At 45.5% G+C, this 576,716-nt stretch overlaps 1 protein-coding gene across 2 annotated transcripts; it reads right to left on the bottom strand.

The window, feature by feature from the left end:
- Window positions 1-106,621: 106,621 nt before the first annotated feature.
- Window positions 106,622-391,349, bottom strand: WNT10B (Wnt family member 10B). 2 transcript variants are annotated; one of them, XM_086963722.1, is made up of 5 exons: window positions 391,116-391,349; window positions 380,273-380,461; window positions 255,554-255,816; window positions 138,055-138,431; window positions 106,622-108,609 (listed from the first exon to the last, which is right to left on the bottom strand). In XM_086963722.1, the coding sequence occupies exons 2-5, from the start codon at window positions 380,338-380,340 to the stop codon at window positions 108,148-108,150; spliced, it is 1,170 nt and encodes a 389-aa protein (XP_086819848.1). In that variant the 5' UTR covers window positions 380,341-380,461; window positions 391,116-391,349; the 3' UTR covers window positions 106,622-108,147. The 2 variants fall into 2 exon arrangements, with proteins under 2 accessions (XP_086819848.1, XP_086819847.1); XM_086963721.1 differs by lacking the exon at window positions 391,116-391,349 and adding an exon at window positions 390,407-391,000.
- Window positions 391,350-576,716: the final 185,367 nt, after the last annotated feature.

Raw genomic sequence — 576,716 nt, 5'->3', positions numbered from 1 at the left:
AACTATTGTCGTTACACATTACTGAAACACCTAAATCCTCTATTGAAATTGCGTGGGAAACAGACTTGTCCGTTTACCTTTCTATTTCGGCTTGGGACAAATTATGGTCTAAGTTATTTAAATTTTCTGCTGCTGCTCGTATAACCCAATCTCTGTATTTTATATATAATAGAGCTGTTATCACACCTGTTTGTATTTCCAAGTTTTCCCCCTCCTCTTCTCCATTATGCTGGTCTTGTTCTAATGTTACCGGCACTTTGAGACATCAACTTTATGATTGTTCAAATGTATTGACATTTTGGAAATCTGTTTGGTTATTTGCATGAAATTGTGATCTTACATTATCATTACAAAATGTTTTTCTAGGTTCTTCCTCACCTGATGTTGATGACTCCTCCTCTATCTCGTTACTATTTGACCTCTTTATTGCATTAGCATTCAAAGTTATTTTATCATCTTGGAAAGATAATTCCAAAATATCCTCATTGACTTGATGGAACTTTATTTGTGATGAACATAGAAGTGCCAATGTCTCTTCTCCCATTCTCTCTCAAAAAATTAAATCTGATCTCCTCTGGCTACCATTTACAACATATCTCTCTACACATGCTCCTATGCACTAACTCTCTTTTCCTTTCTTTATCATATAAAGTTTTAGAATAATCTATCTCTTCTTTTCTCTTTTCTTTTCCCTTTTCTCTTTATTTTCTTTTTCTTCTCCTTTTCCTTTCCTTTCCTTTTCTTTGTATTGTTTTTCGTATATTGCATTTCTATATTACTCATTCATTTATAATTTGTATTATGCTTTATAATTTGAGAATGCTTTTCCCCTTTTTTTGTTTTGTTTCTTTTTCTTCAAAACTTAATAAAAAATTCTTAAACAGAAAAAACGTAGGTCATTGCTGGAACGACTAGAGACCTTGGAGAAGCACCTGGGCTTTGTTTTCTTTTTTCCTTTATTATCGGATACCAATAAGGATACTAGCCAAACAATTCACATCATCCCCCCAGCACCATCCCACGGGTTATCCCCACCCCCATGTCTCAGCTCCGCAAAGATCTTCTGGTGCAGACTCACTGATCTCACTCTGCATAAGCAACAGAGACAGGCCCGGCCTGTCGATCAAAACCCTAAGGGGAATGCTACAACAATTGTTGCCAAATCTCTACAGAAGGAATTTGCTTCTAGCAATAACTATGGGGCCAGACCTAAAAACTATCTAAATTGTAGCAATGCAGGTCTCTCTACGGAAGTAAGAGAGCCCATGCTTAGCACGGATATCCTGGATTTTCCACCGGCAGCCTGCCCTTACGTTCTGGTTTTGGCTGGTGTACTACCATTGAGAGACTGAAAGAGAATCCTGGGAGGAACTACGAAATAAATGTGTTGACTGGCTCAGTAAACACACAAGTTTTAACCCGGCCCATAGTAATGACACACTGATGGTATGGAGGGTGGGGTGGGTTGGTTGCTCTGGAAGGAACCTTGAGAGCGACTGCATCCATCTGTCTCTAGCCGTCCTGTTTCCCTGCATCCGCTCCTGTAATCAAACGACAAAATCAGGACTAGAAAAATCCACAGAGTCCATAGACAAAACACTCCAGGGTATCAAGACCATATGACCATAAGATACCAGAGAAAAATCGTACTACATGATCAAAGCAGCATTATGCTATGACAGGGACTAAAGAAAAACAATAAATGCAACACCATCAGTAAAACATAACCCAGAAGTATGTACTTACTCTCAATGGGCGGGACATCTCGTAGAGATTGATGGGTAGGATAATCCTCACCTCCGATTCCTTAATAGAATTGAAACTTTCCGTATCGATAGCTAGGACATTTTTAAATCTATGTCAGGACCGGACCCTTTAATGAGGGCGCCTCTATCCAGGGGTGGTGGAGGCAACCAGGCAATGGCGGGCTGAATGTGGAAAGACCGAACACAAATTCCAGATCCGCACATCGTTGCCAGCGAGACGGGGACGCGCTACGCGCACTCCACAGTGCCCCTTGTGGCAGGAGGTGAAGGCCATGCTCCGCCGCAGGAGCTTGACACCACGGTGTCATGGGGCCCGAAAGCGGACACGCGAACCGTTACCTGGAGCGGAAAATGCCCGCTGCACGCCGCACAGCAAACAGGTGAGGAAACAAAGGTGCCTAGGCTTGGAGTGCGGAGCCGTCACACGCACAAAGCAATATCAGTGAAACTGCAATTATTATGAAATAAAACACAATGCAGGCAATATTAAGCAGTAAACAAGCAATGTAGATAATGTGGCATGAAGTGGCGGGGGGTAAAACGCTGCCCAGCAACTGCAGGGACACAACATAACAAATTGAGGCAAATGTGAGGGAAAACGAAAAAATACTCATCTTCTGGCTGCAAGCAGCAAAGAAAGAGGATGATCAAGGGGACGAAGAGGGACTATACTGTGGACCCAGTGTCGTGATTGGCTCCTTGGACTCAGAGTTATGTTGTCCCTTATTTGTTTTTTGTTAACCACTTTCCCGAGGATGTTTGGGAAATGTGGTTTGAGTTTCAAGTTTTAAAATGGCTGCTGTCGGAATAAAGCAAAGAAAGGATAGCATAATCCGAAGCCTCCGGGACTGACATAGAATCTTGGGGGCACTTATTTCTTGTTCGAATTTTATTTGCCATAGAGAACTGAATATCCCCTTCGTTGAAGATTATATCAGTGCTCGACCCTTGCTGTTATGACTTGCCATTTTGAGAATTAAAGAGGGAGGACTCACTAGAGCCATCATTAAAGATTGTCTCTCTTGTGATAAAGGCAGAAACTTCCCCTGGTTGACATATGTAGAATCCCACCTGCGTGAGACAGCCTGTCAACAGTGGTTTGAGAATTCTGGTGATCCACACACTATTAGTAAAAAACAGTTGCTAACCCAAGACTGACAGCTTATTTGAACAAAAATTTGGGAGGGATTGGCCCAATCCAAAGGCATTTGATAAGTCCCATGGGGCAATGGGAACAGAGTTTGTTGTTTTGCTTCAGGGCAGGCACCTGTAAGTATCTGCTAGGCTTCCTACTAGGCTTTAAAGCAAACATAGATTCCTGTTCCTGCCCGCGATCTGGCCAATCTGTGTTACACTTTTTATTATTCTGCGGCTTTTATTCTCTATACACCAAAAGTATTTTATTACCATTAATTAAGAGGCATTGCATTATTGATTTTAGAGAAGCGTATAATACACTGCTCCAGTTGAACAATGAGAAATGCATTTTCTTTGTCGGCTTGTTTTTTAAAACCGCTGTGCAGGCCCGGCTCACAATGACCTCTTTTTTAGTTTTAATGATAGGGTGACATGGTAATTTGACTGATTTTACTATTCTGGAATGATGATGATACAAAAGTGTATGAATGTTTTTAAAGAATTATTTATTACTTTGTGTATGCACTTTTATGGCTACTTTTGTACCCGAATAAAGATTGATTTGAATTGAATTGAATTGAATGAACTATTACCTGCCGCCTAAGCCATTGTTATAGCTTTGGGGGCTTGAAATAGTCCTAATTGTCGCACGTGTAGGAGTGTGATGGTCCGTAGCTGTGTCGTTACTATCATTGGGAGCGCTGGCAGGGGCAATGTGTGGTGCAAACTACAGTGGCCTCCTGGCAAGAGCCCTGGTAACATTTACATTGGAAGTGACGCAGACAGATTGTGTGGCCACTGGGCGGCAGGAAGCTGCTCCTGACAGTGAAGAGACCTCCTGCATGGATAGCAGTGTCTCTGGATCTGTGACCACGAGTGGTGATGTCGCCCCTGGAATCTCAGGAATGAGGGAGAGGAAGATAGTTGAGGAGCTGATGTTAAGAGGGCTGGATTTTTTTCAGCTTTACGCTTGTGCTCTCCATTAACAAATCACCACTGAGTATGAGCCAGAATTATTATTTTTGTAATTAATTTTTGTGTTAAACCATATACAGCATACAAATATAGTAGCATATTGCGTAGTTAATCAAAACATCCAAGGGACGCTGTTATACATGGTAGCGATGATCACGCAAATGTTACAAATCATAAAGGCATCACACGTTAGATATAGAGAAGAAAAAACATGTTCACTATGTCGGTGTCTCGGGGGACTCACATTGTTCCACAGATCGCAGGTATTGCAACAGCGGTTCCCAAATGTCACGGGGTCGAGAAGTAGGAGGTAGGTCCTCCGCATATAGCACTGAATTATCACAGTAATAGACTAGCAGGTAGATTCATCAAGCCGAAATCGTCTCGCAAAGGGCCAGATTCTGGGAATCTGGCCCTTTGCGAGCGCTATTTTTGCATTTGGGATTCATCATCCCAAATGCAAAAATCGCAATTATAGAAATCGCTAAATTGCGATGAATTGCATTTAAGGAATCTCAATTTGAGATTCCTTAAATGCAATTCATGAACCATTTAAAAATTGCGAATTCGCAATCTGGGGCCGTTATGTACCGCAAAGTCTAACTACGTGGTAAATAGCAAAAACTTTGAAAAATGCAATAAAGTGCATTTTTTAAGTTTCATGTTGCGCATACACATGCCCTAAGGGCATGTGTGTGCGCAACATATGTGCACACATCAATTTCAGGGGTGCAACAGGGTGTCCTTTGGACACCCCTGCACCCTTGAAATTGCAATCTCAATTTGCGAATCGCTAAATGCGATTAGCAAATTGAGTTGGTCTTCCCATTCATTCCTATGGGCCTCTAGGCCCATAGGAATGAATGGGGAGATATTCCTTAATTGCGAATCGCAATTTGCGACTCGAAATTAGAAATCGCTATTTTTGAAGTGATTTCTTGATGAATAGCATTTTGCTATTCCTTAATAGCGAATCGGTATTTTTCGCTATTAAGGAATCGCAAAATTTGTTCTTGAAGAATCTGGGGATAGGTCTTTAATCCAAAGGGAACTTTGGGGCTTTGCAATACTTTCCCACGACATTGCCACCTGGCGTTTTGCAATAAGTAATGCCACTTTAAAACCTTTTAAAAATAGCACTTGGCCCAGCAAACATACATGTGGAGCGCATTGCAGAGACGCATTGGTCATAGTAGATAGTTTACATATCACATCTGTTCAAAATGCGGCAACCCCTTGGCATGTCCAGGCCAAATGCCAGAAGTCGGCTCCCGCAGTTCTGCATCGTTTGCACATGCCAGTGTCTCGTAGCCCATACTTAAATAGTTTCTAGGGAGTGTGGTAAACCTGGTGGATATATTTGAAGTGAATTATTCGGAGGATCCCATTGGAAGTAAGGGCAACCGTCAGATGACAACAATACTCCCAATCTGACTGTGTGAGCGGTGGGGTTAAGTGTGCATTCCATCTCTCCAATCTCCAATTGGGGGTTTTTAGTTTTTCTGCTCGGGCAGCCAGTATGCAGTGTCTGTAATGTTGGAGGTTCTGTGGGGAATGTGGGATAGTGGGCTTGCAGTGCATTTTGAAGTCTATGAAAGAGAAATGTAAATAGGGGTGTTTTGTTTCGTATACAACTGATATCAGCATCCAACACGAAGATACCATCCAAGTATCAATCCCGCATATGGGTAATCCCAGTTTAGGGGTGGCGTGGCTTGGCAGCTGATGGCGGTGGCTGCATAGGAGCTGAGCTCCGCCATCAAAAACCCTGATTAATCCTGAATTACTGTAGATTTGCACCCCCTGGCACCACCAATAGAGAGGGGGACGAAGCACGCTCACCTGGGCGCTTGCGGCGGGTGGAGCGGCGCGGAAATCGGGACTTCACAGATGGTTTTGCGGTTGGCGCTGAGAGAGGAAAGGCGGTGGCAAGATGGCGGCCGGGCTCCGATGGTAGCCTGGGAGGCCGAGACCCGCGACGATCGCCGCAAAACGAGGAAAGGCTGCAGGAGGAATGGACCGGCGATGGGAGCGGCTGGGAGCCTGGAATACTGGTGAGGAGGCGAGCAGTGGGGCGCGGAGCAAGTCCTGGCTGGCGCTGTGGCTGCCCTCTGCTAACAGGGCTGCCGGGAGGCGGACAACGGAGAAAGAGCTGGAGCCGCTGTGAGCACCAGGTGCGGGACGTATGGGCATGGTGGAGCGGGGAACGCCCCCCTAAGCTTATGTGAAGAGCGGAGTAGCGGGAACTGCAGAGACTCCCCATTGTTTTCCTGGCAATCAGTTGAGTGCGGAGGGGAGCTAAAGATGGCGGCTGGGCGGCGGCGCTGGCGCTGATGACTGGAGAGGCGGCAACAGCTGATAGCTGGAGAGGAGCTGCTAGAGGGACATGATCGTGACTGACGGCAGCTGGGAGCGCCCGATTTGAGCAGGGAGACGGGGGCAGGACGCAGATAGCTCTTGACCAGTGCTGGTGTGACCCTCGGCAGGTGGAGACATCGAGAGGAAGACAGCATCGAGGAGGCCGGGACTCCCACAGAGGCCAAGCGGTAGGCCAGTGCCATCGCACTGGTGAGTGGGGCGTGGGGGGCCTGGGCCTGCGAGCTGTGTAGGTGGGCGCGGGGTCCTGGGGACGCAGTGTTCTGCGAGCAGGGGCGCGAACTCCTGCGGGGGTCAGGAGGGAGTACTGGCGGAGAAGGCGGCTGAGGGGGAGACCAAGAAGCTGACGCCTACAGGGCGGTGGGCCGCAGTGAGCTGCAGACAGAGCTCGGGAGCAGGGGACCGCTGTCAGAACCTGGGCTAGGACGCAGCTGACTGTGTTGATACCCAGAGGGAAAAGAGCTGATTGGCGCTGGGGGTTTGGACACTTGGCAGCGCCTGAACACGCTTGAGAACCACACTAGCTGGCGCCTTAACACTGAAAGGAGGAGGTGAAGTACTGAGTGGATGGTGCCGGGGCTGTGTGTGGAGGTCAGCAGGGGGCCTGGGACCCGAACTTGTCAAGGTGGATGTTGACGTCGGGGACTCTGAGACAAGCTATGACGGCCGGAGCAGACGACGGAACGGGAAGGACTTGATGGGATGCTCTTCGGATATCACTCATACCCCCCGATAGTATATAAGAACCTATGACCATAACGGATCTTGGGGGGGTTGGCATGCTCCCATGTCGATTGCGATAAGACAATCCCACGATTAACTCTGCCCGATAAGGGGTGGCAACAACGCACTGATCCCAATCTGGCTTGCGTGGCTATTGCTGTACTGCGAAGAGCTGGGAAGATGGCTGCTAACGACCACTTTCATGGGGAAACTGAAGGGGAAGAAGGAGGGCGCTCAGCAGCAGTCGGACAATGAACCCGCTAGCCCGGTGGAACAGACCGCACCAGAAATTTCTCAAGACCTTGATCTGCAGCAGCAGTTTGACAAAATTTTAACAGCGATTGCGGACTCTCGTACTGCTCTCCAGCAAGATATAGCACAGGTGGCTACAGGGATGGGGCTCCTGCGGGCAGACCACTCTAAGTTGGTGGACAGGGTAAAGGCTGTAGAGGGAGCGGTTCAAGTAGTAGAGCCAGCACAGATTGCACTGAAGGCCACGATAGCAGACGCCCTAGATCGCATTACTGCACTGGAAAAGCGGGCGGAGGATGCTGAAAGTAGAAATAGGCAGAATAACATACGCATAGTTGGCCTGCCGGAAAAAGCGGAAGGGGCGGACAGGGTGGAGTACCTTGAGAACTGGTTGAGAGCTGAAGTGGCCCCGGAGGGACTGTCTTCCTTCTATACTCTTGAACGGGCCCACCGAGTGCCTGCCAGACCTCCACAGCAGGGGAGAACCCAAAAGACCGGTGGTGGCCCGCCTGCTGCACTTCCGAGATAGAGATCTCCTACTTCAGAGAGCACGTGTGGATGGCCCCTATCATGTTGGGAACAGCAGGGTCAACTTGTTCCTGGACTACACTTTCGAAATTCAGCGGCGTCGAGCATCCTTCCTTTCCATTAAAAGAGAGCTCTGGGAAGAGGGGCTTCAGTATTCCTTGTTGTTCCCAGCCAAACTACGAATAATCGTCGATGGCAAGACGTGTTTCCATGAAACCTGAGACGATACTTGCGCATGGTTAGAATCCAAATGTACAACAGTGTCAGAGACACTGTTAGCGATTCCCAATGGGGTCGCAAAATGCGAGGCTCATCAAAATTCATGAGGCACTCGCATTTTGCAGCCCCATTGAGAATGGCTGGCCCTCCCAAGGATGGTGGCCTGCTGGGCTCAGGAGACCACTATGTCTGGGAGTGCTTTTAAATAAAGCAGTTTTCTTTTTAAAAATGCAACCCGTTTTCCTTAAAGGAAAATGGGCTGCATTTAAAAAAACAAATGAAATGTTTTTGTTTCATTTTTTTAAGGGCAGGCAGTCGTCCCTGGGACCACCGCCTGTCCTTAATAAAATAATGTTGCATGCATTTGCAAAGGGGAAGGGTCCCATTTTTTGGGAGTGCTTTTCAATAAAGCATTTTTTTTTTTTAAAAATGCAACCCGTTTTCCTTAAAGGAAAATGGGCTGCATTAAAAAAACAAATGAAATGTTTTCATTTCATTTTTTTAAGGGCAGGCAGTCGTCCCTGGGACCACTGCCTGTCCTTAAAAAATATTTTCGCATGCATTTGCAAAGGGAAAGGGGTCCCATGAGGACTAAGCATGGGCGAATTTTGCGAATCTCGCGTTCGCGAATTTTGCAGATTTGCGAACTCGCAATTCGCAAAATCTGCGAATTCTCGCGAATTTGCGGATTTTTTTTTGTGTTCGCGCGGGTTTCGGCCAGTTCGCGAGGGTTTTGTACAATGTCGCAAACGCGAACTTACCTGTCGGGTCGCAAGTTTTGCGAACTTGTTGTTTCTACGTGTCCAGCCTGTTTGGGACACTCTTCTTCATCACTGCCACTCTCTGTCACCACTGCCACTCTCTGACTACTCATGCCACCCTCTGGCCCACCCATGCCACCCTCTGTTTCATCACAGCACCCTCTGGTTGTCCAGTCAGTGTACATTATTGTGGCAAAGCAAAGCACACCTTCCCTGCCTCAAGTGACCTGAATTAATTTGGGGCTGATTAATGTGTCACAGAATATTTTTTTAGCTGGCACCTGCTTCCTTAGTGCTTCCTGATTAGTGATCTTTTGCACTTGCTAAGTGCTTTCATTGTTGCAAAATTAGTTACAACACCTGCCCTGCCCCAACTGACAATAATGAATTAGGGGCTGATTAATGGATTTGAACTTCCAGCCTGGCTCCTGCTTGTCTCCCTTAGCTGTAATTCAGGACCTTTGTGGCATATGTGTAACTATTCTGAGGTTCAGAGCAGGGTCACATAATAGTTGCAAGTAGGCAACTGAACTCTGGAGGGGCCCCTCAGGAAGCACTACAGGAAATGGCTACTAATGATGAGCCTGAACTTTTGAACCTGGTAAGTAGTTTCAGTTTTGCTAAGATCGTATTTCTGCAATTTAGCGCTTATTCGCGGGGCGCGAAGTTGTACTGGGAAGCCGCGAACTCACGCGAACAGTGCGAGCAAGCCATAAAATCCACTGCTCGCGGATTTGCGGATTTTGTGGGAGATTCGCGAATCTCGCGGATTGCGAATTTACCGAAAATCCGCAAAATCCGCGAGCGAAACGGATTTTCCGCCCATGCTTAATGAGGACCCATTCCCATTTGTGACTGCATTACCACCTACTTGAGGTAGGTGGTAAATTGCAACTGTATTGCGACCGCAATTGCGGTCGCAAAACAGTCATATATAGGGCTCAGAGTCGCAATTATTAAGGGACGCCCTTGAAACACCCCTTCCTAATTGCAAGTCGCAAACGCTATTTAGTGAGTCAAGCAAATAAATTGCGACTCACTAATTAGCGTTTGTACATGGCCCTGCGCAAATGGGGTCGCAGACCCGTTTGCGCCTGCAAAAATGGGTCGTACAACTGGTCCTATGTGCCTAGTTGCAGTGGTGTAACTTTAGCCCCTACAGTGCTGGGGGTGCAAGGGTGGCTCCCGAGCTCCAGGGGGCCCCTTCCTGCACTCTGGCCTGAGGTTGACTGGGTCCGGGGGCCACCTCATGTTTCGGTACGTCACTGACTGGTTGTACCTCCTCTCCCTCGCTGAATGTCGATGCAGGTAAGGGGGCAGGATCCAGGGCATTAAAGGGATACATGGCTAGGTACTTTCCCGTAAAAGCCACTCAAATCCAGTTGGTCTTCTGGCAAGATAGTTATATACGCTGCACTGTGTCTAAATATGCACGAATCATGGACATTGCAGGGTTGCATGCAGAAAATCTACAATCAGGCAAATATGCATTTTGAAAGAGTGTTGCGTTATAAGCGTCCTTTCATAGTTTGCAGCTAATTACCACCTGGCCCCAATAGGTTTTCATTACACATTTACTTGTTTTGGGACTGTTCGTGGTTTGCACGTTGTTGTTAATTAACATTTGCGATTCACATTTCGAGGTTTGCTAATTCTATCATGGTTTGCATTTCATCCAGCTTGGTCTGTTAAAACAGCAAATCCTTCTATTTATACCATGGTACATCAAACACTGGAAATGTTTTGTTCGCAAAGCAATTTTTAAATGGTTTGCAAAATACAAAATGTTCGTTCACCGTGCCCCCGTTATCAGGAGTAAGGGAGTCGTTTTAAAGTTGACTATATTTTACATCCAGGAATCTCCTATTCCTAAAAGATGGGCATAGTCGACAGCAAGAAAGAAAGGACTAACAAGCATTTACAATGCAATGGTCTCGGCTTTGTTAAAGTTAGAGCTATTGGCATTGCTAATGACATTATTTTTATTCATGTTTTTGTTTTTAAAACATAAATAAATGGCATTGTCATTTACAATGCTAATAGCTTAATCGCTCGCAAATGCAAGACCTATTGCATTTGCACCCACACAGAGCCACACACACAGTGCCACACACACACACAGAGCCCCCCACACACACAGAGCCCCACACACACACACAGAGCCCCCCCCCACACAGAGAGCCCCCCACACACACAGAGCCACACACACACACAGAGCCACACACAGCCACACACACACACACACACAGAGCCACACATACACACACAGAGCCACACACAGGGAACAGAGGCCAGAAAAAAAACTCACAACGAGGGAACAGAGGCCAGAAAAAACGCTCACAACGAGGGGGCAGGAGAGCAAGCACAGCCAGGGGGCAGGAGAGCAAGCAAGCCAGGGGGCAGGAGAGCAAGCACAGCCAGGGGACAGGAGAGCAAGCACAGCCAAGTGGCAGGAGAGCAAGCACAGCCAGGGGGCAGGAGAGCAAGCACAACGAACGAGGGGGCAGGAAAGCAAGCACAACGAACGAGGGGGCAGGAAAGCAAGCACAACGAACGAGCGGGCAGGAGAGCAAGCACAACGAACGAGGGGGCAGGAGAGCAAGCACAACGGGGGGGGGGCAGAAAAGCAAGCACAACGAGCAAGCACAAACCCTTTACCTGCGTTATTCAAGCTGCGGTCCGCGACCAGGAGAGACTCAGCGCCTGCTCCTGAGGGACCATGCTGCACTAAGCACAGCCAGGGGGCAGGAGAGCAAGCACAGCCAGGGGGCAGGAGAGCAAGCTCAGCCAGGGGGCAGGAGAGCAAGCACAGCTAAATGGACAGGAGAGCAAGCACAGCCAGGGGGCAGGAGAGCAAGCACAGCCACGGGGAAGGAGAGCAAGCACAGCCAGGGGGAAAGAGAGCAAGCACAGCCAGGGGGCAGGAGAGCAAGCACATGTCATGCCACTGCACAGTTACATTAGGCCCACCCTTCACCACTCGGTGCTGGCCAGCGGAGGGGTGGGTGCGGAGTTGGCTAACCTCAGTGGAACACACACTCGCAGTGATACATAAAGTGTGGGTGACAATATTTGAGCTAGTTATCCATGGACAAGGGGTGCACTTTCTATTCTCGTACGTCATATAGCACCAGACAGCGGGACACCTGGGCGCTGGTGGGGGGCTTCAGCTCTGCAAGCCCCAGCCATCCGATGGGCACCCTCAGAGGGGCACTCTCCACTCCCAAACAGCCCCCCTAGACAGGTTCCTTGGCTTCTGCAGCTTCGAGACGATAGGTTAACCACCTCCTTAAACCCCCAGGTGGATGACTGCAGACGTCGGCCCACAGGTGACCCCCGCTCTCCCGGCCTTATGCAGCCCGACCCCCAGGTGAACCCTCTCCTTCTCCTCAGCCCCGGCCCTCGGGCGCCCCCGACCCCATCCCTCCGGTGATGCACCTCGCACCCACCTGCAGCGCCGTCCTGTTGAAGCAGTTCCTGGCGTCGGCACTGGCCCCATCCTGCAGGAGACCGCAGACCCGCTTGAGGTCCCCGCGGGCTGCGGCCGAGCTCAGCTCGTCCCCCAGCGGCTCGGCCAGCCTAGCCCATCACATCTCTTATCAAACAGAGGCTCACATGAGCATAGTCTGCCCTGCACACCCAGTAGGAATCAGCAGTGCAATGAGCATCGCACACAATCACTGTGGATTGAGTAACATGATACAGTGCTGCACTTTACACATACCACCCTTACTGCTGATTGTGCAACGGTTTATATGCATCCTCTACTGCACAAGAAGTGGTATTATGAATAGGACACCGTTCATCCCACATCTTCTAATACAGAGGCGCACTTGAGCATAGCCAGCCCTGCACACGGAGTAGCAATCAGTAGTGCAACGAACATCCCACACAATCACTACACAATGAGTAGCACGATACAATGCTGCACTTTGCACATACCACCCTTACTGCTGCATATGCAAAGGTTTCTATGCATCCTCTACTGCACAAGAAGTTTGGCATTTAGCAGGACGCACGCACGCAGTGTCCAGTATGACCGTGCACTCACAGTGTTCGCAGTATGCCAATGCTGCAGTAAGGGGACCGAGTCGAGGGCCAGAGGTTCTGGCATGAGTGGGGGCCTTTTCCTTATGCATTTTCATAAATACAATACCCTCCTGAATCCTGTCTTGTGTACTGCGCTCACCATGGGTGAACAGAAGTGTGAATGTGTTAAGAAAGCTGGTACTGCGCAGATATTAACGTACCTTTTTCTTGTGCCCCGCAGGATGCTGATGAAGGCAGAGTACAGCGCATAGGAGCTGCGGCCGGACTGCCTGGGCTACACCAGTGGCACCTGCAGTTCCGACAGTGGCAACTACAGCATCCCGGGCAGCATCCACTACAGCGCTGGCTACTCCCCCCGGTCGGCTCCTGCAACCTCTCCGGCGGCAGCAGCTCGGGCAGCGAAGAGGAGATCCCGCGACCCACGGGGCTTTACCCACAGGCCCCGACAGGCAGGCGATGTTAAAGTTGTAATAAGCCAGAAGGAGACATTTGATTTTTGTCCCATAATCTTTTGAACTGCACACCTGATGAATCGCGTGTGCGAGATATTAGGTTCAAGGTGGTACAAGAAGTGAAAGTTGACTATCTTCCTTAAAGACCAATTCCGTTGGTAGGTAGTCCCTCATTTTCTGACACGAGATGTTTCGCTTTACAAGTCCATATTAAACTGTGGGTCTCCTTAGCCAACCCTGTCGGATCCTACCTGCATTCAAAAGCACCCGCTAATCTCTTCTTATTCGGCCACTCACAGAGGCAGCTTGCACGAATAAATAGCAATTGCACATACATAACTGCATGTAAACGCACCAGTAATGCACACGAAGTGGCATTCAGCATAGGACCCCGTCCATCACATCTCTTATCAAACAGCCCACCTGACGAAACGACGAAAACAAGAAAAGCGAGGCAGAGTCTGCTCACGCTGCCTGTAGGCGCCAGTCGGCCCTCTGATTGGTTAATAAGGAACACCAATCAGAGAGCTGACTTGAGCGTGCAGGCAGCGTGATGAGGGGCGTGCTCTCTCCCGATGACGCCAGGGAGAGAAAGAAGAGTAAAAAAAAAACCAGAATCGGAAAAAGACCGGGCTTAAAGGGAGTGACGGCCATCTCCTCCAATAGCTGGCCAGCATTTACGAGCCCAGACAATGGAGAAGAGGGGCGGGTTTAAGCCCCCATACTAAAAAACATTAAATCTCGGAGCAAGACTGCGCAAGCGCAGCCTTCGGTCCGAGACCTAAAAAGGCAGCATCCGGCCCGCACTATTTTAAACTAACACGTTTCTTAAACCCTTCTGGTCACAATGCACATTGCCGCAGAGGAGTCATCAGTGGGGAGTCATTGCAGAGGAAGCTAGGGAACCCCCACATACATTCCACGGCATATTCTCTGACAGCAAGACAACATCATTTGATATCAGGATGGAGGCAAACAAGCTGGCAAGGCAGCTACCTGGATCCTCTGGCATTTGCATCTCTGGACCTGACCTTTTCTCGGGATAGTTATCACAGTGGTTAGTTTCATTTGGCCAGCCTTCCATTGTAGCAACCCTTTCAGTTAGAGGAGATTTCTGCATCAATGGAGTCAAGTTGAGGTGTGGTGCAGAGGCCAGGGCTACAGACGATGGAACCTGAGGCTCACGGTTCGGTCCCCCGCACTGGGACACCACTTCGGGTGTAGCTTTGCAATTTAAAAAAGATGGTATTTCATGTTTCTGGGTCCTGGAGGAGCTCCTACCATGAGTGATAAGTGGGAGAGCTACTAGGGCTTCAGGCTGGGTGAGTCCTTCCAGGTCACAGGCCAGCAGTAATTGAAAGCTGACTTGACTGGGGAAAACGCCAATTGATTTCTCTACACAAATATTTCAACAATTACAGTAAAAACCATTAAGGTAATCAATATCTGTGATGTAATTCCTGTTTACACTTCATGGTTTACTTAAATTGCTTCGCTGACAGTATTTCCTTTTTCCTGACGTTGTCTTACTGTAGTTTTTTCATGAAGCATTGTGTCAACTGGGCCGCCTGTGGGAGCTGAAGTTGTGGGTGGCTTATAAGGGGCGGAGACTGAGAGCTCTGGAGTTTAAGCTGAAGGCAGAGAGAGGTTCTCGCAGTGCCTGTCAGTGGGTCCCAAAGGTGTTCAGAATACATGCTCATCCAAACATTGGCCCCTCTGTAGGGCATTACATGTGCCACTTATGTGATATGTGTGAAAGTAAATGTAAATGTCCAGTATTTGTAAAGCGCGAATAATTACCCGAAGGTGTCAAGGCGCTGGGGGCCGTCGGGAAGATTAAGCGAGCTATTGCCCAGAGTCACATGGTGCTGGGCAGACCCCTGCCGCTGGAGCCGGGGAACGAACCGTGATCCCCAGCGTCCAGCGTCAGTCGCCCTGGCCGCTGCGCCACACCTCTTCCACAAAAAGTGAAAGCGGGTGAAGGAGGTACAAAGTTGTTGAACTATTGACAGTGTGAAAGAAAAAGAAAATGCAGTGCTTACAGGTGAATGGATGGGTTGGGTTGTGTGTGTGCGGGGTGGTGAAGTGAAGAGGATGCAAGGAAGCACATGGTGGAGGAGAGTGTGAAAGGAGCGTGCAAAATAGGAAACATAAGGGGTGAGATATGCAGGAGGATTTCAGTAAGATGTGCAGAGAAAAAGGATGTTAATGTCTCTCAGAGAGACTACCGTATACAGGAAAGTAATGTGGAAGGGAGAACAGGAGTAACTGCACCACTCTGAAGAGACCACTACCCCTTCCACAGAGCTTAGTGCTGTTTAATTCATAATCTCATAGTTTCAGAATTGAATCCTTTTTGATTCTAGTTTTTCACAACAACTAATGCTAACAAGAATTGGGAATACCAATAGGTTAAGCTTGGTTTAGGTGCATGTTTTTACGTTGTGTGCGTTTGTAAAGCGCACTATCGCCCACAATGGTATCTTGGCACTGAGCAGTGGTGTGTGCCCAGCTCTGCCTATGGTAGGTAGATTGATTGAAAAGCCAGGTCTGCAGCTTCTTGAGGAACTCAAGAACAGAGGACGAGGCTCTTATGTGGAATAGTAGGCTGTTCCACACTTTAGGAATGATGTAAGAGAATGCTGGTGGTATAGTGCATTGAATGTGTGTGTGAGGAGTTTGAATGGAGCCTGGTTGTGGATCGGAAGCCAAAGGAGCTCCTTGAGGTGAGGAGGAGTCTGGATGCCAAGTTCTGGATTTATTTATTTAAAGAGTTTTATATAGCACTGGCTAGACCCGGAGGTATCAGAGCGCTTTACATGAGAATCAACAATGTAACAGAAAAAGTTCAACAATTACACAATAAATCCCCCAAAAATAGGCAATACAATTAGGAGAGGAGAGAAAGGAGAGAGAAAAGTAGTGGAGTGGGCAGGGGAGGTGAGAAAGGGAAGAGACAATACGAAGAGACGTAAAGAAGTCTGTCTAAAGACCGACTGGGTAGGTGATGACCAAGGAGGGAATTCACGGCCAATCTCACCTATAGCTAAACCAGGTAGCTCCATTGGGCATCAGACATTATAGTCTTCTAGTGAAATATTTGGTGATCCCTTAGACCAACTTGGTGGTGACTAGAGCATAAGTAATAATTTTTCTAGTATTGCTTGGGAGCCATTGAAGATGACATCTTCAGGGTGTGAAGCAGATTGTGGTGACGGTGTTGACTTGTGCAGTCATGTCCAGTTTGCTGTTGATTATTCTGAGGTTCCTGGCATGGGTTCTGGGTGTGGCTGTGGGTAGTTCATTTTAAATATATATATTTTTTAAGTTAACTTACCTTTGCTGGCCCAGTCCGGTTCTGCGTTGTCCCGGGTTGTAACTGCTTCAGTGCTCCACACAGGAAGCAGGTAGCCTCCATCCCCTCCCCTAAGCCAATCACAAAGCTGCAATGGCAGCGTTGTGATTGGTTGGGACGCCGACCACACAGGCGTCTATGGGGAGGCCATAAGGGAGTGTGCGTATGACTGGTTTGGTCGGCCCTGGGGCCGACCAAACTGTCAGCGCCGAGGTTGAGGTGGAAACACAAGGACCCTCCGGAGGTACCCCACTGGTTAAAATCCCTAGAGGTCTGGGCACAGGCGGAGAGCACTATTCTTCATAGGGAAGAAACAGCGGGGTTGCGTAAGTATCCAATCGCACAGGCCTGGGATGATATCCTTAAGGCCCTTATACACTCCAATGCTATATTGCATACACCCCACCCCCGCAACAAGCAGTGGATAATTCCTAGCATGTCGCCTGGGTGAAACAGACACGCTGTACTTACAAGGCACCTCGGCCATAGCTGTCGGGTTAGGGAATGACCCCTCATTCCATCATGACATTACATAGACACAACTTCAGACACAAGATGCCCTGATGTACATGCGACTGTACACAGTACAGGAAAAGCACCTCACATCCACTACAAACGCACAAGTCTAGGCACGACTAAACTTGAACGGCACCTAATATACTAGATACATATTCCTTTAAGTATTTGATATCTCCTTTTCTTTTGATTTTCTTTTGTATTCATTAGTTGTGGTTAAAATGTTAAAAATGAAGATGTCTCGCAATCAGTTCTGCCATTCACTTTTTATTGCCCACGCAACATTGGGTGCTGTGATCCTAAAGTTGAGCTGCGTTTGGGCCATACACCTCTGTCACCATTGATATACCTGCATACTGATAACCACTGCTAAGAAGAGGCACATATGGTAGACACGTCCTGCTCTTCAATTGGAGGTGACGGTATGCGTGGGCTGTTGATGCCCATGGTATTTTATAAATGCACGTCAACTCCTGCGATGCAGATGCAAACTATGCTATGATTGTAAGATGGGAATACCTCGATTTGTGTTTACGGTGGCATAGCAACGATGATCTTGTTACAAGTGCGACATGTACTAATGCTTAATTTATATGTATCAGGGAAAAGAAAAAATGCAATAAAGATATTTTTTTTAAAAATCAGTGTAGGAGAGGATGTTGATGTTGTGTGTGCAGATGACATTGGCCAGTGGAGCATGTATGCCTTGAAGAGTGTCGGGCTGAGCGATGAGCCTTGAGGTACTATGCAGACTAGTTTGTGGGCTTCAAAGAAGCAGCTTGTGTTCTTCCGTTAAGAGGGTGCAGAACAATTGGAGAGCGGGTCCTTGGATTCCAGTCTTGTTTAGGCGCCTGGTGAGGATGTGCATTCTTTCGTGATATGTCTGAAAGTAATAACAGAAAGGTCACAGAGAGGCACTCAAATTCTCAACAGGTGGCATAATGCTTGAAACACAGGATTTAGTTTACATATTTTAAGCCATGGCCTTAATTACAAAGGCTACGCTACTTGAAAAAGATTTATGTTATGTTATGTTATAAAGCACTTATATCACGCTCAGCTGCTCCAAACGAGTGTCCAGGCACGTACCCCTCAGGTGAATAGACGAGAAGCAGAAAACTATATGAAAAGTAGGGTCTTCAGTCTCTTTCTGAAAATCTTAAGATCACTCAGCGCACGCAACTCCACAGGGAGTTGGTTCCAGGCTACAACACCCATCCGTGAGAGGTAGCTGCCACCGATCTTCTGCTTACGAAACCTAGGGACACATGCTATACTCTTGGAAGAACGTAACTGCCTAGCTGGAGCATAGAACCTGTTCTCAGATAGGCCTGGCCAAGCCCATAGAGAGCGGAGTGAGCAATTACCAGCGATTTAAATTTCACCCTCTCTTTCACCGCAACCAATGAAGACTACGCAGGTGTTGCCTATCGCTTACCCTCCTAGAGAGGTTCAAAAGTAGTCTGGCTGTAGCGTTTTGAACAACCTGAAGTTTATTCAAGAGGTAGCCAGGCAGACCAACATACAACGTGTTTGCATAGTCAACGCAGGATGTGATCAAGGCTTGGGTAACCGTTTTCCTTGCTGTAGTGGGGAGATAGCGGTAAGAATTTTTTCAGTGCCTTCAGAATACTGAAGCATATTTCCAATAATTTTTTGATCCAAGGACCATAATTATGCTTTTTGGCCATGCCCTTTTTAGATGCCCCACCTTTTTCATCCGGCTTAAAGCCCTGAGCATCACCCTCCAGAATGTAATGAGACAGAGATCAAGGCATGACTATGTGCTTTTCAAGCTATGTAATCACTTTAGAAATTGGTCTCAAAGTTCATTGGAACTGATCGAAGCTGAGTAAAATTGAGTGATTTCACTAGTACCCATGCCAAATGCCATGTGCACTTTTTCCTACCTCCTGTATACAAGTGAGCTTTGCGGCAGGGCTGTAAACCTGAGTAATGGTTTCTTGCACTTATTTATGGTGAAAATGTTACTCTTCTTCTTGGTGGACTTTCCTTAACAGCTACTACTTGCACTGAGTTGAAGTGGCACTCCATTGCTAGAGAAGAAGAGAAGTCTGGATGTGGACTGACATGTAAGGCACACACAGAAGGATGCCGTTTCTATGCCTTGGAGCAATGCCCTGAGTCAAGGGTACAAAATGTGGCCCGGTTCAGAGAACTTGTAAAGGGAGTGGGAAGTGTTTTATCTCTCAATGGAGCTTATCTGTGTTCAATTGGATAAACAAGCTAAATTTCAGGCGATCACTACAACGCGACCCAAGAGTCCAACAGCAGCTCTGGAGCAACAGAAATATTGAAGGCTGAAGAGGCTTCAACCCCTGGGTGTTGAACAAACTCTACCTGTATCTCCAGAACCATATGTGTGTAGAACATGTCGCCAGATCACAGGGAAAATATGTCTAATCCTGTGCTTTCCCATCTTGGCGTTTATATTCTTCTATTGAGGGTGGTCTGAGCATCAGAGTCCTTAAGCCTCGGTTTCTTACCGGCTGAAGTATAAACATGTACATTGCCCCATGTCCGAGCACCATACTTGCCTCTTGGCTTCTCTATATAACAACGAAATTGTTCATCTCTAGTGCTATGAGATCTCCCTTGCACTGTATGCATATTAAATGGTTCTTCAGAGACCATATCTGTTAGACTTGGCATCTTTTGGCATGTTTCTCCTGAGTTTTTGCTTTATGCCATTGCGGTTTTGACTCTGTTTTTGCTGGCATAGTGTTTCTGCGCACTTTTCGCACTGCTGATCAGTGGTAAAGTGCAAGTGCTCCTGTGGTAAAGTATGTTATGGATTGGTGATTGCATGATTGGCTGTTTGGTTTTCTTGTCAGCCCCTAGTAAAGTGCACTGAGTGTGCCAGGGACTGGGAACCAAATGCTACGCGTCGGCCTGCAGCACGGATTGTGCCACCCACGTGAGTAGCCCAGAAAAGGTGCCTCAGGCCTGCTATTGCAGAGTCTGCGCACAGTTTGTAACTGTCATTTCTACTTGGCCCGTGCACACACAGGCCAGTCCCTAACCTTCCCTTTTCTTATATGTCAGGCACCCTTAAGGTAAGCCCAAAGTACCCCTGTGGGCAGGGTGTAGTGTATGTGAAAGGTAGGACATGCCCTGGTGTGCTTGGCATGTCCTGATAGTGAATTACAGCTAATTTAGTTTTTCACTATTGCAAGGCTACCTGTTCCCCATAGGACAGATTGGGAAGTTTGTTTATAACATCTTATAAACATAACTGGGCCTGGGATCTAGGTGGGAAAATAAAATGTAGTATGCCTGAACTCAGAATCTAACTATGCACTTGAATGTGGATTGCCTGTCTGGGTTTTGGACAACAGATGTGTTGGACAGGCCACATGAAGGGCCGCTCTCCCCCGGCCCCACCAGGCCTGAGTCCAGTCACGCAAGTACCACACACCACCATTGCACGTCCTCCGTCCCCTCAGGGACCCCTGCCCTCGAGCATATTGACTTCGTGGGTCCGATCCACTGCCGACCCACGCGCCCAGCCTGGGGCGCCATCTTGGACACTCCACCACGAGGCCGCCTGGCCCCCGATCGACCTCAACCCTGGGCCTGGCCGGCCTCAGACATTCCGGCACCACCCTCCACCCAGGAGGTGAGCGGGCTACTTGGCAAGTCAATGGGAGAAAGAGGTGCCGATGGCTCTCCCCCGCCAAGTGCCGCTCGCCCATCGCCTCCCCGGGCGCTGGCTCCACCCCCCTGCTGGGTGTCTGGACTCCCTCATCCCGGACCTCCCGACCTCCAAGTGCGAAGGTCCGGACATCAAAGCCCGCCAGCCCTATAACTGGGGCAGCTCCAGAGCAGGAAGGAGTTGTATCTTGGAGTCGAGAGACGTAAAGAGGAACTCACCCTTGACGGACTACTGGCGCTGCCGTAGCTCTGTCTTGTGCACCATCGTCCTGCCTGTTGGCGCTGCCACAGCCTTCGCAACCTTCTTATCCTTCATCGTCGTCGGGACCTGCTGGCGTGGCCGCGGACCGTTGTAACCGTCATCTTCACCGGGACCTGCAGGCTCCGCCGCGGACCGTCGTCTTCCTTCGTCCATCTCGGGACCTGCCTGGCTCCGCCGCGGCCCGATCATCTAGAACGCCGAGCTCGAGGATTGAGAGCTATTTTTCACTCATTGGTAACAAAGACTGTCCCGCTACCCCTTTCCTAAGCCAGAGACTAGAACCGAGGGGACCCCTGAGTCCAGACCTCCTTGTATCATATCATCGTAACCTAAGAATTGCCTATAAAGTCTCGTTAACCTTCAATCTTGTGTGGTGTCCGTCTGTGGGGGGGAAGTTACTTGTCTGTACAGTCGTTGGAGACGGCTCTCCCCGGAGACCTCTCCCCGTAGTCTCGGCCGACCCTCCCGGTCCGTCTAACATTGGTGGCCAGCGGCGCGATTCGAATCACCGCATAACGTACAGAGAGTAGCTCACCCCACGACGAAATCACAATGACAACTAAAGAAAGCGGATCAACCGAGAAATTCCAAATGGAGAAACTGGAAGAGTACAGCCATCGTGAACTAAAACAATTCTGCATCGAACTGGGTATCGCTACCACCGGACTAAGCACCAAAGACGATTTCAAGCATGCCCTAGAATCTTGGGCAGAGACCGGGGCTGCTGGAACCCCCGATCAAAGCACCGCAGAAAAAACCACCACGGCCCCTGAAGGGCAAAGAACGGGTCTCTCGCAAGACGAGATCCAGGAAAGAGAAAGAACCCGACTACACGAGCTGGAAATGGCCCGACTCAAGATGGACATTGAACTCAAGCTGGCCGAACAAAAAATCAACTTAGAGCACCTGCGTCTCCGAGAAGAAAGAGAGGAGAAACAGAGACAAAGGGAGCTCGAGGAAAAGAAACTGGCGTACGAACACGAACGGAACCTAGCCGAGATCAACCTGCGCAAGCAGAATAAAGAAGCAGGGGTGCCCGAGCGACCCCACACCTCAGGGACCACAGAGAAAAAGGTACACATCCCCAAGGATGTTGTCCGAGAATATTTCCGAGAGGACGACATCCAGCAATGGTTTAAGGCCTATGAAATCGCGATGACTGCACACCGGATCGATAGAAGCGATTGGGGAGCCGGTCTATGGGGGAGATTCCTCAATGAGGGCCGCGATACCCTGCTACAGCTCCCGGACCACCAGATGACCTCATATGACCATATGAAAGCGGCACTCCTCACCCGCTATGGCCTCACACCCGAGATGTACCGTCAGAGGTTCCGAGACTGCACCCGCATCCCGGGTACAACTTGGGTGGACTATGTAACCTACTTCAGCCGAGCCTTCGAGGGCTGGATCAGAGGAAGCAACGTCACGACCTACGAACAACTGTTCAATCTGATGGTGTGGGAGCATCTGTCGAACAATTGCTTCATTGAACTCCGCCAGCACCTCCTCGACAGCAAGTTAACAGATCCCCGGCAGCTCGCAGCAGAAGCTGACCGGTGGGAGATCACCAGAGTAGGCCGGAATGGGTTCTACGAACAGAACCGGAACAACAATGGTCAGCACCGACCCAGAGGAGGAGGAGGGGGCCAAGGGCGAGGAAAAGACAACGCTCCGACCGCCTCCGCAACCAGCACCACCCCCCCGGCCAACCGGGGCAGCACCCCGGCGCGACCGGGGTACAGAGCCAATGTCACGTGTCACCGATGCCAACGAGTCGGCCACTACGCAAACGACCCAAACTGCCCGCAGTACCAGAGCCCAAGACCCCGCCAAGTGGCCGCCGCGGCCCTAGGGGAAGAACAGATCTCCGAGGAGCAGGAAGAATACGAACAAGAGCATCAGGAGTGGGAGCCAGCCGCCATGGCTCTAGCATGCTTAGGGGGAAAAGACATGGTCCCGCGGGTCCCCCTACCCGCTAACACCCAGAAGTACAGCCAATGGGTGAGCATCAATGGACGCCGGGCCGAAGCCCTTCGTGACACCGGGGCCAGTGTAACAGCCGTCCGCTGTCACCTGGTGACCCCAGAACAGTATGTACCGAACATTCTCTGCCCTGTACGATCAGCCGATAACTCGGAAAGTTTGTTTCGGATGGCCTGCGTCCCTTTCGAATGGGGAGGGGTCTCCGGCATGTTGAAAGTAACAGTCCGAGACGACGCCCCCGTAGACTGCCTCCTTGGAAATGACCTTGAAAGCTCTCCGTGGGCAGCCGTGGAGCGAAGAGAACACCTGGGGATGTTAGGCGTCCCAGACTGGGCGTGCGTCACCACCCGGTCCATGGCCGCCCGTGCCAACCACCGCCCAGAAGAACCCGAATGGCCGGCGCCACCGCCTCCGGTCGCCCCAGCCGAAACCACCGACCATGACATCCCCCTCGAACCAGCTCAACCCTCCGACCTCGCTAACCTCGAACAGTGGCCTCAAGAAGGAGGGCCCACGCAAGAACAATTTCGCCAAGAACAGAAGACCTGTCCCTCCCTCGAGGGACTCCGCCAGCAAGCGCTCGCCCAAAGCGCAGGGGATACCCCCGGAACTCATTGGGTCTACTGGGACAATGATCTGCTGTACAGCGAGCAAAGAATCGCCGAGCTGGGGGCCAACAGAGTATTAGTGGTGCCCCTCCGTTTTAGAGACTTTCTGCTAAACCTGGCCCACGATGTCCCCCTGGCAGGGCACCTGGGACAGGATAAAACCTACAGTCGCCTAGTGACCCACTTCTTCTGGCCCAAAATGAGGAACGATGTGCACCAGCATTGCCGATCTTGCCCCACGTGCCAAGCCAGTGGAAAGAGCGGCCGCAAACTAAAGGCCCCCCTGCAACCTTTCCCTGTGGTCACTACCCCATTTGAAAGGGTCGGAATAGACATTGTGGGGCCCCTGGACCCGCGCACAAAACAAGGCCATCGATTCATCTTGGTGCTAGTGGACCACGCCACCCGCTACCCTGAGGCTGTTCCTCTGCGAACTGTGACAGCCCCGGTAGTCGGCCGGGCTCTGATGGGGATCTTCTCCCGTGTGGGCTTCCCCCGAGAAGTCGTCAGCGACAGAGGCACAAACTTTATCTCTAAATACATGAAATCCCTCTGGCAACAGTGCGGGGTCACCTACCGATTTACGACCCCCTATCACCCCCAAGGGAACGGACTTGTTGAGCGGTTCAACCGCACGCTAAAGGGGATGATCGGGGGGTTGGAAGAGCCCCTCCGTCGCCAGTGGGATGTGCTGCTGCCGTGCCTCCTCTTCGCCTACCGAGAGGTCCCTCAGAAATCCCTAGGCTTCAGCCCATTTGAACTGCTATATGGACACCCAGTGCGGGGGCCGCTCAGCCTAGTCAAAGAGGGCTGGGAGATGCCTCCGTTAAAGAACCCTCCAGATGTCTTCCGGTACCTCCTCACCCTCCGCAACCAGACCCGGCGGTTCAGAGAACTAGCGAAAGCCAACCTAGAGGCCAGTCAAGAGGACATGAAAAAATGGTATGACCAGAATGCCTCATCCATTGAATTCGAACCTGGCCAACAGGTATGGGTGATGTCCCCCACTGAGCCATGCGCCCTACAAGACAAATGGACGGGGCCCTTCAAAGTAATCGAGCGCAAGGGTCCTGCCACCTATCTCATCGACATGGAATCCTCCCGGAACCCTCTCCGGGTCCTCCACGCTAACAGACTAAAGCCCCACTTTGTGCGAACGGAGCTTAGCCTCCTGATGGCCACAGACAATGGGGTTGAAGAAGACTCCGAGCCTCTCCCTGACCTCCTACGGACTCAGGAGCAAGACGGCTCCGTGGATGGGGTCCGGCTCTCGGAGGCCCTCACCAGAGAACAACGCCAAGAGTGTCAAGCCCTCCTGTCACAGTTCGCCAGCCTGTTCTCCCTCACCCCAGGGGTCACTTCCTGGTGTGTGCACGATGTGGACACCGGGGACAGCCCCCCTATCCGCCACCGGGCCTACCGCATGCCAGATCGGGTACGGGCCTGCATCCAGGAGGAAGTAGCCAAGATGCTCACGCTCGGGGTCATCGAGCCCTCAGACAGTCCCTGGGCCAGCCCTGTCGTACTGGTCCCCAAAGCAACTGCCCCCGGCACCACACCAGAACTCCGGTTCTGCGTCGACTACCGGGGCTTGAATGCGGTCACCAGAACAGACGCACATCCCATCCCCCGGGCAGATGAACTAGTCGACCGAATGGGAGCTGCCCGCTACCTCAGCATCTTCGACCTGACAGCAGGCTATTGGCAGATCGGCCTCACTCCCCGAGCGCAGGAACGTTCTGCCTTCTCCACCCCCGATGGCCATTACCATTTCACGGTCATGCCCTTCGGCATGAAGAATGCCCCAGCAACATTCCAACGACTCGTCAATCAGGTCCTGGCGGGGCTCGAAGGATTCAGCGCCGCCTACCTAGACGACATCGCTGTATACAGCCACCATTGGACCGAGCACCTCCACCACCTCCGAGCAGTGCTGCAAGCCCTTCAGCGAGCTGGCCTCACGATCAAGGCCAGCAAGTGCCAAATTGGGCAAGGGTCTGTAACCTACCTCGGACACCAGGTGGGAAGCGGCCTAGTGGCCCCTCTGCAGCTGAAAATTGCCGCCATCCAGGCCTGGCAGCCCCCCATCACCCAAACCGAGGTACGAGCCTTCCTGGGCCTCACGGGCTATTACCGAAGGTTCGTGAAAGACTATGGTACCATAGTGGGGCCCCTCACAGAACTCACGTCAAAGAATCAGCCCAAGAAAGTCAACTGGACCCCAGAGTGTCAAACTGCATTTGAACAATTGAAGGCCGCCATGTGTTCCGCCCCTGTGCTCCAGGCCCCAGACTACAGCCGGGAGTTCGTCGTCCAGACAGACGCCTCCGACCAGGGCATTGGGGCAGTCCTGTCTCAAGTGAACACCGAAGGCCTTGATCAACCGGTGGCCTTCATCAGCCGGAGACTCCTGCCACGAGAGCAACGCTGGAGCACCATAGAGAGGGAAGCCTTCGCTGTGGTATGGGCCCTCAAAAAGCTCCGGCCCTACCTTTTTGGCACCCACTTTCGGGTGCAGACCGACCACCGACCCCTGCAGTGGCTGATGCATATGCGGGGGGAAAACCCAAAGTTGCTACGCTGGTCCATCTCCTTGCAAGGTATGGACTTCACAGTCGAACACCGGCCTGGGCCAGATCACGCCAACGCGGATGGCCTGTCCCGGTTTTTCCGCCTCGACGAGGAGAGTCCCCAAGAGGATGGGTAACTCTCCCCGCCTTCAGCTGGGGGGGACGCATGTTGGACAGGCCACATGAAGGGCCGCTCTCCCCCGGCCCCACCAGGCCTGAGTCCAGTCACGCAAGTACCACACACCACCATTGCACGTCCTCCGTCCCCTCAGGGACCCCTGCCCTCGAGCATATTGACTTCGTGGGTCCGATCCACTGCCGACCCACGCGCCCAGCCTGGGGCGCCATCTTGGACACTCCACCACGAGGCCGCCTGGCCCCCGATCGACCTCAACCCTGGGCCTGGCCGGCCTCAGACATTCCGGCACCACCCTCCACCCAGGAGGTGAGCGGGCTACTTGGCAAGTCAATGGGAGAAAGAGGTGCCGATGGCTCTCCCCCGCCAAGTGCCGCTCGCCCATCGCCTCCCCGGGCGCTGGCTCCACCCCCCTGCTGGGTGTCTGGACTCCCTCATCCCGGACCTCCCGACCTCCAAGTGCGAAGGTCCGGACATCAAAGCCCGCCAGCCCTATAACTGGGGCAGCTCCAGAGCAGGAAGGAGTTGTATCTTGGAGTCGAGAGACGTAAAGAGGAACTCACCCTTGACGGACTACTGGCGCTGCCGTAGCTCTGTCTTGTGCACCATCGTCCTGCCTGTTGGCGCTGCCACAGCCTTCGCAACCTTCTTATCCTTCATCGTCGTCGGGACCTGCTGGCGTGGCCGCGGACCGTTGTAACCGTCATCTTCACCGGGACCTGCAGGCTCCGCCGCGGACCGTCGTCTTCCTTCGTCCATCTCGGGACCTGCCTGGCTCCGCCGCGGCCCGATCATCTAGAACGCCGAGCTCGAGGATTGAGAGCTATTTTTCACTCATTGGTAACAAAGACTGTCCCGCTACCCCTTTCCTAAGCCAGAGACTAGAACCGAGGGGACCCCTGAGTCCAGACCTCCTTGTATCATATCATCGTAACCTAAGAATTGCCTATAAAGTCTCGTTAACCTTCAATCTTGTGTGGTGTCCGTCTGTGGGGGGGAAGTTACTTGTCTGTACAGTCGTTGGAGACGGCTCTCCCCGGAGACCTCTCCCCGTAGTCTCGGCCGACCCTCCCGGTCCGTCTAACAAGATGGCTAGGAAGCAAGGATGGCTCCCGATAGTCTAGGTAGGTCAGGAAAGGGGTGAATAGGCCTGGGCTGCGATGGGGGAAGAGGGAGGAGATTTCCTTGCACCTCAAAGGGTCTGGTCTGCCTCTGACAATGCCGTCTCTACCCCCTGCAGGGAAATCACACCAGAGAAGGCAGAACAGGTTCTGGCTGGGCACAGACACCCTCTGCCTGGAGGATCAAATGATTTTTGGAAATTCTGGGGCCCAGATCTCTGAACTTTAAAACTCTTTTTGGATCAAGAACATTGCCAATAAGAAGAGATGGAGAATCTGTGAGGAGGGACTACCACTTTGCTATGTGCTTTGCTCTGTTGGCCTACAGTGGCTGCTTCTGTCTTGGGCAGTGAAAGGACTGGACTGAACTTTATGCAATCTACTTTTATGAGTTTCTCCAAGGGCTTGAGGTAGAGCTTGCCACCTGTTCAAGAAGTCTCAGGAACAGCAAAGACTTCAAGCTTGTCTGCCCTCAGCACTGGGGACTGTGTGTTTTGTGCTGCGACAGCAGAAAAGCAGCAAAACGGCGTGTATGACACCGCTGCCTACTCCGTGTCCTGAAGGCACCGCAGAGGGCAATGCCGCAACTCTAACCTGGTCTCTCTGATGATGCCTGCTGACGATGCCACCGATCTGCTGCTCAAACCGTGACCTGTGGGCACCGCCTCGCTTCACTCCTAAGCCTGGGCACCGCAGAGAGCACTGCTTCAACGCCGCACCTTGACCCTGGTCTCATCGACGATGCCTGCTGTTGCTGCTACCGAGCCGTTGCTCCCAACACAACCCTGGGCACCGCACTCCGCACCGACTCACTTCACGACGACACCTTGGCCTCCCCGACGACGACGCTCCTCGTTGAAATCGATGCCGCTGCTTGCACCGTGGTTCGAGGGCACCACTCGTAAAGTTACAAGATGCACCGCCCTCATCCCGCACTGCAGCCTCGGCCAATCGACGTTGGCACCATTGATTCCTGTTCATCAGCCAACAACATCGCTTCAGCAACGATGACGCCGCTGCTTGCACTGTGACCTGCCAGCACCGTGACTAGCACCGCAGTCACTGCGCACTGTGACCCTAGTCTCACCGAGAACACCATCTGATGCCGCCACCGAGCCACTCCTCGCACTGCGACCTGAGGGCACCCCACAACGCACCACTGCACTTCACACCGCAGTAGAAGGTACATGTGTCAGTTTGTTGCAAGCTGCTTGCAGCACTTTGCAGGTGTGTTAAAATCTAAAGGGCATAATTACAAAAAAAAGTCTGAGAGCTGTGCTATGCCAAATTTGGCAATGCCACACCCTGACTTTCACAAGAATACGGCGCATACCTGTGTTTCCCCTAGCACAAAAAATCTGTCTAGCTCCGGCACAGGCACCCTGCTGCCATGTTGCAAGGGTGTGAGCGTTGCAGAGGCAATTGTTTATGTGCAGGAAGGGACACCTTCCTGCACATAAACAATCAATAATGGTGATTTGCTCTTCCTATGTGTGCTGCAGAATGCAGCAGACATAAAAAGAACAAAAAACGAGGAGATATTAATCATTTCTCCTCGTATGGCCTTTCTAAGACCAAGTATTCCATGTTGTTAGTTTTTGGCACTGCCCCAACCCTGTAAATCTGGGGCAGTGTCAAAAAGCAATGGGTGTTGCGGTGGAACGCCCACTGCAGCACCCATTGCATGCCCTTTTCCGCAGATGACATTGGTAGAAAAGGGCATATTTACAAGGTGGCATTAAACCACGTTAAGTGGCCTTGTAAATATGGGAAAAGCCGATATGCCACCGGAGTATCACAAAAAGTGAATTTCTGGTCGTGATAGGGGCTTGTAAATATGCCCCTAAGTATTATAGCATAGTCTGCACTTTGCACCACAGCACCCAACGCCTGCCGACGCCAACGCTCCTGCTCCCAACAGATAGGAGCTTGGCGCCCTGCATCTCTAACAGGTACTGTTTGCGGGTCTTCCCGACACTGTAGCTAGTACGGAGGCCGCGACCAGCCTGAATTGTTTGAATGTGTTTGCTCACGACGCCGTGATAGCCCCAGACGGAGCTATCGACATCAAGGAACTATTTTTAAAACGTATTTTGATAACTGGAGATTTTTAAGTACTGTATTGTGGATTCTTCTAATTTTTGGTCTTGTATATAAAAATATTGGCTATTTTTCTAAACTGGTGTGGTGTCCTTTGTAGTGCATACACTGTATTACTGTTGGTTATGTGCAAATGCTTTACACACTGCCTCTAAGATAAGCCTGACTGCTCATGCCAAGCTACCAAGGGGGTGAGCAGGGGTTATTTTAGGAGTGTAGCTCCCTTATCCTGACTAGGAAGAAGGGTCACTTTTTGGACAAGGGTGCAAGCCCTCGCAACTAGAGACCCCTATTTCTAACAATATCCTATTGGCCTTACACACAGCACATGCATGCATGCAGTGGCAGTTCCCCTGCCAGGAAACACAGAAGGTAAATGTGTCAGTTTGTTGCAAGCTGCTTGTAGCACTTCGCACGTGTGTTCAAATCAAATGGGCATAGTTAAACAAAATGCCTGAGAGCGGTTCTACGCTAAATTTGGCAACGCCTGCTGACGAAGCCACCGAGCCGCTTCTCTCTCCGTGACCTGTGGGCACCGCACTCCGCACCGCCTCACTTCATGCCGAAGCCTGGGCACCGCAGAGAGCACCGCCCCAACGCCACACCATTACCCTTGTCTCACCAACGATGCCTGCTGATGCCGCCACCGAGCCGTTGCTCGCACCGCAACCTGTTCTTGTTAGCGCATACCTTTCTCATAAGATACAGGCCTTCTCCCAATAGTCTGAAGCCGGGCCCGCCTGCAGTGGCCTTGGACTCTGTAACTTTGTAAGATATGAGTACTGACATTGTTTTTTTTTTCTCCTTTTCACTCTCGTTAATATTGCTTCACAGCACCTGCCTGGAAAATTCCACTATGAGTGTGTTCTAGCCCAGTTACGAAATGTACTAAATGTATCTCTGTGCTTGTGGACTTTAGCCTGTCTGCAGCAGTCCTAGTGATTGGGCAGACAGGGCTCCGCTCCGAGTGTACTTTGAACTTTGAATAAACAATTACTGGTTTGTATTCTCGACTGACTGACTGACTCTTCATTTGGTACGGAAGGCTGAGAGGTGGTCGTGAGTGACCCGGGTGACCCTAATCAGGTCACTTCTTTCAGTTGGCACCCGAATAGAGTCTCTTTCGGGTGAGTGACCCATCCCCTTCCGCAGACAGGGGGAGGTCGAGGTCATTGTCGGGTCGTACGGACGGATCAGGGATCCCTGCACGAAGATTTTCCGGTACTTGCAGCTACCCTTCTGTCTCACCGGATGGTGCCTCGTCCAGTGGTCATTCCGACTGGAGTCCTGAATTGCGAAACCCTTGAATCTGACCGTTTGGTCTGAAGAGTCGACAGTGGAGAATTAATCTGTTTGACCTGTGTATACCAGGTGAAATTTTTTTTTTGTGGATATGGTACCATTTTGGTTTGTATTTGGTAAGGTCTAAGGACCGTCTTTTAGATAAAAACAATTGCAATTGCCAGGCATAAAATAGTAAACTTGTTTTCTTTTGAGAATGCCTGGAATCAGTAAGCTGTTTTCCTTATGTTGTCGTTGTTGATATACTGATACTCGAAACGTCGACATTCTTCACAGGCCCAGCAATTCTAGAATTCTATCAAACTGAAATAAATAGGATTCTGGAAAATCGTATAAGCAGATGGCCTTTAGAAAATAAAACACTTGTATATATCGATTGTATTGGAATGTATCATCACTGTACATATCGTTTTATCACATGATCACTATTCACTATTGTCACTCTTTTGCACTTTAAATATTATTTTGACAGTCGTATTTATTGTATGAAAAATCAATTTGAATGAATTTAATTCAGATAAATACAAAGTACAACAAATCACGCACAGGTTGTCTTTCCATTTAATGTAAGGGCCTGGCTTTGTGTTCTTCAGAGGGGTTCCGTTGTTTTCTTTGATTGCATTGAGTAGCAGTTGTAAATTATTTGTGTTGCTACCCGACAGAACCATTTTCTAATTAACCATTACTTACCCAGGTTCTGAGGGTCACAGGGTCACCCCCGTTTTTCTTAATAACACATATATGAGGGACAATGCCTAGTTGCAGTGACCTCTGACAGGTACTTTTGATGAACAAAAGATTGAGTATTTACAAGAACAGTTGGTTAAGAAACGGAGTATGCAGTCTACTTTTGATTCCCTCAGAACATGGCAAAAGGCAGCTAGGCAGAAGCGATTAAAGGCAATAAAGGAAGCCCGGAAAGGTAGAATGCAGACATTGACTCAAAAGGCTGTGGCATATGACAAGGAAAACAGGAAAAGGGTTTTGAATGTGAAGATAGGAGGCTTCAATTACACATTGATAAATCGTACGTAATTCAGGAAGAAGATGACACTTTTGTGGAAGAATTGTTAGACACTCGATCCCACCTCCATATGCTCCACAACAAATATACCCTTCTGTTCCGGTGCTCTCACAACTGTTGGTTACAGTTGCATCTACTGTCTCTGTATCTACTGCTGTTATTTCAACGGCTGTGGTTTCGGCTCCTCCTTCTCTTCCTGCTGTTTCTTTGCCGTCGTTGGCAACTGTGACCGTTAGTACCCCTGCTACGCCTATTGCCTCAGCGTCACCAGCTCTTTCTTCTGTGATAAAATCATCAGCGACGTTAGTGCCTGTTACTTCTATTGCTACTCCTACTGTGGTTTTTCCCCCCCCGACATTAGTAAGTAGTGGGACACTGGTACACTGATTAGAGGATAGGGATTGGACAAAACTTAAGGAGCACATGGGACCCTTAGTGCGATCTGAAGTGGGAGACGATGAGAAACAGGTAATAGCCAATCAGGCTGGCCAATGGGCCCGTAATCCCATTTATGCTGTAGAGAACATCTGGGCTACTATGAGAGATTTTGAGCCCTTCAGGAAACCGCATGCCCTTAAACATATGTGTGCAACTTTAATTGGTCTTTGGCAGCAGTGCTTTGAAGCGGACGCACCTCAAATTTTACATGTTATTAGAGATCAGGTGTATATTAGTGACTTGAAGCCAGGGCATTTTTTTCTAATGTTGCGACAATAATAGCTTATAGGGGAAGATTACATGAGAAAAGTCCCAGGTCAGTGTCTCAGTTTCCTATGAGAGAGGTTCTTTCCATATACCACCCTGGGATACCAGAATTAACAGATGGTTGCAGCAATGTTACTCGAGCCGCGGCCAGGTTTCAGGAGCAATGGGTTTATACTCTTTGGAAAAGAATTGAAGCATTATCTCTTAAGATTCAATTACCTGACCTAAGGAAAAAATCCTACTGCATATTATAAAGATTTGACCGAAGCTGCTTCTTCCACTGTAATGACTCTTGCTGATATTGAAATTTTCTTTGGTTTATTAGTTCCGGTTGATATTTGGAAGCAAGTACACACACAAGATCTTGTTATGGAATTGGAAGGTACATGGGATCAAATTAAAGCATGGGACCGGTAGAGAAAGCCAGGTGATAAGCCCCAGGCAGAAATTTTGGCAATGCCAGGCCGCATTATTACCTATATGCATTCTGTTATCCTGCCAAGAAAGGTGGATTGGGATAAATTATATGCTTGTTGATAAAAGAAAGATGAGAGTGTATCTGATTTTTCACTTGGTTTGAAGGCACTTTTTTGAATTACAGTGGACAGGATTTGTCTATTGAGGGAGGTGTTCGGTTGTTTTTTAATAGATTTATTTCCAATCTGCTTCCTGAAATAGCGACTCAATTGCAGACTTCCGAAAGCACCTGGTCTACCTCTTCTTCCGTTATTTTGAATATGGCACAGTAGGAGGAGCATATGGATAATGAGGAAAAGGAGAGGACGGAGAAGAAGCATAAGGATTTTAAAACAAAGGTGTTGTTACAGCAGGCTTTTAGAGGGAACAGCAGAGGAAGGGGTGGTCCTGCCTGACAGCTTCTACCTACTAATAAGCAGCCATATTCTACGCCTTTGGGGCTGAATCAGTGTGCGTTTTGTAAGGAGGAGGGACATTGGCGTAGTGAGTGTTCCGTGCTTTTGCAGAAGGTGGCGGTACCTAGAGGATGAGGTTCTCATGGATGGGGTCATAGAGTTGGAGGGGCTGATAGAGTTCAAAATGGTGCAGCCGCACAGGGTCGTTCTGATAATAATTATTTTGACAACCCTTGTGAGGGGTACTATTATCATGATGATTATGATATGGATGAGGTGATTAGGAATGTCTTACAGCTAGGCAGCCAGGGACAGAGTGGGGGACCAGTTTCGTACCTGTAGAAAAGTGTGGCCCTTATGTCACAGCGGAACTGCACGATTCAACTAAGGAATTTCTGGTGGACACAGGTTCAACAAAAAGCTCTGTTTCTCGAAATTTGGTCCCTGGGGCGGCACTGTCTGGCCATAATAATGTTTCTGGTATACCGGTTGTAAGCCCAATTTGAAGGCCCCTTTGCGTTGCTTTGTGTAAGTTAGCATTTGCTGCACCATTTTTTGTATGGGTGCCATTTTGTATCATAAATAAAACCTATCCTTTGCCACATCCAAGAAACGACAGTCTCTGAGTTATGTTTCTTGGGAGTTGAGTTTTGCTACACTAATGAATGTACTGTTCTTATTAGCGCATACCTTTCTCATAAGATATGGGCCTTCTCCCACTAGTCTGAAGACGGGCCCGCCTGCAGTGGCCTTGGACTCTATAACTTTGTAAGATATGAATATTGAGATTGTTTTTTTTTCCTTTTCTCTCCCTATTTGCATTGCTTCACAGCACCTGCCTGGAAAATTCCACTATGGGCGTGTTCTAGCCCAGTTACGAAATGTACTAAATGTATCTCTATGCTTGTGAACTTTAGTCCCTCCACAGCAGTCCTAGTGATTGGGTAGACAGGGCTCCGCTCTGAGTGTACTTTGAACTTTGAATAAACAATTATTGGTTTGTATTCTCTACTGCTTGACAACTCTTCATTTGGTATGGAAGGCTGAGAGGTGGTCGTGAGTGACCCGGGTGACCCTAATCGGGCTACTTCCTTCAGAGATGCTGCTCAAGACAAGGTTCAGGGTGGCCTTCACTATTTAATAGGGTAAATCTATTGCATTCCACAGGAATGAGATATTTCAGCAGTATAACAGAGATATTGTCTCTGCTAATGGCTTAGATCCACTCGTGTGGTACTGGCCAGACACCAAACCTTCTTTCCGTTGACTAAAGGTTTCAGCTTTTAAACCTAGGGATACTTTCCATAAAAGCCATTAATCACTGCTCACTTCTCTACCTCATTGACACAGTCCAAGAGAGGGTGTTTGAGGTGAAAGACCAAAACTACCACCTGGGCTTCAACCGAGTACATAGAACCTATATCAGTTGCCAGAGACCCCAGCATCCTCAGCTCACCCTCCTCAGGAGATGTGTGGCTGTGTAGCTGAAGTGAGAAGACTGTCTTCCTCCACTACCTTCACTCAGATTATGCGGGATTCGTACATGCTCTTATTGGTCTGCCATGGCTATGCCAAGCTGATGCCCAACCTCTTCCTCAGTTACCCACTCCAGAATGTTTGGTGGAGGTCTGCATGCTTTTGCATCCTTAGACCGTGTCCCACCTCTTGAATGTGGGCTATGATACTGATCACCCGTATTCCGAGTGAAAGGGAAAGAGTCTGTTTCCACATTGTTCTGATTCCGTACTGCCTCAAATAGTTCCTAGTTCTTCAGAAATTCAAGATGCTTACCTTGGCATGTATTCTGGCAGCCGTTCCTTTGGTCCATCTTGGAGGTCTGCGTTTTCAGTTCTAACTACAGCCCTCTAGTCAGAAGGCTGCTCTAAGTATGTTCACAAACAGCTGGCCTGTGGCAACCTTCTTGTGGCTGTAGAGGCTCATTGCTACCCTTACTTGTATGAGAGCTAGCTGCATTCAGTTTGCCCTGGTCCCCCTAATTCCTTTCAATTGGCGATTGCCTTTGGTCTTACCGAAATCCACTCTTGTACAAAGCATCACATCCCATTTATAGGCGCCCTCCTGGGCACAAACTACAGACCGCTCTCTGTCCTCCCATGCGCCCTGAGAGAGTAGGACCTGGTGGGCTCTTCTTCCATCACAGCTCAGCGGCAACCTTGTCATTCTATGGCCTTCATGCATGGTTGAGGTGCCGCCGGCGTACTTGCATCTGTACTCCTCAGATCACTGGATAAAGCCACTGAACAGTCATCCCAGGCTCTCCTGAATTGTGCTTCTCTGGTACCATTCCTGAGGGGGCTGGCTCATATTTTCTACATGCTAATAGTATGTCCCTTTTGCCTGCCATTTATGACGTTCTCAACCACAACCGGCTCATGCAAGTTTGAAAAGAGGACTCACTGCAAGGAGGTTTATGGGACAGCTTGATTCATCCCGCCAGATAGACACATCAAAAGACAGTCTTCCAGGCCTTAAAGACCTTCCTATTGTGGTTACTTCATCTTCAAGGCCTGGACCACACACAGACATCTAGCAACTGTAATGAAACGACAGGTGTGCCTTTTGGATGGGCAAGAGGGAAACCTCAGTGGTCTTTCTCCAGATTCCATTGTTTCTAGACATTCCTCATTTTGTTTTTCTCAGTGTGTCACCCTCATCAGGGCAAAGTTGTCCAGAAAGATGTCCCATAACTTTCTGTGCTATTGACTGAATTCTAGCATGTGCTTACTAATGAGGACCAAAAAAGTAAAAACATGCCTTTAGTTGCTTGTGTTGACATATATACGGGATCTGCCACATCAGTTCTGGGTGGACTGTGCCTTAAGGGAGGGAGTGTACTATCACGAATTATATGGTTGGCCCTGCTAGTAGCAGCAAAGTGAGCCACAAACTGGTATACGGTCTAGAGTAGTTTTGCGTGGCAATTCCATCCGTTGCTATTTTGTTTTTTTGGCTAACCTTTCAAGCCCATGTTCAGATATATTATACCTCGTTTAGGAGATAGTTATTCCGCTTTCTCTGAGGCAAGATCTCCCAATGAACGATGAGGGGACAGACACTTAAATGATCCCTACAACCCTTCAGCAACAGCATGTGGTTCCTAAGAACCAATGATATGACCTTCTCCAGTTAGAATCATGGTGACCATATGAGCTTGCATAAGTAAGATTTGAGATTGTTTGGCCTGCCATTAAGGCCATCAAATGGTACCTGAATGGCCTGTCGCCTTTATAATATCTGGTCAGTAGGTCGCCATTTGACCTGCTGTCCTCATGCACCGAGACTGCTCTCTTGGAAGACAGCTTTCCAGTTTGCCATCACTGCTGTGGAGAGAGACACCAAAACCACGCGCCCCTTGAATAGTGCAATTTATTGCCTTCCGACTAAGGCACTTCTTCAAACTCATCTATCATTTGTTCAATTAAAAAAAAAATCCAAAACAACCTTGAAAATGATCTACTATTCCTAATCTCATGTTTCACAAGCTGGGGGTTTCTGCTTAGTATTAATGTAACGCATGTTCTTCATTTTTATTTGAAAATGATCAAAGAACTAGAAACCACTGATCATTTGTTTGAAACAGAGGGTGTTATTAATCCCAAGAAAAGCGGTCCCAAGCACCATCTGGATGTAATAAAGGCTGAGAATCATCTTCTGCCAATGGAATGAACAAAAGGTCCTTAGCTGAAGGGTTTGACTGGAGTGAAGAGGCAACATTAATAATCCATTTCCATGAAATGACATTGTTACTGGACGTCATATGAACCCCAAAGCTGAAGCTGCTTAAGAGTCCTTTCTACTAGGTGCTGAAGCTCTAGACGTCAAGATGGATCTTGACAGGGAATTACATATTGCGGTTGACAGAAACATAAGGGGGAGCACTGACATCAAGAGTCTTAATATCAGATTTCTGAAAATGAAGCACCTGAACGTTGGCCAGGAACAAGAGTGACAGTGACAGGAGGGATGGCCTGGCCGGTCCTGAGAGTCTTGGGGTCAGACCTGCTCACAAACACGCAGGAGAGGAGAATGAGTGTTCCCGCGTCCTTCAGGTGCTTTTCTCCAGAACACTGAAATGTAAATATTCTATTACAACAATATCATAGCCAACTATTGACGACAAAAATCTTGTGAGGGTATCAGCTTACTATATTTAACTCCACTCATGTGCATATATTTTCAAGGAAAGTAGATGTGGAGCTAAGAATAGTAAATCTATACTTGCCTACATATATATATACTAGCAGCCCGTCCCAACGTTGTCCGGGTATGAATTGCTGCAGGCCAGTAGTATGTTGTTTTGTAGGATTTCGTTTAGTTAGCATTTCTTATCTGTGACAGACCTGCGAAACGCTCCGATTCACAGTGCACTGCTGATGCACTTAAGAGTGCGCGTTCAGTAGTGTGTGAACTCGAGTTTCCCTACTTTATTTTTCCTTGAAATATTATATAGCGCGAACTCGACAACATGGCATGAGCACAATTTACATTACAGAAGAACACATTCATTTGTGGTAGTCACGGGGAGACAAAGCGATTTGCCTGGAATCACAGGATGTTGAGCTGATGCCGAGATTTGAACGTAGCTCCCCAGCACTAAAGTTCGCAATTCTAGAACTTGTGGCGGGAGGTGTGTCTAAAAGTGTAGGTCAGTGCTGGCCATCAATGAGAGAGACCTGTGCATTTTTCAAATGGGTGGTGACAAAATATGAGTATGTTGCTGAAGATGTGGGCCGCCGTGCCTCCAATTACCCAGGGAGGGTAAACACCCATTATTCCGCAACTTTCTTTCCGCATACCATCACTCCGCATACTTTCATTACGAAAGTACCATGAAACCACAATGCCATTATAACGCATGGCATTACATTTTATATGCTTTTACCACGCATACATTTACAACGAAATTCTTTGTAAATCCATGAATGGTAAAACCATGTTTTTTTTTAATGTTTGGATAAGGTAAGTATGGGTATAGGGGTATATGTTTTGGGGTACTGAGGTATATGTTTTGGGGTGTTTGCATATTTTAAGGGTTCAGATATAGTTTTGGGTTATGGGGTACAGGGGTAGTTTTAGGGTTTAGGGATAGGTATGGGTTTTGGGGTGCAGGGGTATTTTTAGGGTTCAGGGCTAGGTTTGGGTTTTGGGATATAGGGGTATTTTTAGGGTTCAGGGGTAGGTTTGGGTTTTGGGGTACAGGGGTATTTTAAGGGTTCAGGACTAGGTTTGGGTTTTGGGGTACAGGGGTATTTTTAGGGTTCAGGGCTAGGTTTGGGTTTTGGGGTACAGGGGTATTTTAGGGTTCCGGGGTAGGTTTGGGTTTCGGGTTACAGGGGTATTTTAAGGGTTATGGGCTAGGTTTGGGTTTTGGGGTACAGGGGTAGTCTAGGGTTCAGAGGTAGGTTTGGGTTTTGGGGTACAGTGATATTTTTAGGGTTCAGTGCTAGGTTTGGGTTTTGAGGTACATGGGTATTTATAGGGTTCAGGGCTAGTTTTGGGTTTTGGGGTACAGGGGTATTTTTAGGGTTTAGGGATAGGTTTGGGGTTTGGGGTACAGGGTATATTTATAGGGTTAAGATGGGTTAGTGTTTAAGGGTGTTGGGGTATTTTAAGGAGTAAGGGTGGGTTATAATTATGGGGTGCAAGTGTATTTAAAGGGAGCAGGGTGGGATTAGCACACGATATAAGACAACGCATGAAGGGCAGAACGTACCACACGCCCCCAGCGTTTGTCACGCCCCCCGCACATGCCCACAGCACAAGCAGACACGCCCACAAGGGACTACTTTGCTGGCATGGTTCTTTTACCTTTTAAATGTATATGGTGGGTGTCTGCATAGCCTATGTCCTTCTGCTGCAACTACCCTTTCCAACTCTGTATTGGGTGTTGCGATTGGTGCTGTGGTTCCTGAGATTACGGACTGGCGCAGCAGGGGCGTCGGCGGGGCGCCGAAGGCGCGCCAAAGGCAAGCCCGTCTGCGCCCGTCCGTGACGGGCTGGGACCAGGGGCCAAACTTCCTGCCCAATTATCTACAGGGGGTACTAGACGCATTACTTCGTACTCCAGTAGCCAGCTCATGAGTCTCAACTGCTTAGGGGTAAGAAAGACTGCACAATGTGCTCAAATGGGACGACTTGATACTATGGGCCCTTTCTGTTGTCGGAATTGCCGATGGGGAAGTGACACAGGGACAGTAGTCAGTCTGATAGATACCCCAAACCTGGCTCTTAAATGCATTTACCTCAATGCTAGATCCCTACCCAAACACGCGACGGAGCTATTGGACATATTGACCGACTTCAAACCTGATTTGGCTTTTATAACTGAGACCTGGCTTGATACCCACAGTACCCCAGATATCGCGACAGCCCTTCCAGCGGAGTACAAAATACTTAACCTGAATAGAGTGAAGAAAAGAGGCGGAGGGGTAGCTTTGCTATTTAGGGAATCCCTCACCTGTATACAAGAAGCGATCACATAGGCCAACAGCCATGAAGCAATGGTGTTTTCAGTATCCATAAACACCAACATTTTATTTGGTGGAGTGATAGTTTATAAACCCCCAGCCAGTACATTAGACTTAAGCGCCCAACTCTTTACTCAAATTTTACCGGTTTGTCTTAAAAACAAGAATATTTTGCTGATAGGGGACTTCAATGTACATTTTGATAGTAGTAACAACCCTTTAACTAAACAGCTAGTGGAGGACATGGAAATTCTACAGCTGACACAGAGAATTAATCAGCCAACACATAGGGCAGGACACATTTTAGATCTCTTGTTTTCTAATATAGGAACCATTGACATTAATGAGGTTAAACCAATGATATGGACTGACCATTCTATGATCGTGTTTACTATCAATGTACTTACCAAACATTCCGAAACCTTTGGTTCTAGCAGCAGCATCAACAAGGAGCTGGAAACATTTTTCTGCAGAAAAATTCCAGCAATATTTTACTTATGTATCCACAGGAAAAATTAACATTAATGACGAAATAGAACAGCTCCAGAATAACATCAGGAGCGCACTGGAACATTGCTCAGCCCCACACTCTAAACACAAACGTGGAGGCACAGTCTCAGAGAAATGGTATGGACCTGAATTAAGATCTTTAAAAAGGAAATGTACATCTTGTGAACATAAATGGAGACTTAATAAAACCCAAGAAACGAGAGCCATATACAAAAGAGAACTTGCGCTTTACAATAAAGCTATCAGGAAAGCAAAGAAAGAATATTTCTCACGGAGGATAACAGAAAGCAAAAACTCATCGAAAGAACTATTTAAAATAGTCAAAGAGCTATGTAGCCCTGCCAGTCTTTCACTGGATCTTATTCCCTCGCAAGAAGGCTGTAACAAAATTAATGAATACTTCTGCGAAAAAATAGATATGATCTATGCCTCCTTTTCCAACACTGAATTGAAACAACCACAACCCCGTGTATCATCCCTAGCTCAGGCTAGCTGTCCTAGATTCGGCCCATTCTCAAAGGAGGAGGTGGGCAATGCTATGTTGGAAGTAAAATCAGGCTCTCCATTGGACCCATGCCCGCACCATATTTTCTCACAGTTAACACCAATAATTTTCCCGGCTGTAACCAAAGTTTTTAATCTCTCGCTGAATTCTGCTGAATTCCTGAAGACTTGGAAAAGCGCCACAGTCACTCCCTTACTAAAAAAAGCAGGGTCTGATATTAACAATCCGGCAAACTATCGGCCTATTTCTCAATTAACATATTTGTCTAAAGTGATGGAGAAATTAGTCAACAGGCAGCTATCCAATTTCTTAGAAACCAACGATTTATTGGATACTTCCCAAACAGGGTTCCGGGCTAATAACTGTACCGAGACAACACTCTTGGCAGTGATGGACAACATTAGAACCACGGTAGATCAGGGAAAAACAGTCACCCTGATTTTATTGGACCTCTCGGCGGCATTTGATACCGTTCCACACTACCGACTCCTGGAAATCCTTGCAACCAAGGGTATCCGGGAAAATGCATTAGGGTGGCTGCAGTCCTTTCTGCAAGACAGAACACAGTCAGTACGGATGGGTGATTTTGTTTCCCCTCCCCGGAATATCAAGTATGGGGTCCCACAAGGGGCCTCATTGAGTCCAACCCTATTTAATGTGTTTGTCTCATCACTAGCCGAAATAGGGAGAAAGTAGGGTGTTGAGATCTGTTCTTATGCAGACGACACCCAGCTGATGATTACATTGGATGAAGAAGATGACCCTAAGGACAGGTTATTGAACTGTTTAACTGAACTAGCCAACTGGATGCACAACCATTGCCTTAAATTAAACGCAGATAAATCTGAAGTACTGTTGTTTGGTAGACATACACAGCTATGGGACAACAGCTGGTGGCCCACAACTCTGGGCACCGCTCCCAGTCCAGCAACAACGGCCAAAAATCTAGGCGTGACTTTAGATAACACCTTGAGCATGAAAACACATGTATCAACAATCTGTGGCAAAGGCTTTGCGCTACTTAAGATGCTCCGGCGAGTTTTCCCATGGATCCCTATTGAGTATAGAAAAATACTGGTCCAATCCTTATTAATGAGTAGGCTGGATTATGGAAACTCTCTGTTCGTGGGAATGGCTGACTATCTTTTTTCCAAACTACAAGTCGTACAGAACGCTGCGGCAAAGGCAATCTGTAATAAAAAAAAGTACGACCCAGCCAAAAGCTGCCTGCGAGAGCTTCATTGGCTACCAATGAGGCAGAGAGCCACTTTTAAGCTACTGTGCATAACGCATAGAGCTCTGCACAATACGGGCCCTCATATCCTAAAAAACAAAATCATATTTTACGCTCCTTCCAGGAACTTGCGCTCCCGTACGGCAGCTAGAGCAAGAAATACTTGTGTGAAAACAGCTAGGATGGGTGGACGGGCGTTCTCCCACCTGGCGGCAAACAGCTGGAATGAGTTGCCTATGGAACTTAGATTAACAGACTGTTATTTGTCCTTTAGGAAGCAATTAAAAACATTTATTTTCCCTAAATCTGATTAAATTATGATTATGACCCTGTTATCAGTTAACCACTCCCTTCTGTCATGATAGCGCCGTGATATCCTATCTAGGATGATTGTTTGCACTTTACAAGTACCATTGACATTGACATTGACATTACCCGCCTCAAAGGTTTGGGCTCCCTCTTTATTATGTTAGTATGGATATACTTACCTTCAAAACATTTTGGCAGTCCATATTTGGGGCACACTATTTTTATACTCTATATTCTGACATATACCCCTTCTGGAGCTGATGGACTGTAAATGTACTTACTTTAATTCCCATTATTGTGCTCTTTGGCACATTATCTCACTGTCCTTTAGCCTCCATTGAGGCACTGCGAGACAAGTTCAGCAGCGGTTCCTCAATGGGAGTAAAAGAGCATCTCCCCACACTGCTGGGCAGAAACGGTCAAAAATAAAATGGTAATAAAATGATTTTATTACCACTTTATTTTTTATGCTTTCTGCTAGCAAATGGAGTATGAGGGTAGGGCGGGGCCAGTGCGACTCTGCTGCCAATGATTGGCAGCAGTGAGTAGTGGCCCCTTAAGGTTGAAGTGCGTCTGTTGGTTTGTCTGGCTTCTTTGCTAGGGCTAAACATACATTCACAATTCAAACGTCTCCAACCCCTCAGATTGACGGGAACCATAACAGAGATGCTGTGGAATATCGTTCGAGGCTGGGGAACCTGTAGTTCTGCCCCTGAAGGAATGTACGCCCTCCCCATCAAGAAATTCTTATCAAGAAGTTCTTGAGGTGGACATTGCACAGTCCTGTGCAGATTCCAGATTAAGGCACATTGACACAAACCGTTGCCCAGGCGACTGCAACGACCACCTACTCCTTTAAAGCCATGAAATTGATTATGTTACTTGTAGACTGCATGCTCATGTATCCAAGCCCACAAAATGGTGAAAGACAATCTGCCCCATAGCCTCAAAAGACTAGCCTCAAAAGTTAATATAAAACCCTCACAGTGGAGGAGTAATCCCTATGTATGAGGCTTTCACAAGTGCCTTAGCAAACTCTCACCCTGTGGCTATCTTGCATGCCATTGAAAACACTTCACAGGTGCTGGAGAGACACATCAGGGAGGTTGGCGAAGATATGATTCTGCTGAGGCAAGACTTAAGAAATACTGTATACTGGGTCACAGCGGTGGAGGGCCATATCTCCGAACTTGAAGTCACAGTCCGAGATCAGCCTTGAAATGGTCTGCTAAAACTCTCCTGGAGAGAGTAGAAGATGAGGAAGCTCAATAATGCTGAAGCAATGTGAGACTGGTAGGTTTTCCCGAGGGAATGGAGAGGGCAAGATTGGACAACTTCTTGGCTGAATGGCTTTGAACATGGATCCCTGCACCTGAAATGTCCTCTAGCTTTGTAGTGGAGTGGGCTCATCGAACGGTGATGTAAAGACCCATGTCTGTAGCCCTGTTGTGTCCACTCTTCTTCAGGATCCTGAATTACAAGGACCTGGGTGTTATTCTACAGGCATGCAAATAGGGTCACATTGTCTTCAAAGCCAAAAAGATCCTTCTTTTCTCCAATTACACCAAGCTGGTGCAGCAACAGAGGGAATCTTTTGAAGACATACAACACAAAATGCTGCCCATGTCTCTCGACTATTGATTCCTCTACCTGGCAAAACATAAAGTGATATAGCAGAGTAAAGCCAATATTTTATCCAGCCATGGGGTGGCTTGGGCTGGTGTGCAGAATGAAGACAATGAAGGACATTCTACCAGCTGAACAAGATATAACCAAAGAGGCCAGCAGTGCCAAAATGGTGGCAAAGGAGAAAAGGAAGAGATATAGGGCACGAGGGAGGTCAGATGGCAATGAAAGAACAAAGAGATCAGGAACAATTTTTTTCCCTTTTTTTAGGGGAGTATTATATAATGCAAACTTGACCCGGTATCGGGTATCAGTGCGCTTTACATAGCGCCAGTTGGGTTACATGAGGATACACTTTCATTTTTTTAGGCACGGGGAGATTATGTGATTTGCCCAGAATCCCAGGATGTTTAGCATCATTGCCAAGACTTGAAACCGGTTCCCCAGATTCGAGGTCGAACTTCCTAGCCGTTAGGGCAACTCCTCTCAATTGATAAATGGGTGCAATGGAGATGGTGGCTGTGTGTAAAGTGTGATTCCTCCCTCTGATATAGAGGCATCGGCCTCTCTACTCTTGTATCCGGGCTGGCACAATGACTTTGCGTAATGGCCAGAGTTAATGATCTGATCCTTGCTACCAGGGATGATTGGTTTAGCTGGTAGTGAGGAGATTAGCACTCACAGGATCATGGGCCGCCGGAGGGACAGCGGGTTTGATGGTATGAACTTTCCATAGTTTTTCACAAGGATTATACCTTTATTTCTAACACCCACTAGACATTTTCAGGTCAGTATTCCATTCCTTATGCCAAATGCAGACTCAACAGATGTTAAACAACTGCATATTCTCACCCCGCCCTCTCTGACCACTCAACTGTCGATCTTGTACTGGCCAATTGATGCCACAGTTGGTGACTCAAAACTTGATGGATGACAGATCACACATTTTGAGATTACATCTGGGAGGAGTATGACACATACTTTACGCTCCTTAATTAGTCAGTTATCTCCTAAATCACACCATGGGAAGCTTTCATCCAGAGAAGGATTATAAGTCACAGTGCTAGTGTTCACCGCCAGAAAAGAGAGGATGACGCAGCTATGGAGGCGGCCCTTCTACAGCTAATAATCAGGTTCATGGCTCTCCTCAATCCACAAATACTCAGAAATATTGAGCATCACTAAATAAGATTACCACAAATTCTATTAAGTGAGGTGAACATTGTCTGGATCGCTTCTCAAAGCCACTTTTATGTTATGATATGTAAAAAAAGATTATAAAGCTCTCAATTGCCCCAAGGGGCATCTTGGCGCTAGCTGAGTGATGAGACCAGGTGAGGAATGGAGAACTAACCCTTTTACACAGGGGCAATAAGCAAGCACATTCCTGCATTAGCTATACAAAAGTACAGACATCAGCCACATCCAACGCCGAGAGGGCCACATGATAATTGATCACTGCCAGGATGTACAGGCTTTTTGTGGATAACTACCAACAGTTGTATTTTAGAAGTGCAAACCCTGAAACCACCGAACTGCAGGAGTTCCTGCAAGACTTACCAGCAAGGCGGCTATCACCATCTGAAAGGGATCCCCTCGAGAAGGAGATAGGTGAAGAGGAACAGACCAGAGCACTGACAGAAATTCAGGGCCTGATTAACAAATGTAACACTTTTGAGTAAGTTTACACTGTTGAGTTCATTTACTACTTTTCAGTATTCACAAACTCTGGGCTTGATTCACAAAGGTAACATACTTTTCAGTAGTTTACACTTTTAGATAATTTTACTAATTTTTTGGCTCTTTACAAAATCAAAGTGTAAATTTACTTCAAAAGTGTGACTTACAGTTGGATTTTTGCGACTAGCCAAACAGTGTAAACGTACTCAAAAGTGTAAATTACTCAAAAGTGTAAGTTATCTTTGTGAATTGGGCACTCAGACTGTTAAAACACCTGGACCCAGTGGTTTCCCAGTAGAATGTTTTTAACATCTTTCCTGTACTACCCACTGTGGTAATGTTGACAGAGGTTACGGGTGGCGGAGCACGCCCCCATAATTTATGAACGTCAGATATAGTAGTCCTGCAAAAATAATGCTGACCACAATGCTGTTCTCCTCATGTTACTCGCTTTCCCTGATCAATATTGAAGCTAAAATCATTTTAATGATGCTGGCCACTCGCGGCTTCATAGAAGGTTGCCCCACACGTCACAATATCTGGAGTCTGCACAACAGCTTCACCTTGTTGAACCATCGGGCAGCCTTCTGGCTCTGCTGCTAGAGGTCCTCGAGAAGGCGTTCAACTTGTTAGACTGGGACTAAATCTTTGAGCAGTTGTGGATGCTCAACTTTGGGTCCAAATGTCTAGGTTATGTTGACCTTTTATTCACATATTTTGTGGCAACGATCCATATAGACGGTGTTGTGTCGGGGGCCTTCCCAGTCAAGTAAGATACTAGACAGTGGTGCCCGCTCTCCCCGCTGTTCCCCACCACTGCGATTGAGCCTCTGGTTGAATGGGTGTGGAATGACACTCTCCGATTGGAATTTGAATGGGCGTACAGAAGGGGAGAGATGTCTCTTTGTAGGCAGGCAACTTGCTGTTGTTTCTTCAGAGGTCAGGACAGTCCGGGCTCAGGGCCCTGCAGGTACTTTAAAATTCTGGAAATATACAGCTCTGAGCCCACACTTGACAAAAACACTGGAAGACCCAGTAAGAACATAGGGGCATATTACCAACAACTAGCGATAATTATCGCTATGTTGGCTTAGCGGCAATATTTTTATCGCCGTGCTGCGGCGATTTTTATCGCTTAGGAACCTTGCTATTATCAAGGTTTATCTCCTAAGCGATAAAAATCGGCCGAAATGCATGAATATCACTGAAAGGTCAGCGATATTCATGCATTACCGAGCTAATGCTCTTAGCCATGTTATCCACCTACCATTGGATAACATGGCTAAGAACTGCTCAGGGCAGGTGTTAGCTTTTGGAGATATTTGCGCTTAGCGCAAATATCTCCAAAAGTTGGTAATAGGAGATAGCGATGTTAGCGACTGTTTCCAGTCGCTAACATCTTGGCACGCCCACTTTGCATGTCATTAGTGATAAATTTCACTGACATGCAAAGCGGGGCCCAAGATGGTCGCTATCTCCTACTAGCTGTCGCTAACTGGTGTTAGCGACAGCTAGTTAATAGGGAGATAATTCTATCTCCGCTTTCTTGACTTTTAAAGCCAAAAAAAGCGGAGATAAACCCCCTTGATAATATGCCCCATAGGTACCAAACCTCCAGTGGGCGGAGATTGTGTCTAAGGTGTTCCCATATCTGTGCGTCTATCCTGTCTGACACAGAGCTTGTGTTTTGGAGTGCAACCTAGCTCCCCCGTTTGCGAGGCTTTAGAGTGAGTGGCCTTTCCTTTTGATCCCCTCTTCCACTGTCATTTATGGAAAATTCTGCTATCCTTAAAATGGTCTCATTAGCAAGGCTGCTATATCAACTGCAGAACTACTCATATGGTATTCCACGCCACTTCTTTAACCCTATTAGCACAATAATCCGATCCTTCTTGAGTGTACGAATGGCTCCACGCTTTGTCCTGTCCAAATGCGACAGTTCGCCCTATGATGGTGGAACATGTACAGTGGAGTCATGACATAATATCACGTGACGGGGGGTGCTTGGTCAGTAAGATTGGGGGGGGGGGTGAGCTTCAGATTTTCCAAAAATCACGCTGGTTATATAATGTTAAAATGCATTATAGGACAAACAAGATGCTTGAGAGGGGTTTAAGGGGCAGGGGAAAGGGAGAGAAATGTGGATTGGTAGGAGTACTGAGTAGCCGAAAGCACAATATTTTGTAAAATAACCAACATTTTTGAGAACTTTCAAAACAGAGAGAGTGAGAGATTGTGTATGGGTTTATGTCTGCGTGTACGTGAAAATTCCTGGTGAAATCCGACAGACACCTCACCATACCCAACTGGAAGCACCTGTACACAATTACTTATCAGGAAGTGTAACTTATACATGATGTTCACAAGAACTTACATGAACTGCATATGACGCATGCTGTGTTTGTGGACCATGTTAAAATCAATAAGTGTTTTGTATAAAGAAAATGTAGCTTAGCTATGTAATAAAAGCAATGACTCTTTGACAAAGAGGCTGAAAAAGCTTTACTAAACAAAAATGATCAGTGTCAAAGTTGGAGATAAGTGGTTCATATATACGAGTCATGCTTTCAACAGCTACAGGTCTCAATTAGGATTTTAGCCTGACCCAGAAGTTTACAGCCCTATCATCATTCACCATCAACATCCGACATATACACAGACACAGCCAGAGAGGACAATAGTTGCCTCCTCCTACACAGGCACCTAGGCAAGGGACTTCACCATCACATGATGCCCCAGAAACAACAACAAGAGACTCTTCTCTCTTCCCTCGCCTATTGACAGCAAGAATAAAGTACCAGACAAACAAGTGTTCAGATTCCTCACATTCAGAACATCTTGGAAAGTGACCAAAATACCAAGCAGCCTCCCTTCTCTTGGACCAATAGCAAAAATCCAAGTGACCCCTCTTTTCCAGGAAGTGACATTACACTTGTCAACAATGCCATCAACTAGTCCTTTAAGGAGAGAGAATAATGTGTTTGTTCACAATACCTAAAAGGAGCAAGACAACAGACCTTTCATGGGCCTGAGGATCTTGAACAGGGACGGCTTTAGTGCTGGTGGCGCCCAGTGCGACATTGATTGTTGACGCCCTCCCAAAGACCACCTCTACCATGGATTCCCTCACTACCACCCTTTAACAGTGCCCCTCATGTCTCCATAATCACTCTCTCTCAGGTGCATTTAATTAGCTTTATAGCACCACTCATTCCAGTGTAGGGTGTCAGAGCACTTTACATCACACACACCACACCGAGACAATCAATCATAGTTGTGTAAAACAGTGTATGGGAAATGTTACGTAAGACAGAGCAGTACAAGGTGTAGGAGTCACATGCCATCCATACTGTTAGACAGCATAGTTTAGTTTTGCATGGTCTGGAGAAGCACAAACTAAGAATTCAAAACGTAACACAGTGGTTGGGGTTCTCTAATACTCAGAATTGATTTCTACCCAAAGGAACCCTTTTGCCAACATTTGGGTAACAAAAGACTGGAGACAATCATAACGCTCTAATCTATGCCTTGCAGTTTGCATGCAGCTCGATTATGACAGTTTATAGCTCACTGTTCTATGTTAGGGTTTTAACTTATAAAGTGCAAGTAACAAAAGGATCTCTCAAACAAAAGCAGTCACCCACTGACCTATTTACCTTATTTGCACTTTGTGATCTGCATGGTACACATTATTTGCAGCAGGCATATTAACCCTCTGAGCTACCTTACCACGAGTCAACACTTCCACTAGAGAAACCTCCCATCTCTCTCTAGGAAGAACATTAATCACTGGAGTTATCTTGACATTTTTTTTATTGCCTGGAAATTGCTGGAGGCAGCAGGTGCTTTTCAACCCATAATATACTTCCAAATACGACGCCCATACCGGAATAAATATATCACATTGTTCCCTTAAACTATTCCGTAAAACACGCAGAAGGAAGGGAACAAGTTGTGACCAGCAACAACTGGCAACTCAGGAGACAAAATTCTGGCATTTTTAATTAAGGCATGTCACACATCTCTCTTTTATGGTTGACTTCAGGCATCGAGTCGACCCCTACTGCATAGTAACATCCGCAGCACATAGCTTGAAAAGGAAATCTATAGTGTGCCATGGAACAAAGTCCAGGGCTTGGAGCTGCGTGCATGATTAAGCATGCCACAGAAGTGTGGGTGAGAATCCAGTGTCCTTGCACTGAAGGGGTTTCTCAAAGAATGCACGAAAGTTCACATTACCAGAAAGTATCCAAATGTAATTGAAACTGACAAGATTCTTTGACTAGAGTGCCTTTCGTATACTGATTATTTTTTGGGTGGTCAGCGTCATGGTCTGAGAGTCCAGAGATGTCCGAGACATCCTCCTTAGGCTCAACATTGATGGCTAAAGGACCAGAAGAGGTTTCATGGAGGCGGGCCACTGGTACTGATGGCGGTCTGGACTACTGCTGCCAGAGGGAAGCAGGGGGGTCCAGTGAGATCACTTCCAAGATCTGCTGAGGTCAAGCGAAAGGAAGAGGTACATACAACCCAGTCTAAGTTAATGGACAAGAAGCCGGAACTATTGACCAGCAGGACCAATGAAGGCAGTAATGGCTGTCAGTAGAGTCGGCCAGATGCCTTACCGGGGCAAGAGATCTAGAAGATTGCCTTCATGAGTAATAAAAACACCAGCAGTTTTCTGTTGAGAAAGATAATTCAGTGCTTCACATCTTGAGTACCAAAACGCAGCACACATAGACATCAGAGACAGGCACATCATTGGACAGTGTTTGGATGAGGAAGAAAAATGGCTGAAGCATGTTGTAGTTGCGCTAACACAGGCCAATGAGTTCCAAATGTTTGCAATCACATTTTCAATATGTGAGATTGGCAGAGTGGTGATGGTAGCCCAAAGTTTTGAACTTCATCAATGTTTTCTTGTGGTGCCACCCTTAATCCAGGCACGCTGACCCTCATCTTCTGCCTTACTCGGGCATATCTGGAACTTACCTGTAAGGGAGGAAGAGGATGGGTCTTGTGTGAACTGAACTAAGGTGTGAGGTGCCCTCGGAAGAACAGTGGCTCGATTCCTAGGAGCAATATCTCTGAGTCACCAGAGCTACGGGACACGTGGTTCTTAGAAACCCTGGAACAGGCAAATGCTCTTTCTTTTTGGGCAATTTAATGGTGTTACCATTTCTGGAAGATGAAGTAAGCTTGATTAAATTCTTCAGTGACTGACATCAGTGAGCCAGACTTGCCCCCACTCTGCAAAGGGGTCTCCAGAGGATGCGACTGTTTGGTCACCAATGCAACTTCAGTTCCTGGTCATTAAATGCCTCATGACTGCGCCTTCAAGGCTGGACATGTATGAAATAATTTGGTTACTCAGTTCAAGGCTGTTGTGCAATCTGGTGCTGTCACTATTTGGGGGTTACTAAAAATATTGCGTTTGGCACGTGAGGTTGATCTCCACGTAGGAAGGCTCTTCCATAGGGTCACTTGCGTCTTCACTGTCGGTTAAGAGGCTTGGTACAGTTCCAGGTTTCTGACCACAGCTGGAGTCTTCTTCGAAATATGTTTGTTCTCAAGCAGTTTTCAGCCCACGACTAGGTAGCATGGTTCCCACTGGTTGCAAATGGGGGACATCCAGAATGTAACGTTACTTGCTTGACATCATGGTTCAATCTTTACTGAAAGTATGATCAGAGTATATCAACTGTGTGTGCGATCCCAGAACATTTTTAAAGAGAAATATACATCGCCAACATTGATAAGAAACAATCAAAATTGCCACTAAAATAAGGGTGAAAAGCCATGTACTGATTCTTGAGGAAAATAAAGAGATTGAGCAGACAGGCATCATCCTCAATCAAGAGGAATTTTGAATAGTTTAAGGCAGGAAAGGTGCTTCACTATTCCAGCATACAGTGCAGGACTAGTTAATGGGTTATAGTTTGATTAGATAAGCAGAAAAAGGATTTCAATTCCTGATTCTGCTGGCTTGTCTGGGAGGAGGGTAGATTATTTTCAAATTCCATGAAGATAACCGTGATCGAAAATAGGATTGCAAAACTGCATTTTGATTATACACTACCGGATCTTTATTGATATTCATCAGCATAAAATTGAATTGCAAGCTTCACCCAACTAATGATGAGAGTGGGGTACACCAGTAGAAGAGAGAAACAGTTTGGATTACTGTCCAAATAAACATTGTAGAGTTGTGACTTACCATTGTGTGAAATCTAGAGTCCGAAAAAAAGGCCCAGTGACTACAAAAGGTATGGTAGAGCGTCCAGGAAACTGATCTTAAAAGATCAGTAACTTAAACATTTCAGTAGTAGCAGTTGCATGGTTTCTAACACAATGAGCAATTCACCTATACAGTAAGTGTCGGTTTGCTTTCTGGTAGCAATTGGAACTGTCCACCGACCAACCTAGTCACAGGTGGTCCAACCTTTATGAATACATCTCCATAAAATGTTGTCATTGTTCTAATATCTTTTGCTCTCTCCAGACAGCATCTAAGAATGCTTTGGAAATCGCGAAAGGCGAAGAGATCAGTTTGCTGAGTATGAAGGGATTTGGATAAAAAAGCTTCAGGGGAGAAATAAAATAATTTATATGAAAGTCTGAAAAAATTTAGGGAGAAAAGAAAAGTGTATGGAATATGATGCAAGGATCTTGATAGCATTGTACCTGCCGGTCACTCCCCTTTGTGGCTGATGCAATAGCCCCCAGAAAAATGTATCTTTCGTGGCTGTTGCAGAAGGGTGTATGTGTTCATTGTGCCTAATATATGGCCAATTAACGTAAAAAGTACAATATTAAGCTTTAAAAGAGATATGTAATTCTCATTGGAGGAAGCACTTTATCTCTTCAAAAATGCTTAATTACTGGAACCATGCCAAATTCTTAATTATTGGGAGACTAGTCTAGCAGGATACATTTTCAAAGCAATAATGTGTGGCAGTAAATGAAGCACAGTAAGACTGTGTTTGCCTTTTTAAGGAGGTTAAGCAGTACATGTTATTCTATACTATTTCTTGGATCCACCAAAAATAGAACCTATTTCATTTTAACATACACCGAGATCCCACTGCCTTGCATTTAGGTTCCTGAAGGATGTTGATACATCTGGGATGGAGGTTCTGTTGACTGTACCCAAGTGGTCAAGTTCAGGGATGGTAAGCTGTGGTGGAGGATCTTGTCAGACATTCTTCTTATAATTATTAATTTCCAACTGTAGAGCACGTGGCTGCCCATTGGGTTTCCCGGCGCTAAGCATAAGCAAAGGCTACTGAAGATACCGTACTTAGAATAGCAATGTTTTTAAAAGTTTGCAAAACTGCATTAGAGAGGTGCGGTTTCTCAGAAAGTGAGGCAGGGCGTTCAAAAGCTTCAGACCTAGGTATGCAAATGAGCGTCCACCGGACAGAGCCCGGTGAATTCTAGGCACATAGTATATACTCAGACTGGCTCATCTCAGGTCCTGTGAGGGTAGATAAAGTAAGACCAGATCTTGTGCATATCTAGGGTCGAGTCCTGCCCTAGCTTTAAGCATGAAACAAAGGGCTTTAAATTGCACTCTCTTTCCAATTAGCAGCCAATGCAACTCACGAAGAATAGGAGAGGCTGGGCTATGTCTTGGGAGCCAAGCAACAACTCTAGCCGCAGATTTCTGTACAACCTGAAGGCGTCGGATGCACGCCTTGTCAGCTCCCAGATAGAGAACATTACCGTAGTCCATTCTTGAGAGTATGAGGGACTGGATCAGAGTTCTCTTTGCCAAATGAGGAATAACCCAGATAGTTTTCCTCATCCATTTCATTTCTGTAAAGCAGTTGGATGCAGCTTTGGCAGCTTGTGGATGTATAGACAGATTTTCACCTAACCAGTAGCCTAAGCTTTTAACTTTGGGAGTTGGAGTAGGAACAGTCCCTAGAGATGAAGGCCAGTGCTCGGGGTCTCACAGCTGAGGATTGCCACTGAGAACCATAACCTCGGTTTTATCACCGTCCAGTTTAAGAGAGTTGCCTTCCATCCAGGAGACAATCCGTCTAAGACAGAGGTTGATTCAGATAAGGGGGTGGTGATGAACAGAGTGTCTGAATTAAGCAGACCACTCTTACCCAGTCCAAAGATCAGGGCTTGATCCATCACTGTTATTTAGCTCACTGCACCATCCCAGCTCAGAACCTGGCTATATGCAAATTAGTCTGTCACTGGCCCAGTGCATCATGGGAACAGGGCAGACCTAACTACCAAGCCAATTCTTCACCAGAAAGGAGACAAGCTACCGGGGACCGGTTTCTGGCATTTCAGCCGTCGTCGGCCCGGCTTACTTGAATCCTGATGGTGCAGTGAGCAAGGGACTCATGTCTGAGTATACCCTGCCACACCTATAGTGGCCAAAAACGATTCAGAAAAGGGGGTGGTGATGAACAGAGTGTCTGAATTAAGCAGACCACTCTTACCCAGTCCAAAGATCAGGGCTTGATCCATCACCGTTATTTAGCTCACTGCACCATCCCAGCTCAGAACCTGGCTATATGCAAATTAGTCTGTCCCTGGCCCAGTGCATCATGGGAACAGGGCAGACCAAACTACCAAGCCAATTCTTCACCAGAAAGGAGACAAGCTACCAGGGACCGGTTTCTGGCATTTCAGCCGTCGTCGGCCCGGCTTGCTTGAATCCTGATGGTGCAGTGAGCAAGGGACTCATGTCTGAGTATACCCTGCCACACCTATAGTGGCCAAAAACGATTCAGAAAAGGGGGTGGTGATGAACAGAGTGTCTGAATTAAGCAGACCACTCTTACCCAGTCCAAAGATCAGGGCTTGATCCATCACAGTTATTTAGCTCACTGCACCATCCCAGCTCAGAACCTGGCTATATGCAAATTAGTCTGTCCCTGGCCCAGTGCATCATGGGAACAGGGCAGACCAAAAAACGGTGTCGGATCTAGCCCTGATCTCTTGACTGGGTGAGAGTATTCTGCTTAATTCAGAAACTCTGTCCATCACCACCCCTTGTTGTAAAATATTTCGTACACCATAACCGTGGAAGGGTATACTCAGATGTGAGTCCCTTGCTCATTGCACCATCAGGATTCAAGCAAGCCGGGCCGACGACGGCTGAAATGCCAGAAACCGGTCCCCAGAAGCTTGTTTCCTTCCCAGTGTAAGAATTGGCTTGGTAGTTTGGTTTGCCCTGTTCCCATCATGCACTGGGACAGGAACAGACTAATTTGCATATAGCCAGGTTCTGAGCTGGGATGATGCAGTGAGCTAAAAAACGGTGTTGGATCTAGCCCTGATCTCTTGACTGGGTGAGAGTATTCTGCTTAATTCAGAAACTCTGTCCATCACCACCCCTTGTTGTTAAATATTTTGTCCACCATGAGCGTGGAAGGGTATACTCAGATGTGAGTCCCTTGCTCATTGCACCATCAGGATTCAAGCAAGCCGGGCCGACGACGGCTGAAATGCCAGAAACCGGTCCCTGGAAGCTTGTTTCCTTCCCAGTGTAAGAATTGGCTTGGTAGTTTGGTTTGCCCTGTTCCCATCAAGCACTGGGACAGGAACAGACTAATTTGCATATAGCCAGGTTCTGAGCTGGGATGGTGCAGTGAGCTAAAAAACTGTGTTGGATCTAGCCCTGATCTCTTGACTGGGTGAGAGTATTCTGCTTAATTCAGAAACTCTGTCCATCACCACCCCTTGTTGTTAAATATTTTGTCCACCATAAGCGTGGAAGGGTATACTCAGATGTGAGTCCCTTGCTCATTGCACCATCAGGATTCAAGCAAGCCGGGCCGACAACGGCTGAAATGCCAGAAACCGGTCCCCGGGAGCTTGTTTCCTTCCCAGTGTAAGAATTGGCTTGGTAGTTTGGTTTGCCCTGTTCCCATCATGCACTGGGAAAGGAACAGACTAATTTGCAGATAGCCAGGTTCTGAGCTGGGATGGTGCAGTGAGCTAAAAAACGGTGTTGGATCCAGCCCTGATCTCTTGACTGGGTGAGAGTATTCTGCTTAATTCAGAAACTCGTCCATTACCACCCCTTGTTGTTAAATATTTTGTCTACCATAAGCGTGGAAGGGTATACTCAGATGTGACTCCCTTGCTCATTGCACCATCAGGATTCAAGCAAGCCGGGCCGACGACGGCTGAAATGCCAGAAACCGGTCCCCGGAAGCTTGTTTCCTTCGTAGTGTAAGAATTGGCTTGGTAGTTTGGTTTGCCCTGTTCCCATCATGCACTGGGACAGGAACAGACTAATTTGCATATAACCAGGTTCTGAGCTGGGATGGTGCAGTGAGCTAAAAAACGGTGTTGGATCTAGCCCTGATCTCTTGACTGGGTGAGAGTATTCTGCTTAATTCAGAAACTCTGTCCAACACCACCCCTTGTTGTTATATATTTTGTCCACCATAAGCGTGGAAGGGTATACTCAGATGTGAGTCCCTTGCTCATTGCACCATCAGGATTCAAGCAAGCCGGGCCGACAACGGCTGAAATGCCAGAAACCGGTCCCCGGGAGCTTGTTTCCTTCCCAGTGTAAGAATTGGCTTGGTAGTTTGGTTTGCCCTGTTCCCATCATGCACTGGGACAGGAACAGACTAATTTGCATATAGCCAGGTTCTGAGCTGGGATGGTGCAGTGAGCTAAAAAACGGTGTTGGATCTAGCCCTGATCTCTTGACTGGGTGAGAGTATTCTGCTTAATTCAGAAACTCTGTCCATCACCACCCCTTGTTGTTAAATATTTTGTCTACCATAAGCGTGGAAGGGTATACTCAGATGTGAGTCCCTTGCTCATTCCACCATCAGGATTCAAGCAAGCCGGGCCGACGACGGCTGAAATGCCAGAAACCGGTCCCCGGAAGCTTGTTTCCTTCCCAGTGTAAGAATTGGCTTGGTAGTTTAGTTTGCCCTGTTCCCATCATGCACTGGGACAGGAACAGACTAATTTGCATAAAGCCAGGTTCTGAGCTGGGATGCTGCAGTGAGCTAAAAAACAGTGTTGGATCTAGCCCTGATCTCTTGACTGGGTGAGAGTATTCTGCTTAATTCAGAAACTCTGTCCATCACCACCCCTTGTTGTTAAATATTTTGTCCACCATGAGCGTGGAAGGGTATACTCAGATGTGAGTCCCTTGCTTATTGCACCATCAGGATTCAAGCAAGCCGGGCCGACGACGGCTGTAATGCCAGAAACCGGTCCCCGGAAGCTTGTTTCCTTCCCAGTGTAAGAATTGGCTTGGTAGTTTGGTTTTCCCTGTTCCCATCATACACTGGGACAGGAACAGACTAATTTGCATATAGCCAGGTTCTGAGCTGGGATGGTGCAGTGAGCTAAAAAATGGTGTTGGATCTAGCCCTGATCTCTTGACTGGGTGAGAGTATTCTGCTTAATTCAGAAACTCTGTCCATCACCACCCCTTGTTGTTAAATAAGACAGAGGTTGAGCAACTCAGAGGGGTTCCCCTTATGGGATGACAGGCAGAAAATAATTTGAGTGTCATTCGCGTATGTTATGTTATGTTATGTTAGGCCTTCTTGTATACCGCTAGAATCACCGTGGGGCATATCGGCGCTTACTCAGAAAACCCAAGGAAAGGAGCAGCTGGGGAGTAGGGAGCCCTTAGTACAGATAAGCCTTTAGATGTTTCCTGAAGTTTTCATATGATAGAATCTCTCGTAGAGATATTGGCAGGCTATTCCAGTATTTGGGGGCCAGGTAGGAAAAAGCCATGCCCCCTGACCTACAGAGTCTGATACGGGGTACATGCAGTAGCTGCAGCGAGCTCGACCTCAGTGGACTGCTCGGGATATGTTTTTCCAATTTGTTCTACAAGTATCTTGGTCCCTGCCCCTGGAGGGCGTTAAAGGTCAGACAGCAAACTTTGAAGAAAGATCTTTGCTTAATAGGCAGCCAATGTAGGTTTCTCAGCAGTGGCAGCGAAGAGGAGCCTGCCGGCATGTTCAGCACCAGCCTGGCCGCCGTGTTTTGGATCACCTGTAATTTATTTAAGGATGTTATTCCAACTACTACTAGAAGGGCATTGCCCTAATCCAAGCGGCTGATGACCATAGCTTGTGTCAGTGTTCTACGGTGCTCCATAGGGATAAAAGGAAAGATTTTCCGCAGAAGTCTTAGCCTATAGTAGCAGGCCCCTGAGCCGGCGGCTACATGATCCTGCATTGAAAGTGAATAATTCATCTCAATACCAAGATTGTTGACACACTGTTTTGGTATAGGAGGGGAGCTCAGCTGGGTAGGCCACCAATCCTCGGATCAGACTGCCGCAGCCTTCCCAAGAAGCATGACTTCCGTCTTACCCGGATTCAACTGGAGGCAGTTGCTCGTCATCCAGTTAGAAATTTCCAGGATTCCTGTGGTAAAGCGGGGTCTGTCTGCCTCCCGGTTTGAGCAGATATTAAACAGCAGCTAGGTGTTGTCTGCATACGAGATAGTTTCGAACCCCAAGTCTTCTACTAGCTTAGCCAAAGGTGCCATATAGATGTTAAAAAGGTTAGGGCTAAGGCAGGAGCCCCGGGGGCCACCCTTATCCAATGGAATTTTCAACGACTAATAGGAGCCCATGATGACAGTTTGGGATCTGTCCATCAGGAAGTTCAGTAGCCATTTAAGATCCATACCCTGAACACCAATGGATCTTAACCTCTCAGCGAGCCTGGCATGTGAGATGGTATCAAAGGCCGCGGAGAGGTCAAGAAGGATAAGGATTGCTGATCCTCCAGCATCCACTGTCATCCTCAGGGAGTCAGTAACCGCCAAAAGAGCTGTTTCCGTACTGAAACCCCGACAGAACCCAGATTGTGAGGGGTCCATAATGCAATTAGATTCGAGGTAACTGTTCAATTGCTGGTTAATAATGCTTTCCAGTATTTTGCCCAATAGAGGAAGCAGAGAGATGGGGCGATAGTTGCCCAGCTCTTGCGGGTTAGCCGCTAGCTTTTTTAGAATGGGGCAAACACGCGCTTCCTTCCAGGGGGCCGGAATCACACCTTCTAAAATTGATAGGTTAAAGATTTTTTGAATAGTGGGAGCCAAAATGTGGGACAAGAGTGACATGACTTTTGGGGGACAGGGGTCCACAGGGGAGCCCAATTTAGCGGTCTCTAAAGCTTTTTGAGTCTCCACTAGTCAGATCTGCCTAAAGCTTGCCAGGGAGCAATCAGTCTGTGTAAATGAGCTGCCAAAGTTCGGGGGAATATGGACACTTGGTGAAAACTTGGCATAGATAATTTCAATTTTCTCATGAAAAAACCTGGCTAATGAGTCACATAGGTCTTGAGACTGCTTGCTTGCATGGGACAGGGGTCACAAAATCTTTGACAATGTCAAATAGTGCTTTTGCTGAGTTATTTGAACTCTCAATCTGGTTCACAATGAACAGACATCTCACTGCCTTAAGATTACGATGATAGGTCGTAAGTGCAGATTTAAATGATATTTTGGACTGAGGGGATTTATTCCGTCACCAAAGTCTCTCCAGTCTTTTACAGGCGGATTTTTCCTGCCTTAAATCGGGGGTATACCATTGGGCTGAACGTCTATTAGGGTAAGTCTGGATATTTTTTTTGTTGGAATAGTTATATCCAGCACTTTGATCAGTTCTTCCGTAAATACCGACAAGTCGTCAGATACATCCCGCTCCTCTATTGGATGTGGTGCCGAGAACACTTTTTCAAAGGCCTGAGGGGTTAGCTTATTCCATGGCCGTTGCATGGTTTGGCATCTACCTACAGATTGTCCACTAGGTATCTGCATGCAGGGTGGCATCGTGAACGTAATCATCGAATGATCCGTCCACGTAAGAGGCCAGGGAGAGTCATACCTAAGTGAGTCAAAATTCGTAAATATTAAATCAAGTGTATGCCCCCATTATGAGTGGGTCCTTGTACTCTTTGAGAGAGCCCCAGGTGTTCCATGTCCGTAAGGAGCTTATTCACCCCAGGTGACAAACACATTTCCCCGTGAAAATTAAAATCGCCCAGCAGCATGAACTTGCTGGCCGCCAATGCGTGGGTAGCTATCTGCTTCACTAATCTATCTGCAAAGTCTGCTTTCGGGCCAGGAGGCCGGTAGACTAAGGCTCCAGTCCAGCTTTCTGATGGAGAGAATATTACTTTAAAGAGGCCTAATTCCAGATTTTTGTCAGTTAGCGTATTGATCCAGGAGATATTAAGATGTTTTTTAAAAGCAATGGCAATACCCCCACCGGAGAAGAGCGTCAGACCACATCTCCTCTCCATGTCCGCCAGAGGATGCACGTAGAAAAGAAACAGCATAAAACTCAGCGCAGAGCCCTGAGGTACACCTGTAGTCAGGGCACAAGTCTCAGACCTTGTATGTGAGGAGAAGAGATCTATCTTATAGGATGGTCACTGGAGTAAAGAAATATGAACACTTCTCTCCCGCTCTCAGACAGCTAAAATGACTCCCAATCGAAATGCGTGCCAATTTCAGAACTGCTTGTCTCAGACACAAAGCTCTGCACACTGGCAAACCTGCCTACCTGGCCTCCAAACTCAACAAGGCTGGGCGGACAAGGATTTCAGGAGTACTAACACTCTACTTCTCATCCCTCTGAAAACTCGCAAAAATAAAAGTTATCATGCTCCTTCTCCGGAAATGTGCCCAAAATTTGGAACAAACCCCCAGTCCATATCAGGACTAACCTTTCTTCTTAAAATTTAAAATGGCAGCTCGAAGACCTTTTCCTCAACCAAACTCTTCCGAAGGGATAGCTGCCGCCTAACGAGAATCTTGCCCATTGGAGTATATAGTCACTTTGATAAGAAGGCTTTTACATCACCTACCTCTTGACTCGCTCCTTTGTACCCCTCCCTGGACAGGATTCGTCACAAACCAATATGCTTACTATTGTTATACTTTGTATTCGATTGCTACATGACAAATGTTGGAAAGTGCTCCGATACCTTCGAGTCTGGCCAGCGCTATATAAAACTCTTAAATAAATAAATAAATTCACAATTTACGATTACCAAATTGGTAATCACAAATTGTTAATGCAATTACAAGCGTGATAGGTGGCCAAAAGGCCACCCTGATGCACCCCCAAAAAAGGTTAAGTGTGCCCATGTGGTGCACATACATGCCCTAAGGGCATGTGTGTGCACCACATGGTACTTAGAAAAATGCAAAAATGTAAATTTTTCTAGGATTTTGCAAATTGCCATCAACTTGAAGTTGGTAGTAATTTGAGATTCCTTAAAGCAAGGTCACAATTGTTATCTGCTTCCTGCATTGCATTTAGGGAATCACAAATTACGATTCCCTACATGCATTCGCAAAATAGGTAATTGCTAAAATTGCAATTCCCTATTTCGCAAATGCTTTTTGGGATAATACATCCCAAACGTCTTTTTACCGTTCGCAAACGGGCTGATTCTGCAAATCTACTCATTTGGAACCGGTAAAAGGCTTGATACAACTGGCCCTAGGTCTCTAATTAGCTCAATTAGAAGGATCAAGATTGTGTTTCTTTAGAAGTGGGAGGACCATTGCATGTTTCCATGACAGTGGAATGTAGCCTTCATAGAGTGAGCAGTTGAGCAGATCTACTACTACTTGTAGCATGTCTATGTCTAAAAGCTCTTGATTAGCTGGAGGGGGCGTGTCTAAGAGAGAGCCTGATTTAATTGATCGTAGGGTGGGCAGAAACCCAGCGAGGTCCGGCAGAGGCCATATCTCCAATTTATGAACCAAGCCTGGCATATGGTGGCAGGAATGATCGTTAGAAAGAGGAGCTATCTGAGTTGCACAATCCAAGTCTTCCGTGTGTAAGCCTGTCCTAATTTTAGCCTCTAATTGTGCTTGGATAGTGGCTACCTTATTCACAAAGAACCATGCTCATTTTGTATATTGAGACTGAGAAAGGAAGGGTGTGGAGGACATTTTACTAGGGTCAGACAGGTATTTAACTACCTCGTAGAGTATCTTGGAACAATCCTGTGATTTTGAAATTTTGTCTGAGTAGTGGGATGCTCTTGCTACTCTTTAAAGAGCATTATATTTATAAATGACAGTTTTGTAATTAATGTTGGCCTCTAGCACCTACGTTTTCCTCCAAAGTCTTTCGAGGCCCTTACATTTTTTCTTTTCTAAGTGAAGCATATTGTTAAACCAAGCGGCCAGCAGATGCACCCTAACTGTGGCCTTGGCTATTAGAGGGAGATAGGGCTCCAAGGCCTCTCCAATAGAGAGGTCTATTAGAGGCTGATCTGGAGCTGATATCCAGTTTTGTCTCACTGAACAGAGAAAAGGGATATACCACTACTACTAAAACCATTCCAGAGTGATAAGGGTCATCTTTAGGAATCAAAGGAAAGTGGGAAAAGCATATACATAAATGCCCCCAAACAATTCTGTTCTGGGAACATGGAGGCAAATTCAAGGCATTTGGCATTTCCTCCTATTGTGAAGATGTCCTTTTCTGAAGTTCTTTAGTGCACAAATACACTTACAATCATATACATTGCTCTGTCTTTAACAGAGTTCTGCTGAACGTGCCTGACTCTGCAGTTCCTTGTCAGAGGGATTAATGGCTGCCATTCAGGGTGATTACTTGTATTAACCAAATACCAGATACCTTTATCTCAATCACCCTTATTTTTCAGATAATATAATTTTGTCATGTGTTTTGATGGCATAGAAAGAAGAACACCATCAGTCTGACTAACTCTTTTGAACTGCTAGGATGTTCTTGTGATCACATCATTCCACTATCTTTAACACACCTGTTGCGATGGCGTGAACTGGAGTAGGATTCAGAAACATGGTCTTTTCTTGGAGCCACCAGGCGACAGCCTGTTATGCCATTACAGGCAAGTGGATTGATCTTCTTGTTTCATTGGTCATTGGTCATAAAAGTATAGCTTGAGTGGTCTCATGTGCAGTTGCACACAAGTTAAAATTAAGATATTGGGTATCACTAAACCAGAATGAGGACATTCTTCTGAAATAAGATAAGAATTTGTTTGAATGGGACGGAACTTCGGATGTAAGGCTTATTATCTGCTGAATGATAAATATTTGCGTGACCTATGACAGGTTGGCTTCCAAGCCATCCTAGACTTTAAGTCACAGTGTTGCTTATCTTGAGAAGGCTACAATCACAAGATATCCCTGTTCAAGACAACCATATGAGCCACCTAGAGGTTGGCAAGGCTGGCTTCGGTCATAAACTTTTCACTGATGGCCCTTCCATCATAGGTCTGATGAATAATGTAAGTTGGAATGCCTGCCCTATGTAGATTGATCCTTATGAAGTGAATTTTTCCTGGTAGTCCAGAGGAGGAACCAACACAAATGGTCTCCAGCCTCCGGTGGAAAAACATCCAGTGCGTCAGCAATATTTTTTTTATTTTTTAGAAATAAATACTCACTTAGAGGAGTTTGTTTGTGAAAAAAATGGAAAAGTTGAGTGGGTTCAAAACCGCATGGCCTTCACTCAGCATCCTTTTGTGCATTCGTCCCATCAACGGATGCACAGTAGGCAGTGGGATCCTGCCAGGGAGGGATAGATCTCATATATGATGAGGTCTAAATGATCTATTTTCAACTTATGTTACCCCTTTGGGGGTCTGTGCTTGCCCTGAATATGCAGACATCCTGATTCCATTCTTTTCCCATTCCATCGTTGAAATAAATATGTGTATTGAGTGGCTTGAGACAATTACAGAGAAAGTGAGGCTTTCCAGACTTGGGACACTCATATAAGTGCAGCTAAGATCTGTCCTATCTCAAAGATGAACAAGTTGCATACCTTCAGTAACACCTTATATGGTAGATTCTCTATCTAGCCACAGATTTCTTACCTTAGAATATTCCCCAGGCATCAGACTGGATCTGTAAATTTTCAAGCAGTACCTCTGCATGCTTATAGGTGATGTAGAACGTCACAATGTTGGTGCCGTCCATGCTGCATGTGAATAGCACAGTGCCTATATAGGAGCCACCACAGCACACTGACATGAGTTTATTTTGTGACATTACTGAGTCTGAAGCACGGAGCCACACCAACAACCGATGAACCAGGGTGCAGATACTAAGGACCTACAGGGGCCTTCTAAATGGAGAGAATCCGTTCACAGAAGCAGGGAGGATGGAGGGGTCAGTAAGGAATCCGCAGCTAGATAAGCCTCTACCAGCTAAGGCATTACCAAAGGTAAGTAACTTGTTCATCTGATTGAGACTTCTAACCACAGATTACTTACCTTAGAATAGATACCCAAGCAATACATCCTCAGAGGTACTTCTGCAAAGAGATTAAATCAAGAAATCCTGGTAGACCAAATGGGCAAAGTGCCCGACCCGACGGACCAGGCTGTCCAAGCAGTAGTGTTTGGTAAATGGGTGGAGAGATTCCCTCATAGCAGCCTGACAAATGCCCAGGACACGACTGTGCAGGCTAACACAGTGGTTACAGCCTTGGTCCTGGTGGAATGAGCCCTCAGGTGGTTGCTCCTGCATCTGGAGATGGTCTGTTTCTACACAGCTTTTCCTTTCTTTGGTCTGGTGCACTCAACAAAGAGTTGATCGTCCACCCGGTTTCTTTGGTGCGATCAATGTAGAAAGACAATGCTGCTGTACTTGCAGCAATCAAGAGCTGAGTCTGTCTTGTCACCAAAAAATGGGTGCAGTCAAAAGGCAATTCCATAAAGAATGCCTGCATATCTCCCAAAACGCCAGTGGACCTCAACCAGGTGTGGCGACGGAGTACCAATGTCTATACAATCACTCAGCCCAGTGACTCAGTAGTATACAATCTGCAGTATATGGTGAACTTTGCTGTGTCTCTGTCCATTGACAATAACCTGGTACAGGGATTTCCTTTTGACTTATTGGCTCAGGCCTACTCCAAGACCATGAGCTACACTTGTGCAACAGAACCCCAAACTGTGTGGGCATACCAGCCAAAGTGGCAAGCAGTGCTCACTGATCGCAGTGTAAGGCTGGCAGAAGAGACCATCCTCTTGTCCAAGGTGGCCAGCCTCTTGGAAAGGGAGGAGAGGTTCTGCAGGGCACCTCACAGCTGAAACACCTCTGTAATAGCATGTGTCTTTACTGCCACCAAGGGCAACCTAAGGCCCAGGAACTCAGCTGCCCTCCTCACCAATATAGCAAACGAAGAACCCAAATCCGTAACCACACTAGAAGGAGAGGCTAGGCCAGTGTCTGGGGAGGTGTCCAAACCACTGGCATCTGCCAGTAGCTCATAACAGGTATTCTTGGGCTCTTCCATGGGGTAGGGATCGCCAAAAGAATTCTCAGATCATCCCTAGTTATACTCCCCACAGGGTCTATCAGAAAAATGAGACCCTGGCTCCAACTCGGATGGTCGTGTTCTGACCGGCGCTGGAGTTAACGTCAGGTAATGCTGATCTGGCTCCATATTGGAGTTGTGTATGATGACGGTAATGGCACCACTGGTATAGGCTCCAGGGAAGGTCAGGGCTTCGCAACCAGAGCCGATCCGGGTGCAAGAACGGATCCGAAGGATTGAGGACAAACCCGATTCTGGAAATTCCATGGGGGGTACCTGCCAAACCCGTTGGGCTTGAAGGTGTTCCAGAGGGGTCAGCCTGCCCAAATATGAGGGGCATGGAAATTTTGGCTGTGGGAGATTCTGGAAAGAGTGGACCCAGACTCAGGCTCCATGGCTGTCGCATGGGAGCAGAGCCTGGATCTGTGGTGGCATTCCTGCACCTCGTCCGAAGCCTTGGATCAGTGCAGCGAAGTCAAAGAGTGCTTCAACTACTTTGATTTCTTATGGAACTTACGTGGCAACTTCAAGCACGATGATGAATGCCGGAAATGGCTCAGCAAATGGAGCTAGGACCTGCCATATGACCGGAAACTGGAACGTTGATGTCAACTGACATATGCTGACCAAGAGCTTCAGGGAGTGCTCCCAAACAACCTTGGGATTCATGGTGTGACAGTCGGGGCAGGCCTCAAAATGGTGACCTGGCTCCAGGTACCCGAGCCAAACTAGGTGGGGGTCTGTCACAGACATCTGCCATTGACAGGATCCACAGGGTTTACACCCCTCAAGTTTTATAGGGGACATCATCAATAGGACAATGGTAGCAGTAGTAAAAAAAAGGTCAACAAAACATCAAAACATATAGTGCAAAAAATGGATTGAGGTGTTCTCCCTGGATCTGCGCTGATGGCGTGGAAAGAAAAAAACTGATGTTAACTTGCAGGGGTGGCGCCTATCTAGGCACCACGCATTTCACATCCAGCCTGGATGACAGTGACGCCGACTCTATCCATGCCACCTACAGGTGCACAGAGGTACTGTTTTAAAATTTTCAGATCCAGACTGATGCCTGTGGGAATTTCTAAGGTAAGGAATCTGCGGCTATACGTCTCTATCAGATGGAATGGTTATTTACCTGTAATCCTAGTGCTTTGTTATTGTCCTTCTCTGTGAATACATAAACAGAAGAATCTCTCAGAGTACCTATGGGGTCCTATAGCACCTTTTAAAACAACTTTGTTCACCCTTAAAATGTTTAACCAAAAAAATATATGTCTTCAAGCATCCAATTAGCCAAATTAATAGAAAAATGCATATAGAGAATGGCACTGTATTAAACCCTAAAGGGAACATATAGCCTCCAATAAGCTATGGTCTAACACAATATCTTTAAGAACTCCAGCAGCTGCCAGCATTCACAATATTTAATGTAGGGTCAGGGAGGCAGTTCATGTTCAGGACTGACAGTGGAAGATTATGTCAAAGCATAAAAGTGTGTGCAGGAGGCTTGAACCATTTGGAAGTTTGAATCAATAAAAGAATACTTACCAAATGTATGTATTGAGGTAAAGTTCGCTGATCTGCAGATTCCTAGAGTAGGAACATTCTTCAATAAAGCAGCAGTACAAACTTTCCTTTGAGTGGAAAATGCCCTGGGTTTGCCCGATAATGACCTGCTAGCTTTCTGATAACCAGATGAGACCACCCATTTAGGAAGGTTTGCTCAGAGTGTGCTTGCCAGTAACAGGCCAATAAATACTGGATAGCCACTTGAATTGTCGATGATCTCTGTCTTATCTAGATAGTACCCTAAGATTCCCTTTTTGTTTAATGTATGCAGAACTCGTTTTGTCGTTGAAGAATGGTCAAGAAAGGAAGTCGAAAGTGAAATAGACTGATTATTGTGGAACACAGAAAAGACTTTGGGGAGAAAGGAAGGGTGAACCTTTATGGAGATTTTTTTGTCATGACAAACTAAGTAAGAATCTTTTCCTTAGAGAGCCTCAGGTCATGCATGCAATTTCACCGGGGAATCAAGCATAATTTGCTCATAATCACAACCATTAGAAACAGAACATAAAATGGGACAAGCATAAGAAGGAGCACACCGCAATTCATTGTCACATTTATCTCTGAGAGAAGTCGGGCTGACCTGCTAGTCAGCCTAGGGATCTAAGAAGTAACAAGCATTGGAAATGCAATAGGGCTTGCATTAGGAAAGTTTGAGCTATTGGTCTTATAAATGAATTTTTTTTATTTATGTGTTATTTTTTAAAATAGCTTAATTAATAGCTTTGTCATTTACAATGCCAATAGTTATCCCTTTCGCAAACACCTATAGCATTTGTAATGCAACATGTTTTGTTTACGTGACTTAGATGTATTGATATTACAAATAACAATGGCTTTTCATTTTTTTAAATAATTAATACTTAAATAATTTATTTAATTTGTAATGGCAATAGCTTAAACTTTTGTAAATAACTTTTGTGAAGATTATGTTCAGTGTTTTTTATTGTGACGAAACTCCAAGAACAGAAGTGAAATATTAACATCTTTTTGTGATTTGTAATAAAGCATGAACGTTTGAAAACAGCTTGAAACATTGAAAGAACATATTTGAACCAGTGATGCTGTGGTTGCGCTGAGCGATGATGTGGTTGCGCTGAGTGATGCTGTGGTTGCGCTGAGTGATGCTGTTGTTCCGCTGAGTGATGCTGCTGTTGCGCTGAGTGATGCTGTGGTGGTGCTGAGTGATGCTGTGGTTGCGCTGCGTGATGCTGTGGTTGGGCTGAGTGGTGTGTGCATCGGTGGAGCTTAGTGGGTGCATTGGTGGAGCTGTGTGGTGGGTGCATTGGTGGAGCTAAGTTGGAGCATCGGTGGAGCTGTGTGGTGGGTGCATCGGTGGAGCTGTGTGGTGGGTGCCTCGGTGGAGCTGTGTGGTGGGTGCATCGGTGGAGCTGGGTGGTGGGTGCATCTGTGGAGCTGTGTGGTGGGTGCATCGGCGGAGCTGTGTGGTAGGTGCTTCGGTGGTGCTGTGTGGTGGGTGCATCTGTGGAGCTGTGTGGTGGGTGCATCTGTGGAGCTGTATGGTGGGTGCCTCGGAGGAGCTGTGTGGTGGGTGCATCGGTGGAGCTGTGCCGGTGGAGCTGTGTGGTGGGTGCATCAGTGGAGCTGGGTGCATTGGTGGAGCTGTGTCGATGGAGCTGTGTTGGTGGAGCTGTGTGGTGGGTGCATCGGTGGAGTTGTGTGGTGGGTGCATTGGTGGAGCTGTGTGGTGGGTGCCTTGGTGGAGCTGTATGGTGGGTGCCTTGGTGGGAGCTGTGTGGTGGGTGCATTGGTGGAGCTGTGTGGTGGGTGCATCGGTGGAGCTGGGTGGTGGGTGCATCGGTGGAGCTGTGTCGGTGGAGCTCTGTGGTGGCTGCATCGGTGGAGCTGTGTGGTGGCTGCATCGGTGGAGCACTGTTGGTGGAGCTGTGTGGTTGCTGCATCGGTGGAGCTGTGTGGTGGGTGAATCGGTGGAGCTGTGTGGTGGGTCGTTCGGTGGAGCTGTGTGGTGGGTGCCTCGGTGGAGCTGTGTGGTGGGTGCATCTGTGGAGCTGTGTGGTGGGTGCATCGGTGGAGCTGTGTAGGTGAAGCTGTGGGGTGGGTGCATTGGTGGAGCTTAGTTGGAGCATCGGTGGAGCTGTGTGGTGGGTGCATCGGTGGAGCTGTGTGGTGGGTGCCTCGGCGGAGCTGTGTGGTGGGTGAATTGGCGGAGCTGTGTGGTGGGTGCATCGGTGGAGCTGTGTGGTGGGTGCATCTGTGGAGCTGTGTGGTGGGTGCATCTGTGGAGCTGTGTGGTGGGTGCCTCGGTGGAGCTGTGTGGTGGGTGCATCGGTGGAGCTGTGTGGTGGGTGCCTTGGTGGAGCTGTGTGGTGGGTGCCTTGGTGGAGCTGTGTGGTGGGTGCATTGGTGGAGCTGTGTGGTGGGTGCATCGGTGGAGCTGTGTGGTGGGTGCATCATTGAAGCTGTTCGGTGGAGCTGTGTTGATGGAGCTGTGTGGTGGGTGCATCGGTGGAGCTGGGTGGTGGGTGCATCGGTGGAGCTGTGTTGGTGGAGCTGTGTGGTGGCTGCATCGGTGGAGCTGTGTGGTGGGTGCATCGGTGGAGCTGTGTGGTGGGTGCATCGGTGGAGCTGTGTGGTGGGTGCATTGGTGGAGCTTAGTTAGAGCATCGGTGGAGCTGTGTGGTGGGTGCATCGGTGGAGCTGTGTGGTGGGTTCCTCAGCAGAGCTGTGTGGTGGGTGCATCGGTGGAGCTGGGTGGTGGGTGCATCTGTGGAGCTGTGTGGTGGGTGCATCTGTGGAGCTGTGTGGTGGGTGCATCTGTCGAGCTGTGTGGTGGGTGCCTCGGTGGAGCTGTGTGGTGGGTGCATCGGTGGAGATGTGTGGTGGGTGCCTCCGTGGAGCTGTATGGTGGGTGCCTCGGAGGAGCTGTGTGGTGGGTGCATCGGTGGAGCTGTGTGGTGGGTGCATTGGTGGAGCTGTGTCAGTGGAGCTGTGTGGTGGGTGCATCGGTGGAGCTGGGTGGTGGGTGCATCGGTGGAGCTGTGTCAGTGGAGCTGTGTCAATGGAGCTGTGTGGTGGGTGCAGTGGTGGAGCTGTGGAGCTGTGTGGTGGGTGCCTTGGTGGAGCTGTATGGTGGGTGCCTCGGTGGAGCTGTGTGGTGGGTGCATCAGTGGAGCTGTGTGGTGGGGGCATCGGTGGAGCTGTGTCGGTGGAGCTGTGTGGTGGGTGCATCGGTGGAGCTGGGTTGTGGGTGCATCGGTGGAGCTCTGTCGGTGGAGCTGTGTGGTGGCTGCATCGGTGGAGCTGTGTGGTGGGTGCATCGGTGGAGCTGTGTGGTGGGTCGTTCGGTGGAGCTGTGTGGTGGGTGCCTCGGTGGAGCTGTGTAGTGGGTGCATCGGTGGAGCTGTGTGGTGGGTGCATTGGTGGAGCTGTGTAGGTGAAGCTGTGTGGTGGGTGCATTGGTGGAGCTTAGTTGGAGCATCAGTGGAGCTGTGTGATGGGTGCATCGGTGGAGCTGTGTGGTGGGTGCCTCGGCGGAGCTGTGTAGTGGGTCAATCGGCGGAGCTGTGTGGTGGGTGAATCGGTGGAGCTGTGTGGTGGGTGCATCTGTGGAGCTGTGTGGTGGGTGCATCTGTGGAGCTGTGTGGTGGGTGCATCTGTGGAGCTGTGGGGTGGGTGTCTCGGTGGAGCTGTGTGATGGATGCATCGGTGGAGCTGTGTGGTGGGTGCCTTGGTGGAGCTGTGTGGTGGGTGCCTCAGTGGAGCTGTGTGGTGGGTGCATCGGTGGAGCTGTGTGGTGGGTGCATCGGTGAAGCTGTGTCGGTGGAGCTGTGTGGTGGGTTCAGCGGTGGAGCTGTGTAGTGGGTGCATCAGTGGAGCTGTTTTGGTGGAGCTGTGTGGTGGCTGCATCGGTGGAGTTGTGTGGTGGGTGCATCGGTGGAGCTGTGTGGTGGGTGCATCGGTGGAGCTCTGTCGGTGGAGCTGTGTGGCGGAGAATCGTAGGACAGCGGTATTCAATACTTGCTCCTAAGGTCTGGAATTCTCTTCTGTCGCATACTGCTTTCTCACAAAAATGGAAACTTTTAGACATGCATTGATAATCTGGCTGTTTAAGAAAGCGTTTGGCGCGTGTGTATAAGGCTGGTTCCCGTAATCAGTACACTGTCTTCTTGGGATATAGCGCCATGATTCCTTTGCGTGAACATTAACATTAACAGCTTTACTAAAAAAAAAAGTAACATTTCACGTTGAAAAAAAGAAAAGGGTTTTAAACAATAAATAAGTCCTTGGCTAATGTGTCATCTTCAATGATGAGCAATGTTTAGTAAAGATTGCATTTGTATACTGAACAAAGTGTATTTGCACATTGAAGAAAAAAAGCAATACTTTCAAATATTAGATAAGTTCATGGCGACAGTGTTCGCACAGAGAAGAGGCACAGCAGACAAAAACATTCACTAGCATGAACGAACTGCTTTCCAAGGCTACACTACAGTACTAGTCCAGGGAAATGCAAAGCAGAGGAATACATGCAGTCACAGGAACTGCTTTAACAAAAACGTAAAATAGCAAGTTGAAAATATGGTTATTGTTCTGTTTTATTTCATCACTTAAGAATGCTTAATAGTTCCATGTTGTTAAGCCGACGGCCTTAATCTCTGGATAAGCCACTATAGAGCTTCGCCAACTATGCGCATGCGCATCAGCAGGCGAGCCCTAAAAATGCCTACTGTACCCAATAAGTTGCTTTATGTGTCGCCTCTACAGAATTAAACAAGCATTGAAAATGCAATAGGGCTCGCATTAGGAAAGTTTGAGCTATTGGTCTTATAAATGAATTTTTTAAATTTATGTGTTATATTTTGAAATGGCTAAATTAATAGCTTTGTCATTTACAATGCCAATAGTTATAACTTTCGTAAATGTGACACCTATAGCACTTGTAATGCAACATGTTTTGTATTTATGTGACTTAGATGTATTGATATTACAAATAACAATGGCTTTTAATTTTTTTAAATAATTAATACTTAAATAATGTATTTAATTTGTAACAGCAATAGCTTAAACTTTTGTAAATAACTTTTGTGAAGATTATGTTCAGTGTTTTTTATTGTGACGAAAATCCAAGAACAGAAGTGAAATATTAACATCTTTTTGTGATTTGTAATAAAGCGTTAAAGCTTGAAAACAGCTTGAAACATTGAAAGAACATATTTGAACCAGTGATGCTGTGGTGGTGCTGAGTGATACTGTGGTTGCGCTGAGTGATGCTGTAGTTGCGCTGAGTGGTGTGTGCATCGGTGGAGCTTAATGGGTGCATTGGTGGAGCTGTGTGGTGGGTGCATTTGTGGAGCTTAGTTGGAGCATCGGTGGAGCTGTGTGGTGGGTGCATTGGTGGAGCTGTGTGGTGGGTGCCTCGGCGGAGCTGTCTGGTGGGTGCATCGGCGGAGCTGTGTGGGGGGTGCATCGGCGGAGCTGTGTGGTGGGTGCATCTGTGGATCTCTGTGGTGGGTGCATCTATGGAGCTGTGTGGTGGGTGCATTAGTGGAGCTGTGTGGTGGGTGCATCGGTGGGGCTGTGTGGTGGGTGCCTCGGTGGGGCTGTGTGGTGGGTGCCTCGGTGGGGCTGTGTGGTGGGTGCCTCGGTGGAGCTGTGTGTTGGGTGCCTCGGTGGGACTGTGTGGTGGGTGCCTCGGTGGGGCTGTGTGGTGGGTGCCTCGGTGGAGCTGTGTGGTGGGTCCATCGGTGGAGCTGTGTGGTGGGTGCATCGGTGGAGCTGGGTGGTGGGTGCATCGGTGGAGCTGTGTGGTGGCTGCATCGGTGGAGCTGTGTGGTGGCTGCATCGGTGGAGCTGTGTGGTGGGTGCATCGGTGGAGCTGTGTCATTGGAGCTGTGTGGTGGGTGCATCGGTGGGGCTGTGTGGTGGGTGCCTCGGTGGGGCTGTGTGGTGGGTGCCTCGGTGGAGCTGTGTGGTGGGTGCATCGGTGGAGCTGTGTGGTGGGTGCATCGGTGGAGCTGTGTCGTTGGAGCTGTGTGGTGGGTGCATCGGTGGAGCTGGGTGGTGGGTGCATTGGTGGAGCTGGGTGGTGGGTGCCTTGGTGGAGCTGTATGGTGGGTGCCTCGGTGGAGCTGTGTGGTGGGTGCATCAGTGGAGCTGTGTGGTGGGGGCATCGGTGGAGCTGTGTCGGTGGAGCTGTGTGGTGGGTGCATCGGTGGAGCTGGGTTGTGGGTGCATCGGTGGAGCTCTGTCGGTGGAGCTGTGTGGTGGCTGCATCGGTGGAGCTGTGTGGTGGGTGCATCGGTGGAGCTGTGTGGTGGGTCGTTCGGTGGAGCTGTGTGGTGGGTGCCTCGGTGGAGCTGTGTAGTGGGTGCATCGGTGGAGCTGTGTGGTGGGTGCATTGGTGGAGCTGTGTAGGTGAAGCTGTGTGGTGGGTGCATTGGTGGAGCTTAGTTGGAGCATCAGTGGAGCTGTGTGATGGGTGCATCGGTGGAGCTGTGTGGTGGGTGCCTCGGCGGAGCTGTGTAGTGGGTCAATCGGCGGAGCTGTGTGGTGGGTGAATCGGTGGAGCTGTGTGGTGGGTGCATCTGTGGAGCTGTGTGGTGGGTGCATCTGTGGAGCTGTGTGGTGGGTGCATCTGTGGAGCTGTGGGGTGGGTGTCTCGGTGGAGCTGTGTGATGGATGCATCGGTGGAGCTATGTGGTGGGTGCCTTGGTGGAGCTGTGTGGTGGGTGCCTCAGTGGAGCTGTGTGGTGGGTGCATCGGTGGAGCTGTGTGGTGGGTGCATCGGTGAAGCTGTGTCGGTGGAGCTGTGTGGTGGGTTCAGCGGTGGAGCTGTGTAGTGGGTGCATCAGTGGAGCTGTTTTGGTGGAGCTGTGTGGTGGCTGCATCGGTGGAGTTTTGTGGTGGGTGCATCGGTGGAGCTGTGTGGTGGGTGCATCGGTGGAGCTCTGTCGGTGGAGCTGTGTGGCGGAGAATCGTAGGACAGCGGTATTCAATACTTGCTCCTAAGGTCTGGAATTCTCTTCTGTCGCATACTGCTTTCTCACAAAAATGGAAACTTTTAGACATGCATTGATAATCTGGCTGTTTAAGAAAGCGTTTGGCGCGTGTGTATAAGGCTGGTTCCCGTAATCAGTACACTGTCTTCTTGGGATATAGCGCCATGATTCCTTTGCGTGAACATTAACATTAACAGCTTTACTAAAAAAAAAGTAACATTTCACGTTGAAAAAAAGAAAAGGGTTTTAAACAATAAATAAGTCCTTGGCTAATGTGTCATCCTCAATGATGAGCAATGTTTAGTAAAGATTGCATTTGTATACTGAACAAAGTGTATTTGCACATTGAAGAAAAAAAGCAATACTTTCAAATATTAGATAAGTTCATAGCGACAGTGTTCGCACAGAGAAGAGGCACAGCAGACAAAACATTCACTAGCATGTACGAACTGCTTTCCAAGGCTACACTACAGTACTAGTCCAGTGAAATGCAAAGCAGAGGAATACATGCAGTCACAGGAACTGCTTTAACAAAAACGTAAAATAGCACGTTGAAAATATGGTTATTGTTCCGTTTTATTTCATCACTTAAGAATGCTTAATAGTTCCATGTTGTTAAGCAGACGGCCTTATCTATTGCGGCAGAAACGAGAGACACGGCCTGGCGGCCAAGAAAAAAAGCAATACTTTCAAATATTAGATAAGTTCATGGCGACAGTGTTCGCACAGAGAAGAGGCACAGCAGACAAAAACATTCACTAGCATGAACGAACTGCTTTCCAAGGCTACACTACAGTACTAGTCCAGGGAAATGCAAAGCAGAGGAATACATGCAGTCACAGGAACTGCTTTAACAAAAACGTAAAATAGCAAGTTGAAAATATGGTTATTGTTCTGTTTTATTTCATCACTTAAGAATGCTTAATAGTTCCATGTTGTTAAGCCGACGGCCTTATCTATTGCGGCAGAAACGAGAGACACGGCCTGGCGGCCGTGAAACTGAAAGCACGGCCAGCCGGCCGTGAATAATTAGAGAAGCTGTGGGAGGGAGGCTGGGCTGCCTTTGATGTGGTAATGCGAGGCAGACAGGCGGCTGGTGGCATTGTGCATGCGCTTTTTAGGGCTTGCGCTTGCGCAATGACCTAAAAAGCACATGCACTGCATGGAATCACCAGTGGAATCGCCAGTGTTGTTAATCTCTGGATAAGCCACTATAGAGCTTCGCCAACTATGCGCATGCGCATCAGCAGGCGAGCCCTAAAAATGCCTACTGTACCCAATAAGTTGCTTTATGTGTCGCCTCTACAGAATTAAACAAGCATTGAAAATGCAATAGGGCTCGCATTAGGAAAGTTTGAGCTATTGGTCTTATAAAAGAATTTTTTAAATTTATGTGTTATATTTTGAAATGGCTAAATTAATAGCTTTGTCATTTACAATGCCAATAGTTATAACTTTCGTAAATGTGACACCTATAGCACTTGTAATGCAACATGTTTTGTATTTATGTGACTTAGATGTATTGATATTACAAATAACAATGGCTTTTAATTTTTTTAAATAATTAATACTTAAATAATGTATTTAATTTGTAACAGCAATAGCTTAAACTTTTGTAAATAACTTTTGTGAAGATTATGTTCAGTGTTTTTTATTGTGACGAAAATCCAAGAACAGAAGTGAAATATTAACATCTTTTTGTGATTTGTAATAAAGCGTTAAAGCTTGAAAACAGCTTGAAACATTGAAAGAACATATTTGAACCAGTGATGCTGTGGTGGTGCTGAGTGATACTGTGGTTGCGCTGAGTGATGCTGTAGTTGCGCTGAGTGGTGTGTGCATCGGTGGAGCTTAATGGGTGCATTGGTGGAGCTGTGTGGTGGGTGCATTTGTGGAGCTTAGTTGGAGCATCGGTGGAGCTGTGTGGTGGGTGCATTGGTGGAGCTGTGTGGTGGGTGCCTCGGCGGAGCTGTCTGGTGGGTGCATCGGCGGAGCTGTGTGGGGGGTGCATCGGCGGAGCTGTGTGGTGGGTGCATCTGTGGATCTCTGTGGTGGGTGCATCTATGGAGCTGTGTGGTGGGTGCATTAGTGGAGCTGTGTGGTGGGTGCATCGGTGGGGCTGTGTGGTGGGTGCCTCGGTGGGGCTGTGTGGTGGGTGCCTCGGTGGGGCTGTGTGGTGGGTGCCTCGGTGGAGCTGTGTGGTGGGTGCCTCGGTGGGACTGTGTGGTGGGTGCCTCGGTGGGGCTGTGTGGTGGGTGCCTCGGTGGAGCTGTGTGGTGGGTCCATCGGTGGAGCTGTGTGGTGGGTGCATCGGTGGAGCTGGGTGGTGGGTGCATCGGTGGAGCTGTGTGGTGGCTGCATCGGTGGAGCTGTGTGGTGGCTGCATCGGTGGAGCTGTGTGGTGGGTGCATCGGTGGAGCTGTGTCATTGGAGCTGTGTGGTGGGTGCATCGGTGGGGCTGTGTGGTGGGTGCCTCGGTGGGGCTTTGTGGTGGGTGCCTCGGTGGAGCTGTGTGGTGGGTGCATCGGTGGAGCTGTGTGGTGGGTGCATCGGTGGAGCTGTGTCGTTGGAGCTGTGTGGTGGGTGCATCGGTGGAGCTGGGTGGTGGGTGCATTGGTGGAGCTGGGTGGTGGGTGCCTTGGTGGAGCTGTATGGTGGGTGCCTCGGTGGAGCTGTGTGGTGGGTGCATCAGTGGAGCTGTGTGGTGGGGGCATCGGTGGAGCTGTGTCGGTGGAGCTGTGTGGTGGGTGCATCGGTGGAGCTGGGTTGTGGGTGCATCGGTGGAGCTCTGTCGGTGGAGCTGTGTGGTGGCTGCATCGGTGGAGCTGTGTGGTGGGTGCATCGGTGGAGCTGTGTGGTGGGTCGTTCGGTGGAGCTGTGTGGTGGGTGCCTCGGTGGAGCTGTGTAGTGGGTGCATCGGTGGAGCTGTGTGGTGGGTGCATTGGTGGAGCTGTGTAGGTGAAGCTGTGTGGTGGGTGCATTGGTGGAGCTTAGTTGGAGCATCAGTGGATCTGTGTGATGGGTGCATCGGTGGAGCTGTGTGGTGGGTGCCTCGGCGGAGCTGTGTAGTGGGTCAATCGGCGGAGCTGTGTGGTGGGTGAATCGGTGGAGCTGTGTGGTGGGTGCATCTGTGGAGCTGTGTGGTGGGTGCATCTGTGGAGCTGTGTGGTGGGTGCATCTGTGGAGCTGTGGGGTGGGTGTCTCGGTGGAGCTGTGTGATGGATGCATCGGTGGAGCTATGTGGTGGGTGCCTTGGTGGAGCTGTGTGGTGGGTGCCTCAGTGGAGCTGTGTGGTGGGTGCATCGGTGGAGCTGTGTGGTGGGTGCATCGGTGAAGCTGTGTCGGTAGAGCTGTGTGGTGGGTTCAGCGGTGGAGCTGTGTAGTGGGTGCATCAGTGGAGCTGTTTTGGTGGAGCTGTGTGGTGGCTGCATCGGTGGAGTTGTGTGGTGGGTGCATCGGTGGAGCTGTGTGGTGGGTGCATCGGTGGAGCTCTGTCGGTGGAGCTGTGTGGCGGAGAATCGTAGGACAGCGGTATTCAATACTTGCTCCTAAGGTCTGGAATTCTCTTCTGTCGCATACTGCTTTCTCACAAAAATGGAAACTTTTAGACATGCATTGATAATCTGGCTGTTTAAGAAAGCGTTTGGCGCGTGTGTATAAGGCTGGTTCCCGTAATCAGTACACTGTCTTCTTGGGATATAGCGCCATGATTCCTTTGCGTGAACATTAACATTAACAGCTTTACTAAAAAAAAAAGTAACATTTCACGTTGAAAAAAAGAAAAGGGTTTTAAACAATAAATAAGTCCTTGGCTAATGTGTCATCCTCAATGATGAGCAATGTTTAGTAAAGATTGCATTTGTATACTGAACAAAGTGTATTTGCACATTGAAGAAAAAAAGCAATACTTTCAAATATTAGATAAGTTCATAGCGACAGTGTTCGCACAGAGAAGAGGCACAGCAGACAAAACATTCACTAGCATGTACGAACTGCTTTCCAAGGCTACACTACAGTACTAGTCCAGTGAAATGCAAAGCAGAGGAATACATGCAGTCACAGGAACTGCTTTAACAAAAACGTAAAATAGCACGTTGAAAATATGGTTATTGTTCCGTTTTATTTCATCACTTAAGAATGCTTAATAGTTCCATGTTGTTAAGCAGACGGCCTTATCTATTGCGGCAGAAACGAGAGACACGGCCTGGCGGCCAAGAAAAAAAGCAATACTTTCAAATATTAGATAAGTTCATGGCGACAGTGTTCGCACAGAGAAGAGGCACAGCAGACAAAAACATTCACTAGCATGAACGAACTGCTTTCCAAGGCTACACTACAGTACTAGTCCAGGGAAATGCAAAGCAGAGGAATACATGCAGTCACAGGAACTGCTTTAACAAAAACGTAAAATAGCAAGTTGAAAATATGGTTATTGTTCTGTTTTATTTCATCACTTAAGAATGCTTAATAGTTCCATGTTGTTAAGCCGACGGCCTTATCTATTGCGGCAGAAACATGAGACACGGCCTGGCGGCCGTGAAACTGAAAGCACGGCCAGCCGGCCGTGAATAATTAGAGAAGCTGTGGGAGGGAGGCTGGGCTGCCTTTGATGTGGTAATGCGAGGCAGACAGGCGGCTGGTGGCATTGTGCATGCGCTTTTTAGGGCTTGCGCTTGCGCAATGACCTAAAAAGCACATGCACTGCATGGAATCACCAGTGGAATCGCCAGTGTTGTTAAACTCTGGATAAGCCACTATAGAGCTTCGCCAACTATGCGCATGCGCATCAGCAGGCGAGCCCTAAAAATGCCTACTGTACCCAATAAGTTGCTTTATGTGTCGCCTCTACAGAATTAAACAAGCATTGAAAATGCAATAGGGCTCGCATTAGGAAAGTTTGAGCTATTGGTCTTATAAATGAATTTTTTTAATTTATGTGTTATATTTTGAAATGGCTAAATTAATAGCTTTGTCATTTACAATGCCAATAGTTATAACTTTCGTAAATGTGACACCTATAGCACTTGTAATGCAACATGTTTTGTATTTATGTGACTTAGATGTATTGATATTACAAATAACAATGGCTTTTAATTTTTTTAAATAATTAATACTTAAATAATGTATTTAATTTGTAACAGCAATAGCTTAAACTTTTGTAAATAACTTTTGTGAAGATTATGTTCAGTGTTTTTTATTGTGACGAAAATCCAAGAACAGAAGTGAAATATTAACATCTTTTTGTGATTTGTAATAAAGCGTTAAAGCTTGAAAACAGCTTGAAACATTGAAAGAACATATTTGAACCAGTGATGCTGTGGTGGTGCTGAGTGATACTGTGGTTGCGCTGAGTGATGCTGTAGTTGCGCTGAGTGGTGTGTGCATCGGTGGAGCTTAATGGGTGCATTGGTGGAGCTGTGTGGTGGGTGCATTTGTGGAGCTTAGTTGGAGCATCGGTGGAGCTGTGTGGTGGGTGCATTGGTGGAGCTGTGTGGTGGGTGCCTCGGCGGAGCTGTCTGGTGGGTGCATCGGCGGAGCTGTGTGGGGGGTGCATCGGCGGAGCTGTGTGGTGGGTGCATCTGTGGATCTCTGTGGTGGGTGCATCTATGGAGCTGTGTGGTGGGTGCATTAGTGGAGCTGTGTGGTGGGTGCATCGGTGGGGCTGTGTGGTGGGTGCCTCGGTGGGGCTGTGTGGTGGGTGCCTCGGTGGGGCTGTGTGGTGGGTGCCTCGGTGGAGCTGTGTGGTGGGTGCCTCGGTGGGACTGTGTGGTGGGTGCCTCAGTGGGGCTGTGTGGTGGGTGCCTCGGTGGAGCTGTGTGGTGGGTCCATCGGTGGAGCTGTGTGGTGGGTGCATCGGTGGAGCTGGGTGGTGGGTGCATCGGTGGAGCTGTGTGGTGGCTGCATCGGTGGAGCTGTGTGGTGGCTGCATCGGTGGAGCTGTGTGGTGGGTGCATCGGTGGAGCTGTGTCATTGGAGCTGTGTGGTGGGTGCATCGGTGGGGCTGTGTGGTGGGTGCCTCGGTGGGGCTGTGTGGTGGGTGCCTCGGTGGAGCTGTGTGGTGGGTGCATCGGTGGAGCTGTGTGGTGGGTGCATCGGTGGAGCTGTGTCGTTGGAGCTGTGTGGTGGGTGCATCGGTGGAGCTGGGTGGTGGGTGCATTGGTGGAGCTGGGTGTCGGGTGCATCGGTGGAGCTGTGTGGTGGGTGCATCGGTGGAGCTGTGTGGTGGCTGCATCGGTGGCTGCATCGGTGGAGCAGTGTGGTGGGTGCATCGGTGGAGCTGTGTGGTGGGTGCATCGGTGGAGCTGGGTGGTGGCTGCATCGGTGGAGCTGGATGGTGGCTGCATCGGTGGAGCTGGGTGGTGGGTGCATCGGTGGAGCCGTGTGGTGTCTGCATCGGTGGAGCTGTGTGGTGGGTGCATCGGTGGAGCTGTGTGGTGGGTGCATCGGAGGAGCTGTGTGGTGGGTGCCTCGGTGGAGCTGTGTGGTGGGTGCATCGGTGGAGCTGTGTGGTGGGTGCCTTGGTGGAGCTGTGTGGTGGGTGCCTCGGTGGAGCTGTGTGGTGGGTGCCTCGGTGGAGCTGTGTGGTGGGTGCATCGGCGGAGCTGTGTGGTGGGTGCATCGGCAGAGCTGTGTGGTGGGTGCATCGGTGGAGCTGTGTGGTGGGTGCATCGGTGGAGCTGTGTGGTGGGTGCATCAGTGGAGCTGGGTGGTGGGTGCATCGGTGGAGCTGGGTGCATCGGTGGAGCTGTGTCAGTGGAGCTGTGTGGTGGCTGCATCGGTGGAGCTGGGTGGTGGGTGCATCGATGGAGATGTGTGGTGGGTGCATCGGTGGAGCTGTGTGGTGGGTGCATCGGTGGAGCTGTGTGGTGGGTGCCTCGGTGGAGCTGTGTGGTGGGTGCATCTGTGGAGCTGTGTGGTGGGTGCATCGGTGGAGCTGTGTGGTGGGTGCATCGGTGAAGCTGTGTTGGTGAAGCTGTGTGGTGGCTGCATCGGTAAAGCTGTGTGGTGGCTGCATCGGTGGAGCTGTGTGGTGGGTGCATCGGTGGAGCTGTGTGGTGGGTGCATCGGTGGAGCTGTGTGGTGGGTGCCTCGGTGGAGCTGTGTGGTGGGTGCCTCGGTGGAGCTGTGTGGTGGGTGCCTCGGGGGAGCTGTGTGGTGGGTGCCTCGGTGGAGCTGTGTCGGTGAAGCTGTGTGGTGGCTGCATCGGTGAAGCTGTGTGATGGGTGCATCGGTGGAGCTGTGTGGTGGGTGCCTCGGTGGAGCTGTGTGGTGGAGCTGTGTGGTGGCTGCATCGTTGGAGCTGTGTGGTGATTGCTTCAACAGGTGCCAGATGTTCATACTTTGCATCTGATAATCAAGATTTGCTTAATGTGGTTGGCTTTACGTATGCAAACTCGATCTACCAAAATGATACAGTAAATCATAATTTTCATAATTGCTCATGTTAATGAAAGTAGCCAAATGGTGCAGTCCTGAAAAGGACATTGGAGAGGATTTGGAAGTAGTGCGTGCCTCAGCTCCTGTGACGCACAAAGGTAAAGGTAAAGGTATACAACAAATCAGATTACTTACTATTAAAAAGTTTGTAGCCTTTGCACTGTTGGCCAGGAAACAACATACTGCATAAAACAAACGAAATCCTGGACTCTATTGCAGATGTGCTCAGTCGCAAAAGCCCTTTACTAAAAGCTCAGTGCTGTCCGACATGAATGTGGTTTTACTTCTGAATAATAGACTGGAAACCCTAGGGTAATAACGCTCAAAGCAAGGTCATGAGATACTGAACGATAATGGTCCTGAGCCAAGGAAACAAAGGCCTGACCGACCGCATGAAAGGAGAGAACGAGGTTTATAGTCTGTGCAACACACTGAAAAAGGACAAATATACTTTGAATATGTGTAGTGTACCCAGACGAGATTTCACAGATGCAACATTGAAAACGTACAGAACATTAACTTGTAAAAAAGCTTGCTTCTTTGATTATAAAGCAACAAAAAAAAGACACGTCTTTCCATATATTTCGTTGTGAGCCAAACACTTCCACTTGGTGAAATTATCTTTATTCAGACGGAAAAGCAATGGTACTGACAGAAAAATCCTTTAGTAGAACTGAGAGCAATGCTCGAGTATAAACAAATAGCTGTAAGGTACATAACCAACAAGCATCAGAGAGCAAATAAAAGGAGACACGGAACTGAAAGTACGGCCGGCCGGCCGTGAATAATTAGCGCACGCTGAGAAGCTGTGGGAGGGAGGCTGGGCTGCCTTTGATGTGGTAGTGCGAGGCAGGCAGTCAGGCGGCTGGTGGCATTGTGTACGCGCTTTTTAGGGCTTGCGCAATGACCTAAAAAGCGCACATGCACGGCATGGAATCGCCAGTTGTTTAAACTCCGTATAAGCCACTTTAGAGCTCGCCAGCTATGCGCATGCGCATCAGCAGGCGAGCCCTAAAAAGGATCTCTTTTCCATTTGAGCCATGTATTTGCAGCATCACCCCTCATTGAAAGAGCACATGTATATGCCAAGCAGACACCTGTCTACCTTCCAATCGCAACTTTTAATGCAAGGCTCAAACATTTTATGCAAGACTTAAACAGACACCAAAAGTCAAAACAATCAGGTGGAGGGGTCTAGTGTTCAAACCCTCCTCAGAGACTCCAACCACCAAATTGTCAAATCTTGTATCATAAAGTTTACTGTAGCCTCATGCATGGGGAAGTAGGTTGAAGCATGTGAATCTTTGAAAGTTACCAATGCTCAAGAATTGTAGTTACAGGTAAGAAACCTTTTCGTCTCCAGCATTGGATCTTTGATAGATTCCCCTGCTTGAATTATGATTCCCAAAGCTGTACATTCCATACAAAACAGGGGGGAAAAGGTTTACCGTAATGGAAAATGTTGCATAGCACTGCCTATCTCACTGTTGTCTCTGCTTTCGACTTGTCAGCCAGACTGTCATGCTTGGCAAAAGTGTAGGTTGAAGAATAAGTTGCTGGCTTGCATGTCCAGTGGCCACCTCAATGAAGAGTGGTGTTGTGGGAGTTATACCTTTTGTAGAATGCGCCTGTACTCTCCGTCTCAGAGAATGTCCAGCTTTGGCATGGCAGAAAGAGATACATGGCATAATCCAACGTGGTGTGCCCTGTTTTGACAGAGGGCATCCGTTATGAAATTTTCCATATAAAACAAATAATTGGGCCGTCTTGCAAAAGTCCTTCGTTCCATGGATGGGAAACTTTAAGCACCTCTTTAAATGGAAAGAAGGAAGAGATCTTTCTGCAGCCATTGGAAAAATGTTGGTACATGAATCTTTTAAATTTGGTGAAATGTAGTTGGTGCCGTGGGCATACATTTTGGATTCGTAGACAGCGTGACTCTGTTTTTATCGAATTTTCATGCAAGGAGTTTTAATGGCAATCACCTGTATGTCTTGCATTGTTATGGCAGTAAAAAGACAGTCTTCCTTGAAAACATGTGCATAGCTGCTTTGTTAAGAAGCTCCAAGGGTTCCTTGGTTAGTTCTCTTGGTACTGTGGTCAGCATGCCCACTGGTGGATTTTTTGCCAAATGGGAAAAAGAGTAGAGTACACCTCTCAATAATTCTTTAACCGCCCTGGTCAACAGCAAGGATGGTGCAGCGGGAGTCCTTAGAATATGACAGCTAGATATTCCCTGATTGAGGAATACTCCAAGGGGATTTTAACAAGTGAAGGAGGTAAGGTATGAGAATGCACTGAGAGGGGATCAATATTATTCCCTGAAATCCAAATGCAAAATCTCTTAAAGGATATGATGGAACAGCGTAATTAACTCTAAATGCCTGTAGAATTTTCTTGTGGTTTGGTGACATGTTCAGAAAAACATATTTCTAGGTCTGCAGCAGCCAGGGAGAAACTGAAGTGGTGCTCGGCTCTTGAAGGTCTCTGGAGCACAGGGACTCAGTCAGTTTCTGTGAACCCGGGCCGGTGGCGCTCGGGAGCAGAGGTGTTTTGGCCAGCGGGTCGCTGTGGTTAGAGACTCTCACTTGGCTTGGGTGACCTGGAGAGAGAGAGAGAAAACAGGACGCAGTGACACTCTCGTTGCTGGCCTCGGTGATCCTGAAGTCCCTCATTTGGCAGTTCAGTTTTGGCAACAGTGGGGACCGGACTGGACACACAACAAGCCTAAGTTGCGGCAAATGCTCCGGTTACCAGTTTATTGATGCTGGGTGACACCTGAGGGCCTGGCACCTTCAAATTCGACAGGAAAATGGATCTGACCACCTTTAGCAGCAAATACTTCTTCCTGGTGAGCAACGCTCCCTCAGTCGACCCAATGGTCGGCCAAGAAAGGTACAGGGCAAGTGCGGTCGGTGCCTGAGGTTGCTGTGGGATGGCTGCTCCACCGCAAGGGAGATGTTGCTTAGTTTTTGAAGTGCTGGACAGTCCCCACAGGCTTGGAAGGATGAACAGCTTTTGGATGAGCTTGGCTGGTCTAATTATCAAGGTACCAGCGGCAAGGCAGGGTTTGGTGCCAAGTTCAGGGTAAGTCCTTAGTTCTCACAGTGACTGCTCTCTTCTGTCAATCTTCGGTTCCCAGGTAAATGAATCTGAGTTCCTGGTGTCAGGAAGACCCCTAAATACTGATTTTAGGAGGGTGGCATGGTTTGGACAGTCAACATGACGTACATAGTCTAACCGGGCTCTGTACGTCCATGCCACAAAATCCTTTTTTTAATCGCCTTAATCCTGCTCAGTGCTGCCTACCGGACATCAGTATTGCTGCGCCAGCGGCTGGAACAACATTTGTCGGTGAGGAGCGCGAGACAGTGGCTTTCAGTTGGCACGCCGCTCGTCTGAGTCGCCAAGGGCGTGGTGCGGTCCTGGGCTTGACGGTGCCCGTCTTTCATTCAGCTCCTGATTTGGAGCACTGCTGCAGTTTGTGAGGCCAGATCGGGCCCCGGAGGTGAGGCAGGGGCGTCCGGCGCTAGGAGAGGCAGTGGTTGCCGCCTGCGAGCCCCGAGTCCCGCAGTCGCAGCAAGCCTGCTGTGGGGGCAGACCCATTGTGCAGCAGCCGCCGGGCTCCCTGAAGTAATCCTGCATGTGTGCCTCCCTACCTGGCTTGGTTACCCCGGTGGCGGAGCACTCTTGAGTCTGGATGCCGGCCGGGCGCAACAATTATCCGGTGCCTAATGAAGACCTGCTCTGCTGCCCGCCGGCCCCACACGGCCCATGAATCCGCATGCCTTGAAGATCCTGGGTGCCCAGGGCCTCGCCCCTCTCCCTCTGCATCCCGCAGGGCTGTAGTGTACTGGACTTGCTGCTTCAGTGGGGCCCCAAGGTCGGGGTTGTCTGCCCCTCCCCCTATTGGACTTCTGAGATCCTCTCCACACCTTGCTGGCCATAACTGGAATTCCTGGATCATGCCCTTGGGCCGGGCATGTGGAGCTTTGCTGAGGGGCCCACACTGGCGCTACATGTAGAGGGGGGTGTCCCACCATCGTGGCCTGGGCTATGACATTGGGCCTGACACTCGACAGCTTGGTGGGGGCATGTGGTGGGCTGGTGGTCCAGTAAGTATGATCCCATTAGGGGGCCTACTTGGCTGGCCGTCACAGGCTGTAGAGGCGGCTGAGGTAGGCTCGGTACGGCTTGTGGCCCAGGACGTATTGGATTCCGTAAGGACCAGCCTGTAGTGTTCCCAGTGCGCCACCAGTGGGACATATCCGCGATGCCCCTGAGGCCCGTTGTAAACTTCCCTATTTAGAGGTGATCCCCCTGCTGCCGGCTCCCAGGGACACCAGATTAGTCAATCCACTGCGTGTAATCATGGGCAAAAGCAAGCTGGGTGAGGCAGGAGCCAAACAGAGCACCCTCAACCACTACACAACGACCCCTGGCGGAGGGGACGCGAGTGGAGCCGTCCCGGACAATGCAGCGCTCTTGGCAGTTATCACAGAGGCCAGAGACAAGCTTGATGCCAAGATCAGTTCTGTGGGATTGGAGGTCTCCTTCCTGCGAAAGGCAGTGGACCGCATCAGGGAGGCGGAAGTGTGGGTCTCGACCATTGAAGGCAGCATGAGTACCCTACAGAAGAAAGTTCACAAGCTGACGGTAGTGCCGCAGGAGCTGGCATCTAGGGTGGAAGATGCAGAATATCGCCCCTGGCGCAACAACATCAGCTTCCTGGGCTTCCCGGAGGGCTGTGCAGGCACCTCCATGAACTGCTTTCTCACCCAATGGCTCAAGGATCTCCTACCAGAGGACATGCTATCCACCTACTTCGTGGTGGAGAGAGCCCATTCAGCGTTGAGGAAGAAACTGCCCCCTGGGGAAAGCCTACGGCCAGTAATCGCTAAACTACTCAACTATACGGACCGGGATGCCGTATTGCAATTCACCAGATCGTACAAGGACAAACTCATATTCGATTCCCGGACCATAATGATTTTCCCGGACTACACCTGCTTAGTGCAACAACAACGCCAATCCTTTGCAGCGGCAAATCGTAGGTTGCAGGACCTTAACATCCAGTATATGCTCCTATATCCTGCCAGGCTGCACATCATTTTTATTCCAAACCCCATTTCTTCGCCTGGATTGATGAACAGACCTAACAGAAGCCCCATTCCCTGCTAGAGCTGGAGTTGGACTCCTCCTGAGGCTCACAGCGGAACAGACCAAAAAGGACGAAATCAAAATGGCGACACAGATCTGGCTCCGACCGACGTTCCTCCAGCCCCGAACGGACATCTTGATCTGGGCCGGCCGACAAGGTTCCCTGGCTCTAATACCATACCGACTGTTCGGCATTTGGAATATCCTGTTCCATACTAAACCCTGAGTTGGCGTGGACAACCGGCCATGAGGCTGCCTAACCCCGGACATTAGGGTTGGGAGGGTTAGGAACCATTGGCGGAGGGGCTCTAGGTTCCCCCATGGGGGCCTGGGGTGTCCTTCACCGCGACAGATGCTCCTTGTTTATCGCAGTATCAGGGGGAGGTGGGAGGGGGTTTCACAGAGTTTCTTGTTATGATGGTGTCAGTTTTTGCACGAGCGCAGACACATAGTCCAGATCCCGCTACGCTAGGTCCTCAGAGCACCCACATTGACGTTAGATGACTACATAGGTTCATATCCCCCCAATTGGGGATCTGACGGTGGTATACTGGAATGTCAGGAGGTTGCTCAATAAAATCAAGAGGGGTGCCATCCTTCGCCAGGCCAAGGGCTATGAGGCCGACATCCTTCTCCTACAGGAGACTCAATTATTCCGTACTTAAGGCTCCCTACTTGGTCAGATTTGGATATCACGCAGGTTTCACCAGGAGATCCCGGGGGACTGCCATCCTCATTCACCGCTGCGTGCCCTTTGTCCACATAAAGCCCTGGGTAAATCTGGGGGGTTGCTACGTCATAATATCAGGCACACTATATGGGGAACACATTAACATTGGTAGTATTTATGCTCCCCCTCCTTTAGGGAATACATTTGTCGACAACATTTCCCTGCTCTTGCGGTGAACTCCCAGTTGGTTTGACCCTTCTTGGAGGAGACTGGAACGATGTTATGTCACCACTAGATAGAAGGCGTGGGTCTGACCCAGCCCCCTCAATCGACACATCTAAATTGCACCTCCTGCCCACTATACTGGGATAGTCGAACATCTGGCACGAGTACCATCCCGACAAACTAAGTTACGCATACATGTCTACCATCCACGGCTCCCTATCCCAGTTGGACTGCATGTTCACACCACATACCTACAGTCATAGGTTCTCTCAGGTCTCCCACCTCCCTAAGGGATTGTCGGATCGTTATCCGGTTAGTCTCAAACTCCATACACACTCCCAATAAAACCCCTTTAGGTGGCCTATGTCCACATGACACCTCCGGGTTCCCAACTACCAGGAGACTCTCACCAGGGCAGTCCAGGACTATCTTGATGCGAACATAGCCTCTGCCCTATCCAAGGGTACCCTATGGGAAGTCCTAAAGCCCACAATCTGAGGGGTTGAAATTAGTTATCGTACAAATGAGAAAAGCAAACGCTCCGCCCAACTGGCCGATCTGGAAGCCCACCAGTCATCCCTAGAGACACAGTTTATCCATGAACCCAGCCCCCCTTCAATGCAACATACTTCAAAAACAACAACATACAGCAACATCTCATGGGCGAGGCGACAGAAATCTGGCTAGCGTCGCAACACCGGATATATCAATGGGGGGACAATCAAGCAAAATGCTTCATAGGCTATGTCAGGCGGGGAAGTCCCCTGCCACTGTTCTAATTATCCGAGGCGCAGACAGTGCCCTGCACTCGTCTCCCAGGGCAGTTGCAGAGAAATTCACGCACTACTTCTCTGCATTATAAGCACAGCAAGAACAGCTGTCGGAGACTCTCATAGCTGAATTCCTCAGAGATATCCCACCCCGAAGACTCACTGATCTGATGTGAGACCAACTAGATGCCCCTATCACCACTGACGAGATAAGTGCGACGCTGGTTGTAATGCCTCAATGGATTCCCTATGGAATTCCTTCAACCCCATATGTCTACACTTTGCCTACACCTGTGCTCTTGAACAATGCCTGTCACCCCGGGACTGGTGGCACACAGAGATGGTTCTCTTCCTCAAGCCAGGTCGCCCACCGGATGATCCATCCTCATACCGTCCCATCTTTCTTATTAATTTTGCGCCCAAACTCTTGGGCAAGGTCCTGGCTGATCGCCTACGGGCTTGTGGCCACTCACCACAATATCCGACAGGTCCATAATGCCATGGCTGTGGCCCCAAAGATAGAGCGCACCGCAGCTATATTACTAGCTGATATTGACAAGGCATTTGACTCCCTCAGCTGGGTGCACCTCTTCCAACTTCTTGAATGCGTCAATTTTGGCCAGTGCTTTTTAGCATATGTCCGCCTGCTCTACACAAATCTCACGGCTTCAGAACGCATAGCAGGGCACCGGTTGACCCACTTCCTGGGGCTTTGAGTGGCCACAGTCACGATCTGACCGTATTGCACTTTATGCAAATGACGTCCTTTTCTTTATGACCGACCCATGGATCTCGGGCCCACGAATGCTGCAGATGTATGTAAATGTAAATGTAAATGTATTGCGATTTATATAGCGCACGTATCACCCGAAGGCATCAAGGCGCTTGCCTTGGGAACCCGTCCTGGTATTCCCCTGTGAGATAACCCCAGCAGGGTATCCACAAGATGAAAGCCAGGCATCCCGCCGCGAGGGGCCGTAGTGGAGATTAAGCAAGCTATTTCCGAGAGTCGCAGAGTGTGAACCCGTGAGTCGAGTAGGCATCCTTCGAGTGTTTGGACAGACCACTAGGCTCCATGCTAACGCCTATAAATCTGCTATTCCCGGTATGCGGAGACCAGGGACGAGGAGCCTGGGTGGCACAGTTGGTCCATGCTACCGAGGGCTTCAAATATATGGGTATCTTTATGTCGCCTTGCCCAAAGATTTCATGGGCTCGCAATATAAATCTGCTTGTCGCCAGTCTCCGAGTTGAGACTCTTGCTGTACAGGCGCTCAGCGATTTTCAAAATGGTCTCTCTACCCAGAGGCCTATATCGGCTGTAGAACTTCCCTCACCATAAAACACATCCTGTTTTGCACAAATAAACGCCATCAATAATAAATTCCTATGGAATGGTGGGGCAGTTCGGGTGGCACTACATACTTGTGCACAATCAACATACTGCGGAGGCATCATGGCTGCGCATGTATATGTTATTATGCGGCCTCCCACTTATTAATCATAAACGAATAGTGGTATAGTTCACCAACTGACCTGCCATTCACACTTGAACAGGCGGCAATGGAAGGTGTCTCACTTGTTATGTTATGTTATGTTATGTTAAAAGCACTTTTATATCGCACAGCTGCCCCAGCCACGGGGCGTCCCGGCGCTTTGGACAGGCAAAAGACATAACACAGGAGACATCAAAGGGTCAGGTAGCAGAAGAGCGGAATGCTAAAGTGCAGAAGGAAACATATGGGTTTTGATAGCCCTCCTAAAATCGAACAGGTCATCTAATGCACGAATTTGGGATGGAAGAGAATTCCATAGCTTAGCAGCCAAAACCCGAAAGGAGCATCCTCCGGCGAGGCAGAGCTTAAACCGCGGGACCACACTCAGGTTTTGACCCAAAGACCTCAAGAAACGAGACGGAACATAGAAAATAAGAAGGTTCTCAAGGATCTGAGGGGAGGACAGTTTAAGGATCTTAAAAGCCAAACATAGGTCTTAAAATCAATCCGTTGCGACATAGGCAGCCAGTGTAATGTCCGGATAGTTTCTTTCCCAGAACAAAACCTCGGTAGACCCACCAGGACTCTAGCAGCAGCGTTTTGTACACGCTGCAACCGAGCGACTTTCGCCTGATTGGCCCCCAACAGGAGCGAGCTGGCGTAATCGAGCCGTGATAAGATAGTAGCCTGCATAATCAGCTGCCTGGTAGGGGCATCGAAAAATTTCAGGATGGGCCTAAGCCCTCGCAAAATTCTGAAACAAGTAGCTGCCACTTTTTTTGTGTGGCTGCAGAAACTAAGGGCAGAGTCTAGCCAGACACCCAAGTTTTTAACCTCCGAAACCGAGGTTGGAGTAACACCTAATTCTGGAGGCCACCACTCTTCGCCCCATAGGCTGCTCTGTTTGCCCACGATCAGGACCTCTGTCTTCTTAGCATTGAGCTGAAGACAATTAGCTGTCATCCAGCCCGCTACTGCTAAGAAACCGTCCCGGAACCTGGGGGCCTCAAGGTCGGACCTCCCACTCAGTGTCACCGCCAGCTGCGTATCGTCAGCATAAGAGACCATATTCAGGTCCCAATGCTTGGCGACCGCAGCCAGCGGCTGCACATACAGATTAAATAATGTGGGACTCAGTGCCGACCCCTGAGGCACTCCCTGTTCGAGCGGATAGGATTTAGACTCGAAGGGCGGAATTGCAACCCTTAATGAGCGATCGGCTAAAAATGACCGAAACCAGTCCAGCGCTGTACCAGAGACACCGGCCTGTTCAAGACGTTGCAGCAGAATCGAGTGTGAAACCGTGTCAAACGCGGCACTGAGGTCAAGTAACACCAGTGCTGCAGTCTGACCAGAATCAAGCACAGACCGCAGATGTTCTGTCATTGAGAGTAAAGCTGTCTCGGTGCTGTGAACAGCACAGAAGCCATTCTGGGAGGGATCCAGAATTTTAGCCCTCTGTAGATGTTCCGACAGCATACCATTAACGTGGGCCTCTGCCACCTTCGCAACCCATGGGAGCAAGGAGATTGGTCGATAATTCTCCAATTTGAGGGGGTCCGACATGGGTTTCTTTAGGATCGGGGTAACAAAAGCCTGTTTCCATTTAGTTGGCACAGTGCCTGAGGAAAAGGACAGGTTAATAAGCTGGCGCACAGGAGGGAGACAAAGAATAGATGGTTCCCTAAACTGCGCCGGTCTAAGAGGGTCCGCAGGAGACCCAGATTTTACTATAGTGGCCAGCCTATTAAACACCTCCTCCGACAGGCAAGGGAGAGTCCAAAGAACCGCATTCGTGGAGGGGTTGGTTCTCGAGACCTCGCTCGAAGGAATAGAGCAAGGAAAGGGACGGTAGATAGCCTGAACCTTTTCAAGGAAAAAGGCTGCTAGATCTTCACAATGAGACTCAGAACAGATTTCCGCTGTGGGAGCTCTTTTCACGGTCAGATCTTTAAGGACTTTGAAGATCAATTTTGACGCTTTAGAGCTGTTCTTAAACTCCTTAGAATAGTAGGCTGCGCGGGCCCTACATATGGCTCTATGATAGCTTTTGACTTTAGTGAGGTATACAGTCTTTTCCCAGCTTTGTAAGTTTTCCGCTAATCCCGTTCTGCTTGTTTACATGCTTTTTTTAGCGGTAACAAGGCACTATCGTACCATGGACTTGGCTCTAAGGAGCGACATTTGCTCCACATGGCGGGATCAAAGCGTCTAAAGCCCGGCTAATCCAAGCACAGAAAAGATCATAGCCAGATTCCACCTCATTGAAAGAACCGAGCGGATTTTCAACAAGGAGGCAGTGGAAATCTTCAAGCTTTAGTTTTTTCCAAGGACGTTTAAAAACAACTCTATCTAACGGTTTAAAAGGAAGGTCAGCAATCGTAAGATGCAATTTCACTGGAAAGTGGTCAGACCAGGCAACTGGGCTTGGCTGCGGAACCTTGGCACCCGACAGATCCGAAAAGATGGGGTCCAATATATGCCCACCCACGTGTGTAGGGTCAGCTTTTTCACAGTGCACAGAGCCTGGACTTCTTACCTCATGCCAGTAGAACAGTGGTCCAGCTTTGGAGGGACACGGTTAGACAAATGGAATATAGTTTTTTACTTCAAATGCTTTTACAACACATGCGATTACAACACTGTTGTTACAACGAAGCGTTGCTACATCGCAGTACCTTTACAATGCAAGTTGTAACATCGACTTGCTGCAGGGGGCGCGCTGGACTTAGAATAGTATAATTTACTATTCCAACTCCAGTGTGCGCAACAGTAGGGAAGGTGTTGGAACAGTACATTATACTATTCCTTAGATTAGCACACCTCTACAGCAAGTCAATGTAACGACTTGCATAGTAATGGTACTGCGATGTAACAGCACGGTCGTTGTAACAACCGCGTTGTAATCGTATGCGTTGTAACGCATGCAATGAGATGGCTGTTTCCCGACAAATGGGATGGCATAGCCGACTGACCCAAATGACTCCCTTGTGGCATGGTACCAATCTACGGCCGGTGGCGGCTCTAATGGGATTCCGCAAATAGGACCTGGCGAGCATATCCACCCTGGGGGATGGTATGCAGGGCACTACTCTAAACTTCTTCCACCAGTCACAAGAGGAATTCCAGTTACATAAGGCGCAAGTTTACAAATATCTCCAACTTTGCCATGCACTCGTCCCCACGATTCTCTCTTTGGACAATCTGCAGGAGTTCCATCCCCTTGAGGGCCGGCTCCTAATGGGAAACCTGGGTGCGCATAAAATCCGTCAGATTTATCAGACTTTAACAACACACACCAGAACAACATTGCATAAGACTAAAAGGGTGTGGCAAGATGACATACCAGACTTAACCGATGATGACTGGGCTGAAGCCTTAGCTAGCCCCTGGGGTGCAGCAGTGTCTTCTCGCTACCATCTTATTCAATATAAATACATACACCGTGTATATTATACGCGATCCCGTCTATGGAAGATGGGGGTCATCCAAAACCCCCTATGTCTGCGCTGCGAAAGGGAAGAAGGAACATTTATAGATACAGTCTGGAGCTGGACAGCACTACAGGCCTTCTGGCACAAGGTCTCAACCTGTTTCGGCAGAGTATTATGCTGAGATCTCCCATTCGACCCAAAGTTATTCCTACTTCATAGCACTGACGGGATAGGGGGAACCGGTACAAACAGCACCTACTCTTCCTTGCCCTCACTATTGCTAAGCGCAACATCGCTCAGTTATGGAAGGGGGCGTCCCCCGGACATTAAGGGGTAGGAGAAAGGACCTAGAAAGATGAATGGGTGCAGAGATCGCTGTGTTCCAAGCCTGAGGCGGCCCCCAGAAACACAGGAAAATATGGTCCTGATGGGCAATATATCGGGGTATAGACTTAACTCCCCTTCCCTCTGTATGCATGCTTTGGTACATTTGAGTCATTTTTGTCACCGATATGTATATGCAGGGCTACAACCCAGACTGTACCATGGAAATTCAATAAAATGTGTTATGAAAAAAATAATACTGAATTTAGGGGCATTTAGGGGAGTGTAGGGTAGTAGCTAATTGGCTACTTACCCCTGGGGTGACTACACCTCCTTTGTGACCACTTCCTGTGGAGAGTGGTCATAATCTTGACCCAGAGTTCATAGTTTCACCAAAATCAAGATGGTGAAACCCTTCTTCGACTGTCCACTTAAGGTGGCATACCTTAGGGGTGTGCCCAGCCCCTAAGTGTTACACGCCTTCTGACTAGCTAATTTTCTCATCTGCACTGGTGCCAAAGGGTTGCATATCAAAGGTGGCAGAGGCTTTGGAGCATCTGGCCTAGATATGTTAAATCACTAGCCATCCTGCTTGAGGAGGTGTGAACATCTTCCTCCGGAGCAGGCATTGTTTCTGGACTCTAAGCACGTGGACTCCCACCTCCAGGGGGTCAGAAACTTGTCGGTCGTGGCAGGCTGTATGATACCAGTCAGCCTGCACACTAGAGGACTAGTAGGTTTCAGGAAGTACCTCTAAGGAGCCCTCTGCGTACTTGTCTTCATAAATTCGATGATGATATCAGTACGGATCAGTGGCGTAATGAAAATTGAGGGGGCCCCCCTGCAAAGTACATTCTTCGTGGCAGTCTAAAGCTCCCAGGCCAGTGACCCGCTATACTGCCCATGAAACACATAAAAACGTGCCTCCCTATGTCTTTAGTCGACCCCCTCTGAAAACCAGGACATGTGCTAAAATTGTTGAAATCTAATGGGACAGCTGGTAAAAAAACCTGGACGGTCCTAGTGCTAGCTGCATCTGCGACACCTTGCTACCAATGGCACTCCCCTTGCGGCCCATGGCACTCCCCTAGTGACCCATAGCACTCCCCTTGCGACCCACGGCAGGTAGATCAAAATGAAGAGCAGAAGGCAAACAGGATGCAGATAAGAACTGTTTACTTTCTGAAACTTCTTGTGTCAGCAGCTTTCTGTTTTGTGAACTAAATATATTCATCCTGGCAATGTACGCTCTGAAAAGCTTTCCTTGGTTGTCTTGATTGCAAAGAGTAATACAATATACTATCCTTAAAATGTAAAGCCTTATTTCTCTATTCTGACCAGATAGATATATTCCAAGTTACAATAGTTTGTAAAAGGAATAGATGGCCCTGAATAGGGTGTCCCTGGTGACATGGCCTATCTGGTAAACTCCGGGACACTTCTGTTTGAGGTAGCTGTTGTGCTTTACAAGTGTCTGTATTATTATTATTATTATACATTATTACCAGCCTAAGGGCCTGATGAAGAGGAGATTGTATATCTGATAGATATTGAGAACAGAGCTAAATTTTGCAATTATAAAAACTTTTTAAAAATAAATTATGTGACACCCCACTACGTCAGCTATGCCAGGTTTGACAAACTCCAGACAGTCCTGACCTTTGAGCCTATAGCATGTGGCATTTTTGGAGATGTTATATATTACCCTCATGTATGAGGTTGGAAATCCCACCATTCAGTGTGCTTAGATGAAGAGCTGGAAATGGCTGAGGGATTCACACTTGCTATATATCAATCTCATATAGATGCACATACTCACTCCCTGCTTCTCTCTAGAGTATGCACAAGCACCGCCTGGCCATTTGGAACTTCATGATTCTTATTGTGCGGAGCCAATGGATGCTTACCCGGACTTGAGACTAGGGTACTATGCTTCACAGTTAGGAAAAAACAAATAGGAGACAGTGAGGCAAGGGAGAGGGTAAACAAGTGCGGCAAATAAAGACTATAAGGGAGAAGCTGAGTGAGACAGAGACAGAAGGACAAAGAATGGAATAGTCAAAGAGAAGAAATCAACTTATAGAGGGATATTGAGGAGAACAGTGAAAGAGAAAGAGAAAGAGAAAGTGAGTTAGACGTCTAAACAGAGAGCCAGAGTATGAGAGAGATAGAGGAATATATATGGAAAGACAGAGAGGGCAAAGCAGGGCACGAAAGTGAGCCTGGGTTAAATAACAAAAAAATGGAAAAGATAGAAAAAGAACACAAGCATGAGAAAGAGGGGTACACGCATACAGTTTCTAAGCGCTGTTATTAAGGTACCAACTCAATGCCAGTATTTTAGATTTTCAGTTTTTTAAACTCTTTTGTTACAGAACTGGCATTTCTAAGTGAAATAAGTGCATAACCTTTAGATGAGCAACAAGAACAAGCACATTGATATACATAAGTGGGTGTGTTTTTATTCTGGGCAATGAGGACCTACGTGTTTTGTACATGACTGCAATCCCTTCCTTGTTTTATGGTCACTGAGGCACTCAGCTGTCTCCGGCTGTGCACCGGATAACACTTAAATTAAGTGCCCACGTGCTGCTTTCAAGCTGAACAAGTTGAATCAGAAGAACTGGACACTCTGACAAGTCTGAATTAGAGCTTTGAGTACCAAGACATTAGTAAAGGAAAAGCCAATAGAGCACATTGTATGTGGGAGCTATTCTGTTTCTGAAATCTGCCATGTATCTGCAGAAGCAGTCAATAAAACCTTATTGATAACATTGTCCAAACATGGACCCCGTAGACTCCTCAAGTCTGAAACCGACTTGCGCATCCATGACGTCACCAGCAGGTGGTTAGCCAAAACGGAAGTGCGCAATGATCTTAGGAGCATCTGTTGACCGTGAGCTCATCCAATCATGTTGGACGTGCCCTTGGGCGCGTGCTGAGATAGACGTCACAGGGGGTTGACTCACGAGTTGCAGGAGGTCTTGTTAGTGAAACTGCTCTTCAACACTTGTTTACACGCTTTCATTGCTGACCACAGGGCAATGTCTTCTAAAAGAGTTCCTGCTTTTATTACTTGGTATGTAAATCGTTTATAGGTGTGGGTTTTTAAAGTGGTGTGCAACAAGCTTATAGTTTTATTTACGAATATATATTGAAAACTGAATTAAAAAAAAAACTAACTGGTCGAACATCTAATTTGGCTGGTAGAAGCCAGAACCCTGCCTGCTCGATGGTATGTCCCTCTCTTGCCCTTCTTTCATTTCTCTACACAGTCTTTCTGTCCTCACTCTTCAGTTTCCCCCCTCTGCCTGACCCCCTTCCTGCCTCACTTCGGGTGTTTCTAAACGCTGTAAATAATGAGTGATGGCTTATCCAATGTCATGATTCTCAATTTACCAGCCTCTGAAGGATGTAGAGACAAGTGGGCCTTGCAAGGATTCAGGCTATGAACTGCAGGTCACTGAAGTACCATTGAGAAAGTTCTTTTAAAAGTAGATATAATAAAACTTTGTTATAAAAACTTGATGCTTTTTAATTATGATTGAACTTGTAAATCTTGAATATTCCTTTTTCAACGTGGAATACATTTTCAATAATCGTATACCGTGGTCGTCTGTATGATCCTTTGATGAAAAAACATAAAGCTAAAGCAACATGGACAATGCCTCGGAAATATGACAAACAAACGTTTTTACTCTGGGTTTGTATGTCTAGTTTCCGAACTTTCAACATTTAGGCCTTGAATACGAAAGCGTCGTTATTTTGCGATCCATGTGCAAACACCTGTTTGCAAACATTGTAGATACAAGAAATATGCCCCTCTGAGTTTTGCCTCCGTTTCAGCAAATAAGAAGTGTGGAAATGCAGCGGATGGAAACGACACAGTAAATAGCCAAATGTGCAGATTTTGGTGTAGAAAGCTTCAAAATCCACAGTTATTTCCTATTATTGGGGGAGAACTTGCAATCAGTGCTGTTTGTCACAGCTGCTAAAATCAATCCTTGGGACCCAGTGGCTGTATTCACAGGTTGCCGCTAGCACTGTCCCATGGCAATTGGGGTACTCACAGGCTGCAGACAACACCTCTTCCCTTCCCTTCCCTTCCCAGGACACCTTCCTTTATCCCCTGTCTGGGCTGTACTCACATGGCCCCCGCCCCCAGCCCCCCAGCCCGGGCAAAGCTTCTGTCTGTAACCTCGTCAGAGCCAAAGTAGCGTTGTTGTGGGTACTCACAGACGGGCAGTGTGCATTCTCCGGGGCCCATGTCCCTCTGTCCTGCCATGGAGCAGAGTACAGGACTGAGCGCACAGGTGCTCTCCCACAGGGGAAGGGAGGGCAGAGAGGAATGCCTGGCATCGCACAGAATGACTTGCCCTGTCTTGACGCAGAACGGAGTGAAACCTTCCGCATAATCAGTCTTCTACTACAACATAATCCTGGTCCACCCAAACACCCCCTGACCCCACCCCATGCAGAAAGATCACTGGGTAAACACACCTACTTACAGAGATCCCTGTAAATGCACATCCCAGATCTGTAACTCTGAGGGCCCCCACCCCCATCCTTGTTCCGGAAGTTGTTACTTTGTTTCTCCTCAGTCCTGGGGCCCGCGAGGAGCTCAGAGGAGGCTGCAGACTGCAGCTACTTTAGAGCAAGAGACATACAGCTCTCTACCGATGAGCTGAGGGGTCCCCTTCACATACTGTGTAACAAACACCCCCGCGGGGGCTGCGGGGGTGTTTGTTACACCCCTGGTACGGATTTATCAAGACAAGCTGCATGATTCCAAACACCATAGTTTTCAGTGAAGCCATCATGTAGCTGGGTAACTTACAATGACTAGTGCCCAGTATATACCTTTAAGGTGGCTTCCCTGATCACTTGCGATATCTAGTAATCAAACTAGACACCACAGCGGCATAGCTGCTCATGTAGTTAAGTCCTCACATGTAATGTAGTGCACCCTGTCTTAAGGCTCCCAAGGCCTGCTGTAGGGGTGACTTAGATATAGTACATGCAGTGCATGGGCATTGCTCACAGGGTGTGTGCAATGTATTTTCAAAACGGCTTGCTCTCTTTCACGCATCCTGCAGTGGCAGTTTGCTGGAGTTTTTAGATGGGTCTCTTTGGATGGTATAATACATGCTGCAGCCCATAGGGACCCTCTTTAGTACCCATGCCCGAGTCCCATATGTACCATTTATCAGGCCCTTACAAGGATGCTAAAGTCCTAGCCAATTGGGTTACAATTGAACATGTGGTTTGTTTTAGGGAAAGAACACTGGCACTAGGGCCTGGTTAGCAAGCTTCAGTGCACTGTCAGAGTCGAAAAACCAGCATCTAGTAGTTCAAATGGGATCAAAAAGTGGGGAGGCATCTGCAAAGAAGTCAAGCTTTTGACAGCCATCATTCTTTCAATTGAGAAAAATCAGGAATAAAGTCTTATTTTTTTGATCTTGCACTAGTTCTCTTGCAGCCTTCTTCAATTGATTGATTATTGCTCATTTTAGGGCCTTCAAGTGATAATGGTGGTCTATTGATGAAGTCATTGTTTGTGATTTTGATGTAAATTCTTTTCTATGACCAAGCTCTATTATGTACAGCATCCAGCAAGATATTGTTGTCCTCCACGAGGCTGAGGCTGACCAGGCTGTGGGACCTATCCACCCACAGAGCATGGAGCTGAAAGAACTGCATGGAAAGCAGCAATTAGCCAATACTATTTACCTCAGCCTAAGTGTGCTGGGTAAGCAGAGATCTTCTTGCCCTGAAATCTTATATAACTTGATTCCTGCTTCCCCTACAATATTGCATGTCCTCAATACCTCACATAGTAAGGAAATAATGGGTCTCTCAGTCAGTTACCTGAACACACACGGTCCCTGGTGAAACATCAACTTGAAATCTACCATTTCTTAGAGTCTGAGAAGGCCGATTTATTTCTTCTCTCTGAAACATGGCTTAATGAAGAGTCCACCCCTGATATTTTAGCGGCAGTACCAGACAACTAGTATATCCTACAAGCCAATTGCTCCCCTGGGAAAGTGGGGGGTGGGGTGGAGGCCATTATCCATAAAGACCACCAGTATCAGATATTAGGGGTCACCGGCCAGCCCTCTGTCGATAGCCTAGTATTTAAACTAGTATCCCCTCAATCACCTTTCACTTGCGCTCTCTTATATAGACCTCCTTGTTATATGTCCACCTTTCCTCAGGCTTTGGGTAAAATGATTTCCCACTTAGCCATTGCCTACGCCCAACTTCTTATCATTGGTGATTTTAATTATTGGCCCCATGACGAACCGGAGAGTACCAGCTCAATTGAACTGTCAGACCTTCTGTCTGGTATGAATTGCACCCAACATGTGCATGAATCCACCCACATAAAGGGGCACACATTAGATCAAGTTTGGACAGCCAACTTGATGATTTTGATCCCTATGGTCTGCCAGTGCACTTGGTCGGATCGCCATTTTATCTCTTTTACTCTCTGACCTTCCTTTCACCAAAACTCAACTAATAAAGAACTATAAGTCTAGAAACTGTAGAAGAGCTAATGTTGATCATCTCTGCTCTCTTCTAACCACGACGTTATCGGATGCATCGGAATCGGTTCAAACACAGGCACCAAACTTTAAGGCCTGGCTTGAATCCGCCTGCGACTGTGCCACCCCGCCTAAGCTCACTAAGATTCTCAGACCCCATGATGCACAGCGGTGATTCTCTGATGATCTTAAGATTAAGAAGTTGGCACTGAGACAGGCAGAACGTAGATGGAGACTTCACTATCATGTAGAAGAGAAGATCACTTATACCAACTTGATGAAAGAATATAAAAACTATTCTTCAGACCAAAACTGATTATTTCTCTAATAAGGTTCTCAACTCAACCAACAAGTCCGAAGATATCTTCGCAATAGTATATGAGCTCTCTAAACCTGATAGAATTATGGGAAAACCATTTCCCTCGCAGATCCTTTGTGATTCTCTTAATTCCTATTTCATGGAGAAAATTACTGCCATTAAGGCTAGCATCCCTATCTCCGCTACCTTTGCAGACGTCTCTAATTTTTGTGTATCGTCGCCTCAGCTGACTATGATTCCCACTATTTCTCAGGAGACCTTTCTAGACCTACTAAAAAAAGTCGGCTCTGGCTTTCCAACTGACTGTTGTCCTCCTCACGTGTTTCAGGAAGTTTTCTCTAAATGCTCAGATTCCCCACTCTCCCTTCTTAATACCTCAATCAGGTCTCGCATAGTTCCCGACCTCTTTAAAAGTGCAAAAATTATTCCCATCCTAAAAAAGCCAGGTGCTGACCCAGCAACTCTTGGTAAATACAGGCCAATTTCATTATTACCTTACCTGGCTTAGGTTCTTGAAGAGCATGTCTCAACTCAACTAAGCACCTTTGTTGAACAGTCTCATATCTTGGACTCCCACCAGGCTGGGTTTTGACCATTCCATTCTACAGAGTCAGTCATCCTGACAGTTATGGATGATCTTAGAGGGGGGCAGATAGAGGCCTTACCCAGGCCCAGGTTCTCCTGGTTTTTGTCAGCAGCTTTTGACACAGTCGATCACAACATCTTGATTGATTGTGTCTATAATGCCGGGATCCAGGGCCTGGCCTTAAAGTGGCTCTCTTCCTATCTTAGTAACTGTTCTCAATCCGTACGTCTTGGCAACTTCTCCTCTAAGAAAATGGAACTGACCTGTGGGGTTCCTCAGGGCTACTCCCTCTCCCCACTTCTTTTTAACTTGTACCTCCTTGCTCTAATCTCTTCTTTGCTGGAAAAGAAAGTTGAGACCTAAAATGATGCAGATGACCTTCAACTGGTCTTTGACATTGATCTTCTTCCATCTTCTGTGTCTGATTTTCAAGACACTATGACCTTTATCGGTGAGTGAATGAATAAAAATCAATTGAAGCTCAACCCTGATAAAACCGAGCTTATCCTCACTGGAGGACTCGCTAATCCTTGGAACTCCAACTTTTGGCCTTCTACCCAGGGCAATCGTCTTCTTCCTGGCAGCTCAGCCAAGAGTTTGGGTATTGTGGTTAGCAATGACCAATCGATGAAGGCTCAGATTAGTTCGGTGGTTTCTGCTGGGTTTTTCCAATTGCGTAGAATCAAGAAGATCAGTAGATTCCTGTCCCGGGATGCTCTGATCTTGGTGATCTTGGCATTGGTTAGTTCCCGACTGGACTATGCCAATTCACTCTATGTAGGCATTCCGGCTTATCAACTGAGACGACTCCAGCTAGCCAGAAACAGGCCGCTAGATTAATCTTCCACCAACCAAAATGGCACTGGGTTAGACCATTGATGAAAAGCCTTCATTGGCTCCCTGTGGCTAAGCGTGGCTTGTTTAAGATGGGTTGCACGATTTTCAAGACTCTTCACGGAAACAGCCCAGCTTTTATATCGTCCAAGATTCTTCGCTATGTCCCTACTCATAATCTACGATCTTCCCACCTGAACCTATTAGTCACTCCTACTTTTAAACGCAAAAAACATGGTGGCTCACGCTTTCCTGTCTTGGCCCCTCAGTTCTGGAACTCGCTCCCTGCAGAGCTGAGGTCGGTCACCTCCTATGCACATTTTAGGAAACGGCTGAAGACATGGCTGTTCTCCCAGGCATATAATTATTAGGCTTTCTCTCTGATACTGCATTACTTCCCACCCCAGCGCCAAGAAACCGTTGGTGAACGTGCGCTTGATAAGAACCTTTTAACATAACATAACATGTCGAGGTAGGCAAGCCGCCCAGGAAGTCATGTGCAGTAGCTTCTCTTTTGGCTCTTACTGGTCGTTAAGCTCCTCTGATATTGCTGCTCCCTTCCCCTGACTCACATCTTCCATGTTAAGAAGCAAGCTGACTTAGGGAATAAGAACCCTATCTAAAGGGACACAAAGTTGTGGAAGTTCCTAGCTGGAATGCTTTTGCCTGAACTGTGGTCTTCTGCACTAAGAAAGAGGTCTGTCAATTTTTAGGTCCTCCTAATCACCTTGCTATGTCCTTGTCAGTTTTGTAGCCCTGGAAGCATCACTGTCATGTTAGACAAACAAATGCTGGCCACTGAATGGCATGTTCAGTACCCTAGAGTTGACCCCTGTTCAAAACGTAGCGCTGCGGAGCCATCCGCACCTTCTCATAACCCCTCCTGCCTGAATCTGGTACTTGAAGCATCCAGTGACGAGTCTGAATGTATACATCTCGGCAGTCATCCGGGAGTTTCTCGATGTTCTATATTGACCCTATTTGTATACCACAAAACAATTCCACTTAAAAATGTATGCATGAATATATTATTTCTTATTTTTTTCAAGAAAAACAAATCCAATGTTACACTCATAAAATAATCCATAAAACCAGTAATATTCACAATATTGCACATCCCATTCCCTATTTCATTTTACACAATTGATCACAAAAGGACTTCAAATATCATCCAAAACTGATTATAAAAATTGTTTTTTTTGTGATTTTTGTTTGTGGTATACAAAAAGTATGAAACCGCTAATTATAACATTTATTTGTACATATAGTGATAGTGTGTCACAGAGGGAAGATTTTAAGATCCCCATCAGGAGTGACTATGTCAACGATGGCTTTTTGTCAATGAGAGCTTCGTAAACAATGAATGATAGATTCGTAAGTGATTATGGGTTAGTCGTCGGTATTGATTTTGTCGCCGGTGGATGCTTGCTCATCGACATTGGTGTCTTTCTTGCCGACAATGAAGATATACTCTTTGATGGTGTCTTTGTTTCTGATGAGGCTTTTGGTGTTGCTAGAATTCCTGACTTTGCTGATAATGCACTCGTCAAAGGTTTTGTGGTTGACAGTACAGACACAGCATTCGTCATCGAGGTCATTGATGACTCTGTTTTAGTAACAGACTTCTATTTTGAAAGAGAACTGGATCCAGGCATAGTTGAGGGCGACCTCATCCTGACCAGAAGTCTGTTCCTTTAAAACAGGCACAGGTGGTCTTTTAGTGGGAGTTGTACAGGACTCTGCAACAGTACTTGTGACTAAACCTTTTGGTGCGGTCATCTCCATTTCACGCTTTTTGGTTTGTCAAATGATCTTCTCAGATGTTGATCCAGGAGATTTAACTTTGAAGAATCGCAGCAGCCGACCCACTATAAGGCATATTTACAAGTTCATTTCACCACTGGAATGTCATTTTTTCTGATGTTCTGGTGGCGCAGTGCCCTGTTCCATATTTGCAAAGTGGCATTAAGCCACTTGGCATGGCTTAACGCCGCTTTGTAAATATCGTCCCCTTTTAGACAGGTATCTGCGTGAAAGGGGCGTGCAATGGGTGTTGCCGTGGGCGTTCCACCTCAACACCCATTGCTTTGTGACGCTGTCCCAGATTTACTAGGATCTGTAAATCTGAGGCAGTGCCAAAAACCAACACCACTGAATAAATAGCAGGTGTTAGATTGGCGGAACGAGGAGGAATACTTTTATTTCTCGTCGTTTTTGCTCTTTCTATGTGTGCTGCATTGTGCAGCACACATAGAAAGAGAAAAACACCTTTACATATTGTTTATGCACAGGAAGGTGTCCCTTCGTGCACATAAACAATCATCCCTTTAACACAGACACCCTTGCACTATGGCGCAGCCTTTTTTAGCTCCAATGCAAGGCAAAGCACAGGGGTGGGCCGTATTCTTGTACATATGGCACACCCCTGCATTTTTTAAGTGACGCAGCACAGCGCTGCTAAATTCCTCGCAGCTTTGCACCATTTCCTAGTAAATATACCCCTATATTTTTTTAAGTCACAACTGCTGGGTTTGTGGTCTGACATGTGAAGACAAATAAAGAATTTTTCATGTGGGTCACCTGTAAAAAACTTACTAGCTCCGCACACCTCACTTTGTTTAAGAAGTGTTTCTCAGTAGGAAGTTTCAGCCATGATGCCCCATTAGGCAGTCAAAAAATGTTACGTCAAATCTTTAGCACAGGAAGGAGAAAACAATGTCTACTTTTTATAGCAGAAAAGAAATAGAAGTTTTCCTGTGAAAAGGAGGTTCAAAATGATGAATTTGAAGGAAAAAATTAAATTGAGTAGACCTCAGAAGATTATCTGTAGCCAGAAACCATGCAGTAGAAGATCTGAAAGTTAGAGGCAATGAGGAATGTTAGAACCCAGGTTCCATCCCTGGTTGTATAGAGGTTGGCTCATAAAATGAAGTGGGTGAACTACTTTTGGATTATGCAGGTCTTCCATTTTGTTTTTAGTCTCAAATGCAGTATTGAAATACTGCTACGGGGACACTGACAAACGAGGGTTCCCAGTCTGATGTCAGGGAATAATATAGCATTAGTGTCAGCTGTAGTGGGCTCCACCGGCCATTAAAGGCCTGCTCCAGTGTTAAAGGCCCGAGAAGAAGTTGAGGGCCTTTAACAAGGGAGTGGGCCTTTAATGGCCGTTAGAGCTTGCTACAGAGGGCTCTAAGGCTATTAGAACATTTTGCCCCTGAGGGGCAGAATGTTCTAATTTGTAAAACAAAGGCCTCATGGAGTCCATGGGGGTTGAAATCCCATCGGGCTCAGTGAGGCCTTTGTTCACAGCAACAGCTGTGAAAGGAAAACATTAGACTGTTGATGCTCTGGGCTTCTACCACCCATTAGCAGCCCGGAGCACTGCATTGTCTAAAATTGAGCGATCAACATTCCAATGTTCTAATCAACCATATAAATCTATGAAAGATCCAATGCTGATGAAGCTGATGAATCTGATATTCTAGACATCAATAATTGGCATCCATCATATGCAGGGGTGCTTACCCTTAAGAGGAACACTGGTATCTTTAAAACATACAGTCTACTTCTCTTTCCTCGAGGAAGTCCATGTACTGTGGAATGTTGTGCGACATATAACGGAATTTGCACCAAAGGGGCCTGCCGCAATAACCCAGGAGAGATGTACTAACAGCAAAGGTTTCTGAAAACAATAAGACCATTGATGAAGACTTTCCAGCCTTGTAATGAGAGGTGGGGGGTGGTGGCTGTAAATCATTACAATCTGAATGGCATGGCTTTCTGAAACTCACTGGAGTCTGAACCTCCTCCAGCAAAATCTGTTTCAAGGAACAAAAGTCAAGTTTCTCTACATACCCCTAGATGCTGATAATGACAATCACCTGCATTCCCTTAAGTGTAGCACATGAAAGGCTACTTTGAGGAGATCCAAGCAGATGTAACTGTCTGAGGTAAAAAAAAAGTTTCAAAATAATGACGACTTTAGCATTGAATGATGCTGAGGCTGAGCATTTTCTCAACAACAAATGCTATTTGGATGTTACATCTCAGTTTTAGAAGACTCCAATGATTAAAAAGGCATCTCAATGTTGTGTGCTGCCTGCCCTATGGACAGTCTGACGAGTGCGTCAACGGTTGCCTCAACCTCTAATGAGGCTACAATCTGATCGCAAGTGCGGGATATACCATAGCCACTTCTGATAGACATTTATTAATGTCAGATGGAAAGTCATCCCGAAGTGCCTTCTAAATGGCGGATGAATCTACTCTCCCTTAGCAGAGGACCTGCTCAGCTTTTAGAAGTCTCTGTTGAGGGGGCTTCAAGGAGCCTAGGATCCCTAACAGGACATGTTAACCAAAAGACCCAAATGTTACTGAAACAGTCGTCCCTTCTTTTCTTCAGCGCCCTCAAAGGGTGCTTCCCTGTCTTATGGTGTATGGTGAAACGGAAGAGGGACTTTGAGCGGCTTTCTTGCAACCCCTTTTTCACATCAACTCTCAGCTCTTTTCAAATAGTTGGGCCATGCGGAACTAAGAGAAAAGGAGGACTAAAAGTGCCAGAATTTCAACAGGAAATAAATAATGAAAAAGAAAAGGCCCAATAGTAAAATCTATAAAAAAATAATGTCACCGTACGAAAAAAGGTGTACATTTAGGAAAGGAAAATTGGTGTGTGTGTGTGCGTGCGAGTGTATGTGAGTGTAAATCGCAGCTAGACATGTTAAGGATGTCCAGGAGTCTTCTCACCCAAAACAGAACCAAGATTGATACTGTGGTGCAGTGCATTGTGGGAGCTTAAATTCATTAATTTAATCCACAAATGGAGCTTATGCCTTTGTAAAACAAGAAAGAAGAGCTGGATGTATTTTAGAAAGTTAGATAATGTCTCTAGGGAGTGTTTCAGTGGATGTTAAAACACAAGAATCATTTTAAATGCTGCTATCAACATGCCGATGACCCCGTCGTGGAGAATGGACATCTCTATCAGTAGTGCAGACACTGCGTTACATGTGGCCTGGTATACATTCATAGCATCTGCTGCAAATGTGGGTACTAGCGGAATTAAAAGAACAGCGGTGTCTGCTAAAGACAAACGAAAAGGAACAAATAAATTAGCAAAGGACAAGGTAATAAAGTACAACGTTGCGGTTTAATTTATTTGTTAGAAAGACATAATACATTTTTGAATAAATAACCTCCTTTGATCACCCCTAATGGACCAACCTCCTTCTCTCATCCTCCTAGGCACTCCCATGATTTTAAAACGGTGTGAGTGGCATCGCCAGGGCACTGCCTCCACCCAGACGCCACTGGTCCAGTAAAGAAGCTGTTGGAGGCAACCCCTGCTTACTAGACTGGCTCAATGCACAAGGGAGGCTCACACTGCTCGAACTACCAGAACATACCAAGACTCTTCCCAACTTCCATGAGCAGTTAGACTACAAGTTGTCACCACTTAGATGTAGTCACAAAAGTGTCCTAGCTCCCAGAGATGTCTAAAGCCGGTAGGTGAGGAGTCGACTGTGTGCTGCTTATATGTACAAGGTAGGACAGAGGGGTCCCGCTCCCAGTCTAATCATATGCCTTCAAGTCTTCAAATGTTTTTTTTACTTTAACTCTCACACAGGAAAATAGGTTGGTTCATTGGGGTTCATGTGCCGGCTTCCCTACCTCGTACACCTGTGACACCCAGGAAGTGCTTTCCGAACCCTACAGAAGCAGAGGCGCGCCAAGCACTTAAAGTTTGTTTTTCAAATTCTCATGGGTTTTCTCCATTGCTGAGAGGGCAATACACGAGTGCCAGGCCGTCGCATTCATATTTTTGTAGCTGCTGGTGGCATTGCTTGGAACGGCAGAATCTAGCTCTTCGTGCCATCAGGACATTGTTTGGATGTGGGCTGCAGGAGCACGGATAGTGGCCAAGGGGATTCCCACTATCTGTGCTTCTCCCATAAACATGCCTATTTTTAGCCTTGTTTGTTTGGCACTGAAGGCAGCCGCGACTTGTTCTCACAAGCCGTGAACCTACCTAAATTGCTCTTCAAATTAGGTTTTGGTGCAGCTTTGGCGGCCATAGTGGGATACACAACAAGTTACCAATGGGTAGCATTCTTCTGCTTCGAAAGGCTATCCTGGGACCCTTAATGTTGCTTCGCCCTAAAATCATGTCTTTGACGCCAATTTGGAAAGGCTGTTAGTTTAGGTCACAGAACTCACCCTGCAAGTAGCGGGAGCTTTGGAAGACCGGTCCACATCTTGTGTTTTTGAGGAATTCTGCAAGTTGTGGCGATGTGGCGCATAGAACTTTGTCTCTGCTTCTTGGCGAGGTCCACTCTTACTAGACTAAATCTGCTCGGTGGGATTCCAGACTTTTAATAACTCTTACAAAGTGAACAATTCAGTAGCTTCTCATATGTGTGTTTTCATCCCTCATCCTGCTGCATGGAAAATTGACACGTTGTGGTCAGCCCCAAGCTGCACTATGAGTACCTTTTCTATGATTTTTCACCAGCGCACTCCATCAATATGTTAAATATTCGACGACGCAGAGCGTTCTATGGCAATGCCTGATCCATGAACCTACAGGAGCTTTCATAGACTTATGTGCTCGGAAACAATGTAGGAGCATGACAGCCCCTGTAGAACCCTGCAGTCCCTTCACTTACACACGTTCACCCATTCTGTGACCTTGCACTCCTCACAGAGCACGTAGCAGCACCAGTGGAAGCGGCAGTTGCAGCGCTCACTGCGCGTCTGCATGAGGATGTTGTGGCCCCTCCCACAGCACAGGTTGCCGCAGCTGTCCATCTGATGACTGGTCTTGTTGCAGATACGCCCCTGAGTGCCGGGGGAGTCCACCTTGGAGTCCTTCTCACAGAAATCGGGAGACTTCTCAAAGTACACAAGCTCCTTAGCTAAACGCTTCTTCTTGAGTCGGCGTGGATGGAAGACCCCCGTGTTCTTGTTATGGGAGTTGATGAAGGTGGCTCGCTGGAACTTCTCCCTCAGCATGGCACCGACAGATCGAAACTCTGGAGTGACGTGCCAGCAGGTCTTGAACTGGCAGCTGCCGGACGTGCCATGGCATTTGCATCGACGCTTCATATTTTCCATTACCGTCTGGAGAAGAAAAGAAAGGGTTTTAGTCAAGACTATACATGCAAGTAGAGGTCGTTTTCACATTCACCCACTTTGGGTACCATGGACCATCTTTACCATCATCTCTAGTTCTAACTAATCCTCAGCCCCCTTCCATGCTCCGCCCCCACCACCACCAGCACCACCAAGGTGAAATTGGAAGCAGTAATGGGATTCCTAAACAAGCATTTACAATGCAATGGTCTCGGCATTATTAAAGGTAGAGCTATTGGCATTGCTCATGACATTATTTTTTTTTTTGTTATCATAAATAAATGGCATTGTTATTTACATTGCCAACAGCTCTCACAGCCCACACAGCTCTCACAGCCCACACAGCCCTCAAAGCCCACACAGCCCACACAGCTCTCACAGCCCTCACAGCCCATACAGCTCTCACAGCCCACACAGCTCTCACAGCCCACACAGCTCTCACAGCTCTCACAGCCCACACAGCTCTCACAGCCCACACAGCTCTCACAGCCCTCACAGCCCACACAGCTCTCACAGCCCACACAGCTCTCTCAGCCCTCACAGCCCACACAGCTCTCACAGCCCACACAGCTCTCACTGCTCACACAGCTCTCACAGCCCACACAGCTCTCACAGCCCACACAGCTCTCACAGCCCACACAGCTCTCACAGCTCTCACAGCCCACACAGCTCTCACAGCCCACACAGCTCTCACAGCCCACACAGCTCTCACAGCCCACACAGCCAACACAGCTCTCACAGCCAACACAGCTCTCACAGCCAACACAGCTCTCACAGCCCACACAGCCAACAAGGCTCTCACAGCCAACACAGCTCTCACAACCAACACAGCTCACACAGCTCTCACAGCCAACACAGCTCTCACAGCCAACACAGCTCTCACAGCCCACACAGCTCTCACAGCCCACACAGCTCTCACAGCCCACACAGCCAACACAACTCTCACAGCCAACACAGCTCTCACAGCCAACACAGCCCACACAGCCCACACAGCCACCACAGCCCACACGGATATTGATGTATGTACTGTACTGTAATACAATGAATTACTCTACTATGTTATGCATCTTTTATAACTCAAAGCCTTTGCGCCTTAGAACTGCTCCGGCTATTCTGTACTACCAAAAGTGAGATTCAAGTGGTGGGTTCAGTGCTATACATAAGCCAATAAATATCAACAATAACCAGCAAGGCACATTTTCTGTCCCATATTCTTGCATCATATGGACGTCCCTCCACAAAATTGCTGATGGCGACATTGTTTTTGAGGAAATTTCCTAGAAGCCATTTTCAGGAGTTTGTTTTTCTTTGCTTTACGAGTTTTGTAAATCGCTGTTTTGCCACTAACTGGAGCCTCAAAGCGATTTGAGGATGGGGAGATTACAAAAGGTAAGAATCTTGCTGGGCTTAAGAACGTGTATTCAGACTGTTGCTTGATCTGTGTTGTCCACCCATGCACTTGCCAGAGTCAGTCGTGGCATCTAGTCATCCAGTGAAAGTTTTGACCAAATGCAGACGAGCAACCCCATTAGTGCAATTGAGGAGTGATTGAATGCAAAAAGATTTAGCTGAGTTGGGCAAAACGGTGGCCTGGACAAGTTTGTTCAGTAGTGGTCCCAGAAATCGCAATCCGGATACAAGCGGAATGGAGAATCCCCAGGTGGTAAGAGTTGAGGCCATGTGACAATCTGCCACCATGCCTTTTCTTCTGGTTGTGCAGACTTAGAGGCTGCAAGCTTGTTTGTAGCCCAGACAGTTTTTCTGGAATTACTGCAGGGGTGTGGCCTAACAGTGCTGTGAATACTACATAATTTTGAACTGTCATCCTTCTTTTACCACAGCCAATAAGTGTTTTTTAATGGGCTTGGTAGCAAAATGGCCAAACCTACTTGCTTCCCTAACCCTTTAGTCCTCAAAAGACCTCCTATGGCTAGGCAGTGAACTTCACGTTAGCCTTGCCCAATAGTATTATATTGGTATACGTATAGTACTTTTACCTCTTGTGAGTCCCAAGGTGCCTTTGGGGTACTCCAAAAGTATTATTTATATACTGCTGCATACCCATCACGAGGTCACAAAGTACTTAAATTTGCATGACGGCCACACTTAATCACATAGGAACAAATTACATCTCTTCGAGAGCAGGCTATGGAAACCATTGAGTGACACTCGCGCTCACACAATGACCCACACTTCGTGCACCCCAATGCACGAAATAACACAACATAGCATCATGTTCAAGTCACTCACTGGAGAGATTCCAATTGGCAACAGGCTCTGAGCACACGAAACCGACCACAGTGCAGTTGTGTAAGCATCATGTGTGTGCTGCTACTGTTGAAAAGAAGTGTTCCCAGCGGGTGCCATACGTGCCAGTAGACGTGAACTGCTGAGCAGGCATTTTTCGAGGGTGTTGTGCAGACTGCTCTAATGAAAGCCAAAGCTGCGCCACTACAGGGAAGGTGCGCCCAGGCTCGGAGAGGAGATGCAGCGCGCCCGTGACGCACATACATGGAAAGAAGCTACCCACACTTTCATACCAGCCAACGCTGCCACAGTTTGAAGCAGGAACCCGAATCATCTGCTTTTTAAATGTGTGTGTTTTTCCATATGGAGAGATCTCTGTGACACCCTTCTACACCCCACCAGTGCAGAACTCACTTGTTTGTAAATACAAACTCACTGCACGAAGGAAGGCAAAGGCACACGCATGCACCTATTCCTGCTGAGGCGTGCAGCCGGTCTCTGGGCGCTAGAACCTGTCAGTCTGGCGCTTCCAGCACTGCCAGATAGCCCCGGAGTCCAGTCCATCCTGTCCCGTGTGTGTATGATGTGCCTCTGTACATATAGATGGGCACAAGGTGCAATGGAAAGACACCAGTTGCACACTTATTCGGTTCCAATACCCTTAATACTCGTCATCAGCCTATTTCGCGTATCATGTGAAAGGTTGAGGGGAGAGTAAATGATCTGCCAAGGATCACACATTCTGGACAGTTCACCATGTTCCACAGTCGCCTCCTGAACTGTCAGGAACAGTCTCCTTTTCCGAGTACATTGCCTAACGGTTTGAAGGACAGCAATGATGCAGAACTATCAAAATAAAAGTTTCATGCGGAGACGCCTGCTTCTGAACACTGCTCCAGAGAGCACACAGGTGCACTCGTAAAATAACTCTAAACATAGTAGTTTTAATAAAGCGCGCCACACAGTCAACCCAATCTAACGGATTTACTACGGTTATGAAAAAAATGTAAACATTCGAGCGGTAAGGAAGGAATACAGACAGACTATACAGGTAATAACCCCACAAGTGTCGCATCAGAGTATGAGCATCGAAATAAAATGGATTGAATTCGGTAAAACTCCAGAACTGTGGTTGAATACAATTTATTTTTAAACTGAATCCTTGCCTTGGCAACACTCGACCTACAGGGGAGCACGGGCCATTTATTGCAGTACTATACCTCTACGTGTACTTTGTAGGCTTGTGTAACCTGCACACATGTCACTTTTTCCTCCTGAAATGCACCGTTTGCTACCTCTTGTATTTTGTTTGCTCACAATTGTCACTTTTGCCTCTAGTATCTTAACGTTTGCTTTTGTAAGTTGTTCACTTGTAATTTTCTCCTCATGTATCAGTACTGTTCCTATTGTGAAGCGCTCTGACACCTTCGGGTAAAGTCCGAGCTATATAAAAAAACGCATAAAATAAATAAATATAAAAAAAAGGTACACAGCAAGAGGTGATGTCACAGTCCTCTCTCGTGCGCACCCCTCGGTCGAACTAAGAGGGGTGGGCGGAGTGAGGGAGAGGAGCCAGAACTGGCCGGCCAAGAAAAGGGCTATTGTGGACCCGGGCTATTTTTGGTAATTACATGGGTACTGCCGCTGATATAAAATCACAAACACTCACCTAACTGGTTATTTTCCAAAAGCAGCTCCCCTCGGGGCCTCTTTCTCTAGGGACAGGGGCCAAGAACAGCTGAGCCCCCGCCCCCACGGCCACGACAAGGTGTGGGTCAGCGCCGGCTTCTATCTCGGGTTTCACGTGGCCCGACAGATGTCAGGCCACATAAAGGCTTACCAAGAAAGCACATGCTGGCGCTAGCCGAACCCTCCCCGGGCTGGAGGTTGAAGTTCGCAACATTAATGCTAACTCCGGCAAAAGAGGAGGGGAGAAACCCTTGGAAACAGCCCCAGGCCGGAGAAGAACACGGAACCCCTCCCAGAGCAACACCAGAGGTGGTGCATGTGACTGTGCCGGCATGACCTCCCGTGGAAAGGTAGAAGCGCCGAATCCAGACAGCCGCATCTGCGACGCGCCACCAGCAAAGGGCGCATTACAGCGACAACATGCAAACAGTTCCAATGACAACGACCTTGTTTCCGAAAAGCTCTAAATACCTCCATAATCGAATATGGGTGGGACTTGAGCTGCTCCAAAATACATTGATTTCAGATTCCAAAATGATTGATCCACAGCTGGGAACAGGGCTCCCCGATCCGTCAGTGGGGGAGCACAAACAGCACTGTCATCGTCTTCCTAGCTGCTTGTCAGATGGATCTGTGACTTGTTAGGGTCACATGCCTGCTGCAGGTGGATGCAACCTTTTTATCCACTCATTGTGTGTGTGTATATATATTACAGTGAAAGTGCTTGTACAAACGGCCTTATCTTGTGTCATTTAAAAAGAAAACATTTTATGTAACACCACCTGCCTATTTATTATTCGTTTTTACGAATGATCAAACTGAACACATGGCAATGTCATCAACCTCGGAAGGATGAAACGGTGGGACAGCCTCAACCATAGTAATGTGAACGTGCAACTTTTCACAACACCCGGCTCTTGATGACTGACAAACGTCGGTGTTGTGTAAGATGCACGAGGGTGACCTTTGTGCCTTCTTTGATTTGGGGTTAGCGTGACAAGATGCGACGCATTTCAGAAACAATGGTGATGTTGGAGAGAAACGTCGACTCTGACATGGGGTTAGAGGACGCACGCGCATCTGTATGGAAATAAGACTCCTTTTAAGCATCAGAACTCGCTGAGTCTATAAGACACGAACGTTTGCACATGGCACATGGCCCATGACACAGTGCTCCTACTACTACCGCAACTCTCGACTGTGAAACCAAGGACTTCGCTCCTCTTGATCAAACTGTGTGATCTTAAGCAAACACTGCCCCGGATCCCGGCGCCTCATATTCCACAAGAGGCAGTACAGTCTCGGGCAATGCAGTTCACCAAACGCCGGTTTTTAAGCGCTACCTAAATACAAGGTAGGCTTCGAGAGCCAGTGAAAATAAACGTACCTCCTCGGTAGACGCAGCAAAATGGCACCCTCAAGCTTCCGGAATTTTTCGAATTCGGGGGCGTGGTTTGCTGTCCTGAGTGACGGACGACGTCACAGGGCTAAAGAATGCAAAAAATCACGCCCCCGAATCCGAAAAGGACTGGGCTTGTTTGGAGTGACGCATCTCTCCTCCAATGGCTGGCCTCCGTTTAGGAAGCCAGCCAATGGAGGAGAGACGGGGCAGGCAGGCGGGACCTACAGCGCTACTAAGACTCATTAAATCTCACGCCTAAGACTGCGCAAGCGCAGCCTTTTAGGCCTTCGACCTAAAAACTACTCACTCCCTAAAAACATACTTCAACTTTTAGGATGAATCTGGCCAGAGCAGGCGCTGCACTGCTAGGCATGCTGTATTCGAGTATGGCCTTGAAGCTCCACCCACTCTCTGCCCATATTTTTCATTGGCTTGTGTCATTGTTATTCGTAACTGCTGGCTTCTGATTCGTTAATAGGCTTATTAGTCCCTCCTTAGTACGGTCTTGTCTTCCTTTGTAGCCTCCCATGAGAACTAGCCCTTTTACTTCTGTTGTTACACAGTATGTCTTATTTAGTCTGTGAGCACTATTTTCTTTAACGAGTTTCTCCTACTATAGGCACGACATGCGTTCCTGCAACATTCTGCACTCCATGCACGCTTTCACTTTCCAAGCAGCCCAGGACAATGGCGGTTGCTTATTTGAAATTAAATAGGTCTCGCATTTACAATAGTTTGAGCATTTGGCATTGTAAATGACAATGCCTTTTATTTATGTGTTAATTATCAAAACAGATAAATAAAAGGCTTTGTCACTTACATTGCCAATAGCTTGAACTTTCGCAAATGTAAGACCTATTGCATTGCAAATGCTTGTTAATAGATGCCTCTGATGCTGCTAGTAAGTACCTCACAATGGCCCATTACCATTTTGGTTCTTCCATCCCCCTTATCTTCTTCCATTGCTGCTGTACACACCTGCTGTCAGCCCTCAACAAGCAGTTTCCCAGCTCTGACAGCATAAGATGTACCCTGACTGTTATCATAACCAGGGACACTAAAGGCCGAAGGAGGAAGAGGACCTTGTAGAAAAAGGCATGTCTATCAAGGAGAAACTACAGTCTATGAAAGAGGTCTGATTTACAGGATTTGCAGCCTGATTCATCAAAGACCCGTTTTGCGAGTCTATAATAGCGATTCATACGGAATCGCTATCACAGACTCACAAAACGGGATTCATGTAGGAATCCCAAAATAAAATGCGATTCCTACATATCCCTTATTTGCGATTAGCAAATTGCTAATCGCAAATAAGGAATAACTCCCTATTCATTCCTACGGGCCAGAGTTTGAGTTTGTCGGAGATGTTGTTTGGAGAAGGAAGGCATAAGGGTAAGCTGAGGAATGGAGGCTTACATTGAAAATCTAACTGTACGGCGCACAGCCAGTCAGGGTCGCGTATGTTCAGCTAGTCTGGGAGGAGGCCTGGTTTACTTGGAGGAAGTGTGATTTAAATGGGTCTCCTCAACAGTCAATGGTACCCTAAAACTTTTGCATAGATCCAGACCCCTGACTCCAATCCCACACCAGGCACTCCAGCTGGAGTGAAAGTCAGCCTAGAATAGATGGTGTACTGCTACTACAACAGAGAAGCAGTGAGCTGCATTGAAGAGGCGCAGTCTAGAGGAAGGCAGCATGGTCAATGTGAAAGAGATGTAGCCTAGATGGAGCAAGGCCTAGGCGGAATAGATGCGTCTACAAGGAAGAGGTATTGTCTACAACAAAGGGCCACGAGACAAATGGAGACTCCATAGAGAAAAGGGAGGATACGCTGGCATAAGAAAGAAGGCATAATACATGGGGTAGTCACTAACACAAACTAGAGGATGGCTCCTGGGTGTATAGAGAGGAGACTTGATCTACAAGGAAGAGCCATGGTTAACCAGGTCCTATGAACCGAACATCCAGAAGCTCTTGCTCCCATCGTGGAAATAAATACATTAACATATTCAGTACAACAATTCAATAGTGACATTTTTAAATGGGCTACTTTTAAAATGAAAACTAAATACAAGTATGTCAAAAGACCTTTGCCTGTTAAGCCCCAGGTTAAAGCTGCTCACAAGAAAAATATCTCTGCTCAGGACATTTGAGTGCAGCCACTGGGGGGTCAGTATGTCAAACACAACTGAATTGATTCTGGCTCCAAACCAGATACCCTGGTGAATCAAGTCTCCATCCATAAACTATTTGCGTAGGGAAGAAAGTTATTTTCCTTTCTAGTTTGTCCCTACTTCAAGGCAGGGTCAGTCTTCAGCGTGTTACTCTCATCTACTATTCATGAATATCAGAAGGAAGTCAACGAAGGCTAGAGGATGTGGTGCAAGGGCCAGAGCTGACAACTTTGGAGCTGGGGAACCAGGTTCGAGTCTCTGCATACTTAGTCTCCCCGAGTCACCAAACAATGAGCGTGACTTCTGTTATGTAACTGGTGCTCATATAAAGAACTCCAGTACCTTTGGGTCGCGTTTGCACTATATGAAGCCTAAACAACTAATAATAATAATAAGATGGAGAAAAAACACCACTAAGCTGTAAGTTCTCCACCAAGGATACTCCCTTTGAATGTTTGATCAATCCTCCCATGTACCAAAACCATAGGATAGGAAATGTTAGTTGCTTCGGATCCTTTCACTGTGTTTCCTCCAAAAATCAAATGCCTGACTGACCAGACAGCGTATTATAGAAAGGTGCAGCTTTAGGAATACTTTTTTAAAAAGTAAAAATATATTGTATAAAATGTTGTGGGGGTCCTGCACATGCAATAAGATATTCTGGTGTTAATTCATATCCAAAAGAATCCCATACTGGAGGCAGAGTTCTTGAGATGCCGCTGCTGCTTGGAAATATTATGGTGATAATATAGCCTTAGAGCCCGACGTAGTGGGCTCTACCAGCCATCAAAGGCCAACTCCAGCATTCGGCTAGGGCCTTTAACAAGGAAGCGGACCTTTAATGGCCAGTACAGCCCGCTACGGAGGGCTCTAAGGCTATTAGAACATTCCGCCCCTAGAGGGCAGAATGCTCTAATTTGTAAATCAAAGGCCTCATGGAGCCTGAGGGGATTGAAATACCCTTGGGCTCCATGAGGCCTTTTTTCACAGCAACAGCTGTGAACAAACATTGGAATGTTGCTGCTCTAGGCTTCTACCAGCCATTAGAAGCCTGGAGCACTCCAGTGCAGACAATGGAGCGCACAATATTCCAATGTTCTGATGGATATGAGAGAAAATTCAATGTTGGAGAATGCTCAAGACCTCATCAGAGAAGAGGCTCTCTGCGAAGCCCCCCTGAATTTCCCAAGGTCAAATGCAGCATCTTCAAATGGGAAAGTGGAAAAGAAAAGGTGTCAGCAAAAACCAATAATATAGCAACCTCACTAGCAGCTTAAACTTGTACAACGATACAAATTCACCCAAGACCTCTTAAAATGTAGTGCTAAAATGTAGTGTGAGAAGGCAAATATGCACCATAATCCTTCTGAGAATTCAGAAGCCTAGATCAAAATAAAGGATCAAAAGAGGAATTTTTCAATATCCTCTGCCTGGCTGTCTCTAGGCAGAAAGATCAACCTTGCATCATCAAAGAAAATATATGCATACCACTTGTCCTTTGCACCTTGAATTGGCATCTTCCTCAGCCTGGTAGTCATCCTTTGTCTCATTGCCTGTGTCCACTTCTTTTTCTACCTCCTTTATAGCAGGCAAAGGAGCTATATGAGAAAAGCTCAAAGCTTGTGATGCCTTTGGCACACGTGCAATTGGATAGGGTGCATCAAAACAAGGTGATAAGGGAACTGGAGAAAGTGCCTATAGAGGCTGAGGTACAGGAGGAGATGGCAGCTGAGGTTTAGGAGGTTGTGGTGTTAATACCACAATGAAACGCCTGGCGTTGGTAACTTGTCATACTAGACCAGGGTTCTCCAAACCGGTCCTGGAGGACCGGATCCATGCCAGATTTTGTGAATATCCCCATTTAGATAAATGTAGTTATTTAAAAAATCTGACATGGATCCGGCCCTCCAGGACTGGTTTGGAGAACGCTGTACTAGACCCAACATCACATCCTTCTAAGCATTAAAAAATGTGTCTAATACTTGGATCATTGAATGTTAGTAGGCATGTCTCTCAGGCTGAAAAAAGTTTCACCTTTTCCTCATTGTTCGACATTGGGTTTCTGGTTGGCAGAGGTATGCACCCTGTCCAAGGAAGAACCACAATCCCAGTCCGGGTAAGTCAGATACAAAGCATAAATTAACCTGTGCTCTCCCCCTGGTAGCTTGGAAAAAGAGCAGGCAGGCTTAACTAAAGAGGCAATGTGGAAAGTATTTGTGCAACACTTCAAACAGTGACACAGTGAAAACACCACAAAAGGACTCCACACCAGTTTTGACAAATAGATTATGATTCTATAAATAAAACAAGACCAAAAGGACAAAAATCCAATAAGTAGAAGTCGAGATATGAATTAAAAAAAAATAAAAGTAAAAATTGAGCTAAGCTAACTATAACTTGTGCCCCCGCCATGCACAGTTTTCTCATCAATAACTTTACAGCACATGATACAGTGACATTATCAATGATGTCATAGAAGGTGTCACGAGTGAGGTAATATGTGGGGTATTTAGCAGTGCATGGCGAGGGCACGAGTTATAGTTACCTTAGGGCATGAGTTATAGTTACTTGAGATAACTCTAACTATAACTGCAAAATGTCTATGGTTTTGTGTGTGTAAAATCTAAACCTGACCATAATGTCCCTGTAACCTTTGTTTTTCAGTGAATTTCTAAGATTTTTTAAATTCTATTTCCTAGCTATAATGTGCCTATAACCTGTGTTTTTTTCAGTGAATTTCAACGTTTTTTAGTGCTATTTCCTAGCTTTAAGATCCCTGTAGCCTTTGTTTTTTTCAGTGAATCAAGTTTTTTTAACCTAAAGTAATATTTAATTGCCATACGTTAATCCAACCGCTGGTGCGCACGGCTAAAGGTGTTGGCCACATTGGCCTGGCCTTTGGCCAGGCACTGTGCAGACAACTCCACGCTGCGAAAGGCCTTTGGTTGTGTGCAGCAGGGGTTTGGCCACAGGGCAAGGCCTACGGCCAGGCCGTTTCACCAGCCCCCCATTGGCAGCCAACTTGGGAGGGGGGCACACAGCACATCCCCCTGGGGCCGCATCATTTTGTAATGGGAGGGGGTATGTAGCCCACCTCCCCGGACCATATTTGGCCTACGGACACCATCTCATGGAGCCCATTGCTTGATTTATGGGAGGGGAGAAGGCAGACCCCCTTCCTGGGCCAATTTGGGCCCTGGGGAACCAATCTCCTGAGACCCAACTATATTGTAAATGGGGAGGGGGCATGCAGCCCCCTCCCGAGGCTAATTTCTGGCCCTGGGTACACCATTTCACTGGGTCTGGCCATATTAAGAAGGGGGAGGCCGACATGCTGTACCGGTCCCCAGGCAAATACTGGCCCCGGGGACCCCATCCTCCGGGGCCTATTCAGTCATTCATGGAGGCACACAGCCCCACTCCCTGTGCAGATTTTGGCCCCGGGGACCCCATCTCCTCAGAGCTGGCCACATTATGACATTGGGCGAGGGCACGCAGTTCCCCCTCCCAGGGCCAATATTGGCACTGGGAACCCAACCCCCGGGGTCCGGCCAGTAAAGGATCGGTGCCCTGAAGCCCACCAAGGACACCCACTACATCATTGTTGGAGGCCATGGGTGAAGCCTCAAGGCCCCGTGGCCCCAGCTGGCTCCCCGCCTCCAGCAGGAGCCAGCATTGCTCCCACCAGCAGGGAGCATCTAAAAATGCTGCTCCCTGCGGGCGGGAGGATTTTTGATGCTCCCACACGCTGGGAGCGAATTTAGGGCCTTATTATGATGGTGGTTGGTCAAATTACCGACCGCCATCATATCGGGCAGGACACCATCCGACAAGGAGTCAGCTGTCCCACCCACCCAATTATGATGAAACTGCCAGAACAGCAATTGGAAAGTGGTTTTTACTACTGCGGTATGTGCTGTGGCCCAGGAAAAGGACCAGAGCACAAGCCGCTGTAGAAAAAGTACTTTGCGCACATCCATGGTGCCAGGCACCATCTGGTGCCTAGCACACAGTGCATGGATGTATGGGGGGGTCACTACATGTGCCCCCAGGCCACTTAGCTGTGGCCCATGGGGGACAGGGGCCCTGCTTGGGAATCTCAAAGTCTGTTGCCACCTGCCTTTTCATGGCAGTGAGACCACCATGAAAAGGCAGTCCGAAAGGGATATCCTAATCCTTACACCAGTGGCTGCGCAGGCACCTCCTTGATTGTAGGGATAGGATTCTGACTACCACTACAACAGGATCTTGCATCCTGTTAGAGTCAACGGTCTTTCCCCCAACCTCTGCGGTCCGCCTGCATACATCAAAATGCAGCAATCAGACCGCTGGCAGGTCCGCCAGGCAGAACGCCACTGACAGACTGTCGGTGATGGTGTGCCCGTAATCCTAATGCGGCCCTTAGTGTTTGCTCTGGCTTGGTGGGAGCTCTAAAATGGCTCCCGACAAGCCAGAGCAAGCACAGGTTTTGCTGCCCACTAGAGCAGCCCCCCGGGAGATAGCTGGAGCTGGCCCTGGGGTGTGGGGTCCCCAGGGTCAATATTGGCTTTGAGAGTGGGGCCGCGGTGTCCCCTCCCATTTGTTTGCATGGCCAGGCACTGGAGGTTGGGGTCCCCGGGGCCAAAAACGGCCAGGGGAGGGGGTTCACGTGAGCCCCCCTCCCTAATTAAAATTCGAAATATTTCTGGCTGGGACCTGGCCCACCCTACTCTTTTTTTTCATTGCTCTGCCCTGGTAGATGGCAGTCCCCGGGGTGAAATTGGGACCTGGCCCGCCTTGGGGCAAATAACAACAAGCTCGGGAAACTGTACCTGTTATTTTTTTTTCCTGTGGATCTTTTGAGTATTTGCAGAAAAATAAAGAAACATTTATGCCCCCTTTCCCCAAGCAGGGCCCCTGTGGGACCCCACCATTATTGAGATGGCTTAGGTACCGTGTCTGGTACTCCATTAAGTAATCTACATATCCACAGCCTTTAATAGGTGTGACTGCATTTGAAGTTAAAGATAAGACTACAAACACTAGTGCATTCCGTAATACCCTGTTTGTAGATACAGCATTCAAGTTACACCCTCTGTGCTTTGAGGGTGAAAGCTTATCAAAATCTGCTTTTCATGTCTCCTATTAATAAGGCCTTCGCTTTGCTTCTGCCTGGTCCGACCACTACATGTGCCACTTCCTGTAATGATAGGATGATTGTTAGGTTTAATTACTAGAAACTTGCCCCACAGAACATGTCCAACATTAATAAGGGAGAGATTATGGCCATCAGTTATTTCTTTACACACGCGCTCGATCTGTCTAAGCGCTAAGCCGGAAGCACGGTTTATGAACTACATTTCCTCGCGCTATGACGCGTTTTTGTAGTTCTTTGCGTCGCTCTCGCGAGAGAGCGTACTCAGTCGAATCCAAGAGAGTCCAGCGCACAGAGACGCGCGGAATACAACAGCGCTTTCGAGGTGCGCTTTAATTCATGAGTTTTCATTGTCCAATTAAGACCTTTTCCTCGCCTGAGACTTTGCCAGCTGTGAGTAACAAGTAACGCTTGCTTTGCGGTAAGCCCCGCCCATATCCAAACTCTCTTAAGCGGCGGCTTTCCTGCCCCTGTTGCCTCCCTCTAAGCTCAGCTGGAAGCTTTGAGGCAACAACGGACAGGTAAGACCTTGAGCCTTTCTCTTCTCTCTCTCCCCTCGCTCTGCCATATCTTCTATTATGAGACAACAGACTTGGGGAGGGTGTTGTTATCCGTCCAGACACTGAGAGTGTTTCCTCTTTTAAAATACAGAGAGTGTTCTCTACCCTTTACCCTCTGATTCAAGACACCCTGGTTAGAATAATAATCAGGTGCAATACCTTTTTCTATGCCAAACACAGCAGCGAGCCCTTCTCTTTCCCCTCGCACTGTCATACCTTCTAATACGAGACAACAGATATTGGGAGGGATTTGTTATCCATCTGTTGTCTATCAATACACAGAGAGTGTTTCATCTTTTTTACTTTTTGATTTAAGACACCCTGGTTAGCAAAATAATGAGGCGCAATACATTCTTCTATGTCAAACATAGCAGTGAAGAGCCGGAGATGGTTCCTTCTGACCAAGGTGGGGAGGTGACCTGTTTGTCTCACAGTCAGAGATTGTTTTTGTGCTCGAGAAGGTGTAAAGTTTATAAGGGTATCAGCACGGGTAGTTAGGAGGTACACTAGGTTATTGCTACCCTAAGCTACTCCCTCATCCCTTTCTTCACCTTTTTCTAGAGCGGGGCCTCATATTATCCTGAGCAAGGTTCCAGGAGAGGTGAGGTTTACTCCCTGTACAACACAGGTTAGTACAAAGTGGTTATTAAACTACAGTTTTCTTTAGTGCAGAATAGTGACCTGAAAGCACTTTAATTGTTGGGATTCACGTAAAATATCTCTGTTTTGTTTCCATGAACAGATAAAATCGACACTGGTTGATACAGAGGTTTGAAAGATACTTATCACGACACAGTTGTATCTTTTAATTGATTTAGTTACTTTACACTGTTTTTGATACGCAGTAGCAAACGTTAAGGACTGTGGCCCTGAAGAAAGCCGCGGGATTTGGTTCCCCCAGGCTGAAACATGTTGGCCGAATAAATGCAGTTATTTGCTTAGACTGCATCTTTGCACTGTTCTTGTTTTTATTAAGGGAGTGATCAAGTTATATTAACGTTTTTGTATTGATCTACTATCCTTTTTTAACCTCACTACACATTTTCTTTGCACTGCACCGGATTCCATCACGATCCTTTTGCTCACATGGTCTTCACTGCATCTGGAGATAAGACCCAGACAAACCTAGGTTATGGATCAGTCCCAATGATCATGGGACATACCATTCCTATTTGGATGGCCAAATGAGAATATATGATCTACATCTGACGTTGATGGACATCCTACTCTTCTCTGTATGGGTCTAGTCTATATTTGAAGTAAATCCCATTGCATAGGTCATTGTTGTAAGCACCCTGTAAACTTTTTGTTACATAGTATTGGCAAACGTTCACTGACTTGGTTAGCGGTGTTTTTCTTTGTCGTTTTGTCGCCTGGAGCGTACTAGGCCTAGCTTTAGACCCCCAGTGTGTGTTTTTTGTTTCTTACCCCACCATTATTCCTAGGGGGTCAGGGTATTCCTGCCCTGCTACCTTCTTTTTTTTGTGTGTGAATTTTCGCAATATGGGTGCCACCTGTTCCTGGTTGAAGTGGTGGCAGCCAATCAGATCTCACCATGAGATCTGCAGGATTCGTGAAGATTCTGCGTCCCTAGGTATCTATAAATCGTTTTTCTTTATTAACTCCAAAACTACTGAATGGATTTACGCCAAATTACAAAAAGCATTTTTCCGGACCAAGATCCAGCTTTCTGCCAAATTTGGTGTCATTCCGTTCAGGAGTTTGGACTGCTGTCGTATCTAAAATCCTTATAGGAAATTGCATGGGGAAACACATTTTGGGACCCCCCTTTTTCTTGGCCCTCGCTTGATGGATCACCCCAAAACTTTCCAGACACTAGCTGAATGTATACATCTCGACGCTGAACCATACACAGTGTTCTCAGAATGGTGTAATTTGAGATGTCATGAGTGTTGCAATGAATTCTATGTTTTAACGTGATACAGGTGATGTAATATGAAAGGGTACCAGCTGTGCATGGGGAAGGGGCGAATTATGGTTCACTTAGTCTGGCTAGCAAGTAGATTATCTTCAATCTTTATTTATTTTCATTGCATTATTATTTTATTTTTGAAAAATTGGTATCTAATCGGATATTGTTAAATATTTTAGAATTAATTTTGAATAGTACCGCTGTACTTTGTCTGATGGAGTTGCGTACACTGGAGTGGCATGAAGTGGGGTAGAGTAGAGTGGCATTAAGTAGAGTAGTATAAAGGACAGTTGGGTAGAGTGTAGTATAATATAGTGAAGTGGGGTAGAGTTGAGTGTCGTAAAGTGAAGTGGCATAGAGAAGAGTTGCATGGAGTAAAGTGGGGGACAGTAAAGTGTGGAGAGTGAAGTGGAGGACAGCAGAGTGGCCTAGAGTACAGTGGAGCAGAGTGAAGTGGGGTACAGTGAAGTGGGGTAGAGTAGAGTGCAGTTTTGCAGAGTGGAGTGGTGTGGAGTAGAGTAGAGTGGCATAGAGTAGAGTACAGTGGCTTGGAGTGGCGTAGAGTTAGAGTGGCATACAGTAGAGTGGCTTAGAGCTCATTGTACCCCAACTTACTGACATGTTCAACATCATGTTTAGCACTGGAGTCTACCCTACAATCTGGAAGGATACGATCCTCAAACCCCTTCTCAAAAAATCCCACCTTGACCCGGAGGACACCAATAACTATCGTCCAATAGCCAGCCTGCCATTTCCAGCAAAAGCAGTCGAAAAATTGATGAATTTCCAACTGTCACAATACATAGAACAACACTCTCTATTGGACGATAGTCAGTTTGGCTTCCGCAAATCTCATAGTACTGAGACGGCACTCATCAAATCCACTGATGAGATTAGGAAAGCACTTGACCAGGGAGGAGCTGCGGTCCTCATTTTGCTGGATCTTTCCGCGGCGTTTGACACGGTCGATCACAACATCTTGATCGACCGTGTCAATGCCATTGGTATCCAAGCGAAAGCTAAAGATCTTATAAGATCCTTCCTAACAGGCCGTACTCAGACGGTGCAGCTAGATACATTTTCATCAGAACAACTGACCTTACCCTGTGGTGTTCCTCAAGGCTCGTCCCTCAGTCCAACCCTAATCAATATCTACGTCACTGATCTGGCAAGGGTAATCAAGAACTGGGGGATGAGCCTAACATCCTACACGGATGACACCCAGTTAGTTCTCACCATCAAAGACAATGGAGAACAAATAGCTGCCAGTTTCCAACAGGGCATGCTAGCCATCAGTCATTGGATGTCATCTAACTGTCTTAAGTTAAACTCTAACAAGACAGAGGTAATGACTTTTGGCAAACTTACCCCCTCATGGTCTGATGTATGGTGGCCTACTGATTTGGGTCCTCCTCCATCCCCTGTTACCAAGGTCAAAAACCTTGGTATAACTTTAGATAAAACACTCTCTTATTCAACTCATGTCAATACCACGGTGTCATCTTCCTTTTTTAAATTGAAAACTATAAAAAAGATTCTCCCTTATCTTCCCCCTAACTCTGGTAAAACTTTGATCACATCTTTTGTTATGTCCTCAGTGGACTATTGTAACAGACTTTTAATGAATGCCCAAAAGAAGGTCATTAAGAGGTTACAATCTGTACAAAATGCTGCAGCCAGACTACTTTCTGGCACCCCCAAATTCAAATCCATTGCCAACACTATAAAAAACTATCACTGGCTTACAGTCAACAAAAGGATAAAATTCAAGGCACTCTGTTTAGCTTATAAAGCCGCGCACAAACAAGGCCCTCGCTTTCTCATTGATCCATTCACGTTTCATGTCCCCAATCGCTCACTTCGGTCCATGAACAATTTCACTATGACAGTCCCTCGCACCAGAACAGTTGCATGGGGAGATCGCAGCTTCCACATTGCAACCGCTAAACTCTGGAACTCCCTTGATCTAGAGATCAGATCAGCTCCTACTCTTATCATTTTCAGAAGAAAAATTGAAACTTGGCTTTTTGATCAATAATTAAATTTTTGTTTCTTTCTGCCTCATTCACAGCGCCGAGACGCCCTTGGGCAATTGTTCGCGCTCAATAAATTCCATAAATAAATAAATAAATTAGAGTAGGGTGGCATAGAGTGAAGTCGGGAAGAGTGCAGAATGCTGGAGAGTAGAGTGGCATACAGTAGAGTGGTGCAGTGTGAAGTGGGGCAGAGTGAAGTGGGGTAGAGTAGAGTGCCGTAGGGTGGCATAGAGTGAAGTGGGGCAGAGTTAAATGTGGTAGCATAGAGTAGATTGACATAGAGTAGAGTGGCATAGAGTGAAGTGGGGTACAATTAAGTGGGGCAGAATACAGTGGTACACAATAGAGTAGCATAGAGTACACCGAAGAGTATAGTAGGGTGGCCTAAAATGGCTTCAAGTGGCATACGTAGAGTGGGATAGTGTACAGCGGCATAGAGTGAAGCAGGTAGAGTAGAGTGACGTAGAGTGAAGTGTGGTTGAGTGAAGTGGGGTAGAGTAAAGTAGTGTAGAGTAGAGTGGCGTACAGTAGAGTGGGGTAGAGTGAAATGTAGTATAGTAGAGGGGCGAGAGTAGAGTACAGTCACGTTGAATGCAGTAGCAAACAGTAGAGTGGTGCAGAGTAGAGAAGGGTGGAGTGCAGTGGCACAAAGTGGATTGGAGTAGAGTGGCTTTGAGTGGTTTAGAGTAGAGTGGTGTAGAGTAAAATGCTGTAGAGTGCAGTGGTGCAGAGTAGAGTGCAGTGGCGTAGAGTGGAGTACAGTAGACTGGAGTACAGTGGAGTGGAGTACAGTGGCTTGGAGTAGCATAGAGTACAGTGGCGTAAAGTAGAGAGATGCTGAGTAGAGTAGTGTAGCATAGAGTGCAGTGGCATACAGTAGAGTGGTGCAGAGTAGAGTGGCATAGAGTGCAGTAGCAAAAAGAAGAGTGGTGCAGACTAGACTTGAGTGGTATACAGTGCAGTTCCGTAGAGTGCATTGTAGGGGTATATGGTGGGAAGTAAATTAGTAAATAATTTATTAACAATTATTGATTAATTGACAATTAATCATTTTAATGAGTAGTAATTATGTAAATTGATTACTTTGTTTATTACACACACATACACACACACACATATATATATATATATATATATATATATATATATATATATATATATACACATATATATATATATATATGAATTAAAATATTTCTAAATTGAGTTAATACTTTTTCTGCATTCATGGAGGCCGATTCCGATCCTGGAAAGTTTTCGGTACGGCGATTCGTATTTGGAGCTGTTTGCGTACGAATCGTACGATTCCATCCGAATCGTGTAGTACAACTCGTACACAAGAAGTCCGTACGAATGTCTGCGAACTGTACGAATCACGAGGCTAAATCCGTACGACACGGACCCTCACAGTGATCCCTACCATTCGTAAACAAGCTGTCCGACCCGTCAAGTACGATCCGGACCGGAGTGTTAGATCGCAATTTGTATGGAAAACATTGTATGCGTGATTCGTACGGAGTGCCACTCACCCACATAAGTGCCGTACCCCTACGCACCGTACCCCCGCGATCTCTGGGGTGCAGTGCGCACCCCTGCGGTAATGGGGAGTACGCGCCGTACCCCTGCGATCACAGGGGTACGCAACGTACACCCGCAGTAATTGGGTGTATGAAGCGTACCCCTATGATCCTGGGGTGTACGCACCATACTCCCCAGGATCGTAGGGGTACGCTTCGTACATCCCATTACTGCGGGTGTACGTTGCGTACCCCTGTGATCGCAGGGGTACGGCGCGTACTCCCCATTACCGCAGGGGTGTGCACTGTACCCCAGAGATCACGGGGAGTACGCACCGTATCCCTGCAGTATTGGGGTGTATGCACCGTACCCGGGGGGGCCGTCACATACGCGGTTCGTGTCGAGATGTGTGTTTACGGGTTTTTAATAGTGCCATATGAAAAGAGTCGTACAGAGTGCTGAAAACCCGATTCGTACTTGCCTGGTCGGGAAATGCTGCTTCGATACGTACGATCGTCGCCTACCACGTCATCCGTGTGTGATTCGTACGGATTGTTGATTCGTATGGACCTTGTAAGATTCGGATGGAGATCTGCTGTGTGTTCGAATCGTACTAGCTCGCACATACAGTGACGTCGAGGGTGTACAATTCGTATGGGAAAATCACTCCGTACGACGAATCGGAGTGATTTTTCCAGGATCGGAATCGGCCCCATGGTGTTACTTATATATGTAATGTGTTTGAAGTCAAGTACTTTCCCTACTCTTGTGTAGCTTGCAGTAGGAATACTAAAATTAACCTCTTTGCAATTTCACACTTTCCCTACTGTTTCACTGTTTGGAGTTGGAATAGTAAACCTCACCCCTCCAAAACCCAACGCTTTCCCTACTGTTTTACAGACCGGAGTGGGAATAGTCAATTTTACCCCATCAAAGTCTAACACTTTCTTTACTGGTGCGCTGTTTAAAATGGGAATAGTAAATCTTATCCCTCTGAAATTCAGTGCTTTCTCTGCGGTTGCAAAGACTGGAGTAGGAAAAGTAAATGTTACCCCTCCAAAGTCCCACACTTTCCCTACCGTTGCATAAACTAGAGTGGGAATAGTATCTTTAATATTCTCAGACTCCAATGGTTTGAATGACATTGGTTTAAAAGAGTTTATAGCATTAATTGGTTTATTTTTTACATTATTTGTTTTTATTTTTAAATTGAATGTATATATTATTTTATGGAAATGTGTTTTTGGGATTTTTCAATTTATTGTATTTATTGTGTACACTACGGGTCGATTCCGATTCGGGGAAAAAAGCGTCCGTACGATTTGTATCCGGAGCCCATCCGAGTCGCGAAGTACGATCCGTATTCCGTGAATCCGTCCGAATCGTCGCGATCCGTATGTATTGCAAGGCTGAAACCGTGAACCGTACATCTCGTACACATACCGTACGACTCGTACACATGCCGTACGACCCAACGAGTACGATCCGGACCGGGGTATGAGGACGCAATTTGTACGGTCCACGTCAGGTAAGGGCGAGTCGTACGGAAAAGCACACAAACACATATACACCGTACGGCCCGTACACCCCATGATAGCAGGGGTACGCACCGTACCCCTGCGATCATGGGGTATACGAGCCGTACCCCCATTGTACGATTGGTGTACGATCGGTGTACGAGCCGTACCCCCATTGTACGATCGGTGTACGAGCCGTACCCCAAGTACGATCGGTGTATGAGCCCTACCCCATGTACGATCGGTGTACGAGCCGTACCCCCATCGTACATGGGGTACGGCTCGTACACCGATCGTACATGGGGTACGGCTCGTACACCGATCGTACATGGGGTACAGCTCATACACCGATCGTACCTGGGGTACGGCTCGTACACCGATCGTACACCGATCGTACAATGGGGTACGGCTTGTACACCGATCGTACAATGGGGGTACGGCTCGAACACCCCATGATTGCAGGGGTACGGTGCGTACCCCTACAATCATGGGGGGTACGCACCGTACCCGGGGGGCCGTTCTGTACCGGTTTCGGCACAAACTCTGCTTTTACGGCTGTTTTCAGCTCCCGTAGAAAAAGGGTCGTACGGTGCGTACCCGACACGTATCGTACTTGCTGGGTCGTAAAAACTAGCCGCGAACCGTACAGATGTCGCGTACAGCGCTTTCCGAGGGAGAATCGTACGGAGATTAGAGTCGTACGGTGTCTTGTACGACTCGTACGGAGTACGGCTCCTGGTACGAATCGTACTTCGTCGTACGAACGGGGGACGTTGCAGGGTACGATTCGTACGGGAAAAACGCTCCGAACGGCTATTCGGAGCGGATTTTCCCGAATATATATACATATATATATATATATATATATATATATATATATATATATATATATATATATATATATATATACACACACACATATCATCTAACATAATGAATGCACATTTCTATTGTAAATTACATGAATTCTAATCTAATGTTAAATGTATTGCTCTCAACATATAGATAGATAGATATTCTCATATTAATGAAGTAAAACTAATAGAATGTAAAATAAATATTTTTATGATGTTACGCTATCAGGGTGTATATATATATATATATATATATATATATATATATATGTGTGTGTGTGTGTATGTATATATACATATACATATCTATCATATCTATATAGTTATATAAATATAAAAACATATATATGTGCCTGTGTGTTTATATAAGTACATAGTTTTATACTTATAGCATTACATACTAATTGGGATATATTTAATGTACATTATATTAAACCTATATATCAAAGTACTTTACATTTAGGGGCACATTATGATAGCGTAACAATCGCCACCACCATTACACTATTGTAACATGAAATACCCCCGCCCTATCATGATGGCGGGGGGTATTGCGGCGGACGCAAAGTCCGTCTGCCGCTTTTCCACCAGTCAGCAATCGGTCCGATTGCCGGTCGGGTGGTGTTGGGCGGTAATATGGTGGCGGTGCCCAGCAGGCACCGCCTGCCATATTATGATCTGGGTTTCATTCAGGCCCTTCCATCGCGGCGATGTCGCCATGGAAGGGCTGGGGTGGATTGGCTTTGGGGGCCCGTTGCACGTGGTACAGGGAACTGTCAGGCATGCCCTTTTACCATTGCAGACGGTGCTGCAACCAGCAGAATTGGCCGCAATGGTAAAAGGCCAGGATGCGCCTGCCAGTATGGCAGGCACATCCTAATTGGGCCGGTGGGACCGCCTCATGTCTGGCAGTTGGTCCCATTACCGTTATGGTGGCGGGTGTTCTGATGTTTGCCCACCATCATAATGAGTCCTTACTACTTTAAACAATTTATATTTAAAAAATCAATCTATTTGCCAATTTTTGGGCAACATTAGTGTTAACTATATTTTTTCTAAGATATTTTTGTACTTACTATTATAAATATAGGATCCCAATATTATGGTAAACAATATTTTGGACACAGTATTTTTGTCAAAGATATTGTTTATGATGATATTGGGTCAGCGATCCAACAGAGTAGTCCCAATTGAAATGCACTGTATGCATTGTATTGAATGGCAGGATTGGAGGGTTACAAGAGGGACACATCTGGGCCCATAATTAAGGCAGAAGTGGGCCTGGGTTGCTTGTGTTCTAGTCCAGGGAGGACCTGGCCTGGCTGTATGGCCTGGATTGTTCCAATGAGGAGCAGCGTCAAGCCTGATTTGTATATGGCTTGGTCTAAACTGAAGTGTCATGGTGAGCAAAAGAATGATGGGTTCTATCTGAGTGATTGCTAGTGGTTAGACGCTTTGCAAACATTCCTCACATCACCTCATGTGAAGTTCATGTACCACCATGAGTGACATGGGTATACCAAGTCGTGGGTCGAGTGCACACTGTGTCATTGGAACCATGCTGTACCCGGCTGATGAACCCATAACCAGGACAAAATTGATCCTGGGTTGCTTGATATCTCTGATTCCCCTAATTCGATATTTGTCATTTTGGTGTTATTTTGTTTATTAAATTTTACTCTGTTTTTCAAATTTGTTTTTCATATAGTTGCAGTGCACCAATCACAGTGCGAGAGGATCTGTGGATCCATCGCAAAGGATCCACAGTGGATCTGCGGAGTGAAACATACATATATTTTGAAGCTTCATTTTTCAAAAACGACTGAACGGATTTACACTAAATCACCAAAATCACGCATTCTGGATGAAAAACTAGCTTTCTGCAAAAGCTGTTGTAATTCCATTCAGCTGTTTCCTATGGAAAATTACACAGGGAACACATGTTCTGGGACATGAAAATATAAATGTTCCAGGAGGACTCTCCCTGGGTTGAACAATTCGGTGCTTATGACTATACTAAAGAGCCCTTTGGAGGAAAACAGGGATTGCAGGAAAGTAACTATTCGTTCATTAGCAATATTCGCATAAGGCACCTAACATTGGTTAACCTTGCATCTCAACATTAGTCAATGAGGTGAAGAGACTTTGAACTCCAACTTCCTCAACGACTTTCATAGCTCAGATTTTCATATATCAAATGCAAAGTGGGACTCCTTCAGAGCTCTACTTCTATACCTCATTTCTTTTGTTTTGGATTACTGATTGTAGACTGAAATCTCACTCTCAGTTTCCGGAGGTTACAGAGACTCATTGTTGTGTAATTACCTTCTTAAAATGAAAATTAGATTAAATCTGCCCATTTTAGTCTTCCTTTACTCTATATGTAAAATACTGTTGTAAAGAATGTATATGCATATATGTATAATTTTTAAAAGTGCTCCAGGATCCTAGCATGTGGGTGGGACTATTCAGTGTTTATGACTGTTGATGAGAATCCCCTGGAAGTGAACACCATTTTCCACCACAGCTGACAATACAACTGAGGTCATAAAGTCCTTGTTTGGGGTGAGTGACACTTTACATTCCACTTCCTCCAAACCCTCTGTTTCTGTCATACATGAACATATTTCTGGTTTGTGAATGGCCTATTCCAACAAGGCTAAAAAGTGGTTGAAGAGCAGCTTTATGAATAGGCCTAAACAGGGGACACATTAATTTAGACAAAACCAGATTTAGCTTCCAGGGATGGGAATGTTTCCTTAAGGGAGGGTAAACCTTCTTAAGACCTCCTGGAAGGTTGTGAAAATAAGGGTACTTCAAAAAGAGGTTTGTTAAGGTTTTTTTCTCTAAGCAGTAATGGATGCTAAGTATATATTTATTTCAAGAAAATAGCAGCCCAGACTTCAGCAAATGAAGAAGGTATAGGCGTACCAATTTCTTCTGACATCTGAATAGATCAAAATAATTTTGTAGACACCAGATAAGAAAACCTCTTTAATTTAAAGAAATAGGATGTTCTTTTGGAGGGACTTCAGACTTCCCATAAACTGTTCAGTCTTCTGGAGAGCTAAATGACCATATTGCTGATGTGTGAGAGCACGGCTGCCAATCTAAATGACAGAAGGTTGGGTGGCATGATCAGGCTCCTAAATGTGTATTAGAAGATCCTGACTGGATGGCAACCTCCTATGTGGCTATTCCAATAGGTGCAGGTAGCCGCCGAACAAGCACTGCCGTGGCCATTTTGGAGTGATACAGATCATCTTCGCCTTGTCTTTCAGCAGTTTGATGAGTACCAGCTGAATGGGTGATTTAGAGGCAATGCATAGGCAAATGTTTTTGACAAACTGATCCGAAGAATATCCCATAGCATTCCTGGTTTGTAGAACCTGCTTGTTTAATTTGGGTATTGTTTCTGCCTGCATTTGCAAATACGTTAATATCTGAAAAGCCCCACTCGCAAATTATATTGTACAGAACTTTGCCATTTAGCACTCAATCCCGATTCTCGTGCATTTTTCTGCTTACAGAATCCGCTTCTGTATTCTGAATGCTCGACATGTGAACTGCTGTGATAGGCAGGTTCTTTGCAATCAGTCACTTCCACAATGTTTGGGCATCTAGAGACAGAGCTCTGAATTGTATGCCTCCATGTTGGTTGATGTAATCGAATTTTTAGTATTGTCTGTTTGAACAAGCAGCGAAGATGAAACTTGGTAGAAAAGACTGGAGGGCCAGTTGGACTGCTTTCAGCTTCAGAAGGTTGATATGGTAAGTCTATTCTTTTACTGGCCATGCACCATGCACCTTGAATCTGAAATCTTTACATGTGGGCTTTCCAATCCAACAATAAGTCCTCTGCCATGATTTTCTGTGACAGAGCCGCAGGCTGGAAATGAACAACAACCTGGAGGCTTGGTGATCATCAATACAATGGAAAGGAGGCAACTGAAGCACCTGAGAGATTTAACTTGTCCTACCATTCGCCTCAAAGCTGACACCACTGGTCTTCCAGGTACTGCTGCAATAGCCTCATTCACAGATGAGTGTTCGGAATAAGAAAGATACAAAGCACCATCAGGTCCAATAGGGAAGAAATCTGATGGGCAGTCAGAAGATTAATTTATAGAAGTTTCTAACACCTCGGAAAGATAGAACAACGGCTCTCTTGTGAAGGTTACAATTTTGCTGGTAAAGCATCTATGATTGTCCCCAGGTGATGGGTGGATTGAACAGGAGATGCTGTTGACTTGCAGTGACTGACTCTGAGTCCTAGCCGCTAAAGTGCTAAAGGTGCCATGTTATTATAGCTGTGTTGCTGCTTTTATGAGCAACACTCCACATAGGGCTAGATGAAGATATTCATTTTTCTGAGATGGACTGCGACCACTGCCATGCACTTTGAAAAAGTTTGTGGAGCTGACTTAAAGCTGAAAGATAGTACTTAATAATCGATATTACCTACCAGAAACCACAGAAATGTGTGATTCTTCAAAATGATGGAGATGTGAAAATATACATCTTGCGAATGTATGGTACACATTCAATTCCCTTGACAGAGCTATGGGTAAATCTGGTGAAGCACCAAATTTAAAACTGCTTTTGCTATATGAACTGGTTCATTGTGTGGAGATCTAGAATAGGGTAGTATGCCATGTGAATGAATGAATGAATACAGTCTTATAAACGCGCAACTTAACTTATGTGTGGTCCTTTCTTCTGAAACAGAAAGTAACAGGAATACATGTCCTTTAAGTTTTGGAATGGAGGGATCGGTTCCACTGCTTCTTTGATTTGGAGAGTACTCATTTTCAACTGAAGCATTTCTAGACAGCATTGAAATCTTTTCCTGAGAGGAATGGAGAGAGGTGATGATTTGGACCTCAAAGAATAGCCATTTTGCACAAATTTGCCATTTTTTTCCACTCATCTAGATGATTGCTGGTGCTTTCCCCTACTGGAACGGGGAACGAACGTGTAGAAAGAACAGAGTCAATGCTTGGTTGGTTTTCCTGATGCAGCTGGAGTTGCTTTCCACAAATCCTTCTTGCTGTTTATGAAGTTGGAGAGATCTCTGGTATTGATGTTGCTGTAGGAACTGCTGCAGCCACTGATGGACTTGAACCCTCTGCTGTTGGTAGCGTCCGCCATATGGTATGTACCGGTGTGTTTTTGCACTGCATACACTTTTCAAGCCCACACCCTTCAGTGCCTCTGGTTCTGTCTTTATATACTGCATCTCATCATCTGCAATAACTCCAGAGGGGTTCCAGAGAATTGAAGATCAAGGATTCTCCTCTAGCAGGCCTCAGGTTTTCGGGACTTTAGACGCTGCCATGAAGAATGGCAAAGGGCTAAACCACGATAATAGCAAAGCGCAGCCAAGTGCACTAAATTAATAGCAGCACTAAGGATCTCACAGAAGACTATAATTTGCTCTTTCACCTCTAGGAAATCCTGCCTGTCTTCTTGAGGCAGCTTTTCTGGGAAGCATTGAAGAGTATCACATAATGACCTCTCATAGCGACCAAGTAAAGCTGTGGCATTCACAATCTTCATTGTCATTGTCATCTAACAAGTCCCAATTCAAAGTATCTGTAAAGCAGCCACTTTGAGAATAATACATACCTTTGTAAGACAATACTGTCTAGACACAGACACTCAAGGTGAAGCAAGGGTTTGCCACAAAACACTTAGGAACCTCTTTAAATAGATGAGTGACCTTTCCCTTGGAACAGGCATATTCTCAGATTTTCTCCTACATTGGAGTATGGTATTTTATCTTCTTATAGCATAAGAAGGACAGCCACAGAATTGGTTCATCTGATGCTTGCTACTTTATTCAATGTTCATGGCTATCTATGAAGATGCTATGATGCAGAAGACAGTTTACATATCTGTGGGCCTAGTTCTGCATCATAGGTATCTTCATTGAAGTCATAAACGACTTCCCCTCCTCCTTGGCTGTTTAGAAATATGAGTTATAGTACAGATAAAAAAGAACCGACTCTCACAGGCAAACTGCCAGTATAAAGTAATATGGGTAGGGGTGTCGCTCAGATCCTTAAAGGAACATGCTCCTTTTTTTCTCTTCTCTCAGTGCAAGTCTAGCAGGCTGCATTTTCTCTTCATGCTCTTTATGCTAAAACTTGCTTTTTCCATGACAGATGAAGTACACTCAAAGAGATGATCAGTGTCAGCAACATTTGTCCAGCAGTCAGAAAGAAAGTGACATCTCTGACAGTCTAACACTGAACATCCATCGGAAATTAACTTGAATGTGGAACATTCTACAAGGCGAATTTCTCCAAGGACTATATATATTTAAAAGGTGTTACAGGGTCCACGAAGACCGCAGGAAATTAATCAACGCTTATGACTATCAATGAAGATCCCAGGATGCAGAAAATTCAATACCTATGATTCCTAGCCTGATGATGGCGAATCAATGAAGCATATGAATCTATGAGAAATCCAGTGCTGGAAAAGGAGAGGATTTTTCAGAATACTGTGAAAAAAGATTGTTTTTTAAACCATGATAGCCACTATGCTTGGCTGACTTAGAGATAAGCATTATGGGTGTTACTTCTTGTGGTAAAAATGTAAAGGGACTTATGTCTGGCAGCGGAACAGCGGAAGACTATCAAGCTTGGGAAAGGACAATCAAGCTACTAATCAGATGAGAATGTCTTATCTTTGGTGCTTCAGAAAGAATATACACCTACGACTAACAGATACCAAAACAAGTTGCCACTTTGAAAATAAAAAAGATGCGCAGGCTAAGGGGATGAAATTCCTGTTTAGTCTCCGTGTAACCTTTTGTTTGAAAATAAGTGATAATGAGAGTTTTTCTGCTGTTTGAGTAAAAGATTGGTGCGGCTGAATTTGCAGAACTGAAGACAAGTACTCAGATAAGAAACACTTTTGTCACCAAAGAATATATATTTCATACATATGATCCGTACATCTCCCAATCTGGCTTCCGAAGCAACCACACCACTTCTCGCAAGACCGCACTTCTTGCCGCCAGTGACATCCGCTCCCTCTTCGACCGGGGCAAAACCGGAGCCCTTATCCTTCTGGACCTTTCGGCCGCCTTCGACACCATCTCCCATTGCACCCTAATCAAGAGACTCCATGACAATGTCATCCGCGACAAGGCCCTGGACTGAATCTACTTCTTCCTCATTGGTCAACATAGTGTGTCAGACTACCTCCGTTCCTCTCCCAAACCATGGAAATCAGCTGCAGAGTACCCCAGGGCTCCTCCCTGAGCCCCACCCTCTTCAACATCAACATGGCTCTTCTCGTGGCCATCGTCAGGAACTACGGACTCCACATCATCTCCTACTGTGACGACACCCACTGTACTCTCTCTCACCAACAAACCCACAACTGCCAGCGAGATGACGGCTGTTGCCACTGGGATGAAAAACAGTTGCCTCAAACTCAACTAAGACAAGACTGAAGTCCTCATCCTGGGACCCACACCCTCAGCTTGGGATGACTCCTGGTGGCCCCCCACATTAGGAAACCCCCTACACACCCACTGACTATGCACGAAACCTCTGCATCATACTGGACACCTCACTCACAATGAACCATCAGATCAACTCCGTCTCCTCTTCATACTTCCACACGGTTTTGCTACTTCGAATAACATTTGAATGGATCCCCACCGAATCCAGAAAACTGTCACCCATGTATTTATCAACAGCAGACTCGACTACGGCAAGGCACTCTATGCCGGCATCACCTAGAAACTCCTCAGGAAACTACAGAAAGTTCAAAATGCCGCAGCCAGACTGGTCATCAACACCCCCCACCGCAGCCACATCACCGAACACTTTTGAGAACCCCACACTGGCTCTCAGTCAACAAAAGAATCACTTACAAGCTCCTCATGCATGCCTACAAAGCCCTCCATGACGCAGGACCAGAATACCTGAACGACAGCCTCTTATTCCACGTACCCAACAGACACCTCCACTCCGCCCAACAAGCCTTGGCCACCGTCCCTTGAATCCAAAAGACTAGAACTGGAGAAAGATCCTTCTACCTCACCACCAAGACCTGGAACACCCTGCCTCTCCACCTCAAGCAATCCCCGTTGCTGACCCAATTCAGGAAGGATCCCAAGACCTGGTTCTTCGGCTGAACCCCAGCGGACAACACAGATCAGCAGCACCCCCCCCCAATTCCACCCCAGCACTTTGAGACCCTCACGGGTGAGTAGCCCTGCTTTACAAACCCTGATTGATTGATGGCTTGCTTGATTGATACATAGTGGAGAACCACATACTTTCCACATGGCCATACTTTTGCAGACTCTGTGACATCAGAACCCTTTAGCTTAAAGCTCATGTTACCTTTCGACCCACACGATTGTTGTGGATCCTCATTCGGGCATGGATGTCCCGGGGGGATTCTTTGGAATCTAGGAAGTCCCTGGAGAACTTTTCCCCAAATTCCAGTTCATGGCTGCAGCCTCCCCACTCCCAGGTGTCCTGTGGGTTGGGTTCTGCAGGCTGACGAAGTAATGGTGACAAATCTGGGTGGTAGCCTTTCACCTTAGCCAGAGCCTGTAGCTGCAGTTGGTTTAACTTGTGTCGGATCTTCTCCTCATTGCTACGCCTCTTTCCCTCACAGCCACAGCCATGCAGCTTCCCGAGGCTGCATGCTGTAGCCACTGAGTGCATGACACCAGCTGCCAGCAGTGAGAAGGTGAAGGCACTCTCACGGAAACCTGGGGACAAAGGAGAGTTAAACATTAATGATGGTCAAAGGAAGACAAAGGACAATGCTCTCCCATTTGTCTTTGGGGGTTTAATTCAACACAAAATGCTATAACTCTTTCCCCTTCAATTAACTACTTGCCAATTACCCAGCTGTATTTGCTATGACTTCGTTTCCCCTCCAGCCAGTCACCTGCTGCAGCTGCTGGACAATATCACCTCAGAGGCCCCTGTTAATGCTCCTTCCAACTCCAAGTGCCAAGTCCTTCCTCCCACTTCCTTCCTCTTCCATCTGGTGACCTGATGAAGGTTATTTCAACAGAAGGTCCTGGTCCACTCATGCTTTTTTGAGGAACTTGCTGTTGCTGTGACCAAGAGTAGGTGCCCTAATCTTTGATAATCTTTTTAGTGACTTTCTGATCTTCCATCCTCCGTCAAGACCAGCCCTATATACTCTAACCATTCCTCACTGGAATCCCTAACCACTCCGATTTTCATTATATGCTTATGGTCTTCTCCCTTCTTTCCAGTGACCTGCTTGCCAACCAGAACAGTCCGCATGTTCATCCATCGAAACCTTCTTCCTAGTGATCTACCAGTTTTCCACCCAAACCCAAGTATTCAGCCTTTGCCTCATTTCCGTATGCCGAAATGCTAACTGTCTTCCCAATCTAAGGTACACCTGCTTGGTCTGCTCTTCACTCATTCCAGTGACCTGTTGGGTGCAGCTCTGAGTGCCTGGCCTTTCTTCTTTTCTTTCCAATGGCCTGCTGGGCCACCACTCTATCTTTTGTGTCTTGTCCTCCCTTACCACCTTCCATAATCTGATGATCCTTCAGCTAACCGCAAAGTGTCCACTGTTTATCACCATTCCTTCTGGTGGTCTGATGACCCTCCATCCAACCCCAAGTCTAGCCTTCCTTCCAGTGACCTGCTGATCCTTCATCCATTTGCAAGTGCTCTCACCTCCTGCAACCTAACTATCATTGACTCAACGGTAAATGCCCTGTCACTGATTTCTTTTTTTATATTCGGCCTATGACCTGAACACATTTGTGAGTTTTCCGTTCTTCTACACTTATCTTCAGGCGATACACAACTTTGGGACTGCTGTGCCTTTTTCTTTCCTCTCTCACTGTCGTCCTAGACACAATAAGGCGTGCTCTGCTCCCTCTTCAAGCACCTGTGTCTCTTGGGTTCTCCACAAGTGTGTAGTGTGCTTTTCTATACACCCTTCGGCTCGACCACACATTAGTGTGTGCTCTACATCGCCTCCCCCTTCCACTGGCTCTTATGCCTTACACACAAAGAGGTGTACTGTACCTTCCTCTAGCTATGCACTGCCCCATGGGCTTAACACACCATGAGATGTGTCTTGCTTTTCTTTCTAGACTTCTGTTGGCCCGTGGACCTCATTACACTGAGGTCTTCTGTCTCCATTTTATCCAGTGGTCTGGCCCAGCCTTCCTTGCCTTCCTTGCCATTGCTGTGTCCTTCTTGTATAAGGACATACAATTTGTTCTCTCTATGGAAATAAGCACTTCTCAGGCTGAGTTGAGTTGTACCATTCTTTCAGCTTTACGACTGGCCATCAAGCCCTCCACAGTTTCTCTGCTGGCGGCAAACGTTTACAACTGTAAGCCACAGGTATCTTAGCCTGTAGGTTGTAATTGTTTTGCTCTCTAAGTACTCCTATTTTTGCTGTGTTCAGAGACCTCTAATGACCACAGGTATAAGCAACTCTAGCGCTCTGTCAACTGAGCCATGGTCTGCCTCTGGCAGAAGTGTGTCTGCCTACTAGTTCTCAAGTGAGAAATTCCCTCAATTATTTGCAGCCAGACTGGCTGGTTTGTGGTAGTGTAATCCACATTTGAGAGTGAAAGTGTTATACTGACCCCCAGGGGTGATATCTGTTGGGCTGTACACATTAAATAAAATCCATCCATGTCCCCATATTTTGCCCCATCTCTCCACCTCCTCAATTGCTTGGTAAAAAAGAAAAAACGAGTGTCTGTGCCCTTAATTAAAGGGCTTGATGCTTGCAGTATATAGACTGTTCCCTTAAGGGCCTGAGCTATGGGCATGACCCTCTCCCCTCTGCCAGCTGCATTCACTATCTCTCCCATGTATGAGCTTTTTTACATGTCTATAATCGGGTGGGTTACTGCACAATAACCAAGTCCAGCCAGTCAAAATCAGCCTTTGTGTCAGGCCGTGATGACCGGTTAGGCACTGACTGCGCCAAAGACAGGGATTCCAGGAAGTCCCAAAAGGAAAAACTACGTTTCCCAGCGGGCATAGCGTGAGTCACCCTCCACGTGACGCGAAGGTACGCAAACCCGGATATAGCCGCAGTAGGAAAATCAGACGCCGCCGATTATTCCTTGCTGACGGCCCGTTGCTTTGGTCCTCTGTTCTTCTGCATTGCGGTGGAAATGGTAACCTTTTGTTTTCCCCCTTTGAATCTTGGATTGCGGTCCAGATGGTCCGGACACCTTGGAATTATTGTCCAAGGCACGCTACTTCGCTTCTCTGTTGGTGAGACCACTCATAGGAGGTCTCTTGCAGAGAAGCGCTTTGAGGATTTCTTTTGTGCTTCGCTTCTCTGTTGGTGAGACCACTCGTAGGAGTTCTCTTGCAGAGGAGCGCTTTGGGGATTTCTTTTGTGCTTCGCTTCTCTCTTGGCAAGACCACTGAGTAGTGGCCTCTTGCAGAGAAGCGTATTTTGGGATTACTTATATTCTGCTCCTCTGTTGGCGAGATCACTCGTTGGTGTTCTCATGCAGAGAAGCGTGGTGGTGCTTTTCCAATCCACCTAGAAGAAGAGAACACGGATGTCAGGTATCGGTACAGGATACTAGTACGGTACTGTTCCAGAACCTTTTCCTTTTGTTTCATATTATTGTGGCCACTCACTGACTGATCTGTTACTGATTTACTTTGGCATCGTGTTGAACATACTTTCTACGCCTCTGTTTTTGTGGTACTTACCTATGGGCCAATATTATGAGTGATCATGTATGGTGCAAGTTGAGATTGTGCCTCTAACATCTCTCATAGGAGCTTAAGTTTGGTTCTTTTATTTTTTTCCTAGAAGAGAGAGACGGCAGAGGGGCGCAGTATTAAAGTGCCTACTTTATTTTGGAACCACAGATATCCTTTAGGGTAAGTAGGAAAGGGGATAGCGCAATCCTCCATTGTGAGGGTGGGAGAAGACGTCAGTACCCTGCACCTGAACAAGTTTCATTGTGTAATCTTTTTTGCCATATAGTATCAAGCTGGAGGTCCGCACCAACTCTTCTCTCTCTTCTGGTGTCGCTATCCCTCTTTATTGTACAGGTGGAGTGTGATTAATCACGTCAATTATACATGGTTCATGGTTATTATTTGCCCTCTAGAAAAGCATCATGTCAAGACTGACTGTGTGTTTATTGTATCTTTCTTAGGTCTCCCTCCACGCTGTCCCTACCCTTTCCTACCATCGCTTGACTATCCCACAAGTCTGTGTGTATTTGTATTCCGGACTTGGGGGCAGTCGAGAGGTGGACTCCTTTGAGCATCAACACAACCCTGAGGAACCGAAAAGGTGGAACCTGACACTTTGCATGAGAAAACCCATACGGAAGTGCTCCTCCTTCTACTGTCGGGCCACTGTAGGAAAGTGGAATATTATGTGGGAAGCCTTACCATGTAATACTATCACAATACCCTAAAGATGGTCCTTGGATTCACTCTAAGAAATCCTTAGCTCAGTCCTGGCAGAGGGGCAAAGAGCAGTCAAGCTTTAATACAGGAACATGTGTACCAACATGGGCGATAAGTATTTGACACGACTCAAGAGAACTCCAACACCAATTTATATAGAGTATATTCTTATCTTAATTTAGACACCAAAAGGAATGGAATAGCATACCTATAACCAGAATTATAGATTTTTGTAGCAATATTTAATCAATGCAGAAAAATACATTAACAAAAAACCATTGCGGTCAATGGCAAAATCCACTAGTGACAGTCGGTCACTTGTAGGGCGAGTTACTTGGAGCTCTTACAGTGATACGGTAATGCAGGCCCCAGGAAAAGGCCACAAATATCACATTAATTTTACTTAGCCTGCGGAGTCGGTGGTGTAGGTCACCTTTTCTACCCAGAACTCACTATTCCTGCCCTCCAAAAGATGGCAGAATTCTATTTTAGGTGTACAGAGCAGGCTGCCCACCCTAAAGGTGGGGCCAGCCTTGCTGGTGGTGTACACCTCCTGCATAGCTAATTTCCCACCTTGCCTGGGTGCAAGAGCGCCTGGAAAAAATGGAGGGCTGTTACCTCCTCAGGAGCAGTCGTGGCTCTTCCGCAATGGTGGAGGAGCTTCGCCTTACTAGCTCAGAGTCAGCAGCTGAAAAATAAAACAATATTTTACTATTGTTTTCGTTTTCGGCTGCTGGCTCTGAGCCAGCATGTGTAGGGAGGGGCGGGGCGGGACCTATGGGGGAATGTTGTGCACTTCTAACTGTGCCTGTCTCTTAAGCCGGCTGTCCTAGGTCGGCCAAACAGACATGAGCACTTAGGTTTCTGTAACCTGACTGTATTCTACAGCCGGGTTAAAGAAAGACACAGACTCCCTGTGCCTGAGCAGAGCGTAAAACCAGCCAGGTCAGGCCATTCCCAAAGCTTTTCTCATGGTATGAGAGCAGCGTCTGGATTAGATGGGGAGTCTGTTGCCCCAGCGACTGCCGGGGGACCGAAGCACGAGGCCGGTGTAGGAACAGATATGTTCTTTTAAAATTCAATCCCCCTGCTCCTATCTGTCTCAGTCAATCCAACTATGTCTATATCTGTGCCGCAAATAGATCGATCTGCAGCAACGGAAGGTTCGGCTCCCCCTAGTGAGCTAATTGAAAACAGTAAAGCTAATCTCCAGTTCGTGAACGGTGTATCAGCTGCAGTGAATTCGGACTTGGAACCGCAGCGACAGGGAGAAGCAGGTTCAACAGAATCATCGAGTATACACGGAACAGGGGAAAGAGAATGCTGAATTATCTGCAGATGCTGTTGCTGATGGGATATCTTTATCTCCGATTTCAATAAATATTGATGATTTATTGGTACAGTAATTAGATGGGACTATTACCCCACAGTCAGCAAAAAAGAAAAAAATTAACTTTAAAGCTGGCAAACACGCTAAGACTGGCCAAAAAATTGCTGAACACTGGAACCCTCATTAACATTAATTATACAGGCATTATCAATGCAAAGAGCTGAAGCACAGGAGCACTTCACACAGCTTAGGGCATATAATGCCAGTATACAGCAAACTTTGGTGGCAGTAACTGATAAGGTGGCAGCAATTACAACTAAACTGACTAATATTCAGCAAAGCCTATTGGATAATGAGGATGCAGTTTCACACTCAACTAAATTACTTCAGGAACATGATATAGAACTCAATGCTCTACAGGTGAAGGTCGAAGATTTTGAGAATCAGCAGCGCCGAAATAATCTGCGAATATTTGGGATCCCGGAAGGTAGAGAAGGGTCGGATCCACGTGCGTTCATAGTTCAAATATTTCAGAAAGCCTTCCCCGATTTATCAGATTGTGACTCTCAAATACAGCGAGCACATAGGCTACCAATTTTTCTAAACCAAGTAGATCAGCTTAATCTGTGCCAACCAAGACCAATACTCATTAATATAGGTAATTAATTGCTACACCAGACTATTGCAATTAAAACCCGACCTACTTCACCAATTTTAGTTGAATCATTCTCTATCGTTGCAAGGTCTGACTTATGTAAAATTACAATGGACAAGAGATGGAGATTGAGACAATTTATCGATTCTTGGAAAGCTCTTGGCGCTCTGGTATATCTGCAAGAACCAGCTCCATTGAAGGTCATTAAGGATGGCAGATCACCTACACAGATCAGGAGCCAAAATTGACACTTAATAAAGCTCAATAAAGCTCTAAATAATAATTTTCAGAATTGGGAATATTTAAAGTCAGGACGAATTGAGACATTGAGTATGGATGTATTAAAACATTGGGTTTTTTTGTTGTTTTTTCCTTCCTCTGTCCCTGACACTTGGGGTGATTATCTCTTCTTTTTTTTTTAAATAATCTTTATTGTAGCATTTTTTCATATACATACAGCTCCACCCTGCACCCAATACCCGCTTTCCCCCAGGCATTATATTTCTTGATATTTACATAAAGTCAGGCATATTTATAACATCATAAACTTTACATTATAGTTTGAAAATCAAATAGGTATATTATAGCACATCAAAAATTCATTTTGCGCAAGTGATATCCCAGTTATACAATCACAGCCTTTCTCTTTATATTCTATTATCTATACAATTTAGATACTAATCTCGAGACTCTAGGACTTGCATCCACTTCCACAGGGGATCCCAGATTTCCAGACCCTTTTTCCTCTTGTTCCGTCCCTTCCTTCTATAGATGGCTATATCTAGGCTGTATGTGGCCAGTAGGCGCGCCCGCCATTGTTGGAATGCCGGTGGGTTTGGGTCCAGCCATGCAGAGGCCAGACATATTCTAAATACTGCCATAGATATAAATATCAACCCCTGCATATAATTTGGTTGGATATCTCCATCTATACCTAACATTATTTCTTCTGTTGTGACTTCGATTCTTGCGTTAAAAATTTTGGATAGGAAGCTAGAGATGTCCCTAATCAATGGTCGCAATGTATCGCATGTTGCAAATATGTGTATAAGGTCAGCCTCGTATAAAGCACACCGCGGGCAATCTGTGGCTTTACCGGATCCCCATTTGGCTATCCTGTTTGGTGTATAGTATAGCTGGAAAAATGTTTTATAGTATTGGGCTTGTAGTCATTAATAGAGATTGGGATAACTCATAAGATCTCAGGCCTGTCTCCACTGTCGTCCCCAGTTTGTCCTACCATTTTACGATAAATGTATTCATGTCATCAGGGAGTGTGGCGACCAAGCTATCGTAAATTTCACCGATCTTAACAGTTTTATTTTTATTTATTATTTCCATGGTCTGAATTCTCTGAAATTTGGAACTTCCACCCCCTTTCTTCCTTAAGAAATCTCTGACTTGCAAAAATGTAAAGAAATCTCTATGATCTAGCATGTATTCATTTTTTAGATCTTCAAATGATTAAAGCCCCATCGAAGAATAAAAGCAGCCACACTGGGTAATTCCTGCACTTAGCCATTTATTCATACATGTGTCGTTAAAAATCTCCGGGAGATGATTATTTCTGGATAGTGTAGTATAGTAAGAAAACCTTCCGATTCCCAGGAGTTGTGCATGTTACTCCAGGCTATGTGAATACCTGCCAAGGTTTTGAAGCGTACTCTTTTAAAGTAGCAATTGTATGTATGTCACCGTAGATACTCACTAGCTTAATTGCCCAGAATAAGTTCTTGTGGTGTTGGTATATCTCCATCTTGCCTATTATTCCCATTTGGGGTAATAACACATTAAAATATTTCAAAATAGTGGCCCACCAATAAACTTTAAAATTAGTCAGGGCGAGGCCGCCTCTATCTTTTGGGAGAGAGATGTATCTGAGCGCCCTACGCGGTCTTCTATATCCCCAAATGAATCAAGAGAACATAGTATCTATATCTTTGAATACCTGTGGCGTAAACTCTAAAGAGATTGACCTAAAAAAATACAAATATTTTAGGAAAATACTTAGCATTTTTATCGCATTGCATCTACCCACTATAGTTAGAAGCAGATTGTGTAATCTATTGAGATCTTTTTCAGTTTGTTTTGTAAGCGGATCTATGTTGACCTTTACCAGCTTATCCAGATTGGCAGTTATGTTAACCCCCAGATATGTAGCACTCTCTACTACCCGATCATCCATACATGTAGTTTTATTATTAATAACTATCTAGGTTTTATCCTGGTTAAGCTTATACCCAGAAATCTTCCCACATTTTTTTGCCTCTTCTTCCATTGCTTTTACTGCTTCACCTGGGTCACTTGTGACCAGCGCAATGTCATGCACGTAAGCTAAAGTATTTGTAAGGCAGTTTTGGGATTTTATTGGTGGGATTGCCTGATTGCTTTCAAGTCTGCGGATAAAAGGGTCGATAAAAATTGCAAATAATAAGGGGGAACAAGGGCAACATTGTCTTGTCCCTCTTGCCACATCTATTTTTTTCGACATTGCCCCATTCACCATTACTACTGCTTCAGGGTTTGTGTATAGTATAAGAATAGCACTTATGAACTGTTTCCCTATTTCACTCTTTGACATTGCCGACCATAGATATTGCCAGGAGACCCTATCAAAGGCTTTCTCTGCGTCTAGTAATATGAGTGCCATAGGGTCTCCTGCTACCTCGGCAATGTCAAAGAGTGTAATCACCCTCTGCACATGGTCGGTGGTGGATCTTCCCGGGATGAATCCATGCTGGCGGCCTGATACAATTTTATGGATAATTGGCGAAAGTCGGCTGGCTAGCAGTTTCGCATATATTTTAGAATCGCAATTTATTAGAGTGATAGGACGATAATATCCCAGTTCTGTAGCGTCTTTGTTGTTCTTTGAGAACACTACAATTTTAGCCCGAGCCCATGACCCCGGAGGATGCCCTCCCTGAAAGACGTGTACAATTGTACAATTAGATCACTTAAAATCCCTTTTAATGGTTTACTGAATTTAGCATAGAACGCTGCTGGTATTCGATCTAGTCTGGCTGCCTTCCCTGTGGCTAAACTATTTATTGACAGTAATATTTTTTCCCATTGAGGTATTTAATCTAGGCCAGGGGTCTCCAAACCGGTCCTGGAGGGCCGGATCCATTCCAGATTTTTTGGATATCCCCATTGAGATACATGAAGTAATTTAAAAAATCCGGCATGGATCCGGCCCTCCAGGACCGGTTTGGAGAACCCTGGTCTAGGCTGTCTTGATCTTCCTGTGAGAGCTTTGGGGTTAAAGTCTGATCTAGTTATTTCTCAATCTCATCTTGTTTTTTATTGGTTTCTTCTTAAAGTTCTTGATAATATTTTTGGAACGCAGCTCTGATCTCTTTAGGGTAATTTTTAAGACCGTTTTTAGGATCTTTAATCTCCTTGAGCGTATTAGCTGTGCTTTGTTGTCTAGTGCAAACCGCCATACGTTTTCTCCCTGTTTATTGTAGTCTTACACATTGCTTTTTCTGTAAAAATATCAGTGATGTTGTGTTTAGCAACTGCCACCACTCTTAGAGCCCCCTCGATGTCCTGTCCTTCTTGTACCGCCCTTATAAGTCCCTCCTCTGCTTCCGCCAATTTCTTCAGCAGTATCCCCATTTTTAATTTAGCTTCTTTGTTAGATTTTAACGAGAACCATAAGGTTTCTCCCCTTATTCCTGCCTTAAGGGTGTCCCAAACTGTTTCTATCGAAGTACTACCCAGTTTATCTTCTAAGAACTCGGGTATCCATTTATTTATAAGTTGGCAATACTCTTTTTTTAGGAGCAGGGCCCTCTCGAAAGTCCAAATATTCTGGTCATTGTGCATTCCTCCACTATCAATACTTATATTTTGGGGATTATGGTCTGATAGGACCCGTGGTAGTCTATCTATTATGCATTTTGAGACCATGGTACTAGTTACAAATACATAATCTAACCTAGCAAATCTGGCATGCGGGTTGGAGAAAAACGTATATCCTGGATTCTCAGGGTGCTTTGACTGCCAGCAGTCCCACAGACCATGTGTAGTGCACAATTCTTTGAGGGCTCGATATACCCTCGGTTTTCTCCCTTTATATACAAATCCAGACATTAATGACCAGGGCCGGACCGTCCGTAGTGGGCACCGGGCAATCCCCCGGTGGGCCGCACAGTTGGGGGCCGGTTTTGGGCCCCTGATTGCCGTTTTTGTTACAGGGCCGTTTTTGCAGCATAACTGCAAAATTGGCCCTGTAACAAAATCGGCTGAAAACCGGCCCTGGCAAAGAGCTCGGTGGCAACCCCAACCCCCGGGGGGGCAAGGGGGGGCGGCCGAGCACTTTGACAGGGCCGGTTTTGGTTCCCAGTCCGGCTCTACTAATGACCAATCACACCGCAAATTCAAGTTAAAATCGCCACAGACAATCAGTGGGAGTAGCCAATGAGCTAATTCATTAGTGATGAATTCCAATACATCTGGATCGTCTGTGACGTTACCGTATATAGAGCATATAGTTAGTTTTTTCAGATTACTATGCTGGCATTCCGTGATTGCCCATCGGCCATACTTATCCGATGCTGATCTGGTGAATTTCACTCCTCCTCCCATTGCCATGATGGCCAACCCCCTTATCTTTGTTGCTTGCGTGTGGCTACAATTAGCCTATCCCCAAGGGTTTTAAGAAGTTTTCGTTGTGATACCTCCACATGTGTCTCTTGGAGATATATAATATTAGCCTCCGTTGCTTTTAATCCCACGCTACTCTTTGCCTTTTTTTCGGGTCATTGAGGTCACAAATATTATTAGATAAAGTTCTTAGTTTAGCCATTCAGGGTTTTGTCTCTCCCCCCTCCTTGATCGTGCGGTCTCTTCATGCCATTCGTTCCACCTTTGGGTTATGAGCCGTTTGATGCGCCATGATTTATTTGACCTGATTGCATGTCTTATACCTGCTAGATGCCTGTGGTCCTGTTCCCCCCCAACCATCCTGAACGAGGCCACCCCCTTCCCACCGCCCTCCCCCTCCCCCACCCCTCTTGGGGCAGTCAGGCTCAATCCTGAGCCTGTGTGATAGAAGCTGGGTTGTCCACGGCTACCCTCCCTCCGCTCCCGTCACCTCGCGCTCAACCCTATAAATACAAAAACCAAAGACAGAGAAGAAAAAATAAAGCTAACAATGAAGAAAAGTGAAGCCCATCCTAGTGTATATTGAAAGGTTACCACATTTTGCTACCCATCGACATTTCACTTCTGTTGCCACTTGAATTAATGAAGAAATAGGAGGGGAGCATATATTCACTATCCCGCTTCCTGCCTAAGACTTTTGATCCCTAGGTTAGTTGGCTCATTTAGCCTCAATAGATTTTCCCCCCCTGATATGATCTCATCTAACAATTTCTGGGCTTGTATTTCGGAAATAAAGGAAAAGTTCCGCCCTTGATGGATGATTTTCAGTTTTGCTGGATTTGCAGATTAGAAAGGGGTCATGAGCTGCCAGAGTCTCCATCTTCTCTCTACGGTAGCATGTGCGAAGTCTGGTTTGGCAAAGTAAAAAAAGTTTTCGCCCTTTCATTTCTTGTTAGGTCTAGCCGGATCGTAGACGGCCTGCCGGAGTAAGAAGTTCCCAAAATATATTAAAGTCACACATGGATACCCTTGTGTACTCGTCGGCCGTTTGGGGATTGACAGGGGAAATCTATGCACCCGCTGGATTTCTTTGTCCCAGTCCCAATGTGCCAGTTCAGGTAGAGAGTTTTTCAGAAGATTTATGGTAAATTCCCTTACATCCTTTCCTTCGGCATTTTCAGGAATTCCCAGCAGTCTCAGATTATTCCGACGTTGCCGATTTTCTGCTTCCTCCAGTTTCCACATTACATCTTTTAGCATGCTATCTTGCGAGGATGCCTGTTCCTTTAGTGTATCCACCGTATTTTCCAGGTCCTCTGTACTGTGATTATCTCTTCATAATCATTTTTATAATTACGTCTTACTAAATAATGTTGGGAGATTCTCTAAGAAGCACTGCCTCTTCAAGCTGTCTTTGATCGACAGCAGCGTGGTGGGGGTGATTCCTTTTCCAGGACACGGGGTGGGGGGTGGGTAACCTCTCATGATTTGGATAGGGTTGGAGGAGGGGGAAGGGTAGGGCAAGGGCTGTCGATGACTATGGGATTCTGTGCCGATAAACAATGGCTATCTGATGTAAATTAAGGGGTGTACACACTAAATTAGTTCATAATGTACATAATGACACAAGCGGCAGAATCTGCATGGGCAAGAATAATTTACCTTTGTCTTTTATTCAATTACTTAAAAGGCTACTATTTTCGAAGCACATTTTGAAGTCCTTTATGGGGAGAATCAGCGTGAGCCCGAAGTACCTTATATATATATATGTAATGGGGACAATCAGATGTATAAGCTGGAATGTGGCTGGGCTAAATTCATCTACTAAGCAGTGCATGGTAAGAGAGGAGCTTAAGATATATAAGCAACATTTGGATAGGGGATTGCTCAAACTGCTTGGTCTAGAAGTGTTAGAATGCACCTCACAGGATGCAGCAATCAGAGGTGTAGCTATTCTTAAAGATAAACACTTTGCTTGTAAACAATTTAAAAAAGCTTTTGATCCAGGTGGTAGATGGGTAATCTGACAGCTTGAAACTAACAACAGAAAGTTAGTTCTGTGTGTATTATACGGGCCAAATCAGGATGATCCTACTCTCTTTGATAAATTAATGCTGGACTGGCATGGGGAAATTATAATCTTGGGGGATTTCAATTGTACCTTAAAATATTCTTTTGACTCAAGAAATCGTCATGCCTTTCCAAGAATGAGTAGAGTCCGAAGGTCGATTCTTGAACTGGCTTGACTCCACGGGCTGACTGATGTATGGCGTGCATTATACCCTGCAAAACCCGGCTTTACGTATTACTCTAGACCACATCAACACTACTCTAGAATTGATTTAGTTTTTGTGAATCACTCCATCTTAGGGAAATTAAACATAGAAGTATGCCCATGTATAACATCCATTAATAACCCATTATTGATATACTTGCAGTCTTTCACAGAGGACAAGAGCAATCACTCTTTTTCATTTCCTAGGCATCTGCTGTCTGATCCTGAATACATTTCTCATACAAAAGGGGTTCTTACAGATTATCTAGAACATAATATGGATACTGCTTCTCCTTTTACAGTATGGAACACAATGAAAGCTGTCATACGGGGGTCCACGCAGCAATATATTTATCATCTGAATAAGGTTACACAAGAGCGGATGAAGGAGCTTTGTAATACTTTAACAAAATGTAAGTTATTACATGCTCAAAAGATTATGCTAAATGGATCAAATAAAGAAGATATATATTCTGCATTAATAAACACACGGGCGCTTATGGCTGACAAACGTATTTTATTTTAACTTGCAATTATTGTTTTTCAACTGAGCCTGATCCATTTCACTTACCTGATCACTTCTGATGGCCTTCTTTACCGCATACTCCTCGTTCCACCACAGGTTTTCCCGGTTGTAGTGGAGGGAGGTCGCGGCACAGTTCTTTCGGGCTAGAGGTGGGGGATCAAGGGCTGCCGGTCACCTGACCGGCGAATTAAATTGCATGCAACGCACTCCGCGCAGCGGACGCGCCCGGTGGACGTGCCAGCGCCACGCCAAAGGCAAGCCCGTCTGCGCCCCTCCGCGCCCCTCCGCGCCCGCCCGGCACCAGGGGCCACGACCCCTGGCCCAATGCTCTCCAATAGACTTATATTCTCGTCTAAAGAACTCTTAGCCCTTCGCCCGGCAATTAATCCCGATTGCACTCAGCTTTTAGGCGATAACTTAGTGAAAGAAACTTGTCCGGGCTGTAGCTGCTCGCTTGCCACTCCTCAGTTACATCATCCTGTGTCTTCAGGAAATAGTTCATTCACACCTTTTAATGTTTCTCCCTCAAAAGGGTTTACGTTCCTCAGCTTATATTGTAGCTCACTCCCTAATCATAAAAGGGATATCTTTGACCTTCTTCTTGAGGAATTACCTGAAGCGTTTTTTCTCACTGAGACGTGGCTTAATGAGAGTGCTGGCCCCGATGCTGACATTGCCTTACCACCTAACTATGCCATTGTTAGAATGGATAGAGTTATAAGAACAGGCGGGGGAATAGCCATCATTTACAAGAAACATCTTCAATGTAAACTTGAATCAGTAGATTTCCCTAATTGTGAAGCTGCCTTGTTTAAAATTGCACTTAACCCCAAATTCACTTTTTCTGGCTTATTGGTTTATCGTCCTCCTGGCCCTCTCACCTCTTGGGCCACATCTCTGCCAGGTCCCTTATCCCCATTAATTATGAGTTCTAAAAACGTTTCAGTACTTGGGTTTTTAAACTTACATTTAGATGATCTGTCTAATTCCACGTGCATTCATTTTATTTCCGACCTTGCTGCTATGAATATTAACCTCTGTAATTCTGGCCCTACCCAAAAGCAGGACACCTTCTTGACCCCATTTTTTCCACTCTTGCTGATATTCACTGTGCTCCAGCAATACCTGTTTACTGGTCCGATCATTTTTTATTAAAGTTTACAATTACCCATCCGCTTATTTTGATGTCCTCATTCCCTTCTCCTATGTCTTCTAAAAGAGATTGGAAAAAAATTGACTCCAATGCCCTTAACAATCAGTTAAGTTGTAATTTACCAACATCTGACTTTCTAATGCCATAGACTCTTGTCTTCCCCCGACCAAGAAAAAACGTACACATCATCGTCTCCAACCCCATGGTTCAGCGATACTTTAAAAATTGAGAAATCTAAATGCAAAGCATTAGAACAAAAATGGCGAAGGGCAATGCGCCTGATCTTAAAGATGCCTATGAAAAGGCTATAAAAATATACCATAACCTTTGCAAGACTGCTAGGGCCAGTTTTGTCTCCAAAACCATTACTCATACAGCTAACTGCTCCAAAACACTTTTCGGTCTAGTAAAAAAGCTTGCTGGATCAGAAACTATAGGCAACCCCACGCCATTAAACAAAAAGCAGTGCGAAGATCTAGCCCAATTCTTTACACAAAAAATTGAGAAGATCTATCTTGAAATCGCTAACTCTCCCTTAACCATGCCCTTGCAATCAAATTTGACATCCACTAACCTTATACTACCTTCTCCTAGTTTGACTGCTGTTACTTCACACTTAGAACTCGCTACGGAGCTCTGCACTACCCCCCCCCTGTTAGAGTCTTGGCCCCTTCTTAATTTGGACTCTCTTACGCTTATTTTAGATAAAGTCAAATCTGATTCGCGCAATGACACATTGACAATTTCTATTCTTAAGCAACTTGACTGTTCCCATGTGCAGGTCATCTTGAATGTATTAAACTCTCCTTACTGAAGTCCAAAGTTCCTCCACTTTGGAAACACGCCATGGTAACTCCCCTTCTTAAAAACCTATTGCGGACCCTGCCATCCTTACTAATTACCGTCCGATTTCCCTCCTGCCTGTCTTCTCTAAAATCCTCGAAAGGCATATCCATTTTCATCTTTCCCAGTTTATTGAGACTAACATAATTCTTCATCCTTCTCAATCTGAGTTCAGAACTGGATTTTCCACCAAAACCACTTTGCTGGGGGTCACAGAGAGGCTCTGCCACCTCTTGGATGTTGGAGATACTGTCACGCTCATATTTATTAGACCTTAGTGCAGCATTCAACACTATCTCCTATCCCATATTAGTCAACACACTGAGGTCCTTTGGCATTTGTGGCTGTGCCAAGGACTGGTTTGTCTTTTTTTTGAATGGCTGTACATTTCAGATTTTCTCTGCCACAGATAAGTCCAATATCCATCCATCACCCTTTGGGGTACCCCAGGGCTCTATACTGAGCCCCATGCTCTTTAACGTATATGTTAGGCCTCTAGCTGACATTGCCGAACAGGTCGGTTTGACCCTCATTACCTACGCTGATGACTCTCAGATCACGTTTTCACTTTCTCGTTCTGACTCTGGCTCTACATCCTGTCTTCAGTCGGGTCTCAGGCAAATTGCTATATGGATGAACCAGAACTTTTTGAAACTTAACGGTGAAAAAACTGAGGTTTTAATTCTTGGTAAGGAGAAAGATCCCTGGGGCCCATTACACTGGCCCATCGAGATGGGAGCTCTTCCGCAGCCTTCCAGCTACGTCCGTAATCTGGGCGTCTATATTGATGATTCTTTATCCATGCATCATCAAGCAGTCAAGGTCACAGCCATCTGTTTTACCATCTTAAAATGGCTTAGGAAGATCCTTTGGATGCTACTTAAGCTCACCCAGAAAACAGTGGTTTATGCCCTTATCACCTCACGGTTGGATTATGGGAATGTTCTTTTTCTGGGTGCTAAAAAGGCTGTGACCCGTAGACTGCAGTTGGTGCAGAACGCTGCAGCAAGACTTTTATGCAGAGTTCCCAGAATTACATCCATCTCCGGCTATCTCCGCGACTTACATTGGCTCAGGGTGGAAAATCTCATAAAATGTAAAGCACTGAGCTACATGTTTAAGATTAAATGGGGCTCAGCACCTATATGTCCCTAGCCGCCATCTCCGTTCTGCTTCTCTTGGACAATTCATGTTACCCAGATTTAAACTTGCTAGGATGGGTGGTCGATCCTTTTCCTATCTTGGTCCAATTCTCTGGAATGCTCTCCGTCTTGCCATCCGCAAACAAACCAGTTATCCCTGTTTTTACAGATCTCTGAAGACCTGGTTATTTAACACCTTGGCTGCTAGGGAGATTTTTCTCCTGTGCTGGACACAAACAGCCATGGGTGTGTTCATGACGAGCTCAGCTCGTCTTAAGCACACGACCAGTGTACTGCATGACGAGCTGAGCTCGTCATGAGCAGGGAAGGGGTTAATCAGTAACTCCTTCTCATTTTCTCTCTCCTGCTTCCAGCTCCGTCCAGGCTCCGGGAAACTCTTTTTGGGTAGCTGTTGCACCTTATAAATTCATTAATTAAATAAATATATATGATTTGACAATTTAAAGAAAAGGCTGCAGCTGCTTATAATAAAATTTGATTGAATCAATATGAATATGGGGATCAGGTTGGTAGGCTACTGGCCTATCAGGTGGCAGACAAGAAAACTAAAACCCGGATAGATTCAATTAAGGAACTGTGTGCCTGTGAGTGGTACTGTGACCTGAGAGAAACTTAGCAGCATTTTCAGCAACCCCAGATGATTTTTCTCTGCCCTCTAATACTGCTGCTCTCTACTGAAGACGGGCTCAACCCAGGCAACATGTGTATAGAGAAATACAGCAATGTCTGCACCAACTTTGGTGAAAAACTCCAGCTAATGTTGAAGTATTTTTGACATGTGTACTGCATTTACCAGGATGCAAAGGGGCGAACTGTGCAGGGACTGTGAGGCAGTGTGCTCCCAACCCCCATTCTGTTTAAAAGGCTCCCTTGAGCCAGCAAGCTGACGAGCTTTGGAGATGCACCTGTGTGCCTGTGAGTGGTACTGTGACTTAAGAGAAACTTGGCAGCATTTCCAGCAACTATACATTTCTAATGTTACGGCGCCATCTACTGCAAGTCAATGTAATGACTTGCGTAATAATAGCTTTGGGTGGTAACAACGCAGTCATTGGAACGACCGCGTTGTGAAGGCACGCGATGTAATGACTCGTGTAGTAAAGAGTCATACTCGTCCAAGGTGGCACGTGTTTTGGGGGCGGCGGCAGCGGGGATCGTCGCCAGCACCCCTGCTCTTAAATTAGACTGCCCTGGTGCTAGCCTGACGGTGTAAGACGCTGCGCTTTTTGCTCCCGAAAACCTGCAACAAATCCCTTCACGATTAATTTGACTTCCACATTTTCACCCCGCCACGACGGAGGTGTAACCTAAGAGTATCACGATCGATCCATCCCTTCAGGATAAAATAAGTAACAGTCTGATTTCCACTATTCTACACCATAACGATGGCGGTGCAATCCAAGAATAATACGATTGATTCCTTTGAGCAAATCATGACTTAATGCAAGGATACGGACTTATACTGGCATAATTACGGTACGACAACGACAAGGGACACGTTTTTTCAGGCCACCTTTTGATTTCTCACCAGGAAACAGCCCCATCCTACCTCCCCTTCCTCCCTCCACGTCCTGACGAAGACCCGCGTAGTAAGGATCTATTGTCCTACAGTCTCAGGGTCGAAACGTAGACTTCTTTCTACAATCTAGAACTCCTAAGAAAAGCCGGATGTTTACAGCTGAATAGGAGTTTCTACTTGAAATGTTATTTTGATGTTTGCACATTGCTTTTTGACCCCACGTTTGGGGATCTATTAATTTCTATGATGGTGATCTGTAGATTCATGCACATGAAAAACTTTGATTAGTGATGTTAAACTATCATAAAATGTGTACCCCTTCCCTAGTACCTCCCCCCTTTTCCCCGTGGGCATATTGAATTTGAGTATATTGTGTATATATTTTCCATTGAGCTTTTTTGATCATTGATTGACTTTGGTGCGGTGAAAATAAAAACACCTTGCACTTTGAAGGATTTATTCTTTTGAATTAATTCAACTGTGACATTGTGATTTTCTTAAATTGGTTGTGTTGTGTCTGGGACCACTCTATGTATACCTACCAATCACCCAGGTCCCACTGACTATATGGGTCCAACCCTATTTTCTATAATATACTTAAATTAGACTGCAGCGTGCGGCAAGCGCAGGGTGCGCAATGGGCAGCCTAAGGCCTAGGTACGCCACTGTCTGGCCAAGGAGACAAAGGGATTTCTCTACCACAACTGTTCAGTCAGATATATTGAATTTTAATATTTTAAGAGATGCACAGTTCCATGTGAGCACGCAAAATCCTCATTTATTTGGTACAGCCACACAGGTCCGTTTTAGTCCCCAATAGTCTCTAATCACAAATCAACTTGCTTCTCCATGGAAGTGTACATTTATGCCCTCACTGGCTGTCCAGAGATTGCATTAATAGCATTAAGGAAAGTGCCAGAGGTATCCTCGCAGCTGACATTTCATAGCAAAGCTATATAAAACTTTATACATAAAATAAATAAATAAATAACATTGATCTACTATATCATATAATAACTTAGATCAGTGGAAAGGATTGAGGCCCTGCTATGTTTGTGTGTAAGTATATAGTTATGTCTGCATATATGTATATCTGTATATCTATATATCTATATATCTATATATCTATATATATATATATATATATATATATATATATATATATATATATATATATATATATATCTATATATATATATATATGTATATATACAGACATACATATATGCAGACATAGCTATATATGTTTTATACCCTATCTTCTTTCTGTCCAGCACTAATGGCTCACCTTATACTGTGGCCATGTGGGCCTTCATTTCTCTTGAGAGTGCTTTCAGCTAGCTCTCAGGCCCTTTATGAATTGAAGTGTGCTTTGTGTTCTCCATACTACCCTTCAGCCCTTCAAATATTGATCATTACTGTACATGTTCTCACTGGCCCATAAGCTCTCCATACAATATATCTGCTATTCATTTATGTGTCTCCTATTTGAGACTCTGCTGTTATTAGCCCCCTCAGTGAGTGGCAGCTGCCCTTCTCCAGTCCACAGCGGTACAAAAGGGGGTGGTGATGGACGGAGCATCTGAACCAATCAAATACTCACACCCAGTCAACTGATCTGGGTTTAATCCATCACCGTTCTTTAGCCCACTCTGCCACCCCAGTTCAGACAAGGCCATATGCAAATCAGTCTGACCCTGTGCCTCATGGGAACAGTCCAGCCCGAACTGCCAAGCCATGCCTTCCCTGGACCGGAAACAAGCTTCCGAGGAGCGGTTTCTGGCATTTCAGCCGTCTTAAGCCCGGCTTGCTTGAATCCAGTGGCAAAGTGAGCAAGGGACTGATGTCTGAGCATACCCTGCCAACTTATGGCGAACAAAGCGGTACAAAAGGGGGTGGCGATGGACGGAGCATCTGAACCAATCAAATACCCACACCCAGTCAACAGATCTGGGTTTAATCCATCACCGTTCTTTAGCCCACTCTGCCACCCCAGTTCAGACATGGACATATGCAAATCAGTCTGACCCTGTGCCTCATGGGAACAGTCCAGCCCGAACTGCCAAGCCATGCCTTCCCTGGACTGGAAACAAGCTTCCGAGGACCGGTTTCTGGCATTATAGCCATCTTCAGCCCGGCTTGCTTGAATCCAGTGGCAAAGTGAGCAAGGGACTCACGTCTGAGCATACCCTGCCAACTTATGGTGAACAAAGCGGTACAAAAGGGGGTGGTGATGGACGGAGCATCTGAACCAATCAAATACTCACACCCAGTCAACAGATCTGGGTTTAATCCATCACCGTTCTTTAGCCCACTCTGCCACCCCAGTTCAGACATGGCCATATGCAAATCAGTCTGACCCTGTGCCTCGTGGGAACAGTCCAGCCCGAACTGCCAAGCCATGCCTTCCCCGGACCGGAAACAAGCTTCCGAGGACCGGTTTCTGGCATTTCAGCCATCTGCAGCCCGGCTTGCTTGAATCCAGTGGCAAAGTGAGCAAGGGACTCACGTCTGAGCATACCCTGCCAATTTATGGCGAAGAAAGCGGTACAAAAGGGAGTGGTGATGGACGGAGCATCTGAACCAATCAAATACTCACACCCAGTCAACAGATCTGGGTTTAATCCATCACCGTTCTTTAGCCAACTCTGCCACTCCAGTTCAGACATGGCCATATGCAAATCAGTCTGACCCTGTGCTTGGTAGGAACAGTCCAGCCCGAACTGCCAAGCCATGCCTTCCCCGGACCGGAAACAAGCTTCCGAGGACCAGTTTCTGGCATTTCAGCCATCTGCAGCCCGGCTTGCTTGAATCCAGTGGCAAAGTGAGCAAGGGACTCACGTCTGAGCATACCCTGCCAACTTATGGCGAAGAAAGTGGTACAAAAGGGGGTGGTGATGGACGGAGCATCTGAACCAATCAAATACTGACACCCAGTCAACAGATCTGGGTTTAATCCATCACCGTTCTTTAGCCCACTCTGCCACTCCAGTTCAGACATGGCCATATGCAAATCAGTCTGACCCTGTGCCTCATGGGAACAGTCCAGCCCGAACTGCCAAGCCATGCCTTCCCTGGACCGGAAACAAGCTTCCGAGGACCGGGTTCTGGCATTTCAGCTGTCTTCAGCCAAGCTTGCTTGAATCCAGTGGCAAAGTGAGCAAGGGACTCACGTCTGAGCATACCCTGCCAACTTATGGCGAACAAAGCGGTACAAAAGGGGCTGGTGATGGACGGAGCATTTGAACCAATCAAATACTCACACCCAGTCAACAGATATGGGTTTAATCCATCACCGTTCTTTAGCCCACTCTGCCACCCCAGTTCAGACATGGCCATATGCAAATCAGTCTGACCCTGTGCCTCATGGGAACAGTCCAGCCTGAACTGCCAAGCCATGCCTTCCCCGGACCCGAAAGAAGCTTCCGAGGACCGGTTTCTGACATTTCAGCCGTCTTCAGCCCAGGCTTGCTTGAATCCAGTGGCAAAGTGAGCAAGGGACTCACGTCTGAGCATACCCTGCCAACTTATGGCGAACAAAGCGGTACCAAAGCAGGCATGCCAACACCTGGCAGTAATCTTGCTTCCTACGTGAAGACAACCAATCTTGCCATTGATGACCCTCTCCTTGCCAATGCCATCCACTTAAGTCTCCTCGTACCTCTTTATGGGCAATGTTTAGAACAGTTTTATATCTCTCTCTTGCCCCAACTTCTGCCACCTAAGGTTTTGCCCCTCCCTCCTGGCCTTCTTCCTCAGATGTATTCCTCTCTCCGCCCCAACCTCTGCACACAAGGGTTTGTAGCCCCCACCCCCTTCTTGGCCTTGTTCCTACGATTTGTGTCTTTATTCTATCCTGTACCTCACAATCTTAAGCCTTCATCAATTCCTCTGCTTCAGACTTGTATAGCCTTTCTGCCATCAGCTTCACAGTCATTTGGTGCCTTTCTGCCCTCTGCCCATCTTCTGCTTTTCTTCTACTCTTGGCTTTTGACTCAGACATATGTGCACCTCCTTCTTACCCAGACGTCCCGTCTCATGCCTTCGGACTTTCCTCTGTCTCATACTGTCTTATGCCTTCCACCTTTTCCTGTTCTCTGCTCTGTATCAATGATTTAATAGTGGGCGAGCCAATGAAAGCCTGAGCCAGGATCAAGCCAGGCTCTCTTGGATCCTTGATCCCAAAACAAGCTGAGCTTTCAAAAGGAGGCGATGTGGCCTGGTGTTTAAAGTTGCTGACCATGCAATGTGGAGCAAGAACCAGGTTCAAATCATAGCATCGGGTCTGTGAATCCCAGAAAATCTCTGTGTGCCTCAAAATGAAGGTGTAACTAGTGTGTGTCTGTTGTGAAGCACTCTTATGCTCTTGTGCAAGGTATGTGGTATGTGTAGCATTCTAGTGGTCCGCCCGGCCAGGCGAGACCCCGGAAACACTATCGCACAATGTATCACTCTATGGCCAGGCGTGGCCAGTGAGCTATAAATAAATGGGCCGGGGTCGCTCGTGACTTCCGGTCCCAACTAGCAATCTGTGTGGTGGTCCGTTGTGTGCTCCTAATAGCGTGGGCCTTATTTGCAATTAGCCCCGGGCTGGTGTATGTATCAGTGCCCTTGTTGCTGTCCCGCTCACTTGTCACACTGGCGACGAGGGTGGGATGCTGTTCGTGTTCCGAAGAGAAGAAGAAGCCACCTACCCCACAGCAACGACACTGGCTCATGAAAACCCTGGCGAGCCCAGCAGCGCAGCGACGCTGGACCAGAGAAGCAGCCTGTCAGGAGCCGCGGAGCTATCTGTGCGCTGAACCGCGTCGGAGCAAGCACCCCGCCGGTAAGGCCAGGAAAGACGCCTGCACGCTCCACTCACAGCGCACCAAGCCCGTCGTAGGACCGCTGCGCTCAAGTACCCGGCGCGTGCATGAGCCTAATGCGGAAGAGGCCGCACTGACGCCCATAAACCAAGTGGCCGAGCGAGAAATCGGAAGTAGCGCTGCAGGCCACTAAAACAGCCCCCAAGGAAGCGCAGTCCAAACGGCTGAGCCTGTGAACGCTCGGCAGAGAGGAGAAAAGAAGAAGAAAAAAAACAGCGCGAGCCCTCTCAACAAGCTGAGGCTAATGCAAATGCCCAGCAAAGACCTCCAACCACTCAGAAAACACGCAGGGTAAAACAAAGAGGGCTGAAACATCCCATCACTTGAAGAAACTGACCCCCACCCAGAGACAAGAGCCCCATTAGCCAACACAGCACAACAAGCATTGGCAAGCCCAAGGTAACACGAATATTGAAGAAGGGATAAGCATCCCAAGGGGAATAAGAGAGCTGAAGAGGGGAGAAGCATCCCAAAGGTGAAGATAGATAGAGCCAAAAGCACGCCCCGCAAGGTGCAGAGACACCTATCAGTAGAGGGAAGGTCATGTCGAACGTGCCAGGAGGAGCAGTCCAGCAACCAGCAGGCCCACCAATGGCAAAACACCCGGTGCATTCTCAAATTGCGGCACTTCCACCATTCAGCGAGCTCCTTGATCTGGCCACTGCGTCACCAAGGTGGAAAATATGGGTTGGCCGTCTTAATAACTACTTTATAGCCATGCGAGAAATGGACAAAGCGGTCAAGAGATCACTACTATTACATTTCGCAGGCGATGAAATATATAAGCTCTTCGAACACCTCCCGAACTCCGGTGCCGCCAATGACTACGATGCCGCCGTCACCGCGCTCAACGCACACTTTGACCCCCAGCTCAACCCCCATTACGAATGATTTAAGCTCAGGCAAGCTAGACAACGTGAAGGGGGGTCAATGGACACGTATCACGCACGCCTCAGGGAGCTAGCTAGCACGTGCACCGAGGAAGATCAAGCCAAAGAGGTGATGGCGCAACTCATCCAGGGGTGTCAAAACAAGACACTGCGGACGCTGATACTACGTCAACCCCTAATAACCTTACAGGAAATACTGATCCTGGCCCGCTCACATGATCTCTCAGACGTCAGAGCGACGGCCATGGAGGCAGCACTCACTTCACATCATGATCAAGCGGCCAATGTCAAGGTAGAGCGGGCCGATGCCGTTCGGACATCATCTCGTGGAGATAGAGGAAGATGTCCGACAAGAACCATGCGACGGACCTCGTGTGGGTGGTGTGAAAGAGGAGAACATCCCCCAGACAGCTGCCCGGCCGGAGGAAAGTCATGCTCGAAATGCGGAATTCCAAATCACTTCGCAAGTGTATGCAGAGGAGGCTCACGAGGAAGAGGCACCACGGGAAGAAGACCACCGACAGGTGCAGTGAGAAGCTTGATGCTAGAGGAATCTGCAATGCCAAGATCGACCAGAGACCACACTCGCTGCCCCCAACGCCTAGATGACTCTTCTACAGAAGAATAAGAAGAGTGCTACTTTGTGTCATTTGCACGTGACCTCAAGAAGAAGCGGTGGCCACAGCCAAAGTGCAACATTGAAATTGACGGATCCAAGGTAACCGACCTGATCAACACCGGAGCAACCGTCAACGTGATGGGATCACAACATTACAAAAAACTAAGCCCGAGGCCAACCCTCACCCCATCAAAGATAAAGATCCTAACGTATGGCAGCAAGACACCCCTCCCTCTAAAAGGGAAAATGACTGTGCAAGTGAAAGCGAAAGACCACGAGGTAACAACAGTATTCCATGTCGTATATCGAGAGGCTGACATACTAGTAGGAAGTCACACTGCAGAAGACCTCAACTTAATTGCATTCGCAAACGCAGTCAAACTGTTACAGGTTGATGACATCCTAGAAATGTTCCCACAACTATTTAAGGGATTAGGAAGAATACGGAGACCACCTGTGAAGTTACACATAGACAAAGCTGTCCAGTCAGTAGCGTTAAGGCACCGTCGGATTCCATTCCATCTGCGGCCGTTAGTTGAACAGGAACTCCAAGAGCTCGAACGACAAGGTGTCATCGAAAAAGTGACAGGCTCGACTCCCTGGGTGTCACCCATGGTGATTGCTCAAAAGCCGAAGCAACCAGGCAAGATCCGGATATGCATCGACATGAGGATGCCAAACCAAGCGATCAAGCGGGAAAGACATCTAACCCCAACAGTGGACGACATCCTAGTCGACCTCAGCGGTGCCCAATGGTTCTCAAAGCTAGATCTAAACGCCGGCTATCACCAACTCACATTGGCGGAGGAAAGCAGATATATAACTACCTTCTCAACACACCTAGGACTCAGGCGATACAAAAGACAACATTTTGGAATATCGTCAGCGGCGGAGATCTTTCAGAACACAGTAAGAGACATACTGTCTGTCTTGGCGGAGTTCTTAACGTAAGCAACGATATCCTAATACACTCCAAAACCATTGAGGAGCATCACCGACGGCTGCAAGCCACTCTCCAGTGGCTGCCGGAATATGGGGTAACACTCCACAAGGACAAGTGCCAGTTTTTCCGGAGATCCATTGACTTCTTCGGGTATGTCTTCAGTGCTGATAGACCCCCGAAAGTCTCAGGCAATACACCTTGCCCCTGCACCAAAGAATGTGTCGGAGGTGAGGAGCTTCTTGGCAATGGCGACCTGACCCTGTCCCCTGGGCCGATCGCTCCTCACACCGAGCGGCTCCCTCCGAGTGCGCCCGGTCTCCCCTGCTTCCACTGCGAGATCGCCGCTGCCCCTGGTCTCGAGGTGTTTCCTTTCTGGATTGTTTACTTTGTGTCTTTGTGACTTTGTGACTGATTCTGTACTCGTGCCCTGTTATTGCCCCTGTTTCTCTGCCATTCACTGTATTATTGTGCATTTTCTGCTGTTGGTTTTCGCCACCCTCAGGACCGTTTTCCCGCTTGTTTCACCGCCCCCGCTACCTACTCCCTGCCGCTGCTCCCCTGCGGCCCGCCCCTTCTTCCTTCTGTACCCTTCCCATTTGCCACCCCACTCCCGCCTCCCAGCTGCTCCTCCCTCCCACTCCGCCACGCGACAAAGGCAAGCCTGTCTACGCCCGTCCGCGCCTGGACTGCGCCCAGCGCCAAGACCCCTGGCCCTGGACGATGCCAGCACACCCGATGGACGTATGACATCACCACCCTCCACGCACTCAACGCCGGCCGGAACCCCGCTTGCCACCGAGCCACCCCGGAGCGCACCCACGGACCCTTCACCTGCAAAGCCTGCAAATTCACCTGCCTCCGACCCTTCACCGCACCCGCCAAGCTAGGCACCAGCAACGATCACCTCAAGTGCATCCTGCTCAACACCCGCTCCGTCCGCAGGCACGCCGTCGAACTCTGGAACCTCCTCGACACGACATTACCAGACGTCGCCTTCCTCACAGGAACATGGATGAACGCCTCCTCAGCCCCAGACATCGCCATAGCCATCCCGGATGGCTACAAGATCGCCCGGAAGGACAGCATCAACCAAACTGGAGGAGGCATCGACATCATCCACAGAAACACCATCTGAATCACGACCAACTCCGACGACACCCTCACCACCGCCGAGCACCTCCACTTCCAGATACACACCGACCCCAAGACCACCCTCAGAGGCACCCTCATCTACAGATCCCCGGGACCACGCACACAATTCAGCGAAGCCATCGCTGACTTCATCAGCCCGCACGCCCTTACCTCCTCAGACTACATCCTCCTAGGAAACCTCAACTTCCACTTGGAGAACAACAATGACAGAAACACCGCCGCCATACTGGACAACATCGCCAACCTCGGACTCAAGTAACTGGTGAACACCCCCACCCACTACGCCGGCCACACGCTTGACCCCATATTCTCCTCCAGCAAGCACATCTCCTTCAGCCACTCCACCGGACTACACTGGACAGATCACAGCTGCGTCCACTTCAACTTCAGGAGAACCACGACCCACCACCACCCGCAACAGGTTCCCCGCAGAAGCTGGAGCAAGATCACCGGCGACCAGCTCACCACCTCCCTCAGCCAGAACCCTCCCACCAACAAGACGGACCACAACGAAGCAGCCCACAACCTCACCCAGTGGCTCACCAACTGTGCCGATGACCTCGCACCACTGAAGAAACCCCCAGCAGACACTGCAGCAAGAAAGCCTCTTGGTTCACCAACGATCTCAAAAACTCCAAGAAAACCTGCCGCACCCTCGAGAAAGCCTGGCGCCACGACCAGACAACAGAGAACATGAGAGCCCTCAAGAACGCCACCCGCAAACACCACCAACTGATCCGCACCACCAAAAGGACCACATTCAAAGAACGACTGGACAACAACTCCCACAACAGCAAGGAACTCTTCAGCATCGTTAAAGAGCTCTCCAGCCCCAGCCCCTGCAACAACGACATCATACCCTCACAAGACCTCTGCGACGCACTCACCTCGTTCTTTCACCGCAAGATCGCCGACATACACAACAGCTTTGGCACACAGACCATGCACCCAACCACCAATCCAGCGCCCCCCACCACCACCCTCTGCACCTGGACCTCGGTCAGCACCGAAGATACCACCCGCACGATGAACACCATCCACTCCGGCTCCCCAACCGACCCCTGCCCACACCACATCTTCAACAAAGCCGACTCCATCATCGCACCCCAACTCCGGGACATCATTAACAGCTCCTTCGCATCCGCCACCTTCCCGGAGAGCTGGAAACACGCCGAGCTCAGCGCCCTCCTAAAGAAACTCACCGCAGACCCCACGGATCTCAAGAACTACCGCCCCATCTCGCTTCTCCCTTTTCCGGCCAAAGTCATCGAGAAGACCGTCAATAAGCAACTCTCAGCCTTCCTCGAGACAAACGGATCCCTCGACCCCTCTCAGTCTGGTTTCCGAGCAAACCACAGCACTGAGACCGCCCTCATCGCAGCCACAGACGACATCAGGTCCCTGCTCGACAACGGGGAAACAGCTGCCCTCATCCTCCTGGACCTCTCAGCAGCCTTCGACACCGTATGCCACTGCACCCTGATACAGCACCTCAGCAACATCGGAATCCAAGGAAAGGCCCTGGAATGGATCATCTTGTTCCTCGCCGGCAGAACCCAGAGTGTCCGCCTCCCCCCGTTCCGGTCCACGGCCACCAAAGTCATCTGCGGCGTCCCGCAAGGATCCTCGTTCAGCCCCACCCTCTTCAACGTCTACATGAGCCCCCTCGCAGCCATCACACACCAACACAACCTAAACATCATCTCCTACACAGACGACACCCAGTTGATCCTCTCCCTCACCAAAGACCCTGCCACCGCCAGAGCCAGCCTCCAGGAAGGAATGAAAGACGTCGCAGAATGGATGAAGCTCAGCCGGCTGAAACTGAACTCAGACAAGACGGAAGTCCTCGTCCTGGGAACATCCCTCTCCGCCTGGGATGACTCCTGGTGGCCCCCTGCCCTGTGCACCGCCCCCAAGCCAACGGACCATGCAAGCAACCTGGGCTTCATCCTGGACTCCTCCCTCATGATGACCAACAAGTCAACGCCGTCTTGTCATCCTGTTTCAACACCCTGCGCATGCTCCGAAAGATCTTCCGGTGGATCCCCACCGACAACAGGAAGATGGTCACCCAGGCCCTCGTCACCAGCCGACTGAACTATGGAAACACCCTCTACGCTGGCACCACTGCCAAACTACAGAAAAGACTCCAGCGCATACAGAACGCCTCTGCACGACTCATCCTGGACATCCCCGCCACAGCCACATCTCTCCCCAGCAGAGAGACCTGCACTGGCTTCCCGTCAACAAGAGGATCAAGTTCAGACTCCTCACCCATGCTCACAAGGCTCTTCATGACATGGGACCCAAATACCTCAACAACCGCCTCACATTCTACACACCCACCCTTCAGCTCCGATCCGCCAGCCTCGCCCTCGCCACCCTCCCACGTATCCGCAGAACCATCGCCGGAGGAAGATCCTTCTCCTACCTGGCGGCCAAGACATGGAACTCCCCCCCCCCACCTACAACTGACCCAGGACCATCTCTCCTTCAGGAAACAGCTCAAGACCTGGCTCTTCGAGCAGTAGCGCACCCCCCCTCTTGCCCCACGGAGTTAATTGTGGATGCTAGCCCGGTCGTTCTGGGGGCATTATTGACCCAGGAGACAGAACCAGGAACATGGGTCCCTCTTGCGTTTGCGAGCAAGTCATTCATTGTAACCGAGTCTCGTTATTCCCAGATAGAGCGGGAAGCGCTCGCAATCAAATGGGCCTGTAATCACTTTCACCTTTACGTAAGCTTAAACCCATTTCGTGTAGTAACCGACCATCAACTGCTCCTGCCACTATTCAAAGGGACAGCCCTTCATCCTCCTCCGAGAATTGAGAGATGGGCGATCCAGCTGCAACATTATCAAATGGAGTTGGCGTATCGACCTGGCGCCAAGAATCCGGCAGACTTCCTGTCACGCCATCCGGCGGCGGAGACAGCGATCAACGTGGAACAAGAAACGCAGACGGAAGAGTTCATCCACATGGTGTCACAGTGGTCATGTCTCCGAGCCCTCTCACTGGAAAAAGTGAAAGAACATCGAGAAAAAGACCCCTGTCTCCAACGAGTATCAAGAGCACTGAAAGGAGGATCGTGGGACCGTTTCCTCAGAGACCACCAAGGGTGGAGTTAAACTGATCGAAATCGTCTTGGAAAAATTTGGAAAGTGAGGAACGAGCTCAGCTTGACAGAAGACGGGATCATCCTAAGGGGCTCACGCATTGTAATGCCACTCAGCTTGCAGTAACGAGCAACAGTCCTTGCCCATGAAGGGCAACAAGGCATCGGGCGGATGAAATTCCGGATGAGGGAGAAGGTATGGTTCCCGGACCTGGAAGACCACGTCGAATCTGTGGTACGCAACTGCAGTGGATGCCAACTTACTGGAAACGCTGAAGCTCCAGTACCCGTCATTACCAAGGACCCTGCGCCATCACCATGGGCATGGCTGAGCCTTGACTTTGGGAGCTTCCCAGATGGAAGAGTCACTGCGGTCATCATGGACAGCTACACCAAATACCCAATTGTGGAGGTGCTCCCATCCACGTCATTCAACAACCTCCAACCAGTACTAGAGAAATCCTTCGCCCTTTTCGGCATCCCACACATCATCAAAACCGACAATGGGCACCCATTCCAGGGCAGCGAGTTTAGAGACTTTTTAACACGTCTCGGGATTAAGCACCACCGAGTAATTCCACAGTGGCCCCAGGCGAACGACGAAGTGGAACAGTTCATGCGAACCATCAACAAGGTGCTACGGATTCACACAGCTGAGGGCGCAGACCCAGAGTACACGTTGCAGGAATTCCTGAGGGATTACCGCAGTACACCTCACTGCACGACCCAAGTATCCCTATGGTCGGTCATGCTGGCCGGGCGCACAGAGACTTGCTTCTAAGATCCGAGTGCTGGAAACAGAAGCCCTATGACCCAACGATGGCCCAAGTGAGGAGACACAACACCAATGGCAAGGCAACCAGAAGACGCAAGGGTAAAACTTGTGTACTAAACCCTGGGTGCTCGGTACTGATCAGAAACCGTTGGAACACTGGAAAGTTCTGAACCGCCTACGAACCAGGCGTGTGGGTGGTGGCGTCAACCAGTGGAACGGCTGTCACGGCGGAGAGAAATGGCGAGACCGTGACGAGAAACATCTTGTGGTTCAAGAAGATCCCGGATGGGGCCAGAGACCAGACCATGGCGGAGCAGCCAGAATTCCTGGAGACTACACTGAATGAGGCTGAGCAGGCAGCAGAGGCAAGCGGGCCGTCCACCCTGATGAGGCCACAGGTGCCTGAGGTCCATAGCCCTGAACACCAAGCTGCGGGTGCAAGACATCCAAGCCCACGTATCCAACGCAACATGCACCGTCACCCATATGGTCTCCGGCTAAATCCAAAACCTAACCGGAAACTAGCGGACTTTATTTGTTAGACTTTGGTGACTTTATTTTGTTTCAAAACCCAACCTGATAAGGGATGTAGCGTTCTAGTGGTCCGAGACCCCGGAAACACTATCCGGGGTCTAAATAAATGGGCCGGGGTCGCTCGTGACTTTCGGTCCCAACTAGCAATCTGTGAGGTGGTCCGTTGTGTGCTCCTAATAGCGTGGGCCTTATGTGCAATTAGCCCCGGGCTGGTGTATGTATCAGTGCCCCTGTCGCTGACCCGCTCACCCGCCACAGTATGTAAAACTGCCAAAAATTAAAATGTGAATTCTGCTTGTCATCCACACTCTTATCTCATCTTCCAAGAATTAAGAACAAAGCACCAATCTTTGATGTGGAAAGAGATAACCATCTCTAGTGGCTGAATTGCATAGTGCAAAACAGGGAAATGTGAGGCAAATTCCAGCATCCCTATGTGACCAAGTTTTGTGATCTTAGGCAAGAACTTATTTCACGGTGCATCTTTTTGGTTCATTTTCACATATGTGAGTTCAGGATGTGCGCTGTACAAAAACAAATCATGTTTAACAGCCTATAACGTTGCTACATGTACATTATGAATCGAAGCCACATAAATACTACACATGACAACAGGCTTGCCTCTTAGTTCACTGATAGCATTCTCATCAGGCAGAGGGGCAGGATTACTTTTCAGTTGCATGTTTAAAAATTATTATATTGAATAAATACTTATCAATGCCGAGATATAAACTGATGTACTAAGGTTAACAGCTTCAGTGTGTCAAAGAAACACACATTTTTTAAATTCTGAAAACACCTTATCATATTCTAACATGATGTTTGTTGCACAATTTTCATGCCCATTGTTTACTTGGCTTGGCTCGTGCACAGGCTCTTAGAGCCAGAGACTACCATCCTCCTTGTTAATTTGTTGGCTTGTCCACTTCTAAAAAAGTGCACGTTCAAACATTGTCAAAAATGTATAATTAGAATATTTAAATTCAGGCCAAACAAGCAGTCAGGAAAAAAATGGAAACAGAATTAAAACTATAGGTTTCCCTCAAATACGTTTTTCTGAGTGCAGGTATAACAGAGAAATATGTAGTTATTGACAACTGTGGCACACCAAAGGGGTGGCAGGCATTCACTGTACACACGCAGTCTCTACTTTCCCTGCTGTCAGCCCCAGACTGGCTTGCTTTGTTACGTTTCCTAAATTCTATTGGCTTTAGGGCTGAAGATGTTCTTACTTGTTTCAGGGAAAGTCCCTTCAAGGGAAAGGCTCACATTAAGTGTTTCATTGCTGCCTGACAAATAAGATGCATTGTTTCCCTTCTTCTTTTCCTAGCCATTTCTGTTTTCTGTTAGGTTATTTTCATTTCTGGACACCTCAAATTCGGGGGCGTAGCTTTGTCAGTAAGATTGGAGGGGTGTAAGCTTCAGATTTCCAAAAATCAGGCTGCTCTGTAATGTTTAAATACATTCTAGCCCAACCTTCTGACTCATCTCAACTGCTTCTACTACTCCTCCCAATGCACTACCCTATCTCTCATCCTATACATCTATCAATATATCCTCTACATCCACTCTCTCATTTATCCCAAGCCCCATACCACTACTATGATTGCCAAAATAACCCTTTCTAGACTCTCTCCTACTCTACCCCTCCTTGCATCATCTAACACCTCTTTTACTATACCAATCCCCTAAAACAAACCTTTCTAAACTCTTCCCTCTGTGTCCTCCCCTCCAAAACTCTTTTTTACTCACCCAAAGGCTCCTCCTACTGCTAAGACCTAAAAGAAAGAAAAAAATCCTTCACTCTTTTATCCCTCCACTATCCTTTTCAATCGAAATTAACAGACTAACATGTTCACTTCTCAAATTCCATATTAAACTATACTAATATACTACCGAAATAACTGAATAACATATCCACTACTCAAATGACTTCATATTTTTTACTATACTCATTTTCAACAGTAATCCTTTATGTGTTCCGGAGTGGCGTGCTACTCGCCAGAAAAGCGCTTCAACACCCATCAGGGGTAACAAGTGCTATATGAATGCAAATCTTTCTTCCCCTTTTATCCCTCCGCTAACCTTCTCACTACAAGTAACTGACTAATATCCACCACTGAAATTACTTCATATTTCACCATATTAATTCACCACTAAACCTTTGTAGGCTTCCTGAATAGAGTGCATCAACAAGCGCTATATAAATACAAACCTTTGTCCTCCTCTATCCTTCTGCTATCATTCCAAATCCAATTAACTGACTAACCTATCCAACACTTAAAATGTACTTGCATGTTTCTCTATGCTAATTCAACACTAATCCTCTATGGGTCCCGGAATGGCATGCTACTCGACGAAAAAGCGCTTTGACGCCTCGTCAGGGGTAGTAAGCGCTATATAAATGCAATTACAATACAATACAATACAATATGACATGAAAGAGGCCTAAGAGGCAGTGGAAAAGGAGAGGAATATAGATTGGTAGCAGTACTAAGAGAAAACACGGGGCAGATTTACAAGAAACTGACGCATCTGAACAGATGCGTCACTTTCTCTGCACCTCCATGTGAAACCCTTGCGCCACCATGGATGTGCCGTATTTACAATACAGCGCACCATGGTGCAAAGATTGATAGATGCGTCAGAAATGCTGACGCATCTGTTGGGGCAAAAGTCATGCATTGGAGTTGTGTCGCAAGCACAAAGCAACTCCAGCAATACATTTTGAGCCCTATTCCCACCACACTGCGCCACTCCTTACGCCTGCCTCAAGCGTAAGATTTTGATGCTGTGGCATCCTAGAAGTGACGCAGTGAAATCTTGTAAATTTCACTGAGTCACTTATACGAGGCTTTGCTGCGTGGGAACGCCCACCCTGCATATATTCTACCTGACGCAGGTATAATGTGACTCAGGGCTTTACAAGGTGCCACATCTCCCTAGATGCGTGATGTTGTAAATTGGACGCATTTTTTATACCACTGCTGCATCACAAAAGTGATTCAATGGCGGCACAAAAGTGTTGCAAGGGGCTTGTAAATCTGCCCCACAATATTTTATAAAATAACCAATATTTTTGAGGCCTTCCAAAACAGAGAGGGAGAGAGCGTGTGTGCCTTTTTGTGTGTATGGAAATAATCCTGCTGAAATCCAACTGACATCTCACAATACCCGACTGAAAGCACCTGTACCCAACTATTTATAAAAAAATGCATTTGTTAGGGAGATCTAACACCCCAAACAGCCCCCTGCCTGAAGCTGCGACCCTGCTCACATTGAATCCTCACACTCAAACCTGCATCCACACCAATTATTCCAGATTCATTACATTTGAAACTAACGCCAAATGATTCAGTTATTCTCATCAACTCTTAACATACACAACAGCTAGACTGTCAGCCTCAGACAAACTCGTATGTTTAATGAGTTATGATAAAAACGATAGCTCTGTTTTGACAAATATCCACATTCGTTGTCCATTGTAAAGGAAGGACGTGCTTCATCTAGTTACGAAAAGACACCTGCACACACTCCCTATACCAATGGGCAAGAGCGATGCCGAACATGTTACATCTGATTCCACGCCTCTCACCTGGGTCTGCAGACTGAAAATGGACTCCCCAAGCCTCACGCTGAGCCCTCCCGCCTTAGCCAGATTCAATAAACCTCAAAATGAGCTCCTACTCCTCAGCCTTGCTTTGTAGTGAGAATGTTCAAAATGGCTAAGAAAAAGACAGCTATGAAAAAGTTACTTACCTGTATTCCTACTTTTTTGTTCAGTTCTGCCCATATGCAGGATTCTGTAGCACATGCATGTTCACACTTTTATATGAGGAAAGCAATTTGTAAAAAAAAAAAATCGAATTTTATAACAGCCTTACGCAGGCTCTGGTAGCCATTTTTTTTTACATATTTACTTGAAGAAAGAAGCCAATTACAAATAAAAAACAGTGAACAAATGTATAAAACTGACAAGAATAACTCTATCACAAACCTTTTCTAGAGAAAAATACTGAAAAGTAGGGCAATGAAGCTAATTAGGCTGCAGCCTAGAAAGGCTGGAAAACTGACACTACTTCTTTAAGGTTGCATACTCCACCAGTATTCCATCATCCCCTGTCGGAGGCAGCTGCTCCAGACATTTTATAGGGAAACTAAGGATACTCCAACAAAGGCAATCAGTGCCTCTACTTTTGAGACTGGGGTAGTCAGAGTTGCTTATGATTTCAATGGAGATTACACTGAAGGAGAGTAACATTACAGGCAAATTTCCCTTTCCTTTTCAGGGGATCGCAATTGATAACCATACGCTCCGAATAGACAAGAAAGCTTATTCCCAAAAAACAGCAGAAGAGAAGAGGCAAAGAAAAAGGCCTTACTTTCTTTATCTAACCATATTTCTAAGAGAGGCGTGACCCACTTGAGGATCAGCTCTAGGTTAGAATTCAAGACATGAATGTCTTGTGGAAGCATGGACAGGGCTCCAGGTAGCAGATTTACAAATGGCTGCTTAAAGGATGTTCCTTAGCAATGGATTAGTATCATATTTACCTCTTGTAGAGTGAGCCTGAGGTCTATCTATCATAGACGTGTTGGCTTTTTGTTATCAGAGTACTATCCACCTTGAAATAGATTTTTTGGAAGTATATAAACCTGTATGAACGGACCCTTAATTCACAAATAGCTGTTTAGAATTACAATTGTCTTTTGTTTCGTCCAGATAAAACGTAAGAACTCTTCCAAAATCTAATATACTCAGACATCTTTCTGCTTGAGTGGAAGGCGTTGGGATAGAAAAGTACCTTGCATGGAAATAGTGGTGCACCCCTACCCTGAGTGCCCCAGCTGCGAGGTATATCTGGACCCCTGGCTGATTTCTAGTCAAGGTAGGCTGGAGCGTACCACTCATGCAACGCAGGTGAAAAAGCCTGTTCACTTTACTGATTACTACAAAACACAAAAAGGGTATGCAGCCACCACTGCTCTTGTGTCACTTAACTTCTGGCAAGGGCAGTAGCCCTGTACCACTATCATGGAAGCACTTGGTGCACCCCTCCCTGTCTAACAAGACCACATGACCATGAGACAGACCTAGGGAATGGTGCACTCTTTATTCTTACAGAATATCATGTAAGGTTCATGAGAGCTTAGGGCCTTGTTTCTATACCTTAGGGATCTTTCTAAACGTATGTGCAGATGTGACATCAACCAGAAAAGTGGCTTTCAACAATGTATGTTGTTAATTATTTTTTAAAGGACTACCCATGAATTTTGAGAGGATCACATTACGTTTTCAGGCAGGGAAAGGTTTCCTAATCGGGGGATAAACTGGCATTTTGTTGGCACAATGGTTCTCTAAATTAACCAAATGCAGAATATCTTCCATTTAAAGGAATAAAGAGTGTTTGGCCCCTCTTAGAATATCCAAGCAATCTTGCTCAAGGCTCAAGTGACCATGTTCAGGAGTCAAGCAGTCAAGTTCAGTAATGGTAGAGTGGGATGCAGAATCTGGAACTTGACCTTGCAAAGAGAATCTGGTCTCCAGGGCAGCCTCCTGTGTGGTCGTTCTGACAGGTGAAGAACATCTGTGAACCACCACTGTCTTGGCCACTCTGATGCAATGGGAATCGACCTTGTTTTCGAATAAGTCAATGTCTACTGGAATTAAAGGAACTGGATGGAAGGCATCGAGAAATTTCCCTAACTAGTCTATCAAAATGCCATTCTCTTTAACTCCGGGTGGTTCAGTCTGGAGGCAAAGTCGAGGCCATCCTTGTTTTCGCCATTTGCAAAGAGGTCTAGCTAAGGGAACCTGCAATCTCAGATGAGTTATTCTAAGACTTCATTGGTTATGACCCATTCAAGGTTCTACTGAGAAATTCTGCTGAGCGAGCCCACCTCTGTAATTTTGCTCCCCTGGGAGAGGTAATTGTTTAGAAATTTCCGGTCAGAAGCCACTTCCAGATTATTTGGACCTGCAGGCACAGCCGGACTGGGAACCGAAACCGGCCCTGGCAAACAGGTCGGCATACCCCGGGTGGGGTGCTAGTGGAAGCCACCACTCCCGTCTCACAGCTGCCGCTTTTGTTACAGGGAGCCGATATTGCAGTATGCTGCAAAACCAGTTCCCGGTAGCCAAAATGGTCCCCCAGTGGTCCAAAACCAGACCCCACCCTGGCGGCCCACTGAGGAAACACCAGGTGCCTGCTGTGGCTCGTCCGGCTCTGCCTCCAAGGTAAGACCCCAAAGTCTAGTTCCTCTCTGCTTGTTCAAATAATACATCATTATTATGTTGTTGTTTTCAACAAGGATGAAACTGGTCTTGAAACTTTAGAAAAAACACTACTATGATTTGGGTAAGAACATCCTGGTGGATGTAAACTCCCCTTTAAGGATACTGAATGGATTCCACTCCATAGGAATTTGCCTGAGAAATCAGACCACTGGTCTTTGAGACATCATTGGAGGGGTTTCATGTGAAGGTGGGCAGTGGGAACCAGGAAGATTCATAACACCATTGAATAGAGAGGAGAGGAGACTTGCTGTCGGATCATTTAGACTCTGAGTATTCTGATATCTCAGATAGATATAAGAGAGTCCTTCCTACCAAGGAAATGCTTTTATGCTTCAGTTGTTCAGCACAGCCCCAGATGATGACTGGATTTACCTGGATTATGTATTGACTTGGCATGATGGACTTATAAATCTAAGCTCTGAGGCATGTCCTTAGTCAATCTGAAATAAAGACAACTGATTGAGGACAAGTTTTAATCAGTCTATCATAAATATAAGGGTAGATGAAAATTCCTATTCTTCTTAAATTTACAGCCACCGCTGCCATGCACCTTGAGATGGTACTTGGGTCAGACGTTAGCCCAAATGGAGGGGTCTTGTATTGAAAATGGTCTTAGTCCACCATAAACTTCAGAACATTTTTCGATGTTGTGCAGCAATTGAAATAAGAAAATATGCATCCAGAAGGTCTACAATACAAATCCGGTCTCTTTGATCTAGTGGATAGATCTGGCACAGAAGTAGTATCATGGATTTCTCGTTGTTATCCATTTGTTGGCTGAATTAAAGCCATGAATGGGTCTGAGTTTGTGTTTGAGTACCTCTTGTTCGGCACAGAAAGTAACAGCAAAAAACGTTCTTTCCTTTTTTGTGAATGGGGGACCTGCAATACTTCTTGGCTTTCAAAACAAGATATTAGCCTTATGCTGTAGCTGTTCCGGGAGGGAATGATTTCAGTTCCTCTGAGTGATTGTAGGTGATAGGGCTTTAAACCTGAAATTTTATCCATTTTGCATAATATTCAGGACCCATCTGTCTGATAACATCTTTTTCCATTCTTGCAGATGTTTCATGATACTTCTTCCTACCAGAGTGACAGGTGAAGGAGGGTGAAGCAGGTAGTCACTCTTTTCCTACTGGAGGTTTCCCTGCAGCCGAGAAGATTGGTGACCTCCTTTTCCTCTTGACAGGCACCAAAGTGGTTTAGCTTCCTCTGTTGGTCTTGTTGTGGAGGCCACTGAAGAGGTAGAATGCTCTGTTAAGCATAATAATGATCTTGTTATCTGAAGTGGTGCTTTCTGTAATTGTTCCTTCTTGCCAACCTCTCCATGTCTGATTTGAACTTCTTAATCTGCATAGTATCCTAAGGCAGTGTTGCCTGAGAAAGGAAGATTGAAAATGCGCTGTTGTGCATCAGGTTTCAACTTGGTCAGAGAGTGCCACGTGGAATGCCTCACTGCCAAACCTTGACAATACCTGTGTGCTGCCAAGTCCGATGAGTCTGCAGCTGCACTGGTTATTTTGTTTGATATCCCTCAGCAATGAATTACATAAAATACTCACAGGAAAGGTCATCACTGATTCCATGTAAGTAATCCAAGAAGGATCAGTAATTCCAAGTAGAGCAGTTGCAGAAGCCCCTTTTATTGAGGTATGCCAAGACTTGGGAAGAGATTTAGCTCCTTAGCTTTTGCAAGGTCCTAGGTAATGAAGGGCTCTTGTGCAATAAATGACTCTGGGAGAGATTATGCCAAACACTGTTTCCCTTCCTATGCCAAGTATGGGTGTTTTCAGCCCAAGGATAATAGTCTTGGCAGGGGGCAATGGATTCAGGAAGCTCCCAGCAGCGCCATCTAAAGGGACCGACAAAAGGGTGTCCGTGGGCACACCAAAAAGCTTCAGAATGACGCATCCAGTGTTCAACGGGCAACCCTCTTCTGGGCAGACTACTTCTAATCATGTTTATTACCTTGAATTGTCTCCTCTTCCACATATGCACTTATCTTCGTAATAAATATATCATGTTGAGTCTAAGTCGAACATCCGGTCAGCAAGTGTGACAACAAGACTCAATGTGGGCATGTCTGTGATAGTCAGTATAGGCCCCTGTTACTTTTATAACTCTTTACATGAAAAAACTATTTAATTCTGACAGTCTACAACCAACTTGCTGTTACATGGGTATCCTTCTAGTAGCCTTACCTAATCAGTGAATATGTGTTTTGATTAGTAGGTCAATTGTCCGGACATAAGACACTGAGGGACAGCACATTTCCACATTCCACCATTAAAAATGCTGGATCAATGCGCAACAGGCACATGCATTTTGATAAAAACCAGGTCATAAAACTAGGATATATTTCAAAAAAGATGTAGATGGATCAGTACTTCCAAGTAGAGCAGTTGCAGAAGCCCCTTTTATTGAGGTATGCCAAGACTTGGGAAGAGATTTAGCTCCTTAGCTTTTGCAAGGTCCTAGGTAATGAACGGCTCTTGTGCGATAAATGACTCTGGGAGAGATTATGCCAAACACTGTTTCCCTTCCTATGCCAAGTATGGGTGTTTTCAGCCCAAGGATAATAGTCTTGGCAGGAGGCAATGGATTCAGGAAGCTCCCAGCAGCGCCATCTAAAGGGACCGACAAAAGGGTGTCCGTGGGCACACCAAAAAGCTTCAGAATGACGCATCGAGTGTTCAACGGGCAACCCTCTTCTGGGCAGGCTACTTCTAATCATGTTTATTACCTTGAATTGTCTCTTCGTCCACATATGCACTTATCTTCGTAATAAATATATCATGTTGAATCTAAGTCGAACATCCGGTCAGCAAGTGTGACAAGAAGACTCAATGTGGGCATGTCTTTGATAGTCAGTTTAGGCCCCTGTTACTTTTATAACTCTTTACATGAAAAAAACTATTTAATTCTGACAGTCTACAACCAACTTGCTGTTACATGGGGATCCTTCTAGTAGCCTTACCTAATCAGTGAATATGTGTTTTGATTAGTAGGTCAATTGTCCGACAATAGACACTGAGGGACAGCACATTTCCACATTCCACCATTAAAAATGCTGGATCAATGCGCAACAGGCACATGCATTTTGATAAAAACCAGGTCATAAAATTAGGATATATTTCAAAAAAACAGAAATGCATCCTGGAAAGCTTATCTACGTTTGTGTCAGGGTTCTCTGACATGTGCTCCACACTGAAGTTTAGATTTTGGCGAAAGGCAGGTGAGTGTATTGCAAGAGTGTTCTCTCCCTTCATTGCTGTCAGCAACTTCAAGAAACTGTAGGCACTTTAAATTCTGAAGTCGGTTTAAAAAGAGAAAGGCCTAAACTACTTTGGAGCCAACATTATAGTTAAATATTCTATTTGTATGGCTCCCTATTTCTGCCACCTAAAATGAGGTCGAATAAAGTTGACGGTTGTGTGTTGCCCTGTTCGTTTAACTGAGCAAAGGCAGCCATTGTTCAACTTATGTATGTGAATAATGACACAGAGCCATTTTCAGTCTCTTTAAGAGTACTGGACTGTACTGTGTCCAATTCAAAAACATGAGCTGTTTCTTGGACAATACGTCATGTGGAGGCTGTATCAATAGTCCTATTCTGGTCCATTACTTTCCAATTTTACTCAGTAAGGCCAAGGATAACCCTCTCTCTGGTTTGCAATGGGTGGCTTTCGGTCCGAAGCCATCTGGATTTGACTTGGAGACACTCAATCTTCTCTCTACTCTTTTAGCGATCCAGATACACAATCGAGCTGTGATGCTTCAAGCTCTTGATACACTTGATGGTCATGTTGGGTTTTAACATCCTTCTATGAGAGATCAGATGCTCCTTCCCAGGGCCAGACTGGGAACCCAAAGTAGCCCTGGCAAAATTTGTCAGACCAGCCCCGACGGTGCATAGCGAGCAAGCCTGACCACTACAAGGAGGGTTGGTGGGGTCCTCCCCACAAGAAATCTGGGAACAAATGGTGCATTCTACAACACATTTTTCATTATGTATTAAATTGTACTTGTTTTTAAAGCATAGGAAATGATGACCTTACAGTGCAACAGGATACAGCAATGTTTATTGGGGTTAATCAATGATTCCCTCTCTATCACCCTCCAACAGTGCTTCTCCTCTCTCCAAAGCCCTTCCTGATATGTATTTCATTTGTTTTATAGTGCCTCTCACACCAGTGTAGGGCGTCGAGGCATTTTACATCAAACACAAATACAGAGACAATGAATCATACCGGAGCAAATCAGTGTATAGAAAATGTTACATAAGACAAAGGGAACTACAAGATGTAGGATTCACCTGTCACCCAAACTGGTAGGCATTGTTTAAGAGTCCTTTGCCTGGGGAAAGCACAGGATTCAGAACGTAACACAGTGGTTAGGGTCGACTTTACTAATAAAAATATATTTCTACCCAAACGAACCCTTTTTTAGCAAAATTAGGATACTTAAAAAGACTGGTAAAAAAACATAACTTTCTAACCTAGATTACGATTGTAACTTATGAACTGCACAGTAACAAAAGAAAGGATCTTTGTGACACAAGCAGTAACCCACAGAGCTATGCACATAAAACACTGTTCTGTGATCTGCATAGTACACACTGTTTCCAGCAAGTATATTAACCCTCTGCGCTACCTTAGATGAGTCAAAACTGCCACTATACAGTACTCCGATCTCTCTCCAGCATGTACATTAATCATCAGAGTTACCATGGCACTTTTAGTGTTGCCTGAAAACTGTTGGATATACAAGGAAATCTGCAGTGCTTTTATAACTACTGCACTGCTACAAAACTTGCCACCAGTACCAAAAGTGGCCACCCACCTTTCCAGCCTCCTGAGGAAACACCAAATGCCTGGTACAGCCAGTCTGGCCTTGCTCCTCCCACCAAACACTTAAGACCGCTATGTCATCTATATAGGCTACACGAGACTCATCCAGACTAATGAGAAAAAAGTTAAACTTACTTGTAATCCTAGTTCTGCATTGTAAAACTATTCACAATGCTGCACTGTAAGACTATTCTTTGAAGTCCCACTTGAAAGGAGACTTCCCCCTTGTACTGGATCCTGGAACACACACACACACACACACACACATACACACACACACACAAACACACCCACAGCCACACACAAATGTATGTAGATAGATAGATAGATAGATAGATAGATAGATAGATAGATAGATAGATAGATAGATAGATAGATAGATAGATAGATAGATAGATAGATAGATAGATAGATAGATAGATAGATATTGCTTCTGCGGGCTCCCATCGGTATTCCTAACAACGTTGGTGCCGGCTAGCGCAGACACTGTACTTTCCACTCACGATAATAGGCCATATTTACTAGTGCAATATAAACATTGTGTCATGTAATTTTCTCACATGAGCATAGAGAGAAAAGATAACACACCATCACCAAGTATATTTATTTTCACATGCCGTTTTTGCCGTCATTATAATTTTTTGATTTTCATTCTTCAATATAGTAACTGATTTAATGTATTTGTTCCACAAAGAAACAGTAAGCATAGAAATAAAAGAAATACTACCAGTATTTCCTAGTTTGCATCCATTGTATGACTCCTATTTCCATCAATGCATTAATGATGGCCATCTCATTACTATTCATTTATTAAAAATTATGCTAATATAGAGTTTTTTTAACAGCGCATTCATCCAACCAAATGTATAAAATGAAAAATTCTATCCCAGGTGGTTGTGCATCAAAGTGTCATGATATGGTCTCTCAACTCCTGTCATTAAATCAATAATGATTCTTCAAAGGCTGTTGTCAATAAACAAGCCCTGCCCCATTGGGCTAAGTAAAAACAAATGTTTTCGCTCCCAGCTATGCCAATCTTCATGTGGGTTGGTGGGAGTTACAGGTGCTCCTTAGTGAAAAACATGAAATTATGGATAAAAGGTCAAACTTTGGCTCTGTTGCATAGATGACGTCTTTGTATTATGGAGCAGCAGAGAACGTAAGATTAAGGCTTTTATTGGGGAAATAACTATGAATGATTTCAACTGCACTTCACGGCCACCACAAGTAAAAGAGAAATTGTGCTCCTGGATGTTGAGTTTGAAATTGTAAATGGCAAAAAATAGAAACATCAAATTATAGAAAGGAACCATCAAGTAGCTGCATTTTACATGCGAACAACTTCCATCTTGAGCTTCTTTAACAGAACACCCCGTATTGTGAACTAATAAAGTGCTTGTATAGTAGTTCAGTGTCATAATAAAAGTGAACATATGTTTTGCGCGTAAATTTGGCACCCTTTGAGAAACCTGCACAAAACGTTTAAAAAAAAATATGTGATTTGGGTTTGCGTGGCAAGTTTCAAGCATATACTTCAAGCGGGAGAGGGTGACTGTTATAAATCCCACAGGAAGATATTTATGAAGTAGCTGAATGGAAAACCACCAAACTTTAGATGAAAGAAGAACTTTATTGAAGGAAGTTCCTTGACTTGGTTTGGTGTAATCCGTTCAGAGTTTGAGCAATAAGCCCTAGAGAAGTGTTTTTATAAGTCACTAGCAGCCCATCCCGACGTTGTACTGGTATGAATTGCTGCCGGCCAGTAGTACATTGTTTTGTAGGATTTTGTTTTGATAGCATTTCTGATCTATGACAGGCCTGTGAAACGCTCCGATTCACAGTGCACTGCCCATGCACTTAAGAGTGCGCGTTCAGTAGTGTGTGAACTCGAGTTTCCCTACTTTATTTTTCCTTGCAATATTATATAGCGCAAACTCGACAACATGGCATGAGCACAATTTACATTACAGAAGAACACATTAATTTGTGGTAGGCACGGGGAGACAAAGCGATTTGCCTGGAATCACAGGATGTTGAGCTGATGCCGAGATTCGAAAGTAGCTCCCCAGCTCTAAAGTGCACAATTCTAGAACTTGTGGTGGGAGGTATGTCTAAAAGTGTATGTCGGTGCTGGCCATCAATGAGAGAGACCTGTGCATTTTTCAAAAGTGCCCTCTTTATAACCTAGCTCACATCAATACTGTTCTCTTGGTGTAAACACTGGGCGAGCCCCCTGTAATGATGTCCACAGTGACCACAGCAGTAAGGCACTAGGACATGCCCGAGGGGGGACGAGGGCGGTGGGAAAGGGAGGAGCTGGGGCTAGGGACGGCAGTTAGCCGTTAGCCCACGAAGGAGAAGGAGTTCAATAAAGAAAGACTTGATCCTCAACTCGGTGTCCGTGTCTGCTTATATCACGACGGTCACTACATCTGGCGACAAAGGTGTTCGAACTGGCACCTGTCCGCAGTGGACGGCTAACTCAGTAACACGTCCACCGCGTGGCTCGCCCGGACCTCGCTCGCGTGTGTGGAGGGCTGAAGCATGTTGACCTGCTGCCTACGGGGAGCTCACCCCGGCGGCGAAAGAACCGAAGCTCGCCCTGCGTGTGGGGCTGGAGCGTGTCCATTAAACAGCCCACCGGGAACCCACCCCCCCCGGCGGCAACTATAAGAAACAAGACTCGCCCCGAGTGTGGGGTTGGAGCGTGAAATTCGAGCGCCTACCGTACGCCACCCTGGCGGCAAAGACGACGGAAAAGAAGTAAGAAACCGTCTCACCTGGAGCGCTAGCTGTGTCTGCAAGAGTGGAATCGGTGAGTGAAGGCAAGCAGTGAAGAATGCTGTATCTCCGATAAAGAGAAAGGCCAAATCTCATTGCACACGAGAATCTCGCGGCAGACATTTTGAGGTCAGGCAAGGTTGTCCAATCCCCTGCGAGGGATCCTTGGTGGCCATTTTGAGGTCAGGCAAAGAACTGGAACTGCAAACAAGCACTGGCAAGTGCAACGAAGACAAAAACAAGCACGGGCGAGTGCAACGAAGGCAACAAGCAAGCACTGGCATGTGCAACGAACAAAGTAAACAAGCACTGGCGAGTGCAACGAAGACAACAAACAAGCACTGGCGAGTGCAACGAAGACAACAAACAAGCACTGGCGAGCTCAACGAAGATAGTAAACAAGCACTGGCAAGTGCAACGAACAAAGTAAACAAGCACTGGCGAGTGCAACGAAGACAACAAACAAGCACTGGTGAGTGCAACGAAGACAACAAACAAGCACTGGCGAGTGCAACGAAGATAGTAAACAAGCAATGGCGAGTGCAACAAACATAGTAAACAAGCACTGGCGAGTGCAACGAAGATATCAAACAAGCACTAGCGAGCGCAACAAACATTAAGAATGAGACTATAAGAGCAGTCAAGAACAGCAGAGTCGGACAACGGCTGACCCGGCTCATGTGAGTACGTTTGGGGCCGCATTTCTGCGCCATCCAGAGCCCCTCACTCTTGAATATGGCAGGGGTATGGGTTTGCGATGGCAAGAATGGATAGAAGACTTCACGGTCTACATGAAAGGGTCGAAAGTAACAGACGCCGAAGAGTAACTACTAGCTCTCAAGAACCTGGTCGGTAAAGAAGTTGGACAAATAATAAAAGAACTGCCCACTCAGTCTGCTGGTTCCTATGAGACAGTCTGTGAAGCACTCAACCGCAAGTTCCTACACAAAAGGAACGTTGACTTTGAGCGGTACACATTCAATCTGGCCACACAATAGAGATGTGAACAAATGGGTGTATTTGTCAAACGCCTGAGACGTTGGCGAGATACTGTGAGTTCGATAAATTTTCCACCGAAGATGCCCTTCGACTACGAATCATAGAAGGATGCATCTCAGAACCACTGAGACGTAAACTGCTCAAGAAAAGCTACTCGCTAGAAGAGATTGAAGAAATAACAAGAGTAGAGGAGCAAGCCGATGAACATGCAAAACAAATGGAAGCCGGGAGAGGGGATAAACGAGAACAAGCATTCAGGATGCAGTCTCGACAAGCGCATGGACGATCGCCACCTCAAGTACGCTCCTCCAGATCAAAGAAACAACATCACCAGTCACACAATAGACGCCACAGCACAAGACACACCAAGAGACGATCCGACAAGCAACTGAAATGGTACAGATGCAGCTACGACTTCCCGCATGCAGACGCATGCCCAGCACTAGGGCAACGATGCCGGAAGAGCGGCCGAGACAATCACTTCGAAAGCATGTGTGGGACACTGCACAAGAGCGATCAACGGGGGCAGCACCGGCAACATCATCACACAGACAGTTGTCACCATGTCAGAGCAGTCCAGGATAGACGAGACTCATCCACTGGGTCGTCAGAATCCAGCTGCCACTCTTGCCGGACATATCAATCTCGACAGTCATCATCAAGAGAATCCAGATCCCTCTCACCCATCACACAAGACCGAAACAAGTATATCTATTTTGTAGCTGACCCTGATCGGCTGAAGGAATATCCACGGTTAGACATCAGAGTTGGTTCTCATCATACCAAGTTCGTGCTGGACAGTGGGGCATCGTTAAACTACCTACCAGTAGCGAAATATCAACGAATGAGACCGCCTCCAAAACTGGTCAACGCCCACGTACAAGTGTATACGTGGATGTCGAAGAAACCACTAACGTGTCTTGGGAAGTTTGCAACCGATCTGTCTTCCCAAGATCGCAAGAGACAAGCCTACATACATGTCATCGAGGGGCCCGAGGCAGACTGCCTTCTAAGTTTGGCCACAGCTGAACGACTGAAACTGATTGACCTATTGTACAAAGTGGATGACAAACCAGACTTCATCCAAAAGTTCCCCAAGCTCCTCCAAGGCCTTGGAAAAATGAAAAACTGCCAAGTAAGACTGCATATCAATGAACAAATCACACCGGGGGCACAACACCACCGGAAGATCCCATTTCACCTACAAGAAGCCGTCGAAAAAGAGCTACAAGAGCTATTAGAGGCCGACATCATAGAAAGAACGGATGGACCAACACCATGGGTCACCCCGGTTGTGGTAGTCCCAAAGAAAGGGGAAGCCGGCCGAGTCCGTCTATGCGTGGACATGAGAGCGCCCAACACGGCAATAGAAAGAGAGAGACATCCAGGTCCACACATCAGTGACATGATAACGTCACTCAACGGAGCAAAAATATTTTCAAAATTAGACCTCAACAAAGGATACCACCAACTAGAACTGCATGAGCGGTTAAGATATATCACAACTTTTTCGACGCATCTGGGGTTGTTCAGGTACAAAAGACTACGTTTTGTGGTGTCCTCAGCAGCAGGAATATTCCAAGAAGTTATCAGGAGAACAATTCATCATATCCCACATGTACTAAACTACAGTGACGACATCCTAGTATACGGAGCAACCACTCAAGAACACGACTAGGCGCTAGATCGAGTCTGCCATGCACTAACGGAAGCCAACCTCACACTCAACCAGACAAAGTGTGAGTTCCACAAGCCAACACTGAAATTTTTTGGCCACATATTCTCTGGAGATGTCATGAAACCAGACCCTGAAAAGGTAGCAGCGCTAAATGACACACCGAGCCCAGATGACGTTGGTGATGTACGATCGTTCCTAGGCATGGCCAGCTACTGCTCCAGATATATACCTGACTACGCCACAATAAGTCACCCACTGAGAATACTGACCAAACAAGGACAACCATTTCAGTGGTCCACCCAATGTGAAGGAGCGTTCAGAGAAATCAAGTGAGCTGTGGAGTCAGCTAAAAACTTGGCTTACTTCAATCCAAAAAAGAAAACGGAGATAACAGTAGATGCTAGTCCCGTAGGACTGGGAGCCATCCTAGCACAATACGACAGAGAAGAAGACCTGCGACACATAGTGGCATATGCCAGCAGGAGTCTAACAGACACAGAGAGAGCATACTCCCAGCCAGAAAAAGAAAGCCTGGCTGTTGTGTGGGTGTGTGAACATTTCCACATATTCATTTTTGGAAAACGTTTCACCTTAGTCACTGACCATCAAGCACTGACCACGATCTTTGGAAACCCTCGAGCAAAAATGCCACCACGGATAGAGCGATGGGGCCTCAGGTTGCAAGAATACACATATACCATCATACACAAACCAGGAAAAGCTGCAAACCCCGCAGACTACATGTCCAGACACCCCACGGGATCCAGCAAATCAGAACAATCGATTGAGGACGAATACATTCATTTTGTAATAGACCAAGCTAGACCTCCGGCCGTTCCGCTGGAAGCCATCTGTGAAGCGACACAAGCTGACGTCACCCTACAAGAAGTGAAACGTAGGATCCAAACCAACAACTGGAGGCATTCACGGACCAGTGAACAAAATGACCAAGAGATGGCGGCATTCAAACATGTCCACGACGAATTGTCAATAGCAGCAAATGGTCTCATCCTAAGAGCCACCAGAATAGTGGTCCCACGACAGCTTAGACAAGGGGTCATCAACCTAGCGCATGAAGGACACCGGGGCATAGTAGCAACGAAAAAAGCACTCCGGGAAAGAGTCTGGTTTCCAACACTAGACCTGATGGTAGAGACAACTCTGAAAGATTGCCCGCAATGTCAACTGGTGAGCCGTCCAGATCCTCCTGCACCACTACAAATGTCTCCACTACCGGAGGGTGTCTGGCAACACATCGCCATTGACTTCTTTGGGCCAGTCAAGTCGGGCCAATATGTCCTAGTCATCATGGACTAATACTCCCGATTCCCCTTCGCACAACTATGCACATCCACGAAAGCGTCTAGCACCATACCGATCTTAGAAGAGGTTTTTGCTGCGTGGGGCATTCCTCAAGTGGTAAAGTCAGACAATGGGCCTCTATTTAACAGCCATGACTTCGCTGATTTTGCTCAACATCTCAACTTCAAGCACCGGAAGATCACACCTCTATGGCCTCAGGCGAACGGAATGGTCGAACACTTCATGACCACGATCAAGAGAGCCATTCAGCAACGGAACTCACCCGGAAGAACATTCAGACAGCACTGAACGAGGTACTACGTGCTTACCGAAACACGCCACACTCCACCACAGGCAAGTGTCCTGCCACCATCATGTTAGGACGACCAGTGCGTACAAGACTGCCAATGATGAGTCCCGCAGCTAGTAAACAATATCCCGACTCTGACCATGAGGAGATGGTGGCCATGGATAAGATAAAGAAAGAAAAGATGAAGGACTATGCGGATGAACGGCGACATGCTGCTCCCACTGAAATCCACGAAGGAGACTGGGTACTGGCGCGGCAAGAACAACACCGAAAGACTGACTGCCAATATCATGAGGTGCCTCTGAAAGTGATACAACAAAACGGAACTATGATCACTGCGGAGGCCGACGGAAGACAAATTACCCGTAACGTGACGTACTTTAAGAAGTGCAGGCCCAATGTCAAGGAACTACTGACTGAACCAAGAGCAGAGAAAAGAGAACCAAAGACACTACCCCGTCGCAGTCAGGCACATTTAGAAATCACTGACGAGCGCAAGCATGACAATCGTGACCTCCAGTCGCGCCCCAGACGGGTCATCACAAAACCGTCTCGCCTGATTGAAGAACTATAAGCAGAGACAGTTGACGACTAGAAAGAAGGGGTGCAAACCGTTTGCTGTGTTTTGTTTTGTTTAGTTTTGTTTTTGTGTTTGTTTACAGAGGGGGGAGATGTAATGATGTCCACAGTGACCACAGCAGTGAGGCACTAGGACAAGCCCGAGGGGGGATGAGGGCGGGCGGAAAAGGAGGAGCTGGGGCTAGGGATGGCAGTTCGCCGTTAGCCCACGAAGGAGAAGGAGTTCAATAAAGAAGGTCTTGATCCTTAACTCGTTGTCCGTGTCTGCTTATATCACGACGGACACTACACCCCCCTCTGCTCCCCCCTCCCCCATCTCCGCTCGTCTCGAGTCCCCAGCTAGAGCTTAGCAATCTATGGAGGCCTGGTCCCCGGACTCTTCCTACCTGGGCTGTATGCAGATTTCTGTTTCTGGCAGTTTCTTCTATTTATTTTTTTAACGGTTTTTATTGCAGACTTATGACATACAGGGTACATATAGTTAGGTATCATCCTCCTGCTATCAGCGCCCCTCAACTTTCGTTGACTTTCGTACACGGCCTTAAAGCCCACAACCCGGAGGTCAGGCGGAGTCATGCAACATAACTCAGATCCCAGTAGTGCAGTAACAGTTGCAGCCGTTTCGGTGATAATTCCCTTGTTTGCTTTTATTTTTCTCCCCCCCCGAACCCCCCCCCCACATTGGCTCAACAATCTAACTCCCCTCCCACCCATCCCACCCCCCCACAAGTCCCTCCACCTACACCTGAGCCCTAGGTCAGCCTGCATGTATGAGTGTAGTCAGGAGTCGTTACATGTCTAAGTAAGAGAGGAATCCTGTGTGTTGTCTGGGGCTGTAGCACCCAGGTCGGGAGAGCTCTCAGTGTCCAGAGAGGTGCCGTCACGTAAAGCTATTCAGAAAAGGGGGTGGTGATGAACAGAGTGTCTGAATTAAGCAGACCACTCTTACCCAGTCCAAAGATCAGGGCTTGATCCATCACCGTTATTTATCTCACTGCACCATCCCAGCTCAGAACCTGGCTATATGCAAATCAGTCTGTCCCTGGCCCAGTGCATCATGGGAACAGGGCAGACTAAACTACCAAGCCAATTCTTCACCAGAAAGGAGACAAGCTACCGGGGACCAGTTTCTGGCATTTCAGCCGTCTTCGGCCCGGCTTGCTTGAATCCTGATGGTGCAGTGAGAAAGGGACTCATGTCTGAGTATACCCTGCCACACCTATAGTGGCCAAAAACGATTCAGAAAAGGGGGTGGTGATGAACAGAGTGTCTGAATTAAGCAGACCACTCTTACCCAGTCCAAAGATCAGGGCTTGATCCATCACCGTTATTTATCTCAGTGCACCATCCCAGCTCAGAACCTGGCTATATGCAAATCAGTCTGTCCCTGGCCCAGTGCATCATGGGAACAGGGCAGACTAAACTACCAAGCCAATTCTTCACCAGAAAGGAGACAAGCTACCGGGGACCGGTTTCTGGCATTTCAGCCGTCGTCGGCCCGGCTTGCTTGAATCCTGACGGTGCAATGAGCAAGGGACTCACATCTGAGTATACCCTTCCACGCTTATGGTGGACAAAATGATTCAGAAAAGGGGGTGGTAATGAACAGAGTGTCTGAATTAAGCAGACCACTCTTACCCAGTCCAAAGATCAGGGCTTGATCCATCACCGTTTTTTAGCTTACTGCACCATCCCAGCTCAGAACCTGGCTACATGCAAATTAGTCTGTTCCTGTCCCAGTGCATGATGGGAACAGGGCAAACCAAACTACCAAGCCAATTCTTATACTGGGAAGGAAACAAGCTTCCGGGGACCGGTTTCTGGCATTTCAGCCGTCGTCGGCCCGGCTTGCTTGAATCCCCTTTTCTGAATCATTTTGTCCACCATAAGCGTGGAAGGGTATACTCAGATGTGAGTCCCTAGCTCATTGCACCATCAGGATTCAAGCAAGCCGGGCCAAAGATGGCTAAAATGCCAGAAACCGGTCCCCGGTAGCTTGTTTCCTTCCCAGTATAAGAATTGGCTTGGTAGTTTGGTCTGCCCTGTTCCCATGATGCACTGGGCCAGGGTCAGACTAATTTGCATATAGCCAATTTCTGAGCTGGGATGGTGCAGTGAGCTAAAAAACAGTGATGGATCAAGCCCTGATCTTTGGACTGGGTAAGAGTGGTCTGCTTAATTCAGACACTCTGTTCACACCACCCTCTTTTCTGAGTCACGTAAAGCTTGCACAAGCGCTTCCCATGCAGCTGCTGCATCTATCGCTTTATCATTCGCTTTGCGGCGAGCCAATTGATATCGAAGTGTGCTCTCACAGGCTGCCCATTTCAGGAACTCACTAACCCATCACCTGTAGCTAGGGCCCGTTATCGATTTCCAGTTCCTTGTTATTTCTCTTTTGGCCAAGAGAAGGCCCATATCTATAAATTTACTTGTGATCTTATTTTTGGGCGTGTGAGGGAACCAGTGCAATATACTAATGGCCTTATTGTATTGTAACCCTCTGTCCGTTATTTCGTTAAGTGTCTCGCCAATCTCCTGCCAGTATTCACGCAGGTGAGGGCAATCCCATAGCATGTGGCCCAGTTCCACTCTCCCTGCAGTGCATCTAGGGCAGGCCGCGTCAGTTACCCCAAAATACTTCCCAATTTTACCAGTGTGGTCTAGGCTCTGCAATATTACTTTCTTTCGCCGTGAACGCATCATGACTCCCCAGTGTTACCTGTCAACCCGAACTCCCTATCCTGGCAGATATCTTTCACATATGAACCGTGAAAAATATACATAATAAAAAGAAGATTTGCACTATTTCATTTCAAAAATGCTTTATTCGCACTAACTTTGGAAATCACATTGGACTGTTTTGGTTATTGTTCGTTGAAATAATTAAATTCTTGCATGGTGCACCCTTAGATGTATTTGAACTCGTATAGTCCCGTTGTTGGACTGTATATTGGCTGCAGGTGCTAACATTGAGTGCATATTTCAGATATACTGTGTTTTTTTAGAATCTGGGGATAACAGGCTCGGTGCGTGTTATGTTAGAGGTTCCGCTGTCATACTCATGTTTGTTTTATAGAAAGGCATTGAATTGTAACCAATGCACAAGCGCTTAAACTCAAGCAGTGAGTTAGAATCACAGTGAGCCACAATTAGCTTCACTGGCTTTAACTTTACTGCAGTAAAAGAGAAGGTTGGCCCAAAACACGCCATTTAGAGCAAATGAGCTTGTAAACGCACATTTGCACTCTTATTACTACAATGTAATGGTCAAATCATAGTTTATTATCACAGTACAGCAAAAGCCACAAGTGAAAAGCATTGTTTACTGCTTCTCACATTACATGACTCATTGCAATTAATTTACATATGTTAACAACTCTCCTAAGTGTCACGGGACCCCTTCAATGTGATGGTACATTACGGCACACATGTAACCCCTTGCATCCTGGTTTTGTTTAAATTCCTATCTTTCACAGCAAAGACAGATGAACAATGCCCTGGCATAAGCCATATGCAGATGTGCAGAGTGCAACATGCTGTTTATAAGCACCGTTGAGGGAGAGGATGAGCACCATGGCCCACTGTAGGCTTCGCCCCTTGTGAGTCATGGCCCCTGCTTGCACTCAACAATGGTAATAAATACCATTGTACTCTCGGCAGATTTACATACCAACCACGTATGAAAAACTTACTTACCTGCAGTAATGACCTTTTTGGTGGATACTCTATCTATCTCGAGATTCCTCATCTGTGTGACAGCCACAGGTGTCAGACTGGATCGGAAACCTTCAAACCTCTCAAGTTGCTGGTAAGGGGCGCTGGACTTGGTCGATGCCAGAAGTGACATCAGGCCTTAAGGTGTCCACTCCCGAGCAACTGCCTCAGTTTCGATCTATTTTTTCCCAGTCTTCGGGGCAAGAGGACAGAGTGACATTAATCTAGAAGTGCAGCACCAAAATAATTGATTCTAGAACCCAAATCGCAAGTACTTCAGGTGTGATCGCAGGATAGGGATGTGGAAGTACACATCCTGCAGGCCGAGTGACCCTCTAGACTCCAAGCTCCCACACAAGTAGAACTTGAGCTCGGGTCAGCATCTTGAACTTTTCCTTTTTGAGGAAGAAGTTCAAGTACTCGAGGTACAGGATGGGACTCAAGTTACCTTCTTCTTGGGCACCAGGAAGTAAAATGTGCTACATCCCTGGCCCCTTTCCTGCTCTGGCACTATCTCCACTGCTCCTTTCAGTAGAAGAACTGCAACCTCCTGTTGAAGTATGGCTAAATGGTCTGAAGGCTGAAGGTGAAGGACAGGGAGAGGGTGGTATGGGAAGCAGAGCCTGAAGAAAGGGCACTTTTCTATGATCTGAAGGACCTAATGGTCTGAAGTAATGGCCTTCCAGGCGGGTAGAAAATGAGACACCCACCCTCCCATAGGTTCCGTGTGAGGTTGAGGAAGCAAACTAGATCTGCTTTCCTGGTGGTGGAGGAAGAGGAGGAGATTTGCAGGGCGGATCAGTGGCCCTTTCCCCGGCTTCTCACCCTGTAAAGCCTGACAAGAGGATTAGGCTGTTGGTGGAGTTGCTGAAGCATTTGTTTTTGAGGCTTTGAAAATCCAATCTTAGAGATATATCAACAGATTAAAATCTTTTATCATCTCGGGTATGCTTCCACCACTGCCATGCACTTTGAAAAAGTTTGTGGCGCACATTTGAAGCAGAACGGTAACACCATGTATTGGTAATGGTTGTTCCCCACCAGGAGCGTCAAGTACCTCTGATGCTTCTCCTTAATTAGGGTATGGAACTAGGCATCTTGCAGTTCTTTGGTGCGCCTACAAGCTCCTCATTGATGCAGAGGGTAGATATGATGAGGAGCTAGTTTCTTGAATTTCTTTTCTTGTAGCCATTTGCTAACAGCCTAGAGATTCTGAATGGGTCTGAATTTGTGTTCAGGCCCATTTTCTTACACCGAATAGGTGTACATTATTTTTCCTTTTTGGGAAGGATAGGCCTTCATTTTAGCTTGCTTCTGAAGAAGTATATTATTCTCCTGATTCAGTCTGCCCTAATGTTGTTCCCAGTCCATTGGAGTTATTTCTTTCTTGGTATATGAGGCCTCTTGAGGTTCCATGACAATTGTAAGTGGTGCATTTGACTCGCACGAATATGGTCGAGTCTGGTATCTAAGAACCGCAAATGACGAGTTTAGTAAGTGTGCGCAGTTTCGCTGTGCTAACTTAAACCGTTCGTCTGTTACGTGGGTATTTCTATCTGTACCCACGGGTTCCATCTTAGATACGGCATCCATTTTGTCTCTTGCCCTCAAGTAGCCAGCGAACGGACGCTGTCCGCTTCGCGACCCTGGGACTCCCAAGATATTTGCGGAAGACACATGTTCTTTGTAAGTGTCTTTATGACGAGGGGGATGCTACTGTAAAGCAGATGGCGCCGCTCGAGGCTCATCTTGCCGCACGGACTTATTGTCTCAGCCGTGCATCTCATTAGGCACGTCTCTTTGATGCCTGTATCTCGTGTTTCCCGATACCTCCCCTTTTACACCCTTTCCGATCTCCCCACTGTCTCCGTCTTCCTCTGCACCTGTCTTTGTTCCTATTTCAATCTGTTTTACTGCCGATTGGAATGTACTAACGTTGGGAAGATGGATTTTTACAGTTGGGAACCGCCAAATGTTTCCGCACTTATGTTCCGGACCTCATGTGTTTCAAAGTGACCAAAGCGACCCCTCTGGGGGATAATGGTGGGAACCGGGTTGTAAACTTTTGTGTGCCATGTTGTCCTATGGGTAAAAATTGTATAAAAGGAGCGATCCACAGAACCAATTTGAAGCAGTCTCCCCGAACTACACTCGATGTACTTCCTGTGATATCTGTGTTCCCTGCAGCAAATAAACCTTGAATCTTTGACGCCGAAGGAAGTGTCCCGTGTCTCTGTGATTCGTACGCCGGAGCAGGTTACCCACGAAGGTTTCAGGTGTTGTGCCCTGGCACCGCTGGGTCTTAAAGAACCCAGTCCTTCAGTTGGCGCCCAACGTGGGGCTGCATCAGTGGTACCGGTCCAAGTCCGACGATCGTGAGGAACTTCGTGTGAAATCTCCGAGGGAAGGTGCACTCCGCTTCATCGATCCTGTTGTCGAAACAAGTGGCCCGAAGACTTTTCCCGCGAAAATTCCCGCCTCCTGACGGCTGCGACGGACTGCTGCCCTGACTGTAGACCTGTTTTGGCGCCTGGCGTAGACCTTGGTATAGCGAGACGATTGACGGGCCTTCCTGGAGACGCCATCGATCTTTGAGTTAAGTATTTGTGGGTCGCTCCCAGAGTTCTTGGTTGTTGACACTTTAGCGAGTGTTTTTGTTGTTAACGCTGTGTGAGTGTTTTTGTCGGTGACACTTTGCTAGCGTACTTTGTTGTGTTGTTTGACGACTGCAGCCGCCAAAAACCGAGGGTTTTGTTCTTTGCTGGGACTTGGTAAATCCCGTAACCCTTGAAGTTTGTGAAACTCGGCTAGAGTGCAAGATGCCTGGTCGTAGTACTGTGTTTAGTTGTTTCAGGCCTTGTGGTACGGATTCCCGACTGGAGGACTCGTGTCCGATACCTCCGGTTGGAACTCCCACGTATGAACTGTATAGCAAACATGGGCTAGGCCCGATTACTTTTAATGAATACTGGATCAAATATACAAAGAAAGATGGTGACCTTCGCTGGCCGCCACATGGTAGCTTCGAAGCCCCGATCTTAGATAATCTAGAGGTTAAATTGTTCGCGAAAAAGTCAAGGCCGGCCATGTTTGATGCCTTTCGGTTGTGGCGCAAAGAAGCCCGACAGAAAGAAATCAGACAGACTAAACGAAATCAGCGAGATAGTGCTGGTACCATTGTAAAGAAAGCAGAGCAGTTCCAGCATGATAAGGAAGTTAGGGAAAAGGAAGTGTTTGACAGATTACAGCGTATGACGATAGATAAATGTTATCCTTCTTTGCCTACGGAGTCGGAAACGAAGGATGAGTCAGTTGAGGATCCTTTAATGTCCTATCTTATGAAGTCGCCACCTCCATACGTACAGGGTACCACAGCCCCTGTGATTCCCCCTGTACCTGTTCCTGCACCTATTCTTCCTTTGCCTGTTCCTCAACCTGCACCCGTTCTTCCGACTATTCCTGCTCCTTCGTCTGTTTCTATTCCTACTGCTCCTCCGCTTCCACATACTCCTGCTCACGCTACTGCTCCTGTTTTGCTAACTCCTGCTGTTGCTACTGTTTCTACTCCTTCACTTGTCAGTCCTGTGTCCTATGCTTCCCCCTCTACTCGCAGTCGTAATTCTCCTCTTGCGGCTAGCTTCTTTCATTCGCTCGGACCTGTTCTTGGGTCCGCTGGTTCAGATGGTCCTCAGAGACGTAGTCAGCTTCCTGGTAATAGGGAACGTGCTTCGCTATATAATATGGCGATGGGTTGGATGACGCACCCCCTTAGAAATCCACCGCGTGTTGTACTCGACACATTTTGTCAGTTCAATATACCAACCCAAAGATTCGTGTTCGAGGAAATGTGTAAGGTTCTTCGTGATCAGATATCGGCCGATGCGCCTGACGAGGTGCTGACCGCGTTGTCTGATCTACAGCTTCAGTTCTCGACTGGACTGATAGTGGACACCAATGTTCGACGTGCTGTTGAACGGTTGCTATCTTTTCGTCCCACTCCAATACCTCAAGCCTTGTTTGTTGAGGATGTCGAAAGGCAGACAGATGAGTCTGGTCAATTTCCTATGCGTGAAGTTCCGCCAGTTTGGATGCCAGGTAACCCTGGAGGTAACCCTCCGGTCCCGCCGTTTTTCCAGAGAGTGTGGATACATCTCCCATGGAAAAGATCGGAAGTGTTACAGGTGAAGCAATCTTTGCCTGACCCCCGCAAGAATCCTGCAGGGTATTACAAAGAATTATCGCAGCTCGTAGATGCTACGGTAATGAATCTAGCCGATATCGATATGTTGTTCGGCAATGTCGTACCGCAACCGGTATGGGCTAAGATTCGTCAGGAAAATCACGCAAACGAATTAGGTGGTGCTTGGGCTGCCATTGTAGCGGCAGATGCGCGACAAGTTGGTGGTGCTAAACCCGAGCAGTTGATTACTGCCCTTCCTCAAAGAATTATAACGCTAATGAAAACTCTTATGCCAGCTATGAGGGTAAATTGGGACAAATTGTCAGCTTGTAGGCAAAAGAAGGACGAGAGTGTTTCCGACTTCTTTACGAGGTTCGAGGAGGCATTCATCGATCATAGTGGTCAGGATATGAGTACTGAGGGTGGTCAAAGGTTGTTTGTGGATAAATTTGTTTCGAACTTATTGCCCGATTTGAGCAATAAATTAAAGAATTCGGAAAGTGCATGGGCCGTTTCTACTTCAGCTCAGATATTGGCTACGGCACAATATTATGAGAATAGAGAGAAAGAAGAGAGCGACCGTGCTGATAAAAAGACGAAAGAGCTCAAAACTAAAGTGCTGCTTCAGCAAGCGTATCCTCCACGCTCAAATCAGAATAATTCGCAACAGAATAGATCGCAGTCGCAATCGAGTAGATCTCAAAATCGTAATGACTCCTCTTCCCAAAGATCTTCGTTAGGGTACAATCAATGTGCTTATTGTAGACAAGAGGGCCACATTAAATTCAATTGTCCTGTTTTGAATGAGCGTAATAGTGGTAACTCATCTAGAGGTGGTCGTGGTGGTTCGCAGCAGGCATCACGTGGTAGAGGTCGTGGTGCTCAGAACGATCGCTCAGATAATTCATCAAATTCCGATAATTGTTTCGATCAACGTGGATCGTCGCAAGGACGATCTGCGCAGTACAATGTAGATGATTATTACGTCGATCAGGGAACTGACGACAGTAATTACTAGGACAGCCAAAGACAAGGAGAGGGAGTGGTATCAGTTCCGGTTGATCAGAGAGGGCCTTACGTCGCAGTTGCTACATCGGGCGTCGTTGAGCCTTTTCTGTTGGACACTGGTGCAGCGAAAAGTTCCATTAAGCATTCGAAACTCCCTGGCGCACCTTTGTCTGGCTTAACAAATGTTTCCGTTGGATTCTCTGGCGCCCCCGTTAGCAATCCAGTTACACGCCCTTTGCCCCTTAAAATTGGGCCACGTGAGCTAGAAGCTCCGTTGATTCTAACCACAGGGTGTGGCGAAAATCTTTTGGGCCTGGATTTGCTTAAACGTTTGTATGCGACTTTGTATTGTTCTCCTGCGGGAGTACAGCTTACGTTCGGAGAGAGGGTTGTCTCTCCCATGTACTTGTCTCTCGACAAGCTCCCACCGGAATTGAGTTCTCTTCCTGCGTCTTTGTGGGCAACAGGTCCAAACGATGTGGGCCTACTTGATATCTCCCCTTATGTTGTTCAGTTGAAATCTAATGTGCGATTGCCACGTATTCCCCAATATCGTATCTCCCTTGATGGTGAACGAGCACTGTTAGCGATCATCTATGATTTGATCGAGAAAGATGTTATTGAGGAGACTCGGGGAAACGTATGCAATAGCCCTGTACTGCCCATTCTTAAACGTACTGATCCTTCGAAACCGCCTGTTTATCGTTTTGTTATCGACTTACGGGAGGTGAATAAAATTGTTGTTCTTCAATTCCCCGTTGTGCCTGACATCACGGCGCTACTGACTCTGATTCCAGCTTCTGCATCATGGTTTTCGGTGATTGACTTGAAAAATGCGTTTTTCAGCATCCCGATTGCCGAGGAGAGCAGAGACCTTTTCGGTTTCTCTCTTGGTGGACGCAGCTTCCGGTTCAAACGCGCTCCTCAGGGCTACTGTGAAAGTCCATCGATTTACAGTCAAGCCTTGAAGGGTCAACTGGATGCGTTTAGGTTGCCGGCTGGTGCGGCCTTAATCCAATACGTCGACGACTTATTGGTGGCTGCTGATACTCAGGACATTTGCAAAATTGCTACAGTGTCGTTGCTGCAACATCTCTGTGAGTTAAATCACAAGGTGTCACCTACTAAACTCCAGTATTGTTGTCAAGAAGTAACCTACCTAGGTCACTTATTGTCAAAGGAGGGAAGGAGGTTGACCCCAGAGAGAATTGCAGCGATTGCACGAATGGCTGTGCCAACAACCCAAAGAGATGTACGTGCCTTTCTAGGTATTACATCGTACTGCAGGCAATGGATTCCTAATTTTTCATTGCTAGCGAAACCATTGGTGGCTCTTACGTGCAAGGATGTTCCAACTCCTTTACCATGGACGGAAGAATGTCAGAAAAGTTTTTCTGAATTACGTGATTCATTGTGTTCGGCTCCTGTGTTAGGTACTCCTGACTATAGCAAGCCGTTTACGTTATATGTTCACGAGAGAGAAGGTTGTGCGTTGAGTGTCTTAACACAACCTTTTGGTGGTAAGCAACGTCCATGTGCTTATTTTTCCTCGACCTTGGACCCGGTAGCTAGAGCATTGCCGAGTTGTTTACGAGCAACAGCGGCAGCCGCGGTCTCCATCCGACAATCAGCAGGATTGGTCATGGATAATATGCTTACGGTGATGGTTCCGCATGCAGTCGATACTCTTTTGAATCGTACGAAAACTCAGCACTTGACGAGTGCGAGGTTGTCAGGGTACGAGTTGACGCTGTTGGCGAGCCACATTCAAATAAAACGTTGTAATGTTCTGAACCCGGCAACTCTGTTACCAATTAGCACAGAGTCAGATGAAGTAGCAGAACATGATTGCTACTTGAGGACCGAAGAGGAAACAAAAGGTCGAGTGGACCTTAAAAACACCCCATTGGAAGATCTGGATGGTACATTGTATGTGGATGGGTCATGTTTTAAGTTGCCGAATGGCGATGTGACTACTGCTTATGCTGTTGTAACATTGAATACTGTTGTTGAGACTGCAAGATTAAATCAGAATTCTGCCCAAGCTGCAGAGCTGATTGCTCTTACTAGAGCGTGTGTGTTAGCGAAAGGGAAACGTGTGAATGTGTTTACCGACAGCCAATACGCATTTGGCGTCGCACACAGTTTTGGACGATTGTGGAGAGAGAGAGGTTTCTTGACGTCGCATGGTACGAAGATTCAGCATGGACAGCTGGTGAATGATCTCTTGGATGCCCTGACGTTGCCTACGCAAGTTGCGATTGTTAAATGTAGTGCGCATCGTAAGGTGACGGATGATGTTGGTCGTGGTAATGCGTTTGCGGATGAGACTGCTAAGGAGACTGCCCGGAACCTTAGCACTCGAATGTATGCGACGAGTTCGGTTAGGTGGCCTACAGAATCGAGTATGTGTGAGGACACTATCGAGAGTGTGAAAGCAATTCAGAATGAAGCCACCGACACTGAAAAGACGAAGTGGAAAGAAAGTACGGGAAAGTTGGATGCGAATGGTTGTTGGATTGATTTGTCTGATCAGAAAAGATGGATGTTACCGGATGTGTATGTGCTGGCCGTTGTGACAATGGCGCATGGGTTAGCACATATTAGCGCGAAAGGTATTTGCAAATTGCTGTCTCCTGTGTGGAAGAATGATGGTATCACGAAATGTGCTGAACGTCTGGTGAAGAATTGTATGGTGTGCATGATGTACAATCCTGGCAAAGGAACCCCAACTCCTCCTGGCAGTTTTGCTCCCCCTTCATGTCCCTTTGAGGTGATTCAATTGGACTTCATCCATATGGAGCGATGCAATAACCTGAAATACGTTTTAGTTGTGGTTTGCGCATTCTCCCGATGGATCGAGGCCTATCCTCTCAAAGACAATACTGCTTTGTCCACTGCGAAAATCCTACTGAAGGAATATTTTCCTCGGTATGGAATGCCTAGAGTCGTGTGGTCAGATAACGGAAGTGAGTTTGTGGGTAGTGTGATGAAGAGTGTGTGTAAGGGCCTTGGAATTAATCAGAAATTCCACAGCGCCAATCATCCCCAGTCAGCTGGTTTGGTCGAAGGGTACAATGGCACCCTTAAACTAAAACTGGCAAAGATTCAGGCTACGACTGGTCTTTCGTGGCCTGATGCCTTACCTCTAGCATTACTGTCAACTAGGGCGACTGTACACTCCCGAGTAGGGCTTAGTCCCTATGAAATAGTGTTCGGCCGTCCTGCGAATGTATGGGGGGTTCCTAGGCCAGGTATTTTTCGTGATCTTGAGTACCCAATGTTGATCGATTATCTTCATGACTTGACTGCTAAACTGAGGTTAATTCTCCAACAGGTTCACGAAGCATTGCCGACGCAGACGGAGGGTCCAGGCCACCAGCTCCAGCCCGGAGACTGGGTGGTGACGAGAAATTTTTCACGCAAGAATAACCTGGACCCGAGGTTTACCGGACCCTACCAGGTCCTCCTTGCCACGAGAACTGCAGTTCGTCTTGAGGGGCGGAAGAATTGGGTGCATGCCACGCACACCAAGAAAGTCCCCATTCCGTTGCCAGCAGACTCGTGGGTGAGGAAAGGCATTGCATCAACTGAAACCGAAGTATTGCCGGCGTTTGTGCCTTTTAGCGACGCACAGCCTGTCGGAGAATCCTCAGTGCAGCAGAGAGACACTGTCGAACAATTGTCAGCAAAAGACTCAAGATCAAAACATTCAGCTGATCAACAGGACGCTGTCCCCTCAACGGATCCTTTGTTTGACGAACAGACACGTCCTGGGAAAACTCGATACTTTCTACGATCTAGCACCAAAGACTAATAAAAGATCCTGTTTCGTTATATTGACAACTGCATTATCCCGTTTTCCGTGATCAGTTTTGAACATTTATACTATTGTAATTATTTGTATATGTATTCATTGAGTTCCGTTCCTTCCACCTTTTGCTTTCACAGCTGAGAGACATTGTTTTGCATATATATATATATTGTGCATTGAAGGCCGTAGGGCCGCGCGCGTACTTCCTTCTGGATAGTAGGTCTTGACGCTAGGTTAAAGGCCGTCGATTCCTGGGAACTCCTAGGGATTGACTATTGCTACACAGAACGAAGTGCGTCAAGAAACGTTGCGGACGGTCGTAGGGAATGGCATTCTCGAAGCTGAATGATTTGGAAGGAGCTCAGGTTCACAGATTCAAGCTGCAGCAACTCAGTCGTACTAAATGTTTTAGATTCCAACTGTTCGTTTTGTTTTTGACTGCTTCTGCATTGTTGGCGGGTGGGGTGTATTACATGATGTCTTACTTCTTACCTTCTGCCACACCTACTCCTACTCCTGATCCTAAACCTACCTCTACTGTTTCTCCTCATTCCTTTCACATGTTACCGGAACACGAGCAGGCTAGACGTGTAGAATTCCGCAACAATTCCTTTATTCAGCTCCTCCATCAGCATCAGTTAGTGGTTAACACTACTAATTGTTGGGTGTGTGGGTTGATGCCACATACTACGGATAAGGGAATTCCATATCTGGTGTTACCGTATAGTTCCCAAGGGTCTGCTCGAGCATTTCAGACAATGTTTCGAAGCGCACTGGGTTTCCACCCCATTCGAGAACCACGTTCCCCCTACTCTGGTCCTACCTCGTATCAAAAACCTTTGTCAATAGCAATAGAGGATTTAGATAGCGATATCTATGATCCCTCGCTTATTCCCGAAGAAGAGGTACAGGCCTATAGGGTCCTAAGTAGAGGTGAATATAGTGCGTTCACTAGCGAAAAGCAGCTTAAAAGCTCGCCTCCGATATGGGTCGTACCCCACACTGGTAATTTTTGTCTCATGGGTCGTGGCCGAAGATCGTAAGCCCGACTTGGAGCAAGTGCTTGCACTGAAAATTACATTCTGCCAATGTTCTCGTCCCCTGTGTTTCTGGCTGCCAAAGGTACATACTTTATCTGCTATGATCGTGCATATGCATGGTTGCCCGCTGACTTCATGGGCTCATGCTTCATTGCAAATCTGTTGCCTCCGACGTTTACTGTAGATGCCGATTATCATAAGACTAGAGTTGTGCGAGGCGTAATTAGCGAAGAGGATACTGCCGGTCAAGAGGCAGGAGACTTTTTCAAGGGTTTCCTCCCGTTTTGGGGACCTATGGTTAATAGTAGGAACCTGAGACAGTTGACTCGAGTGGTAGAATCGACAGCTAATATTACTGCCAGTGCCCTTGGTAATATCACCACTGAACTTCAGGCGGAGAGACTTATGACGTTACAAAACCGTATGGTTTTAGACGTCATCTTAGCAGATCGAGGTGGGGTATGTAAGGTGATCCATTCGAGCTGCTGCATTTTCATTCCAGATAACGCTCCAACTGTCTATCAAGCCATCTCGAGGTTGCATAAGATCTCCGAATCCATACACGTGGATGTAGGGGATTGGACGCTACTTGGATGGTTTTGGGGCCTGATGTCGACTTGGGGTTGGAAGATTCTGATGATCATCGGAGTCGTTGTGGTGTTCCTGTTCACGTGTTGCCTTTGTGTGCAGTGCGGTCCTGCCTTATGTGGCCTCTGTGCTACAACGTGTATGAGACAGCCACCTGTTACCAAGGGGACTCGGTTGGACAGAGCTATGCTACAGCAACATCTCGATGGTCTGATGAATATCGAGTATGATTCCGACTAGTGCTTGCCTACATGAGGGCAAAAGGAGCGTCTGAGGTTCCGTGACAATTGTAAGTGGTGCATTTGACTCGCACGAATATGGTCGAGTCTGGTATCTAAGAACCGCAAATGACGAGTTTAGTAAGTGTGCGCAGTTTCGCTGTGCTAACTTAAACCGTTCGTCTGTTACGTGGGTATTTCTATCTGTACCCACGGGTTCCATCTTAGATACAGCATCCATTTTGTCTCTTGCCCTCAAGTAGCCAGCGAACGGACGCTGTCCGCTTCGCGACCCTGGGACTCCCAAGATATTTGCGGAAGACACATGTTCTTTGTAAGTGTCTTTATGACGAGGGGGATGCTACTGTAAAGCAGATGGCGCCGCTCGAGGCTCATCTTGCCGCACGGACTTATTGTCTCAGCCGTGCATCTCATTAGGCACGTCTCTTTGATGCCTGTATCTCGTGTTTCCCGATACCTCCCCTTTTACACCCTTTCCGATCTCCCCACTGTCTCCGTCTTCCTCTGCACCTGTCTTTGTTCCTATTTCAATCTGTTTTACTGCCGATTGGAATGTACTAACGTTGGGAAGATGGGTTTTTACAGTTGGGAACCGCCAAATGTTTCCGCACTTATGTTCCGGACCTCATGTGTTTCAAAGTGACCAAAGCGACCCCTCTGGGGGATAATGGTGGGAACCGGGTTGTAAACTTTTGTGTGCCATGTTGTCCTATGGGTAAAAATTGTATAAAAGGAGCGATCCACAGAACCAATTTGAAGCAGTCTCCCCGAACTACACTCGATGTAATTCCTGTGATATCTGTGTTCCCTGCAGCAAATAAACCTTGAATCTTTGACGCCGAAGGAAGTGTCCCGTGTCTCTGTGATTCGTACGCCGGAGCAGGTTACCCACGAAGGTTTCAGGTGTTGTGCCCTGGCACCGCTGGGTCTTAAAGAACCCAGTCCTTCACTCTTGGAGTGTATGGAGTGATGAAAAGGTGTTGATGTCAGAGATATCCCCACTGGTGAAGTTGGCTGTGGTAGCGCCTAGCACCCGTAAGAAGTTGAATCCAGTGTTTCTACCACAGGTGATACTTTGATGGTGGGAGAGCATACCTCCGAGTATTCAGAAAAGGAGGTACCTAAAAGCCTTCCGTATGTGAATTAGTGGATTAACTCAGCTGAAAGGTGTAGTGAGGCATATGATGTTGAATGATTCGACATCAAATAGTGTTTTGACATTATAAACCTTCTTGAAGCTGAATATTGGTGTCTATTGGGCTTCAAATGCATTCTTAACAGCAAACCAGCCCTCAACAGCGAGCATGTTGCCACTATACTTGGTCCTAACAACATAGACCTTGACACTGACTCAGAGCTGTGCTGTTTTTCAAGCTCCTCAAGCTCTTACACTCGAGTAGTGCTTAGAGATGGCCATTGAAGTCCTGAAAACAGGAACCCCCACCTCTCGCTCTTCAGAACTTTATAAGAATGGTTAAAGGTGTCTCGTTCCTCCTCATTTAGTTCATGTAACCAGATTGTCTCTCTGTCTTTCAAAGTAAGCCTTGAACTGGCATTTCGCAGCAAGATGGGTACCTGTAAATTCACGCAATGCATGGATCAAAAAGATCTGATTGAGTCTTTTGTTCGGCCCCATGGGGGCATTTCACAAAAAGGGGTGGCATTTTTGGGAGAAAGAGCACTTTTCTGTCAAAATATGACAGAAATACAATCTAAGCCTCACAAGACGTCAGATGGAAACCTTTATTGTAAGTTTAGAAACATTTCCGAAGTAAAAAAAGCCACAAAAAGGCTACTCAGGAGAAAAAAGAATGAGTGCTACTGTTCCTAACAGGACATGATAAATACATTTTTTATTTAAAAAAAGTTTTTTTCTAAAAAGAAAAATGTTACAATTATATTTATCTTACAGCAAGTGCTCTAGGAAGGAACCGCAAATTGCCTATGATTGAGGCTTACCGTTATCTGTTTTTACTGATTTTTACATATAAATACAGACTGAAAAAAATCAATTTCCTTTCTGTATTTATATTTAAAAGCATAAAAGTGCAGAAATAAGGATTTTCTTATTTGAGAATCTGTCAATGTTGTTACGCAGGACTACCAGACAGATATGGATAGCATAGGGACTTACAGAAAGGAGGAGATTTCCTGATGAAACCTAAATAGTTGCATATTCAAACATGTGCTAGTCCGACAAATGCTGTTGTTTTAGGAGTTACTTCATTTGTATTATATACTACTAACATCGTTAAGTACTAATTGAACCAATCACGAAGTATTGCATGTGTTGTCATGTCTTTATACTATGTATGGAAAAGTTACATTATTTTATACGCTCTATGATTCCTATTAGATCTTAGATATTGATAGCATCATCCGTTTAGGAATTTGTACGTAGCAAATGGATGACGAAACTTGTTAACCATACTCAGCTAAGCATACCAGTGCTATTAACATACTTGCACATGAATTTGGATATAGCTCACCAAGAATACTGTTTTATTGTGATGGATGAGTTTTATTCTTTTTTAGTTGGACTATATTTGGAAGTACTAATGGTTTTAAATGTTGTTAATATTATTCATACAATAGGCAAGTTTTTAGATTGCTGGTGGAACTGTATTTATATTATGTCGAAATGCTTTTGCTGGCAGTGCCTCAACCGAGGCAGTATGTTGGAAATGTAAGAAACTGGAGAATGTGGCCGGAGACATGGCCTTCAGAAGACCCACATTTTTTTAATGTTTTCCTAGCCCAGAAGAAATAATGGCAATCTTCCACCCACAATGGTGCCTTGGGAAAGGTGGGTACTGAAGCCAATGTTTACTTAATTTCTGCACGTTTTACGACTAGGGGAGAAGTAGCTAGGCTTGTCCACTTCCACTGTCACATTGTCCTTCTTGAAAAGTGGATTCTATTAAAAGCCTCTATTCTGTCCTAACTTCTGCTGTTTAGCTTCCCAAAAATAAAGGTGTGTGTCATTTGCTACTTGTTCCAGCACCACACCCACTATACAGTCTTTCGAGCTGGTGCTGTTCCATGTCCTACTTTCTCTGTCAGGAGGTGTTGCCGTAACTTGAACATTGGGAAATCACTAGTGAATCAGCAAGAGGACACCCTTGAAGTAAGTTTCAGTCAGAATCTGAAGTGTTATACTTTCTATCCGACAAGAAGGAAACTGGTATTGTAGAAGTCAGTGACAGAAAGACTGACAGTCTTATTTAGATTTGGCGGACAGGGCACTCCATCACAAATGTGGTAGATGTCCACCCCACTGTATTGCAAGTGCTCTATAGTTAATGGCACTTGTAATGCAGTACATGGGTCATCCACCACAAGTACGATAGTGTCTGTGTCTGCCAAAGTCTAAATAAGGCCATAGGTTTGCTTTGTCCAAATACCTTTGAATATTAGCTAAAGGAACCTTTGGGCATTCTAGGATCTTCCATGTTTTGAAAAAGGAGACACCACTGAAGGGTGGCTTGCTGTATAAGGGTATTAAATTCCCTTTTTGCTGTATTTATTAAGTCCACAAAGGAGCAGCCAAAGGGACTAGTTGCACAGAAAATATACCCTTATGGAGTATACCAAAAATATCCCACTTGGATTTCTTATCTAAAGGATCCAGAGGAGTGAGGGTAGTGCAGACAAAGATATCATTTGTTGTAGCGTCTTGAAGGGACACATCCTGAGAAGATTCTGTTTGATATGACAATGTACTTCCTCAAATGCTGGCTGCACATCTTTCTCATGAAAGTGGCCCCTCCAGAATGAACATCTGTGCGTCATAAAATCTATTATCAAAGGGAAACATTCTGATTTCTGAGTCAATAGATCCCTTGGCTCCAAACGTTTTCAAGGAACAAAAGAGGACAGTATGGAGGTCAAACATTGGAGACTTGGTCAGTGCAAAAAGGGTCTTTAGTAGTGGAAAAGATAACCCAATAGGAACATGACAGCGGAGATGAATAGAAAGCACTACAGGCACATTTGTAAGAGGCATGATAGCCTCACCTAAGGTTACAGGGACAGGGTACCACACTTTTCCAGGAGGAGATTTACATTTCATTGTAGGTGGTCTGTTTTCCTTGAAAGGGTTCTTGATCTCTTACTTCTGTTCAGATATTACATAGTTCTATTGTTTCTTTGAATCAGCACAATGTTGCTGTATTTACGGGATATGATTCCTCTTTCCGTGATCAGGTGACCTGTAAAGTGTGCTGCCCATCCTAGGTAACAGGTCTCTGTAATAAATGTATGTTATAAAGGGACATATTTCATTTTAATGTGAATGCTTTATCTACCATAGGGTGGATTTCTCTCCTGTCTCCAGCAATTCCAAACTGTGGTTCCAATTTCGTAATTAATGACTGACTCCAATGGTCTTCCAGACATTTTTGCACAGGTCTTCTATGCAATCTGGCACTGGGGACGCTGATGATGCAGGATACCACTGACCCCAGAAGAGGTGATTACTTATATACCTTGGAAAGTTTCTTGTTGGTCAACATAATGCATTTATGACAAATGGATAACAGTGTTTCCTCCAACAGAAACAGTTGTGCTTGGCTTGAGTCAGAAGTGCTTTTTGACACTGACATGCCTTCTCCTAAAGGTACTTTTACCCATGAGTGAATATACACATGTACATTTACTCTTTGAAGCAAATATACTACTCTGGCTATTCACCATTCCTGAGTGTAAATTTACTCAGAAGCGTAGACTTACATGTCTTCACCACCTGAAACCAGGCGGTGGAGCCAAATATACAAGGGTAAAGTTATTTTTTTCACACATAGGTGGAGATCTCTGCCATCTTGATGGAGTTCTCTGTCACTGTGGTGGAGATCTCCAGTACCATGGTGGAAATTGCCACCAATGTAGTGGCGATCTACCTATGGAAAGGAATAGGATATGTTTATTTATTTGATTGTAAAATATAAATGCAAAATAAATTAAAATAATTATTGTACCCTAGAATTAATAAAATAAATGTAAAGTAAATGTTAAAAAGTTGTGTTTAGCTGAGGTAAATTGTATTTTATTTTTTAACAAAAGTTTTAAAAAGATGTTGTTTTGGATGAGTTATAAATAATCTTTCAACAAAAAAATATTTAACTATTTATTTTGTATAATCTTTATGACTAAAAAATATATTTATGCACATAATTTAAAAGTGGAAATAATTTAATAAGTTTAATATTATTTTCTATGGGTGTTATATTAAATTCCTGGTCCCATTATTTTCTATAGGAGTGTGTTGCCATACCTGTGATTTGCCTTGTGTGGTGCTACACTTACTCCAAGGCTGGGCTGCATATTGTACTGAGACTATGTGCACTAGGAACCTTGCGGTTCTGGGCAGACGACACAAGGAATTACTTAAGTTGCTGGGAATTGTTAAGGTGTGGTTATCAACATTTTAAGATATAATGGGAGGGCAGTGTGTGATTGTATGCTGAGGAATAAAGACGTTTAATCCAAAGCTCCAAGTTTGGAGTATTCATTATGCATGCTCCTTGGCTGGGGAAGATCCTACAACTGGCAAGGAGTAGGGTATCTGTGCCCCAAAGAAAGACAGGTGCTCTCCCTGAGAGTTTGCAACGCTACAGCAACTGCTTGTGCATACCACGGGTGCTCAAATCAATGAGAAATAGTTCTGAAGTTGGTGTGTGTGGGATCAAAGCCCCGCCCCAGCCCATATACAGCCCTAGGAGAAGTTGAAGGCCCTGCGGAGGAGTGCATTCGAAAAGCCTACCAGAATCCGTTCGTAAATCTGACAGAAGAAATACTGCATCACACCACAACACAGAGCCAGTATCCATTGAAAGCAAAAGCTAAAGGCAGTGATAACCAGGTAAGCAAGCGTACTTACCAGCAAGAGCGAGGGAAGTGCCACACGACCTCAAATCTGGTTTCATGACCAGTCCCGGTTGAGCTGCAGATTCACGCACAGAGGAAAGTGGCATCAAGTGCACCGAAAGGTCCTCGGGATAGTGACATTTTTGAATGGCTGCAGAAGGGAGCGCGAAACACGGTATCAGCCAAATACCTGAAACCATCACTGCCATTTGACACGGAAAAGAAGCAGAATATTGGCACCATGTGGAATGCATGGATATAGACGTTCTATGATTTCATAGACGTACTGGAGAAGCAGACAATGTGAAAGTAATGAAGTACTTCAAGAAACTTGCTGGTGATGGAGTGAAAGAAGTAATAAAAAAAATCACAAGTTGGTGCAATATTATACCGTTAGAAGCCAAGTTTAATGCAATGCCGAATGTCAACTATGAAAGGTACATTTTCAATCAGGCATGACAGCAAGCTGGTGAAATGATGGATAAAGTTGTTGAGAGACTGGATGTGCTTATCAAACACTGCAAGTTCAGTGAATTTAATGATGAAGAAGCCATACATCTTCGAATCATCGATGGCTGTCTTTCAGACTCTTTCAGAAGATGCATGCTAAGAGAAATGCTCAGCTTAAAGAAAGTACTAATGGCTGCAACGGCCGAGGAAAGAGCAGGTCTGCTAGCCGCTGATATGGAAGCTAGAACAGCGAAAAAATCAATAAGCATTGGTCATAAAAAGCAAGGAAAAATACAAGGTAGATGCACACAAGTTGAAGTTTCCAAAGGAGAAAAAGCTGTGTTACCGATGTGGGTTTTCATTTTCCCATCAAGGCAAATTGTCAGCCATTTGCCAAATGTGCACAAATTGTGGTAAACAAAAAACACTTCATAACGGTTTGCAAATCAAAAGAGAAACAAACTATGTCAGAGCAAGAAGAAAAAATGTACACCTAAAGGTTCCAGAATCATTCTTGTCACACCCAAAAGCCAAAAAGCTACATCATTTATGACAAGTAGAAACCAAACAATGTCGATCGTCATCAAGTTAATCCTACAAAGGCTCATCAACATCATTATCAAGCACTATTGAAGAAGATGGGTGTGTTCTCATGGCCTCTACTAAGGAATGACAGGCTATGTAGGTTTGGCTGTGTGCAAAGACGAACAAAAGACAAAGGTGAATCACTACAAGAAACAACAGAATTCATTTGGACATTGCCCCAAGATTACAATAAAGGTCAACGGTTGCCCCAAAACCTTTATCATAGACAGTGGTGCATTGATTAACATAATGTTGGGTAAAAAGGTCAACAGCCTATCCCCTATGCCACGCCTCAACCCAACAAATACAAAAGTATACACGTGAGCTGTTTCTAAACCACTGAGGAGTCAAGGGTCATTCATAGCGACAATGAGACATAAAACAGTATCAGTGCAAGCACTAGTTCACGTTCTTCCAGGAACTTCATTTAGTGTATGCCTACTCAGTTTTGCCACCGATCCTGACATGGGACTGATATCTCACAATTACAACCTCCACACTTAATCTAATGTTGTGTGTCAGTTTCTGTCGTTATTTCGTGGCTCAAGCAGGCTCAAGACAATGAACGTATGACTTCACATCCATGAGGAAGTTCGCCCTGTTGCCCAGATACACTGCAGTCGCATTCCACTTGCAAGAAGCTGTTGAGAACGGACTAGAAATGCTGTTGAAGCATGACATCATTGAGTGCTGCACCGGTCTACACCAGGGGTCTTGCTTTTAATAGTTGTGCCAAAAAAGGACAGTGGCGGTGCGGTGCACATTTGTGTTGATATGCGCCAGGCCAAAAAAGCAATTGAAAGAGAAAGGCATCCTGGTTCACGCATAGCGGACATGATTATGCAACTGGATGGTGCCAAACTCTTCACCTGTCTTCATCTGAACAAGGGATACCATCAACTCGAGTTGGAAGAAAACCGCAAGTACATCACAACTTTTTTTACTAATGTTGTTTTTTTCGGATACAAAAGATTGTTTTGGAGTGTCATCAACAGCAGGAATATTTCAGGATGTTATATGTCGAATAAATGCACCTGTCGCACATGCTTTTAAATACAGTGATTACTTCATGAATGAAGGCACCCTTCTCTCCAAATTGTTACAGCGCGGTTGCCTAATTTATTTTTAAATGCACAAAAAGAGGGTCTGGTTTTCACCTAGGAAAACTTTACTCCATACAGGTACTAGACCCATGAGCGACATGATGGTATGCGTAACAACCTTTTCAGGGGTCACACATTTTGTGAAGGAATCCATGATGGAAATTGTCAATGGGGTAGAACAATTCAAGGAACTATCCATGTTTGCGCTCAAATGGAGAAAAAGCATCCGAGCCAACCTCGTCAGATTAATTACCATTTTATGGACTAAGGCCCCCACTTTGAGCACCATGCTGAATCTACCATCAGTGAGAGGACACAATAAATGTGGGAAATGTTCTACTTGTGAAACTATGATTGAAGGAGAAGAGTTCATTTATAGACAAATCAGGATACAGCATTAGGAATTTACAAATTGTCATTCCATGAACATTGAATGCTGTGTTACTTGCCCATGTGGAAAGGTCCACATTGGGAAAACAAATTATGAGATATGTAAGAGTATTGTTCAACTAGATGGCGGACTGAGGACGCCACGGAGCAGTGACTAACCGGAGGCTCCCCACTTACCTTACCCGGTATGCTGCTGTGATGCTCCCTCTCTCCTACGCTTCGATGGATTGGTGCTTTTTTTGTTGTTTTGGTGGATTTGAGAGTTGTGCTCTGGTTCGGACTCGAGGACCGATGAACTTGGTACCGGTCGGTGGAAGCAGCAGCGGAGAATGCCGAGTGAGAGAGAGAGTAAATGCGGAGAGAGGACGCGCTGGGCTTTGGATTGGTGCCGTCGCTCCTGTCTCGTGCCACCCCGTATGTGTTTGGAAGTTCTTTTTTCTCAAAGACAACACCTAAGGCTACGTCTTGTCATCCGTGGCCACAATTGCTGTCGATGTAAACCCGGTCTGCACAATAGATACCGCGGATGCAGCGGCTCTTTCAAGCTCCTTTTTTGACTGCATGGCAAACTATAGCGTGGCTGATCAATAGCTCGACTCTTGGCTGGTTTGGTCTGTGGTGTCGACCCACCTTGACTATCCCTTCAACAGCAGAGCGTATCGCACGGGTGTGGTGGGGGTTACAAACATCAATGGCTCCTAAAAATCTGCCGAGATCCACCCGGTCCACTAACAAAAATGCCGCAGTAGAAGTGGAAGCGGTGGCACAGACCTCGACGATTTCAACGACTATAATCTTAAAGAATACGGCCCCAACGAGCGCTGCAAAGCAAACCATTGCTGCTCCCTCTCTTCCAGCAGCTCCAGTGAATACATCGGGAGGGCCCACCTTAACTTCATCGGGTAAGCATATGCTTCGCCCACCCGTGCTTGTAGTGTCTGGGGTCTCCAGTATTTCAACAAGCGGGTCCACTAAGAATATTAAGAACAGCAAGAGAGGGGTGGATATTGAGACTGGTGATGATATTGATGTAGTGGCAGCGGCCAAGGCTGAGATAGATAACGGGATTACTGATCTGATACCGGTCTCTGCTTCGGAAAGTTGTACTGAAACTTTTCAGCTCATTTCACCAGCGCCCACCGTACCACATGTTTATGAGGTGCTTAAAGATCATAGCTGTCATCCAGATGTAGCCCCTCAGTCGGAGGTCATCACTGATGGGCTACTAAACCTGGAAACTGAGAATATTATTTGTTTGAATATAGCTGTGGATGATGTAATCTCTGAGGTAGTAGAGGCAGCGGCGGCACCCGAATCTGTTGTCATAACTACTGACTGCCTATTAGCTACCGGGTAGGAAGCTTCTAATGAGGAGTATGAGGATTTGGTGGATACTGGATCTCCCTCAGATACGGCCAAGTATTTGACTGATAGAAGAGATAAAGCCAAACTAAAATGTAAGACTAAGACTGAGAATAAAAGAGGGAATTCACTTGGCTTAGTAAATGCACCATCTTTAATTTCTGTTCCACCTACTAGGAAATTTCATCCTGTAGAGAAAAGTCCTCTTAGGAAATGTATACAGGCAAAGGGGTTGGTGAAAAATATGACTCTGAGACTATCTGGTACGAGTCCATCAGACCACGATTCCACCAAAGACTCTCCGGCTCCATTGGAGGATACCTCTCCTACATCTAATATTTTATCGCTGCCTGTTTCCAACTCTCTATCTTCCACAGCATTAAATGATACTGGTCCAACCGCTTTACCCCCTACTAGCTCAACCATATCTACTTCTTCAACCTCATTTTCACCAATTCTTGTGTTACCACATTCTCCAACCATTGCTCCTGAATCAAGTATACCAGGAGCACAAGAAGCTGTTAGCTCCTCCCTCAACATTATTCTGCAGAACCTAACCAACCACAGGCAGGAAGCACAAGAACATTTCCTACAGCTTCGAGATGATAATAATAAACTGCAGAATTCATTGCAAGAGATTACACACAAGATGGGGGGGATAGCACAGGAAATTGAGGACTTACAAGGTAGAGTGGTTAATATTGAAGAAGGGTCTGTCTGTACTGAAGTTATGGTGGGTCAACATGAGGCCCAGATTACGTCTTTACAGTTAAAAATTGAAGATCTAGAAAATCGTCAAAGACGATCAAATTTGAGACTTTTTGGTATTCCGGAGGGGGCAGAGGGAGCTGATCCCAGGGCTTATGTGGTTAATCTATTCCAGAAAGCATTCCCGGATTAGCCGACTGGGATTGGGACTCTCAACTCCAGAAAGTTCATAGATTACCACTTGTTCTGCGGAACAAAGAGAGCAAATTTCCCCGCCCTTTTCTTATTTATTTCGGAATTTTTTTATTGAGACAGGCTGACTCATCTAAGGCTAAGCCTAATTTACCTGTTACTACCGAAAATCTTACTTTTTTTTGTACGGTCCGACCTCAGCAAAGCCACCGTGGATAGGCGCTGGAAGCTACGTAAGCTTATTGATCTGTTTAAGTCCCTCGGCGCGCAAGTGTTCTTACAGGAACCTGCACACCTAAAAGTTATTAAGGGCGGTCGCACGTATTTTCATTGACGAAAAGGAGGCTGGGAGTGTATTAGCCACATTTGTGGAGAATGGAAATCTAGCAATTTAAACTTAATACTTAATTTTTCCCTATTTGGGATTTTTTATTTTTTTTGGTCAGCTTTATTTTGTCTACTTATCTCTCTGATTACATATTTCCGGGTAAGGTAGTGGGTCGAGCCCCTTGCTGCACCCCAGGGTAGCTGCCAATACAGCGGCAGCAGTGTGTTGAGGGGTGTTCCCTCCTGAGGGAGGTGAGGGAGCTAGGGGAGGGGTGTGGGTCTTTCATAATAAGGGGGGGTGGGAAGGGTTTTTGTTTAAAAAAGAAAGCAACTCTGGTAGGAGATTTGATGAATGCACTAGGGAAAGGCTCATTTGTATTAATTGTGCAGTATGGAAAGATACGCGAGAATAAAACTTTGAAATGTTATGGCTAAAATGTTTAGCATGGAATGTTGCAGGTTTAAATAATAAGAATAAAAGACGTTTGGTTCGTGAAGAGATAGCACTGTACGAGCCACATTTAGTTTTTTTATCTGAAACTCATATTGCCTATAAAGACAAGAAACTATTGGGACAGCTCGGTTATGAGGTCTTAAAGAACGGCGCCTTAGAGTTGAAATTCATAAAACTATTGGTGATCAAATCAGACGATTGGCCATTGTGCAATTATCAATTGAAAAATGTAAATTTGTATTTTGTGTGGTTTACGATTCTAATTGTGACGATTCCTATGTTTTTGACCAACTGAATATTCAACTTTTGGATTGGGAGGGAGAATTATTATCATGGGTGACTTCAACTGTATAATGGATTACCAATTGGACACTACCAGATACGGTGCAATCCAACGCATGCGCATGTCCCAAGCTGCTATCGTAGAAATAGGACGAATTCATAATATCAAAGATGTCTGGCGCAGTATTCACCCTAATGATGCTGGCTACACCTATTATTCTGCCCCTCACAAACTCTTCTCTCGTATTGACATGGCCTGGGCATCCGATAATATATTGAATACTTGCTCTATTGCGTTATGCCCACGAATCACCTCTGATCATAATCCTATTTCTCTTTTTTTTAATACTCCGCAAATCCAATCAAGCCCTAGGATGTTTTCTTTTCCCAGACATTTGTTCACAAATACAATGTTTATTTCTCAACTTAAGGCACATATCACAGATTTTATTTTAAATAATCTTAACTCTGCTTCTTGTATTATTGTGTGGGATGCTTGTAAAGCCAGCATCCGGGGGTTTACCCAGCAATTTCTTTTCAGACAAAACTCTGAGCGCCGTGAAACCAATAAAACTTTAATCAATGATATTCTCTCTGCTGAACTTTTATTGGCCGATGCGCTACTTAAATCCTCCTCCAATGTGGTTGAATTGGGGCTTAAACTTGGACATTTAAAAGCTACTTCAAAATCACTACTCTGGGAAAAAAGCAGCATCAAACTACATAAATCTCAAATTGCCCAGTATGAAAGTGGAGACAAGGTAGGGAAGCTTCTTGCTTATAAAGCTGCCGATGAGAGAGCTAACACTCTGATTAAAAAGATTAAAAACTTAAAAGGCCCCAATAATGTTATATTTGATCAACCCTTACAGATACTGGAACAGTTCGTGCAATTTTATAAGCAACTGTATACACCGGAAAGCTCCCCTACTCAGGCTAGCATCCAGGCTTACCAGGATTATCATATTCCTGAACAACTTGATCATTTTGGATTTGATCATTTGTCCATATCTATTAGCCCCTTGGAGATACGGCAAGCTATTCAGTCTTTACCATCTGGGAAAGCAGCTGGGGAAGATACTTTGCCCCTAGAGGTGTATAAGATCTGTATTGAAGAGCTATTGCCTCTCTTCCACCAAGTTATTAGCTATATCGGTGAAAATGGGAAAGCTCTGAATTCTTGGAGCACTGCTAAATTGATTTTCTTTCTGAAAAAAGATAAGCCGGCTAACAAATGCGGGTCTTTTTTCGCCCAATCTCGCTTATAAACACGGATGCAAAGGTATTTGCGAAAGTGCTGGCCTTGCGACTGGCCCCTTTGATACCCAAGATAGTAAATCCACAGCAACATGGATTTGTAATTGGCAGAGATACCACAACTCATATTAATATGGCCATTACTGCCTTCGACATAGCAGAGACGAATCCCTCCCCACTCAGTATGATTCTTTTGGATGCTGAGAAGGCGTTTTACCGAGTGGGGTGGGATTATCTCTGATCGGTAATGATAACTATGGGCTTTAGCGGTCAGTTTTTAGTATGGATTCAGTCTTTAACTGACAATCCTACTGCGCGAATCAGTTATGCCGGCTTGATCTCTGACACTTTTCCCATATCTCGGGGCACCCGTCAAGGGTGTCCCCTGTTGCCTCTAATATTTGCTCTCACAATGGAACCATGTCTTCATGCTCTACAACTGCAACTTGTATAATACCTTTTTACTCTGGCCCTCAGTCATTGAAAATGACGGCATACCCCGATGATATTGCTAGCTATTCCACGGACATCATAAAAACTTTACATGGAATAACTATGGAAGCTAATAGATTTGGCATTGTCTCCGGCTACAAATTAAACCTAAATAAAACCCAAATTATTGCTATCTATACACCCATAGCAACAGTACCCGGATTATGTCATACGGCTACCTATTTAGAAGTTAAAATTTCAGCAAAAATTACAGAGATAATATCAATCAATTATGATGCTTTAGTTAATGCGACTACTGTGCAGTTAAAGAAATGGCATAAACTCCCCTTAAATATTATTGGTCGGATTAATTTAATTAAGATGAAAATACTCCCTACATTTCTTTATTTATTTCTTTCCATCCCCCTTTCTCTTAGTAACTGTTTTTTCAAAAAATTAGATGAAATCTTTAGTAGCTTTATCTGGGGATACCGTAAAGCTCGCCGATCTATGTCGCTACTTCAAGGTTCCCTAGATAATGGGGGACTTAACTTCCCGGATTTCAAACTATATTTTTGGGCAACATTTATTGGTCGTTTACGATGCTTACTTAATACAGACAACCAACTTTATTTTGAAGTTTTTATGTTACACTTGGATTCTGATATGTTCCTACTTAGAGTTAATGACCCCACTATTTTAAAAGAGTTAAATTTAAGACTGCCAGGGATATGGTTAGGATATGGTTTAACATTTTGGCTTTTTGTAAAACCTCTTTTTTTCATCCCAGATTGGTATTGTGGGGTAATCCCGGACTTTTAGTGATAATTTGACAAACACTTTGTGCACCCTTGGCATAAAGACACTGGAGGACCTATTTGGCACGCACGGTTTTTGTGCTTTGAGACACTTAAAACTTTATATAAAGCTACGAATCAATGAGGTTCAAATATATTCAAATCTATGATTTTTTTCCTTCTTAAGATGAGAATACGAGAAATATTGGTCTCTGACATCTGGGACTGTTTTTATTCATTAACACCTTGGCTGCTAAGGGTTTTCCCCTCCGGTGCTGACTTTTTTGAAAGCTCCTTTATTCATGACGAGCTCAGCTCGTCATAAGCACAGCTCAACCGTGCCTCATGACGAGCTAAGCTCGTCATGAGCATGGAAGGGGTTAAAGAGTGAATCTCTAATTAGTAGGGCCTATCAGTGCTTCATCTCTTATAAAACCAGTGGCTGCTCAAAACTAGCAGGAAAATGGGGTGCTAAACTTGGGTTTAATATCACCCCACCATGATTACTTCATCAGTCCATAATATTAATTACTTAATTCAGTCCTCAAGTCTAAGGCTACAACAATTCAAAACCACCTGTATGCTCTATCATACACCCGAAAGGATATCAAAATGGACTACCAGTATTTCGTTTAGTGACAGGACTAAATGCCCTAAATGTGGACTAGTTGCTGGAGATCTAGAAAACATGCTATTTTCCTGCCCAGTTTTATCTGATTTCTGGTCTTCATTGGATAAAATTTTGAAACTAAAACTAATTTGCCCTTCCTCTCTCACAGCAGCTTCTGTATTACTTGACATTCATATGCTACCCAATCCGCAGCAAGCTGTAGTTACTATTATATTATCGTGTGCTAAATTAGTAGTTGCACGTGCCTGGATTTCCCCTAAACCCCCACACATTATGGAATGGTGGTCATTGATAAATGACATTTACTTTATGGAACTGGCCTTGGCCAAACTCAGAGGTACTCGCTCTTTAATGAAATGCGATAAAATTTGGGGTTCTTTCATCAATTGAATGGATTTTGAGATTTATTTTGTCGAATTTACTTGCAACATTATTTGCTTTTTATTTGCTTTTAATTGTGCTATGTAACTGTCTTATTTGCCTTATTCTGTGCATTTTGTTATTCCTTTTTCCTTGTATGTTCTGTATCATTTAACTTGCATCTTTTTCTCTGAACCGAGTTGTGAAATAAAAAATAAAAAAAAATAAAAAGAGTATTGTTCAACACAAGTCGCACATCTAGTTCAAGATCTTGAATGCAACCATGGTACAACATTATATGAAGATGAACCACTCCCAGTCAGATCGAAAATGTACAGTATTAAGACACGTGAGCGCTACATACCAATAAAACTGTTCAAATTAATTTGTTTAAATACAAAATTGAGACACTGAAAACTGTCCACTCTAAGATCTATAAAGAAATTTGTGCCATTAAATATGCAATTTATCCCACCATTGAAATTCAATTATAGATAGTAAAAGTACAAAATGAGTGTAAATATAAAAGAATGCCCTTTTTTGGGCTGTATTGCACATCCTCTTGAATAAACCAGTGGAAAAACCTGTCATCGCTCCTTGCTCATTCTTTTTCCCCTTTGAGGCAGATAGTTTACCCCTGTCCTTGCTATCTTTTAAAGAGCAAGTGCCTTGTGCAAACCTAGAATCTGATATGATATGAATAAGTCATTTTTGTAAGGTTGTCATTTATGTGAGGTTTTAGGTTTACCTTTGTAGTCTCAAGTTATTCGTTATGTGATTTTCTGTCTTGTATTTGTTTATTAATACACTTCTGGGGATAGTAGAGTCCCCAACAAAAAGCTTTTCTGTGTTCTAGAGTGCACAGTTTTCTTTTTCCTTTCTTCTGTAATTTGAGCATTCAATGCCATTTGGATTTTTGGCATCAATATGTTATGTTACCATGTGTGGTATACTAGTGAGAGGATATATATAGATAAGAATTGAAATAAGATTTCCAACAAAGGGTGGTATTGAGAGGCGCAAAATAATCATGCAGCCTTAGAAAACAGTTGACAAATCCATGGTGTAGGGGGTCCCTTGTGGAAACTTTATATTGATTGATTCCGCCCCTTACTACCCCAACAGGATCTCCCCCTTCACAATATGCTTTTATTACAGTGATGATATATTGGTATTTGGGGCAATGCAAAGGGAGCATGACAAGGCTCTTACACAAGTGTGCCAGTTACTTGCTGATATAAGTCTCACTCTGCATGCCGCAAAGTGTGAGTTTCACAAGACCAAACTCAAATTCTCTGATGGGGGAATGACTCCTGACCCAGATACAGTGCAAGCACTCTCAGTTACCTGCTCCCCACACAATGTCACCAGGTTGCAAATGCATTCCTTTTTAGGCATGGCCCGTGATTGCCACTGTTGAGTGCCCCATTGAGAGACTTGACAAAATGAAATGGCCCTTTCCAGTGGTCTGTTGAATGTAATCAAAGCTTCAAAAGAATAAAACATGCAATTGAAAATGCAACAAGATGACCTATTTTGACCCCAAGTTACATACGGAGATTACAGTAGATGCGAGCCATGTGGGACTGGAAGCAATCCTTGCTCAACATAATTGTCATCCAAATGCTCAGAAACATATTGTCGCCTATGCTGGTCAAAGCCTGTCTGACACACAACGTGCCTATTCTCAGCCAGAGAAGGGCAGTCTGACTGCAGAGTTGGCCTGCGAAAATGTTAATTTGTTTCTATATGGAAAACGTTATACTATCATTACAGACCACCAAGCGCTGCTTACAATTTTTGGAAACTGCAAAGCTAAGACGCCCACTTGCATAGAGAGGTAGGTGTTGCGACTACAAGAATATGACTATGCAGTGGTGCACAAGTTGGGTAAAGACCAGAACATTGCTGATTACTTTTCATGAGTACGATTATAGTGGGACAGTTCAACATCCAAAATGGTTGAGGAGTACACTAACTTCATTGTGAGGTCTAGCAGGCCAGCTGTCCTATCCATTGAAGAGATCATTGTTGCTACTAATGCTGATAAGAACATGCTTATCTTCAAAGACATCATTTCAACTGAATCGTGGGAGAAGCATGCTCAACCTTTTGCTGACGAAGTTGAATTTCAAGTATTCAAAAATGGACAGAATAAACTGTCCATTACCAAGGAAGGTGTTGTATTGAAAGGCTCAAGAATCATCATCCCTTGAGAGACTAAGACAGAAAGTAATTGAACTGCCCATGAAGGACATTGTGGAATTGTAGCTGTCAAAAACAGTCCTAAGAGACCCAATGTGGTTCACACGCCTAGATGAGCGAGTGGAGAGGAAACTTAAAGAGAGTCATCTTTGCAACTGCCTGTTCCCCAAAATGACACAGAAACAATTGACAATGTCTGAACTTCCTGAACATGTGTGGGAAAAAATTGTAGTTGGTTTCTTTGGTCCTTTAGAAAACAGGCATCATCTCATAGTAGTCATCGATGAGTATTCATGTTTTCCTTTAATAGAGGAGTATTGTCAACTACTCAAGACAAGGTCATCCAACAGCTGGTTGACATCTATGCAGCATGGGGTATTCCACCATTCGCAAATCTGACAATGGTTCCGCCTTTCAATAGCAAAGAATTCAAGGAATTTTTGGTCAGACTAAATGTCAAGCATGAAAAGAGCACACCTCTGTGGCCCCAAGTTAATAGTCTTCTGAAATGATTCAGGGGTACCCTCAAATGGGTAATTCAACGAGCATCGATGGAGGTAATCAAGTAAAACCAGGCACTGTGCCAAGCCCTTTGTGCACATCGTCAACTTCTGACTCCACAACTGATGAGAGTTCTGCTATCTTGCTATTTAGGAGAGCCATCAGAACTAAACTGCCCCACTGGACAGTAGAACAATCCTTGCATGTGGATATGGTTCATGTCACAGACACTTCTCAGAAGTGGCAGATGAAAACATATGCTGGGCGTCGTCGATGAGCTCAAGAAACAGTCTTCTATGAAGGTGACTGGGTCCTGATCAAGCAGAAACGAAAGCAGAAAACAGATACTTCATTTGCTGTCGATCCATTGAGGGCTGTGACGTGCAAAGGACATATGGTGACAGCGCATCTTCTCAGAAAGTCCATCACATGGGACTCGCCAAACTTTGCACCTCAACCATCTCATACCACTTGATTTGGCTGACTAGTTTGAACACCTGAACACCTTATTGAAGAAATATGATTCAACTGTTTATACTTTTTATTTAACAAAGGCGGAGATGTAGTGTCGTAAAACAATGTGCACTAGGACCCTTGCGGTTCTGGATGGACACAAAAAGGATTTACATAAATTGCTGAAAGGTGTTAAGGTGCAGTTATTACTGGTTATGATGTAATAAGTGGACAGTGTGTGATTGAATGCTGAGGAACAAAGATGTACAATCCAGAGCTCCGTAGGTGGCATATTCATTGCAGATGTTCCGAGGCTGAGGAAGACACTACAGATACACTTACTACTGCTTTGTCACATGTAGAACAATAGTAACTTTAGAAGTGTAGTTTGTGAATAGCAGTTGTCTTACTCTTTTGTGGATGGGTCTTTGTATCAGCATGCCACTCGCTAAACTCCTCTTTCTCACCTGTAAGAAATTGGGAGTATTAAGTGAGGGGGTGAGAACCCACCTCAAATAATAATTACAATCCTTGTCAGGATAAATCTGTGTTAATCCTCTGGTAGCAAGGCCCAATTTAGTCAGGTAATGGGTAAAGCATTTATGCAGTACTAAAAACAACAATAAAGTCGAAAGGCAAAACAATAAAAATCCCAAAGGGAGTTAGAAAATAGAGTCAAATGTAATTAACAAAATGAACAACATTCAATAAGCGTAACTGGAGTTATGTATGTGTAAAGCTTTTAGTAAAAATAGTGGTGAGAAGTTCAAAGAGACAATAATAGTCAATTGTCGTGGAAGAGCAGGATCTAGACTCAATTTGATGCCGACCACAAGGGATCACATGCAAGGGGCACCAACAAGGTTTGTTCTGGTCAAATATTTTACCTTTTGACTTTAGTCCTTTAGGTTTAAAGCCACCACAGGAGTAGACTTCTAAAGTCCGCCAGAACCTCAGGGAAGGCAATTAAAGACTCACATGGTGGCAAGATGAGGACACAGCAGGGTGCAGTCTTGATCGGCTGGGCAGCTGTAAGAAAATGCCTCTTGCAACCTTGTTGTGTCCCTGTAATTTTAACTGGCGGTCAGCCTTATGGCCTTTGGAATCCACTTCTTTGCCCTGGGTACAAGAGGGAGAGTAGATCCAGTATTCAGAGTTCTACTCAGATTATAGACATCAGGGAAGTCCTTCTTATGCTCTTCTCGTAAAAGAGGTCCAGGGATTGCCACTTTTATAGCCAGTGTCCGATTGTGATGGAGGGTAATCCCTTAAACCACTCCTCTACACTAGTTCTGGTCAGTTCTTCCCTCCCTCTGGGTTTTGTGACAGCCTGTCTAGAGGGAGAAAAGGAGAGGGAGTCCTAGTAGTGAGCTGTATCTGCCAGTGCCAGTGACATGGTAGGCACCCTTTGAAGTCAGGAAGGGGGTGGGTACCTTCCTAGGATACCATTTAAAGCTTTTTAGATACATTCCCCAAGGCTATTCTGCTCAGGAGATGATCACCCCCTCCCAACACCCAAGGCCCTTTGTCCACTGTCACCCCAGGGGAAACATTCACAGTCAGGGGGCAGAGGGCACTGGCAGAAAAGCCTTTCCTTTTAGTTGAGGCAGAGAAATAGCAGGCAGAGAAATAGCAACCTTCCTAAAATGCTATTTCAAAAATAGTAATATGTAATCCGACTTGACCATTAAGTTAGATTTTACATTTCTATTAAAATTAGTCCTTGAATTATGTTTCTAGCTGCTCCCAAACTGAAGTTATACATTAGAAGTTGTTATAATATACCCTAATGTTTTCCTATGGGAGAGCTAGTTTTGCTACGGTGAAAGGCAATGTAAAACATTACATATACAGAGTTTACTTTTTAAATTCCATGCATCCAGCCATATGGGCATTTAGGGTCTACCTTATGGGTGACTTATAGTTCTTAAAAAGCAAGGTTTAGGCCTGGCAAAAGATTTATTTCGCCAAGATGAAACAGCAGTTTAAAGCTGCACACACAGGGCCAGATACACTACCATTTCATTTTGTGACCCGCAAATTGAGATTTTTAGCAACTCACAATTAGCCAGTCAGAAAATGAAATGTACTAATGTCTCTCACACACATTTAGCGATTCCCAAATGACCTACCTTATAAATACTCATGAGGAAGGTCGCAATTTGCGACCCATTGGGATTGGCATGTAATCACAGGGGTGTTGGTTTGTTGGGGTACCAGACCATCATGTCTGTGATTGCTTTTTAAATATAGCAATTTTTTTTTCTGAAATACGGCTGGTTTTCCTGAAAGGAAAACTGGATGCGTTCAAAAAAGAAAAATGAAAAGTTCCTTTTCATTTTTTAAGAGGAGGCAGTGGTCCGGATCACTGCCTGCTCTTGAAAAATGTTGGCGCCCACATTTACAAAGGGGAGGGGTTCCTTGGGGACCCCTTGCAGTTTATGAATGGGTTACCACCTCCTTCACGGAGCCAGTAAAATATTAATGTTTTGCAAACATTCATACATGCCACTGCAACTCTCTATTAGGAACGAACACCCTTGAAACGCCCCTTCATAATAGCTACTCTATTTTGCGAATTATTAATAGGTTCCCAGCTCGCAAAATCGGGTTGGTACATGCTGACAGCCGTTTCAACTGTCGCAAAAGGTCCGATTCTCAATTTGCGACTGCTAAAAACGGTCACACTTCTGGCCCACAGGCTACAAGGGCAGGCCTGGAGACATGCATACCTGGCTACTGTAGGGCGGGGGCACCATGAGTACTGCAGCCCCCTGGTAGCATTTCATTTACAGATACTAGATACATTTAGTAGCATACTAGTGTCTTATAAGTAAATTAAAGGTGCCAATTAGGTGTATGCCAATTTTACCAGGTATAAAGGAAGAGCACAAGCACTTTACTGCTGGTTGGTGGGAGTAAATTGCGCAGTCTTGTAGCCCCTAAATAAAGGCTCTGTCATAGAAGGTAAAATCTGGGGGCATACCACACACAAAATAGGTATTTCCATCACCTCTAAAGCCCTTTTCATCCCTCCTTAAAACTCTCTTATTGAGTAGTACATATTCCTCATTTTCACACTCCTCCTGCTAGGTCCTCCCACATTTACTGCTAAGTAGTAAACCTACATGTGCTGAGATCTCCCCATAGAAAGTATAGGAGAGGTGGCGGTGGAGATTTCCACCTATAGTTTTATAAATTGCATTTGTAATAAGTACCTCTACTGTAGTACTGCTTTACTTACTACAAAATGGAGTTTCTGATTTGTTAGCAATATCTTTTAGATTAGCATGACAGTGGATTTTTCATAGTTTATATGAAGTCTCCGTTTTTTTATGAAGGATATTCTTTTTTGAAAGTCTTACAGTACTTTCTCTTGTGAATTGGACTTCTGGAGCCAGTCAGTCAGAAAAGCGTAAGCAAAAATATCTTTCTTCTGGAGATGTCTGGTTACCCCCACATACTTCCATATTACATTTAGGGCAACCACGAGGCCAAATGGAATAACTCTGAAATTAAATGCTGATTTTGTCATACAAATCTCAGCAATTTTCTGTGATTCTGGCTACTTCCACATGAAAATCCTGATTATCCGTTGAACAAATCCAGTACCTCCACTGGAGCTATGGAGGAATTGATGTAATGATACGATTCAGAACTTGTGTTTTTCACCCATTTGTTTGTTGTTTTTAAGTCCAGATAGGGCCTGCACTCCATTTCTCCACCCATTTTCCTACTGGAAAAAACCTTAATAAATGCCTTTGTTCTTGTGATTACTCATTACGCTCTCTACAGCTGGTTTTCTTTGGATAGTTTGTACTTCTTTTCTGTGATGTTTCGGGCATTGCTGTTTGGCGTTTATTGGCTTTCTTGTTGGAGGAATTTGTTTGAGCCTCAGGGCCAAGGCATTCGCCACAGTAAACTGGTATTTATAATGTTCTGCCATTCTGTTAGGTATGCAGATAAGCTCACCACTACAAGAGTGGGTAACGCTGAGTGTGAAGAGAGGAAGTCATTGTTTTGTTGAGGGGACTTCGGACGCTGAAGCTGAAGGTTGATGTCCTTGTCCAGTTCATTGGCGGAAATTAGATATTTTATGAAAAAGCTGCTGTTGTTGATTTGTATGTTGGTTATAGGGCTGATGGTCCTGCTGTTGATATCTCTACTGGGGCCAGCAGCATTCTATACATCTCTCTAGGCTGACCACTTTCAGCATGTCCATTACTGCTTTCATTTTATGCGTGTCATCATCTACATGAGATCTGAACGATGAGGAACTAGAAATGTGGAGGTGCAGGACCTTCAATTGAGAAATATTCAGAGTTGTTGAGTCGCAGTAAAGATTCACGATGGAGAAACAATGCTACCAGAGTAAACAGCAAAAGTACATTTATTCCTTTATTGAAAGGTTCAGAAGACACTACTTATTAAATTAAAACATTCAAAGAGGTTGGAAAACCCTAAAGAGGGGAGAAAGGGACATCTTTTGAAGTTGGAAATGTCATGTGAAACCACAAAGAATGTTTGGCCTTCTCTGATGATTCTGAGAAAATAATTAATGTTTTGTGTTCAAAATATTTTATTGAAATTTTATATCAGCAAATAATGCTGCCCTGTGGATGGCCTCTGTGCCCCAAAATAGTAATAATAAAAACCATCATGTACACTGTAGATAGATGCTACCTTCACTCAATTTCATGGTACTCAATTTACCAACCACAGATGGATGGAAGGATCAGACTCCCTTGCCAGGATAAAAGCCTTGATTCAGAAAAGGGGGTGGTGATGAACAGAGTGTCTGAATTAAACAGACCACTCTTACCCAGTCCAAAGATCAGGGCTTGATCCATCACCGTTATTTATCTCACTGCCCCATCCCAGCTCAGAACCTGGCTATATGCAAATCAGTCTGTCCCTGGCCCAGTGCATCATGGGAACAGGGCAGACTAAACTACCCAGCCAATTCTTCACCAGAAAGGAGACAAGTTACCGGGGACCGGTTTCTGGCATTTCAGCCGTCTTCGGCCCGGCTTGCTTGAATCCTGATGGAGCAGTGAGAAAGGGACTCATGTCTGAGTATACCCTGCCACACCTATAGTGGCCAAAAACGATTCAGAAAAGGGGGTGGTGATGAACAGAGTGTCTGAATTAAACAGACCACTCTTACCCAGTCCAAAGATCAGGGCTTGATCCATCACCGTTATTTATCTCACTGCCCATCCCAGCTCAGAACCTGGCTATATGTAAATCAGTCTGTCCCTAGCCCAGTGCATCATGGGAACAGGGCAGACTAAACTACCAAGCCAATTCTTCACCAGAAAGGAGACAAGCTACCGGGGACCGGTTTCTGGCATTTCAGCCGTCTTCGGCCCGGCTTGCTTGAATCCTGATGGAGCAGTGAGAAAGGGACTCATGTCTGAGTATACCCTGCCACACCTATAGTGGCCAAAAACGATTCAGAAAAGGGGGTGGTGATGAACAGAGTGTCTGAATTAAACAGACCACTCTTACCCAGTCCAAAGATCAGGGCTTGATCCATCACCGTTATTTATCTCACTGCCCCATCCCAGCTCAGAACCTGGCTATATGTAAATCAGTCTGTCCCTGGCCCAGTGCATCATGGGAACAGGGCAGACTAAACTACCAAGCCAATTCTTCACCAGAAAGGAGACAAGCTACCGGGGACCGGTTTCTGGCATTTCAGCCGTCTTCGGCCCGGCTTGCTTGAATCCTGATGGAGCAGTGAGAAAGGGACTCATGTCTGAGTATACCCTGCCACACCTATAGTGGCCAAAAACGATTCAGAAAAGGGGGTGGTGATGAACAGAGTGTCTGAATTAAACAGACCACTCTTACCCAGTCCAAAGATCAGGGCTTGATCCATCACCGTTATTTATCTCACTGCCCCATCCCAGCTCAGAACCTGGCTATATGTAAATCAGTCTGTCCCTGGCCCAGTGCATCATGGGAACAGGGCAGACTAAACTACCAAGCCAATTCTTCACCAGAAAGGAGACAAGCTACCGGGGACCGGTTTCTGGCATTTCAGCCGTCTTCGGCCCGGCTTGCTTGAATCCTGATGGAGCAGTGAGAAAGGGACTCATGTCTGAGTATACCCTGCCACACCTATAGTGGCCAAAAACGATTCAGAAAAGGGGGTGGTGATGAACAGAGTGTCTGAATTAAACAGACAACTCTTACCCAGTCCAAAGATCAGGGCTTGATCCATCACCGTTATTTATCTCACTGCCCCATCCCAGCTCAGAACCTGGCTATATGCAAATCAGTCTGTCCCTGGCCCAGTGCATCATGGGAACAGGGCAGACTAAACTACCAAGCCAATTCTTCACCTATAAAAGCCTTGATCCTTCCTTTACTGCAATTGTCACTAGCTAGAATTAACTCAATGATCCACTTTTCCAGAAAGCAAGTTCCACTCACCATTAACGTTTTCAAAGCTTTATTGACATTTGCATGCGTGATAAAAAGTGTACCCAGTATATACTTGCATGAAATTGGGTTTTTGATTGAGAGGGGTGGAAACTTTAGTTAAGCAACAACCACAATCCTTCTAAGGGTGAACCACAAAAGTCGCTAAATTAACCTGTGCTTAACCCTATAGTAGTTTGGTACAAAAGCAGCCATGCCTAGATAGAGACCATGTGTGAAGTACTTGTGCAGCACACAAACAGTAATGATATGAAAACATAAGACCAGAAAAATCCCAAACCAAATTAGAAAAAGATAGTAACATTTTATGAATAAATTAAGGCCAAATCGACAATCCAATCAGTAGAACCAGAGATATGAAATTTTAAAGCTTTAAGTAAAAATAGCACCAAAAAGCTCTAACTGTGGGTATCTGGTTGAGCTAGACCGAGATAAAGTCACAAGTCAAGCTGACAGCGATGGAGTGCGGCCCAGATACAAGAACCAGGCTAGCCCTGCACAAAAAATTATCTTCTCAAAGTCTGGCAGGCAGAGTTCAAAATCTCAGGATTTCACAGGAGAAGTTCAGCTGATGCCAGCCAAGGGTCCAAGACCTGGGGAGGCACCTCTTGGGGATCAAGAGCTCACTATAGCAGAGGCCAAGAGGGCTCAGGCAGGTCTAGTTGCAGGCAGGTCCAGCCAGGTTCAGTAGCAGGCCAGGCAGGGCCAGTTTCAGCAAGTCAGGTGAGCAGTTGCAGTCCCCTGGATCTTGTTGTGTTCCTATAGGTCAGAACAGCCACCTGACCCTTGGAGTCACTCAGATTAGCTTGGGATGAACGAAGTTAGTCCAGTCTTCCTTCGAAGAGGGTAGGCCTCTAACAGCAGGGTAATCCCCTGAAAACAAGGCAAGCCTCAAGTAGTGGGGCAGTCCTCTGGGGAACAAGGCCCGCCTCAAGCAGCAGGGCTGTCCTCTGAAGAACCAGCCATTCCTCAAGCTGCGGGTCAGCTCTTTGGGGAACAAGGTAGGCCTAAAGCAGCAGGGCAATCCTCTGAGGAAAAAGACAGTCCTTGTTCTGTAATGCCCACAGTTCCAGGAGTGTCCTGCAGAGTTGCTCAGGAGGTCCAATATTTATACCTTGTGCCACCCTTCTAAGTGCAGGAAACTTCTAGTCCGCCTCCATATCAGATTCCAGAAGGTTCCTTCCTTCCTCTTCCCAAACTCCAAGTGGTCTAGGGTGACAAAAGGTTGGTGTCAAGCTCCTTTGTGAGTGTGATGGAGGAAGCCCTTTAATATGTAATTAGAGTAGGGAACATGGTCCTGTTGGTCACTGTCTCCACCTCATCTTGAAGGGGGAGCAATTAAACACCCCAAGCAGCTGGAAACTCCTATAAGGCCTCAGAAAGTTTAGGGCAGAAAAAAGACAACTTTCAAAAGTGGCATTTTCAAAATTGTAATCTAAAATCTGACTTTATAGTTAAAGAGAATTTTACATTGCAATTCATTTTAGTCCAAATATGATATTTCTACTAGCTCCCAATCAGAAGTTAGCACTTATTAAATGTAACAAGGTAACCCAATTGTATCCTATAGAAGAGGTAGGCCTTACAGTAGTGAGCAACAAATTTACGAGTTTTTCACTAGAAGGACATGTAAAACTTAAAAGCTTAAAAACAAATGTCCTACTTTGAAAGTATAGTGTACTCTGCCTATGGGCTGTTTAGGGCCAACTTTGGGAATGGCTTATATGTATTTAAAAGTAAGGTTTAGAACTGACAAAAGGTTTATTTTATTAGGTCGCTTTGGAAGTTTAAAACTGCACTACAGGCCGCAATGGCAGGTCTGAGATGTTTTAAAAGGCTACTTTTGTGGATGGCACAATAAGTGCTGCTGCCCACTATTAGCATTTAATCTACATCGCTGGGTACCCGTGGTACCATATTAAGCATGGGCGGAAAATCCGTTCCGCTCGCGGATTTTGCGGATTTTCGGGAAATCCGCAATCCGCGAGATTTGCGAATTTCCCGCAAAATCCGCAAATCCGCGAGCAGCGGATTTTGCTCGCACTGCTCGCACTGTTCGCGTGAGTTCGCGCCCCGCGAATAAGTGCAAAATTGCAGAAATACGATCTTAGCAAAACTGAAAGTAACTACTTACCAGGTTCAAAAGTTCAGGCTCATCATTAGTAGCCATTTCCTGTAGTGCTTCCTGAGGGGCCCCTCCAGAGTTCAGTTGCCAGTTGAAACTATTATGTGACCCTGCTCTGAACCTCAGAATAGTTACACATATGCCACAAAGGTCCTGAATTACAGCTAAGGGAGACAAGCAGGAGCCAGGCTGGAAGTTAAAATCCATTAATCAGCCCCTAATTCATTATTGTCAGTTGGGGCAGGGCAGGTGTTGTAACTAATTTTGCAACAATGAAAGCACTTAGCAAGTGCAAAAGATCACTAATCAGGGCGCACTAAGGAAGCAGGTGCCAGCTAAAAAAATATTCTGTGACACATTAATCAGCCCCAAATTAATTCAGGTCACTTGAGGCAGGGAAGGTGTGCTTTGCTTTGCCGAAAATAATGTACACTGGACAACCAGAGGGTGTGGTGATGAAACAGAGGGTGGCATGGGTGGGCCAGAGGGTGGCATGAGTAGTCAGAGAGTGGCAGTGGTGACAGAGAGTGGCAGTGATGAAGAAGAGTGTCCCAAACAGGCTGGACACGTAGAAACAACAAGTTCGCGAAACTTGCGACCCGACAGGTAAGTTCGCAATTTGCGACATTGTACAAAACCCTCGCGAACTGGCAGAAACCCGCGCAAACACAAAAAAAAAAAATATCAGCAAATTCGCGGGAATTCGCGGATTTTGCGGATTGCGAATCCGCAAATCCGCAAAATTCGCGAACGCGAGATCCGCAAAATTCGCTCATGCTTATACCATATACGGGTACTTACAAGTACATTAATTGTACCAATCAGGTTTAAGCATTATGATACCATGTTTTAGGGGGAGAGCACCAGTACGTTAGCAGTGGTAAAGTGTATAGAGTCCTAAAATCCAACAAAACCGAGTTCTGAACACAAAAGGTGTGAAGGCAAAAAGTTTGGTGGTGACTGCAGAGAGCACCAAGTCTAAAGTCCCTACACATAACACCATTGCCTTATGCAACAAATAACACAGGAAATGTCCTTACAGTCTCTACACAAAATCAACATAAAGGATAACAAGCATTTGCAATGCAATAGGTCTCACATTTACGCGAGTTTCAGCTATTGGCATTGTAAATGACAATTCCTTTTATTTATGTTTTAAAAACGAAAACAAAAATAAAAGGCATTGTCATTTGCAATGTCAATAGCTCAAATTCGCGTAAATGTGAGACCTATAGTATTGGAAATGCTTGATTTTATATATACAAGAGATGGTATCAAGTGGTTAGAAGCCTATATTAAAAAGCAGAATTGGCTTAACGCAAAACCACAGTTTTTACCACGGAGCTCTCTCCTACGCTGCCAACAAGTCGACCTTCCCTCATACTACCAGATAACTACGCCCAGCAAATAAAAGTCTTCCCTGGCCTAATGCTTTACAACTAAGTGCCCCCTATAGGAGGCCGTAGGATCTTTACTGAGGGCAGTACACTCTGGAATAGCTTACCTGAAGCTCTTCTTTCTGAGCATACATTGATGTGCTCAAGAGAACTAGAGCCCTGTTGACGTACTGTGACCTCTTTCCATACCCTCTCACATGTCTCGCTAGTCCAGCAGCATTCAGTGTCAGTGACCATCTCTTTTCTAGAAAGTCAATGCCAGAGCAGACTTCAGAGTCCAAGGTGAATGTTTTACAACACTCCCATGCTTTACAGCTAGGTTTTCATCACATAAATACATACACATACAAAAACCTATGTCACTGGGCTCATAAGGTTCCCCAAAAGGCCAAGTACTAAACTGTAAAGGGCTAACTGCATGACTATTCTAGAGCGCTTTTTCTCCAAGGATCACTTCATTTCAGGGCGTGTATGCGCAAACTTCACATGTGTATTTGTAAAGGCACATTCCCCCAGCAAGGAAATTACGGCACTGACAAAAAAAAATGATGTTTATTATTACCCAACTATACTCCTGTGATTGACCTTGGAAGGATGAAAGTGGGCGAGCTGCACCCCTCCCCCAGGGATTTGAATCTTTTGTTTGTAACAAAGGGAGAGTGAGGGAAATTTACATATAACTATGTGTGGTAGGAACTCCTGGTCCCCGTAGTTAAGTTGTAATAACAAAGAAGGAGTGCCTCCTTGACAATGAGGAAAACAGCGATTTACTTTTCCCAACAATGTGTGTTAACAAAAGCACTTAGTGCCCCAACACCGTTCACAGGACAGTAATAATCCTTTAAAAAGACCCCTCACTCACCAACCTGGTTGGTGACATGCTTCATCATCGGGGTCCCACCCCGTAGGCCGAATGCCTACAGGGTGTGCTACGACACCTGATTACAGTGGAGCGGGATATTGTTTTTTATATGTGCTAACTATGCATGTGTGAGGGTATATTAAAAAGGGCCAGTACTACTCCGTTCAAGACTTTATTCTTGAGCGTCTGAACCCTAATAAAAACAATTGTGGCACCTTTGCCCAACTAGGAGGGCTTTGGTGTCTAAAGAAGTGTTATATTAAAAACCGTTTTAAAAATAGCCAAGTGTGCTATGTGACGTGAAATAATAAAGTAAACTAGGTCTACATGTTTCAACCAATAAAAAAATTCTATGGTTTTCGTCAGGACCGTGTGTATTACAAGGGGCGGTACGCACACGCTAAGGTGCGGCCTACCCTCAGGTAATTTGCATACCGCAAATAATGGTCTGAATGTGAAAAGGTGTATTTAATCCTGAATTCAGGAAAAAACCCGTAGAAATGGGAAGAAAAAGGAAACGGGGTTGGGATTACGTACTGGGGAGGATTACACAAGGATACAAACAACATTCACATGTTTAGTGATGTCTCCCCATCAACAGGGGTGGCTGACTATATTGGATATCATATAGGCAGTGAAAGTCTAAATTCAGCTTTGTTACATGGTTGCGCTTTGTGCTAGTGCCTGAATTTGCATACAGCATATCCAGGTTGCTAAACATGATGAAATCGATAGGTCATGGGGGTGATCATTGGTAATGTGCTCATGCGATCAGCAGTTTCTACAAAGCATCTATGCAGGGATCATGATTACCCAGTTCTTAGTCACTGGAGCTGTGCAAATTGGGTGAATTACTTATCTATACGGGTGATACAAATTACCACACATTGTTCCACGTATACTGCTTACACTCAAAGCGGTATCTCTCGCTTCATGGCTTCGGGTGAACCAAGACGGCGATTCTCCGTCATCTACATAGTTAAAAACGAGATTTAAAAGTGAATACACAGGGGTCTTTACAGACTGTGGGCGTGCGCGGCAAGGTTCATACAACTCGGAATTAGTATTTGTACCGCGTCGCACCCTTTGGTCACAGATCCGTACTTACTTCAATGAAGATTTGTTGCAAGACTGTAAACCTACTCGGTTCCAGTACGCGAAGCCTCCGTGTGTGATCGGCGTCTCAGTAATACCGGTAAAAGTAAGATTCAGTGCTTCCTGGTTGGGGCGGGGCTGCGTGCGTCATCGCCGTCTAAGCCAGTCTGGGCACTGTGTGAGGGCGTGTGTAGTTTTCGCCAATAGAGAGCATGCTACAGTATGACTCATGGCAAGTGGTTGCTATGGTAACCCTAGCTTGCGTTCCAGACGTAGCCTAGGCGTTACGTATCGGGGAAATACTATCTTCCTCGGTTATGGCTTAATTTTACTTTACGTTGTCAAGTCTCAGTAACCTGCATCACTAGTTTCAGTAGTCTACATCATTGGTGCGAGAGAGCTTGGGCAAAAAGTTCATTCGTGCTGTACACACGATGTTCAGTCCTGATCCATGGCAAAATTCCGTCTCTATTAAGGCATCCATTTAACCATAGGGACACATACAAATGTATTTAGGTTAGGAGGGACAATGGTTTTTTTTTTTGGCGGTTATCATCATCCTTGGTCATAGAGCATTATGTAAAAGCTCAGTGGACTGTATATCGTGGTTTTTTTTTGTTATTATTGTATAGCCAGGTCTAAGGGAACGTCTCAGGATTGAGGGTTGCTTTTACATTACGGTGTGCCATGGAATGTTATCATTCAATCCAGCTTTGTGCGTTGCCAGTCTGTACACCCACCTCTGCTCCTTTTCAAAGAGGCGTTGGTTTAGTTTTGCACCTGGTTTGATTTGTTCGATGACAGTCCATTGTATGTCATCCTCCGTGTGTCCTTTTGACAGGTAGTGTTCAGTTAATTTTGTGTTGGATTTTTTGCAACGAATGTTGCTCCTGTGTTCACCAATGCGTATTTTTACTTTTCTGCTCGTCATACCCACGTTGTGTAAGTTGCAGGGGCAATTTAGTCTATACACTACATTTTCACTGTTACAATTGGTCAATCCTCTTATGGTCCAAGTTTTGTTAGCTTCCAGTTGTAGGGTTTTAGTGTTGCTGGTGAAAGGGCAGATGGCGGACGGACCGGACGTGTGAGCTCCCGGCTCCGCAACCCGCCTGTTATTCTTACAAAATCCTGACATTTCCTCTTACCTACAACGCGTGCAGATGAAGCCACGAACGCGTTGATGCCGACCGCGTCCTGCCAATATCCCTGCCGGCTGTTTTGGGGGTGGATTTCGATGGTTTGATGACTCCCGGCTCTGCCCCCGGACTCTGCCCCGATCGCCGCCGCCGGGCGTCGCTGGTCGTGCTCGGTGGGACGGGCTGAGGCGGAGCCGCCGTTTCATGATCCGTGGATGACTACAGAGGTGGGCGGACTGGCGAGGCTACCTTCGGCGGCGGAGTGGGTACTCGCGAGGCTGGGGCAGTGTGGCGACGCTTCCTTTGTTGTGCGGCCATCACCCTGAGCGACCTCCATCTTGGGGCGCCTCCTCCGCCGCGTATCACCCGCACCTACAGAGATCGCGGGGGGCCTTCACACTGTACGGGTACCGGATTAAGAGCCGTGTCGCCTTTGGTGGCTCTAACTGCTGTCCCTGCTGATTATTGAGTCGCCCCCCTCCTCCGCTGTGGATTGACTGCGGGGACGGTGATGGCGCCTGTCTGCCGAACCGGTGAGGCGGAGGTTCCCATATCCCCTGTACTTGCTGCCCTGCCTACTCTCGAATTGGAAGATGCTCCGGTGGCGTCGCTGCACAGTGCCCACCGGCCGCTGCTGGGGAAAGCCTTGAACTGTGCAGACATCCTGATGGCCCTTGCAGAACTAAGGGCGACATGGCAACGTAACACCCAAGAGCTGGAGCGAAAGATTGAAGGAGCTGTTTCTCACTATGAACGACTGCGGCTGGCTGATCCCCTATTGCCTTTCATTCCACTCGCGGTGGATACAATGTTGCTGCATGAGACTGTGGAACGTTCTGTCCCTGGCTACTGTATTGAAGGTTCCCTCACTGACGAAGCTGTAGCTACAAAGTCTCCTCTCACTCCGGCAGCTGAGACTTTGCCTCTGCCAGTGCTATCACGGCCTTTTTTGCAATGCTGGTGTTTGTGCAGTTCTGTTGTGGGAAAAGCGCTTGTCATCGTGGACATGGTGGTGGACGGTGACTGGGAACACTCATTTCCTCTCCCTCTGCTCCTTCTATATCGAGAGCGGCCATCTTGCTCCTTTGTTCTGCCTGCGGTGTACTCGCAGAGGCGCCCATGCTTGGGAGGGTTCCAACGTTCAGGCCAGGGCTGAAGTGTTCTCTTTCGCTGATTCTGCCTGATCGACTGACTGTGACCCGGACTGGAACGCTTGCCGACCTGTTGGTGTTGATACATTTGTGTAACCCCCTATTTCAGACTGTAATTGCTATTATTTGGCATGTTTATTTTATTTCGGGTTGCAATTGCTGTGCCTGATTTCTGTTTCTTCCTAATTAGATGGATGTATTTGTGGGCTGGGAGTCCGGGGACAACTGTTACTGGTGGTGGTCTTGAACTTGTTACTGATTGACGGGGGGGACTTGGGATGGGACGCTGTCTGGATGTACGTAGGGGCTCTACCTGTGTATCCCTCCATCTTAATGGCGATGACTTTTGTAATCGCTCTGACGTTGTTGATGTGTTGTAGGTTTTGTGCGGGTAATGGAGTCCGGGACTCTGAAATAATGGCCCTCCTCCGGGGTTAGGTATTCCGTGGGAGTTTTAGATTGGATTTCTCTTTTCTTGCTCCCTATATCAAAGGTGACATTATATCTTTTTCTTTCTCTCCTTTCTACTCTTACTCTATATTTCGGGTTTATGGGGGGACAGACGCGCTGCTGGGGGGGGGTAGGCCATAGCCTTCGCATGCGTGTAGGGTGGGGGTGGAGGGATGGGTTTTTCGTTTCTTTTCTGTTCCTATGGTGCCTTGTTTTTTCTTTTTAATTTATCTCTTCTTTCTCCTATTTTGGGTTTGTGTCGACGTTACTGGCGGGCGGGTGGTGGTGAATATCTGTCAGGGTCTTAGGGACTGATATCTTTGTTGCATACCTTCTAGCCGCCATGCCGCCTGGTGGGGGTTTGTTACCTGGTTAGCTGGGCTGTCTATGCCTCTGTCGCTACAGCTATCTCACGTCTGCATGAACCCTGTGTTTTTCTTTCGTTTGTGCTCTATTTTATTGATACAGAATAGTTGGACACTAATAGTTGCTATGAAAAATTTTAAAATTAACCTTCATTACTCCTGAGGCGCGATGGCACGTGATCTACAGTGTAACCGCTGACTGCTTGCTATTTGTTATTGCTATGCTACCGCGTCAACATATTGCATTTACCTGTGCTCAACAGTATTTGTGGCCGGCCTGAAGGTTGTAGGCCACTATTTGTACTTTTCCTTGATGCACCAATAAAGGTTTTCAAAAATTTAAAAAAAAAAAAAAAATACTGCGTGCTCTCCTATATGAGAATAAGGGTTTTTCCCATCTTAAATTTCCTGTATTTAGTATGCCCCAATGATTGTTTATTATTTTGCTAACATTGTTAGAAATGGTGTTATATGTCGTAACACATGTTAGTGGGACTTCTTCTGTTGTTTTATCCTGATTCTCCAGGAGAGCAGATCTTGGCTGGTTGCGAGCACGTTTTTGACTTTTATTCAGGATTTTTTCGGGGTAACCACGTTCCCGTAATTTGCTGGTTAGATCCTGGGCTTGTCTTTTGTAGTCATCCAATTCACTGCAATTCCTACGTATGCGTAGGTACTGACCGTAGGGCAGATTTTCCCGCAGTGGACGTGGATGAAAGCTTTCAAACCGTAACAAATTGTTTTTGGAGGTAGGCTTATAGTGAGTGACGGTTGTAAGTTTCCCATTTTCTTTGGTAATCGTGAGGTCTAAAAAGACCAGGGTTTTGGGATCTTTTATGCATGTAAACTTCAGGTGATTGTCACATGTATTAATCCAGTCAAAAAATGCCATAAGTGTTTCCTCAGTGCCCTTCCAGATTGTCAGCGCATCATCTATGTACCGCCTCCATAACAAAATGTTGGAACTGTATGGGTTGTTGACATTGAGGATGTATCGTTCTTCAAATTCGTGGACGTACAGACCCGCCACGCTCGGCGCGAATGTACTGCCCATCGATGTACCTCCAACTTGTAGGTATATTTGACCCTCAAACTCGAAATAATTCCTTTTGAGGGCCAGTCTGGCACATTCCAAAATGAAATTTTTGGGCGTCTTTGAAGTCCAAACCTCTTTATCCAGTGCTTGTTTGAGGACCTCCAAGGTGGCGTCCTGTGGAATGCTTGTATATAAGCTTTCAATGTCAAAGCTGACTAAGATGGTGTCCTCATCTATAGTCAGGGTATCCAGTAGCTTTGAGTGTAAGCAGTATACGTGGAGCAATGTGTGGTAATTTGTATCACCCGTGTAGATAAGTAATTCACCCAATTTGCACAGCTCCAGTGACTAAGAACGTGGTAATCACGATCCCTGCATAGATGCTTTGTAGAAACTGCTAATCGCATGAGCACATTACCAATGATCACCCCCATGACCTATCGATTTCATCATGTTTAGCAACCTGGATATGCTGTATGCAAATTCAGGCACCAGCACAAAGCGCAACCATGTAACAAAGCTGAATTTAGACTTTCACTGCCTATATGATATCCAATATAGTCAGCCACCCCTGTTGATGGGGAGACATCACTAAACATGTGAATGTTGTTTGTATCCTTGTGTAATCCTCCCCAGTACGTAATCCCAACCCGTTTCCTTTTTCTTCCCATTTCTACAGGTTTTTTCCTGAATTCAGGATTAAATACACCTTTTCACATTCAGACCATTATTTGCGGTCTGCAAATTACCTGAGGGTAGGCCGCACCTTAGCGTGTGCGTACCGCCCCTTGTAATACACACGGTCCTGACGAAAACCATAGAATTTTTTTATTGGTTGAAACATGTAGACCTAGTTTACTTTATTATTTCACGTCACATAGCACACTTGGCTATTTTTAAAACGGTTTTTAATATAACACTTCTTTAGACACCAAAGCCCTCCTAGTTGGGCAAAGGTGCCACAATTGTTTTTATTAGGGTTCAGACGCTCAAGAATAAAGTCTTGAACGGAGTAGTACTGGCCCTTTTTAATATACCCTCACACATGCATAGTTAGCACATATAAAAAACAATATCCCGCTCCACTGTAATCAGGTGTCGTAGCACACCCTGTAGGCATTCGGCCTACGGGGTGGGACCCCGATGATGAAGCATGTCACCAACCAGGTTGGTGAGTGAGGGGTCTTTTTAAAGGATTATTACTGTCCTGTGAACGGTGTTGGGGCACTAAGTGCTTTTGTTAACACACATTGTTGGGAAAAGTAAATCGCTGTTTTCCTCATTGTCAAGGAGGCACTCCTTCTTTGTTATTACAACTTAACTACGGGGACCAGGAGTTCCTACCACACATAGTTATATGTAAATTTCCCTCACTCTCCCTTTGTTACAAACATATTAGGCAGCGTGCAGCTGCGAGAGTTTACCTACACCAGGTACACGAGCAATTTTCCAACCATTATCATGGCCGAAAACCAGGGCCTGTCATACAGTGCGCAAGAAATCGAGGAAGTCATGGGAGATCTTTCAATATTTGCGGATGCAAATATAGCTCAAAGCATCTCAGCTACTAAAGACTGGGAAAACTTAAAAGAAACAGAATCAGAACGATCCTACATGGGACAATTCTTAAACAGTACTTGACCAACAATATGGCTCCAAAGGGGCTTTTGGTTACTAACGCCCCCCGAATTTTCTTGGAAGACGAAGTATTCAGAAAAGACTGGGCTGCAATAGTGTGGCATTGTACCCATGATTGGATTGTCCTAATCTTGAAGACTGCCCTTAGACTGTCGGAGAAAATCCAGATAGACATACAATTGACGGAAGGCCAGATGAAAACAACTATCACCGGGTTCAAAAAGAAACTTGATGAACTTAACAAAGAGATGATGGACTACAAAGATAATTTGACAAAACAAAAAGTGTCTAAATTTCAAAAAGATTTGAAAAGGTTTTCAATGGTGAAAGCATACCCGTACTCCGATCCGGATTTCACACCACCATCTAAAAATGAGGATAATTCAGATGCGTCCAGTAACGCCTCAAGCAATACCTCTAATTCAAGTACGAACTCTAGTGATGGAAACCCCAAACAGAGAGGAAGGGGACGAGGCAGAGATGGAGGGAATTGGCCGACTTTTAACCACACTCCCATGCAACTCTTCCCAGATCCATATAACCACCCCCAAAACTATCCCATGTATGGCTGGCAACCGCCTTTTCAGCAACCATTCTTCCCACCAAACCCCTACCAACCGCCTTTTTTAAACCGGGGCGGGAGAGGACGGGGAAGACGAAAAAATGCCAACCAAGGCAATCAAGTTCACTGGGCACAAGACGACCAGAGCATGAACCAAACCCGAAACAAACCACAACAACCGGGACCGAGCAGTCGGAAAACCTAGTAACAAATTTATCGGCCAGACCACTCAGCACCCAAGAGATGTCGGTGTTGAACAAAGGCCTGGGGTTTGTACCAACGGCTAACCTGGATAAATTTAAGCTGCATTGCGAGCTAGCGTCCTTTTTCAGGAAGTTGAGACTGAAAGCCTTCTTCGAAAAACAAACTAATATCGAAGGAGATCATGAGACCAATGATACTGGCCTACGGAATAAGTCTAATTTTATGCCTCCACCACACACGATCCCGGTAGAGGTTTCCACGTTCGAACAGGCAGTCTTTAACGATGTGGAAAAGTCCACACCAAAGAAACCTTTCGTGAATCTCACACACCAAGAAAGGACTGCCCTGAACGAACTACAAAATGATTATACTATTATCATTAAGCCTGCAGACAAGGGCGGAGGAATAGTTGTGTTGGATAGATTGGCATACCAGATGGAATGCCTGAGACTTCTGGCAGATGTCAACAGCTACCGAAAACTACCGGTTGAACCCCACAGATGACCTAAGAAGGGAAATAACATCTCTTATTGAACATGGAGAAGTTTATGGCTATATATCCAAACAAGAGGCGGACTTTATGTGTAAAAGTGAAGGAAAGATACCATATTTCTACACTATTCCAAAAATGCACAAAAATAAAATACCTCCGCCAGGTAGACCTATTGTTTCAGGTCTAGGTTCACTCTTGGAACCTTTCTCACAATTCTGCGACGTATTTTTCAAGGCATTAGTACAGAAAACAAGTACCTATCTACAAGACACCAAGAGTGTGTTACAGCTACTGGATACCCTGACTATAGATGAGGACACCATCTTAGTCAGCTTTGACATTGAAAGCTTATATACAAGCATTCCACAGGACGCCAGCTTGGAGGTCCTCAAACAAGCACTGGATAAAGAGGTTTGGACTTCAAAGACGCCCAAAAATTTCATTTTGGAATGTGCCAGACTGGCCCTCAAAAGGAATTATTTCGAGTTTGAGGGTCAAATATACCTACAGGTTGGAGGTACATCGATGGGCAGTACATTCGCGCCGAGCGTGGCGGGTCTGTACGTCCACGAATTTGAAGAACGATACATCCTCAATGTCAACAACCCATACAGTTCCAACATTTTGTTATGGAGGCGGTACATAGATGATGTGCTGACAATCTGGAAGGGCACTGAGGAAACACTTATGGCATTTTTTGACTGGATTAATACATGTGACAATCACCTGAAGTTTACATGCGTAAAAGATCCCAAAACCCTGGTCTTTTTAGACCTCACGATTACCAAAGAAAATGGGAAACTTACAACCATCACTCACTATAAGCCTACCTCCAAAAACAATTTGTTACGGTTTGAAAGCTTTCATCCACGTCCACTGCGGGAAAATCTGCCCTACGGTCAGTACCTACGCATACGTAGGAATTGCAGTGAATTGGATGACTACAAAAGACAAGCCCAGGATCTAACCAGAAAATTACGGGAACGTGGTTACCCCGAAAAAATCCTGAATAAAAGTCAAAAACGTGCTCGCAACCAGCCAAGATCTGCTCTCCTGGAGAATCAGGATAAAACAACAGAAGAAGTCCCACTAACATGTGTTACGACATATAACACCATTTCTAACAATGTTAGCAAAATAATAAACAATCATTGGGGCATACTAAATACAGGAAATTTAAGATGGGAAAAACCCTTATTCTCATATAGGAGAGCACGCAGTATTAAGGATGCTGTAGTCAACACAAGACCCAAGTTGTTAATAAAGGAACCGGAATCAGTTTTCAATACCTGGGGCTTACCAAGAGCCGTAGGCCACTATAAGTGTGGAAATTGTAGCGTCTGCCCTTTCACCAGCAACACTAAAACCCTACAACTGGAAGCTAGCAAAACTTGGACCATAAGAGGATTGACCAATTGTAACAGTGAAAATGTAGTGTATAGACTAACTTGCCCCTGCAACTTACACTACGTGGGTATGACGAGCAGAAAAGTAAAAATACGCATTGGTGAACACAGGAGCAACATTCGTTGCAAAAAATCCAACACAAAATTAACTGAACACTACCTGTCAAAAGGACACACGGAGGATGACATACAATGGACTGTCATCGAACAAATCAAACCAGGTGCACAACTAAACCAACGCCTCTTTGAAAAGGAGCAGAGGTGGGTGTACAGACTGGCAACGCACAAAGCTGGATTGAATGATAACATTCCATGGCACACCGTAATGTAAAAGCAACCCTCAATCCTGAGACGTTCCCTTAGACCTGGCTATACAATAATAACAAAAAAACCCACGATATACAGTCCACTGAGCTTTTACATAATGCTCTATGACCAAGGATGATGATAACCGCCAAAAAAAAAAACCCTTGTCCCTCCTAACCTAAATGCATTTGTATGTGTCCCTATGGTTAAATGGATGCCTTAATAGAGACGGAATTTTGCCATGGATCAGGACTGAACATCGTGTGTACAGCACGAATGAACTTTTTGCCCAAGCTCTCTCGCACCAGTGATGTAGACTACTGAAACTAGTGATGCAGGTTACTGAGACTTGACAATGTACAGTAAAATTAAGCCATAACCGAGGAAGATGGTATTTCCCCGATACGTAACGCCTAGGCTACGTCTGGAACGCAAGCTAGGGTTACCATAGCAACCACTTGCCATGAGTCATACTGTAGCAGGCTCTCTATTGGCGAAAACTACACACGCCCTCACACAGTGCCCAGACTGGCTTAGACGGCGATGACGCACGCAGCCCCGCCCCAACCAGGAAGCACTGAATCTTACTTTTACCGGCATTACTGAGACGCTGATCACACACGGAGGCTTCGCGTACTGGAACCGAGTAGGTTTACAGTCTTGCAACAAATCTTCATTGAAGTAAGTACGGATCTGTGACTAAAGGGTGCGACGCGGTACATACTAATTCCGAGTTGTATGAACCTTGCCGCGCACGCCCACAGTCTGTAGAGACCCCTGTGTATTCACTTTTAAATCTCGTTTTTAACTATGTAGATGACGGAGAATCGCCGTCTTGGTTCACCCGAAGCCATGAAGCGAGAGATACCGCTTTGAGTGTAAGCAGTATACGTGGAGCAATGTGTGGTAATTTGTATCACCCGTGTAGATAAGTAATTCACCCAATTTGCACAGCTCCAGTGACTAAGTACTGGGTAATCACGATCCCTGCATAGATGCTTTGTAGAAACTGCTGATCGCATGAGCACATTACCAATGATCACCCCCATGACCTATCGATTTCATCATGTTTAGCAACCTGGATATGCTGTATGCAAATTCAGGCACTAGCACAAAGCGCAACCATGTAACAAAGCTGAATTTAGACTTTCACTGCCTATATGATATCCAATATAGTCAGCCACCCCTGTTGATGGGGAGACATCACTAAACATGTGAATGTTGTTTGTATCCTTGTGTAATCCTCCCCAGTACGTAATCCCAACCCAGTTTCCTTTTTCTTCCCATTTCTACAGGTTTTTTCCTGAATTCAGGATTAAATACACCTTTTCACATTCAGACCATTATTTGCGGTCTGCAAATTACCTGAGGGTAGGCCGCACCTTAGCGTGTGCGTACCGCCTAGGCATGGGCGGAAAATCCGTTCCGCTCGCGGATTTTGCGGATTTTCGGGAAATCCGCAATCCGCGAGATTTGCGAATTTCCTGAAAAATCCGCAAATCCGCGAGCAGCGGATTTTGCTCGCACTGCTCGCACTGTTCGCGTGAGTTCGCGCCCCGCGAATAAGTGCGAAATTGCAGAAATACGATTTTAGCAAAACTGAAAGTAACTACTTACCAGGTTCAAAAGTTCAGGCTCATCATTAGTAGCCATTTCCTGTAGTGCTTCCTGAGGGGCCCCTCCAGAGTTCAGTTGCCAGTTGCAACTATTATGTGACCCTGCTCTGAACCTCAGAATAGTTACACATATGCCACAAAGGTCCTGAATTACAGCTAAGGGAGACAAGCAGGAGCCAGGCTGGAAGTTAAAATCCATTAATCAGCCCCTAATTCATTATTGTCAGTTGGGGCAGGGCAGGTGTTGTAACTAATTTTGCAACAATGAAAGCACTTAGCAAGTGCAAAAGATCACTAATCAGGGCGCACTAAGGAAGCAGGTGCCAGCTAAAAAAATATTCTGTGACACATTAATCAGCCCCAAATTAATTCAGGTCACTTGAGGCAGGGAAGGTGTGCTTTGCTTTGCCAAAAATAATGTACACTGGACAACCAGAGGGTGTGGTGATGAAACAGAGGGTGGCATGGGTGGGCCAGAGGGTGGCATGAGTAGTCAGAGAGTGGCAGTGGTGACAGAGAGTGGCAGTGATGAAGAAGAGTGTCCCAAACAGGTTGGACACGTAGAAACAACAAGTTCGCAAAACTTGCGACCCGACAGGTAAGTTCGCAAATTGCGAAATTGTAAAAACCCTCGCGAACTGGCAGAAACACGGGCGAACACAAAAAAAAAAAAAAATCCGCAAATTCGCGGGAATTCGCGGATTTTGCGGATTGCGAGTTTGCAAATCCGCAAATTCGCGGATTGCCAATCCGCAAAATCCGCTCATGCTTAGTACCGCCCCTTGTAATACACACGGTCCTGATGAAAACCATAGAATTTTTTTATTGGTTGAAACATGTAGACCTAGTTTACTTTATTATTTCACGTCACATAGCACACTTGGCTATTTCTAAAACGGTTTTTAATATAACACTTCTTTAGACACCAAAGCCCTCCTAGTTGGGCAAAGGTGCCACAATTGTTTTTATTAGGGTTCAGACGCTCAAGAATAAAGTCTTGAACGGAGTAGTACTGGCCCTTTTTAATATACCCTCACACATGCATAGTTAGCACATATAAAAAACAATATCCCGCTCCACTGTAATCAGGTGTCGTAGGACACCCCATAGGCATTCGGCCTACGGGGTGGGACCCCGATGATGAAGCATGTCACCAACCAGGTTGGTGAGTGAGGGGTCTTTTTAAAGGATTATTACTGTCCTGTGAACGGTGTTGGGGCACTAAGTGCTTTTGTTAACACACATTGTTGGGAAAAGTAAATCGCTGTTTTCCTCATTGTCAAGGAGGCACTCCTTCTTTGTTATTACAATTTGAATCTTTTGACCATGCAGTCGAATACAGATTCCTGCCTGAATGTGTTATCACACTGAGCCCCCAGACCAAGCTTATATTTTGCTGGAACATGTGATTCTGTGGTGGCACTTCTAAAGTGTGTTCTTTTGCCTGGAAGCACACCTTTAGGGCATGGTTGCCTACATGCACACCCACACTACATCCAGATTTTTGACCTCTGGTTGCTGCCACCTTTAAAACTGCAACATCCATGACCAGAACCACACGCCTTTACAGCAAACTCATTAGCTGGTATGTGGGATCCAGTTTCTTCACCAGATTCCCATAATGCCCTGGGCAGTATCACAGGCACACTGAGGCGAAACTCCAAAGACTTGAGGTGAACGAAAAAGCAGTCTGTAATGTATTGTGTTCTCTCGAATTACAGCAGCTGACCTATCACAGGCTTGGTGCAGTCGGCGGTGGGCACTTGGGCTTCTTGGGGACTGAGCAATGCTCAGCAGCAAATAACTGGAAGGTGCGACTGGAAGCAGCAGCAGCAAGAGCCAGTTTCTGTCAGTGCTCAGCCGGTTGCAGGTGCGCATGTTAACAGTCAGGGCAGGCAGCATCATGTCACATCAATGTCTCCCATGACAGTGTATAACTAATAAGCCCCTCTGTATCAACAGCACTAAGAAGTTCCAAAGCACTAGCAGCCACTATACTTTCTGTGAGCCCAACTGCCCCAGCTATGACGACAAGCTCCACATCACTTACTTCTCTATCAACACCTACGATGAGCTCCATAGCTCCTGCTGATAGCAGACACTCCCACCAACTTACCCGGCACAGCTCCACGTCGCGTATGTATCCTACAGGGGCTGTCAAGAGTGCAAGCAGAAACAGTTCAAACATGACTTCTATGCGGGGAGGGAGAGAAACCGAAAGCGCCATGCGCACGTAGTGCTAAAACGCAGCGTACGTGTGCACATCTACTGTCCTCTAAGCGTGCACATCGCCTGTCCCCCTTTTGCACAGAAACTGACAAGAATCGATCTCGCCAAGGCGAGCAGCGCATGCACTGCGTCGCTAGGTGAGACTAAAAAATAGATTTGGCACTACCATGCACAAATACCATTGCCGTAAAGAGTGAAAACCCACTTTAAACATACAGGCCTTGTTTTAATAGGGGGATGCAGCTTCATCTGTTTTTTTTAATGTATTTTCAAAATTATTTCCAAAAAATGCAAGGTAGAAAAACACATTTTTTTTTTAAAAACGACATAAAGACAAATTGTACCTGCTACCGAGGACCAGCCTGACTGTCGGGCATAATTCTAAGACTATGATTCTGCTAGAGAATTCACATAAACACTTTGGCAATAATGCCAATAAAATATTTTGTATTGCATTGTGCTGTATCCTAGTTCTAGGCTTTCCTACTGTTTTGCATAATGCACAGGTCTTGTAATCTTATCCTCCTGCCACATGCCATGTGTCCCAGAAATCCTAGAAGAAAGCAGGTAGATTTCAGGGCTTTGCACCCTCTACGTGTCCCGAATACGAGGCTCAGCCCAGGCTGGGCTAAAAGCACCAACCACATTGTATAACCGTAAATGCACTTTTTGTCACACCTCTGTATATTTCCAAATGTTCTTTCTATCTCATGAAACTTTCTTCAATACTCCTAAAACAAAGATACGCACTTCAATGTGCTTCAACACTAACTTGCACCAGTAAATGTCTAAGGACTTTATTACGAGTCTGGAGGTCCATGGTCCGACAGACTCACGCAGGCGTAGAGGAGACGTTCTTCCGACTGCCCCATTATAACACGGCGGCCGGGCCGCCCTGGCAACACGCATCCACCAGGAATCAGAAATACCTAGTGGTTGTGCAGGGGTATTGAGTTTGCAATATGCTTGGCACCGCCAAGCATATTACGAGTTTCCTCACCACCACACTTTTCATGGCAGTGCGACTGCCATGGAATGTGTGGGAGGGGGGAAACAAAGGGGGCCCTACAAGGCCTCCTTGTGCCTCACACCAGGTGGATGCACAGAGGGGCACTGTTGGGATCTGTCCTGTGCGCGCCTCTGCATTCTTTCTAGGAATGTTCCCTGCCTGGAACACATTGTGGATTCTGGTCTCAGCAGTTGCTGCCGGGGAGACGCTGTAACTGGACGTGAATAAATGCCCTCCAACTTACCTAACGTTTGGGCCCACTTCTTTTCATTGGCGACGATCGTCCCAGTTTCCAGCCTCCCCATCAACGGAGCTGCTTCCTGCTCTTCCTTCCAGCACGTCTGCTTGTCCGGCCCTGGTGTTCGTGGTCCCCTGGAGTTGCTGTTCCTGGCTGGCGGCTTCTCTCTGCCTTCCGCTGCTGTGTTGGAGCTACTTCGAGCTCCGAGAGGAACTTCTTGGAGTGCTGTGCCTCACCCTGTTGGGGTGTATTGAGCCCCGTTGTGCCTCTCTCCATGCGCTGCTGTGATGCTGCTTTCATCCCCTAACAGTTTCTCCGGTGACGTCGTAGCGTCACGCGTCCTGCCTGCCTTTGCCTGACTCGCTACACGTAACGTGAGGACGTTGCATGCGGCCATTTTGTGGATCCTTTGTAGCCTCGTTGTCATGGCTACCCAATGCATTGGATTATCGCGCTGATGCGCACAGCTTTATTCTTGTTGCGCCTGTGTTGATTCTTTCGCTGATGCGCACAGCAATTCCTTGTCATGGATATTATTTCATGCGAACAGCATTTTTTTTGTTATTTTAGTTGTGCTCAACATTATTTTCTTAGCTGATGCGCACAGCAATTCCTAAAATCCTGATCTAACCGAAGTATTGAACAACATAAATGCCCACCCACCGAAGCTTGCAGATAAGCACATATCAAATTTGCTATATGAACATGATGTTATCCTTTTAAGTAGAACAAAGGTAGGCTTGCAAAGGTTAATTCCAAGTATACAGGAGTATGCAATAAAAAACAAAATGGTAATAAATTAATCAAAATCTAAATTTATGGTTGTCTCAAAAAATTCAAGAAGGAAATACAATATGAAATGGTTCTTAGGTAAGGAAAAACTGGAGCAAACAAAAACCTATAGATACCTGGGACTGGTTTTTGATGACAATGGTAGCTTTAAACCCCAGAAATTGGACATCGCATGGAAGGCGAACTCCCTAACAGGTGCATTTGGAATGATAAAAAAGTCCACCAGCAACTTAACCTACCAGCCACTACTCAAAGTCATATCTGCAAAATTGTTACCTTCCCTAACCTATGGCAGTGAGGCATTGAACGGAAAGGACGCAATAACAATAAACAAAGAAATTTCGAAAACGTTTCGATCCTTTTTTGTTTACCTAAAAATGCCTCACAATCCCAAATTAGACTGGAATTAGGCTTGAACAACCAATTACATGCTTGGATGGGTAGCATAATTAAAGTATGGTACAGAGTAAAAAATGACAAGGACAACTTAATTTCAGAGCTTTTATGGAAAGAAGTAGAGGGCAATAACAAATTATCTGTTTGGAAGTATCTTGAGAAGGCTTTGGATGAATTTGGGCTTAAAGAGATTTGGATGACCACTATTCCTCAGGAATCTTTAAAAAAAATTGTAAACAAGACAACTGATATCCTATCTGTGATAAGTGACAAAGAGTCTCTGGTCAAAAGGTAACATGCTTGGTCCATAATAAACGGTTACGAAAAAAGAGTCTGCAACAATATTTGATTACAGCTTGGACTTGGAAATATAAAAATATATTCACGAAAGCTGGATTCGGAATCCTGCCCGGAGAATCTCATGCATTACCATGGAAAAAGCTTGAAAATAACATATCATGTCGGCTGTGTAAGACAGGAGAGGAAAATATCATACATCTACTGTGCCTCTGTCCAGAACTAAAAAATGAAAGATTAACACTTTTAAAAAGGCACTTCAACAAAATATCAATAAGGACATGTAGACAAGCATTGATCCAGTGACTTTACCTAGACGATATACACATTAACTCTGCCCTCTCAAAATTCTTAACAAGTGCATGGAAAAAACTTGAATTTTTGTAACATTAATTATCATACTGTTTTCTTTTCTAAACTTTTAACCATATGAATCTATAAACTCAAAACAGTTTTTTAGTCCACATGCAAAAAGTTTATCGCTTCTTTTTTAAAGTCACTGCCTTTTTACTGTATTACTATAATTTAAATGTTATATTTTGCATTCTCTTTTGGTAAAGATTTTAAATAATCAATCAATAAATAATCAATTATCAATTATCAACTATCATCCATGAAATTCCAAGGTGCTCTGCCTTAATTTCTTTGCTGATACGCACAGCAGTTCTAAGTCATTTATCTTATTTCCTAGTTTTTTGCATTTTTAGTGTTTTCTCTACTGTGACTTGCTTTTTGTCATGATCATACTGTAGTGTGGAGCATTTTTTTTTGCTTGTTTTTTTTTATTTATGCTGATTTAACGTTTATATTGTACATTTTGTACTGTGGGGCAGCAACTCGCCCATGCACATGGATCACATATTGGCTCCTCCTCCTTTTTTGCAAGCAGCTGGTACACCACCTGTACCATGGGAACAGTGGAAGGATACTTTTGAGGCATATTTAGAGGCTATTGATGGTGTTACTTTTATTTCTAAGAAGAAAAAAGCTCTTTTAATTAACAACCTTGGCACCGAAGGTAGAAACATTTTGAAGACCTAGGGCCAGATGTAGGAGCCCAAATACCGGTCGGTAACGGCCGAATTCGGCCGTTACCGACCGGTATTTGGTGATTGGGATGTAGGGGGCCAGTTTTTTACCGAATCTGTAAATTTACCGATTCGGTAAATTTACAGATTCGGTAAAATACCGACTCGGTATATTTACCGATTCGGTATTTCCAGATGTAGGTGGGACTCTTCTGAGTCCCAAAGGCCTTTCAGATTCGGTATTTAACCACCCAATCCAATTGGGTGGTAAAATACCGAATCCTGGTGTGCATACATATGTGTGGATGCACACCTATGCCATGTGACAGACAGACATGCCCTTAGGGCATGTCTGTGTGCCACATGGCACACATGCCTGTATTTGGGGTGCTAGAGGGTGTCAAAGTGACACCCCCTGCACCCTTGGTGGAATCGGTATTTACCGAATCAGTAAATACCGATTCTGTAATGACCATTGATTCCTATGGGCTTCAATGCCCATAGGAATCAATGGGCAATACCGAATCGGTATTTACAGAATCTGTAAATACCGAATCTTAACGATTCAGTATTTACAGAATCTGTAATACCTACATCTCCACCCTTCATATTTACCGACTCTTAAATACCGATTCGGTATTTAAGAGTCGGTAAATATGAATTACCTACATCTGGCCCTTTGACTCCTGAAATTGTCAGCACTACAGTTAGTGGTGGCGATACTGGTGATTCTCTTCTAATTGATGACAATGCCTCTTTGATAAAAACTCTTGATAAAAGATTTTCTCCTAAAAGGAATGTTGTACTTGAGCGTCATAAGTTTTTTCAACGTGCTCAGACTCCAGGCGAATCTATTGATGGCTTTGTGGCAGCTCTTCGCATACTTGCCATTAACTGTAATTATAGGGAGTTTAGGGAGGAAATCATACGGGATCAGCTTATTGAAAGAACTTGTAACAAGAAGATTCAAGAGAAACTACTTGCTTCTGGCTGATCCTGATTAGGAGACTGCTCTCACTCTAGCCAAAAGCATTGAGCATTCTCAATTCTGTGTTAAGGAAATGAGTTCATCTTCTTCAACTGCGGAGGTGAAACTCTTGAACTCCAAACTTCCTTTAAAACCTAAACCTAGTACACCCACGTCTAGTGCCACTCGTTCTACCACATCTAGCGTTCCTCTCAGAACTAAACCTGTGCAAAACGAATTGGTGTGTTTTCGTTGTGGGAGGAGGTCGCATCTGGGTTCTGCCAAATTTTGTTTTGTCCATAACCAAACCTGCTATAAATGTGGGAACAAAGGTCACTACTCTAGGATGTGCAAAGCGGCTTCTGCTAAAAGGCCTATTCAAACTGTGAAAACTATTTCTGGAGAATCCGATGAAGAATGTTATGAATTATTGATGTTGTCCTCTTCTTCTCACGAGGCTGGTGTGGTCGAATTGTCTTCTTTGTCAGGTCTTTGGAAAAGGAAATCTCCTTTTTGCCTTATAACTGTGAATGGGGTATGCTGTAAATTTTTGGCAGATTCTGGATCTGGTCCTGTGTACCTTGTTAAATCTTGCGGATTTTAGCAAGATTTCTGGTGTGCCCTCCAACATTAAAATTTTTGCTTATGGTGGCAAAAAAGTGGAAGTGCTTGGAAAATGTTCTGCTGAATTGAACTTTCATTTGGATAATACTACTGGTGTAGTATTTGTGGTTAAGGAAGGTGCTAACTTGTTAGGGTGGGACGAGCAAGGTTATTTGAATATCATCTTGGATCCCAACCATCCTGATATGGTAGTATCCCGAAGTGCCTTTGGTGAGTTTTACAATTCCACTTCTGTAGCATCGGAGCGCAGACTATTTCTCAAGTATCGAATACTAAGTGGGCGCTGATGTTTCCAGAAGTATTTAGTGGAGAGCTGGGTAGACTCAAAGGCTTCCAGCATCGCATAGTTCTGAAAGAAAATGCCAAACCTGTTGCCCACAAGGTACGTAAAGTGCCTTTGAGTTTACGTCCAGAGTTAAAGAGTTGGAACGTCTATGTGCTGCAGGGGTAATCGAGCCAATTGAGGGTTCTGAGTGACTCGCCCCCATAGTTTTGGCACGGAAATCTGATAAATGCCTGAGAATGTGTGTTGACTTGCGCGATCTCAATGCGAACATCTGGATTGATTGTCAACCACTTCCAAACATCAATGAGATGTTGGCTACTCTTGAAGATGCTAGGTTTTTTATTTCTCTCGACATTTCATCTGCCTATCACCAGATTGAGTTGTGCAAAGATTCTAGACTCCTCACATCTTTTGTTACCCGGGAAGGTGCATATCGTTATATTCGTATGCCATTTGGTTTGGCTTCAGCCTCGGCTGTTTTTCAGAGACTGATGAACAACTTGTTTAAGGATATACCCGGTGTCGTTTTTTTCCAAGATGACATTTTGGTCCATGGTAAGACTGAACTTGTGCATGATGAACGAGTTGAGTTGATTCTGAGTATATTAAGGTCCAGTGGTCTAACTCTGAGGGAGGATAAGTGTAAATTTCTTGAAGACGGAGTAGACTATCTTGGTCACCATATTTCCCACAATGGTGTTGAACCCAAAATTAAGATCATTGATGCTATTCAGAATGCTCCTATTTCCGTGAACAAGGATCAGCTGCGTTCATACCTGGGTTTGGTGGAGTATTACTCGAAATTCGTCAAGAACTTTTCCACTAAGACTGCTGCCATACGGAGTTTACTTAAGAAACATGTTAAATTTGTTTGGGACGATGATTGTAGTAGTAATTTTGATACTATTAAGCAAGAAATTGTTTGTGCTTGCCCTTTGAAACTGTTTAATATCAACGATTTATGCATTTTATCCACAGATGCCAGCAATGTGGGTTTGGGGGCTGTTTTCATGCAGAGAAGGGGTGATGGCTGTGAGGAAACCATTGCTTTGCTTCTAGAACTTTGAGGGGTGCTGAAGGGACGTATTCCACCATAGAGAAGGAGGCTTTGGCAATGTGGTGGGGTGTTCTACATTTTAAGAATTTCCTTTGGGGTAACAGATTCATTTTAAGAACTGACCACAAGCCTTTGGTTGATTTATTCACGACCCAGGGTGGGGGTAGGGCTACCCCGCGCATCTCTAAATGGCAATTTAGGTTGCAAGAATTTCAATGTCAACTTGACTATGTGGCTGGGGCAAAGAACTTAGTCACTGATTGTTTGTCCAGACTTCCCCTTTCCAACAATGATGACAGTTTTGTGTGTGATGACTTAGAGGTGGTTTGTGCTGTAGGTTCTTTGAATGAACATGAGTGGTTGGAAGGCATTACCTTGGATGAGGGTGGTCATTGACCTTATGTGTAAAGTGTGGCCGTGTGACAAGGATTGTCCTCCTGAAATCGGTCCTTATAAGAGAATTAAGGATGAGTTGTCTCTTGTGGAGGGTATATTATGAAGAGGGGGTTATTAGTGGTCCTTTCTTCTATTCGGAAAAGGATTCTGTGCTTGGCTCACAAAGGTCATCCCAGTATTCGATCTATGAAACGCAGAGTGAGGCAAGACTTTTGGTGGCCTTCTGTTGACAAGGATGTTGAGCATTTTGTTTGTGATTGTTGTGAGTGCAATGTCAGCGACAAATCACAGGTTACTCATCCTTCGCCTGTTGAACCCATTGTAGTGAAGAACATTCCCTGGTCCAAGTTAGCATTGGACATTGCTGGACCTTATGGTCTCATCTGTACCACTCCTAAGTATGTTCTGGTGTTAATTGACTATATGACCAAGTGGCCTGAGGTGAGGTTTGTGGACTCTATCAGCTCATCTGTTGTCATTAAGTTTTTACGGGATGTTTTCTCAAGGGAGGGTTTTCCTGAAGAAATTGTGTCTGACAATGGTACGCAGCTGGCTTCGGCTGAAATGTCTTCGTTTTTCAAGGAGATTGGGATTAAACATATCCTTACATCACTCTATCATCCCCGCAGCAACGGTTTGGTTGAGCGTTTCAACTGTGTTGTTAAGGAGCACCTTCAACTGGCCTTGGTGAATGGGTTGCATTGGCGTCAGGCGGTTAGGGATATGTTGTGGGCTGTGAGGACCACTCCACATGTTTCTACTGGTGTTGCTCCTTTCACGTTGTTGCGGGGAAGGGTTGCTGGTTCCAAATTAAACAAAGAATGGATGTCAAGGAAGGTTGTGGATGCTGCGTGTTTATCCGTTGCAGCTGATGTCAGGGCTTCTGTGCAGGAAAAGGATGACACTAGATCGACTGTTTTGTCTCCGTCCAAGGGGAGGGTAGGTTATTGGGTAAGGATAAAGAAACCTGGTTTTCTCCGCAAAGGGGAGTCGCGTTTGTCTTCTCCCAAGAGGGTGTCTGTGGTGAAGGATAGTGTTGTTGTGTTGGATAATGAAAAGGTTTGGAATAAAAATACCATTTCTATTGTGCCTGGTTCCATGACTGAGTGTGTCAACAAGCGGTTTGGGGTTAATATTTCTCTAAATCCCGGTTCTGCCAGTGTCAGTGGAAGGGGTGTTTTGCGTTCTGACCCTATCCCTCTGAGGGGCATCTCCTCTAACCCTTTGAGGGAAATTTCTTCCAGAGTCAAATCTGTTCCTGCTAAATTTCAAGACTACATGATGGGGTAATTTTTGTGTTTTTTGCTATTTTCATTTAGTTTTACCTTAAATTGTTGTTTTCCTTGTATGATTATTCTTGCTTCTGTCTTTTTCCCTTTGTGCTTCTTTCTATCTTTTCTTATTTTTCTTTATGAAGAAGGGGAGGTGTGTTGGATCTGTCCTGTGCGCGCTTGTGCAATCTTTCTAGGAATGTTCCCTGCGTGGAACACATTGTGGATTCTGGTCTCAGCAGTTGCTGCCGGGGAGACGCTGTAACAGGATGTGAATAAATGCCCTCCAACTTACCTAACGTTTGGGCCCACTTCTTTTCAGGCACAACATGTACCCCCCTGTGTGCATGCACACCAGTACCAGCACGTCATGAACGGTGGCAGTCCATGTCGTGCAGGTACTGCCTTTGACGTTCCGTTGCGGTGCCTATTTCAATGCCAAAGAACTGCCCATCAGACAGGAGAAACTCCTAATTTGGTGGGCAGTTTGAACATGGGTTTGGCTGTGCGGGTTGGGGCGGTCCCGCTCTTGCACCACCAAACTCATAATAAGGCCCATAGTGTGCACGGCACTTCAGCATTTATCAGTATCTCATTGTACATCAGCATGAAACAGAACCTCCATAAGCATCAATAACGACCACTGCCACCTACCTCGGCTTGCATTATTACATCAGGGTGTCCTCAAGAAAACTCAGCATGTGCCAACAAACATCAACCTTCCATATCTTGCAAACACATTATAACTTCCTCCTCCGTTTTTCTTCAAGCACTTGAATAGTCGTTACACAATGTCCATGGGATGAGCCTAGACCTCTATGTTGGATATTTCATACACATCTGCTTGCATACTGTGAACCATGGCATCTTAAGTGACACTATGACAAATATGTCTTCCTTCCTTAGAAATACTGTGTGCTTTCCCATAATACTCGTGTGGAAAGGCGCTGTCCAATGAGGACAAAGCAGCCTCACGTACACCTCTGTCACATGTATGGCATAGCTGCCTTATGCACCCCCTCCTCACAGGAAAACAGTAGCTCGAGCTCTGCTATACCGCTTCAGTATGCCGCTATTCTGAGAACGGAAGACCTACTCTTCATAGGGAAGGATTGTCTCCCTTACTTCTTCAGAATACCTTTACTCTGAGGACAACTTAACAGTCCAATGTAGCCTCTTTGCTTGCAGATTCCCGAATTTCTTCAGAATGACCCTGTCCTCTGGTCGGCATAGCTGCCCTCCTCACAAGGACCAATTGAATTGCTTGCACTTTGCATACTCTCTTCAATACGATATTTCCCAGAGGTTGGCCGTGCTGGCTATGCGAATGCTCCACGTTGCAATGGATTGCTTATCTCTGTCATACCGCTGGTGTAGGAAGCTATCCTAGGGACAGCAGAACTACATTATGTCCCTTATCCTCGCAGGGAAGGATTGCTTCTATCTCTAATATCCCCTTCAAAATGTCTCTCTCCTGAGGAGGGCATAGGGGCGTGGAGGCCCTATTACGTCTGCAACCCCTTCTCCCTTGGAAGGTTTGCTTGCATTCTCTCACAGCCCTTTTCAGTATGACACAACCTCAAGGACAGCAGAGATCACGCATGCACCCCTGCTCATGGCGTAGGATTGCGAGCGCTCTAGCAGACCTCTTCAGTATGGAACTATCTGGGGGACGGCAGAGTGGCCCTCTGTTCTCCTGTCTCTCACATAACAATATTGCTTGCGCTCCCCCACACACTACCCTATGGATGGCATAGGAAGTCCTATGCCCTACGGAACCCTGTCCCAACCGCTTCACAATGAAGGATTGCTTGTGCTCTTCTCTGTCCATACCTCTTTTCAAAATGGCGCTGTCCTGGGGCACTTTGCCCCCATTCTCCAGTGTGGAGCAATTCCACCGCTGAGCTCGCAGCTGATGTTGACATTCGTGGATGGCGATCTGAATCCCCTGGAGTGCGGAGGCAGTGACATCAGGACTCCGTACGCACAATCCCATTTGACGCTTGCTGAGGCCTGGAAGGGTGAGGCACACTGTGTTTGGGGTCAGGATGGGGTCACCAGGGAGGCGGAGGCCCAAGATGTCGCTGCAGAGTACTCTGAACAAAAAACAAAAAAAGAAAGAAATGGCATACTAAGAGAAGGTCTTATTGAGGGCTTTGTGTTGAGAAGAGGACCCACTTTCACCCATGAAGCCCCCACTTGCACTACCCATGAAATGTTTAATACCTCACACACACACAACAGTTGTCAGCAAATACCTGGACATACACGTGACAAAGATGCTACAACTTTGGGTTGGCTTTAAAAAGGTTTGGAACTGATGTTACTTTAAAATGATGGAAGGTTGTGTGGTGGAAAAACATCAAGTGAGAATTACCTGATTTTCCTCTTGCAAGGTGCGGTTAAAATAGTATGACCTGATGGTTACATTCCAGGTACCCACCCAACCTCTTTTACTATTTTTTTTTTTTTTTTTTTAAATCTCTTTATTACCACAGATTGGCCCGTATAAGCATACAATCACATAGTAAACCGATTACATTGAAAACTTGAGTAGTCATTATACAGAATAGGCATCTGGAGGACGTGACCAATAATATTACAAATGGTGCAACACATTCTAGAAGTCTTATTTTCCTTTTTCTAGTTCTACATGTGAATCGCACGTGTGGAAGGATAATGCAAAGAGATATATATGCTTTCAAACATAACGAAAATGAATATGCCATAGTGAGAGATAGAGCGACAAGCAACACATCAATTATGATCAAGGCAGTAACAGCATTGGCATAGGCAGACGAGGATTGATGGAATGACATACGAAGAGACGTAAGTAGTGCAATATCTTCAATCGAGGCCAAGTGGACAAAGAAACAGAGAAGAAAACACCCTTTTCTCAAACATCATCAACAAGTGGATCAGCAGTACCCGTCTACCCCTCCCCAGTAGTATATTAATAGCAAGACCTTCATAACGCAACAGGCAAAGCTCAACTGCCATGATATCGAAACCTATCCCACCCCTTCCGGGACAATAGAACTGGCAGCTTGGGATTGTGCAGCCTGCGTTAATTTGCTAACGTACTGTCGGTATGGGCCCCAGATATCTGTGACCTGCGTGGAATATTCCACACTATTGACATTACAGTGGGCAAGACTGCGTAACCATGCCTTGGAGTTGGGGATTCGTCTGGACCCCCAGAGTATAGCAATTTCCCTTTTTGCGAGCAAGAAGCCTATGGCAGCAAGCTTCCGCGTGGCACGGGGGAACTCAACAACATAACCCAGCAGCGCAATCTCTGGTATGGGCTGCAACTCGCATTCTAAAATGTCGCCCAAGATGCGGTGCACTTGCAGCCAGTAGTCATGCAGTTTAGGACAAGTCCATGTAAGGTGTGCAAAATCGGCATGTGGGGCCTTGCATTTGGGGCAGCAATGAGGCCTGGTTGGGTCTATTTTGTGGGCCAGGGCCGGCGTGAAGTACAGCCGCCTCAATAACTTGAAATGTATCAATTTATGCCTACTATTAATGGAGACGTCTTTGGTAGCTTGGCAACAAGCAGCCCATTGGTCATCTGTGATAGAACCACCCAAATCAGTTTCCCAGGCCGCACGGACCCTCGCGTCCGAAGCAGGAAGGGCCGCCACACAGAGTCTGTACAACTTAGAAACCATATGCGCGCCCGTTTGGGACTGAAGTAAGAAAGTTAGGGCAGCCATGTCATCTGGGGGTAGTGGGAACGAGGGGAACTGCGCTCTAAGCATGGATCGTACTCTGGTCAATACAAACGAATCCATAAACGTCCGGTCAGTGAATCGCTGATCCTCTGACACCGAAAAGACGTGTCCATCTGGGAACAGGTCCCCTATCGTGGTGATCTGATATTTGGACAGTGTGTTGCAAACCACTGTTTCAGCGGTGATAGGGAACCAGTGTGGGTTCGGTAGTGGAAGAGCCGGCGAATACAGCACGTCTAGCTGGAGTAGTCTACGCAGTTGCATCCAAGCCCATGACGTAGTGGAAACAGTCTGTATGTCTTGTGGGTCTCGGGGTAAGCCTTTGGGTAGTACCGTCTTGAGGGCAAGCGGTAACACCAAGTCCGCCTCCGGCCTCAGATATGGAATCCGAGCGTCCGGGTGAAACCAGGGGTGTGCATAAGCGCATTGCGCGACTAGGTAGTAAAGATAAAAATCGGGCACCCCAAAGCCACCTCTTTCATAAGGCAGTGTCAGGATGCGCCAGGAAACTCACGGGTTCTTGTCTCCCCACACCAACCGCAGCAGCAACGAGCGTAGTTGAGTGAAGAAGATTTTAGTGAGTGGGATCGGAATGTTGTTAAATAAATATAGAAAACGGGGGAGCACAATCATTTTAATTATGGCGATACGGCCAGCCATCGACAGAGGGAGGCGAAGCCAACGTGCGAGATTATCTTCCAGAAAGTCCAACGCCCGGCCATAGTTTAGTCGAATCATAGACACCGTGTCTAGATGAATGTGGATACCCAGATATTTCACCGAGTCAGCATTCCACTCAAGCGGGAACGGGCAGTCCCAGCGTTCTGTGGAGGGGGTGAGTGGAAAGATGTCGGATTTGTGCCAGTTAATACGAAGGCCAGAGTATTCCCCAAAGCGGGTCACCTCCAAAAGCAGGGGTGCAAGATTGGTCTCCGGAGTCCGAACATATAAAATGGTATCGTCCGCGTAGAGGGAAATGAGAAGCGGACCCGTTCGAAACTGGAGCCCACGGTGCATGTGGTTTTCCTGAAAGTGCCGCACCAAAGGGTCCATGGCCAGGATATACAGCAGGGGGGACAGGGGGCATCCCTGTCGGGTACCCCGCGAAAGAGGGAAGCTATCAGAAAGTGTGCCATTTAGGCGCAACCGCGCCCTAGGGGCGGTATAAAGCAGTTCGACCGTGGAGACGAACATCATTGGCATGCCCATCCGTCTCATGACTGACAGAAAAAAGGGCCATTCTAAGGAGTCAAACGCCTTTTCGGCATCTAAAAACACCGCGGCCGCCGGTGTATCTGGGTCTATTCTGTGGAGCACAGAAAACAACGTTCTGAGATTAAAGGAGGTGGATCTGTGGGGGACAAATCCGGACTGAGCCGGCGAGATAATAGACTCCATCAGTAAAGATAGTCGGGTTGCGAGGACTTTGGCTAAAATCTTGTAGTCAAGGTTGAGTAGCGAAAGGGGCCTGTAAGAGCCACACCTCGTGGGGTCACGACCGGGCTTAGGAAGCAGAATAATGACCGCCTCTCGGAGCGTGGGCGGCAAAATCCCCACTTCAAGTGCCTCTGCATACACCTCTATCAGGCGCGGTACTAGCTCCTCCTTGTATTCTTTATAAAAGTCGGCCGAAAAGCCATCAAGACCCGGCGCCGAGGAGCCTTTTAATGCATCTATGGCCTCAATGACGTATTCTGGAGCAATAGGCATAGCCAGAAAATCCTGCATATATTTCTCCAGGAACACCATTGCGACCTCATTGATATAGGGGCCTGGGTCGCGACGATCCCCTGTCAGAGTGGAGGTGTACAATGTTTTGTAGTAGGATAAGAAGGCATCGCAGATGGCAGGGGTGGTCTGATGTCTAACGCCAAAGTCATCTACTATGTCAGAGATGTATGCGGCCTGACGGGGAGGGCGGAGCAATTGAGCCAGGAGCTTGCCAGGTCTGTCTCCCTCTCCGTATTGTCTCGCTGATTGTTGGGCGCACAGATAGTTCAATTCCCTGTCTGCAGCATCCCTGAACTCCTGCAGCAACCCTAACCTCTTCGCCTCTATCTTACCATCGGTGTCCGTGAGTGTGTCTCTGTCCAGTTTGGCTATTTCTGTCTCGATACGTGTCATGTTGGCCCGAATCTCGCGCAAGGCCCCCACGTGTTTAGTGATGCAAACCCCTCTCTTTTACTATTTTAAACTCTGGATTATCTAGGTCAACTGCAATCCGCTACCAATCTCGCAGCACCCTTTGGGCTGGGGTGACCATGTCCTTTCACCTCTCAACTTTACTCTTCTGGGAGTCAGGCCAGTGGTGAATTACAAGTCCTGCACGTGGGTTCAACAGTACCTGTAACGCGTCACCAACATATTTGTAGTAATAAGTACAAATATAGATAAGTCAATGTATAGATTTATTGTAAGAACACAGGTACTGTGCAGCAGTGTTCATAAGTCAACGAGTCTCTGGCAGCTGACCAACGGTAACCCTTCAACATTCCATCAAAGAATGATATGACACAATGGTTCCACAAGTTCTACTGGGTGAATTTAACGTCAACCCCGCATTCACCACTACATACTGGTACCACCTAGTTGTGAAAGAATGAGCAGGCCAGCCCCAGCTCAGTCTACAGTGGGCTGTCTCGCAAGGGAGCACTGGCAAAAACCATGCAACATTGGCCAATTGTCAGCGTGCCCGACCCCAGAGGGTGACATCACGATATCACAGGCACACGCCGACACCGGCGCTACCACTACTCATCCTTCACCTGCAGAATTTTCACAAGGTAAAAGACGTTTTAAGGAACTGGAAAGCCAATGGCGACTCTCATACAATCCTCTCCATAAAGCTTTCCACAAAATTGAGCTTTGTGTCCATAAAATATTGGTTAAGAATGCTAGAGCTAAGTTATATCATAAACGCATTTCATCTGCTAAAGAGGTCTTTTGGATCTACAATGCCATGGCTCATCTTTCTCTGCTAATTCCCTTTTTTATTCCCAGTCAGTAGCTCTGCACTGAACTTTCCGATTCATTCCCCGGAAAAAACAGGAAGCTATTAAGACCTCTTCCTTCTGACAGGATACCTTAGCCCCTCTCTGGCCGACCTTTGCACCAGCAAATCTTGATCACATTACTCCTTCCAGTCTATCTTCTCAGGCTCCCATTTGGACCCTGTCCTTCGAGGGTTGCTAAAGTAGCTCCTTCTTCCATTGCACATTTTGTGACCTCGTCTAGCAGGCCCTTCCTGAGCAGAGGCATAATGCCTGACTCTCACAAACATTATTACTGGCAAAAATGGTTGTCTGCAGGGGAAATTAGAACTAAAGGTAATTCAAGTCTACAATAATGGATTCGTCATTATTGGAAATTGCAGCAAACGTAGTTTGAACAAAAATACTTAGGGGCAGATTTACAAGCTCCTCGTGACACTTTTGCGCAGCTGTTGCATCACTTTTGTGATGCAGCAATGGCGTAAAAAATGCAGCCAATTTACAACTTGACGCATCTAGGGAGATGTGTCACGTTGTAAAGCCCTGCTTCACATTATACCTGCGTCAGGTATAGTGTATGCACGGTGGGCGTTCCCACGCAGTAAAGCCTCGTAAAAGTGACAGAGTGAAATCTACAAGATTTCACTGGATCACTCCTAGGATGCCACTGCGTCAAAACCTTACTCCTGCTTGAAGCAGGCGTAAGGAGTGACACAGTGTAGTGGGAATAGGCCTCAAAATGCATTGCTGGAGTTGCGTTGTGCTTGCGACACAACTCCAGCAATGCATGACTTTTGCCCCAACAGATGCGTAAGAATTTCTGACGCATCTGTCTATCCTTGGGCCATGGTGCGCCGTATTGTTAATACGGCGCATCCATGGTGGCGCAAGGGTTTCTCTGGGTGGTGCAGGGAAAGTGACCCATCTCTACAGATGCATCACTTTCTTGTAAATCTGCCCCTAAATATGTATTACCATGAGGAACAGAATCAAGATTGATTTGCATATGGATTGATCCAACTGTGGTGGCATGGGGGCGAAAAATTATGGACTGGGATGCGGCCCTGAGCGACTGCCAGTGGCTGAGATCAATGCAAGCATTTCATCCATCACCTTGCTGTTTTTACAATAACGGATTCGTCATTATTGGAAATTCCAGCAAAAGTATTTTGCACACAAATACTTAATATGTGTGATTACAAAAGTACCCCTCCAAAGCAACAACAGCAGCATTCTTTTGTCAATTCTAGCAAACAATCAAGCGAGCAGGTTTAATAGAATCTATCATGAACAATGTATTTTCCTTATCACATAAAGACAGACATATATTTAAAGCTATTAGATGTACATACACAGTCCTTGTAAAATTTACAAGGGATGTCATCACAGAATTAATGTGCCAATCGTACAACCTGAGCTGGTTCAAATTACAGCAAACACACTTTGCGTCTTTTATTGCAGCTTAGAATTCTCCCTTGGTGTGAATTAATTGATACATTTACTGTAATCCATGTAAGAACTCCTCTGGAAGAAGGTCATCATGTTTCGACTTGAAAATTAGGCCCTCTCAGGACAATTACAAGGTTGAGTATGTATAGGCTTTCCTAGAATATTGCACAAAGGCATACATAAGTTAACTATACAACTACATCTTTTGAATATATATATATATTCACTGAAAAAACCATAGGTTATAGACCATATATAGTTAGGATTTAGCATTTACAAAACCTTATTTTACTCACACAAAACCATTGAAATTCGCATATATAGTTAGTTGCACTAACTATATATCGCGCACCTGCAATCCACTGCTGATCATGTCACATATTACATCATTCATGACATGGTCAGTGACATCACTGATGACATCTCAAATATTATTCCCCAAAGTTCCAGGTGCTATTGTGACTCAGCGCCAGGATTGTGTGGTTGTGTATATATATATATATATATATATATATATATATATATATATATATATATATATATATATATATATATATATATATATATATACAACCACACAATCCGGGCGCTGAGTCACAATAGCACCTGGAACTTTGGGGAATAACGTAGTCTTGGTGGTGCCATGTCGGAGGAGCGGGAGAGAGAAAAGGCATTTGAAGAACTCTTTTCGAATTTGCCCAAAATGATACAAGATACGACAGCAGGAACTAGCAAAACAATCAATAACGAAACTGAAGTTAAGAAACTGATGAGGGAACTTGAGAAAAATCGGAGGGGGGAGCTCACCAAGTGGTGGGAGATCCGCTCCCTAGAAAAATACCACGAAGTTGGGAGAGCGCCCCGCGGCCTCAGGATTATGTTAGTCCCAAGTTTCGAAAATCCGAATCCGGATTTATTAAAAGACTGGGCTGAGAGCAATCTCGAGGCGTCAATGCGCCTACTATGTTTACTGGTCAAGTACGCAAAGGTGGACCGGCAAAAAAATCTTGATGAAATAACAAGAATCAATGAAGAACTCAAGAAAGACATTTATAATACGGATAAAGCCTATATTGAAAAAACTACTAATGAAATAACTGAACGCCTAAAGAAACAGGAGGCGACAATTAAAACAAGAAAGGCTTATAAATTTGCCCGGGATGAGCAGGACTGTGCTCTGGGGCAGATATACACCTTTGCGAGGAAATACGACCAGTTACGCAAACAAAGAAAAGCAGCACCAGCCAAAGGAGTGACATCAGCACTACCTACAACCACGCCGGTGATGGATTCTGCCTTATCAGGGTCGGATATAAGTCTGGTTCCTAGCAGCGATGGCTCTGATGAGGGTGCATCCAATACTCGTGATGAAGACTTGGGCCAATTAACATTGGCGGAGGAAATAGAGTACGTGAGACTCCAGAGGAAGCAAACATTGCGAGCACGTATTCCAAACTCCGCGCAGTCGAAAGGCGTAACAGAAGACGCAAGCAACGCCGCAAATGCGCCAAAGCCAAGAGGGCGACAATCCAAGAAGAAACAAAGGCAGAACAAAAAGCAATGAATGAGAACACAATAATTAATTTATCAGCAGTGCAGTTGGATGAGGCAGAAAAACAACTACTCTCATTGGGCCTATCATTCTGCCCTGAGAGTAATTTCAATTATTGCAACACCAGGGTGGATGTCTTTAAATACATCAGAAAGATCAAGCTCAAAAAGTATTATGCCATAAAGAGGAGCACGAGTACTAAAAACAGTCAAGAAAAAGATAAAAGTACTAATCCCAGTGGCCTGGCAGCTAGAGACATTACCTTGATGAAGACAATGCACCAACTGCACATGGATATGGACGATACTATTGGCACACAAGATATGGCCGATTATGAAGAACTAGATGTGGCACAATCAGCAGGCACCCCTTTTAAACCAGCATCAACCTTTGTCCCCAACATGCCCAGGGATGCTATTGATGTTTACGCTGATAGACTTGTCAATGAACTTAAAAAACTTCAAATCAAGACTATGAAGCAGTGCAAACAGCAAGATCACAGAATGAGAGCTTATAACACCCTTATGGACAAGTTAAAAAAGGACACTAAGATTGTTGTAAATCAATCAGACAAGGGTGGCAATATAGTGCTCTGGACTAAAGTGGACTACATCCAAGAAGCATATTGCCAGCTCAATGACCTTACCTGTTATAGTAGGATCGATTTTAGAGCAGCCAAACTCATAGAGGAATCATATGCCAAGAAATTACACCAATGGAAAACGGATGGATTGATATCGAGGGATGAACTGAAATTCTTGCATAAATCACACCCGGTGTTACCTAACATATATTTCATCCCGAAAGTCCACAAACAGACAACACCAGTGCCAGGAAGGCCGATCGTATCTGCCATAAATAGTGTTTTTGAAAACACTTCAAAATACATTGACTTTTATCTGCAAGACTTTGTTCTCAAGTTACCAGCATACCTCAAGGACACCACTGAATTTCTATATAAACTCAATCAATGTACTTGGTCTGAAAGTTACCTCCTTATCACCATGGACGTTGCCTCACTCTATACGAGTATCGATCATATGGACGGCATCAGAGCGGTAAAATATTATCTTGAACAAAGACCCATTGAGTTCCATCGCCATAATATGATGCTTCTATCCATGATAGAGACGTGTTTAAATAATAATGTCTTTGTATTCAATAATGAGGTATTTAAACAGCTAAGAGGGGTAGCCATGGGGGCATGCTTTTCCCCTACCTACGCGGGGCTCCACGTGGGGTGGTGGGAGGAGCATGTCCTCAGGGTTGCTCATGAAACATGGTGGAACAACAATATCATTAAGTATTGGAGGTATATTGATGACATTTTCATCATATGGCATGGCAGCGTCCTAGAAGCAGAAACATTTGTTGCTGACATCAACAAAAATCAAATGAATCTTAAATTTTCAGCAGAAGTTAGGAAGGATAAAGCAACATCTTTAGATGTGCATGTAAAAATTAATGATGGCAAAATTACAACTAGCCTGTATAGAAAATCCACTTCGGGGAATACCATCCTACATGCCCACAGCTTCCATCCCAAACACACTATAGCTGCCATTCCCTATGGAGAGTTTTTAAGAATCCACAGATCATGCAGTACAGTAGAGGAGAGAGATCATCATCAAGAGGAGTGTAGACATCGGCTCCTAGCGAGGGGTTATGATAACAGGAAATTACTTTCCAGTATGATTAAAGCCAACAGAATGGACCGCCAAGAACTTCTTGATCCCCTCAGATCCAACATCAATGCCTCCTCTAATGAGGTATATGATACTAATACTATTCGTCTTATAACTGGCTATAGTCGTCAAGCAAAGGAAATAACAAGAATGATAAAACGCGAATGGCCCATCATTTTAACTGACAATGTCCTCAAGGACATTATGCCACAGTCCCCCACTATTACTTTTAGAAGAGCATATTCTATGCGCAATGACTTGGTCAGCAATAGCCCGGAAACACCTTTAGAGAATTGGCTGTCTCCCCGCAAAGGATTTTTTCGCTGTATCAGTTGTCGGGCTTGTAAATTCGGTGTAAACACCAGATCTTGCCTGACACCATTTGATACTAAACCAATCATGCTAAAATCCCATTATACATGCCGCACGGAGTTGGCGGTCTATGTATTGAAATGCAGTTGTGATCTCATGTATGTGGGAAGCACAAAGGGGGGCAGTATATTTGCGTATTCTCCAACATCTAAGGGCTATAGTAAATGCGGACCCCACGTATTCAGTTGCTCGGCATTTTCAACAAGTACACAAACAGAATTTAAATCATCTGAAGTACTTTGTTATTGATGCCATCATACCGAGTAAAAAAGGTGGGGACAGTGAGAAACGTTTACGCCAATTAAAGTCTAAGTACATTGTCATGCTAAACAGTAAACATCCGGGGGGATTGAACACAGGGGAGGACCTTCGCAATTTCCTGTAGATACAAGCAATGTCTAAACATCCCACATATGCAACTGTATGAATCTTGCTTTTTGTATATGGGACGAGTAGAATTTGTATACCTATTGCATAGTCAGATTGCAGATATAGTATATACGTTTCAGGGTGACCATGTTTTGCTATATTCTTTAATGTCCTGCCTAACTATACTTAGAATCTGAGATTTATGAGAAGAAATTATTTGGGCATTTAGAGTTCTTCACATGAATTAATTACTTATATTTTAAAATCACAGCACTTTATTAGCACATATCACACACTTTCAAGGCTCTCACGTTATTTAGATGAGATGTTCCTTTTTTAGCCTTCACTCATGCTTGGAGTGTCTGATAAGGAAATATACTACCATCATCAATAAGGTCAGTCAATGTTGGGTTTAACCACAAATAATTGTGATTGTTTACATACAATAGGGTACGTAGGAGGAAGGTCTTGATCAATATGACCACACTACCATTGTAATGCCCTATTTTATCATGATCTGGTTCGAGTGCATACTAACGTTCTTATCATGAGGTACCTTTTGGTACAGTATATAGATGGAACTAGCTCGATAACCGATTACATGAGAATATGGAGTGTAGTCATACTCTCCATGGTTACAGCTGTGTTTGTTTTTGTATTTGTACAGATAATACCCAACACCAACTGTGTGTTTACATAATTATTTTATGTCATATCACGTATTGCATTGTGATTTATGGTGCATCATTTTTTCCTGCAACTATGCTTTATTGCGCCCTGCCTACATGCATGCATTGTGATTAATTTGTATATAACATGAGTATTTGTACAGATAATTATGTATACACGGGCGCATCAATGTGAGTAACATTAGCGTTTAGAATATGGGTAAATGCTTCAAGTTATTCAAAATATTGCAATTTGATTTGTTTTGATTTGATTTGATAAGATCATATGCAGTAATATGTCATAGAACCTATGAGTTGATGGACATGGTAAACAATTGTTATTCACCTCTGACCATTGTAATATGGCGCCCATGAATTGGGATCGGTATGAGACTTAAAATGTTAGTCCACCGTTTATGTCTACTAGCACTTGGAAAGGCGCGAAATTCGAATGCTTACCAAACCTGTATAAACATGACCTCCGCATTATCCGCTCATCAGTGAGCAAGGACGCATGTCCGAAACGCGTCTGATGACTGGCACCACCACCTCCATTTCATGGAATAAATAATTCTCAAATTGAAGACTGGCTTGCGGTGATTATTTCTTGGAGTCTGTGTACCTGTACGCTGGCTGACGGCTGCTGCCGGCGACTCGTTGGAGTTCCATATATATATGCTGCTCGCTATATGGACATTATATTTTTCCATAAGGGTATCATGCAATAATTTCTATTGTTAAGAGCATTCTGTGTGACCGTATGTTTAGTAAGGATATGAGTTGCAACGATTTGCCCACTTGGGCAAGACCTTCCTTTCTGTATGTTACGAGGACAGCATTTATTTCGCATTATGGTATCATTTAGCAATACCTTCTGCGACGATGACATTATTTGTGTAATGACAAGATCATTGATCGTCCATAACGTAACATATTATAACTGATTTGTATATATTTGTGACTAGGCAAAGATGGCGGATCCACTGTGTACTATGTTTCACTTTTTTCACTATGGTGTTAGTCCTTCTTTCATGTTTTTTTACAAACAGTATATTTAAGTATGGTCACTGTGTAGCTTCTTTAGCGTGATCAAGACGTAAAGTCGAAACGCGTTGCTGTGCAGTTGGATGATTAAAATTTCTGCAATCCATGTGAGGTGTCCGTGGTGATCTTTCTCGAGGGAGGAGGTACTAGTGTGATATATATATATATATATATATATATATATATATATATATATATATATATATATATATATATATATATATATATATATATATATATATATATATATATATATATATATATATATATATATATATGTATGTATGTATATATATATATATATATATGTATATATATATATATGTATATATATATATATATATATATATATGTATATATATATATATATATATATATATATATATATATATACACAACCACACGGTTCCCGGTTGCTCCTGGCTTCTATTATGCGGCGGTCCTGCGCGGGTACCGGTCTCCCATAAGATTATAACAACGTAACTCCTTCTTCGAAGAAGAACTACGCAGGACACCTCCGGATGCTTAGATTAGTTTATTGGCAAATATGAAAGCTGCCTACCAACGCGTTTCGCCAGTTACGGCTTGGTCACAGTGAAGCTACTATTGTGCACATTCTATTTACATACAAATATCATTGAGATGGAAACAGGACTGAGCTCATCTTCGTGGCTCTTTCAATGGCAGACATATTGTAATGGCTAATGTTGTGATTCTATTCAAAGGCAATCATATGTTTTATATAAATACAACTGGCAGCATAGTCATATACTATATTGTTCAAAAAAGAAAAAATATATATTTATAACATGTATATTTATAATGAACCCATATTTACGGAACCAGATGATCTTTTCTTGTAATTCCGTTGAAGAGGAGGGGATAGACTACATGAATTAAGAGTCTTAGAGATTAAATACATTATAGACTTTGAAACCGTACAACCTGTAGGTATGAATTCAAGCGAGGAGTTAGCTGTACATTTGGGGTAATTTATTACTATTAATATGTGACTGTAACTGTTTGGTTAGAACAGTGTTCGAACACTTTGTCTGTAATAGATTTGAATAGTTTTTATATTTACATAGGAATTGAGTTTTTACTAGTAATATTTTCATTCACTTAACACACTTTTTTATTTCTTTGTTTCATTTTGGAATCAGGACGCAACTTCATGGGAACATAAAGTAGAATCATGAACAACATTGAACACAAGATGTGTATTTGAAGTTAAAGGCTGGTATATATTTACAAGTATTTGGTAACATATTATGATTGAATAAACGCCCACTTGGGCGAAATGTTCAACCGAATTACAATGCCCACAGGGGCGGGACTCGGATCGATGCAGGTCAGACTAATACAATGGTCTAAGAGTATAGTATTGGACTCGATTAAAGAACTCCCATTTTTTACAAATTAAATGGACAATTACTGTGGTATTATTAATCAACGAAATTGTAAATTGATTTGTCTAATTTCATGACTTGTAATTCCGTTGATGGTATAATCGTTTTATGGAGAAGATCATCTGGTTCCGTAAATATGGGTTCATGATAAATATACATGTTATAAATATATATTTTTTCTTTTTTAAACAATATAGTATATGACTATGCTGCCAGTTGTTTTTATATAAAACATATGATTGCCTTTGAATAGAATCACAACATTAGCCATTACAATATGTCTGCCATTGAAAGAGCCACGAAGATGAGCTCCGTCCTGTTTCCATCTCAATGATATTTGTATGTAAATAGAATGTGCACGATAGTAGCTTCACCGTGACCAAGCCGTAACTGGCGAAATGCGTCGGTAGGCAGCTTTCATATTTGCCAATAAACTAATCTAAGCATCCGGAGGTGTCCTGCGTAGTTCTTCCTTGAAGAAGGAGTTACGTTGTTATAATCATATGGGAGACCGGTACCCGTGCAGGACCGCCGCGCAATAGAAGCCAGGAGCAACCGGGAACTGTGTGGTTGGAGCAAATTTAAATGCTCTAGGCTTCCCGCAAAACTTACTTCCAGAAACCATCCCCGAATGGAGAAGAAACTCAATAGTGTTTAATCGACGGTGCTGGTGGAGTAACAGGGGAAAAACTACAAGACGCTACAACCAGTGTGCAGCTGAAAGGCATCGGTAAGACCCGTAGCAAGAATCCAGTCACGGTGGTTGAAGGCGGAGGAGGTTGAGGCTTTGCCCAGACTACCTTTGCTGACATCACCAACTGAGAGAGGGCACGATAAAGGAATCCTGATAATTCTGCGGTAGCGGAGCTGAGTCGGGCAGAAATATCACTGCCCGTACGACGCGTCGGGGTGCGAGCACCCAGGATTGTGTGCGGGTAACATCGCTATTGTGGCAAAAAGATGGCAGCCCTTTTGGAAGCTAAAAGAAAGGAAGTGTTGAATTAACTATTCTTTACGGAAGCAGCACAAGGAGCAATTACAAGTGGCCAAACTCCTAAAGAACACTCTCTTTTAAACAGCGAGGTACAAGCACAGCAGCTGTTTGAGAAACTTAAAAAATTACATCGCAAGGAAATGTCAAAATGGTGGGAGGCGGAATCGTTACAGAAATACATAGATGTCGGGAGAGTTCCCAGACGCCTACGAATATATAAAATTCCTACGTACGAGAACCCTGACCCTGAGATGCTAGATGAATGGTCTGGTAACTCGAAAGAATGCTCAATAACGATGATGCGGATCTTAATTAACCCCTTCGCTGCTCATGACGAGCTCAGCTCGTCATGCAGTACACTGGTCGTGTGCTTATGACGAGCTGAGCTCGTCATGAAACAATGGGATTTACAGATCGCTCAGCACAGGAGGAAAATCTCCCTAGCAGCGATGTGGTTAAATATGCCTTGAAAGACAGAACTAAGCTATTGGAAGAAATATACAGTATACTCTTGGAACTAAACAAACTGACCTCTAAAGAGAAAATTGAAGAGTTTATGACTAAATTAGAGGGTCGTCTGGTTAAGCTGGAAGATGACATTAACAGCAAGAAACAGAGAAAATTCATTAGAGATTATAAGGACTATCAGTTAGGAAGAACTCTAACGTTCCATAAGAAATATGACCATCTATTTGAGAAAGCTAGTGAATCTAAGCCAATGGGAAGATCGGGCAATTAACAACTGAGGGCGATGATAATAGTACAACCGCTGAAGAAAGCGATGTGTCGGATGGCAATATGTCAGATGCGCCTGGAAGTCAAGGCAAACAACAACCCCAAATGCGTGATCGAGGTAGAATCAACTTTCTGACGCAGTTCCAGATGTTGAACAAAGCCAAACAAAATCCGCAATCAAGCAATGAGGATCCGGATTTTTGGAGAGGCCGAGGACGAGGATTTCAAGGCAGAACCAGCGGGTCCAGAGGAACAAAAAAACAAGGAGGAGAAGGAAAAGACGATTCCAACAAACCCAGCCCGATGGTAACCAGAGCCAAAAGAGGGATGAAATGACTGTGATCAACTTATCAAAACGTGAGTTAACATCTATTGACATTAACCTATTGGCTCTAGGGTTGTCTTTTTGCCCCACAAGAAAAATGGACTATGTACAAACCCGCATAGATACATTCTGTTTTGTGCGCAAATTGAAACTCAGGAAATGTTTTCAATTTCATGTGCCAAACAGAGAAAGGGCAACTAGAACTGAATCACATGAAGCATTATGTTTATCGGACATTGAGATGCTGCAAACGGTAGCTGAATTGAATGCAGATATTGATCATCATGATGATCCTCTGTTGAATCTTGATAACCTGGGAATAACTGTAGATGAACTTTGTGTGAGTGGTTTTAGACCGAAATCCACTTTTATACCTACAGTACATTGTGATGCAAAATAGGTTTTTGAAAAAAGTGTAATCAAAGATCTTAAAAAGCTACATTATTGTAAAAAAGGTATGGCTAAACACAATCTGACATTTTCCCAGACCACTGCATTAGAAAGGCTAAAGAATGATACTTCTATAGTAATCCGCCAATCGGATAAGGGGGGCAATGTCGTGGTCTGGGACAAAACAGATTATATACAAGAAGGACTGCGCCAACTCAATGATGATGTATGTTATCAGACTGGGTCTAAAGCGGAAGTAGCAGTATCCAATTTGAAATACGATGAAATGCTATGTGGTTGGAATGACGGTGGACTATTAGAGAGGGAGGAATTTAATAGTTTGAGATGAAAACATGCTAAAATTCCAATACTTTATCTCCTTCCAAAATTACACAAGAACCCGAAGGCACCACCGGGTAGGCTAATTGTGTTATCCATGGGTTCACAACTTGAAATGGCTTCAAAATACATATACTTTTTCTTGAGACCATTTGTTGTGGCACTCCCAGCATATTTAAGAGACACCATGCACTTCTTGAATGTCATCAATGGCCTGTTATGGGAACCTGATTTCTTACTAGTTACACTAGATGTAACGAGCTTATATACATCAATCAGACATGATTTGGGAATCCAGGCTATTCACCATTTCCTCAGGGCGAGATCCATTACCAAGCTATTACACACAGCATTGTTAATAGATATGGTTCAATACTGCCTTACAAACATTTTTTTCTTTTTCGATGACAAACTGCACAGACTGACACAGGGTACGGCGATGGGCACCTGCTTCACCCCCAGCTACGCGAATCTGTTCATGGGCTGGTGGGAGGAGCAGGTGTCCAGTAGCCAAGATGTCTATGGTGAGCAGGTGATTTTATGGACTCGATTCATAGATGATATATTTATGTTTTGGAGGGGTGATGAGTCCAGTGCAAAGACCTTTATATCATCTTTGAACTTGAATGATTGGAACATCAATCTGACATCTCATATAAGTAAGAACAAAATTGTGCTTCTTGATGTTGAGGTGGAGGTACAAAATAATCAGCTTGTGACTAAAAACTTCACAAAAAAACAATAGCAGGCAATAGTCTGTTGTACGCCACCAGTGCTCACCTGCATAGTCTAATTCAAAGTATACCGTACCGAGAATTGATTAGAGCCAAGAGAAACAGCAGTGCCCCTGATGAATTTGAGAAGGAGAAAACAATCATGTGCAATAGGTTTGCAACCCGAGGGTATACTAAAAATACAATTGACCAAGCAATTGAAAAAGTTGACAAACTAGAGAGATCAGAGTTACTTACACCAAAGCAAAATGACTCAGAGAGTAGTGAGAATACAATCAGATTTATCACCACTGACTCAAGTCAAGCATATAAAGTTCGAAAAATTCGAACTCAAAATTGGCCAATAATAAAAATTGATGGCTTTTTGAACAAATGCTTAAATGATACCCCTCAGAAAACGTTTAGAAAGGGGAAATCCTTGAAAGACGAACTGAGTCATTACGCGGTATCGTCTACAATGGTCAGCAAATCCAAGAAAAGCACTGTGGGATTTGAATGTTGTATAAAATGCAAAGCGTGTAAAGGAAGCAAAAACTGTGCTAACATCAGAGTACCTAATAGTACAAGATTGTTTGCAATCAGAGGGCCCTTTGATTGTAATACTGAATATTGTGTATACTACCTTATATGTCCATGCCAGAAATATTATATAGGCAGTACTATACACCGAGCTAAAAAGAGAGTGTTGGAACATAAAAGAACGATCAGGAACAATAATGAACAATACCCGGTTGCTCGGCATTTCAAGACCTATCATGGCCAAAATGACAACTTGTTGGCCTATGTTGTTTTGGATGCCGTCAAACAGGTAGTAAGAGGAGGGGATAGACTACATGAATTAAGAGTCTTAGAGTCTAAATACATTATAGACTTTGAAACCCCACAACCTGTAGGTATGAATTCAAGCGAGGAGTTAGCTGTACATTTGGGGTAATTATTACTATTAATATGTGACTGTAACTGTTTGGTTAGAACAGTGTTCGAACACTTTGTCTGTAATAGATTTGAATCGTTTTTATATGTACATAGGAATTGAGTTTTTACTAGTAATATTTTCATTCACTTGACACACTTTTTTATTTCTTTGTTCCATTTTGGAATCAGGACGCAAAACTTCATGGGAACATAAAGTAGAATCATGAGCAACATTGAACACAAGATGTGTATTTGAAGTTAAAGGCTGGTATATATTTACAAGTATTTGGCAACATATTATGATTGAATAAACGCCCACTTGGGCGAAATGTACAACCAAATTACAATGCCCACAGGGGCGGGACTCGGATCGATGCAGGTCAGACTAATACAATGGTCTAAGAGTATAGTATTGGACTCGATTAAAGAACTCCCATTTATTACAAATTAAATGGACAATTACCGTGGTATTATTAATCAACAAAATTTTAAATTGATTTGTCTAATTTCATGACTTGTAATTCCGTTGACGGTATAATCATTTTATAGAGAAGATCATCTGGTTCCGTAAATATGGGTTCATGATAAATATATATGTTATAAAGATATATTTTTTCTTTTTTGAACAATATAGTATATGACTATGCTGCCAGTTGTATTTATATAAAACATATGATTGCCTTTGAATAGAATCACGACATTAGCCATTACAATATGTCTGCCATTGAAAGAGCCACGAAGATGAGCTCAGTCCTGTTTTCATCTAAATGATTTTAGTATGTAAATAGAATGTGCACGATAGTAGCTTCACCGTGACCAAGCCGTAACTGGCGAAACGCGTCATTAGGCAGCTTTCATATTTGCCAATAAACTAATCTAAGCATCCGGAGGTGTCCTGCGTTGTTCTTCCTTGAAGAAGGAGTTAAGTTGTTATAAAAATATATATATATATATATATATATGTAACATAATGATTCCATATTTGGCAATGGCAATGTTTGTGGCACATATCACCAGAAACCTATCAAGAATTGCATACAATACAACATGACAGATCATTGTAAAACAATAATGGTGACTTCATCAGAGCACTGTAGGAAAGTACACCATCCAGGTAGACCTGCGTGCCAACCCACTCTAGCAGAAGGTGGTCTTGGCCTCCTGTTAGTACACTTTCTGTCAAAGAAATCGTTAAAAAGGCTACTTGCATATGAGCGTATTCTGTATTGTTATCAACAGGCATTTGTTGGAAAGAGCTCTATAGTCCCTACAGTCTGCGATAAACTCTATGAATAATTCAATCAATGTATCTAGTGAGTACCTACATAAGTCTGGAATTGACCTGCAAAACTGAGAACCTCTAATTGAGAAATAAGTATCATGTATTAAAGGAGGTGGTGGTGTAAGAATAATGGTGGTGTAAATCAAAGATCCAAAAGAGGAACCCGTATAGAACTCACCGGTCAGCCTAGAATATTTTGTAATAGAGACAGGCTCATTTGGAATGTTAAATCCTCTTTGGGACAGGAGTGGGTACAGTTGTAGAGAAAGCATGGGGCTGCCGCCAGACTCATATAAATTGCGAGTCAACTATAAGTACAATCATGCCTCTCAGTTAGCTTCCAATAGACATCTGTGCGGTTTAAGCATGTGGCAACATTAAAACAAAGGAAGGTAGAGGTTAAACTCATTTATAGATCTCCTCCTTGTAGTTAGCAAAAACCTGCAATTACTTTGGGCTTGCTGAATACGTGGTTTGAGTCTCCCATCGTAATGTGTCTTATGGGTGGTGTAATACTGCTGCTTACCATGCCCAACATGAGAACACCATTTAAAATGTGCCGACCTGGAGGCTGAAGAGAGTGCAGACACGACCTCATAAAACTAATTCCTGGTGAGAATTGGTCACACCATCTTGGAGTTTAGGGAGACCATGAAATGGCCAATGCCCAACAAACCTTACCAAATTTCGCAACACAAAGTGCACCACCACAGTAACACCCATGTTTCAAGCTTTCTGTGACTCCCTTACAGAGAACTTTGTGACCAAAGTAAATATGGTAGAAGTGCACCTTGCTAACAAGACACCTGCATCCTAGTCACTGGGATCAAAATTAAAAGGAATGCGTGGACCGAGAGATAGCAACACAGACTTCCTTCAATAAATCTCAGCCTCTGAAGTACATGATTTAGCCATGGGCATGCAAGCTCACCTTCATAGCTATGCCCACCAGCAACCTTCAAAATCATCCTTATCTCAGTGGTGGATGGAAAACAAGCTATGATCATCATCAAACACTCTCCATCACAAGGTACCTCAAAATATCTGACAAATGACTCTTCAAGCAGAACAATCTAGACCCAACAGACTTAGCCATTTACCGACCTCTCTCATTTTGACTTCTCCTGGGAAAAACTATTGAAAAGGGAGCATTTACTCAAATCTGTGATTTTTCTGGAGAAAACAACTTACATTCAAGCCAAATAACAGGGCTCTCTGCCCTGAGAGAGGTAAACATCCAATCTTACCTCCTCTTGAAATGATCTCATGACCACCATAGGCAGGAATGAATAATTGCACTTCTACTACTATATCTGACTGCGGAATTCAACACAGTCTATTTCCACTCCCTCCTAGAGACTAGAAAAACTCAATATAAAAGGATACATCCTTGACTAGCTCCTACCTTTTTGATTTATGCAGCAGGATCAAGCAGGTTACATTCCCAGCAGTGCCTTTCAGCATCAACAGAGGCATACCTCAAGATTCAATCATTGGCTGTTCAATGCTGACCTCAGCCAACTTCTGATCTTGCTAAATCCGCAACATACATGCACCGAAGACACTAAGATCAAGCACACTGGATAACACATAGATTGACACAGCTTGACACCACAGGACAACAAAAGTGCATCCATGCTACCCATCACTGGATTCAGAGAGGCCGTCTTGAACTTAACTCATTCAAAAGAGAGCTTGGACGAACCATTAACTTCTGACAGTTTGGCCCTAGGAACTTGGTGTGCTACCAGCAATCTTGAAAGTGCTGAGAAACAGGGGTGTTATCATGTGAGTCCTGCATATGCCTAGTTCCCCAAATGAGCCAAGTCTCAAAAAAACATTCTATCTGGCCCACATGTACTCTACTGCGAATTTTGCTGCATCTAGAAGCACTTTGTCACGTTGTGGCTGTGCAAATGAAATCTATCTAGGTGCTTTCGCCTTATACCCTGATTGCATAGAATCGAGAATGTAGTGGCCGGGCTACATGACCGCATCTCACCGCCTTCCACGGCTTCCCTGACAACCCATGGCCGGACGCTTATCGTTCATGAACCTGCATCATTATGTGGCCTACAAGGGCAAAGGCTTAGCCTACATCCAAATAAAGGTGCAAAAATATTCTCTGAAGTCAGTCAGTCAAAGATCTTTATTCGGTTTAATGACAGCCATAAAAGAACAAATGAAACATTATTTAACAATGGTATACATGATAAAATTTCAACCGACCTAATTTAAACTCAGGAATTCATTTTCCAACAATATTACGGAGTTGGACTGCAGAGGAGATATACTTATAGACCATAAGACAAGTGAATTCAATGTTTAAAAGAAGTAGATGGTATAATGCAGGATGACACTTTCTAATGTTTAAAAATCTAAATAATGGTTTTAAAAAGGTGCATCTCTGATAAACATATAATTTACAAAAGAACATAAAGTGCAAAGTGCTCTGTGCAGAGGTTGACTACATGGGCACAAGTCTAATTTGGCATCACAGTAAACATCACATGGGTACGAAACCAACAGATGAGCAATACCCATCCTAAACCTAATCAGATAAAACATTTGTACTCAATTAAAATAGAAAGAGAGATAGGATTCAATTTGTTGGGAGTTAATTAACAATGAATGCTCAACAACCCTTTTTCTGGCCATCTCTTGACTATCTCTTACATGCTTCAAGAATGAAAGAGGGTCGCTTTTAAGCTTAGCCTTAGAAATTGAGGATATCTTTCCAGGACTACTAAAACAATCCTGCAATCCAGTTTTTTCAATTGTTCTTGCACATAAAAGAGCCATGGATTTTTTTTGCATGGTCCAATTTCAAGCAATCTAAAATTATGTCACGATTCACTGCTGGTTCCTCTTTTACCCAAATGCTGCGCCAAAGCATCAAGGTGCTGATTGAATACGAAAGGAAAATGGTGTTATGCCTAATTCGTTATGACATGGTGGCAGGGGTACTTTTAGGTATGATCATCACACGTTTTAGCATTATATTCTCAGCTCTCTGGAGGCCCAATGTGTTAGTACAGCCCCAGACTCCGGCGCCATATAAAGTGACTGTGTAAGTTCGTGCTTTGTAAATGTCAATAATTACTTTTATGGGGCGAGAGCATAATTTTTTTGTCAAATCTTAAAATGGCCTCCATATTTTTATTGAATCCCACAATCCTAGCATTAACTAGGTGGGACCAAGAATTTTTTTCATTAAAAAGGATACCTAAATATGAAAAGGTTGGCACCTGACATAAAATGTCATTCTGTATATGAAAGGTTTTCATTTTAGATGGAGCTTTTCCTGCTACCATGACATGTGATTTTGCAACATTTGTTTTTAACCCGAGATCGCTCATAAAATCGTTAAAACTTGTTAAAAGCCTTTGTAGTCCGACCCCAGTTCTCGACATTAGGACACAATCGTCCGCATACAGCAGGACTGGTAGAGCCCTGCGGCTTATGTGGGTGCATCTACAATTCCAGTTCTGATGGGATTTTCTAAGTCATTTATGTATAAACAGAATAGGAAAGGGACGAGTACACATCCCTGTCACACCCCACAATCCATCTTTATGGGTGGGGTAAGCTTGTCTGCAGCACCCTACCATACTCTGCCTGTGACTCCTTGGTGCATTGCAGCTAAAAAATGGACAATGGATGGATCAATTCACTGAAGAAATTTATCGGTGGAACCTGCTTTTCCAATCAAGCAGCAAAAATGCCAAACTCTCATATAGCAAAATATAGAAACTTCAAAGACAACCTGGAATTCATGAACACATTGAAGACCTCACTTTGCTCAAGATGATCCGACAATGAGCTGACAGAACCACTTGCTATTACATGGCGGGAATTTACAATACAGAACTAAATCACAAAGGACAGCAGGTAGAACCACACAGGGCCGGCTTTAGCGCTGTATGTGCCTGGTACGACAATCATCCCCATGACCGCCTCCTCGGATCACCTCACTACCAATCGGCAAAAGGGCCCCTCATCTCTCAATGGCCCCTCTCTCACATACATTTTATTTGTTTTAAAACGATGGTTTAGGCTGGCTTTACTAATCCACTCAGCTATCCACATAAAATACAGATATGTTCTTTGCAGCAGCTATATTAACCCTCTGAGTGGCTTTATGGCGAGTCAAAACTGCCACTAGACAAAACTCGATCTCTCTCTCTAGTAGGAACATTCATCTGAAGAGTTAACTTGACATATTTATTGCTGCCTGAAAGCTGGATGCACATGGAACTCTGCAGCAGGTGCTTTTCAATCGTCCATTATTACTAAACATGATGCTCCCCCCACCCCCAAGGTAAGTGCCCCCTCTACAGGTAAGTGCCCAGTGCGGCTGCCCCAGTCACACCGAGCTAAAGCCAACCCTGCAACCAGGGCCGGACTGGTTGTAGCGGGCACCAGTCATTTCCCCAGTAGGCCAACAGAGTGGGGGCTGGTTTTGGACCCTTGGGGGCAGTTTTTTCGGTACCAGGTGCTGATTTTGCAATATCAGCCCCCTGGAACAAAAGTGGCAGCAGTGAGACGGGAGTGGTGCTTACCTGTTGCACCCCCCTCACCCGGGGGCCAGCCGAGCTGTTTGCCAGGGCCGGCACCAGTTCCCAGTCCGGCCCTGCCTGCAACCACATGCACAACCATCCCCCACTCCTTTGCTCCACTTCATGCATATAACTTTCAGCACATCTGCAGAAACACCTTATGAGCAGGCTGCAATGCATGCATGAGGCCAACACTCTTCCCACATAGACAACATCTACAAACACAATTTCCTCCATGCATGCGATTTATACATTTACTATGGATTTTAACAAATTTGGCTCCAAGTAGAGGTAAGGTAAGAGATTAATTGATGCACCTCACCCACAGCCTCCCAAGGACCAACTGCCAAGTGGAGCAGGCAACAGAATAGAACCATACTGTGCATCACTAAGGTGCCACACATCGTCCTTATTTACGTATTTGGGTACTATACTAAAAACAGGATGACAAAACCAAACCACTGGAACAGAATAGTTAAAAGATAATAGGCAAAGCTAAGTGGAAGAAATCACATTAAAGGGGATAAAGGGCTGTAGAAATTTTCTTGCTCAAACATTGGGTATTTAAGTACTTTAATTCCATATATAATAAATGTAATCGAGAAACAGAACTTGCACAAATTCTCTTAGAAAGTCAAGGCTGAAATATTTAAAAATAATAATGACTACTATTTAGATTATCACGGTAAATTTATGTGTGTAAATTTACTCATATGTAAATCTACTCCCGCATCTCTGTGTAAATCTACACTTTTGAGCAATTTGCCATCTTTGGGCCTGATTCTCAAAGGTAAACTTTTACTTTTGTGTGCATTTACACTTGCTGTTGTAACTTTAATTTTTGGTATTCACAAATGATGAGTGTAGTTTTAGTCTCAGTAAAATTACTTGTAGTAAAATTACAATCACAGTTTGAGAATAGTAGTAAAGCTACTACATAAGGTGTAAACCTACGTAAAAGTATTAGTTTAACTTTGTGAATCATGCTCTTAGAGTGTAGACTTACACATAAATGTAGACTTATATGTCTCCAACGACCCTTGACCCTGTGTTCAGGCAGGTGGCTCCCTCTGCCACCGCACAGACCCCCTGTGCGCCGCTGCTTCTCCTGACTGCCTCGTTGCTCCCTGTGTGCCCTTGGTTGCTCACTGCTATTTCCTTTGTGACTCATTTTTTTCCCTTCATTTTCGCTCCTTGTGTGCCCCTGTGTGCCCCTTCTCTGCCTGCCTGCACTGTTATTTCGTTTGTGATTCATTCCTTTTCCCTTCGTTTTTCGCTCCTTGTGTGCCCCTGTGTGCCCCTTCTCTGCCTGCCTGCACTGCTAAATTACTTTTGTGACTCTTTGTGATTTTTGTGGAGAAGTGTGGCTCACCGATTAGAGCGGCAGACCCTGAGGCAGAGGTCTGGCCCGGGACCAGGGTTCAATCCCCGTCGCGACAGGGTCTTGGGCTCAATGTCCTCGGACCTGATAATTCTCGCCTCGGTGCCTACTCTAATCATGGGTTCCACTCTACAACTCTGGGCAATAGCTTGCTTAATCTCCACACCGGCCCTAACAGGGCTAGGATGCCTTGCTTCACCTTGGGGGTGCCCAGGAGTGGACACCTCACAGGAACAGGCCAGGAAGGGTTCCACAGCGGTATTCGTACAGAGCTTAGAGACCCCTGGGTGATAGGCGCTATACAAGTGCAAATTACATTTACATTTACATTTACTCCTCAGTGTGTTTTTTTGCCTTCTCCACTGTGCCCTCTCCCCTCCAGCCCCCTCTTGCCTTCTGTATCGCCTGCTTCCCGCCGCTCGCGCTCCCCGCGGCCCTGCCCCCCGCTTCCCATTGGCCGCACGCTCCCGCCTCCCAGGTGCTCCTCCCTCCCTCTCTCGCTCTTATGGAGGCCGCGCAGCGGGCGCGCCGAAGGCGCGCTAAAGGCAAGCCCGTCTGCACCCGGCCGCGCCTGGACCGCGCCCAGCGCCAGAACCCCTGGCCCCCGTCGAGGACAGCCCACCAGATGGATCTATGATGCCACCACCCTCCACGCACTCAACACCGACCGGACCCCCGCCTGCCACCGAGCAACCCCGAAACGCACCCACGGACCCTTCACCTGCCAAGCCTGCAAATTCACCTGCCTCCGCACCTCCCCCCACCCGCCGGACCAAGCATCAACAACAACCACCTCAAGTGCATCCTCCTCAACACCCGCTCCATCCACAAACATGCCGTCGAACTCTGGAACCTCATCGACACAACAGCACCGGACGTAGCCTTCCTCACAGAAACCTGGATGAATGCCTCCTCAGCCCCCGACATCGCCATAGCCATTCCTGAGGGCTACAAGATCACTCGGAGGGATCGCACCAACCAAACCGGAGGAGGCATCGCCATCGTCTACAAAACACCATCCGCATCACAACCAACTCCGACGACACCCTCACCGCTGCCGAGCACCTTCACTCCAGATACACACCGACCACAAGACCACCCTCAGAGGCACCCTCATCTACAGACCCCCGGGACCACGCACACAATTCAGCGAAGCCATCGCAGACTTCATCAGCCCGCTTGCCCTTACCTCCTCAGACTACTTCCTCCTAGGGGACCTCAACTTCGACCTGGAAAACAACAATGACAACAGCACCACCACCCTACCGGACAAACTCGCCAACCTCGGACTCAAGCAACTGGTGAACACCCCCACCCACTACGCCGGCCACACACTTGACCCAGTCTTCTCCTCCAGCAACCACATCTCCTTCAGCCACACAACCAGACTACACTGGACAGACCACAACTGCGTCCACTTCAGCTTCAGGAAAACCATAACCAACCACCACCCGCATCAGGCCCCCCGAAGATGCTGTGGCAAGATCACCACCGACCAGCTCACCACCTCCCTGAGCCAGAACTCCCCCAGCATCACAGCAGACTCCAACGAAGTAGCCCGCAACCTCACACAGTGGCACACCAACTGCGCTGATGCCCTTGCACCAATGAAGAATGCCCCCAGCAGACCAGGCAGCAACAAAGCCTTGTGGTTCCCCAACGACCTCGAAATCTCCAAGAAATCCTGCCGTACCCTCGAGAAAGCCTGGCGCAACAACCAATCAGCAGAAAACATGACAGCCCTCAAGAACGCCACCCGCAAACACCACCAGCTGATCCGCACCACCAAAAAGACGGCATTCAAGGAACGGCTGGATAACAACACTCTCAACAGCAAGGAACTCTTCAGCATTGTTAAAGAACTCTCCATCCGAAAAGCCAGCAACTACATCATGCCCTCGCAAGACCTCTGTGACTCACTCGCATCATTCTTCCACTGCAAGATCGCCGACATACACAACAGCTTCGGCGCCCACACCACGCTCCCATCCACCGAACCAACACCCCCTACCACCACCCTCCGCACCTGGACCCCCGTCAGCACTGAAGACACCACCCACGTGATGAACACCATCCACTCTGGCTCCCCAGCTGACCCCTGTCCACACCACATCTACAACAAAGCCGACTCCATCATCGCACCCTAACTCCGGAACATCATTAACTCCTCCTTTGCATCCACCACCTTCCCAGAAAGCTGGAAACATGCGGAGATCAGCGCCCTCCTGAAGAAGCCCACCGCGGACCCCACGGACCTCAAGAATTTCCGCCCCATCTCGCTCCTCCCGTTCCCCGCCAAAGTCATCAAGAAGATCGTCAACAAACAACTAACCGCCTTCCTTGAGACAAACGACTCCCTCGACCCATCACAGTCAGGTTTCCGAGCAAACCACAGCACCGAGACCGCCCTCATCGCAGCTACCGACGACATCAGGTCCATGCTCGACAACGGGGAAACGGCTGCCCTCATCCTCCTCGACCTCTCGTCCGCCTTCGACACTGTCTGCCACCGCACCCTAACTACATGCCTCCACCATGCCGGCATCCAGGGAAAAGCCCTGGAATGGATCACCTCATCCCGCGCCGACAGATCCCACCGCCTTCCTCCCTTCCACTCAGCAGCCACCAAGATCATCTGCGGCGTTCCTCAAGGCTCCTCTCTCAGCCCCACCCTCGTCAACATCTACATGAGCCCACTCGCAGCCATTGCACGCCAACACAACCTCAACATCATCTCCTACGCTGACGACACCCAGCTGATTCTCTCCCTCACCAACGACCCCGCAACCGCCAGAGCCAGCCTCCAGGAAGGAATGAAAGACGTTGCAGAATGGATGAAGATCAGCCGCCTGAAGCTGAACTCAGACAAGACGGAAGTCCTCATCTTCGGACCATCCCCCTCCGCCTGGGACGACTCCTGGTGGCCCCCTGCTCTGGGCACCGCCCCCAAGCCCTCGGACCACGCACGCAACCTGGGCTTCATCCTGGACTCCTCCCTCACGATGACCAAGCAAGTCAACGCCGTCTCATCATCCTGCTTCTACACCCTGCGCATGCTCCGGTGGATCCCCACTGAAACCAGAAAAACAGTCACCTAGGCCCTTGCCACCAGCCGACTGGACTACGGGAGCGCCCTCTACGCAGGAACCACAGCCAAACTACAAAAAAGACTCCAGCGCATACAGAACGCCTCTGCACGACTTCTCCTGGACGTCCCCCGCCTCAGCCACATCTCCGCCCATCTAAGAGACCTGCACTGGCTCCCCATCAGCAAGAGGATCACGTTCAGGCTCCTCACCCATTCACACAAAGCCCTCCACGACATGGGCCCCAAATACCTCAACAACCGCCTCACGATCTACACACCCACCCGCCAGCTCCGATCGTCCAGCCTCGCCCTTGCCACTATCCCACGGATTCGCAGAACCACCACCGGGGGAAGATCCTTCTCCTACCTAGCGGCCAAGACATGGAACCCCCTCCCCACCCACCTACAGCTGACCCAGGACCATCTCTCCTTCAAGAAGCAACTCAAGACCTGGCTCTTCCAGCAGTAGCAGCACCCCCCCTCCCAGTGCCTTGAGACCCTAGCGGGTGAGCAGCGCGCTCTACAAATTCTTTGACTGATTGATTGATCCAACCGATGAATAAAGGGGATGGAGACCACTAAGGCTGAATGTACAAATGTAAAGTTACAACTAATAACTTTTTACATGAAGGTGGAGAACTCCGTCACCATGGTGGGGATCTCCCTATGGGAAAGTAAAAGGAAAATGATTAAAGTTGGGGAGGAGCTTCGCGCGCATCCAAGATGGCCGCGTGAGCACAGGGCTCCCGAGACCCCTGTAGCCCCCCGAATATATCCTGCCACTAATCCTGTCTACTGTGGAGTGCTTCTTGCAGTGGAACCAAAGGAGTGTCGAATGCTGAAAAACGTTTCCCGACTGGACCCCGGAAACCAGAGTTGGAGGGTCGGAGAGTTTGCGGCCTGGTTCTCTCGGATGCCCGGCGCTTGGTCTGGCATAGTGCCCGGGGCGTAGTTTGACAACAACGGCGCTGTGTACCGGAAGTGGCCGGTCTGGTCCTGCAGCCCCATTTGCTTTCACTTTCGATTTTGACTGAAACACTTGGCGTTCTCGCCTGGGTGCACTTCTGTGATCGGACACCCCAGTTGGTGTTGGTGTGCCATGCAGTGTGGGCATTTAACTAGTGTTGAGGCCTAAGGACTTGAAAACTAGGTGCTTGGCCGCGTATCATGCTGATGTGGCTGTCGTGACCTTCTCTCCTTTCGGCTTGATGGGCACTGCGATACCACGGATGGCTGGTCGACTACCCTAAAGTCCGGAAGACTAGGAGACTCAATACTGTCCGTCAGCGACGAGTCCCGAGTGCCACTTCCCCGAATTGGACGACGAACAAGGATTGTCCCAAAATGGCGACCAAGCCGGAGGGGGAAAAACAGAAATTGAAGGCCACTAGATGGGGAGGGTACACCCAATCCAACATTATGGACCGATACGCTCAAACTAAGGGTTCACCCAGTGGACCGGGAAGGTCACAAGAAGGAGTAAAAGACGCCTCTGCCCTGGAAGTTGAGCCGACATTGCAAGACGTGATGGCGGCCATTGATGGGATCAAGTCCTCTCTTGGACAGAAGATGGAGACCCTTGCCCATAAATTGGACACTGTGTTCATTGAGGTTAACTTGATTCGGACGGATGTCACGAAAACTAGTGAAAAAGTAAAATCTTTGGACATTAAAACGGTTAGTCATACGGATGATGTCACAGAATTGCAGTCTGAAGCTCGAAATCAGAGGGCCCCCAATGAACTTGTTGTTCGTCGACTGGAGGATTTGGAAGGGAGGGCCCGGAGGAATAACGTACGTATTATTGGGGTGCCGGAAAAAACGGAAGGGCAAGCGGCCGACCTCTTTGTCGAGGGTCTTATAACCAACCATCTTGGACCTAAAGGCCTGAGCAAGTTCTTTACCGTCGAGTGGGCACACAGAATTCCTGGAGGTAGACCGCGTGTCGGTGTCCTGCCCCGGCCCTTGATAGCCCGAATATTTAATTTCAGAGACAGAGACGCAATCCTTCAGGCCTCTAGATCGGGGGGCCCCTTGAAGTATGAAAACTAGTCCATCAGTTTCTTTACGGACTTTACGCAGGCTGTCCAGAAGCAGAGACTGAGTTTTATGGGGGTGAAAAGAAGGCTCCGTGACATGGGACTTAAATACGCTATGCTCTACCCGGCTAAGCTGAGAATCGAACACGAAGAGAGAGTTTATTTCTTTGACAATCCGGCGATCACTGCAGACTGGTTGGACACTTTATCTACCCAACAAGAGCCCCAGAGACTGAGCGGAGAAGAAGAGGGGGGTTCGCAGGAGCAAGAATGAGCATTGTGGTTCTGGTAGATGGGGAAAACTGGAGAGCGGTGTATTGTTGTAATGTTGTAATATTCAGGGTCAACTGTTGCACGCAGTACAAATGGGCTTACTTCTTGTAGTTTAGTCTAGATGTGGGGGTGACAGGCACACTGCAAGTTGGGGTGGCTCTATAGTCTTACGCAGGGGTGCAGGGAGAGGGGTAGTATAACTGGATGTTTGGGAGGTGGTGGGGGGAAATGGATAGTAACTCATTTAATTAAAGGTGTGTTAAATAATAAAACAATGTCACTCATTGTAACAGTTTATTTAAAATATATTACATTTTGTTCAAAGTTATGTGTTGAAATAATTTTTAAAATGTTACGTTTTTCAAGAAAAGTTTACAAATTTAATTTACTTATTTCATTTTATCTGTACATTTAGTTGATTATTACATTTATATATAATAAAATAATTGTTTGATAATTATGTTTTTCACATTAAAAAAAGTATGTGAATGTATATACATTACACTACTGGCGATCACCAGTAGGTAGTTATAGTTAGGACCTAGTTGCCGTAGGAAAATCGCAACATTCTATTCCCAATAATGTTGGCGCCTATTGACAAATCTTCGTGAAATTTTCAAAACTTATGGCCCACTTCGGTCCGCTCCTATCTTGAAAGTTTTGGTATGATTCGGCAAGCGGGGGCTGAGAAAAAAGGGGGTCCCAAAACATGTTTTCTCCATGCAATTTTCTAAAGGAAACTTTAGAAACGGCTACAGCCCGAACTGCTGAACGGAATGACACCAAATTTGGCAAAAAGGTAGCCCTTGATTCAGAAAGAGCCCCTTTTGTTAAATGGTGTATATCCGTTCAGTAGTTTTTTAAATATTAATGGAAAAAGAAATATATCAATCTGGGCGGAGCCTAACCACACATCTCATCGTGAGATCTGATTGGCTGTCAGCACTTCATCCAAGAAGTGTTGGCAGCCATCTTGGGACCAATATACATGATAGCACCTCATTAAAAAGCATTACAGTTAATAGAAGGTTTTAAGACTTTAGTTACATTATAAATCATTTGTTGATGGTGCCATAATAATTTTAGGAATTGTGGTGTGTTCTAAGGTGATTTTACCATGTGAAAAAGCCTTCTGCTGGGATATCATGAATCATGTTTGAGAGAAAACTATTTTTTCATGCTTTTCCCACAGAGGTTTAGAAGGTGATCTATAAGCTAAACTGAGAGCATATTTTCTGTAAATTCACATTATCTTTCTCAGTCATGTGAGAATGAAGTCTGACATTCCCAGTAAAACATGTACATCCAACAAGGGCAGAGACTGTCAGTTGATTCCTTTGTGTTCTACTGCAGCTTCCCAGAGTGTTCTCAAGAACAACTAGAGCACTAACAGTCCTACGTATGACAAACTTTTTGCACACCTGAAGCCATCTTGATTGGAATAAAGTGGTAACTCTTAAAACATTTAATTTAAATTAAAAAAGGAACAAAATGAGGGGGTTCATGTTGACATAGAAAGTATGATTAGTGCTGCAGAAAGAAAAATTAGGGCACATTTTAAGTGACTTCTCAAATCCTCTTCTATTTCATTAAACAAATCTGACATGCAAACTGAAACATGCACTTTCAATACCAGCAGCAGACTTCCCTGGTGAGCAGTATCTTTACTACAGTAATCTAATAAGCAACTAGACTGCTACCATTCTGAATTTATGGCAAATGTGTGACACATCTGAATGCCTTCTTGATGGAATCAAAGTAAAAAACGGAAAGTATTTCCTACTGAGGAGACTGTAGTAAATGAAATGAGGAAATTAGGATACTTCATAACAAATAAGTCTCCCAAGATGGCCACCAGAGACAAAAGAGCCCAAATGTAGCACAAATATCACCCAGATGTAGCCCAAGTTAGCCCAATGACAGAATGTCCCACAGTGTTCTAAAGAACAACTAGAGCGCTAACAATCTTACTTATGACAAAAGTATGGCACACCTGAAGCCATCTTGATTGGAAAAAGTGGTAACACTTAAAACATTTAATTTGCAAAGGAACACAATGAGGGGGTTCATTTTGCCATAGAAATTATGATTAGTGCTACAGAAAGAAAAATTAGGGCACCTTTTGACATCTCAAATCCTCTTCTATTTGATTAAAAAAGTCTGACATGCAGACTGAAACATGCACTTTGAATACCAGCAGCAGACTTCCCTGGTGAGCAGTAGCTTTACTACAGTGATCTAATGAGCAACTAGAGTTCTAACATTCAGAATTTATGGCGAATCTGAATACCTTCTTGATGGAATCAAAGTAAAAAACTGAAAGCATTTCCTACTGAGGAGACTGCAGTAAATGAGGAAATTAGGAAACTTCATAACAAATAAATCTCCCAAGAGCACAAATGTAGCACAAATATCACCCAGATGTAGCCCACAAGTAGCCCAATGGCAGAAGTGTGCAAAACACTTTCTATTTTTTGTGTTTTTGTAGTTGTATATAGTGCAGACTTGTCAGGCATTGGAGTGCTTTACATGAGGATTGGTTACATCACACAAGAACAAATTCATTTTGGTTTTAGACATGGGGAGATTAAGTGATTTGACCAGAATCACAGAATGTCGAGCTGAAGCAGAAACTCCAACCTGGTTCCTCAGTTGCAAAGTCTGCAGCTCTGGAAGTAACACCACATCCTCTCCCCTAAGTGCAACATTTAATCAAGTGGTCAACTGGATAGAAAAATATAAAGATTACAAATAATTTAAAAGTGCTTTGTCGCTATTTGAAAACTCAGAAAATATGTCCTCATTTTAGTAGTTTTTTAGAGCACTAACCATAATTTTGATGCAAATAAGACCCTCTCCTATATGTCGTTTCTAAAGGAAATGCTCTAGGTATTACAGTTTTGATTACACCAAGATGAAGTCAGGCGTTCCACACTTTTGTAATAAATATAGAATGTTAGTAATCTCGTTGTTCATTAGGATACTGTTGACAGGCAGGTGCACGGACTCTGAAAATTGAAGGCAGGTAGGAGGGTGCAGAGGCACCAATTTTACCACCCTGGGCAGGCAGGAAGGGCAGTGGCAGCACAACAGACTATGGAAGGCAGTGGAAAGGGGAGCAGGGGCAACAAACCAATAATACAGGATTGGCAAGAGAGGCTGTGGCAATATAATAGACAAATGTGGGCAGAAGGAGGAGGTAGTGGTAGTACAACCATACATGCTAACAGACCCGATTCAGCCAGGAAATGTCCAATGTTTTAAAGCCCAAATGGGCTTTATTTGATCTGTCTCTAGTCTACAATCTCCTCTTTTTCAATGTAAGTCAAAGGGGAAAATCAATAACCCATTTTTTTTTCAAAATCACCCTCTTACCAAGTTCAAAATGTTAGCAAGTATGGTACATTTGATCATGGAAAGCAGGAGGAATTGGGGTAGGGACATGGACTCGGATAACAGAAGACAGGAGGGACATGGAGAAGTGACCAAACTGACCCTACAGGGCAGGCATCAGGGTTTGCAGCAGGACAATACACCACACAGGGCATGCAGGACGGGAGTGCAGCTCAACAATCCATAGAAAGCAGTAGGGAGGGGACAGGACCATGCACATGGACAACAGAGAACAGAGGGGAAAGAGGCAAAGGTAGCTAGCTGACCATAATGGACAGACAGGAGAGAAAGCTGTAGCATAACAGACCGTAAAGGGCAGGAGGGATTGGATCAGGGGCATTACAACGGAACAGACAAGCCAGGAGGGAGGGAATAGGGGTCTGCACATGGAAGCAGAGGGCTGGGGGCATGGGGGCAGGCAGAAGCAGAAAGATGACCATGGAGGGCAGGCAGGATGGGCACTAGAAGCAAGACACACCATGGAGAGCAACAGTGAGACTATAATGGCATACACACAGACCATGGAGGGAAGGTGGGAGGGGGTCAGGGGCAGCTAGCTGACCACACAGGGAAGGTGGGAGGGGCTGTGGCAGCACAGAAGACCATGCATGGCAAGCGGGAGGGTTAATGGCAGCACAATGGCTATGATGGGCAAGAAGGAGGGTGCAGGGGCATGCACAAAGGACCATGGAGGATAGAAGGGAGGGCCAGGACCTGGGCACAGACAAGAGAGTTCAGAGTGAGGGGCCTCACAGAAGACCACGCGGGGCAGGCAGGAGGAGCAGATGCTGCACAACAGACCAGGGAGGGCAGAAGGGTGTGACAGTAAAATGGACCATGGAGGACAGGAGGGAGGTGCTAGGGGCATTGTATGTGGACAGGCTGCGTGGAGGTGGCAGGGACAGGTTACAGTCATCTGACAATGATAGGCAGGTAGAAGGGGAGTGGCAGCTCAACAGAACACTCGGAGTAGATAGGAGTGGCAGGTCCATGGAACATGGTGGGCAAAAAGGATGAAGCAGGGGCATGCACACAGACATCGGATGGCGGGGGAAAGAGAATATGGTCAGCAAGCTAAGCACAGAGGCTAAGCAGGAGGTTAATGATGGGGCATAGAATTGGGCAATGGAGGGCAGGAAGAGTGGACTAGTACATCATGCTAAATGGAGGGCAGTGGCAGCACATCAGACCATGCATGGCAGGAGGGAGGAGGCTAGTCCATGGATTCAGACAACAGAGGATAGGGAGGAGGTGGGTGTGGCAGCAAGCTAACTGTTCAGAGGAGGTGGGAAGGCCAGTGGCAGAACAACGGCCACACAGGGCTGTAATAAGGGAGCAGGGACATGGACTTGGACAATGGATGGCTAGGAGGGGGGAAGGCAGGAGCAGCAAGCTTGGGTGGGAGCAGCACAATGTCAGGCCCTGCTTCCAACCCCCCACCATCCATTGTGATATGCATCTTACTTAACGTTAAAAAAAGACCTAGAAATTTGCTGAAAAAAACAAAGATTACAAGGATGGTATAGTTAGACTCAGATTTCACTCGTACACAACCAGTGAAATTCAGCAGTTATAGTTACCTGACCTAACTATACCTTACACCCACGCAATGTACTGTTAATGACCTCAGACATTACAGCATTCATGACATGGTCAGTTACATCACTCATGACATCACTCATGACATCTCAAATGAGCTGTGAATGGAATGGAACTATAATCGCTAGAACTTTATTTAGGGATAGTGTGGGTATATTAACACCCCTATTTTAGGTCTCGCCTGAGACAGGGCATGTGTTTAGTAAGTGGCTTTTAAAAGTGCCACCAGAGACTTTTGCTGGCCTGAAGCTTGTGTTTACTAGCTTGGCAGACACACCACCAGCCAACAGTGCACGCCTCCACCAGGGGCACACTCCACCAGCCGTCAGTGCACACTTCCACTAGGCACACACACCACCAGTCGTCAGTGCACACTTCCACCAGGCACACACACCACCAGCCATCAGTGCATGCTTCCACCAGGCACACACACCACCATGTAGTCCTTTGGTAATGTTGGCAACTTTAGGCATTTGTACATTTAAATAAGGATGCTACAATGACGTCTTGTGTCGTTATCAAGGTTCGGACAAGCCGAAACACGTGGATCACTTGCTTTGCAGATTAAATACTTCCAAACTACAACCTGAGTGCTGATTATTTCCTTGTAAGAGTGAGAGGAGATTAAATACATATATATAAAATTCACTGAAAAAATCACAAGTTTCAGGGACTTTATAGTTAGAAATTAGTACTTAAGGAACCTCAGAAATTCACTGAAAAAACCTCAGGTTTCATGAAAGTCATAGTTAGTTGGACATTTCACTCATACAAAACAAGAGAAATTTGGCTGTTATAGTTAGGTGTGCTAACTATAGCTCGCGCCCCCACAATGCACTGCTGATGATGTCACATATTACATCAATCATGACATGGTCAGTGACATCACTGATGACATCATCCACGTGATCATCTGATGCACCTCCTCACACCCTAAAATACAGACTACCATTCTCGAAAACATAGACACACCAATACTAGTACAGCTACAATATTCTGTGCACTATGCATGCAGACCTCAAACCAGCTACATACTATTGATACGCTCTTCTAAATACCCAGTTAGTAACTATGCTGTCTAGGAATCCTTCTGCCTGTCCCATGCACTTCTCCATTCACCCATCCAGCACTACCTACGTATCCTATCACTCCACCAATACCTAAGCACTTATAAATTTAGCACGCACTTTCTTTGCAAAACTGAAATTATTCCAGCTATTATTTGTATACTTAAGGAATGGCGTAGTCACTAACACAAGTGCAGGTACAATATTTTATACACTATGCATGCACACATCTAACCAGCTACAAATATTGATACACTCTTCTAAATAACCAGTTAGTACCTATGCAGTGTAGGAATCCTCCTGTCTGTCCCATGCATTTCTCAAATCACCCATCCAGCACTATCTACTTATCCTATTACTCCACCAATACCTAAGCACCTATAAATTCACTATGCACTCTGTTTGTAATACTGTAAAACTAGTCATGAACTTATGGAATGGCCTAGCTATTAACACAAGTACAGCTACAATATTTTGTGCACTATCCAAGCAGACATCTAACTAGCTACATACTATTGATACACTCTTCTAAATACTCAGTTAGTACTCATGCAGTGTAGGAATCGTCCAGTCTGTCCATCATTCCAGTTACTAGTGGCATTCTTATAAAATGACATAGGCACCAACACAAGTACACATACAATATTCTGTGCATAATCCCTACAAATCGCTCAGCAGACACATACTATTGGTCCACCCCATTAAATATTGAAGTAGTACCCATGCAGCGTAGGATACCTCCACTCAGTCTCATGCAATTCTTTAATCACCCATCCAGCACTATGTTCTTATTGTATCAGTCTACCAATACCTGAGCACTTACGGGGCAGATTTACAAGTACCCTGGGCCACCAGTACGTCACTTTTTGTAACGTAGTGATGGTGCCAGGCACCCCTTCATATTTACAAGGAGAGGAAAAGTCACCCTGTATGGTTTTTCATTTCCTTGTAAATACGACCCCTTCATACACAGAACTTAGCGTTGAAGGGGACTCCATAGGTGTTGCTGTGGATGTTCCCACGCAACAGCCATAGAAGAAGACACATCTCCAGATTTATGAGAAATCGTAAATCTGGAGATGTGTGTGAATGCTGCGCCATCCTAGAGTTGGTGTAGCAAGGCGCAACAAGGAGAATTGTTTTCATTTCTCCTCATTTTATTCTCTTTCAATGCATGCCGCATTCCACAGTATACATTGGAAGAGGAAAATGCCTTTACTGATTGTTTTTGTGCAGGAAGGTGTACCTTCCTGCACAAAAACAAACTCCGCACGACAGAGACATCCTTGCACCAGGGTGCCAGGGTGGCTCTGTCACTGCATGGCTGCAGTTTGTGCAGCAGTGCAGAGGGAAGCACAGAGTTGCAACATATTCATGTACATATGTCATATCCCTGTGCTTCGGAAGTGCCACAGTCCAGTGCAGCTAAAGAGCTTGCAGTACTTCCTCATAAATCTTCACCTATAAATTCACCATACACTACTAATGCATTCTTTCAGTCAATCATGCTGTAGACATATATTCACCCAATCAATCAATCAATCAGTGACACTTATAAAGCGCGCTACATACCCGTGGGGTCTCAAGGCGCTGGGGGGGGGGGGAGCCGCTACTGCTCGAACAGCCAGGTCTTCAGCTTCTTCCTGAAGGAGAGGTGGTCTTGGGTCAGGCGCAGGTCGGTCGGGAGGGAGTTCCAGGTCTTGGCGGCCAGGTGGGAGAAGGACCTTCCTCCTGTAGTCGCTCTTCGGATGCGGGGGACGGCGGCGAGGGCGTGGTTGGCTGATCGGAGGTGGCGTTTGGGAGCGTAGAAGTTGACTCGGCTGTTGAGGTAGCTCGGGCCTTGGTCGTGTAGGGCTTTGTGTGCGTGGGTGAGGAGGCGGAAGGTGATTCTTTTGTTGACGGGGAGCCAGTGAAGGTCTCGCAGATGTCCGGAGATGTGGCTGGTTCGTGGGATGTCGAGGATGAGTCTGGCTGAGGCGTTCTGGATCCGCTGGAGTCTCTTCTGGAGCTTGGCGGTGGTCCCGGCGTAGAGGGCGTTGCCGTAGTCCAGTCGGCTGGTGACGAGGGCCTGGGTGACGGTCTTCCTGGTCTCGGTGGGGATCCACCAGAAGATCTTCCGTAGCATGCGTAGGATGTTGAAGCACCCAAACTTTCACACATTACCTTGCAATTATAGTTCTTTCTTTAACCAGATAAGGTAGTTCTGATAAGAACTTTTTTCTTTTGTATTTTTCTTTTTTTGAACAATTTTGTATTTTTTGGGTGTTTTTTATGTGTTTTTTTGATGTCATGAGTGATGTCACTGACCATGTCATGAGTGATGTAATATGTGACGTCATCAGCAGTGCATTGCAGGCGCGCAAGTTATAGTGAGTCCAACTAACTATAACGTGGGAATTTCAATGGTTTTATGTCAGTAAAATTTCCAGCTAACTATAACTGGTGTCAAACCTATGGTTTTTTCAGTGAATTTAATAGGTTTTTTAAATGCTAATTTCTAACTATAACTGGTGTGAAACCTATGTTTTTTTCAGTGAATTTCATAGGTTTTGTAAATGCTAATTCCTAACTATATATAGGGCCTCAAACCTATGTTTTTTCAATGAATTTCAAAGGTTTTTTAATAGCAAATTTCTATTGTTATCAAATATAATATTTTTTATAATGAATCCTATATTGTATATTTATGTAATACTATTTTTTATGTATATTCTTTATTTATTTATTTTTTGCCCTGGAGCGCTCCCGGTGCGCGTACCGGTGTGCGCACCGGAAAGCGCAGTCTTGCGGCGCGCCCCGGTGCGAGTACCGGTGAGCGTCCCGTTTGCGCTATTGCCGCGAATGAAAACATCATTGTGACGTATCGCGTAGCCGCGTCCGCGTGATACGCACAGAGTAAGCACACCCGGAAGCTCCCGAGCGCATACGATCGCGCTACGTAAGCGCCCCGGGGCGCGTAGCGTAAGCGCGTCGGTTCATGTGACCTGAAAATAACACTTTTCATTGGTTCAGAACAGTTTTTTTTCTCCAAATGATGAAAGCCCCCACCTTTTTTTCCTCATTCTCACTTTGTTCTTTGACTGAGGAAGACCTGTTTGTGAGAAATGGCTTCAGTAGCAGCAGCAACAGGAGCATCTCAACCACCACCACCACCACCACAAGGACCACCACAACACCACAGTGGTGGAGAAGAAGAGGAGGAGGAGGAGGAGGAGGGGGAGAGGCGGTTCCTGCCTGAACATAATACCCCCTATAAGCCAAAGGAGCACATTGTCTGGGAGTTTTTTTAAATCCCAAGGGGCATAAAGAAAGTTAATGCTCCTAAGGTTACATGTCTGATCTGTGGCACTGTACTTTCCAGGGGGAACCCTGCCAAAAAATATTCTTTTGGCAATAATACTATTATTCGCCACATGCAACGCCGGCACCCAAACAACTATGCTGTGGCAGAGGTCAGAGAACTGACCAGAAACCCTCCCCAATCTTCTCCTAGCACCTCCCAAAGTAAACAACCCACTCCATCGGGTCCAGAGACAAAGGAGATGGTCCCTAACATCCAACCCCAGTTTGGAGATTTTAAAATAGTTTGTAAATTTTGCGGGACTACAATTTGCTATGGAGAGCAAAGTATCAAACTGATCAACTGTGCTGGAGACAACCACAAGTGCAAAAAGAAACCTTAATTTTTTCCTGTTTTTTTTTTGCTCCAGTTGAGTCGTTTACAATTCCCTGTTTTTTGTTTGTCCCCATAAAAATTACAAAAAAATATAACATTGTTCATAAAAGCCATAAAAAGTAAAAAATTGTTCCCAAAAAAATATAAAACAACAAAAAGAATGAAAAAAACCAGTTATTTTTAGAACTACCTCGGTTGAATCCAGTAACGCCTTGTTTTTATCACCTTCCCAAAGTACATAAAAATGCTTTATCACCACCAGGGAGGCCAATTGTATCATCGCAGGGTAGCCTCTTAGAACACATCTCAGTATACATTGACTACTTTCTGTCTAGCTTTGTGGTTCAACTAAGATCCTATATCAAAGACACCAAAGAATTTTTATGCCATATGGCAGAAGCGGAATGGCAAGAAGGGGATCTTATGATAGTGATGGATATCACGAGCCTATATACATGTATATGGCACAAATAATGTTTCCTAAAGAATCGGACATTTAAGTACTTTGAGCATAATGAAATGCTAATAGAACTCCTGAGTTTCTGCCTACATAATAACATCTTTTTATACCAACACCAGTATTTTAAACAAGTATCTGGAACAGCTATGGGAAGCTGTTTCGCCCCCCAGCTATACAAATGTATTCGTGGGCTGGTGGGAGGAGCAGGTGGCCTGTGCGAAAGACAAGAGCCAATGGACTGATAACATTGTGACAAGGCTTAGCTACATCAACAATCTTTTCTTGATATGGAGCAGAAACTGCGGAGGAATATGTCCAGGTACTGAACAGCAATGATTTAAATTTGAAATTTAGTGCTGAGATTAGTGGCAATCTGATCAATTTTCTGGACTTGGAGGTTACCATAATCAATAATAAGGTCTGCACTAAACTGTATCGCAAGCCCACAGCAGGCAATTCTATCCTACATGCCCGGAGTGGGCATCCCCCAAGCTTATTAATAGCATCCCCTACGGGGAATTACTGCGTATAAAAAGGAATAACACCAGAGATATAGATTTTCAGAAATACGCAGGAGAAAGTATTGAGAGGTTTTGTGCCAGAGGCTATGGAGAACAGACTTTACAAGGCGCCTTGAAAAGAGTTAATTCTCTATCTAGAGGGAAACTGCTGGAGGAGAAAGTGAAAAAGAAAGATGATAAAGGTGGTTTTCGGATGATAACCACCTTTTCACTGGATGCAGAGAGGCTACGAACCACTTTCCGAAGACATTGGAGTCTCCTGAAAATGGATCTGGTGATTGGAATGGCTATTCCAAGTCAACCGCTGTTGACATTTCGAAAAACTAGGGCCTTCCGAGAAACTTTAACCAGCAGTTTCATGAAGAAAAGTGCATCTAAGATGTTTAACTGAGAAATGAAGGGGTTCTATCCCTGTGGGAAATGCAAGGCCTGTGTTGTGAGCAAAAGAGTCTTGACTTATCAGGTTCCCGGGGTGAAAAAATGTAAGTGTATTAGTAAATTTGTCACCTGTAGCACCCCGTACACTGTGTATTGTGGTGTATGTCCTTGGGGGCTCAAGTACATTGGAAGTACTATTTATCAGACCAAGGTACGAGTTTTTGAGCACCCAAGGGCAATAAACAACGGTGACATGACATACCCAGTGGCACGTTATTTTAAAGCGAAACACAAGGGGGGGGTCGAGCCCTCCTAATTTTCTTCGTTTTGGATCATGTACCTTTAAACACTAGAGGAGGAGATAGGGTAATCTGTCTGAGAAGATTAGAATCGAGGTGCATCATTGACCTTCAAACAAAAACACCAGGGGGTCTAAATTGTCATGAGGAAATGGCTGTACATTTGGGGGAATAACTGTGTAATCCCATGACCAACGTTTTAGCAATCTGTATTAGAAGAAGCTCGGATAACATAAGGAATTTTATGATTTTTTTTGTAATAATTAGCTTTTGCAAGAGTTTTTAAGAATTATCTATGCTACTATGTGATTGATTAAAGTAAGGTGGTGGGGCGTTAATGGAATATTCTAAAAGTGTATGACGGTGATATGAATAAACATTTTGAGAAGAAAAGTGTCATTTTGGCTGGGGACAAAGGGCCCATTCAGGGCCAAATGAAAAATCTGAAATTTCTAATGTGTGGAATAGACTGAATATACGGTGTACGGTACATATGCCCATTTGCGGGCAAAATAATGGGTCTTGGTAACAACGAACCAAGATATAATGGGCTGCGACAGGTTCTGCGCCGTTTCATTTCCCTTTTTTTCACTGTTTGTATAAAACTTTATTGTTAAACATACATTGAGGGTTGTGGTACCGGACAAAATGTCAGCCAAAATAACTTGCACATTCTAAGATGTGCGCCAACATTGGCGATATGATCTCTTCTCAATGTTGTTGAAAAAAGTAACTGACATAAAAAACGGCTGTTTCGGGAGCGCCTCAACACCATCGATAAAGGCGTAAGCCGAAACGCGTCTGGACACTGTGAGTCCGAAATAAACTTCTTGGACTCGCCACCGTGAGTGCTTTTCTTTGTGTGGGAGTGTTTGACACGAAGCTGTGAGCAGTCATATTTGCGGGGGCACCACCCGCGAAAAAGCACCCGCACTGGAGTGCACGGAGCAGGTGGAACACTTGAAGCTGCAAAATATATCAATCTATATCTAAATATTTCATTTTTTTCTTTTTTGGAGAGACCCCCTCAAATCTATATATATATATATATATTTAATTGTTTTTCTTTTTTGGAGAGACCCCCTCAAACCCCCATACTTACCTTAAATGTGAGGTAAAGTCATGCGTGGTAAAGGGATCACTGAAATAATATCGACTACCAAAATATCGACTACCCAAAATATCGAGGAAAAAATATCTACAACCAAAATATCGAGTTTGTATGTACAAACAGGTAAGTACAAAAATATCGAGTACAAAATATCGTTGTAAAAAATATCGTTGTAAAAAATATCGACTTTACTAAAAACAATGTTTAATTACATTAATATAAAAAATTAATTACTAAAATATAATTAACAATACTTAAAATAACTTTTAATAATTAAATAATTAATGAAAGTAAAAAAATAATATTTTTTTAATCATATTTCTTAAAACATATATATATATATATATAGTAACAAAATTTAATTAAATAATACGCAATATTGTATATGTACCCCAAAAACCCCAAAATGACCCTGAACCCTAAAAATACCCCTTTACCCAAAAACTAAAAACTGACCCTGAACCCTAAAAATACCCCTTTACCCAAAAACTGAAAACTGACCCTGAACCCTAAAAATACCCCTTTACCCAAAAACTAAAAACTGACCCTGAACCCTAAAAATACCCCTTTACCCAAAAACTAAAAACTGACCCTGAACCCTAAAAATACCCCTTTACCCAAAAACTAAAAACTGACCCTGAACCCTAAAAATACCCCTTTACCCAAAAACTGAAAACTGACCCTGAACCCTAAAAATACCCCTTTACCCAAAAACTAAAAACTGACCCTGAACCCTAAAAATACCCCTTTACCCAAAAACTAAAAACTGACCCTGAACCCTAAAAATACCCCTTTACCCAAAAACTGAAAACTGACCCTGAACCCTAAAAATACCCCTTTACCCAAAAACTAAAAACTGACCCTGAACCCTCAAAATACCCCTTTAATTTAACATAATTAGCAATTAATCTATTAAATTAAATTAATTACCAATTACATTTTAATTAAATACCATATATTATTTAATTACCAATTAATTAATTATTACTAGCAATTAATAAATTTACATATTTAATTAATTATAATTAAATTACTTCCCACCCTATTCCCCTATAAACCCACAACCCGCTACAGAAAATACATTATTTTAATTTACATAATTAGAAATTAATCAATTAAATTAAATTAATTACCAATTAAATTTTAAATAATTAACATATATTATTTAATTACCAATTAATTAATTATTACTACCAATTAATGAATTTACATATTTAATTAATTAAAATTAAATTACTTCCCACCCTATTCCCCTATAAACCCACAACCCGCTACATAATAAAATTACACAATAATTTAAAAAATCATTAATTAAAAATACTTATAAAATAAAATGACACTTTTCACACATATTATTACATAAAAACACTATAAATAATTAAATATTATTTTAAAAACTATATTTTTTACTATCTAGATTATATACTTGGATATTTTCACTGTCTATATTATTTACAGTCGATATTACTTCACTTACCTTAAAAACGATATTTTGGCTGTCGATATTCTGTCTAGTCGATATTTTGTCCAAACGATATTTAAAACTCGATATTCTGTCCAAACGATATTTTGGAGTCGATATTATGTCTGTGCACCGTGGTAAAGGCCTACACGTGATAAAAACCTGTGTGGTAATAAATGGTGATAATGGCACTGTGATGTAAAAATCACGTTGTATAGACTGTTTCTCTAAATAAATCACCACCTGTAGTATAAAATCCACCATGGACCAGGTGCAGACTCCGGGTATCTTCAAAACAATTAATTACAGTTTAACCCGCCATAACGCATTTTGGTCACTACGTGATCTTGTTCACACACATGCAGCACCATTTTCCACTTGCTCAAATAGTGCCCACGTCATCAGTTGCACCAATGAAAAACTCAACTTCATAGTCTGTCATCATTTGAAATTACGTTATATCAAAAAGCGGGGTGCCAGGGCTCGGGTTCAATTCACAACAGCTTTTTATTTAGCGGCTGTGTACCTTCTTTTTATAGATTCCGAAGGTTTGTATTTTCATTCAAACATTTTCAAAATTTCAAGAATATTTACATTTTGTACCAACAACAGAGGATTAAACATTCCTTAAACAGTTGAAACAATATAAACATAAGTCATAAATGCAATACTTTGTAAAAAGACAAATTATAACATTCATTTGTAGTTACACTTTAACTATTTAAACTGGAAAACAAACTCAATTTGGTACACCTAAACTTGTTTTGGTACTAGTCCTTACGACCGAGCGTGCATAGTTACTAGGACTAGACACATTGGGCCTTGTGACTTTGGAGAAATCGCCCTATGTTCGTGTGCAAACCCTTAAGATTTAGGTTGCCTTTGAAACAGCCGAACAGCCGACGCGTTTCCAAACCCTTTGTTCAGTTTATAGGGTTCTTCCTCAGGGCTGAGCTGTGGACCTATGGTGTAAGATTGGGGGACATTTAATATCTCCTTTTCTCAGGTCTGTTTGACCAACATATTGCATGAATAAAACATGGGGGTAGAGTTTTACCTCTTCTCACGTTGATGTTCACTGTGGTTTTTGGACACAGGGCATCTGATTATCCTTCGTTATCACCATTGCCTAAACGATGAAGTAAAGGATGGTGTTCTGGTAAGTTTTTTATCTTAAGACGCATGTTTTAACATTTTGTGTCCTTATTTAAACTATGCCAGCACTTACTTGTTGTGTGTTTCAGATTGCTCACTAAGTTGAGTTATCCGTTTGTGGAAATCTTTTTAAGTTCTGCGATGCTTGGTTCTGTTGGAATGAAGATTTAAATCAGTCCGTGTGTAACAATGACTAAATGTTTGTTACGCAGTCTAAAGCAGTGGGACTTACTTATGTGTGACGTGGTAAAGGTCTTGTTTGCGGCTCCACTTTCTTTTGTTTTTTACTTGTTATCCTCCTACCGGTTGGAGATTCTGTGAATTTAAAACACACAGAGGGCGACCATTCAGTATATTGCTGGGTACGGTCATGGTATTACTTGACTATAGTCCGGTACGTTTGTTCCGAACTTCTTACCTCTGTCGCTAGTTCTGTAGTGTGTATCAGAAAACTCTGTGTGGTCGCATGACAGTCGTTCAGTTCGCTGCGAGTCGAATGTGATTCCCAACGTCTCAGCGGAACTCGTTTTCCTTTTAAATACTCTGCTAAGCATCATGGGACTTGTAGTGTTCTATGTCTTACAATGTTTAGCGCTGTGTGGAACTTGGATTCCACAAGGTTGAATGGAGTTATGTTTTAAGCAGTGGCTGGCACTATGTCTTACAAGAAAGTGTATGTTCACAGGGTGGTTTGGCAGAGAGCTCAGTAATTAGATCGTTGTAATTCAGACATTTCGTTCAACCCATCCACCACACAGTTAAATTTGAGGATTAGGTAGGCTTCTTTTTTCAGCAACATGGCCATAGGGGCAGTCAACACTTTGTGTCTAATTCTGGATCCAGAATTAGACACAAAGTGTTGACTGCCCCTATGGTACAACACTTTGTTGAACAACAACACACTGAGACAGACTTTAAATGGACAGTACTGTCAGCAATGAAAGTCCCTCCCAGAGGGGGAAACATAGATGCCATGTTGCTGAAAAAAGAAGCCTACCTAATCCTCAAATTTAACTGTGTGGTGGATGGGTTGAACGAAATGTCTGAATTACAACGATTTAATTACTGAGCCCTCTGCCAAACCACCCTGTGAACATACACTTTCTTGTAAGACATAGTGCCAGCCACTGCTTAAAACATAACTCCATTCAACCTTGTGGAATCCAAGTTCCACACAGCGCTAAACATTGTAAGACATAGAACACTACAAGTCCCATGATGCTTAGCAGAGTATTTAAAAGGAAAACGAGTTCCGCTGAGACGTTGGGAATCACATTCGACTCGCAGCGAACTGAACGACTGTCGTGCGGCCACACAGAGTTTTCTGATACACACTACAGAACTAGCGACAGAGGTAAGAAGTTCGGAACAAACGTACCGGACTATAGTCAAGTAATACCATGACCGCACCCAGCAATATACTGAATGGTCGCCCTCTGTGTGTTTTAAATTCACAGAATCTCCAACCGGTAGGAGGATAACAAGTAACAAACAAAAGAAAGTGGAGCCGCAAACAAGACCTTTACCACATCACACATAAGTAAGTCCCACTGCTTTAGACTGCGTAACAAACATTTAGTCATTGTTACACACGGACTGATTTAAATCTTCATTCCAACAGAACCAAGCATCGCAGAACTTAAAAAGATTTCCACAAACGGATAACTCAACTTAGTGAGCAATCTGAAACACACAACAAGTAAGTGCTGGCATAGTTTAAATAAGGACACAAAATGTTAAAACATGCGTCTTAAGATAGAAAACTTACCAGAACACCATCCTTTACTTCATCGTTTAGGCAATGGTTATAACGAAGGATAATCAGATGCCCTGTGTCCAAAAACCACAGTGAACATCAACGTGAGAAGAGGTAAAACTCTACCCCCATGTTTTATTCATGCAATATGTTGGTCAAACAGACCTGAGAAAAGGAGATATTAAATGTCCCCCAATCTTACACCATAGGTCCACAGCTCAGTCCTGAGGAAGAACCCTATAAACTGAACAAAGGGTTTGGAAACGCGTCGGCTGTTCGGCTGTTTCAAAGGCAACCTAAATCTTAAGGGTTTGCACACGAACATAGGGCGATTTCTCCAAAGTCACAAGGCCCAATGTGTCTAGTCCTAGTAACTATGCACACTCGGTCGTAAGGACTAGTACCAAAACAAGTTTAGGTGTACCAAATTGAGTTTGTTTTCCAGTTTAAATAGTTAAAGTGTAACTACAAATGAATGTTATAATTTGTCTTTTTACAAAGTATTGCATTTATGACTTATGTTTATATTGTTTCAACTGTTTAAGGAATGTTTAATCCTCTGTTGTTTGTACAAAATGTAAATATTCTTGAAATTTTGAAAATGTTTGAATGAAAATACAAACCTTCGGAATCTATAAAAAGAAGGTACACAGCCGCTAAATAAAAAGCTGTTGTGAATTGAACCGAGCCCTGGCACCCCTGTTTTTTGATATAACGTATACTGTCCAGCCAGGACCCGTAGGACAAAACCCCTCCAGTGTTAAAAATCATTTGAAATTACAACACAAGTTTTTAAGACCAAAATAGTGTCTTAAATACATCACCCGACATTCATAATTTGCAAATATTTCTTATCCGAAAATTAAGGTGCAATCAGATTAATTTCACAAGAAATGCTGGCCACAGTAAAGCTGTGGCTCAATAGATAACATTTCACCACATTATTTTAACATCACAGACTGTGCATTTGAATTTTTCTGGAGCACTTATATATCGCCCACAGGGCCCAGCCAAATAGTTTCACGAATCTCTGCCCTCGCTGGTTGCTGACCTGGCTTGTTCACCCTCCAACTTCACGTTATTGGGCGATCTCAATATTCATTTCGATGAACCTGATGACTCCATCGACAATAAATTAATTAGAGATTTCTCTGCTTTACAGCTGTCCCAGCTGGTTTTATCCCCCACGCACACCAAAGGTCATTTGTTGGATCCGGTGTTTAGCAACTGCCCCAACTTGAAGGCATGCCTCCCTATAGTACTCCCCTGGACAGACCATGGATTAATCCCGCTACTATGGAAAACTGACAAATCTTCGCCCCTCACACCTACAATACGAGAAACACGCAATCGGTCTAAAATCCCGCTGGCTCAGTGGACTCAGGAGTTACAAAACTCAATTCCCTCAGTTGGTCAGACTCCATCACTGGCCAATGAAATGTTTAATGAATGGATAAACAACTCTTTAAATGCCACGCTCCCTATGAATAAAACTGTCTTAAAAAGATCTAGGATTTCAGATCCCTGGTATTCGAATGATCTTCGGGAGAAAAAGTGCTACTGTAAGAGATTAGAACGCAAATGGCGACTAGGATATGCTGGAGCAGACAAAATTATTTATAGAGAGGCTATCAGAGCATATAAAAAAGACATAAAGAGCGCGCAATCCTTATATTACTCACACAAAATTGCAGAGGCCAGCTCCAGCTCTAAGGAGATTTACAAAATTGTAAAAAGTCTTATCAACCTCCCAACGCCTCCACTTATTGATGAAAATCCTCGGCTCCGTTGCGAAGATCTGGCCAATTTCTTCTTCCAGAAAATTAATCTCATCTACTCTTCCTTTCCATCCTCAGAGCAGACTAGTTTGAAGGAGACACATGTATGTCCCCCACAAGAAAACATATCCAACTGCCCTCCAGTGTTGGCGGAATTTCCCCAGATGGATGCGGACCATCTCACCTCCCTCATGCATCAGGTGAAATCAGGCTCCCCAAGGGACCCAGCACCTCCACATATTCTAGTCTCTGCTACTCAGACCATCCTCCCTACACTGTTAGCAGTACTTAACACCTCGATCTCCACCAGGACAGTCCCAGTGGCTTGGAAACAGGCCATGGAGAGGGCCCTTGTTAAAAAACCCAATTTGGACACCAAGAATCTTAACAACTTTCGCACAATCTCCTTGCTGCCTTGGGCAGCTAAAATCTTGGAGAAATACATAAACGGCCTATTAACAACCTTTCTCGAACAAAACCAGCTACTGGATCCCTCCCAGACAGGCTTTCACCCCAAGCATGGGACTGAGACTGCACTATTGGCTGTGACAGAGGAGTCCAGGAGGATCTTAGATCGGGGAGGATCGGTAGCAGTCATCCTCCTCGATCTGAGCGCTGCATTTGATACCGCTAACCACAATATCCTCTTGCAGCGTCTCCTGGACACCGGAATATCTGACAAGGCCCTGGAGTGGTTCAGGTCCTACCTGAATGATAGATCCTTCCAGGTATACGAGGGCAATGTCACCTCCACCAGTAATAAGGATTTTTAGCTGGGCGCACAGCGGAATTTCCCGTTTTTTAACATTCACATATATTTTTCACATATTCACGCACATGCCATCCGTGCAAGTCACCCATTTATAACGACCTACTAATGCTCCGATTTTCATTTCTAAATAACCTATTTACCCTCAAGTAGTATGATTTATACACGTCCCCTTTAACGCTTCGCTTCCACGTTACTCTTTGGTTATATTTACTTCCGGGTCACAACCTCACTCGAACCCGGTCACAGCAAAGACTGTCGACGGTTAGGAACCGAGCCCGCACATTTCACGGTAAGCACCCTTCCTACAAAACGATTTAATATTCTATGTAAGCACGCTCGGTAATCATAGCACGAGTTTTTAAACTCTAGCGCGATACACGCGTTTTAAACCACGCGTTTTATTCTACGCGCAACTTTATCACTTCACATCCTTTTCCCGCTAGTTCACTGTTAATTACACTGCACGCCTGAACCCATTACTACATGAATCTTCCAAAGCACACCCGCCTGTTATTTTGACAATCACCTTGCATTATGATTTTGAGCACGTTTTCTGGCACAGTCAAACCCTTTTTGTCACAGTTCATCACTGAGTCATTACTCCATGTAAAATACAAACACATTTTCTTCGTCCACAGAATATATCCCCAGATGAAGGCATGATTGGAATGCCGAAATGCATTGGGATCATATGAGTGTAAAAATGAAATTTGAATATACCTGTGAATGCAACAAGGAATGAATATATGAATAAATACTCAAACAACTTTCTTTGACTAAAGTTTATAATCCTTTGCGAAACCTTCATGAAAGGACTTTTTTGGAACCCGAAGGACATCTCTCAGTGTTGAGAGTGCTACCCTCCTATACCTCCACCAGTAAGCCTCTGGGATGTGGAGTCCCGCAGGGATCATCGTTGAGCCTGACGTTATTTAACGTCTACATGAGGCCACTAGCTGAGATCGTCCATCCGTATGGTATTAAGATCATTACCTACGCAGACAATACTCAGCTGGTGGTCTCTCTGGCACAGGAAGGGGGATCCTTAGCGTGTGTGGATCTAGCAGGCTGCCTGGAGATGGTTAAGAGCTGGATGACCAAGTCTTGTCTCAAACTCAACGGAGACAAGACTGAGCTCATGCTCCTAGGTCGTCTCGCACCATCTTCCATTGATACTCTTTGGCCACCCAGCTTAGGACCTGCCCCTGCACCTAAAGATACCATTAAGAGCCTTGGTGTCTGGCTGGATAGGTCCCTGTCATTTGACCAGCAGGCAATAAGATTATCTTCCATCTGTTTCGGCATCCTCAGAGTCATCAGAAAGATCCTCCCTCTACTCCCCTTCAAAGCAAGAAAGACTGTGGTTCTGGGCCTGATCCAATCACGGTTGGATTTCGGGAATGCTTTATATCTGGGAGCTCCTGACTTCACTCTGCGCAAACTGCAGTTGACACAGAATTGCGCCGCATGGACTCTTTTACATATCCCCCGCAGATCATCAGTAAAGTCCGGCCTAAGGAGACTGCACTGGCTTCCCGTTAGGGAAAGACATCAGGCCTTCTGGTCTTCAGGCCCAGTAATTAATCTCCCCCTTATTACACCTTATCATCCTGCCAGACAGCTGCGCTCAACCTCTGCCAATCTGGCCATTGTGCCAAAAATAAAGAAATCAAGATCGGGAGGCCGCTCCTTTTCCTATAATGTGGCCAAGCTGTGGAATGCTCTTCCCCAGCATCTAAGGTCCAACCCCGACCTCATTTCTTTCCGCAAACAGCTGAAAAAGCTTCTGTTCATCAATTAGTAGTTGGGTAAGATATCCTTCCCTCAAGCAACCTAAGCCTCAGTTGGTAATCTTAGCGCTTGGACGCCTCAGGGCAGCTATGTGCGCTCTATAAAACTCAATTCATTCATTCTCTCCAAATTCCATTAATGCATACTTGACCAACTGTTCACTCATTATAGTGGTCATAGACCAATCTACTTAAATGTATATAACGTCATGATCCAAATTGAGCCAACGTGGACGATCTCTACATGATTTCAAAAGCTGGACCTACTATGTGCACAAATCAGATATGATTAGAAATTCTTCCCCAATACATAAAACCTAAATAATACATTCATGTCTTAACATAAACTGCTTCTACTACATCATCAGTTTACCCCTCATGTAAATATTTCGAATAATTCATGTTGCACCTACACATTGAAATTATCTGATTCAAATTAATTTGCCAAACATTTAGCATGACCGTGGACATCAATAAATTCATACTGATAAGACCTGTTACACCAGATTTATATCATAAAAACGAATACAGCTCCTTGTATATAAAGTGACAATGTATCTGCTCTCTAGCTGTCTTAGTGCTCTTAATTGATTGCCACCCTTAGGGTGTCTTGGAATAGCATCAATTACGAAGTAAGTTAGGCATTCGGGGTCATTACTATGCAAATCTTGTACATGCCCAGCCCCTGGGCAGACCCAATCTTTATTTTCCACTGCTCTTATGTGTTGCAGTAACCTACGATGAACCTGTAAGATAGTACTGCCTAGGTACCACAAGCCATACTTGCAAACCAGTTAGTAAACTGCAAATTTTGATTTGCAGTTGCATGTCCCCTTTATTTTGCAAGGTTTATCACTGAAAGGTGACATATATTCACTGGCTTAATACCATGGGCACATGCCTTGCACTTATGACATTTAAAAAAAACATTAGTGCCCTGCAACCAGCACTTTTGCTTTATCACTTCTTGACTGCTGCACACCAGGGCATCCTTCATACAAAGAGCCCTGCAGAAGGTTATCTGTGGGGATTTATGGATTATAGGCCCTAAAACGTAATACCCCTTCAGCAAGTACCAGCGTTTCTGCACCTCTCAGTTGTCTTTCCTGCTTAGTCTAGGTCGCTATCAATCTGATAACTGATTCCTGTTTCTTTTTCTGCTTGCTATTAAAAAGTAACGCCTCCCGCTTCGTTGATTCTACCATGACTGCGCCGGAGGACAAGGCAACCTTAGTACAGCCATGCTACTACATTCTCCCCAGCATCTCATCCTTTCCTACGTTTCAATCATCCACACAGCTGCAATTTCTCCTTAATCTAAGTAGTTTCTTTTAGGGGATGCTAGCCTTTAAATGATGAGGATGGAAACTATGTGTGTGTACGGTTGAATTTCCTGATGTCTTTTTATATATATATATATATATATATATATATATATATATATATATATATATATATATATATATATATATATATATATACAATTCAAGATATATGTATGGTCAGGAAAATTAGCAAGTTCATCACCCATTTGAAATCCGAATTCTAGAGCACATGAGAGCGATTGATAAGGTGGATCAAGCCTATTCGGTCGCGAGACACTTTGCAGAAAATCACCAAAGTGACCAAAATCAGTTGTTGTGTTATGGATTAGATTTAGTTCCTGACATTATCAGAGGAGGGGATAAATTGAAGAAACTTCGCAGACTCGTATCCAGGTACATTATAGACCTTCATACCAAAACACCTTGGGGTATGAATAGTGGTGAAGACCTGATGGTTCATATTGGTACATGAATGTTAAAAACAGTTGATGGAATTGCAAAGACAAAACTTCTATACCTCGTAATATGTATATATGTATATAATTGTATATGTGTACATAGGAATGAGATTTCAGAGTTATTTGGGATGGATTTACCTCTGGTATTTTCCTTTGGGTTTTGATTGATTTACGACTCCATGAAAGATGAAATTTGATTTGAATTAGTAGTCATGAGTTATACCTCGGTGTGTCCGCTGAACGCAAAACATGTTTTTGTTGAATGAAATGATCAAATGAAATAATGAAAAGATGAAATAATGCAGTTTGAAATGGATACATGTTAAAAAAGTATATGAATGTACAGAATGTATAGAAATTAAGGAACTGTTATTGGTTGATTTACTTTGAAGAACAGACTCGAATAACATCGTAGGAAGGATAATAGCCGAACCACGGCTTAATTTTGTTGGAATAACAGGTAATGGATTTGATCTAGTATACGAAAATTGAATATGTGAGTGAGGTCAAGAATTATGTACATCTCACATTCCAATGTACTTGTATTAATCAAGTGGTTTACATGGTTAAAGAAATTATTACATGTATAAAGGTGATTACATCAATAGTAATAACACACAACTCCAAGATGGCGCTGGTTAATGTCAGCTGGCCAGTAGTCCTTCCTTGATAGTGAGGAATCAGTTTAAGAACATGCCTATGTCCGGTGGCTACCGACATCGAGAAAGGCTGTGTGCCGAAACGCGAGGACGTCTGTCTTGTCTGTTGAAAATAAAGCAACTTTTGGAGATTGAAAATCCCGTGAGTGTGGATAATTCTTTGCGATGTGGAGGATTCGAGCAATATACTCGAGCCGAAACGCGTAAGCCAACAACGTTTAGGTGAATAAAACTTCTTTTCTGAATCTCACGGAGTCAGCGCCTTTTTTCGCATCGTTAAAACGAAGGTTTGGACTGCATACATATATATATATATATATATATATATATATATATATATATATATATATATATATATATATATATATATATATATAACAACAAACCTCCTCCAAAAGAAAGAGACGTGACCCGCAAAGGAGATTAAAGGGAGCACTTTAATGAACAGCTGTCCCAGGCGAATGCATTTCGGCACATTTTGCCTTCCTCAGCACCCCTCTCCAGCTGCTCCTTGTGCTGTTAGTGTTCCGCCTGTCACGCTGTTTAAATCGGCAGCCTTACTCCGCCCCCATGATGTGCAGCCTTCAATTTGGTGTAGTCTCGTGTGGTGGGACTACACTTCCCACAAGGCCCCATGATTGAGCCTCGAAGGAGATTGTAAACTGCGGCTACAACTGACAGGCGCAGCCTAGGAAGTCCGTTGGTAGGTAGAACATCTGGTCACCTTGGCGCCCCCTCGGGTCTCCCTTGTTTTTCCGCCGCCACCTCTCTGCCTGTCTTCTTTCGCGGGGGTAGGCACGGGAACCGGTCACCCAACGAGAGGAAAAATATCCACTTTCCGCGTTTGTAGGTCAGGCGTCCTGGTGGGTAATGGACCTTATTGCTAACGCAATCCACAAGAAATGCTCACACGAGCTTGCCAGCGAGTCCATACCTCTTGGGCGGCGTGGGTGCACGTCAAGCGCTCTGGCTCTGCGCTGAATGTCTGACAACAAGCCTCCTCCAAAAGAAAGAGACGTGACCCGCAAAGGAGATTAAAGGGAGCACTTTAATGAACAGCTGTCCCAGGCGAATGCATTTTGGCACATTTTGCCTTCCTCAGCGCCCCTCTCCAGCTGCTCCTTGTGCTGTTAGTGTTCCGCCTGTCACGCTGTTTAAATCGGCAGCCTTACTCCGCCCCCATGATGTGCAGCCTTCAATTTGGTGTAGTCTCGTGTGGTGGGACTACACTTCCCACAAGGCCCCATGATTGAGCCTCGAAGGAGATTGTAAACTGCTGTGGCCTGATGAAGATTTGAGTCGGCTACAACTGACAGGCGCAGCCTAGGAAGTCCGTTGGTAGGTAGAACATCTGGTCACCTTGGCGCCCCCTCGGGTCTCCCTTGTTTTTCCGCCGCCACCTCTCTGCCTGTCTTCTTTCGCGGGGGTAGGCACGGGAACCGGTCACCCAACGAGAGGAAAAATATCCACTTTCCGCGTTTGTAGGTCAGGCGTCCTGGTGGGTAATGGACCTTATTGCTAACGCAATCCACAAGAAATGCTCACACGAGCTTGCCAGCGAGTCCATACCTCTTGGGCGGCGTGGGTGCACGTCAAGCGCTCTGGCTCTGCGCTGAATGTCTGACAACAAACCTCCTCCAAAAGAAAGAGACGTGACCCGCAAAGGAGATTAAAGGGAGCACTTTAATGAACAGCTGTCCCAGGCGAATGCATTTCGGCACATTTTGCCTTCCTCAGCGCCCCTCTCCAGCTGCTCCTTGTGCTGTTAGTGTTCCGCCTGTCACGCTGTTTAAATCGGCAGCCTTACTCCGCCCCCATGATGTGCAGCCTTCAATTTGGTGTAGTCTCGTGTGGTGGGACTACACTTCCCACAAGGCCCCATGATTGAGCCTCGAAGGAGATTGTAAACTGCTGTGGCCTGATGAAGATTTGAGTCGGCTACAACTGACAGGAGCAGCCTAGGAAGTCCGTTGGTAGGTAGAACATCTGGTCACCTTGGCGCCCCCTCGGGTCTCCCTTGTTTTTCCGCCGCCACCTCTCTGCCTGTCTTCTTTCGCGGGGGTAGGCACGGGAACCGGTCACCCAACGAGAGGAAAAATATCCACTTTCCGCGTTTGTAGGTCAGGCGTCCTGGTGGGTAATGGACCTTATTGCTAACGCAATCCACAAGAAATGCTCACACGAGCTTGCCAACGAGTCCATACCTCTTGGGCGGCGTGGGTGCACGTCAAGCGCTCTGGCTCTGCGCTGAATGTCTGACAACAAACCTCCTCCAAAAGAAAGAGACGTGACCCGCAAAGGAGATTAAAGGGAGCACTTTAATGAACAGCTGTCCCAGGCGAATGCATTTTGGCACATTTTGCCTTCCTCAGCGCCCCTCTCCAGCTGCTCCTTGTGCTGTTAGTGTTCCGCCTGTCACGCTGTTTAAATCGGCAGCCTTACTCCGCCCCCATGATGTGCAGCCTTCAATTTGGTGTAGTCTCGTGTGGTGGGACTACACTTCCCACAAGGCCCCATGATTGAGCCTCGAAGGAGATTGTAAACTGCTGTGGCCTGATGAAGATTTGAGTCGGCTACAACTGACAGGCGCAGCCTAGGAAGTCCGTTGGTAGGTAGAACATCTGGTCACCTTGGCGCCCCCTCGGGTCTCCCTTGTTTTTCCGCCGCCACCTCTCTGCCTGTCTTCTTTCGCGGGGGTAGGCACGGGAACCGGTCACCCAACGAGAGGAAAAATATCCACTTTCCGCGTTTGTAGGGCAGGCGTCCTGGTGGGTAATGGACCTTATTGCTAACGCAATCCACAAGAAATGCTCACACGAGCTTGCCAGCGAGTCCATACCTCTTGGGCGGCGTGGGTGCACGTCAAGCGCTCTGGCTCTGCGCTGAATGTCTGACAACAAACCAACAAATATATATATATATATATATATCCAAAAATGAAATCCCACACGATAAAGAAGGAATGTCCAGGCCGGCTTTGCAGTTTAGCGAGCTTTTTTAATGCTTAGCATTAAAAAAGCTCGCTAAACTGCAAAGCCGGCCTGGACATTCCTTCTTTATCGTGTGGGATTTCATTTTTGGATTTCTGGGGAGTCGCTACCCCGTCCAGGCCCTCCGCTGCAAGAGGCAGGGGTTCAGAGCGCAACTCAGCTTTGGATATATATATATATACGCACATACACACACACACACACACACACACACACACATACCAGCATTGTTTCTGCAAATTGCAAGTCCTATCCACCTAGTGGGGCTGGTCTGAAAGAGTTCTTTGAAGTACATCCTAGAGTGCCTGCAATTTGTTGTTGCCAGGAAGGACGTGACAAAACTTCTTTTGAGATATATATATATATGAACGTTATGTCAAAACCGGGTATCGCGCAGAAGAAACAGACACTCAGGATTCCAGTGTTAATAGAGGGCTATTGCTTGGCTATCCCACTATCTTCCTCATTTGTAGAGTATCCCATACACGCAAACCACCTTTATTATGTGGGTCACCTATCACTACCAGTTGGTGATGTCTGCGCAGTGGTTAGTTATTTGGGGTTAGGGCTTAGTGTCCCTTGTGATTTGTTTCCTTGACTGTATCACACCTCATCTCCCAGTGGACAAATGGGCTGCGCTATTAGTGTATGGTTTATTTTGACATATGTGTTACTGCTTGTGTCGCGCGTTTCTTGCTGGTCTGACTCTGCGTGATTTCTTTAACCATAAACAGGGTTTTAAATGTGAGTTTGTATGTAACAAGCTACAGCTTAGCCATGCTGTATTGAGATAGTTCTCATATGTACAAGGGATGTATATTCATTTAGCTAGTGAATTGCAGATATTTCTAGGAGTGGTACATGGGTTCGGGACAGTACAGGCTGGACTACAGGTGTACATTAAGCGCCTCATCAGCGTTCAACCCATTCGGTATCTTGGAGTCAAGCAAAATGATGTATCTTGACTCTAACCGTCGCAATGCCAATTGACGGTTACCTCCCCTGATGTTCTTGGGTATGTTATCAATCACGAAATATGGCAGGTCTTGAGTGTTTCCTGCGTGTTGAAGGTTTATGTATCTGGCTACAGGGTACTTCTGATCATCATTGGTTACCGCCCGGAGGTGCTGAAGGATTCTTACGTGCACTGGGTGGATTGTGCTTCCCACGTACAGTATACCGCAACTACATACCAACACATATACAGCGAACTCTGTTTTACAAGTGTGCATGTTCCTGATTGTGTATGGTTTCTGTCTGAAAGGTAATGTTACACTGCTAGTGTTGCTTCCATGCTTTGCACTTTGTGCATTTTTTAAACCCCCTTTGAGTCAGTAGTCAATTGTTAGGTTTTTCTAATGGCAAGGACATTGCACACAAGCTGACTCTGCATCGATTTTGCCTTCCTAAAGGTTATTGAGGGTGTTTAACCACACAGTGGCCCTATAGTTGGATCATCACGTACCAAAGGCCAATGCCTAGTTAAGATCTTTCGAAGGTTAGCATGGTACGTGTTAAAACCTGTGATCAGTCTTGGGGGTTGGCGTACCACATTTCCACTTTCGAGGACTGATTTTTTAGGGAAAAGGAGATCTTTCCTCTCTCTGTTCATGCATTTACTTTCCGCTATCTCACAGGTTTTTTGACTATACCCTCTCTTTCTTAATCTAGAGAATAAATTCTCCTTTGCTTCTGCCAAACGCTTCTTGGTGCTGCAATTGCGGGTCATCCTGAGACATTCCGCGCATGGAATAGACTCCTTGAGTGACTTGGGGTGGAAACTCTGGGCATGAAGCAATGCATTTCCTGCCGTAGGTTTGCGGTAAGTACGTGTTTTGTCTATATACAGTTCAAGAGCTAGATATTGTATTGTGGTCATGCTTGTGTTGCAGGTGAACTTCAAATTCAATGCATTTTCAGTAATTTCAGAAGCAAACTTTTCCGCACTCTCACAGGACCCTTGCCACAATATGAAAATATCGTCTATGAACCGTTTGTATAGGATCACTTTGGTGGTCATAGCTTCTGACTGTGTGACCCTTAACACTTGCTCCTCCCACCAGCCCATATGTAAATTCGCATAACTGGGGGAGAAGCAAGTGCCCATGGCCGAACCCTGCGTTTGCTTATAATGGAGTCTGTCAAACAGAATGTCTTGTTAGTTAAGCACCATTCAGTCATTTCTAGTAACATGCCTGTGTGTTTATAGAGTACTATTGGTCTTTTCCCCAGGTAGTATTGTAAAGCCCTGAGTCCATCTTTGTGACGTGTGCTTGTATACAGTGATTGTACATCTAATGTCATAAACACATAGTCATGTTTCCATTCCAAATCATATATTTTACACAGAAAGTGTCCAGTGTCTTCTATAAATGCTGGCAAGTCTCTCACTAAAGGCTGTAAAACTGATCAACAAAAATACTTGTGTTTTCAAATAAACTCCCTATAGCCAATATGATGGGTCTTCCTGGGGGTTCTTTGTCATTCTTATGGATTTTTGGTATTAAATACAGTTGTGGAGTCACCGGATAGTCATTTTTAAGGAACTCAAATTCTTGTTTGTTCAGTAGTCCCATTCCTTTCCATCGGTATAACTCATTGTGGTATTTTTGTTGTATTCCCACGATGTGAGTTGGGCTAATTCTTGTGTAGCATTCAAGATCTTGGAGTTGCGAAATTGCTTCTTTGTTATACATTTCTAGTGGCCATAGAACAATGTTGCCCCCCTTGTCTGACCATCTCACCACAATGTCAGATCTTGCCTTGATTTTTTTCATAAGGTTGTTGTATTTCAATCTACGGTTATGGTCTTGTGCCATGAAATCCTTGGTGCTCAAAAGTGACTGTTCTTTAAGGTCTTTAATGACATTATCGGAGAAGAGATCAAGGCCATCTTTCAGTAGGACCGGCATAAAGACCGATTTCGGTTTGAAATTTGTTGTAACTGTTTGGTAGATATCCAGGTCCTAAAGTGCTGCTGATGCACTTGGCGATATTTGGTCCGATTCATCCTCCTGTTCCAAAGCAATCAAATCCCGTAGTGTCTCCATGTTAGCTATGCTCAATGTTTCTCCTTGATCAGGTGTTGTTGTTTTATCAAGGGCCTTTCTGCTGGAATTCATAAAATATTTTTGAAGTTTTAGTTTGCATACATATTGAAACAAATCAATTCTAGTCTGTGCGTAGTCAGAGTTTGTATTGGAACAGTATGTCAAGCCAAGTGATAAAATGTCCAGTTCTTGAGAAGATAGCTCCATATTGGTTAGATTGATTACTGTGTTGTCAATGTTTGTTGTTTTGTTTTCTACCATTATCGGCGTTTGTTCCTTCTGTATTGAGCCTTTGTTTGTTTTTGTGCCGGCTTTTCCCCACTGTCTGTCTTTTCTCCATCTACTTTTTGTTTTTGGTTTTGATTTTGTTTGCCCTTCACCCAGTCCTGCCGTGGTTGTCATGGCCGCAGGGTTGTGAGTCGCTGCATCCGTAAAAAAGCAAGTTCTTGTAATGGGGTTGGTACAGGGCCCTATGTGCCAGAACTGTGGTTGCTTTCTACATCTGATTCAAATTCAGAGCTCACTTCAGTCTCACTTTGTTCCGTCATAGCGCCTTGGCCGCTTATTGTTGTTAATATAGGTTGGCGCCTCACTTGGTCGAATTTCCTAGCAAAAGTATATATCCTGCCGTTCATGTAGTCATTCCTATCCCTTTGAAATTTTATTGCCTTTCTTTCTTTGATTTCATTTTCATGTTTTGTTAGCCGCACTTTGATCTCATTCATTCCCTTGGCAATCTCCTCTTTGTTTTCCCTTGAATCTAACTCTTTAAGGATTTCCTCTATCCTTGTTATTAGTTTTTCCCTATCGCTAGCTGCATACATATATATATACACATTCATATTTATATATATATATACATTCATATTTATATATATACATTCATATTTATGTATATACACACATACACATATATATATGTGTTAGGAGAATATGCAGCAATGAACAGGAATGCCGGCTGGCACAATCTCTCTGTAGGGCTCGATTCATCCAACGTGGCTACAAGCCTGAAACCATAGATAATGCTACTAAGAGGGCGAATAAGATTGATAGGCCAACACTCCTGGGCTCAGGCAGTGTTCAAAAAAGGTCCTCCACTGAGAAAACATGTGAGGAGACCAGACTTATTATGGAATACAGTAACCAACATAAAAGTATCCATAAAATTGTCAGGGACAACTGGTTCCTAGTTTCCAGTGATCCCATTATAGGCCCTCTGCTTACTAAACATCCTAGCATTACCTATCGCAAAGCCCGTTCGATGCAAGATAGTCTGGTATCTAGTAGCCCGGAGGTGATCTCAGGATCATGGCTCAGTGACAGTAAAGGTTTTTTAAGGTGTTCCACCTGTAAAGCTTGTAAACATGGTATCAGTAAAACGGAGGTCATTACTCCTCTATCTCCTTTTCCAATTAAAATCAAACAGAAATTGAACTGCAAATCTGAGTTTGTAGTCTATGTTCTAGAGTGCCCGTGCGGGCTGAGATATGTAGGTAGCACTAGACCACAAGTGCACAAACGAATATTACAGCATCTGCGAGCTATCACCCATGCAGATGTAACATATCCTGTAGCCAGGCACTTTGAGAACAAACATGGAAAAGATGCCTCACTGTTGAGGTACTTTGCAATAGATTGTGTTCCTCCCCAGAGGAGGGGCGGTGATAGGGAGTCCCTACTTCGTAAATTGGAGACTCGCTATATAATACTACTTGACACTAAGGCACCGCAAGGCCTTAACATTGGGGAGGACTGCCACACCTATCTCTAAGTATTCAGATACCATATGTTGCCAGCATTCTGCACCTTCTGTGTTTCAATCTTGTAAATAAGTATACCAACTAAAACTCTAGCAATCTAGTGGAAATGAACTGTGGATTATATTTTAATATTTCAAACATGTTCCCTGTACCCTCCATGACCTTTTTGTTTATTTGATTTGATTTATCAAACTTTTTTCACTTTTATGGTAGCACTTTATTGCCATTACAATGTTTTGCACTAATAGTGTATTTGCACAATTTGCAGTTTCTACCTCAGGTCTCATGCATTTGCCCACTAGGGCATGATTGTATATTGTTTTGACTCCATGACAACGGGGAATTACAATTAGAGCAATTTTTGCACATTCCAGATTGCACATATTAGCAGTGGTTTTATGGTATTTTATTTATTTATTTATTTATTTATTTAATTGCTTGTATCGCGCCAGAATCGACCCGTGAGGTATCTCCGCGCTTTGCTCGCATCAGTACTGAGGTTATACAATAATTTTGGTTATACAATAATTTTATTTAATTATTTATTCGGCTTTTAACTTTTATACCATTTTAAAAGTTTTGTCTTAGCCGTTGCCATGTACCTTTATACTGCATTGATTACCTGAGAGTTATTTCTTTGTCAATGTTAATTGTATTTTACTGCAATTTTAGACTAAATCTTGACATTCTGTGCAATACCGGCATTTAAGCCGTTATTCATAAGTTGCAACTATTTGGAAACATTCAAAGTATTTTTTCAGTTTCCTTCACATGTGATGGCACTTTGCACTTTAAATGGGTGGTCAGCCCTCATGACGATGTCATGGGATCAAGGCTATCTCTAGCCGAAACGCGTCATGGCAGACTGGTGCTGGGCTAATATTCAATAAAAAGAAAAATTGCACCAACTTTGGGTCTTGCTAGTTCCTGTTTTCCTGAGTGGCTGAATTCGCTACATTGGTTCACGTTGGGAGCTCTACATACCTCATATATATATATATATATATATATATATATATATATATATATATATATATATATATATATATATATATATATATATATATACACTATATATCACTTGTGTTTATCCTCTGAGGCGGAAGCCAGAGGACTGTTGTTCACTAATTTCTTTTAAAAACCTTGTAAATTGTGCTAAATCTTGTGTTTTTAAAAAAAGGAGCTCACCTGTTGAAAGCGCTCACACCACGCGCTGACACAGCCCTCCTCACTCTTCCCTGAGACAGCGGTCCGCGCTGAGACAGGGAACACCCAAGGCGGTAGCCACGCCCACTGCGAGGCCACGCCCACCCTCAAGGACTACAAATACGCTGGAAACTAAGCGTTCGCTACCACTTGTGTTTATTCTCTGAGGCGGAAGCCGGAGGACTGTTGTTCACTAATTTCTTTTAAAAACCTTGTAAATTGTGCTAAATCTTGTGTTTTTAAAAAAAGGAGCTCACCTGTTGAAAGCGCTCACACCACGCGCTGACACAGCCCTCCTCACTCTTCCCTGAGACAGCGGTCCGCGCTGAGACAGGGAACGCCCAAGGCGGTAGCCATGCCCACTGCAAGGCCACGCCCACCCTCAAGGACTACAAATACGCTGGAAACTAAGCGTTCGCTATCACTTGTGTTTATCCTCTGAGGCGGAAGCCGGAGGACTGTTGTTCACTAATTTCTTTTAAAAACCTTGTAAATTGTGCTAAATCTTGTGTTTTTAAAAAAAGGAGCTCACCTGTTGAAAGCGTTCACACCACGCGCTGACACAGCCCTCCTCACTCTTCCCTGAGACAGCGGTCCGCGCTGAGACAGGGAACGCCCAAGGCGGTAGCCACGCCCACTGCGAGGCCACGCCCACCCTCAAGGACTACAAATACGCTGGAAACTAAGCGTTCGCTATCACTTGTGTTTATCCTCTGAGGCGGAAGCCGGAGGACTGTTGTTCCCTAATTTCTTTTAAAAACCTTGTAAATTGTGCTAAATCTTGTGTTTTTAAAAAAAGGAGCTCACCTGTTGAAAGCGCTGACACCACGCTCTGACACAGCCCTCCTCACTCTTCCCTGAGACAGCGGTCCGCGCTGAGACAGGGACCGCCCAAGGCGGTAGCCACGCCCACTGCGAGGCCACGCCCACCCTCAAGGACTACAAATGTGCCGGCCATACCAGCGCAGCGGACGAGCGCAGCGGGAGCGCCGTTTGCGCGCCGAAGGCGCGCCTAAGGCAAGCCCGTCTGCGCCCGTCCGCGCACGACCGGGCCTAGGGCCAGACTCTATGCCTGTCCCTGCCGCCACAAAGGTAAGCTACCCGCGTAGAGAGCTTCTTAGCCTAAGACCCTTTAAAAACAGTACTTGTCATGTAATGCATGACCCTAATGTCTCTTTTTCCAGCTGTAACAAATGCAAACCCGGAAATCTATTCCTACCGAAACCCTCTGTCCCACCCCCTGTCCTTAAAATCTCGACACTCAATTGCAGATCGCTCCCTAAGCATGCCCTGCTCATTAATCATCTCATTGTCGACCTTAATTTGGACATACTTTTCCTCACAGAAACGTGGATCACGGAGCATTCCAATGCGGATATAGTACTGGCCTTACCCCCGGGCTTCCTTATCATGTCTCAACCACGCCCCTTAGGTAGAAGAGGTGGATTAGCCATAATCCACAGGGACCACTTCACCTGTCGTACCAAGGAGTGTGCGATACAGGATTCAGAGAGCTGCCTCTTTACGATCCAGCTATCCTCGACTAGCTCCCTGTCAGGCCTCTTGGTGTACCGGCCTCCCGGCCACTTTGGCCCCTTTGCGGCCGCCCTTTTGGAAACTGTTTCCTCCTCGGCACACCTGACATCCAACTTCCTAATAACAGGCGACCTAAACATACACTTCGAGGATCCACTTGACGCAGGAGCATCCGACCTAATTGGCGACCTGGCGGCCTATGGCCTGCTCCTTGCCAATACTGGTCCAACACATACGAAAGGGCACCTTCTTGACCCAGTGTTTTCTAACATCCCCACTCTCCATTTCATTAATTCTCTACCGCTCCCGTGGACGGACCATTTTCTGGTCACGACCCACCTCCCTGGAGCATTCAAGAAACCTCAAAAACCCACTTCCTTCACCAGAGACAGAGCGTGGGCCAGACTCTCGGTGGAGGACTGGTCCACAGCTCTGGACGCCTCGACCCCGAGTCTCGGGGAGGACTCTTCCATCGCCGACTCTCAATTCAGAGATTGGATATCCTCCTCCCTCGACAGTATCATCCCCATAAAAAATCGGGAGATCAAAAACAGGATAAAGGGCCAGGCCCCTTGGTACACTTCTGATCTCCGAGACCTCCGCAAAGAGTGTAAAAAGGCTGAGAGACAGTGGAGAAAGGACTGGCTCCACAGTAACAAAGATATTTACCACAGTTCGGTAAGACGCTACTAATCGGCCCTCAAACTAGCCAAGGCAGCATTCTATGATAATAGAATAAAAAATGCCACTAATTCTGCTAAAGAATCTTACCTGATTGTCAAGGAACTCCTTAATATTCCCTCGGCCTCCGCGGCTTACCACTCTCCCCCGGATAGAAGTAACGACCTAGCCACCTATTTCGACTCAAAAATTTCGCGGATACTGGACTCCCTCCCTACTATCAGCCCTCATAATCACGCTGATATAGAGGTCTGCACTAACAGCCCGCGGCTGTCCTCCTTTAGAGCAGTCTCCCTCAGTGAGGTCACCTCCATGTTGGCCAAAATGAAAAGCGGTTCACCCCTTGACCCGGCCCCGACTAGACTTTTAAAAACTGTGTCTCCCAGCATAGCCCCCATCATCAGGGATCTCATTAACATCTCTCTCTTCCAAGGCACAGTGCCTCCCAACTGGAAGAACGCGGTCGTCAAGGCCCTGCTGAAAAAACCCCAATTGAACCCGGACGACATGGCCAACTACAGACCCATATCACTCCTTCCCTGTATCAGCAAGATGGCTGCGAAATTAGTTAATTCGCAACTTTCCCAATTCCTTGAGACCAACAAAATCCTGCGTCAATCTCAAACAGGCTTCCGGCCCGGCCAGGGCACGGACACTGCCCTCCTCTCCGTCATCGAGGAGGCAAGGTGCATTCTGGATTCAGGAGGATCAGTGGCAGTGATCCTCCTGGACCTCAGTGCCGCCTTTGATACGGTGGATCACCGTGTCCTTCTCCATCGCCTGGCCAGGGCAGGAATTGTGGGAACAGCACATGCATGGATTGACTCCTTTCTATCCGGTCGTTCATTTCAGGTGTGGGACGGCAACTCTCGCTCAGTCCCCCTCCCACTCACATGTGGAGTTCCTCAGGGGTCTTCGCTTAGTCCCACCCTGTTTAATGTTTACATGGCCCCTCTTGAAGATGTTGTGACCCCCTACGGGATAAAAATAGTAAACTATGCAGACGACACCCAACTTGTCGTCTCTCTTTCCCACCTGGATAAACACCCAGACAGCCTGCTGAACTGTCTCCAGGATATTCACACCTGGATGTGCGAATCCTCCCTGAAGCTGAACGGTGCAAAAACCGAAATTATGCTTCTGGGCAACAAATGGTCCTCCATCCCTCCATCTGTTTGGCCGGACGCCTTTGGTGATATACCCACACCAAAAACAGAAATCAAAACACTAGGAGTCTGGCTGGAACCGGACCTCACCATGAAGACCCAGGCAGCCAAGACCGCTGGAACATGTTTTGGCCTCCTGCGGTCAATTCGCAAAATTCTCCCTCTCCTCCCCCCCCTCTCCAGGAAACTTCTGGTCCAAGGGTTCATCTTAGCCCGGCTTGACTACAGTAACGCCGTCTACCTCGGCGCACCGGAATTCACCTTGGCCAAACTCCAACGGGCACAAAACGCCGCGGCGAGGCTCATTATGAACCTCCCTCCCAGAGCCTCTGCCAACCCGGCCCTCAAGGCTCTGCACTGGCTTCCTGTCCGCCAGCGAGTAGAGTTTAAAGCCCTGTGCACCAGCCATAAACTCATCAATGGTGTCGGCCCAGCCGCCCTGAAAGACCTGGTCGCCCCCTACAAAGCCCCCAGAACACTTCGCTCTGACGGCGAACATCTGGCCATAGTTCCAAAATTTAAGAAGGTTCGTACCGGTGGCCGTCGCTTCTCGGTCAAAGCCTCTGCAGGATGGAACGCACTTCCTCGCAATTTGCGTCTGGAACCCTGTCACGCCCTCTTCCGGAAAAAACTAAAAACCTTCCTATTCCCCAAATAGTTCTCCCGGTCCTTCTCCTCCTGGTTCTCACAACTCTACAGCGCGGGGATGCCTACGGGTCACCAGGCGCTCTATAAATCATAAAATAAAATAATAAAATAATAATAAATATATATATATATATATATATATGTGCCACAATCTCCTTCCAAAAGAAACGAGCAGAGACCCAAGGGGAAACAGTTGGAGGCATTTATTTTGCAGTCAGTGGCGGATGCATTTCTGGCCGGTGATAGCCTTCGTCAGCGCCCAAAGCCTCCTCGAGAGATGCAACACTCTGCTGGTAGGTCCCGCCCCTTTTGAACCTGTGATTACAAGTCCGCACCGCCCCTTGAATCTTAAAACAGCACACCTGTGTAGCGCCCAGTTCGTAAGGGGAAACTACAAGTCCCAGAGTCCCCAATGGTAGGTTCCTGGAGGTGTTGCTGGGGGAATGAAATAATGATTAAATCCATGTGCGTGCGTGCGGGAAACAAAGTGTGCCCTCAAATTAAAAAATCAAAATGTGATGATTTGTTAACTCAGCTTCGTAGTCCACAAAACAGCGCCTCCTCAGCTCCCCTAATACCGCTTCAGCCACGAAGTCCAGGGATACATGCGGCAGGGACTGCAGTGAAATCACACGCTGCCCAGAGCGAGGTTAAATTAACCCCGCAACTACCAAACTTCTTCCCGGATTCCTTGGCGGACATAGGACCATCCAAACACCTTTGGCAGCACAACGAACTGGAACAGTTCAAGGCCAGTAAAGTCCAAGCCCAAAGCGAAGCGGGGGTGCTCTGTAAAGCGTCTCTGGCTGACGCTATGATTTGTGCCACAATCTCCTTCCAAAAGAAACGAGCAGAGACCCAAGGGGAAACAGTTGGAGGCATTTATTTTGCAGTCAGTGGCGGATGCATTTCTGGCCGGTGATAGCCTTCGTCAGCGCCCAAAGCCTCCTCGAGAGATGCAACACTCTGCTGGTAGGTCCCGCCCCTTTTGAACCTGTGATTACAAGTCCGCACCGCCCCTTGAATCTTGAAACAGCACACCTGTGTAGCGCCCAGTTCGTAAGGGGAAACTACAAGTCCCAGAGTCCCCAATGGTAGGTTCCTGGAGGTGTTGCTGGGGGAATGAAATAATGATTAAATCCATGTGCGTGCGTGCGGGAAACAAAGTGTGCCCTCAAATTAAAAAATCAAAATGTGATGATTTGTTAACTCAGCTTCGTAGTCCACAAAACAGCGCCTCCTCAGCTCCCCTAATACCGCTTCAGCCACGAAGTCCAGCGTCTGGAACCCTGTCACGCCCTCTTCCGGAAAAAACTAAAAACCTTCCTATTCCCCAAATAGTTCTCCCGGTCCTTCTCCTCCTGGTTCTCACAACTCTACAGCGCGGGGATGCCTACGGGTCACCAGGCGCTCTATAAATCATAAAATAAAATAATAAAATAATAATAAATATATATATATATATATATATATATATATCAAGCTCACTGGGGTGTCCAAGAATTGAGCGGCACTCGAGCTCCAAACCGCTTGTTCCCCATCAAGCCTTTATTAGGTACAAACAGCACGCATTTTCCAGTCCTTTAAAAAGCAGCAGACCGCTGCCTGACGCGTTTCGAGATCAACTCTTCCTCAGAGGCAGTGGCGGTCTGGAGAGGCATGTAAGGCTGCAGCTTCCTGATATTTAATTGCTCCGCCCTGAATGAGTCACACTTTGCAGCCTGGGAGTTGCAGTCCTTGTGATTTCATGCCCCTTTCGCATAAATGCTTCGATAAAGCCCTCAGTGAGCCCCAGAAAGTGCGTCTGTTTTTATCCATGCTTGTTGCTCCACATGGAAGTCCATTAACATCGGGCTCCGTGGCCCCCGTTTGTGGGGTGGTGCTGCTCGACGGCTGAACCGCCGCCTTTACATCAAGCTCACTGGGGTGTCCAAGAATTGAGCGGCACTCGAGCTCCAAACCGCTTGTTCCCCATCAAGCCTTTATTAGGTACAAACAGCACGCATTTTCCAGTCCTTTAAAAAGCAGCAGACTGCTGCCTGACGCGTTTCGAGATCAACTCTTCCTCAGAGGCAGTGGCGGTCTGGAGAGGCATGTAAGGCTGCAGCTTCCTGATATTTAATTGCTCCGCCCTGAATGAGTCACACTTTGCAGCCTGGGAGTTGCAGTCCTTGTGATTTCATGCCCCTTTCGCATAAATGCTTCGATAAAGCCCTCAGTGAGCCCCAGAAAGTGCGTCTGTTTTTATCCATGCTTGTTGCTCCACATGGAAGTCCATTAACATCGGGCTCCGTGGCCCCCGTTTGTGGGGTGGTGCTGCTCGACGGCTGAACCGCCGCCTTTACATCAAGCTCACTGGGGTGTCCAAGAATTGAGCGGCACTCGAGCTCCAAACCGCTTGTTCCCCATCAAGCCTTTATTAGGTACAAACAGCACGCATTTTCCAGTCCTTTAAAAAGCAGCAGACCGCTGCCTGACGCGTTTCGAGATCAACTCTTCCTCAGAGGCAGTGGCGGTCTGGAGAGGCATGTAAGGCTGCAGCTTCCTGATATTTAATTGCTCCGCCCTGAATGAGTCACACTTTGCAGCCTGGGAGTTGCAGTCCTTGTGATTTCATGCCCCTTTCGCATAAATGCTTCGATAAAGCCCTCAGTGAGCCCCAGAAAGTGCGTCTGTTTTTATCCATGCTTGTTGCTCCACATGGAAGTCCATTAACATCGGGCTCCGTGGCCCCCGTTTGTGGGGTGGTGCTGCTCGACGGCTGAACCGCCGCCTTTACATCAAGCTCACTGGGGTGTCCAAGAATTGAGCGGCACTCGAGCTCCAAACCGCTTGTTCCCCATCAAGCCTTTATTAGGTACAAACAGCACGCATTTTCCAGTCCTTTAAAAAGCAGCAGACCGCTGCCTGACGCGTTTCGAGATCAACTCTTCCTCAGAGGCAGTGGCGGTCTGGAGAGGCATGTAAGGCTGCAGCTTCCTGATATTTAATTGCTCCGCCCTGAATGAGTGCTGTTTGTACCTAATAAAGGCTTGATGGGGAACAAGCGGTTTGGAGCTCGAGTGCCGCTCAATTCTTGGACACCCCAGTGAGCTTGATATATATATATATATATACATATATATATATATATATATATACATATATATATAGATTTGTTCAATGAACAAAATGAAGGTTAAAGTTAGGTTATAATTAGGAATTGTAATTATATCCTACATTACATTAAAAACAAAAACTTTAGGAAACACCTAAAAAACAGAAGTTAAAGGGACTTTATAGTTAGGTGAAAATGTTAGTTAAAACATACTATTTTAAAGTAACAAAACCACAGAAATTCAGCAGTTGTAGTTATCTCAAGTAGCTATAACTCGTGACAGAAACTAACTATAACTTGTGCCCCCAGCATGGGGTCCCCGAGGCCTTCACAGGCTCGGAGAGGGGCTGCACGCTCTCTTCTCTTCAATTTTAGATCGGCACTGGGGATGGGGTCCCTGGGGTCTTTCTAGGCCCTGGGAGGGAGGCCATGAGACCCCTGCCCTTAAGTGAACATCGGACCTAGGGGATGAGATAACCGAGGCCTCCCAGATGCTTGGTGAGGGATGCCACGTGTCCCTCTCCCCTAAATAAGTATTTCCACTACCCCACGGGACCTGACACACCATGGTTTTTTTTTCTAGCCCAGGATCCCGCAGTTTTAAAAATAATTGGCACAAGTTTGCGGATCCACGCAAATTTACTGCAAAGTTTTTTTTTTTTATTTGGGCTCATGCCATGTTTCACTGGAACCCCCCACAAGGGCTAGAATGTCCCATTATGTCTTTTTTTTAACCTTTTTTGTAGGCTTCGGACTGAGTCCTGAGGCCTAAGATGGCTGCTACCACAGCATGCAATCGGTCGTCCCAGTGGCTCCTCCATAGCATGATATATATACAAAGTTTTTGAGCATTAATTGCTCAAAAACTACTGAATGGATTTATACAAAATCATAAAAAGCACGCTTTCTGGACCAAGATCTAGCTTTCTGCCAAATTTGATGTAAATCCGGTCAGGTGTTTGGGATGTACCTGTGTCTAAAGCTAATAGGAACAAGCATTGGCATAGCCAATAGGTCTCGCTTTTGGGACCTTATAAGTGATTAGCCATGCAACACTTGATGTTGTTTAATTGAAGGATATTGTGCTGGATAACTAAACACTTATAATGCCCCAAAGGCGAGACCTATTGGCTATGTATTGGGGGGGCCTTTTAAGTGTTGATGTAGAGCTATTGACTTTGCCAATGTGTCTAAGCTGTGCTGTAGAGAAGTGTGGCTGCTGTACAGTATGCTGAGAAGTTGTAATTAAAATGTGTAAGAAGCCCTGAGTGATGCTATGGTGTCATTGAGTGATGCTGTGCTGGCCTTGAGTTATGCAGCGGTGGCGTTGAGTAATGCTGTGGTAGCCCTGAGTGATGCTGTGGTGGTTCTGACTGATGCTGTGGTAGCACATAGTGATGCTGTGGTGGTACTAAGTGATGCTGTGGTGAAGGTGAGTGATCCTGTTGTGGCCCTGAGTGATGCCGTGGTGGTACTGAGTGATGATGTGGTGGTGCTGACTGATGCTGTGGTGGTGCTGAGTGATGCTGTGGTGGTCCTGAGTGATGCCGTGGAAGTGTTGAGTGATGCTGTGATGGTGCTGACTGATGCTGTGGTGGCATTGAGTGATCCTGTAGTGGCCCTGAATGATGCAGTGGTGGCCCTGAGTGATGCTTTGGCAGCCTGAGTGATGCTCTGGTGGTGCTGACTGATGCTGTTTTGGTGCTGGTTTATGCTGTGACGCTGCTGAGTGATGCTGTGGTGTTCCTGAGTGATATTGTGGTGGTGCTGAGTGATGTTGTGGTGAAGGTGAGTGATGCTGTGGTGGCCTTGAGTGATGCCGTGGTGGTGCTGAGTGATGATGCGGTGGTGTTGACTGATGCTGTGGCGGTGCTGAGCGATGCTGTGCTAGCTCTGAGTGATGCTGTGTTGTGCTGAGTGACGCTGTGGTGGCGCTGACTGATGCTATGGCAGCACTGACTGATGCTGTGATGGCGCTGACTGATGCTGTGGTGTCCCTGGGTGATAATGTGGTGGTGCTGAGTGATGCTGTGGTCTTGCTGAGTGATCCTGTGGTGGTGTTGAGTGATGCATTGATGGCCTGGAGTGATGATGTGGTGTCGCTGAGTGATGCTGTGGTGGTGCTGAGTGATGCTGTGGTAGTGCTGAGTGTTGCTGTGGTTGCGTAGAGTGATGCTGTGGTGGCGCTGAGTGATGCTGTGGTAAAACTGACTGCTGCTGTTGTGATGCTAATTGATGCTGTGGTGCTGCAGAGTGATGCTGTGGTGGTACTGAGTGATGCTATGGTACTACTGAGTGATGCTGTGGTGGTGCTGAGTGACGCTGTGGTGATGCTGAGTGATGCTGTGGTGGCCTTGAGTGATGCCGTGGTGGTGCTGAGTGATGATGTGGTGGTGTTGAGTGATGCTGTTGTGGCACTGAGTGATGTTGTGGTGGCGCTTAGTGATGCTGTGGTGGCGCTGAGTGATGCTGTGGTGGTGCAGGGTGATGCTGTGGTGGTGCAGAGTGATGCTGTGGTGGACTTGAGTGATGCTGTGCTGGTGCTGAGTGACGCTGTGGTGGTGCTGATTGATGCTGTGTTGATGCTGAGTGATGCTGTGGTGGTGCTGAGGGATCCTGTGGTGGTGCTGAGTGATCCTGTGGTGGTGCTGCGTGGCACTGTGATGGTGTTGCTGAGTGACCCTGTGGTGGTGCTGAGTGACTGATGTTGTGGTGGCGTTAAGTTATCACTGTGCTGGGCCCGAGTGATGCTGTGGTGGCCCTGAGTGATGCTGTGGTGGTGCTGATTGATGCTGTGGTGGCGCTGAGTTATATTGTTGTGTCCCTGAGTGATACTGTGGTGGTGCTGAGTGACACTGTGGTGGTGCTGACTGATGTTGTGGTGGCGTTAAGTTTTCACTGTGCTGGCCCCGAGTGATGCTGTGGTGGCCCTGAGTGATGCTGTGGTGATGCTGATTGATGCTGTGGTGGCGCTGAGTTATATTGTTGTGTCCCTGAGTGATACTGTGGTGATGCAGAGTGACGCTGTGGGGGTGCTGACTAATGTTGTGGTGGCGTTAAGTGATCTGTGCTGGCCCCGAGTGATGCAGTGGTGGCCCTGAGTGATGCTGTGGAGAAGCTGACTGCTGCTGTGGTGATGCTGTTTGATGTTGTGTGCTGCAGAGTAATGCTGTGGTGATACTCAGTGATGCTATGGTACTACTGAGTGATGCTGTGGAGGTGCTGAGTGTTTCTGTGGTTGCATAGAGCGATGCTGTGGTGGTGCTGAGTGATGCTCTTGTGGCCCTGAGCGATATTGTTGTGTGCTTGAGTGACGCTGTGGGGATGCTGAGTGTTGCTGTAGTTGCGCTGAGTGATGTTGTGGTGGCGCTGAGTGATGTTGTGGTGGCGCTGCGTGATGTTGTGGTGACCTTGAGTGATGTTGTGGTGGTGCTTAGTGATGCTGTGGTGGTGCTGAGTGATGCTGTGGTGGTGCTGAGTGATGCAGTGGTGGTGCTGAGTGATGCAGTGGTGTTGTTGAGTGATGCTGTGGTAGCACTGAGTGATGTGGTGGTGGTGCCGAGTGATGCGGTGGTGTTGTTGAGTGATGCGGTGGTGGCGCTGAGTGATGTTGTGGTGGTGCTGAGTGATGCAGTGATGGAAAAAAGTAATGCTGTGGTGGTGCTGATTGATGCTGTGGTGGCGCTGAGTGATATTGTTGTGTCCATGAGTGATGCTGTGGTGGCCCTAAGTGATGCTGTGGTGGTGCTGAGTGATCCTGTGGTGGCGTTAAGTGATCCTGTGCTGGACCCGAGTGATACTGTGGTGGCCCTAAGTCAAGTCAAGTCAAGTCAAACAATTTATATAGCGCGCTACATACCCAGAGGGTCTCAAGGCGCTTGAGGAGGGGTGGGGAATTACTTGTCAAATATCCACGTTTTAAGTTGCTTTCTGAATGCTAGGTGGTTCTGGGTAAGGCGAAGGTAAGTGGGAAGTGAATTCCAGGTTTTAGCTGCCAGGTAGGAGAAGGATCTACCTCCCATGGTGGTTTTGTTGATGCGGGGTACAGTGGCAAGGGCCTGGTTGGCTGATCGTAGCTGGCGGGAGGGGGAGTAGAAGGACAGTCGTGTGTTGAGGCATTCTGGTCCGATTTCGTAGAGTGCTTTGTGTGCGTGGGTTAGGAGCCGGAAAGTGATCCTCTTATTGACGGGAAGCCAGTGAAGGTTTTTCAGGTGATCAGAGATATGTTCTTTACGCGGGATGTCTAATATGAGCCTGGCTGAGGCGTTTTGGATTCGTTGGAGTTTTTTCTGGAGTTTAGCTGTAGTACCGGCGTAGAGGGTGTTTCCATAGTCCAGTCGGCTCGTGACCAGAGCGTGGGTGACCGTTTTCCTAGTTTCGGTGGGGATCCAACGAAATGTTTTTTTGAGCATTCGAAGAATGTTGAAGCAAGATGAAGAGACGGCGTTGACTTGTCTGTTCATCGAAAGTGAGGAATCCAGGATGACGCCCAGGTTCCGTGCGTGGTCTGTCGGGATGGGTGCTTTTCCAAGGGCTTGTGGCCACCAAGAGTCGTCCCATGCAGAGGGGGAGGTACCTAAGATAAGGACTTCTGTTTTATCTGAGTTCAGTTTTAGACGGCTGTGTTTCATCCATTCGGCTACTTCTTTCATTCCTTCATGCAGGTTGGTTTTGGCGGTGTTCGGGTCTTTGGTGAGTGAGAGGATCAGTTGAGTGTCATCAGCGTAGGAGATGATGTTGAGGTTGTGTTGGCGTGCGATGGTCGCGAGGGGGCTCATGTATACGTTGAAGAGGGTGGGGCTGAGTGAGGATCCTTGTGGTACGCCGCAGATGACTTCAGTGGCCTCTGACTTGAATGGTGGAAGGCGGACTCTCTGAGTTCTTCCGGTGAGGAACGAGGTGATCCATTCCAGTGCTTTTCCTTGGATTCCGATGTTTCTGAGGCGTTGTAGAAGGGTGCTATGGCAGACTGTGTCGAAGGCTGCGGAGAAGTCGAGGAGGATGAGGGCGACTGTGTCTCCATTGTCCAGTAGAGTTCGAATGTCGTCTGTTGCTGCGATGAGTGCGGTTTCAGTGCTGTGTTTGGCTCGGAAGCCGGATTGTGAGGAGTCGAGGGATTTGTTGGCTTCGAGGAAGGCGGCGAGCTGGTTGTTGACTGCTTTCTCGATGACTTTGGCCGGGAATGGAAGGAGCGAGATGGGGCGGTAGTTTTTGAGTTCGGTGGGGTCCGCTGTGGGTTTTTTCAGAAGGGCGCTAAGTTCTGCGTGTTTCCAGCTTTCCGGGAAGGTGGCGGATTTGAAGGAGCAGTTGATGACGTCTCGGAGGTGCGGTGCTATGATGGAGTCTGCTTTGTTGAAGATGTGGTGAGGACAAGGGTCTGTGGGGGATCCTGAGTGGATGGAGTTCATCAGGCGGATGGTGTCCTCAGTGGAGATAGGGTTCCAGTCATTAAGGGTGTTCGAGGGGGGTGCAGGTCCGGTAGATGGTTGGGAGGGTTGGTCTTCGGGTTGGTTGTCGAAGCTGTTGTGGATGTCTGCAATTTTGTTGTGGAAGAATGAGGCTAGTGAGTCGCAGAGTGCTTGAGAGGGGGTGATGTCGTTAGAGTTGGCCGAGGGATTGGTAAATTCCTTGACGACGTTGAAAAGTTCCTTGCTGTTGTGGGCGTTGTTATCTAGTCGTTCCTTGAAGGCGGTTTTCTTGGCCTTTTGGATCAGTTGGTGGTGTATGCGGGTGGCGTTTTTGAAGGCGTCCTTGGTGCTGGTGGTTGGGTCTTTTTTCCAGGCCTTCTCAAGGGAGCGGCAGAGTTTCTTGGATTTCTTAAGATCATCGTTGAACCATGAGGCCTTCTTGCTGTCAAGTTTGCTTTGTCGCTTTTTCAGTGGTGCTAGGATGTCGGCGCTGTTGGATAGCCATTGGGTGAGGTTGGTGGCTGCTTGGTCTGGGTTTGAGGAGTGGGCGGGGGGCTTTTGAAGAAGCGATGAGGAGATCTGGTCGATGGTGATTTTGTTCCAGTTTCTTTGCAGAGTTGGTTGGGGGTGGTTGTTGGGTTTGGGTTTGTTGTAGGTAAAGTGAACGCAGCTGTGGTCAGTCCAGAGGAGAGCCGTAGTGTGGCCGAAGGAGACATGATTGCTGGAGGTGAAGATAGGGTCGAGAGTGTGACCTGCGATGTGGGTGGGGGAAGTGACCAGTAGTCTAAGTCCGAGGTTGGCGAGGTTGTCCAGAAGGGTGGTGGAGTTGCGGTCGTTGTTCTTTTCAAGGTGAAAGTTGATGTCTCCCAGGAGGATGTAATCTTTGGAGGGGAGTGCGTGTGGAGTGATGAAGTCCGTGATGTCCTCACTAAATTGTGCGCGGGGTCCTGGTGGTCTGTAAAGGAGGGTGCCTCTGAGTGTGGTCTTGGGGTTGATGTGGATCTGGAAGTGAAGGTGTTCAGAGTTGGCGAGATTGATGTCAGAGCTGGTTGAGATGTGGATAGATTTCTTGTGGACGATAGCGATTCCTCCTCCTGTGTGGCCGGTATGGTCTTTGCGTATGATCTTATAATCTTCTGGGATGGCAATGGTGATGTCAGGGGCGGAGGAGGCGTTCATCCATGTTTCTGTGAGGAAGGCGACGTCCGGAGAGATGGTGTCTAGTAGATTCCATAGGTCAATGGCGTGCCTGTGGACCGATCGGGTGTTGAGCAGGATGCATTGTAGGTGTTTGGGGTCGGGAATCTGAGGTGTGATCGTAGCGGGGTTGTTGACGGTGCCGATGAATTTGCAGGAGTAGCATGAGAAAGGTCCATGGGTGTGTCCAGGAGCGGCTTGGACGCAGTTGGGGGAGCGGCCGGGGTTAAGGGCTAGGAGGCTGGTGGCATCGTATGTAATGCGGGATGGGTGGGCAGTGCGGGGGCCAGGGGGTCTAGCGCTGGGCGCGGTCCAGGCGCGGACGGGCGTAGACGGGCTTACCTTTGGCGCACCTTCGGCGCGACTGGGGCGCGATCGCTGCGCGTGAACGCTGCACGCGGGAACAACTGTCATATATGGATAGTGGAGGGGGAGGGGCGAGGGCGGCTCAGCTGGGAGGCGGGGCGGGCTACGGAGGAGGACAACAACAACAAAATGGAGGCGGAGGGGTCAGAACGGCAAGAGCGCTTGGGGGAAAACGCAAAATCAGCAACAAAGTCACGCTGGCAATTTAAAAATGCAAATAAGCAAAGCGGCAGTCAAAGCACACAGCAGGCAATAGATATTAATCAGATTCTGGTACAATGCGCTGCACAACGATACCAAAGCCACAGGGGAGCGACCACTCAGCTTGGAAGCGAAGAGCGAGTCACGGCGCTTCCAGGTAGGGGAGCGCTGTTTGTTGTCTGTGGGAGGGCGGCTCAGCTGGGAGGCGGGCGGGCTACGGAGGAGGACAACAACAACAAAATGGAGGCGGAGGGGTCAGAACGGCAAGAGCGCTTGGGGGAAAACGCAAAATCAGCAACAAAGTCACGCTGGCAATTTAAAAATGCAAATAAGCAAAGCGGCAGTCAAAGCACACAGCAGGCAATAGATATTAATCAGATTCCGGTACAATGCGCTGCACAACGATACCAAAGCCACAGGGGAGTGACCACTCAGCTTGGAAGCGAAGAGCGAGTCACAGCGCTTCCAGGTAGGGAAGCGCTGTTTGTTGTCTGTGGGAGGGCGGCTCAGCTGGGAGGCGGGGCGGGCTACGGAGGAGGACAACAACAACAACAAAATGGAGGCGGAGGGGTCAGAACGGCAAGAGCGCTTGGGGGAAAACGCAAAATCAGCAACAAAGTCACGCTGGCAATTTAAAAATGCAAATAAGCAAAGCGGCAGTCAAAGCACACAGCAGGCAATAGATATTAATCAGATTCCGGTACAATGCGCTGCACAACGATACCAAAGCCACAGGGGAGCGACCACTCAGCTTGGAAGCGAAGAGCGAGTCACGGCGCTTCCAGGTAGGGGAGCGCTGTTTGTTGTCTGTGGGAGGGCGGCTCAGCTGGGAGGCGGGGCGGGCTACGGAGGAGGACAACAACAACAAAATGGAGGCGGAGGGGTCAGAACGGCAAGAGCGCTTGGGGGAAAACGCAAAATCAGCAACAAAGTCACGCTGGCAATTTAAAAATGCAAATAAGCAAAACGGCAGTCAAAGCACACAGCAGGCAATAGATATTAATCAGATTCCGGTACAATGCGCTGCACAACGATACCAAAGCCACAGGGGAGCGACCACTCAGCTTGGAAGCGAAGAGCGATGCTGTGGTGATGCTGACTGCTGCTGTGGTGATGCTGATTGATGCTGTGACGTTGCAGAGTGATGCTGTGGTGGTACTGAGTGATGCTGTGGATGTGGTTCAACTTCAAAGTATGTTTTGATTTAATATCTGACATTAGTTATTTTTTCTATAATATATTTAGCAGGATTATTGCCCAAAGTGTGTGGATCTTTGATTGGATGCATCTGTAAATGCCTAGCCAGTTCCTTAATGGACATAAACCACTATATTAGGAGCATTCAAATGCACAATAAATAAAGTTCACATTTTGTTATGCACATTTTTTGCTTATATTTCTGCTTGTTTTTTAACAGTGCCTGCAAATACAATGATGTGTCGGAGCGTCTTTTTGTATGGCGAGGTTTCAATTTAAAAGCAGCTAATACAGCTGTGAACCAAGGCATTTGTCTGTCTGCAAGCGAGAGGAAAGCCAGATGGTGCCTAATCGCAAGGAAAGCCAGATGGCTACTGTATGCGTGCACGCGTGCGTAATAGCAAGCTTTAGGCCACAAGCAAAAGCTTGTGTTCGCATTTCAAAAGTCCACTCACTAAATGTCTACGCCAGGTCAGCGGATGCGCTGGCTCAGACGAGACCTAAAAATGAATGGGGAAAATGTGTCTAGAGACCTCTCTTTTCCTAGACACCCTCTTGACTCATCACTTCAAAACTTTCCAGACAGAAGCTGAGGTAGGAGAGCATTTTTGGGGGAAATTTTGTGAAGATTCATCAAATGGCGCAAAAGTTATTAGGAAAACAAAAAATGATTTTCCTATGGCAACGTGGTCCTAAGTATAACTACCCAGTGGTTACCATATAATATAGTGTTACAAAATATATAATTATATGTATATTTGTAAAAGTTGAATACATTTGATTACTTTAACATTATTTACTATTGGGTGTTATTTAAAGTCCCTACATCCATCATTTTGTTTGGTAGTTTGTTGCAGTACCTGGGAGTGACCATATGTGGTGCTTGACTTACTCCAAGGTAGACTGGGGTACATTTACCACTCTGGTGCCACCGTTAAAACTGTAGTAACTTTAGAACTTTAGTTGCTGAAAAGTAATGTACTTATTATTTTGTGAATGGATGTTTGCATTAGCCTGCCACTCCTTAAACCCCTTCTTACTTGTCCCTAAACTCTTCCCATTTTGTAGTAGAAATTCCCAATTTTCCCACAGCTCCTCCTGGTCTTTCCCAGATCTACTAGTAAATAGTAAATGTACATGTGTGTAAATATCGCCGTAAAAAAGAAAAGAGAGGAGATTTCAACTTGGAGGTTTGGGAATGTTGTAGTCAGTACTACTGTTGTACTACTTTACATAATATGAAATGCAGTTGGTGAACTGGGCCCATAGTCTTTCAGATATGCTCTTTTTTCACCATGGCATTTCACCTTCCTTTGTACATGGGTCCATGCTCCACACACACACCCACACATTAGACTCGTGTTTCATATGCTTCCATAGCTAGCTTTCACAGCATACACGTTCTCCTTCCCTGTCCCTATCCAGGGGCGGCCTTCGGCATGTGCAAGCTGTGCACCTGCACAGGGCCACCAAACCCCAGGGGCCACCACACCAATATATATCCTTTATATAATAATCCTCTGAGGATGGATACATATTTGCGTGGCGGCCCCTGGCAGGGATTTGGTGGCCTCCGGCTCTGTTCCACTTCCAAACACCCTGACCCTCCCTCTTCACTGGCCTCCGCGGCTCCGTTCCTCCGGGGGCCCCCTACCCACTCTCCCTGCCCAGGGCCACCATGAGCCTAGAGCCGTCCCTGCCCTATCTATTTAGCTTTTGTCCTCTCAAGTTGTTTTCTCTGTCCCTCTCCCTTGACTCCTCTGATCCTATCTCTTTCCCCCTCTCTTTCCTCTTCTGTCCCTCTTCTTTCTCTCGAATTTCCCCGAGTCTCTACCTTGTTCTCCCTTCTAGTTTCTCAACTATCTGCCTCTCTTAAGCCCTCTTTTCCTCTTTGACCCTACATTATTCCCTATATTTTAACCCTGTCTCCGTCATATTCCTTCGCTTTTCACACCGGACTCTAAACATTTGTCAGTCTCTTTCCCCATTGGATCCCCTCTTTTTTTCTCTCTGTTCCCCTCGATCCCTATCTTTTTCTCCTTGCCTTTTCTCGAGCCGTGTCTCTTTCTCGCTCAGTTCTCCCCGTCCTTATCTTCTTCTCCCTCTGACCTCTCATTTGTCCATGTCTCTCATTCCCTTATTCCCACTGACCTGCCTGCTCACACTGATCCTTTGCTCAGCCCCTCTCTCTCATCTCCCTCAGTCCCGGCCTCCTATGTACTTGTGCCTGGCTTGCCTGCAAATTATTTAATTGACGGTATACACAGTATGGCTCTGTCAGACTTACGTTATAGGAATGACATTGCATATTCTATGCGATTCCGTTGAGTGAGCACCACACACCCCAGACTCTCAAAAAATGTGAAATATAATTTCTATACCATACTTCAGACAGCACCATACTATGTATACCATTACTTGACCCAGGATCTGAGGTCACCCCTTTTTGTGTAGTGCATGGGAAGTAATTCGCACCCTATTAAATCAGTGTTTTCTCGGTAACACTCTTTTGACATTAGGCGTAGGGTCTGCACATTCCTGATGTTGGATGGCTGCTAACATTTACAGTTTACCTTCAAGTACAGTACAACCCCCAAGCCCTTCCCCCCAAACACACACACACTCTAGCGAGGGGGGCAGCTGTTGGGGGCGTTGAGAAACAACAGTTAAAAGGACTGCGGGGTAGGATATGAATAAGGCTCCCTGTTTTCCATTTTTACAGATTTTTACAGATTAATGCAGACAGAAAACATTTATTTTCTTGTCTGTATTTATTTTTAAATGTGGATAAAAACGGAAATTGGGTTGCTTTTTGAGTGATTCTAAATACTGTCTGCATGACTGCCAGGCCAATAGCTGTGTGGATTGATAGGTAAGTGGGGTAAAAAAGAAAATAATTTTAGTAAAGAGGCTTAAACAGAAGTAGATATGCACAAGGTTGATACTGAGATTTGCATATTTTCTTATAAGTGCATTGATTTATTTTCTGGGGAGGGGGTTTACAACATTGAAACTTAGTAGGCATTCAAGCATGAGTGCACATTTATTACTTAAATAGATGTAGAAATATACTAATTTCAGCTTAATTTTCCACAAAACCCAAAATAAATATGGATAAATACAGATGAAATTAGCAAAAAATAAATATGGATAAATATAGACAGAAATGTCAAAAAAATAAATGTTATAAAACTGGGAGCCCTAGATATGTAGAGAGGAGTACAGACGAGCCGTAGAAGGGGGGTCTTGTGAAGCGAGTGGGAAGTAAAGGGGCGCAAAGAGCTGTAAAGCTGTGCTCGAGCCCACATGCAGGGTGAGTCCCTATGTATGAAACTAACATAAAGCTTAATGTTCTGTATAGTACAATCCATTTCCTAGAAGGGTGGTCCTGTAATATGAATACCAGCATTATGCAAAGCTCTCTGTACAGTATACACTACACAGTGTGACTGCACCTCTTCTGTAGAAGTCTCTGTAGTGTATATGCCCCGTGTACTGCACAGGACCACTGTCCAGTACCAGGGACATCATAAAAAAATCGGGGTGGTGGGCCAAATGTATTTTTGGGCCCCCTGTTCATACCAGCTTTGAATTTATGATCCAATTTCAGCTCTTTCATGCCCTCTTTGTCCAGGTCACTGAAAGTGCGCAGGCACCCTAGTCCAAATTTTAAAAGTATTTACATCTAATATTCAGGGATGGTGATGTGTGATTTCATTATCAAGCAGCATCCCACTATTATTATTGCAAATAATCTTTGTGATCCCCTTCCATTTCTCATATGTGAGTCCCTGTTTTGATCTAAAAAAAAAACGGTTTTTATGGATGTTGCATGGTGTTGAAAACATTTATCTGCCAAGTGTATGTACTGGACTCCAATACATCACCCACATTAAAAATAAATTAAAGGAAAACAGTATGTACAAACATTTGTTAAGCATTATTCAAGGTCTTCAGTTCAGGGCAAGAAAAGAGCTGGCTGTATCAGGGGGCCCCCTTAAAGGCTGGGGCCCTGGACCAGGGCCCACTTTGCCCATGCCTTAAAACGTCTCTGTCCAGTACGAGCTTCATGTAGAGCATGAACAACCTGCATGGTGCACAACTCACTGTGCAGTTTCAAGCACGGTATTCTGGACTCTGCGCATTCTGAGCCCATACATAGTAACCTCTACACGCCTTCCACAAGTCAAACAAGGGGTGACGTGCAAATCACTTCGCCTTCTCTCCTCTTTTTATCCGTGTCTGGCCCATGTTCTGAGGAGCTTCATTCCATGTGGCTGGTTGTCCACAAACCCTGCCAAATTCCGATGCCGGGGCGCACCTACAATGGGACAAATATAGGCCGCGCGAGCACCCAGGACACGTGTCCGCTCATGATCCGGACTTCCCGTGGGAACTACATGCAGGAGTCATGGCCTCCAAAAATAAAGTACCGGCAACCACAGCCATAAATTAAGGACGACTTTAATGTGGCATCATAATTGGTGCCAACTTCATTAACTCTAAATATTCATGAAAACTATAAGAGTGCATAACTTCTTAATCAGTACCTATGATCATTATTTTTATTTATAGATCAAGCAGTTACAGTGACACATTATTTCATACTAAGCATATGATTAATTTTTTAGAAATGCATTGATTAGGATTTAAGTATAGACTCACTTATTGCTTAAAACATTCACAGCTTTGCGTTCACACATAAAATTAATGTATGTCTTTGCGTTAGATCTGAATATACACATTGTATACATAGATTTACATTCTTATACCTACAGTATTTCAACTTTGGCCGTAAAGTTGCCTCATTTTTTTCCATAAAGGATTAATGGATATTTAATGGGGTATGGCATTACTTCTTGTGACATTTTTTCCTGTGACATCACTGCATGTGATGTGCTAATTTGTCCCCCACTATTTAGGATGAAGTCTACCAGATAGAGTAGCAGTCTGCTTTGTAAAGACTTCTTTAGGGACATCCAGAAAGCTCCCCTGGGAATGCATTCTGCCCATTCCTTACTATTGGCTTTGTGTTTTATAACTCACAGTTGCTTGCTTTCTATTTGTTAGCTGAATTTGTTTTAGGCTGTCCAATATGTCTTTGTCCCTTTCATGGAGCATAGCCTGTTTACTGTATTCTTCCATGAGTGCTCGTTGTCTGTGAGCAGGCCTTGAAATGTTGATCTTTTCAAATTTGCTGTACATTCAAAGACAGAGATCACATGACAGGCTTTGTCTTCAGAGGGAACTTGGTGTTTACTTGTCTTTCCCTGACTTCAAAGTAAGAGGATTTTTGTGACAATCATGATGGATATTGGGGGTGTAAATGTAAATGTAAATGTATTGGCATTTATATAGCGCACTACTTACCCGTAGGGTCCCAAGGCGCTTCGACCGCTGCGAAACCCTTCCTGGCTTCCCTGAGAGATGGTCCCTTAATGGGTATCTCCAGGGTGAGACCAGGCATCCCCGGCGGTCTGGTGGGGCCGTTAGTGAAGATGAGGCAAGCTAATGCCCAGAGTTGCCGAGTGTGATCGCTGATCAGAGTGGGCACCGAGGCAAGAGAATTATCGAGTCCGCTGACACTGGTCCAGAAACCTGCCGCGCCAGGAATCGAACCCTGGTCCCAGGCCGTCCTCTGCTCTCGGGTCTGCCGCCTCTAACCAGTGAGCCACACTACTTCACTGTTGCGGAGGAAGGCTGTAGGATATTATTAAAATTTAAATGTCAGTAAATTAACTGTGCAAATATTTCAGAATATATTAGAATTAGGAAAGCACTAATGATGCACATTTTTTGTAATTCCTAAGTATGGTGGAAACAAGACATAGAGGGTAGATACGTATTTGTCCGTGGATTATTGGATGGTTCCCCTGTTGTAATTGGCAGTGTGTATGCGCCGAACTCAGGCCAATCGGATTTTTTAACTAACATAAATGGAGTGTTGGCAGACTGGGCAGAATACCAGTGGATTATAGGTGGGGATTTTAATGCCGTCTTGGATATATCACTAGACAGGTCGCACCCACCTCTACAAGCCACTGAAAGCAGGAGACAGGCGGACGCCCTTGCGCAGTGGGCAGAGGGATGGGACTTAGCTGACATATGGCGCTGCAAACACTTGTTAAACAGAGAATACACTTTCTATTCCCCGCCCCACAGACTACACACTAGAATAGACCGAGTCGTCTGCCAAACCATTGCTAGGGGCGGTTACCACAGCGGAACATAAGGGCAAGACCCTCTCCGACCATAATCCAGTGGAAGTCCATTGCAGTGGGGTAGGGTCCCGACACCTATACCGACATGGTGCCTGCCCAAAGAATTACTGGAAGACACTGTCTTTAAGACATCGCGTGCAGATGCTATCACAAATTACTTCAGCACAAACACTGGTACTGCTAGCTCCTGGCAAGTAGAATGGGACGCCTTTAAGGTGTCAATCAGAGGGGAGGCGATGGGCACACGAGTGGGCATGAGACTTAATGTAATAGACTCCGGGAGGTGGAGGGCCGCCTGCCCATGTTGGAAAGTGAGGCTGCAGGTACAAACTTACCCTTTACGCCGTTACAGGAGGCGCACATACTTCACGCTGAACTTCTGGAGGAGCTGCGTATGCTGGATCATAGGGAGTACATATGCAGGCAACACGCCAAGGCAGAAAGATCGGGGCCCTTACTGGCCCGTATAGTGCGAGATGTCCCAGCACACATGCCCATACGAGAGGTTACTGACCAAAGGGGATCCCCAGCCACGACACAAATAGACATTAACACTGCCTTTAGGGACTATTATGAGACGCTGTATGACCCACACCGACAGCTCTTCGAAACGGCTTTCGAGGAGTTTATGTCGGGGCTCGAATTGCCACGACTTGAGGACCACCATGGGGAGGACCTGACACGCCCTATCACAGCTGCGGAGGTTCGACAGGCCATACGCGTGCTCCCTCGGAATAAAACCCCTGGGACTGACGGCCTCCCAGCCGAGTTCTATGGGGCCTATATCAACCTCCTTGCCCCACGCCTACATATAGTGTACCAAGAAGCGCTGCAAACACAGAGACTGCCACGGTCGTCCCTACAGGCGCTGATAGTCTCACTTCTGAAACCGGGTAGGGACGGAATGCACTTGGCCAACTACAGACCCCTGTCCTTACTAAATACGGATTATAAAATACTGAGCAAGATCCTAGCGACGAGACTGGCACAATACATCCCACAACTAATACACCCCGACCAGTGCGGATTCGTACCTGGCAGGAGTACGGCCATGAACCTGCGGAGGCTCAGCCAACTCATGCTATGCGAACAGGCACGAGAAGGGACGGAGGGCTGCATTTCTTTTGACCTGAAGCAGGCATGTGACTCCCTTAGATGGGACTTCATGTTTGCGACGTTTGCAAAATTTGGGATACCACCCGAGTATGTTGCCTGGGTCAACCCGTTGTATACCCAACCGACAGCCCTGGTGCACACGAATAAATGCATCTCGGCACAACTAGACATAGCGAAGGGGACCAGACAAGGATGCCCGCTGTCCCCGCTCTTGTTTATACTAACGCTTGAGCCTTTACTCTGTAAACTTCGAAGATTGGCACAGCATCGGGGCATAGATAGAGCTGGAACAGTTCACGTGGTATCGGCATATGCAGACGATATCATTCTATACTTACGGGACCTGAGAGGAGACCTGGGTCCCATCCCCGAGATCTTCGAGGACTTCCGGGCATTGTCGGGCCTCACTGTAGGAAGGTACCTCCTGACTATGGTTGCCCCCAACTTTTTGCCCTGTGTTTTAGCTGGTTTTTGACATAGTCGACCTGGGACCCTGCCAAACAGGACCCCAGGCCTACTGCTCTCTCTGTAAAATGGATTCCATGTACCTTAGGTACATTTCCAATTGGTACTGGGCCACCTTATCAGACCCTGTAAATCAGGGCATAGGTGTACCCAGGGCCTACCAGGGGCTGAAGCATGTATTATGCCACCCCTGGCTGGCCTTCTAAATTTGACACAACTGGCTGCATGACAGCTGGGGCAAAGTTGTGTAATCACCCTTTGCTGTAGATATAGTATACCTATATCTAACCCTAAAAATGGACACACAGATTCCTATCAGTCACTCCTATGGCAGGCCTTAACAATCCTGAAGGCAGAGTGCTTGGAATCGTGTGAGATGGTGCTCTGGCATGAGCTGAGCCTGTCTGCAGCTTGCGGAACCAAGTCCTAATAGCTGTTCCATGATAACGCATACCATATACTCTTAAGTGCATTATAATCCTCGCGGTTAAATGCTATCTTTGGTATTGCTTCATCAAAACATGTCGAGTAAGGTGTCATACGAATTGGAATACTAACCCCTCGCCAATTCTGGCGACGGGGTTAGCATTCCACCCTTCTAGAGGGACACGACATGTATGTAACTGTGAACCCTGGTTAAAGTTAAACGAAGCCTCAGCTCCACAAAATGGATGCTGCCACCACAGACACGAGTCTGACCCCCTGCAGCTGGGAGTCCTTCCAGCGAGGGGAGCCTGGACAAAGGGTTTCCTGTCAGGGGCGGTGCTAGCACCGTCCCAGACAGGGTTTTGTGTATCCTGGGTAGGCAGGGCTTTACAGGAAGGTGACTGCTGAGTGGCACCCCGATGCTCACTACGCATAGGCCGGTCAGAACCAGTTCCAGGGGCACACCAGCCCCTGGCCTGGGGAAAGCCCGGCATGGGAGAGGGGTGTAACCACCCCCTCCTAGTCCCACCCATAGGCAGGACCTAGTCACCGGGTCAGCCCCTTTTCTTAGTATAAAGATAGGAGCGGGCCCCCTGTTCAAATTAGATCATCTTTGGAATCAAGACACGACTTTCTGCGAAAGGACATCAAGATTTCTTCTTCAAGATTCTCCCTTGTGACTAAGGAGTAGTCACCCTGCATCCGCAGGCACCATCTTAAGAACACTGCGGTCTGCTGCAAGTCCTTCCTCAGGAATCCGACGACACAGCTCGACGAGACCCGGCTTCCCTGGCACCTCTGACCTCTACTCACATCTACAGCCAAGCTGAGAACCGTGAGTGCGACGAGACCTCGAGGGACCGACGATCGCCAAGACTGCACGACTTCTTCACAACAAACCCGCCCAGTGTCCCTCTGGTGAGTGCTTTGGGGTCCGAGAAGCCCCGACCCTGAGCAGCTCCAGCACCGAAGTTCAGCCTCCCAGCATCTCCACGATCGGCGTGGGGCCCTTCTGCTTTTTGCTGCTCACCGCGTTGTTTGGCTACTAGCCCGCTGGCTTGTGGCCTTCTGAACGACGCCCGACGACATCACTGCTGCTGGTCTGGTTGCTCCAGACTGGCCCTTGCTCCCTTCCAAGAGAGGAGCACCCCGGACCCTCCTGGTCCACTCCAGACGCCATTTTGAGTCCACCACGTGGGCTTGAATTAGCCAAGGCTTTGTTGCCCAATCCTGGGTCCAGCGACGCCGACAGCTTCATCCATCGTGGGACAGCTCACTCCTCCATCCTGGTTGCCGACAACGCCTCCTGGTCCGTGAGATCTGCAGAGCACAGTGTCACCCACTCACCTAGTCGAGGTGACTACCATCCGGTGCCCTCCTGGTGCCACCTGACTACTGGCTAGTAGTCACGAACTTGGTTCCCTCTGCTTTCAGGTGTCATCTCTCTTCAAGATCCAGGCTTGGATCACTTCGAACTCTCTTCACTGGTCGCCTGCCAGCATCTTTCTTCCAGGCTCCTGGTCCGTCTACGAGGATTCCCGACGTCTTTTGAGACATATGCAGCTGCAGCCCCTGGGCTAGGTAACTTCGGCATTTCGGTGCCCCAGCATAGCCTCACTATCCAAGGGTCAGAATCCACTTTCGTTTTCCTCCTACCAAGTCGGGTTCGCCCGAGAACACTAACTTTGCATTTACTAGCTACCATAGACTTTGTCCCGCATCACACGTGAGAGTGCACACTCTGCACCCGAGTCCCCTGGGTCTCCTAGAAGTAATCTAACGATTCTATAGTCAAGTTCTAGCGATTCCAAAGCCTATTAGTACTGTACTTACCTGCTAGTAATTTCGCATTCCACTTTCAGAGTATATGGTTTTCCGTGCCCCTCGGGCATTTGTATATACTGTGCTAACTTAAGTATTTTCGTAAGAGTTTTGTTTTGTGCTTAGTACCCTGTCCTCATAAAGAGTACAGGGCTGTTGTGATTCTAATAAATACACTGTTTATTTTCATAACACTTGTGTGGTGTCCTTTCACTTGGTGTTCAAGGGGTATATGTGTGGTATAACAGCTGGCTTAACACGCCCTCTCGAGTCTTTAGCCTTAGACTGCTCGTATCCACGCTACTAGGATAGCTGGTCTATAAGGTTGACTTACAACCAATCATCAATAAGGGTTGTTGGACTGATACATAGTGTTCACTAGAATAGTGAGCACTGCATATCAGGCCACCTTCTCACATTGGTGAGCAGCGGTTGGGATTTGAGCTTGCTGTTGTTTTACCACACGTATCCTAAGAATATCTTGTTGAAAGATCACATAAGTACTTCAGGTACATATAACTTAGCTTAGAATACTCTGAGTTCTACTGAACCAGCTGTTGTAGCTCCTCAAGGCTTAGCACACCTTGGCTGCAACTCTTAGCAAGGGATCAGTAGGCAAACATATAGTGTAGGTAGGTGCATCACTTACACCACACTAGAATCAGCATGTCAGACAAAGGAGGAAACTCTGAGTCTCCCCTTGTGTCAGTGGACCCTCCACAGGTCACTACTTCCAGATATGCTGCTCTTAGCTTCCAGGCGATGAGACAAGTGTGTACCTCCAGGAAACTAAAACAGGGGTCTAACCCCACAATCCCATTTCTGATTGGTCTCTTAGAGACTTATGATGCCAGGAGGGCTGGTAACCCAGACCCTTCTAATCCAGATGGGAGTATGCCCTCCTTACAGGGTCCCTTTGATAACCATGACCATCCCCTCCAGGAGGCAGATGATGCTGAGGATGAGGATGAGGATGAGTTGTCAGGGGATGAGGCAGACAAGGGACAGGTAGAAGTCAGCAGACTAACCAGGTCCAACTTAAGCAGGCATGAGAATGGTACTAGGAGATCCCTGGGGCCCCTCTCAGGCCAGCTTAACATTGGGAGTGGACGAGTTAGGTCTCTATCAAGAGGCTCTAACAGATCCATTCAAACCAATGGCTCTCAGGCCTCTGCTCTGAGGAGGATGACCTCCCCTCAGAGGAGAATCTATGAAGCCAAGGAAAGGGAAGTCAATCTGAGGATTGAAAGGGAAGAGCTTGACCTGGCCAAAGAAAGGCTTGCCTTTGCTAGAGAGCAGGAATTGAGTGGGTCAAAACCCACTGGTGGCAGCATTGTACCTAGCAATAGGGAAAGGAGTTTTGATACAGAGCACCTGAATAAGATAGTGCCCCCCTTTAAACAAGGGGATGACATCCACAAATGGATTACTGCTTTGGAGAGGGTCTGCACTGTGCAGGGTGTTCCCCAGGGTCAGTGGGCAGCTATCTTGTGGCTCTCCTTTGAAGGTAAAGGTAGAGATAAGCTCCTCACTACTAGAGTGGAGGATGCTAACAATTACCAAGTCCTGAAGAATACACTGGTTGATGGGTTTGGTTTAACCACTGAGCAGTACAGGATGCTGTTCAGAGACACCCAGAAAACTCAGTCTCAGGATTGGACTGACTTTGTTGATTGTGCCACTAAGGCTTTTGAAGGCTGGCTACTGGGAAGTAAGGTTACTGATTTTAAAGGATTGTACAATCTAATTATGAGGGAGCAAATCTTAAGTAATTGTCAGAACCCGTTATTACACCAGCACCTGGTAGACTCTGATCTGACCTCTCCACAGGAATTGGGTAAGAGGGCAGACACATGGGTCAGAACCAGGGTCAGGCCTAAGAACCAGGGTGGTGACCAAAAGAAGGAATCAACCAAGCCTCAAGAGAAGGGTGGGAATAAATCTGCTGATCAAACCACAGGGCCCCAAAAATCCTCTGACAAGGGTGGGTCCACAACTTCTCCCAAAACCCAAAAGAAACCTTATTGCCATACCTGTAAACAGGTGGGCCATTACAAAAGTGATGTCAGTTGCCCTAAAAATAGCAATAAGGAAAACATACCCCCAGGTAATACTCCCAGACCTCCTGTTACCACTAGTGGTAATCCCCCAGGTGGTGGGAGTGCCCCCAAGAATGTGGTGGGCATTACTTTGGGAAACCAGGTGGACTATGGCCTAACCAGGTCCCCTGAAACAACTCTTGTCTGTGAGACTGGCTTGGGGTTTGCCAACTTCACTATTGGTTCCCACATTTTGGGAAAGTATAGACAGGAGCCCCTTATCAATGGTCAGAAAATTGAGGCATACAGAGACACAGGGGCCAGCATCACCATGGTGATTGACCATCTGGTCCCCTCTGCTCAACTGACCCCTGGTTTCACTTATCAGGTGACAGACGTTCATGGAGTGAAAAGAAGGAATCCCATGGCAGTAATTGAGCTCAGCTGGGGTAATGTCACAGGCCCCATGAGAGTGGCAGTGACAGACACCCTACCTGTAGATTGCTTACTGGGGAATGACCTGGAAATCTCAGCATGGGCTGAGGTGGAGCAAGAAACTCACTCCAGAATGATAGGCCTACCCAGAAAGGTTAGTGGGGCAGTAATAACTACAGCCCCAGTCCAAGCACCATTCCTCCCTGAAAAGGTTGGAAGAGCAGTGGTAGACACTGCCCAGGCTCAGACAGACTTTCCTGAACAGGATAGGAGGGCTGTGACAGTCACAGCCCAAACACAAACTGAGTGCCCTCCTGAAAAGGTTGGCAAGGCTGTAATGGTAAGATAAATGGGAGCTCGCACAGCGTAAATGTTCCAAATGTTAGCAAGGTAAAAGTTTGTTGTGTGCAACCAGAGTTGACACCGTCTGGCCAAGCGTTGTGGGGAGTCAACAATAGTATTAAGGGGTCCCCCTACTGGGAGGGGAACACTCTAGTGCACAACACAAGGACCGTAGTCTTATTCCATGAACAGATTAGTCAATGGTCTGAAAATATGAATTTTCAAAAGTCTTTATTCTCTTGATATGAATATTTTTCTTGTGTTCATATTCATTTTTTAGTTTCAAAATTAACTGGTGTTATGGCACACTAGGTACATCCACATTAGAAATCCTCAATACAGATCCCGATGCATTTCGGGCCTGAGCCCTTTCTCAAGGGAATACTCTACAATAAAAAACATGAAACTGAACCAGAATAAGTATATGACATAAAAGTAAACCTGAGAATACTGACTGTTTGCATGCGAAAATGGTGAGAAGATGGTGCAAAAAATAAAAGCCCAGTCACAGCAAAACGTGTAAAAATAGTGCAGGGAGGGACGCTAAGTAGCTCAAGAAATTGAACAGGTGAATCAGGTGAATAACGGTAATCTGAATGGGTGAGGTAGTGCACGGGACCGTGTTAAGAGAGACATGCAGGAATACTGAATGTGCTCAAGCCCAAGAGTGAGTACAACGTTGGGGCGCGCGTGTCCAAAGGCTGTTGGTCAGATTCAAACGCGGGTGAAAACCTCGTGCTTTTAATTTAAAAAGCGGGACGAAAACTCCCCGATTGTTACTTACAACGTGGATGAGTAAGAAGTGTCTCGCGATGTGCCGGCGAGACGGAGGTGCAGCCATCCAATGTGTGGGTGTGTGGATAGATATCGGAAGTGGTAGACATAGAAGAGGGGTGTTGAAAACGCGAGTAGTGAGAGAAACTGTGGAAATAAATAACGGACCATGCAGTGTAAGTGATAGACAGAAAGAATATCAGCCTCCATGATGGAATGGTCAATAGGATATAATAAAACATAAGGGTAATGTAAACAAAGGTTATTAGAGTGTCATTACAAAGAAACTGTTATAAATAACATAAAAATTCAATGCGATCATTCAACCCGTTGGGCGCCATCGTGGCAAGGAATCGGATCCAGTAGTTTTCTCGCTTAAGTAGATTGTTCTTGTTGTTCTGGGTGGTTTCAACTTGTTCCAAAACCTGGAATTTTAGTTGAGCCACAGTGTGTCGGTATTCGGTGAAATGAGAAGCCACACTTGATTTGATGTTGTGGGTGCGGATGTTACTCTTATGTTCTAAAATCCTAGTGCGGATTTTTCTCTCCGTGTGACCTACATAGCATTTGCCACATGGACATTTGAGAAGGTAAATGACATTTTTTGAATTGCAGGTGGCATTAACTTTGAGTCTGATGGAGTGTCCTTTCATGGGGTGACATATGCTGTTGCCCGTAATGCAATTGTTGCAATTCGAACAGTTATGACAAGGTTTCAATCCCTTATATACCTTGATCTTATCTTCCAGGTCACGTTTGCACAAAAGATCTTTCAGGTTTCTACCTCTTGTGTAGGCAAAGATAGGTGGTTGTTCGAAAAGACCCATGAAGTCTGGTTCTAGTGTCAGAATAGACCAATGTTTTCGAATGATTGCTTGAAATCGATTTGAAGTGTTGGAATACTTGGAAACCACGACCATCCGGTCAGATTGGACTTTGGGTTTTTGTTGCAGCAAGGCAGACCTACTTTTTTTCTCACTTCTAGTCAAAGCCAGATCCAAGATAGGTGTAGGGTATCCTCTAGCTTTTAAACGTTCAAGCGTGTGCTTCATTTGTATTTTGCATTGATCTTCCTTAGAAACTATACGTTTGATGCGAAGTAGTTGTGCATAAGGGAGGTTGTTCTTCAAACCTGGGCGGTGAAAACTCTTATAGTGGAGGGTGGAGTTTCTATCCGTGGATTTTCGGTATACTGTGGTGAACCATTCCCCTTCATTCCTGTGTATTTCCACATCAAGGTAATGAACTTGTCTTTCACTGTGTGAACTGTATTCTGGGATTGAAATGATTCCATGTGTCTAGGAAAATGTTTAGAGACTCAATGGTGCCCTCCCATAGGAGGAAAATGTCATCAATAAAGCGCAGGAATAATCTGCCGTGTTCAAGCCAACTCGTTTCATGTTTTTTATTGTAGAGTATTCCCTTGAGAAAGGGCTCAGGCCCGAAATGCATCGGGATCTGTATTGAGGATTTCTAATGTGGATGTACCTAGTGTGCCATAACACCAGTTAATTTTGAAACTAAAAAATGAATATGAACACAAGAAAAATATTCATATCAAGAGAATAAAGACTTTTGAAAATTCATATTTTCAGACCATTGACTAATCTGTTCATGGAATAAGACTACGGTCCTTGTGTTGTGCACTAGAGTGTTCCCCTCCCAGTAGGGGGACCCCTTAATACTAAGGCTGTAATGGTCTCAGCCTCTACTCAAACAGATGATAGTGTTGTGAAGCCTGAAACAATGGATCACTCCACTCAGACAGAGAGCATTGAGGAGGAAGATAAATCTCCCTCCCACCAGACTCTAGGAAAGGATCAGCCTCCTCAGGGAACTGATCTGACCCCTTATGAAGGAACTGCCCCAGAGGTAGTCAGGCCTAGCCTGGCAGAGCCCCTGATGTCAGTGGACCCTTCCAAGGTGGGACCCAGTCTGGAGCAGGTAACCTGCCCCTCTCTACCCTGCCTCAGTCAGCCCAGGGCTGTAGAGGTCAGGGAGGCCAGTGGTGGACCCCAAAGGGCCCCCTGTCCAAAATAAATCCTTAATCAACAGATTAGGATCACTGAAACTGGTAAACCTAGCCAAGTGAAAATAAATCAGACTCCTGAGGATCCCCCTTAAAAGCAGTTAGGGACCTCCCACAGCTGGACACTGTTGGGCACAGCCTAACATGGGGCCTAAAAATCCCAGACCTGACCTGTCCCTCCAGTAAGCCAAACAGAGGGACTCAGCCTCCAGCTTTAGGTAGCCAGAGGCTGACCCTGAGAGCACAGTGCATCTCAGCTAAGGAAAGAAAGGCACACATGATGGATGGTGATTGGAGGAAGTTGAGCCCAAAGGTAGAGGAGCCTCACTTCAGCACTCCATCCCAGCATCAGCCTTTTTCTTCCCCAAGACACACCAAAGACAGAGATTCCCTATGGTGGAGACCCTCAGATACCCTTAGGGTGAGGGGTTGCCTAGTGGACCATGACACAGGGGGAAACCAAGGCAGAGCTCGTCCTTCCTTATATGGCCACTTAGGTAATAGAGGCTTACCTGGACAAGAATAGCCTTATCTCCTTTCGTTTGGGGGGGGGGGGGGGGGTTGTGTAGGAAGGCACCTCCTGACTATGGATGCCCCCAACTTTTTGCCCTGTGTTTTAGCTGGTTTTTGACATAGTCGACCTGGGACCCTGCCAATCAGGACCCCAGGCCTACTGCTCTCTCTGTAAAATGGATTCCATGTACCTTAGGTACATTTCCAATTGGTACTGGGCCACCTTATCAGACCCTGTAACTCAGGGCATAGGTGTACCCAGGGCCTACCAGGGGCTGAAGCATGTATTATGCCACCCCTGGCTGGCCTTCTAAATTTGACACAACTGGCTGCATGACAGCTGGGGCAAAGTCGTGTAATCACCCTTTGCTGTAGATATAGTATACCTATATCTAACCCTAAAAATGGACACACAGATTCCTATCAGTCACTCCTATGGCAGGCCTTAACAATCCTGAAGGCAGAGTGCTTGAAATCGTGTGAAATGGTGCTCTGGCATGAGCTGAGCCTGTCTGCAGCTTGCGGAACCAAGTCCTAATAGCTGTTCCATGATAACGCATACCATATACTCTTAAGTGCATTATAATCCTCGCGGTTAAATGCTATCTTTAGTATTGCTTTATCAAAACATGTCGAGTAAGGTGTCATACGAATTGGAATACTAACCCCTCGCCAATTCTGGCGACGGGGTTAGCATTCCACCCTTCTAGAGGGACACGACATGTATGTAACTGTGAACCCCGGTTAAAGTTAAACGAAGCCTCGGCTCCACAAAATGGATGCTGCCACCACAGACACGAGTCTGACCCCCTGCAGCTGGGAGTCCTTCCAGCGAGGGGAGCCTGGACAAAGGGTTTCCTGTCAGGGGCGGTGCTAGCACCGTCCCAGACAGGGTTTTGTGTATCCTGGGTAGGCAGGGATTTACAGAAAGGTGACTGCTGAGTGGCACCCCGGTGCTCACTACGCATAGGCCGGTCAGAACCAGTTCCAGGGGCACACCAGCCCCTGGCCTGGGGAAAGCCCGGCATGGGAGAGGGGTGTAACCACCCCCCTCCTAGTCCCACCCATAGGCAGGACCTAGTCACCGGGTCAGCCCCTTTTCTTAGTATAAAGATAGGAGCGGGCCCCCTGTTCAAATTAGATCATCTTTGGAATCAAGACACGACTTTCTGCGAAAGGACATCAAGATTTCTTCTTCAAGATTCTCCCTTGTGACTAAGGAGTAGTCACCCTGCATCCGCAGGCACCATCTTAAGAACACTGCGGTCTGCTGCAAGTCCTTCCTCAGGAATCCGACGACACAGCTCGACGAGACCCGGCTTCCCTGGCACCTCTGACCTCTACTCACCTCTACAGCCAAGCTGAGAACCGTGAGTGCGACGAGACCTCGAGGGACCGACGATCGCCAAGACTGCACGACTTCTTCACAACAAGCCCGCCGAGTGTCCCTCTGGTGAGTGCTTTGGGGTCCGAGAAGCCCCAACCCTGAGCAGCTCCAGCACCGAAGTTCAGCCTCCCAGCATCTCCACGATCGGCGTGGGGCCCTTCTGCTTTTTGCTGCTCACCGCGTTGTTTGGCTACTAGCCCGCTGGCTTGTGGCCTTCTGAACGACGCCCGACGACATCACTGCTGCTGGTCTGGTTGCTCCAGACTGGCCCTTGCTCCCTTCCAAGAGAGGAGTACCCCGGACCCTCCTGGTCCACTCCAGACGCCATTTTGAGTCCACCACGTGGGCTTGAATTAGCCAAGGCTTTGTTGCCCAATCCTGGGTCCAGCGACGCCGACAGCTTCATCCATCGTGGGACAGCTCGCTCCTCCATCCTGGTCGCCGACAACGCCTCCTGGTCCGTGAGATCTGCAGAGCACAGCGTCACCCACTCACCTAGTCGAGGTGACTACCATCCGGTGCCCTCCTGGTGCCACCTGACTACTGGCTAGTAGTCACGAACTTGGTCCCCTCTGCTTTCAGGTGTCATCTCTCTTCAAGATCCAGGCTTGGATCACTTCGAACTCTCTTCACTGGTCGCCTGCCAGCATCTTTCTTCCAGGCTCCTGGTCCGTCTACGAGGATTCCCGACGTCTTTTGAGACATATGCAGCTGCATCCCCTGGGCTAGGTAACTTCGGCATTTCGGTGCCCCAGCATAGCCTCACTATCCAAGGGTCAGAATCCACTTTCGTTTTCCTCCTACCAGGTCGGGTTCGCCCGAGAACACTAACTTTGCATTTACTAGCTACCATAGACTTTGTCCCGCATCACGCGTGAGAGTGCACACTCTGCACCCGAGTCCCCTGGGTCTCCTAGAAGTAATCTAACGATTCTATAGTCAAGTCCTAGCGATTTCAAAGCCTATTAGTACTGTACTTACCTGCTAGTAATTTCGCATTCCACTTTCAGAGTATATGGTTTTCCGTGCCCCTCGGGCATTTGTATATACTGTGCTAACTTAAGTATTTTCGTAAGAGTTTTGTTTTGTGCTTAGTACCCTGTCCTCATAAAGAGTACAGGGCTGTTGTGATTCTAATAAATACACTGTTTATTTTCATAACACTTGTGTGGTGTCCTTTCACCTGGTGTTCAAGGGGTATATGTGTGGTATAACAGCTGGCTTAACACGCCCTCTCGAGTCTTTAGCCTTAGACTGCTCGTATCCACGCTACTAGGATAGCTGGTCTATAAGGTTGACTTACAACCAATCATCAATAAGGGTTGTTGGACTGATACATAGTGTTCACTAGAATAGTGAGCACTGCATATCAGGCCACCTTCTCACACTCACCATTAGCGAGCCTAAGTCTTATGGGTTCTGCTTCAGCGCATACCTGGGGATACAGGTATATATAGGAGCGGAGGATATGATCGATGGAAACCTGGGAAGGGAGATCACAGCACTGAAATCACAGGTACAGTTCTGGACCGCCTTGCCACTGTCAGTGGCGGGCAGAGTGGCCGTCTCTAAGATGGGAGTACTCCCCCGACTAATTTACTACTTCACGAGCATGCCATTCATGATCCCTGCTATAATGTTCAAGATGTTAAACACAATCCTAACTGAACTAGTGTGGGGAACGGGACTGAGACGTATCAGCCTGTCCAAACTGCAGCTCACCACTGCGACGGGCAGTATGGGGGCCCCAGACTTCCAGGCATACAACTATGCTTGTCAACTACAGCGGCTGGCCTACTGGCTGGCAGGGCGCAACCTGCATGAAATTGGCATGTCAGAGGCGGACTGGTCAAGGGGGAACGTCCATACCCTGTTATTACCTAGATCGGAGATTCCTAGGTCGACACCCCCCTGCTTCGACTCGCGATTCCCTACTGGAGGAAGGCAGTGAAATACACGTCCCCTGCGTCCTCCTATGCCCCCACGATACCACTGCTGGGAATCCCACTGGGATCGGGACCGCTCTCAAACCAAACGCTCACTGCATGGCACGAGGCGGGCATGGCGCAGGTGGGAGATCTGTTTGTAGATGGCCAAGTAATGTATTTTGAGGACTTTCGTGTCACGCACCAGACCCCGGGAGGAATGTTTCTCTTACATGCTGGGATACGTCGCTACATAGCGAAGACATGGGCAAAAGACGGGGTGGAACCACTCATGAACCCGCTGCTCACAATGCAGTACCTCATGGGATCGGGCAGCCACCTGACAAAATGGATAACGAATGGTATTATGGAGGGGAGGGCGACCTCGTTACAGCCTCTGCGAGAAAAATGGGAAGGAGATATAGGGAGACCGGTAAGGGACAAGGAATGGGAGCGAATCCTTAAATTCCCGAAGAAAGTGTCCAGGAACCCGAAATTTAAATTCATTCAACTTATGGTCCTGCATAGGGCGTACCTAACACCCCACCGCTTACACACAATGTTCCCCAACACAGCTGACACTTGCCCCCGATGCAGTGCGGATGGTGCGCGACAAATACATATGATTTGGGACTGCCCAAAACTAGGATACTACTGGAAGACGATCCAGGAGGTTCTATTTAAATTTGCTCCTTCCAAACCATACACCGCCATAGAACATGCCATATTAGGGCTGGGGCCTGTGGAGCGTAAAAAAAGCGTAGCTACACGATTTACTGATCTAGCTCTGCTGCTTGCGAAACGCACAATAACGATGCGCTGGAAGTCGGCTAGGCCGCCGGACCCTGAGGTATGGAGAGCAGAAGTGGTGCACTGGGGAAAGGCAGAGAGCGAGACATTGTAACGCGAAGAGCGTAAGGGACTCAGGAAGACCCTATTATCCCTGGATTGGAAAGCTACACTTGGGGCTTTCAAAGCGGGTGGGGACATTGCATCTGATTCATCATCTACTCCCGGCTAGGAGGTACAGTGTTATGCTCGGAATGTGTGATGCTTCCCCTCTAGTTGGCTCAGTCTTACATTCCGATGAGAGAGACCAGTTTCTAGGTGCAGAGAATGGAGATCTTATGCATACCATGCTGTACAAAGTCCCCGAAAGGTCTGTGTTGAATCAATAACCGTGAATCAGCTGTGTTAAGTGGAGTCATGTAATGCAACTATCGAATGTGATTAAATAAAAGTGCCGGGGGAGGGAGGGTAGGGGTGGGGGGAGTTTAGTTTGAAATAGTTGGAATATATCAAAAGAAAAAGTATGATCATTGCATTACACACAATTGATATGTGGGGACACCGCGAGGTGAAACTTTTAACTATGTCGGAAATACTGTATTGGTCCTTACCTACTTTACTAATAAAAAGATTTTTTTTATAAATGGTGGAAACAAATATTTTAATATGATCAAAACAAATTGATACACTAGGCAATACCTTTTCCATACATTATTGTTCGTGCGCTGTATAGATTTATCAATAATGTAAAGGTCATTTCAATAAAAAATTTGCTATCCGTAATGTCAGTACGCTACACCACTGCACTCTACAGCACTCCACTCTACTCTACACCACTTTACTCCACTTTAAGCTATGCCACTCTGCTCTATGCCCCTCCACTCTATGAAACTCAACTCCACTATATGCCACTGCATTCTACAACACTCTGTCACTCTATGCTCCACTCTACAGCACTCCGACACAACCCACCCTATGCCTCTACACTCCTCTCCACTCTAGTCCACTCTACTGAACTCTTTGCCACACCACTCTACACCACCTACTCAGCACCACTCCCCTCTATGCCACTCTACTCCGCATTATGACACTCTACTCCACTCTACTCTAGACCCTCCATGGCACTCCACTCCAATATACTTCACTCTATGACACTCCACTCTACACCGCACCTCTATGCCACTCCACTCTACTTCACTGCACTCTACTCCACTGAACGCCGCTCTGCTCTACGACCCATCACTCTACACCACTTCACTCCACAACACTCTACTTCAATCTATGCCACTCCACTATATGCCACTTCACAAAACTCTACATCATTCCACTCCGCACATCACTACATTCTATTACATTTCACAACACTCACAACACTCTATGACACTCCACTCTACAATACTTCATGCCACTGTATGCCACTCTACGGCACTCCACGCTACACGACGCCACTCCACAACACTCTTTTTTTTTTTTTTTATGTCACTTGACTCCATGGCACTTTCCTCTACGCTTAAACACATTGGCAAGCCTCTAGCTCTTGCATAGGCAAGACCTATTGGCTTTCTCAGTGCTTGTTTTTTTTATTTAGGACTTATGCCCTTTACACGTGGGATATTCTGAACATCGTTCAGTGGAGATGGTATTATGAAAGTCACAAGTGCAGCACCGCCTTGGTGTGTGAAAGAGCCCTGAAAGTCACAGAATGCCGACCAGGAGGTTCTTAAAAGCCCAGACTAGTGAGGGGCTGTCTGATCGAGCCCGACCGTAGGAGATCCCGGGCTCTGCAGCCCGCATTGGCAGCACGCGCGCTGGCAGGCCGCAGGGGACATTCCGGGCAGGGTGGGGGCCCACACTGCTGCTACCTGAGGTCTCTGGCTCCGTGTTTTCATAGCATCGCAGGGAAGGGCCGGGAGAACATCCCCTGCGGCCGGCCTATGCAGATCACAACATGTCGATGTTACGGGAGGATAGGATTCAGTTTTATATTACCCCACTAGCAAGGTGACATAATTCGAAACAGGAAATAGAAAGATGCGAACGAATGCAGACATCCTGTCACTGGAGCTGCAGCACGTGCGCCCAGCGCGCGCGCTCCCACAACGGATGAACCCACCACCGATGCCCATTTCAAGGAGGCGCCCTGATCGTGCCGCTTCACCGAATCATCGTAAATTGCAACAAAAATGCGACGAATTAAGTACTGATAAAACCTTTCCATTTCATGTATAAATTAATTGAATTCCCTCGAGTAGAGAGAGCTGCGAGAGGGCGCCAGGGGAGGGGGTGCGGGAGGGGGGCGCAACCAAAGATATTCAGTATACCCCTTGTTTGCTTCGTTTTGATAAATGACGATTTTGTTCTCATGGAATTGACAGCTTTAAGGGCAGTAGTTTAACCATGGTGTTTATCCGCTTTCTCATAGGCTTTTCTTTACCTCCGAGCAGATCTGCTGCGTCAAACATTAAGACTCGATAACCAGGAACTGAGGATGCTGAGTCAAGTGGAGAACACTGTACATTTGCATACTATATTTATCTAACCATGAACCCTGAAATGATTTCTTATTTAGAATCACGTGTATTCGTTTTAAAGGGGTTGGTAGCTGCAGCGGTATTTTCATCAGCCACATCCTGCCATCTTTGTACGTGGTGAGTTTTTGTTGTCCTAATTCCATGGGCTGCTCGAACACCAATGTCGGTTCCGACCCCGTGACAGCCATGGTGTCATCGGGGCAGTATTAGAAGGCGAACGAACGAGAGGGGCACTGCCAAGTCCGTTGTTTACTTTGAACACCATCTGATGTTTCTTTGAGGTACTTTTTAAAAGACTTAAACAGCACATCATCGCCAAGGGCACTGGTCCATGCCTAACCACACGCAGTTTTATTTTTATGGTGTATGATATGAATGAGCTCTGCCTGACCCGAGGAAATTCTGTCTCCCCAAAAGCCACAATCAGAAGAAAAGAAACGCAGAAAACGGTAGCAAAGTAATATAACCACATAAAGGAAAACAAGCAGCCAAAGAACTAAGCCATAAAAACCCTCAGCAGATTTCTTGGCAAACAACAAGGAGACAAAAAAAAGAGTTAAAAAATCGTCTGGCTCAGGAGCAGCGCTAACAGCAAAGTAAATGCAACAAGGAACAAGCACTGGCAACACCAAAAGACTGGTCCTTGGCGTAAAAGTGTAATTGTAATTTTGTTTAACTGTCTTTTTTTATTACAAACATAATAAAAAAAAATTAAAAAAACAGACCACCAAAAAAACATGCTCACCATTTGCTTACAATGAAATGTAAAATAAAGATCATTCACTGATGTGGCAGTTTTATTAGGGAGGCTTTCTTAAAAAGAAAAACAAGCCTTTCAGTTGTGCAATGCATTTTACTATAACCTTTTTATGAAAGAAGGAAGAAATTATCACCCAATGTAGCGCTCAATCCTATAGCAACTTTAATAAGCAGTGGTGAAGCCAATAACGTTTGACTTTGTGACCTACTGACTTTGCCAATGGTTTTTTACAATGCCATACATCATTGCCAATTATTCAGCACAAATAAGAAAAACAAAGAAAAAGCACAATGATGGTGCAGTGTCATTTTTTAGGTGAGCACATGACTGTTTACAAAATAACACAGGTGCTTTTTTAGATCGAAGCCTATCAGACAGCGCTGTTGTCTGGTTTGCTAATGAAATGCAGTGGACATTCAGGAAGCTTCCCTGGAAATGCCTTCCGCAAGTTGCTTATCATTGGCTTTGTGGTATGTAAAGCATATTTTCAGGCTTTCTATTTGCTGACTTTATTTGTTTTAGGCTGTCCAGATTGAATTCATCCCTCCCAAGGAGCAAAGCCTTTTCACACTACCTCTCCATGTATTCTTCACCGAGTGCTTGTTTCTGTAAGCAGGTCTGTAAACCTTGTTCTTTCTTATTCTGTCACATTTGACGTGCATTCAACAACAGAGGTCAAATGTCAGGCTCTGCCTTCTAAGGGGGCTTGGTGTTTACTTTTTTTTCTCTGTCTTCAAAGTGAGAATATTTATGTGACAATCTTGCTCAATACTGGGGTAAAACTCGTTTTTTTTGTAGCCGACACCACTACATTTAAATGAACTGTGCAAGTATTTCAGAATATATCAGAATTTAGAATGCACAAATAAAGTACATTTTTTATTAATTTTGAAGTGTGTTGGAAACAATAACTTTAATATGGTCAAAACAAATCAATGCACTAGGTGATGTAATTTCAACACATTATCGTTTGTATGCTGTACAGTGTTATTAGTAAAACTGTATACCTCTGGAAATGTAATAGCCATTTCAGTTGAAAATATGTTGTCTGTAATTGCAGTGTGCTACTACACAGTGCATAGTCCACTCTACGCTGCTCCACTCTTCTCTACACCACTTCACTTTACACCACTCCACACGATTGCACTCTACACCACTCCACACCACTGTACTCTACTCCACTCTACACCACTCCACTCTATGCCACTGCACTTTACAACACTTTTCTCTACGGCTCTCTACTCTGGACCACTCTACTCTAAGCCAATGCACTCTATGCCACTGCACTCTACACCACACCAGTCAATCCAGCCTAGGCCACTCTACTCTGCACAACTCCACTCTACGCCACTCTGCAACACTGCACTCTATGCCAATACATTCTGCACCATAGCACTCTGCTCTGTACCACTCAACTGTATGCCAGTCCACTGTATGCCACTCTAATCTACTCTGAACCACTGCACTCTATGCCACTGCAGTCAACACCACTTTACACCATTACACTCTATACCATTCTATTCTTTGCCAATGCACTCTACCCTGCTCCACTCTACTCTATTCTGAAACAATCCACGCTACACAGCTGCACTCTATGCCACTTATCTCCTGTCTGTACCACTACACTCTGTGCCACTGCACTCTATGCCACTCTACTTTAAACAACTGAACCCTACGCCACTGCATTCTATGCTAATGCCCTCAACGTCACTGTGCTCTACTTTGCACCACTGTACTCTACACCACTACTCTCTATGCCACTCTACTCTATGCCACTGCATTCTACACCAGTGCGCTCTATGCCAATGCACTCTATGCCACTCTACACCACTGCATTCTACGACACTCTACTCTGCAACGCTGCACTCTTGGTCACTGAACTCTATTCCACCCTACTCTTCACTCTATGCCAATGCACTGTGCACCACTCTAATCTGCATCCCTATACTCTACTTCGCTACACTCTGCGGCACTCCACTCTACCGTACTGCACTCTATGCCACTCCACTCTCACCACTGTATGCCACTGCACTCAATGCCTCTCTACTTTACGCCTCTACTCTACACCACTGTACTCTATGCCAGTGTACCTTATGCCACTGCACTCTGCGCCACTCTACTCTGCACCACTGCACTCTACGTCACTGCATTCTACTATGTACCACTTTAATCTTCGCCACTACATTCTACAGCTCTGCATTGTACGCCGCTTAATTCTATGCCGCTGCACTCTATGCAACTGCACTCTTCGACAGTGTATTCCTATGAACTCTACATCAGCCCACTCTACTCTATACCACTCCAGGCAACTGTATGCCACTGTTACACAAAAGGGATGGCTGGGTGACAGTTGCGCATAGTTGTGAACATGTTAAACCAATCCAAGTATCCGCAGCTCAATGGATAAGGCAACGGCCATCCACCGTTAACCAGATGGTATGAAAATCATACCATTTAAACCAACCAAGCAGTATATCCTGAGCTCATTTCACCATCAATCAAAGTTCTTAACAATCAAGCACAAGAGAATCTTCTTTTTCTTCTTTTATTTTGCAACACTTCACTGCCTCACTTGGACACTGTAATTGATGTATGAAGTGTTATAGCTTTGATACTAAATATTTTCATGTTGATTAAGTTGTAATATCACTCCTATGCATCATAATTTCTAGCCCTGAGGAAGTCTGTGGCTTACACCACACAAAGACGAAACATGTGTTGGCGGCATGAACCTTTTGCTTTGGAGAAGTGTTGTGAAATAAAAGAAGATTCTCTTGTGCTTGATTTGTTAAGGACTTTGATTGATGGTGAACTGTATGCCACTGCACTCTATTCTGAGGCACTCCACCCTACACCGCTGCACTATACTCTAATTGTCACACTGCGGCACTCTACTCTGCACAAATCAGAACCACTACACTCAATTCCATTTTATTCTGCACCACTGCGCTGTACACCACTGTACTGTACAACACTCTTCTCTGCACCATACCACTCTAAGCCACTGCACTCTGCTATGCACACTCTAATTTATGCCATTGCATTCTATGCTGCTGAATTCTATGCCGCTGCACTCTATGCCACAGTACTCTGCAACACTCTACACCAATGCACTCTACATCAGTCCACTCTACTCTACCCACTCCAATATACCCCACTGTATGCAAGTCCACTCTATGCTACTCAATGCACTAAACTCTATGACTACTCCACTCAACGACACTCATTCTGCGTCATTTCACTCTATCACACTCCGTGCCACTCTCCTCAAAGCCGATAACTTTTAAAAAGGCTGAACAGCATCTATGCTTTTGTACAGCATGCCTAAAACACATTGACAAAGCCAATAGCTCTTGAATAGGGGAGACCTATTGGTTTTGCCAATGCTTGTTTTTATTTACTGATCCAAGATGCATATGCTCATAAAAAAGCAAAGTCTTTTTTAATCTTTCATCAGAAGAGCAGGTCAGGGAATTGGTGGGGGAGGGGGTGAAGCAACGCAGAGGGCTGTGTTTGAAGCTTTCTAAGGAGAGCAACATGCCGGCAAAGGGAGGTGGGCACAGGCGAGAGAGCAACACAGAGAGCGGGGGCAGAGAGGCACACAGGCAGCAAAGAACATAAATGCAGATGGGGAGAGAAGGACTCGGGTGAGAGTGTACAATGGGGAGCGTGTGGGGGAGAGAAGCATGCAGGCGAGAGATAGCAACACAAGTGAGGTCCGGGACACAGAAGCAGCCTGATAAACAAGGACCCCTCCATGTATTTAAATTATGTATGACATTTTTAGGGATCAATAGTCTAGTGAGAGAGCTAAAGCTGTCTCAAAGGCCAGACATAAGAAGTGAAAAGGCAAAAAACATGAAGGTTTCAAAGAATAAATATGGAAGCACTGTGAAGCACTTTTCTTTCCACTTAGCTTTTCAAGAAATCACATGAACAGTACACCAATAAGTGAATGCTAGGACCTTCATCTTGATTGCTCTGCTTTAGTACCCAGCGAACATCCACAAACCTCAAGTAAGATATGTGTAATGCCAAATCTGCTCCATATTCTTGACTGTGCAATCTAGGTCGCACGTTGATCAGCATTCTCCAAGACAGCATTGCCTTAAAAAGTTGGTCTTGTCCATTGTAAAGTGTAAAACTCTTTGCATTAAGGCGGAGCACGGTTCTATCTGCCTCTGAAGCTGGTGTAGGAATTAAGGTTAGAAAACAAATGTCTTGCTTTAAGTGAAGCCCAGAGACAAATTTCAGCAAGAAAGCAGATGGGGTACCTAAGACCACTTTGTTTTTCAGAAAGATTATAGCTCACTGCCTTTCTAGCTTATGTTTGAGCCAACAAAATAAACCTATTTTCTGAGTAATAAGCGTCCAAATATCCCTCATGTGTCATGCTCAGAGGGTCTGGAACTGGTGTCTTCAAAGCTCCATTGAGATGCCGCAGAGGGTGCGGTCTTTCGACCAACAGAACTAACTTCTGAGGTTCCTGACACTGCTTCTTGACAGCCTAAATGTGTTGCTAAAATAACTCCGTGGATGTGATCTTGTAACCACCTATACATATTAGATATGCCTTACTGGAAGCAAGTGTAATGCTCAGGGGCGTAACACAGGCCCCAGCAGTGTGTGTGGGGGGGCAAGGTCCAAGGGGCCCCCTCAGCATAGCACTTCAGCCGGTGAGCTCCTGATAGAGTCCGGAGGGGGCCCCTCCAAGTACCTTGCAGGGGGCCCCCTCAATTATCGTTACACCACTGGTAATGGTCCTTTGCCCCAAAGAGAAGAATACTGTCACACTTGGTTTAAAGGAATAGGTAAATAAATATACAATTACTCCCCAGTTGAACTCCTATGACTTTGATGATAAGGACATGCCACTATCTAGAATCTTTGAGTGGAAATTCTTTGAAAATGTTCCCCTTCAGGGCCTGCATTCATCTTCTGCTTGAAGTTTAACAGGATCAGAATCAAGGCCAACTGGTGGAATATTTTTCCTACCCTGAAAGAGGTCAGATGCATTAATGTTGTCTCATAAATATGAGACAACATTAATGCACAACCACGGTTTGATGGCAATAATCTGTTCCAGAGACTTTGTATTGATTTAGGCCAGATTTTAAGTAAAGGTCATCATAGTCATAGAGGTCCACTGCAGAAAATGTTTTAAGATGCAGTTGAAATGCCTCATAGATGTGGTTGTCAATGAACTTTCCAGTCAGACTTCAAGGTGAAATTACAGATGTTTTTTTAACAAATGGCCTACTCTAGCTGACATGACTTCGATGCCCTCAGTGTCAAAGTGAGACAAAAGAGTAGGGTCCACAGAAGATCGTCACCTTGAAGTGGTTGAGGGGCTTGCATATATCACTGACCTGGAGAGGTATGCTGGTGGGAGCTTAGTCTCCTGGCAGGGTCAACCAAGCCGGACAGGTCAAAAGGTTGAGACCAGATGAAGCGCAGTTCACTGGTTCTCCAGGTTGGGGGTTGGACACAAGACTTGCAACCTTGTCCCATAAAAATAATTTGTTACAGAAACAGCGGCGAAAATCACTAAATCATCTGTGCATGAGGGACTTCCAGTGTCTTTGCATAAGGCATGCATGATTAACTGTAGTCAAAACGGCAATGAAACTACTGACAGGATGACAGAAGTTCTAAGTGCCAAGTGCAAACCCAGAATCGGATTTTCGAACGTAATGCTATCTTTGACACAGGAAAGCTGACTCAAGTATCATCTGAGGTGAGGCACTACAGCCAACGCATCCTGGGGGTCAGCAAAAGTAGGTGGACCGGTTCTGGCAGAATGAAAACCACCACAAGAGAGACAGTACTATACTCTGGAAGGGACTACGACCAACAGCTCAAAGGAGTATTCATCATCGTCAGGAAGAGGATGGAGAGGATGTGGCCTAATGGCTAGAGCGGTCGACCTCGAAACTGGGGAACCAGGTTCGAGTCTCGGCAGAGCCGCTCAACATCCTGTGATTCTGGGCAAATCACCTAATCTCCCCATGCCTAACAAAATGAATGTGTCTGTCTGTAACGCAACTGGTGCTCATGTAAAGCTCTCTGATACCGTCGGGTCAAGTTTGCATTCTATAAAACAAAACAAAAATGCCTAATTGAGTGGAAGCCAGTCAACAGCAGTCTCATACCAGCAAGGTTAAAAGGTAGACGCATCAACACCACCATTATTCAGTGCTATGCTCTAACAAATGATGCAAAGGAAACAATTAAAGACATAGTCTTTCAGAAGATGCAAGTTGAACTTGAAGCTGTGACAAACGAATGACCTGAAAATTGTGATGGGAGTCTTGAATTCCAAAGTGTGAAAAAACAACATGAACCACGACAATCAAGTTATAGCCAATCTTAGATACTTCAAGTGAGAAGGCCGTATTGGAAAACTAGGTGCAAAAGAGTTCTTACACGGACTTCTCAATTTCAGGATGTTAGGAACTGTATGGTCTGATGTAGAGAGAATTAAATAGGCCCACACCGGGATCCTCATTCATTTAGTATTGATAAACATGAGGCAAAACACAAATCTAAAATGTGTCTCAGGCTTTGCAGATGGATCTTTTGTGTGTTCGAGATAATACTTAGAGTACAGCCTTAATTTATCTGATGCCTCGGTACTCTTTCCGAAGCATCTTTGTCAAGAAGGATGACAAAAGGATGGCAGCATCGCATGTCAGGGGAATGCCTTAAGAAACATGAAGGGAAGCTTTGCTGGAGAGATTTGAGGTGAAAAGCTAAAGACTTTTACCCCGTGAGATTGTTTTGTCAAGACCAAGCAGCAACGAGCCGGCAGAACAAGACGAGAGGACATAGACTCTAGTTGTGAGCCTATCTTCACGAGCACTGACGAGCGGCAAAACCACACTCTTGGAGAAGGGTTTAGGTTTTGTACCAACTCCACCTGTAGACCCATTCCGCCTTCAACAAGAACTCCATCAGTTCTTCAGAAAAGTGAGGTTAAAAGCCTTTTTCCAAGACAAACCAGACACACAACCAACTGAAACAGACCTGAAGAAACCTTCCAGGTTCATGCCTATGGCAGCCATGATCCCCAATGAAATCCTCACTTTCGAACAAGCCGTCCTGAAAGATGTGACAGCATTGAACCACAAACGCCCCTTCAACAACTTGCCCAATGAAGAGAAGAAAATACTCATGTACATCACAGAAGATACAAGTATCATCCTCAAACCAACAAACATGGGCGGCGCCATTGTTTTCCAGGATGTAACCAAGTATGACGCTGTAAGTGACCACCAACTATCAAACAGGAGGTATTATCAACCCATCATGGAAGATCCAACTCCACGGCTAACTAATCGCATCAAGAGTATTGTACAGGAAGAAACAGTGGAAGGATGGATCTCCCAACAAGAAGGAGCATTCCTGAACAATGAGGATCCACGGATGCCCTATTACTATACTCTACCCAAGATCCACAAAGGAGTGGATCCCCCACCCCACCCTCGGGCAGACCGATAGTATCAGGGATTGATTCGGTCCTGTAAAACTACATCCTATTTGAGGGACACAACAGAAGTGCTGAACCTGATAGAGAACTTCTCTGAACCTGGCATGATCAACATTCTGGTCACTATGGACATAGAGGCCCTATATACAAACATACCCCAGGACGCTACATTGGAGGTCCTGGAAACAACATGACGGAACATAACACCCTGGCCCTATGAGACACCGGTATCCTTCATTTGTGAATGTGCCTTCATTGCACTCAAAGAAAACTTCTTCGCCTTCAGTTCTCAACTTTACCATCAAACCCAGGGCACCAGCATGGGAAGCACGTTTGCTCCCAGTCTGGCCTGTCTCTATATGGCAGACTTTGAGGACAAGCATATTCTGGGCACATCCAATCCATACAGACAGAATGTCCAGTTATGGCGACGATTTATTGACGATATCATTCTCTTTTGGAATGGGGACGAAGAACAATGTGAGAAATTTTGCGACTGGGTTAATACTCTTGATCTGTCCCTTAAATTCCCCAGCACCAGGTCACATGAGCAGATCCCCTTTTTAGACCAACTGATTTCTCTGGAGAATGGCATACTAACTACATACCACCAACTACAGGAAACCTACTCACAGAAACAGTCTCCTTGTTTATGAGAGCCATCACCCCAGAGCACTAAGGAACAATCTACCAGTAGGGCAGTTCTTATGTCTACAGAGGAATTGTGACACCATTACTGAATTCAAGATACAATCAGAAATCCTGACAGGAAATCTGCAAAAAAGGAGCTACCCGAACAACATCATACATCAGGCTTACAAAAGAGCCAGGAACAATCCAAGCTCTACCCTTCTCGAAGTTAAGGAAAAACAACCATCTGACGCTATCACATGTATCACCACCTTTACGCCTAACCCCAATACCATACAGAAGATAGTGAGAAGGCACTGGGACATATTGACCACTGGGAGGTTCACATCAGGTCCCATTCCATTGTTTGCCTTCAAACGTACACAGAATCTCAGAGACCATATCGTCCATACTCGACCGAAACATACCCAGGAGAAACAAGCCACGTTGTGGGCTTTACCACCTATCACGGGGCATTACCCCTGTGGGTCATGTACCTCATGTGCTGAAACAGCAGCCACAAAAGAGATAGAACTAGGCTCAGAACCACATGGCATCAAACCAAACACACAAACTGCAACACTAAGAACTGTATATACACCATTCTCTGTCCCTGTGGGAAGAGATACGTTGGGATGACTACACGTCCGATAAAGATCAGGATAGGCGAACACAAAAGCACGATAGGGCGGGGTAAAACCAATACGAAGATGCTGGCTCATTTCTCAACAGAGAAACACCCCGCGACCAGCTTGAGGTGGACTGTGATTGAGTGAAACCAGAACTGGACCACAAAAACCCTACTCAGGAACGAACAGAGATGGGTCCGTCGACTCAAATGTGATGTGGATGGACTGAATGAGGAGATACCCTGGTCAGAACTGTACTGAATCACAAGTAGACTCTCCCCATATGGTCTGGATCTGATTGCAAACACACTTTATCACTAGGACACTATTAAGTCACCCCAGATCCATTCAGACTACTATATCTCCTTGGCAATAGTGTCTAATTATCCAAGGAGACTCTCATTGTTGTCATGGGGTGGAACCCTATGGGAATGCTGCCAAATCAAATTTTGAACATCGAGTTTAAAACCACAAGCCTAGTTCAGTCCCAGTACAGACTATGAGCACTTCCCTACTGTGGCCCGCGTTACCAACGCCCACCATACAGGCCATTGTAGGCACAATTTTTCGTAACATCTCCTTGGCAAAACACACAGCTGCGACCCTCTGGTCAGACTTTATGATATAGACCCAGGTCTCAGACCCTATCACTGACAACACTACTCTCATCCTTCCGGAGCTACAGCCCATGATGGTATGCACAGATAACGGGGACCATTACGTATGATTTAATTTCCCCTAATCTGACTCGGACCACCTTGGTCCAACACCGCTTTCATTACTTATGAGCTTTGGCTGGTACTTTACCAGTTTTATTTTATTTTTACCATCTTAAGATGGCCGCCGCGCTCACCCGCTCTATCAACCAAATGCAGAGCTTGACACACACTGACCCCGTGTGATGTCATCACGCGACGCCTCGCACAGCTACCAAGCATTCTTCCCCAGAGCATGACTGTTTATAGGGGACGTAAGAACAGAGACCTCCACCACTTCTGACACTGTTACGGACGGGTAGGTCTGACGGTAGCAGGAGCACTGGACACTAGTAAGTACTAACACGGCGCAGAGGCTCCACCATGCGTTACATACGCCATTTCACTCGCTTTCAATCGAGCGCTGTGACTATCTCCTGAAGAGATCTTACCCGACATATTTTTTATTACAGTTTCCAGCCTCTCCTGAACAGCTTTCGAGGGAGCCCCACCTTTAACATATAGGGGTAGGCTGCAGCTCGGCTGTACCTGTTTTATAGAACTAAAAATCTATACCTCGGGCACATTAGCGTTGTGGCAAACAAACACCCTTCCCAACCGCATGTGCACTGGGCAGGGCAGTCAATGGATTGCGACACACGTTGCGACACACGTTCTCCAATAATAGAACCACAACATTAGTAACCAGGTGATCCTTTTTAAAAACCCACCCTGTGATAGCTCTCATCCAGATAAGTATGTCCACATTTGTATGCCAGGTGGTTCCATTATATTGTGTTTGATGTATATATATATATACGGAGCACCACTGCCTGATTCATAGCACCACCGTGTGATCAAACGCATCATCGCCATGAGTTTACCTATTGGCATGCTTGCTCAACAGATTATCTTTTAAGGCACTTCAGCACTGAGCATGTTGATGATAGGATTATTCAATACAGATGACGGTTGTTTATCCTTTCTTGCTTGTTTGTCTTCTTTATGTTTGTTTTACCTAGGTTGGGGATGAGTACCAAGAACAAAGGTACCCATCAGCGAAAAACCGTGTCACACCTTATTATTATTATTATTATATTTAAGTTTATAAAGCACACAGCTACCCGGAGGCTTCCCGGCGCTAAGAACCAGATTAAGGGGAAGAGAAAAACTGAAAGATGAGGAGGTAGGTTATTGGTTAAAGTTGAAGAATAAGGTATTACAGGTCCATGGGCACCTTGCCCAGTACCTACTATTCTACTTATAGAACACCACTTTAGTAATACTCACCCTTATTTCTGGTCCTGACGAAGCGCCTATGGAACCGGTAGGGACCACCAGGGAGCACGAGACATGTTGACTATAGACAATTATTCACACTTGTTCACCAGATCACTTGTCCTGTGAGTAGTGGCTAGTTGCACAACCACTCCTCTTATTTGTTTTTTAGAGGTTTTCTCCAGGATCCACCCCTTTTTAATTGATTATACGGACCCAAGAATAAAACTGATTCCGGGTACTGTTAGACCATTTTAACTCACCACATTTTTCCTAGGCCCCTACACCCACATGCACAACTGCGGCATCTCATTTGAAAGATCTCCATCAAAGAGCCCCCTCGTGAGGCCCGTGAGGGACTGCAGCGCCACCCACACGAGGAGCAACGCCCTATGATGATATTTGACACTCGCAAGGGTGTCTGAGGGCACTCGAGATAATAGGAGAAATTCTCTCTCTACACCATATCCCAACCACCTATACGATTGACAAACAAACCATTCTTCTTACCTATATATTTACATTATTCTTTTCTTTGGTTTACCATAAACCTTGGGGTTACCTAGATTTACTCAAGAGGAACTTTAGCCACCTTAGTGCAGACAACTGTTTTGTCAATCCATACATCTGTGGTGACTTCTTTCCAAGATTACAGAAAATGAAAAATCATTTGAGGAAAGGCGATAGTATCAGAAATGAGCTCCGTCATGCCCGACGTGTGCATGTCCCCCTTACCACTGGGGCCCTGAAGTACCATATTCTGCATCTTGAGGAATGGACCCCACCCCAAAGGCAGGCCCTTTCTTCATCACATTCCCTAGAGAAGTGGTCTTCAAACCTTTTTATACCCGGCCCATGTAAAAAATCACTGCCCCCCCCCCCGAATTTTTCACAATTAGTCTCCTAAATTGGCAATGTTTAAATAATATATCTAAAGATATTTAAACATTGCAGTTAAGTTCTGTTGTCCCTTTAAACAATGCAATCAATTAAGCCTACTTCTAGCCAAGAAATAAATGACAAAAGATGCTAGTGATGCCCCTCCACCCACCGGTAAACCCCCCAGTTTAAAGAGCTCTGCCCTAGAGAGATATAGTCTGTAAACGTGATCTCGGTCCTGGTTCCTGGGATCTGAGTGAGTCAGGCTAGTGGCGCACTGCATACAGAAACAGCAGAAAGCAAGTGAAAGATCTGGGAACAATTATACACACCCACCACTCAACACATAAGAAGGACCAGAGGCAAATGACCAGAGAAACTCAGAAGACATTGAGCTAATCAGAGCCAAAAGAATGTTGCCCTGTAACATTAATGCACTCCTTACAGTTTTGAGGATCAAAATTGAAAAGACCGAGAGTGCGGCGGAGGCTTGGAGAAGAAAATGGAGAGCCAAGCCAAAAGAGTAGGAAGCATCAAGCAGGAGCTGTTGAAAAGTGATGCTAACAGGGTGGGAGCTCTAGAAACTTGGGAGGCCCCTTAGAATATTGTGAGAAAGGCATGAGAGGTGTGCTGCAGGAGATGTAACCTTTAGCAAATGTGCAGTCTAAAGCGTCATAATTTTGCATGTCAAAGCTGATAACCCGCAAACTCTAAGGAGGGATGCCCACAATAGGTTGGTTGGGTCCTATCTCATGTCTCTGCTGAAACATTGATAAATGAAAAAGGAAAGATGTAACGGCTCCACTGAGAGACATCTAATAATGAGAAACGCCTTCAGGATTTCGATAAATTATCAAGGGTCGTAGTTCTGACTCCAGGCCTTTGGCCAGATAAGGACCTATGAGCAGTAATTCAAATGAAAAGTGTGAACCTGGATGAGGACTGAAAGTGTGCCCAACCATGTCAACAAGAGTGGGTGATTAAGAACTATATCTCAGCCAACCCTGGGGGCATAAAAGGAACATCAGCCGAACCTGAACAAAGAGGGCAGATCCATGTAGAGTCCTTTAGTCAGACCCCAAGGATATTGCAGCATACATTAGTAAATGTAGTGCCCCAAAAACGATGATTTAGCGGCACAAATGTTTGACATTTCTGCAGCATTTTAGCAGCAAGTTATCTTAGTTTATTTTTAAAAACAAAACGGGCCCGAATTCTTTTGTTCGTCCAGCGGGCCCGAAATATGTCTCTTTTAAAAAACAGAGTGCTCAGGCGGTTCCCACCACATGCCCACGGGCGGCCGGCCCAACTTCGGTCTTCTTTTTCAAACATATTGCTCAAGCGGATCCTGCCCCATGCCCACGGGTAGCGTGCCTGAATTCTTACTCTAAACAAGCATTAGAAATGCAATAGGTCTCGCAGCATTAGAGTTAGTGCTTTTAGAATTGTTAATGGTTTTTTTTGTAAATCTTTAGCATGAGGTTGAGGGTGAGTGAGGGTGAGGGGTTGAGGGTGAGTGAGGGTGAGGGTGAGGCTGAGGGGTTGAGGGTGAGTGAGGGTGAGGGGTTGAGGGTGAGTGAGGGTGAGGGGTTGAGGGTGAGTGAGGGTGAGGGGTTGAGGGTGAGTGAGGGGTTGAGGGTGAGTGAGGGTGAGTGAGGGGTTGAGGGTGAGTGAGGGTGAGTGAGGGTGAGTGAGGGTGAGTGAGGGTGAGTGAGGGTGAGTGAGGGTGAGTGAGGGTGAGTGAGGGTGAGTGAGGGTGAGTGAGGGTGAGGGATTGAGGGTGAGTGAGGGTGAGGGGTTGAGGGTGAGTGAGGGTGAGGGGTTGAGGGTGAGTGAGGGTGAGGGGTTGAGGGTGAGTGAGGGTGAGGGGTTGAGGGTGAGTGAGGGTGAGGGGTTGAGGGTGAGTGAGGGTGAGGGGTTGAGGGTGAGTGAGGGTGAGGGGTTGAGGGTGAGTGAGGGTGAGTGAGGGTGAGGTGTTGAGGGTGAGTGAGTGAGGGTGAGTGAGTGAGGGTGAGGGGTTGAGGGTGAGTGAGGGTGAGGGGTTGAGGGTGAGTGAGGGTGAGTGAGGGTGAGGGGGTGAGGGTGAGTGAGGGTGAGGGGTTGAGGGTGAGGGTGGGTGAGGGTGAGTGAGGGGTTGAGGGTGAGTGAGGGTGAGTGAGGGTGAGGGGTTGAGGGTGAGGGGGTGAGGGTGAGGGGGTGAGGGGTTGAGGGTGAGTGAGGGTGAGGGTGAGGGGTTGAGGGTGAGGGTGAGTGAGGGTGAGTGAGGGTGAGAGAGTGAGGGTGAGTGAAAGTGAGGGTGAGTGAGGGGTTGAGGGTTAGGGGTTGAGGGTGAGTGAGGGTGAGGGGTTGAGGGTGAGGGTGGGTGAGGGTGAGTGAGGGTGAGTGAGGGTGAGGGGTTGAGGGTGAGTGAGGGTGAGTGAGGGTGAGGGTGAGAGTGAGGGGGTGAGAGTGAGTGGGTGAGAGTGAGTGGGTGAGAGTGAGTGGGTGAGAGTGAGTGGGTGAGAGTGAGTGGGTGAGAGTGAGTGGGTGAGAGTGGGTGGGTGAGAGTGGGTGGGTGAGAGTGGGTGGGTGAGAGTGGGTGGGTGAGAGTGGGTGGGTGGAGTGGGTGGGTGGGTGAGAGTGAGTGGGTGGGTGGGTGTGAGTTTCTGACTAATAAATGAGTCTGGTACAGAATCCAGAGAGTTCTGTACCAAGGAAGCTGGTGGAACATGGTAATGTTGAGAGTTCAAGGCCGCAACAGGTGTTGGCCGCGGGAATGCTGAGGGTTCTATTCTACAGCAGGGGGATGGACATGGTCAACGATGGGACACAGGGACAAGCTTGGCCAGGTGACCGAGCACCATAGCATAGGGGTAACCATTTTGATCGGTGGAATTCTGTACGGAAAGGGGCTGTCGTAGCAGTTGAGTTCTGTAGCACCGCAGGGCGCAGAGCAGTGTTGTGCGCCAGAGGAGTGCACTGGCAACGCCCACCAAGCAAGTTTCGCACACTGGAAGGATAGACATGCTATGCTACTAGCACTGGTGTGAATCGAATGGCTTCATTGCACTGTGGGCAGTCTGGGATGTGTGCTTCCCTCCAATTTTGGGTTTAATGCAGACTATGCTCTGAGCATCATTTGATGCATTTAGGATTTGTGTTCTGCTCGATCCTCAAGACGGTCATGCGTACCATGTAATGAGAAGTTGTACATTGGGAGCAACTAAAGGAGGGCCACTAGTTCAATCAAGGGAACCGGCATCATAGAAGGGCCCTGCAGATCGCAGATGACGGAAGGTAAGAGGGTCCTGGAACAGTGATGGTTACGGCAGCCTAGCGAAGGTATGAAAACAATGCTCATGTAGTCCTAAAGTGACGAGTGTACACGGTCCTGCACCACATGAGGAGTTTAGGCATAACGCTCAAAAGGCAGAGGGGATTCAGCAGAAGGGTTTGCACCAACCTTATTTTAAAGAAAAGAGATTTGCCGAAAACGTGCAGGCGAGGTGCGACACGGCCCGGAAGACGCAAGGAAGAGAGGGGAGGGGGAGGAGAAATGCGACACGGCGGGAGGGGGCGGGCAGGGGAGGGGGCGGAGAGGGGAGAGGTGCGACACGGCAGGAAGACGAAAGAGGGGCTGTCGTAGCAGTTGAGTTCTGTAGCACCGCAGGGCGCAGAGCAGTGTTGTGCGCCAGAGGAGTGCACTGGCAACGCCCACCAAGCAAGTTTCGCACACTGGAAGGATAGACATGCTATGCTACTAGCACTGGTGTGAATCGAATGGCTTCATTGCACTGTGGGCAGTCTGGGATGTGTGCTTCCCTCCAATTTTGGGTTTAATGCAGACTATGCTCTGAGCATCATTTGATGCATTTAGGATTTGTGTTCTGCTCGATCCTCAAGACGGTCATGCGTACCATGTAATGAGAAGTTGTACATTGGGAGCAACTAAAGGAGGGCCACTAGTTCAATCAAGGGAACCGGCATCATAGAAGGGCCCTGCAGATCGCAGATGACGGAAGGTAAGAGGGTCCTGGAACAGTGATGGTTACGGCAGCCTAGCGAAGGTATGAAAACAATGCTCATGTAGTCCTAAAGTGACGAGTGTACACGGTCCTGCACCACATGAGGAGTTTAGGCATAACGCTCAAAAGGCAGAGGGGATTCAGCAGAAGGGTTTGCACCAACCTTATTTTAAAGAAAAGAGATTTGCCGAAAACGTGCAGGCGAGGTGCGACACGGCCCGGAAGACGCAAGGAAGAGAGGGGAGGGGGAGGAGAAATGCGACACGGCGGGAGGGGGCGGGCAGGGGAGGGGGCGGAGAGGGGAGAGGTGCGACACGGCAGGAAGACGAAAGAGGGGCTGTCGTAGCAGTTGAGTTCTGTAGCACCGCAGGGCGCAGAGCAGTGTTGTGCGCCAGAGGAGTGCACTGGCAACGCCCACCAAGCAAGTTTCGCACACTGGAAGGATAGACATGCTATGCTACTAGCACTGGTGTGAATCGAATGGCTTCATTGCACTGTGGGCAGTCTGGGATGTGTGCTTCCCTCCAATTTTGGGTTTAATGCAGACTATGCTCTGAGCATCATTTGATGCATTTAGGATTTGTGTTCTGCTCGATCCTCAAGACGGTCATGCGTACCATGTAATGAGAAGTTGTACATTGGGAGCAACTAAAGGAGGGCCACTAGTTCAATCAAGGGAACCGGCATCATAGAAGGGCCCTGCAGATCGCAGATGACGGAAGGTAAGAGGGTCCTGGAACAGTGATGGTTACGGCAGCCTAGCGAAGGTATGAAAACAATGCTCATGTAGTCCTAAAGTGACGAGTCTACACGGTCCTGCACCAGAAGGGTTTGCACCAACCTTATTTTAAAGAAAAGAGATTTGCCGAAAACGTGCAGGCGAGGTGCGACACGGCCCGGAAGACGCAAGGAAGAGAGGGGAGGGGGAGGAGAAATGCGACACGGCGGGAGGGGCGGGCAGGGGGCGGAGCGGGGAGAGAATGAATGTTGAAGGCGAGCAAGACTGAGAGGCGGATCTGTAAGTTAAAATAAGCTTCTCAGCAGTGGCCGCAGGCTGCCAGTGGGAGGGAACGAGCGAACATATGGCGAGCGGCGGGAAGGGGAAGGGGCGGAACAGGGGAGGGGGCGGAACGGGGGAGGGGGCGGAGAGGGGACATGCACGCGCCCGTGACTTTTAAGGTCAATGCGCATGCGCATAAGCTTAATGCGCATGCGCATTGACCTTAAAAGTCACGGGCACTGCAAGGAATCGCCACGATTCCTTGCAGTGCAGATAAAGTGTGGATAACTCGCTATAGTCTCGCCTTGCTCGATGCGCATGCGCATCGACAGGCGAGACCTAAAAAATAGGGTCCTGCTGCATGCGGCGTACCCAAATTTTCTTTAAAAAGAAAATGTGCTTCAGCGGGTCCCCCCTTACGTCCACGGGCAGTTGGCCCGAATTCTTACTTTGTTTTTAAATCATACCCCTGCAATCACACCATCCACTTTCGGACTGTGGATTGTGGGTCTGCTGAGGGTGGGGGGAGGGAGGGGGGGAAGGAGCAGAGAAAATGCATTTCCTGCTGAGGGAAGGGGTAGAAAATGTACTTCCTATTTGGTGTCCCGGTAAAAGCAACAGCAATGTTCTCCAGGCAGGGGGATGCGGCACAGCGGGGGAGAAAACAAACACCTCACCTGTTCACTGAACCCGTCCTTTGATTTGGCTCTGTAGTCAACACTGGGCCAATAAAAGGAATTTCGCTGGCACTTTTGTAAAAAGCACAACCTTTTTGCAAAACTGCAGATTTTGCAGTTTTTTTGTAAATCACGAAAACCTGGAGGGTCTAGTCAGAGGCAGCTGTTGCTCCTATTACCTGTAACTGACTCTTGACAGTCTCAGATGGGAAGCCGTGAGATGTCCTGTTTCCAGAAAGTCTGTTTCTTGAATTACTTATCTGCGTACCAAGAATGAGTTGAAGCAATCTTGATTCAAGATTCCTATAGTGAATCACACTCCAGTCATTGCATTCAGCCATGTAGTGACTTAAGACATATGGGCCTCATTATGATGTCGGGCTGAAAGCCATCCAACAGCTAGTCGGAGGATTTCTGCGCGACATTGCAGGTTTCCATCCAACTGCCATATTACGATACTGGCGGTCAGAGGGAAAGGCATAGGGAATACCACTCTGCTTCCAACTGACTCACGGAGCCCATCAGGGCGGCGGTTGGAAATGTAATCCACAAATGGACGTCAGGATTACAATTTCGCTTTCCGCCTGCCCTTTCCATTGAAAGGCAGGTGGGAAGTGACTTTAGGTGGCCCCTAGTAGGGCACCCTTCCCCTCTGGCCCTATGCTATGGGCCTGGCGGACACCTGTGTTGTCGAGCTAAACATCCCTGTACCATGTGGCCGGCACCGCAAGGTGCCTGCCACATGGTGCAGGGATGTTTCAACTCTGCATTTTTTCCATTGTAGCTTGTGCTGCGAGCAGCAGCACAAGCCGCATTGGAAAAAATACAGCATTGCCATATTGAAACAAGTAAATAAAGAGCTGAGCCAAAGGAGAGAAAACAAAAAGAAAATGGAAGCTTCCGGAATCTTGACAGAATTGCCAGAGTAGTTTCTTGAGGAAATACTCATTGAAAAAGCCAATAGCTGTCATCTATTAAAGACGTAAGCTGCGCTTTTGGCTTTGCCAATGCTTTTTGCCAATGTGGAACAGCATCAAAAAAACAAAAAAACATTGGAAATCCAATAGGTCTCGCATTTATTTGAGTTAGAGCTTTTGGTGTGGTAAATGGCAATGTCTTTTACCCATGTGTAATGGAGTTTATGTATGTGGTGTGTAGTGGAATTATGTTGGTTGTATTGGAATTGTTAGTTGTGGATCAGCATGAAGCATAAGTAAGGAGAGTTAGGAGAAGAGCAGTGTGAAGAAGAAGGAAGGAGTGATGAGAAGAAAAGCATGAGGCACAAGGAAGGAGAGTGAGGAGAAGATCAGCGTGAGGCACAAGGATGGAGACTGAGGAGAAGAAGAGCAGCGTGAGGCACAAGGATGGAGAGTGAGGACAACATATCAGGTGATAAGGAGAATGCAAAACAAGTCACCTCGCTGGCTCCGAGGACAACAACATATTTACAGTATCAACACTCTACCTCATGGATAGCTGGGTTAGGATCACAAAATATTCATGAAGGTGTTGTCACTCCTGGTTCATAACACGATTGTTTGAACTAAGGGAATTTCATTGCAACATCCCTAAATGGCATCAATTAATGTTGATAGGATCTTAAATGTTAATCTCGGACCTCCCTGGAAGGTATGCAACGTTTACAACGGAATTTTTACAACGCACTACTGTTAGAACGCAGGCATTACCACGCATACCATTACAACGCATTGCGCTGGGGGGGCGCTATAGGATAGGGAATAAGTATAATTTTATATCCAGCACCTTCCCTAGTGTCCACGGGGACTGGAGTTGGAATATAAAATTATACTTACCACTATCCAGCACCTCTAAGCGCTATGCGTTGTAACAGTATTTGTTGTAAATACCGCGTTGTAAAGCTATGCGTGGTAACAGTATGCGTTGTCACATCATACATCCTCCCCAGAAGGTAAGAAGTTGAGAACTATGCACTAAGCTTCTAACCCCATAAGCCCTTCATATATCAGCATGCATATAGTTTCACAACTGCCAGTGGCTGAAATCCATTGATGGAATTATAAAAGTGCAAGTATTTACTATGCTAGAGTGCCTGTTTGCTGTGAAGAGCATGGTACTCAATACAACTAATGCCCAATTCTGAGTAGTGCTGGCAATCTCCTTTTTAAAGTAAAGTGCAGATACTGAGTGGATTTAATGCACTGACTTTAGCACATCCCAGCCCAAAAGTTAAGACTTCTCCCCTGCACATCACCCACCTCAGCACTTGGCACATCTGGACCCCCTGGGGTCCAGTCTAACATGCCCGCCTCCACCTCACCTCGATGATCTTGATGAACCAGGGTAATACCAGGTTCCTGGTGACGGCGATGAGCGGCACATTGAGGAAGACCTCCGGGATCATGAGCGGGGCAAGGGCAGTCATGACCGGCGCGGAGTAGGCTTCACCCCCTTCCTCCCCTCCGCTGCTCTCAGCCCCTCCGTCCCCTTCAGCCAGCGAGCTGAGGTGAGCCCAGGAGGTCTGCAGGTACCCCCGCTGGGACTGTAAGGTCCCTCGGCCTCCGCAGACTGGGAGCTCCATGCCTTGCGCGGGGAGGCCAGGGGCAGTGGAACAGGGCAGGCGGCGAAGGCACGGAGCCCCACTCTGGCACTCACCCTACAGGAGCTCCAGAGCCGCAGGTATCCGGCCATGTTGTGCATCTGCTGTCACCAGGGAGGCGGTGCACACTGCTGAGCTAGCAGCCCTGCGCGCGCAGGGGACACCTCCAGGAACTTCACCCACTGCTAATGTCAAGGGTTGCGCTTCAGGAATGTACACACAACACCAGAGTGTGTTATCATACTTCTTAACAAGAAAACGTATTGTTTAATATTGTGAACACACACACACATGTTTGAGAAAACTAATAGAATTTTTTATAAAAATGCACAATTTAAATCATACAATGGGAACATAATAAATGGACACTGCAGTAGTTCTAATTGTAAACTCAAATAATCAGCGCCATTTTGACTTCATTATTTGAGGTCCTATTACAGTGTGAATATGAAAGTGAAATTTCAATATGTCTGCACAGCTGCCTGGAATTCAGGGATCATCATAGGTGCTCGCCGTGTACTTACTGTCACATACTGTGTCGATCCACACAAGCTAAACTCAAATAGTGTCACTATTTTGGAATTGTCATGCTACTCAAAGGACCATCTCCAAAATAGACTTTTTCTTGAAACAATTGTTACCCGCAAGGAAACTTCTAGTGCACAGGAGTGAGAGCATTAACAGAACATGTCCAACAGTACGCTTGCTGTTACAGTTTCTCTAATTTGAAGTCTAAATGTTCACTAACTCATGAATAAGTAATGGCACCCATTTGAGTTTGCCTGTCTCAGTTTTATATTGACCAATGCTTGTCGAATTAGCTTGTTGCCACCGCAACATGAAAAACTTCAGAATAAAACAATAAATAAGCACTGGCAACGCCAACATTTGGACATTCACTGTCAGCTTTTTACGCTGCTAAGGCTTGTTCTGCTCAGTCACGTTTTTTGTACACTGTTTTTTGGGGGGGTATTCTGCTAGTCCCTTGCCATTATAAAAGAAGAGGTTGTGGTCTCACGGCCAGAGCGGCTGGTTTTGGAGCTGGGAAACCAAGGTTCTAGCTTCTGGGCTAATCACTTAATCTCCCTGTGCCAAGCAAAAAACAAGCCCAATCCTCTGTAAAACAAAGTCCAAAACCAAACTAACATCCTACTAAAAGAAATCCCAAATAATGGTCCACAGCAAAAATTGCTAAAAGCCTAAAAAATATAACCACGAAGAGGGAGGCATGGCAAAAGAAGTACCCCCAATACAACTGTGGAATTAGGAGGAGGTGGGAGGGAGGGAAACTTTTTAAATGTAATCAGCTATGATGCCTTAACTACACACAGGCAAACAGAAACAGAGCAGGAAACAAAGAAATAAAGTAGACCCCCAGAGAATAGGCAAAGAACTGTAATGTGATGAGACAGTACTAAGACCCTGCTGCATGGGAGGAACGGAAGAGAGAAAGGAGGGACAAAGAGGCAGGACTGACCACAGGCAAGCAAGGATTTTTGAATGACACCGAAACAAACAAATCAAAAGCTGGGGGATGGCTTTAACCCAAGATAAGAAATTACAATAGGTCTTGAATGCGCGACCTAAAAAGGATATAGGTATGCATTCGTTATCATGTATGCGCAAAGATGTGTTGTGACAGTGGTTTTTAAAAATTTTTTAATTTACTGTTCCAAAATGGCAAATGCCAATTTGGGAGTGGTAAATTTACCCCTTACGTGCTCCTGTCGGCCGTTGGCCGACGGGAGCACTACCTTCCTAGTGCCGACGGAGCCCCGCCCACCATAAGGCGTAAAATATAATATGACCAAAAGCGCATCAAAGAGAAAGGAACATTCCGGTAGCGAACTGAAGCTGTTGGGCCCTCAACCAAGATAAAAAAAAAATTTAAGAAACTAATTTGACGGGGAGGGTGTGGAAAATAAGGGAGGAGTGTGTGGGTGGTGGCAGGAACAAGTCTACTCTGTTAACTTTCAGGAGCAGCAGGAGGTGCCGGGAAGCTCTCTGAAAGCAGGACGGTTTGAAATGTGTTTTAAAAAGGTGGGAACGGAGGATCAGGCCAATGACAGATGAGTTTTGGAAAGGAAGGGGAGCAACACTGAGAATACGGAGGGTGGAATGGGGATTTGAGAAGAGAAGCAGCACAAAAAGGAAAGACCAAGAATACACATACACACACATGGAGTGCAGAAAAACAAACGTGTCCCTGAATGTAAGCAGTGGAAGGATAGAAGTCATCCTATTAACATGATGGTAAAGTAGCTATTGGTCCATGGGAGGGACAAACACAGGAAGAATGAAAGCCATTGAAAAGTAGGCAAGCAAATGAGATTTACAAAAAAGAAAGCCAAGCAATAGTAAGCCACGGGCTGACCCAAAGCCCACTGTAAGTAATCGTGTAGCACAAAATAGGTATTCAACAACAGAAAGCTGAAAGCGGCTGTGGGCGAGACATAAAAAGGATGGGAGAACATGAGCCTGGTGCTTAACATTTCTTAAAATACAGTAAATGTAGAAGAAAAAACACAGAACTGACAAAAAGGTTAAACACTACAGATTCTGAGAAAAAATGTCTTGAAAAGTTTCAGGCATTCTCTCATGACAACCCGAGTCTAATGACGTCACTTACCGACTGCAGAGCCAGAGGGAAAGGGTGAGAATCCAAGGGCAGGTGTCGGACGGGCTGCCGGGGGCCATGCTCCGGCCGCACTCTCCGCCGGGGCCTAGTCTGCTGTGGAAGCACCCTAGGGTAGAACCGAGTCTTCATCTCCTGGCCCTGGGGGGGCTTCTTCCCTCACACCCCCAGGTTGCCAGGTCGCTGCAAGAGGAGTGATCATACGGTTAACAGGCAAAGCAGCAACGACAAACAGCAAACAATATGAACGGCTGGTGCCTGCAAATGGACAGAATCGTACCCACACTGTGATTGTCATGTTCATAAATGGAAATAATAATCACAGAGACTCACAGTAAAAGCGGATAACATCACCTTCTTACAAAGACCTTCATAAAGAGAGAAGACCTCACAAGTTCAGAGACCCTCACAGATGCAGAGGTTGTCTCACAAACTCAGAGACCCTCAGTGTCTCACACGCTCATAGAGACCCTCACAGATGCAAAGGTGGTCTCACAAACTCAGAGACCCTCAGTGACTCACACGCTCATAGAGACCCGCACAGATGCAAAGGTGGTCTCACAAACTCAGAGGCCCTCAGTGACTCACACACACATAGAGACCCTCTCAGATACAAGAGTGGTCTCACAAACTCTGAGACCTTGAGAGACTCACACACTCGTAGAAACCCTCTCAGATACAAGAGTGGTCTCACAAACTCAGAGACCCTCAGAGACTCACACACTCATAGACACTCTCACATATACAAGAGTGGTCTCACAAACTCGAACACTTTGAGAGACTCACAAACTCATAAAGACCCTCACAGATGCAAAGGAGGTCTCACAAATTCAGGGACCCTAGTGACACACACGCTCATAGAGACACTCTCAGATACAAGAGCGGTCTCACAAACTCTGAGACCCTCAGTGACTCACAGGCTCATAGAGACCCTCTCAGATACAAGAGTGGTCTCACAAACTCTGAGACCTTGAGAGACTCAAAAACTCAAAGAGACCCTCTCAGATACACGAGTGGTCTCAAAAACTCAGAAACCTTCAGAGACTCACACACTCATAGAGACCCTAACAGATACAAGAGTGGTCTCACAAACTCAGAGACCCTCAGTGACTCACACGCTCATAGAGACCTTCACAGATGCAAAGGTGGTCTCACAAACTCAGAGACCCTCAGTGACTCACCCGCTCATAGAGACCCTCTCAGATACAAGAGCGGTATCACAAACTCAGAGACTCACACGCTCATAGAGACCATCAAAGATACAAGAGTGGTCTCACAAACTCGGAGACCTTGAGAGACTCACACACTCATAGAGACACTCACAGACACAAGAGTGGTCTCACAAACTCAGAAACCCTCAGTGACTCAAACGCTTATAGAGATCCTCAAAGATACAAGAGTGGTCTCACAAGCCCAGAGACCCTCAGAGACTAACATGCTCATAGAGACCCTCACAGATGCAAAGGTGGTCTCAAAAATTGAGAGACCCTCAGAGACTCACACGCACATAGAGACCTTCAAAGATACAAGAGTGGTCTCAAAAAGTCAGAGACCTTGAGAGACTCACAGTCATAGAGACCCTCTCAGATACAAGAGTGGTCTCACAAACTCAGAGACCTTCAGGGACTCACACACTCATAGAGACCCTCAAAGATACAAGAGTGGTCTCGCAAACTCTGAGACCCTTAGAGACTCACACACTCATAGAGACCCTCTCAGATACAAGAGTGGTCTCACAAACTCAGAGACCTTCAGAGACTCACACACTGAGACCCTCTCAGATAAAAGAGTGGTCCCACAAACTCTGACACCTTGAGAGACTCACACACTCATAGGGACCCTCAAAGATACAAGAGTGGTCTCACAAACTCAGAGACCCTCGGAGACTCACACCCTCATAGAGACCCTCAAAGATACAAGAGTGGTCTCACAAACTCCTCATGGACATTCAGAGAGTCCCACACTCATAGAGACCCTCACAGATGCAAAGGCCTCTCTGGATGTAAAAGGAATCAGACATTCAGAGACTCTCAGACGAACTGTGGCCTTGTGAACATAGAGGTCCTTACGAGTACTCATAGAGACACAAAGAGAGCTTCACCAACATGGAGATATGCAGGCATATACAAGGACTCACACATTAGTAGATCCCTTAGAAATATAAAGAGGGCATTGTGACTTCTGAGGCCTTCCCTGAGATTGAAGTCCTCACACACTCCGAGATCCTGAGAGTTGCAAAGACGGTCTTATAAACTGAGAGCCCTTTACAGTTAAAGAAGGTATATAGATTCATAGAGTCCCGCAGAGGTGCGAAGGGGGGCTTATGAACTCAGACCTTTACATATACTCACAAAGACACAAAAAAGGTTTTGTGTGCTTAACAATTATTGCTGATAAAGAAGGCATGTAACACTCTTAGAGACTCAAAGGGATGCCAACAGGGGCAAGTGAGATCATTCACAGACACAGAAGGCCTCACTCACTTACAAAGAGTCTCAGAGAAACAGATAGGGCCTTTTCGACTCAGAGACCTTCCGCGCTATAGAAGACCTCACAGATTCTAGGACCTAAGGGTAACAAAGAAAGTCTCACAAATGTCGATATCTTCACAGATAGAGAATGTCTCACACACCAATAGAGACTGTCTGCGATACAAAGAGCATGTTGTGAACTAAGAGACCATCACAAATATAGAAGGCCTCACATAAGCTACAAAGACCACCAGTACGCCAACTTCTTCATGAACGTGGAGAAAAAAGAGGGCTTCACGCACTCAGAAAACACAGTAGAGGTATAAAGAGGAACCTGTTTAATTAAAGATTGCCACAGAGCAGAAGGCACTGACACGCTGCCAGAAACCTTCAAAGATACTAAGAGGGCCTCCTTAATCTTGAAGCCCTTCACAGAAACAGAAGACAGTGCATGCCCACTACAGACGCCCTAAAAGAGATAAGTAATGCATTTTGAATTCACAGTAGGAGGTTTTGGGGTTGCATTTCCGGAGGCTTTCCTGGCTTTTCCTAAAATGTATTGTGACCTCCAAGCAGTTATTGAGACCGTCTTGTGCCTGCATCTTTTTAGCTTTCTGGAACTGCCATTTATTTAACTTACAGTTGTATGTCTGCATACTCTATTGCTCTCCAGGAATACTGGACTCCAATCTCATCTAGCCTACCAAAGATTTTCTAACCTTCTGGTCACCCCTCACATTCGGCTCTATTGCATCCTAATAACTGTAAAATCCTTAAGCAAGACCAGAATTCTTATCTGCAATTTAATATCGAACTCTAGCCCACAACTCCTTTACTTTAAACAGAATAAGGCAATTCACATTTACTGCAGGAGCCCATCCCCAAGGGTTATCGAACACCATTCAAAATGCAAATAAATAGGAAGTGTGGAGGGTGAGTAGTGCTTTATAAAAACTCATTACTGACCTTTTGCATCAAAGATTACTCAACATGGGCCTGTCCGTCCTTATTTGTCCCTGCTCACCCCTCTTGAATTTCCCTTCTTCCTATCACCCCCACATTGTGAGATTTTGTTAGAGGCTGTCCTGGCATTGTACCAGAATATCAAAATATGAATATTATTTCACACTAAATATTTTGTCCTAAATATAATCTCCAAAAATATCGCCCAATTGGAGTTAATAATAGAAGATCTACACCCAATATGACACCTGTGAAACGGCCTGATCTCTGGTTAGCTCAGCGTCGATGTAAAATTACAGAAAATTGAACTAGAAGCCTAGAAAGACATATGAAGAAACTAAAGAACCAGAATGTGGAAAACGGACCCTAACAACAGTACTGAATCTATAAAGCAGTCGTCAAAAAAGGCAGGAGATCCCATTATATGCAATGCATCTCACAGGCTACATGCGTGACCAAAGAAAAACTCAAAATCATCTCTGAATTCTAAAAAGCAGACTGCTCCAGAATCTGCACTAACCACTCTCCGGATCTCTGTAACTCTCTTGAAGACCATTTAATGGAAAAAGGTAACAGCATTGAGGCACACTTTCCATGCATCCTCGTGCTAATCAAGGTAAACCTGGCTTCCAACACCACAAAACCAAAACTGCCTCTTTCAATTTGATTTCCATAAAAGAAACCAATGAACTAGTCAAGTCTTTCAGCATCAATGACTAACCAGTAAGAGGGTGCGAAATTCACATAATACGCTTTTGTCATAAGCCTTTTTCGTAGAATTTCTCATACTCAAAATCTTGGTTTTTGTCCCTCTGTGAGCATGAAAATCACTGTTAACAAACTTTTCTGAACTCCACTACGTAAAGTGGCATTATGGTGTAATTTCAGGAATCTTATGCCAAACACGAACTTTCTGAAATTCTACACATTTATGCCAGTGTAGTTTACATTTTTCCACGGCCTACTGACCAGCTGACTTTTGTCATATTGATAAAGTCCGAAAGAGGTCAATGGTGGTCCTCTGCTTTAACTAGACTGATTTTCCAATGTATCAGATATTTATCATTTTGATGTGGCTCGTAGGGTAAATGCTTTGAGGCCTATGACATGCAGGGAGCACAATGTCCAAAGATAGCAGCCCATCATGGAAGCCACTAAGGGTGCCCTGTAAAAGGATGCTCTTGATATGAACATGCCATGGGACGACTAGATCCTCTCTTTGGGTGAATCCAGCCGCCACTCTGCCTCTCTGTGTCAGGACACCTGAAGAGGAGAAACCTGGTATTGGGGCAGAGGTAAAACCGTATGGCGACTCCAACTTTACTCTTATATGGGAGGATCCCCCGAGAGGTAGGACTTTACCCTGTGGAGCTGACCCTAAAGTTTCCCTATGGATAACCTTTACGCACAAATGTGTTATTTAAAATTGAGCCTAACGCATCACCAGCTTGTAATAGTTTCTCCTGGATATGCACATTTAATCGCATTGCTCCAAAGCTGAGCAGGGTGACTTACTTAACTACTAGTGGGAATTGAAAGCTGGGCGTCCGGAGGGTCACAGTTGGTGCACTCCTTCACGACCATAATGGAAGAGAGGAGGTCAGCAAAGCATTAGCATAGAAATCCAAAACTGGGAGCCAACTTGCCAGCTGTGACAGTACCTTGGAGACCAGCTGAGGCAACTGGTGGTAGATTTACGTTTTGGTCCTGAGAAGGAGAGTTTAGGGAACCAAGCAGGAGGAGCTCTTAGCCTCCAATCAGGGACTACAAGAGTTATTTATCTTCGGGGTACAGAGACCACCTCTTCATGGAAGACTGTCTCCCTGTCCCTGCTGGGGCTGATGAACCTGGATTAAGGAAGGGACCTGGTAAAGGAGATTACCTTTGGAAAAAGTATTTGCAAGCACGGTTGTGTGTGAGCTACATTTGTGGAAAATCTAGGTCAGTGGAAGAAAACTTCAAAAGTCTGGCAAACTTTATGTGGTGAAAATCATAGCAAGATCCAAAGCCACGGCACAATGTCTTCTGCAGCGAATGCACCTTTTTTCCAAGTGAAGCAGTTTGAGCTGGCAAGACCTGGTGTTTCCGAGCCCAGTCGCCAGGAGAAATACATTGTGCTCCTCTGTCTAAGCCTGGCTGTGGATTATTCACTTGGGGCACCAGTTCACGAATCCATCTAAAGAAGATGTGTGCCTTGCTAAAGTGACAGAAAATGTGGGCTTTCTGCACCCTATATTTGAGCTTCCGCTGAATACTGAAACCTCCATATGCTTTTTCCATACCTGTCCGCTTCACTTACATGAACACATTCCTATACAGCACAGCTACAGTGATATCATGAGTTACGGTCCAGTCAAGTGCACATTGAAACCGGCAGCAACCTTTGCAATGTGCCTCGATTGTGAGAAGACAACAAATGCCCCACATGAGGCTTTACTGCCACAATGAAAATCTTCACTCTCTTAAAGAAAACGCACATTTCACTATCTTCAATTTGATAGGTTGTCTTAAGTTCATGCTTCCTGAATTCAGAGACCTCTTTATAAATTCAATCCTGCTTAATTAAAAAAATCTTGGCAAATTCTTCTGAACATACAAATGAATGCAGGTTAGAAGTATTCTGTGGGTGAGTTGATTAGTGTCTAACGATATATGATCTAAATGCATGACCTTTTACAATGGTTGACCCAGGGTTAAATCATGGTGGGCGTGGTGTCGCTATTTTGTCCTCTGGGATAGAACAACAAGCAGTTCCACCAACACAGTCAGAGAGCAACCCCTAGATCGGAAACTCAAAGGTGACAGGACTTTCAAGGACATCGACCAGACTAACAAATGGGTCCTGCAGCATTTCATAGGAAGTCTGATCAAAGCCATGTTGGTAAACACATATTGGAGGGTATGAGATTTCAGAACCATTAGAGATTCTTACGGCGTGTTGTTTCAAAAGGTTTGAGGCTGCCAAGGTAGGATAAACCCTTGCTGAATAGTTTTTAACTTGAAATCCCTATCAATTAACCGCATCGCTGCTGCGGTGATTTTTGCGCTGTGCGGCAATTTTTAAAATATCGCGTTACATGACGAGCTCAGCTCGTCATCAGCACACGCCACCCGTGGCTGATGACGAGCTGAGCTCGTCATCAGCAGCGAAGGGGTTAAGAGTTTGGGGTTTCTCTGTGAATGAGAAACTCCCTGTAACCATTTTGAGATACTCATGTCCCAGTGAAGGTTAAGGCCAGACTTGCTTGCCTGCGCTCCCAGCACCGGACCCCAGGAACTTTGGGATAGTCTGCCCTCACTGGAGACATATGACTACTTTGTTTTGAGACAACCAAAAAGAATTTCCTTTCTGTTAATATAGTTTTAAAGCGTTAATGTAGCTTGTAAGCAATGACATTTGTTTTGATCAATTCTACCCCCGACTCATCATACATTACATTCAAACCACAACAAAACATTGAATGTATCTATACAAATTTATTAAAAAAAGTTATTTTCATATACTTAATATAAACACTTTATCACAAATAAAAATGAAGATCATAGTCTTTTTCAGAACAACAGTATTCATATATTTACTAAACATAATACATGATTCTTAATACATAAAAATGAATCAATTAAAAACAGTTTGTCGACGCGTTTCGGTGCTTCGATGTTTGGAACACCTTCCTCAGGACTAAATTAAAATATCTTCTTTATTTATTGCAATTTTTACTTTGCGGTACCAGTTTTAATCCGGCGGTTGAAGTAATGGTAGCTACTCCCCTTCCACTCAGCCGTCTCTCACACGGGCAACCAGGGAGACCGGGCAGGCATAGCGTTCGTCTTTTTGAAAGACGTTGCTGATCACCTCAAATTAATGAAGAGGGAAGATCACCGTGCAAGTCCTTAAGGAACAAAGGACTAGGCAGGACCAAATTGAAAAACGGAAACAATAAGAACAAAGCCTAATGAAGTGCATGTAGTGACTCGGATGGTCCTGCACAAACTACTAAATCCTCTGACGCTACAGCTGAGTGGAAGGGGAGTAGCTACCATTACTTCAACCGCCGGATTAAAACTGGTACCGCAAAGTAAAAATTGCAATAAATAAAGAAGATATTTTAATTTAGTCCTGAGGAAGGTGTTCCAAACATCGAAGCACCGAAACGCGTCGACAAACTGTTTTTAATTGATTCATTTTTATGTATTAAGAATCATGTATTATGTTTAGTAAATATATGAATACTGTTGTTCTGAAAAAGACTATATGATCTTCATTTTTATTTGTGATAAACTGTTTATATTAAGTATATGAAAATAACTTTTTTAAATAAAAATTGTATAGATACATGCAATGTTTTGTTGTGGTTTGAATGTAATGTATGATGAGTCGGGGGTAGAATTGATCAAAACAAATGTCATTGCTTACAAGCCACATTAACGCTTTAAAACTATATTACACAGAAAGGAAATTCTTTTTGGTTGTGATATCTCCCGGTCCTTTCTGGGTTAAATAGGGAAAACTCTCACTTTTTTCAGCCCTACTTTGTTTTGAGATCAATTGCAAAGAAGACCTTAGGAAGAAGGACTTGTTAGCCACGGGGTCATGCTCATCTAAAGTATAGGGGAACTCAGAAATCAATTTCTCAGCCCAGAGGGTCTCTTGATAGGACCAGCAAAAGAGCTAATAGTAAATGAAAGTTCTTGCCTCTAAGAGCTGCACAAAGTACACAGCAGCATCTGTAAGTTGACAGTGAGCATTTTAGTGTAATGACAAATGAAATTCAAACATTCATTGTCTGAGAAAAACTTAAAAATAAAGAGCTGCGCACTTTATACCAAAACTGGGGTAGTTTAATATTTTACCCTGAGAGTGAGCTGCTAGATGTCTAGAATGATGCTGTATCCAGCCCATGATCTATCTGCTTGGGACAGCAGAGAGTGCATGTAGGCTTGCTTGTTGTGTTCATTGATAACACTTCTCAATGTGAGGAGGAAAACCCAAACAGGGATTCATCCTCAACCAAATTAGAGAAAAATGATTTGCTAGACCAGAGGCGTGTGTACACTGGAACGGATCCTGCCAGAAGTCTCAGAGAGGCATGCAGCCAGAAAAAGGCACTGCAGGGTGGTCCGAGATTCTTGACTTTGCTTTCTGAGAAGTGCAACACTGTTTTTTTTTTTTTACTTCAAGCCTCGCCCCCTTTGTTAACACCAAGAGGCCCAATAGCACACACGAAGTTCAATTGTTTTTAATCACCTACAACACTAGGTGGAGGTAGAAATTCCTCACTCATGACCTGAGTACAACCCATGGCAAACGTCCTTAACTGTCAAAAGCCTGGTGTGTCAGCAGGGCCTTAAAGCTGTTTGTGGACTTTGATGTCCTGTTGCTTAAGGCACACAATTAACGAACGAGTCAAGCCTTTGGAGTTCCTATTCGCCTGAACTTAATTTCTGCTAGTAAAGCGTTGGTCTACTGGTGAACATAAACTTAGCAATCATTTTCATGCCCATGGATGCTAGGTTTCTTTGCCACACATCCTTCCCCTGTGCCGCAAACTTGTTCTCTCACACATCCCCGCACCCAATAAATCTCCTTCAGCTCTTTTGCCACATTCCCTTTCTTCTCCCTCGTCTATCCCTGTTCTCTGTTAATCCTTCTTTGTGTTGTCATAACACCTCCTCTCCTCCCCATTCTTCTTCCCAATTATAGTACAATATCTCTCAGTTGCACCTCTGAGTCACTCACGAGCACTCTCGCGCCAGCATTTAACGAGCCCTCCCTCGCTTGCGGTTGCCCCTCTCTCCCTACCACCTACGAACTCCTTCCTTCCTACATCGAATCCACTGCCCTGGCCGCCTGCCTTTATTTTTATTTATTTATTTATTTAATACGATTTTATATAGCGCGAACATTACTCTTTATTAGTGCAACTCCTTCCCTCTCTCCACCCCTCCCTTCTTTTCCCTTGCTCTGTCTCTCCCTTCCATCAGCCTGCAGTCCCGTCTCCATCCTCCCGTTCCTCTCTTTGGTTTTGGTAATCTTCCATCTGAATCCTACGCCTGTCTCCCCCGTCTCCCATTTCTATCAGCGGGGTTTCCCCTGCCAGCCTGACCCTGCCTCAGTCTAATTCTCGCTGCCTCTCTCATGTTTCTTTTCACTCTCTCTGCCTTATCCCTTCATAATCCTGTCTGATTTCTATCGCTCTGGTCGCGTGCCCTGATCACTTTGACTTCCCTCGTCTCGCTTTCTTTTCATTCTGCGCCCCTTGGGGTTTCGCACTAGTTTTTGCTTCTCAGGTCATCCCCTGTCTCTCTCTTCCCTCTATATCTGTGTGCCCCTCTCTCTCCTAATGCCCGCTCGTTCCCCGGCCCTCTCTCTCTTCACCTGCTTCCCAGTCCTGACTCTCTCGGACCTCTTTTCGGTGCCTCAGCCTCTGCCGCGCTCCTGCTTCGGGGCCAGCTCCTTTTAGTCTCTGTCTCTTTCCTTTCTCCGCCTGTGCGCCCCCTCGACCTGACTCTCGCCCTCCGTGTGCCCTCTCCTCCCCGGGGCCGCCCGGTGCGCTGCGCGCGCTCAGCTCGCCTCTCTGCTACCTTGTGTTACCTGCAGCAGCTGTACCCTGCCCTGCTCTCTCCGGTGTCTCGCGCCTGCCTCCCAGCACAGGTGTAAACCCCTGCCTCCCCTCATCCCCCGCCGGCCGCTCACCTGTCTGGGCGGCTCGCGCTCGGCCCCGCGCGCAGGGCTCTGGCTATTGGCGCGCGCCTCGCCTGGCCCATGCCGCCCGCGGGGTGCCGGGCATTGGCGGGGCCCGCTCCTGGTGGCGCGTGCAGGCAGGTGCCTGGCCCCCCTCGGCGCGAGGCTGACGGGTTCTGAAGAGGCAGCGCGCGCCCCGCGGTGGTATATCCTGGAGACAAGCGCCCCGAGCAGGGCCCGGGGCGGGTACTGGTGGGTGCTGAAGGTCGATGCCCTGAGAGAGGTGGGCGTTGATGGTAGGTGGGTCCTCAAGACGGAGACCTGCTCCTGCCGGCCTGTCCTTGGTCTTGGTGCTCTGGGCTGCTGAGTCCTGGATGCTGGTGCCCTACGCTGGCAGGTCCTGGATGAGTTAGTTCTGGTGGGTTGGTGCAGGCAGCGGGTTCCTTCCTACGCGTGTGAGCTGCAGGTCCTGGTGTGCGTGCCCTCTGCTGCGCAGGCTCCCGTCCTCTGGGGCTGCTCTCCTCTGCCTCTGCTCGGTGCAGCCCCTTCCTCCCGGCCGGTCCTGGCAGGCTGCTCCCGTCCCCACAGAGCCTCAGCCTGCTCTCCTCTTCCCTCTGAAGTTGCCGAGCGCTCTGCTGGCGGGGCCCCTCCCTGCAGCCCCAGAGCACTCCCCTCCGCGGCACGCACCTCTCCCCCCCCCCCCCCCCCCAGCAGCACCCACCTCTTTTCCTGCGAGCTGTCGGCCGCTCCTTTCATCTCCGACACATTCTGCAGCCCCCGGTCTATTTACAGCCAAAACCATCAACTGTCTGGCTGTCCTTTCATCCTCCTCTCCCGCTCTGATCCCTCTGCTTCTGATCCCGCTCTCCCCTGACCTCTCTGCGCTCTCCCTCTGGTGGCTGTCTCCCCTCTCCCCCGATCACTCTCCGACCACTTGTCCTGAGTATTCTTCTTCCACCTCACCCTTCTCTCTTCTTCTCATCTCTCGTTGACAACTTCTCACCGCCTCCTTTGATTGATACCCGCCTAGCCCTTCTCCACTCCTATTTCCACATCTGCTCTCCTTCTTCTAATCAATGTATCTCCAGTCGCCTAACACCCTTCCTTTCTGACTCTTCTCTCCTACTATTTATCTTATCGAGCCCTCCAATTCTGACACGTACCTACTCCCTCGCTGACCCCGAGCCCAGACTGCCTCTCCTTCACTCTTCTTTCCCTCTGACCTGTCTCTCCTGTCTCCTGCTGTCCTTCCACCTCAAAAGTAAATGTAGCTACCCAGATATTTCCGACCATTCTCTCACTTTCCCTTCTGACTGGTCTTCCCCTCTTCCGCTGTCCACTGCCACCGCTCCCCCTCTTCTCTGTCCCCATCTTCAAATAACCCCATCACTTCCACCCCTCGCTACGCCGCATTAAACTTTTTTTCTTTCTGATCTCTTTCTGACACTTTTTTCTCTACTTCGGTTCCATTTCCTTTGGCCCCTATTTTGACAATTTGTCCTCTTTTCCTCCGACACAACTCCCCTCCACTTAACCCTTTTTCTCTACTGCCCGTCCTCTTCTCAGTTGTCACTTCTCCCTTTCTGACTGCCTCTGCCCAACCACCTGTTTTTCACAGCCTGATAAGCAGTGGTTCCCTGTTTTGCCTAACCCTGGGCGAAGCACTACGCTACGCTCGCGGAGTTTGCGAAGTTTGCGCAACTTCGCACTACGCGAGCTGCACATAGCACAGTGCGAACACGCGTAGTGCAGCGTAGCGTAGTGCAGCGCTCATTTTTTGCTTGTTCGCGGTCCTGAACGTCATGTTCGCGACCGCGAGAAAGCAAAATGACATCCCGGCGAGATTCTCAACGCGGGGAGGTAAGGTTTCTCGTTGTGAGTGGTTGCGCATGCTCGCGACCGCTCTCAATGAGAAACTACCAGTTCGCGTTGAGAAAGCTGCCACTCGAGTAATAATCTACTCGAGCAGCAGAAAACTACAGCTCGCACTGTGCAAGATGCCGTTTTCAATGATTGCACAGTGCCGGATGCTTGTCCGCACTGTGCAATCATTGAAAACGCATCTTGCACAGTGCGAACATGCTACTACGCAGCTCGCATAGTGCTACGTGAAGTTCGCGTAGTGCGAAGTGCACTTCGCGTAGCTTTGCGTAGCGCTACTTCGCGAACTACGCCCACCCTTAGTTTTGCCCTGACCTACATAGCGGCTAAGCCAGGCCAAGACCGGATTACCTGCACTGCACCCCAGCCTGACCTGAAGAAGGTGACCGAAGTGAGGGTACGTTCAAGACGACAATCATTGCATGAGTGAAGTTCCAGGGCAGGCTTTAGGGCTGGTGGCGCCTGTGCCAGATTTTGACCAGATTTTGAGAAGTAAAAATCTGGACAGGCCGGACATGAAAGTAGGACTAAAGCCTTGAGCATGGATACTCGCAAACATTTTCCCAGGGTCACACAGTTGGGTCTGTGATGTGACCAAGGGCAACATTGATGCCAGCAGGGTGGTGGTCCTGGAGTGGGTGGCAAATGGGAGGGGGGTGTTGGCAAGGTGGTTGTAGGGGAAGCAAAACATATACGTCTAGTGTCTGAATTGCGCAATGAGAAACCAAAAGTTTGGGATTAATCCTTGCTTCTCCACTTAAACAAATTGTGTGACACTAGGCAATGGTTTTATTTCACTTTACCTCCTTTCCCTTCATTATCACATACATGACTTCAGGATGTGTCCCAAAACCTTCTATGTTTGATTTAATAAACTATAATGTGCGGGATGCAACGGTTACCACGCATTTTTTACAACGCGGTACCGTTAGCACGCTACTTTTACCACGCAGGTCGTTACAACGAAATGCGCTGGGGGGCGCTCCAGGATAGTAAATACTTTAATTTACTATCCAACTCCTTTCCCTAGAGTCCACGGGGACTGGAGTTGGAATAGTAAATTAAATAATTTACTATCCAGCGCCCCTCCACGCAAGTCGTTGTAACGACTTGCGTGGTAAAAGTAGCGTGGTAACGGTACGCGTTGTAAAAGTACGCGTGGTACCGTCATACATCCATAATGTGCATGTATAATAGGCACCCCTGCCACCCAAAGAGTTCACATAACAACTGACTCGCCTTTTAGTTGACTATTGGCATTGTTTTAAGGGTGGATGGAAGTATGAATGTTTCTGTATTCATGTCTGAAAATTATCACTTAAAAAATACTTCTCAACGCACAGATGCAATCTGATGTACAACGGTAAAATAGTTATGCATGTTAATGAAATACACTGCATAATTTGAAAATACTTTAAGATACTTGTGCACTTTTGCTGCAAGATGTCTTTAGTATGGAGAAGATATTTCTAAAGTTTAGCAGTGCAGGACAAGCTAGTTACTTAATATTATTGTTGAGTCAAGTAAATAGCAGCCCAAAGCTGCAGTTGATCAGAGGACTGCATGTAAAATAAAGGTCAGGAGGGCCATGGGCCCGAAACCCGTACTTTGAGTATCATTGGCCTTGAGTCTTGCTTCTATGTCTGGCCTGTCCCGGTTAATGCATAACCTTGTAAATATGTACCTTTATACATATACGCTAGGCTTGTAAATGTGGGCCTATGTACATAGGCACACAAGAATGAACATCTCGACATGTACATAGGCATACATTTACAAGGCTACATTTACTTAAAATTATCTATCGCAGGACCTCCACCGTCTCCCCTCCCTCAACCAACCTCCTCATGAGCTGCCCGAGGCAGTGGCCCCATCGGTCACAGGCTCCTGAGCTGCAAATAAGAAGCACACCTATAGGCTATGAGAATCATTACAGGCACGAGGGCAGGTAGCGCTAGCCTGTCCTGGAGCGTGTTTTACAGGTCCGTTAGCTGCTGTAAATGAGCTGTGCAGGACGTGATGACGTGCCTTTCTCAAAACAGGGCTCTACGTCCAATCCTGCCTCGTACAAGGCCTGCTAACTTTTTTCTGCGCAGTGCAGAAGCTCGCGAAAGCTGCCGAGAGCAAGGCCTTCACCACTCCTGACATGTATTCCAGAACATTCCCGTCCACTGCAAAGCGCAAAGTATCCCGTGATGAATGCCAGAGTATATGAACCTCCTCCAACTTCTTCAAGTTGTTGAACATATTATTCCCATGTGAATGTTTGCTGAATGATCTGCTGAGGTGGTGGGGGTGGGGGGAGGGGGGATGGGGGTTGCACCGGACGGATTACATCAGCTGGTTTTGACATAATCTCAGGACCTTTCCAGATCTAATTGTTTCTTCGTTATAATGAATATCGTTATGTAACCACACATCTTTTGCTCTGTTTGCTCGTATTTTACTTCATATCTAATTTGCATACCTTATTTACCGTATTGGCCAGTTGTTGACTGCAGGAGGATTAGGTTGCACCCAATTTATTAAGAGTCGAGACCTCCCTTCCAGCAAGAAGCTTCATTTAGAAGAGAAGACTCTTTTGAGTAGTTCATCTAGGCACAATAAACTGGATGTCAGTTACAAAAAATATCCAATAGAAGCTTACCTTTACCCCCAAGAAGAGATTTTCTCACAATATGTGTCTTACTTCTTTCCAGAATTTCTCCAGGGCGAGACAGGTAGTTGAACATGAATTCATATTTGGCACTTATCGCCCTGCACTATTTGCAACAGGGTATTTCCTTCTTAATGAGTTTCGTCACTTTCTTTGATGTCAAATATATTCTGTGAATTTCACAGTGGAATGAAGAAGGCTCAAAGATACTTGCCATAAATTCAGTTGTTTCAGAAATGGTAAGTATACTTCCTATGGATGTTGTGGAAGCTTCAGGATTCATCACCTATATTTGTTAGCTCCCAGTATCAGACTGATATCTCTTTTTTGGTGTCTGTGGATGTTGATTGTACTACGGAATATCAAAGAACACAAATATCGCCACATACAAATATCATCATCACAATATCAAGACCCAAAATATTGAAAATACATTATGTCTATGTAAAATGGCAACATCTCAAAATGCTAAATATTGTAAATAACAATATCAATAACTTAGAATATCGATACTACAAAGAATGTAGAGCACAAATTCGACAATCCTATACTTTTATAATTATATGCCACATAAATAATGATGTCCCGCAATATCAACATAAAAACCCACACTGATACAATAAAAATGAAAATTTGAAACTACATTAAATGCGTATAGAACACATAAACAAACACAAACTAATTATCCACAATTCAGATAAAAAAACACAAAAACAAACAAACAATGAGAACACTGAGAAATGAATTCAACCAACCACATTACACAAAAAATTGCCTAATCACTATAAAAGAAGGAACCTTTCTCAATAGACTTGTGCCAGTACCCACGAAGAAGAAAGAAGCCAGCCACGCTACGGAAAAAACACTACACAACAAAGGAATTAAAAATAATAAAAAATAGCCTACAAACTTCCCAACTCCCATATCCCTTTCCCAAACCCCTGACATCTATTTAAAAATTTAACAATATATACACATTTCTCTTCTTTTAAAAACAGTACAAACTTGGCAACAAAATCTAAGCATAAAACAAGGCAAACGTAACCAAAGAAGAAAAGCACAAAAGCAAAGCAACCAACAAGAAAAAAGAAAACTGTTGCTTCATTTAATTATTAAAGACACCCAATGTGCTGTAAATAAAACGTTTAAATTAATTAAATCATACATAAAACACAATAATTAACACTGTTTTATTTTTTTAATCTAATACAGACTACACCATTGTCGCATAGGTAAACACTGACCGGATATTGAAGGCACGGTTATGGGCTGAGATCTTAGAGCCTGACACTACAATCATGTCCAAATAGCAACATATACTGCCTCCCAGAATGGAAAGCTGCTCCTATCATACATAGGATACACCTACAACAAAGAACGTTGCAGCAAAGAAAGTGATCACTGGAAATCCATGAAATAGTATTCTAATTGTTGCTAAGGGAGGGAAATTGTTGTTCCAGATGAAGTAGAATACACCACTGAGCACAAACATCCACCAAAAATGGCTGAAACAGAGGTCAAACACATAGTGCAAGAACTCAAAGAAGCTTCTATAAACTCTAGTGCTCAGAGTGGAGCAGTATTTAAGTAATATTCCCATAAAATCTCAATCCACCACATAACACAACTACCAACTGTGCCTAGCTTGACACAAAACATATCTAGAAGGAGACATGCTGACAAAGTTGCAAACCCAGAGGGCGTGCTAACGGTTGAGTAAGATAGCCGCTTCTTGAAGTGGCTCCCGCCACTTACTGACAACTTCCACAGCCATCCGTACAGTCATCCGTTTGCCACAAGTGAAAGTTGCCTACTCTATGTCTCCTCATTGAAGCAAGGTCAGCTTGCTCTTTGCTGTGGCTCAAAACTGATATTTGCCAACATACACAGTGAGGACTGTGAAGCAGGGTGAGGCGGCGGCCTTGAATGGCTGTGTGGGATCAGAGGCGGCAGCGCTCATGAGGTGGTGACATGCCTGGAGGAGGGGTGTTCCCTGGGCCTGGGGGGCTGCACTATCGACCGAGCGCTCTGCCTGGGTCCCCTTACTGCTTGGAGGTGGCCAAAGGATGGAGGCAGCGGTGAGAGAGACGGCAAAGCGGGTGCAGCTTCCTGCTGATGGCCGTTTCCCCACCGAACCAGCTGCAACACTATTCAGGGCTGGGACAAGGTGCCCACCTATCTGGCGGTGGGCAGCTTTGCCCCAGAGGTGGACCCCGCCCACGATCGCCTCTGCTTGAGCGACGTGGGGCACCACACTGAGCAGACTTGCCACACCGACATCTGGAGGGTCCGGTGCTGTGTGCTGAAGATGGGGCCACTTAGGAGGTGAGGCCTAGTGGGTCACGTCTTCGCTGACAGAAGGTGGGCAGCACTGCGGGCATAGAAGGTACGATTGGGGTGAAGATCCGTGGCTGCATGTGCCTGATTGACCCTGCCTTCAGACTGATGAAATGACGCTCGCACTTCCTCTCTTGCTTCTTGGAAAGGCCACACTGTTTAAGATGATGGCTCTACCCCGGTTCCTGTATGCGCTTCAGAGTGCGCCTTATTAAATCCCAACGTCTTACTTCCAGGCGATCAAGAGTGAGACTTGTACACTACTCTGGGATGGGGACCACATGTTTAGCTATTAAGAAGTTGACCAGAAGCTGGTACGACGGGGATTGCCTTGCCTGATATACAGAAATATTATTGGATGGCCCAGTTAGTTACCATTAACCAGTGCATTCATTTTCCCTGGGAGGAGCCAGCTTACAGGCTGGATAGGCTGGTCATGCAACTAGGAGGGTATCTCAAGGCCTTCTATGGAGGAGTGCATCCATCGACCTTCCCTACTCCGACTGCAGTCACATTCACCCTCTGGCACACAGCATTGAGTGCATTTGATTGGCGAGGTAGAATCACCCATGCCACACCCATATGGAATACTTCATAGTTGCGGATACTGGGTCCACAACAAGGCTTTGATAATTGGGACCTAATTGGTGCTCTGGAGTGGGAGGCCTATGGACAAAGGGAGGTGTGATCCCGTTCACAGAATTACAGGAGAAATACCGACTGACCCCATTGAAACATTCCGCTATTTGCAAATACAGCACGCACTTCGAAACGTGCTGTCAAAGGGTGAGGACCCCCTGAATCTTCCCCAGTTGAGGACTGGCTACTGGATGACCACATGCCTAAAAAAGAGATCTCCCTTACTAACTGTAACTGAATAATAACTCACCTGACACCATGATTCGGTTGCGGGAGCACTGGAAGTGAGATCTGTGGGGCCTGGAGGATGATGAGTGTCCCGAGCCTTGGTTTCCCCACATGAGGTTGCCATAAGATCTAGGTTCCACCATGTCTAGTTAAAAATCCTGAACAAATGCTAATATGCTTGTACTACCATGGTGAAGATGTACAGGGCCACAACTATATTGTGTCACAGGAACTACGGTCTGGAGGACACATTCTTTCACATGTTATAGAGGTGCCCAATAATTCAACAATACTTGGAGTCAGTTGTTGCATGCATTAACCAAGTGGGTGGGAGCAACATAGAGGTCTCTGCAAAATGGTATCTCCTGAATGTTTGGGAGGCGACTGACTTTGCTTGTATGGATCATATCTGGATTGCATTGGGGATGATGATGGGCAAGCAAAATATTGAAATATTGCGTGTATGCGGAGATCGGAACTAGCTCCACAACGGAGTGGAAACAGGACATGGACTGATTCATCTTGGTGGACAAACAGTGTACGAAAGCAGAGGCTGTCCCCAAAAATGGGCCAAGATATGGCGGAAATAGAACGATTACAGAGGTGGGATAAGTGCCCCTATTGATAATACTGGTTTCAAACCTGTAGATCTGAAGCGTCCAAACCCAAATGCTGCCATGTGATTTGATTGGCGGTTTGGGGGATCAGAGGGCTTTGGAGACTGAAGGGGATCCAAATTTGTCGAAGTGTGTCTTCATGCTGCATTGTGCAATTGTTACTGTCACTGTTCATTTGTTTGCTTTCCTTGCAATAAAAAGATCTTTCAAAATAAAATTTGCAAACCCAAACCCAAAAAAGTTTGCTGAGATAGATATCTGAGAATCTGCGCCTCACCCACGCAAACAGAATTTCACTCTATTTGACCATGAACGTAATCAAAAAAGCATTTTAATATTTGCAACAGAAGACAATCTACCAACACTAAAACAATGCCTGACATGGTTAATGAATGGCACTGTTAAAGCCTGACCACCTCCTTTCGACCAATTGTATACCATCCATGGACAACTACTTGACAATAACATGCCATTAATAGTTGCCTTACTACCAAACAATCAATCAAGCACCTACTCCGAAATTTTTAATATAATACAATAAAAAATGATCAGACTGTGCATCAAATTAAATAATAATAGAATTTGTATTTGCTAAGATACACACACTATTCCTCTCTACCCAACACAAATATACAGGGGTTCTTCTTCCATTATCACAGTGCCATATGCTACCACTTCAAATATGGACTTTAAGCATAGAACACTCCTCAAACAGTGCATTCCAATTAGAACTAAAGAAACTGTTTGCATTAGCAAGTAAACAATTTACAAAATAATACGACCTGTTAATAGAATCCACATTTTACAAAGGATACAAAGATAAACTAACTCCACGTTTAGATTGCTTTCAGGACACCGGAGTTGGTCACCTCCACCACTCTGGAAAAAGATGCCAAACCAGTTTCCACATTAACTGGTGGAACACATATGAAAGGACACCCTTAAAAAGGATTTGGAAACAAATGGAGCAGAAGGGTGGCAGAATTAGGTTCAAGGCACAATTCAATTGGCAGATACCATCCAACCATGTATCAATTCAATAAACTTCTCTAAAAAGAAAACATTTATCAAACCTTATGAATCCAACAATCCCAATCAGAAACAAAAAAGACAAAACAAAGCCATCAGATCTGGTACATTCATGAAATTCTTAGCAAAAAGGGAAACCTATGAATAGAACTATTATGCCTAGAGTACCTTGCCTTAATCGCATACACAGTACATTAAAAATATAAAATACTCCAAAAATCTAATTTTAGTTCAGTGAATACATTCTAGTATACTAAGCTACAAAAACACTACTAATTTAGCACCATGTGCACAACAAACATTAATTAAGTAAAATACATTAGACATCAAATACATTTAAACATAACATTTAAAAACAAACAGATACAGATGTAAAGCATTCCTACAAAAAAAATTGTATACAATCGTTATATTCCAGTAGCGATAGGGCGACTTGATAATCCCATCACTCCAAAATAAATTCACAAAAGGGTACCCCAAAACAAAAATAAATCCAGAAAGCACTTATAAAAAACGGCATCAGAAATAATACCATAATTCGTTTCTCAAAATGGCAAATAATCCCCCAAAGTGTATAAAAAATACACCTAGCAATAATAATAAACATAGTATAAAAAATAGATATTATAACATATCTCAAACCTCAAAATTAAAAGCAGCATCCACAAATAAAACATTGTAAAATAAATGGTCTTTTCTCCTATATAAAAAGAGAAACGTAACCCATCAAAAATACCACATCCAACATTAAATAAAACATTTCCGAGGCATACACATTCAAATCATTTACAACCCTCAGAATACATATTGAAAATAAAGCACATATATTAAACACATAATAAACAGTAACTCTTCACAAAAAAACCTTGATAAATTACAAATCTAGTGTATTTGTTTATTTAATTCCTTTATAAGTATATTTTAGTGGATCCACAGATGCACTACTTTATCAAAAAACAGACAGTTAATAATCAAACATTACAATAGTGCTTAAAACATTATATAGCTTTACAATATGTATGTTTCACAATTGGAGCTTTGCTTCTGTATGTTATCATAACGTTGGTAATCGCAGTGTGAATAATTCCTCACAATCCTTCCTCACTGATTCTCTCCTGCCAATTATGTAAACCCACATGCATGATTTACATTTCTTTCTTTGTGTACTCTTGTTTTTACCTGAAGGCTCATGCATTTATGCTTCCGTTTGTATTTTCTTTTATCCTTTGTTTGATTTCTGTCTGGTTCATGAAAACATTTCAATAAAATTCCTTTGAAGTCCAAAATAAATATATTTGCTCACCTGAAAGGGAAAAAAACATTATCTAGCGATCCTCCAAACAAAAACGGCAGGATCAAATCTATTAATACTCACTGACAATTTTGAAATACTACAAATATATAAACGTTATACATTAAAACACAGAATAAAAGCACCAACCATACCCATAAGAAATATAAAAACCACCCATAAAATACCAGAAAAGGACATGCATTCTAAAAACTACGAACTTTAATAATAGAATAAAAAACAACATTGGTCTCTCAGAATGTATGAGAGAGGCCCTCACACAACCCTCACTGTAATTGTACAAATGCAGTGAATGCATTCTTCAACATATAACAAATGTTTATAGGAGGATTTATCATGAGGTTTAGAGTCTCCTCATGAGGTACAGAAATACCTAAACCATATGGGAGCAATACATTTCTTTCTAATGTCTTTCAATGCAGGACAAAAACACATGACATGAACCTACCCTAAAACCTAGCATTGCAAAGCTTTCAACTCTGGGGCCCTCGTGTTCCTACTACCTATAACCATGGATTAGCACCTAATGGGAGCAAATGTAATTTAAACTTCATGAAAACGCTCTGTACAAAAAGATCAAGATTTGCTTCAAGTTAAAACTGCATTTCGGCCAAAACTACAAAAAGTACAGTTGATATGAAGTCTTGAAGTCTGCAGCTAATGTTCCAGATCACTTTGGAAATGCAAGCACCTTGACAGGTCGTTTAATTTCAAGGCAAAACATTTAAGCAAGTTGCTTGCAAATCGTCATCAAATTACATATTTAGTCAAACTGCAGAGTATTAAAATAGTTTTGAAAAACAAAATTGCCTTCAACACATCACGACAAAAAGGCATTCCAAATAATTTTTTTATGGAAATTTCAAGATTCAAAAACAACCTATAGGCATATTGTAAGATCTGGGCATGTCCTTCAAAATTAATATCTGTTAAGGCCAGCTCTAATCTAATCATCTCTATGGGAGATGACTGCCCCAAGCCTAGGTATGATTTCCGTAATTTAGATTCAATATATGCATATTTAATCAAGACATCAGCTGGACGAGCCTCTGCAGCATTTAATGCCATAGGTGGATAAATAGGGAATACCCCTAGCCTCTTTAATATTAACATTTTTTTAGCACACAGCCTGTAGCAGTGGTTCTGGAAATGTGCCACTTTTTATGATTCTCCCAGGATAAGTTGTTCGAGATGTGCATCCCTAAATAACTATATGTTTTATGATTTCAAGTCTTGAATCAATATAGAACCATTGAAATAAAGATTTTACTCCTAAAGCCCACATAATCATTATTTTTGTCTTTCCTTTATTAAGCAATAAATTGTGCCTTTCCGTGTAACTTTCTAAAGCCTCAAGCTGCCTCTGCAGGCCAAACGGCATGAGGGGCATCAGCAGTAGGTCATGGGGATACATTAGCAAAGACATTTTAGAACCCTATTTCGGCGGATTTGCTCATTAACCTTGTTAATACACTCAGGAAAGTGAGCTAGAAATCAAGAAAACGATAAGGAACTAAAATAAATTTCTGTTTTAACCGATTTGGAATCTGTATTTCTGCAAAATAGTATGCACCTAATAACATTCTTAACCAATTTTTAGAATGTAAATGAAATCAAGGGCTATAAAATAAATCAGGGATACTCTATTTTATCAATTTTAGCCAAAATAGCGGATAGTCGACTTTATCAAAAGCATTTCTAATGTTGATAAATGAAACATATCATTTAATTTATTTCTCCTTCACATAATTCTCACGATTTTCATTAAGGCTAATATGTTGTCCATTGCTGAGCAGCCCTCCCTAAACCCAGTCTGGTCAATGGGAAGGAGATAATTTGACTGCATCCAAGTTAAAAGTCTTTTAGAAGGCATTTTGCATACATTTTACCAGTTTCGTCCAAAATGGCAATCAGACGGTAACTTTTAGGGTTGTTCTACGCTCCCTTTTTGTAGAGCGGGATAATATTCCCCCTCTCCAGGAGTTTGGTATAGATGTAGATTCTACATAGTGTTCAAATAAATGCTTAAGGTACAATGTCTACGGTATGGGCACAATATTTTAGAACAGCAAAGCTGACCTCCTCTGGTCCCACTGCTTTTGAGTTTTTTAGATCCTTAATTACCTTAATAAGTGCAATCTAAGGGGGGTGTGGCCTGCAGCCAAGGAAGATGGCCGCACACTAGGTGAGCTGCCGTAACAGTTCGCAGAATAACACCCAACATCCGACATCATCCGTCCTTGGGAGACACGTACCACTCAGTGAAGCAGCAGCGAGGCGGCAGATAGCAGCGGAGGTGGTAAATATCCCTCAACAAGTGCTTTCTGGCCGTCTGGCAGCGACCTGGGCCGCCCATCCCGCAGCGAAAAAATGGCGCCCGCCAGAGCAGAGAGCTGACGCTGAAGACTCGGGGCCAGCGGTGCAGCCTGAGGGGCTGCTGGTGGACTGCGGAGACACTGAACGGCCGTGTAGGACGCGCGGCAGTGCTAGGAGTTCCGCACACTGACCAGGTGAAGACCTCGGAACTCGGAGGCTCGCGGCAGCTGGTGGCACTTCTAATGCTCGCAGAGCCCGCTGGGCGCCACAGAGAGCGTGAGATAGCGGGGCCAAGAACGGGAGCGGTGAGTCAATCCGGCACAGATCGAGGCCTGCTGCAGGGGGAGACTGGGAGGCCTCCTATGTCTGAGAGGCAGTCGGTGCCCTGATTAACATCGGCGCTCCCCATCGGCCACGAGTGAAGCGTGGGGAGCGCTCTGCGTTTCTGGTGGCACAGGAGTGGGAGCACCACAGTCTGTTCAAAGAGCGGGGTGGGAGCACAACGCAGGTGGGGAGCGCCGGACACCACAGAGCACGAACCACAGCGGGTCATCGGACAGAGGCAGCACACAGGGCCAAAGCGAGGTAACACACGAGTGAGGCACAGGCCTGAGAGCCCGCAGAGGTGGGATTGTTGGGACTGCCGGGGCTACGAGCCCCGCTGCGGGAGAGACTGGGAGGCCTCCTGTGTCTGAGAGGCAGTCGGTGCCCTGATTAACATCGGCACTAACATTGGCCGCGAGTGAAGCATGGGGAGCTCTCTGCAAGCAGGGAGCCCCGTGAGTGCCTTGGCCAGTGCAATCGGATTCTGCGGCGGGCCCTGGGGAAAAGTGTGATGCCCTGACAGCGGAGAGGAAGTGCGGAGTGACGACGCCATAATTTCAGGAGAGCCAAGTCGACCGTTTCTGGTGGCACAGGTGTGGGAGCGTCACAGTCTGTTCAAAGAGCGGCATGGGGGCACAACGCAGGTGGCGCCCACCGGACACCACGGAGCACGAACCATAGAAAGGCACCGGACAGTGGCAGCACACAGGGCCAAAGCGAGGTAACGCACGACTGAGGCAGAAGCCTGAGAGACCGTGGAGGTGGGATTGTTGGGCCGGCCGGGGCTACGAGGCCGCTGGTGCCCCGATGCTCATTGAAGATTGCCTACTGATACGAGTGGTGTGAGGGTGGTGCCACCACATTGAGAGACCTTGACAATACTCAACCTAGCGGCTGGCCCAGTGGGAGGGTGTGAGGCCTTGAGACTTGTGCGACGCAACAGGGCACCATGGAAAGGAAGCCTTCACGCGCCACAGCAGCACAGACCACAATACCGGGCGCCCGGGCCCGGGTTGCACATAGGACAACATGATCGTGGCAGGCATGGGGGGTGCCACAGGCTGTCTGGCTGCTGCCTAGACTAGGAGCCAGATACATCACAGGAGGTTCGAAGACATCGTGATCAGCAGGGTAGTGTACTGAACCAACCAGAGGCCACTGAATTGAGTTCCAAAGAGCCTAGCCACACAGCATTGGCCGCCTCCCTGCTGGGGACTTCGACAGGCCCGCTGAAGTTGGGGTCCCGAGTCGGGAGACCCGTAGACTGATTGGACCAACAAGGCACAAGTTAAGGTCATGGACCGCAACAGACCGCCAGCACAAGGCAAAACCAAGCACATCGACAAATATGCGTTAACCATGGGAAGGGAGGAGGCCCATCAGGGCGGGAGCCAGCAATGTGAGGCGGCTGATGACGGGCCTGACCCATCGCTCAGAGACATTATGATGGCCATAAAGGAGATGCGTGGCACCATGGAACCTAAGTTGGACTCGGTCACAGAAGAAGTCAACTTACTCCGCGCAGACTTTAGGAAAATGTCAGACTAGGTAGCGGAGGCAGGGAGCGACATTGGAAACCTACAATCCAAAACCAAAAGGTTTGAGGAGCAGGTTCCCATACTTACAAGAAACCAAACCATATTGCAGCCCGCCTGGAAGATCAGGAGGACCAGGCGCGGCGCAACAATATCCGCATCGTGGGGGTCCCAGAGGGCATGGAGGACCTGTCCACTGACTGTTTTGTGGATGATCAGAAGCCGAAGCGCCTCTCAAACTTCTTCTCGGTAGAGAGGGCTCATGGCGCACTGTGGGGGAGCCCCAAGCCTGGGGCCCCTCCGCACACCATCATTGCTCGGATCCTGAACTACAGGGATCAGGATGCCATCTTACAGGCATCGCGAGTGTCCGGAGACCTACAGTTGGAAAACGCCACAATCCGATTCTTCCCAGACTTCATGCTAAACTTCCAACGCCAGCGCAGATCTTTCGAAGGAGTCAAGAGAGCCCTCAGAGACCAAGGAGTGAAAAATATGATGCTGTACCCTGAATCCTGGATGGGGAAAAGGCGTACTTCTTTGATTCACCGGCAGAGGCGAACGACTGGATGGAGGGCTGGGGGACCGTGGGCCGACAGAGTGGTTCGCGAAGATCGATCCATAACCGCACTGGCCATGAGGATCAAAATAAACTCACACTACTACGGGAGAACCAAGAGAGCGAGCAGACATCACTTAAGTGACTGAAGTGGTAATGGGTGCGTGGGGTGATTTCTACAAGAGAGGAAGGGGTGTCGGCTTGCTTCCTGACTCCTTGACTTAGGTGAGAGCCGGGCTTGATGTTCAGAGACTGTGGGCTTCTTCAAAGTCGTAAGTTTTGGGCAGACACTTGTGCTATAGCACGTGAGACGCCACTCCCCTGATGTAGTGCTCCTACAGGAGACACATTTACGTGGCAACAGGTGTAAGGCCTTAGATCACTTTGGCTATAAGATGGTGGCCCACTCGAGTTCACGTCTGGATCTAGGCGAGTGGGGATCCTGGTCCATAATACCCTGCCGATGGTAACAACAGGAACATGGACGGAGGACTCTGGGTGTATGGCTGCCGTGGCGGCCATATGAGAGGGGCGAAGGATAGTTTTTAGCTTGTGTTACTTCCCACCCAGCCTGCATGCCCTGACATATACAAAACTGGGATCCCACTTGGCGGACCTTCCCCGCGGGACTCTTGTACTGGGTGGAGACATGAATGCGGTCATGGATGCCGACTTAGATCGCTCAGGTGAGAGATAGGGCAACAGGGGGGAAATGGGCCTACAGGGCTTTGCTTAGCGACATATGGCGCACGCACCACCCCTCCCAAAGGCACTACACTTACTACTCAGCTAGACATGGGTCCTTCTCCAGGTTAGATCACCTCTTCACACGGGTGGACCAACTGGGTGACTTCGCGGAACCCTGCATTATGGCCTGGGGAATCTTCGACCTTTCCCCGGTTGGGTCTTCCTCAAAGAGGCGGTAACTGTCAGGGCGGCCTTCACTAGGATAGACCCATGGCGCCTCAAATACGACTCCATAACTGACAAGTTAAGAGAGGGCTCCAACAATATTTCACCGAGAACCGGGGCTCGGTTGATTCCTAACTAATCCTATGGGAAGCTTATAAAACAGTCCTGAGAGGCCAGGGCCAAGCGCTGATTGGTGCCCAGAAAAAAAGAGGAGTCGCTGCAGATTGAATAGTTGGAAAAAGAGATTGAATCACTGGAGCAGGGTGCTAGCGTGGTGCCCTCGCTGGCTCACTGGATTCTGAGGGACAGGTCTTTCTGGGCCTGGCACTCACTGATGAATGGGAGGAGCGTATATCTCTCTACGCAGAAAACATCGTCCTTTATATGTCCAGACCCTATAACTCAATAGCGCAGGTGCTTCATCTCTTCGAACTGTTTGGTAGCTATTCTGGCTAGACGATTACCTGGGCCAAATCTTTGATTTACCCCCTCCCAGGCCCTCGCCTGCGGATTCCGACGAGGTGTCCTGCCTTGATAGCGATCAATGGGTTCAAATATCTGGGGGTGTACGTCACCAGAGACAAGGCGGAGTTCTTCACCAAGAATCTTGAGCCCCACCTGGCACTTCTAGCATCAGATTTTACCCACTGGAGGTCTTTGCCTCTATCCCTGATGGGACGCGGAGCGCTGTTTAAGATGCTGGCATTTCGGCGACTCCTGTATAACCTACAAAACACACCATACCCAGTCCTCGCTGGAGTGTTCAGGCGCATTTCCCATTCTTTCCGGACGCTGCTCTGGGAGGGTGGGTCCCGAGGATAGCGATGCGAAAGCTCACAAGAGGGGTATACAATGGGGGGCTGGCTCTCCCAGATGTCCAACTCTACTATTGGGCATCCCAGCTGCAGGTGGTAAACGACAGGGTATATGTGGCAGGGTCAGAACCAGCTTACAGAGTAGATATATATGTCATGCCGGGAGGCAACTGCGAGCCGCTTCTATATTCACGGAAACAGTGCAGGGATCTACCTTCGCACAAGGGGGTTGTGCTTCAGTGACGGAGGGAGGCCAATACATTTTTGGATTGGGCGGGCACCTTGACGGGTAGGACCCCACTCTGGCTCGGAGACCAGCTAACAGAGGTTACAAGACTAACAGGCTTTAAGGGATGGAAACTAATTGGAATTGACTACCGGGGTGACGTATGGAAAGGGAATGCCCCTAGATCCTTTGACTATCTCAAAAAAGAGTACCAACTACACGACTCCCAACACTATAATTATCTGCGCCTTACACACGCCCTGCGCTCTCACATACGCACAGACGCTTTAATCCTGGAATATTTGCCTATGGAAGACAGGCTCTTCCGCGACACCATTCTAGGAAAACCTACATCCACTATCTACCGCAAGCTCATAAATAATATGCCCGACCCCTTGGTGTTCCTGCGCGAGAGATGGGAGGGGGACGTCGGAGGCCTGGAAGACGAGGATTGGCAGGATGCCCTGCAAAGCCCCAGCAAAAATGCAATCCGAACTAGGTTCCATCTCGTGTAATTAAAAATCTTGCTTCGAGTGTACTAACCACAAACTCATCTGTTCACATGGGGCAAGAGCCTATCCCCCCAGTGTGTAAGGGGATGCCGGGGGGACGGTACATTTTATCATATTTTGTGGGAATGCCCGAATATAGTGCCCTTCTGGACCAAAGCAGCACACACAATGGCAACAGTAGTGGGATCGCCGGTCCCGGTGGAGCCCATGTGGTTATTACTCATGATTAAAGGAGCCACAGACTGGTCCAGATATAATGAGATTTGGTTGGCAATGGCAGCCGGAGTGGCAAAATGTAATATAGCCAGTTGCTGGGGGCGCAGGTGCCCCCACAATGGGACCAATGGTTAAGAGATTTGGACTGGTGTCAGAGAGCGGAGGAAACAATCTTCAAGTCCAGGGGCTGTGTAAAGAAATGGAAGAAAGTGTGGGGGCCGGGCCTTGGCGGAAGTATCGAGCCACACAGAGTGGGATTGGGTAGGGGTTATAAGTGTAAATGGTCCATTGTACTGGTAAGTTGCCTTCAAGAGTATGATGTAATGTTGTTCTCCTTCATGCCATTTGAACATTGCTGTACATTGAATGAGACCATGAGCAAAGTTAATAAAAGATTTATAAAAAATAAAAAAATATAAAAAATAACTACAATATACAGATATCTCAGCCCAGCTCATACCATTCGATGCAGGGTTGATTACATCTAACAGAGGGAGTGAAATATTAGAAGCTGCATACTGCCCCTCCTTGTGGGGCCGCCAATGATCTTCATTGATTGGTATGGGTTTTTTTCAGACGATCTTTACCTAGACAAAATGCAATGATGCGCCAGAATTTGCTTGTATTTCTGGTCGCTAAGGCACTCTGACGACCACCAAAGTTTTGCAATGTTAATTCCTTTCTCCTGCTTTTTACTAATTTTAGGAGCAGGTATTGCCCTACATTTCCTGCTAACAAGAGAGGAGGAGTAAGTTAGATAATTTGTTAGTAACTTACGAACTTGACATTCCAAAGTGCTAAAAGACGAAGGGGCCTATTACAATCTCGGTCGTAAAGCTTTACGACCGAGGTCGTTGGTTTCAATTCCGACCAGCTGATTACGATACAGCCAGTAGGAATTAAAACCGGCTGGTCATTTCATGTGGGTTTCAACGGCCTCAAGCAGCCCATATGCCAGTCAGTACTGGCTCGTAATCCATATGGACGGTGTTTTTTGCCATCCGGATTACGATGAACAGTTTAAGGCAGGCTTTCCATCCAAGGCTTTCCGACATGGAAAGTCTGTCAGAAAGAAAGTGTGTTTGGGGGCCCTCCTTGCGTCCTCGGGTTGGGGGCAGAGAGTGCACCTTTTCTGACCCTCATGGCAGACACATTGAGGTACCTGCCACAGGGTGCAGGGATTAACACAATCTCCGATTTCTCTATGGGGGCTTGTGTTACAGCCGGTTTATGGCCTTAACACAAGCTCCCATAGAGAAATGGGAGAATCCGACCGCACCATGTGAGGTTGTATCGTAATTAGGTGGTCGGGACTGCCAACCGGAGGTCAGTCGGTCCCGTTTCCACCACGTGTTGGTCGGAGGAAATTCTGACCAGCATTGTAATAAGCCCTGAAGTGTTTATCTTCCCAATCATTTGATTTATTAAAAATTGAATTTGTTGGTTTGTTACTTCATCTAAAACATTATTTTGGGAATATATTCTGTTTGCCCGAGTTCTTATATCACTATTGCAAGAGGAGGCAATATTTGCTAATTAGCCTGATGATTGAAGAAGCACAATTAATTGACGAAGGTCACTCCAATAGTTTTGCCTAGCAGTATGATAGAAATGATGTCGAAGTCTGAGTAATGAATGAATGTGCAGTCCAGTAAAGAGTTTACATTGGCACGAAAAATTATCAGCCAAATGATTACTGAATCTGCTACTGATTAGAGCCTAACTTAATTCCAGGCCCCATTTCATTAGCAGAAGGCACACTACCCTTCCTTATTTTGGAATAATATGCTGCACTATTTCCCTTAATGAGTCGAGGTCAGAAAGGCCACTGGACCTATATGAGTTCAAAGACAAAAAATGTTAAAGCCCCCACAGCCAATGAAATAGTCTTTGGATATTAGACGAAGGTGAAAAATAAACATTGCAAATAAGAAATTCAGAAAGTTTGTGTATCTACAGTAGAACAAAAATAATTAGCAATACAAATAAAGTAGAAAATACCACTTTAAGCAACCGCCAACTTATCTCTGATTTCAACAAAATACATAAACCTTCTCCAGCACGAGCCCTTGAGGAAGAAATTCCTGGCAGACAAAAAATAAAAAACATTCAGATCAAAGTCGATACCTAGCCATGTTTCCTATAAGCAGCTAGCAAAAAAGGGTCAAAAATAGAGGTAAAATTTAGGCAGGAAAATAAATTCTCTAAACTCACAATGCTCCAGCTACAGAGGGACCAACGGCCCGATTCACAGAACTAATTTAGGACAAAATCCTAAACTTACTACTTTTGATATTCATAGAATGCACTTACTACTTTTGGTATTCACAAATTGCACTTACTACTTTTGGTATTCACAGAATGGATTTCCGACTACTAACTGTACGTCCGCACTCGGGCCGGAAATTCCGGCCCAGAGTCGGAGCTTCCAGCTTTGAGGTGGAGCTTGTGGCCCAGAGGCAGAGCTTCCGTCCGGAAAGGCGGAGCTTCCGACCCAGAGGTAGCGATTTCAGCCATGGCTAAATCCCCACCTCCGAGCCGCAACCTCCTCCTCCGGCCCGGAAGCCCCGCCTCCGGGCCGCAAGCTCCGCCTCCAAGCGGGAAGCTCTGCCTCTGGGCCGCAAGCTCTGCCTCCGGGCCGGAATTTCCGGGCCGAGTGCGGACGTAAAGTTAGTAGTCGTAAATCCATTCTGTGAATACCAAAAGTAGTAAGTGTATTCTGTGAATACCAAAAGTAGTAAGTGCATTCTGTGAATACCAAAAGCAGTAAGTTTAGCATTTTGTCTTAAGTTAATTCTGTGAATCGGGCCCCAAGAGTCCAATTTAACATCAGGCTGAGTTCATCACTATGGGAAGGCAAGCCCATGGAGCATGGGCACCTTACTCCACACCAGACCGAACCAGGGATATCTCAAAAACCTGTCTGACCCCATTTTGCTGACACACCATCAAATCTCCTACTTGCAATTTTAAAGGCAGAGGGTGATGAAACATTGCTCTTTAGACAGAGCCTTTCGCTAGTTTCTCTCCTACGTAGGGAGTCAAGAATATGTCAATTACCATCTTATAAAAAGCGTCCCTCAACTGTAAAATTTGTGACATGATCGAAATTTATAAAAAAATAAGGCAATAGAGATTCAAAACAATTAACCATTTGTCCTTTTAGAGGAAATTCTAACCAAGTCAATGTACTTTGACACCATCAGTCTCCACTCATAAGCATTCTGCAAAAGATTTAAAATAATATTACAGTTTAAAAATAACTCTCTTCATAAGAGGGAAAGAGATATGCGGATGTTATGGAACTTTGCAACTGATAAACAGCTTGATCTTTCAAACAAGAATACAATACATAGGCAATAACCAATGACTCATGCCTTGAAGAAGACTTGGGTAAAAAAAGTAGAGACAGAGGAGTTCAAAGGTCGAATATACCTTTCAATGTGAAGCATTGTTCACATTTGATCTTAACTAGCTGGACGCTGCCTGAGAAATCTTGGGTTGACTAAACATACCCACCAGGAGATATCTGCATTTCTAAGACTGTGTGACAAAAGCCTGAAATTGACTTGCATTGGCAGTGAATCTACATGTTTTGCCAGATCCTTCCAGGCATTTCAACATTTTATTTTCCTTGCAGGTTTCTTTTTTATCCAACTTACTTTTACTTGTTTCTTTCTGTTTTATTGCAAGCTTTAATATTTGTTCTGAGGGGAACTTCAATATTTTCCTTACTTACCCTAATTAATAATAAAGGCAAATTTGAGTCGAAGGCGCATGCCAGACTTCTTTTGTCACGTGCTGGCGAGAGCTATGAGACTTAGCAGCTGACTTGGCAGCTGCTAACGAGCACAACCAAGATTTTGGTGACTGCTAGTGCTACTTTTGCCCGTGACTACGTCTTTTTCGTGACATTGCCGAAATTAGCATGCGCGGCTGCACCTCGTGCATAATCTCTACTCGAGAAGCAGCTACATCTACTCATAAAGACGTTTTCAAGTTAATTTCCTACTCCAACAGATGTTCAAGATGTTTTTAGTGAGAGAAGCCTTTTAAAAAAAATTCAATAAGAAGGAAGTGCTCCAGAGACTCCAACATCCTGTTCCTGCCCAGTAGGCTCCTCCTAGTGGTTTATCTATCTACTGGTCAATTTTCATTTTTATTTGGAGCTGGAAGTATCCCTCTCTCAGCTGCATATAAACCATTGGATTTAAGGACTTTGCTTTTGAGAAATCACAAGTAAGTTTAAAAAACCTTATATAAGCATATTGTTTGTTGGATAAAGGGCGTACACCAGTATTTATTTGTACTTTTATTCACTTTTTAAAATGTATTGTGGTGGGTGGCCTGCAGTTTTGGTAGGGGCCTAGTTATTTTTTTAATTTCATTTTTCACACTTTGAAAAGGAAAACAGTTCAGTACATTTTCTCCATGTTTCTTAAATGTGCAATATTAATTTATTTTACCATATGGCATAGTCTGCCAATGTGCCATCCAGCCAATAGCCCCAGGCCAGTACTAGGTGCATGAAACAACAGTTTCTGTGGTATATGCTGTTTTAAAACATCGTTTAAGGCTGGAATGGCATCGGATTAAATACAAAAATGTGAGTTCTTTTTGTATTTCACTTTTTTTCTGGAAAAAATGTATAGGGGGTGATATTGATTGCCTTGGGAGGATGAGTGTCGTTTTTGGCATTGCTTAATTAATGGTAGTGCAGTATTTTCTTCAGTGTTATCAATGCCTTCTTTGTCTGCCCAGTGTGCCATAGGCCACCATTTCTTTTTGTTCTCAATGCCATGTGGCCAGGGGCCATTTTGTGTAGTCAGTATCCATAGGCCTGCATATGTTTTTTGTTTTCCATGCCTCCTTGCTTGTTGTTTGACTATGTGGCTGATGAACATTTTGTTTAGCCAGCCAGTATGCCTTTGCAAAAGGCCTGTATGAGTTCTTTGTTGAGGCCATGCCTCCTTGCTTGCTGTTGTTTTTGGCCCATGTGGTCAGCAACCACTTTGTGTAGCCAGCCAGTGTGCTTTTGCAATAGGCCGCATGTGTTTTTTATTGTGCCATGCCTCCTTGCTTGCAGTTGTTGTTTGACCTCGTAGTCTGTGGCCATTTTGTATAGCCAGACAGTGTGCTTTTGCCATAGGTCTGCATGTGGTCCTTGTTGTGGTCATAGAATGAGTTAGAGGCTGGGCACACCTTGTTTCTAAATGTTTTATAACTCTGTTATTCTATTTTAATAATGCGTGCTGCTTAGGTAAGCACAATGTCCATCTTGTGCTATACTAAAATACTAACAAAAACCAAGCGAAACCGCTTGACCTAATGTGCACTGTTGCACTTCCTGCTGGAGTGCTACTAATCAATTGTTCAACACCATATTTTTACATTCATTAAACAACAAGAACATTACATGATGCAAACAGTCGTTACTTGATTTCATTCGTTGTTGTTTACTTATTTTGTCAATAGATGTATCATTTGATAACCAATTGTGAATATCATTGGATTACACTTTCAACAATGAAGCTTTTTACATTAACATTTTAACATTTGCTTGCGATGCCCTATGCATTTCGGGCCCCTTGGCCCTTCCTCAGGGGCTGTATCTAGAAAAAACAAAATCATTCATAATGTTCGTTGTGGTCCTTCAACTATGTGGAATAAGCAGTCAATAATAATCAAGCGGAATAATACATTGTGCAATTAATTATGTGTATGCATGCCATGAGAGAAACTGAAAAAAGAGACGAAGAGGTGAAAAGAACAGCTTAATGCAGGGAATTGTAATGTGATAGGTGCAAATAGAAGATGGAAAAGAAGAGAAAAGAAGAGAAAACCTTAACCTATGCACTGTGCCCTCGTAGCCCCTGTGGATAAGTGCTACCAATGTACCACACTGTTGCTGGGTGTGTACCTATGCACTCGTATTACTGACCTTAACTCGGTGTGAGCCTAGAGTCAAAGAAACTTCACTAGGCATGAGCTCATGCCTGAACTGCTTCTGAAATGTGTAGAAGATACTACTAAGTTATCTTATCTTAGGGGACACTTGTTTGCTGCCAAAACCAAGCGCATTGCTGGACTTGCGCTCACCTGCCGCACTTGCACCTAGAAGCTCGCCGTGGATCTTGTGCTGACTCTGCCAGCTTCATGTGGGGGCTCCCCTGATTGGACTTTGGGTACAAGCAATGCTACAGGGCTGCGAGCGTGCAGGGACTACCTGACCCAGGTGTCCCTGCGAGACCGAGCCCACCTTCCGGTACGCTCTCCCTGTAGCTCCGCCCCGCCCTTTCCAACTACTATAAATAGTGTTTGTTCTCCCGCAGCGCGGGACGCAGCCCGGGGCAAAGACTGGGCTAAGAGCGGGCCGTTTGAGGCCGTTCGAGGTCTAAGAGGTCTGGGCTGGGCCATTTCCCTTGGCTGAACTGTTTATCATTTGCGTTAATTTCTACTTGTGTCACCGTTCCTCGTTGTTTTCCATCATGTGTACACGGGGCAGTCGCAGTAAAACTGCCAAGGGCCTTAACAAACCTAGTGGGACCCTGGATGATTTCCTCACAAAGACCAATCTGGCCATTGATGCGGAAATCAACAAAATGCAACATAGGGTTTCCCTAGAATTAGATGCTGCGCGTAAACTTTCTCTTAATATGGCTTCCTCCAAGAAATCATCTTTAGGTAATCTTGCTCTAGCGCTAACCCCAGAGCGTACATCTGGCCCTCGTTCCTTGCTTACAGTGGCTGACATACACCACCCACCAACCACATCCCCACCCGAGCAAGTTAAGGAATCTATATTAACACCTTCTGAGGAGTTTGCACCACATACTCTTGTGGTTGGTATAAGCTCCCCTGTAAAAATTGTTATGCCCAAGATTGCAGCTAATGCTAAAAAGGTTGCCCTACAGCAGAAGAAAAGTCTTGCTAGGTCTACTTTTGCTCGCAAAAAGGCCAAAATTGCGAGATCTCAGTTTTTTAATAGTAGACGGCTATTGGGGACATTTGGGGTCGGGGAAGAAAAAGACAAAGCCAACACAGCTTTTTTAGGCAGCGATACCATCCATGCCTCAAGCGGTGTTGTGCTTGATCCCCCGGTGGTAATTCTCCCCGACAAGAGCAAGGAAGGGTCAACAGAGGGTGGTTTGAGTGTGGTAGAGGGGGATAGGAGGGGGGATGAGGAATTCCTGAAACTGTCTGGGAAACACTTAAAAAGTTACTTACCCCCCTGGAACTTAGACTCTCCAGAATGGAAAACCATCTGTTAGAAATGGACAGGACTATAGTCACGCTGGCTAGCCTTAGTCTTAAGCAAATGGAAGCCAGGTTTTCCCAGGGTGAGGGTTCCACTTCCCAGGCACAAGAGTCAGAACCCCCGGCCCCTCCACCTCCTAGACCTAAACCTAAACCTGTACCAAAACCCCGCACGAAAGTTGGGGACAACGCTACTACTATTTCAAATCTTAGCGTTTGTCTCCCGTCCCAGGATTTAGTACCATCCAAACCCAGGCAACAAGACTGCCCCGCAAAGAATGCAGCACCATCCAATACTAGGGCTCAAACTTGTCCTCAACAGAATGTAGCACGTTCTAAACCCAGGCCACAAGCTGTCGTACAACAGCGTAACCATTCGACAAACAATAATTTGCCATCTTTTGAATCTAGCCAACCAAATTTTCGTGGTGGGTATATTGACTTACCACCGGAGGCTAGTCCATATGTCATTGTATTAGCTGGTGTACCCACTCTTGACACACTAAGTTATCTTATCACAATCATATATGCATCCATCTACCGATGAAATACAAGGCAATGTACCTGGGTTGTTGCGTGTAGCTCATAACGAATACAAATGCAATGGCCGTATTTCATCTAGCAATGCTTCGTTGAAGTGCTTTTCATTCTAAAAAATACGTGGGACAGCGTTTAGTGCCGACTCCAAAGCTACATACAAACTATAACATTAACAGGGATTAGACTGTAACGTTAACGGGAGTGAGGCTTACCTAGTCAAGATCCGAAAACTACGCGGAACTCCGCCGGAGAACGCTGGGGTTCGTACGGGTTTCTAGAAGTAGGCTCGCGCATGCGCTTACCATATGTTGTGATCAGATACTAAAAAAGGACTGAGACTTCTACCGCGAAGTTCAGAGATGTAAACATGCGCCATATGTAAACTGGCAATGTTTCCAAGGAAAAGAAAATGTGATAACTAAGAGTAAATAAAAGTTAGCAAAGGGATAAAAAGGAATAAGAGAAAGGAAAAAAGAGAAGATTGAAACTTGTGTGATGTAACATGCTATGACTTTGAATCAACATTGAATACCTTCCCTGTGAATATTGAGGAACTCATAATTATTCAGCTCAATTACATACTGATAATTGCCTTTACATGTAGAACACAGGTCGCACGCAGGCGACTAAGGTACAATAGTTATAGGTAACATCCTAAATCTACTCGATCGTTGATCCCTTTCGGATCCTGATAATCTAATCTCCTTATCCAAAAAACTTCCCTTTAAAGTAATAGTTTAGTCATGTCCTTACCAGCGGTGGAATTAACTACTTCGAGCACCTGGAATTTAAGCTGTGCTACAGTGTGCCTGTTTTTGGTCCAATGTACCGCTAGGCTACTATTGGGATTGTTGTTACGTATAGTACTTTTATGTTCTGATATACGTGTTTTTATTTTGCGTTCTGTTTTGCCTATATATAAAAGCCCGCATGGGCACTTTATGGCATATATCAGATTCATAGAATTGCAATCAGCGTTGTGTCTTGTTTTTATAGTCTCCCCTGTGTGGGGGTGCTTTACAGTGTCACTTACTATTACATTATTGCATTGTACGCAGTTATAGCATTTCCTTGTGCCTCGATGTGTTTCTTGAAGGTTCTTCGTTGGTGATTTTAACATTTCTTTGATATTACGGGACCTTTTATATGCAAAAATGGGTCTTTCATTGAACTGTCCTTGAAAGTCATTTTCAATGCTGAGCAAGTCCCAGTGCTGATTGATACTCTTTTTTATTTCACGGGAACTGGTGGAGTATTTAGATACAAAGACTTGGCGTTTTTTCTCTGGTTTTATTCTGGGTATTAGTAGTGAATCCCTGGTTTTTTCTGTGACTTTTTGTTTGGTTTCTTCCAGGAGTGTTTCAGGATATTTTTTATCCAGATATTTGTCTGTGATGATTTCCAAGTTTTGATCAAGTGAATGTGTGTCCGTGCAAATCCTTTTGGCTCTCAACATCTGAGAATACGGCAAATTTTCAATAAGATTCCTGGGATGAAAACTATTATACATCAATGCTGTGTTTTTATCAGTCGTCTTATGGTATACCTCAGTATGAATATGCTTGGTTGTTTTGGGTACTGTACTGTCAAGAATTGTCTGGTTTTAGCAGAAATCCATTTCATGTTTTCAGCTTGATCTAATAGTTGGTTGAGGGTTGTTTTAAGGTCTTCTGTCGGGTCTTTATCCAGTTTCAAATAGATTTCCGTGTCATTTATGTGCTCTTTTATACTGTTTTCATAGAACTTTTCCACCCCTGGTAAGCACATGACTAAACTATTACTTCAAAGGGAAGTTTTTTGGATAAGGAGATTAGATTCTCAGGATCCGAAAGGGATCAACGATCGAGTAGATTTAGGATGTTACCTATAACTATTGTACCTTAGTCGCCTGCGTGCGACCTGTGTTCTACATGTAAAGGCAATTATCAGTATGTAATTGAGCTGAATAATTATGAGTTCCTCAATATTCACAGGGAAGGTATTGAATGTTAATTCAAAGTCGTAGCATGTTACATCACACAAGTTTCAATCTTCTCTTTTTTCCTTTCTCTTATTCCTTTTTATCTCTTTGCTAACTTTTATTTACTCTTAGTTATCACATTTTCTTTTCCTTGGAAACCTTGCCAGTTTACATATGGCGCATGTTTACATCTCTGAACTTCGCGGTAGAAGTCTCAGTCCTTTTTTAGTATCTGATCACAACATATGGTAAGCGCATGCGCGAGCCTACTTCTAGAAACCCGTACGAACCCCAGCGTTCTCCGGCGGAGTTCCGTGTGGTTTTCGGATCTTGACTAGGTAAGCCTCACTCCGTTAACGTTACAGTCTAATCCCTGTTAATGTTATAGTTTGTATGTAGCTTTGGAGTCGGCACTAAACGCTGTCCCACGTATTTTTTAGAATGAAAAGCACTTCAACGAAGCATTGCTAGATGAAATACGGCCATTGCATTTATATTCGGTATGAGCTACACGCAACAACCCAGGTACATTGCCTTGTATTTCATCGGTAGATGGATGCATATATGATTGTGATAATATAACTTAGTAGTATCTTCTACACATTTCAGAAGCAGTTCAGGCATGAGCTCATGCTTAGTGAAGTTTCTTTGACTCTAGGCTCACATCGAGTTAAGGTCAGTAATACGAGTGCATAGGTACACACCCAGCAACAGTGTGGTACATTGGTAGCACTTATCCACAGGGGCTACAAGGGCACAGTGCATAGGTTAAGGTTTTCTCTTCTTTTCTCTTCTTTTCCATCTTCTATTTGCACCTATCACATTACAATTCCCTGCATTAAGCTGTTCTTTTCACCTCTTCGTCTCTTTTTTCAGTTTCTCTCATGGCATGCATACACATAATTAATTGCACAATGTATTATTCCGTTTGATTATTATTGACTGCTTATTCCACATAGTTGAAGGACCACAACGAACATTATGAATTATTTTGTTTTTTCTAGCTACAGCCCCTGAGGAAGGGCCATGGGGCCCGAAATGCATAGGGCATCGCAAGCAAATGTTAAAATGTTAATGTAAAAAGCTTCATTGTTGAAAGTGTAATCCAATGATATTCACAATTGGTTATCAAATGATACATCTATTGACAAAATAAGTAAACAACAACTAATTAAATCAAGTAACGACTGTTTGCATCATGTAATGTTCTTGTTGTTTAATGAATGTAAAAATATGGTGTTGAACAATTGATTAGTAGCACTCCAGCAGGAAGTGCAACAGTGCGCATTAGGTCAAGCGGTTTCTCTTGGTTTTTGTTAGCCTTGTTGTGGTCATGCCTCCTTGCTTGCTGTTGTTGTTTGACCATGTGGTCAGAGGTCATTTTGTGTAGCCATCATGCTTTTGCCTTGGGTCTGCATGTGTTATTTGTTGTCGCAATGCCTCCTTGTTTGCTGTTGTTTGACCATATGGTCGTGGCCATTTTGTGTAGCCAGCCAGTGTGCTTTTGCCATAGGCATGCATCTGTTCTTTTTTTGGCCTTGCTTCCTTGCTCACTTTTATTGTTGGTTCACCATGTGGCTGCCAGCCATTTCCTGCAGACACCCTTTTAGGGAGATTGATAGGAGAGGACACTGCTTTTTTGTATTTTTTCATTTTTTACTTTTTCATGATATCAGTTTAACATTAGGGTTGAGGATCATTGCATTATTTGATTATTAACAGTGTTTTATATTATATGCATTTTTGCATATTTCACCTGCACCTCCTTGCTTTCCAATTGGTTTCTCATAGTCCCCTAGTACATCAGCACTCCGTTTTTTTGTTATATTTTTAATTTTTTAATTTTCTTTTAATTATTTTTTCTATTTTCTTTTTATCTGTATGTTTTTAAAATCTTTGTATTTACTTTATTTTTTTACATTTTCCCACCATCCATCCACCACCTCCGTGCCACAGGCACACAGCTGCACAACAGCATTTTTTAAAGGATTATTCTGTTTCCCCCTTGACCTCTTGCCTGCAATGGTTGCACGCCAACATTAATTTTTTAAGCATTATTCAATCTTCCCCACACCTCCCTGACTGCCACAGGTGCCTCCCTTAGATGCACACGAAGCAAACAGTTACATATGTATGTTGTTATCCTGATTGGAAATGATATGTTATGTTCTAGTGGAGTGGTGTGGTTTGACTTTGAAATTGGTATTCTATTGTTAATTATTTAGGATAATAATGATAATTTAAGTAACCACACTAAATTATATTGTCTTTGTCTGCACTAATTCAAACTGAAACAATGCCACGTTTCACTAAATGTTTTTCTTGCTTGTTTGCTTTTAAGTGCACAAGAGACATCGCCCACAGTACTGCCAGATAGTCACATTAGTCCGCCAATCGCTTCTGCAGCTAAGTGCCATTGCCAACTGAGAGCTTCAAGATGGCCCCAAAGAAATGTGCAGCCAAGAAAGTGGCCAGTGGGGAGGAGAAGAAGAAGCAGATTTCAACCTCTGGCATGTTGGCTCAAACCTTTTTTATGGGCATGTGCCTGCCGTACCGGACTCCGGTGAACAATCTGGGAGCAGCACTCCCGCATCAACGTCACCATCCTAACCTAAGCCCAAGCCCATGTCTCTGAGCAAGTCAGCCATTGCAATCATGTCTACGTCGACAAGCAGTGTCATTTATTTGGATTTATCTTTTTCACAAAGTAGTACCCAATCGTTGCAGGAATGTCAGGAAAGTGGACAACTGCCACAGCCAGCAGTAGATTTTCCTGAAGTAGGAGCAGAACAGGAGATTGAGCTTCCTGCAGAGCAAGAACCTCCACTTTTACAACCATTGGCTTTCAGATCTCATGCACGAAAAAGAAAGGGTACTCCACCATCTTCTCCAAGCCCCCTTCTGATGATCTGGACACGGGTTGGACCTCTGCTGCGTCCAAGACACGCCAGGCGAGGCTCAGGAAAAGGAAAGTTCCTGAAAGCCTTACCATTAAGAGAGGGGACGTAAAGGATGACGAGCCAGTCATTGTCTGGAAGCTGACCCAGAGGAGACCCAAATATGCCCACATATTGAACCTGCTCCCAGGAATGTGGCACTACCACCAGCTTCCATATTTGTAAGGCCCCCGCTGAGACCTGCATCCACCACTACCACAGTGGTACACACTGTAGAGAGGCAAGCATCGACACATCAGTTCTTCAGGCATTGGCACCAGAGTCACCTGCCTCAGCAACCTCACAATGGCACAAGAGTCAGATGGGGACATCACAGCAGTATACAGTGGCTTTCCTAACAATACGCGCATTGCGTCTATCACCTGCTGGTTCATTTTCTCTCTGGAAGTTGCCTGCATCAGTGGCAGCGGCACCAGAAAATAAAAAAATCCAAATGACTATTACGGACATGTTTAGGCCGGAGGGGCCGTATGAACACTACCACCCAGTGGCACATTTATGCAACGGAAAGCTAGCAAAAATGTTAGCTCTGGGCTTACTCTGTTTTTCTTTTGTGGAAGTAGTGGGATTTTAGAAATTGTGGCATCATCTGCCGTAAGTAGAAGATTCCCACCAGGACCTATTTTGCCAGAGTTGCTGTTCCAGCGCTCCATCATGATGTGCTGCAATTGCTTGGACATGCTTTGCAGCACAGTGCTGTCCACACTATCCACCTGAAAACAGACATGTGTACCAGTTGTCAAGCTCCTGTTTACATGTGTATCACTGCACACATGATATCTTTTGTGGAGGTTAGGTAACAGCTATCTGCAGGTCTCGAAGCTGAAGAAAATGTTAAGGGCATTTAGCGGCATGTAACAGTAGCTATGTTCGACATGGGGAAATCCCATACAGCTGTGAACTACGTGGAAGACGTTAACAGCAAGGTGTCTAGATGGCCACGAACCAGAGGTTTCAGAATGGGATTTTTTGCTACAGACAATGGCAGTAATATTCCTTAGGCCATGGCAGAAGGCAAATATTTCGAGCTCCTTTGTTTGGCACATTGCATCAACATAGTTGTGTATGACTTTTTCGAACAAGAAGACCTAGTCAGCAACTTACTGACCACCTGTAGAAGAATCTGCACTTATTTCAGCCATTCTTTTGAAGCCCAAAAGGAGTTGAGGATCATTCAGCGTGCTAATAGAGTACCATTTAAAGCCCTCATACAGGAGGTGCTCACACTCAACCTATTACATGTTGCAACGTCTGTTTGAGCTGTACATACCAATCAATGAGAATGTCATACAAAGAGGGGATGCAACTGGGAAAAGCATGATCATTGAGATGGACAAATGGGGCATAGTCAAATGACTGACAGAGATGCTACTTCCTTTGGAGGTTTTCACACTGACAGTCAGCAAGGAGCACAGTATGATGAGCCAAGCTTTCCTGTTGCTGCATTTGCTACAGGACCAGTTAAAAAAGGTGTCTGAAAAGTTTGCATTGCAGGTGATAATGAAAAAAATATGTGCATGAGTTGGTTGTGGGGCTTAATCCTCTGCGTAGCTAATAGTACGAAGCTGCAAAAAGGTATCATGTTGTCCAAAAAGTACAAATGTGTCTCAATACTTGATCCACAGTACAAAAAAATACTGCTCACTTTCCTTGCTTTTTAGAAGGGGTTGTTTCATAATACAAGATGTGGATTGTTGAGCAGCCAGGTCCCGGAAGAAGAATGGCTGGAAATGAGAGTCCCACTCCCGGAAAGAAGTTCTGGGGTGCTGCCTTCAACTTCCAGAGAGGGCAGTCCTGTAGTCTCACAGTAGCCAACACTAGCCTCAAGAACACTGGCAACATCAAGAACAACAGGAACACAAGAATCAGCCCCAACCTCTTCTTTGACTTGGTATCAAGTGGCAGGGCTTACACCCAATGCAGAGGTGAATGCAAAAGAGGTTGAGTAAGTGTCAGCATCAAAGACAATTGAGAGAATGTTCCAGGAGTATCTGGGTAACCCAAAAGAAGGCTATGTGGATCAAAACCCATTGGTAAGGGACGATGCTCCAATGGCCAGTGCTTAGCAGACTAGCAGTAAAGTATCTGGCTTATCCAGTAGCCAGTTTGTCTGTTGAGTGTGTGTTCAGTGCAGCTGGTGCAGTTGTCACAGTGAGAAGGACCAGTCTCTTGCCACAAAACGTGGAGAGATTGACCATAATCAAAATTAACCAACACTTTATACACCAATTAAATTCAATAATACTTTATTCAGTTAGATATATATAACCATAAAAGCACATAATAAAAAACTTGTTAAAAATTATGAATAAAATATATATTCATATATACAATAGAGGACATTGCTTATTATCACATCATGATCGTTTTCCTGCACTTAAAAACATTTTTTTAAAGGTTGTTACAGAGGCTGGTAAAAATTCTGTCTCTAGTTGTTGAAGAGCCACAAATGCTGGGCGACAGAACCACATGCCAAGTGTTTTTAAAACAGGAATAATCCATAATTTCCTCTGTACAGAATAACATTTGCAGAAAAATATCATGTCAATTGTAGACTGGTCAGAGATGTCATCACACGGACATTTACAAAGCTGTTTTGACCAGTCGTTTACAACTGGAAAACTTAATGATCTAGACAGAGTACCCAGGCGGAAACGCATCAATAAAAATCTATCATAATCATAATAAAGCATAGGTATGGCTGCAGGCTAAAAGTTGTTAATGTGAGATTATGTGCTTGCACCGTGGTTTTATTAATTTCAACATGCAATCTCTGTTCACTCAGAAAGCTCAGGCATTGAATCTAAAGATTTTTCCTGGACAGCCTAACCATAGTGAGTGGCTAATCATAACATTTTTGATGGCCTATATTGTATAAGAAGGATTTAACATAAGACAGCCATCTAAAGTATATCACCCCGTCCAGGCCTCTACAATCTTCTAAGACCCCACAATTAAAATTTGTTTCCTCTGTTGTCCATATCCTATGCCACAACAGAACCAGTTGGTTCTTTATAATGTCTTCTAAATATGACAAGCCTAGGTCTGTGAAGCAAATAAAGGAAGAGGTACTGTTAGGGACCATCAATAGAAATCTTAACCCCTTCGCTGCGGCGGCTATTCCGCCGCAGCGCTAAGGGGGTAGGGCGGCCGCGCGGCGGTCACGTGCTTGTGACGGAACCGCTCCGTCATGGCTCGCGGGTGGGCTGTGCTTGTGACGGAACGGTTCCGTCACGAACGTGCCCGCTCAATGGAACGCGCCGCTCAGGCGTGCCGAGCGGGCCGTGACGGAACCGTTCCGTCACAAGCACAGCTCACACGAGGCTTGTGACGGAACGGTTCCGTCACAAGCATGCAAGGGGTTAAAAACATATTTTCAGCTGCCTGCAGGGAGCTTACGTCCGCATACCCCCATATGCCAGCTCCATAGGATGCAACAGTGACACATTTCGCCGTATAAATATTTAATAGTTCACCTGTGGGACGTCTGCCTAGTTTCCTATTAAAATTTGATAGTGCAGATAAGGTCTTTATATACAATAGTCTCCTTGCTTTAACAGCCTGCACCCATGACCCCTTTCGGTCAAATAAAATTCCAAGGTAGGAAAATGTATTTGCACTTTCAATCAATTTTTTATCAATAAAGATAGATCTAGTCTTTATACATCCTGACCAACAATTCATTGTAAAAGTTTTAGATCAATTAATAGTAAGGCCCCTTTCTGACATAAAATTAGCGAAACTGGTAACGACCCTTTGTGGTCCCAATGGTGTATGGGCCATTAGGACCGCATCGTTGGCATATAACAATGTGGGGATGGGGGTTTACCAGCCTCAGGTTGGTCCTTACATTCCTGAACTAAAAACTTTTCAAGGTTGTTTATGTATAAGGTAAAAAGAAATGAGGCGAGGACGCAGCCTTGCCTCATGCCTCATCTCACTTTAAAGTGTCCAGTACATTCCCCTCCCGCCCCAAACCGTACCCGTGCCCTAGCCTCTAAATATGACTCTCTTAAAAAAGAAATTAAAACTGGTTCAACGCCCAATTTTTCTAAAATCAACCATAGTTTGTTGTGCCTTACACAACCAAACTCCAATGATAAATCGACGAAGGCCAAATACAGGGCTCCCTTTTTTGCTTTGATGTACTTACTCAATAAGATGTTTAAATTAAGGCCCTGCTCAATTGTGCCTAACTTTTTGCGGAAGCCAAACTGCAGATCGCTTATCACCGACCGGTCCCCCGCCCAACCTGGAGTCTATTCAGCATAACCAGACCCACAATTTTCACTGTTGAATCCAACAAAGATATTGGTCGGTAACAAACCGGTTCGGTCCTATCCCTTTTTAGGTCTCCTGGCGTTTAACAGCGCGTCAGCGCTGTGTCCGCCAGGAGATCTTTTGTCAGCGACTATCATTCCCAGGAGACAGTCCTGGCCACGCGCATCCTTCCAGGCGATTTGTAACTGGAACGCGCGCTGTGGCCAGGCGCTGTCTCCTGGGAAGCGCAAGCACCACACACGCATGCGCATACACACACACACGCGCCCATGCACGCACGCACATACATACATACAGAGACACCACCCCTGACTCATACACACACGCGCGCACACACACACAAGTGCACCGAGGCCCCCCCTCCCCCGCCGTCACCGTCGCACACATACATACACACACACACACGAGCATACACACACACAAGTGCACCAATCGCGCTCCAGAACTTACCTTACCTCAGCACGCGGCGCCCAACCTCCTGCTGGCGCGGCCCCGGGGCTCTACACCGCTCACAGGAGCCCCGGGCCGCGAGACGCTACGACTCCGCCTGCCTCCTCTTCCGGTGTGAACGTGGCCCCGCCCCGTCACAGGCGACCGTGCCTGACTTCCGGGGCGGCCGCGAGTTCAAAGCTGCGCTGCTGATGTCGTTGAAAGAATGGTTGTAGTCCAGTGAAACGGGTAGAATTGGGGAAAGAGCACCAGGCGAGGTGCCTGCTCGAACCGAGGTGGTCTCTGACACGTGCATGCTTGGTGTTCGCATGGCAGGAGGTACACCATGTGTGAGTGACTTAAAGCAACTGAAACGTACTCTCTCATGCCCCCATGGCCGCCCGCTGCGGCAAGAGGGGGCATGAAAATTAATAATTGCGGCAGGCGGGCGGGCGGCCGGCTGCGCCCCGCAAAACACCAGGCATCACCTTGACCAGCGGCAGCTGTACCGGCGACAGTCAGCACTGCCAGGCCCACCAGGATTGCAAGTGGCCGCACCGCCAGAGGCGAGGAGAGTCCAGAGATCTGCAGGAGTGTAATGTACCCTGGCAGAGAATGGCTGAGCCTCGCGTCACTGCGGCAGTTACCGGAGATTGCAGTGGCCGGCGCCGACGATCATGAACAGAACGAATCGAGGTGAGGTTGTTTACAGTCTGTCACCTATGAATTTCTTATGAACTGTGCCCCTAACTTTAACGTTGTTGCATATGAAAGACCTAACTGCTGCCTTTTTATGTGCTGCTCTGTTATGGGGCTCATCGGGCAGATTCTTTGGAATTTCTGAGGGCGTCAGGATCGGATGCCACAATGACGACTCTGTACATCAAATACATCCTGTGGAGAGAGGGTATGAGGGGACAACCAGAGTGACGGTTTTGGGATTGCACGAAATATGCAGAGGATTGTGGCCTGTCAAATGACCGTGAGTCAGGCAGAACACTCAGCAGCAGCAGACTCACCAAAGACAGCCCTGGACTAAGGAGGCGGGTGATGCGGTGGCACCCGCCCTAACCTGCCACGCAGAGTCCACTGCAGGCTCATGGTTCCCTTGCCCTTAATGCTAAACCTCCGCACCTCACTGTGTCTCTAGCCCCTTGCCATGGTAAAACAGCTGTAGATCCCAAGCTCCTCCTGCCGTGATTCTCGCCTCTCTGCATTTGAGTAAATGGAGACACCTCTGCAGGCGCAGTGTCTTGGGCCACATGGTGATTTTATAAGGCTTCCGGCAGACATACCAGAAGCAGATGTGGGAGAGCTCAGCACAGAGGTATGTTTATATGTCCCAAACCAAAGTGGCATCCTTTCATTTGACACACAAAAGTCTTGGCAGTCCTGAACAACTGAAGTGCCTGCCCTCTGTTACTGAGGACTGCAGTCACCGCAGTCTGTGTCTGGTTACTGCCTTCTGTTTTTTGGTGCTTTGTAGCAGTTTTAATATATTAATCAGACTTTCTTGTTGCTCAAATGGGTGTAGCATCTTATATTTATATGTTTCCCTTGTCTTCATGGCTTGATTTTGCTCGTGTGAAAGTGTCACTCATAGTGGTTGAAATGTCACTCACATTTACACTGAAAATATGAAAATGTCACACATAGCATTCTGAAACCTTGGCAGCTATGTGCAGTGCTTTATACTTGCAGGCACTCGACACTGAGGCACAGGCAGCTTACACACTGAGACTTCACTCAGACTAATTGAAAGAGGTTTGAGTCTGAGATTATAAAGGAAAGATAAATGGCCAATAAGGTTCGTCTCCATAAGCATATTGTCTTAATTTGAAGACAGGGGCTGGCATCCTGTACCGAGGAGAAAAGAAAGTGCAATATGGGCCGACCCTATCTCTCGAGGTACATGTATGGAACAACATTTGACCGCGCGCTGTAAATGTGGTCTGAAGCATTGCAAGGATGTGGGATTATTATCCTCAACGGGACTCAGTTTATTGACCTCCGAGGGTGGAAAGCCTCGTTTGCCCCCCTGTGTACCCGCAAGTTGAGTACGTTTATGAAGGAACCTTATTAGTTCCATGAAGTATCTAGTGAGAAAAAAGGGTTTTGCTTCAGTTCCCTATCGAGATGGCTTGTGCCTGTGCAATGTGAGAGCATTGTGAGCAGCCAGGGCAAACTGAGTAAGGCAGAGTGGGATGTCTGTGAGAGTCAGTGCACGCCTGAGAACTGACAGTCGGCAAAGTCAGTGTGAACATGACTTTCAGGGACTCTGACTCAGTAGTGTTTTCCAAATGCATAAAAGGCGCCAGGAAAGAGAGGATGCCTTGGAGGTCGGTGCATGTTAAAATAAAATTCTGTGTTTTTGCGAGCTCTGTAGATGTGTCAGTGTGTGTATTGGGGGGGATGCTGGAGGTTACCGCACCAAGTTCTGGATTACTATTTCCATTCTGGTACTTCTAGAAGTTTTCTTTTATTCGTAGTAAATGCATAATTGTAGCTTCCACTCTGGAAAGAAACGAAAGTAGGTGTTACATATCACACCTGGCGACTGACAATTTTGTTGTCCGATGAGGTGGAAAAGGAACAAATGGGAGAACTTCCTCTATAAATTTCTCATTATAAAAGGCCTACCATTTTAGGCACAGTTTCCTCACCCACTCCTGACTTCCACTCAGTATTGTACTGCTGGTAGTTTTGTTTTTTGAAAGACTGCATAAGTACCAGAATGCAAATATAGATGGGCCGTGGGTGCAGAGTTGGCTTTAGCGCTGGTGGTGCCCAGTGCCGCCATCTTTTTTTTTTTTTGCACCCTACCCACCTATTTACTCCTTCTCCAGGATTTGCCTTACCCCCTCCAACTTTCCCCTGATTTCTCCATAGCCTCTCTCTCACATGTATTCAATGTAATGTATTTAATTTCTTATAGCTTTACTCATTCCAATGTGCATATTATGCGGATACAATAACTTATGTAAATGCGTAAATCAATGTATAGGAAATGTTGTATAAGACAATGAGGTGTAGTCACGCCTTCCATACTTGAAGGCATTATATGTGACAAATTCTTAATCTGGAGGAAAAACAAACTCTGGATGTAAAGCATTCTGACACCCTACACTGGGATAAGTAACCCTATAAAAGAAATTAAATACATGTGAGAGAGGGGTTATGGAGAGATAAGGGGCAACTTTGGAGGGTGGTTGTGAGGCAATCTGTGGAGAAGGAGGATATGCCAACAAAGATGGCCGCCCTGGGCATCACCAGCGCTAAAGCCGGACCTGAATATGGCTAATAGCAGAAAACCAAGGATTTTAAAGCCCTTTGATGCCCGCAATGAAAAGCTCTTGTCTGTTCTATTAATTAATACCGCGGATCTTGCCCCGTACCGCCCTCTGACCTCAAGCAGGGCATTCGTCCCTTGCCACTTTACAAAAATGTCAGAAATACAAATACAACTGGATATCATTTATTTACCTTATTGGCTGGGTAACCTGGCTCATAGTTGACTCTTCATTATTCTAGTTTTAGAGAGGTTACTGCCAGTGCCTTTGAAGATATATTTCTACATGACCAACAGGATGTAACAATACATCTAAGTCCCGTAAATACAACACAAATTACAATAGAAATGCTATAGGTGTCACATTTGCAAAAGTTAAAAAATATTGGCATTGTCATACACAATGTCAATAACTCAAACTTTAATGCTCCGAGATCTATTGCACTGCAAATGCTTGTTTTTGTACTCGTGCGTGGTGAGGTGCCCTCGGGGGAGGAGGAGGCCGTTGTTTTGGGTTTGCGGACAGTCGCAGAATCGAAAGCAGACTTTCTGTGAGTGTTTTTTTCATTTATTTTTTAAATCGATTGTTATGACTATGCTTTTGTCCCTGCCTGTTCAGCTTCATTACAATAGCGATTGCGAAAGCTATCAATTTCAGTGCTACTTTTTCTTGCAGCATTTACCATCTTTATACAACAATTCAGAGTTTGATAACAAATTAATGTAACACATTGTAATATACAATGCCAATAGCTCAAACTTTAAAGCTGGGAGACCTATTGCATTGTAAATGCTTGTTTTTAAATATTTGTACAAGGATGGACTCATACCATGTCAAAACAAAGCCTGCAGAACTACAGGCATTGAACACTTGCTTCAGCAATGGGCCCCATAACGCAATATTAGCTTTAAAAATGTCAACGGGGACACCATCGGGCCCTGCTGCCTTTCCTCCCGAACTTGTAGCGATGGCCAGATTTACCTCACTTAACTCAAAAAAGAGTGCTTTTCCATGATCTCTAGATAATATACCATGCTCCACCTCAGCAACTATATTATCATATGGCCCAGGAGATAACTCATCATACAGAGAGGAGAAGGGCTCTATTCATCTATGTTTTGGAATTGGCACCTCAATAGTGGCTGTACCCTTATCTATAGGAACAGGTGTATTAACTGCCTTAAGGAAAGCACTGGAATCTTTAGCAATAGATGCTTCACGTAGGGCTATCCATGCCTCTGTTCTTAGCCTAGCTCTTCTGCCTTTTACGGCACACTTGTACTCTTTCCGTGCCTCTCTGATCTTATCCCTGTCTTTTTCTTCCATGTGTAGGGCATGCTTAAGCTTTCTGTAGGCCCTAGTACAATTTGGGTCAAACCACCCCTTTTTCCTTTTGTTTTTTTCCTACTGTTTACACTGTCAGTGAGTGCCCTCTTAATGTGGTCTGTGATATCATTAAAACTGTCAACAATTTGTTTAGGTGTGGTGTTTTCATCCAAACATGCCCTGATATTATCATAACAATTCGTTACAACATCAACCATGAAATCTTTAGGTTCCACTTTATCCCAGCTTAAAGTGTAACCATTTCGCCTGGATAGAGAAATATCCTCCAGAATGGGATTGGGGCTATTAGCCCTGCTTATTTCTTGTCTAAATAGTGAGATACTCACACCCTGTGCAAAATGATCACTTAGTGCAATCTGGTGCTTACAAAAGTCATCGATAATTGAACAATACCGATTTGAAACCAGGATAAAATCTATTGTAGAAAAAATTCCACGACCATTAAAAGTAGGACCAAAGGGAATGGGGGGGACTACTTAAAGTGTTGGCAAATCCCAGATCAAATTGAAATACTATTTCATTTAAACTTTCACCATACCTTGTATGTGGAAAATGAGAAAAAGAAGTCTCCATATCATATGTAATTCCACAATTCCCGGTATCCGAATGTTGACAGAGAGCAGTATTAAAATCCCCCCCAGACTATAATTAAATCTTTACTCCTTACCTCCTGCAAATTTTGCAAATGACAGCATATGGCCCTCACAATTCCTTCTAATGAATCGTGGGGAACATTGTTATAATATTTCACTATTATTTCTGTGCAGCTTATATCTGCCACTAAACTAATAATCTGATAAAAACAATCCTCGAACACCATATCAATTTTCCAAAATTAGCTAGATTCGAGTCAGAAGTGCACAGCCCCCCTTTTGCTCTACCATGTTTGGAGGCTATAGCGGGTGTATGTAGGGTTTTATAACCATTAATATGTATTGGCTCTATCGCCCACGTTTCCTGCAGACTAATGAGATCAAATTGATGGATGAACTCACTCCACAATACATTTGTCCCTTTGGATTTTAAACCAGCTACATTCCAAAACATAAAATTACATCTACCATTTCCTCTGACAACTGTATTAAAATCCAGACTTTCCTCTTTACTTAACGTCAGGGTGTTGTCCGCCATTGAAGTGGATAGTATTGGCACATCATTAGTAGCTGCGATGTTTCCCTTACAGATAGTCTCTGCCAAATCAGTGTCTAATGTATCATAATGTACTGCAATTTCATGTGGGCCAGATGAATCTGTGCCCTAGTTACAAACTCAACCTTACAGATCATTGACACTTCTTTCCTACTACTTAAACTACAAGTTGAAACATCAATGGGTTTCTTAAATGCATTATTTGTATACTTAGATTTTGCTCCATTGTTATTCAACCCCTTCTGTCAATCCACTTCTTCCAAACTGGGTAGTACACTAAAACGTTTATAAGTGGGTATGCCATATCTTACTTATACTGTGATTTATCAACGTGACCACCCTACTCTGAACTCCATAGTCAAAAATGACTGGGTTTATAAAAATATCCTAGTGGGACAATTTTAATCTGTTCTGCCCAAACTGGACTATTGCCCACCCTACTCAGGATTGACTGGATTAAGTATGGGGTCTTAAAATTTTATATCACACAATCACCGACCAGGCCCTTACGACCCCTTCCTATCCAGCCCACCCTTCTTTCCATTCTAAACTTGGTAAATAGCCTATCAGTTAAATCAGTCCTAGCCCCAAGCCAAGATAGCTATTTATTTCTCAAACTTTCACATGACTCCACCATCCCTTTTCGCAACCTAGAGACATTAGCTAGTACCACTGTGTAGGGGGTCGCCGCCAGAGGGAAATCTATATATGTCACTTGTTTTTCAAACTACGGCCCCTCCATTACTCTAAGTTCTTTTGTCACCTTGGGCCCCTCTGACTGATTGACTATACTTCCACTGTGGGCAATTGGCTTGGAACAGATCCCTGCATTTCCATTTCCATATCCAATAGTCGATTGCACACTTGGATTAAAAATGTTTGAGTGAGTACTGGGATTTAAATGAGTATTCGCTCTTTGAGCGCACTGTGTAACATTGGGCTCGGATAGAAATTCACATCTATTATGACATTTGGACAAAACATCTTCTATTGCCCCCAATCTTCAGTTCATTTTATTTAGAGTATCCCTGAGGTAAATATCAAGAGCTTCCAGTTTGTTTCTCACTTTTAGAACTGTGCGTGGGAATCTGAACTAGCTAGCGCCTTTTCCCACCCACACATTTTATTCAAAGCAGGAGTCCTACCCTTCTTTGGTACTTTTGTTTGTTTTAAATTTGTTGTTACCGGACCCTTTACACTGATTTCTCTCTTCTGCTTTGGTAGATTATCTGGGTTTCTGGGTCACTTCGAGGGCAGTTGGGGATCACTCTCTGAATCAGTATCTATGACATGATCTGAAATATTCACAACACATCCATTTCTACCATCTAATCCGTCTGAACCACTACGCCTTCCCACTTGATGATCAATTATCACTTTATCATTATCATTATCACTAACAGGGACACTGGGACCCTCTAGAGTATTGGTTTTATCTGGGTTCATGGCCTCTTCTACAGTTAAAATTTGCTTTTCTATTGCACCCATTGCACCTGTCAGGTAATTTAACACCTTGCGCGTTAGCGGTTTTCCCGCTGTGCACTGACTTTTGCGGAAACCCGCGTTACATGACGAGCTCAGCTCGTCATGAGCGCACGAGAGCCGTAACTCATGACGAGCTGAGCTCGTCATGAGCGTCGAAGGGGTTAATAAAAATAGACGGGGACCTTCCCCTGTTTTACTCTGCTTCTTCTATTGTGGTATGGTTGATGTTTTTCTCTTCCCCATACTGACCCAATTACACACTTGACAAATTGATAGGATTGATAACATCTCCTTGCTTATTATTACAAAACTAAATCCTGGGTTCAGTCTTACACTTCACACAATAAAATCTATCAAAATTTCAGAGAGTCCCAGGTGACATGTACGTAGATGGTCAATCAGTTATCTTATTTTCTAATTGGTCCAACACAGGTATAAACGCACGCAAAATCTCTTTATCAGTTTATCAATCCATACGTAGAAACCGGGAGCACAGCACCTTCATACAATAATATCACGGCAAACAACAAAGAGCCGAGGCCCAGCCTCTTCAGTTCAAGGACGGGCCCGCCCTTGGCCCGGGCGAGCCCGTGCACGTCGCACCCCGCGGGAGCCCTGACAGTGTTTTATGTGCCGGCTTGGCGCGAAGATGGTGCACGGCTCCTACCGCGAGTTTGCTATGCCCCCTTGGACTTGTAGTCCAGTGGCGGTCCGCGATGGCTCTGGCAAGTGCGGGAAAGAACAACGGTGGCTGCGGTTGCAGCGTAGCTGAGGTGGCGGCAAATATCCAAGTGACCGGGCGCCCCGCGCTGCGGGAGCCCTGACGGGAGCCCTGACGGTGCTTTATGCTCCGGCTTGGCGCGAAGATGGTGTGCGGATCCTGCCGCGAGTTCGCTATGCCCTCTGGGACTTGTCTAATGGCGGTCCGCGATGGCTGTGGCAAGTGCGGTATGGAACATCGGTGGCTGCGGTTGCATCGTAGCAGAGGTGGTGGCAAATATTCAAGTGACCGGACACCATATTACATCATTCCTGAAATATCACAGGAGAAGGTTGAGGATGATTTGTCAGATTCAGTTCAGAGTGGTACACAGTCAAAATATCGAGTTGATAATATCGATTTGCCAAAATATCGAGTCCTAAAAATCGAAGGTAAGTAATATCGACAACCAAAATATCGCCGTTGAAAATATCGATTTATGTGTGTGTAAATAATATCGAAGACATTAATTTCGAAATAGGAAATATCGAAGCTCAAAATATCGATAGTTAAAAATATTGACATTTTAAAGTTATGTTTTAAAGTATGTTAAGTAATGATATAGTAAAATGTTGTCTATATATTATTTCATTTTTTATTATTAGTGAAATAAATTATGTTAAAAGTTTAGGAGCGGGATGTAGAGTTTATAGGGGATAAGGGTGGGTAGTGTATAAAACATTTATAGTGTTAAAATTTTTTAAATATTTTCGAAATTAAATTTTTTTTGACAAATTTCGACAAATCTAAAACAATTTCACATTGTGCGAAATTGGAAATAAAAATAATGATTAATGTTTAATGTTTGCTAGAGAAAATATTCTGGTATTTTTAATGTAAATTGTAAAATTTAATTTTTAATTTAAAATAAATTCGATTGTGAATTTTACAATATTAATTTCGTAAAATTTAAATTTAAAAAACAAAAAGTTTTCTGTTTTATATTGTGTAACTGGGTATATAGTGGATAAGTATGGATATTGTTTGAAATAGTATTTTAGTACATACGAAATATTACAAGTACATTAAATAGGGAAAGTCTGTAGCACTTATCTGAATTAAGTGTTAATTGGATTTTAAATACTACATTACATAGGATCAGTGTCCAGCACTTACTCTAATTAAATGATGATTGGAGTTGCAATAGTAAATTATGAAGATTTAGTGTCCAGCACTTACTCTAATTAAATGGTGTTTGGAGTTTAAATAGTAAATTAAATAGGTTCATTGTTCAGCACCTACCTTAATTAAATGGTGATTGGAGTTTGAATAGTAAATTATTTAGGTTCTGTGTCCAGCACTTACCCTAAATAAAATGGTGATTGGAGTTGGAATAGTAAATTAATTAGGTTTAGTGTCCAGCACTTACTCTAATTAAACGGTGATTGGAGTTGGAATAGTACATTAAATAGGTTCCGTGTCCAGCACTTATCCTAATTAAATGGTGATTGAAGTTGGAATAGTAATTTAAATAGGTTCTGTGTCCAGCACTTACTCTAATTAAATGGTGATTGGAGTTGGAATAGTAAATTAAATAGGTTCAGTGTCCTGCACCTACCCTAATTAAATGGTGATTGGAGTTGGAATAGTAAATTATTAAGGTTTAGTGTCCAGCACTTACTCTAATTAAATGGTGATTAGAGTTGGAATAATAAATTAAATACGTTCAGTGTCCAGCACCTACCCTAATTAAATGGTGATTGGAGTTTGAATAGTAAATTATTTAGGTTCTGTGTCCAGCACTTACCCTAAATAAAATGGTTATTGGAGTTGGAATAGTAAATTAAATAGGTTCAGTGTCCAGCACTTACCTTAATTAAATGGTGATTGGAGTAGGAATAGTAAATTAATTAGGTTTAATGTCCAGCACTTACTCTAATTAAATTGATATTGGTGTTGGAATAGTAAATTAATTAGGTTTAGTGTCAAGCACTTACCCTAATTAAATGGTAATTGGAGTTGGAATAGTAAATTAAATAGGTTCTGTGTCCAGCACTTACTCTAATTAAATGGTGATTGGAGTTGGAATAGTAAATTAAATAGGTTCTGTGTCCAGCACTTACCCTAATTAAATGGTGATTGGAGTTGGAATAGTAAATTAAATAGGTTCTGTGTCCAGCACTTACCCTAATAAAATGGTGATTGGTGTTGGAATAGTAAATGAATTTGGTTTAGTGTCCAAAACTTACCCTAATTAAATAGTGATTGGAGTTGGAATAGTAAATTAAATAGGTTCTGTGTCCAGCACCTACCCAAATTAAATGGTGATTGGAGTTGGAATAGTAAATTAAATAGGTTCTGTGTCCAGCACTTACCCTAATTCAATGGTGATTGGAGTTGGAATAGTAAATTAAATAGGTTTAGTGTCCAGCACTTACTCTAATTAAATGGTGATTGGAGTTGGAATAGTAAATTAAATAGGTTCTGTGTCCAGCACTTACCCTAATTAAATGGTGATTGGAGTTGGAATAGTAAATTAAATAGGTTTAGTGTCCAGCATTTACTCTAATTAAATGGTGATTGGAGTTGGAATAGTAAATTAAATAGGTTCTGTGTCCAGCACTTACCCTGATTAAATGGTGATTGGAGTTAGAATAGTAAATTAAATAGGTTCTGTGTCCAGCACTTACCCTAATTAAATGGTGATTGGAGTTGGAATAGTAAATTAAATAGGTTCTGTGTCCAGCACTTACCCTAATTAAATGGTGATTGGAGTTGGAATAGTAAATTAATTAGGTTTAGTGTCCTGCACTTACTCTAATTAAATGGTGATTGGAGTTGGAATAGTAAATTAAATAGGTTCTGTGTCCAGCACTTACCCTAATTAAATGGTGATTGGAGTTGGAATAGTAAATTAAATAGGTTCTGTGTCCAGCACTTACTCTAATTAAATGGTTATTGGAGTTGGAATAGTAAATTAAATAGGTTCTGTGTCCAGCACTTACCCTAATTAAATGGTGATTGGAATTGGAATAGTAAATTAAATTGGTTCTGTGTCCAGCACTTACCCTAAATAAAATGGTTATTGGAGTTGGAATAGTAAATTAAATAGGTTCAGTGTCCAGCACTTACCTTAATTAAATGGTGATTGGAGTAGGAATAGTAAATTAATTAGGTTTAATGTCCAGCACTTACTCTAATTAAATGGTGATTGGAGTTGGAATAGTAAATTAAATAGGTTCTGTGTCCAGCACTTACCCTAATAAAATGGTGATTGGTGTTGGAATAGTAAATGAATTAGGTTTAGTGTCCAGCACTTACCCTAATTAAATGGTGATTGGAGTTGGAATAGTAAATTAAATAGGTTCTGTGTCCAGCACCTACCCAAATTATATGGTGATTGGAGTTGGAATAGTAAATTAAATAGGTTCTGTGTCCAGCACTTACCCTAATTCAATGGTGATTGGAGTTGGAATAGTAAATTAAATAGGTTTAGTGTCCAGCACTTACTCTAATTAAATGGTGATTGGAGTTGGAATAGTAAATTGTATAGGTTCTGTGTCCAGCACTTACCCTAATTAAATGGTGATTGGAGTTGGAATAGTAAATTAAATAGGTTCTGTGTCCAGCACTTACCCTAATTAAATGGTGATTGGAGTTGGAATAGTAAATTAAATAGGTTCTGTGTCCAGCACTTACCCTAATTAAATGGTGATTGGAGTTGGAATAGTAAATTAATTAGGTTTAGTGTCCAGCACTTACTCTAATTAAATGGTGTTTGGAGTTGGAATAGTAAATTAAATAGGTTCTGTGTCCAGCACTTACCCTAATTAAATGGTGATTGGAGTTGGAATAGTAAATTAAATCGGTTCTGTGTCCAGCACTTACCCTAAATAAAATGGTTATTGGAGTTGGAATAGTAAATTAAATAGGTTCAGTGTCCTGCACTTACCTTAATTAAAAGGTGATTGGATTAGGAATAGTAAATTAATTAGGTTTAATGTCCAGCACTTACTCTAATTAAATTGATATTGGTGTTGGAATAGTAAATTAATTAGGTTTAGTGTCCAGTACTTACTCTAATTAAATGTTGATTGCAGTTGGAATAGTAAATTAAATAGGTTCTGTGTCCAGCACTTACTCTAATTAAATGGTGATTTTAGTTGGAATAGTAAATTAAATAGGTTCTGTGTCCAGCACTTACTCTAATTAAATGGTGATTGGAGTTGGAATAGTAAATTAAATAGGTTCTGCACTTACCCTAATTAAATGGTGATTGGAGTTGGAATAGTAAATTAAATAGGTTTAGTGTCCAGCACTTACTCTAATTAAATAGTGATTGGAGTTGGAATAGTAAATTAAATAGGGTCAGTGTCCAGCATTTACCCTAATTAAATGGTGATTGGAGTTGGAATAGTAAAATAAATAGGTTCAGTGTCCATCACCTACTCACATTAAATGTAGATGGGTGTAGGAATAGTAAGTTACATAGGTTCAATGTTTAGTATGTACTCTAATTACATGTGGTATATTGAAATAGATAGAACATTACATTTATAAACAATTTGAAAAGAAAATAGAAATGATTTTGCAATAGCTATAAGATAAAAATTACACAGTTTATTTTCGAAAACAACTTTATTTTTTTAACATCTGAAAATAAGGACAATATATATTTATTATAAAGCAATGTATAGTGTAATTAATACAAAATATAAGGACAATGTCGTTTGAAAAATCACATTTTTGAGTAGTTGTTTCGAAAAGTAATTTTTATGTACAGAGAAAAAAAGTTCTTTAACATTATGCAATGTATGATACTATACATACATATTAAAATTATGAATTGTTAATAAAACATTAAACATTTCTTATGAAATAAATGTTTCACATATTTAAATATAATATAGTGCACTACAAATGATGATATAAAGTAATGAACATCTTTAAAGATATATTAAAATCTCAATAATATTGATCATACCATTAACATCATTTTCAGGGTATTTTTAAAGTATACAATATTTTTATGTATAATTATTATTATTAATAAATACGTTTTAATAATAATAATTTTCACATGTTAGTCATATTGTAAAACATGTATACATCAAAAACAAATAGTATATTACACATTTTTCAATGATTTTTTTAAAATAAATATTACATTAAATATTAAAATGTTTTAATATTTAATGTAATAAATATTAAAAGTATGTAAAATATACAATAATATTTTGAAAAATAACATATATATCTCAACATGTAGCAAACAATTTTTTGAAAATTATATATAATTTTGAAACATATTAAAAAAAATTATGGACATTTATAGCACTAATTTTCACAGTTAGGTATAATTTGGGTCTTTTCTTTTGTAACCGCTCTTAGTCTTGTTGCGTTATTTCGGGAGAGGGAAGGTCGCGGTTGGAAGCAGGTTCACGTCTGAGCAGGTAAGACTCTATTTTTATATATTTAAACTATTTTAACTAAAAATTGAAGGTAGTCGTTTGTTATTTAGGGGTTGGTGATTAAAGTATGAGTATTTAGATAGTATGGAGTGCACTCAATACGTATTTCCCTTATCGAGGCTTTGTGTCATTTGAAGTAGTTGGAGTTAGTGAGTCTGTTCTAGGATTTTGTTTTTAAAAAAAAAGTTGGGATGTCATGTCTATATTATATGCTATATTCGTTAGTGTTATGTAGGTGGGATTGTTTAATGTTTTTTTTAACGTATTTTGAAACAGCTATTTCCGTTTCCGAGTAGTGATTTTTTATCAAAGGAAGTGTGTTTCAGTTGTTAGAACTGAGATGTATACCATACTCCCTTTATTTTTCGAGTTCCCTGAAACGTTTCTCACATTTTAAAGATTATAGTCGTCATTTTCAATGGGATTTGAAGAGTCGTTTTATTTGGATGATGGATACATTTAGCAGAGTTATTTGAAACATATTTAATGCATTGTTTAATTAGGTCTTTGAGATTTACACACTATATTGTTTGTAAATGATTACTGGTTATGATATTGTTTTTAAAGGTAAGTTATTCATTAATATTATTTTTTTTGGGTGGGAACAGTATTTAAATCAAATATATTTGATAGATTGACATAATTATTTTGTCTATTTATAATTGTGATTAAAAATACATTAGACAAAATAATTAAAGATTTGTTATATTATAATATGTGTGGTATCATATTTAAGGATATTGGCGGATGTTGACCCTTTTATTTAGTTAGTCTACTTAGTTTAATGTTTTGGCTATCATTTTTAGGTATTCTAGTCCTCTTGTTGTAGGATAAAGTTGGACTTGCTGTTGAAGATATAGATACATTTGAGCAGTTTGTCTAGAGAGTTTTGGTTTTAGTTGTAAGACAGATTGCTCCATTCGTAATTCCTGCAAACTTTGCTCTTTTTGGATAGCTGTGAGCAGTTTGTGTAATGTGGGTGTTGTACGTCCAGTAGAAGAGAGGAAGGCATTGTGCCAACCTTCAACAGCATTGTTTGTTTTAGCCTCTTGGTTCAGCGTTGGTAGATATACATTCCACCAGGTAATTAAAAATTTAGGTTGGCGTCTGTGGCCTGACCTATGTAGTCTCCCTACCCAGTTGTCCTCAAAGTAATCCAAAAGTGGGGCAAGTCTTTGCTCATTTTGTGTGTAGAAAGGACTTTCAATTAATAGATTATAATGTTCTGCCACATCAGTTATTGGTACATATGCCAGAGCAATGAGATGTTTAATTTGGTATGCAAAGGTTATATTTGTTGCATACTCAACACTAAGGGCAGATTTTCGTAAATGTCTCCAGAGACATTGATTGAAATGAAAATAATATCCTTGAATGGATGTGTGTGGGTAAGTTTTCAAAATGGAATTAATCATAGCTTGTTCGAAGTCTATGATTATTTTCAATGGGATGTAGTCTGATGTTTGTTCTTTTATTTTTTGCAAAATTTCAGTATAAGTTGCTGCTTGTTTGTTCGGTAACAAACGGTATATGAATTGGATACAGGTATTATGATATTGCCCATGAATTGTGTACAATTGGTAGAAAGGTTTTGGGCATATTGAAAAAGTTCCATCCATCATCCAAGTAGCACTTTCTTTTAATTTTTTAATGTTGTTATTTGTGGCAAACATGATGATTCTTTTGTCTTTGCTTTGATTATCATAAAAGATAAATGGTTCGTCATTATGTGTGATGGCAAGGTCAGGTGGAATAATGACTTCCTCAAAAGTTGTAGGAATTGGTATAGTGGGTCTACTTGATTTTTTTGTCCTAGCTATTGTTCTTTTAATTGAAGCAATTGATGGTAACTGACCTCTTGCTTCTTTGGGTACTTTAGGTAGTAATTCTTTCAGAATTACACTGCTTGGTAAGTCAGATGTGCTACTTAATTCTTTTATGTTCTCGAGAGTGGATCTAACCTCGATTTCAGAGATGTTTGGTGGATGGTTATGTTCAGTAGTATTAATAACACTTGTTTCCCTGGTTGTAGCACGCTTATAGCATTTATTCGAGTAATATTTAGTACATTTCCAGTTAACTTTAAGGTCTTTTTGTTTCTCCTGAGTATAAGTATAGCCCATATAGCATAATAAAAATGTTCCTTTCTGAGATGTAATAAATCTTGCATCTTCTGTCATTCTTGTGTTCTTTTATCTAGAAAAGTTATTATAAAAATATTATGAAAATGTGTAATTTTTAAATCATTTTAAATTAAGCATGTACCATTTGTAGTTTCTTACTTACCAACAGTAAAGTTGTATCTTTAGAAAGTAGGTGTAGTTTCAGTCAGATGTTGTTGTAGTATTGGTAGGTCTGTTGAAAAAAGTGAAGTCTGTTATAGGATTTGTTTAAATGTATATTTTGGTTAGACATTTGCTAGTCTCTAACTTTTCTAATAAATAAGTTACTTTTTCGGGATTACAAAAGAGAAATTTGCAAGAAAATACTAACTGAAGTATTAACAAAGTGAACTATTATCATTGTACATTCTATTGAACCTATAATGACTTGTTATGTTTCACTTTTGTACTTACCAAGAGTTTTTGAGTAGTTACAGAATGTCTGTTCTTGGATGCGAATTATCTGCTTTCAGTTCTTTTGAGGTCTGTTTAGAGAAAAAGTTATAGAAAATTACCAATGTGTTTATATGTGGGAAAAAGAATAGACAGTTTTTTATAAAGCATTTTTACTTATTTGGTGAAAAGAACCTGGGATCACACATGTATTATGAGTTAAAGCAGAAGAAACACTTTAGAAAACATGATTTCAGTAAACTACTTGTCTACTTTTTTACAGAAAAAATAAGAATTATGTAGATACCTTTTTTATAGTTAAAGTGTCGATTATCTTGAAGTAAAAGTAGAACTTTATTTGTTTGTAGACTCTGTTTTAGGAAAAAGTACATAGAGAAACAACATTTTAGTGTTAAAATCTTGGTATATAAGTAATAGTTAACAAAACATTAGAAATTAGTACCAGAGCTATATGAATACTTACTTGTAGTATTTAGTAGTATTTTCATGCACAGAAGAATATAGATGGTGCTCCCAAAACTGGCAGTATGTGGTCACGTTGAATCTTCCCTGCAGGTTGTAGGGATGATTGAGAATGGTTTATATAGGGTGTGTGTAATTAGGTTTGCAATCTGATTGGTCACATACGTTTAGAGATGTTACCATTGGTTAGTTTGAATTTTTTAAGTAAAATAATTAACTTATATGTGACTTAATGGTTTATATAGAGGAAGAGAAAAATAGTATGTATTTAGTAAAAAACACTTGTAATAAATATTGAATTTTAATTATTTGTAAAATGTTTAAAAAAATGTTTGTTTAAAATGAGTGTTTATAAAAATATAGTTAGTAAGAAACCAAATAAATGTAAGTAAATGAATATGTTATTTAATAAACGTAAGATAAATTAGTGAAGTATATTAATATGTGTGTATTACTAAGAGTGTAGATGTTTTGGGGTTATATAACAAAAATAGACTTTTTTAAAGCTATCGATATTTTTAGCTTGACGAAATTAGTGCTGTCGATATTTTAGTTATCGATATTTTTGTAGAGAGCTATAAGTAGTATTGAGTGTCGATATAATGGTAGTCGATAATTATGGTAACAATATTAGTGTAGTCAATATTTTTGTGCATCGATATTGTGTGATCGATATTTATGTAATTTTCATGTAAAGTATAGGGAGTCGATATTATTGATATCGATGTTTGAGACTCGATGTTATTGTAGGTCGATTTTTGTGAAATCGAAATTCTGTCAGTGATTCGTTCAGAGTGTCTTAGCTGACAAAAATCTGGGCGGACCACCTGGGTTTGAGGACAAACTCTACTTCCCTGACTGAGTAGGCCACCATAAAACTTTTTATCATTGAACTGCTTTACCAAAAAAATTAAAATGGATATAGCTTGGGGAACATTATATATTTTGTTTGTGTCTGACTGACTTATGCAGCCCCACCATTTTAGCCACATGTATGGTCAGATTGGAGTTGGACCAGTGTGCAGAGAAGAAGCCTCCCCCAAATCCCTTCAAGGACATTTGAGAGACAATACCTGCCTTCTTCCATGCCTGTCCTTTTTCTCATTCCCTACAAGACTGTCCCAGAACATTTGATTTACAACACAGCCCATTGTGTATTGCTTGCATCAAGGAGGAGATACAACTGTGTACCACAGTGCTTGGATTGTAACAGGTAAATATTGCACCAATGAGCAATATATTATTGAGTGATTGTGAGTGATGATTCATGTAGTGTAAAACAGTGAGGGGTGTCCAACTAATTTATAAGCTTGATTGTGATGATTTGCAATGTTTGCGGCCTGATGGGTATCCTTTTTCCTGAAGGTGACTGGCCTTTCTCCTTTGTCCCTTAGTGAGATATGCTCGCTGGTTCCACTCTTTTTTTGGGTTCTCAGTCTTCAAAGAAGTAGTGTGGCTCACTGGTTAGAGGCGGCAGACCCGAGAGCAGAGGACGGCCCGGGACCAGGGTTCGATTCCCGGCGCGGCAGGTTTCTGGACCAGGGTCAGCGGACTCGATAATTCTCTCGCCTCGGTGCCCACTCTGATCAGCGATCACACTCGGCAACTCTGGGCATTAGCTTGCCTCATCTTCACTAACGGCCCCACCAGACTGCCGGGGATGCCTGGTCTCACCCTGGAGATACCCATTAAGGGACCATCTCTCAGGGAAGCCAGGAAGGGTTTCGCAGCGGTCGAAGCGCCTTGGGACCCTACAGGTAAGTAGTGCGCTATAAAAATGCCTATACATACATACATACAAAGAGCAGACCAGTCAGTTTAGTTAACAAACACAAATCTACACAAAAAATACTCAAGGTTTCTCTTCTTGTTCATCAACAGCAGTGCAGTACTTCTCTCATATAGGTTGGGACCGAGTGTGACTGATTTGTAACTTGGTGTCAGGAGGATGATGGAACGACTTAGGACGGGACTACCTCAACAGACAGAGGAAGGAAGTTATCGACTTCAGGGAAACCAGCATGATATGAGTCTAAGAGGCCATACTCAGCCCTGTGGATTTGTGAGAAGTGCTTTCATTTGGGAAATGCAATGCTGCTGAGTGTGTGTTTTGGCTCAAATGTGAACCTCTACCATTATGTGGTTGCATGGGGGGCCTGTTGTTTTAGGTAACTGGAGACTGACATGTGATGTTGCTTCATCATATTATGCACACACCTGGCTAAATATTATGAATCTGATGACAGTTGTGAGATTGATCAGCAGGTTCCCCATCTTCGACGTCGACCGCTCCAGCCATAAGGCTACATCTCCTCCTCAAGCTGCACCAAACATTGCAGTATGTGGTGCGTGGTGAATTGGTGGTCTGAGTGGGAGGGGGCAGCAGTGGTGATCAGCTGGACCCTTGACATCTACCAGTGGTGCTAGTGCTGTTGGCTGGAGGCAGCTTTTGGCTGGTGGGATTGGGGCCACAGGCAGCTGCAGCTGCTTCAGTGTCCCCCCCCCCCCTCCAGACCACTAGCCAATGGTACTCCTGCTTGATTGTCTCCAGACTCTGCTGGGACAGCCAGGCTGCTATCTCCTGTTGTGTTGGCAGAAGTGGTAGACCAGCAGGAGTAGCTACATCAATAAAAAAAATGAAAAGAAAAAAAGTCAAATTGTAAACGATGCTCTGTGCACACACTTGTTTAAAATTAAATAGTGGCATAGTAGGAGTACATTGCTGGTTCCTTGGGGCTATTGGAATTTGATGTGATTAGGAGAGTAACATGTCCATTGTAAACCCACACACTGCCTCACATAAAAAAGCACCGACTAGCTTAAAAGAATTAAGGTAGAATAACAGACCTCCAGATAAAAAAAGGAGTAATTTCTTTTTCTTTGCAAGGCCTGCCTAGTCAAAAATAAACTACACTTTGCGTGGAAAAATTAAAATAAAATACCTCTCATTAATGAGTAAGGCATTATGCATTATGGAGTACAAGTTGTAGTGCTAAATTAATAGAAGCATGCTAGCCAGTGAGTTGGGTACTTTGCTGATCTCTGCATTCTGCAGCTGGGGCAGCTGTGATGGTCAATTTACGTACTTTTATTCCATTGACCCTGCTCTTCTCCAAATGCTTTTCAATTCTACCCTTGCTCCAAAGAGGCAGATAAATAACAAATAAGATACTACGTCACACATGTCACATATAAAATGCAGATATCCTGTCTACCATACGTAGATGGTGGGAAAAAAGATGGACTGCAGTTCAGGGAAAGGAATGGATTTTTAAATTTTCTGGTAGACCGGGACAGAGCTTAAGAGAGAGAAAAGGAATGAAGTACTAGGAGGTGACTGAGTGGGCACTGCGAGGGAAGGGAAACACACCTTGAAGTAGATGCTCATTGCACAGCCAACACTAAAGGGATGAATTGAACCATGCTGAACTTTAGTCATGGGTGGCAGAATGCTATGTGCAGGGCGGTAGGAGATGAATGATTATGATGGGTGGGATACATATCTGTCTCACTGAGCAAATACAGTGAGTCAAGGCAGTAGACAAAACATAAAACTACTCCCCCTCTTTGAACCATAGCTTTGAAAACCAAGCAAGCAAAGTAGGTGAGCATGCCCCTTTCCAGAAGAGCCCACTTGGTTCTTCATCCCAGCAATTATCCAGTCATCTTTCATTGTTCTATTCACCCTTTGATACCCACCATTTAAGCTCTATTTTCTTTCATCCATTCTTTCACCAAAATTTCCAATCCATCCATCCACATATCTATCCATGCAGTGTCCACCCTTTCAACCATCCTTTCACCCATTTGGCAAGGCTATTAGGTCTTACCTATAACTTAAGGAGGAGCAGAATGAAGTTTAGTTTCCAATGCCCTTCTCAGAACCCTTCCTGCTTTCCAAGGTTACAAGAAGCCAGGAATGCTACAAAGGGGAGAAAGGGGATGGGATAGGGATAAAGAATAGATTGTCTAGTCTTTCTTTGGTTTCTCTCTCTTTCTCTCTGTTCTGGTAATTTCTTCCTTCTCATGTATATGTATATGTATATATAGCTATGTACTATTGTTGAGAGTCTTGGGAAACAGCAAGAAATCACATAACATCTTATTAGTCACTACTCTAGTAAAATATATCAGCACATAATTTACACAGGGGACGCTGCAGAGTGTGAACTAGCCGTGAGGGGAACGGCCAAACTCACCAACACGGGAGCCAGCGGGAGCCTGTTGCTTTTGCCGCCATCATTGAAACGCAGCTGAGGGGAGCAGAGCAGAGCACAGCTGTGAGGGGAACGGCTCGGCTCAAACTACATTTCCCAGAGGGCTCTGCTAGGCGCAGAGTCAGTGACGCTATCGGTGGGTGCTAGAGGCCCTCAAAATCGGCCCGGCCCTCCCGCAGCGCAGGAGGCGCGCGGGCGAAGCCCTGGCCAAGGGCGGGCCTATCCTAGCCCGTCACAGCCAAGAAGAGGCAGGGCAGTGCCCCCCCTCTAACAACCAGGATCACAACCGGAATACAGAACTAACGGAAAGGTCAGGTGCCTAACAGCAGTGTCCCCTTAATGAACCTTGAGTTAGTAGGGATACCGAACATTGTTTTAGACCTCCCTTAACCTTGGTGCTCGTAACTCCAAACTGACTCTTTGTTCTTTAACATCTTCCCGCTATTCCCGCTATTGCCTTGGTTCTCATTAATATTTCCCTGTTTTTTAATTTCTTATTTGAATATTGTACTGTTTGTTTGATTGCGTGGGATTTTACATAATTGTGCAATATATATCTATTCTGCCCAGCACATGTCACTTTAAGGATTAATCATCTTGCACCTTTTACTATGGACTATTGAAACACAAGCTTCAGTATAGTGAGTACACTTGTGTAGTAGCAAAAATTACATCTTGTAGTATGTATCTTTTTTTAAACAAGTCACATCGCACTTTATCTCAACAGTGAATTTTAATGATGATATATTAACAAACTGTTTGTGTCGAGTCTGTAGGTTTTAGATTTGCAACCCAAACGTTTCACTGGTGTACTGTTTTCCTTCAGTACATGCCACTTTATTAAAGGTCTATTTATTTTGCACTTTACTATTTTTGCGGGTTGGTCAACACCCAAAGTCTATGTATAGTGAGTTCGCTGGTGAGGGAATAATATATACTGTGTAGCATGTGTCACTTTATAGCCAACCTACCCTGCACTTTACCCCGAAAGGTAATACCTTACAGCTGGAGATTTGTTAAGGGGGAAAATCTCATGTTTAGCAAGGACTTAAGGCCTTAAGATTCCAGGAGGTCAATATTCACTACGTTTTGCTGGCCCCTTTAGTTTAATTTTAGCTGCTGTATTATATCTGAGGAAGTAACCTCCACGCCCCTGTAGCCACCTTATAGGGTTATTTACATTCTTATTGCTTGCCCGCATCGCCCTCTTTGTTGTTTTACTATGGCAAGGAGGAAGTTAGCTAAGCCATTTACTGATAAATCATGTACTACGATCAATTCATTTTTGGTCAAAGCGGTAAATGTTCTCTAAGAAGAAATTGACCGTATAGGGAGGCGTTTGTCTATGGGCTCAAGCTATATGGGGACAGAACAGGGGAATAGAGCTGGGGTTTCCCCTGGTACCTAAAGTGGGAACGGATTCAATAAATCGATCCATTACTCTTTGACAGTCGAGGAGCTGATCCGGTCGTCGCTGATTCGGGAGGGACCAGTGGGGATCTTACCTGAATATCTATGACCCCTGATTTAACTATCCCTGAAAGCCCGCCGCCACCGAAAAAGACCAGGGGACGCAGAAAGACTACCCCAGAACAGGGGAATCTTAACTCTATGACCAAAGCTAAAAATGCTAACAAGAGTATTCATAATGGGAAACCAGATCCGCCTGCTGATCTTTCGTTTAGTACAGACCTTATACCCCAACATCTAACATTAGCAACCATCTCCGATAAAATGATAGAGCTCTTAAGGCCGCTTCATGATAAATTGGATACTTTAGCTAGAGAAACCCATAAGAGTAGCGGAGTGCTGGATAAAGTTAATTGTAAATTTCAAAAAGAGTTAAACAAGAATTACCATAAGGATATTATTACTGGCCCTATTGATCAGACCACACTCGTGGGTAGTGATCGTTGTGATCGCAGTAAAAACCCAAAGGAGCTGGAACCAATTATACATGTGAAAAATAGGGAGAAAGATAGAAATACAGTTATCGGAAATCTAATTAACAATAATAGACTTGAACCACCCCAAAAGGAGCAAATAGCGAACAAGTCAGACAAACTTATTACATCTGATCCTTTAAAGTCTGATGGCCCAAGAGCCTTAGCCCATGGGTATAGGACAATGGCCACAGTTGCAAATTTGCCCCCGAATGTAGTCCCTATGTTGCAATTCTGGCCAACGTTCCCAAAATCCAAACTGACCAGGTAGAAAAACATGGGTCACTTATGAACAAAGTAGTGTTCTGGTTGACCAATAGCTGTGGTTATCCTATGGAAGGAATAAATCAGATTTTAACAACCCATAGAGTGGGCTGGATCAGGCCTCTGAAAAAATGCTTTGATGGGGAATGTATTATTATTAATTTTAGATCCCCAAGGTGGGCATCTAATACACTTAAAATGCACCACCACCATCACTGCGGGAATTTAATACCACTCTTCTCCCTCTGGGGTACTTTTATAGACACCTGAGGGTGACGCATGGAAAAGTAAGCTGGCCCACTAATGGATCCTTGCTAGCCCCTTCTCGGTTCTCTCCCCTGTCCAATTTTACCATTCCAGTAACCAACAGGTATCAGGCCCTGAGTAATCTGGATATCAATGATTGACATGAGGGACCGATACAGTTTAGTGAGGATGTTTGGGAAAGTTATGTACTTAAAAGTTCCACAATGGAAAATCTAAACGTTAAGAACATAACTAGTAAAGTTGATCTATGTATGCCAGAGCAGGGCGGTACGCCTTCTACTAATGTAATATGGACACCGAGCATTGTTAGTTATCTAGAATGTATTTCAGTAGAATCAATTATTACTAGTAAAGAGGTGGGCCATGAAGTACTCCCTCAGGGACTCCATGAACTGAATTCGGGCAAAGAGTATCAAGTCACCACCTGGAACATTGCCGGGTTTAAAAGCAAAATAGGTACTCCATCATGGTCTGATTTTATCCTGGCCCAACATGATATTATATGCTTACAGGAGACGTGGTGTATTGATCCAATATATGTAGAGGGTTTTACCTCACACTGGCTACCAGCCCAGGCCTCCCAATCAGGTAGAGCTAAGGGTGACCTTTTGATTTTGATTTCGACAACTTTGAATAAATGTAAAATTAAAGGCTGTATAACTGTGGGCATCCATGCTCAGATTATGTGGCTGGCTTCCACTGTGGGTAAAGATGTTATCCTGATTAATTTTTATAACAATTTGTTTAACTCTTTACGTAGTTCTTTTGTCCTTATCCTGGAAAGGGTACTAGAGAAGCTGACTAGTACGATTAGGAAACCGATTATTATTCTTTGGATTGGTGATTTTAATGTTCAAATATGCCAATTGTCCTTGACCAAAGTTTGTGGGCCCAGGAGGGGGAATTTAAAGATGATTGTTATATACATTTCCCCCATTGTGATTATGGTACGGTCTAAATGGTGTCATCGCTAAGATGGACTTAGTTACTGTATTGTGCTACCGATAAATATAATATGAATTGTCCCACATTTACAGGCAGGAATGCAACGTCTAATATTCATCACATTATTATCTCCAGCAATAGTGTACATTTATTCTCATCTCCCTGGATAACGGACCAACCAACTAGCAATCATAATAGTATTTCTTTGTACTTATTATGTTGGGGTTTTAAAAATGTTACTGGTGTCTCTCACACCCCATGTATTGCCCCCACCAGACCGAACGGTGTTCGGATAAATGGGCTGGGGTGGACCCATCTAAAATCCAACATGATGTCATTACACACTGTCAGAACGAAATTCAAGCCTTTTTAGGGGATGAGGTTGACCCTGTACTGCTGCTCGATATTTTTACTAAGATCAATATTACTGTAGAGAACCTCCTGTTGAAGCCAGTGCATAGAAATAATAAACCTAAGGTCGGCTGGTTTGATGATAACTGCATAGCGGCTTTGGGCCACCTCAAACTAGCTCTGAGGTGCAAGCCCAGAAACTCGGATATAATAAAGGCCTTACGTACAGATTATGCCTTAGCCCTCAAATGTAGAAAAGCGGAACTTCAAATAATAGCCTGGGAAGACTTAAGCCAGGCAGCCGATACTAAAAATAGTAAACTTTTCTGGGATACTGTTAACAGTACTTTCTTGAAGTATGACCATATCCCAGAGCTTAATTCTTATATCAATTGCAATTCTTGGGTAGCTCATTTTTCAAATATATTTTTAATCCAATTGATAAAGATGTCCCATCTATCTTGCCCAATCAACACCCTACTGAATGGCCAATAATGCCTCAGTCAATTAGTATAGAGGAAGTAATGGAGGGCATAACTAGTAGTAAGGGGGGCAAGGCACCGGGACCTGATGGGGTCCCAAAAGACTTTTATAAAAATGAAATGGTTTTATGGTCGCCGTTTTTAGGTGTCCGCCTGCGAAAAACTGCGCACATGCGCAGTCTCGCTGGGGAGACTTAATGTCTTAGTTTAGCTAGTTTAACCCCGCCCCTCTTCTCCATTGTCTGGCCTCCTAAACGCTGGCCAGCCATAGGAAAAGAGGTCCCAGTGACGATCTAAGCCCAGTCTTTTTCGGATTGAGGTTTGTGTTTTTTTCGTTACTTTCTCTCCTCTTTCCATTGCCTGGAATGTACACAACAAGTCAAAAACACGCCTGTTGTTTACATTCCAGCCAATGGAGAAGAGGGGAGAACGAAAAACACCCCCCAGTCTGAAAAGGACGGGGCTTCAAGAGAAGGAAATAAATCTTCGCAGATGTGGCCGCTGGTTTTATCCCATGTTACACTTTAAGACTCTTGTGCTTTCTACGACTTGCAATCTCTCTTCAGATGAACTAATTAGAGCGCTGTCACCGGTGGACGATGGCTTGTAAAAGCACATTTCTGAACTCGACGCACAGTGTCTGACAGACTTGGGCTGAATGCAGCGCAAGGCTTCTAGAAGCACAACTCTGACAGACTCACTGCAGATCTGAGGAGTTTCGTTTTTCTTGCCCTCTTTTCTTTCGTTTTCCTTGCCGTCTGTTCTTCCATTTGCCTTGCCCTCTGTTCTCCCGATTTCCTTGCCCTCTGTTCTGTGTGTGTGTGTGGGGGAGCTCTGTGTGTGTGTGTGGGGGGGCTCTGTGTGTGTTGGGGGGCTCTGTGTGTGTGTGTGGGAGGGGTTCTGTGTGTGTGGGGGGGCTTTGTGTGTTTGGGGGGCTCTGTGTGTGTGTGGGGGGCTCTGTGTGTGTGTGTGTGGGGGGGGCTCTGAGTGTGTGGGGCTCTGGGTGTGTGTGGGGCTCTGTGTGTGTGTGTGTGTGTGTGTGTGTGGGACTCTGCGTGTGTGTGTGGGGCTCTGTGTGTGTGTGGGGGGGTTGGGCTCTGTGTGTGTGCGTGGGGGGGTTGGGCTCTGTGTGTGTGGGGGGGTTGGGCTCTGTGTGTGTGGAGCTCTGTGTATGTGGGGCTCTGTGTGAGTGGGGCTCTGTGTGTGTGGGGCTCTGTGTGTGTGGGGTTCTGTGTGTGTGGGGCTCTGTGTGTGTGTGTGTGTGTGTTGGGCTCTCTGTGTGCGAGAGCACAACTTCTCAGTTGAACCTGAAGAAGGTGGTTCAGGCTCGCTCGCTACGCTCGCTCGCGGCTTTGAAATATGCAAATTAGTTTACAGCTCACCACTTTCAAATGACACCAGCCGCCCCTGGAGACAGTCAATTATAATACCAATTTATAAGAAGGGAGTGAAGACCGATGTCTGTAATTATCGTCCAATTTCCTTATTGGACTCGTACATAAAGATTATGAGTAGGGTTATGCTATCAAGACTAGAAGCCTGGGTCCAAGAAAAGTCAGTCCTCACGCAAGTGCAATATGGACTCAGAAAGAGTGTTGGCACACTAGAGCAGTATGTCAACCTGGATCTTTTGATTGGCAAGTATACACTAGCTAAGGAGGGCAATTTATACTTATGTTTTGCTTACCTTAGCAGTGCTTTTGATCTGCTAGACCACTCCATTTTATGGCCCTTACTATTAGATATGGGTGGCCCCAAAGAGATAATATATTTTCTGGCTAGAATATATGGGTTTCTGGTCTGGGGAAGGCATGACTTGGCAGTTGGGGCTGGACTGTTCCCATGAGGCACAGGGTCAGACTGATTTGCATATGGCCATGTCTGAACTGGGGTGGCAGAGTGGGCTAAAGAACGGTGATGGATTAAACCCAGATCTGTTGGCTGGGTGTGAGTGTTTGATTAGTTCAGATGCTCCGTCCATCACCACCCCCTTTTGTACCGCTTTGTTCGCCATAGGTTGGCAGGGTATGCTCAGACGTGAGTCCCTTGCTCACTTTGGGACTGGATTCAAGCAAGCCTGGCTGAAGATGGCTGTAATGCCAGAAAACGGTCCTAGGAAGCTTATTTCCGGTCCAGGGAAGGCATGGCTTGGCAGTTCAGGCTGGACTGTTCCCATGAGGCACAGGGTCAGACTGATTTGCATATGACCATGTCTGAACTGGGGTGACAGAGTGGGCTAAAGAACGGTGATGGATTAAACCCAGATCTGTTGACTGGGTGTGAGTGTTTGATTGGTTCAGATGCTCCGTCCATCACCAGCCCCTTTTGTACAGCTTTGTTCGCCATAAGTTGGCAAGGTATGCTCAGATGTGAGTCCCTTGCTCACTTTGCCACTGGATTCAAGCAAGCCTGGCTGAAGACGGCTGTAATGCCAGAAACCGGTCCTAGGAAGCTTGCTTCGGGTCCAGGTAAGGCATGGTTTGACAGTTTGGGCTGGACTGTTCCCATGAGGCACAGGGTCAGACTGATTTGCATATGGCCATGTCTGAACTGTGGTGGCACAGTGGGCTAAAGAACGGTGATGGATTAAACCCAAATCTGTTGACTGGGTGTGAGTGTTTGATTGGTTCAGAAGCTCCGTCCATCACCACCCCCTTTTGCATCCCTTTGTTCGCCATAAGTTGGCAGGGTATGCTCAGACGTGAGTCCCTTGCTCACTTTGCCACTGGATTCAAGCAAGCCTGGCTGAAGACGGCTGTAATGTCAGAAACCGGTCCTTGGAAGCTTGTTTCCGGTCTAGGGAAGGCATGGCTTGGCAGTTCGGGATGGAATGTTCCCATGAGGCACAGGGTCAGACTGATTTACATATGGCCATGTCTAAACTGGGGTGGCAGAGTGGGCTAAAGAACGGTGATGGATTAAAGCAAGATCTGTTGACTGGGTTTGAGTGTTTGATTGGTTCAGATGCTCGGTCCATCACCACCCCCTTTTGTACAGCTTTGTTCGCCATAAGTTGGCAGGGTATGCTCAGACGCGAGTCCCTTGCTCACTTTGCCACTGGATTCAAGCAAGCCTGGCTGAAGACGGCTGTAATGCCAGAAACCGGTCCTTGGAAGCTTGTTTCCGGTCCAGGGAAGGCATGGCTTGGCAGTTGGAGCGGGACTGTTCCCATGAGGCACAGGGTCAGACTGATTTGCATATGGCCATGTCTGAACTTGGGTGGCAGAGTGGCCTAAAGAACAGTGATGGATTAAAACCAGATCTGTTGACTGGGTGTGAGTGTTTGATTGGTTCAGATGCTCCGTCCATCACCACCCCCTTTTGTACCGCTTTGTTCGCCATAAGTTGGCAGGGTATGCTCAGACGTGAGTCCCTTGTTCACTTTGCCACTGGATTCAGGCAAGCCTGGCTGAAGACGGCTGTAATGCCAGAAACCGGTCTTAGGAAGCTTGTTTCCGGGCCAGGGAAGGCATGGCTTGGCAGTTCGGGCTGGACTATTCCCATGAAGCAGAGGGTCCGACTGATTTGCATATGGCCATGTCTGAACTGGGGTGGCAGAGTGGGCTAAAGAACGGTAATGGATTAAACCCAGATCTGTTGACTGGGTGTGAGTGTTTGATTGGTTCAGATGCTCCGTCCATCGCCACCCCCTTTTGTACCGCTAGATTATATGGGGAGCTGTCAAGTAAGGTGCGGTACAGTCATTTGGGCGAATATACCGCACTTTTTAAAGTCAAAAGAGGCATCCGTCTGGACTGCGTCCTAGGTCCATAACTTTTTAAATTGTTTATCAATGAAGTTGACGCAGCCCTGAAACTGTTTGAGTCAGATGCCCCTAGGGTGGATGAGAAGCCTGTCCCAATCTTTGTATACGCCGATGATGCGGTTTTACTCTCCCGCACCCCCATTGGGCTACAGAGTCTTATCTATAATTTTACTGTTTTTATCACTAAAAGAAAACTCTTAATTAATAAATCAAAAACTTTTGTTATGGCTTGCGGCAGGACCCCTATAACATCTAGCTCTTATTTTATTGAAGGTTCCAAGTTTGAGATAGTTAAGACATTCTGTTATTTGGGCATTACATTTGCAGGAAATAGGTCATGGGCCCAGGAACAGGATAATGCCTGTTCTAAGATGCTTAGAAATATTAATGGTATTTTTAGATTTGTGGCCAAACTGGGCAACAAACGCATCAAAGATATGCTGACAATTCACGAGATTCGATGCGTCACCGTAGCTCTTTATGGGGCAGGTGTTTGGGGCCACTTTCAGGGTAATACATTACAACAAACCAAATTATTTTATTTAAACGTCTGCCTTGTGTCCCTACATCTGCCTCCACAGAACTGATTCATCGTGAGGTGGTCATTAAATATATTTCAGATCTGGCTTCATTATGACCCCTCTTATTATGGAAATCTATATGGTCAAAAGAGGAAACATTATTTACTCAATGTATAATACAGGACTGTCTAAAATTGGAGAATTGCTTAAGAATACCCTGGCTTAACTATATTATTTATTGGTTTACATTTTTATTCAATTGTGATATCCGATTGGACCCTGGGTGTACTGCCTCTTTTGCTAGAGCTGTGATAAAATTAACCTTGCTAGCAAATAAAACAGAGGCCTGTGCCCGTGTTACTAGGAATCAATCAACTCTCCATTTTTATCTGCAATTGGATCTCAAAGAGGGTTTCCAAACTTACCTGTCAGTCGTGACAAGAGCCTTGCATCAATTTTTGTTGACACGTTTAAGATTGGGTATTGGTCATCATCTTGTTAATTTTCCAATTATGAAACAGTGTTCAACTCACGCTTGCCCATGTGAGTGAGTTTCACGACAAAGCTGCTGCCATATGTTATTATTCTGTGTATTTTATTTTAATCCGATCTCAGGAAATTTTATCTAAAACCATTCTTTTTACATTTTAAAATTAGATCTACTACAGATGCTATGAATTTGCTTTTCAGATTGGATGACCCACGATTGTGCTTTTATTTAGCTACATTTCGACTGAAATCCATTAATATTAGGAAATCTATGATTATTGATATTTGACTGTATGTTTTTAAGGTTATCATGTACTTACATGCATTTGCACTTTTGAATTAGGACAATATATGTCCCAGTAAATGCTTGGACTCCCATGTGCATTTGCACTTTTGTATCTGTATCAACATGTTTACGAATTCTGATGTATTGCACTTTCAGTCCCACGGTATCATACTCTTATGATTTTATTGTAGATTTCCTTTTTATGACTGTACTGCTTATATGGTTGATTTATTTAACTGAATAAAAGCTTTCAAATTGAATTGAATTGATACACAGGTTTATATCTAGTGCTACACATCACATACCTCGTTAGAGTAGGCTTTTGCTTCTCTTCTGTTTTTACATTTTTTGTACTTCTTAGTAGTTTTTTAGGCAAATAGATAGCAATTTCTATTTACTGTTTTTTTTTCTTGACTGTATCTGTTTGCTTAACAATAGTTCTCATGCTCTTCAACAATTGATTTTACATACATATGTTTTCTTCTCTCATAATACTTGCGAGACTTCTCTGAAGCACGCTACCGGATATTCTCTCTATCACGTAAGCTGTCTTAATTCTTTGTACCTTTCTTCAGGAAACTTCTCTCTGAGTGTTGGGTACTTAAGGATTTACATTTTAGTCATTTTTGCTAAGTTGCGGTTGACTTTGAGAGACATTAATCTCTCATGTGACTAACTCACTACAAGGCCTGGCATACCATGTATTTCTCTGGGGGGATGATTTAAACAGTGTATTGGTTGCTGTGACTCAAAGAAGAGACACTACTCTCCATAAGTGCCCTCTCCAAGCTGAGACACTTCTCCATCTCTCAGAGGAAACTCCACCCAGGAACTCAACTTGAATGGTAGTTGGAGACTGCGATGGAACACTAACATGACTTCTCCTATTGCCGATGCTACTACACAACACTATCATAACAGAACTTGGCCAAGCGCGCAACACTTTCAATCGCACCATTTTGAAGAATCTTGGGCCCCAAATTTGTGTAGAAACAATCTTGCCCTGGGGTGCCTACCATAGTGGAACATAACCTCCCTGTCCTTGCGTCATCTGGGCTAGAGAGGAGCATTTTGCAGTGAGGAAAATTAAAAGAGTAGCAGTACATCTGCACATCCTGAAATGGCAGCCTGCCTTTGTCTTGCTTCGTTCTTAAATGTCTTCCAAGTAAGTGTAACACCTTTAAGAGCCCAGATAAAACTGCCCAACCTTCCCTGTAACCTGACCACATTATCTTTGTGGAAAGAGAGTCAAATATTCTCGAATAGGTAAGTTAGTTTAGGAAGAATTGACATTTTGATTAGATTGATGTGATCATATATTGTCAACAGAAAATAGCCCCATTTTTTTCAGTAGCCCTTCGATCTCTTTTGATACCCATAAAAGTTAACCTTGTGTAGCTTCTCCAATTTTTGTCCCTACGCTGCCTAGATATCTCATTTTAGTTTGGCTTCTGTGCTCAATGTTTTTTAAGTTCCAGCCCATTATCTCAGTTTTAGATTTTTTTAACTGGTATCCTGAGAAATCCCCAAATTAACCTGTGATTTCTTCCATCGTGGTTACCATTTTTCCAGGATCCCTAAAAATGATATAGTCTGCATACAGGGCAATTTTATTTTCAAAACTCTGGGACACAAAATAAATAATCCCATTATCTCTTCTAAAAGCTTTGGCCAGAGGTTCAATCTAGACATCAAAAATTAGCCTGGAGAGCATGTGTCCCTGATGAGTGCCTCTAGAGATGTACATTTTCCTGCTTACACTTCCGTTAAGAAGAATTTGTGGAGAAGGTGCCTTCTAAATATTCTTTTAATTGCATTTATGAACTCTCGAGGGAGCTCAAATTTGTCAAAACCTCCCATGAGTAAGGCCGGTTGACTCTAGCAAATGCCTTAGGAGCATCAATAGTGACTATAGCCAAAGGATTGAAATTGGCAGTAGCTAAATCTATAGGGATATTAGAAGATGAGTTAAATCATGCATCTGCCTACCTGGAATAAAACTTTCTGATTTGAGTGTATAATGTTTTTGTCAACCATGCCAAGTCTTTTAGAGAGAAAACGGGTAAAAACCTTACAATGATAACTAGCACGGATAATGGCATGTAAAAGTCGGCATTTTCGGGTCCTTTTTAGGCTTTAAACTAATGTTATTTTGTATCATACTATGTATCTGTAATCCCTGTCTTGCCCATATATATTAAATAAAACAAATGCTTCCAAATGGGGATTGCCGCCTAGGCCCGCTGCTTTGACATTTCTAGATTTATTGATTTGCTGTAGGATTCCTACTACGGTAATTTTCTCTCCTAAAGAGAACCAGGAGTTGTTTTTCTTTTAGCCACTCCCTTAGCTCCAGAAGATCTATCACACTTATTCCGAATATAGAATTTGGGGCATTAAGCCTCTAATTGCTCATTAGTATCTGATAAATATCTAAATTCATCCACTACTAGTTCCTTTATATAATTCCTCCCACTATCAGTTTTTGTTTTCCAGGATAAGTCACTGCCACTTCTCTCCCCATATTCCAAATGCCTCAAATTTGTTACCTGCCATCTTACTCGGCATCTAGTCTCAAGCTTTTGCTCTTCTGGGTTTGACTCCAATAAGTCCCTCTCTATATGTTTGATTTCTTCCTTTAGCTTATTGACCTGTTCTTGAGCCCTTCAAGCCTTGATGGCTCCCTTTTTACATAGGATACACGCTATACCTCTTGCAGGCATCCCAGACCATCATTGGGGAGGCAGTCTCAGTGTCATTCTTGAATTATTGCCTGCTTTCAACCCCTAATTCTTGTATCACTTCTGGGTCAAGTAAAAGTGTTTGGTTTCAGTGTCCACCTAGAAGTTATCCTGATATCTGCCAATCCCAAAATTAGTAACACAGATCAGTAATCACAGCAATGAGGTGGGATGTGTCTAACTCCAGTGATTTTATATAGTAGGGTGCTCTCTACAAGAAATTCTTGAATAATGTCCGTATTTTTTGCTGAAAAAGTGTATATTTTTAGCTCACTGGCTCTCTTACCCCAGACATTGCACAGACCAAAATCCTACATTAAATTTTATAATGTATTCCTGACCTTGGGGGTATTATAAACTTTTAGTGAATATATCTAAATTGTTCCTTAACAGTGTATTAAAATCATCTGCAATCAAAATATACATTGGGAAATCTAATAAACTTGATGCTAAAGTGTTCAGTGGATCACAATTTTGATCATAAAATCCAGCACATGTAAGGGTTGTCTGTCTGTACCTGAATTCCCAATGACTCACGTACCTGATGAGTCTGTTTTATATTCTATAAGATCTACACCAGAGTTTTTTTTAATAAGGAGAGCTACTCCTTTTAAATGAATTGGTTGGTCAGTACCCAATGCCCTGTTTACTAACAAGTGCTTTATACTCTGAGGGAGTCAGGTGTGTGTCTTGCAATATTAAGACCTGTGCTTTGCTGTCTTGTAAGTACTGTCTGATCAAACGTTGCTTCTTTTTACTGTGAAGGTTGCTACTACCATTCCATGTTATTATTTGTATTTCTTTTGTTTTATCCTTCATTGTCATCTTTTGAGTGGTTCCGCCCTTATCCCATCTCTCAAAGCTTTCTATAGCAAAAAGATCATGCTGTGGATGAGAGAAATGTTTTTGTTTATTATCCCACTATGCTTTCTCGTAAGTGCCCCAGGAATCCTTTCTGGCTCTGCTTCTGTGGTATATAACCTTCATGCATATTTTGGTCATAACATTTGATATGATAATAAGTTATAGTAAGGCTCATAAGGCCCAGAAAAGAATACTGCATGGCCAAAACAAACAGGCTCTTCCTTATCTTGTTCCATATGTATTTAGTGCCCGTTCAAAACAGAACTCTGGCACTCTCTAAATGGAACTATGCAAGGTGTTAACTCATCTACTTGTTCCACCTACCTGATGTTATACATCTCATTTCTCCACATAATTCTGAGCATGAGCGAAAAACTTAATTGCGCTTTAGCTCCAAGCTCTGTAGGTCTTCCATTCTCCAACCAAGCTCCGTTTGTCACTGCTCTGTCAACAGATCTGATAACAGATGCAAAATCTTTGCCCTCCAAGGTTTTTGCTTTCAGTGACAGGCCCAGATCTGCTCTTTGGTGATATAAGATGGTAGAATCATTAATATCTTCCCAGAATGAATTTCGTTGTGCGCACAGCATCGCATTTGGTGATGCAGTGCGCGCAATGAAATTCGTTTTATTTATTTATATGTTTACTTACCTGTTAAACTACGTAATCCATACATTACTACCCCCCACCCTGGCCCTTCCCACGTCACCGTCCTGCAGGAACTCCTACTGCCGACCGCGGCTGATGGCCATTCAAACGCACTGAGCACCTTTCCAGCATCAAGTAGGTCAGCTGCTACTGGCAAGCTTGGGTCTACTCGATGTAGTATGGCCATCAGAGCTTGCAGATTCAAAGCTGATGATCCTGGGCAAGGAACCCAGATGTCCCCAGTAAGACTAACTTCAGCATCATAGGCTGCAGTCTCTGTGCTAAGATACTAGCCAAAATCTTGCTTGCTGAATTTAATAAGGAAAGTGGCCTATATGATAAAACTAGTATGGGTCACAACCCGGCTTTGGGAGTATGGTAATTATAGTTTCCAGCACTGACAGGAGAACACTACCCTTATTAACAGCTGCATTGCAGGCCTAGGGGCCAGAGCATCAAAACACTCCTTATAGAACTTCATTGGGGAACCACCACTTCTAGGCACCTTAATATTTGCAAGACTAGCTATGGTAGTTTTAACCTCATCAGTCGGAAGAGGAAAGCTCAGGGACTCCTGCATCTCGCCCTCCATCCAACCTAAGGTGGATCATTTAAATAGCTAGCTATACAACAGGAGGAATAGCTCCGGCAAGACTCACATAAATGTTCCCAATGTTGCTTGAAGGTAAATATTGATTCTGAAGGTGATGTTGTAAGGGAGCGATCATCCATAGAGATAGCCGATATATGTGTAGTATCTGCACAAGCTTTCATTGCCCATGCTAGTGTTTTGCCTGGTTGATTTCCTTCCCCAAATGCCCTGGCCCCAGTACTTTAGTTTCGGTACTCGACCTTGTGGTCTGCTGTCTACCTGAACTCTTTTTGGGCCTCCTGTCATTTTAGCAGTACAGCTTTATTCTGCTCAATTAATCGTCCTTCTCAAGAAGTCTAAACTCATTTTCCAGCACACATAATCATGTTTGAATTGATTTAGAAATACCTGCCTGATTACATCTAGAGATGCCCGAATATACGCTTTAAATGCTTCCCACAAAGTTCCCACATTAGACTCCATGCATTCAGTGAGCGTCAAATATTCCGGAATACTGGATTTGACCTCAGAAAGGAAAATGGATTCCTGTAATTCGGTACCCCTCAGCTGCAAAATGTAATGCTTTGTGTAGGTAGAGTGCCACCCAAAGAACACATGACTGGGGAATGTGTGGTATTCCATGACTCTCTGTCATCTGGAATCTCCTTATGTCATTTAGAATGGTCTGTGGGTCTTAGAGTGTTTTCCCTTGACTGTGACAGTTACTGCCTGGCTGAGGGTATGAAGACATGTCCTGCTACCTGTGGTTGTCAAGCTGTTCTTCTTGTGAATAAATCTACTTGAACCTACTTCCAGTGTAGTCTGCATTACTACACAATTACTGGCGACGTTGGGAGCAGTGGATTTATGAAGACAGCGTTCACTTATTTCTCCTTGTCTTCAATTTTATGCAAAATTTACTTTTGCCAACTTTAAGAAACCTCATTTGCGGTGAGAAACCTCATCTATATTCCAGTGAATTCTCTAAAGAAATTTTCGGACATTGACATATCTTCTAAAAACGTAAGTGATCCTATTTAAGTTTCTTCTGGATTTTCACCTCTATTTTAAGCATCTACTGCTTCATCATCTAATTTCTACTCCTCGACCGCATGCATCGAGCGGTTTTCACATTTAATAATTAAAAATACTTTGGTTTGCGCTCTTGAACCATCACTCGTTTTGGAAGTAAACATATCAAGGAACTCACCTCGAGCTTCTATCTCGAGCACTCCGAGTTCGTTTACACTGCTGATCATTTGCAGTGCATCCTGGGACACGAGTGTCATCGCGCACGTCATCGCGCATGACTACACGCTCACGGCGGCCATCTTGATGCAGTTTGAAGCAATAGCTTCGCGTTCCTAAGCAACAACATTGTTTTCCTTCGAGGATTTTACGCGAACATTTGAATTAAAACACTTTCAACTTCTTATTTACTTAAACACTTTCCTGTACTTTCCCACGGTGATTTGCACACCTCTTTGGAATATCGCTGTAAATTTCCACGGTGATTTGCACACCTTTTAAAAAAAAAAAGAAATAATTTTAAACTTTAAAACTTATTCACTTACACTGTTCCAAAAATCGTAAATTGTGTACTAACATTAAAGTTTTATTTTCAGGATGTCTAATATCGCAGCACCACCTCACTTCCTTCAGGTTGCAGGTGATCCTCCTATTGAATGGGACCTTTGGTTCCCCATGTTTATTGCATATGTCGATGTTTTAGAAAAAGATGATTGTTCGCCTAAAAGAAAACTTGCTCTTTTAAGACATTGTCTTGGTGGCGCAGGGATAAAAGAATTTGATAACCTACCACCTTTGGAGGATGCAGGTGACATGGATGTATTTAACAAAGCTTCTAAACAAATGAAAATTTGTTTTGGTAGGAGGATAAATACAGTGATGGAAAGGTTCAAATTTTATTCTCGCGAACAGAAATCTGAAGAAACAATTGAGGATTATGTTGCTGCACTTCGCTCACTTGCTTGCACTTGCTCCTTTGAAACCATATCATATGAGCAAGTTCTTAGGGACCAAATTATGATGAAGACAAAGTGTAAAAAGATCCAAGAAAGACTTTGGTTAGGGACTGAGACTACATTGGCTGCAGTAGTTAATATAGCCAAGGGTATAGAACATTCAGAAATGTTTGTATCTGAAATCAGGGGGAAAAATATAAAAGCAAATGTCCCTGAAGTTGAAGTAGCCATTGTTAAAAATCAAACTAGTTCCGTTCCAAGTACCTTCAACACCAAATCCAATTTAAAAAAAGAATATGTAAGAAATGCTAATGATAATAAGGGCTTTGTTAAAAAAAGTACTATACTTTGTTATAGGTGTGGTAGTTCCAACCATGTTGGAAATTACAAAGGTTGTCCTGCTTGGGATAAAGTCTGTATCAAATGCAAGAAGAAAGGGCATTTTGGTAACGTGTGCAGGTCCGGTCAAAGAATTAATTACATTTCCCCTGAAGAAGAGGAAGTTCTTAATAGTCTGAATTGCATACTATCTGTTGATGAAAGTTTTGAAAGGAATTTCCCTTCTTGTACAATTCTCTTTGATGACAAACCTATTGAAATTTTTGTTGATTCTTGTGCATGGTACACCATTATTGGTAAGAATATCTTTGAACAACTATGGCATCAAAGAGAACTTTTGAGCCCTGATATATATCCTGGTGGTTACACGGGACAAAAGATTGCCTTAGAGGGTTTTTTCTGGGCCAAATTATCTTTCAAGAACTGGGATATTAAAGCAAAAGTTTATGTTGCTACCAAGGGGGTGTCCATCCTTGGTTGGCCTCATCAACGCGAGTTAGGAATCAAATTAGATCCTAATGCAACTCCACCAGTCTATGTTGATGAGCCCCGTTTTGCAAAGCCTATTACTGATTCCTTGGTTAACTTAACCTTAGATGCATCTAGTAATGATGGTTTCACTAAAAGTGTACTTGAGAAATTTCCTGAGATTTTTAACGACAAATTGGGGAAATACATTAATTTCAAACACAAAATTATTTTAAATGATAATGCTGTTCCTGTCAGGCATAGGGTAAGAAATGTTCCTTTGGCGTATAGACCCAAACTAAAAGAAATACTGGACGATCTAGCGAAAAGAAACATAATTGAGCCAATAGAATCCTCCCCTTGGGTTTCGCCCATTGTGATTTCACTTAAGAGCTCAGGCGAACTTCGTTTATGTGCGGATCTTCGCAGTCTTAATAAAGAAATATGGATAGACAAACATCCTTTGCCAAACATACATGAGCTAATTGCTGCATTATCAGGTGCTACCGTATTTTCCTCAATTGACTTAGCTAGCGCTTACCACCAAGTGGAATTGCATGAAGACTCAAGGAAATTAACTGCTTTTGTCAATCCGGAGGGTATGTTTCAATATCTGCGCATGCCTTTTGGATTGGCGAGTGCAGCCTCCGTCTTCCAGCGTCTTATGAAGGAATTATTGTCAGAATGTAAAGGAGCCATAGCTTTTCAGGATGACATTTCAATTTTTGGAAAAGATTACATTGAACATGATGAGAATTTAATTTGTGTCCTGGATAAGGTTCGAGCTAAGGGTCTTACACTGAAATTTAACAAATGCAAATTTAGACAAGATAAGGTTGAGTATCTTGGACATGAAATTTCAAAGTATGGCATCAAACCCAAAGTTAACCATGTCCATAATATTGTCAATGCATCTTCCCCTAATTCTAAAGAACAACTGCTTTCTTTTTTAGGTTTAACTGAATTTTACGGTAAATTTGTAAAGAACTACTCTGATATTGTGCATCCTTTGAGAATCCTGCTAAAAAAAAATGCAAAGTTTGAGTGGGGCAAAGAACAAGAGAAATCCTTTGAAATATTGAAACGCAAAATTGTTGAAGCACCATTTTTGAAACCTTACTCAGTGGGTAAGGAGTGTATTGTCTATGTTGACGCAAGTAATGTTGGCTTAGGTGCTGTTTTGATGCAAAAGGATAAATCTGGTGAATTTGTTGTATCGTATGCTTCTCGAGCGCTACGTGATGCTGAAAAGAACTACTCAACCATTGAGAGGGAATTGCTTGCTTGTACTTGGGCCTCTCAGCACGTCAGACAATTTTTATGGGGGACAAAATTTTCTTGAAGAACCGATCATAAACCTCTGATCGCTATGTTAGCTGCTGGTGGTGGAAGAGTTCTCACTGCTCGTCTAGCGAGACTTGCAGCCAAATTACAAGAATATTGTTGTGAAGTAGTGTATGTCCCTGGACGTTTGAATGTTCACGCAGATTGCATGTCACGTTTTCCCGCAAGTGTAGATGTAGGAAATAGTGTTGATTGTGATGTTGCATACTCATTTGCAGATGTGAACATAATCTCAGACCAAGAGAGTTCTTTTGTTCTTTCAGAGAAAGATTGGTCAGAAGCCATGGAGAAAGATGTTACTTTGAATCAAGTTAAACAGTTCTTGATTAGAGGCTGGCCTGAAGAAAGGAAGCTTTCTGATGATTTGGGGTCATTCTTTAAAGTTAAGGACGATTTAATGCTATGTCAAGACAGCATTGTTAGATCTGATAAAATTATTCCCCCCATGAAACTGAGAGAAACTATTTGCAAATTAGCACATGAAGGGCACATGGGCATGTTCACCACCAAAAGAAGGATCAGGGAACACTACTGGTGGCCTGGTGTTGATGCTATGGTGGACCGTTGGGTCAGAAATTGTTCTTCATGTTCTTTGAGTGACAAATCAGTGAAGAGTGTTTCTGTTGACACTACTCCCATCGAGCATGCCAATGGTCCTTGGCGAAGGCTAGGTATTGATATTATTGGACCTTTCAGTTACCAATCTGGTAAAGAAATGTTTGCACTAGTTCTTATTGACTACTTCTCAAAATGGCCCGAATTGAAAATTGTTGAGAAAACTTCTTCAGAGCAGGTAATTAATTTTCTTGATGAGATTTTTGCTAGGGAAGGCTTACCGGAAGAATTGGTTTCAGACAATGGTCCACAGTTTATTAGCAACGAATTTGAGGATTTTCTTAGAAATTGTGGTATTACTCACAAAAGAACCTCAAATTATTTTCCACAGGCCAACGGCCAAGTTGAAAGGTTCAACAGAGTCATAAAAGAATCTTGCCAATTAGCTGTAAAAAGTGGGTTGAAGTGGAAGAAAGCTCTTCAAGCAACTTTATTAACCTATCGGTTGTCTCCCAATTCAGTGACTGGTCTGTCTCCTTTTGAGTTGTTACAAGGTAGGAAACCAGGTTCTCGACTTTTGCCATGGTGGTTAAGAGGTAATACTCCTTATGAAATAGATTTTAAAGCGTTGAGGGATAAAATTGGAAATTACCAGGAGAAAATGACCCAGCATTCCGAAAAAAGGAAGTACAATAATTGCAGTATAAAAATAGGTGATCTAGTTCGTGTAAGAATGGGTGGTTTGTTTCACAAGAAAGTTTCTAGATGGTCTGATCCTGTCAAAGTTATTGAAATTTTTAGCAAGGCTGTCAGAGTTGAAGGTGGCAAAATCTGGAATTTGCGAAGGATTTCCCTTTGTAAATCTTCTGTTCCTTTCCCTTCTCAAAAGGCTTCTTTTCCTGAAAAACTCATTTCAGACCATAATTCAACTGGTTTTTCTGGTATGCATGAAGCTTTTGATCATTTAGAAAATGAATCTGTAAATAATTCTCATGTTGTAATTAATCCTAATGTTCCACCTGTTCCAACTGTCGATATAGACAATCAATCAAATGTAGAGTGTGAAGAAGTTCCTTTAAGACGCAGTGAGCGCGTGAAATGTGTTCCTTCAAAGTTTAAAGATTACATCAGAAGTTAATTTTTTATTGTTACTTTGTTTCCCTTGGGGTTTTAGTTTTTTTTTTGTTTCTTTTTGTTTTTTTATTAAGGGGGGGAGGTGTGTGGTATTCCATGACTCTCTGTCATCTGGAATCTCCTTATGTCATTTAGAATGGTCTGTGGGTCTTAGAGTGTTTTCCCTTGACTGTGACAGTTACTGCCTGGCTGAGGGTATGAAGACATGTCCTGCTACCTGTGGTTGTCAAGCTGTTCTTCTTGTGAATAAATCTACTTGAACCTACTTCCAGTGTAGTCTGCATTACTACAGAATGGTTGGATACATTTTTGGGTTGGACAGTTACTTCCAAAGTTTCCCAATTAGGGAACACAAAGCAATCCACAGGTCTTTGTGGAAACTGGTATCATGCAATGACGAGTAGTACGTAAATTCTGTTTTAACTGGATGAAAATTTCTCCATGCATCTACTAAGTTATGCAGTTGTATAATGTGAAACATCATACTGTTTGAATCATCAAAGAATTCTAGGGCATTGATAAGGGGGCCATATATTAAACAACTCAATTGGCATCACATTAAGACTGCCCAGCACCACTACAACCCTCTCTAGCGGTTCACCAATCCATTCCTGCACAGTAAAATGGCCAGTTTTCCATAAGCGTGTCACAACCTCTGTAGGATATGTGGATTATGAAGTAAAATACTTTTTTTTTTGTTTTTGTTTTTTGAAGACCTTTATTGACATTTGTTAGTTATACACAGTCAAGAGCCTACAACCCTGAGGCCGGCTGCTAAGTAGGACGCAAAACATGTCATTGATTTATACAAAAAGTTCTTAGTGCAATAACGATGGATCCGGCTTTACCATGCAGTACTTGAGGTCTCACAGTTTTTTTGATTTTGTAGATGTGTAACAGTGAACGAAAAACAAAACATTAGAACAGAAAACATGAGACCCTTACAAGCTGACAGGCTTACTGTTAGAACTGGCTATTTCTGGTAGGCTAAGGCTGACGCCAAAGCCAGGCAGAAACCACCATTCTAGTCAGGGCAAGGAAGTCACACGCCAAAATAACCCCTGCTCACCCCCTTGGTAGCTTGGCACAAGCAGTAATGCTAAACTCGGAGGCAATGTGTAAAGCATTTGCGTCAGCGCACAACAGCAACAACATACTAGGCACACCACAAAAGAGACTCCACACAAGGTTATTATGAAAATAACTTTTGTATTGTAAAAACACATCAGATAAAATCACACATATACATTGTGCCAACTGGCACGGGCAATATTCACATGGGATTATTCAAAAGACAGGGCCACATGGGCCACTGTCATAATCAGCACTTAGTAGAAATGAAATACTGTCAGAAATTAGAATAAAAGAATATAAAATCACTGTAGCACAAAGTAACAGTTAGAAATCACAGCCAGTATCTACTGGTAACAGGTAAGTACCACCTACGCAACCCTAAACACCTTAGGAGCATGTCACGCAGGGGACCAGGACCTCACTAGGACCACCTGTACTAAAAAGAACAACCACCTAAGAATAAAATACATTTAGGGGTATACACCAGAACATATTACCCATGATGCATGAAACACATTCAGAGGAGTAATGAAGAGAAACACATGATGCCTAAAACATTCAGAGGTGTTAAGGATAAAGCACATGATACAATAAAATACATTCAGGGGTGCAGCGCAAGAAGACACATGATGCCTAAAACATTCAGAGGTGCAGCGCATGGGAAGAAAGACACATAATGCATAAAAACATTCAGAGGTGCCAGAGCAATATAATAGCGCAAGAATCACATGATGTCTAAAAACATTCAGAGGTGCAGGAATAACACATGATGCAAGAGAACACATTCAGAGGTGCAATAACCATACAATTGTACAAAAACTCACATAAGCCACTACCTGTGGCAGTCCCTAGGCCAACTGGCCTTGTTGGGGCTCAGACGCCCTGTGTCCAAGGTCAGGGCGCGCTGCCATGCAGCGCCAGTCAGGGTTGCGCCACTGGCGCAAAACCTAAACGGTGCAGGTGCCCACTACTTGCTGGGCACCTGGAAACAATCACAAGGGCCTAAACGTTGCAGCTGGCACTAAGTGCTGCGCAGCTGTGACTGGCCGGGCACCTCTGTGCCATCTCTGTCCCTCTCAGGGACTCGCTCTCCATCTTGCGCCTAAACGGTGCAGCTGCCCACTAATTGCTGGGCAGCTGGAGAAACTGCGACAGGGCCCTCACTGGCCCTTAGGCGCGAACTGCGCCAACTGTGGGAGTCACACAGGCTCCAGCCCCACACTGCGGCCAACTGCTGGAGCCACACAGGCTCTGGGCACATCACACAGCCCCATGGTGCAGAACGTTGGAGCCACACAGGCTCTGAAGCAATATGCCCCCTTGGAGCCCTCAGGCTCAGAAACCAACTGTGCCCTCAAGAGCCTCTCTGGGCCCCAGCAAAGATGTGCGGCGTCGTTGGAGTCCCTCCTGGACTCGTCAACACAGAAATGCCCCCGGAGCCCTCTCAGGACTCGTGCACACCGATGTGGGCATTGGAGCCTCAGGCTCCGTCGAAACGTTGGGGCGGCCCACTGCCAGCTGGGGCCGCCCTACCTCTATTCTCGCCCCATGTGCCGCTCTCTGGCACCAACAGCAGCCGCTCCGAGCCCCCCCCCCAGCCCTTCTGACTCACCGGGCTGTCTCCGGGGCGGGGCTCCTCCGGGCGGCGACCTCTCTGGGCAGCAGGGGCTCTCCTGCGTTCGCGGTGGGGGCAGGCACCGGCAATGTGCCTCGCGCCCACTCCGCCCCTGTCCTCATGCCGCTCCTCTCGTTGCAGGGCTCCCTCCGCTCACGGGAGCCCTGTAAGCTGGCCGCCATCACTCTTCTTCCTTTCCCCACCCGGCGCAGCAGCTCCACGCGTCCCCGGGCGGGGGCGGGACTTCCGGCCGGCCACGCTGGGATTGGCCGGCCGGCCAACCACTTTCCCGGTCGCTGCGGGCAGCGCAGCGGCCCTTCTCCTTAGGCAGGCAGGCGGGGGATCAGGATCCGAGGGGTGGCACCCTCGATAAAAATAATAAAAAAGCGAATACGCGGCGTGGGCAGCCGCCGAAGGCCCTAACAGCGCTACCAGGCGCTTTAAAGGGGAAATGAAGCGCTCCCAGGGCTTAGCAGCGAAAGTAAAGCGCTCCCAGCGCTAAAAGTGAAATTAAAGCGCTCCCAGCGCTAAAGGCACACAAAGTCCAGCCACAAGTCTTTCAGGGGATACAGCAAAGTCCCTCCAGGGTAAAGCAAAGTCCCCCATCCTTCCAGGACAGGCAGAGGGGTCCCCCAGAAGTCCTCCAGGCATCCAGGGGCTGGGCAGCGCCCGCCCCTGGTAGATTCAAGTCAGAAACAAGAACATTTTGGAAGGGGACACAGCCTGGGGCCTGGCACCAATTCGAGGACATTTCAAATGTCAAGGGTGTAGTGTATGTGAACTCACCATCAATACCAAAGAGTTTATATACAATGGGAAAAGCCATGTACTAATTTGCCACACCAATTGCAAAACTACCAACGTGATCTAACCATCCGCTGCCCATGCGATCTACTCTACATTGGCCAGACTACACAAATGGTCAAACAGCGCATCATCCAGCACAAGAGCCGAATCAATTGCCAGGTTCTCTCAGCACCCCTTGTACCGCATTTCATTGAAAAAGGCCATCGAGACATTGACCTACAGTGGCAGATAATCGAACATCTCAGACTCCCCACCAGAGGTGGCAACATAAACTTACTCCTAAACCGAGCTGAATGTAAATGGATCTCACTTGTAGACTCTGTAAATAGGGGCCTCAACACCTTTGATGAGTGGAATAGCACCGTAATTACTTGATCCCCTAGTCAGACTTCCTGAACCTGATCTATGCCTAATTTCAGGATATCTGAAACTGCCAGTTAATTTTGTGGTCTCACTTGGGCAATAACTACCTGTATGCAACTGACCCTGCCGCCCCTCGGTGCGGTTTTCTTGCAATTACCCATGCCTCTCTGCGCCTTAACTCTTGATATGTATTCACTATGCAATTATAACTTTGTTAATTTTCTGTGACCTTGATTGCTTAATAATACATGTTCTTGTCTGTGATTACAACTCCCCTAATCCTGAGTCTACGGTGCAGTGTTCCCTCCCCTTCCCCCTCCCACTGCACGCCTCCCACTCCTCCTCGTTACCAGCCCCAGCCCCCGGGTGCAGTCCTCACCACTGGTCCCCTCCCTCCTCTCTGTTCCCACGCCCCGTTTACCTTGTGGCCCGCCCCTTCCAATGGTTACTTCCTGGTTTCCTCTGACAATCACATTCAACCAGTGTTCCTTTGCGGGAAACCATCGCCACGGATTCATTCGGCTCCTGCGCCAGATTAACTCAGGTAAACTACCTACCCCCGAACCGATCCACCGCCACATCGGAGACAATTTACCAGTCCATTAATGCCCGATTTCTCCTATCACGTCCTAACCCAAACTCTCTTTCCAGGCGCCATACCAGCTCGATACGTTGAGACCTGGACCCCCCGGCCAAAATCACTGCTTCATTTCTGATCACCTGGACCCACAACCATTGTACGACTGACCCCCCATCACTGTCAGCGTTCATTGACTTCAGGTACGCAATCGCTTCCCCGCTCCACCCGATCCCCCGTCCTTCACTTTAGCCCATCTTCCCTTACTCACACGCCAAATAATTGCATGCGCCCCACCACCGCCCACACTTTTAGGCCCTCTATTAAACTGGCTCTTCCACTTCTTGTGAATTGCCCTAACACTCGGCTCACACTCGCTCCCTTTATTAGGCTACCTCCTTTCCATGCTCAATCTCTTAATTTAACTGTATCCCCATGCAGCACTCCAAATCATCGCCAACCCTGTCCTGAAGAGGATCCCAAATCACCGAGGATCGAAACGCCGTCGACAAACACAGCGCGATTTCTTGGCGTATTATCACGAGGCTCATAACTGTGTTAAAAATGAACATTGTAATCATGTATATTCAATGTTAAGCCTGTCTCTGATTATTCCCAATCACTTTGCGCCGACCACGCTGTTCACCACATTCACTTGCGTCGTCACCTTCACTTTGTTATCACCTTGTCACCAAGTGCCATTTGGGTTGCTTCATGAATGTTTTCATGTACAGTGCTGCTTTTTAACTGTGCTTCCCATTGCTAACAAATTGGTGATTAATAACCATCTCACAAATGTACTGAAACTCCTTGTGGTTCTTTCATTGCAATACTTATTGTATGCATTTTTCAAACTGTCTTTGACATTGATACCTATTGGGACACTGTACCCTATATATTCTCTACACCCAGTCCCAGTTTGGTTTATGGGTTTCAATCCTGTTCTATTTCACGTTGGTGCCAGAGAGCGGCACATGGGGCGAGAATAGAGGTAGGGTGGCCCCAGCTGGCAGTGGGCCGCCCCAACGTTTCGACGGAGCCTGAGGCTCCAATGCCCACATCGGTGTGCACGAGTCCTGAGAGGGCTCTGGGGGCATTTCTGTGTTGACGAGTCCAGGAGGGACTCCAACGACGCTGCACATCTTTGCTGGGGCCCAGAGAGGCTCTTGAGGGCACAGTTGGTTTCTGAGCCTGAGGGCTCCAAGGGGGCATATTGCTTCAGAGCCTGTGTGGCTCCAACGTTCTGCACCATGGGGCTGTGTGATGTGCCCAGAGCGTGTGTGGCTCCAGCAGTTGGCCGCAGTGTGGGACAAGAGCCTGTGTGGCTCCCACAGTTGGCGCAGTTCACGCCTAAGGGCCAGTGAGGGCCCTGTCGCAGTTTCTCCAGCTGCCCAGCAATTAGTGGGCAGCTGCACCGTTTAGGCGCAAGATGGAGAGTGAGTCCCTGAGAGGGTCAGAGATGGCCAGCCAGTCACAGCTGCGCAGCACTTAGTGCCAGCTGCAACGTTTAGGCCCTTGTGATTGTTTCCAGGTGCCCAGCAAGTTGTGGGCACCTGCACCGTTTAGGTTTTGCGCCAGTGGCGCAACCCTGACTGGCGCTGCATGGCAGCACGCCCTGACCTTGGACACAGGGCGTCTGAGCCCCAACAAGGCCAGTTGGCCTAGGGACTGCCACAGGTAGTGGCTTATGTGAGTTTTTGTGCAATTGTATGGTTATTGCCCCTCTGAATGTGTTCTCTTGCATCATGTGTTATTCCTGCACCTCTGAATGTTTTTAGACATCATGTGATTCTTGCGCTATTATATTGCTCTGGCACCTCTGAATGTTTTTATGCATTATGTGTCTTTCTTTCCATGCGCTGCACCTCTGAATGTTTTAGGCATCATGTGTTTTCTTGCGCTGCATCCCTGAATGTATTTTATTGCATCATGTGCTTTATCCTTAACACCTCTGAATGTTTTAGGCATCACGTGTTTCTCTTTATTACTCCTCTGAATGTGTTTCATGCATCATGGGTAATGTGTTCTTGTGTATACCCCTAAATGTATTTTATTCTTAGGTGGTTGTTCTTTTTAGTACAGGTGGTCCTAGTGAGGTCCTGGTACCCTGCGTGACATGCTCCTAAGGTGTTTAGGGTTGCGTAGGTGGTACTTACCTGTTCCCAATAGTTACTGGATGTGATTTATAACTGTTACTTTGTGCTACAGTGATTTTATATTCTTTTATTCTAATGTCTGACAGTATTTCATTTCTACTAAGTGCTGATTATGACAGTGGCCCATGTGACCCTGTCTTGTGAATAATCCCATGTGAATATTGCCCGTGCCAGTTGGCACAATGTATATGTGTGATTTTATCTGATGTGTTTTTACAATACAAAAGTTATTTTTATAATAACCTTGTGTGGAGTCTCTTTTGTGGTGTGCCTAGTATGTAGTTGCTGTTGTGCGCTGACGCAAATGCCTTACACATTGCCTCCGAGTTTAGCCTTACTGCTTGTGCCAAGCTACCAAGGGGGTGAGCAGGGGTTATCTTGGCGTGTGACTTCCTTGCCCTGACTAGAATGGTGGTTTCTGCCTGGCTTTGGCGTCAGCCTTAGCCTACCAGAAATAGCCAGTTCTAACATTGTTGGTCAGCGGTGCGGATTTGGACTTGTGTTTGCGCAGTGCCACAGCAACAGCTGGCTACATTACAAAACTCTGCAAGTTTTTTTCAGATAGTCACATGTTTGGGATTATTGTTTTTGATTTTTGTTTTTCCTCAAGAGTGTCATTTTCAAATGTGTTTCTGCGCTTTATGTTTAGTGGCAGATGAGAGAAAGTGACAGGGCGGGACGCCAGTAGAGGGGGAGGTTCCCATAGCTTAGGAATCCCTTGCTGGGTCCAGTGTCCAATCCCTGTTCCTGTCCCCATGTGTGTATGTGGGTAGATAGGAGAGAGAAGGGGTGTGGAGGAGAAATGGCTAGCTCAGGAGGGTGGTTGTTCCCTGAGTGTAGTGTGTGTGTCTGGAATGTGGTAGGATCCAGTGGTGGCAGCTTAATAGTGTCCAGTACATTTGTTCCCTGCCCCGTTCCCAGAGTTTGGTACCTGTGTCACGTGTGGTCAGGTTGAGGAATCAGGGGTGGTAGAAACTGCCTTACCAGTCCGAGGGGGGGGTTGTGTGTGAATGAGTGGTGTGTTGAACTGGAGGAGTTGGTGTGAGGTTTTTTAAGGAGCTTGCACATGAGGTGTACCTCTGGTGGTGTGCAGGAGGTCCTGCAGAGGCACTGGACAGGAAGGTGGATGTCTGGCGGTGTGCTAGATGTCTTGCAGAGGCATTAGGAGGTGATTCTAAAAGGAGTGGCTTGTGTATCTGATGATCCTGTGAAGGGGAAGAGGTTCATGTGTAACCCAGCTAGGTCCCAGTAGTATGGTAGGGGTGTAGGGGCTCAAGCCCTGTCTCAGTGGAGGCGGAGTGAGTGTGGGACGGTGTGTCCCACGTTGGCCTGAAACCCTATCTCAGGGCCTGGAGGGTTCCCTAAGGGAGCGCCAGGTCAGGGGCCTAAGCTGTACATAGGTCATTTGAGGAGGATCTTCCTGTGTCTAGAGGACGGGGAGTGTCAGTAACCAGAACTCCGGCGGTCCTAGTGTTGGGCAGTACCACTCCTAAGTGGAGGGTGCAGAAGTGCTTGACCATTTGCGGGGCCTCTGGAGGTCGTTCCTCGGCGGCAGGGTGGAGTTTAACTTACTTCAACGCCCGCGGCTCCCCTCCGTGTACCTACACGGTCAGCGGCTGTCTCCCGGAAGTACGGCGAAAGTAAACCCGGCCGGTTTAAATGCCTAATGCTCCTGATTGGTTAGGCCAGCCCTCGTGGGTACGTGACGTCGGAGGCTCCTGGGTACGCCCCGCGTCTTAACGTGAAAGACAGGATTGGTTTTGAGGGCCAGCGTAATTGGTTCAATGGTCCCACGTGGGTTGGTGGGAATTACAGAGTGAGTCAACGATCCGGTGTTCGTAGATCTGGGGTTAGGGGTTCGAATCCCAGTTCTTGTCACAACCCGGATACGATTATTAATTGCCAGATTGTAGTAAAATCACAAGGCATATTAAATAACTCGCCCCTGCACTCCCCACACATCAGGAACTACCATGGGCATACATATTCCCCATTCATTCCTATGGGAGGGCAGGTCACTCACCACGCATACACAGAGAGCTCAAGCACTTTACACTGTACCACAGTGAAAAAGTGCGCAGAGGCCTAAAATCACCACCACCAGGTTCCAGAAACAGGCTAGGAAAAAGCAAAAAGTCTGGGGGTGAACCTGCCCAAAGGGCCGGGTCCAACACTTACTAGTATAATGAGTGCGAAGCAAGGAATACCAGGAGCCCACAGGGCCCGAGGGTGCACCCGTCTTGGTTAGCAGTTCGAGTGCATGAGGCAATCACTCCCCCGCCTCATCTAGTGTGAGCACATACTCAGTGAAGTAGCACCAAAAGTCTTTAGGCCTGGTTTTTGTAGGTAGTTCTTCCTCATAGGTTTGTAGTTTGTCTCTACAGCTGGTAATATCACGCAACCACCCCGATACCCCGATATTTTGGGAACTTGCTTGCTGTGCCAGCACTGAGCAATCAGTCTTTTAGCCAGCAAGAGCGCTATGACACAAAACTTACGACGGGTAGCTTTAAGTTGTGGCACAATACCAAGCAGGCAGGTGCGTATAGTGCATTCCATCTCTACTTCAATCATAACGGACAATTTAGCTATCACTTCTGTCCAGTAATCATGGATCTTGGGACAGGACCATGCTAAATGTACAAAACCCGCGCCCTCCACTTTGCACCTTTTGCATCTGTCGTTATCTTGCAGGCCAAATTTGTACATACGTGCAGGCGTGTAGTATGCCTGATGCACAAACTTGTAATGGATGATTCTGAGATTGCCGTTAGGGGTAAGTATTTGCGTCAGTGCACAAGTCTGCTGCCATTCTTTTTCAGATAACGGTTCTACCAGCACTGTGTCCCACCTGGCTTTGGCTTTGTCAGTGGTATGTGTTATCTCCGCTTGTGCTGTGGCATACAGCCTAGACACCAGGTGTGTTAAGTCCTGGGTGGTGATGAGTAGCTGCAGCGCATCCAGGCTATCAGGTTCGGTGGGAAATGTTGGATAGTGTACTTGCATTGCCCGCTTCAGTCTGTAATGTGTGAATGTAAACAGAGGTGTTTTGTTGTGGATATATGTTAAGTCTTCCGAGTTTACAAATTTGCCCTCTTGAAACAGGTCTCTCCTGTGCACAAGGCCCACTTGCTGCAAGAGGGACATGCCTACTTTTTCACCCATGACCGACAGCGCCGGATGATAATGCAAATGCATTGCAGGTGCATATAACGGGGATTTATGAGCCAGCTGGCTCAGTTTCCCCCAAGCTTTAACGGTGGTGTCAATGGTGTTGATATCTTGAGCATGTAGTGGCTGACGGACATGCGAAATGATCGCTGTTAGCGGTATCGGTGACGCATCCCCCTCCTCTATAGCAGTATGCGTGAGGTATGGTATGTTGGGGTACCAGTATGCAGCATATTGTGCCTGAGCGCATAAGTAATACAGTAGAAAGTCCGGCACCCCCCGAAACCTCCCCTAATATATGGAAGCGTTAGTGTCTGGAGGTCCACCCGTGCTTGTTTGCCGGCATATATAAGTTTTAACACCAGTGATTTTATACGGCGGAATACCTCTGCGGGTGGAGTGATCGGAATGTTATTAAAAAGATACAGCAGTTTAGGTAGTATGTTCATTTTCACTATCGCTATACGATCTGCTAAGGATAGTGGCAGTTGTATCCAACGGTGTATCTTATCCTCCAATTTGGAAATGGCTGCTCCATAGTTGGACCTAATAACCACTTCAGGGTCTCGATGGTACAGTACTCCCAAATAACGTATTGGTTCTGACTGCCACTCTAATGGGTAGTCGGTGTCCTGAGGAGTTGTCATGTCAGTTAGAGGAATAATGGAAGATTTGGACCAGTTTATGGCTAGACCTGAATGACCTCCAAATTTGATATACTCACGTAGAATTTGGTTTAAATGTGTGTTGGGATCACGGACATACAGCAGCATATCATCCGCATATAGAGAGATATGTAGTGGCCTATAGGGAACTGTAATGCCCATGATTTGTAATTTTGGCGAATGATACAGGCTAGAGGTTCAAGCGCTAAGGCAAATAACAAAGGTGAAAGTGGACACCCCTGTCTAGTACCTCGCTGAATGTGAAATAGGTCCGACACGTAACCATTAATACGAACCCGGGTGCACGGATTGGTGTAAATTAGGGACACCCACTGGATGAAGCGCTTTGGGAAGCCCATTCTCTTTAAAATAGCAATCAAATAGTTCCACTCATTAGAATCAAAAGCCTTGGCGGCATCTAGCATCACCGCCACGCCTTAGTAGATGGTTGGAGGTAGTGTGATAAGGCAAACAACGATCTGGTATTGTGAGAAGTGGAACGCGTAGGGATAAACCCCGCTTGGTCCGGTAGGACCAGGTTTGTCATCAGTGGCTTTAACCGTATTGCTAATAATTTTGGCAATATTTTGGAGTCTGTGTTTATAAGCGAGAGCGGTCTATAAGAGTCGCATATTTCTGAGTCTTTGGCCGGTTTAAGTAAAGCGATTATGACCGCTTCACGTAATGTTGGGGGTAATTCTGCCTTGTCAAAAGCTGCGCCGTACATTTCCACCATATGGGGGACAAGGATATCCGCATATCGTTTATAAAATTTGTTGGTGTAACCATCAGGACACGGTGCTTTCCCATTTGGGAGAGTTTCAATCACTTCAGTCACCTCCTCTACCGTGATGGGTGACGCCAAGAATTCCCTCTGCCCATCCGAAAGCCAGCCTATTGCCACGTTTTCCAGATATCGAAATATCTCATCTTTCTCTGCTACCGGACGAGATCTATATAAATCCTCGTACGTGCTTGCAAAGCATTGTAAGATTTCCGTGGCGTGCGTGTGTGTCGTGCCCTCTTCGGATTTAACGCGTAGTATAGCTGTGTGTCCCCTACCTTCACATATCTTGGCCGCCAGTACGCTGCCTGGTCTGCCCCCTTCCCCATAAGATCTGGCCACATGTTTTTTATCCAGATATTTAATTTCATCTTCTATGAATGTCTGGCGTTCTGAATGCAAGTTACGGAGTTCCCCCAGCAGTGTGATATCCTGAGTCGTCTCGTAGGCCGTTTCTAGCTCCCTCATACGTGTCTCGCAGCGTGTGATTTGCCTGCGTATGTCCTTTAAAATGCCTATCGTGGTAGACATGCACACACCCCGTATTGTGGCCTTGAAGGCCTCCCACAGAAGACCTGGATCTTCCACTACCGGTTCGTTTATTTGAAAGTATTCTTTAATCGCTTTGTGTATGGTGTCTGCATAGATTAAATCGGTTAGAGCACGAGAGTTAAATCGCCAATGAAAAGGGGGCGGGGTATACTTCGGGATCGTTAGAGTTAACAATAAAGGGTTATGATCTGACAAGGTCCTGGGCAGGACTTGCAGTTCTTGTGTCTATAGTGCAATGTTGTCCGTGCCAAGCCAATAGTCCAGTCGCGACCAGCTATGATGTAGTGCCGAAATGTGCGTGGCCCCTGGGGCATCAGGGAATTTATGTCTCCAAATGTCTGTTAGTGACAAATCAGCAAGCATGTGTAGTAGTTTCGCCCTGGCTTGTTTGTGTGGTTCAGAAGAATGTGTGGAGCGATCTACCCCCTCCTCTACAGTCACATTCCAGTCCCCCCACATATAATATGTGTGTTTGCGAGTGTTCGTAAATGCCCCCACAGTTCCTGAAAAAATTCAGGTGCATCTAGGTTTGGGCCTTCAGAAGCGTCAGTTTGTGGCCACGTAGGGTGCCAGACACTATCACATATCTACCCCCAGGGTCGCTAATGACTTGATGGATCGTGAAATTCATCCCCCTGCGAACTAGTGTTATCACCCCTCTGGAATACGATGAGTAGGTAGCCATATACGAGGACTCCGACCAGCGGCCACCTATGTGTTTGTGTGTGTTCGGCGCGATGTGTGTCTGCTGTAGCACAGCAACATCAATTTCCCATCTATTTAAGTAGGCAAAAAGCTGTCGTATTTTTTTTTTTGGTTGCGTGAAACCACGAACATTCCACATGAGGAAGTTAACATGTGCTCTTCCAGTACCTCTAGTTACCCGGGCCATCTATTAGACCTATGGATCAACTGTGTGAACAGATCACAATCAGCTACAGTGCAAAACATTGCCATCCCAGAGGAAATCAAGAGCACCCTACCAACCCACCCCTCCGCAATGTCCTTTAAGTAAACATGTAGTAGTAGCTTTGGTCTCGTAACATGAACATTACCCCAACCCCCCCTACCCCCTCCCACTCCAGCAACCCAAAACTGCAGAAGCCGTTTTCCCTCTGTAAACATCCCCTATATACCAAAAACAACTGATGTGGGTGTGAGAAGTTGGCCTGATATGCAGCGCTCACTATTCTAGTGATCACTATGTATCAGTCCAAACGACCCTTATTGATGATTGGTTGTAAGTCAACCTTATAGACCAGCTATCCTAGTAGCATGGACAAGAGCAGTCTTTAGGATAAACTCTAGAGGGCGTGTTAAGCCAGCTGTTATACCATCACATATACCCCTTGAACACCAAGTGAAAGGATACCACACAAGTTGTTATGAAAATAAAAGGATATTTATTTATAACAAGTCTACCCTGATCTCTTTATGAGTCAGGGAGCTAAGCACACAACAAAACTCTTAAGAAAATACTTTAAGTTGCACAATTTACACAAATTCCCGAGGGGCACAAAAAACCATATACTACAAAAATGGAATGCGAAATACTAGCAGGTAAGTAACTGGATCCAGAGGCTTTAGGATCGCTAGGACTACACTACTGAACCTTCAGGTTAGGAGCAGGAGGCCTAGGGGGATCGGGGGATCGGGTGCAGACTGTGCACTCTCACGCGGGATGCGGGACAAAGTCTATGGATGCTAGATTTCGTAAAGTTAGTGTTATCGGACGAATCCGACTAGTTAGGCTGAAAACGAAAAAGGATCTGGACACTTAGATAGTGAACCTACGTTGGAGCCCCGAAATGCTCAAGTTACCTAGCCCAGGGGCTGCGGCTGCATAGGGTTCAAAAGACGTCGGGAATCCTCGTTACAGTCTATGGAGCCTGAAAGAAGAAGTTGCTGGCAGGCGACCAGTGATGAAGTTCGATGTGATCCAAGCCTGGATCGAAGATGGAGACGACCTGAAAGCAGAGGGGACTCAGTTCTTAATCACTAGCCAGTGATCAGATTGGCACCAGGATGGCACCGGATGAAGTCACCTCGACCAGGTGAGTGGGCGACGCTGGGCTCTGCAGTCTCTCGGACCAGGAGGCGATGTCGGCGACCAGGATGGAGGTACGAGCTGTCCCAAGAAGGTTTCTGCTGTCGGCGATGCTGGACCCAGGATTGGGGCAACAACTCTTGGCAAATGCAAGCCCACGCGGTGGACTCAAAATGGCGGCTGGAGTGGACCAGGAGGGTCCGGGGTGCTCCTCTGTTGGAGGGGAGCAAGGGCCAGTCTGGAGCAACCAGACCAGCGATGTGATTGTCGTGGTTCGTCGTCAGGAGGGCCACAAGCCAGCAGGCAAGTAGCCGGACAACGCGGTGAGCAGCAAAGAGCAGAAGGGCCCCACGCAGATCTCGTGGATGCTGGGGGGCTGGACTTCGGTGCTGGAGCTGCTCAGGGTTAGGGCTTCTCAAACCCCAAAGCACTCACTTGAGGATCCCTCGGCAGTCGTGCTGGATAAGCGTCGTGCAGTCTTGAAGATGGCCGGTCCCTCGAGGTCTCTTCACACCCACGAATCTCAGCTGGGCTGATGATGTAGGTAGAGGTCAGAGGTGCCAGGGAATCTGGGTCTCGTCGAGCTGGGCAGTCTTGATCCGGAGGATGGACGTGCAGCAAACCGCATGCGCTTAGATGGTGCCCGCTGGTGCAGGGTGGCTACTCCTTAGCCACAAGGGAGAGTCTTCAGAAAGGTTCAAGAGTTCTTTCGTGGAAAGTCATCAAGATTCAGAATTATCTAATTTGGGAAGGCTCCTACCTTTATACTAAAGAAAGGGGCTGGCACGCGACTAGGTCCTGCCCATGGGTGGGACCAGGAGGGGGGTGGTTACACCCCTCTCCCTTGTCCGGACTTTCCACAGCTCAGGGGCTGGTGTGCCCCTGGAACTGGTTCAAACCGGCAGATGCATAGTGAGCACCGGGGTGCCACTTGCAGTCACCTTCCTTCTCAGCCCTGCCTACCTGGGATACACAAAACCCTGTCTGGGATGGTGCTAGCACCGCCCCTGACAGGAAACCCTTTGTCCAAGCTCTCCTCGCTGGAAGGATTCCCAGCAGCAGGAGGTCAGACTTGTGTCTGTGGTGGCAGCATCCATTTTGTGATGCTGAGGCTCGAGTTAACTTTAACCGGGGTTCACAGTTACATACATGTCGTGTCCCTCTAGAAGGGTGGAATGCTAACCCCGTCGCCAGAATTGGCGAGGGGTTAGTATTCCAATTCGTATGACACCTTACTCAACATGTTTTGATAAAGCGATACCAAAGATAGCAAATAACTGCGAGGATTATAATGCACTTAAGAGTATATGGTACGCGTTATCATAGAACAGCTATTAGGACTTGGTTCCACAAGCTGCAGACGGCCTCAGCTCATGCCAGAGCACCATCTCACATAATTCCACGCACTCTGCCTTCAGGATTGTTAAGGCCTGCCATAGGAGTGACTGATAGGAATACATGTGTCCATTTTAGGGTTAGATATAGGAGTACTATATCTAAAGCAAAGGGTGTTTACACCACCTTGCCCCAGCTGTCGTGCAGCCAGTTGTGTCAGATTTAGATGGCCAGCCAGGGGTGGCATAATACATGCTTCAGCCCCTGGTAGGCCCTGGATACACCTATGCCCTGGGTACAGGGACTGATAAGGTGGCCCAGTACCAATTGGTAAATACACCTAAGGTACACGTGTCAATTTAGAGAGAGAACAGCTAGGCTGTGGGTCTGATTAGCAGGCCCACAGCCAGGGAAAGTCGTAAACCAGTGAAGCAAAAAGCAAAAAATCTGGGGTGATCATAGAATTGCAGACCCTACTCTCCTACAGTGGGGATTACCCTTGTGGAGGTCCGCCTGGGGCACAACTCTACACACAACTGAATGAGTGTGGACGACTCACATATCATATAATTCACATACGTGAGTCCTGCCCACCCACTTCAAACCTGTCCACAGCACACAAGTGTCCTGATGTAACTCTCGAGCATTATCAGTGGAATACTCAAATCACCAAGCATTGTAATATGCTTGTAACAATCATACAGTGCAGATTTGTAATATGTACAGTAATGTGTGAGTTGGCACACACCGGTCGATCGGTGCCATCAGTCTACACCCAGTTCCCTGCCTAGGAGGTGAACGATGAGGTGAACATACGGACTGGGTCGTTATCATGAGAACAACGCTATAAGAATGCCTCCAAAGAAAGGTGGACCTCAGCATGTGTGGTGCATTGTGGTCCCCTCCGATGATCCTGCAGTGCGAGACATATACTATATAAACATAACAACTCAAGGCACGCAAAGTACAGCAGTCGGTCAGACCGGCCAATAGTCAGCAATGTCTGATCTACTTAAAACAAAGAAATGCTAAGGCAGTAATCTGGGCTTACTTAGAGTAAACAGTGCGTGTCGGCAATATACCCTTCATTGTCTAGTTTTAAGGCACAATGTCTCCTAGGATGAGGGCACATGGGCATCGTAACATATGTAGTTACCCACCAAATCAGTTTCAAGTTCTGCCACTCTGAACTGTCCCATATGGTACCAAGCAATATAGAAAACTAGAAGATTAGCTGTTACCTGCAACAGTCATTTCTGGCCTTCAGACGTGATCCCCGACAACTTCCCTGATGTGACATAATGCAGCCACTGCTCTATCTTGACCCGGGATCAGTAGCTCATTTAATAAGCATCCTACATCTTACCACATAACCTGAGGGGAGCCACTCCAAACCCCGATCATCTTCAGTCCGAATCCTGTTGCTGATCCTCACGAGCTTTCGTTTTAGACTGCTGCATCACCTTTTTTTTTTTTTTTTTTTTTTGGTAGACCTTTATTGTATAGTATACATTTACACAGCGGTGTGCCTACAACCCACTGATAGGGCCGGCCGCAATCAGAGCACCACAGAATAGGCAGGGCAAACAATACACCTTGTCAGTTCAAACGCATATGCAGTGCATGCTGAGCCCATGAAGGCACCACAAATGTTCCCGACACATTGTCCAAGGTACACTATCAATTCCGGCCGTATAGCCCTTATGTGATCTCGGTCTTTTTCCATGTTTATAGAACCAAAGGTAACCAACAACCAACCCCAACACCCTCCCACCCCTCTCTATCCTGGTCTGAACGAAGACTCCAAATCAAGTCAGTGCGTGGATCATATGTCGGCAGGTTCAATAGGGTACAGAAAGTATATGAACGAGTTGGGCATTATCCCACAGTTTCTGTTACAACACCCACATTAGTACGGAGCAACAAAGGCCAGCAAAGTCCCAACATTTCTCAGGGCAAGGGCGAGAGTCCCAGAGGGTATTACTAGCCATACATCCCACATAGCAGGGACGTCCCACACAGAATGTGGCCGCAGTCAAGCAGACTCCTGGACCCCCCCCCCGGCAACTCAACTATCTCACTCCTTTCGCTATCAGAATCGTCCAGTGACAGCACATAGAGCGTAAACGGCTCCCACACATCCCTCGGTCGAGATTTCTCTGGCAGCCCCTCATAATAGCAGTGCAGTTGGTCTCTACAGTAGGCCATGTCATTCAGCCACAGCTGTATATTAGGCGCCCTTCTCCCTCCCCATCCAACCGCGACCCTCCTCTTAGCCAACTGCAAAGCCAGGACCACAAGCCGTCTCGATTGGGCTGGTACCCCAGAAGCAATGCCCAAGAGGCAGAGACGCACATCCAGTTTCACCTCGCTGGAGATCATAACAGTCAATCTTTCAGTCACCTCCTTCCAAAAGTCATACACACGCGGACAACCCCAGGCCAGGTGTATAAAATCGGCATCATCAGCACCACATCGAACACATTGGGCACTAGCCCGGAGCCCACATCTGACCAGCTGGACTGGCGTGTAATACCATTGGTGCAGAAATTTAAAGTGCAGTAGGCGAAAATTGCCATTAATCACACATCCCCCAGTCATGTTACAGCATTCTTCCCATTCATCATCGCTCAGAGGTTCTGGCAGGCTCCTATCCCAGCGTGCCCTGGCCAAGACCGCCCCTCCTCCCTCATCCTCCTGCGCAGCCTTATAAAGTTTAGAGAGTAATTTAGTTCTATCATTGGCTGTGTAGAGCAGCTGTAATGCCCCAAGCGTCAATGGCTCTGCCGGATATGATGGAAACAAATCTCGTACTGCTGCCCTCAACCGTGCATAAACAAAGGTAGCCATGGTTGTGTTAGTGAGGCATGCTGTCATGTCTTGTAAAGAAAGAAAGGATGCCCCCGGGAAGAGATCCCCCATGTTCTGAACTCCAGCTTCCCTCAAAACCTGCAATCCCCCGGTTTCACTGGTCACTGAGATATCTGAGTGGTACAACAGTGGCATAGCCGGAGCATATAACGGCAATCTGGCAGCCCGTCTACCAAGTTCCTCCCAGGCGGATGCCGTGCGCCGCACAGTATCGATCTCCCCTTTCTCAAATATCGAATGTTTGTTAGTTATCATCGCCCTTAGCGGATATGGCAAGACTGCACTAGCCTCAAGCGCCACATGTGGTGTATACGGCGGAGCATGTATCCAATAACTAGCAAATTGAGCTTGCGCGCATAGATAATAAAGCTTCATGTCCAGTAAGGCGAACCCACCCAGTGCATGCGGCTTGATCATGACATCCCAAGTCACACGCGGTTTCTTGCCGGCCCAGGTGAGCGAGATCAGAAGAGACTTCAGTCGTGCGAAAAAGTGCGACTTCAACGGTACAGGGATATTTACAAATAGATAAAGAAATTTCGGCAAAACTACCATTTTAATTAAAGAAGTTCGATCAGCGAGCGTCAGAGGGAGCCGAGTCCATCTCGCCACCTGATCCTCCAACTTAGAGATGGCGACCCCATAGTTAGCCCTTATGACCTCCTGGCAGTCCCTATGCACCCAGATGCCCAGATAGCGAACCGACTCCGTCGCCCACTCCAGAGGGAATTCCAGTGGTATCTGGCTAGTCGCATCCGTGAGTGGGAGTATTACCGATTTGTCCCAGTTGATAGTCAACCCGGAGTGCCGACCAAACCTAATGAATTCGCGGAGTATATTTTCAAGATGAAGCCCCGGGTCTCTTACATACAGGACCATGTCGTCCGCATACATCGACACAGCCAGAGATCTGAGGGGGAACTTCAACGCTGCTTCCGCATATCTCTGCCGCAGAATACAGGCCAAAGGTTCCATCATGATGGCAAAGAGGAGCGGCGATAGAGGACACCCCTGCCTTGTCCCCCTCTGGATCGGGAATGAAGAGGAGACATGCCCGTTGACCCTGACTCTCGCAGTTGGCGCAGTGTACAATAGAGCGATAAGGGAAGTAAAGAAAAAGGGCACCCCCATCCGGTGCAGGACAGTTATCATATATTTCCATGCCACCGAATCAAAGGCCTTAGCCGCGTCAAGCATGACCGCAGCTGCAGGAAGGTCTGGCTTAAGCAGGTGTAAGACTGCGAAAAGGGCCCGCAGATTATGCGTCGTGGACCTGAGAGGGATGAAACCTGATTGGTCCGGTAGGACCATGACTGGCAGGAGGAGACGCAGTCTTGTAGCTAATACTTTGGCAATGATGTTGACATCCGTATTCATAAGTGAGAGGGGACGGTAAGAATCGCATTTATCTGGCGGCTTCCCAGGTTTGGGTAGCGCCACCAAGAGTGCCTCTCTCATGGTCGCTGGGAGTCGTCCGCGCTCAAACGCTTCCTCCAAGACCTGCGCCAGCTGTGGAATCAGGATATCCGCGTATTTTTTATAAAATTCGGAGGGTAGGCCATCCGTGCCTGCCGCCTTCCCATTCGGAAGTGCCGCAATAGCGTCCCTGAACTCAGCTTCCGTAATATGGTGCATTAGGAATTCTTGCTGACCTCTGGAGAGCCACACCAAGGCAACACCCTCTAGGTACCGATTCACTTCCTCCTCGTCAGCCGTGTCCCTTCGCTCATGTACCACTTCAAAGGGTATATTCCTCTTGATCAAAATCATCACCCCCCGAGCATAGGAAGAGTACTTAGTGGCCAAGCGCACCCCCGCCCATTGTCTGCCCACCATTTCAGCCGCCCTGCCCAGAAGGTGTGTTTCCTGAAGGAACACCACTTGTGCGCCATGTCGATTCAAAAATGCAAGCATTTGTCTTGTCTTTTGCGGTCTATTAAGACCCCGTACATTCCAAGTTACGCATATGACCTTACCACCCCTGTCCATGTCTCCCGTTCTGTAAGCCTCCCAAGAGCCAATAGAGCAGCCCCCCTGCCCACCCCGGAACTCTCACCTCTGCACCCCGTAAACCATAAGCAACAGGAACATCTTCATTGAAAAAGCCGACCCCCAACCAGTGGAGTCGAGCATACATTACCAGCATCCCAGACCTCTCATCCCAGACCAGGAAAGAAAACAATCCCCCAACAGCCCTCAAATCCCCGTCCCCCATCCCACCACCCACTTCAGCGCACCCAATTTGCCAAAGCCATCCCGAAACCCAACTCCGCACAACCCTCAACAATTCAACCAACAGTGTGTGGGGGTCTCCCATATCGGGGGCGTAGAGGCACACTTCTCCCGCCAAGAAGTGACGGGAGCGTGGACCACTCTAAATAAGAACACCTCCAACCTTACACCCTGATCTCGTAATCAAAACACCCAGTAGCCAGTCAAACATTCGCAGTACATTGCCAGGAGAGCCCCGGATGTGTCCACAACCAGCAGGGCTATAGACGTATCCAAGAGCACGGGCAGACCCAGTACGAGCCCCCCCCCGTGTCCACCGCCCGGCCAAGTTTCCAATCATGTGCATTGGGGACAGAGCCAGCAAATCGTTAGTCAACAGCAGATGTAAAAATGCCACCCGCCAGCTCCTCCCTCCTTCCGCAATGTCCATGTTCTCGCTCTTAAACTCTCCAGGCCTCAGTGGACCACTCAACTTTGTTAAGAAAAAAGCAGATGAAAGGCCGCAGGGGAGGACTCAGCACGGTGCCCCGCAGCAGCGCCCCTGTCGTAGTCAATCAGTCCAAAAAACAGCTCACGCGGCCTCATCCTGCCCCTCATCCTCAGCCACACGTCTCCCGTCCGGCTCTTTGGCGCGTTTTTTCAATTTTTTGGCGTAGTCCATTGTTGCCTTGGGGGAAGAGAAGATCTTATTATCCGACGGTGGCCCTATCCTCAGGCGTGCAGGATACAACATGGCGTACGCAACCTCATTAGTCCTCAGCAGTTGTTTCACCGGGGCAAATTCTTTGCGGGCTGTTTGCACCGCCATGGTGAAGTCGGGGTAGAACTCAAGCCTGTTGCCCTGATATTCAATGGTGCCCTTCTCCCTGGCGAGCCGAAGAATAGTGTCTCTGTCCCTATAATTCAGAATTCTGGCTACTATCGGCCGCGGCGGTGCCCCAGGTGGTGGACGTTTGGCCAGTGAGCGATGGGCGCGCTCCACTATGAAGACTCTAGATAGCTGATCCGCTCCAAATATGTCAATGAGCATCCTTTCCATATAGTCCTCCATGCGTCCTACGTTCGTGGATTCCGGCAGGCCCGTGACCCTTACGTTGGTCCTCCTGGACCTCCCTTCCAACTCCTCGTTCTTCGCCTGTATGACCGCCAGCACCCTCTCCATGCTGAATACTTTAGACGAGACGGTGGCCAGCCCGTCCTCAGTGGCAGACACCCTCTGCTCCACTTCCCCCATTCGCTCATTTTGGCGGTCAAATTGCGTCGCCATTTGATCGAGACGGTGATTGACTGACTCCATGGTGCCCTCGATGGATTGTAGGGTTTTTTGCATGGCTACTAACGTGGATTCCAGATTCGGGGCGCCCCCCACGGCCCCCCCCTGGTCAGTGTCCGCCGGAGCCTGGGAGGACATGAGTGCAGTCTTTTTTGCCTCAAATGTGATTTTCGGCTGGTTTCTTTCCGGCCGGCCCATGGTGGCAGATCACTCAGCACAGCCAAATACACAATTTAGCAGATCCGACGTGCCAGTCGAGAGCAGCCGAGTGGGTCTGTTGCAATTACCAGGCGGGCTTCGCAGTCTCAGCCCACTGCAATGTACCTGTCCGCAGTTCAGGCAAGGTCTCCGCTCTTGACAGGAATCAGCACCCCAATCGATCCTAGACGGTCTCACCGCTCCCCCCCCAATGCTGCAAGTCACAGCACACCACTCAGGGTCCAATAGCTTTAAGTCCGCAGCGTGAGATAGCAATTTGGCGGGCTCCCCATAGACTTTCATGTAGCCAACATGGCCATGGAAGGCAGCAGTGCAGTGGCGGCCAAACTAGCGCCCATTCGTTGTCCAGGGTGCGAGCGCTGCAATCAGTGGTAGCCCCGCTCCGCTTTATCACTCCGCCGACCCCCTCTCACTGCCCCCACCAGAATCAGCTCACGCGGCGCGGCCTCGGCAGGCCCGGCGCCACCTCCGCAGCCCCGGGCTTGCGTAGCGCCCCGCCCCACTCACCAACTCCGGCGGGGCCGGGTCCAGGCCGCTCTCTGCTTCGGCGTCTCTCCGGGGACACACCGCAGGATGACTCCGCCTCCGCCTTGATTCCGCCGGTCCCAGCCCCCGTCTCCGCCGGGCGGCAGCTTCAGGATCCAGCGGGTGCCCAAGTCAGCCAGCAGCGGTAATCTGGCTCCACGAGGCGCGAGTGTTGCAGGCGGCAGGCTCCCGGCTCGCAGCGCTCCGTCCCCAAGTGCGCTCAGGACAGCCTCGGACTCCGGACAAAAGGTATGCAGCAGGCCCCCGATGTCAGCGGGGCCCCCCCAGCTCAATTACAGGGTGCAGGTTGCGAAGAAAGCAGGATTAATGGACGAATATTATGTGGTCCTGACAGAGCCTCACGCAAGTGCGGCCATCTTGTCCGGCGCCCTCTAGCGCCCCCCCCTGCATCACCTTTTTAACAAATTCCTGTGCAGCCTACGGAGTGGATAAGATCACCGGCTTACCCTCCCAAGATACTCGGAATCTGGCCGGGTACAGCAAGGAGTAGTTGATGTTAAGGTCTCTAAGTTTGGATTTTGCAGACGCAAATTCTTTCCTTGCTTGTTGCACAGCTACAGTGTGGTCTGAATAAAATTTGAGTGTGTTACCCTGATAAGTAATCGTACCCTTCTCACGGGCCAGTCGCAGCATAGTGTCTCTATCCCGATAATTCAGAATCCTGGCCACTATCGGCCGCGGTGCAGTCCCCGGTGGTGGACGTGGGGCTAGGGATCTGTGCGCCCGCTCTACGATGAAAACCAGAGATAGTGCTTCCTCGCCAAAGATATCCTTGCACAGCTGCTCTATGTAGATTTCCATGCGGCCTGTGTTGGTAGATTCCGGCCGTCCCGCGATGCGTACATTATTGCGCCTGGAGCGCGCTTCCAACTCCTCCTCCTTCGCCTTTATCACCTCCAACACGCGCTCCATACCGGTGCATTTAGAGGTAGTGGCGCGGGACTCGTCCTCCACCGTCGATATCCTGTTTTCGGCTGTGTCCAAACGTTCTCCATGTTTGTCTAGTTTCGCAGACATGCCATCCATTCTGCACGTTAAGTTATCCAGTTTGCCATTGATGTCCTGTAGGTTCGCCTGTATGGCCAGCAGTATTTTCTCCATTGTTGGCAGTAGCCGCCAGTTCGGCCGGCGCTTCCCCATCAGCCATCTGCTCCGAGGACTTAGGCGCCTTTTTGCTTTCAAATGAAATCTTCTGCTGTTGTTTATCAGGCTTACCCATCTTCTCCTGGGGCGGGTGTCTCGCTTGTGTGTCCTGGAGCAACGATCTGATCACTCTGTCTGATGTCGCCGTGTTGACGGAGTAGCAGCGCTTGATCGGGACTCACGTGTCTTATGTGTCTTAGCCCACCTCTCACGTGTAGGCAGTTAGTGATTATGGAGGGGACTGCGGTGCAGCAGTTCACGATGAAAGAGACGGATAGTAGTAATTCAACAGTTCTGACAAGCTCGCGCCGTTATTCGCAGCTTTGATTCCAGTTAAACAAGTGCCGAGTACATGCACTCATGCGTTTCAGGGGGCACTGTATGGGCATCCGGATACTGGGGTGTATTCCGTCGGTTTCCACACTGCACAGTTGATGTTGGCTTGCTGCACTCCTCTGAACCCGGTGACCACAGCAAACTTGGGCTGATGTATTCAGGGCGTATGTGCAATTTCCTCCATGCCCTGTCGCCTGTGCCACCAGCCGCTGGTATATTAATTACCCCTAGTACAGGCGCCCGGCTACCGCTTGAGCCCACAGTACAGCTGAATCATCTTGGGGGTCCAATGACCCGCCCACGTTCTCCCGTGATGCAGTCACCTCCAGCAATCCATGCCATGCTCTCGTGGTCCCAGCTTCCTGTTAGTTATTATAGGCGGAGGGGCATAGATTGTGTGAAAGGCAGTGACCGCCAGCCTCAGCCCCCAGCGCCCCGCGCCGGGTCAGCTCGCAGACGCCCGACACTGCAGCGCCATGCAGACCCCTGTTCCCGTTGTCTGTGCTCGCTGTTGTGGGAAATGGAGCACGGCTCACGCTACAGGCGGGCGCCACAGTCCCGCATATATAGTCTTAAGAATGCCATCGGCATTGGCAGTTATAAACACTGACCTGCGCCGACCTGCGCCTCCAATTTGCCGATCGTTGCCGGGGCCCGCGAATTCAGCAGCGCGCCGCCATGTTGCACTCGCCGCATCTCAGTCCACCGGCGACCAGGCGACACAAGGGCAAGAACGCCAGCCCCGTCAGTGCAGTCCGCCTTAACTGCTGTCCGCCGACTGCCGGTCCGCTGCTTGTTGTCGCGTGTAGTTCTGGCACCAGGTGTCTCATCATCTTTACAGGCTCCCGACCAGTTCCTCTCCGTAGCCGGCCGCCATTTTGACCGCAGTGTCCGTCCGGTGAGCGCCGCCTTTCGTCTAAGATCTCCGCCACTCCATCTCTAAATAACCAGCTGATCTCTCAGGTGGTGCCCAGCATAATCCCACACACTTTTGCGGTGTCTACAGACGGTTCTGCGGGCTTTAGGCAGTAAAAGCACGCATTATCGTGGCCGTCCGGCGGACCTGCGATATCATCCAGCCATTCCGCTGTGCCATGAAGTAAAATACTTATGTCGGTCCCATGTAGAAGCAAATGTAAGATGTGATTATGGTGATAAACGCATCTCTGGAAGCAGCTGTGCTATGATGATCTTGACAAGCAGATACTTGACAGGTTTTACGAGGGTTATTATTAACCCTTATATTCATGCAAATTAGTCTCAAAGTGGTACCTATAAAAGATGGTAGTCCATCTCTACATATGTGTTTCACTGACACACTGGGCAATATGTAAATACGTTCAATATACAATTTGCAGAGGATCTCCCTGGTGCCACACAAACAGTGTGATCAGACTCCCAACAAAACCAATCCCACCCTCCTCCCAAGCCAACCTTAAACATCAGTGAATGACTACAACTTAACTAAGTAACTGCAATAAATGAATTCAGCGACCCACATCATCAATGCAGCTGCGCTTTACACATGGGGATGGCTGAGAGCAAGCAACAACCCAGGGTGAATAATACCAGCCATCAATGCAATGAAATGAAGCACGCCAACCTGCATAGCAAACAGTAAGCAATAGCATGGTCAAGATTCCCAAAATTTGTCTCAAGATTGGATAGACTGTCGAGCCAAAATGAAACGACATTACCTATCGTTAATAGTGACCAACACTCTCTCTGCACCAATCACAGATCATTGCAAAACAAATACAGTGCAGACATTCAAAAGGTTTCTTAAAACAGATAGAAATGTTGAGTATGTTCCAGAATAACAGCAATAAAATGAATACTGAGTGCTCAGTCTTTGTCGCTTAAGCATAGCACGGAAACAGCTATGACACACATAATTGATGACGCCCTCCAAATTCTTGATCGCAATGAGTCCTGTCTCCTCATCCTTCTTGACCTCTCGTCAGCATTTGACACGGTCAAACATGAGAACCTGCTGGAGCTGCTAAGCACTAGAATGGGTCTATCGGGAACGGTTCTCAAATGGTTTTCGTCCTTCCTACACAACCGGTCTCAGAAGTTCAAGATCGATAATGTGCTATCTTCACCTGTGCCTGCAGATCTAGGTGTTCCACAAGGATCCTCCCTCTCCCCCACTTTGTTCAACCTCGTCATGGAACCGCTCGCCACCTTGCTCCAAGCTTCTAATGTCCAATTCCATATGTACGCCGACGACACACAACTGTACCTAAGCTTCAATCTCCGGAAGATATCAAACATCTGAATTCCACGCTTATTAACACTCAATCTTGGCTAGCCGATAATCACCTCAAACTAAATGCTCTGAAAACTGAGTTCCTTCTCATCTCACCCCCGGCGAAAATTTCCACCACCCAAACATGGCTCAACAACCTAACAGCACTCAATGTCCAACCCACCATCGTGGACTCAGCGAAATCCCTAGGCATCACACTGGACGCCAAGCTCAACATGCAGCAACACGTCAGCAAAGCCACAAAAGCAGCTAATTTCCAAATCAACACACTGAGGAAAATCAAACCCTTCCTCCCGACTGAAGACTTCCAAACTGCTGTTCAAGCGTTAGTCATCCCTCGAATCGACTACGGAATTGTGACCCTCAGCGGACTCCCGCTATCCACAACAGCACCCTTAAGAGCCTCCCTGAACGCTGCCGCAAGACTCATTACTGGCTCAAGAAAACATTTGCATATTTCCCCAGATTTAAAGTCCCTAAAATGGCTGCCTTTTGAAGCCAGAATACAACTAAAAATTGCAGTTATGACACACGCGGCCGTGCACCACAATGCACCCAACTACCTCGCTCAAAAATTGTCCATATCAGGAGGTTCGAGGTCCAATAGAAGCTCAAAAAATCTACTCCTGAAACCCCGTAGATTCAGGAAAGAGAAAACCTACAAGCGCTCCTTCTCAGGAATGGCACCCAGGATCTGGAATGCGCTCCCGCCTGAAACTAGGCGTATCTCCTCCGCTGCACTCTTCAAGAAAGAGGTGAAAACCATCCTTCTGGCCAAGATCTCCTGAACCTTATAGGTGGTGGATCAGAGACTCTACATTGCCTTGTATCAATGCTCACCTTGTCCTTTGGCACTATACCTCTACTTGATGGTGACACTACTATGCTACTTTCTTCCTACCGACCAATATATGAGACACATTGGGTCACTGATTCACCCTCCCGATGCCCTCACTCAGTGCGCTCTCTATACTAAAACACTGGTATAAGCCTGCCACACACCCAAGGTGTACCGGAACACCTCTGTAATTGGGATCAATGACTTGTGCCGTTTTATTACCTGTTCACCTGACTGTATATTGATATGTTTTATGTATTTTATTATTATCCTTTCATGTTAGTGACTACTACATTGCTCCCATTACCTCTGTTCATTCCTACTGCCCCTACCCTGTCATTGTGAAGCGCTCTGATATCTGTAAGGATCTTGTTCGCGCTATATAAAACTTTGAATAAATAAATAAATAAATAAATAAGCCAGCTGCTGCATTTCCTGGTCCCCTTGAGTAGATCTAGGCCTACAGGATCTATATCTTACTCCACCTCTATGTTTCAGATGAGTTGCAGTGTGCAGTGCACTCCAGTGCTGAATCCGGTTGACTGAAGACGTGCACTTTTCCATTATGCTGCCCTCTCAATTTGGCTTGGGATAGCATTAATTGTTTAGTAGATTTTTTACACAGTAACTTCTTAACTTCCAGGAACTATCTGCGATCTTCCAGCATCAGTGTGAAGTCATGTTTAAACTCTATTGGGGAGCCAGCAAGGTGTAAGTTCAGTTTCACCCATTAAAATGAAGGACCATATCCCTGTCCCTATAATTGGGTCGGCATAGAATTATGGGCTTCGGATTCTGACATGGTTGTGGTTTAGGAGCCAGGAACCTATCTGTCCACTCAACTATAAAAATCTTTGAGAAGACCTCATGACCAAGCAGAGATTCAAACAAATGCTTTAAAAATGTTTCCATGATGTTCAGATATATTCGCTCGGCCACTCCGATGACTTGAATATTATCTGTATTCCTAACAATAGTTCAGGAGACACTTACTAAACAACACAAATAATCAATTCACATATACACAAATTAGCATTTACAGGAGAAAAAAAGGGAGAGAAAAGGAAGGGCAGGGCGAACCATGAATCAGATAAAGTAGAAACAACTTTAGAAAAATATCACAAATTTATTGTAAACATATAAAGTTAAATAAGCTCGCTCAGATAAATATTTGCTGGTATACAAAACAATACATCACAAAAGGACCAGACAGGGTGGCAAACAACAAAAAATGTTACAATAAAGATACAACATACACCCATTGAATTCGAGTGGCAGTAAGGAGTTCGCGCTTATTGCCGGGTGACACTGATAATCGAAGATTGAATCTTCATTCCCTGGTTGCATTTATTGCATGAACACGAAGCTTTGAAGCAGATATTATACTTTGTGGCTTTGATTATCGTTCCTAAACTATGAACATGAATTTTCCCTGAGAGCGCTTCTAAATTAATGTGACCGTTCGCATAATAATTTTACTACAAAAATTGTTTGACGCTCAGTGAACAAATCTTGTCATGATGATGACCGCACAACTAAACCGCGGTTGAAACGCCGTTGACGCATATGTGGCCAACCAATTTCAAAGGACACATCATTTTTGTATATGTTGTATCTTTATTGTAACATTTTTTGTTGTTTGCCACCCTTTCTTGTCCTTTTGTGATGTATTGTTTTGTATACCAGCAAATATTTATCTGAGCGTGCTTATTTAACTTTATATATTTACAATAAATTTGTGATATTTTTCTAAAGTTGTTTCTACTTTATCTGATTCATGGTTCTCCCTGCCCTTCCTTTTCCCTCCCTTTTTTCTCTTGTAAATGCTAATTTGTGTATATGTGAATTGATTATTTGTGTTGTTTAGTAAGTGTCTCCTGAACTATTGTTAGGGATGTATATACTGACTGCCCCTGGTTCAGGTTGGTGGGTTGCCCCTGTAGTTGTCCTTGAATATTATCTGAGCACAAGCGCCCTACAAGGTCCTTATTTTTCAGCTCCACACTTTAATTTCCTGCATCAGCTTTGACAGGATATCTGACAATTCTCAGTGGGAATTTGTGACTTCAGAGATTCTCATTCCTGCTGCTGACATGCATGTGTCCTGTTGATGTATTTGCTACTATTACTAATCCATTTTTTTGGGTGAAATTGCCTATTTTCCCATCTATAGACCACAGGCATTATTTCATGTTATCACACAAACTAGTTACTTTCGTATCATGAGACTCACTGAGCTTTTTCTGCTTTTTGTCCAATTGCTCTGACCCCTGTTGTTTATCGAACTGTAGCTTCACCTGCCTCTGGTCTGTTTTGCACAGTGTATTCGGTGTCCACATTGCACAAAATGAAAATGCCGGGAAAGCCTTACTACACCAACAGCTGGGTGGTAGAAGAATGGGACGTGGAATTGACATGATGCTAGTATCAGGATGTCCACCCCTCTGCCTGGTGTGAGGTAACACCACATTAAGTCCTTTATTATTGACTGTAATAAATTGGGTAATTAGTTGAGGAGGGTAAGCACCCACCTCAAGTAATATTCACAGTCCTTGTCAGGGTGAACCACTAAAGTCTCCTCATAAGCTTAGCTCAACCTCAAGGTAGTTATGGCACAGAGCAGACAAGCTTAAGTTAGAGGCAATGTGTAACGTATTTATGCAGTACAAAAGCAGTAATAAAGTTTAAATGTAAAACAATACAAATCCTAAAGCAGGTTAGAAAAATAAAGCAAAATTTAATAAACAAAATAACACTGAAATAACAAAAAAACAAAGGGGGAAGCAGAGGTATGAAGTTTTAAGTGGAAAAAGCACCAAACAACACAAGGTGCCAATGATAGTCAATGGTCGTGGTAAAACAGTACCTAGGCACAATTGTTCGCTGACCCCACTGGAGTGCCGGTCAGATACATTAAATAGTTTAATCCTGCTCACAGAATTTACTTTATGACTTTAGTCTTTTAAGTCTCAGCCCACCATAAGAGTACACTGTTAAAGCTGCCCAGGACCTTGGGAGGAAGCACTTACAGACTCACAGGGTGGCAGACAGAGACCATCAGGAGAGTTTAGTTGCCACTGGTCAGCTGAGAAGTTGCAGGAAAAGGCCTCTTGTAGCTTGTTTGTGTCACTTTAGCTTTAACTAGAGTTTATCCTTATGACCCTTGGAGTACACTTGCTTGTCCTGGGTGCAAAAAAGAGAGCGGACCCAGTCCTCCAGGGCTCTTCTAAGGTTGCACACTGCAGGTCCATTCCACTTTTGATCTTCCTCAGAAGTGTTCTGAAGTTGGTGAATCAAGGTACCACTTTAATGCCTGGAACAAACTAGTGGGTGCGAATGGCACCTGTGGACACCCTACCCAATGGGGTAAATGTTCCTGGGGCTACCCCTCACCACTTTGGCCATTTTCAAGATGGTCAAAGTCTTATAAAATTGATCGATGAGGGCTGGAGTTTTGAGTGGGGAGTGTGCTATGGAAATCCCAGTATCTTTCCACATCTAAGCACATAAATCCAAGCTGATGCCGCCAATGTATCACACAATCTCAGGAAAAGAAGTCTGGTATAAGAGAGCTGAGCTTTCACCTACCAGACAGTGGATATACACCAATTGTTTTGGCATTCTGCTTCCCTCCTTTGAAGTGCGGCCCAAATGTTATATGCAAACATAGCAGACCTGTCAAATAGGCTGTGGCTCTGTAATGTTAAAAGAGGCCCACTGTGAATGGGGCCTGACTAGCTGGGAAGGCAATATAAGGGCCCTGACAAAGTGCCAGCTAACATTTGCCATTGACAGGGAATGTCTCTTTGTAGTAGCGGGTCAGTGATCAGCTTCCGCGCACTCTTGTCATACATTTAAACTCCTTCCTCCACTTGTTCTGAGCAAAAGCCCGGGGACCCGCACCAAGTAGGTGGCTGAGCAGGACAGGACCCTTGATGTTGTAAGTAGCAGTGGCAATTGGTCACTATTTCCTTTAACACAGTTAAGTTTGATTCCGCCGCGGCATGTACATTGCTGGTTTCTTAAAACTTCGTATCTGTGTCTGTTTTTGCCTGCTGGGCATCTGTTTTACCGCAATGCAGCGTGTGACTACAGGGCTACCCCTTGAAGTCATGAGGTGCCCGGAGATGAGTCTCCTCTACCGCAGCGGGGTAAGGGGTACAGTGTGAATGAGTAGTAAGAAAGGCTAAACATGGCGACTGATAGCAGCATTAGGCTGTTAAGTGTGAGTGACACAAGTTGACTTCACTTTGATTGTGCACGCACAAGAATGTAGATAACGACAGTATGCGATAATTGTTGCCACAAAACTATATGTTGCCACCTACGTGAGTGTGGTAAAACTAAACAGTGTCATAATCACATGCCAATTACGTATGATCGATGATGTGTTCTTCACATAGTGTTGACAACACAGGTGCATCAGTAAGCACATCACACTTGGGAAGAAGTGACATGTATTCAATGAATGATACACTATAATCTCCTTTTTTGTTTGCTTTTGTATTCACAGATGGATTGAAAGAAAATTAAAAAGATAAGCTACCTTTATATAAAGAATAAGGAGCAGCTATCTGCCCTTATATAAACAACAGTGTAGGGAATCTCCTTCTGCATTTTTCAGGGAGGGTGTTTTGTTGCCCTGAAGAAAGTCCAGGACCTATTTAGGCCCATATAGGACTGAAACATGTTGGCATTAGGGTCATAGGACCATAACTCCTCCTATTGACCCACCTTTACGCTTTTAATAACCCTAGCAGATCCAAGAAAAAAAGGATACTGGGATATGTCTGAGGAGTTTTAATCTTTAATTCCCCCTGGTCATATTCTCACCAAGAGCTCCCTGGAATACAGTCGAGTCCACCCTGACTTTTAGGAGTCTGGGTGACCCAATGATAAAGCATGACACCACTATTGTGTGTGAGGGTAACTAAAACAAAAGGAATTGTTCCCCACACCACTCCCTAGTGGGTCTCTTCACAATAGGACTTCCCATTGGTACCCTATTAGGAGCTATCATTGATAAAACGTGTTTTTCATCCACGCACTCAAGGAGTACTTTTCGTGATTCAGAGTTTTGCACATGGGGGTTGTACTCCCTCGTGAGAATTCCTCTCGGCCCTTACGGCATAGGGGAACGGTTGTTTCCCTATCTGCCATAGTTGTGTCAGGTCTTGAGCAGCGTACAGCTGTGGGGCTTATCTTGGACAAAATCCATAGAAAAAGTTGTTTTAAATACACTGTCTGATCAGTTGAGATTACCCACTGTCACTCACCCACCGCTCTTTACACTATCGTCGCCACTCTTTGCTGTCTCGCACTACCTTCCCTCACACATATTTTTATACCATTCGCACGCTTGAAATTTCACCTATGATAGCTGGAGCTTTGGGACAGGGATACTCGGATGAAACAGCATCTGCCATTTTGGATGCCCCATCACTACAACCGGATATCAACATAAGCCAAAGTCTAAACCAAGCCCGAAATTGGGATGAGCTGAAGGAACTGAAACATACCCAAATTCAGGTTTTATTACACAGAGCTATTATGACTGAATTGAATAGTCTGTGAGTCGGTTTTTTAGTGTTCAGAATTTAGGCGCTCAACTTCTCACGGTAAAGTATTAGTTTGTCCTGGTATCAATGTAGGTGCTTCTTGGCCAGAGGAAAACCTTAACCTCTGTAAAGAAAGAGGGGCAGAGACCTCCCTTTCGTTCTGTTTGGGCAAAGGTCCAGAGCACACTATATGTATCTATAGAATATTTTACTTGTTAGAGTATTGTTCAGTAGGGATAGATCAAACCAAACGTGAATTTTCAAAAGTTTTATTCATCAGCAGTGTTCACTATTTGGGAATCACTGTACATGTCACTAAAGCTGACACGTGTTTAATCACAGCATGTGGCTGTGACTTTTCAGGGCTGATCTTAATGATCAAGGCGCGTGGTCGGGGAACCGGTGATAATTCCAACCCGGTCCTTATCGGGTGGTTTTTAAGTTTCGAGAAGTCGCTTGGAAACCGACGCTCATAGAGGCGAGAATACAGGCTCAACACGGCCTCCACTCCACGGAATTTGTCTATATAACAAATTCCCCAACAAACTAACTGGTTTCGGCAACCTGACTGGTGCTGCGTAGTAGATTTTGGTTTAAAAAATAAATTAATATTGAGTATTGGTATTTAAACTAAGGAGTGCCTTTCCCATCACTAATTGTTCTTTTGTACCCTGTCCACAGGGATTGAGCACCCACCCCTAATAAAGAATGTCGTTTGATGCTATAACCAGTTTGACGGACAATCGAGCTAATATTTTAGCATATACCAATGAACAAGCATCGGAAATATATTCCCTGATCCATGATGTAAGGTCCTTCAACGTGCAGGGGAGTAGCCTGTCACAACAATTGAAACAGTTGGAATTTTTGACAAAGAGACAATTAAACCAGCGCCTCCATGCGTCCACCCTTGTGCAATATCATCGCGCAAAGAGGATTCCAAGAGGTCTCAGAATGCCCATTAAACCCATGCTTTTTCGTTTTCACATGAAAAAAGATTTTATGGACCGCTGGTATGCAGTGCTGAATAAATGTTCTTTGGACTTGATCCTCTTACTATTGGAGGAACTAGCAGTAGTAATCAAGGAAATCACAGACGAAATAACACTTATTGAATCAGACTTACAAGCCAGAATGGATTCTCAAGATTGGTCTAAATTTTTGGAAGAAATGAATGCTAGGATGGAGAAACACTCTAAAGAGATCCAAGAGGGTAAACTTAGGAAATATAAGCGAGATACACTTGATTACAAGTTGAATGAGGTGTACACGTGGGCGGAGGTGTACGCTCAGAGGAGAACCTTCATAAAACGCACACCTAATACGTCTTCTCAAGAAAGTGTAGCCACAGAAGGAGACACCAACACCAACAGGGCACCTCCAACAATAGTAACAACAACACCAAGTGTATCAAACGCCACAGAAAGTGAAGGAGCAGCCTCTTCTAAAACGTCTTTTTCCGCCCAGGACGCGGAGACCACCCAACCACCGGGAAAAACCAAAGGAAAACCAGGAGAGGCAAAGGAGGTAACAAAACCCAACCTGAGGAGTACCCGACCAACCTAGTGATTAATATCTCTACACAGGATCTTACAGTGCAACAGACCAAAGTTCTTAACAAAGGATTGAACTTTGTACCTACCTATCAAACAAACCCACTTGAAATTGAAATTGATTTTTTTAAGTTCATGAGAATTTTGCGTTTAAGATATTTTTTTTCTAATCTTCCAGAACAAGAAATAGTGTCAGATCCACCAGAGTTTTTGGAGTTTAGACCAAAATCCACCTTCCAGGCACCGACATCACATAAGATTTTGGATGCTTTTGAGAATCTTGTGCTGAAAGACTTGAAAAACTTTAAAACCAACAAAAAATGTCACTGGAATCTATCCAAATATGAGAGGGATACACTAAAAGAACTGTCAGAAAATCCCAAGTTACATATACAACAAGCCGATAAAGGCGGCGCCATAGTGGTGATGGATCAGACATTTTATGAGACCAAAGTCAATGAACATATATCTGATATTCATACCTATTTGAAACTTGACAAAGATCCAATTAAGGAATTGAAAGAAACACTTGAAAAAATTTTGGATGTAGCTGAGGAGATGAAATGGATTAACACCAAAACCAGACAATTTCTTACAGTTCCTTTCCCAAAACAACCGGGTCTCTACATGCTGCCTAAAGTCCATAAAAATCTTTTCAACCCACCATTTCGTCCAATTGTAACAGGGTGTGGCACCATTTTCGAAACTCTGGGGCAGTTTATTGACCGATTTTTGCAACCTTTTGTACAGGAGTGGTACTCATACACGAAAGACACAACACATTTCTTACAAAAATTAACGAAAGTTGTCATCAAACCAGGGATGTGTTTATGTACTCTGGATGTCAAAGCCCTCTACACCTCTATTCCACATTCCTAGGGAATAGAGGCAGTTGAATGGGCGTTGTTGAAACAAGAGACCTTACCTGTGAGCAAAGTTTTTCTATTGGAACTTTTGCATTTCAGCCTCCACCATAGCTATTTTAAATGGAACAATGCATTTTATCTGCAAAACAAAGGTACCTCTATGGGCTTTTCTGCGGCCCCAGCCTATGCGAACACTTATATTGCAAGATTTGAAGATCAATTCCTGATGACTGACAGAGACTGGACCGATAACACAGTCCTTTATTGCCGTTACATAGACGATATCTTTTTGATTTGGCAGAACTCCAAAACATTGTTGGAACAGAAAATACTAGAGTTGAACTCATATGATGAGAACATCCAATTCACGCATAAGATTGACAACAAGGCCATCCCATACTTGGATGTATTAGTGAAATTAAGTGATGACACTTTGGAAACTGAGGTATACCACAAGGCCACAGATAAAAACACTGCTCTTGCATATAACAGTTTCCATTCCAAGAATTTGATTGATAACTTGCCATTTTCTTTGATGCTAAGAGCGAAAAGAATTTGTTCTCAGGAGGAGACCCTTCATACGAACATAAACACTATCTACAGTAAATATGTATCAAAAAAGTACCCGGTTACTGTATTGCAGACAGCTAAGGAAAAGGTTGACAAATTACCAAGGGAAACACAGTTGCTCAAAAAAACTAGAGATCAACCACACCGCCAGGTTTTTGTGTCTAAATATTCAACTTGTTCACAAGAAATTAAGAAAATTATCAATTCTCATTGGGAACTGTTAAGTAATGAGACAGACTTCAAGGATTTGTTCATACACAAACCTATTTTTGCCTACAAAAGGTCTTGCAACATCAAAGAATTACTGAAATTCAATACTATGAATACTCCAGGAAACTTCAAAGGAATGAAAAAATGCCAAAACTGCATTCATTGCAACAATGTGATTGTAACTGATACAGTAAAACACCCACACACTGGGGAAACCATCCCCATTAAGATTAATGCAGACTGCAACTCAGTGAACGTGATATATGCCATCAAATGTCCTTGCGGACTGTTGTACGTGGGGAAAACAGAGAGAAAAATAAAAACACGAATATCAGAACACAAGAGCACTATTCGCAATAAGAATGCAAACAGCAGTTTGGCAGTACATTGGGACAAGAATAGACACACTATTGCCCAGTTAAAATTCCAGATACTCGAAATGGTTACCCCAACACCCGGAAAATGTCTTACCAAGACATTATTACAGAGAGAAATCTACTGGATTAGGAAGTTACAGACACAAGATCCCAAAGGGATCAACGATCGAGTAGACCTTATTTGTTTTCTTTGATATTAGCACAGATGAGAACGCTCGAGGCTAATTGCCATTTGTCAATTTCATTTTTATGAAAATAATCTGATTTTATAGCATCACATTGTATTGTGTTCTTCCTATGACCATTTGTGCAATATTTATTCACACATTCCACCACACCAATATGGCATTTCCATTGCGCACACATGTAATTACACGTCTTGCCCAACAGTCCGTCGTTCATTTTTATCTTTGTTGCGCATAGTTACAACGTCATCATCGTGAGCGGTTGTATTAGATGTGGCGTTCCAATGTTTTTGCTCACCGAGTACTGGGGACTGCGAGGAAGGAGAGAGGTTTGACCGGAGAATTCTAAGCTTTTCTTATGGTAGAGAAAGGTAGATATTACCAGAAACATGACTGACTAAGATATCGCTTTGATTTACGACGTTCAGATAGACTGATGTCGCGTTTTTTTTTGTTTGTTACAGTTTTTTTCACCACCCGGTTTGGTACAGTTATGTAGTGATCTTGCCAACCGCTTCTGCTTACAGTAGCATTTAAAGAGGTGTGTCCCGCATTTTTTCTTATCGAACCGTTTCCACCTACGTGCTTCTTGGTTATGAAAGCATTAGCGGTCTATTAGAAATGTCTGTTCAGAGGACACAAGTGGTGATTACAGCATGCGTCTGTTCTGTTTGTTTTCTAGATGGTTTTCCCCGAGCGCACTCTCCGGTCGCAGTGAAATATTTAACAGCTCTCGTGTGATTCGCCACTATCAGTCAGCCAAGTTGTTAATAGCAGGATTGTACCTTCTAGCGGTGTACAAACACTTCCAGTAAGTTGTGAGGGTTAAATGTTTTGTTTCTTGTCTCTGCAAAGATATTGTTACACACATGACTTAGGCGGACCATTTCTCTTTATAGATCGACGGATTAAAGTTCCCCACACTGGCACACCTGAACACGACTGTTCTTTCACATTATTCCCTGGGCTTTAAGTGAGTACGATGCAAAGATGATGTTGATCAATTCAGAGGTTGTTTTAAACCATCAGTTAGTAATTACAACCAACGCACATATTGACATGCTATGAACTATGCATTTTTGAAGAACCACATTCATTTTGAGTGATAGAAATCATTTTTTTGTTTTTTAGGTACAGCCCCTGACGAAGGGCCAGGTGGCCCGAAATGCATTGGGCAGGGAAAAATGACCAGTTTTTTGTTGTAAAACAAACTGTTATGTTGAAAGAAAGTTGCTTGAAATAATCTATGTACTAATGGTATTTTGTACACAAAGTGCGTGTCATGAGGATAATTAATGACATGTTAGTAAAGATATGAAGTTGATAACACATAAAACTTGTAGTGTTTTTTGTATATAATGTGTCAAATATGTGTTAGAATTTGATAAATGCAGTAAATAGTTTCCTATTGTGGAACCGCAACAGTGCGCAGAGGGCAAGCGGTTTCGCTTGATTTCTTCGTATGGCCTTACTGGAATCCCATGAGAAACCAGAAAAGGACACATTGATTTGTGTCACTTCTTATAATGCCTCTTCTAACGACATTAAGAAAATCATCAACAAAAAATGGTTGGTTTTAGCATCAAACAAACTTAATTTAGAGAAACCAATGTTTTCGTTTAGGAAAAATAAGAGTCTAAGAGACACACTTATGCACACTAACACACAGAGAACAGAGACTACTAACCAACTCACACTTTGGAAAAACCCACAAGTTACAGGTCACTATCCATGTGGGTCATGTGTGGTGTGTCCCCTGACAGAACACACCAAACAAATCAATATTGGTATGACATTTCCATGGGAAAAACGTTTGCACACTAATTATAATAGGACTATGCGGTTTATGTAATCAAGGCCCAAAGCCAGTTGATGTATGTGGGCATGACCAGCAGAAAAATAAAAGTACGGTAAGCGAGCACAGAAGCACGATTAGGTGGGCAATCACGGCAACTAAACTTACTGCCCACTATCTAGAAAAAAAGCGCAGTGAGACAGACATTAAATGGACTGTTATTGAGAAGATTATTGGTACTGGTAGCCTTACTAATAGACTTATAGAGCGAGAACAATGATAGGTCTACCGATTGAAGACCCATATAAATGGACTTAATGATTCCATCCCTTGGAAACAACTTAATAAAAGGTAATGTCAGTACTTGACATCCTAAAAGCACTACAATTCTCAGTTCATCAGTATGAGTATTGGAATGTAGTACACACATAACTGATCTAGGTGGCACCCAGTGGAAGGTTCAAATAGCATAGCAGAAAAATATTGTTCTTTTTGAGTATCAGAGCAAATTTATTGACCTTGCCTAATTTAAACATGCATGTTTGTAAATTTGCAGGCCTCCACAGCCAGGACCGGTCCATAGAAATTACAGGATGTAACGTTATAGATTGCCTGCCTATTCACTAGGGCATCACTGGTCTGCAGTGACCGTGCATCTCAATAAAGCTGTTGATGGGTTGAATCCCTTGCCGGCTCACATGAACAACAGGACAAAATAAATCTTTTTGACTGTGGGTGATAACAATATTTTACAATTCCGTTCTATGGTGTTTAGCAGAGCGTAATTTTGTGCCTCTCTTGTTTTTAACATCTTATTTTAACATGTACTTTGAAAAGTTGCGGCTCTCACGATCTGGAAAAGAGCTGATGACAGTGACTACATTTCCCAGCGTCCATACAAACAGATAACGCATTGTTCATGCGTCCAACTCACTACGTGCGACTTGACCGCACCCAGTAGGCGGGGCAGGGATCAGCTTCCGCACGCTTAAACTCCTTCCTCCACTTGTTCTGAGGAAAAGCCCGGGGACCCGCACCTAGTAGGTTGCTGAGCGGGGCAGGACCCTTGATGTCGTAAGTAGCAGTGGCAATTGGTCACCACTTACTTTAACAAAGGTACATGTGATTCTGCTGCAGCATGTACAGTGCTGTTTAGTGTGTGTGACACGGGTTAACTTAACTTTGATTGTGCACGCACAAGAATGTGGATAATGACAGTATACAATAATGGTCGCCACAACACTATATTTTGCCACCTACGTGAGTGTGGTACAATTAAACAGTGTCATAATCACATACTGTAGGAAGGTGGAATCCGACTGCATGGTTAGCCCCACTTTTTGCCTGGTGTTTTGATGGTTTTTGACTTAGTTTGGCTGGGATCCTGCTATCCAGGGTCCCAGCCTATCTGTTTCCCTCTCTAAACTGATTGCATGTACATTAGGTACACTTCAGATTGGTTACTGGGTTACCCTTGTGAGTCCCCAGTATAAGGTATCTTAGGTACCAAAGACATTGGTACCCCAGAGGCCTACCAGGGGCTGAAGCATGTATTATGTCACACCTGGGAAGCCTTCGAAAATGGCACCACAGGTCTGCTCTTGCAGCCTGGGTAAGGTGGTGTAAGCACCCCTTACTGAGATATAGTATACCTATATCTACCTTTTAAAAAAGACACATATAAACCTATACGTCACTCCTATGACAGGCCTTGACAATCCTGGAGGCAGAGTGCTTGGTTTTGTGTGAGAGGGTGCCCAAGCATGAGCTGAGCCCCTCTGCAGCTTTCGGAATCCCTTCCTTGTAGCTGTTCTGTGATACAGCTATACCATATACACTTAAGTGCATTATAACCTTGTGGTTAATGCCAACTTTGGAATGGCTGCATCAAAACATGTCGTGTTTGGTGTCAAACACTTTGGAATATTACCCCCTCCCCCCGCCAGTCCTGGCAGTGGGGGTAGCATTCCACCCTTCTAGAGGGAGAATACATGTACACACAGATCTAACCGATAAAAGTTAAACAGAGCCCCAGCATTACAAAATGGATGCTGCTGCCACAGACATGAGTCTGACCTCCTGCTGCTGGATGAAACTCTGGCAAGGGACGCCTGGACAATAGGTTTCCTGTCACATGGAGGTGCAACCACCTCCCCAGACAGGCTTTAGTGTATTGGGGCAGGGTGGGTGCATTCAGTGAATGCTTTTCAGACAGTGCCTGGGGAACAGAAGGTGTCCCTGTGCATTTTCCAGTTCAAACCGGTTACTGGGGAACTCAGCCCCAGCTCTGGCGTGAAACTGGATAACGGGGAAGGGGTGTAACCACCCCCTCCCCAGGTCCTCCCATGGGTGGGACCTTGGAGTTAGACCATCCCCTAAACCTAGTATAAGTATAGGAACCCAGTCCCTAGGACTTTAGATTACCCTGGACAAACCCTGGGCAACATATATCTTGGACCTTCAACATTCTATTCCGACTAGAAGACTGAAGAAATCTCCCTTGGGTTCAAGAAGTGACTCCCCTGTTCAAACAGGCACCAAAGAAGTATCTTGATGGTCTGCATTTGTGAGTCTCCCACCGGATCCTGAAGAATCTGTGACTCAGGACATGGACTTCCAGACATCTCCAAGGCCGACACGAGCCCCCAGCAAAGCTGAAACCTGTAGCCATCACGAAAGACGTGGGGCTGGAACTCCTCGACATCCAGCATATTTGCTAGTGCATCGGCTTCCCAAACTTTCCTGAAGTTGTGCATTGGGCTACTTGTAGTCCAAGCCCTGAGCACCTTTTGCACCAAAGCTTGTGGGCCTACACTTCACAAGTGTTCCGTGGGCCTGCTTCCTGCATTTCCACTCAGCCATTTGGCCTCTTTGCGATCCCTGGTCCGTGCTCAAGACGTGCCCTGACTCCCCTCCAAAGGGTGAGTCCCCCAAACCTTGCTGGTCAGCACTGAAGCAAATCTTTGCATTCTGTGCGGGTTGCTGTTGCCAAGGCTTGTTAGGTCCAATCCGGAAACCAATGCTGCAGCACTCGACATCCAACGTGGGACGCTCGAATCCTGCTCCTGGTTGTGTCGACGCCTCCTGGTCCACGTGGCTGAAAAGTCAAGCTTGACCTACATCACCTGAAATCACCCGACATCGGCTGGCATCACCTTGTCGCCTTCATGGTCACTGGCTAGTGACCCAGACTCTGCCCCCTCTGCTTTGAGGTTCTTCAGATCTTCGATCCACCCTTGGATCCACCCAGACACCTTTCATCTGGTTGCCTGCAGCACTTCTTTGCAGCTCTCCATAGAAAACGACAACGAAACCCGAGGAACTCTCCAACCCCAGCGCCAACGGCAACAACATCCCGCCCTCAAAGAACTGTGCGACTCACTAGCCATCTTCTTCCACCACAAGATCGCTGACATCCACAACAGCTTCAACACCAGAACCGCCCGACTACCCCAGACTCCAGCTACCCTGTGAACACAACCAAGGCCATCCGCCTGACCTCCTGGTCCAACGTCAATGACCACGAGACAAGCAAGGTCATGAACTCCATCCATTCAGGATCTCCATCAGACCCGTGCCCACCCACATATTCAACAAAGCAGATGCAGTCATCGCACCCCAACTACTGAAGGTCATCAACTTCTCCTTCAAAACAGCGACATTCCCCGAAAGCTGGAAGCACGCCGAAATCAACGCCCTCCTCAAGAAGCCCAAGGCTGACCCCAGGTACCTCAATAACTTCCGGCCCATCTCCCTGCTCCCGGTCCCGGCAATGGTCATCGAGAAAATCGTCAACAGGCAATTGACCCGCCACCTGGAAGACAACAACATCTTGGACCCGTCCCAGTCCGGATTCAGATAAAAGCACAGCACCGAGACAGCCCTCATCGCCGTCACATACGACATCAGGCGCCAACTAGAGAACGGCAAAACATCAGCCCTCATCCTCCAGGACCTGTCGGCTGCCTTCGACACAGTCTGCCATCGCACTCTAAAGACACGGCTCCTAGAAACAGGAATCCAGGAGAAGGCCCTTGACTGGACCACGTCCTTCCTTTCCAGCTGAACCCAGAGCGTCCGCCTCCCACTCTTCCGATCAGAAGCCACTGACATCATCTGCGGCGTCCCCCAGGGCTCATCCCTCAGCTCGACGCTGTTCAACATCTACATGGCCCTCCTCGCACAAGTGGCCCACCATCACCAACATCTACATGGCCCTCCTCGCACAAGTGGCCCACCATCACATCCTCAACATCATCTCCTACGCCAACGACACCCAGCTCATCCTCTCCTTCACTAAGGACTCACACACCGCCAAAACCAACCTCCACGAGAATGAAGGCCGTCACCGACTGTATGAGGAGCAACCGTCTGAAGCTAAACTCGGACAAGACGGAGGTACTCATCCTCGGACCCACCCCCTCAGCCTGGGGCGACTCCTCATGCTCGACCATACTGGGAACAGCACCAACACCCACTGACCATGCATGCAACCTAGGATTCATCCTCGACTCCTCCCTCTCCATGGCAAAGCAGGTCAAACTCGTCTCCTCCTCCTGCTACAACACCCTCCGCATGCTCCGCAGGATCTACAAGTGGATCCCGACCGAAACAAGAAGAACGGTAACACAGGCCCTCGTCAGCAGCAGACTGGACTACGGCAACACACTCTACGCAGGAATCCCAGCCAAACACCTACGACGACGACAACAAATCCAAAACGCCTCCGCCCGACTGATCGTCAACATCCCCCACCGCAGCCACATCACCACCCACCTGAGAGACCTACACTGGCTCCCCATTGACAAGAGGATCACCTTCAAGCTCCTCACCCACGTACACAACGCCGGACCAGCCTACCTTAACAGAAGACTCAGCTTCTACACCCCCACCCGCCAGCTCCGCTCCACCAGCCTCGCCCTCGCCGCTATCCCCCGCATCCAACGAATGACCTCCGGCGGCAGATCCTTCTCCTATCTCGCCGCCAAGACCTGGAACACTCTCCCTACCCACATACAGCAGACCCAAGACCTACTCACCTTCAGAATACTCCTCAAGACCTGGGTCTTCGAGTAGTAGCAGCAACCCCCCTCCCCTCAGCGCCTTGAGACCCTCACGGGTAAGTAGCGTGCTCTACAAGTACTCTGATTGATTGATTGACATGAAAAGACAGCTATGCACCCATCTTCCCTGGGTGAGGTAACACAAGTACTACGGTGCTCCCGTGGGTCTTGACACTCGAAGTGTCCAGTACTGAAGGGGTTTGTTCCTAGTCCACTCCTAAGTGTCCATATTCTTTAAAAATCTAATCATGACTTTCTACACAGAAGTCAATGGTGATTCGCGGCTGTGGTTAGCCACTGCACGCGTCCCCCGTGGGTCTCCTGCATTCCTACCTTCGGTGGTTCCTGGTTGCCCCAGCTGTTCTACAGGCCCTAGGCCTTGTCTCTATGTTCACAGCTGTACTTATACCACTTTCTTAGTATATGGTTTGTGAGGCCCCTAAGGCAAAATGTATACTGTGCTAATTTACTGTATGCTAATTAAGTTCCTGTATTGTACTTTTGCCTCTAGCCTCATAGAGAGACTAGAGGGGTGTGTTTAGAATAAATACATATATTTTTATATATACCTGGTGTGGTTCTCCTTTGATTTGGTCATTCACAAGATTATAGACTGGTAAAACCAGCTGTTTTACATTCCTCCAAGACGTAGCCTGAAGGCTGCTCTCCACAGCTACCACTAGGATAGCTTTCTATATAGGTTGTCTTTAAACCTACCATCAATAAGGGTCGTTTGGACTGGTGCAAGGTGCTAGAATAGTGAATAGCATATGCCAGGCCTGATTCTCACACATACTAATTAGGTATGATCGATGATGTGTTCTTCACACCCTATTGACAACACAGGTGCATCGGTAAGCACATCACACTTCTGAAGCAGTGACATGTATTCAATGTATGATAAACTATGATCTCCTTTTTTTTTGTTTTTGTATTCACAGATGGAGTGAAAGAAAATAAAAAGATAAGCTTTCTTTATATACAGAATAAGGAGCAGCTATCTGCCCTTATATAAACGACAGTGTAGGGAATCTCCTTCTGCATTTTCCAGAAAGGGTGTTTTGTTGCCCTGCAGAAAGTCACGGAACTATTTAGGCCCATATAGGACTAAAACAAGTTGGCCTTAGGGTCATTGGACCATAAATACTCCCATTGAACCACCTTTACACTTTTAATAACCCTAGCAGATCTAAGAATAAAGGGATACTGGAATATGTCTGCGGTGTTTTAATCTATAATTCTCCCTGGACATATTCTCACCAAGAGCACCCTGGAATACGGTCGAGCTCACCTTGACATTTAAGGGTCAGGGTGACCCAGGATTGAAGCATGACGCCACTAGGGTGTGAGGGGGTAATTAAAACAAAAGGAATTGTTTTCTTCCCCACTCCCTCGTGGGTCTCTTCACAATAGGACCTCCCATTGGTAACTTAGTAGGGTCTTTCATTGATAAAACGTGGTTTTCATCCACGCACTCAAGGAGTACTTTTCATGATTCAGTGTTTTGCACACTGTAGGGTGTACTCCCTCGTGAGAATTTCTCTCTGCCCTTACAGCGTAGGGGAAGGGTTCTTTCCCTATCTGCCATAGTTGTGTCAGGTCTTTGTACTGTGCCCCAAGTGTCATAAGAAAAGCCCTAGCTGACCTGTCAAGCAGGATGTGACATTGCCACTTTAATGTCAAAAAGGACCCTCTCAGACCCCCTTGCATATTCTGTAAGGTTCGAAAGGGTCATTTTTGCCCAGGGCAGCCTGTTGGTTTGCTCTTGGGAACAAGGTTACACATCTTTCATGCCCATTTCAATGCTAATTACTGGCTGGGCGAGGTGGGAAAATAAAATGCAGGTTTCCCTTCCAGGGGCTTCAGGCAGGGCAACACTTACCTATGTAGAATTTTTGTTTAGGGGCTTTATTGGAGCATTGTTTTAAGTTTTTCTGGCAGGGGCTACATTCAGGACATGTGGTCACTTTAGGAGAATTTGCAAGAAAGTGAGAAAAGGACTTGCATAGCTGAGTAACTCTACAATTAAGTCACTGTAATAGTCTGTGGCGTGCTACCTGGGAAGTACGCTGTCTGTACCTAACAGCGTAGAGAACAAAACTAATACAAAGCTCCCCCCAATTGGAAGGAGACACCCTGGAGCACAGCACATAAATAGACACTAATGTCTATAAACAGTTCATCAAGGTTGAATCCACAATGTGTTGAGGTTCCTTAAGTATTTAATACATGATCAAAAGTTCATCAAGGCTTGAAAAAGCATATGCATCATCCAACATAAGAAGTCATCCAGTTATAAATCCTCCCAATGCATTTCGGGCAGATGACTAGCCCTTCCTCAGGGGACAGCTCTACAAACAAAAAGGAAAATACCAAAATGTCACTGAGATTCACCTACATATTACAATGTTTACACCACCTCGGTCTAACAATGGTGCCATTAACCACATGCGTGGAACAATGAAAAGAAAAGTTGTAAACACGAGTATGCCTAATAGTTGCACGTGAAGCCAAAACTCAATGTAAATGATAAGTGCCAAGTATTGTTCACAGATAAAAAACACCATCATGCCAGATAGACCACGGTATAAATCAACAGTACCAAAACGCTGAACTCGAAAATGATGTGGAGAGCAGTGTATGAAAACGGTGCCCCACTCTTAAGTGAACACGGAAGAAAGCGTGACGATAGTATCAAGCCACCCAAGCATAAAAGAGAATGAAAAAACCGGAGTTGTTAGTGAATCGTGGAATCTAATACTCACGGAGTGTTTACATCCGTGACTTGTTGCGATGAGATATATGCGAAAAACGCACGACAATGATTAGAAGCTGCACATAGAGAAACCGGCGTGCCCGCCGAAATAATAAAAAGTCCCCAGTGAGGAGTACTTACATTGAGACCAGTTCGTAAAAGCTCAATGCCAGCGAAGTATCGGGAACCCCAAGAGTGCTCGATCCCGGTGAATATTAGTACCGGCGTGTAACGCGTGCATGCAAGTAGAAAGCGGACTATCTTAAAAATAGAGTGACGCCATGTTGGATAAGGAGAGTAAAGTGAACAAAGACAAACTCTGCATATAAAACGATATGAAACAACGTGTGTCCCGCAATCATGGGTAATTCCGTATTGAGCATAACAGTGGAAAAGATAATTCATGAAGACACAGGCATGTTATGCAAACAAAAGTTAAAACATAAACATGTTATGCAAAAGAAGGTAAAAAAGGGGGGGGCTGCAGTTAATGAATGAAACAGTGAATAAATGGACATGAGGTGTGCAAGTCATAGGTAACACAGAAATTCCATCCGGTCATTTAGACCGTGTGCCTGCATCGTCGCCATGTAGCGGATCCAAAAGTTCTCTCTCTTCAACAGAGTATGCTTGTTGTTATGCGTGGGAGTAACTTGTTCCAGTACAAGATATTTAAGTTGAGCTATTGAATGTTTTTGTTCAAAAAAGTGCGCTGCAACTGTCGATTTGATATTTCCAGTCCTTATGTTGCTTTTATGTTCGAGTAATCAGGTTCTGATTTTTCTTTCGGTGTGACCAACATAACATTTCCCACAGGGACATTTCAACATATAGATTAGGTTGGCAGAGTTACAGGTGGCATTTACTTGCAATTTGATGGGATGACCCTTCATGGGGTGGTTGGTGACGTTGCCTTGGATACAGTTATTACAATTGCTACAGTTGTAGCAGGGTCTGAGACCTTTGAAAGTTTCGGGTTCACTTTGTTCACTAGGTTTAGACAAAATTTCTTTAAGATTGCGTCCCCTGGTGTACGCAAACATAGGTAGTTGTGCAAAGATTCCTTGAAAATCAGGTTCTAGGCTGAGCAGGGACCAATGTTTAGAGATGATGTTCTTAAACCGGTTACTCAAGATGGTGTATTTAGAGACCACTACCATCCGGGAGTTCTCAATTTTGACACGGGTTTGTAACAACTCTTCACGATTCATCTCTCCAATGCGGTTGACAGCCTTGTCTAAGGTTTGTTGAGGATAACCACGTGTCTTAAATCTCTCCAACATGTTAGTAATTTCTTGCTGACACAAATCTTCAGAAGAGACTATGCGTTTGACACGCATGAGTTGTGATAGAGGTAGATTGCGTTTTAACCCAGGCCTATGAAAGCTTTGATGGTGCAGAAGAAAATTTTGATCAGTTGGTTTACGATAAATGGTGGTGTTCCAGTTACCAAGGTCTCGTTGGATCTTCACATCCAAGAAGTGAATGCTTTCTCTATCCAAGTTCCAAGTGAATTGCACCCGGTCATTGATCAGATTCCATGTGGTCAAAAAAACAGTCAACTCGATCTCAGTTCCTTTCCACAGGATAAAAATATTGTCAATAAATCTCAAAAAGAGTTTGCCATGATTCTGCCAGGCTGTTTGATTGAGTATATATCTTTCTTCAAAAGATTTCATAAAGATGTTAGCGTATGACGGCGTCGCACAATTTTCCATGGCGGTTCCGCACAACTGGTGAAACCATTTGTTGAAAACAGTGAAATAACTATGGTACAGTGTGAATACTATTAGTTCCATTAGAAGAAGTTGCATGTCTGGATCTAAGTCAGAGTTAGATAGTTCCTGTTCAATAGCAGTAATACCCAGATCATGTGGTATTGAAGTGTATAGTGAACAAACGTCCACCGTACATAATATCAATTCTTCATCACCTAATATGTTGGTGGCTTCTCCAAGTTTAATCAAAAAATCTGTGGTGTCTCTGACGTGTGATCTGGTGTTTACGACAAAAGGCTGGAGATATCTGTCCAAGAATTTTCCAACGTGCTCGTGAATAGACCCTTTTGTGGACACAATGGGTCTGAGAGGCGCTTTGGTAGGGTGCTTGTGCACTTTGGGCAACATGTATAATCTGGGTGGTTTAGGATTGTCAGGCATTAGATAACGTCTGGTTCGATCGTTGATAATTCCATTCTCAAATGATTGTTTGATGATTCCAACCAACACAGCAGAAAACTCGTCGGTGGGATCGGCCGTTAGGGGGGCATAAGTATTAGAATCAGAGGTGTGGGCCAATACTTGTTCCTCATAGAATGTGGCGTCCATGATCACCAGGGTGCCACCTTTGTCCGCTGTTTGGCACACTATGGTGGGGTTACTGGCAATTTTTAGTAAGGTGTTTTTCTCCTTTTTTGTGAGGTTCTCACGTTTGGCCCTGGATTGAAACGGCAATTTAGCAATGTCTCTTTTGACAAGATTCTCAAACATGTCAATAATCTTATGACTCGCGGGAGCCAAAAAAGTGCTGTGTGGACGTAGTCCTCGTAACATGTCGTCTTCAGTGGTCGAAGGAGTCACTATATTCTGGAAGTAATGTCGTAGTCTGATGTTACGAACAAGTTTGAACGTGCTCACCTCTAATTCCAAAGTATTGGTTCTCGTGGTGGGTACTAATGATTGTCCTTTCTGTAACACTTGTGTTTCTTCATGAGTAAGTTGTGTGGATGAAATGTTGATCACCAGGTTATCCTGTGTGGTTATTTGCGGCGGTTGCTCTTTTTGGCTTTGGGTTGTTCTTTTTCTGCCTCTGCGGGTTTTTCCCCGCCTGGGTCGGTGGGTTGACCTTGGCCCTCCTCTAAAAAATGAACCGCAGTATTAGCAGTGCTTGGTTGTTGTTCAACAGAGGTAGAAGCTGTGGTTGCTCTTGATGTTCTGGTTTCGCCATCAGATGAAGAGGTTTCATTTTCAGAGTAAGGGTTGTAGGGACGATTAGGGCGTCGGCGGGCGTACACTTCTGCCCAAGTGTACACCTCGCCGAGCTTGTAGTCTATAGTATCCCTTTTATATTTGCGGAGTTTCCGTTCCTGTGTTTCACATGTGTGTTTCTCAAGTTGGGCATTCATAACTTCCAACATAGTCGCCAGTTCCGTGGGGTCCATGGCATCGTCCAGTTCCGTCCGAATGGTTTTGATCTCTTTAGCTAAGTCTTCAAGAGATTTAGACAGTTCCTCCACAATAAGCAGGATCAAATCCAGCGAACATTTGTTGAGGATAGCGAACCATCGCTCAACAAACTTCGCGTTATTCTTGCATAATAAAATAATAAAAACCCTTTTGATAGGATCAAAGATTGTGTCGGGGGGATTCAATCCAGTTTCCGGGCCTGAACTATCGATTATGTCACTTTAGGACAACCACATTTCTGTTACCTCCCACCCCCAAACTAAAAGGACACAGCATCACAACACCAGGAGTCTTTTCCTACAGCCACCTGCCAGACTGCAGCACCGAACCCAGACAGGTCGTGACCACACCAGTCTCCACTGGCACTAACAGCACACAGCCAAAATGTTCACCCAATCAAGTGCAAATTAATTAAAAGCCAGACAAGAAGGTACAGTGCAATCTCTGGCCACCAACTGCCAGACGCCGGCTAAAGACCCTGACAGGCCGTGGTCTGTCCATAAGATCAGAGGACACTTGTGAGTGAGCGGAGAAATTCACTGCTTTCCACACCCTGGGGCTCCATGGCGGCAACATGCCACAGGAGCAGTCCTCTCACCACCAGAAAAGGCAGACACAATGGCATAACCTCACAGAGTGCAACCTTCTAAAGTGCGCAGGTCCCAATTATCCACCAGCTATCGGCAATGGGCCCTGATAGATGACCATCACAAGAAGCTCCCTAGGCAGCTTATTATGGCAGCGGGCAAGCCTACACGGTGTTCTCAGCTCCACGTACTCTGCTATACCAGGGCTCAGTGGGCACTTCCGTAGAAGGCCCATGCCTGGAACAACATGCAGGCAAACAGCAGTACGAGCCCGAGCACTGATGCACAGCCAGACGCCTCATAGACAAGGGTCAGCTGCGGTGAGGATAAAGCAGCAGGCAGAGGCTCTACTAACAACAGCTTTTCATTTTGAGTTAGAAGCGCACACTGCTCAAGCTGCCATGCTGTTTCATCACTCTTGGGCACCTCCTCTCAAGCTTTTTGCAACATAGTTGGGTCTTATTTCACCTCAATAATTGATCAAATTAAAGTGGAGATTGCTATTGGGTGTTGTGTGGGAAAAGTCCTCTGTATGGCAATAGATGTGTACCCCTGCCCTGGGTGCCCAAATTTACTGTTGTCTGGATCCTTAATCCTGATTTTTGTTGCTGAAGGCAAACACGGATCATGAGTGTGCGCCATGACATAAATCTGTCTCATGGACTGCGGTCTTGTTGGACTGGGAGGGGCATCCAAAGAACTACCTTCATAGTGGTGGAAGGCTACAGCATTCACCAAAATGTTAAGTAGCACCAGCGAGGTGGTGGCAGCATACCGTGTAGTGATCAGTAGAAATGAACAGGTCCTTTTAACCCTGTGTCACTGGAGTGAGGCTTAAAGCCTCGCTCACTCACCTTTTTAAAGTGTCACTACTGTGTGATTAACTCACCCTTGTCCTATGTCACTTAGATGTAGAGTTCTGCTCAGTGCAGGAGTAGTGGCTCTGCACTGGATGTATGTGTGCCTGGGAAGGGTACGGTACAGGGATAGAGGAGTGCTATCCAATGCATGTATGGTTAGTGCATGTACTTAGTATATGTATGCCTGCAAGGAATACAGTACATGAGAGATGTAGTGCTGTGCAGTGCGTGCACAATGAAAGCATGTGCTGGGTGTATGCGTTCTTTCGAGACGTGCAAAACATGAAGGGTAAAGTGTTGCACAGCGCACACATGGTGAGTGTGTGTGCCGGCAGTGTGTGTTTGCAGACAGCACATACTATGCAGAGAAGCTGCAGCACTGAACAGTGCTCGCAGATTGAATGTGTATGCTGAATGTAAGTGTGTCTGTGGTGGCGCAATACATGGAGGTAACAGTGCTTGACCATATGTGTTCTGTGTATGTACACTGAGTGCAAATGTGCCTGCAATGGGACATTACATAGAGGCCCTCGCCTGCCTGGGAAGACATGAGTAGTAGAGCAATCTCCACAGGCAGATTTGTGCACTACTGCACTGCTGTGAGCTGGGTGGGACACACTGGTGAAAGGGTGAGACTCCCCTGCCCCATTACCCATCAAAAGGGTGCTCTTTCATTCAGTGACAGATCACAAGCGAGGGGCCTGAACACATCTCAGCAAGGTGTTGGGGCTGATAATGGAATCATAAAGAGTAGGCCTGGGAGCCCAGGTTTAACCTTTAGATGCACATATCACTGTAGCTGACATCTGGGTGTGAACTTTAGACACTCCCATGGCCTGTGTTGTGGGACTATCAGCTTCAGCATTTCTCCTGCGATGACAGACAGCCTTTCAAGAGGAAGAATACAGAAACAAGTGTATACTTTTGAAGAAGCAAAACTCTAAAATAAAACTCCACATACCCGGACCCAAAATCAGATTTATCATCTAGAATTGGACTTTAGGAAGGGGAGGTTGAGACCCCTAAATTGTTCATCTGCCAAGCAGCCAGGCTGGCAGAGGAGAGCATCTGAGGGAGCAAGACCAGTGACCATTAAAGATCCCTACCAAGAGGACTCCCTGTGTGAGGTGTGAGGATACAATAGAACTGATGAGGTCATTGCCATGTGCAGTATTGATTCAACAACCCTGTATGCCAGGAAAGGACCGCTGTGCATTGAGCCATGCCTCAAGTGCAGCAAGGAGAGGGCCAAGCCGGAATGCCTCATTGCAATGACCCCATATGCCAGAGGGGACCACCGTTGAAGTATTTGCGTGACCAGCATGCCAGGACTTGTGAACACCTTAACGGTGACCCCATATACCAGGAGGGACCGCTGAGGTGTGGACAGTTTCAATGGAGTAGTTTGTGTTGTGTCCGTAGGTACCATGGTAACCCCAAATGCCATGAGGGGTTGCTAGTACTAAGTTGCCAAAGCATTTGGGCCATTGCCCGGGACAAGAAGAAGGCTATGACTAGTGGGTTGAGCCCTGCGCATCAAGATCTGCCCCTGATCAAACCCCAAGGCGCTTGGAGGATGCCAAGGAACTGTTGTACCCTCACTGGGCTCCAGTCGGGAGTAGGAAGATCAACCTCCCGTGTGAGAAAGACTGAGTTACTGTGTCTATGTAGACTGGGAGCATCTACAAAAAAAGCCTGAAGCGCTGCTCAGAAGAGAACCTACCGGGTACAGCCACGTGTAAGAAGTGTAGCCCGACAGACACACTGAATGCTTCTCCGCTGCAGGAGTAGGTAAGACTTCAATCAGGCCTGTTGACCCTGGGGGATTCACTGCTGAAGGAGCATGTGGCACCATAGACACTTTTGACTAATTCTTAAAAGTCAAAGGGAAACTCTTAAGTATGGTCTACTACTGAGCATTTACTGGATGTGGCCAACCAGTGGATCGGTAATAACCCCGAACACATTACAAGGAACAGAGTGTAACATGCAATTAGCCTGACAAACACCAGAGCCCCAAAATCAAGGGGATTGTATTGTTGCTTATGAATGCAGTTATTCTTTGCTTGTGTAGAGTTAGAAATAGAATACTTCTTTTACATATAAAAGCAAGTATTTCACTGGGCATTGATTTATTGACATTACTGTGTGCACTTCGAGTTATGAGTCGTGTTCACTAAGCTGTATCTACACTTCCCCACCCAAGGGATCCTTTGACTGCTCTTCCACAGCTACCACTGAGAGTTAAGTGCAGAATGGGTACTTAGCCCAGTTGCTCAGGATCCATGGTAAGTGGCCCTGGGACATCAGAAGCAAAAGGCATCAACCACCATGGTTGGACCCAGTAGCTTCTGCATACTCTGTGGCCCTCTGAAAGGGATTCTGACATAGGGTCTTACCTATATAACCTACCCAAGTCCCCATTTTCACCATCCAGGTCTCTGTGGTTGCTGGCAGAACATGGTTCTTTCCCCAATCTGAGGCGCTTCTCAACAGTGTAACTTCATCAGCTTTAGCTTCCGCAGACCTACGGGGGTGAGAATGTGTTTATTAAATAAAAATACTACTACAAAGACCCTTAAACCTTTTTGAAGAAACCCCACCCTTTGTGACTAACCTTATTGGCCATTTTTCTGTATACTCTGAAGCAAGACAAACCGCTCACTGAGCTGCCTTAAACTTTGACTTACATTTTGTGCCCATGGAGGTAATTTGTGAAGCATAAACATTTAGACATTCTGTTTGTTTTTGTAGATATTTGCTGAGCTGCCTCAGATTCAGAATGGGTCAGCAACATCTCAATGTCTGTGGGATTTTTCCTGCTGCTTGGATTGACCATTACCTCATTTGCGGAAACCTTTTCTGATGATGAAGAAGACACAAAATGTTATTGGGAGAGACAGTATGGTTGATAAAAGTAAGGCGACTGCTTTGATTGCTGTGGCTGATATTTTTGGGACTGTTACCCTCCTCTGTGAGAATGTATTTCCCTGGACCTTGCTCCTTGAAAGGGAATCTGTTGCCCATAATACTGTACTCGTCAGGAATGGATGCAGCCATATCAGCTTTTATGATTTATAGAGCAAAATGCATGTGGCAATCAAAGAGATACTCTTGTCGAAAGGCATATTTAAAGTCTGACGTCAGACTTCATATCAAACAATGTCGGATGCAGACACCCCACATGCTCCACACCGCTGATCTTCCATCTGGAGAACGCAAGTGGCGATCAAATCCATAGCTCTATCAATTCTTTCTCCTGACACTTTCTGGCCCTCTTGTAGGACAGTGATTGCCTCTTGATCTCATTCGCAGACTAGAGTTTAATATGTTGGCCCAGATCTACCAAACTCTGCCTCTCACAGCATCCTCCTACCACCAGAGCGTTAGCAACCTTGGTGGATGTAGCTCTTGGGATGGAAACTCTTTTTCTGAAGCTAGTGCCGTTTAGGCTGATTGACCACAGCATCTGGTACAGGATGTCCAGGTGAGCAGGCTGGACCATTCTCTGGGGCTTTGTATTTTTTGCCCAAACCCAAGATCCTGGCAGGGACAGAAGAGGGGTTTTGTGTGGTTGTAATGGCTTCCTGCTGTATATCATCCACCATGGTAATCACCTTGATTAAACTCCTACGGCCCATTTTAAGTTACATAAGAAACAATGGCCTAGATGTAACAAGCCTTTTGCGATTCGTTAAGGCCGAAATTCGCAGAATTTCAGCCTTAATGAATCGCAAACTGACATTTTGCATCTTTTGGGATGTATGAGAAATTAGCAAAATAAGGAATCGCAAAATATTGCGATTCCTTATTTTGCTTAAGCATTTAAGGAATCGCAATTTTGCGATTCCTTAAATGCCATGTATGAAGCAATTTCAATTTGCAAATTCAGGTTAAGGAATCGCAAATTAACACCAATTTCAGGTTGGTGTTAATTTGCGAATTCCATTCAAAATTCACAATTAAGCAATTTTGAAGGTGGCATGTGGCACACATACATGCCCATAGGGCATGTATGTGGGCCATATGCACACACATGTAAGTTTCAGGGGTGCAGCAGGGTGTCCATGAGACACCCCTGCACCCTTGCAATAATTCTCAAATTGCGATTAGCAAATTGCGAATTCGCAATTTGAGAATTATTTCACAATCATTCCTATGGGCCTCCTGGCCCATAGGAATGAATGGAAAATTATTCCTTATTTGCGAATTCGCAACTTGCGAATTCGCAAATTAGGAATAATAAGGAATCGCAAAAAAAAGTGATTTTAAACATACATCCCATTTTGCGATTTCTTAATAGCGATTCGGTAAAAATCGCTATTAAGAAATCGCAAATGGGAACGATGATACATCTAGGCCAATATGTTTTGTATACTGAAATAAGAAGTTTGACTGTCTTAGAGCTCTTTTGGCTACTGAATCAAACCGGGCAATATCATCTAGTAGGGAGTGGCATGGACTGGCGTTGGTTCTCATGAATTAATTTAAATAGAGAAGCCCCCTACTAATGAAATGAAAGATCCTTAAAGCAGGGCTACGTAAGTCAGTGTAAATATTTAAGGCAACAATACTAATGTAAAGCAATAAACAATTAAACAATCAATAAAGAACAAGGAATTAATTGGAAGAAAGAACCAACAAAACTATTTATCTTCAAAAAGTACAAAATATATTTTATTAATAATCATTTCAGTAATAAAGAGATTCAATCATACTATTCCAGTCATTTCTAAAGTCACACATCTCATACAATCTACACTCAATTTAAAAACAATATATGAATTACAAACAATTGTTCATAGATTTTTGATATTTGGTGTTTGTTTTCATAAACAAACATTGTGGCACAATAATATTTCCCTGCTGTATTCTACACGTGTTTCAGCGCTGGAAGAGTGCCTTTGTCAGGAAAGGCCACAGTCAGACAACGATTCTCATGAAGCCAGTGCTGTGCAATTGTCAGTGCATCTTAGTAAAGCTGAGGTTTCTCAAGAACCTCTCCTTTCGTTTCCTGCTCCTCATCTGATGGATCTGGATCTACCAGAAGTGCTGGTCACAGGTAGGGTCTCTTAAGGGTTGCGAGCCTGGGTCTGGAGCCTGAGAGTAAGTCAGCTGAGGCTGCTATTGTGCATCTGGTTCAGAAGCAGGCAGTCTTGCAGGATTGTGGGACCAGAAAAGGAAGTGGACTTTGTATCATTATCCACCATTATGTGAAGGGCTCATCATTCAAATTTAATGGGACCACTGGCTGATCTCTATTCTGTGGTTCTACATGACATTCACTGTACGATCGATCATAATGGGGATGACCGAAACCCGGGGAGAATCCTCTTGTGTCCCACATTATGTCTGCGGTACAAAAGGGGGTGGTGATGGATGGAGGATCTGAACCAATCAAACACTCACACCCAGTCAACAGATCTGGGTTTAATCCATCACGTTCTTTAGGCCACTCTGCCACCCCAGAACTGAAGTGGGGTGGCAAAGTGGGCTAAAGAACGGTGATGGATCAAACCCAGATCTGTTGACTGGGTGTGAGTGTTTGATTGGTTCAGATGCTCCGTCCATCAACACCCAATTTTGTGCCGCTTTGTTCGTCATAAGTTGGCAGGGTATGCTCAGACGTATGTCCCTTGAGCACTTTGTCACTGGATTCAAGCAAACCAGGCTGAAGACGGCAGAAATGCCAGAAACCGGTTCTCAGAAGCTTGTTTCCGGTCCAGGGAAGGCATGGCTTGGCAGTTCGGGCTGGACTGTTCCCATGAGGCACAGGGTCAGACTGATTTGCATATGGCCATGTCTGAAGTGGGGTGGCAGAGTGGGCTAAAGAACGGTGATGGATCAAACCCAGATCTGTTGACTGGGTGTGAGTGTTTGATTGGTTCAGATGCTCCGTCCATCACCACCCCCTTTTGTGCCGCCACATTAAGGGGGTCATTATGATTGCGGTTTTTCCGCATCCTCGGGGCCGGCGGAAGTCACCGCTGGCCCAGAGGATGCGGAAAAACCGCAGCGGACTGACCAAAGACGGATGTACCATGTTACAACGCATACTATTACAACTACCTACCGTTACAACGCGACCATTACAACGCATACCATTACAACGCATAGCGCTTTGAGGTGCTGGATAGTGGTAAGTATAATTTACTATTCTAACTCCAGTCCCCGTGGACCCTAGGGAAGGTGTTGGATAGTAAATTATACTTATTCCCTATCCTAGAGCGCCCCCCAGCGCAATGCGTTGTAATGGTATGCGTTGTAAAAGTCGCGTTGTAATGGTAGTGCGGAGTAAAAGATGCGTTGTAACGGGTGTATACCACCAAAGACCCACCGCCACATTAGGATGGCTGGTGGGTCCTGGTTTCCATCCGCATTTTTAGATACAAGGGGAACCCAAAGGATAGCTAAGAACCATGGGTATAACTACGTTATAGGGAACAGAGGTTCCTAGCTTATTCAAAGTCATCACAATGTAGTATAGAACACAATGGAAAACTATACTCTATGATTTCCTTACCCAGCCGGGCAGGGAATTTATTTAAATCAAGCAATGTCAAATGCACGTTACAATATTATCACAAATATAGTATGACACAAGCCTGTGCCGTACCGAAAAAGGAAAAAGAATGAGAAAGGAGTGAAAGGGGTGTTTTTTCAGGCAAAAAGAAAGGAGCAGAACAGGGTACTGTAGGGAATATTATATGAGTAGATATGCATTTATGTGATTAGTAATAAGAATGTATATGTTCTACTCCAGGCGATACTGTTAACACTGTCTAATATTCCCTACAGTACCCTGTTCTGCTCCTTTCTTTTTGCCTGAAAAAACACCCCTTTCACTCCTTTCTCATTCTTTTTCCTTTTTCGGTACGGCACAGGCTTGTGTCATACTATATTTGTGATAATATTGTAACGTGCATTTGACATTGCTTGATTTAAATAAATTCCCTGCCCGGCTGGGTAAGGAAATCATAGAGTATAGTTTTCCATTGTGTTCTATACTACATTGTGATGACTTTGAATAAGCTAGGAACCTCTGTTCCCTATAACCTGGTTTCCATCCGCAGCTTTTCCGCCGCGGTCGGCTTACAACCGCGGCGGAAAAGCTTTAATATGGTGACGGTGTCTTCCAGACACCGTCCACCATATTAGGATGGCCTGTAAATTATGCTTTTCCGCGGCGGGTTTTCCGCCGTGGAAAAGCATACGGAACTTTGCGGGCCCCCTAGATGAAGAGGGGTTGGGGGGTGCACATGGGGGGTACCTATGGTGCCCCCTGCATTTGCATGCAGAAAGCGGCAGGCACCATGCAAATGCAATGCGTGCATTTTTAACATTGCCGCGGGTGCAGCTTGAAGCCGCACCCGCCGCAATGTTAAAAATAGAGGATGTGACCGCCAGGGTGGCAGTCACATCCTAATTGCACAGGAGGGAACTCCGCATGCCATGCGGAGGTTCCCTCCTGCTCTGGGGTCGCGGACGGACGCAAGTCCGTCCGCGATCCTAATGAGGCCCTATGTCTGCCCAGCTATTCTTCCTGGGATCTTACTGTTCCTATTTATCCTCTCCTTTCTCATCATACTCTTGGTGTTTCGTGTACAGCCGAGTTGAGCTGGTTGCCATTGATCCTTTATGTAAAAATAAACTGGTTCACAGTTTTTCATCAGAGTACGCATTAACTAAGTTTGGTCTGGTGGCTCAGTGGACTAATGAGTCCACTGGAGGGGTTTGTGTTTGACCTCATTGTTACCGGTTAAAATTCCGGCGGGTCCACTCAGCATTTCATCCATCCGAGGTCTATATAATGAGTATCATTGAGTTGGGTAACAATAAACATGTTATTCAGCGGCAAGATGCCTATGGGTGAACCTGCGTTTCACAAATGCACGTTATGCTAACACATCTAAGAACTTTTCTTCAAATGTTGATGGACTTCCAGAAGGTAAACTTTACACAACTTTGAGTATCGAATGAAACAGGTGCTAGACAGAACTGTATTTAAATCACAAGCATGGCCTGATTTGGATGCAAACAAAGCACTGGACCCCCTCCAACCCCAGCCACACCAGTATCCTCTCTGATCGTAAAAATTGCTTTTCTGTAGTATTGTACTATCTCAGGGTTGCTGCAAAATTAAGATGTAATAATGAACGCTTTAGTCCTAGTTGTCTGTGCAGCAAGTAAGGCGGCACTTGGTGGGGAAGTGTTGGTAGAGGATGCAATCCCTTTTTCTTGCATCCCATTTTGCATTTGCTACTCTTTAAATCAAGTCTTCATAGCTGAAGCACCATTGGCCGCACACAGAATTTTCCAACAGTTGTCAGGAAGGCCAGATGTCCAGTTTCTAAGCACTCCGGAGCCACCCTGTCTGGCCAGTGATGTCAGACCGTGGCTTAGCCTCTGTCCTTTCAATCTACTTAGAAGCAGGTGTGTCCGGGTTTGACAGGCTCTTGAAAGGAGATGTCGAGAAGGCATGCAAATCCGAATTGTGTGGCCCGCGTTGATGTGAGCTGTAGCTGCTTTCGATCGAATGCAAGCAGATGATGCGTTTGGAAAGGAAGGGCGTTGGAAGAAGCATACAGAAGCGCTGCTAGCCAGGGTATCAAAATGGCGGCTCCTAGTATACCAAACCGTAGTTTAAGGTTAGAGAGGCTGACTTTGAAGCTGGGAAACCAGGGTCGAGTCTTGACAAGGAGGCTCAAACATGACGTGATTTTGGGCAAATCACTTAATCTCCCCGTCCCTAAAAAACATGAATGTGTTTGTCTGTAATGCAACAGGTGCCCATTTAAAGCACCCTGATACCCTTGGGTCGAGTTTGCGCTATATAAAACTGCACACAAAAAAACTGAAGGAAATGATATTTAATACGGTGGGTACTAACCCCCAAAATAATGTGTGTGTGTGTGTGTGTGTATACACACACACACACACACAAGGTACACCTATCTCTTGACTGAGCCAAGAAAGAGACAATTCATGATACCACTGCTATTCGGATGGATCCTTTTTTGATAGGTGGCAGTACAATTTCTTACAATAAGGAACCCTGTTAATGACTCATAATGGATTAATACCAGAGACAAGATACAAAGGAAAGAAGTGGCAAAAATGCTTTAGGAACACTCTCAATTCGGAGTCCAGGAAGAGAAGTAGACACCTGGGCTTTTCTTATCTCTGCGTTCTTGTGAGTCTGTTCCCGAAAAACAGGAGTATTCTGAGACAGACAGGTAGATGTCAGGAGAGAAAAGAAATACATTGTTTTTAGAGAAGGAGAGGTACATGTCTTGCAGGTTTATCTTACTGTTTCAAACTGATTTTCCCACCATCCCACGGTGTAGTTGCTACCTCGCAATCTTGTACATAATGTACTTTTTTATGGTGATGTACAGCCCACTCTAGTGAATGACCAGCTTTTATTTCCTATCGCACACCAACTTAACTTTAAAATTATGTTTGGGTGGAGACACAAACTACTTAATTTATTCTAGTGCCCTATTCACAAATTTAAAAACAAGCATTACAAACCCAGTAGGTTTTGCCTATGCGAGATCTATTGACTTTGTCATTGTTTTTAGATACGTTGCACGGCAGCGCAGGCTGCTGTGCAACAGGGCTTAAAGTAAAGGGAAAAATAACTAAGAAGTGACCGCTTCATAGAATTTTTTTTCTTTAAGCCATCTGTCGTAAAAAAGTGTGGGGGGGGGGCAAGCAACACCAGAGAGGTGCATGGGAGGAGGGAAGAAGCAACAACAGAGAGCGGGAGTAGGGTGTTGGAGGAGCAACAAGAGGGAGTTGCAGGAGAAGGGTGAAGTAACAATGGAAAGCAGGAGGAGGATGGGGTAGAGTCCGTACAGTGCCATTCACTTTGATAGAGTGCATGCGAAGCAGTGAAACAAGCACAAGCAACGAGAGGGCAGGACAGCAAGCACAACCAAAGAGGGGGTAGGGGAGCAAGCACAAGCAACGAGGGGGCAGGACAGCAAGCACAAGCAACAAGGGGGCAGGAGAGCAAGCACAAGCAACGAGGGGGCAGGAGAGCAAGCACAAGCAACGAGGGGGCAGGAGAGCAAGCACGAGCAACGAGGGGGTAGGAGAGCAAGCACAAGCAATGAGGGGGCAGGACAGCAAGCACAAGCAACGAGGGGGGCAGGAGAGCAAGCATAACCAGCGAGGGGGGCAGGAGAGCAAATACAACCAACGAGGGTGCAGGGGAGCAAGCACAAGCAACGAGGGTACAGGACAGCAAGCAGAAGCAATGAGGGGGCAGGAGAGCAAGCACAAGCAACGGGGCAGGACAGCAAGCACAAGCAACAAGGGGGGGCAGGAGAGCAAGCACAAGCAACGAGGGGGCAGGACAGCAAGCACGAGCAAAGAGGGGGCAGGACAGCAAGCACAAGCAACAAGGGGGGACAGGAGAGCAAGCACACCCAGCGAGGGGGGCAGGAGAGCAAGCACAAGCAACGAGGGGGCAGGGGAGCAAGCGCAAGCAACGATGGGGCAGGACAGCAAGCACAAGCAACAAGGGGGCAGGAGAGCAAGCACAAGCAACGAGGGGGCAGGACAGCAAGCACGAGCAACGAGGGGGCAGGACAGCAAGCACAAGCAACAAGGGGAGGGCAGGACAGCAAGCACAAGCAACAAGGTGGCAGGACAGCAAGCAAAAGCAACGAGGGGACAAGACAGCAAACACAAGCAACGAGGGGGGCAGGAGAGCAAGCACAAACAACGAGGAGGGGCAGGAGAGCAAGCACGAGCAACGAGGGGGCAGGACAGCAAGCACAAGCAACGAGGGGGAGGACAACAAGCACAAGCAATAAGGGGAGAGGGCAGGAGAGCAAGCACAAGCAACGAGGGGGGCAGGAGAGCAATCACAAGCAACGAAGGGGCGCAGGGGAGCAAGCACAAGCAACAAGCGGGCAGGGCAGGAAGCACAAGCAACAATGGGGCAGGACAGCAAGCACGAGCAACGAGGGGGCAGGACAGCAAGCACAAGCAACGAGGGGGGCAGGACAGCAAGCACAAGCAAGGAGGGGGGCAGGAGAGCAAGCACAACCAGAGAGGGGGGGGCAGGAGAGCAAGCACAAGCAACAAGGGGCAGGACATCAAGCACAAGCAACAAGGGGGCAGGACAGCAAGCACAAGCAACGAGGGGGCAGGAGAGCAAGCAGGAGAGCAAGCACAAGCAACGAGGGGGGCAGGAGAGCAAGCACAAGCAACGAGGGGGGGCAGGAGAGCAAGCACACGCAACGAGGGGGGGGCAGGACAGCAAGCACAAGCAACGAGGGGGGAAGGACAGCAAGCACGAGCAACGAGGGGGCAGGACAGCAAGCACAAGCAATGAGAGGAGGCAGGAGAGCAAGCACAAGCAACGAGGAGGTAGGACAGAAAGCACAAGCAACGAGGGGTGGCAGGCCAGCAGGCATGAGCAACGAGGGGGGGCAGGACAGCAACCACAAGCAACGAGGAGGGGCAGGACAGCAAGCACAAGCAACAAGGGGGGGCAGGACAGCAAGCACGAGCAACGAGGGGAGGCAAGCAAAGAGGGGGGCAGGAGAGCAAGCACAAGCAACGAGGGGGGGCAGGACAGCAAGTACAAGAAACAAGGGGGGCAGGACAGCAAGCACAAGGAACGAGGGGGCAAGACAGCAAGCACATGCAACGAGGGGGGCAGGACAGCAAGCACAAGCAACGAGGGGGGCAGGAGAGCAAACACGAGCAACGAGGGGGCAGGACAGCACAAGCAACGAGGGGGGTGGGAGAGCAAGCACAAGCAACGAGGGGGGCAGGAGAGCAAGCGCAAGCAAAGAGGGGGGGGCAGGAAAGCAAGCACAAGCAACGAGGGGGGCAGGAGAGCAAGCACGAGCAATGAGGGGGCAGGACAGCAAGCACAAGCAATGAGGGGGCATGACAGCAAGCACAAGCAATGAGGGGGCAGGAGAGCAAGCACGAGCAACGAGGGGGCAGGACAGCAAGCACGAGCAACGAGGGGGCAGGACATAAAGCACTAGCAATGAGGGGGGCAGTAGAGCAAGCACAAGCAACAAGGGGCAAGACAGCAAGAACAAGCCACGAGGGGGGCAGGAGAGCAAGCACAAGCAATGAGGGGTGGGCAGGAGACCAACCACAAGCAACGAGGGGGGGCAGGAGAGCAAGCACAAGCAACGAGGGGGGGAGTAGGAGAGCAAACACGAGCAATGAGGGGGCAGGACAGCAAGCACAAGCAACGAGGGGGGCAGGACAGCAAGCACGAGCAACGAGGGGGCAGGACAGCAAGCACAAGCAACAAGGGGGGCAGGAGAGCAAGCACAAGCAACTAGGGGGGGCAGGAGAGCAAGCACGAGCAATGAGGGGGCAGGACAGCTAGCACAATCAATGAGGGGGGCAGGACAGCAAGCACAAGAAACGAGGGGGGGCAGGAGAGCAAGCACGAGCAACGAGGGGGCAGGACAGTAAGCACAAGCAACGAGGAGGCAAGACAGCAAGCACAAGCAACGAGGATGGGCAGGACAGCAAGCACGAGCAACGAGGTGGGACAGGACAGCAAGCACGAGCAACGAGGGGGGCAGGACAGCAAGCAAGAGCAAGGAGGGGGCAGGACAGCTGACGTAAATAATTAATTTACTCTCTTAATTTCTATGCAGGTAAGTACTTAATCAATAATAACTCAGATCGGATGAAAAAAGACAGAGTCCGTGGTGTTAGAGTTTCTAAGGGTTTTATTCCTCATAAAGGAATGGTCATGACCAGGATATCGGATTCTGAACACCACAGGGGTGTCAGAAGGGATAGATGAGCGCGCTACAGTTTATTAACAATACATAGCTTATATACTTAATTCACATCATAAGTAATAGTGCAGGAGGCGTAACAGTTGAGAGAAGACAAGATAACAGTATACACGTGGTACTAGGACGTAATCAAGAGGCGTGAACTAGGCGTGAACTGGAGGTGTGTGCTAGAAACGTCACAGATGGGTGACGCGAGGGGGTGGTACTAAGCAGAAATGTGGCAATGTCAGCAGAAATCGGAAGCTCGGATGCGCGCGCAGCTGCATGACGTGTGATTGAAGGGGTGCAGGGGACTTGACATTTACACTGACGGAAAGAGACAGAAGTCTGGCATGTCAGATCAACTTGTACTTCTATCATATCTGATATCTGGTGTTTAGGAACCATATTATCTGGGCGGAAAGGTCTCTAGGGCAGAAGCTATTCTATGCTAACTGTGGATGCGTGTATAAGCGCCTAAGTGTCTGCATGAGAAGCGTGGGGGCACGGGGCCTTCCATGGGAGCATGGTAACAGAGGCTATGAATTACTTGCACGGAGACGGGTCGGCCCTTTGGCTCTGCAGCTGAGGAGGATGTTTACTGAAACTGGTAGGCAGGAATGCATTCTCGAGGAGCGGAACAGATAACTCGAAGGTTATAGTCAGTCTTGGCAGAAAGCAGGCTGAGCTGAGCGCGAGGGGCCGCGCTGGAAGTAAGTCAGAGTTCACGGGTACAGAGGTAGCCTGGGCAGAGGCTGTCAGAGTCAGAAGCCAGAAAAGAGGCTCGATGGCAGAAATTCAGGGCCTACTCTGTCAGAGCAGGAAAAACATGTAAAGTACACTACAAAAAGACGGTGGCATAGCATACTTAGGAACGGACTATATAATCCATTCAGGGTGGATCTGAAAGAGGACAAGTTAACGTTGGACGCAAATGTATTTGCGTCTTCATAGCTGGTACAGGAGGGAAGTTACATGCACTTTAAGCTGGTACATGGAGTCGGTGGGGTACGCGCTAGGGAACATAATATGACCAAAAAATTTATATTTCCTCATTCCCTCCTTGTTCCCTACGAACCCTTCATGAAATATCGATCCTCATGAATCGATCAGTCTGTTCTTGTAACATCATTTGTTCTTCTTTCTTTCGTTTACGTTTTGAGAGAAAACTGGAATGTTCAATACAAGAGGTGGCACATAGTCCACAAATCGCTGGCCCACACTGCAGGCACAGGCAGCAACTGAATACTAGGACTAGGCCAATGCCTAGGAAGGATAGGATCTTCCATCCCCAAGCTGTTAACGTTGTCCAGAACCAACCGGACCAAGTCCAGGTGCCTGGATTCTGATGTATCTGATTTGCAATTTTATGGAGACGTGTGATAGCTTGATATACAGATGGTGCGTTTTGTGGTATGAAAACACAACAACTTGACCCGATGACCTTACAGGCTCCACCTCTATCTGCCAAGATGACGTCAATAACAAGACGGTTCTGAAGGACAACAACCCGCATGGCGGACTGCTCTTCTGTTAGGTTACCTAAGGCGGAGGCAGTTTCATTTACTACTGCTTCAAGCGTTCTAGTCAATCTACGTATTAATTTACTATTCTGAACAGGTCCTAAAAAGAAAAAGAATCCTTTATTAAAATCGGTGTACTGTTCCCATGCCGTTTCTGTGTAGTCGACAAGTGGGATATCTCTTCTGGGTCTATTCTTCACTAGATTGGTATTTCTATGGTAATCAGGGGGAGCTAGGAAAACAGGTGGCAGGAGGAATGCAATGTAACAGGTACCATCCCAATCTGGAGGTAAGCGTATGTATGCGGTATGACCACAAACAAAGTAAGAATGACTAATAGCTTTAAAGGACGATTTTCCATGATCACTGAATTCGACCACAGTAGGGCATTTACTATGACCTAAGTGTACTGAACCTTTCTTCTTGATACACAATTCACCAGTAACTGGCAATACTGACATAATGGGTAGAATTGGCGTGTCTTCGGATTCAACAGTAAGAATCATAAGGCTAATTGTATAATTACCTAATCCATATACTTCATTTTCTAGATCAGTTCCTGTTCTAGTGGGGAGTCCCTCCTTATCAGGGAAACAGACGTCGAGCAGGACTAAGTTCAGGTTTCCCCAAACCCAGCCCCCATCGAAAACAGCAATATCAGGATCTAAGGAATTAATTATTTTAAACCATGCTCCGCAAGAGCCATTGTGAGTGAATGGGTACGGAAAGAGGGGCAGAGCTCCCTTGTAGTTCTGGTAGGGAGGGAGTCGGCCACATATCCAGCAATTTGTAGCATTGTTAGTTTGATGAGAATGGTGTAGCATACTAATGAATGTGTTGTTGCGCAGCGCAAGTCCGTAGGAAAGCTCGTGTGGAGGTAACTCACTAAAAGTGTGTTCAGCAGATACATTATAGACAGATTGTTCACGCTTGAAAATAGGGTAGTAGATAGGTAAAACGATGCTAACAACAATAATTAAAATACTCAGAATAAACATGATTAATAGTGTCACTATACAGTGACTACGAAGTGATTTACAGTATGTACGTTTCTTGGCTTCTCTCTCTCTCTCTCTATCTCGATCTAGGGGATACATGTCAGAAACTATTTAACCGATTCACCTAGGGGAGGACTTAAACAATTAAACTGTCTGACTTGCTAGATCGGAGTTTCATGCGATACTCTTCTTGAGGAGTTTTTTCTCGTTCAGATTCTGTAAAGTCTTTTGGCTCGACACAGTCTTTGGTGGGGGTGGACGAGTCTCGATCAGGTTTCAGTCCAAAAATTTTTTTCACATGACTCGTGTGAACCCACCCCTTTCTCCCTTCGATTTTCACGGCCGTCCTCGTGGTGAGAAGGACGGTCTTCGGGGACTTCCAGCGGGGCTCCAACGGACTCTTTCTATCAAAATTGCGCACTAGTACAATGTCCCCAGGACGGACGTCGTGTGGCTTTACATCAGTGTTGTCAGGGAAGGCTGCAGCAACCTGTGAACGACATGATTGGAGTGCAGACATCAAGGAGGCAAGGTAATCTGTCAACATATTACAATCAACATCAGTAATCTTTTTTGGAATGGGCGTCCACCACATATTCGGTGGTCTGCCAAAGACCACCTCGTACGGGGATAGCCCTGATCTCGAATGGGCGACCATTCTCATGTAGAATAGTGCCACTGGCAGGGCGACTATCCAGTCGACCCCTTTCTCCTGACATATTTTGGCAAGGCGGATCTTTAGTGTCTGGTTATGTCTTTCTACAAGGCCTGCGGCTTCGGGATGTCGGACACAATGGAACTTCCACTGCTATCCCAGTAATAAAGAAACTTCTTTCATTAATGCAGATGAGAATGGCTGACCGTTATCTGAGTACACGACACGAGGCAAGCCGTATCGTGGGAAGAATTCACGAACCAGCTGCTTGGCAGTGGTCGGAGCAGTGTAATCTGGGACTGGGTATGCTTCGGTCCAGCGGGACAGAGCACAGACAACTACGAGAACATATTTAAATCCTCGACAACGGTCCATCTGGATATAATCCATCTGGAGGACTTCAAAAGGGTGATCGGGAGGATGAAATCCACCTTGCTCTACAGGGACACTTTTACCTGGATTGAACTGACAACAGATCATGCAAGTACGCACTTTCTGTTTCGCTGCTGCTCGTAAGTGTTTATTGTTCCAGAGATTTTGTAAACTGTCTAACATCGCTTTCTCTCCTAGGTGTGCTGGGCTATGTGCTGTATTTATCATGACTTGAACCATAGAGTCAGGGAGAAACCATGTAGATTTTCCCTTCGTCACCCAACCTTGATCTGTTTGGATCCCTCCTTGTTCAATCCATTTCTTTATTTCTTCTGGAGTAGCATGTGTCTGAATGTCGATAACATCTAGTGTGGGATCCCTGATTGTCATACAGTTTGTCGGTTCTGTTGTCTTTGTCGTATCAGTTGTCTGAGTGTGAGTCAATGCTGTATGTTTTGCTGTCTGATCTGCCAGGTCGTTACCCTGGGAAACAGAATCTGTGACTTTAGTATGTGCTTTACACTTCATGACGGATATGGCTGAAGGCAGATGTATTGCTTCTAACAGTGCTTGAATGAGGGGGCCATGTTGGATCTTGGCACCATGAGAGGTCAAGAAACCTCGTTCTTGCCATAGCATGCCGAAGTCGTGTACAACTCCGAACGCATAACGGGAATCAGTGTATATGTTGACATTTCTGTTCTTGGCTAGAATACAGGCTCGGGTCAGAGCGATGAGCTCGGCCGCTTGAGCAGACAGTGTGTCAATACGATGTGTGTCTTTAACTTCAGTTTCAGTGGTCACGGCATATGCGGCCACTAACTCTCCTGTACTTGTTCTCATACATGAACCATCCACATAAAGTGTCAGGTCAGGATTTGTCAATGGAACATCTGTTAAATCTCGTCGGGGCTTTGTTACTGCATTAATGATCTCTATGCAATCATGCGGAGCTGGATCTGTCATAACTGTAGGTAACAGTGTTGCTGGGTTCAGGATACTGCAACGTCTGATTTCTATGTGTGGCTGGAATAGTGTTAATTCGTAACCTGTCAGTCGTGCTATAGTCAAGTGTTGAGTCTGGGTTCTGTTTAAAAGAACCTCTACAGAGTGTGGAACTTGTACTGTTAACTGATGGCCTAAAACAATTGAATCGCTCTGTCTTATTGCTAACGCTGTTGCTGCTACTGACTTTAAGCACGCAGGGAGTGCCTGGGCTACTGAATCCAATGTACTTGAAAAATAAGCGCAAGGCTTATGTGAACCTGCCTGATCTTGAGTGAGGACAGACAGTGCTGTGCCGTCACGTTCTGTAACAATAAGTGTAAACTGTTTGCTGTAACATGGTGTCGCTAAAACTGGTGCTTGGCATAATGCTTTCTTTAATTCCTCAAAGGCTTGTGTATGTTCCTGAGTCCAAGGGAGGGCAATCGAAGTTGCTGCCTCCTGCGTCGTTAACTGGATGAGTGGTTTAGCTAAAAATGCATATTGAGGAATCCATTGTCTGCAGTACGAGGTGAGGCCTATAAAGGCCCGCACTTCCTTTTGTGTCTGTGGTCGTGGCATATTTACAATTAACTGAATGCGATCGGGAGTGAGCTGTCTCCCCACTTTGGACAGCAAGTGACCCAAGTATACAACTTGCTGAACACAGAATTGTAGCTTCGAAGGAGACACCTTGTGTCCCTTGTCTGCCAAAAAATGTAAAACTGTCAATGATGCTTGTTCACATTCAGGCTCACTTCGTGCGGTGATCAGTAGATCATCGACGTATTGCAGTAAAGCGGTGTTAACTGGCATTTGAATACAATCTAGTTGTCTTTTCAGTGCTTGACTATAGATGCTGGGGCTTTCTGTGAATCCTTGAGGTGCGCGGGAAAATTTGAAACTTCGTCCATTTAAACTGAATCCGAAGAGATATTGGCTCTCCGGATCAATAGGTACACTGAAGAAAGCGTTCTTGAGATCAATTACAGTAAAGAACGTTGCTTCTGAATCAATAGCAGTCAATAGGGAAGAGATATCGGGGACCACAGGGTACTGTGGTACAATACATTTATTCAGTTCTCGAAGATCAATCACCAGCCGATATACTGGCGGTGCATTGGGGTCTGTACGTTTAAGAATTGGAATGATGGGTGAATTACAGATATTGGAGTTGGTCTCTACGACCACTCCCTGGGCTATAAGCTCTTCAATGATTTTCAGTAAAGCCACTACAGCATCGGGTGGTAACTTGTATTGTCTGATTCTGGGTAGAACAACTCCTGTCTTGAGTGTAACACGGTACGGAGTGATATGCATACAACCTACGTCAGCTGGGCCTTTTGCCCATAGGTGGTCTGGTACATTTTTCAATCTGACATCAAATTCTCGTAAAACATAATGACCCTTGAAATCCCGTAGAAAGAGTCTAACTCCCTCCGGGGAACAGCATATTATAGCTCCTAGAGCCTTCAGTGTTTTAATTCCTAACAGATTCTCTGGGCATGATTTCGTAAGTAACAAATCTGTAACTCGTGATAATGGACCCACAGCCAAGGGTACTGGTTCCGATACTTCATTTACAATAGGCTGTCCTGAAAAACCAAGGGAAACATTCTGTGAGCCTGAGAGGGGTGCCCCTGGGACTTCATTATGACTGATTGTGGTGCGGCTTGCCCCTGTGTCAATTAAAAACGTTCTGTCTTTTCCCAATACGTGACTGTGTACATAAGGACCTTCTTGATCTACAGGAATTTCAATAAGAGGCAAACCACCTTCCCTCTCTAGGCTGCTTCATGTATATCGGGGGTAATCTGGATATGCAGATTGGGCATACTGGTACATCTGTTGTGAAACTTGTTGAGTCGCGGCAATGGGCTGTGGCTGTGGTACTGCTACTGTCTGCGCTGTGTGGGATGGAGCATGCATAGGCTGTGTATTCTGCATTGGCTGTACATTTTGTGAGGTCTGTTGCTGGGCCGGGTCTTGTCTAGGCGGATGCGGTCTTTCTTTAGTTTTACCTGTTGAAATGTTATGTTTCAGGACTGGGCATTCATGTACGTAATGACCTGGCTGTTTACAGTAATTACATGTCCCCTTAACGGGAGCTGTAGTGTGACTTGTCTGGGTCCCACCTTTTCTCTGTCCGTCGGCTGGGACCGTCTGAGCTACTAACATTTTCATCTTAGTGTCTTTCATACGTTTCTGTTCCTGATCTTGTTCTTCTCTAATTCTGTTCTGATGATATTGTAACATTTGTAACATCTGGGATGGCGTATTTGCCTGCCAAGTACTTTCAACTTTATACACTCTATTTTTAACTAATGGTAGGGAGTTCTCGACTAGTTTTGATACAAAAAGGTGTGGATATGACTCGCTGCTTGGTTGTAGGCCACTATTTATAATGAAACATTTCTCGAATCTTGAATAGAAGTCACTAGTATCTTCATCATGTTTCTGTTTACAGGACGAGATGGCGTCCCAATCTTCCTTTCTAGTTGTCAATAATCTTGGCAAAACCTGTACTATTAATCCGGGTAATGCTTTAGTCTTATCCCCAAGGCCTAACCCTGGGACCCGTTTGCTTTCTTCGTCTTCTATTTCTGCCCATGCAATCTTTGTATCCCCCACCTCCCATTCCTTTTCCTTTAATTTCTCGTAGATGCCCGTGGGCAACAGTACCTTCAACATTTTCATGATATCATCATACGTGTAATCCCCCATTAACAACATGTCTTTAAGCTCTCTGTGAAAACCTGCAGGGTCTTTATCATGACACGGAACTAGTTTCTTCATTTCTAACAGTTCTAACTTAGTCAGTGGCGTGTGCACATATACACGTTTCAAGGTGTGATCCGTACCCATAACTGGGTGTACTTCTCGTAAGGGGTTCTGACTTTCAATGCCACTACCGCATTGCATGTGGTACATTTTCCTTTCTGGAGGTGGGGCCGGAACATATTCAGAGCTTATGAAGGTGTTATATTTATGTCGTTGTTCTAGAATTATTTGTATCAACTTGGTACTGAAACCTCTCCATCTATCCATGAGTAGTGCTTCTAATGTTTCATGTAAGGGACCTGGATCGGAATGATGGTTCCTGTACTTGATGAGGAGGTGCTGAATCATGTATACACCTGCTAATTTCTGCTCGTCTGGGGAGAGGTTCAAGAATGTCTGCGCTAACGTATCATCATTATATATGTCTGGATTCTCGGCCCATAACACGGCTGACCGAGCTAGTTCCTGTTCATCCATAGAATTCAGTACATGGTACCCCATTCGGTCTCGAAGCCTTTTATCAGTTTCCTGGAACTGATGTTCAGAAGAATTCGGGTTTGTTAAAGCAGAGAGAAAAACTCTCTTGTTTTCCGGACGGATGCCTTTCCTAAGGTAGTTTCCCTTACCTACATACGCTATAGTATCTGTAGTCCTTCCTGGTTCTTCAGGTTCTTCTTCCTCCTCGGAGGAAGCTTTGTCATTCCCTTTCTGGTGTGCCGTTATCACTGCTTTTCTAATTTTCTTGTACATACTGGCTATGCAAGCCCCCCTGTCATGTTTTCCATCGGCTATATTTTGACCCCACTTGTTCAGTGCATCTAATTCACTCTGATCTGTCTCAGGCCTGTCTCGTTCTCTTATTAGACAATTTATGAAAAATCGTAGTATTTGTGCTTGAATGTCAACTTTCTGTTTTTCCATGGCGTCCTTGATACTGTCAGGGTCTTTCCCTGTCTGAACAAACTCATATATCCTATCTAGACGGTCCTTCATTCCTACATAGCATAGCAAGATATCAGTAGCAGATCTTAACCGTAGTGATGCCAATATCATTAGATCGTTTTTTCCGGGTACTGGATCATATCTGCAAACTGACATGTTTTCCTTTAATGCGTCAAGGCGGGGAGACTGGAACGTGAGAGGACTCTGCGTGTCCCTGAAATTGAATCTGCGTGTTAATGGCGGGGTCCGAAGACCCGCAGTCGCACCTCCTGAGGCGGATGCTTGGGCATTATCTCCCTGCGGAGTCTGGATCTGAACTTGAATTTGTCGTTTAGTAAGATCAGGTAGGAGTGGTTTCGGTAGGTCAACTTTGAGTGCGGGAAGTGGCGGAGCTGGTGGAACGGGGGAGGTCTGTCGCGGTACCGGCGGAACATGATCTGGGGTCGGAGTGCCACCCCCGTCCCTGTCAGGAGGCAGGGCACGAACAGGCAGATTGGCGTAAGCTGGTGCTACATCCTCTAAATATGAATTTAGGAATATGTCTTTAGTAGTCTTATGCATTACTTTAGTTGGAACTAATGGTGGCGGTAAGTTTTTCGGTATTTCTGATAGGGCTTCAGATGTGCCCTCGGCCGCGAGGTACATACCGTTTACGAGATTGTTTCGGGCACGGTCTATTTGTTCTGTTTTTACTCGGATCCCTTCAATAACTAATTCGTTTTCTTGGGCTTTTTCTGATTCTTTAAGTCTGTCTTCTCTACGGAGTGCTTTCTCAGCACGCTTATGTGATTCCTTACGCCAAAATTCTATGGCGTCTTTCTGGGATTGTCTAGCTTTCTTTTTCCATAATGCTTCTTCTACCTTCATGATGCACTCGGCATCCCATGTTCCGGTAACAGGCCATCTGTGTCTTTCGTCTAAGTGCTTGGTGTAATCGGCCCATAAGTCTAGATACAATATGGCGTCTATGCCATGTTTATGATACATAAAGTTACCTGGAGTATCCCTAGGGGGAATAGGAATTTCTTCCTCCAGTATCCCTTTCCTAGTTCCTATCTGCTTTAACTTGTTGAAAAACGGCATTTTGCTTACTTATTACTAAATACTCAAACCTTACTACTTAATACTGGTTACAGCTACTTTATACAAGAAACACAAAAATGCACATTAAACGGTCACATTCATACCACGACATCAATCACATAAGAAGACATTTGAGACATAGATGACTACCCCCTATACTGGATGTACTGCTCAACAGTACAGATACACTGGTGTAACAGTGCAGAAATTCGGAATACTAGATATACTGCTAAACAGTACAGATACACTGCCTAAAAACAGTGCAGACCGGACTTGTGTACCCAAACCCGTCTAGATACGTCCCAGCAATGGTACTCACCGGGAAGCACGGAAACAGAAGGCCTCGGAAAACTTGACTGGACTCGACTCGGTACTTCGGAAAACTTCGGAAAACTTTGGAAAACTTCGGAAAACTTCGGAAACCTGGTGGGCCTCTTGACACCTCGGACCTTGCTTCTTTCGGCTAGGCTCTGGTCGGGATCCTCCGCACTCCTCACCGCCTCGTCTGGGCACTGATCGCAGTCTTCGTCACCTCCTTGGGTCAGAGGGAGATGCAGGAAATCCTGCCGGTACGCGTAGGTTCCGTCTAACTGACGGCAGGGGACAGAGCTTGCAATGCGCCAACCGGCGCGTGAGGTGGGGGAGGGGTCCCTGTTCGGGCGCCAAAATGACGTAAATAATTAATTTACTCTCTTAATTTCTATGCAGGTAAGTACTTAATCAATAATAACTCAGATCGGATGAAAAAAGACAGAGTCCGTGGTGTTAGAGTTTCTAAGGGTTTTATTCCTCATAAAGGAATGGTCGTGACCAGGATATCGGATTCTGAACACCACAGGGGTGTCAGAAGGGATAGATGAGCGCGCTACAGTTTATTAACAATACATAGCTTATATACTTAATTCACATCATAAGTAATAGTGCAGGAGGCGTAACAGTTGAGAGAAGACAAGATAACAGTATACACGTGGTACTAGGACGTAATCAAGAGGCGTGAACTAGGCGTGAACTGGAGGTGTGTGCTAGAAACGTCACAGATGGGTGACGCGAGGGGGTGGTACTAAGCAGAAATGTGGCAATGTCAGCAGAAATCGGAAGCTTGGATGCGCGCGCAGCTGCATGACGTGTGATTGAAGGGGTGCAGGGGACTTGACATTTACACTGACGGAAAGAGACAGAAGTCTGGCATGTCAGATCAACTTGTACTTCTATCATATCTGATATCTGGTGTTTAGGAACCATATTATCTGGGCGGAAAGGTCTCTAGGGCAGAAGCTATTCTATGCTAACTGTGGATGCGTGTATAAGCGCCTAAGTGTCTGCATGAGAAGCGTGGGGGCACGGGGCCTTCCATGGGAGCATGGTAACAGAGGCTATGAATTACTTGCACGGAGACGGGTCGGCCCTTTGGCTCTGCAGCTGAGGAGGATGTTTACTGAAACTGGTAGGCAGGAATGCATTCTCGAGGAGCGGAACAGATAACTCGAAGGTTATAGTCAGTCTTGGCAGAAAGCAGGCTGAGCTGAGCGCGAGGGGCCGCGCTGGAAGTAAGTCAGAGTTCACGGGTACAGAGGTAGCCTGGGCAGAGGCTGTCAGAGTCAGAAGCCAGAAAAGAGGCTCGATGGCAGAAATTCAGGGCCTACTCTGTCAGAGCAGGAAAAACATGTAAAGTACACTACAAAAAGACGGTGGCATAGCATACTTAGGAACGGACTATATAATCCATTCAGGGTGGATCTGAAAGAGGACAAGTTAACGTTGGACGCAAATGTATTTGCGTCTTCATAGCTGGTACAGGAGGGAAGTTACATGCACTTTAAGCTGGTACATGGAGTCGGTGGGGTACGCGCTAGGGAACATAATATGACCAAAAAATTTATATTTCCTCACAGCAAGCACGAGCAACGAGGGGGCAGGACAGCAAGCACTCACCGGAGGACTCTGCAGCTTCTCAACTTCTTTCGGCGGCGGTTGGGCAGAAATGGCGTCAGAAAAGCGCTGACATTTTCACATTCGAGGGCGTGGTTTTTGCTGTTGAGTGACGGATGATGTCACGGAGTTAAAAACTGCAAAAAACACGCCCCAGAATCCAAAAAAGACGGGGCTTGAACGGAGTGACGCCCCTCTCCTCCAATGGCTGGCCTCCGATTAGGAAGCCAGCCAATGGAGAAGAGGGGCGGGTTCAAGCCCCCATACTAAGAAACATTAAATCTCGGAGAGAGACTGCGCAAGTGCAGCCTATGGTCCGAGACCTAAAAAGACAGTACCTGCAGAAACGCGTGGACAGTGGAAGAACACTGGTTAAAAACAGGAAGCTGTGCTTGGTCCCCGCTCCTTGGCAGGTACAGAAGCCCTGAGACAAACTAGGAAGAGGAGAGCAGTAGGGAGGAAGCACAAGGTTGTGACCAATAAGAAGCAAGGAAACAAGAGTGACATGGAAGCCACCAATGGTACATAATGGTAAGTAATTGGCGGGCTCTAGACACTTTTAAGCTTTTTTAAACTAAAGATTTCACACACAGAGTCTCAGGCAAAACCTAACAAGGTATGAGGTGAATTGCACCATTCCTAAATTTGCCAAAATGTTTCTGTATTGGAATGCTATCTAGTTGCACTGTTTGCACTATCCTCAGGGAAATCAAGGGAGTTCCTTGGTCTGTGAGATGGAGAACAGAGGTGCTCATAGAATTCCCTATATCAGGGCCACTGGAATTATGGGGCAGAGGAGGGACACATTATGCGACAGGGTTGAGTAAATGATGCAGCATGATAGTATTGCTTACTTATTTTGTCATTTTTAAACTTGTTAACACTGTTTGGGCATTGGTTACACCTCATTAGTACGAGTTTACCACCCAAATATAGTAATAAGCAACAGAAAGGTGAACTGTCAACCTTTTAAAAGGGCCTTCCACTGCACGGCTACAGATGTTGCTGCATTTTTAACAATTTGAGCAAGAAACAATATTGTTTTTTTGCATAATTATGTGTCAGATGATGGATTATGTGATAAATGCGACACATCTATGATTATGTGAAAATCGCTGCACCAGCACAATCATATAATTCCAGCAGCACTGCCTATATTGCAAACATTTCCTTAATTGTGCGTGGTTTACTGCCTCTTTCCTAGAACGGTCCTGGCTCCTGACTGAGAGTGATTGTCATATTGGTAACTATGTGCATTCCTTACTGGAGTGTCCATTGCCGAAGGAACTGAACTTATTGTGAATGTTGTGGGTTTCTCGTCCCTCTCTGTAGCTCCATACACAAGACGTTGTGTTGTTGGTGAGTTATCCCAAGCTGTCCCTTTAAGTTAGGTAGCAGTCACTATAGTATTAGATAGGCTGACCTGAGATCCAGGAAGTTTATGTTGAGCTGGTTTTCTTCTGTTGTTTAGTTCCCTGTGGTAGTCAGTTCCAGGCAGAGAATAACGCACCCAAGACCAGAATTTTGGGGATGATTGAAACTTTATCTTGGATATGCTAGTATCCTTAGGTCTACACAAAATGTCAACAGCCCAGCCGATATTGGACAAATACTGGCAATTGGCTTCACGTTTCTACGCTTCTTGGGACCTTCTTTTTTTTAAATTGTTTTTTATCTTAACACACAAAACATATACTTCATACATGATATTTGTCAACAATATCCCATACAGTATCCTTGTTAGTTACTGACATTATCACGTTCCCAACCAGTAGCATAACACATTACAACCTCAACAATCACCCTCTGCGTAGAACAGCCGCGTTGGTACTGTAGCCCACTATCACACAGAGGCGCCAGCGATTTATTACATTTGATTTAGTGACTCAACCACCATTTCCAGAGTTTGACTGCAAATAAACTGTCAATGGTCCCCAATAGTTCTTCGGACTCGATGATAATGGTTGTTCTTCAGCATACAGTTCCAACTGAGATTTGCAAAGTGCCAAGTCCGACAACCATGCAGCTTTGTGGGGTTAGTTCTGCTCTCCTAGTGTAGTGCCACTCTAGGTCTTGTTATTAATAAACCCACTGAAAGTAGCACAGTTAGAATCCCCGCGCAAACCATATTTAAACAATTGCTGTGGTGTATAGTACATTTGGTGCACAAATTTGAATTGGATTATCCTGAAATTGCATTTGGAGGTTAAAGTGCTTAATTGTGCACAGCAAATCCTCCAATCTTCTTCTGTTACGGGCTGGCTGGGGCAGCACTGCATTCCATTCGGCCAATGATTTCCCTCCTGCCAGTGCTCCATCCCTTTGCACTGCTGCATTTGATTTTGTGATGAGATGCTGTCTTGTCGTACTAGTAATCAACACTTGTAGTGCCGTGAGGGTGGGGGGTTCGCAGGGGAAATGTGGGTTATGTGCCAGGACCGCCACCCGAAGTCGATGATATACAAATGTAAATAAGGGGGGTATTTTCCCGTGTCGCCACTGCGTCCGATCATGTAAAAAACTCATCATTCCTATATAAATCCCCTATGGTGTGTAGCCATGCCCCCCTAAGTTTCTGAGACATCCTAATTTCTTGTGTCATCAAAATATCTGGGTGATGTAACAAGGGCATTGCTGGGGCATATAGTATTGATATCCCTGCTTTTTTAAGTCTCGGCTAGCGTAGGCTGCGCATGAGCAGTCTCGCTGGCGAGATCTTATATCTCAGAGGGATGTATGACATTACAACGTATGCTTTTACCACGCATGCTGTTACAACGCCAGTTTTACAATGCAAACCTTTACAACGCATAGCGCTTTGGGGTACTGGATAGTGAATAGTTTAATTTACTATTCCAACTCCAGACCCCGTGGACACTAGGGAAGGTGTTGGATAGTAAATTAAATCTATTCCCTATCCTAGAGCGCCCCCCAGCGCAATGCGTTGTAATGGTTTTCGTTGTAAAACCTGCGTTGTAATAGCACTGCGTTGTAAAAGTTTCATTGTAAAGGATGTTTCCCATCTCAGAGTAGCGAGGCTTGAACCCGCCCCTCTTCTCCATTGGCTGGCTGCCTAAACGGCGGCCAGCCATTGGAGAAGAGGGTTCTGTGACGTCATTTTTGGTAGCTAAGCCCCTTTTTCGTTTCTTTCTCTCCTCGAAAAACACGCCCCCCCAGTCTGCAAAGGACGGAGCTTAGCTTCCAAAAATGACGTCGCCTCCTTTCCCCCACCCCTCTTCTCACAGTTACTACAGAGGCCCTATGTTTGTAGTATATTACAACGTTTGTTCTGTTGTGACAAACGTTAATATGGATGTACAGTGCCACCCAGCCTCTACGGTACTGTGTATTCCAGTTTCAACCCAAGGGCCTGGTCCTGCCCAAGGGAATAAATTAAGGGCGGGGTGATCGATGGACTCCTGCATTGTGTTTTATGTGTTTCTTAATAGCGATAGCGTCCCTGCGGCCTAGGCAGTGCCCGTGCAACGGACGCCACATAGGGTTTATTAATCTTGTTTTTACTTGATATTTTGAAGATATTGATTTTCTAGAACGGTTTTGAAAGTACTAGGATTGAAGTTTTTGAATTTTGCTTTCTGCCTCCTACTTAAGATAATGGATCCTGCACCCTTATAAGATGGCCACCGGTTGGTTGTGACTTCCTGAAAGCCCTTCGTTCCATCCAGCTTCAGAGGCTGTGCGCGCGATTCGGTGCCCTACTGCCATCACCTCCTGGCGGATGCCCCATGCGCCTCCTTCTGGGTTCGGTGGCTGTCAAAGAGAAACAAAATGGTGAGCCATGTACTAAGGACAGTTGGAGCGGGGCTGATGCGCGCTGAGGCGGGCATTGGCTCTTGAGTTAGGATCACTTACTAGCCATCTGACTTTTCGAAAGATCTTAAAAACACACCTATTTTCAAGTATTTGATTTTTCTCCTGATATATCGTACTATCCTCTCTGAATAAGATCATCTGGAGTTATGTTCTTACTGGCAAAGCGCGGAGATACCCCTTCGGGGGTTTATTCAGGCGCTATAGAAGAATATAAAATAAATAAAATCAAAAATAAATTGGGGACCGGGTGGTCTTGTGCTGAGGTGAGAGCTGGATGCCTTAATGCAGGTGATGTGAGGACGATATCAGACGAGTGTCCATTGCTCAGCATCGGCTTAACTCACCAGGACAAACAAGAGCCCTTGTTTACTTGTACAGTATCATATGCTCGTGAGGTTTGGGTGACGTTCTTATGGTCTAGTGTATTTCTGGTCCCTCTTATGAGTCTCTGGGTTATGCGGGGATAGATGGTAGTTGTCCTGTGACATGTTGAGGTACCGTAGTTAACACGTTTTTAAGTATTTGGGTACTTGTCTGTTGGGAGCTTGTACTTGCTTCTCTGATTGTCTTGAGAGCATCTCTAACCTCAATTTCAGTTACATTGGGGTGATGGTTGTGTTCTTTGCCATTTACTACATTGGTTTCTATTGTAGTGGCTCTCCCACAGCAGGAGTTAGATTAATATTTACTGCATTTCCAATGAGTTTTGTTTCCAGTCATTTTCTCTTGTGAGTAAGTGTAGCCCATGTAGCACAGAAGTAGTTTTCCCTTTTGTGAAGTAATGAATTTTGCTTCTTCTGCCATTTTTTGGTGTATCTGTGAATGTATGTGTGTGTATATATATATATATATATGCAAAGCAAACACGTGCACATTCGGTCACGTAAGCCAGACCACACCAGCGATACTGCAAAGAAAATGTTTCTTTATTAAAGGATTTAAAATGGCATGACGCGTTTCGAGTACAGGACTCTTTCTCAAATGCCGTTTTCTGCACACAGGTGGGTTCGTTAGGTTTATATAACGGGGCTGTAGACATTGAAGGAGGACTCAGTCCATTGTATCCAGATTTTAAAGGAGACAGTTGCACTTTTTTCTTACTTTTTCCATTCGTTAAAGTTTTGTTATTTCAAGCCCAGTGGCAGAGTCTATTTGACATCCATTCATTTCAAAGTTCGTGGAACCCATGATGGTAACTTACTGGTTCACTTTACTATGCTGGGACTTCAATACCCATAGTGCATCACAACTGCTCCGTTCATGCTTTACTGGTTCTCAATGCTGATCTCGGCGAAGCCTCACCTTATGCGTCAAGAGCTGGGTGCAATTCATGCCTTCAAAAGGAAAGTTCCGTTTCCCAGTCAAGATGCGCAGGTAAGTGATTCACTACCACCATGGCAGAAGAAGTCTTCAGTACGCCGTGTTGAGGTTAATTCCTCCACAAATCCTAGCTGCTGCCAAGTTCAGTTACTCCGTTTGGAGGCGGGCCACCATCAGTAGCCCTTCCATCACGCACATCATTTCTGTACCTTTCGCAGCCGGGGGGCTCCCGATAAGCTTCTCGCTTCCTCCCAGTAAACTGACAAAGGGGATGCCTCTCCCAAGCGGATCGGGGCTGGATCTCGAAGTGTGTCAGACACTCCAGTTGTATGCAAAGCAAACACGTGCACATTCGGTCACGTAAGCCAGACCACACCAGCGATACTGCAAAGAAAATGTTTCTTTATTAAAGGATTTAAAATGGCATGACGCGTTTCGAGTACAGGACTCTTTCTCAAATGCCGTTTTCTGCACACAGGTGGGTTCGTTAGGTTTATATAACGGGGCTGTAGACATTGAAGGAGGACTCAGTCCATTGTATCCAGATTTTAAAGGAGACAGTTGCACTTTTTTCTTACTTTTTCCATTCGTTAAAGTTTTGTTATTTCAAGCCCAGTGGCAGAGTCTATTTGACATCCATTCATTTCAAAGTTCGTGGAACCCATGATGGTAACTTACTGGTTCACTTTACTATGCTGGGACTTCAATACCCATAGTGCATCACAACTGCTCCGTTCATGCTTTACTGGTTCTCAATGCTGATCTCGGCGAAGCCTCACCTTATGCGTCAAGAGCTGGGTGCAATTCATGCCTTCAAAAGGAAAGTTCCGTTTCCCAGTCAAGATGCGCAGGTAAGTGATTCACTACCACCATGGCAGAAGAAGTCTTCAGTACGCCGTGTTGAGGTTAATTCCTCCACAAATCCTAGCTGCTGCCAAGTTCAGTTACTCCGTTTGGAGGCGGGCCACCATCAGTAGCCCTTCCATCACGCACATCATTTCTGTACCTTTCGCAGCCGGGGGGCTCCCGATAAGCTTCTCGCTTCCTCCCAGTAAACTGACAAAGGGGATGCCTCTCCCAAGCGGATCGGGGCTGGATCTCGAAGTGTGTCAGACACTCCAGTTGTATGCAAAGCAAACACGTGCACATTCGGTCACGTAAGCCAGACCACACCAGCGATACTGCAAAGAAAATGTTTCTTTATTAAAGGATTTAAAATGGCATGACGCGTTTCGAGTACAGGACTCTTTCTCAAATGCCGTTTTCTGCACACAGGTGGGTTCGTTAGGTTTATATAACGGGGCTGTAGACATTGAAGGAGGACTCAGTCCATTGTATGCAGATTTTAAAGGAGACAGTTGCACTTTATTCTTACTTTTTCCATTCGTTAAAGTTTTGTTATTTCAAGCCCAGTGGCAGAGTCTATTTGACATCCATTCATTTCAAAGTTCGTGGAACCCATGATGGTAACTTACTGGTTCACTTTACTATGCTGGGACTTCAATACCCATAGTGCATCACAACTGCTCCGTTCATGCTTTACTGGTTCTCAATGCTGATCTCGGCGAAGCCTCACCTTATGCGTCAAGAGCTGGGTGCAATTCATGCCTTCAAAAGGAAAGTTCCGTTTCCCAGTCAAGATGCGCAGGTAAGTGATTCACTACCACCATGGCAGAAGAAGTCTTCAGTACGCCGTGTTGAGGTTAATTCCTCCACAAATCCTAGCTGCTGCCAAGTTCAGTTACTCCGTTTGGAGGCGGGCCACCATCAGTAGCCCTTCCATCACGCACATCATTTCTGTACCTTTCGCAGCCGGGGGGCTCCCGATAAGCTTCTCGCTTCCTCCCAGTAAACTGACAAAGGGGATGCCTCTCCCAAGCGGATCGGGGCTGGATCTCGAAGTGTGTCAGACACTCCAGTTGTATGCAAAGCAAACACGTGCACATTCGGTCACGTAAGCCAGACCACACCAGCGATACTGCAAAGAAAATGTTTCTTTATTAAAGGATTTAAAATGGCATGACGCGTTTCGAGTACAGGACTCTTTCTCAAATGCCGTTTTCTGCACACAGGTGGGTTCGTTAGGTTTATATAACGGGGCTGTAGACATTGAAGGAGGACTCAGTCCATTGTATCCAGATTTTAAAGGAGACAGTTGCACTTTATTCTTACTTTTTCCATTCGTTAAAGTTTTGTTATTTCAAGCCCAGTGGCAGAGTCTATTTGACATCCATTCATTTCAAAGTTCGTGGAACCCATGATGGTAACTTACTGGTTCACTTTACTATGCTGGGACTTCAATACCCATAGTGCATCACAACTGCTCCGTTCATGCTTTACTGGTTCTCAATGCTGATCTCGGCGAAGCCTCACCTTATGCGTCAAGAGCTGGGTGCAATTCATGCCTTCAAAAGGAAAGTTCCGTTTCCCAGTCAAGATGCGCAGGTAAGTGATTCACTACCACCATGGCAGAAGAAGTCTTCAGTACGCCGTGTTGAGGTTAATTCCTCCACAAATCCTAGCTGCTGCCAAGTTCAGTTACTCCGTTTGGAGGCGGGCCACCATCAGTAGCCCTTCCATCACGCACATCATTTCTGTACCTTTCGTAGCCGGGGGGCTCCCGATAAGCTTCTCGCTTCCTCCCAGTAAACTGACAAAGGGGATGCCTCTCCCAAGCGGATCGGGGCTGGATCTCGAAGTGTGTCAGACACTCCAGTTGTATGCAAAGCAAACACGTGCACATTCGGTCACGTAAGCCAGACCACACCAGCGATACTGCAAAGAAAATGTTTCTTTATTAAAGGATTTAAAATGGCATGACGCGTTTCGAGTACAGGACTCTTTCTCAAATGCCGTTTTCTGCACACAGGTGGGTTCGTTAGGTTTATATAACGGGGCTGTAGACATTGAAGGAGGACTCAGTCCATTGTATCCAGATTTTAAAGGAGACAGTTGCACTTTTTTCTTACTTTTTCCATTCGTTAAAGTTTTGTTATTTCAAGCCCAGTGGCAGAGTCTATTTGACATCCATTCATTTCAAAGTTCGTGGAACCCATGATGGTAACTTACTGGTTCACTTTACTATGCTGGGACTTCAATACCCATAGTGCATCACAACTGCTCCGTTCATGCTTTACTGGTTCTCAATGCTGATCTCGGCGAAGCCTCACCTTATGCGTCAAGAGCTGGGTGCAATTCATGCCTTCAAAAGGAAAGTTCCGTTTCCCAGTCAAGATGCGCAGGTAAGTGATTCACTACCACCATGGCAGAAGAAGTCTTCAGTACGCCGTGTTGAGGTTAATTCCTCCACAAATCCTAGCTGCTGCCAAGTTCAGTTACTCCGTTTGGAGGCGGGCCACCATCAGTAGCCCTTCCATCACGCACATCATTTCTGTACCTTTCGCAGCCGGGGGGCTCCCGATAAGCTTCTCGCTTCCTCCCAGTAAACTGACAAAGGGGATGCCTCTCCCAAGCGGATCGGGGCTGGATCTCGAAGTGTGTCAGACACTCCAGTTGTATGCAAAGCAAACACGTGCACATTCGGTCACGTAAGCCAGACCACACCAGCGATACTGCAAAGAAAATGTTTCTTTATTAAAGGATTTAAAATGGCATGACGCGTTTCGAGTACAGGACTCTTTCTCAAATGCCGTTTTCTGCACACAGGTGGGTTCCACGAACTTTGAAATGAATGGATGTCAAATAGACTCTGCCACTGGGCTTGAAATAACAAAACTTTAACGAATGGAAAAAGTAAGAAAAAAGTGCAACTGTCTCCTTTAAAATCTGGATACAATGGACTGAGTCCTCCTTCAATGTCTACAGCCCCGTTATATAAACCTAACGAACCCACCTGTGTGCAGAAAACGGCATTTGAGAAAGAGTCCTGTACTCGAAACGCGTCATGCCATTTTAAATCCTTTAATAAAGAAACATTTTCTTTGCAGTATCGCTGGTGTGGTCTGGCTTACGTGACCGAATGTGCACGTGTTTGCTTTGCATATATATATATATATATATATATATATGGATGCCTTCAATCCTCTCTGCACGACCCAGCCGGCGCCCTGCCAAAGGATGAACCACAGACACCTGAAGAACGTGGAATGCAGGTCTTTTATTTTTCAATGCTTTGTCAGACGCGTTTCGAAAACCGTAGTTTTCTTTCTCAATGTACAAACATATAGTCCACTTTTGGTTTGTATACCATTTTTTCAAAATGTGATGCTTTCACCCTCTCCATGTGACAAAATAAACAGAAAGGAAATACTGGTCAGGTATGCATGCTGGGACTTGTAGTTTGCAAGACCTCATCCAACAATTTGGCATATGTATTTTGCATAATTACCGCCTGAATGCAGTAAAATAACTCGCTGCAGCATAGAATGCACAAACTATATCCATGGTTTTCAGTCATAATTCAAGTTGATGTTTTCATAATATAATATTATCACCTTTGATATGTTTCCAAATGAATATAAATAAATATATAAATATAACCATTAGAAAAATATATATATACATATGACCCATATAATATCAAAAGCACATATATAAATATATATCTATTGTCAATTGATAAAAACAGGCATCATATATGTACAGAATGCAATATAAAAAATATAAATCGACTATTAAAATAGAGAGTCTAAAATTCTATACAATTATTACGGAATAAATTCCTGATTTCATTATTCGGTGAACATCATCAACCAGTGGAAAACTACGTGAGGTATGTGCAAAATTATGCAGAGTGCAAAATTGCAAATTATGTGCAAATTATCTATATTATAGCAGCATCCTGGAATTTCCTTGATAAAGTGCAAAAAAGTAAAAGTGATTATTTTTAAATTTCACTCAGATATACTATTTACTGGTGAGAATATTAACTCATTCATGGTTTTAAAATTTACAGGAGAAAAAAAGGTTTCTACTTGTAATGTGAAAAACTAAAAACAGTATTGAGATATAAAAGGGGGGGGAGGCCAAAATTAAATGTATGAGGAATTCAAAAATATTCAGGTTTGGAGATACACAGAGGATACGGGATTTTGGGGGATGCAACATCAGAGGAAATGGTGTAAATCCTCTGTGTTGTTCAGTCCATTGGGGTGTCTGCTGTCTAGTTCCATAATGAATTTGGACTCCAGCTGACGTAAGTTCTTGTCCCGGTTGCCACCTTTCGGATCGTCATCTATTGCAGCAATGACAAAATATTTTAGATCCGCCAGTTTGTTATTATGGATGGCTTTAAAGTGTCTTGCAACCGGGTAGCTACTGTCATTATTGACAATGGCCCGTAGATGTTGTAAGATCCGGACGTGCACTTGCTGCTTGGTACTTCCCACATACCTAAGCCCACAAGTGCACGTCAGGATATAGGCTGCATATTCTGTTTTGCAGTCATAACACCCCTGGATTTTAAACTCTGTTGGATTGAAAGGCGTGATGTACTTTTTAGTTGTTACCCCAAATTTACAAGCTCGACATGACGAGCATTTGAAAAATCCCTGTTTTACAGGTAACCATGGAGTTGATTTCTTTTTGGGTTTACTGGTAAGATCAGGAATACTCTTGGCAAAACTATGTTTTACTATGCTATATTTTGCTTTGCTATGTTTTGATTTGTTATGCTATGCTATGCTGTGTTTTGTTATGCTAGGCTATATGTTGTTATACTATGCTATGCTATGTTTTGCTATGCTATGCTTTGTTATGCTATGCTATGTTTTGTTATGCTATGCTATGTTTTGTTGTGTTTGGTATGCCATGCTGTTTTGCTATGCTATTATATGTTTTGTTTTGCTAAGCTATGTTTTGTTGAGTTTTGTTAAGCTATGCTATGTTTTGTTGTGTTTTGCTATGTTTTGCTATGCTATGTGTTGTGTTTTGTTATGCTATGTTTTGTTATGTTATGCTATTTTTTTATGTTATGCTATGTTTTGTTATGTTATGCTATGTTTACCTATCCTATGCTTAGTTTTGTTATGCTATGCTATGTTTAGTTTTGCTACCATAAGCTTTGTTTTTTTATACTATGCTATGTTTTGTTGTGTTTTGTTATGCTATGCTATGTTTTGTTTTGCTATCCTATGCTTTGTTTTGTTATGCCATGCTATGTTTTGCTATCCTATGCTTTACTATAACTTTTGTGAAGATTATGTTCAGTGTATTTTATTGTGACGAAAATCCAAGAACAGAAGTGAAATATTAACATCTTTTTGTTACATTTGTAATAAAGCTTGAAACATAGAGAGAACATATTTGAACCAGTTGTTGTTGAATGGTTGCACAGATTGATGCTGTGGTGGCGCTGAGTGATGCTGTATGCTATGCTATGTTTTGTTTTGCTATCCTATGTTTTGTTTTGTTATGCTATGCTATGTTTTGCTATCCTATGTTTTGATTTGTTATGCAATGCTATGCTGTGTTTTGTTATGCTATGCTAGGTTTAGTTATGCTATGCTACTTTTTGCTATGCTATGCTTTGTTATGCTATGCTATGTTTTGTTATGATATGCTATGTTTTGTTGTGTTCTATTATGCTATGCTTTGTTTTGCTATGCTATGTTTTGTTATGCTATGCTGTGCTATGTTTTGTTATGTTTGGTATGCTATGCTATTATATGTTTTGCTTTGCTATGCTTTGTTTTGTTGTGTTTTGTTAAGCTATGCTATGTTTTGTTGCGTTTTGCTATGTTTTGTTATGCTATGTGTTGTTGTGTTTTGTTATGCTATGTTTTGTTATGTTATGCTATGTTTTGTTATGCTATGCTATGTTTTGTTTTGCTATTCTATGCTTTGTTTTGTTATGCTATGTTTAGTTTTGCTATCCTATGCTTTGTTTTGTTATACTATGCTATTTTTTGTTGTGTTTGGTTATGCTATGCTTTGTTGTGTTTTGCTATGCTATGCTTTGTTATGCTTTGCTATGTTTTGTTGTGTTTTATTATGCTATGCTATGTTTTGCTATGCTATGCTAAGATTTGTTTTGTTATGCTATGTTGTCTTTTGTTATGCTATGCTATGTTTTGTTATGCTATGTTATGCTTTGTTATGTTATGTTTTGTTATGCTATGCTATGCTAAGCTTTGTTTTGTTATGCTATGTTGGGTTTTGTTATGCTATGCTATGTTTTGTTGTGTTTTGTTATGCTATGCTATGTTTTGCTATGCCAGGTTTTGTTATGTATGCTATGTTTTGTTGTGTTTTGTTATGCTATGCTATGCTATGTTTTGTTGTGTTTTGTTGTTTTGTTATGCTATGTTTTGTTATGCTATGCTTTGTTTTTTATGTTATGCTATGTTTTGTTATGTTATGCTATGTTTTGTTATGTTATGCTAGGTTTTGTTCTGCTATGTTTTGTTGTGTTTTGTTATGCTATGCTATGTTTTGTTGTGTTTTGCTGTTTTGTTATGCTATGCTATGTTTTGTTTTGCTATGCTTTTCTTATGTTATGCTATGCTTTATTTTGGTATGCTATGTTTTGCTATGCTATGCTATGTTTTGTTGTGTTTTGTTATGCTTATGCTATGCTTCTTTTTGCTATGCTATGCTTTGTTATGCTATGCTATGTTTTGTTATGCTATGCTGTGCTATGTTTTTTTTTTTTTGAAAACCTTTATTTATTAAATGCACAATACACAGCGTCTGCCTACAACCCTATTGGGCCGGCCGCTATGACAAACATTCGAAAAGTAGAGCTCAGTACGCAGCAGAGGTGGCCGCTTCGCGGTCCATTATAGTGCAGTGCATATTATAATATTCAAAAGGATCTCAAAGTTTTTATTTTATAATTTTGGTGAAGTGAAAAACAAAAAAGGAAACAGACACATGGTAAATTAACGGCAAGGCTCACAGGAGGGGGGGGGAATAAACGGGAAACAGTATAAAAGAATGGAAGCAAGTCTACTACGGGAGGGGTTGATGAAGGGAATGCAGAGCGAAAATAATGAGAGGAACGCAATTTATGGGGAGGAGGGAATGGCCTCGGCATAGTCAAGCGGAGGGGTACAGATATCACCTTGGTAAGCATTCCATTGTGCCCATATCCTGTTCCACTTCCTAGGACGACCCCGTGCCTCATACACCGTCTTCTCCCGAAACATGCACCAGTCCATGTTTTCTTTCCAGGCACTGAGCCTAGGCGATCTATTAGAGCCCCAGAGCTGAGCTACGTCTCTCTTGGCGACCATGTTGCCCAGAGTGATCCAGAAGGTCTGAGCAGCCGTACAGTCCGTAGGCTCTCATACATTGAGCAAACAGCGTCGTGCCTCGGGAAGGAGGGGGACCCCAGTAACACGTCCCATCACATCGTGAACCCTAGACCAGAAAGCTGAGATAACCGGGCATTCCCACAAGACATGCAAAAAGGTACCATCCATACCACAGCCACGTCTACACAGTCCGTCCGTCGCAAGCCCCATCCGTACCAGACGCGTACCAGTCACATACACACGGTGGAGGATCTTTAGTTGGACAAAACAAAGCCGAGCCGGAATAGCCACCTCCTTAGGGGAAGAAATAGCCATTTGCCAGTCTTCGTCATCTAGTTCGAGCCCATCCGCCACCCAGGAGGCACGAAGCTTCTCCAGCAGGTCAGCCCTGTTGTTAATAAGTTTCTTATAAATTAAGGAAATCGTACTGTCAGGGACGTGGCCATCGAGAATACGATCTTCCAACGGGGATGACTGGGGGACGTCAGTCCCGGGGGGAAAAGCGGAGGATAGGGCATGCCGTACCTGAAGATACCGAAAATACTCCCTATCATCCAGTTTATATTCCACCTTCAGGGCCTCAAAGGATTTCACAGTACCCCTGGCCCAGAGATCCTCCACCTTGCTAATCCCGATCATATCCCATCTATAAAACCCTTTCGTCCGCCACAGGTTGCCCAACCGTTCAGAATCATACAACGGGGTCATACGCGTCAATCTGCCGCCCCAACCCGTAGCCACAGTAGCATCCTTCCAGGCACGCACGGCACATTTCGTAGGACCAGTCAGAAGACGAAGTGGTGGCTTAGAGTACAAAGCTCTCTTAAAGTTCCCGCCTGGCAACAGGAGTTTGTCCAGGGCAAAAGCGGGAGCGGGCTCCGAAGAATATGTCACATGATTGATTGCACTCAAATGTGAGGCCCAATAATATCGTTTAATGTCGGGCAAAGCAATACCGCCATCATACCCGGGGAGTGTAAGTTTAGATAATGCAATACGGGCACGTCCATCCCAGATCAATTGCCTCTGTAGGCTTTCGATTTCACGGAAGTAGCGAGCGGGGACCGGGTTGAAAAAATTCTGCAAGGCATAAAGGAACCTGGGGAGCGACATCATTTTAAAAAGTGCCGCTCGCCCCAGTGGGGACAAGGGCAATTCACGCCATCGCCGCACATCTTGCTTGAGGCGACGGAGGGGAGCGTAGAGGTTTCGATCGTATCGCAGCGAGGAATCCATGGAGACAAAGACCCCCAAATATTTAAAACCATCTTCCGCCACCTGGATAGGAAATTTACGGGGCAGCAGAGGTAGTACCCCCGCTATGACATAAACACAAGACTTGGTCCAATTGATAACCAACTCGGAGTTCTTACCAAAAGAAGTGAGAACGTCAAAGAGCACGTTCAAAGACTTCTGGGGAGAGGTGAAATAGAGAAGGATGTCGTCGACGTAAAGCGAGACGCGATCTTCCAAATCCGGCGCACACCGGATCCCCTTAATCGAGGGTTCCCACCGAAGCCATGCCGCAAGGGGCTCAAGCGCCAGCGCAAAAAGAAGTGGGGAAAGTGGGCACCCCTGACAGGTGCCACGTCCCAATGGAAAGGAATCGGAGCTTTTGCCGTTCACTACGACTTGAGCCAACAGTTGCACATACAGGAGTCTCACCCACGCAATGAAACTAGGGCCAAAGCCGAACTTGGAAAGGGCCGCCCACAGATATGGCCATTCTATGGTGTCGAAGGGAGGCCACCACCACAGGCCCAGTGAGAGTTCCAGCTCTCGCGAGAACGCCGTGGAGCCTACGCAGATTAAGGGCTGTGTTCCGATGGGGTATAAAACCGGATTGATCCGGATGGATCAAGTCACAGATGACAGACAACAGCCGATTAGCCAAGACTTTGGCAAGAATTTTGGGCTCAGCATTTAGTAATGAGATGGGGCGATAGGAGGTGCAGTGGTCCCGAGGCTTGCCATCTTTATGAATGACCACTATGGTAGCCAGGCGCTGTTCAGATGGAAGGACTCCATCCTCAAATGCATCCTGAAACATGGTCCGCAAGTGGGCGGCCATTTTGTCAGGTCGAAGTTTATAGAGCTCAATAGGCAAACCATTGGGCCCCATCGCTTTACCCGATCGCAGGGACCTAATGGCAAGAGCGATCTCGTCTACCGTAAAAGGAGCTTCCAGGGCCAATCTATCCTCCTCCGAAACACAGGGAAGAGCAATATCCCGCAACAGTAAACGGGAGTCGGCCTCATCTCGGTCACTAACCGGGCTGTAAACCTTCCGAAAATGATCCACGAAACAGTCAACAATCTCACCGGGGTCAGACACACTTTCACCAGTCTCGCGGGTAATGACGGGTACAACCCGATTCATCCTTTCAGCCTTATTCAGCCACGCAAGGAGTTTACTAGCCTTGTCACCCACATCATACAAACGGCCCAGCTGATTCACACGCATCACCTTAGCAGCATCAGTCACACAAGCTCTATAATCCGCTTGCTTCAGTTCCAAGGAGTGTAGGAGCGCAGGCGTATCATCCCCACCCAACTCACTTTCGAGTGTGGTTATTTCGGTCTCAAGGGCCAGCACAGCCTCCCTCCTAGCTTTCCTCTCAGCAGCAATAAGAGACAGTGCGGAACCCCGTATAACAGTCTTGAAGGCCTCCCTAAGAACCATAGGGGAAGCTACTAATAATAATAATAATAGGACATTTATAGAGCGCATGGCTGCACAGAACTGTGTATCCCCGCGCTAACTGCTGACATACAACTCTCATGGGAAAGGAACCGGGAAAGGCAAACCAAAAAAGAATTATCGCGGGAAGAGGTGGGTTTTTAATTTAGCTCTGAATAGAGTTTCTGAGGGTTCCATTCGCAGATGCACTGGGAGGGCGTTCCAATGCTTCACTGCTAAGTAGCGAAAGGTTCTACCCCCCATTTTTGCTCTGGAAATGCGGGGAAGTTTGAATTGTGTCATGCCAGATGATCTTAAGTCTCTGATCGGTCGATGAATGGTTAGGAGACTTCTAAGGTAGGTAGGTCCTTTATTGTGGGCAATTCGATGAGCGTAGCAGAGGCTTTTAAATCTGATTCTTTCCCTAACAGGGAGCCAGTGTAGTTTGGAAAGGGCAGTCTTGGAAGAGGTTCTTTTAGGAAGACCCAACACCATGCGAGCGGCCATATTTTGAATGCATTGTAGCTGATGTAAAAGATTCTGGTTCAGGCCTAAGAGGAGAACGTTACCGTAGTCTAAGTGAGGCGTTATTAGAGCCTGAACAATGATTTTTCTGGCTCCAATAGGAATAAGATCAATGATTTTCCGCAGGGTTTTTAGCGTGCCAAAGCACTTGCCTGTTATTTTGCTAACTTGGGATTTACCCGAGAGGTCTGAATCAATCATAATCCCTAAGTTTTTTACCTTTTTCTACAGGACATGGGAGTTCACCCAGGGCCGTAGGCCACCATGCCTGAGACCATATCGATGTTTTGTTCCCCACTACCAGCACCTCTGTCTTGTCTCCATTTAAGCGGAGGCAATTGTTGTCCATCCAGGTGGCAACAGCCGCCATGCAGCTGGAGAAATTGGTGGCATATTCCTCGGTGTCTGGGGTAAGTTTAAACATCAACTGGGTGTCATCGGCATAGCTTACAATGCCCACCCCAAAGTTCTCTGCAACGTGAGCCAGGGGCTCCATACAGATGTTGAATAAGGTAGGGCTCAAACTGGAGCCCTGTGGAACCCCATGACTCACGCTACGAGAAGATGATTTAAAGGGTGGGCAGTGCAGCTGAAACGATCTTTTGGTGAGAAAAGATTCGAGCCACAGTAGTGCATGGTCTTTCACTCCTATATCCGAGAGTCGAGACAGCAGCGTGGCGTGAAGCACAGTATCAAAAGCTGCGCTTAGATCTAACATGACCAACGCTGCTGTCTCTCCCTCGTCCACCATCTTACGGATACATTCCGTAGAATACAGCACCGCTGATTCTGTGAAATAGCCAGGTCTAAAACCCGATTGAGAGGGGTGGAGTATATTTTCCTTTTCTAAAAAGGCCATGAGCTGTTTATTAACTATTTTTTCTATTATCTTGGCACATTGCGGCAGGAGAGAAATGGGCCTTAGGTTTTGGAACTGAGTGATAGGGATATTAGGTTTCTTTTTTAGAGGTATGACTTGCGCTGTTTTCCAAGCTTCAGGTACATTACATTCTTGAAAGGATAGGTTTATCAAGTTTTTTATATGATCTATAAGAAAGTGTTCCATGATGTCCTTGCTTTTTACCAGTGGACACACATCACTAGGAGAGCCTGAATGAATACCATTAATGATATTGATAAGGTCTTTTTTGTCAGGTGTAGTGAATTTGGTAAGCGTGGAGTTTTGAGTAGTTGAGGCTTTAGTCGTTGCCTCCTTTCCTGATTTATTGGATTTGGGGAAGGTGGCATGAATTTTCTCGACTTTTTCGACGAAGAAATCTGCTATTTGTTCACATATATCGTTGGAATATGTGTCTCGTGTATCTAAGCGTGTGGTATCTGTCAATTCTTTATAGATACGGAACAGTTCCTTCGTAGGATTGTCTGCCTCCTCAATTCTAGTTTTAAAAAAGGCACTTTTTTCCTCTCTTACCATTTTCTGGTATTTTTTTAGTTCAGATCTATACTTTTCCTTAAGGTCGGGCGTATAGCTTTTTCTCCATTTGCGTTCTATCGCTTTACATTGAGTCTTAGCGATTTTTAGTTTTTCAGAGTACCATGGCTCTGATTTGGTTCTTCTCACAGGGGGTTTTGAGGTCCACGGGGCGATTTTGTCTAATGCCTTCTCAAGCCATAATTCATAATTATTCCAAGTGTCATGTAGGGACTGACCTGCGGGGGGGAGTGTTCTTCTAATGCGCTAATAAATCGTTCCGGGGTGTAGTTTTTCCAATTACGGCGCTTAAGAGATAATAGTTTGTTAGGCACATTATTAGTAATGTTAGTAGGTATGTCAAAAGTAACCATATAATGGTCAGACCAGATTATTGGGATAGGGGTGAACTTCAATTCCTTCCCAAGTAGCGAAAATTGGGTCAAGGAGGTGACCTTGTTGGTGAGTGGAGTTGGTGGATAACAGTTTTATTTCCAATGATTGCAGTGCTGTCTTAAGCATTTGCGCCTCTTTTGCATTCTTGTCTTCAAAATGCAAATTTAGGTCACCTAAAATCATAAGATTATTATGTCTTATAGATAACTGGGTGGAAGCTTCTATGAGTTGGTTGCAAAAAGGGGTTGAAGTGCCAGGAGGGCGGTATATAAAAGACCAGTGATGGTCATAGATGGGTTCAATTATATAGAGAATGTACCACATTCACTATTTATGATAGCCTTATTAGTGAGGGTGCATTCTAACTCTTTTTTGCATATGAGTGCAAGTCCTCCGCCGCGTTGTTTTAGGCTATCGATTCTTAGAAGACTATAGTTCGAGGGTACTATTTCCAAAATATCGGGGGCGGAGGATTCCTCCAGCCATGTTTCAGTGAGAAACATTACATCGAAACCCCCTTCCTGTACAAGATCGTGTATTTCAGTTTTATGTTTTATCATCGATCTGCAGTTAAGCAACATCATTTTTAATTTGGTCATCAGGGCAGCGTTGTTTTTTGCTGTGGGAAGTGATTTATGACATATTTTACAATGCGCAGGTATCATCATGTTAGGGTCTAAGGAGTGCAGACAGGATATGTTAGAGGTCTTACCAAGTTCAAATAATGTTGAATTTGAATAGTGGATTCTCTGGTAAGCAGCCTCTCGAATTATCTCCCTAGGTTTTTCTGTGGGGGCATAGAGTCCTGCCCCGTGCCCCGTTCGGTCGCGGACGGGCGCAGACGGGCAGGACTCTGGCTTGACTCCGGCGCGCCCGCTGAACGGGTCCGCTGCGCGGAGCCATGGCCGAATGATTTTATAGAGGCGCCCGAGTGACAGGAGGGAAAGCCCACTCCAAGATGTCCGCCGCTGAGCTCTTAGCTCGGTCCCTCTGTGATGACGGCCCTAAGTCGGCCAGAGGGTGAGGGGGAGGCAAGTAATCTGCCAAAACCGAGCAGAGTCACATAGATGAAAATAATTAGAGGACAAACGAGTCCTGTAACCCAAAATCAAAGTGCGAATAAAAGCACCGAAATAAAGAGCAGCGTGGAGCGCTGTAGCAGGTGTGGGAAGGACACAAAGGGGGGGGTGAATCAAAGTAATTAAAACAGTTCAAAAAGCAACCACCCGGCTCAAGCCTCAGGGGTCGAGTATCAGCAATCAACTAGAACGGAGTGCTTCTTCAGTTTTTATAGAGGCGCCCGAGTGACAGGAGGGAAAGCCCACTCCAAGATGTCCACCACTGAGCTCTTACCTCGGTCCCTCGGTGATGACGGCCCTAAGTCGGCCAGAGGGTGAGGGGGAGGCAAGTAATCTGCCAAAACCGAGCAGAGTCACATAGATGAAAATAATTAGAGGACAAAAGAGTCCTGTAACCCAAAATCAAAGCGCGAGTAAAAGCGCCGAAATAAAGAGCAGCGTGGAGCGCTGTAGCAGGTGTGGGAAGGACACAAAGGGGGGGGTGAATCAAAGTAATTAAAACAGTTAAAAAAGCAACCACCCGGCTCAAGCCTCAGGGGTCGAGTATCAGCAATCAACTATAACGGAGTGCTTCTTCAGTTTTTATAGAGGCGCCCGAGTGACAGGAGGGAAAGCCCACTCCAAGATGTCCGCCACTGAGCTCTTAGCTCGGTCCCTCGGTGATGACGTCCCTAAGTCGGCCAGAGGGTGAGGGGGAGGCAAGTAATCTGCCAAAACCGAGCAGAGTCACATAGATGAAAATAATTAGAGGACAAACGAGTCCTGTAACCCAAAATCAAAGCGCTGAACCTACATTCTCATTGAAATAGCAATCAATCGCCTTGACTAAATCTGAACGGAGCCGAGGGTTCCGGAAGTGCCAGGGCGGGACAGGGGGAACTCTGCTTCCAAAAGTACCCCCCACGGAAACTTCGAGCAGTAAGGGGGAATGATCTGAAATACCCCTGGGGAGATGTCGAACTTCCCGCACCAAGGATAAGTTAGAAGTCAACATAAAGAAGTAATCTATCCTTGAGAGACTGCCATGGGCACCAGAGTGGAAGGTGTATTGAGTCTGTGAGGGGTGTAACGATCGCCAAACATCCACCAGACCAAAAGTTTCCGCCATGTCAGTTAGCCACATCTGGGACAACGGAAGAACTCTAGGGGGCAGCCGATCACAGTCACCCGACATCACTGAGTTAAAATCCCCACCCATGATCAGCAGTCCATCAGGGAGCCCAAGGAGAGTCTTGCCGAGATCAGCATAAGTGGTAGCCTGCAGCCCCGGGGGAACATAAACATCAACTATTACAATTATCTTCCCCTCCCATCTCCCCGAGACAGCAGCATAGCGACCCCGATCATCAAGGGTGACATCATCAATTTCAAGGGCCAAGGAGGATTTTACCATTATACCCACCCCTCGGGAGCCGGACGTAAAACCAGCGTGAGCGACAAGCCGGTAACCTCGGCGGTCAAGAGCTTTACAGGCATTACCAATCAAATGGGTTTCTTGGAGTAGAACAACATCAGGGGCATGACGTCTTATAAATTGCAACACAATACCACGTTTAATCCTATCTCCCAAACCATTGACGTTCCAAGAAAGAACCTTGACATCACCCCCCCATCCCAAAAAGAGTGTCCCAACCCCACCCCCTCCCGGAACCTCAAATCAAGGATGTACGCAAGCAATAAAGTACCATGTGAAAAGAGAAACAACAAACACACAACACAACCAAGTCCCCAGCACCCACCCCCCAACCATGAACCTGTTACAACTCCCCCCACCCTGCACCCCTGCTGACTAAATAGCCACCCCAAACTGCAGTGTGCCTGTCGCCCCATCTGATCTACACAAAGAAACCCCTGAGGAGGAAGGGAGAAACTACCCAACCCGCCCCACCCCGGGCCGAAACATAAAGCACATGATAAAGTTACTCTGTAAAGGTTACAATCCAAAACCGGACCTCGGGGGCCCAAAGTCACTCCTGCGCCGTTGCGCCTCCGTCCGCGCCTCCGGGGCCTCCGCTCTCGGCGTCGTCTTTTGGCAACGAGTCCAACCAGTCACTGGCACTGTCCGGCTGATCGAAGAAGTAAGCACGGTCCCTGTATTCGATACGCAGGCGAGCGGGAAACAACATCGCATATTTTAGTCCCAAATCCCTCAAGCGACGCTTCACTCCGAGGAATCCAGAACGTTGCCGCTGCACTTGGGGAGTGAAGTCAGGATAGATCGAGACAGAGTTGTTGTCGAATTTCAACGGGCCGTACTTACAGGCAGCCTGAAGAATGGCGTCCCTGTCTCGAAAGTGAAACAGCCTAGCGATTATAGGCCTCGGGGGTCCCCCCAGCTTAACCTGCCCGCCTGGGAAGCGATAGGTGCGCTCGACCGCAAAGAACTTACTGAGGCCTGCGGGAGCGAGTTTAGCAACAATTAGCTCCTCAACCAGTAAATCGGTTGAGGCAGCGCCACTGTCCTCCGGCACCCCGACTAGGCGGATGTTGTTCCGTCGGGCCCTATTATCATATTCCTCCATGCGTTTGGTTAGCAGGTCTTGTGATGAACGCAGATTCCCAATCTCCGACTGTGCTTCCGCCATGTCTGTCACCAGACTGGATGCTTTCAGGTCCAGTGCCTTGACCCTCTCATTAGTCTTGGCTAAATCAGCTCGAATAAGGGTAACATCGACCGCCACCGTGTCTATCTTGGACACGATGGCCTCATATTGCTGACCCATATCAGCCTTAAGCCCCGCAATGGCGGCCAGTACGTCTTGAAGTGACACTTCCGAAGAGGTCGCCACGTCCGTCCTTGGGTCTTCCAAGCCGCGGCTGGCAGCACTGGGGGAACCTCTCGGCTGTGTATAGCGATCGATCACGTTAGACTGGATCGATCCCCCACGAGTGGTGGCCTTCCTGCGCTTCTCCACCTCGGGTTTCATCGCCATGTGGAATTCAGCACCGCACTGGGACCTCCCGGGTGCGATAGAACGTCAGCGATCCTCGAACCCCGAAATCTTGGTTTTTGCAAGAAAATATCACAGACCACTGAGCCGGCACTGCGAAGGAAGCGTGTTGCCAGTGAAAACACCAAACCAGGATTATAGAGCAGGTCTCAGGCAGTCAATGCAAGGGTGGACCAGAAACCGAAAGTGAAAGTGGCACACTATCGGTGAAGCAGATGCCAGGCAGCCGTTGTTGTTGCATTACTGCTCGGCCATCCAAGGCAGCGGAGTCCCCGGTTCCGTCCGGGGCTAGGCCAGAAAACTTGAGACGACGTAAAATGGTCCCCGAAGTCCGATCTCGGCCCAAAAAAGTTCCGCAGCATCAGCAAGAGTAACACTTCATAGGCCCATCAAAGTGACCAGGATAGCCGAAGGATAAATCAAGAAGGGCGGCGCGGGTCTCGGGAGCCCTCTGCTCACGCGACCATCTTGGATGCCCGCATAGCTCCTCCTGCTGTGCTATGTTTTGTTATGTTTGGTATGCTATGCTATTATATGTTTTGTTTTGCTATGCTGTGCTATGTTTTGTTATGTTTGGTATGCTATGCTATTATATGTTTTGTTTTGCTATGCTATGCTTTGTTGTGTTTTGTTAAGCTATGCTTTGTTTTGTGTGTTTTGCTATGTTTTGTTATGCTACGTGTTGTGTTTTGTTATGCTATGTTTTGTTATGCTATGCTATGTTTTGTTTTGTTATCCTATGCTTTGTTTTGTTATGTTATGTTATGTTTAGTTTTGCTATCCTATGCTTTGTTTTGTTATACTATGCTATTTTTTGTTGTGTTTTGTTATGCTATGCTTTGTTGTGCTTTGCTATGCTATGCTTTGTTATGCTATGCTATGTTTTCTTATGCTATGCTATGTTTTGTTGTGTTTTATTATGCTATGCTATGGTTTGCTATGCTATGCTAAGCTTTGTTTTGTTATGCTATGTTGTGTTTTGTTATGCTATGCTATGTTTTGTTATGCTATGCTATGCTTTGTTATGTTATGTTTTGTTATGCTATGCTAAGCTTTGTTTTGTTATGCTATGCTATGTTGTGTTTTGTTATGTTATGCTATGTTTTGTTGTGTTTTGTTATGCTATGCTTTGTTTTGCTATGCTATGTTTTGTTATGTATGCTATGTTTTGTTGTGTTTTGTTATGCTATGCTATGTTTTGTTGTGTTTTGCTGTTTTGTTATGCTATCTTTTCTTATGCTATGCTTTGTTTTTTATGTTATGCTATGTTTTGTTATGTTATGCTATGTATTGTTATGTTATGCTATGTTTTGTTCTGCTATGTTTTGTTGTGTTTTGTTATGCTATGCTCTGTTTTGCTGTTTTGTTATGCTATGCTATGTTTTGTTTTGCTATGCTTTGTTATGCTATGCTTTGTTTTGTTATGCTATGTTTTGTTATGCTATGCTATGTTTTGTTGTGTTTTGTTATGCTATGCTATGCTTTGTTGTGTTTTGCTATGCTATGTTTTGTTTTGGTATGCTATGTTTTGTTTTGCTATCCTATGCTTTATTTTTATGCTATGCTATGTTTTGCTATCCTATGCTTTTTTGTTATGCTATGCTATGCTGTGCTATGTTTTTTATGCTATGCTGGTGAGGGTGTGTGAGGGTGAGTGAGGGTGAGTGAGGATGGGTGAGGGTGATTGAGGGTGGGTGAGGGTGATTGAGGGTGGGTGAGGGTGATTGAGGGTGTGTGAGGGTGTGTGAGGGTGAGGGGGTGTGAAGGTGAGGGTGAGGGGGTGAGGGGGTGTGAGGCTGAAGGGGTTTGATGGTGAGGGGGTTTGATGGTGAGGGTCAGTAAGGGTGTGTGAGGGTGTGTGAGGGTGTGTGGGGGTGAGGGTGAGGGGGTGTGAGGGTGAGGGGGTGTGAAGGGGTGAGGTTGAGGGTGTGTGAGAGTGAGGGTAAGTGAGGGTGTGAGGGTGTGTGAGTGTGAGGGTGTGTGAGGGTGAGGGTGTGTGCGGGTGAGGGTGAGGGGGTGTGAGGGGGTGTGAGGGTGAGGGTGTGTTAGGGTGTGGGGGTGAGGGTGTGTGAGGGTGAGAGGGGGTGAGGGGTGTGAGGGTGAATGAGGGCTTGTGAGGGTATGTGAGGGTGAGGGGGTGTGAGGGTGAGGGGGTATGAGGGGGTCTGTGAGGGTGAGGGGGTGTGAGGGTGAGTGAAGGGGAGGGGGGTGAGGGTGTGTGTGAAGGTGAGGGATGTGAGGATGTGGGGGGGGTGGGTGTGTGAAGGTGAGGGGGTGGGAGGGTGAGGGTGAGGGTGGGTGAGAGGGTGTGTGAGGGTGAGAGGGTGAGAGGTTATGTGAGGATGAGAGGGTGTAAGGTTTTGTTATGCTATGCTATGTTTTGTTTTGCTATGCTTTGTTATGCTATGCTTTGTTTTGTTATGCTATGTTTTGTTATGCTCTGCTATGTTTTGTTGTGTTTTGTTATGCTATGCTATGCTATGCTTTGTTGTGTTTTGCTATGCTATGTTTTGTTTTGGTATGCTATGTTTTGTTTTGCTATCCTATGCTTTGTTTTTTATGCTATGCTATGTTTTGCTATCCTATGCTTTTTTTGTTATGCTATGCTATGCTGTGCTATGTTTTTTATGCTATGCTGGTGAGGGTATGTGCGGGTGTGTGAAGGTGAGTGAGGGTGTGTGAGGGTGGTTGAGGGTGATTGAGGGTGGGTGAGGGTGATTGAGGGTGTGTGAGGGTGTGTGAGGGTGAGGGGGTGTGAAGGTGAGGGTGAGGGGGTGTGAGGCTGAGGGGGTTTGATGGTGAGGGGGTTTGATGGTGAGGGTGTGAGGGTCAGTAAGGGTGTGTGAGGGTGTGTGGGGGTGAGGGTGTGTGAGGGTGTGAGGTTGAGGGTGTGTGAGAGTGAGGGTGTGAGGGTGAGTGAGGGTGTGTGAGGGTGTGAGGGTGTGTGAGGGTGAGGGTGTGTGAGGGTGAGGGTGTGTGAGGGTGAGGGTGTGTGCGGGTGAGGGGGTGTGAGGGTGAGGGGGTGAGGGTGTGTTAGGGTATGGGGGTGAGGGTGTGTGAGGGTGAGAGTGGGGTGAGGGGGTGTGAGGGTGAATGAGGGGGTGTGAGGGTATGTGAGGGTGAGGGGGTGTGAGGGTGAGGGGGTATGAGGGGGTCTGTGAGGGTGAGGGGTGTGAGGGTGTGTGAGGGGGAGGGGAGTGAGGGGGAGGAGGTGTGAGGGGGAGGGGGTGAGGGTGAGGGTGTGTGTGAAGGTGAGGGGTGTGAGGATGTGGGGGTGTGGGGGTGGGAGGGTGAGGGTGAGGGTGGGTGAGAGGGTGTGTGAGGGTGAGAGGTTGTGTGAGGATGAGAGGGCGTAAGGGTGAGGGTGTGTGAGGGTGAAGTGGTGTGAGGGTGAGGGGATGTGAGGGTGAGGGTGTGTGAGGGTGTGTGAGGGTGTTTGAGGGTGTGTGAGGGTGTGTGAGGGTGGGGGTGTGTGAGGGTGTGTGAGGGTGAGGGTGTGTTAGGGTGAGTGAGGGTGAGAGGGTTGTGAGGGTGAGGGGTGAGGGGTGAGCGTGTGAGGGTGAGTGAGGGTGTGTGAGGGTGAAGGGGTGAGGCTGAGGGTATGTGAGGGTGAGGGTGTGATGGTGCAGGGTGTGAGGGTTAGGGTGTGAGGGTGCGTGAGGGTGCGTGAGGGGGTGTGAGGGGGTGTGAGGGTGAGGGGATGAGGGAGGGTGAGGGGATGTGAGGGTGAGGGGGTGTGAGGGGGTGTGAGGGTGAGGGAGGGTGAGGGGGTGAGGGTGTGTGAGGGTGGGGGGTGTGAGGGTGGGGGGTGTGAGGGTGGGGGGGTGAGAGTGTGTGAGGGTGAGGTTGTGTGAGGTGAGGGTGTGTGAGGGTAAGGGTGTGATGGTGAGAGGGTTGTGAGGGTGAGGAGGTTGAGGGTGTGAGGGTGTGTGAGGGTGAGGGGGGTGAGGGAGGGTGAGGGTGAGGGTGTGAGGGAGGGTGATGGGATGTGAGGGTGAGGGTGAGGGGATGTGAGAGTGAGGGGATGTGGGTTGAAGGGATGTGAGGGTGAGGGTGTGAGGGTGTGTGAGGGTGGGGGTGTGTGAGGGTGAGGGTGAGGTTGTGTGAGGGTGTGAGGGTGAGTGAGGGCGAGAGGGTGGTGAGGGGTGAGGGTGAGTGAGAGTGAGGGGGATGAGGGTGTGTGAGGGTGAGGTTGTGAGCGTGAGGGTGTTAGGGTGAAGTCTGATGCGGGGGCAGGGGAGTGGATCCTTTTGAAGTCTGATGCCGAGGCTTGGGGTGTGCTTTGTGCACGCGCCTGGCTCACATGAACTGTACGCGATACGCAGCAGTTTGGGTAGACTTTTGAAAGCCTCACTATAATCTCGACACAAACACGCATTGCTAAAGCAATGCTGTGGGTCGAGACCTAACAAGCATTGTTAAAGCAATGCTGTAGGTCGAGACCTAAAAATACATTATACTACAAGCAGGGTGCAAGAGAATGGCTTAAGAGGCAGTGAAAGGGAGAGGAATGCTGATTGGTAGGTGTACGAGGTGAGAGAAATCACAATCAAACAGCATCTTCTCATCAAAGGGGAGTTCAGTGTCATGTTTCTGGTTCTCTGGATTCAAGGCTGAGGACTTAAGCCAACAGTGCTAGCCACTGGACCAGCAGGAGTTCATGGTCTTGACAGCAGTGTTTGTAAGCTCACATGAGATTAGCAGGGTTTGTTCTGCAGCTTCTTTGCCAAAATGAACTTGTACTCTTCCTGAACATATTCTGGGATGAAGAAGGTGTACTGTTCGAACTTGTTAAGAGATGGAAACCGTAGCTGGTTGTATTTGCACTGGCATTCATCGGAGTCAAGAAGATGTTACAGTACTAGTGCTTTTTTTATGTGTGTATCCAGAAGTTTGGTTTCCTTGCCCCAGCGGGAGGATGTCACTGTCCCCTTTATTGAAGCCACCATCCTCACCACAGACTGAGCTGAGCTAATGAATTCCCAGAGTCACAGACTACACTGTCCTTGGGAGTGGTAACTTGACCAAAGATCTAAACTCTCAGGTTCAGAAAAAAGCTTTCTACAAATCTCCTGAACCTCCTTTAAACCATGTGATATCTTGGCCAAGGCTTGCTAAGGTGGGTGAGCTGTTGCTATCAGCAAAGCATGAATGGCTTCTTTTTCCAGACCGGCCTCAATAATCATTACTTTGAAGCCTTGGCCATTATGGTTTGATAGCGAGGAAGCTGCACCCGTGTGGAAAGGACCTGTCTTAGGCCTGGAGGATGATGGACTGCCACTTTAACTTTAACATTGAACTTCTCAATGAGAGGAAAGAAGAAGAATGAGCTGAACATAGAAGGCAGCATGGGGTAAAACCTGCAATTGGATGGTATTCCCAGTTTTTTGCTTTAAGCTGCAGCCCTTTCCCTAATGCAAAATTACTACTTTTCCCCCCTTTAGGAAAATACTTGGGGAATTTTCAACCAAAATATTCCAGGACTAGAGGTAGAATAGTAAATAAGCCTCCTGGAATATTTTGGGGAACGTTGCACTTTTCCCAAATATTCTATGACTGGAGTTGGAATAGTAAATTTGACCTCCTAGTGTCCGCCACAGTCACTGCTGCCCTGAGGGTGCACTTTGCAGCATGAAACACAAACATACCACTTAGATCCATGGTTAGCTGGACTGGGTGTGGCAACTGCTCATCCAAATTTGATTAATCCCATGGATTAGATGAATATACCAAGTCCACTGTCTTTGAGGGGGGAAACAACCAGGGTAGGTTTCACTTGGGATTGATTCCTAATGAGATGGACTGCCCCTACTGGACAAGTCACTGAGAGATGAGGAACTTTGCCAAAGCGTGTCATTGGCCCGCTCCTGCACCAATCCCCATGCAGGAAAGCAGTGTAGTGGGGGTAGCAAACAGTGGTTGGCAGGCGAGGCTCCACCGCCAGGGACTGAGCTGAGCTCGTCCTAGAGAAAATCTCAGAGCCGAGGCTGGACTGGAGACAACTTGAGGGCAATAGCAGCAGAGGACACCAGGATGGACATGGGAGGAAAGGGTTTCAGTTGAATGGCAAGTATTCTAAAGTTACCAATATGTGAAGGTTACTTTGCTGGGTAACGAAAATTCCTAGACAAACCACCGAAGAGAAATCAAGGTATGAGTCGAGAACCCTGTTATTAGCACTCTGAGGAAAAAACATTATTGGCATCAAAAGAGAGAAACACGGGTTATAATGGGTCTGAATGGTGAAGTACCCCCCAGGAAAGCATCGGCAACCTTTCATCAACAGGTTCTTCAGATTGCTCCTGAACCTGTTTGGCGAATCGCCATTTTGAAGACTTCAAGATGGCGGCCGGGATATATCTAGCTTTTCTACTTCAAGCGCAAGCAGCTCAGAGTAAACATCAAGCGCTTACAGCGCACTTTAACTGTCATCTTGCCTGGAGAGCAGTTTTTCTCCAGCGCGCTTTCTCAGAAGTGTGTATTCAACATTATTCAGCATTTTCTGAACTACCAGTTTCTATTTTTGGGTGTGCGCACTTTTGCACCATTTTGTTATAGTTTTTGGTCAGCTCACAGAACTCATGTTTTCCTCTTAGCCTCAGGAAAATTTTCAGCATTTCTTTCATCCTGAGAAATAAATTCTTGTGAGGAGAAGACAGTAAGCTATTTGAACTACTATGAAAATTACAACCAGGGATTGAGTCGGGGTACCACGTGGGTGGACGGCGTCCTCCCACTTATTTTACTGAGAGCTCGATAACTGGAGTAAATGGAGCCACACATTCACTCTTTGGCCTCTCTGGGGCGAGATCGGAGCTCATTCAGAATGCTGCTCACGCGCTGGCTTCTCTGATGCAAGCTCATCTAAGGGGTGAGCGAGGGGAAGCAATGAGACTGATGGTGCAAGCCACCTTTCGTGACGTCCACTTCCTGTCATGACGTCAGCGTCCCCCCACTTCTTTTTTTAGGACTTGTGCCCTGATTACAACCTTGCCGCATTGAAGGAGTATTTTTGAAACACAATTTTAGACGGACCCACTCGGCCATATTAATTTAAGGACTTGCAAAATTGGACTAGGGAACATATCTATGAGCAAAATATATTAGAAAACGATTTAAGTTCTTTAAAGAGAAGCAATTACCTAAAAGAAATCCAAGTATATAATTCAATTAGAGTGAGGGAGGGAGTAAATTATAGAAATACTAATAGAATGATTGAGTATTATGAATGTAGCAAAGAGTATATATCATAGAGTTAATAAGTGACTGATTCAATCTTGTTGTTTCAGAATGTGTCCATAGATCCAACTTACAAGTTACCCAAAAGGCGACCTAAAGAAGCTAGTCGCTGCATGAGGCAGAATCAGGGTGGTGGAAGAGCGGTGTCGTAGAGCTCTGGGGTAGCCTCTCTCACAATCCCCGCCCCTGATCCCCTTTGCGGGTCCATAATGGCCAGAGCTGCATCTCTAGTTGAATAACTGGAGGGTACTGGGAATCTTCGGCTCCTCTGGAACCTCTGGCCCCAGGTTAGTTACAATCGCCAGAATGTCAGTCAATAATGGATCGCTTGCTGAAAATCTGATCCAATCACAATGAATTATCCTCAATGGATCTTTAGGGTTATGTCTTCCACCTCTCTCACTGAAGGGGGGTTCATCAGACTCACAGCTGGCCATAAGAGAGGCAGGCCTATCCTTCCGCCCTCTGGAGACCCTCAGATGATTCTTTCTACAGACACCCACAAACCACGGGAGTGGGCTCTCTACTGCTTTCCTTAGAGTTCCTAAAGCGTTTCAGCATGCTAAAGGCCCAGAGGCCGCTGGGGACCCTGGGAGAGCTGCCTCCTCAATGTCCTCCTAGCCGAAAAGAGGTTCCCCTTCTCTTGTTGCTATTATTAGTTGTCAATCCTTATCGTCTATCAGTGAAAATAGTTAATTTCACAGACCCAGACATGACTCTCTGAGGCTTTCCCCAGGCCATCCAGAGATCGCAGTTATGTTGGCATATTATTGACGCAAAATGATATACATATGTATATATAGATGGATATACATATATACACATGCACACACATATATTATTACACAAACAAACAAATACCATGCTAACACATTACATTCACACGCCCCTTTGTTCCCAGGAGCAGCAAAATTCCATTGAGCTGTGAGCCCGTGCCTCCGTGCCCGGACTCGCAGAGAAAACAGTGTTTTCGAATTCCCCCTTTGGCACTTAGTGTTAAGGGGAGTTAACCGCATTTAAGTGCTTCAAAACAGAACGCTACTGTTAGAGAACAAGAAAAAACAGGCGTTTGCAAAGCCAACAAGTCCTCCCCCAAGCACATATAAAAGTCTCTCGCAGTTGTCACATCAGCCTCAAAGGCGGCGGTTACCAGCTTTGCCAATGTACCGTCTCAGATTCCGTGCCAGGCGGACCCTCGCTTAAAATCCGGCGCAGTCCCAGTAGCACCAGTCAACATCAGAGCTGCAGTTGTCATCGGCGTCTGTGCACCTAGTTACCACTGAAAAAAAGGCCACAGTCGCCATAACAACAGTGTTTGCCAGTATCTGTAGCCTATGTGACAATCAGTGCTAGTGTCCAGCACCAGTTCCAGGACCATATGGGACTGGGGAGCAGCCAGTGATGTGTCATCATCAACTTAAATGTCCCCAATCATCATCAGAACAAGACCCTATCAATCACCATCAGTACTCATGCCTTCAGTCACCATCAGTACCAGAGTCTAACCACAGTCTACCACCACAGGTGTCAGTGCATTCAGTCAACATCAGTACTCATGTCGTCATTCACCATCAGTACCAGAGTCCAACCGCCATAGGTTTCAGTGCCTTGAGTCACCATCAGTACCCATGCCGTCATTCATCATCAGCACCAGAGTCTACCCCCAGAGGTGTGAGTGCCTTGAGTCACCATCAGTACTCATGTCGTCATTCACCATCATTACCAGAGTCCAACCATCATAGGTGTCGGTGCCTTCAGTCACCATCAGTACCCATGCCATCATCCACCATCAGAACCAGAGTCTACCCCCATAGGTGTCAGTGCCTTCAGTCACCATCAGTACCCATGCCGTCATTTACCATCAGTACCAGAGTCCAACCGCCACAGGTGTCAGTGCCTTCAGTCACTATCACTACTCATGCCGTCATTCACCATCAGTACCAGAGTTCAAATGCCATAGGTGTGAGTGCCTTGAGTCACCATCAGTACCCTTGCCGTCATTCACCATCAGTACAAGAGTCTAACTGCCATAGGTGTCAGTGCCTTGAGTCACCATCAGTACCCATGCCGTCATTCACCATCAGTGCCAGAGTCTACCGCCATAGGTGTCAGCCCCTTCAGTCTCTATCAGTACTCATGCCGTAATTCACCATCAGTACCAGAGTCCAACCGCCATAGGTGTCAGTGCCTTCAGTCACCATCAGTACTCATGCTGTCATTCACCATCAGTACCAGAGGTTACCACCATTGGTGTCAGTGCCTTCAGTCATCATCAGTACCCATGCCGTCATTCACCATCAGCACCAGAGTCTACCCCCATAGGTGTCAGTGCCTTCAGTCACCATCAGTACTCATGCCACTATTCACCATCAGTACCAGATGATACCGCCAAAGGTGTCAGTGCCTTCAGTCACTATCAGTACTCATGCCATCATTCACCATTAGTATCAGAGTCCAACCATCATAGGTGTCAGTGCCTTCAGTCACCATCAGAACCTATGCCGTCATTCACCATCAGCACCAGAGTCCAACCGCCATAGGTGTCAGTGCCTTCAGTCACTATCACTACTCATGCCGTCATTCACCATCAGTACCAGAGTCCAACCGCCATAGGTGTCAGTGCCTTGAGTCACCATCAGTACCCTTGCTGTCATTCACCATCAGTACCAGAGTCTAACTGCCATAGGTGTGAGTGCCTTGAGTCACCATCAGTACCCTTGCCGTCATTCACCATCAGTACCAGAGTCCAACCGCCATAGGTGTAGTGCCTATAGTCACCATCAGTACTCATGCGGTCATTCACTATCAGTACCAGAGTCTACCGCCATAGGTGTCAGTGCCTTCAGTCGCCATCAGTACCGTACACCCTGCGATCATGGAGTACAGTGCGTACACTCTGCAATCATGATCGCAGTCATGGGGTGTACGCACCGTACCCGGGGGGGGCTGTTCTGTACCTGTTTCGAGGCGAACTCTGCTTCACCGGACGTTTTGGGATCCCGTAAAAAAGCGTTGTACGGTGCGTACCCGGCACAAATCGTACTTGCTGGGTCGGGAAAACCTGCTTCGAACCCTACGGCTGTCGCGTACAGCGGGTTCCGAGGAAGAATCGTGCGGAGATTGGAGTCGTACGGTCTTTGTACGATTCGTACGGAGTCCTGCTCCTGGTACGAATCGTACTTCATCGTACGGACGGGGACGTTGCAGGGTACGATTCGTACGGGAAAACCGCTCCGTACTGCTATTCTGAGTGGTTTTTCCCGAATCGGAATCGGCCCCTTTTTGTCTTTTAGTTCCGTAGCGGGTTGTGGATTTATAGGGTATAGGGTGGGAAGTAATTTGATTATGATAAATTAATGATTATTTTATAGTGTTAATTATCGGAAGTAATTTATTTGTAATTAAATATTAATTGATTGTTAAGTAATATTAATTAATTGATAATTAATTATGGCAATTGTGTAATTTATTTTAGGTGTGGGTTGTGGGGTTTATAGGGGTAAAGGGTGGGAAGTAATTTATGTTTAATTAATTAATAATTACTTGTTAATTTATATTAATTAATTGATTGAAAATTAATTATGGAAATTGTGTAATTAATTTTGGGTGCAGGATGTGGGAATGATAGGGGTAAAGGGTGGGAAGTAATTTATGTTTAATTAATTAATAATTAGTTGTTACTTTAGACTAACTGATTAATTGATAATTAATTACGGTAACTGTGATTTTTTAAGTGATGGTTGTGGGGTTTATGGGTTAAAGGGTGTGAAGTCATATATTATTAATTAATTAATAATTAGTTTCAAATTATTATTGATTAGTTAATTGAAAATTAAATCTGGAATTTGTGTGATTAATTTTAGGTGTAGGTTATGGAGTTTATAGGGGTAAATCGTGGTAAGTAATTTATGTTTATTTAATTAATGCTGGGTTAATCATTAATTTTAATTAATTAATTGATATTTAATTAAGGTAGGTGTTTATGTTTTCTGTGTGTGGGTTTTACTTTTTTAGGGGTAAAGGGTGGGGAGGTAATTAATTGTACTTACTTTATAATTAGTTTTTATATACTATTAGTATCTTAATTGAAAGTAAATTTTAATTGTGTAATACTTTTTTACAGTTTAATTTTACCAGTGGTTTGTAGGGATTATAGGGGTAAAGTGTGGGAAGTTTATTCATTGTTATGAGTTTTAATTTGCATTTTAATTAGTTATTTTTTAATTGGTATTAAATTATGTTAAATATATAAGTAGATTGTTTTATACAATTTAGATGTGGGTTGTGAATTGTGTGGTGGTATAGGATAGGAAATGAATAAAGTAAATGTATGTAATAATTAATGTTTTTGATTGAAAATATTTTCTAATTAAAAATATTTATTTGTTTGAAAATTATTTTTTATATTATTTAATATATTTGTAGGTATTTGTCATAAGCATTTAACATGATAATATGTTTTTATTTATTTTGTTTTTTAATTAAAATTTTGTTTGTTTTTACCTTTGTACTGACTAGAGTGAGAATATTAATTGTTACTCCTTTGCTATCCAACATTTACTGTTGCACTGATTGGAGTGGGAATAGTAGCTGTTATCATTGCTACTATCCTAAACTTTCTATACTGTTGCACTCCCTGGAGGGGGAATAGTAAGTTTTGCCCCTCCGCTATCCAACACACTCCCTACTGTTGCACTGATTGGAGTGGGAATAGTAAATTTTATCCTGCCACTATCCAACACTTTCCCTACTGTTGTACTAATTGGAGTGGGAATAGTAAGTTTTACTCCTCCGATATCCAACACTTTCCCTACTGTTGCACTCATTTGAGTGGGAATAATAATTTTGACGCCTACGCAATTCAACACTTTCCCTACTGTTGCACTCACTTGAGTGGGAATAGTCCTTTTTACCCTTACCCTATCTGACACTTTCTCTACTGTTGCACTGACTGTAGTGGGAATAGTAAGTTTTACCTCTCCGCTATCCAACACTTTCCCTACTGTTGCACTCATTTGAGTGGGAATAGTAAGCCCGCTTCACCTACGCGTTTCGACCGCAGGTCTTGATCACAGTGTTGCCTATATATATATATATATATATATATATATATATATATATATATATATATATATATATATATAATTTTGGAATTATAAAATAAATTTTAATGAATAGTTTATTAATTGTTTTAAAGTAAATATGTGTATATAAATATATTGATTAATATGTACGTGTTAATCAGAATGATTACCTTTATTTGTTATAGTTGTTAAAATGTATATTAAATTCATGTTATTTATTTTTTACTGTAATATATGTATTATTTTGTTTTATGTATCAATATATATATGTATATATATATATATATATATATATATATATATATATATATATATATATATATATATATATATATATATATATATATATAAACATTTATATTTTGTACAACTATATTTGAAACATCGATATTTTTTCCCAATATTTTTGTACTGACCTGTTTAAGAATAGGGAGTTGATATTCTTGCATTCTATATTTTATCATCAATATTTTTTACTTCTATATTTTTTACATCAATATTCTGTTAGTGAACCGGAAAGCAGCTCGCCTCCCCCCCCTTTAACAATAAATTAAAAAAAGAAAAGGCGAGCCCCGGGTGATATAGGGGTTCCCGGAGCCAAAATCGCCCGGTTGGAGGGCTCCGCAACCTCCTACCCTTAGTATTTTTAAATAAAAATTGCAAAGGCCTGGCCCGGGGATGGGGTCTCTGGGGTCGAAAACTGAAAAATAGGAAAAAATACTCTTTTTAAAACAGCCTGCAACTCTCCGAAGGCCCCACCCCCTTCCTCCACCACTCTGCAAAAGTGCCTCCTGGTGCGCAGCTGGTTGAGGAATGTATTCCACTTTACTCCTGAGAGTCTCAGGAGAAAAGTGAGCTTCTTCC

This window comes from Lissotriton vulgaris, chromosome 1_1 (genome assembly GCF_964263255.1).
Source record: "Lissotriton vulgaris chromosome 1_1, aLisVul1.2, whole genome shotgun sequence".
NCBI classification, from domain to species: Eukaryota; Metazoa; Chordata; class Amphibia; order Caudata; family Salamandridae; genus Lissotriton; species Lissotriton vulgaris.
Note: the sequence above shows the minus strand (reverse complement) of the source record. Positions and strands in the feature narration are given on the sequence as shown.

Coding starts and splice junctions, on each gene's coding strand:
- WNT10B (XM_086963722.1), bottom strand. CDS start 380,340: ATGGCCCCCGGCAGCCCGTCCGACACCTGCCCTTGGATTCTCACCCTT. Junction 255,817..380,272: donor TCCCTCTGGCTCTGCAGTCG/GTAAGTGACGTC, acceptor TTTTTTGTTCAG/AGTACTCTGCAGCGACATCT. Junction 108,610..138,054: donor ACAATCGTGTGGGTCGAAAG/GTAACATGAGCT, acceptor TTTCTTCTCCAG/ACGGTAATGGAAAATATGAA.